Source organism: Mobula birostris, chromosome 6 (genome assembly GCF_030028105.1).
Source record: "Mobula birostris isolate sMobBir1 chromosome 6, sMobBir1.hap1, whole genome shotgun sequence".
Taxonomy (NCBI): Eukaryota; Metazoa; Chordata; class Chondrichthyes; order Myliobatiformes; family Myliobatidae; genus Mobula; species Mobula birostris.
In genome coordinates, this window is record NC_092375.1 from 78,867,447 (window position 1) to 79,374,735 (window position 507,289).

The following is a 507,289-nucleotide window of genomic DNA, read 5'->3' on the forward strand; positions in this document are numbered from 1 at the left end:
CCTTGTCAAAAGCCTTTTGAAAATCCAAATATACCACATCCATTGGTTCTCCCCTATCCACTCTACTGGTTACATCCTCAAAAAATTCTATGAGATTCGTCAGACATGATTTTCCTTTCACAAATCCATGCTGACTTTGTCCGATGATTTCACCGCTTTCCAAATGTGCTGTTATCACATCTTTGATAACTGACTCCAGCAGTTTCCCCACCACCGACGTTAGGCTAACCGGTCTATAATTCCCCAGTTTCTCTCTCCCTCCTTTTTTAAAAAGTGGGGTTACATTAGCCACCCTCCAATCCTCAGGAACTAGTCCAGAATCTAAAGGGTTTTGAAAAATTATCACTAATGCATCCACTATTTCTTGGGCTACTTCCTTAAGCACTCTAGGATGCAGACCATCTGGCCCTGGGGATTTATCTGCCTTCAATCCCTTCAATTTACCTAACACCACATACTAACATGTATTTCACTCAGTTCCTCCATCTCACTGGACCCTCTGTCCCCTGCTATTTCTGGAAGATTATTTATGTCCTCCTTAGTGAAGACAGAACCAAAGTAATTATTCAATTGGTCTGCCATGTCCTTGCTCCCCATAATCAATTCACCTGTTTCTGTCTGTAGGGGACCTACATTTGTCTTTACCAGTCTTTTCCTTTTTACATATCTATAAAAGCTTTTACAGTCAGTTTTTATGTTCCCTGCCAGTTTTCTCTCATAATCTTTTTTCCCCTTCCTAATTAAGCCCTTTGTCCTCCTCTGCTGAACTCTGAATTTCTCCCAGTCCTCAGGTGAGCCACTTTTTCTGGCTAATTTGTATGCTTCTTCTTTGGAATTGATACTATCCCTAATTTCTCTTGTCAACCACGGGTGCACTACCTTCCTTGATTTATTCTTTTGCCAAACTGGGATGAACAATTGTTGTAGTTCATCCATGCAATCTTTAAATGCTTGCCATTGCATATCCACTGTCAATCCTTTAAGTGTCATTTGCCAGTCTATCTTAGCAAATTCACGTCTCATACCTTCAAAGTTACCCCTCTTTAAGTTCAGAACCTTTGTTTCTGAATTAACTATGTCACTCTCCATCTTAATGAAGAATTCCACCATATTATGGTCACTCTTACCCAAGGAGCCTCTCACGACAAGATTGCTAATTGACCCTTCCTCATTGCTCAAAACCCAGTCTAGAATAGCCTGCTCTCTAGTTGGTTCCTCGACATGTTGGTTCAAAAAACCATCCGGCATACATTCCAAGAAATCCTCTTCCTCAGCACCTTTACCAATTTGGTTCACCCAATCTACATGTAGATTGAAGTCACCCATTATAACTGCTGTTTCTTTATTGCACACATTTCTAATTTCCTGTTTAATACCATCTCCGACCTCACTACTACTGTTAGGTGGCCCGTACACAACTCCCACCAGCGTTTTCTGCCCCTTAGTGTTATGCAGCTCTACCCATATCGATTCCATATCTTCCCGGTTTATGTCCTTCCTTTCTATTGCGTTAATCTCATCTTTAACCAGCAACACCACCCCACCTCCTTTTCTTTCATGTCTGTCCCTCCTGAATATTGAATATCCCTGAACATTGAGCTCCCATCCTTGGTCACCCTGGAGCCATGTCTCTGTGATCCCAACTATGTCATAATCATTAATAACAATCTGCACTTTCAATTCATCCACCTTGGTACAAATGCTCCTTGCATTGACACACAAAGCCTTCAGGCACTCTTTTACAACTCTCTTTGCCCTTATACAATAATGTTGAAAAGTGGCCCTTTTTGATGCTTGCTCTGGATTTGTCGGCCTGCCACTTTTACTTTTCTCCTTACTACTTTTTGCTTCTACCCTCACTTTACACCCCTCTGTCTCTCTGCACTGGTTCCCATCCCCCTGTTGTGAACTAACCTCCTCTCGCCTAGCCTCTTCAATCTGATTCCCACCCCCCAACCATTCTAGTTTAAAGTCACCTCAGTAGCCCTCGCTAATCTCCCTGCCAGGATATTGGTCCCCCTAGGATTCAAGTGTAACCCGTCCTTTTTGTACAGGTCACGCCTGCGCCAAAAGAGGTCCCAATGATCCAAAAACTTGAATCCCTGCCTCCTGCTCCAATCCCTCAGCCACGCATTTATCCTCCACCTCATCACATTCCTACTCTCACTGTGGCATGGTACAGGCAGTGATCCTGAGATTACTACCTTTGCAGTCCTTTTTCTCAACTCCCTTCCTAGCTCCCTGTACACGACAGGTGCTTAGAGCAAACAGTTTTTAAATAGCGTTGGTTACATGTGTTGGTGTTCAAAAAGCAGTGATTTTTGCGACTGATAGTCATAGAGAAGTACAGCACAGAAACAGGCCCTTTGGCCCATCTATTCCATGCCAAAACCATTTAATCTGCCTTCTATCGACCTACACCAGGACCATAGCTTTTCACACCCCTACCATCCATGTATCTATCCATACTTATCTTAAACATTTGATAGTTAGCGAGAAATAAGCAGTGAGACAATTCACAACTGTATTGTTCACTGCAGTTTCAAGCATTCAGGCTCAGAAGTGCCAGAAATGGTCAGGAGTAAATATGAAAATAATGTTCAAGATAGGAGCTATGAAGAATTTGAAGGTATTGATGATCATGAATGTTGTAATAAAAATGAAGATTTGGAAAATACAATCGTTGAAGTCATTATATGATGGCAGTCCAGTACCTGCACTAAATGTCTGCACTGATTTTGTTCATTTTGAGCAGGGGTTCTGAACCTTTATAACGCCATAGAGTCCTACCATCAACCGAGGGGTCTGTGGACCACAGGTTGGGAACCCCCAAATCAGTCAAAAAGCATAGCTGTGTACACTGGGTGAATTCTCCGTAGATAACCATCAGGAACTAATATAATTTTATAATACTGTAGTAATTTTGGTAGTGTTCCAATTTGTTCTGTATTTCATTTAAATACATAATATGCTACTTAGTTAAATGGTTTTGCTTTTTTAAAATATTTTTAAACTATTTCCTTGGAACTTCAGCTAATTGGGACAGCTGCTTAATTGTGCCAAAATGCATTGGTCCCGATTTTTCTCAATTAACCAGATCCATTATTTCCCAAAAATGGTTCATTTAAAGTAAATGTAAGCAATATTCTCACTATTCTATAGAATAATGTTATATAGATAGGTGAAGCCATGAGGGTGGGAAAGGTAAATGGCTGGAGAAGATGGAATCTGATAGGAGAGGAGAGTGGACCATAAGAGAAAGGGGAGGAGGAGGGGAGTCAGGGAGAAGTGATAGGCAGGTGAGAAGAGGTAAAAGGCCAGAGTGGGAAATAGAGGAAGAGGGTTTTTTTTTTGGAAGGATAAATTGATATTCTTACCATCTACTATACCTATACCTATCATAACACTATGAACTTCTCTGATATCTGTTGCTGTTATGTTGGACATCGATTTATTTGGTATGTCATTGCCAATTGGCAGGGTACATAGGCAATCAGCCAGGCTGTGACCAAGGTGTGAGAGTTGATTCTCCACAATGAGTGAATCTCCTATCATTTACATAAACTATCCACCAAACAACAGCATTATTCACTTCTGCAACCAATGCCAACCATATCATAATTATTTGAGGTTAATGTATAGTGTTGTTTCTTGGAAATGATTGATTTGTATTAACAGTACAAACTCTGCAGTGGAGGAATGATATGGTCAGTCTCAGCCACAGTAGTACTCAAACTGGTGGTGCAGAAGTGTGGTATCATTGAGTCTTAGAATTACAGAGCAAAGAATCAGTCCCTTTGGCTACTTGTCCATGCTGATCAAGGTGTCTACTTCTATTTGCCTGTATTTGGCTCAAGTCCCTCTAAACATTTCCTATCCATTAACATGTCTTAAGTGCTTTTTAAACATAGTAATTGTAATCTCTTTCCATTAAGACAATGGTATGCCTTTTGATTCTTACCCTAATGCAGGACTTCATACTTGCCCACAATGAACTCAGCCAATTACTCAAACCATCAAAGTCCTATTTCTGAGTCTTTGTATCCTCATTGCAAACTGACCTCCAATCTACTTTCATATCATCTGCTGACTTAGATACCTTATTCTCTGCTTCCTCCTCCAGTTGCCTCATATAATTGAGGGCCAAGAATTGATCCTAATTACATTCTTCCAGTCTGTAAATATCAGTTTATTTTGGCTCTGTCTCTTGCTGGATAAGTAGTCTTCAATCCATGATAACACACTTCCTACAGTACTTTGGGCTCTTAAGCATCAATCTAGCTCTAGCTAATCTAGCACTTTGTGAAATGCCCAATGGAAGTCCAAATATACCATATCTTTAACCTCCCCTTTATCAACCTTCCTTGTCACATCCTCAAAGACTCTAGAAAATTTGTTAACCAGAATTTTCCTTTCATGAAACATTATTTGCTTGGTTCACATATCAAGTTTCTGCAAAATGATGAGCAAAATATCACTATTATTAACCCTAATATTTTGCCAACATAGATGTTAAATGAACTGGCTGATGGAATTCCAAAAAGAGAAAATCTGCAGATGCTGGAAATCTGAGCAACACACACAAAATGCTGGAGGAACTCAGCAGGTCAGGCAGCACCTAGGAAAAAAGTACAGTCGACGTTTCAGACCCTTTGGTAGGACTTCCGGCCCAAATTGTTGACTGTCCTCTTTTCCTAGATCCATGCCGACCAAACTGAGCTATATCCCTCTGACTCTTTGCTGTTTATGTATCTGTTCAACTGTCCTTTAGAGGTTGTAATGGTATCCTTCTCTACCATAAACACAAAATAATCTGCAGATGCTGGGGCAAAGCAACACTCACAACACGCTGGAGGAACTCATCAGGTCGAGCAGCATTCATGGAAAAGATTGGTCGACATTTCGGGCTGGAACCCTTCATCAGGACTGAAGAGGAAAGGGGCAGAGGCCCTATAAAGAGGGTGGGAAGGAGAAGGCTGGTAGGTTCCAGGTGAAAAACCAGTAAGGGGAAAGATAAAGGGGTGGGGGAGGTGAGGCAGGGAGGTGATAGGCAGAAAAGGTGAAGAAAGAATAGGGGAAAACACAATGGGTAGTAGAAGGAGATGGAACCATGAGGGAGGTGATAGGCAGCTGGGGGAGGGGCAGAGTGACATAGGGATAGGGGAAGGGAGGGGGAGGGAATTACCAGAAGTTAGAGAATTCTATGTTCATACCAAGGGGCTGGAGACTACCTAGACGGTATATGAGGTGTTGCTCCTCCAACCTGAGTTTAGCCTCATCATGACAGTAGAGGAGGCCACGTACGGACATATCTGAATGGGAGTTGGAAGCAGAGTTGAAGTGGGTGGCTACGGGGAGATCCTGTCTGTTGTGGCGGACGGAGTGGAGGTGCTCAACGAAGCGGTCCCCCAATCTGCGTCGGGTTTCACCAATGTAGAGGAGGCCGCACCGGGAGCACCGGATGCAATAGATGACCCCAACAGACTCAGAAGTGAAGTGTTGCCTCACTTGGAAGGACTGTTTGGGGCCCTGAATGGTGGCAAGAGAGGAGGTGTAGCACTTGCACTTACAGGGGTAAGTACCAGGTGGGAGATCCGTGGGGAGGGACCGACCCCTGCGGAAAGCGGAGAGGGTGGAGGGGGAAAGATGTGCTTAGTGGTGGGGTCCTGTTGAAGGTGGCGGAAGCTGCGGAGGATAATAAATTTTCCAGGACATCTCAAATGTCCTCTTTCTTTAAGGATCGTGGTTTCCCTTCTGCTGTCATCAATGATGCCCTCACCCGCATCTCCTCTATTTCCCACACTTCAGCTCTCACCCCATCCTCCCGCCACCACAACAGGGACAGATTTCCCCTTGTCCTCACCTACCACCCCACCAGCCTCCGGATCCAGCACATTATCCTCCGCAACTTCCGCCACCTTCAACAGGACCCCACCACTAAGCACATCTTTCCCTCTCCACCCTTCTCCGTTTTCCACAGGTATCAGTCCCTCCACGACTCCCTGGTCCACACGTCCCTCCCCACGGATCTCCCACCTGGCACTTATCCCTGTAAGCGCAAGTGCTACACCTGTCCCTACACCTCCTCTCTTGCCACCATTCAGGGCCCCAAACAGTCCTTCCAAGTGAGGCAACACTTCACTTGTGAGTCTGTTGGGGTCACCTATTGCATCCAGTGTGGCCTCCTCTACATTGGTGAAACCCGACGCAGATTGGGGGGGGCCACTTAATCGAACACCTCCACTCCATCTGCCACAACAGACAAGATCTCCCCGTAGCCACCCACTTCAACTCTGCTTCCCACTCCCATTCACATATGTCCATACATGGCCTCCTCTACTGCCATGATGAGGCTCTCAGGTTGGAGGAGCAACACCTCATATACTGTCTACGTAGTCTCCAGCCAGCCCCTTGGTATGAACATAGAATTCTCCAACTTCCGGTAATTCCCTCCCCCTCCCTTCCCCTATCCCTATGTCACTCTGCCCCCTCCCCCAGCTGCCTATCACCTCCCTCATGGTTCCGCCTCCTTATCCTACCCATTGTGTTTTCTCCTATTCTTTCTTCACCTTTCCTGCCTATCACCTCCCTGCCTCCCGTCCCCCACCCCTTTATCTTTCCCCTTACTGGTTTTTCACCTGGAACCTACCAGCCTTCTCCTTCCCACCCTCCCCCCACCTTCTTTATAGGGCCTCTGCCCCGTCCCTCTACAGTCCTGATGAAGGGTTCTGGCCCGAAATGTCGACCGATCTTTTCCACGGATGCTGCCCGACCTGCTGAGTTCCTCCAGCGCGTTGTGAGTGTTCCTTCTCTACCATTTTCTCTGACAGCCTATTCCATATACCCACTTCCCTCATTGAGGAAAACCTTTAAATCTTTCTTCCTTCAACTTATGCCTTCCCCTACCCTGGAACTGTGTTCTCTGTGTAATGAAGTGTGGTCAAAAGAAAGTTTAAAGCCAGCTCACCCACACCAGTATTTAAAAACAAAGTGATGGTGCTTATTGGTCATTAATCAGGAAGAACTGAGAGAATTTAATCAAAGCAAGAAAACCATGCAGAATATAGCTGCAGGTAGTGACGATGCAATAGTGTGGCAACATTGCACAGCAAAAACTGTAAATAAGTCATTGCAAGATAAGACAGCTGGCATTACCTACTGTAAATGAAGTACTGTAAACCAGCTAGCAGAGAAGGCTGGTGAGCAAACTGATTCATGATTGTTGTCATGTCTCCAGTGCAGAAGAGGAGAAAATAAACACTGGATTGGAAGAATACTCAAAGATCATTATTATGTCATGAAAGTGAATTAATCTACCAACAATCCAAATCTTGGGCTCATTAGCTGTGGATTTAGTATAGATGGGGGAGGATTTCCTACTTTGCATGTCACTGGCAACCAGGACCTTAGTTGAGGCTATATTTGTAGTTCTGAATAATTTAATGTTATACAATGTTAACCGGTTAAATATGTCACTATTAGCACAAATGACTTTTGCTAGGGCAGGCCAACACAATGGAGTTGGGACATGTTAAATCAGCAGCACCTTCAACTGCCGCAACATCCACAAGGAGGTGCTAGCTATCCAAAAATGCCTGCTGACACGATCGTCTTTTGTGCAGAAATCCATGGAAACAGTCAACCTCATCAAAAATGGCTCAGGGTTAATTAGATCAGTATTAAATGCCTGTCTCAAAGATTAGTGTGAGAGAAGTGTGTTTGTGTTCATGGGACATTGGCACTAGTATTGAGGGAAAAGGGAGCTGTTATGATGGGACGGGCTCCACGTGAACTTTGTTGAGACCGAGGTCATGGCAAATCACGTAACGGGCTATAGATAAGGCTGTAAGCTAAATAGTAGGGGGTAGGTTCAACAGTTAGGAAAAGTGAGGATAAAGTAAAAGGGAGGAAGAGCGCAGGAGTGGTTACTGAACTCTTCAGAATGAAGAATATGACAAGGTTTAGAAAGATAATAATGTAACTTCAGGCAACATGGAGACAAAATTGAAAAAAGTGATGGTGAATACATGATTGAAGGTGTTACCTTTGAATGCATGCAGGATACATAATAAGGTAGATGATTTTGTTGTGCACTTAGAAATTGAGAGGCATAGCATCGTGGGCTTTACAGGGTCGTCGTTGAAAAAAGGACACAGCAGGGAGCCTAACGTCCAAGGATACACATCCCATCAATACGTCAGGCAGGTAGGTAAAGGGGGTAGGGTAGCTCTGTTGGTAAAAATTGAAATCATGTCCTTAAAGAGAAATAACACATGATCAGAAGGTGTAGAATCCTTGTGAGTAGACTTAAGAAACTGTAAGGGTTATATACTGGGTTCTGAATAGTAACCAGGATGTGGTGTACAGGTTACAGTGTGAGATAGATAAGGACAAAGTTACGATAATCATGGGCTGAAGTTAGCATGGTTTCCCCTAAGAAAAATCTTGCCTGTCAAATCTGTCGGAATTCTTTGAAGAAATAGAACATTACAGCAAAGTACGAGCCCCTTCAGCCCACGATGTTGTGGCAAGCTTTTAAAAAATCGATCTAACTCTTCTCTCTTACACAGCCCTCCATTTTTCTATTATCCATGTGCCCATCTACAAGTTTCTTAAATGTCCCTAATGTATCTGCCCCTTGGAATAACCCTGGCAGGGCACACCACCCTGTGTAAAGAACATACCTCTGACATCTACCCCTGTATTTTCCTCCAATCAACATAGGGTTAACAGTAAAAAATCTGCAGTGCTGGAGTTCCAAAGCAAGACACACAAAATGCTGGGGGAACTCAGCAGCCCAGGCAACATCTGGAAAGTCTCGGCCCGAAACATTGACTGTTTACTCTTTTCCATAGATGCCCATGCCTGGCCTGCTGAGTTCCTGCAGCATTTTGTGTTTGTGACTTAAATTTAAGGTATTATAGAACACCTAGGGGGTTTCCTTAATCCTACTTGCTACAGCCTTCTCGTGCCCACTTCCTTACTTCCTAAGTGCTTTCTTTAGCTCCTTCCCTGCTACCTTGTAACTTTTTAGACTAGCCCTGTCTGATCTTTGCTTCCTAAACCTTAAGTAAGGTTCTTTCTTCCTCTTGACTAGATGTTCCGCTTCTCCCGTGAACCATGGTCCTTCAACCTACCATCCTTTCCCCGTCACAATGGGACAAACCTATCCAGAACCCCCTGCAAGTGCTCCTTAAACAAACTCCACATTTCTGTTGTGCATTTCCCTGAGTACATCTGTTCCCAATTTATGCTCCCCAGTTCCTGCCTAATAGCATTACAATTCACCCTCCCCAATTAAGTACGTTCTCATACCGCCTGCTGTCATCCTTTTCCAAGGCTATAGTAAAGCTCAGAGAGTTGTGGTCATTGAATATGAAATGCTCTCCCACAAAAAGATCTGACACTTGACCTGGTTCATTAACTAGCACCAAAACCAATATGGTCTCTCCTTTAGTTGGTCAGTTTACATATTGAGACAGCAACCTTTCCTGGGCATACCTAAGAAATTTCGTCCCATTTAAATCTTTTGCACTAAGAAGGTGCCAATCAGTATTAGGGAAGTCGAATTCCCTCATGACCACAACCCTGTTTTCACCTTTTCAAAATCTGCCTCCCGATCTTTCCTCAGTGTATCATTTTATGTGTATTTTAATGCTAGTAGTATTATAGGTTATTGTGTTTGATATTGAGGGATAATGCAGAGCACACGGGAAGGCCAATAGCGTGCAGCATCTTCAACTGAACTTTATGGATGCTCTGCTTGTACAGTATGTGATCTCCCACGTGGGAGTGGCTAACTGAGTGGCATAGGATTAACCCATTAACTACACAACATCTCCCCTTCTTGGGAAAAAAAGAAAAACTAGGTATGTACTTCTTGTCTATACAAATTCATTTAATTTACGGTCACTGAAATTGGGCAATTCAGTTCAGTTCAGTTACACGTAACATGCTCCTTACATAAACATAAAAAAGAATTGCCAAAATTATAACTGTTTTTCTCTTTGTTTTTAATGGTCTCTTTTTTTTTCTTCCTTTTTCTCACCAATTCCTTTTTTAGTAAGAACAGTCTCATTTTGAGAAAAGTTTTCAACTTTAGAACTTCTTTTAAAAAACACTAAATCTAATGGAGGCCAACAAGGATTACCAGAACACTCCGGCAAAGTGAGAAGATTATTCTACCTCTTTGGTCACTTGCCCTTAACTGTTAGGCTATGGAGTATATCTCTGTGGTGGGACAGATAAATAACCATATCTGCTATAGGTTTCTAGAAATGTTGGAGCAGATGGAAATTCATGAACAGGTACATCCACCTCAGGTAAGTGGTGCTCGTCATAAGGATCAGACCACTCTATTTCTTCCTCTACTTTTGTGGACTTTGAAGGCACATGAGGCACCTGTTCTGCCTGATTTTACCTTGTGAGGTTCTGATCACAAATGATCACCTTGCATGTTGCCAGATTATTATTCCTTTGGTTAATTGTTCTGAAACCCAAACAGCTTCACCACTCCTGAACGGCGACAAAGATTTTGCTCTGTGTCTGAGATCATGATGATCTTCATTTTCTCACACTGTGTTGTCTCACAATTTCTCACTTTGTCTAAGACCAGTAAGTGAGGCTAGAGAAGGGGAAGGAAGAACAGGTAGGCTTGTTCTCAGTCTCTAGCCTATTGTCAGCTTTGGTGGACTGTAGCCATTCACAAGAGGTGCGGAGCAATGAGCTGGCAGTGTTTTCTAGGGGTCTTTTGCCTTCAGTAGGAGACTCTTAACAGCTTGCACTACCCTTTCAGCTTCTTCATTTGCCTGTGGTTACTGTGGACTGCTTTTCTGGTGTTTGAACTCATAGTCCCTAGCAAAGACTTTGAATTCTGAGCAGCTGAATCATAAACTGTTGTCTGACACAAGTGTCTCTGGTATTCTATGGTGAGTGAATACAGCTTTCAGGTGCTGCATAACTGCTGTTGAGGAAGTAGCGGATACTTGGACACCTGAACATACCATGAGTGGTAATCTCCACTATCGCATTTCAGGTTGAAAATGTCTGTGGCTACAATTTGCTATGGAAAGCCCAGGAATTCTGTGGGACAGAGAATTCAGCATGATTTTAGTGCAGCTTTCTGCATGCTTCACTTTGCTTTACATAATCTCTGAGCTGCAGGCCACCACAGTGATTGCCTTACTGTTAGGTGACATTTTTTTGATGCCCTGATGTCATTGGTGGACTTGACTGATGATTTTGGCATGCACAGAAGCAGGAATGACAAGTCTGGAGCCCTTTAGCAACAAACAGTCAAGAATGGTGAGAGTGTCTCTTTCCAGCCAGTAAGGTCCGAGTTCATGAGCTCCTTTTGGATCAACTGAACATCCATGTTCACTGTATTGCATGACCTTGCAGCAGATTTGGTCCTTTTTCAAGTCAGTGCAAATTTCGTCCAGTTTACTCTGTGATGCAGGAAAGCTTTCACATAGCTGAGCAAAGTGGATGTTGCTATCTTTGATGAGGGTGGAGTCAGTTTCCTTCACTTACTTTTGGATGGCATCATCGACAGAGTGTCTGATGTTGTGAAAGATTTGCTGGAGACATAGTCAATGTCATAACAGTATCACATAAACCTTATTCTGAATATTTGCAGACGTGGAAGTAAGTCATCCAAGTACTTTGAGCTGAGGAGGCTGACAAGTGGCTTGTGCTCTGTTTCAAGTAGGAATTTAGTGCCTATCAAACAGCAGATGAAGCATTCACAAGCCCACATGAGAGCCCATGTCTCCTTTTCAATCTAAGCATGACACTATTCAGTAAGAGTCAGTGCCCTAAACACAATGTCATTGGTTTCCACACACCCCTTTACATGAGCACCCCATTAGGCCAAAGGAAGAGGCATCTGCTGAGACCTTGGTTGTTTTGTTCGGATTAAAGAATGCCAATATTAGCAGAGAGATAAGCTTGATTTCTCCTGTATTCATCCCAGGTCCAAACATTTCTCTAAGAGAGAAGGTCTCATAGTGATTTTGTTTTTTTCTGTCAAATCAGCAATGAACTTCCCCAGCTGGTTTACCATGCCAAGGAAAAGGTGGATCTCTGATACATTCATAGGTTGTGCCACGTTCTAAACTTCTGCCAGTTTGCTGAAATCTGGTTGCACTGCCTCTTGGGACAGTTGGTGGTCTAAGAAATTCACGTCCAACTCTGTAAATTTGCATTTTTTTTTTGAGGGTGATTCCAGCCTGTTTCAGTTTCTCCAAGGTGCTTCCTCTCTTTTGTCATGTTTCTCACCTGAGCCTCTGAAGATGACTATATTGCCCATGTAGTAGCCTATTGCTCCAAAGTTTGGTTCACCCTATTCTGAATGAGTTCAGGGGCTGATGAGATGCCAGAAGGGAGTCTCTTGAAGGCATAGCTTCCATATGGTGTGATAAAGGTTGTGAGTTTCTGTGACTCAGGAGCTGAATGGATCTGCCAGAAACCTGAGTTTGCATCTAGTTTGGTGAAGAACTTTGCTCCATTCAGCATACCCAATGTATGCTCAACGGAGGGACAAATAAACTTCTACTGCCTCACTGCAGTATTCAATTTTGTTAGATCAACACCGATCATCAATGTGCCACCTGGCTTGGGAACAGGAACAATGCCCACACACAGTCAGAAGGTCCTTTCACTCTTGTTATGACATCAAAGCGTCTCCATTCTCTCAAGTTCAGCTTTGATTTTGATCATTAATGGAACTGGTACATGCCTCATTGTGGTCAGAAAGTTGTGTGTCATTCCTAGCCTCAGTTGGATAAGGTGATTTTCTTTCAGTATCCCCAGGCCTGTGAACAACTTTGAGTACTTCTGCCACTGACCATTGTTTAGTGAATCCAACCTTGCAATGTGGTTCAGCTTCGCGATGGCATGTTGTCCCAGTACTGGTGAGAGGAGATTCTGAACAACATAGATATCCTCTTTTAACTGCTTCTCATGTTTATGGATAGAAGTAGTAAATATTCCTTTCACACTGAGCTTATTTTTCCCTAGCCTCATGAGCACTTTCTTTCTTGGGTTTACCGATTTTGTGAAAAGACATTTGGGGATGGCTATGACATCTGCCCCAGTGTCCATTTTGAATGTCACTGCCTCATTTTGCAACTGAACCATAGTAAACCAGCCTTGACTGTTTGAATCAAGAGCTCCAAGGAAAACTCTCTCTTCATCTGAACTATGGTCTTCTTTGACCTTCTGAAGGTCTGGTTCTGAGTGACACTTGCTTTTATAACAGCCATCTCTATTGGATTGGTGGCATTTCACCTCTTTTGTTGGACAGACCTCTTTAATGTAGAATGGAGACTTGCCACATCTCCTGCATTTGAGCATTTTACCTGTTCTTCGTTTTACTTCTGTTTTGTTTGAGCGAAACTCTACTGTCACCTCTTTTGTAATCTTTCTGTATGCACCTTGTTTCCTCTCATATATCACATTTTGCTTTCCTGTGAAATATTCTTTGAATTTAGCCTGCACTGTTTTGTACTCCTTTGGCTGAGCATCTGTCAGTTCTAATCTACCCATGATGTCATCAGCTTTGTCAACCATGCAATATATCAGTGTGCTTACTTGATGCTCTTCCAAAGCCTGAGTGGGATTGCTTGCAACCCTAAATCTCTCAAAGTGTCTGAGCCATCTTTCAAAGTCCCTTGGCTTAGGGACATTGTGTCTTGGGGAGCTTTATTAGGTAAGTAGATGTAGGTACCACAGGCATTTTCACCATTTTCCTGTTTGTTTGTTTATTATTTTATTCATTTGGACTACAAAAGTCCTCATTTCTCTCTCTGACAGCTTGACTGACTTCTCTGGCTTCTCTGCTGAGTCTGTGTCTCTGTGCACTTCCCCAGGCTAGTGGCCCATGGGTTATTACTATGTATCCACTTTTGGGTGCAGCTCGAAGACATTGCCTAGCAACCCTTACCAGGCCTCAGCTCATCTTCAGTGCATACAGTTAGGAACTAGCAGTTTAGATTGATAAGGCTTTGGATATTTTCCATAGACATATTTATACAAGAACAATCTTACTGTAAGTTCTTTCTTGTTGGGGATCTCAAATTTGTTTTGTAGCCTGAATTCATCGACAATCAATAACTCTGACAACATATTGTGTTCGATATTGAGGAAGAGTGCAGACAGACACCCAGACACCTGTCTTGCGGATCTTCAACTGAACTTTTTTGATAACTCTGCTTGTACAGTATGCAAACTCCTCTCATGTAGGAGTGGCATAGCATTAACCCATTAACTACAACAACATAGTGATGAACTTAGAGCATGCATCAGTTCATGAAAATATGATGCTGCGGCCATTACAGAGACTTGTTTGAGAGAGGGAGAGGAATGGGTGCTTAATATCCCAGAGTTTTGATGTTTTTAGAAAAGATAGAGAGAGAAGTAAAAGAGTGGGGGAGATGCACTATTACTCAGGGACAATTCACAGCTGCACTTAGAGGGGACATAATGGAGGGCTCGTGCACTGAGTCTATATGGGTAGAACTCAAAAATAGGGGTAAAAAGTAGGAAGGCTACAATCCCTCTGATGGGATTGCACTACAGAACCCGCCCCCCCCCCCACCCCCATAGCCTCCAGGACACCGAGGGTCAGATAAGTAGGCAGATTAAGGTGTAAAAACCAGAGAGTTGTTGTAGGACCACTTGAGGATAAAGTGGGTGGGGATGGGGGGGGTCATTTGCTTGGATGCGGAGGATGTGGGTAAGATCCTTAATAAGAACGTTACACCAGTATTTCTCAAGGAGAAGGACGTAGAGGACAGGGATATCAGTGCTGAGTGTATTTGATATGCTTGGCATTTCAAAGTTCAAAGTTCAAAGAACATTTATTATTGAAGTATTTATGCATTATACAGCCTTGAGATTTATCTCCTTACAGGCAGCCACAAAACGAAGAAACCAAAAAGAACCCATTTTAAAAAAGACCCGATGTGCAGAGAGAGAAAAAAGCACAGATGGTGCAAACAATAAAAGCAAGCAAATAGCATTCAGAACTGAAGTCCACGAAAGAAACTGCGTCCACAGACACAAAGTCACAGACCTTCAGTTCAGTGCAGAGCTGAGTGAATGTCGCAGAGCAGCAAGATAAACCAGCCCGTCCGTAGCCTAAAGCCCCAACATCCTGACCTTTTCAATCTGGCCTGGCGTTTAAATTGTCATCCAAACATCGGGTTCTGCTGTTTCAATATGCTCTGGGTCTTGGATAACGCTGCCTCGATTTGGGCTGTACCCAATCTTTCCGATTCGGCCTGGCACTTGAATCAATCGAACCTTGGAACTTTCCAGCTGTCACACCTCGTCCAGAGCAAAGTTACAGACTATTGTTTGCAGTGATTGTTTTACAGAAAAAGCATGATTATCAGAGTATTTTGTTATTTTCTTTGTTTCACTGGCCACTGGAGAGTAGTTGCTGAGTTCACCAGTGTCATCTTAAACCAGAATCCCCATCTAAATCAGGAGGAGAAGATGGCAGCACAACGGCAGCGTGCACGGCCTCTCCGGTGAATGATATCTGTAATCTGTCAAGTAGGGGACCGTGCGCAATTCTGATTTGATGGAGACAGACGTGAGAGTATGGAGGAACATCTGGAAAACTTCTGAAATGCCCGCTTCGCTGCCGCTGCTACTGTGAGGTAACCGGAATCTCTGGAGCAGAAGGCCCCGAAATCCTCAGCTTTGCTTGTTTCAGCGGCCGGGGCTAGGTCGAAGGCACTTGGCAGAGGATGGCGCTCGGGAGGCTGTATCAGAGGGGCTGGTCGGAGGCTCGAAATTTTCGGACGGACAGACTCAGTGTCGGCTGTTTCCAAGGCATCAGCAAGTTGACAGTGCCTGGAGGTTTATGGTAGGGAGTTTCTTCCTTTTGCCGCCGCTATCGGGGACTTGGGAGTCAATCGACTCGGGGACTTTGAGACTTTTTTTTACCGTGCCCATCGTTTGTTCTTCATCAAATTATGGTATTGCTTTGCACTGCTGTAACTATACGTTATGATTATGTGGTTCTGTCAGTGTTAGTCTTTGGTTTGTCCTGTTTTCTGTGATATCACTCCGGAGAGACATCGTATCATTTCTTAATACATGTATGCATTTCTAAATGACAGTAAAAGAAGACTGAGAGTTCTCATAATCTAAAGCAGAAGGAAGTGTTGGGTCTTTTAAAGGGCATTAAGGTAAATAAGTCCCCTGGACCTGGTGGGATATACCCCAGTTCACTGAGAGCGGCAAGAGATGAGATTGCTGGGGCTTTGACTAATATCTTTGTGTCCTCTCTAGCCACAGGTGAGGTCCAGGAAGATTGGGGAATAGCTCATGTTGTTCCATTATTCAAGAAGGGATTCAGGGATCATCCTGGAAACTATAGCCCAATGAGTCTCAGGTCAGTGGTAGGGAAATTACCGGAGAAAATTCTTAGAGATAGGATTTAGGAGCATTTGGAAAACCATGGCCTAGTTAGGGAGAGTCAGCTTGGCTTTGTGCGGGACAGGTTGTGTCTTAATAACTTGAGTGTTTAGATGAGGCGATGAAGGTGTCAAGGATGACTGATGAAGGTAGAGCTGTGGATGTTGTCCAGATGGATTTTAGTAAGCTTTTATAAATGAAAATGTAGTTGGGTGATGTTACGTACAAAACATAAAATTAAGTGAAAGGAAAACAAAGAAGTCTGAAATGTGTTTGACTTTGGTTTTTATTTTAAGCAAGACTTCACGTATTTTTACATATAACTTTTCGCAAATTATTTAAATGAACAAGAAAGCTTAATCAAGCAATATATTTACAATATTACTCAAATATTACTTGAATATTGAACACACAACACTCCTCCCTGCATAGCAATAAACTACAACTCAATATAGAATGCATCTCAATTACTATATAATATAAATACCATACAGACACCTACAGCATGGTAAATTTTAAATTGGCCCATTCAGGGTGAAAGCAGGGTGAATTCAGGGAATAATGTCTTTCCTGACACAGGGGATCATTCTGTTTGGCAGGTGAGTCTTGTGGCTGTGAAACTACCTTAGGTTCCAGAGCCTCCTCTGTGGTGGTTGTAGGAGTTGACTCTGAGACTGAAGGAAGTGTTTCTGACAGCTCTGGATACCTTTCTCTTTCTTTTCTCGAGATCCACTTCAATCCTTGCTTCTCTACTGGTCACAATTCCTTTCTCTCACTTTTGCTTTCTGGTCTTTTTCTTCTTTCCAGTTTGTGCATCTTGATCTTGAGAAGATGCATTTAGTTCACTGGAGTATTCTCTTACTAACCCTTCTATTGCTCCCTTTATGATTTGATCCCTCCTCTTGGTTTCCTCATCCACATCATCATACGATCAACCCTCTGTTTCGTATCTCAGTTGACTCCTCTGAATTTGGCCTTCCATTCATCCAGCTGGTCTTTGCATTTATTTCTACAAGTAGCTTTTTTCACCCACAAAATTCATGCAATAACCTCAATACACTCAGAATAGATTCTGGCTCTTTATACTCACCAAAGACGAATGTTTGCAACTTTCTTAAAGCTCCTGGAATCTCTTCCAGCTTAATACCAAGCCACATTTTGCAAGTCACTGCCTGATTAACATATCGAACCTTTCTCAGATATGTTACCTACAAAAACTGTTATAGTTGAACCACTGTTTCTGTCACTTTCACAATTCCTCTGAATAGCATGTTGCTTCCTTGGTCCAATATGCTTTCCACCCAGAGGCACAGAGGTTGACATCAACATCTGTTTGCCCTCTGTTGGTCAATGCTAAATGGTGTACAGCTTGGAGATAGTTGTGGCATCATCCAATACCTTTCTTAATTCACTTTCAATTGACTATTGCAGGGATGTGGTATGCAAGTGGTGGATGGTTTTTCATTCAAGTTGTAGTTGTCTCAGCTACTCAGGTCCCCACAACAGTGGTCCTCCTGTTTTTACCACATACAAGCCCAATGTGGCTTGTTGCTTGTTGTATTTCACTGTTACATATGTCATTCCCACAGGAGTTATCTGTTCTCCAGTATAAGTTCTTAGTTGGATATCTGTTCAGTTTAGTATCTTTGAAATGCCGTTCAAACTCATTTTGTGAAATAACTGAAACAGCCGAGCCAGTGTCTAATTCCATTTTAATTAGTTTGGCATTCACTTCTGGTGTAAGCCATATTGCTTGTCTAATATTAAATTTCACATTGTTCATCTCAAGGTTACCTAGTTCTGTATCTCTCTCATCATTCTCAGATTTTTTATCATCAGCATGTAGATTAGTGCTCTTTTTGAAACTGCAACTTGACTTTTAATGTTTTTCCCTTCCCTGTGCAGTCCATTTATTTTTGTCTGCCCGGCATGCTCTTTGTACGTGCCCTACTTTGTTGCATTTTCTGCAAGGTTTGCCTTTAGATTTGCATTGATCTAGTGTATGTGAGCTCCTGCCACAATGGTAACACAATTTGGCCAGTTTCTGTTTAAATATCACAATTTTGTTCACACTTGCTTTCATTTCTAATTGCAATTCAATTCAATGGTTCAATGTTTCCATTTAATATTAGAGAATATATACAGCATACATCCTGAAATTCTTACTCTTCACAGACACCCATAAAACAGAAGAAAACACCCAAGAATGGATGACATAACCCCAAAGCCCCCCCAACCCCTCCCACACGTAAGTAGCAGCAAAGCATCAGCCCCTTTCCCACGTACAAGCAGGAAGCATCAACGCCCACCAAGCAAGCGATAGCAAGCCCCCAGAGAGCCCATGATCTGTAGTCCAGCTAAAAGCTACAGCCCATAATGCAGTATTTTAAAATGCCACAGGCTCTGTTTCTCACTAACAAGAAACAGAGGTGTCATCCTTTCCGCAGCAACAGGGACACCAACAGATTTCTGCTTCGACGTTACAATCCAAAGCAACAGTTATTCCAGCTCACCCGACGTGAGAACCAGCAGACTCTCCCTCCCCACTCCCATAGAGAGAGAGAGAGAGAGAGAGAGAGGGAAAGAGAGAGAGAATAATCTCTCAAGTGCGAAGGCATCCGACTGCCACATACACTGTCCCGATGTTGCAATCTCCACAATGTTTCAGTTGGCAACACCAGCAAGGAATCGAGTCGTCCACAGGGGCCCACCCGAGGCAGCACCCCAAAGGCCCCAAGGGCACTCTTCTTCCAGACCACTCCTGGGGATATCGAAAAATGGCCGGTTGGTAAGCCCTGAAGTACAGAACCACAGTTTGAGAGCAGCCGTAGATCATGGACTCCGACAACACCTTAGCCACCTAGAAAATGATAGAAGAGACATTAAAGAGAAGAATTTAAGTTGTTTTGTAGATGGGCTCAAAGAAGTTGCCCCCTGGTGCCATCCTAATTCCTCCTCTCTGTCTGCTACTTCCATTGATACAGCGACGTTGACTGCTCATTTAAATGTAAGTTGTGCTTCAGTTAGGAACCATTTTTTGAATGCTTTCTAGTAAGATTCTACAAACTATATGATCTCTCAGTGCATCATTTAGCCTATCACTGAACTGACAATACTCAGACAACTTCTTCAATTCAGCCACATATGCTGAAATGGACTTCTCTTACTTTTGATTTTGCTTACACATTTTGCTAAAAGCATTCCTTGGTCAATAATGGCTTTGGATCTAAACGTTTCTGCATTACTTTCATGACACTAGCAAAGCTAATTTCAGCTGGTTTAGTTGGGGCAGTTAAACTTCAGAGCAAACTGTATGCCTTTAAATCCAGTGCACTCAGCAAAATTAGCACTTGTTTCTCATTGGCAATTCCATTTGTTTTAAAATACTTCTCAATCCGTTCAGTATATAAAGTCTGCTTATCTGTTTTGTAATCAAGTGTGTCAATCTTTCCAATGTAGCCAGCCATTTCTGCTCTTTTTCTTTATTATTATCACCTGGTATACTCACTGTTTATGAACCTAAATTTTTGTTTTCTGTGGCTTTTTTTTTAACTCATTCGTTTCTCTTGTTCCCTTCTGTAGAATTGTACTACACTGCTGTTTTAAAAACTTGAACACATCGCTGTGTTTTATTTAAACTAGAATGTCATGCTCTGCCTCTGCAGGTTGGTAGGCATCTTGGGTTCACTTTTTGAAACCTCATGGCCACTGTTAAGTTTTGTAACTCCAAAAGATAAAATTAATTGAAAGGAAAACAAAGGAATCTGAATGTGAGTCTAACTTTGCTTTTTAAGAGACGCTCGTATCATGTGATAGTGTCATGACCTATGCAATTCACATATTTTTACATATTACCTGTAGTGAATTACTTAAATGAATAATGTTTAATCAAAGAATATATTTACAATATTACTCAAATATCACTTAAATATTAATACACGTGGGTTAGGAGGATGATCCGATGATTTGTGGTGTTGTGGATAGTGTAGAAGACTGGTAAAGAATACAACGGGATATACATCAGTTGCAGATGTGGGCGGAGAAATGGCAGATGGAGTTTAACCCAGCCAAGCGTGAAGTGTTGCATCTTCATAGGTCAAATGTAAAGAGACAGTACACTATTAAAATTAAGACCCTTAACAGTGCTGATGAGCAGAGAGATCTTGGTTTCCAAGTTCATAACTTCCTGAGAGTGGCTACGCAGATTAATAGAATGGTTAAGAAAGAATATGGCATGCTTGCCTTTATCAGTCAAAGTACTGAATTCAAAAGTCAGGAAGTTATGTTGCAGCTTTATAAAATTCTAGTTAGGCTGCATCTGAATTATTGAATCCATTTCTGGTCGTCCCCATTCTAGCACAGATATTGAGGCTTTGGAGAGGGTGCAGAAGCAAGAAAGGCGATCACTCTATTGGGAGTATTCTATAAACCCTCCCCCAGTATCAACAGAAACATAGAACATCGAACGCAGTGCAGTACAGTACAGTATAGGAACAGGCCCTTTGACCCAGTGTTGTACTGAACCAGTTAAATGGCTAACCACACTAATCTCTTTTGCATATACAATCTTCATATCCTACCATTTTCCTCCAATTCATGTGCCCATCTAAACGTCTCTTAAAGGTCCCTAATGTTTCTGCCTCTCCCGCCACCCCAGGCAGCGCATTCCAGACACCCACCATTCTCTGTGTAAAAAGACTTGCCCCTCACATCTCCTTCAAAATTACCCCCTCTCAATTTAAATGCATGCCCTCTGGTATCAGACATTTCAACCCTGGGAAAAAGATACTGTCTGTCCAATCCATCAATGCCTCTTGTAATCGTTAAAGCTCTATCAGACCTCTCCTCAGCCTCTGCCACTCCAGAGAAAACAACCCCAGTTTGTTCAACCGCTCATTTTAGCACATGCCCTCTAATCCACACACTGACTCAGTAAACAATCCCTCTGCAGCTGTGATATGATCCCTGATTAACAACTACCCCACCTTTCTTAGCTCCCTCCCTGTCCCTTTTTAGAACATCTAAACCCCAGAACATCCAGCAGCCATTCTCCTTAATGGCCAAAACACAGTAGTTCCATACACTGACACATGCTCTAAGTTCGTCACCCTGGTCCCTGATACATCTTGTATCAACCGATCCCACTGACCGCTCATCATTCCTCACAGACTCTCTGTACACTGCATCTACTTGTACACCAACTGTCCATCCTCTGGCCTGTCACTCTAGTTCCCATTCCCCTGTCAAAACAGTTTAAACCCTCCCCAACAGCTCTAGCAAATCTACCCAGAAGGATATTTCTCCCCCTCAAGCTTAGGTGTAATCAGTCCTTGTACAGGTCATACCTTCCCCAGAAGAGATCCCAATGATCCAGAAATTTGAAAACCTGCCCTCAGCCAGGCAGTAATCTGCCAAATCATCCTATTCTTTCCCTCAGGGGTAGCAATCTCTAGATTGCTATCTAAACATGGCACAGGTAGCAAACCAGAAATTGTTACCCCTAAGGTGCTGTTTTTCAGCTTTCCACTGAGTTCCTTATATTCTGTCTTCAGGACCTCATTTTTTTCCCTACCTATGTTGTTGCTCCCAATATATACCACAGCTTCCACTTGCTCATTCCCCCCACCCCCCATGTAGAATGTAGTGACTGATCTGAGACATCCCTCTCCCTGGCACCTGGGAGGTAACATACATTCCAGGTGTAGCCTCACATCCACAGAATCTCCTGTCTGCTTCTCTATCTACTGAATCCCTTATCACCACTGCACTCCACCTCTCCCCCTTCCCTTCTGAGCCACAGAGACAACTCAGTGCCAGAGACCTGTTCACTGCAGCTTTCCACTCATAGATGATCACCCCCCCCCACCAAAAGTTTCCAAAGTGGTATACTTACTATTAAGAGGAATGGACACAGGGTTACACTGCACTCTCTGCCTATTCCCCAGCCCTCTCCTGACAGTCCAGCTACCCGCCTCCTGCAACTTAGGGATGACCCCCTCTCTGTACCTCCTGTCTGTCACCTCCTCATTCTCCCATATGAGCTGAAGATCATCCAGCTGCAGCTCCAGTTCCCCAATACAGTTTGTAAGAAGCTGCAGCCGGATGCACTTCATGGGCATGAAGGAGATTGAAGGTCTCCCAAATTTCCCCACATCTGAAGCAAAGAACACAACACTGACCCTGGACCCAGTCTCACTAAACCAGCTATGCACTAATAGACAAAGAAAGAAAGAAACTTATGAGAAACTTACCCGAGCTTTTGCGCCTTCTCTCCTAAGCCTCTTGAGCCGAAGCCTCAAACCCTCCACTCTAACACTCGTCCACACCAACAATGGGCATTCCCACAATGGTTGCTCCATTCAAGCCCAACTTCCTTTTATTGGCATTTGGCAAGCGCCTAATAAATCGTGATAACTGAAGACCGCCCAGAATGTCCCGCAGGCTCACCAAAACAAGTGACGTCTTGCCACGACTGAAGACTGGTGAAAAGTCCTGAATAGCCTCAGTCTCTTTTAAATCTCGTGCTGGCTCACCAAAACAAGCAATTGCACGTTTTGATTAAAGTTCACCAAAAGGTCCCAAAAGACTTCACTTTCTTTTTAAACCTAACGCTGGCTCACTAAAAAAAGTGATTTCTCATGATGACTGCTGAAAAATAACAGGCAGGATAGAAAAAAGAGAGTCAGTGGACATTGTTTACTTATATTTTCAGAAGGCCTTTGACAAGGTGCCTCATATGAGGCTGCTAAATAAGATAAAAGCCCATGGTATTACAGGAAATATATTACCATGGATAGAACACAAGAGATTCTACAAATCCAGAGTAACATCCACACAAAATGCAGCAGGAAGTCAGCAAGTCAAGCAACATCTATGGACAGGAACAAACAGTCAATGTTTCATTCCAAGACACTTCATTAGGACTTTGGCTGAATGGCAGAAGCCAAAGAGTGGGAATAAAGGTTGTTGGTGATTAGTGATGTTCCATGGGGGTTGGTGTGGGGTCTGCTATGTTTTCCATTATACATTAATGACCAGAGCAACAGAATCAGCAGCTTTATGGCCAAGTTTGTGGATAATACAAAGACATACAGAGGGCCAGGTAGTGCTGAGAAACAGGGAGTCTGCAGAAGGATTTGGATGGATTAAGCGACTGGGCAAAGAAGATGGAATACAGTATAGGGAAGTATTTGGTCATACACTTTGGAGGAAGGAATAAAAGCGTCAACATTTTCTAATCAGGAAGCAAATTCAGAAATCAGAGGTTAAAAGGGACTTGGCAGTTGCAGTGCAGGATTCCCTAAAGGTTAACTTGCAGGTTGATTCAGAAGTAAGGAAGGCAAATGCAATGTTAGCATTCATTTTGAGAGGAAAAGAATAAAAAGGTAAGGATGTAATTCTGAGGTTTTATAAAGCATTGGACAGACCACATTTGGGTTATTGAGAGTAGTTTTGGCCCCCATATCTAAGAAAGGATGTGCTGGCATTGGAGAGGATCCAGAAAAGGTTTACAATAATGAATCCAGGAGTTAAAAGGTTAATGTACAGGGAGCATTTGATGGTTCTGGGGCTGTACTTGCTGGAGTTTAGAAGAATGGGAAGGAGGGATATCACTGAAACCTCCCCAATATTCAAAGGCTTAGATAGAGTAGACATGGAGAAGATGTTTCCTAGAGTGAGAGAGTCTAAGACCAAAGGGCACAGTGTCAGAATACAAGGACATAGCTTTAGAAAAGAGAGATGGAGGAATTTCTTCAGTTATTTTGTTAAGGTGGTGAACCTGTGGAATTTATTGCTACTGATAGCAGTGGAGACCACGTCATTGGGTATATTTAAAGCACTGGTTGATGGGTCCTTGATTAGTAAGGGCATCAAAGATCACAGGAAGAAGGCAGTAGATTGGGATTGACAGGCAAAATAAATCAGCCGTGATCAAATGATAGAGCATACTCAATTGGCTAAGTGACCTAATTCTGCTCCTTTGTCTTATGGTCTTCTGATACCCGTTAAGTTAAAAAAATATTTGCTTTTCTCTGAGAAGGTGGGTTGTGATCTCCCAGAACTATTCTTACACAACAAGGTCAATCTTTTCTCAATGATATGCACTGACCCACTTGCATAAATTAGGCAATGGTGTGACAGCTTTTCTGTTTATTAGGTTCTGATTGCCTCAGTGATGTCCCTTGATAACTTAAATTAGCAGACTTGGCAGATGGTTAGAGCTTCCTAAATAGTCACCTGAAGCCTGCGGGGAAAGTCTGTGACTTTCTTCCAAGTTCAGGGCAAAGTAGAAGCTACGATCAAGAAATTAGGGCAATGTTCTTGTCATCAATGATCAATTAGACTATGAATATATAAACAAGTTTATTTTGCCACACTGGAAGTATAGTTCCCAATTTATTAAAGGTGATATTGAGGAGCATCTACAGATCCTCGCTGTAAAGGAGGTTGATTATGTACCTATCTCTGAGTCTAAAAACAAGTTGATGGGAAATCCATCTGCAAGCATTCGTAGTACAGCAAGACAAACAATAAAAGAAGACAAGCTAATGCAATGTTTTAAAATTCATCTTCGCACAATCTTCACACTAACTCCATGTACTCGAGCTGTCTGTCAAGGCAGCAATGTACTTGTTATCTTTTCCTGTAACATACTTTGAATGAAAGTGGTTTGATTGCACTTGTTGAAATCTAAGTACAGTACCAAGGCAAACTGGATGTGGAAGCAGATTTAAAACCTTTGCCCCAAATCTCCTGGCTTTGAAGTCACTGAAAACAGTACTCCCATCTCATTGGTTAAGTTATTCAATATACCTAGTTTTGTCAGCACCTATCAGCATTTGCCATTCAGTAACTCTTGTCCAATACTGGGGTGTATATTACTGCTCCCTTATTGCTGCATTCAGCAGTTGTCTATTTTCTAAGAAACAATATATGAATCTGAAGCAGCAGCACAGAAGGGCCACTGGGAAGTGTGCTGTCCATGTTAAATTACACACAATATTAGCAAAACTTCCAAACTCATTAATACATACACACATCCGTCCGAGCTAGTGCGCTCTATCGGGGGCGGCGCAGCAAGACTGAAGACTTCAAATGGACTGAGGGGTCTGGACTATATACATACAGTATATATTTGTATGGTTGTATTTTTACTAATATGTGCTTGTATATGCGAGGACTGGGGGTCTCCTAGTGGGAGTCGGGCATTGTGGATAGGACTGGGCCTCAAAACCACGGTGTGGCCTAGCAGGCATCGGGTGCCAGTTGACATGATATTGGTGGGCTGGGGGGTGGGTCTGGACAATATAAAAGCATATTCTGTGTGATGACAAACCAAGTTATCAGAAGATTGATGCTGATGAGAGAGATAAGGGAGACAATGGAGAAACATTCAAAATGCTAATAAGAGAGAAGAGAGAGTTTAACGAGAAAGATACACATTTCAGATATTGACAAACCAATTGCTTTGAACCTGAACTGTTTGAAGTTTGATGGACAGGCGATATCCCAGCAGGGGGATAAAAAGAACAGGTTCGCTAAGGCACGACACACATGAGATCACGAGATAACGAGACCCTGGAAGAGCGGTGTGCCCCCACGAGTTGGTGAGAGTTGGAGGTCTGGTTCGAGGGAACCGACCATAGACTGACAGGGTGAAAAGGTACGATCAGCGGGAACCTGGTGTGTGTGTCCGCCCTTGCCTGGGTGCCGGGTTCACCGCGGAAGAACGGTCGTATCCGGAATGGAGGGGTCACAGTCGGTGACCACAGAAGACATTGAAAGAGTCCGCCCAAAAGCTAACTGTGAAGAACATCAAAGGTCTGTCTGAATCAGATTTGCATATTCTCTCTATCTCCAACGGCACAACAGCGATTACTGCAAACTGTACTAAGCTGAACTGAACTCTGCGTCACTTGAGACTGATCATTTTACCCCTAGACTGCGATAGAGCTTGATTGATTCCTATTACCCTAGTTCTGTGTACACGTGTGTATTATCATTGCTAACCTGTTGCATTTACATCCTTACGACTAGAGTACTATGTTACTTATTTCTTTAATAAAACTTTATTAGTTTCTGTTAAACCAGACTCCAACTAAGTGGTCCATTTCTGCTGGTTAGGCAGCCCAGTTATGGGGTACATAACATCTGCGACGTTGTATTTTTACTGATATTCCATATGGGTTTGTTCATTTGTATGTGTGAGGACTGGGCATCAAGCACTGGCATTGTGGGGGGGGTGAGTGGCGTCAAGACTCTTATTACATGATTATGATTTTCTGTGTGCTTACTGTGTCTTTGCACCTTGACCCTGCGGTATCACTGTCTTGTTTGGCTGTATTCAGGAGTGTATGGTTAAATGATAATTAAACTTGAAACGAATTGAATTGAACATCCAATAAGGTTCACTTACCATGGGCTGAACTTTGTACAGAAGTCTTCTGCTAGAGGGTGGGTTTATTAAATTGTCTGTGTGAATGAAAGACCTGCCCTAGACATCCCACAGATTTACGGCAATTTAGTATTTTTAACCTATATTCCAATGTTGGAGATGTGGCAAATAATTTGCACAGAGCAAGGACCCAGGGCGATGAGCTAAGTACCTGAAAATTTCATAGTGATAAGGGTTATGGGATGAACAATTAATGATGGACAATTAATGCAGGTAGCTATCAGCAGGGAGACAGGTACCTCAGACTCCGATGGAGTGCCCAGGTGAAATGGAGCCACACATTTAATGCTTCAGTAGGCCACAACCCTTCCTTTGGGATTTGCTTCAGGTTCCTGAGCTTTGTATGTGTTGAAGAAATTTTTACAAGCGACGTCAATTAAACATTGAATGGGGCTTTCTCCAGAAGCTTCGCACTGCAAAATGGTGATAACAACTTTGGCCTGAAATCATCCTCTCCCACCTGAAATTGAGCCATGATGTTCCATAACTTGGGGGTACACATTTGAACTCAGTACTACTTTTCCTACTGGATGACTTGTGTGCGGCAATCATGGAATGGTTTATTTAGACTGTATCCCCTGAGTATGCAGCTTGAGGACTACTAGGGAAGTTTAAGGTAATTAAATGTCTTGATCAGGGAGATGAAGAGAAACCGTTTCCTACTATGGGCAGTACCAAACTAAAGAGTATAACATTTGAGCAGATAGATCCATTTAGGGTGATTTCAGGAACTACCTCTTCACAAAAAAAGCCCAGTAAAGATATTCAAAAGCCTCCATCTGGGTCAACAGAACCTTTCATATCAAGGGGGACAGCTACTTGCAAAGAAAAGGATCAGGAGTTGCAGAACCAAGATAGATCAAACAAACTGAGCAACAGATCAGCACCACGTGCACTTAGAGTTATGTTCTCCTTCTTCTAGCCTCAGTTTTTATACGGGCACAAAGAACGATAGTGACATCATCTATCTTCATTGTTACCGGGGAGGTGATGGTCACGTGACCTCAGTGAAAACCATGGCAACCCAGAAGCAAATATCTGTTCCCCATGATAGGGTGCAGATAATGAAAAGCAGTCAAGGGGAAGGAACAGTTTTGTTTCAAGCTCAGCCAGGTCCTCGGACAGCATGGGCAACACATTCTTTGTTGATATACTGTAAGTCAGTTCCCAATATATCAGGAACTGTAGAACATATCACCAGCCAGCCTCCAAAATTTAATATGCAATCTAATGAAAATCTCCATGTTGCAACGAATGAGGCGAACTCAAGCACAGGACACAGGCACGGAGGTTTAGTTAGGATGCTGACACGGGCATGAGTGTTGAACGACAAACAGGAGGGAGAGCAGGAAGACAAGAAACAGGCAGAATTTATCTTGACACGGAGAGACAGGGTTTCATAGGTAAACCTCAGAACTGGAGTAGAACTTAGAAAACTGATCTTGACATGGAGAGACTGAGTTTCACAGATAAATCTCGGTACTGAAGCAAAACTTAGGACACATAATCCTAAATTAACCAATTTCCCCTGGGATCAATAAAGTATGACTATGACTCTGACTATGACTACGATTAAGCAGCCAGGAAGTGTTAATTACCACAATGGCAAATCCAACGATTTGGCAACTATTGGGTGCAAAGCCGGGGTTCTTATGCTGCAGTTCTTGATGAAAACCAGGTGTGCCATTATCAAAGGGAATTAGGAGAAAATGGGGAATTAACAGACGGAACTGTGGCACAATCAAAGGGAATTAGGAGAAAATGGGGAATTAACAGTCAGGACTGTGACAGTATCCACAATGGGAGCCTCCAGGTGAACCACCAGGCTTGTCCAGATTGTCTCGATGGAAATCACGGATGAGGGAAGGGTCCAGGATGAAGGAGCAGGGAATCCAGGTGCGCTCCTCCGGGCCGTATCCAGGTATGTGAAAAGGAAAAAAATAGGTAAGACCAAAATTAGGCCCTTGAAGACAGAAACAGGTGAATTTATTATGGGGAACAAGGAAATGGCAGACAAGTTGAATAGGTACTTTGGATCTGTCTTCACTAGGGAAGACACAAACAATCTACCAGATAAAATAGTGGCCAAAGGACCTAGGGTAATGGATGAACTGAAGGAAATTTATATTAGGCAGGAAATGGTGTTGGATAGACTGTTGGGTCTGAAGGCTGATAAGTCCCCGGGATCTGATGGTCTGCATCCCAGGGTACTTAAGGAGGTGGCTTTAGAAATCGTGGATGCATTGGTAATCACTTTCCAATGTTCTATAGATTCAGGATCAGTTCCTGTGGATTGGAGGGTGGCTAATGTTGTCCCTCTCTTCAAGAAGGGAGGAACAGAGAAAACAGGGAACTATAGACCAGTTAGCCTGATGTCAGTGGTGGGAAAGGTGTTGGAGTCAATTATAAAGGATGAAATTACCACACATCTGGATAGCAGTAACAGAGTCGGTCCGAGTCAGCATGGATTTACAAAGGGGAAATCGTGCTTGAATAATCTTCTGGAATTTTTTGAGGATGTAACTATGAAAATGGACAAGGGAGAGCCAGTGGATGTAGTGTACCTGGACTTTCAGAAAACCTTGGATAAAGTCCCACATAGGAGATTAGTGGGCAAAATTAGGGCACATGGTATTGGGGGCAGCGTACTGACATGGATTGAAAACTGGCTGGCTGACAGAAAACAAAGAGTAGTGATTAACAGGTCCCTTTCGGAATGGCAGGCAGTGAGCAGTGGGGTACCGCAGGGTTCAGTGCTGGGACCGCAGCTATTCACAATATATTTTAATGATTTAGATGAGGGAATTAAAAGTAACATTAGCAAATTTGCCGATGACATAAAGCTGGGTGGCAGTGTGAAATGTGAGGAGGATGTTATGAGAATGCAGGGTGACTTGGACAGGCTGGGTGAGTGGGCAGATGCAATTTAATGTGGATAAATGTGAGGTTATCCACTTTGGTGGTAAGAACAGGAAGGCAGATTATTATCTAAATGGAGTCAAGTTAGGAAAAGGGGAAATACAATGAGATCTAGGTGTTCTTGTACATCAGTCACTGAAAACAAGCATGCAAGTACAGCAGGCAGTGAAGAAAGCTAATGGCATGCTGGCCTTCATAACAAGGGGAATTGAGTATAACAGCAAAGAGGTCCTTCTGCAGCTGTACAGGGCCCTGGTAAGACCACACCTGTAGTACTGCGTGCAGTTTTGATCTCCAAATTTGAGGAAGGACATTCTTGCTATTGAGGGAGTGCAGCGTAGGTTCACAAGGTTAATTCCCAGGATGGCGGGACTGTCATATGTTGAAAGATTGCAGCGACTGAGCTTGTATACTCTGGAATTTAGAAGGCTGAGGGGGGATCTTATTGAAACATATAAGATTATTAAGGGATTGGACACACTGGAGACAGGAAGCATGTTCCCGCTGATGGGTGAGTCTAGAACCAGAGGCCACAGTTTAAGAGTAAGGGGTAGGCCATTTAGAACGGAGTTGAGGAAAAACTTTTTCACCCAGAGAGTGGTGGATATATGGAATGCTCTGCCCCAGAAGGCTGTGGAGGCCAAGTCTCTGGATGCTTTCAAGAAAGAAATGGATAGAGCTCTTAAAGATAGCGGAATCAAAGGTTATGGGGATAAGGCAGGAACTGGATATTGATTGTGGATGATCAGCCATGATCACAGTGAATGGTGGTGCTGGCTCAAAGGGCCGAATGGCCTACTCCTGCACCTATTGTCTATTGCCTATTGTCTATTGTATCCCTCCCAATCGACCAGGTACTTGGGACCCTTGCCTCGGCGGCACACATCCAGTATTCGCCGGACAGTGTACGCTGGGTAGTCATCAATGACCCGGGCGGGTGGAGGAGGTTCAGCAGATGGGCTCAAAGGGCTGACAGACTCAGGTTTCAATTGGGAGACATGGAACATGGGATGAATGTGTATGGATCTGGGCAGTTTGAGTCTGACCACCGAGGGGTTGATAATGCTCTCAATCTCAAATGGCCCGAGGTAGTGAGGGGCGAGTTTCTTGGATTCATTCCTGAGGGGGATGTCTTTAGAAGAGAGCCAAACCTCCTGACCAGGCCGATAATCAGGTGCAGGAATTCGATGGCGATCAGCAATCCTCCGGTTGCGGTCGGCTGGGCAGAGCAGGGCCGCGCGTGCATCCTTCCAGATCTTGCGGCACTGGCGGAGATGGGCCTGAACTGAAGGCACAGCGATGTTGTCTTCATGTGCAGGAAACAGAGGGGGTTGGTAACCAAGGGAGCATTTGAAGGGAGACATTCCGGTGGCAGTGCTGACCAGGGAGTTGTGAGCGTACTCTACCCAAGTGAGATGGGTGCTCCAGGATGACGGGTTGTTGGCGGTTATGCAACGCAATGCTTCTTCCAAATCCTGGTTTGCTCGTTCTGTTTGACCATTAGTCTGCGGATGGAAGCCGGAAGACAGACTTACTGAGGCTCCAAGGGCTTGACAGAAGGATCTCTAGACTTGAGAGCTGAATTGGGGACCCCAGTCAGAAATGATGTCAGAGGGAATTCCATGAAGGCGGAAGACATGATGTACAAGGAGGTCGGCTGTTTCACGGTCTGTAGGGGGTTTGGGAAGGGCTACGAAGTGCACAGCTTTGGAGAAGTGGTCCACCACAGTGAGTACAGCAGGTTTCCCATGTGAAGGGGGTAGTCCAGTCACGAAATCCAGAGCAATGTGAGACCAAGGGCGGCCAGGGACAGGTAGGGGACGAAGCAGCCCAGTAGGTGGTCGATGGAAGGCTTTTCCGCGAGCACAAGCAAAACAGGCAGAGACAAAGGAGGGAGTGTCAGCATCCATGGTGGGCCACCAGAAATGTCTCTTCAGAAGGGACAGAGTTGGATCGATTCCGGGATGGCAGGTGAAACGAAAAGTGTGCCCCCACTGGAGAACCTGAGACTGAACTGAGTCAGGCACGAAGAGGTGACTGGGGGGGTCCATTGACTGGGTCAGGTTGAGTCCGTTGGGCCTCATTGACTATGGATTCGATCTCCCAGGTGAGGGCAGCCACCACACAGGATGGTGGAAGGATGGTCTCGGGGTTGGGAAGGCCCTCCTCGGAGACGTATTGACGAGAGAGAGCAACTGGCTTCCCATTCTAGGAACCAGGACAATAGGTGAGGGTGAATTTGAAATGGCCAAAAAATAATGCCCAATGGGCTTGGCAGGAATTCAGGTGTTTGGCGGTTTGAATGTATGCGAGGTTCTTGTGGTCTGTCCAGACGATGAATGGATGTTCAGCTCCCTCCAGCCAGTGCCTCCACTCCTCCAAAGTGAGTTTGATGGCCAGTAACTCCCGGTTCCCAACGCTGTAGTTCCGTTCGGTGGGGGATAGATGGCGAGAGAAGAAGGTGCAGGATTGGTCTGGGATGGAGCGTTGGGAGAGGACCACTCCCATCCCAGAGTTCGAGGCGTTGACTTCCACAATGAATTGGTGAGTGGGGTCAGGTTGGGCCAGGATGGGAGCGGAAGTGAAACGCCTCTTCAGCTCCGAGAAGGCTGAGTCCACTTCGGGGGTCCAGTGAAAAGGGATCGCAGGAGAGGCGAGTTGAATAAGGGGTGCTGCCACCCGGCTGTAATCCCTGATGAAGCGACGGTAGAAGTTTGCGAACCTCAGAAATCGCTGGAATTGCTTGAGCATCGTGGGTTTTGGCCACTCTGCCACCGCCCGGATCTTTTCGGGATCCACCCTCACCTGCCCGCTCTCAATGATGTACCCCAGGAAACTGACAGAAGGGACATGGAACTCGCACTTCTCTGCCTTAATGAATAGCTTATTCTCCAAAAGCCTCTGAAGAACCTGACGGACATGTTGGGTGTGTTCCTGAAGACTACGGGAGATGATTAGAATGTTGTCCAAATAAACAAAAACAAAACAGTTAATAAAGTCCCTAAGGACATCATTTATCAGAGCTTGGAAGATGGCGGGGACATTGGTGAGACCGAATAGCATGACCAGATATTCAAAATGACCAAGGGGGTTGTTAAAAGCTGTTTTCCACTCATCTCCCTCCCTTATTCTGACCGGGTGATAGGCACTCCGCAGGTCCAATTTAGAGAAAATTGTTGCTCCGTGAAGGGGCTCGAAAGCGGAGTTGATAAGGGGCAGGGGATATTTATTCTTTATGGTGATGCTGTTCAGGCCACGGTAGTCAATGCAGGGGTGCAGTGAGTCATCTTTCTTCCCCACAAAGTAGAAACCTGCGCCTACAGGGAACAATGAGGGTCGGATAATGCCAGCTGCGACAGAGTCATTTAGGTAAGTCTCCATTGCTTCCCTTTCTGGCCGGGACAGGTTGTACAGCTGACTGGTGGGTAGAGAGGCTCAGGGCAGAAGGTCAATTGCGCAATCGTAAGGGCGGTGTGGAGGCAGGGAAAGAGCCCGTTGTTTGCTAAACACTTCTCCCAGATCATGATACTCTGCTGGAACCTTGGATAGGTTGGGGGGTTCAGAGGCAGACAAGGTCGCGGTGACTTCCACTGGGGAAAGGGCTCATTGTAGACAAGTGGAATGACAGAATGAACTCCAGCTGACTGTCCTCCCGGCGGACTAATCAATGTGAGGGTTATGACGGCTTATCCAGGGGTACCCAAGAACTATAGGAGCTTGAAGGGAGGAAATTAAATTGAATCGTACCTGTTCCTGATGGTTCCCAGAGAGAAGGAGAGACAGGGATGGTGTGCAGTGTGTAACTCGGGTCAGTAGTCTACCGTCCAGTGCCCGGGCTTCCAGCCAGGGGGGCACTCAATGGCTCACGAGAAATTCTGGCCCGGAAAGCTAAGTCTTCATCCAAGATGTTTCCCTCAGTGCCGGAGTCCACTGGAGCTGACAGAGGCAGGGACTGTTGATTGTAATGTAAGGTAGCTTGAAGCTGCATCCAGGTTCGGGGGACGGAAGGGAATGTTGTCTGGCTCACTAGGGTCCCCTTTCTACTGGTGAGCCCTCCCTTTTTGGCCGAAGGAGACAGGTAGCACAGAAGTGCCTGGACTGGCTGCAATATAGACACTCACCTGCTCTCAATCTCCATAGTCATTCTGTGGGAGAAAGGCGGTTCCATCCCAGCTGCATGGGTTCCTCTCCCATAGTGGTGGAAACGGCTGGGCTGGGAGCTACTCTGGGAGCAGGAGGAGGAGAGAGTCTTGTCCTTGCGGGAGGTGGAAATGAGTGCCGTGGAGTGGCCAAAGGTGGTGGACGACCAGTTCTTTCTCTATGGCGTTCTTGGAGACGTTTGTCCAGCCTGGTGGCTAGGGAGATCAGGGAATCCAGGCTGTCGGTGTCGTCTCTTGCCACCAACTCGTCTTTCACCATGTCGCTGAGACCATTCCGAAATACCCCTTGGAGTGCCTCATCGTTCCACCACGAGTCAGCTGCTAATGTCCAGAACTCCACGGAATATTTGGCAGCACTGCGTGAGCCCTGACTAAGAGTGATTAGACACATGGCAGTATTTTTACCACGGATGGGGTGGTCAAAGATCTTGCTCATTTCTGCGACAAAGGTGGCAAAAGAAAAGCAGATATCCGGTTGGTTATCCCAAACAGCTGTGGTCCACGCTAAGGCACTTCCCCGCAACAACCCGACGATGTAAGCAATTTTTGACTTATCCGTGGAGTACGTGGATGACTGCTATTCGAACACCAAGGAGAACCGAAGAAGGAAAGTCCGGCACTTCCCCAAATCCCCAGCCTAGCCTCCAGTTCAGGTACGTGAGGCTCTCTTGGTGGGGGGGGTGGTGCTGCTGACACGTTGGGGGTTGCCACTACACGCTGTCTGGGCAGGTTAGAGAGGGTTCCAGGAGTGGATGGGGTAAGATGAGTGGATACACGGTCCACCTGGTTATCGATCTTTGTTATGTCAGCAGACAGAGAACGGAGGTTCTCCATGGCCTCCCGGAGGAGTTGGTCGTGCAGACCCAGTAGGGAACCCTGCCTGCTGAGGGTTTGTTGAAAGGTATTCATGTCCACTGGGTCCATAGTGGCCAGATCATTCTATTATAATGAATGAGGTGAACCCAAGCGCAGGACACAGGATTGGAGATTTAGTTAGGATGCTGACACGGGCATGAGCATTGAACGGCAAACAAGAGGGAGAGCAGGAAGGCAGTAGACAGGCAGAATTTATCTTGACACAGAGAGACTGGGTTTCACAGGTAAACCTCGGAACTGAAGTAGAACTTAGAAAATTGATCTTGACACGGAGAGACTGAGTTTTACAGATAAGTCTTGGTACTGAAGCAAAACTTAGGACACACAATCCCAAGCGGCCGGGAAGTATTAATTACCACATTGGCAAAACCAACGATCTGGCAACTAGTGGGTGCAAAGCCGGGGTTCTCATGCTGCTGGTCTTGATGAAAACCAGGTGTGCCATCATCAAAGGGAATTAGGAGAAAATGGGGAATCAACGGCCAGAACTGTGGCACAATCAAAGGGAATTAGGAGAAAATGGGGAATTAACGGTTGGGACTGTGACACTCCAAGGATCAAACTCAATTTGTTTATTAAATTCTAATCTTAAATCAAAAAGGAGAACTGTTACATCAGGAAGATAATTTAGATAAGCTTAAGAATGAAAAAGAAGCCTGCTAATTTCGGTCAGAGGAGGCCTGAGAGAATGGTAGGGCATGATGAGAGAACTAAGCAGCAGGAAAGTAGGAGAGCAGGAAGAGAGTTGAACACAGTAGGAGAGAAGGCCAAGAGGTTCGTGACTGTCTGGTGAGTGAGGCTTTTATTTTTTTCTCTAAGAAGTGTGAAAAAAATTAATAAAAACATTAAATATCATAAAACTTTGCTTTTAGAATTCAGGTTGGTAATTCTTCATCAGAAGACTTAGTTCCATCTAAGGGTATTCAAACTGGATTGGTAACTCTCTTTCTATTTCCATACTTACTACCTGACCTCCTGAGCGTTTCCAGAATTTTCTGTTTTTAGTTTAGACTTCTGATATCTGCAGTTTCCTTGATTTTTCAAGTACCCAAAGACACTGCATGTAATTTTATGGTTTGCAGGTTTTTTTAACAAAAAGTGATTGAATTTACATTGAAATATCCATTCAATGCCTTCATGGTAAAAGCAGTGACTAAGTTGTCCATAGCCTATTCCCATCATAAGGCACCTCTCATAAGATCATGGCAAGGACAATGATTCCTATAAGGATGACAAAGAAATCACTCTGTAATCAAATAAACCCTGCCATAGCACTGGGTAATTCTAGCAAGTACATTCTGCTCAAATACATCCGAGAGGAACACCCACAGCTACGAGAAATACATAGAAGAATCTTTCACAAGAGAGTAAATGCTGACTACGATTCTTTCTTCAATGATTTGTTGGAGAACCAGACCAATGCATATGTGTCACAATAGTTAAAACTCTGGGCTTGGTCACTTCCATAATATTGTAACGTAACTACTGGGGTTAACTCTTAATTCCCTAGCTCTCCAGTACAACAGGCAATCAATCACCCATAGTCTGTGCATAGTTTGACAGGTAGGCTGCCAAAATCTGAGAAAGCAGATGTAGAGGGTAACCTGCTTTGAATTTACACCAACAGCCATATGAGAATTGCATCAGACTCTTGGCAGATTTTATATTCAGCATAAAAGTACAAGGTGTCCTCAGCACTATATCCCGTCAAAGCCTGGGGTGGTGGTGGGGTGGTTAGTCTAGCATTTGCCTGCTTTGAATCCAGTGTTTCCAAATAACAGTAGTGTAAAAGAAGTTCAATCTGGAAACAATAGGTGCCATAGCCCATGAAGAATACTTAGATTGTGAGGGAGGAACTAAAATCGTTCAATCATGCAGAATTATATTATCTTCACAGTCTTGGGGAACTCGATCACATGGGATAATCATGTAGGCCAACGTGACCCAAGTTCATCAAATGAGGCTATATTGGTTTCTACAACTTCTCTTGAGTATGGAGCATAATGCTGGCCATTCATTGAAACACAGAAAATTTACAGCACAACACACACCCTTCAGATCACAATGCTGTGGCAAACATGTACTTACTTTAGAAATTACCTAGGGTTACCCATAGCCCTCTATTTTTCTGAGCTCCATATACCTATCCAGGAATCTCTTAAAAGATCCTATCGTATCAACCTCCACCACTGTCGCCGGCAGCCCATTCCACACACTCACCACTCTCTGTGTAAAAAAACTTACCCCTGACATCTCCTCTGTACCTGCTTCCAAGCACCTTAAAACTATGCCCTCTCGTGTTGGCCATTTCAGCCCTGACTACCTACACAATCAATGCCTCTCATCACTTATACACCTCTATAAGGTCACCTCTCATCCTCCGTTACTCCAAGAAGAAAAGGCCAAGTTCACTCAACCTATTCTCATAAGGCAGGCTTGCCAATCCAGGCAACATCCTTGTAAATCTCCTCTGCACCTTTTCTATGGTTTCCACATCCTTCCTGTAGTGAGGTGACCAGAACTGAGCACAGTACTCCAAGTGGGGTCTGACCAGGGTCCCTTATAGCTGTAACATTACCTCATGGCTCAAACTCAATCCCACGGTTGATGAAGGCCAATGCACCGTATGCCTTCTTAACCACACGGTCAACCTGCGCAGCAGCCTTGAATCTCATAAGGACACGGACCCCAAGATCCCTCTGATCAAGAGTCTTACCATTAATACTATATTCTGCCATCATATTTGACCTACCAAAATGAACCATCTCACATTTATCTGGATTGAACTCCATCTGCCATCTTCCTACTGAGAGGGTCAGTAAGTTTAAATTCCTTGGCATCATCATTTCAGAGGATCTGTCCTGGGATCACCACACAAGTGCTATTACAAAAAAGATAAGGCAGTGCCTCTACTTTCTTAGAAGTTTGCACAGATCCAGCATGTCATCTAAAACTTTGAAAAACAGGTGCACAGTGGAGAGTATCCTGACAGGTTGCATCACGGCCTGATATGGAAACACCAATGCCCAGGAATGGAAAAGCCTACAAAAAGTAATGGATACAGCTTAGTCCATCACGTGAAAAGCCTTCCAAGGCATTGAGCACATCTACAAGGAGTGCTGCCACAGGAAAGCACCATCCATCAAGGACCCCCACCATCCACCCATGCTCTCTTCCCATCTGCTGCCATTGGGAAAGAGGTACAGAAGCCTTAGGTCCCAAATCACCAGGTTCAGGAACAGTTATTACCCTTCATCCATCAGGCTCCTGAACCAGAGAGGATAACATCACTCACCACAACTCTGAACTGATTCCACAAACTATGGACTCACTTTCAAGGATGCTACAACTCATGTTCTCAGTATTATTTATTAACTATTTATTTATTATTATTCTCTTTTGGTTTTTTGTTGTATTTGCACAGTTTGTCTTCCTTCGCGCATTGCTTGTTTGTCAGTCTTTGTGTGTAGCTTTTCGTTGATTCTAATGTACTTCTTCATTCCACTGTAAGAAAATGAACTGTAGAAAATGCAAGAAAATGAACTGTAGGATAGTATATGGTGACATGACATAAATATGTTTTGACAATAAATTTACTTTGAACTTTCTTACAATGACTCAGTATAGCAATGTCCCAAAATATTGTAATATTTGAAGCTGGTACCTAAGGAATTTCCTTCATGGGAGATAAGCCTCATGAAAAGTTTCTGATTATGGCATGGTTGTCCCAGTGAAGGGTAGTATGGATGTACCTCTGATACAAGGTCAAATGCCATGCCTGTCCTGTGACTGGCTATCCACCTAGCAGTAGAGGAGGTGCAGGATGAGGAGATCCTTGATGTTAATTAGCCTGTCATGGACATTTTGGAGCAGACTAGCAAGAATGGAAAAAGATGCTGATACTGGTGTTTCCCAAAACCAGAAGAGCAAGTGATGACAAGCAATGGGTATACCCGGTGAGTAACTAAATACTTGGCCAATCTACACTGTAAAATCCACAGAAGGGCTGGGTGTCTAATCACACGGAAACCATAAATATAGTAAAAGAGCTCAAGCAAATAGTAAATAATATTCAGAACAATAAGATTCAAACAAAGAAAGGGTGTTGTTAAAATTAGTCCCTGTTGTATTCACCTCAGAAGCCACCTTTAGCACCCGAGTAGATTGTGGCAAATTGGCCTTGAATAAACCCAGAAATTTTCTTTGTACTTAACAGATTGTATCAGACATAAACATGGTAAATAGTTGGAGCACTGGTTGCAGAAAATGGTGACAGCTCATTACACTGGAAGGGCAACAGGTTTCAAGCAGACCACAATGCATCTTTCACTGAGTTCATGAACTTCCAACAGCTAAACTAGTTTGACAGGGGGATGGGAACCAGAGCACCAGGTCAGAAAGTGGAGGAATGGAGAAGAAAGTAGATATTAGGGCTAGTCAAAAAAGGCAGGAGCAAAGTAATAGACACGATGGGATGGATAGTTAGAAGTGTGGGTAATTTAATGCTGGGAGTATTGTGAGTAAAGGTGATGAACTTAAAGCATGGATCAGTATATGATGTTGTGGCCATGACAGAGACTTGGTTGAGAGAGGGACAGGACTTCTATGTTTTAGAAAAGAGAGGGCGGGGGGGTAAAATGGAGAGGGGGGAGAGTTACACTGCTATTCAGGGACAGTATCACAGCTGCATTCAGAGGGGATATAATGCAGAGCTCATCCACAGAGTCTGTATGGTGGAACTCAAAAATAGGAAAGCTGCAAACACGCTGATGAAATTGCACTACAGACCCTCCCCCCACCTCCCAAATAACCACTAGGACATTAAGGAACAGATATGTAGACAGATTAAGGAAAGGTGTAAAAACAATAGGGTTGTTTTTCATGGGGGTCTTCAATTTGCCTAATATAAACTGGGACCTTCCTAGTGCAAGAGGTTTAGATGTTTTAGGTTCATCCAGGAGGGTTTCTTACATCAATATGTAGATAGTCCAACAAGAGTAGGGCTGTCTTGGACCTGGTGCTGGATAATCAACCTGGCCAGGTCACCGACCTGTCAGTGGGTGAACAGTTAGGAAACAATGACCACAAATCTTTAAATTTGAAGATAGATATAGATAAGGATAAGTATGCACCTTATGGGAGAATAGTAAATTGGAGACAGACAAATTATGAGAGCATTAGGGAGAGTTAACTGGGAACAGCTGTTTTTGGGCAATGTTATGTTTTGCAACTCCAAAACATATAACTAATTGAAAGCAAAAAGGCGGGAGCCCAGGAGAATGTGTTTTAGTTCGTTTTTACTTTAAGTTAGGCTCACGCATACAAAATGGTGACGTAATTGCTTCTGCCATTCATATACTTCCTACATATAACCAGTAATGAATTATATGAGCAAGCAAACGTAATGGCTTCTCTGTACTGTTAACTACTAAGGCTACTGTAATGGCTTCTCTGTAATGTTAACAGCTGATGTAATGGTTTCTCTATAGCTGCAATGTTTGGGTTATGTCTAGTGATAATGGGACTTTATCCAATGGGAGAGATGTTATTCTTTCTTATCTGTCTGAAAGCTGTTGGTTTCACGGGCTTTTGCCAGAAGGCACGAGGGGAATGAAGAGAGGAGACGCGACAGGAGGGAGTCCGGAGGTTGATGACAACCAAAGGACGATCAGCAAAGGGGAAATCGTGAACTCCAACAAATTGTACACGGACTGTTTAATAAAATTATTGGCACCTTTTATTTTATATTTTGGTTCTCTACTAACCCCATAGTCAAAGTAAGAGTTATAAAATCTTAATCGTTTAACTGCATATTGTGTACTGCTTGTTATTCCAGGATACTGATTTGACACAGGGGACACATTGCACAGCATCCACCTAAACGACAGTTCTAAAGTTTGGCTGGACAGGGGTTTATCACCCCCGAGATTGTGCCACTAAGCAAATCGAGTGTTACAATGTGGGGGCTCATCTGGGATTTGATTCCGTGGGATTTTGTGGGATCGTCCTGTTTAAATCACTGCTGGTGTGCCTCTGTGGGATTGCAGTTAGTAATGTGTGCATGTGTGCCTCTGTGGGATTGCGGTTAGTAATGCGTTGAGTGGGGTGGATATTCATACCCAGGATGAATTGTTAATTCGATTTTTGAGTATGGTTAAAGCTGGGGGAAAAGCTGAAAGTGTAGCGCAAATATTTGATGAAATGGCGGGCTCAGTCCTTGCTCTAGTTCAGACTAGCACTGATGTAATGGGTGTTGACGTAATGGCAGTGGGACTGCCAGTGTCTACTGGTGCCCCAGGTGAGGCAGGGCCATGGGCTGTCCATACTATCAGGAGTGAGGGGAAAGAGTGGTCGGATTTGGAATGTCTAACTAGTCCTTGCTCCCCGGTGAAGAGTGAGAATTCTGAGGTAGTATCTGCCCTTGTTTCTCTGGCAAATAAATGTTCCAGCTATGGCAGGCTCCACCTGTTCTCCGGAATAATGCCCACCCCTAAAGGGGAGGAGGAGTATGAGACGTGGGTGGAACGGACCACTCAGTTGAGGGAAAGCGACAGAGATTGGTTGGAAGTTTGAATAGGCGGGTTGCTGACGTTGTTATAACTGTCAGGTTCAATTAACCAGTAGTGACAGCTGCCAGTTATCTGCAAGCGCTGGACAATGCGTTTGGTTTGACTGGAAGCAAAATGCAGCTCAGGGTGGGGTTTCAAAACCTGCGTCAGGAGAATGGGGAAAAGCTTTCAGCGTATCTTTTTCGGCTAGAGAGACAGCTAAATTGTTTGTGGTACCAGGGGGTCAGTCAGGCGGCTGAGGTGGATAAGTTAGGGATGGATCAGATAGCCCTTCCCTCATTTGTTCAGCTCATTAGAGAGGTATCGGGAAACTTAGAGGAGACCCAGTGGGATAACGGTCTGGTGTCTCTGGGGGAACACATTCCCAGCAATGTACCAAGGAACTCCTAAAAGAAAAAGACCCTATTCCTGAAGGCTTAGTGGGACCACACTCCATTGCGTCGTTACGGATAGATGGATGCTATGCTAAAGCCATACACGACACCAGGTCACAGGTCAAGTTACTGTACTATTTGTTTTACAACTGGTATCTGAAGCATTTGCCTTTGACACCATTCAGGGCACTGGAGATTTGGGGTATCCAGACGTCCCACCCTGCAAAAACTCATTTCAGGGAGGTAGCACCCCTGCCCCCCAACCCCATATCCCCCCTCCCCCCGGTCGACCTCCAAGGGTGTATGTAATATTTTGTTTAGTGATTTTGTCTAATCTGTAAACCAAATTGGGTATATGCAGAAAATGTGACATTAAAATGTGTACTTATATTATATTATAATGTTTATTCTATTACAATTTTAAGCAAGTCTACAGGGAGTTTGGCCTCATCACGTAGGACATCAATAGAGTAGCTCCTTAGCAGCCAGCCAGCTAGTTTAAATAACGTTAGCTACGCTAATGAACAAATGACACCTGTTAAACTCACCTCAACATGTCTTTTACATTTTACCCCACCATGGACAATAGAAAAGTCACTGTTGCAAACAGTGCAGCGAGCAACACTGACATTATTTTTGAGGTCAACTGTAAATCCCACCCACAGAGAAAACTGATAGGTCTACTTGGCAGGGGTCCCCAACCTTATTTGCATTGCGGACCAGTTTAATATTGACAATATTCTTGCGGATGGGCCAACCGGGGGGTGTGGTGTTAATCACGACCGGAATATAGGTGATAAGTCAACTATAAGTCACTTATAAGTGGCTATTACACTCAATTTCATTTCTAAAAGGGCTTATCTAACGAATTTAATATTAAATACACAGTGCATATTTTCCTCGCATGAACATAGTGATAAGTCAATTATAAGTCAATAGCATCATAACATTTTAAGTAACATTTGGATATTAAACACACAGCCCATATTTTTCTCGTATGAACATATAAAATCATTGCAACACAACAATATCGCTGAATCAGTGGGAGCCCTGGGCTTGTTTTCCCAAGACAGTCCCATTGAGGGGTGATGGGAGACAGCGATACTCGAAGGGACCAGTCTTATATCCAATCTATTCCGCAATTTAGTTTTCGTTGCATTCATTGCAGAGATACGTTGGAAATGGAAGCAACGTTTTCAGTGCTTTCGTGGCTATCTCAGGATACTTAGCCTTGACTTTGATCCAGAATGCCAGCAGAGATGTTATGTCAAACATACTTTTCAGCCCACCTTCATTTGCAAGCTCGAGGAGTTGATCTTCCCGCGCTGACATGGATAGCACGTGGGTAATGACCTCACGTGCATTCAAGGAAAGCTGCAGCTGACTCATATCATTTCCTCGCAGCCCGGCGGTTGGGGACCACTCTTAGCACGAAGAGAGACCAATCAGCATGCTCACTCTCCCTCTCCCTCTCTTTCTCAAAAAAATCGATTTCCGGGATATTGTATATAATTTCCGGGCGTCAGGGAGCCACTATCAATATGCGGGAGACTCCCAGAACTTCCGGGAGAGGTGGGATGTCTGGTTATCATTGCGGGTGATTATCCAGACAACGGTTATTGGTCAGTAAAACTGGAGTTCTCGGAGGCCGATGTGTGGATGTTTGAGGTTCATGAATCGGTAGTGATGATGTGTCCAGACTCAGTGGAGACGGGCGGTGTTTCGATTCTGGAGGGGACTAAACCCCACTTGTGAGGAGGCTCATGGCGGCCTACAAGAAGAAGGTGGGTGAGAGCTGTCTGGGGATGTTGTCCGTGCACCCAGTGTTTCGAACTGCTTTTGGGGACATGTGTGGCAGCATGGGGGCTGGGTACCAAAGTTAAACAAGGGCCTGTGTGGTTCACCCAGTCGAAGTCAATGGTGGTACGGCCCAGGGGAGTAGCGAGAGTGATGGGGATTCTAAAATTTCCCAGAGTGTCTGAGAGAGAAGCCCTTTTAGTGGACATTCCGGAGTACCACAAGAGGGAAAAGTTGACCACTGAGGACACCCCGTTTGGGGAGAGGTCGTGGTGACTGGCCCCTGCAGATATGGAAGATGTGCGGCAGCCTTTGTGTGAGTTGAAGGAAACTGGGATCATCACTGAGTCTCGAAGCCTCTATATGTCTCCACTAGTCGTGGCCAGGAAGAAGAAAGGGAAGGTATGCATGTGTGTGGTTTATAGGACTTCGAACAGGCACACCGTCCCTGACCAGTATGCGGTCCCGAGGGTCGGAGACGCGCTGGTCTGTCTGAGTGGTGCGAAATGGTTTAATGTGCTGGATCTGAGGAGTGGATATTACCAGATCCAGATGAGTGAGGCTGACAAAGAGAGGACGGCAGTTTTATGTCCCCTGGGATTCTTCCAGTCTGAAAAGATGCCCCAGAGCATATCCGCAGCCCCTGCAACCTTCCAGCGGGGCATGGAGAAGATGGTGGGGGATATGGAATTGTTTGGAGTTTTGGTGTATTTAGATGATCTCCTAGTATTTGGATCTGCCTTGGAAGAATATGAAGTGAGGCTACTGCAAGTGCATGGGCGCCTGGGAGCTAAAGAGTTAAAACTTTCTCTGGACAAGGCCTCAGACTGTGAGCATTCTGCGCTTATTCCTGGGGTTCTGTGGTTATTATCGGAGATTTGTGAAGGGCTACGCCAAAGTAAGACACCCCTTGAATCCACTTCTGCCTGGTTACCCTCCCTTGGGGAAGAAAGTGGGGGGAGAAAAGGATTGGAGGGTGGAGAATATTTAAACCTGTCGGAGCCCATTGGACAGAGGTGGGATGTAAAATGTGAGGAGGTTTTCAATCGTTGAAGGAGTTGCTGACCCAGGTGCCAGTGCTGGCTTCTGCGGACCCCCGATTGCCGTGGGTACTGCACACAGATGGCAGCTGAGAATGTTTGGGGGGCGTCATGTATCAGGATCAGGGCACCAGGCTGAGACCTGTGGCATTTGTCAGCCGGAGTTTGTCGCCCTCCGAGAGAAATTATCCCATGCACAAGTTGGGACTTACTGAAGTTGAAATGGGTGGTAGTGGATGGGCTGAGTCACTCTCTCTACGGGGCCAAGTTTGAGGTGAGGACGGACAACAATCCCCTAACTCATATCACGACCTTGGTGAAATTGGATGCCATGGGCCGTCCAAGGTCTGCCTATGATTTCAGCCTGAAGTACCGGCTGGGGAGCCGGAACATTGATGTGGATGTTTTGACACAAAGACTGCCTGAGAGGCTGGACATGGACAAGGAGTGGGAAAGCGCTCCTGCCCCTGGGGTGAAGGCCATGTGTCAGCTTGCCCTCACCGCGGAGGCCGAGGAAAAGGAGAGGAATACTGATTCGGAGGATGATGAGCTGGATGTGTGCTACATGCTGCTTTTCGCTAACTTCCCCTTGATTGAGGAAGAGACTCCTGGCCCTTCTCCCACCGAGTCGGGTGAAGTGAGAGGGGCTAGCTGTGGGCAGCCTGGGTTACTGCAGGACCCTGAAGGAGAGGAAGCTGGGCCTGGACATGGGACGGGGGCTCAAGTTGCAGGGGGTTTTGAGTGATAGATGGCGGGAAGTTCCGCCAGACAGACCCAAAGAATCCCCAGTAGTGACTTAGCCGGAAGAGTTAGGTGAGGAGGTACGGAGGTTTCAGAGAATTAGGAACCACCCGGATAGGTTCGCCTATGTAGCGCCTGGGGAACAGGGCGTGATCTCTACTGTTCTGCGGAGCTACGTCACTGCTTTCTGTACTTGGATTGGGCCTTGTGTTTTGCAGGAAGGGTTGGCGAATTATCTCGACGTCATGAGGACATGATTAAATTTGGTGGGGGGAGAGTGTAATGGCCTCTCTGTACTATTAACTGCTAAGGCTACTGTAATGGTTTCTCTGTAAATGTTAACTGCTGATGTAATGGTTTCTCTGTTGCTGCAATGTTTGGGTTATGACTAGTGATAATGGGACTTTATCCAATGGGAGAGATGTTATTCTTTCTTGTCTGTCTGAAAGCTGTTGGTTTCACGGGCTTTTGCCAGAAGGCACGAGGGGAATGAAGAGAGAAGACACGACTTGAGCGAGTCGGTGAGAGGGAGGCATAAGAATTTTGGATCATTGGGCTCTCTTCCAGGGAAGGTGGGACCTGTACAGAAGGGATGGCTTGCACCTGAACTGGAGGGGATGTAATATCCTACGGGGAAGGTTTGTTAATGCTGCACGGTGTGGTTTAAACTAGAGTTGCAGGAGGATGGGAACCAGAGTGCCAGAACTGTTAGTGGAGAGGTTGTGGAGGCCATTGTTAAGAAGACCTCAAAGTCAGGAATCAGAAGGTGGAGCATGGTGCCACTAGTGTTCTGAACTACATATATTTCAATGTATGAAGTATCATAGGAGAGGCAGATGAACTCGGGGCACGGATCAACAACTGTAGCCATTAGTGAAACTTGGTTGCAGGAGGGGCAGGACTGGCAGCTCAATTTTCCAGAATTCTATTGTTTTAGAGGTGACAGAGTGGGAGGGATTAAAGGGGGAAGGGTGGCATTACTAGTCAGGGAAAGTGTTGCAGCAGTGCTCCATCAGAGCAGACTGGAGAACACCACTAGTGAGGAGTTATGGGTGGAACTGAGGATTAAGGAAGGTATGACTTCATAATGGGGCTATATTTCAGACCACCCCACTGCCTGTGGGATTTAAAGGAACAAATTTGTCAAGGGGTCACAGACTGTTGCAAGAAATATAGGGTTGTTATAGTTGGTGATTTTAACTTTCCACATATTGACTGGAAATTTAAGACAAGGTTGTATAGATGTTTGCCTGGTAGGAAAAAAGGCAGGTAAGTGGAGATGAATCCATGGCCAGATCTGCCAAAATCATATTGAATGGTGGAGCAGGCTTGATGGTCCAGATGGACTACTACTGTCCCTATTTCTTATGTTCTTATCCCATACTGTAAAAGGACTAGATAGGACAGAGTTTGTCAATTGTGTTCAGGAAAGTCTTTCATCAGTATGTAGAAGTCCAAACGAGAGAGCCTACAATGCTGTATCTGCTATTAGGGAATGAGACAGGGCAGGCAACAGAAGTTTGTGCAAGGGAACACTTTGCAGCCAGTGACCACAAAGCAATTAGTTTTGAAGTAAATATGCAGAGATAGGTCTGATCCATGGGTTGAGATTCTAAATTGGAGAATGGCAAATTTTGATGGTATCAGAAATAATCTGGCAAATGTTGATTGGGACAGGCTGTTCTCTGGCAAAGGTTTACTTGAAAAGTAGAAGGTCTTCAAAAATGAAATTTTGAGAGTACAAAGCTTGTATGTGCTTGTCAGAATAAAAGGTAAAGATAACAAGTATAGGGAACCTTGGTTTTCAAGTGATATTGAGTCCCTGCTTAAGAGAAAAAAGGAGGTGCATAGAAGGTATAGGCAAGTAGGAACAAATGAGATGCTTATCGAGTACAAGGAATGCAAGAGAACACAAGAGATCAGGAAGGCTAAAAGAAGGCATGAAGTTGCCCTAGCAGACAAGGTGAAGGAGAATCCTAAGGGATTCTATAGGTATGTTAAGAGCAAAAGGATTGCTAGGGACAAAATTGTTCCTCTGGAGCCAAAGCGGATGGAGGAGATCTTAAATGCATTCTTTGCATCTGTATTTACTCAAGAGATGGATACTAATCTATAGAAGTGAGGCAAAGCAGCATCAAGTTCCTGGAGCCTGTACAGATTGCAGAGGAGGAAGTGTCTGCTACCCTGTGTAAGGCGTGTCTTCTTTTATGTTACTGCTAAGGTTAATAAAAATGGCTTCTTTGTTATGTTAACTGCTGAGAAAGTGCTTCTCTCTAGCAGCTTGTTTGGGTTATAATTACTGATAACAAGAATTGTATACATTTGCTAACCAATTGGGATAGATGTTATTCTTTCTTGTGTGTCTGTAAGCTATTGTTTTCGCGGGCTTTGAGGAGAAGGCGCGATGGGGACAGAGAGGAGACGCAATGCTGTAACACTCACAACAAGCTGGAGGAACTCAGCAGCTCGGGCAGCATCCGTGGAAAAGATCGGTCGATGTTTCGGGCCGGAACCCTTCGTCAGGACTGTAGGGGGAAGGGGCAGAGGCCCTATAAAGAAGGTGGGGGAGGGTGGGAAGGATAAGGCTGGTAGGTTCCAGGAGAAAAACCAGTAAGGGGAAAGATAAAGGAGTGGGGGAAGGGAATTAGAGAGGTGATAGGCAGGAAAGGTGAAGAAAGAATAGGGGAAAACACAATGGGTAGTAGGAGGCGGAATCAAGAGGGAGGAGGTAGGCAGAGTGACATAGGGATAGGGGAAGGGAGAAGGAGGGAATTACCGGAAGTTGGAGAATTCTATGTTCATACCAAGGGGCTGGAGACTACCTAGACGGTATATGAGGTGTTGCTCCTCCAACCTGAGTTTAGCCTCATCGTGGCAGTAGAGGAGGCCATATATGGACATATTTGAATGGGAGTGGGAAGCAGAGTTGAAGTGGGTGGCTACTGGGAGATCCTGTCTGTTTTGGTGGACGGAGCGGAGGTGCTCGACGAAGCGATCCCCCAATCTGCGTCAGGTTTCACCGATGTAGAGGACGCTCTCCGGACCAGGACCGCTCTTACTGCTGCTGGGTCCCTCCGCCCGTCTGATTCCCCCACTACTCTCTTCCCTCCCTGCGATTCCCAACCTTCCCTCTGCTCCTCATCACCCCTCCATTCCTCTGATCCCTCATCCTCCCCTAACCCCGCTCCCTGAACATCTCAACCCCCCTCTCCCTCCTGAGACCTCCCACCCTTCACCCTCCTCCGACCCCAGCCCCAACCCTTGCCGTGTCTTCACCATCCCCTCTGACCTTCCCCTTTCTGAGGCAGAACGTTCTGTTCTTAGCAAGGGCCTCACTTTTGTCCCCCTCCGTCCACACCTCAGTGAGTTCCGTGCCTGTCATGTCGCTGAACTCTTCTTCCGTCGCCTATGCCTCCGAGCCTACTTCTTTGGCAAGGATTCCCCTCCCCCTACTGATGACCCCTTCTCCTGTCTTCAACCCTCCTCCTCCTCCTGGACACCCCGCCCGGGCCTTCTACCTGCACTCAATCTTTTTATCTCCAATTGTCACTGAGACATCAACCGTCTCAACTTCACCACTCCTTTCTCCTGTTCCAACCTCATTCCCTCTGAACGCACTGCCCTCCACTCTCTCCGCACTAATCTCAACCTCACCATCAAACCCGCTGACAAAGGTGGTGCTATAGTAGTCTGGCGGATGGACCTCTACCTCACTGAGGCCAAACGGCAGGCTCTGACACCTCCTTTTACTTACCCCTGGAACAGGACCCCACCAAAAAACATCAAACCATTGTCTCCCGTACCATCACCGCCCTTATCAACTCCGGAGACCTTCCATCCTCAGCCACTAAACTCATAATTCCCACACCCCGTACCGCTCGGTTTTACCTCCTCCCCAAGATCCACAAGCCTGACTGTCCTGGCAGACCCATAGTTTCTGCCTGCTCCTGTCCCACCGAACTTGCATCTGCCTACCTGGACTCCATTTTGTCACCCATAGTTCAGTCTCTCCCCACCTACATCCGGGATACATCCCATGCCCTCCACTTCTTCCATAACTTCCAGTTCCCTGGTCCCAACCGTTTCATTTTCACTATGGATGTCCAATCCCTATACACCTCCATTCCCCATGAAGAAGGCCTCAAAGCCCTCCGCTACTTTCTGGATAATAGACCTCACCAGTTCCCCACCACCACTACCCTCTTCTGGTTGGCGGAACTGGTTCTCACACGCAATAACTTCTCTTTTGGCTCTTCCCACTTTCTTTAGACCAAGGGTGTAGCTATGGGAACCCGCATGCCTGCCTCTTCATTGGTTATGTGGAACAGTCTGTGCTCCAAACCTATTCTGGTACTGCTCCCCAACTTTTCCTTCGGTACATTGACGACTACATTGGTGCTGCTTCCCGCACCCATGCTGAGCTCGTCAATTTCATCGACTTTACTTCTAACTTCCACCCAGCCCTCAAATTCACTTGGTCTATCTCGGACACTTCTCTCCCCTTTCTCGATCTCTCGATCTCCATCTCTGGAGACAGACTGTCCACTGACATCTTCTACAAGCCCACTGACTCTCATAACTACCTCAACTATACCTCTTCCCACCTTGCCACATGCAAAAATGCCATTCCCTATTCCCAGTTCCTCCGTCTCTGCCTCATCTGCTCCGAGGATGAGGTTTTCCATTCCAGGACATCTCAAATGTCCTCTTTCTTTAAGGATCATGGTTTCCCTTCTGCTGTCATTAATGATGCCCTCACCCGCATCTCCTCCATTTCCAGCACTTCGGCTCTCACCCCATCCTCCCGCCACCACAACAGGGACAGAGTTCCCCTTGTCCTCACCTACCACCCCACCAGCCTCTGGATCCAGCACATTATCCTCCGCAACTTCCGCCACCTTCAACAGGACCCCACTACTAAGCACATCTTTCCCTCACCACCCCTCTCCGCCTTCCGCAGGGATCAGTCCCTCCGCGACTCCCTGGTCCACACGTCCCTCTCCACAAATCTCCCACCTGGCACTTATCCCTGTAAGCACGAGTGCTACACCTGTCCCTACACCTCCTCTCTTGCCACCATTCAGGGCCCCAAACAGTACTTCCAAGTGAGGCAACACTTCACTTGTGAGTCTGTTGGGGTCATCTATTGCATCCGGTGCTCCCGGTGCGGCCTCCTCTACATCGGTGAAACCCGACGCAGATTGGGGGACCGCTTCGTCGAGCATCTCTGCTCCGTCCGCCAAAACAGACAGGATCTCCCAGTAGCCACCCACTTCAACTCTGCTTCCCACTCCCATTCACATATGTCCATACATGGCCTCCTCTACTGCCATGATGAGGGTAAACTCAGGTTGGAGGAGCAACACCTCATATACCGTCTAGGTAGTCTCCAGCCCCTTGGTATGAACATAGAATTCTCCAACTTCTGGTAATTCCCTCCCCCTCCCTTCCCCTATCCCTATGTCACTCTGCCCCCTCCCCCAGCTGCCTACCTCCTCCCTCTTGGTTCCGCCTCCTTCTACTACCCATTGCGTTTTCCGCTATTCTTTCTTCACCTTTCCTGCCTATCACATCGCTGCGTCCCTTCCCCCACCCCTTTATCTTTCCCCTTACTGGTTTTTCACCTGGAACCTACCAGCCTTCTCCTTCCCACCTTCCCCCCACCTTCTTTATAGGGCCTCTGCCCCTTCCCCCTACAGTCCTGATGAAGGGTTCCGGCCCGAAACGTCGACTAGTCTTTTCCACGGATGCTGCCCGACCTGCTGAGTTCCTCCAGCTTGTTGTGAGTGTTGTTTTGACCCCAGCATCTACAGATTATTTTGTGTGTACGCGATGCCGTAAGCTGGGTGACAGAACAGACTCCGAGCGGGATTCCGAGGCCCAGGGTCTTCGGCAAGGGGAGGAGACAAGGACAGGCTCGTGTGGAGTGTCTGGTCGACCACCATGGTTGGTCCCAGGCGGCGGGCCGAGGAAGTTGGAGGCGATCGAATGGTGGAAAGAAGACTCCGTTAATTGAGCTCCAATGGTTGTGCACGAAGTGGTTGAACTTTGATAAGTTTGGCGCCTTTTACTTTCCTTTTATATTGTGTCTCTATTAGTTACAAGGTTCCAGTAAGATCTATAAAGTGTAATCATTTAATCGCATATGGTGTACTGTCTGTTATTTGGCGTGGTGGGGTACATCACACAGCATCTACACAAACTTGATTACCCAGTTTGGCAGGGCCGAAGTCTGCTCCCCCTAGATGAAAGCGAGCTGAGCGAGCCTGAGGCTTACCAGGGGGCTAAGGGTGGATAAATCCCCAAGGCCTGACAAGGTGTTCCCTCGGACTCTACAGGATACAAGTGGAAAAATTGCCGGGGCCCTAGCAGTGATATTTAAAACATCCTTAATGACAGGAGAGGTACTAGAAGACTGGAGGATAGCCAATGTTGTTCTGGTTTTTGAAAAAGTCTCTAAACAGAAACCAGGAAATTATAGGCCGCTGAGTCTGACATCAGTTGTGGGGAAGTTATTGGAAGGTATTCTAAGGGACCGGATATATAAGTATTTGGAAAGAAATGGACTGATTAAGGATAGTCAGCATGGCTTTGTGTGTGGTGGCTCAAGTCTAATCAATCTTATAGACTTTTTTGAGGAAGTTACCAGGAAAGTGGATGAAGGCAGGGTTGTGGATGTTCTCGACGTGAACTTTAGCAAGGCCTTTGACAAGGTCCTGCGTGTGAAGCTGGTTAAGATGGTTCAGTCACTCATCATTCAGGATGAGGTAGTAAATTGGATTAGACATTGGCTGGGAGAAGTCAGAGAGTGATCATAGAAACATAGAAAATAGGTGCAGGAGTAGGCCATTCGGCCCTTCGAGCCTGCACCACCGTTTATTATGATCATGGCTGATCATCCAACTCAGAACCCTGCCCCAGTCTTCCTTCCATACCCCCTGATCCCCGTAGCCACAAGGGCCATATCTAACTCCCTCTTAAATATAGCCAATGAACTGGCCTCAACTGTTTCCTGTGGCAGAGAATTCCACAGATTCACCACTCTCTGTGTGAAGAAGTTTTTCCTAATCTCAGTCCTAAAAGGCTTCCCCTTTATCCTCAAACTGTGACCCCTTGTTCTGGACTTTCCCAACATCGGGAACAATCTTCCTGCATCTAGCCTGTCCAATCCCTTTAAGATTTTATACGTTTCAATCAGATCCCCCCTCAATCTTCTAAATTCCAACGAGTACAAGCCCAGTTCATCCAGTCTTTCTTCATATGAAAGTCCTGCCATCCCAGGAATCAATCTGGTGAACCTTCTTTGTACTCCCTCTATGGCAAGGATGTCTTTCCTCAGATTAGGGGACCAAAACTGCACACAATACTCCAGGTGTGGTCTCACCAAGGTCTTGTACAACTGCAGTAGTACCTCCCTGCTCCTGTACTCAAATCCTCTTGCTATAAATGCCAGCATACCATTCGCCTTTTTCACCGCCTGCTGTACCTGCATGCCCACTTTCAATGACTGGTGTATAATGACACCCAGGTCTCGTTGCACCTCCCCTTTTCCTAATTGGCCACCATTCAGATAATAATCTGTTTTCCTATTTTTGCCACCAAAGTGGATAACTTCATAGTTATCCACATTAAATTGCATCTGCCATGAATTTGCCCACTCACCCAACCTATCCAAGTCACTCTGCATCCTCTTAGCATCCTCCTCACAGCTAACACTGCCACCCAGCTTCGTGTCATCTGCAAACTTGGAGATGCTGCATTTAATTCCCTCATCTAAGTCATTAATATATATTGTAAACAACTGGGGTCCCAGCACTGAGCCTTGCAGTACCCCACTAGTCACTGCCTGCCATTCTGAAAAGGTCCCATTTATTCCCACTCTTTGCTTCCTGTCTGCTAACCAATTCTCTATCCACATCAATACCTTACCCCCAATACCGTGTGCTTTAAGTTTGCACACTAATCTTCTGTATGGGACCTTGTCAAAAGCCTTTTGAAAATCCAAATATACCACATCCACTGGTTCTCCCCTATCCACTCTACTAGTTACATCATCAAAAAATTCTATGAGATTCGTCAGACATGATTTTCCTTTCACAAATCCATGCTGACTTTGTCCGATGATTTCACCGCTTTCCAAATGTGCTGTTATCACATCTTTGATAACTGACTCCAGCAGTTTCCCCACCCCCGACGTCAGGCTAACTGGTCTATAATTCCCCGGTTTCTCTCTCCCTCCTTTTTTAAAAAGTGGGGTTACATTAGCCACCCTCCAATCCTCAGGAACTAGTCCATAAACTAACGAGTTTTGAAAAATTATCACTAATGCATCCACTATTTCTTGGGCTTCTTCCTTAAGCACTCTGGGATGCAGACCATCTGGCCCTGGGGATTTATCTGCCTTCAATCCCTTCAATTTGCCTAACACCACTTTGCTACTAACATGTATTTCGCTCAGTTCCTCCATCTCACTGGACCCTCTGTCCCCTACTATTTCTGGAAGATTATTTATGTCCTCCTTAGTGAAGACAGAACCGAAGTAATTATTCAGTTGGTCTGCCATGTCCTTGCTCCCCATAATCAATTCACCTGTTTCTGTCTGTAGGGGACCTACAGTTGTCTTTACCAGTCTTTTCCTTTTTACATATTTATAAAAGCTTTTACAGTCAGTTTTTATGTTCCCTGCCAGTTTTCTCTCATAAACTTTTTTCCCCTTCCTAATTAAGCCCTTTGTCCTCCTCTGCTGAACTCTGAATTTCTCCCAGTCCTCAGGTGAGCCACTTTTTCTGGCTAATTTGTATGCTTCTTCTTTGGTACTGATACTATCCCTAATTTCTCTTGTCAGCCACGGGTGCACTACCTTCCTTGATGTATTCTTTTGCCAAACTGGGATGAACAATTGTTGTAGTTCATCCATGCAACCTTTAAATGCTTGCCATTGCATATCCACCGTCAATCCTTTAAGTGTCATTTGCCAGTCTATCTTAGCTGATTCATGTCTTATACCTTCAAAGTTACCCCTCTTTAAGTTCAGAACCTTTGTTTCTGAATTAACTATGTCACTCTCCATCCTAATGAGGAATTCCACCATATTATGGTCACTCTTACCCAAGGGGCCTCTCACGACAAGATTGCTAATTAACCTTTCCTCATTGCTCAAAACCCATAGAGGGTTGCTTCTCTGACTGTAGGCTTATGACTACCACAGGGATTAGTGCTGGGTCTTTTGTTGTTTGTCACCTATATCAATGATCTGGATGATAATGTGATTAACTGGATCAGCAAATTTGCAGATGATACCAAGATTGGGGGTGTAGTGGACAGCGAGGGAGGCAATCATGGCTTGTAGAGTGATCTGCATCAGCTGGAAAAATAGGCTGAGAAATGGCAGATGGAAGTTAATGCAGACAAGTGCAAGGTTTAGCACTTCGGTAGGACCAACCAGAGCAGGTCTTACACACTGAATGGTAGGGCACTGAGGAGTGTGGTAGAACAAAGGGATCTGGAAATATAGGTACATAATTCATTGAAAGTGGCATCACAGGCAATAGGGTCATAAAGAAAGCTTTTGGCACATTGGCCTTCATCAATCACTGTATTGAGTAGAGACAATGGGATGTTATGTTCAAGTTATATAAGACGTTGCTAAGGCCTAATCTGAAGTATTATATACAGTTTTGGTCACCTACCTACAGGAAAGATGTAAACAAGGTTGAAAGAGTGCAGAGAAAATTTACAAGGATGCTGCCAGGACTTGAGGACCTGAGTTATAAGGCAAGGTTGAATAGGTTAGGACTTTATTCCTTGGAACGTAGAAGACTGAGAAGAGATTTGATGGAGGTATACAAAATTATGAGAGGTACATATAGGGTAAATGCAAGAGGCTTTTTCTACTGAGGTAAGATGGGACTACAACCAGAGGTCAGGGGTTAAGGTTGAAAGGTAAAAAGTTTAAGGGGAACATAAGGGGAAACTTTTTCACTCAGAGAGTGGTGAGAGTGTGGAATGAGCTGCCAGCACAAGTGGTCCACGCAAGCTTGTTTTCAATTTCTAAGGGAAGTTTGAATAGGTACATGGATAGTAGGGATATGGAGGGCTATGGTTCCAGTGCAGGTCATTGGGAGTAGGAAATTTTAATGGTTTTCAGCATTGACTAAATGGGCCAAAAGGCCTGTTTCTGTGCTGTACTTCTCTATGACTTTATGCTCTTGGCATCTTCTGGATGTGTTGACATCCTGAACTGTGCCTGTCGAGCTGCTCAATTTGCTGACCTATCCTTGGTCACCAGACAAAGCATCAAGGCAACGCTTTCATTTTGACCACACCTAGATGACCAGCATGTAGTTCCTTCAACACTTTAGCTATCTGCTTGGATGCTGCAACTACAATCAGTCTCCACATAAGGCAATATCCATCACAGGCAAGTTCATCCTGGTGCTGGTAAAAATAGGGGATCTCGAGTTTCTGCTGCATATTCCAGCCATTTTGGGTGGCCATGCAGACCTGAGACAGTGTGGGGTCTTTTCTAGTTTCCCTTTGCACCTCTGCTGTAATAGGAAGACTTTTGATTTGCATTAGGGAGAATATGTTAAGAGGAGCATCATCTTTTGTAAATTTTTCAGATATTTCCATTTCCAAGGGTAAACAGGTCAACTCTACCAGCAATTCCATGATTAGTTGTCCTCTTGAATTCGATCTTGTAATTGTGTCCTCCAAGAAATAGAGCCCATTCCTGCATTTGTGCTGCTGCTGGTAATGGAACATTCTTCTGTGGATTGAAAATGGACACTGGTGATTGATGATCAGTAACGAGGGTAAACTCTCTCCCATACAAGTACTAGTTGAAATGTTTTAGACCTTAACCAGACTCAAAGCTTTTCTGTCTCTATCAACCCTTTGTGAGTGTTGATAGAAACACTTTGGACTCTTGTTCCACTCCATCTGTAGATAAGCCTCAGCTAAGTCCACTTTGTCTCCAGAAAAGTGTTTTCCTCCTGAAACGTTTGCCAAGATTTCCTCTATCCTGGGCAGAGGGTATTGATCTACAGTACCTCCAGTACTGAATTGATGATGACCTTAAAATCACCACAGATCCTAATAGACTCATTCTTCTTGGCTTTTGGGACCACTGGTATTGTCTATGGGCTCCATTCAACCTTAGAAAATATTCCTTCAGCCTCCATGAGATCTAGCTCACTGGCTACTTTATCACAGATGGTATAAGGAACCAGATGGGCTTTATAACACCTGGGTATGGCATTTCTAACACTATTTTACCCTTGATATGTTTGAGTTTTCCAATAGCATTCTTGAACACTACCACAGCATCATTCAGTACTTTTCTTAATTTGCTTTCAGTTGACTCTATCACAGTGGATGTGGCATACAAATCATGGATGGATCTCCAATCAAGTTATAGTTCCCTCAGCCACTCACATCCCCAAAACACTAACCTTCCTGTTTTTACCACATACAAGCCCAATGTGACTTGTTGGTTGTTGTATTTCACTGTTACAGATGTCATTCCCACAGGAGTTATCTTTTCTTCAGTAAAAGTTCTTAATTGGATATTTGCAGGCTTCAGTTCACTATCTTTGAAATGCCACTCAAACTCATTTTGTGCAATTTGTGAAACAGCTGAAACAGTTGTCAATTCCATTTTAATTAATTTCCCACTCACTGCTGCTGTAAGCCATATTGCCTTGTTTGTTGTTAGTTTTCACATTGTAAATCTTAAGGCTATCAGTCCTGTGTCACTCTCATTATTATTGGATTTTTCCTCAACAGCAAGCAAATTAGTGCTCTTTTTGAAACTGTAACTTGACTTTTTAGCTTTTCACCTTCCCTATGCAGTCCATTTATTTCTGTCTGCCTGACACGCTCTTTGTACATGCCCTACTTTGTTATATTTTCTGCAAGTTTCACCTTTAAATCTGCATTGGTCTGATGTATGTGAGCCCCTGCCACAATGATATCAAAATTTGCCCAGCCAATCACGCTTTTGTTCAGATTTTGCAATTTTGTTCATGATCATTTTCATTCATGACTACAACTCAATTTCATCTCTGTCTCATGTTTCCATTATTACAACTCTTCCAACTGCTCTTTTAAATTTAAGTTGTGCTTCAGTTAGGAAGAGTTTTTGAATGTTTTCTGATAAGATTCCACAAAGTAAACAATCTCTCAGTGGATCATTAAGCCCATTACTGAACTGAAAATGCTCAGACAACTTCTTCAATTCAGCCACATACACTGAAAATTATTCCTCTTCCCTTTGATTCAAACCTAAAGCGTTCTACAATCAACACCAGCTTCCGTTCTCAATGTTCCTGCATTAGTTTCACAATATCAGCAAAGTTCATTTTGGCTGATTTGGGTGGAGCAGTTAAACCTCTAACTACACTCTATGCCTTTAAATCCAATGCATTTAGCAAAATTGACACTCACTTCTCGTTGGTTATTCCATTTGCTTTAAAAAACTGCTCAATCTACTCCAAATACAATATCTACTCCAAATACAGTTATCTGTTGTGTAATCAAACACGTTAATCTTTCCAATGTAGCCAGCCATTTCTACTCTTCTTTAATGATTATTATCCACCAGTACTCTCTGTTTATGAACCTGTGAACTCTTCCATTTTCTGCCTTTTTTTTTTAACTTGATCGTCCTTACCTTTTGCAAAGAAAACATGCTGCTCTGAAGAAATAAAAATGTGCTGCCCTTTTTTTTTATTCGACTGTTTCTCACTGTGCTTCATTTAAAACTCAAACATCTCACTGCACTTCAACAGGTAAATAGTTGTCTTGGGTTTGTTTAAAACTTCTTTGTGCCACTGTTATATTTTGTAACTCCCAAATATAAAATTAATTGAATGCAATAAGACGGGAGCCCAGGAGAACGTGTCTCAGACTATAAGACGAGAAGACATTGAAGCAGAATTAGGCCATTTGTCCCATCAAGTCTGGTCTGCCAGTTCATCATGGCTAATCCATTTCCCTTTCAGCCTCTTTCTCCTGCTTTCCCCTATAACCTTTGATGCCCTGACTAATCAAGAACCTATCATCTTCCACCTTAAATACATCTAATGACCTGGCCACCACAGCTGCCTGTGGCAACTAATTCCACAGATTCACCACCCTCTGTCTTGTCCTTTTCTAAATGGTCATCCCTCTATTCTGAAGCTCTGTCCTCTGGTTCCCCATCATGGGAACTCTATCTGGACCTTTCAACATTCATTTTTATTTTAAGCATATATGATGTGGTGGTGTAATGATGTATGCCTTTTATGTACTTTTGTTGTAAATATATTGTTTGATTAAGCATTCTTTGTACACAATGCATTACATATACAAAGAATGCTTAATCAAACAACATATTTACAATATTACTGAAATATTGAATACACAACATTCAAGTCCAAATTAGACATGTGGAGAATGTTTAAAGACTAAGTGTACAGAGTATGGGACAGATATGTTCCAGTCAGAAGGAAGGACAAGGATATCAGTGGAAGAGAGCCTTGGATATAGTGGGAGGTGATGTACTTGGTCAAGAAGAGAAAGAAAAATTATGTAAAGTGTAGGAAGCTAGGATCAAACAGAGCCCTTGAAGACTATAAAGAAACCACAAAAGAACTCAAGAAGGAAACTAAGAAAGCCATAAGAGGCGATGAAAAGTCCTCGGCAAGTAGGATTAAAAAATCAGAATCAGGATTAATATCATTAGCATAGTAAATAATGAAATTTCTTGTTTTGCGATAGCAGTAAAATGCAATACATAATAATATGCAATGCACAAGATAAATACATCAGAAAGATGAAGAAGTATTCTAAAGGGAGGATAGACAACAGGCTGACAAGGGAAGTCAAAGAAAGCATTAAAGCAAAAGAGAGGGTATAAAATATAGCAGAAATTGGTGGGAAGTTGGAAGACTGGGAAGCTTTTAAAAACCAGCAGAAGGCAATTCAAAAAACTTTAAGGAGAGAAAAGATGAAATATGAAGGTAAGCTAGCCAGAAATATAGAAGAGGATACCAAATGTTTTTCAAATATATAAAAAGAAAAAGAGAGGCAGGAGTGGATATCGGACCACTGGAAAATGATGCTGAAGAGGTAGTAATGGGGGACAAAAAATGGCATATGAACTTTTCAGGTATTTTGCATCAGCCTTCACTGTGGAAGACACTAGAAGAAGGCCAGAAATTTGAGAGTGTCATGGGGCATTAGTGAGTGCTGTTGTTGTTCATAAGGAGAAGGTGTTTGGGAAGCTGAAAGGTCCAATGGTAGATAAATCACCTGGACCAGATGGACTACATCTCAGGGTTCTGAAAGAGAGAGCTGAAGAGATTGCGGAGGCATTAGTAATGATCTTTCAAGAATACAGGAATGGCTCTGAAGGACTGGAAAATCGCAAGTGTCACTCCACTCTTTAAGAAAGGAGGGAGGCTGAAGAAAGGAAATTATAGGTCAGTTAGCCTGACTTCAGTGGTTGGGGAGATGTTAGAGTCCATTATTAAGGATGAGGTTTTGGGTACCTTGGAGTCACATTAGATAAAGTAGGCCAAATCAGCATGATTTCCTTCAGGAGAAATCTTGCCTGACAAATCTGTTGGAATTCTTTGAGGAAAGAACAAACAGGATAGACAAAGGAGAGTCAGTGGATGTTGTTTACGTGGATTTTCAGAAGGCTTTTGGCAAGATGCCACACATGAGATTGCTTAATAAGAGCCTGTGGCATTATAGGAAAGATACTAGCATGGAGAGAGGATTAGCTGACTGACAGGAGACAAAGAGTGGGAATAAAGATGGCCTATTCTGGTTGGCTGCCGGTGACTCATGGTGATCTGCAGGGGTCAGAATTGGGACTGCTTCTTTCCACATTCTTTATCAGTAACTTGGATGACAGAATTGATAACTTTGTGGTTCAGTTGCAGATGATACAATAATAGATAGAGGGGCAGGTTATGGTGAGGAAGCAGGGAGTCTGTAGAAGGACTTAGACAGATTGTGGGGGAAATAAGTGGCAGATGGAATATAAGATAGGGAATTTTATGGTCATGCACTTTTGTAGAAGGAATAAAGACATATACCATTTTCTAAATGGGGAAAAATACAAAACTCAGAGATGCAAAGGGACTTCAAAGTCCTTGTGCAGAATTCCCTTAGATTAGATTAGATTATAAGGACATTCTGTCCTCGTTTATTGTCATTTAGAAATGCATGCATTAAAAAATGATACAATGTTCCTCCAGAAATACTGTATATCACAGAAACACAGGGCAAACCAAGACTAACAGACAAATAAAACATATAGTTACAGCAGTGCAAAGCAATACGGTAATTTGATAAAGAGCAGACCATGAGCACAGTAAAAAAAAAGTCTCAAATCCCGATAGCCCCATCATCTCATGCAGACGGAAGTGCCGCAAATTTGCCGATGCATTGGAAGCACCTGACCGCAGCCAACTCTGAGCCTATCGGAAAAATTCAAGACTCCAACCAGCCCTCTGAAACCGAGAACCGAGCACCACCTCTGCCGAGCGCTTTGACCTCACCCTGGCCGCCGAGCAACAAGCAAAGCCGAGGACTCGGGGCCTTCCCCTCCAGAGATTCTAGATCACAGAGTAGCAGCTGCGGCGAAACAGGCATTTCAGAAGTTTCACCAGATGTTCCTCGGTGCTCTCACGTCCGTCTCCATCAAATCAGGATTGTGCACGGCATCCTACTTGACAGATAACAGACATCACCACCGGAGTGGCCACTGCAAGCTGCGTCACACCGCCGTCTTCACCTCCCTCTTAAGGTTAACTTGCAGGTTGAGTCAGTGGTAAAGAAGGCAAATGCAATGTTAACATTCATTTTTAGAGAACTGGAATATAAAAGCAAGGATGTATTGCTGAGGGCATTAGTCAGACCACACCTGGAGTACTGCAAGCAGTTTTGGGCCCCTTATCTGAAAAAGGATGTGCCACCATTGGAGGATGTCTAAAGGAGGTTCACGAGAATGATTCCAGGAATGAAAGTGCTCACGCATGAAAAGCATTTGATGGCTCTGGGTCTGCATTTGCTGGAGTTTAGAAAAATGAGGGGATCTATCATTGAAACCTATCACATGTTGAAAGGTCTCAATAGAGTGGATATGGAGAGGATGTTTTCTATAATGGGTGTGTCAAGGGCCAGAGAGCAGAGCCTCAGAATAGAAGGATGAACATTTAGAAAAGAGCTGAGGACGGTGAATGTGGATAGTGAATCTGTGGAATCCATTCCCACAGATAGTTGTGGAGGTCAAGTCATTGAGTATATTTAAAGTGGAGATTGATAGATTCTTGATTCGTCAGGGCATCAAAGGTTAAGGGGAGAAGGCAGAAGACAGGAGAATGGGGTTGAGAGGGAAAATAAATCAGCCATGATGGAGTGGCAGAGCAGACTCGATGGGCTGAATGGCCAAATTCTGCTCCTATGTCTTATAATTTGACCATTCAGAAATCTGATAGCTGTGGGTAAGAAGCTGTTCCTGAAACTTTGACTGTGCGTCTTCAGTCTTCTGTACCCCCTCCTTGATGATAGCAAAGAGAAGACAGCATGTCCTGGGTGACTGGGGTCCTTAATGATGAAAGCTCTCTTTTCATGGCATCGTGCCTTTTGAAGGTGTCCTCAATGCTGGGAAGGCTAGTGCCCATGATGGAGCTGGCTGAGTTTACAGCTATCTGCAGCTTTTCACAATCCTGTGCAGTGGCCCCTCCATACTAGATGGTGATGTAATCAGTTAGAATGCTCTCCAAGGTAGATCTGTAGAAATTCGTGAGTGTCTTTGGTGACATACCAAGTCTCCTCAAAATCCTAATGAAATATAGCCGCTGTTGTGCCTTCTTTGTGATTGCCTCAATATGTTGGGCCCAGGATAGATCTTCAGAGATGTTGACACCCGGGAACTTGAAACTACTCAATCTTTCCACTGCTGGTCCCTCAGTGATGACTGGTGTGTGTTCCCTCGACTTTGTCTTCCTGAAGTCCACAATCAATTCCTCGGTCTTACTGTCGTTGAGTGCAGGGTTGTTGTTGCAGCATCACTCAACCAGCTGATCTCACTCCTGGACATCTCCCCATCACCATCTGAAATTCTGCCAGCAGTAGATGTGTCATTGGTAAATTTATCGATGGCATTTGAGGTGTGACAAGCCACACAGTCATGGGTGTAGAGAGAGTAGAGCAGTGGGCTAAGCATGCATCCTTGAGGTGCACCAGTGTTGACTGTCAGTGAGGAGGAGATGTTATTTCCAATCCGCACTGACTGTGGTCTCCCAATGGGGAAGTCAAGGATCCAGTGCAGAGCGAGATACAGAGGTCCAGCTATTAGAGCCTGTTGATTAGAACTGAGGTATGATTGTTTTGAGCGCTCAGCTGTCTGTTATCAATAAACAGCAGCCTGGCATAGGTATTGCTATTGTCCAGGTGATCCAAGGCTGTGTGGAGAGCCAGTGAGGTTGCATCCACTGTAGATGTATTGCGGTGATAGGCAAATTGCAGTGGTCCAAGTCCTTCCTTAGGCAGGTGTTGATTCTGGCCATGACCAGCCTCTGAAAGCACTTCATCACAATAGATATGAGGTTAATTGGTCAATAGTCATTGAGGAAGCTCACCCAGCTCTTGGGAACCGGTATGATTGCCGCCCTTTTGAAACCCATGGGAACCTCCAACTCCAGTGGTGAGAGATTGAAGATGTCCTTGAACACTTTTGCCAGTTGGTTGGCATAGGTTTTCAATGCCCTATCAGGTATACCATCAGTGCCTGATGCCTTGAAACAGTTCACCCTCATGAAACTGACCTCCAGGACTGAGATCACAGGGTCACCAGATGCTTCAGGGATTCGTTCTGGTATAGTTTTATTCTCACTTTTGCAGCTTTCATAAAATGAGTTGAGATCATCTGGGAGTGAAGCATCACTGGCATTCGTGATGTTAGGTTTTGCCTTGTAGGAAGTTAAGGCCTGCAAACCTTGCCAGAGCTGACACGCATCTGATTTTGTCTCTATTTTGAATCAGAATTGATTTTTCACTCTTAAAATATCCTTCTGTAGGTCATACCTGGACTTCTTGTATAGTTCTCGACCTCCAGTCTTGAATGCTACAGATCTAGCTCTCAGCAGACTACAAATCTCCTGGTTCATTCACAGATTTTGGTTTGAGTATGTCTAGTATGTTCGCAAAGATCTTGATGAAGTTGGTGACAACTGTAGCATATTCATTCAGATTTGAAGATGAATCCCTGAATATTGTCCAGTCCACTGACTCAAAGCAGTCCTGTCGGTGTTCCTTTGTCTTCCTTGACCATATCTGAGGATATTGCTCTGAGCTCTTCAATTTGATTTTCCAGAGACTGTACATTTGTCAGCAGGTTGGTCAGGAGTGGAGGGTCTAAGGCCTTGGTATTTCAATTGTACCTGTAACCCAGCATGTCGTCCCCACTTCCATTTTCTTAAAGGGGAAGTGCACTTGAACTTCAGGATCTGTCAATTTTGAGTATTGATAGATTTTTAATTTTTTTTAAGAGAATCTCAAGGCATTCTGTACATATATCAAAAGCAAGGGGATAGCTAGGTTGAGCGTAAGACCACTCACAGATAAAGATGGGTGTGAGGTACATTTGCTTGGATATGAAGGGTATTGATGAGGTCCTAAATGAGCATATCAGTATTTACCAAGGAGAAGGATGTAGAGGATAGAGAGATCAGTGTTGAGTGTATTGATATGCTAAGGCATTTCAAGGTAGAGGAGGAGGTAGTGCTGGGTCAGTTAAAGAGCACTAAGATGGATAAGACCCCAGTGAATGATGGGATATACCCCATTACTGATAGAGGCAAAAGAGCAGTTTGTTGGGGCCTTGACCAATACCTTTTGTGTCCTCTCTAGCCACAGGTGAGGTCCAAGAAAACTGACAAGTAGCTAATGTGGTTCCATTATTCAAGAAGAAACCAGGGATAATCTTGGAAACTATAGACCAGTGAATCTCATGGTGGTGGTAGGGAAGTTACTGGAAAGAATTCCTAAGGAGAGAACTTACGAGCATTTGGAAAGCCATGGCCTAATGAGGGAGAGCCAGTATGGCTTTGTGTCATAGTAACTTTGACAGGGTGACAGGGATGATTGTTGAAGGTAGAGTAGTGGATGTGGTCAACATGGCTTTTAGTAAGGTGTTTACCCAGGCCTTTCATGTAAGGTTCACCCAGATGCAGCCTGACGAAGCTGTGATCAAAGGAACTTATTCTAGCTGGTGGTGTTCCACAGGGATCTGTACTGGGACCTCTGCTGCCTCTGCTGTTAGCAATTAAATTAACTGAATGACAATGTTGATGGACAGGTTAGTAAGTTTGCAGATGATGCGAAGATTGGTGGTGTTGTGGACAGCGTAAAAGACTGATAAAGAATACAATGGGATATAGATCTGGAGAAATGGCAGATGGAGTTTAACCCAGCCAAATATGTAGTATTGCACTTCGGTAGGTCAAAAGTAAAGAGATGGTATACTGCTAATGGCAAGATCCTTTGCTGCATTGATGAGCAGGGGGATCTTGGGGTCCAAGTTCATAGCTCCCTGAAAGCGACTACACAGGTGGACAGGGTGGTTAAGAAGGCACATGGCATGCTTGCCTTTATTAGTCGAGGTACTGAGTTCAAAAGTCAGGAAGTTATGTGGCAGCTTTATAAAACTCTAGTTAGGCCACATCTGGAGTATTGCATACAGTTCTGGTCACCCCACTATAGGAAGGATGTCGAGGCTTTGGAGAGGGTGCAGTAGAAGTTTACTGGGATGCTGTCTGGATTAGAGGACATGGACTACAATGAAAGGTTGGACAAACTTGGATTGTTTTCTCTGGCGCAGCGCAGACTGAGGGAAGATCTAATTGAGGTTTATAAGATTATGAGAGGCATAGATAGAGTAGACAGACGATATCTTTATCAAGGGTTGAAATGTCTATTACTAGAGGGTATGAATTGAAGGTAAGAATGAGTAAGTTTAATGGAGATGTGAGGGGCAAGTTTTTTTTACAGAGAGTGGTGGGTGCCTAGAATGTGCTGCCTGGGGTGGTGGTGGAGGCAAATACATTAGCAAAAACTTTTAAAAGACGTTTAGGTAGGCACATGAATATGAGGGAAATGGAAGGATATAGATCCTGTGTAGACAGAAGGGACTCGTTTAGTTGGCCATTTAATTTGGTTTGACACAACATTGTTGGCTGTAAGGCCTGCTCCTGTGCTGTCCTGTTCGATGTTCTATTTGCTGTTCATCTCAGTTGGCATACTTGGAAGCATGTAAAAGGCTGGAAACAGCCTGTTAGTTGAAAGCTGCCTCTACAGCATTTTCAATTGAATTCCTGAAGGCTCATGCTGAGCCCCAATATCTCAGAGAAAGGAAGAGACTTTCTACTGAGAGTGAGACTGCAAAGTCTTAAGGAAGAACTTATTTTGGAGAAACCTGTCATGAAGGGGGTTGCAGACCACATATGAACAAGAGGAGGGGGGATAGCATTACCAAGGAATTATGAGTATGAGCAGGTGGACAGCTGCTTTTGGCACCCATTGACCTGTATAAGTTAGCTGTTCCATTTCTTGATCAGAAGATCAGGGACTGTTTATCCATTTTCCTAAGGATTGTTTGCATCCAAATCAGTAAGCTGAGCAGGATGAGATTCTGATAGGAATCAGCCAAGAACTGTTAAGTACAGAAAGCCAATAGCTCCTTCAATCATGCCTCGATTTCATTCATTCTTCCCTGCAAAGGGCTGGACGACCACGAGTACCACTGGCGTTATCCTGAAAGCTGTGGTTTAGGAAAATTTCTCTGAGTTGAGGATCACCAGTCTGACATCCTTGAATTTTACACAATCAAATGGAGGGAACCAGGAAAGAAATTCTGCCACCAGTCATAAAAACCTTCATCTTCACTGTGTAGATCTGGTGTACATTGTCTCCTCAGATTCCCTGCACCATTGGTACAGTGTCACCTGAAGATCAGTAGGAAACAACATTGAATAAATTGTTTCTTGTAAAAGACTGTCTGGGAGCTAGAGTCTGCCCGTGCATTCTGACTAACTCATACCCTTCTGCTTCAACTGAGTACCCCCATCTCTCTCAGTCTGGTTTGTCACTGAATGCAGGAAGAATCCCAAATGTCAACCAGAATGAAGAAAGCAAAACTTCTGTATATTTTCAGTTCAAGTCCTGAAGGCTATGTTGAATTGAATGAATAATGAAAAGATTGTGAGTACAGACACTAAAATAGAGGCTGGGAGCAGATGTTGGACTCAGAGATCTACTATAATGGGAATGTTGTACTCACTGGCTTAATGAGTGAGAGGCAGCTGACTGGCACCGAGGTGGATCTGGCACCTGTCTTTTCAGTCAGAAAAATTACAGTGGTTACATTCTCAAAGCTTTTAAAAGAAAACTCAACCCCTTTGTGGTGCTTGCTGAGATACTAGTGAAAACGTTACTCACCTCCTATTCCATTCAACATTGATTGTTGATGAGCTCAATGCTAGAGGTCTGGTCATATAACCGAAACATCCCATATCCAGATCTTTTGGTTGCAGCATCTGAACAACTATACAGCGAAACAGATTTATGGCTGATCAGTCCTCTATTGGCTTTTTGGACCTGATGGTCCTTCAAAATTAACATAAGGCTGAATTTCTTTTACTGAGGCCAATTTACTCAGGATAATGCTGCTACTCAGGATCGTTTGTAAGATTTGACAAATTGGTTAAATGTGGCCATAGATATTCACAAGCTCTTTAGAGAATGCAGTAGAAACTTCTTTGCTCATTGCTGCACCTGGACAAATAAAGTGAGAAAATCCATATCGCCTGTCCTTTAGCTGCTCCTGTATAGTATCAATAAATGTTCCATAATTCAGAAGCATTCATGAAAAGGCTGACTGAACTGTGAGGAGTTTTTGCACACTGTATTCTTAAGACTCATCAAGTATTTTCCAAATAGTGTTGATTCATATACAACAAGGTACTTGTCCTCCCAACACCTCAACACCATCTTAATCTTCTTTTAAGTTCCTGCTCCAAAATGTATCTGGATATCTTGGATAGAAAATTCTGTTCTTTAAGTATCTGTTGGTTTAGTACAATGGTGAAAAAGTAATACTGTTGCCTCACAGTTCCAAAAACTCAGATTCAATTCTGATGTCCAGTGCTGTCTGGGTGAAGTTTGCACTTTCACTGTGTCTGCATGGGTTTCTTCCTGGTACTCTGGTTTCTTCTGACATCCTAAAAATACATTGGTAGGTAGGTTATTTGGTGGCTGTGAATATAAATGGGTACAAAAGAATTGGGGGAGGGAGTTGTTAATGAGCATGTGAGAGAGAATAGATTGTGAGGAAATAAGTGGGCTACCCAGATTGCTCTGACAGCTGGCATTGATTCTCACAAAGAACTGCGAGGTATTAAAATATATATATTGCTGTGCTCCACTTCAGCCTCACAGACTAGTCACTCCTGCCCAAGGTGCATATGGTTGCAGAGAGGACTTCTTTAGCATTGTAAACATTTTTGTTACTTTGATATCATTTATAATATCTATCAATTTCTCTGAATCATGTCCAATGTTTAGTAAATGTGTTTAACATAAACTGATTAACACTGTCATCACCTATGAATTTCTCAGATGACAGATTTAATGCTGCAAACTTGATTGGACAGGATGTCCTGAATTCATTTCCAATGTCTTCATTTCCTTACTGTGGTCTAACTTCTACCAGGAGTTCATAGTGAGAGCATTGGGAACATTCAGTCTGCAGTTCATAATGGAGAAGGTGTCCTTGTTTACAACTGAATACCCGATAAAAGAGAATGAGGCTTCTCACAAGGAATTAAAGTGCTATGAGCAAAACAGTAATATCCGAAATCTGTCAAACTGCTCAGACGTTTTTCCAGTCATTCCCAACATCTTGCATTGTAATTCTCCCCCTTAAAGGCTTAATCACTATCAGCTACCTGTGATGGCAACTATATAACTGGTTTACTTCCTTCTTGCACCTGAAAATAGTTCATACTGTAGTGCAGCAGAGAAAATTATCAGTTTATGAATGAAAGTGCATGAAAGAATAAAGTATGAATATTTCTTTTCACCAAGTAATACAGAGTTTGTCCAGCAACCAATCTGGACATTGGAGGTTTGCGAGGAGAGGGTTTCACAGAGGTCCCCTGCCTGAGTAGAAAAAGGCAGCAGTGCACCACGGCAGCGTAATAGAGCTTTGACCAACAACCAATCTGTGACTGGGATTGATCAGCAAGAGCAAATTAAAAGAAGGCAGTGCAAACAGTGATCTTGAGGCTTTAGCTCTTCAAGGCTTCAGTGAAAGAAAGCAAAGAAAAAAAAAAGGCTCCAGGTTAAGTTTTTTTCCCCTTCCCATCTTTAAATCTGCTCAGTTAGAACAGAGGAGATTCCAGGCAAGATAGTTGAATGCTCCTTTTGCAAGACGTGGCAAGGCAGGGAAACCTTCAGTGTCCCTGATGACTATAACTACGAGAAATGCATCCAGCTGCAGCTTCCAACAATCTATGTTAAGGAGTTGGAGCTGGAACTAGGTGAACTCTGGATCATTTGGGAGGCTGAGGGGGTGATAGATAGGATATATAGAGAGGTAGTTACACCCAAGGTGCAGGACTCAGGAAATTGGGTGCCAGTCAGGAAGAGAAAAGGGGTGAAGCACCCAGCATAGAGTACCCCTGGGGCCATTCCCCTCAACAACAAAAAGTATTTGCCTCCCTTAGACGTTACATGTTGTTTAGTTTCACAGCATTGAATCACAGTGGATTTAATTTGGCTTTTTTGCACTGATCAACAGAAAAAGACTCTTTTGTGTCAAAGTGAAAACAGATCTCCACAAAGTGATCTAAATTAATTACAAATATAAAACACAAATGACTGATTGCACAAGTTTTCGCTGCCCTTTAATATGACACACAAAATCATCAATGGTGCAGACAATTGGCGTTAAAGTCTAGTCAAGGTGTTTCAATTGATTGTAGTAAAAATACACCTGTATCTGAAAGGTCCAACCACTGGTCAATCAGTATCCTGGAAAAAACTACACCATGACAAAAGGACACTCTAAGCAACTCCGCAAAAAGGTTATTGAAAAGCACAAGTCAGGAGCTGGATACAAGAAAATTTACAAGTGACTGAATATCCCTTGGAGTACAGTTAAGTCAATCATCAAGAAATGGAAAGAATATGGCACAGCTGTAAATCTGCCTAGAGCAGGCCATCTTCAAAAACTGAGTGAGCGTGCAAGAAGGGGACTAGTGAAGCAGGTCACCAAAAGACCTATGACCACTCTGGAAGAGTCACAAGCTTCAGTGGCTGAGATGGGGGAGACTGCGCATACAACAACTGTTGCCTAGGTGCTTCACCAGTTGCTGCTTTATGGGAGAGTGGCAAAGAGAAAGCCACTGTTGAAAAAAAACCCACATGAAATCTTGGCTAGAGTTTGCCATTAAACATGTGGGAGACTCTGCAGTCAGCTGGAAGAAGGTTTATGGTCTGATGAAACCAAAATTGAGCTTTTTGGCCAACAGACTAAAAGTTGTTTGGCATAAGCCAAACACCACACATCATCAAAAACATGGTGGTGGCTGCTTCACTGCAGCAGGCTCTGGAAGGCTTGTGAAGGTAGAGGGTAAAGTGAATGCAGCAAAATACAGGGACATCCTGGAGGAAAACCTGATGCAGTCTGTAAGAGAATGGCAACTTGGGGCAAGATTTTTTTCCAGCATGACAATGACCCCCAGCATAAAGCCAAAGCTACAAAGTATGGCTTAAAAATAAGAAAGTTAATGTCCTGGAGTGGCCAAGTCACATTCCAGACCTCAATCCAATTGAGAATTTGAGGCTGGAGTTGAAAAGGACTGCTCACTCACGATCTGCATACAATCTGACAGAGTTAGAGTGGTTTTGTTAAGAAGAATGGAGGGAAATTGCAGTGTCCAGATCAGTGATTTTTTCTTGCTGGTGCTACAGTGGGGCTGAATTATTCAGTGATGGTGCTGAGGGATGTACCCTATGGTAATATGTATTCGCCAGGCTAGACCCGTGGTGTTCAAAAATCAGTTTCAAGCATTATGTGCCTACTATAAATGCCTCTGTTGATTCACAAGCAACAGCAATTGATAAATATAATATAGAAGTGAACTGTGACAGTGTCAACAGCATCGGGCTACACAGAACACAAACAAACCAACAAAGCATCCGACCCACAACACACAACGTGGATCATGCACCAATCCCACAATCAGCGTCAAATGCGTGCTTTTCAACTGAAAAACACAACACTAACCCACAATGTCCACTGCTATTCGCATTACATAGACAGACAATGCCAAAAGATACACCGTTATTAAAGTCAAATAAGGCAAACAACAGATGCAAGGCTTTACCAGGAGTTGGACAAATCGTACTCTGACCATGCAATACCTCAATTAATTCGGCTATTGAATTTAAAACAAAAATCAACAGAATCACCACTTGGAAGTCTAAGCAAAACCAGTAGGCTTAATAGCAGTAAATATAATAGTTTAGGATTTGCAGGAAACATGACTATGGGGAATCCACCACAAAATAATAATAATAATCAGCATTAGTCTTGGGCCAAATTTTTTTAAAAATCAACTGCACTCACCATTGATGTTTTCAGAGAAGCACAATCTGTCTGTTGTTGTGATTGGTGGCAAAAGCATCAATGATTTTCTGGATGTCAAGTGCTTTGGTCCTCTGGCTGTTTATGGCCAACAGGGCCAAGTTGCTGTTCCGAGCATCACCGCTGCTATTCCTTAGGTAGTTTTTGAGGCGTCTGAGGCAAGAGAAACTCGGTTTGCATGAGGCAGATGTCACAGGTAGAGACAGTGATATGCAGATTAGTTTGTATAAATCTGTAAATACATCGCAGTAGGGTCTCAATAGAGCTAGAAATTTCACTGTCATTCACTGTCTGTCCTTGCTAGAGACTCAACCACAGCTCTCATATACTCACAATTTTCTTGGACAATTTTTGCATGTCCTTTGTCAAGCATATTTCCCAATCTTGAACCGCCTTGTTTTCTCAATCTGAATTCCGCCCGTGCCTCCATAGCAAGCTTCTGAGCTTCACTTGCATGGTGGGTTTTGAAAGCTGTTGTAGCTTTCCGCCGGTTGTGGTAACCGGCGACAATGCAGGTAGACTCAGAATGGAACCCATGTCCTCCACACAGGAAATGCCTGCATGCGAAGCAGAACGTAGTATCTTTTGTGATCGAATATTCCAGTCAGTCAAACCAGCCACGAAAAAAAATCCTTTGTCGATTGCCAAACTGTTGCGAGCAGCAAAGGGTACTTTTTCAATGCTGGCCGACGGGGTCCTTCCTCAGGCTGCTGGCTAACATCGCTAACAGTATTCCCACTAGCACCAAGAGCAGCTTCATCCACGTTCTCTTCCGAATCCCGCTCCATTTCTTGTTCCTCTACTTCGCCCTCACACTCCTTCGATGAACTGCTGTCGTCCTCATCCCCACTTACTTTTTTCTGCATGTCACTTTCAATTAAGACAGGCTTGGGCTGAGACACCACGGATTCCTCTGGATGAGGTCATTTTCTCACTAAAAATCGATCCATTTTTCACGCCACCAAAATAATACACGTGGTAGGCCCACACTAGCTTGTAAAAGCACTGTGTGTGTGTGTGTGTGTGTGTGTGTGGCATCCATTAGTCTCGCGAGACCATGGATCTGCGCCTGGATGTATACTATCAATCAATCTCTCGCGTGAGTGAGAGTGAGTGACATCACCACCTTAAGTGATTTTAGATCAGCTTAACTGATCTGAGGACAGCAATGGCGAGACATTGACAACGAACAAAGTGTAGAGTGGATCTGACAGAGGTTATAACTTTATTGCTGCATGGGTGCTATGGTAATTGGGGGCACTGTTTCACTAAATCAACTGGAGAAACAAGCTGTATTCAAAACTATACAGAGAAAGCAAAGCAGCTGCAATCTGTATGTGAAATTTCAGTTAATTTCTCGGCGGTGCTACGCTGGTGCTATTGCAATTTCTGCTGGGGCTATAGCCCCAGCTAGCACCACCTTAGCGCCGCCCCTGATCCAGATGTACAAGGCTGATAGAGACCTAACCACACAGACTCAAGGCTGTAATTGCTGCCAAAGGTTCATATACTAAATACTGACTTAAAGGGGGTGAATACTTATGCAATCAATTATTTTGTGTCTTAGATTTGTAATTAATTTAGATCACTTGTGAGATCTGTTTTCACTTTAACATGAAAAACTCTTTTCTATTGATCAGTGTTAAAAAAGCCAAATTAAATCCACCATGATCCAATGTTGTAAAACAATAAAACCTAAAAATTTCCAAGGAGGAAAGTCACAGTGGTCAGGTCTCTGGCACTGAATCTGGCTCTGTGACTCAGAAGGGAAGGGGGGAGAAGAGGCATGCTGTGGTGATAGGGATTTGTTAGTTAGGGCAACGGACAGGAGATTCTTTGGGCGAGAACGAGATTCCTGGATGGTATGTTGCCTCCCCGGTGCCAGTGCCCGAGACATCTCAGATCGAGTCCTCAGCATTCTTAAGTGGGAGGGTGAACAGGCAGACGTCATGGTTTATGTACGTAGGTATCAATGACGTGGGTAGCACGAGTGATGAGGTTCTGCATAGGGAGTTCAGGGAGGAGTTAGATGCTAAGCTAAAGGGGAGGACCTCCTGAAATGTGATCTTAGGATTGCTACCCGTGCCATGTGCTAGTGAGACCAGAATTAAGATTATAATATGTGGCTAAGGAGTTGGTGTAGGAGGGAGGCCATAAGAGTTTTGGATCTTTGGCCTCTCTTCAAGGGAAGGTAGAACCTGTACAGAAGGAATGCCTTACACCTGAACTGGAGGGGCACTAATATCCTCATGGAAAGGTATATTAATGCTGCATGGTGGGTTTTAAATTAAGAGTTGCAAGGGGGTGGGAACCAGAGTGCCAGAACAGTTGGTGGAGAGGTTGTGGAGGCCAATGTTGATAAGATCTCAAAGTCAGGAATCAAAAGGTTGAGTATGGTGCAATGAGTGTCCTCAGCTGAGTATATTTCAATGCAAGGAAGGGTGGATGAGCTCAGGCCATGGATCAACACCCGGAATTATGATGTTGTCATTAGTGAGACTTGGTTGCAGGAGGGTCAGAACTGGTAGCTCAGTATTTCGGGGTTTGCTTGTTTCAGATGTGGTTGAGTGGGAGGGATTAAAGGAGGAGGGGTGGCGTTATTAGTCACGGAAAATGTCATGTCCCTGCTCTGTCAGGACAGACTGGAGATCTTGACTAGTGAGGCATAATGGGTGGAACTGAGCAATAAGAGAAATATGACCACGTCTCGGGCCAAAACATCGACTGTTCTTTTTTCTATAGATGCTGCCTGGCCTGCTGATTACCTCCAGCATGGTGTGGGAGTTGCTTGGATTTCCAGCATCTGCAGATTTTCACTTGTTAATGGGGCTATATTACAGATCACCCGACAGTCTTAGGTATTTAGTGTTGTCCAGAAGGAACTGCAGTCTGCAAATTAGAGGATTCAAGTGAATTAAGACAGTGGAAGTAGACAAAAAGAACTACAGTCTACAAATTAGAGGATTCGAGTGAATCAAGATCAAGGAAAACAGACAAACCAATTGTTTGTGTCCCCCCCGCCCCCGGCCATTTTGTGAACCCTGAACTGATTCATGCTGAGCAATGATCTAATAAGAGCTATTGAAATGTGGACATTAGGAGCTTCAAGTAATGACCTGCTAAACCTGGAGCCATTCTCAGATGAATCGCTACTTACTATGTAAAATGGCAGACCTACCTGAGAAGCAGTCTGTAATCTCATTAGACTCAGCGTCTGGGTCACCTGGTTTGATTGGATTGGACCAGTCAGAGTTGAAAGGAACAAATACACAAGGCTGGGGGGCAGAAACCATAGAACAACGTTGGTTGTGGCCCTGGACTAGAGCCAGTAGGAAGGTGACCCAGGTAGGTCAGCTGACCTTGAGCCAATGGGATGGAGATCCCATCAGTTCAACTGACGAGGAACACTATAAGAATCAGGAATACATAATGGTGATAACTCTCCAGAGACCATTGCAGATGTGAAGGACCCCATAAATACACAGAGATCAGGACCATGAGGAATGCCTAGCTGGCATAGACTAGTTTCCTAGGGTAATACTTTTTGTCTTCATTGACTGTTCTTGGAGGATCAAGGAATTCTAGTGGGTTTGCACACAGGTAGTTAGTTTGTGAACCTATGCGTTTTTTAGTTGAGACAATAAAGGTTACTTTCAGTAAATATAGATTCCCTCGGTGCCTCACTGATCATTATTCCAAGGGTAGATCCCTATAACAAGAAGAACAAGTTTGTAGAGATATGGCAGACTGTTGCAAGAAACATAAGGTTGTTATAGTAGGTGATTTTAACTTTCCACATATTAACCGGGAATCCCATACTGTCAAAGGACCAGATGGGACAGAATTTATCAAATGTGTCCAGGAAAGTTTCCTTCACCAGTACGTAGAAGTCCCAAAGAGAGAGTGTGCACTACTGGATCTACTATCAGGGAGCGAAGCAGGGCAGGTGACAGAAGATTGTGTAGGGAAAACACTTTGCCTCCAGTGACCACAATGCCATTAGTTTCAAAGGAAATATGCATAGATTATGGGTCTGGTCTGCAGGTTGAGATTCTAAATTAGAGAAACACCAATTCTTATGGTATCAGAAATGACCTGGCAAGTGTGGATTGGGACAGGCTGTTTTTTGGCAAAGGTGTACTTGGAAAGTGGGAAGCCTTCAAAAATGAAATTTTGAGAGTACGAAGCTTGTATGTGCCCGTCAGAATAAAAGGTAAAGATAATAAGTGTAAAGAACGTTGCTTAACAGAAAAAAAGGAGGTGCACAGCAGGTATAGGCAAGTAGGAGCAAATGAAGTGCTTACAGAGTCCAGGAAATGCAGGAGAACACTTAGGAAAGAAATCAGGAAGGCATAAAGTTGCTCCAGCAGACAAGGCAAAGGAGAATCCTAAGGGCTTCTACAGGTAGAGCAAAAGGATTGCAAGGAACAAAATTGGTCCTCTGGAAAACCAGAACGGTAATCCATGTGTAGAGCCAAAACAGATGGGGGAGATCTTAAATGCATTCTTTGCATCTGTATTTACTCAGGAGATGGATACAGAGTCTATAGGAGTGAGGCAAAGCGGCATCAACTTCATAGACACTGGACAGATTACTAAGGAAGTGTTTGCTAACCTGAGGCAAATCTGGGGAAATAAATCCCCAGGGCCTGACAAGGTGTTCCCTCATACGCTATGGGAGGCAAGTGCTGATATTTGCTGGGGCCCTAGAAGAGATATTTAAAATATCCTTAGCGACAGGAGAGGTACCAGAGGATTGGAGGATAGACAATGTTCTTCCGCTGTTTAAAAAAGGCTCTAAACAGGAACCAGAAAATTATAGGCCGGTGAGTCTCACAGCAGTTGTGGGAAAGTTATTGGAAAGTATTCTAAGGGACCAGATATATAAGTATTTGATCATACATGTACTGTTTAAGGATAGTCAGCATAGTTTCGCACGTGGTAGGTCATGTCTAACCAATCTCATAGCATTTTTTGAGAAAGTTACCAGGAAAGTGGATGAAGGCAAGGCAGTCAATATTATCTACATTAGTAAGGCATTTGACAAGGTCTTGCATGGGAAGTTGGGCAAAAAGGTTCAATCATTCGGCATTCAGGATGAGGTAGCAAATCGGATTAGATATTGGCTTTGTGGGAGAAGCCAGAGTGGTAGTAAAAGATTGCTTCTTTGATTGGAGGCCTGTGTCTAGTGGTGTGCCACAGGAATTGGTGCTGGATCCATTGTTGTTTGTCATCTATATCAATGATCTGGATGATAATGTGGTTAACTGCATCAGCAAATTTGCGGATGACACCAAGACTGGAGGTGTAGTGGACAGTGAGGAAGGCTATCATGACTTGCAGAGGGATCTGCATCAGCTGGAAAAATAGCTGATGGAACTTAATGCAGACATATGTGAGGGTTTGCACTTCAGTAGGACCAACCAGGGTAGGTCTTACACAGTGAATGGTAGGGCACTGAGGGGTGTGGTAGAACAAAGGGATTTGGGTCTACATGAGGAGAAACTTTTTCACTCAGATGAACCTCAGTGGATTCCGCAGAGTGTGGAATGAGCTGCCAGCACAAGTGGTCCATGCGAACTTGATTTCAATGTTTAACCAAAGTTTGTATAGGTACATGGATAGCAGGGCTATGGTCCTGATGCAGGTCAATGTAAGTAGGCAGCTTAAGTGGTTTTGGCATGGACTAGGTGCTCAAAGGGTCTGTTTCTGTGCTGTACTTCCCTATGACTCTAAGTAGAAGGGTTAAATGTAGGCCCTTCATAGGTCATGGCAAAGGACACTATGCCAGCCTGCATGGACCACCAGTGAACATTGTGGGGTAGGTAAGTCAAGTGATGTACTGCAGTAATGCAGAGCTGAATTCATGACGGCTGCAGAAGCTGAAAGCCAATGGCTTCAGGCCAAGAAGCAGTATGAAGCAATTCCTGGAAATATTTTGAGAAAGCAGACAAAACAACAATGCTGTGAAAATTATGCAACATTGTCTTATGCAATATAAGTAGCTTAGTGCTTCACCATTTGAATCTGATGCACTCTGAAGCCCTGGATGCTAGAGACAGTAGTCTCAATGTGTTGCCTTTCACTGTGAGTAAATAATATTATCACCCCATAATTTTGGAAGGTGGGAAGATTCTGACAAATCACAAAATTTGTTGAAACTGAATACATTGTACCTTGGCATTCAGTAGTAACCGCATGACCAGTAAGGCTTAAAGAAAAACGTTTGAAAATCCATCTGCACAAAATATGCTGTCATTACAACAGAGTTGTATGCAATTCGAATGGAGTTTTGAAGAGAAACATTCTACCCAAAATATAGAACATAGAATAGTACAGCACAGTACAGGCCCTTCGGCCCACAATGTTGAGCCGACCCTCAGACCCTGCCTCCCATATAACCCCCCACCTTAAATTCCTCCATATACCTGTCTAGTAATCTCTTAAACTTCACTAGTGTATCTGCCTCCACCACTGACTCAGGCAGTACATTCCACGCACCAACCACTCTCTGAGTAAAAAACCTTCCTCTAATATCCCCCCTTGAACTTCACACCCCTTACCTTAAAGCCATGTCCTCTTGTATTGAGCAGTGGTGCCCTGGGGAAGAGGCACTGGCTATCCACTCTATCTATTCCTCTTATTATCTTGTACATCTCTATCATGTCTTCTCTCATCCTCCTTCTCTCCAAAGAGTAAAGCCCAAGCTCCCTTAATCTCTGATCATAATGCATACTCTCTAAACCAGGCAGCATCCTGGTAAATCTCCTCTGTACCCTTTGCAATGCTTCCACATCCTTCCTATAGTGAGGTGACCAGAACTGGACACAGTACTCCAAGTGTGGCCTAACCAGAGTTTTATAGAGCTGCATCATTAAATTGCGACTCTTAAACTCTATCCCTTGACTTATGAAAGCTAACACCCCATAAGCTTTCTTAACTACCCCATCCACCTGTGAGGCAACTTTCAGGGATCCGTGGACATGTACCCCCAGATCCCTCTGCTCCTCCACACTGCCAAGTATCCTGTCATTTACTTTGTACTCTGCCTTGGAGTTTGTCCTTCCAAAGTTCACCACCTCACACTTCACCGGGTTGAACTCCATCTGTCACTTCACAGCCCACTTCTGCATCCTATCAATGTCTCTTTGCAATCTTCGACAATCCTCTACACTATCTACAACACCACCAACCTTTGTGTCGTCTGCAAACTTGCCAACCCACCCTTCTACCCCTACATCCAGATCGTTAATAAAAATCACGAAAAGTAGAGGTCCCAGAACAGATCCTTGTGGGACACCACTGGTCACAATCCTCCAATCTGAATGTACTCCCTCCACCACCACCCTCGGCCTTCTGCAGGCAAGCCAATTCTGAATCCACCTGGTCAAGCTTCCCTGGATCCCATGTCTTCTAACTTTCTGAATAAGCCTACCATGTGGTACCTTGTCAAATGCCTTACTAAAATCCATATAGATCACATCCACTGCACTACCCTCATCTATATGCCTGGTCACCTCCTTAAAGAACTCTATCAGGCTTGTTAAACACGATCTGCCCTTCACAAAGCCATGCTGACTGTCCCTGATCAGACCATGATTCTCTAAATGCCCATAGATCCTATCTCTAAGAATCTTTTCCAACAGCTTTCCCACCACAGATGTAAGGCTCACTGGTCTATAACTACCCGGACTATCCCTACTACCTTTTTGAACAAGGGGACAACATTCGCCTTCCTCCAATCCTCTGGTACCATTCCCGTGGACAACAAGGACATAAAGATCCTAGCCAGAGGCTCAGCAATCTCTTCCCACACCTCGTGGAGCAGCCTGGGGAATATTCCGTCAGGCCCCGGGGACTTATCCGTCCTAATATATTTTAACAACTCCAACCCCTCCTCTCCCTTAATATCAACATGCTCCAGAATATCAACCTCGCTCATATTGTCCTCACCATCATCAAGTTCCCTCTTATTGGTGAATACCGAAGAGAAGTATTCATTGAGGACCTTGCTCACTTCCACAGCCTCCAGGCACATCTTCCCACCTTTACCTGTAATCCGTCTTACCTTCACTCCTGTCATCCTTTTTTCTTCACATAACTGAAGAATGTCTTGGGGTTTTTCTTTACCCTACTCGCCAAGGCCTTCTCATGCCCCCTTCTTGCTCTTTCAGCCCCTTCTTAAGCTACTTTCTTGCTTCCCTATATTCCTCAATAGACCCATCTGATCCTTGCTTCCTAAACCTCATGTATGCTGCCTTCTTCCACCTGACTAGATTTTCCGCCTTGTTACCCATGGTTCCTTCACCCTACCATTCTTTATCTTCCTCACCAGGACAAATTTATCCCTAACATCCTGCAAGAGATCTCTAAACATCGACCACATATCCATAGTACATTTCCCTGCAAAAATATCATCCCAATTCACACCCGCAAGTTCTAGCCTTATAGCCTCATAATTTGCCCCTCCCCATTTAAAGATTTTCCTGTCCTCTCTGATTCTATCCTTTTCCATGATAATGCTAAAGGCCAGGGAGCGCTGGTCACTGTCCCCCAGATGCTCACCCACTGAGAGATCTGTGACCTGACCCGGTTCATTACCTAGTACTAGATCTAGTATGGCATTCCCCCTAGTCGGCCTGTCCACATACCGTCCTGGACACACTTAACAAACTCTGCCCCATCTAAACCCTTGGAACTAACCAGGTGCCAATCAATATTAGGGAAGTTAAAATCACCGATGATAACAACCCCGTTATTTTTGCACCTTTCCAAAATCTGCCTCCCAATCTGCTCCTCTGTATCTCTGCTGCCACCAGGGGGCCTATAGAATACCCCCAATAGAGTAACTGCTCCCTTCCTGTTCCTGACTTCCACCCATACTGACTCAAAAGAGGATCCTGCTACATTACCCACCCTTTCTGTAGCTGTAATAGTATCCCTGACCAGTAATGCTACCCCTCCTCCCCTTCCCCCCCTCTCTATCCCTTTTAAAGCACTGAAATCCAGGAATATTGAGAATCCATTCCTGCCCTGGTGCCAGCCAAGTCTCTGTAATGGCCACTACATCATAATTCCATGTATGTATCCAAGCTCTCAGTTCATCACCTTTGTTCCTGATGCTTCTTGCATTGAGGTACACACACTTCAGCCCTTCTACCTCACTACCTTTACACCGTTCATTCTGTTTCTTTCCTCAAAGCCTCTCTATATGTTAGATCCGGCTTTACTCCATGCACTTCTCTCACTGCTCTATCGCTCTGGGTCCCATCCCCCTTGCAAATTAGTTTAAACTAGCAAACCTACCTGTAAGGATATTGCTCCCCCTCGAGTTCAGGTGCAACCCATCCAATCTGTACAGGTCCCACCGTCCCCAGAAGAGATCCCAATGGTCCAAAAATCTAATACCCTGCTCCCTGCACCAACTCCTCAGCCACGCATTCAACTGTCATCTCCTCCAATTCTTACAATCACTGTCACGTAGCATTGGCAGCAATCCTGAGAACGCCACCCTTGAGGTCCTGTTCTTCAGCCTTCTGCCCAGTTCCCGAAACTCACACTTCAGGACCTCATCCCTCTTCCTGCCTATGTCATTGGTACTAACGTGTATCACGACTTCTGGTTGCTTTCCCTCTCGTACCAGGATGTTGTGCACCTGGTCAGAGACATCCCGGACCCTGGCACCCGGGAGGCAACAAACCATGTGGGTGTCCTTCTCACGTCCACAAAATCTCCTGTCTGCTCCCCTGACTATAGAGTCTCCAATGATGACAGGTCTCCTCTTCTCCGTCCCACCCTTCTGCACCACCGGGTCAGACTCAGTGCCGGAGGCCTTGCCAACGTGGCTCACAACTGGTCAGTCGTCCCCACCAACAGTATCCAGGACAGTAAACTTATTATTCAGCCAGTTGTCATGTGCAGCTGACAAATTATGAAGTTGAAAGGTTGAATTATGATACAGTTGCAGCACAGTCCTTGCTAACATAAGTTTGCTTTAGTAGGAGTTGGTCGCTTTCCTGATGGCTATTACTGATGGTTTTAAAGTTGCTAGTATGAATTGTGTGGTTGTTGCACACTGCAGAGTGTCACATTTGCACCACAGATACTTTGAAACATAATCATGTACAGAACATCAACTTATCCAATATTACCACACACATAGCAGATCCATGTCAGCAATGTTTGAGTGATTGTGAGAAGAGGTGGACTATAACAGCTGCATTATCTGACAAGAGTACTGCAAAACTGATTTGCCAAAACACAGGAATTATCAGTTGAAACCTGACAGTGGTTGAAGAATTATTGCTGGCAGTGGAGTAGCTGAACTATCCTACAGAGGCCTTGGATAGTCAATGAATATACATGGTGACATTGTTGTCATTGTTCTACTTTCTACACACCTTAACAAGACTGTAGATGTCCAATAACGATATCAATGTAGAGATTGGAGCAGGAATTTATAAGAAGATTTTGTTGCAGAGTAGACTGGCTCCTGACACCATAAAGACAGCAGGAAAAGTAGTGTTAACAGCTTCAGCCTTGGACCCCAGAGCCAAACATCAGAACATTCTTAATCTTCCATATATTTAGCTATGAGAAAGGGATTTAATGATTTGTATGTAAATCCACCCAATGACATTGCAGTTAATGTTCAGATGAATACAACACATTGAATAATCACAAGCACACTTTTGAAGAGGCTTTTTTGCACTAAAATGATCAACACTACTTTCTGAAGCTATGTTTTTCTTCTGATCTAGATCAAACTTGTTTGGTATGAAACATAAGCTATTACAGTACAAAGGTTGATAGTTCAAATCAATTAACTATTTATCTGAAATTGTTGGAACAAATTTTCAGTTGAATGTCCTCCCATGGAGAACTGAAAAATCAATTAGATCTCATTGACTGTTACCAGATCATGTGGGCATCCCTTAATTTGTAAAGGACACATGGAATTTCTTCAAGTTCATCACAAAAAAATTGAAAGAGAATTGAATATGACTTTTCTTCCTACCTTTTTAAAAGAACAGGCATAGTTGGTCAGTATCAGCAATTTCTTACTCAGTTTTGTCAAGGTTGGTTAAGCAAGAAGCCTTAGACACTGAGTACAAACGGAAATCATCAACAAAACATTTTTATCTTAGTTGAACTATAGCAAAGTGTCAGCCCATTATGCAATTAAATGTATTATATTCAATAAAATTTAATTTCTAGTTTCTCCAAATTCCTACATGATATAAGTCAGCTGAAATTATATTTGTGTTCAGCTCCCAGTGGTCTATCACAAATAAAAAAAATTCTGAGTAAGCGACACTTTTGAAAAAATGTGTTGTCCAGTGCTATCAGAAGAACAATGTATTGGAACCAAATGAATAACACTATCAACAACCTTCCTCAGCATTATCTGTGCCATTCCCATTATTACACATCATTTTTGAATATATCCTTTTCCTTTAACTCGGCTTTCTCTGAGTAGCCCGTCAGTGCATATTCATTATCATTGAAATAAAACAGACAAAAGCATAAAAATTTTGATACTTTGTACTTGCCTTGTGAGCTCCTCAAACAATGGAATTCACATATACAGTATCTCTAGCCTCTGGGATGTTGGTGGATATTTTAAATTTACATAGGCTGCCCCAAACTATGTACAGGCTGTTTGAGGTATACAAGTTCAAACCCTGTAGAATTCACAAAAGTTATATGAAGGAAAATAAACTATCCTGGACCTCCTGTCCCATGATCCTCTCGTATCCCTTTTGCCAATCACCTGTCCAGCTCTTGGCTCCATCCCTCCCCCTCCTGTCTTCTCCTATCATTTTGGATCTCCCCCTCCCCCTCCAACTTTCAAATCTCTTACTCACTCTTCCTTCAGTTAGTCCTGACGAAGGGTCTCGGCCTGAAACGGCGACTGTACCTCTTCCTATAGATGCTGCCTGGCCTGCTGCGTTCACCAGCAACTTTGATGTGTGTTGCTTGAATTTCCAGCATCTGCAGAATTCCTGTTTGCTTTTTTTTCAACTTGTGTTTCTTTAAGTAAGCACAAATGATGTGTCGTTGTGTTACAGGAAATCAGAATATGAGCAATTTTCTCAGATGGCAACGCCCTATAATGTGGGGGAGGGGTCGTTCACCTGAATACACTTTGAAAATAGCAATCCACCCCCCAATCACCATAAATTTCCAATGGTCTGAGATGGCATAGGTTCCAAAAAATATTTCAATCCTAACATTAATATAGAAACATAGAAAACCTACAGCACAATACAGACCCTTTGGCCCACAAAGCTGTGCCGAACACATCTTTACCTTAGAACTACCTCCGCTTACCCATAGCCCTCTATTTTTCTAAGCTCCATGTATCCATCCAGGAGCCTCTTAAAAGACCCTATCGTTTCCACCTCCACCACCGCTGCCAGCAGCCCATTCCACGCACTCACTACTCTCTGCGTAAAAAACTTACCCCTGACATCTCCTCTGTACCTGCCTCCAAGCACCTTAAAACTGTGCCCTCTCGTGATAGCCATTCAGCCTTGGGACAAAGCCTCTGACTATCCACACTATCAATGCCTCTCATTATCTTGTACACCTCTTGTATGATGCATTCTGATTTACATTTAATACTTTCATGTATTGAAATAATTTTTTTTAACTAAAGACAAAAATATGTTTGTGTTCATTGAAATTCTAGTTTTCACTAAATTTCTTTGCACTATTTATTTTGTAATTATTGTAATTTTATGTCTTGGCACTTTACTGTTGCTGCCAAAAAAACCACAAATTTCACATCATATAAGATGGTGATAATAATCCTGAGTCCAATTCATAATGCCTCTAAAAATGAGTCTGAAAATCATAAACAAAACATTATTATTTACTAACTCAAATAAGATGCATTGTTAACATCTTGTTTAGTTGGGGGAAGTCATTATAGACGAACCACATCAACATCACAGCAGGACTGAGGTTGGCTGCAAGTTATCAGTTTACCTTTTACCTCCTCAAGCACTCTGCAGAATCTATAAAGCTTTCTTTTTTTGGCAGTCATTTGAAGTCAAAGATGGTTTGTATCAACTCAATTTCATAGGTTTTGAGATTGCTGTGAGTCTTAAGCAGGATGCACAAAGTCTGCCACAGCCAAGGCAGATTTTGCTTAATGGATATTGCTTTCAGCTTCTACTTACACATGGCCTCCATTTGTTCCCTTTTTAGAAACTCAAGGGGCTTGGTGCCTTCCCAAATATTCCTTTGTGGACCAGGGTTTTCCATATGTCAATGAAGATGTCAACATTTTTAAGAACAATTTGAGAGACGTCCCAGAGGTATTTTCTTTGTTCTGAAAATTCCTTGCCATGATATGCTTGGAGTACATTTTTTCGGGACTTTGATGCCAGGCACATGGAAAATATGATCTAGTCACCACACCCAGTTGAGTATACAGCCTCAGTGCTGCGGGGGGGGGGAGGGGGTGTCAGGCTGGTAAAGAATATTGGCATTGTTTTGGCAACCTTTTCAATGGATTTGGAGGATGTCAGAGATGGCATTGGTAATATTGTTCCAGCACCTTGATGTGCCTACTAATCTAACTACCCTGCAGCTCTTTAGGACTTCTCCAGCCACATTTGCCAACATGTTTGCCATTCTTGTTCCTCTGACATGCTTAATTTATATTGGCAGCTTTAGCTCTGCTCCCTGTCCCTTCCTTCACTTCAAATTAAACACGTCATATTTGTTGATAGGATAGATGGTGAAAGCTTTCAGGTTAGTAGATTAAGGGAAATGGACAAAGCCATTAAAAAGTTGCAGACAGTCCACCTCTCCTGGAAGTTCCGGGAGTCTCCTACATATAGATAGCGGCTCCCTGACGCCCGCAAATTATACACAATATCTTGGAAACCAATTTTTTTGAGAGTGAGAGAGAGAGTGGGGGGTAGAGGAGGAGGAGGAAGAAGAGAGAGAGAGAGAGAGAGAGAAAGAGAGAAAGAGAATGAATCAATCCTGATTGGTCTCTCTTTGTGCTAAGTAGACCTATCAGTTTTCTCTGTGGGCGGGCTTTACAGTCGACCTCTCTCTCTCTTTCATTGTCCATCAGTTCAATCTAGTGTCTTGCAGCGCCATGGCAGAGTGTTCCAAAAAAAGAAAATACAAAACATACTTCACCTCAGACTACACTAAAGTGTATCCCTGCCTAATAGGGATCAAAAATAATGACAGTGTTGCTTGCTGCACTGTTTGCAACAGTGACTTTTCTATTGCCCATGGTGGGTTAAATGACTGTAAAAGACATTTTGAGGTGAGTCCTGGATTATGTCTCAACTAACCTTGAAGGACTGATGCCAAACTACAAAAGTTTGCCAGTTGATGAGTTCTGGGGGAAGCTGTCCTAAGTAAACTCCGTGAGCACAGGGCAGTTGAGATTCAAAGAGCTCTGCCAGTTGATGAAGCTGCTTTTGGTGCTGCCAAATTCTAATTGTGATGTAGAAAGGGCATTCAGCATGGTGCGTCACATTAAGACAGATTTCAGAAGTCAGCTGTCTCACAAAACACTTGTGAATCTGATGTCTTGCAAAATTAACAAATTCATTGACACAGACTGCTATGAGTTTGAGATTTCTGGTCGAGATCGCCCTGAAATGAGTTTTTGCAGGGTGGGATGTCTGATTAGTTGAGAGAAATTAGTCATAACCCAACATGTATTGGGAAAAGGGACTGAATGAATTTGGGGATTTGAGAAGTGTGCTTTTCACCCAGAGGGTGGTGAGTACCTAGATTTCACTGTCTGGGAGTGATGGAAGCAGAGTCAGTGACAACTTTTCCTAAGTGTCTAGATGAACACTTGAATAGGCTGAATCAAACTTTGGAAGATGGGATCAATACAGACGGGCACCCACCTGTCGAGGTGGGTCGAATGGCCTATTGCCTTGATATCTCACAAATTAGTAACTTGCTCTGACTATTAAACAAGCAGCAACAAGTCCCTTACCTGCTACAGTGCCTGGTACTCTAGATAACATAAAGGGAACTAATACCCGAATGAGCGGAATGTGGGCTGGGGTTTTAAAAGTAATTTTCGTGATTCTGCAACGTTTGCTCGACAGGAAAGATGCCGCGGAGCTGCGGACGGCTCGCAGGGCGGTCGGGCCGCTCTCTCGCAGAGCTCCCATCGCGCCCGGACGCCGCTCTTCCGGGCAGCCGGCCCACCCCCGCCGGGCTATTCTCGGCTTCCTCCCTCCCCTGCCCAAAATTCACTTCCGTCACATCATGGCGACGCGGATCGTACAGGAGACGGGCAGGCTGGATCTGAGAGCCAAGGACGGAGAGGTGAGGCGAGAGAGGAGGGCAACGTGCTAGGGTATTGACGGAGGGGTGAGGGTCGGGGTCGGGGTGCACATGGACCCTCCCTCGGAAGACCGGGAAACGGGCTGGCGGGGGTGTTTAAAGTCGCACGGGGGGCAATAACACCGGTGGGAGAAGCTTGGCGTGAACCTCTCTCTCCTCTCTCCCAGGGCAAAGGGAACTTTCTCTGCCGTGTGTGAGTTTGGGGTTGGGGTTGGGGTTGGGGGGTAATAGTAGTGACGGCTTTGCTTCGTTACGTTAGTTACATAAAGAGAGGGGGGAAAGGAGAGAACTCAGACGAGGCCTGACCTGTGAGGAAGGCGAGGATCTTTAAATGGAGAAGAGGGGGATTAGCATGAGTTGGGGGCCGGAGGGTGAAAGAGCAGGTGTTCCGGGGGGGGGAAGAAACATCGTGGATCGCCTGTCTGTTTACGGTGCAGTTCTCTCACTCACTCACCCCGCTTACGCTCCATTACCGCCCTCCCCCTGCTGTGCTGCGCAGAAGGATTGGCACCGATCTCAGTAACTGGGGCCTAAAGGACCTCCTTCGCTGCTCTGGTATAGCGCGGCCGGGGTCTGCTGCGCCGCCGAACTTGTAAGGGAAACACACAGCTTGTCGGCTTAGCGTCCCCCCCCCTCCCCCTCCCCCTCCCCCTCCCCCTCCCCCTCCCCCTCCCCCTCCCCCTCCCCCTCCCCCTCCCCCTCCCCCTCCCCCTCCCCCGTGCCGTAGGGGAAGAGGGGTTGGGATAGAAAATGAAATGTGTTTTCTTTAATCTTGGAGGGCGTTCAGATTAGTCGGCGCTTTCGCTGATCTCCGCGTGGAGCGCGGACCGGGCCCGGATCCGGATCCGGGACAGACTCTGTCTGGTGGGGCGCCTGTCGCTGCAGTGCTGGGACTAGCACTAGCGCACGAACACGTGCGGATAGCATGGGACGGGAGAGGAGGGGGGTCACCCTGAAGCAGACAGCGACATAGATTCTTTTGCGGGGGGGGGTGGAGGTGGGGAGTAATTCACACTTGTGCAGGAAATAGGCGTGCTAATTAAAATCTGATAATGGTATGAATCGTGGCTTCAGACTCTTAGAGGTGCGTGTTCAAGTCGGTGGTTGTGGGTCGCGAACCTACTGGTTCGTTTCCTTTTCGCTTTAATCCTTTGCTGAGAATGGAGTTTGGGTGTTAAGGTAGTTGATAACCCAATTAAACATGGCAATTGTAATTACAAATTAGTGACATTTGCAGCGGGTGCAGTGTACATGGAGAGGTGACTGCAATTCAAAAATTGATGGTGTGGGTCTTTTTTTAAGGTATAACGGCTGATATTGTCGCAATGATGCGATGCACGGGCTTTATAGAATCTGATGATTTCGGACCTGCTTTAAGTACACATTTGCTTTTTGTTTATATTTAAATCTCTGAAATATGATGCATTTGAGTTGCTGCGATTCCATAAAGTTGCACCCCTGAGTTGCTTGTGTAGAACTGGACCTGCCGCAACAGGCGCTGAAGTCGGGGAAAAATTAGGATGCCTATACTTCGTGGTACCAATTGACATCAAAATAACAAAACTAAAGGTTCTCACTTCTGTAACCCTAATATTATCTTTTTACCAGATAACGGTCATTAATGGAGTAAAGGTTATTTGTTTTGCTTCGTAAAAGTATACAGTATGTAAGAATGTAGTTGGTAGCAAAAATGTACTTTATGAAAGAGGGAACATTTCATTTATCTCTTTAGTCTTGCCATGAAAGAATCCACCTTCAGCACTCAGTCTAAAGCCACTTATTAGATTAAATGAATCAGAGTGCGGTTTATTATCATTTAATTTGATGTGAAGTTTGTTTTGATGCAAAGACAAAAGGTTACTATAAATTACAAATTAAATAGTTAAGTGTTCATGGACCACTCAGAATCTAATGATAGGGGAAGAAGCGATTCCTGAATCCTTAACAGTGAGTCTTCAGGCTCCTGTACCTCTTCCCTAACAGTGAGGGTGCTTACCTTCTTTTGGTTTAGATACAAAGTGGAGTAGGCTCTTCCGGAGCTTTTGAGCCACGCAACTCAGCAATCCCCGATTTAACCCTAGCCTAATCACAAGACAATTTACAATGACCAATTAGCGTACCAACTGGTGGGTCTTTAGCCAGTGGGAGGAAACTCGAGCACCCGGAGGAAACCCACATCACAGGGAGAACATACAAACTACTTACAGGCAGTTGCAGGAATTGAACCAGGGTCACTGTTCTAACCACTACACTACTGTGCCAGTGATGGACCTGCCTTATTTTTAGTTGATAGGTATTGGCATGTTATACGAAGCCAGAGGGGGAAGCACTTACAGGCCGATGCTTACAGGTTTATCATCCAAATTAGATGTAGAGCATGCTACAGACATCGCAGGGTGCTCAATATCTGTGGAGAGAGTGAGTAAAGTTGTGTGTTGTAGCTTTTTTTTGAGTTGTGTTTTGCAATTTGGCTGTGGTTACCTCTGACTCCAGCATGGGTCTGTGCCTGTAGGTTCATATATAAGTTTTCATTCTTCCAAAGTAAATTAGGCCACCAATATCAGTTCTGTTTTCAATGAACGGAAGAACTGATTTGGGGGAGCAGATGGTATAGTCCTGTTCCTAACCTGTTATTTTTGTTAGAGTTTACTGCTCAGTGAGTAGGATTCATATATTGGGGTAATAGGATGCATGAGGATGGAGGGAATACAGGGTTATGGTTAGAGGCCATAAGACAATGACATAGGAGCAGAATTAGCCTATTCTGCCCATCGTGTCTGCTGTGCCATTGCTCAATCATGGCTCATTTATTATCCCTCTCAACCCCATTCTGCCTTCTTCCTGTAAGCTTTGACACCCTTACTAATCAAGAACCTATCAACTTTCACTTTAAATATACCCAATGACTTGACCTTCGCAGCTGCTTGTGACAAAGAATTCCACGGATTCACCATCCTCTGGCTTTTAAAAAAAATTGTCTTCACTTCTGAGGCAGTGCCCCCAGTCCTAGACCCCCACACTGTCAGAAATCTCCTCTCCACATCCACTCTATTTGGGCCCTTCAATATTTGATAATTATCAGTGAGATTTCCCCCTCTTCATTCTAAATTCCAGTGAGTCTGGTACAAGCCCAGAGCAATCAAATGCTCCTCATACATTAACCCTTTCAGACCGGGAGTCATTCTTGTGAACAACCTCTGGACCCTCTCCAATGCCAGCACGGATAAGGGGCCCAAGACTGCTCACAGTATTCCCATGTGCATCTTACCAATGCCTAATAAAGCCTCAGGCATCAATGTGTTGGGATGTGTTCTTATTTCTAAGCTGTATAATCTTCATTTAGATCAACCACAATCAAGGCCCATGTACATAGGATAAAACCTACTGATGCATTTGGTTTAAGCATGGCAAAACTTACAAATTTGTTTTTGCTAAGTTAATGATTGATTGCTGTTTTAAATAGGATGGGTCAGCCTATATTGCTTAAGTTCACCATCTACTTGGTGTTGGCAAATTACATGACTGCTGAGTCACTACTACATGAAAGGAGGAAGAGGAACAGAAAATCAAGGCAGTCATATGCTAAAATCTCAGCCTCAAGTGTTAAAGTGTGTTGTGAGGTTATGGGGCCAGGAGAGGCGCAGCTCAAAGGTAGACAATGTCCTTTCAGTCGAGCCACGTTTGGGTTGGAAGTATTTCAGAATGCAGTGTTGTAGGTCTCGAACAGGTGTTTTCACCTCTTAGTTACTGTTTCTCTCTGGTGCTTTGCTAAATGGGGATTTGCCCATCAAGGTGGACAGTTTTTGCTTGAATATTTCTCGAACATAGATACTAATTTGTCAATGAGAGGTGCAATTCTTTTTGCCAATAATTGTTCTCTGTGCCCTGGTGCCATTGGCAGGGCAGTGTTTATGGCCTTCCATAATTGTTTTCAAGTTGTTGGAATGCATTCCTGACCGACTGGAATCTGTGGTTAGTTCCTGCTGCAGTGCATGAGGAGGATCAATTTATATGAATGGATTGCAAAGCTTTTTAAAAGACAACCATGTTGAACGGAAAAGCCCACAAAAAGTAGTGGATACAGCCCAGTCCATCACAAGTAAAACCCTCCCCAAGATTGAGCACGTTTGCATGTAGCGTTGTCGCAGGAAAGCTGCATCCATCATCACCCCACCAACCAGGCCATGCCCTCTTCTCACTGCTGCCATCAGGAAGGAGGTACAGGAGCCTCGGGGCCCCACACCATCAGGTTCAGGATCAGTTATTACCCCTCAACTGTCAGGCTTTTGAACCAGTGGGGATAGTTTTACTCGCCCCATCACTAAACTGTTCCCACAACCCGTGGACTCCATTTCAATGAGTCTTCTTCCCATATTCTCACTATTTATTACTTATTATTGTATTTGCACAGTTTGACTTTTGCACATTTGTTTGTCGTGTATGCTGGTTTCCTCATTGCTTCAATTATGTTTAGCGTGAATGCCCGCAAAAAATTGAATGTCAATAATATATGGTGACATATGTACTTGATGATAAATTTACTGTGAACTTTGAGAGTTTTAAAGGAAATGGACTTGCAGCACAGTAATTGAGATGTATTTGAAGAGGAGTTACTACTATAATGAAACAGGCACGACTGATTTGCACACTGCTGATTGCTTCAGAGTAATGAGATCTTTTCAGTATGTTGAGTAAGAGATCACCATTCGGAGGTGACTGCCTTGCTCCACTTCAATGTAGCGCCCTGGCATCCTTTATGTCTACCTGACAGAACAGCCAAGGTTTTCCTTTAAGCTTGCATCAGAAAGATGACAGGCTGTGAGTCTAACTGTACAGCGATCCCAGTTTTACTCTCCTAATACAGTCCTCATATCTGCTGTTTTAATTCCAGAAATGATGGGCAAGATCTTATCTGTGCAGCACACCTGGATTGCCCTGCAATGCAAGGAACACTTGATTCTTCACTGCAAATTTCATAATCTTCTCAATTACACGCTGGGAACTTGTTCACCAAGGTTAAGACTATCTGGTTACCACCTCTTTTCCCTTCACTCAGTATAATCTCCCCTCTGTAATTCTCTCACATTCTTGTGTACACAAGTCCCACAGCCTGCTCCCTCAGTCATATTTGCACTGTCCACCTTTGCTTCCGTAAGCTAACTAATACCACACACTTGCTGCCATATCCTTTGGAATGTCATGTTTATCTTTGTGTTTTTCGGGTTCTGATGAAAGTTCATACATCTAAAATGTTGTTTCTCTTCACAGTTTCTCCCTGATCAGCTGAATATTTTCTATTTTGTTTCCAGATTTCCAGTAACTGTTTTTGGACTTAGTTCATGGTTCTTGAACCTTTTCAGTCTGCTGTGGGATTCCCTCTATCCATCTTCAGCCTCCATCTTCCACCCCCCCCCCCAATCTTTGAATGTGTTGTAATCCCCCAAATTCATTTCATCTTTCACACAGGGAATTCTATTTGAATTCCTTGAATCAGGCTTTTGCACTGCTGGGGTACCAAACAGCATGTCCTTAGTCATCTGCATTGTTGGAAATATACTTCTCTTTGTCTCCCTCACCGTGTCTATTGCCTTTGACACATTTGATCAAAACATCTTTTTCCAATGCTTTACCACCTTCCACCCCAAGGCTTACAGGTACCTTTAATAGCTTCAAGTGCCAGGCTCATACGGTTAATTGTAGCATGCACAAAGGATCAATTCCTCGTCATCTTCTGTTTCACTGATCCATACCGTTTCTTGCTGTGAGAGCACAGCAGAGGTTCCCATGTGCAGTAACAACACTGGGTGGGTTCTACTCCCACTACTTCTGACTCCTCCGTAGTCTCTGAATTGTTTGTCACAACTGGATGAACAGAAATTTCCTCCAACCAAAAGTCAGAAGCTGAGTCATTAGTGTTTTAAGCAGAAACAAAAATATTCCCCTACTGCCAATTTCATTTCCGTGGCATTTACCTAAAGCTGACCAGATTCTTTGCAGCCGTGGTGTCATGTTTGATGTTGAGCTTTAGCCCATATGTTTGTGCTGTCAGTCAGGTCATTATTTCTTCACTCTAACATTGCTCTGCCTGCACATTTAACTCAGTATGACTTGCTGAAACTCTCAGCCACTCCTTTTGTAACCTTGCCTTTGCTACTCTGACTAGCTTCCTGCCCTAAACCAGAGTGGCTTTGTTGGAACCAATTGCCATTCACCCTTCACTCTTTTGCTTGTTGATATCATTGGCTTGTAATTAAACTGCACTTTTAAAATCCTCACCTTTACATTCAAATTTAACACTGCCTCGCTACTTTAACACTTTAGATCAGGGATTCCACCTTTCTACATTTTTTTCCTTTTAAGCTGCACTAAGCCAACTGAGCAAGTTTTTGGACATCTGCCCTAATATTTCATTGGTGTCAAACTTTGCTTGATAGGAGCTGTCAAATACATTGGAGCGTCTTGCTATATTTGTAGGCATCCATTAGTCTTGTGAGACCATGGATTTGCACCTTGGAAGGTTTCCAGGGCGCAGGCCTGGGCAAGGTTATATGGAAGACTGGCAGTTGCCCATGCTGCAAGTCTCCCTTCTCCACGCCACTGATGTTGTCCAAGGGAAGGGCGCTAGGGCCGATACAACTTGGCACCGGTGTCATTGCAGAGCAATGTGTGGTTAAGTGCCTTGCTCAAGGACACAACACGCTGCCTCAGCTGAGGCTCGAACTAGTGACCTTCAGGTCAGTAGACCAATGCCTTAACCACTTGGCCACATGCCAACACATGCTAAATTAAATGTGCTGTATTTAAGGCAGGTTGCTGTGTGCAAAGCAGATTTTTGTCTGATACAGTGCTAGCATTGATACAAATGAATCATTCTAATGTGAATCATACAATGGAAAAAATAAATGGACAAGTCATAGTGTTGGTTCTCTGTCATTTGAAGCTTCAGTCCTAGTAACTGAACATCATTTTTGAAAAATAATATACATGGCCTGAAACATTTTTTCTGCAATTTTGCGTTTCTCTGAGAGTTTCTGAAGTTTTTTGTCACATTTGTAGTTATGTATGCATACTATTAAAACAAATAACTAGAATGCCAGTTATTTTGCGCATTGCTTCCTAGAAGTATGATAGTACCTAGAGCTGCTACTTTAGTTATAGAATCTTTTGATTTTTCAGTTAATGCAAATGACAAGTTATTGTTTGAGCATGTTTTGTTTGAGTTACAAGTTCAGTAATATTTGTAAGCAATACTAATCTTACATGAGTAAAATATGGATAAATTTATAGGATTTCTGTGAGTTACTGTGTAAATATTTGATTATTTAAAATAACCTATGTTTTCAATGCATACAAAATGCTGGAAGAACTCAGCAAGTCGAGCAGCATCTATGGATGGTCTCAGGTTCTTGGGGGGGAAATATCAACTGTTTATTTCTCTCCATAGATTCTGCCTCATTTGTTGGGTTCCTCCAACATTTTGTGCATATTGCTTAAGGTTTCCAGCATCTGTAGAATCTCTTACGATGAACCCACCTCGTCAACTTGATTGAGTTGACAGTATAACCTTTAGAATTTTTGTTGGTTTAGGTCCAGCTCCAGGTCTTGAATTCTTGAGCTATTTGATGTACCAGCTTTGTACTGAAGGTCTACTGTGGATAGTTTATTTGAATCATGTTTGTAGCATTTATTTGGTTATTTAAAGATGTCAGTAAGTATACAGCAAGTGCCCTTGAAGTGGGAAGGCTTGGTTTTATCACACTGTTGCCCTTTGGAATCTTCCAAAGAATTCTCTGGCCCCATGCCAATTCCTGACAATACATGATGTCATGTCAAAACAATTTATGCCAGATTCCACATGTACGTTGATAACACACAGATTTACCTCATTACCATTTCTCTCTGTTGTTAACTTGGTCTGTATTCTCATCTTGTGGGAGCCACAATTTCTTACAACTAAATACTGAGTTTGACCATGGTCTTCAAACTGCTCACCAACAAGCCCATTTTTCGCTATTCATGTTATCTTTCCTTGAGTGCCATATCTGACTGTGAGCTATTCTGACCAATCTGTCTTATTGAACTTTGATTAAAGCACATTGGCTTTATTGCAGTGGGTGGAGTATAAGCGTAGGGAAACTTTCCACTCCCAGGCAGGACAGTTTTGGTCTTAGACGGAAATTTGCATGTATTCCATCGACACAGTTGGGTGAAGAAAGTTCACCAGATTGACTCCAAGAACATAAATTTTGAAGAGTGAAAAGCTGAGCAGTTTAGAACATATTTGTTTGTTTGGAAAGTGCCCTATAAATACATTATTGTTAAAATATTCATTGGAGCTTAAAATGATGAGAGCTGATCTCATTGAAACAGACATAATTTTTGAGGGGTTTGACAGTTATTTACCCTAATGGGGGGGATTTGAACTGAGGGCATTGTTTCAGAAGAATCTGTCACCCAGTTATAAATGCAGGAACTAAGCATGAATTTCTTCTGTGGTGACTGTTTCTTGCTCCTGCTTTTTCTTGTGTTCTTAATTTTGACTGAAGCCGTAACATCTCATTGCAAGAACTGGCAAATTCCTGTGCTGTAAAAAGTCACCACTATTTCCACAGTGCAACTGCTGTTTAAACTTTTATCCATGCTGTCGTTTATTCATGACTATGCCAAAGCTCTACTGACCTGTCTTTGCTCCTTGCTCACTGATGCTCAACTTCCTTTTTAAGCTGTTCCACTTCTGCGCATGTCACTAAGGCCCTGGTCCTTCTCACATCCAAACCAATAGCAAACACCAGCCTTTAATTCTTGAGATCACGGTGTTTCTTCAGCTCACTTTGGTTGCTGTGTTTGAGATGTCGGTGTCTAAAAGTTTGGAATTTGCAGCTCCTTTCTATGCTAACATCCTTTGAGTCCAGTCCAGGTTCTTACAGATATTAGTCCTAGAACATAGAAAAAAATATTGTCCTTTTTTTCCCCTGATTTGCATTTGAGTGCCTTTGGATGTTATCAATTATTAAATATGCTACGTAAGTGGAAATTAATGTAGATTCCTGATGTCTAGCGTAAACTTTATGCTCTCTTATTGCCTAATCATAAACAAAATTATGCTGTGAGCGCCATACACAGTTCTCAAGATGCACAGCTGGCCAACAGCTTTTCCAGCAACTTTGCAGATTCGATTTTATTTTCCCATCAAGTTATTTAATGTTGCTGCTTTTATTGACATCTTCTGTAAATTCTACCATGGGTAGCTTTTATATAAAATATGCCAGGGGTGCAGTTAAAAACGGAGCAGGCAAAGATAGTTGGAAGCAGGTTGGGTGTGGGTAACTAAGAGCAGGCACGAATAAATTCATCAGTAGATATTATCGCCTTACTTTGTTTGCTTGTGTTCTGCCTTTAACATGTAGATTTGGGCATTGTATCTGGTTCCGTATTACTTCCTGCTTCCTGATCAGCAGCTCATTGGGTTAGGCAATAATTTGCCTTCCTCTGTCACAGAACTCTTCCTATTGTGATCTGCCTCAACTAAACCCCGTCAACAAACAGCTGTTATGGTCAGAATGTATAATTTTTTGCTTAAATTCATTTTTAATGAACTGCCTCTAAATGGTGAATTTATAAATGTAAACTGGAAGAACAGTAATACAGCACTGTCTTAAGGAACACACTAAAGTTCCAGATCCCAAGGTTACAGAATAAGACACAAAATGCTGAAAATTAGAGCTGGATTGGGTCATTTGGTCCCTTGTGCCTACTTTGCCATCACAGATCACTTGTCTCAGCATCAGTTTCCTACATAAATTCCATATCCTTTGCTTCTTCATCTCTAAAAATCTACTGATTTCAGAAATCTACAAAAAGTTCTCGTACTTGAGCACTCAATCACTTCAGGTCAACATTAAAATGTGTGCTGAGCATGTTCCCAATCTGAATGAGAAGGTGTCACTTGTTCCCCTCTCATCTTGGGTATAATGCCATGGGTGAGGGGAGAAAAGTCTGTCAGTATCCTGTCCCAGGATACTAACGGACTTTTACCGCTGTACCATTGAGAACATACTCACCAACTGCATCTCAGTGTGGTATGACAATTGTCCCATATCAGACCGCAAAGCACTCCAGCGTGTGGTGAAAACTGCCCAGCAGATTATCGGCACCCAATTGCCCACCATTGAGAACATCTACCTTAAACGCTGCCTGGGCAGGGTGAAAAGCATTATCAGGGATGCATCTCATCCTAACCATGGACTTTTTAACTCTCCTCCTCCTTTACTCGCCTCCGCTCCCGCGCCAGCAGGCACAAGAAGAGCTTCTTTCCTGAGGCTGTGACACTGCTGAACCTCTCATCACAGTGCTAAGCAGTATTGCACCCATATTGTACTGTCTCAGTACTTTTATATTTGTGTGCTGTAGCACTTTTTATATTCGCTGTTATTTTGTAAATAACACTATTCTTTGCATTTCTGGTCAGATGCTAACTGCATTTCATTGGCTTTGTATCTGTACTCAGCACAATGACAATAAAGTTGAATCTAATCTAACCTAAAAGGCTGGTGAGGTGGAGGAGATTGAGGTATTTGGGATGTTCGGGACTGATCGGGTAGACATTTTCTAGTAGGTAAAGATGGCAAAAGATGCAGTGTGAAGCTGCAGATCAGCCATGACTTAATTTACTGGCAGTACAGGTTGAAGGATCCCTGTGACCAGTATACATTTCTCCAAGCCCTGTTAGAGATGGGTGTAACTGTGGTCAAGGGACTTTCTTTGCTCCTCAACATTGCTTCGTGGGCCACGATTTTAGACACTATACTATTCCTTTCATGTTTTTCTTTACGGCAAAACAGTTGTACAGTTTTATTGAGGTGAGTCTATCCCAAAGAGTGTTCTTTTTGAAGTTGGTAAGAAACTGTGGTTTCTTGGCACCAGCCCAATCAATAGGAATACTAACTAAAGAGCCTTGCACAGGTGTTAATTCAAGTTGCCTAAGGTCTAAGAAATCCTCAAATTGGAAACTTAAGGTACTGAAGAAGGCCATCATAGCCACACCAGATGTAATAATTATCGAGCCTAGCTCTCCCCAAAGATTCACAGAACTTTTAAGTGAATACCCGAATCATTTCTAGAACATGACGTAGGTTTCCCCTCTGCTGTCCTTTTAGTTGCAAACTCTCAATTTGATTCAGGTGAAAAATTTTCTCCGGAATGCCTCCCAAATTCTTCTACCAATTACTGTAAATTCTTTAAGCTCTTTTAAGTGAAGTAAGTCCTCTTCCACTTGGCTGTGCCCGCCATGATTTTATACAATTTAATTAAATCATTTCTCACACTTCTCTATTCCAAGGAAAACAGCCATGGCTTGGCCAATTTTTCATCTACAATTCGGAGAACTGCAAAATCATCCAATTATCTCAACTGGATTCCCTCCGAGCACTTCTGCATACTTGCTGGTAAAGTGGCAACCAGATCTATACACTGCTCTATGGCCTAAGAATATAATGTTTTTAAACTACTGTGTTGGCATTACATGATTTAAAATAAATACTTGGCCAAACATCACAACTGCTTGCTTTCATCTGGCATACAATATGAAGTTCTCACAGATTCCAATAACGTTTTTATTATTTATTGGCATACAACACAGAGTAGGCTCTTCTCACTCTTTAAGCTGCACCACCCATCAATGCCCCAAATTAATCCTAGCTTAATCATGGGGGAATTCACAATGACCAATTAACCTATCAGCTAGCACGTCTTTAGATTGTGGGAGGAAACCGGAGCACTCGTAGGAAACCCACATGGTCACGGGGAGAATGTACAAACTTCTTACAAGCAGTGGCGGGCTCTTGTGTCAAATATTCATCTCAATCTTGAGCCAAGGTTTTGATCCATCTTTTACCATTTCCAAATTCTTGCCAGGTAATCCCAGTCAAGTAAATTGTCAGGTACAGTGGATCTCTGCAGTTGAAAGTGCATTTCAGATGTCAACACACGTAATTAATACTAAGCATTCTGCCTTGGGTTAGGACTGCGAGTGTCTTCATTCTAGGTTTAAATTGCAGGGCGAGCTCTAAGGTGGAGATCATATGCCTGAAGTATGTGGGAAAAATCCAGGTAGACAGGGCAGAATGCAGCCACTGGATTGATTCTCTTATCTCAAGATTAGTCCAGAAGGTAACTTGCTGAAAAAGACTTCTCATTTTTGCCTATGAAATTCTGATTGGTTCATGCTAAATGCAAAAGTGCGCATCCTTCTGGTTATTGCAGTTTCTTTTCTTTTTGGCAATACTATTTTATTTGCAGGTGAAGTTTAAGTGTCAATCACCATTTCTTCATCATCACTGGCTCTTAAGTCCTGGAATTCCCTAACAGCAGTTGGGGAAAGGACTGCAGCAATCAAGGAGGTGACTCACCCCTAGCCTTTAAAGAACAATTGGGATTACCCTTTACTTAAGTATATTGAATATTCTAAATTCATGTATATTGTCCTGGCTGCATATACCCAGGGTGTGCAGCAATGGGACAGAACATTATAACCATGATAAACATAAATTACATAAACTTAACATTGTGCATAACTTACACAGCAAAATAAACAAAATTAGATATCGACATTAGTGCAAGTTGAGGGAAATATAGTCAGAGGTAGAATTAGGTTTTTTGTGTTGGCTCAAGAATCTAATGACAGTGAAAGAAAGCTGTTCTTAAACTTTGAGGTGTGGGTTTATGGGCTCCTTTTACATCAGGCCTGATGACAGCATTGAGAAGAGGGCATGATTCAGATGGTGGGATTCTAATGATGGATGTCTCCTTTGTAAGACATCACCTCTCGTAGATGTCCATAATGATGAGTAGGTGATGGGCAATAAATGTTTGCCTTGCCAATGATACCCAGATCACAAAAAAAATTAAAATAAAAGGCTTTAAAGGCTTTGTAGGTCTTCATCCTGTCATTAATTCTATTGGAATTTGTTTTATTAGTCATGAAATGTCATTTTACTTAGATCTAAAATTACAGCCATTTCTACAATATTCATTTCTTATGAGTGACATTCTCCAACTAAACAAAACTAGTTTTGCTTGTTCAACTATCTTACTGGTTGCAAAATTCACTATCTGCCTTTTTAAGTAGTGTAATGGCACTATCTTGTTTATTTCATCTAATACAGTCAGATATGCTGATGAAAACTTGTGATTCATGTTTTCTTTGTATGAGTGAGCAATGCTTTGTAGGTGACAGCTGGTTTGTCCTCTTCAATGGTGAACACTGGACACTATTCAGAGCAACTACAGCTTATCAATCACCCTAAGCATTCATTCCATCTGGCACAGAAATCATGTCTGTATTGCATACCATCTGAAGAACTTAGCAGAGTTACCCACCCCCAGCTATGCTGACAGCAGTTCCCCCAATCCAATAAGGGCAAGGACAGCAGATGCATAGAGCACCACCATCTTCAGGTTCCCTTCCAAGTTTCCCACTTTGGAAAATATATCACCGGTGCTTCATTGTTGCTGGGGCTAATTCCTGGCATTCCATGCCCAACAGCGTAGTTGGAGTACCTTCAAAAGAAGGGCTACAATGGTTCTTGAACATAGAGCACTGTCTTCTCAAGGAGGGCAGTTGGGATAGGTGTCATGGAAAAGGATGAGTTTGCTGGTGTGTAACCAAAAGGGGAAAAGATTGGACATTCAGGAACATAGAGCATACAGAGAGCAGTACAGGAACAGGCAGTTTGGCCCACAATGTTGTGCCGAACCAGCTAAAAAAAGAAATCAAAAACACCCAAACACTAATCCCTCTTACCTACACAATGTCCATATCTTTCCATGTGCCTATCCAAATGTCTCTTAAAAGCCTCTAATGTATTTCCTTCTACCACCATACCAGGCAGCAAATTCCAGGCATCAACGACTCTGAATGAAAAAGCGTACCCCTCAAATCCCCTTTGAACCTACGCCCTTTCACCTTCTGGTATTAGACCAGAAAGAAATCCCTGGGAAAGAGATAATCGCTGTCCACTCTATGCTTCTCATAATCTTGTAAACCTCTATTTGATCTCCACTCAAACTCCAGCGTTCCAGAGAGAACAACCCAAGTTTATCCAGCCTCTCGTGATAGCACGTGCCCTCTAAATCAGACAGCATCCAGGTAAACCTCTTCTGCACCCTCAATATCCTTCCTATAGTGGAGAGACCAGAACTGAATGCAGTACTCCAGATGTGGCCGAACCACAATCTTAAAGGAGAGGCGCTCGGGAGCAGGATTTTCTGCTTTTTTTTTGTGTTTATATTCATTGTTAGTATGCAAAAACTTGTTTCACTAAGCGTTCATTATACAAACATTTGTAAGATAAGACTGGAATAAAGTGCCTAGAATATTCTCATACTGAGGTATTTGAATAAATTTCATATGTATTATTCTTTATGCCAGATGTTGGTTTTAATACTTTATTTCCCAGGTTAAAGAGTTGGCTTTATGTTGTGCTGGGAGCAGCTGGCAGTAACTTCAACACAAACCCATCCATTCACCTAAATGATTGCTCATGGGAGATAAAAATCCTGAAGGCTGCCAAGCCTCAGCAAGGCTGGAAGATCTACTCCAGTGTTGTTATGTTGTACAAGCTGGCAGCATTAATGCAGTGCAGTTCTCCATTCACCTTGAGGTTTCTGATTAGTTTGTTGCAATTCATGCCGCAGGCTGTGAGCAGTTGACATTATTGCTGCTGATTCATCGCACGGCCCAAGAAGAAGCCCCAGCTAAATGCAAAGGCACGCTCCTGACCATAAGCCAGGGATGCTGCCTTCAAATCTGAAGACAGAACAGCTCCTGGAGCAGTCAGGAGAACCCTATCTTGGGCATCAAAGACTGCCTATGCACAAAGAATTCAGGAGCAGCTGTCTGATAATGATCCCCAGCATGTGTGGCTGGGCATCAAGGGCATTACTGACTAGGCAAAGAAAAACAGTATTGATTGTAGCAGTGACACCTCCCTTCCTGACACTCTAAATACTTCTATGCACACTTTGAGGCATGCAACACCCCCCTCCCCTGAGGTGAGTAGCCACTGCCTAACAACAGCAGATGTAAGAAAGGGAAAGCCAGCCCCCTTAAGGTGGCTGGGCCAAGTATTGTCCAGGGAGGCGAAGGGGTGCCAACAGGACTGCTGTAAATCGGTAGATTAGACAATATTCAGGGATTCATCTTTGAATCTGTATGAATATGCCACAGTTATCATTGACTTAATCAAAGCCTCTGTGGATAAGAGAAACATACTGGACATGCCCACATCAAAAGCTGTAGATCAACCAGGAGATTCATAGTCTGTTGAGGGTTAGATCAGTGGCATTCAAGACTGGTGATTTACAACTATGTAAGAAGCCCAGGTGTGACCTACAGAAGGTATCTAAGAGCAAAAAAGAATGCCGATTGTGGCTAGAGAGGGAATTGGATGCGTGTCACCTCTGGCAGGGTTTGCAGGCCATTACTTCCTACAAAGTGAAGTGTAACATCATGAATGGCAGTGATACTTCACACATTAGCTTACCATCTACAATGCACACTTTGAAAGGGACAACAAAACTATATCTCTGTAAATCCCTGCAATATCCGGTGACCCTGTGATCTCTGTCTTGGAGGTCGAAGCCAGAACATCTTTCAAGAGTGTGAACCCTTGCAAGCCGTCAGGCCCTGATGGTGGACCTGGTAGGGGTCTGAAAACCTGTGCCGATCAACTAACAGGACTGTTCAAGGACATCTTCAATCTCTCTCTGCTGTAGTGGGACGTTCCCACTTGCTTCAAAAGGGTGGCAAATGTGCACATCTCACACAACCTCTTGTGGTCCCAGAACACATCCTCCTTTCTGAGGAGGTTGAAGAGAACTGGACTGTGCACATCTATAGGATACTGAGATCCTTCTGCTCATGTAGAGTGGAGAGCATCCTAATGTGCTGTGTTACTATATGGTATGGAAACTGCACTCTGGTGGACAGGAAGGCCCTACAATGAGTACTTAAAAATGTCCAGTGCAACACTGGCACCAGCCTATCCGCCATTGAGGATATTATACAGAAAGGTGCTAGGAAAAGGCCAGCAACATGAAGGCTCTCACCCACCCTGCTCGTGGACTGTTTGTCCCACTCCCTTCAGGGAGGAGGCTTCATGGCATCCATGCGAAGACCACCAGGCTCAAAAACAAATACTTTTCCCAAGCAGTAAGGCTGATCAACACCTCCACCAGCTCACCCACCCTACCACCACTACTGTATCATTTCCTGTCAGTCACCTTAAACACTCCTGTCGCTAGCGTCACTTTATGGACATAACCATCAATCTATGTATATAACTATCTTAAGTATTTATATTTATTGGGTTTTTTGGTTGTGCTGCAGAGGATCTGGAGTATCTGTGTAATGGAAATGACATTGAACAATCTTGATTCTGGGCTAGTTGAGGGGGAGTTTGCATATAATGGGTATGTGAATCCTTTCTGCAGTTATATCTGGAAGACTGCAAGGCATTTTACCAGGTGTTTGCTCAGCTGGTGCTTGTGAAAGAAGTTCCAGCAACCCAGCCAGTCACACTTATGAAGTCAGCATGATTTGATGTAGTTTTATATGAGGCATTAAGCAGTGGTTCAACGGTTCCATTTAATATCAGAGAATGGATACAGCATACAACCTGGAATTCTTGCTCTTTGCAGACTTCCATGAAACAGAAGTACCCCAAAGAATAACAGAAAAACATTAGAGCCCCCTCCCCTTCCACGCATAAGCAGCAGCAAAACATCAACCCTCCCCCACCTGCCATACAAGCAACAGCAAAGCCCCTAAAGAGACATGATCTAGAGTCCATTCCAACACTCATTAACAAGGGAGAGAGAGGCATTCTTGCCACAGCAAGAGGGGAGCCCAACAACTCGCTGTTTTGAGGTTACGGTTTACAGCATCGCTTCTTTGATGGAATACACTGCAGTCTCATTCCGTTTTCCTGCGACACTTCAGTCAGCCACACTGGCGAGGAATTGGGCCTCCACAAGAGCTGCACTCCTGGAGATACTGAAAACGCGAGGCCATTCAGTGAGCTCTCAGAGCAAGAACCCACTGTCGTAAAGAACCATAATTTGAGTACAGCTGTAGATCGCGGACTCCAACAGGACCCCCGCCACCTTGAAAAGGAAAGAGGAGACGTTAAAGAGAAAAATTTAAATTGTTTTGCAGATGAACTGCAAAAAGTCGCTCTCTTTAGTATGATTCTCATCTGCATTACAAAATAAGATCTTAGTGTCACTGTTAATAATACCTGTGTTTCTGCTGAGTGGATAAATGTTTCGGTACATAAAGCCAGATGGTGGGACAGTTGGTTGAACTTTCATCTCTGGAACAGAAGGTTGTAGGTCCATTCTAAAGCCTTGACTACATAACCCATCATTACAGAGTGGGACTGTTGAGCCAAAATGTTTGTCAAAAAACTAACAGAATGTCCAACTTGTTATATCCTTTGAAAATGCCACTGGTAAATGCAAGTTCCATCTTTACAGCCTTTGCTGTGGAGATGCTTTGTATTCTTTTTTTCTTAACAGGGCTAATCTGGAAAAGTGGGCATTTGAGAGCTTGCTAACTCTTAAACAGCCGCAGTAAAAAGATTAGGAGAGGGCCAGGCATATGGTTGAAAAGAAGACTTGCAATCACCTCACACTCTCTGTGATTCCCTTGTCCGTTTGTCCCCCTCTACTAATCATCTTCCTGGCACTTATCCCTGCAAGTGGCCTAAGTGCTACACCTGACCATTCACCTCCTCCTCCTCCTCTATTCAAAGCCCCAAAAGCCCTTCCAGGTGAGGCAGTGTTTCACCTGTGAATCTGCTGGGGTCTTCTATTGTATCCCGTGCTTCCGATCAAGCCTCCACTACATTGGTGAGACCCATTATAAATCTGGGGACTGTTTCGTCAAGCACCTCCGATCCATATGGCAAAAGCGGAAGTTCCTGGTGGCCAAACATTTTCATTCCCGTTTGGACACATTGGTCCATGACTTCCTCTTGTGCCACGATGAGGCCACCCTTAAGGTGGAGGAACAACACATTATATTCTGTCTGGGTAGCCTCCAACCTGATGGCATGAATATTGATTTCTCCTTCTGATTTATAAAAATAAATAAGTACATTTCTCTCCCCCTCCCTTATTCTATTCCCCACTCTGGCCTCTGACCTCTTCTTACCTGCCTATCACCTCTCCTGGTGCCCCTCCTTTTGCCCTTTCTCCTATGGACTACTCTTCTCTCCTATCAGATTCTCCAGCCCTTCACCTTTCCCTCTTGCCCGGTTTCACCTATCACATTCTAGCTGTCCTCCTTTTCCACCCCCACCCCTCCTTTTCCTGGTGTCTTTACCCCTTCCTTTCCAGTCCTGAAGAAGGGTCTCGGCCTGTAACACTGACTGTTTGATCATTTCCACATGCTGCCCGACCTGCTGAGTTACTCCAGTATTTTCTCTTTGTTGCTTTGGGTGTGAGAACCTAGCGAATAATGAGGTGGTTGCACCAGGAGGTCAGAGATAGAGAGGGTAATGGTCATAGCATTACAGAACACTACAGCACAGAAACAAGCTCTTTGGCCCCTCTCGTCCATGCCGAATTATTAGGCTGCCTTGCCCCTTCAACCTGCACCCAGACCATAGCCCTCCATACCCCTCACATCCATGTACCTATCCAAATTTTTCTTAGACGTTGAAAGGCTTGTTTCTGTGCTGTATCATTATGAAGCTACAGTGTGTGCTGGAAATGCATGCCGTAGGTCAGGCTTAGTCTGAGGGGTCTCTTTTGTTTGTGGGTAGTAGTTATTCTACTGGTTGGATGCTGACAATCTAATTGTGGGAGCAGCAGCAAGGGAACATTTGGGTCTTCAACAGCTTGTCACACCTTGGACATAATTGTTCAGTTGAACTAATGGAAAACCACTAAAATGAACTACTTCATAAGCCAGAGCTATTATGAAAAAGCAAGGCGGGAAAAAAGCATTCAATAGCTTCATTAAGAACAGTATAAGTAGAATAGATAAACAACATCATTGGTTTACCATCATTTTATTCAAGTATATACGAATCAAAGCAGAAGTAGGACATTTGGCTCAAACATACAATGAGGTCGTTTACTCTAGGCCACTTTGCTGTAGTATTCCCATTTCTCTTAAGTTGCTAAATAATCTAGCAATGTGTAGTAGCTTGATATTTTGTATCTCAGTTTAAGTATTTAGTTTAAAAGTAGTATTTCCCATGTGGTGTTCCTGATATGTTTTGTCATCCATTTAATGTGGTTTCTCTGTATTGACTGCAAGTGGGGATTGCTTATAGCGATTACTGGAAAGAATTAATTCATTGTGGCATGCTGAGGTTTCTTTAGCTGAATTTTGTTTTACTAAGATGGATAAAGAAGCATGTAGTTGTAGAAATGGACTCTTTGGCCCACTTAAGTTTGCACTGAATATCAAGCGTTCACGTAATCATATGTAAATCCATGTTATCCGAACCACTTTCTCATCAACTCAACCCAGATTCTACCACTCAGCTACTGTGTGGCCATTTAATAACGTACTGGTATGTGCTTGTTTTGGGATGCGAGAGGAAACAGAGCACCAGGAGGAAACTCAGTGCCACAAAATTTGTGAAGTCCTCTGCCACTGATGGGGGGGGGGGGCGGGGGTGGAATTAAGGGCGATAGGCATCTGACGCAGAGGAGTTGAGACTTAGGGGAAATCAGCCATTGCCATATCTAGGAATTCTCCATGAATACTGGCCTCCTAACTCCTTGGAGCCTGTCTACCATGTACAAGGCCTGAGTCAGGAATGTGATGGGAAAACTCTGCACTTGCTTGGATGAGTGCAGCTTCAATGACATACAAGAAGCTTGACACTATACAGGACATAACAACACACTTGATAAGTGTTCCGTCATCCACCATTTGTTCATTGTACCACTGACACAATAGCAGCATTTTGTACCGTGCAACAACTCACCAAGACTCCTGACTTAGACATCCACTTCCAAACTCAAGATCTCTACCGGATAAAAGTACAAGGGCAGCAAAAATATGGGAGCACCTGTGAATTGCTGTCTAAGTCACACATCATCTTGACTTGGAGATATATTACTGTTCCTTCACCATTATTGGGTCAAAATACTGAAGCCAAACACGTGGGAATGCTTGCATCTCAAGGACCCCTGTGACCTTCTCATCCTATTTTCTTGTGTTCACCTAGCCTTTTTTTGACATTATGGTTCTTGCTAATGCTCTTGCACATGCACACAGAATATTGCTTTTTTATCGTAGTCTGAATGTTATGAAGTCTGATAAAATACTGAAGGCAAAGGAGTTAGATTTTTAATGAGATTATGAGGAACAGAAAGGATTTGAGGTTGCTGTCATATCACCTGTGGTAGGGCTGAGTTGCCTAATTCATAAGTATGTTTCTCATTCTCAGTTCATCACCAGGGTTTTGGGAGAATAGAGACAAGAAGTAATCTTCCCTTCTGGACCCACTTTGCAAACATCTGGTTCGTAATCATTTTGTAATTTCAGCTTGTGTATGCATCGCTGATCTCCTTAATTTGACACGTTAGCTGTTGCATTTTTCTCTTCTCTCCCCAAAATGTAATCCCATTTGAGAGACTAATAAGTCACCATTGCTCAGGCATTTACCTTGGATATTGCACATGCTGACAGATTGAACCAGTTGCCTGACTGGCTCTCACAAAAATGACTGGTTTTTGAAATTAAAATAATCATCTTGAGCTGTGAGTTTGATTCATTGTGTGGGTGTATTATGGGTGTGTGCCGATGCCTTCACACTCTCCTACAAGACAGAATTAGCACGTCAGTGTGTACATGTTAACTTCCCAACTGCTGTTAGTGTCAAATCAACAGTGGCTGCTCCCACCACTGCCACAAAGCTGTTCTTCATTGAACTAAAGCTGTGCATTTTAGAAGGAACAGAAGTGCAGGGTTTCTTTCTGTATATTGAGGTGAAACAAGTATGCCAAAAGCAGTAAGCATCATTCTTTTGTGAGTTCTTGCTAAGAAAGGAATTGCTACAAGACAGAGGGTGAGATCTCCACAGGGACTAGTAGCAGAGGATTCAGTGAATTCTGCTGAGGTAAGCAGACCTTTGGGTCAATTTAATGGAATAAAATTATTTTTGGAAGCCTTTGGCTGGTATCCTATGGGTAATATTAAAACATCTTTTGCTCAGATTTGCCAGGAATTCTTGTGTGTAAGTGATTACTTTGGAAAGTGCAGTCAAAAGGATACACATTTTGTCTTGAGGTTCTAACTCTGATGTTCCAGTCCTATTTACTTCAAAGTATTCCTGGCTGTCCTCCCATGTTTTACCCTCCACCAGCCTCAAGTTACTCAAAATTCTGCTGTCCAATTTGGTTGTCACTTTTGTGGTTGCTGACCTATATTGGCAGCGTCTTTATCTAATCCTCATCCAGAATTTCAAACTCTCCATACATACCTATTTCTCTAGTGCCCTGCAGGTTCACAACCCTGAGAAGTTTTAATCTCTCCACTATTGCCAGTCATGACTTGGGTTGCCAAGGCTTAAACTATTGAAATCCCTCCCTGAACTTCTTTCCCTGTAGTTTTCTGTCCTCCTTTAAGATGCTATTTAAAACCCAACTCCTCGATGAAGCTCTGCTCATCCAGGCTAATAGCTCTTCTGTCCTTTGAAAAATTTTGTTTGATAGTCTTCATCTGAAGCATTTTAGGGCATTTTACATTGCTTAACAAAAGTTCTGTATAAATTCAGGTTATTGTTGCTGACATTTCTGTGATCAAAGCCAGATTCCATTTTCCAGTTCTGGTGGTATAAAGTCTTTAAGTTCCTAGCAAGTCAACCAGCATCTGTGGAGAAAAGGATAGATAGATATACTTTATTGATCCCGAGGGAAATTGGGTTTTGTTACAGCCGCACCAACCAAGAATAGAGCATAAATATAGCAATTCGAAAACCACAAACAATCAAAAAACAAAATGCAAACTATGTCAGATGGAAAATAAGTCCAGGACCAGCCTATTGGCTCAGGGTGTCTGACCCTCCACAGGAGGAGCTGCAAAGTTCGATGGCCACAGGCAGGAACAACCTCCCGTGCCGCCCAGTGTTGTATCTCGGTGGAATATGGCCGGAGTCCAACAGCAAAAAGTTCAATATCCGGTCTACAAACACGTTCCTTGATCGTAATATGACCCGGATTGCACCATCTGTTGTCAACCAGAACAATAAGCACCCAACTCCTTTACGCTTACCGCTCTAAGTGCACTTCCGGTCAGCCCGAATGGTCTGGAAGCCGTCCATGGCGAAGTTCATACAGTTCATATTTCAGGTTAATGACTCAGGTCTGATGAAAGGTCACTGATCAGCAATATTAACTGTTCCTCTATTCATGGATGCTGCCTAACCTATTGAATATTACCAGCACCGAGTTATTTCTATTTTCCATCATCTGCTAATCCTTGCTATCTAGTCTCAGTAGTTCTGCTTGGAAATATTAATCTTGAGGAAAAGCATTGAATGTTTCTAGGTTCTGATTAAAGTTATGAGGTGGGCCATGTGGAATATAGCCTGATGTTGCTATTAAATGGAAAAGGTTGTTCTGTAGCTATTGATTTAGCAGAATCAGGCTATACATTTTTGCCATGTTTGGTTCCCTTTAATGCATCTGCCACCTGATTTTCATTCTAACGATGACCTATCTGCCAGGGACTTGCATCAGTAGCCTGAAATGTGTTAACAACACAGTCAAGTATGAATCCAGGTTTTTCTACGCATGTAGCTGTTTGACTTTTGAAAATCAACTGGGGTGGATTTCATCGAATTTGAGGGACTTGAGTACAGTTTTGACACAGTAGTTCCGAGAAAGTATTTTGATGTAACTTGAACTAAACCAAAATTTTTGTCTGTATTGCATGCTGGCACGTTCTCTTGCCAAATATGTTGAACAGTTTGGTGTCCTAGCTACCCCAGCCCTAACTGGACTGTTCATAAACTGTGAGCATTGATTTCCTCCAACCTCCGCCCCCCACAGATCCGTTCACTTTCATTCCATGGTGTATTACCTTTTACAATGCAGGATCAGGTTAACTATCACTGATATATGTCACTTTTTTTTGTTTTGTGGTCGCAGTACAGCGCAAGACACAAAAAAATACTACAAGTTACAAAATGTAAATAGTGCAGAAAAGAAATAGCGACCGTTCAGAAATCTGATGGCCGAGGGGAAGAAGCTGTTTCTAAAACATTGAGTGTGCGCCTTCGGGCTCCTGTACCATCTCCCTGATGGTGGTAATGCGAAGGGGGCATGTCCTAGATGGTGAGGATGAATAATAAATGATGCATTCTTGAGGCACTGTCTCTTGAAGGTGGCCTCGATGGTGAGGAGGGTTGTGCCTGTGATGGAGCTGGCTGAGTGTACAGCCCTCTGCAGCCTCCTGTGATCCTGTGCACTGGAGTCTCCATACCAGGCAGTGATTCCACCAGTCAGAATGCTCCACAATGCACCTCTATAGAAATTTACAAAGGTCTTTTGTGTCATACCAAATCACCTCAAACTCCTAATGAAGTAGAACCATTGGCATGCTGAGTTCATGACTGCATCAATATGTTGGCCCCAGGACAGATCCAATGACACAAAGAGCTTGAAGCTGCTCACTCCTTCAATGGCTGATCTCGCAATGACGACTGGTGTGTGTTTTTCCAATATTTTTTTCTTCTTTTTCTTCCTTTCCTGAAGTCAGTTACTTGCTGACATTGAGTGTAAGGTTGTTTTGCGATACAACTCAACCACCTGATTGATTTCGCTCCACCACATCTCCACGTTGCCTTCTGAGGTTCTGCTAGCAACGGTGGTGTCATTGGCAAACTTACAGGTGGCACTTGAGCTGTGCTCACCCACACTTTCATGCGTATATAGAGTAGATTATTGGGCTATGCACAGACCCTTGAGATGCTGCTGGCTTGATTGTCAGGAGGAGATGTTTTTACTGAACTGCAGTGACTAATGAGGAAGCCAACATTGTTGCATACGTAGGTACGGAGACCCAGGTTTTGAACTTTTTTTGACTGCTACTGAGTGGGTAATGCTGATGAATGCTAAGCTGTATTTGATTAAACAGCTGCCTGATGTACATATTCATGTTGTGAAGGTGCTCTGAAGCTGACTGGGATTGTTTCTGTTGTAGACCTGGTCTGGCGGTTGGCAAATTGCAATGGGGTCAGATACTTGTTCAGGCGGGAGTTACATCTAGCCATAACCAACCTTTCAAAGCACCTCATCACAGCAGATGTGAGTGCTACCAGGTGATAGTCAAGGAGGCAGCTCGCCTTGCTCTTCTTGGGCGTCTGTATGAGTGATGTCCTTTTGCCGCAGGTGGGAGATTGAAGACGTCTTTGAACACTCCAGCCATTTGGTCGGCAAGGGTTTTCAGTACTCTGCCAGGTACACTGTCAAGGCCTGACACCTTAAGGAGGTTCAGTCCTTTGTAGGATGTTCTGTTGGCTTCCAAGATGGAAATCACAGGGTTGTCAGATGCTGTGAGGATTCAGGCAGGTGTAGTTTTATTCTCCCTTTTAAGGCATGCATAAAAGGCATTGAGCTCAATGGGGAGTGAAGTGTCACTGCCATTTATGTGATTAGCTTTCGCTTTATAGGACATGGTGGCATGCCCGCCCTGCTACAGCTTTCACACATCAATTGTGGTTTTAACTTCCCACAGAATTGCCTTTTTCACTCTCACAAAGGCCTTTAATTGCTTGTACCTGGACTACTTGTAGGGTTCTTGATTGTTGGTCTTAACTGCCACAGATCTAGCCCTGGGCACTCTGCAGATCTCTTGGTTCCTCGAGGGCTTTTCGGTGGGCTTCAATCATCGCAAGCACTTGTTTGTTTGGCTGAGGCGGCGCAAGGTTTAAAAAGAGCTTGGGACCTTTCGGGACTTCTCAGTGGGCTTCGATCATAACAATCTATTTGGCACTTGGCAAAGACCGATTAAAAAGAAGTGAGTTGTAAGCGGAGTGACCATTGTGGGAGTGGGTGGTGTTAGAGTGGTCAGGCTTTGGCTCAGCAGGCTTCAGTAGGAAGGGGCAAAGGCCAAGGTAAGTTTCTGATAAGTTTTTTTAATCTTTGTTAGTACATAGCTAATGCAGTAAGAATGTGTCCAGGTATATCCAAGTAGTGGTATGTTCTTCGTATGAGATGCGGGAACTCTGGGAGACCTCCAGTCTCCCTGATAACTATATCTGCGTGAGGTGCATCAAGTTGCAGCTCCTTAGAGACAGTGTTAAGGAATTGGAGCATTAGCTCATATGGGAGAATGAGAAAGTGATAGAAGCTACAGGGAGATAGTCACCTCTGAGATGCAGGAGACAGGTAGTTGGATGACTGTCAAGAGTGGGTAAAGGAATAGGCAGCCAGTTCGGAGTACCCTAAGTAACAAGTATACTACTTTGAATACTACTGGGGGGTGGGGCTACCGAGGGAGTCTGCAGTACTGAGTCTGGCTCTCTGACTCAGGTGGGAAGAGGGAGAAAGAGGAGGTAGATACTTTATTAATCCCAGAAGAATTTGCAGTGTTACAGTAGCATTACAAGTGTAGTGATAGGAGATTCGGTAGTTAGAGAAGCAGACAAGAGATTCTGTGGATGTGAGAAAGGTGAAAGAGACATCCAGATGGTACGTTGCCTACCAGGTGCCATGGTCAGGGATATCTCAGATCGGATCGACACAGTCTAAAGGGAGAGGGTGAATTGCCAGAAGTCGTGGTACATATTGGCACCAATGACATGGAGAGGGAAAGGGATGAGTTCCCCTATAGAGAATATAGGAAATTGGGTAAAAAGCTGAAAAGCAGAACCTCAAGAATAGTAATCACTAGATTGCTGCCTATGTCACGTGCCATTGAGGATAAGAATAGCAGATGACAGATGAATATGTTACTGAAGAATTGATGCGGGTGCAGGGTTTCAGTTTCTGGATCATTGGGATCTCTCTGGAGGAAGGATGAGTTATGCAAGAAGGACGGGTCACACCTGAACTCAGCAGAGACAAATATCCATGGCGGGTAGGTTTGCTGGAGCTTTTGGGGAGGTTTTAAACTGGTTTGGCGGGAGGTGGGGAGGTTGGGAACTGTAGTGACAGGGCTGAGGATGGGGCAGTGGATAAACCAGTCAATGCAGTGCACCGCGCAGTTAGAGATCAGCAGGTATGAAATTGTGGGCGTCACTGAGTCGTGTCTGAAAGAACATCATGGCTGGGAACTAAACATCCAATTGACAGGTAGACAGTGGAGGTGGATGGCTGTGTTGGTTTTAAAAAAAATTTAATCCTTAGGAAGAGATGACACAACATCGGAAGATGTAAAATCTTTGTGCATGGTGTTAAGAAGTTACAAGAGTGAAAAGATCCTGGCCTCCAAACAGTAGCCAGGATGTGGGGTACAAATTACAATAGGGGATAAAAAAGATATGTAACAAGGGCAATGTTATGATGGTCATGAAGGAATTTCAATACGGCAGGTAGATTTGAGATAATCATGTTGGTGCTGGATCCCAAGAGAGGGAATTAGTAGAATGCCTATGAGATCCTCCTTTAGAGCTCCTTGTTGTTGGCCCACTATTGGGTGTTGTGCAATGAACCAGATCTGGATTTGATTAGGGAGCTTAAGGTAAAGGAACCTTAAAGCTAGTGATCATAATATGGTGGAATTCACCCTGCAGTTAGAGAGGGAGAAGCTAAAGTCAGATGTATCAGTATTACGTTGGAGTAAAGGGAATTACAGAGACATGAGAGAGGAGCTGGTCAAAGTTGATTGGAAGGGGGCATTCGCAGGGATGACAGTGGAGCAGCAATGGATGGAGTTTCTGGGAGCAATTTGGGGTGCAGGATAGATACATCCTAAAGAAGTAGTATTTTAATGGGAGGATGAGGCAACTGTGTCTGACTAGGGAAGTCAATATACCATAAAATCAAAAGAGAGGGCACATATATAGCAAAACTTTGAGAGAAGTTAGAGGATTGAAAAGCTCTTTAAAACCAACAAAAGGCAACTAAAAAAACAATGGGGAGAGAAAAGATGGAATATGAAGGTATGCAAGCCAGTAATATAAAAGAGGATAAGAAAAGGTTTTTCAGGTCTATAAAAGGTTAGAGAGGTAAGAGTGGATATCGGACTGCTGAAAAATGATGCTGGAGAGGTAGTAATGGGGGACAAAGAAATGGTAGGTGAACTTAATAAGTATTTTATGTCAGTCTTTATGGTGGAAGACACCAGCAGTATGCCAGCAATTCTAGAATGTCAGGGGGCAGAAGTGACTGTAGTTGCTATTACCAAGGAAAAGATGCATGGGAAGCTGAAAGAGGTAACTGAAGAGATTGTGGAGGTATTAGTAGCGATCTTTCAAGAATTAGATGATTCTGAAATGGTTCTGGAGGACTGGAAAATTGCAAAAGTCACTTCGCTCTTAAAGAAGTGAGAGAGGCAAAAGAAAGGAAATTATAGGCCATTAGCCTAACTTCATTGGATGGGAGATATTGGAGTCTATTACAGTTGCAAGAAAAAGTTTGTGAACCCTTTTGCAATTACCTGGTTTTCTGCATTAATTACTCATAAACATCCAAGTTGCAATAATAGACAAACACAATCTGCCTAAACTAACACGTAAATAATTGTACTTCTCGTCAATACTGAGTACACCAGTTAAACGATCAGTCCAGATTCAAAAAAGGTATGTGAACCTCTGGGGTAATGCCTTCTACAAAAGCTATTTGGAGTCAGGTGTTCCAATCAATGAGATGAGATTGGAGGTGTGGGTTGTAGAGGTGTCCTGCCCTATTTAAAAAAAGACACACAAAGGCGGGTTACTGACAGAGCCTGCTCTTCTCAAGAAAGAGCTGTCTATGTGCACCATGCCTCAATCAAAACAATTTTCAGAGGACCTTAGAAGAAGAATTGTAGGAATGCATACAGCTGGAAAAGGCTACAAAAGCATTTCTAAAGACCCGAGTGTTCGTCAGTCCTCAGTTAAAGAAATTGTCTACAAATGGAGGAAATTCATTACTGTTGCAACCCTAGGAGTGGGTGTCCTGCTCAATGTACAATGCTGAAGGAGGTGAAAAAGAACCCAACAGCATTAGACCTGCAGGAATCTCTAGAGCTGGCTAAAGTCTCTATTCATGTGTCCACCATAAGAACACTGAACAAGAATGGTGTTTACGGAAGGACATATGGAGGTAACCAGTCCTCTCCAAAAAAAACATTGCTGCAAGTCTCAAGTTTGCAAAATACCACCTGGATGTTCCTTAACACTTCTGAAACAATGTTCTGTGGACAGGTGAGACAAAAGTTGGACTTTTTAGGCAGAAATGCACACCGCTATGTTTGGAGGAAAAGAGGTACTGCTCACCAACACCAAAACTTTATTCCAACTGTGAAGCACGGTGGAAGGGGTATCATGGTTTGGAGCTGCTTTGCTGTCCCAGGGCTTGGACAGCTTGCAATTGTTGAGGGAACAATGAATTCAAAATTGTATCAGGACATTTTACAGGAGAATGTCAGGGTAGCAGTCTGTCACCTGAAGCTTAATAGAAGTTAGATGATGCAACAAAACAATGGTCCAAAACACAAGACTAATACAACAACAGAATAGTTTTTAAAAAGAAGAAAAATTGTTTTTTGGTATGGCCATCTCAGGATCCAGATTGTTACCCAATTGCGATACTGTGGTATGACCTGAGAGGGCTGTTCGTGCAAGGTATCCCAGAAATATTGATGAACTGAAACAGTTTTTTGTATGGAGGAATGGTCTAAAATTCCTTTTTGTCATTGTGCAAGTCTGATCAGCAGCTACAGGAAATATTTGGTGGAGGTTATTGCTGCTAAAGGAGGTTCTACCAGTCATTAAATACAAAGGTTCACATACTTTTTCCAGCCTGGACTGTGAATGATTCAACAATGTGTTCAATAAGAACATGAAAAGTACAATTGTTTGTTATTAGTTTAGGCAGGTTGTGTTGCCTATTATCGTGACTTAGACGAAGATCAGTCCACATTTTATGAGTAATCAGAAAATCAGGTAATTGCAAAAGGTTCACAAACTTTTTCTTACAACTGTATTAACAATGAGGTTTTGGGGTACCCGGAGATCGATGATGAAATAGGCCAAAGTCGGCATGGGGAAATCTTGCCTGAAAAATCTGTTGGAATTCTCTGAAGAAATAACAGGCAGGATAGACAAACGAGAGTCAGTAGATGTTGTTTACTTGGATTTGCACAAGGCCTTTGACAAGGTGCTGCACAGGAGGCTGCTAAACAAGATGAGAGCCCATGGTATTACAAGAGAAATACTTACACGGATTGAAGATTGACCATCAGGCAGGAGGCAAAGAGTGGGAATAAAGGGGGCCTTTTCTGGTTGGCGGTCACCGACTAGTGGTGTTCCACGGGAGTTGGTGCTGGGACCAATTCTTTACATGTTATACTGTATGTCAGTGATTTGGATGATGGAATTGATGGCTTTGTGGCCATGTTTGCTGACAATACAAAGATCGCTGGAGGGGCAGGTAGTGTTAAGGAAGCAGAGAGGTTGCAGAAGGACTTAGACGAATTAGGAGAATGAGCAAAGAATAGCAAAGGGGATGGAATGTTGGGAAATATCCAGTTATGCACTTTGGTAGAAGGAATAACTGTGTAGACTATTTTTAAATGGGGTGAGTCCTCAGAGTCTCATGCAGGATTCCCTAAAAGTTAACTTGCAAGTTGAGTTGGTGGTACAGAAATCAAATGAAATGTTAGCATTCATTTTAAGAGGACTAGAATATAAAAGCAGGGGTATAATGCTGTAGCTTTATAAGATGTTGGTCTGACTGCATTTGGAGTATTGTGAGTAGTTTTCAGCCCTTTATCTAAGAAAATAAGTGCTGGCATTTGAGAGGGTCCAGAGGATGTTAACGGCAATTACTTTGGGAATGAAAGGGTTAACTTGGGAGCGCCTGATGGCTCTGGGCCTATCCTTGCTGGAACCCTGAAGAATTAGGGGGTACTTCTTTGAAAACTATCAAATATTGGAAGGCCTAGATAGAGTGGATGTGGCAAGTGGGAAAGTCTAGGACCAGAGGGCATAGCTTTAGAATAGAGAGTGTCCCTTTAGGACAGAGATGAGAAGGAGTTTCTGTAGCCAGAAGGGTGTTGAAACTGTGGATTTCACTGCCACAGGCCGCTATGGCGGCCAAGTCATTGGATATGTTTAAAGCAGAGAGTGATAGGCTCTTCATTAGTAAGGGTGTTAAAGGTTGCAGGGAGAAAGCAGGAAAATGGGGTCAAGAGGGATAATAAATCAGCCAATGTGAAATGGTTGAGCAAACTCAGTGGGCTAATTCTGCTCCTGTGTCTTATGGCATCTGATTTGGGTATGTCTAGTTTGTTATCAAAGGCACACACTCATTGACACAGGTGTCGTGCATATCAGTTTCCATAATAAGCACAATCAAATGTTTCATTTCTCCCATCTAAAATAGCACTCTGTTTACTGATTGCCATTTTGAAAAGCAGATGTACCTTGCTTTTATTTTATCAATGCAAATTATAAATACGTCAGAGGCACAGAATGTGTGCAAATTCTTTATTCATGAAGATGAAGTACACCAACCAGTCCCTGCACCCAAAGCCCTTTTTTTTTTGCATTTTTAATATTAAATTCTGCTACTTTCTGATGTGATGCAGTGTGTGGGAGGAAGAAAAGGGGATAGAATCAGCTTTATGTATTCAAAGGGTGTGCAGGCGATATTTCAGCAAAAGGAACAGAGCGAAGTTTTCTGGTTCAAGACTTTGCAAAGTTTCTAACAGGTAGCAGGCACTAAGTAGCAAGAGGGTGATTTCATCCCAAGGACAGGAAGGAAAATGGCAGGAAAACTTGTCTTCAGCATTTTATCAGCAGTGAGAGACCTTTCTGAAACCAAAGCAAAATCCTCCCTTCCCACTAAGTATTTGCTTTAAAGATTAAAAAAGTATACTCTATTTGTCCGTGTGGTCTTTTTGCCAGTTTAAATTAGTCAATATATTTTTTTTATTCAGTTACTGCCTGACGTTAATAACATCAATATTTTTGCTTAGTTTCTGTAGAAATAAAGAGGGCTTAATTTTTGATTGTGGATTGTGAGGATGTGGAGTGTCACAACAGACCTGTGGGTGTTATAAAGTCAGTCGGGCTCCTTAGCTTTTATGATAGCATAGTGTCACTTACTAGTGTCATACCAAATACCATTCTTCTTTTTCATCAACTTGTGTAACATTGGCGTTGTTGAGGATCGATATTGGAACCATCCAATGTACCATTGCTTTGCTTGGTGTTAGTGATCGTTTTATTCTATAGTTTATTTTCCTTTTACATCTAATTCATTCAACATTTTTAATGTTCAATATTACTCTCTTAAGTGACCAGGACATTCCAGTCTCCACAGACACCTGGGGTAGAAAATATTAGACCATAAGATATGGGAGCAGAATTAGGTCATTTGGCCCATTGAGTCTGCTCCACTGTTTCATCGTGGCTGATCATATTGAGGGGTACTTGAAGAGCAAGTGGAAAAACGTTTAAAAGCTCAGGGAATGGAGGACTGTGAGGAATTGGCATAGAAAAGGAGATGGGGTCTAGGGCAAATCAGCCATGATTATTTTGAAAGGGGGCAAGTTACCTACTCCAGCTTTCTTATGGTCTTAAGGCTCACTTGATGCAGGGCATACGCAAACTAGAGTTCTTCAGAAATACCACCGTTTCCCAACCAGCTTCAGAAATTTTTTTTTTGCTTGCAGTTTGGGAGCGAAACCATGGAAGCGCATGAGATTTGCAGACTGGAGGTGGCTTCCAGAAGTTTGTTGGTGAGTGGGTCCTGCAAATCTGAACCTGTCTTGCAGCCACTGAACAGTACCACTGACCTAATTGGGAACGGGTGCACACTGCATCAGGCCCATTACACTGGGAAGAGTAGGCTGCTGTCGGCCGAGTCCACCTGTGTCACACTGGAAGCAAGAGGGGAGATTCCTGGCAGTGAGGATATGCGGATGGACCCTGCTGGGGGAGAGCAACATCTGGTTCTGGATAAAAATAAGGAAAAGGCTCTAGGTAAGTAATTTGTTTGTTACAACAATGTTCATGGTACTAAATGCAAAAGGAAAGGCTAGGAATTTAAATTATGATAGCTATTTGGTTATGAGGGTGAATGTACATTACAGTAGCACAGAAGGGCATGTGTAAGAAGCCCAACAAGAAATGGGGAAACAAACAGCAGTGTCAATAATAGCTTATCTTCCATGAAGAGGAATGGAATCCCCAAGATGTTTCCATCAATAGAAGGAAGTAAACTTGATGTCACATTGGAATCGAAAGTATTATTGGGGGAGGTGGGTGGAGAGGAGAAGCTTTGTCAGGCAAATTGATCTTGAAGTTTTAAATAGGAAAGGTAGCAAATGGATTAATGGTTTAATAGTTTGAGTTGTACAGGGACAAGAGGAAGCTCTACCATAAATGTGATGAATTGAGGTGTACGGAGTAGCAAGGAAAGGACATTTTGGGGAGTTTACATATGAAGAGTTTGGGATGGGACGGAATCGTAAAAGCAGCTTTGAATCCAAAGCAGGGTGACTCAGAGGATCAGTGGGTGATATTTGATACATGGCAGTTTAAATTGAAAATTGATGAAGGCTGGGGAATGAGCAAATGGATGTAAGAAGAGGAGGAGCTCAAAAGCCAAAAGCTAGGGCACCAAGCATGGACCCATGGGTCAGTAGATCAAATACAGATACTGATCCAGTGGTTGGTTGTGAAATATAAAGACATAGTGAGTGAGTGAGTTATTTACAGATCAAAGGGCAGGAGCAAATGTGTGTCAAAGAGCAGATGTCTGGAGCATGAAATTACCTTGTTGATGAAGAGATTACTTTGATAAGGGAATAATAATATGTAACCGATTAGTGGCCAGAGACTGTAGAGAGTGTTTGCAAACACGAGGAAATCTGCAGATGCTGGAATTTCAAGCAACACACATAAAAGTTGCTGTGAATGCAGCAGGCCAGGCAGCATCTATTGGAAGAAGTACAGTTGACGTTTCGGGCCGAGACCCTTCGTCAGGCAGCTAAGGGAATCCCAGGCATAGCTTTGGAATTGTCACTGGTGTTGCCAACCTCTAAGCTTCTTGCTGCATGTGTGAAAGACACAAAACTCTGCAGCCTAGAAAAGTGAGCTCACCATGGCATCAAGACCATCTAATAGTACAGCACAGGAACTGGTCCTTTGGCACACAATGTTGTGTTGAACCAATTAAATTAGTAATCAAATGGCTAACTAAACTAACCTCTTCTGCTCACACAATGTCCATACCCATCCATTTTCCTCACATTCATGTGCCTATCTAAACGTCTCTTAAAAGCCCTTATGTTTCTGCCTCCACACCAGCCCAAACAGCACATTCCAGACACCACCGCTCTTTCTGTGTGTAAAAAAACACTTGCCCCTCACAGCTCCATTGAAGTTACTCCCTCTCACCTTAAATGTGTGCCCTCTAATATTAGACATTTCAACCCTTGGAAAAAGATATTGTCTGTCTACTCTATCTTTGCTTCTCATAATCGTATAAACCTCTATCAAATCTCCCCTCAGCCTCTGGTGCTTCAGAGAAAACAACCCAGATTTGTCCAGCCCCTCATTGTAGTCCATGTCCTTTGATCCAGGCAACATCCTGGTAAACTTCTTCTGTCCTGCTTCCAAAGCCTCGACATCCTTCCTATAATGGGGCGACCAAAACTGTATGCAGTACTCCAAATGTAACCTAACTGGAGTTTCATAAACCTGCAACAAAACTTCCTGACTTTTGAACTCAGTACCTCGACTAACAAAGGGAAGCATGCCACGTGCCTTCTTAACCACCCTGTCAACCTGTGTAGTCACTATCAGGGAGTTATGAACTTGGACCCCAAGATCTCACTGCTCATCAACGCTGGTGAGGATCGTGCCTTTTAACAGTGTGCAGTCTCTTTGCATTTAACTTACGAAGGTGCAACACTTCACATTTGGCTGGGTTAAACTCCATCTGCCATTTCTCCACCCATAACTGCAACTAATCTATATCCCGCTGTATTCTTTGGCAGTCTTCTACAATATCCACAACACCACTATCTTCTTATCATCTGCAAACTTAATAACCCACCCATCTATATTTTCATCCAGGTCATTTATATACATCACAAACAGCAGAGGTCCCTGTGCAGCTCCCTGTAGAAAAACCACTAATGACAGACTTCCAGCCAAACTAGGTCCCTTCTTCTCTGTCTTCTATGGGCAGCCAGTTCTGAATCCAAACAGACAACTTGCCGTACACCCCATGCATCTTAATCTTCTGGATGAGCCTCCCATGAGGGACCTTGTTAAATGCCTTACAAAAATCCATCTAGACAACGCTCACAGCCCTACCTTCATCATTTGCCCTCATCAAGTCAAAAAATTCAATCCAGTTAGTAAGACATGACTTGCCAATCAGAAAGCTATGCTGGCTCTCCCTAATTAGGCCATAGGTTTCTAAATGTTCATAATGACATAGGTAGAAAAGGGAGGAGGTCCTGAAAATAGACTGCAGGGAGTTAGGAAAGAAGCTGAGAAGCAGGACCTCAAAGGTAGTAACCTCGGAATTACTGCCTGTGCCACACGATGGTGAGTATAGGAATAGAGTGAGGGGAGGATAAATACGTGGCTGAGGAATTGGAACAGGGGGCAGGGATTCAGGTTTCGGGATCAATGGGACCTCTTTTGGGGCAGGTGCGACCTGTACAAAAAAGACAGGTTGCTAAGGCTATTGGGGAGAGTTTAAACTAGAATTGCTGGAGGCGTGGGAACCGAACTGAAGAGATGGAGGAAGGGGGTGGTTAGTTCACAAATAGAGAAAGCTTGTAGGCAGTGTGAGAGGAAGGATAGGCAGGTGATAGAGAAGGGATGCGCTCAGACCGTTGGTTTGAGATATGTCTATTTTAATGCAAGAAGCATCATGAACAAAGTGGATGAGCTTAGAGCATGGATCAGTTCTTGGAGCTATGATGTTGTGGCCATTACAGAGACTTGGATGGCTCAGGGTCAGGAATGGTTACTGCGAGTGCCAGGATTTAGATGTTTCAGAAAGGACAGTGAGGGAGGCAAAGGAGGTGGGGGTGATGGCGTGGCACTGCTGATCAGAGATAGTGTCATGGCTGCAGAAAAGGAGGAAGTCATGGAGGGATTGTCTACCGAATCTCTGTGGTTGGAAGTTAGAAACAGGAAGGGGTCAATAACTCTACTGGGTGTTTTTTATAGACCACCCAATAGTAATGAACATCGTGGAGCAGATAGGGAACCAGATTCTGGAACAGTGCAGTAATAACAGGGTTGTTGTGGTGGGAGATTTTAATTTCCCCAATATTGATTGGCATCTCCCTAGAGCGAGGGGTTTAGATCGGGTGGAGTCTGTTAGGTGTGTTCAGGAAGAATGTTGATAAGCCTACAAGAGGAGAGGCTGTACTTGATCTGGTATTGGGAAATGAACCTGGTCGGGTGTCAGGTCTGTCATTGGGAGAGCATTTTGGAGATAGTGATCATAATTCTATCTCATTTACCATAGCATTGGAGAGGGATAGGAACAGATAAGTTAGGAAAGCGTTTAACTGGAGAAAGGGGAAACATGAGGCTATGAAGCAGGAACTTCGAAGCATAAATTGGGAACAGATGTTCTCAGGGACATGTACGGCAGAAATCTGGCAAATGTTCAGGGGATATTTGCAGGGCATTCTGTACAGGTGCATTCCAATAAGACATGGAAAGGATGGTAGGGTACAGGAACCATGGTGTACAAAGGCAGTTGAGAATCTAGTCAAGAAGAAAAGAAAAGCTTACAAAAGGTTCAAAAAACTGGGTAATGATAGAGATCTAAAAAATAAGTCTAGCAGGAAGGAGCTTAAGAATGAAAATAAGAGAGCCAGGAGGGGCCATGAGAAGGCCTTGGCAAGTAGGATTAAGGAAAACCCCAAGGCATTCTACAAGTATGTGAAGAGCAAGAGGATAAGACATGAGAGAATAGGACTAATCAAGTGTGACAGTAGAAAAGTGTATGGAAACGGAGGAGGTAGCAGAGGTACTTAATGAATACTTTCCTTCAGTATTCACTATGTAAAAGGACCTTGGTGATTGTAGGGATGACTTACAGTGAACTGAAAAGTTTGAGCATATAGACATTAAGAAAGAGGATGTGCTGGAGCTTTTGGAAAGCATCAAGTTGGATAAGTCACCGGGACTGGATGAGATGTACCCCAGGCTACTGTGGGAGGCAAGGTGCTGAACCTCTGGCAATGTTCTTTGCATCATCAACGGGGACGGTAGAGGTTCCGGAGGATTGGAGGATTGCTGATGTTCCCTTATTCAAGAGAGGGAGTAGAGATAGCTCAGGAGATTATAGACCAGTGAGTCTTACTTCAGTGGTTGGTAAGTTGATGGAGAAGATCTTGAAGGCAGTATTTATGAACATTTGGAAAGGCATAATATGATTAGGAATAGTCAGCATGGCTTTGTCAAAGGCAGGTCGTGCCCGATTAGCCTGATTGAATTTTTTGAGGATGTGACTAAACGCATTTAAGGTAGAGCAGTCATTGTAGAGTATATGGATTTCAACAAGGCCTTTGATAAAGTAAATTTTCCCTTTTTTATCTTTGACTGGTCCTTCGCTCTCCCGATTATCCTCTTACTCTTGATGTATGTACGGAATGCCTTTGAATTCTCTTTAATCCTTCTTGCCATGGACTTTTCATGGCCCCTCCTGGCTTTCCTAATTCCCCTCTTGAATTCTTTTCTGGCTTCTTTATAATCCTCAAGGGCTCTGCTTGATTCCGGCTTCCTAAGATTTACAGTACATAGTTTTTCTTTTTCTTCTTGACTAAATTCATCACTTCCTTCGACATACAAGGTTCTCTTTACCTTGCCATCCTTGTCCTTCCTTCTCACTGAAACATGCCTGTCCTGTACTCTGTGTCTTTAAAGTCCCTCCATGTGTCAAAAACAGCAGATTCCAATTAATTCTTCCTAGTTCCTTCCTATTCTCTTGTAATTTGCCCTGCTCCCATTTAATACTCTCCTGCATGGTCCATAGCTGCCTTATAACTTATGGAGTTTCAGGCACTGTCCCTAACTCTTCACCCACTGAAAGCTCAGGACCATCCAAGAAGCTGAAAACCTCACAAGTGAAACTTTACTCAGGTGGTCACACCCAGAGTGCAGGCTTCAGATAGCAAATGGGTTGCCACCAGGAGAAGTAAGGTGAGTAAGCAGTTAGTGCTGGGGTGAGTGAAGTTATCCCCAGTGGCTCAAGAACCTGATGGCTGATGGGTAATTACTGTTCCTGAACCTGGTGGTGTGAATCCTGAGGCTCCTGTATCATCATCCTGATGGCAGCCGTGAGAAAAGAGCATGGCCTGGGTGGTGGAGGTCCCTGATGATGGATGCTGATTGCCTGCGACATCACTCTGTGTAGGTGTGCTCAATGATGGTGAGGGTTTTACCTGTAATGGATAGGGCCGTATCCACTACTTTTCGTAGGATTTTCCATTCCCATACCAGGCTGTGGTGCAACCAGTCAATAGACTCCTCACCATACATCCAGAGAAGTTTGTCAAAGTTGGTGCCCCTAACTATTGAGATTCCTGTCACTGTCGCACTGTCTGACTTTACCCTTCTCTGATGAGCCTCAGAGCCACTGACCTGGCTGCTGCTGCTCTGCCTTGATACATAACTCCCTCAGCAGTATCCAAGGAAATGTGCTTTTGCTGAGGGGAATGGTCACAGGGGAACCCAGCACTAACTGCCTACTCGCCTTACTACTTCTGGTGGCGACCCATATACCTTCTGAAGCCTGCCCTTTGGGTGTGACCACCTCAGTAAAAGCTTCAACTGTGAGGGTTTTCAGCTTCTCAGATAGTCTTGAGTACATCTAGCTCCTCGACCGTGTCTGTCAGAAACTGGGTGCATTTCCTACAAATGAGTCATCAAGGAGACTGTTAAGGTGCCCTTCATTGTCACATAGGAGGAGCATTCCACTGCCTTAACTACCATCCTGCCTGCCCTTGCATTTTTGGCTCTAACTTCTTAAGCTTAAGTTCTACAGTCGACTAAATGATTTGGCTGTTGAACTGCTTGTCTCTTGGGAGAATGTAGTTTATTTTTGTCCAAATGATTTTGTCCATCATTTTGTTTTTATTTTAAAAAGATATTTGCCAGAAGGGACGGTGACACAGCTAGCAGAGCTGCTGCCTCAGCGCTCCCAATGACCACAATTTGATCCTGTGTGGAGTTCGCATGTTCCCCTTCTATGGGTTTCCTGTATGTACTCCTCCCACATCCTGAAAGTATACAGGTTACTAGGTTGATTATCTGCTGTAGACTGTATAATCTGTGAGAGAATCAAATTTTAAAAAAGGATTAGAGTGAAGTAGCAGTTGCTTGATGATCAACCCAGACTTGATAGGCCAAAAGACCTGTTACAGTGCACTAACTCTTGACTCTGAGTGCGTGGGAGGGAATTGCTATCAAATCTGGAGGGGCAATTGGTGGAAACTGTGTAAATTGTGTAAGTGTGGACTATTTAGACTCCCACAAAGATTTTTTTTTAACCATGTATCCAAAGCAAAGGTAGAATGAAAATTTGTCTTGACTGCGATTTTTGGGAAAGAGCAGGCGGAGTGGAATCAGTTGGATAGTTCATTTGAAGTGCCAATATCGTTGCAAGGGGCTGAATGACCAGCTTCTAGGCCAGGAGTGGTGAATCTTTTTGAGAGCATGTGCCCAAAATTCTCTCGCGTGCTGTCATTTTGAGCAGCAATTATCATTGGTGAATGAATCAGTAAGAATATTAAGGATTTTCAAGGAAAAAGGATGAGTCGTCTTCCTTATTTATGTGTATTCAATGTTTTACTATTAATAAAAGTATGAGAAATTGAAATAAATGAAACATGAGGCTGCTTAACAGGATAAAATCCTGTAACGTTACAGGAAAGGTACTGGCAAGGATCGAGGAATGGCTGACAGGCAGGAGGCAGTGAGTAGGAATAAAGGGGACTTTTTCTGGTTGGTTGCCAGTGACTAATGGTGTTCCTCAGGAGTCCGTATTGGGACCGCTGCTTTTCATATTGTTTGTCAATGACTTAGATCGTGGCTTTCAGACTTCTTTGTAGATCACACAAAGATAGGTGGAGGCAGTGCTAAGGAAGCAATGCGATTGCAGCAGGCTTTAGACAAATTGGAAGAATGAGCAAAAAAGTAGCCGGTGGAATATAGTTTTGGGAAATGTATGATAATGCATTTTGGTAATAGGAACAATAGGGCAGACTATTATATATACAGGGAGAAGGTTCAAACATCAGAGGTGCAAAGGGACTTAGGAGTCCTCATGCAAGACTCCCAGAAGGTTAATTTACAGGTTGAGTCTATGGTAAAGAAGGCAAATTCAATGGTGGCATTTATTTCAAGGGGAATAGAATAGAAAAACGAGGAAATAATGCTGAAGCTTTGAGACATTAGTCAGGCTACACTTGGAGTATTGTCAACAGTCTTGGGCCCCTTATTTCAGGATTTATTGTCATTGGAGAGAGTCCAGAGGAGGTTCATGAGAATGATTCCAGGAATGAAGGGGTTAACATATTAGGAGTGTTTGGCAGCTTTGGGCTTGTACTTATTGGAATGTAGAAGAATGCGTGGGATCAGGACTAGAGAAGGTGGATGTGGAGAGGATGTTTCCTCTGGTGGGGTTATCTAGAACTAGAGGGCAGGGCCTCAAAAATTAGAGGGGTGGCCCTTTAGAACAGAAGCAAGGAGGAATTTTTTTTTCTTAGCCAGTGAATCTGTGGAATGTTCTACTACAGACTGCAGTGGAGGCCAAGTCTATGGGTATATTTAAAACATAAGTTAATCATTTCCTGATTGGTTGGGGCATCAAGGGATATGGTGAAAACCAGGTGCATGAGGTTGAATGGAATCCAGGATTAGCCATGAGGAAATGGCAGAGCAGACTCAATGGGCTGAATGGCCTAATTCTGCTCCTATCTCTTGTGGTCCAAGACTAGAAATAAGGAACAGAGAGAATTAGATGAATGAGATTTTCATTGTTGTTGCTTTTCTATCCCACCATTCGCAGTGCTGTGGTGTTCCTGAGTACAATAAATGTGACAGACAGGCTGGGAAGTAATGAACAGCAAAAAATGTCATTGTGCTATGAATTGGCATTAGACAAGACAGAAGAGAAAACGCTCCTGCTCTTCAGACTTCTCCATCCATTTGAAAGAGCAAATGAAACCTTGTTAATCATCTGAAAGGGTAACACCCAGACTACTTGGTTCAGTGCCAATTGATATTGGGCAGTAGGTACTGGACTTGCATGTGTCCATGTCTCAGGCAATGTTCCCTCCAATTTTTTTTTAAAGCTGCACGGGCCAACCATTGCTCTGAGTAGGAAATTTTAACATGGCCTGAAAAATGTATGGTACTTTAAATTTTTTTTTGTAATATGTAAACTGTGAATGTTTGGAATGAAAATTGAAAAATTACATGCTGTTGATGTTATCAATTGAAGGGCATAATGAAACAGTACATCAAAGAAAATCTTTTCTCATCTGTCTTTATTACAAATCCATTGTCCACAAACACTGTCTATATTAATTTCACATTTAGATGTAAGATGCATCTTAATCCTCATTAGATCTTCCAAACATTCCACTTCTAGTCTGTTTCTGGATTTACACTTGATTGAATTCATGATTGATTCAACATTTGCAGTCAGCAGCAGAATCTTGAAATGTTCTAGTGATGTCAACAAGAATTGACAGTTTTTCAATTTCTTCGTTTCTAAGCACATAGTTCAAGATATCAGTGAATGTCTGAGCCAGTCGTGACTCTCTCTCAATGGGGAAATTTGAAATCACAGTATTGCCATGATATTTTTGAGCCAACGCTTTCACGTAGTTCTTAGTAGCTGAATACTTTTTTTTGTCAGTCCAACAACATTCTCTTTTCCAAATTCAAAATTGGTTGTGTTTGAAGTAGCAACAGGGTCATTCTCTTAATTTATTGTCAGGAAATCTATTATCCAAGTGATTACACACAAGTTGAATGACTAGAGTAATAGGCACAGTATCAACATCAAAATATATGGATGCAAACAGATTTTTCACTCTGTCACTCCAATAAATGGTATCGCCAAGATACTGTGACTGTAACTTATTAATTTTTACTTTTGCATACTACGGTGCTTCAGTTGTATTCAAATAGTTTTTCTGAAGAAATTTACGAAGATGTCAGATCTTCTAAAGCATCATTAACAGCAGTTAATGCTGCTCGATATTGTGGATTGATCAACATCGTCAGGCTACATTTGCTGATTGGATCGTTGTATTCATTAACTTGCTTTTTGCAATAACTGGATCAAAATTAAATGGTATTTCACAATTTTATTAACTCAAATTTCAAAATTACATTAACGTTTTTAAAAACCCAGCTGTGCGGCAACAAAGGCTTCATTCATGGAAGCAACTCAGTTACTGCATGAATTTGTGCCCCCGCAGCTTAGATACTGGACCTGAATTTATTTTAAAGAAGGGTACACAGTAGCATGGCAGTTAGTGTGACAGTATTGTAGCTTGGAGCATCAGATTTCAGAATTCAGTGCCGACAATTTCATAGAGTCAAAGAAAAGTACAGCACAGAAGCAGGCCCTCCTTGTCCTTGCCGAACCATTTAAAGTGCCTACTCCCATCAACCTGCACTGGGACCATAGGCCTCCATACCCCTACCATCCATGTACCAATCCAAACTTACCTAAAACGTTGAAATCGAGCTTGCATGCACCACTTGTACTGGCAGCTCATACCGTACTCATATGACCCTCTGAGTGAAGAAGTCTCCCTTCATGTTCCCCTAAAAGTTTTCACCTTTCACCCTTAACCCATAACTTCTAGTTGTAGTCCCCACCCAACCTCAGGGGGGGAAACAATATAAAATCTGCAGATGCTGGAAATCCAGGCAACACGCACAAATTGCTGGAGGAACTCAGTAGGCCAGGCAGCATCTTTGGAAAAGAGTTCAGTTGGCGTTTCGGGGCAAGACCCATCAGCAGGACTGATGAAGGGTCTTGTCCTGAAATGTCAACGGTACTCTTTTCCATAGATGCTGCTTGGTCTGCTGAGTTCCTCCAGCATTTTGTGTGTGTTGCTCAGTGGAAAAAGCCTGCTTGCGTTCACCCTATCTATACCCCTCAGAATTTTATATACCTCTATCAAATCTCCTTAGTCTTCTGCATTCCAAGGGAAAAATTCCTAACCTATTCAATTGTTCCTTTGTAACTCAGACCCCGCCCCAGTCCCGGCAACATTCTTGTAAATTTACCCTGTACTCTTTCAACCTTATTTACAGCTTTCCTGTAGGAAGGTGACCAAAACTGCACACAATACTCCAAACTGGGCCTCAACAATGTCTTGTAGAACTTCAACGTAACATCCCACCTCCTGTACTGTATGAAGGCCAATGTTCTAAAAGCTTTCTTTACAACCTTATCTGCCGCCACTTTCAATGAATTATGGACCTGTATTCCCAGATCCCTTTGTTTTACCATGTTCCTCAGTGCCCTACCAGTCACTGTGTAAGACCTACCCTGGTTGGTCCTACTGAACTGCAAAACCTCACACTTGTCTGCATTAAATTACATTTGCCACTTTTCAGCCCATTTTACCAGCTGATGCAGATCCCTCTGCAAGCTACGATAGCCTTCTTTGCTGTCCACTAATCTTGGTGGCAACTGCAAATTTGCTGATCCAATTAACCACATTATTTTCCAGATCATCGATATATATGACAAACAACAACAGACCCCTACGGCACTCCACTAGTCACAGGCCTCCAGTCAGAGAGGCAACTATCTACTACCACTCTCTGGCTTCTCCCACAGAGCCAATGTCTAATCCAATTTATTACCTCATTTTGAATATCAAGCAACTGAAGCTTCTTGACCAACCCCCTGTGCAGGACCTTGTCAGTTGCTTTGCTAAAGTCTATGTAAGCAACATCCACTGCCTTGCCTTCATCAACTTCCCTGATAACTTCCTCGAAAAACTCTAAGATTGATTAGACTCGACCTACAATGCACAAGCCATGCTGTCTATCCATAATCAGTCCACCCCTGTCCAAATACTCACATCCAGTCCCTTAGAGTACCTTTAAATAACTTTCCCACTACTGATTCAGGCTCACTGGCCTATAATCTCCTGGTTTATTTTTTTTAGAGCCTTTCTTAAACAGTGGAACAACATTGGCTATCCTTCACTCCTCCGGTACCTCACCTGTCACTAAGGATGATTTAAATATCTCTGCTAGGGCCCCGGCAATTTCTGCACTTACTTCCCACAGGGTCCGAGGGAACACCTGGGGATTTATCCACCCTAATTTGCCTTGACAGCAAACAACACCTCCTCTGTAATCTGTATGCGGTCAAATGAAGTTAATGCCGCTTTGCCTCACTTATGCAGATGCTGTGTCTATCTCCTCAGTAAAGGCAGATGCAAAAAATTAATGTAAGATCTCCCCCCATCTCTTTTGGCTCCACACATGGATTATTTTTATGCTCTTCCAGAGGACCAATTTTGTCCCTTGCAATCCTTTTACACTGTCTATAAAAAGTATTCAGCCCCCTTGGAAGTTTTCATGTTTTATTGTTTTACAACATTGATTAACAGTGATTGAATTTGGCTTTTTGACACTGACCAACAGAAAGACTCTTTTGTGCCAAAGTGAAAATAAATCCCTACATAGTGATCTAAATTAATTACAAATATAAAACACGAAATAATTGATTGCATAGGTATTCACCATCCTTTAATATGACACACCAAATCATCACTGGTCACATAATTAAATGGAGATCTGTTTTTGGAGACCTGGGTACAGTAAAAATACACCTGTATCTAGAAAGTCCAACTGCTGACGAGTCAGTATCCTGGCAAAAACTACACCATGAAGACAAAAGAATACTCCCAAGTAACTTCACAAAAGGTTATTGAAAAGCACAAGTCAGGAGATGAATACAAGAAATGGAAAGAATATGGCACAGCTGTAAATCTTCTAGAGCTGGCTGTTCTCAGAAATTGAGTGCAAGAAGAGGACGAGTGAGGGAGGCCACCAAGAGACCTATAACAACTCTGGAGGAGTTACAAGCTTCAGTGACTGAGATGGGAGAGAATGTCCATACAGCTGTTGCCTGGGTGCTTCACTAGTCACAGCTTTATGGGAGAGTGGCAGAGAGAAAGACACTGTTGAAAAAAGCTCACATGAAATCTCAGCTAGAGTTTGCCAGAAGGGATATGGGAGATTTCTGAAGTCAGCTGGAAGAAGATTCTATGGTCTGATGAAACAAAAGTTGAGCTTTATAGTCATCAGACTAAACACTATTTTAGTATAAGTAAAAAATCAAAAACATACCATTCCTACCATGAAGCATGGTGGTGGCTGCATCGTGTTGTGGGGATGCTTTGCTGCAGTAAACCCTGGAAGGCTTGTGAAGGAGGTAGAAGGTCAAATAAAAGCAGCAAAATACAGAGAAATCCTGGAGGAAAACCTGATGTAGTCTGTAAGAGAACTGTGGCTTGGGACAAGATTTGTTTTCCAGCAAGACAATGACCCCAAGAATAAAGCCAAAGCTACACAGGACTGGCTTTAAAACAACAGTTAATGTCCTTGAGTGGCCAAATCAGAGTACAGACCTTAATCCAATTGAGAATTTGTGGCTGGACTTGAAAAGGGCTGTTCATTCATGATCCCCATGCAGTCTGACAGAGGTTGAGCAGTTTTGTTCCTACCTGCCTCTACCTCCTACGCACCTCCTTTTGTTTTTATTATTAACCGGGGCCTCAATATCTCTTGAAAACCAAGGTTCCCTGAACCTGTTATCTCTAACTTTTATTCCGATAAGCGCATACAAGCTTTGTACTCCCAAGTTTCACTTTTGAAGGCATCCCACTTACAAAGTACACCTTTGCCAGAAACCAGCCTTTCCCAATCCACACTTGCCAGACCAGACTTATCTTTTTACATATTTACTTTGAAACTTATCGGCTGTCTTTAAGAAGATTGTACATCCTTCCCGTGAGCCCGTGGATTTCCTCTGGGTGCTCCAGTTTTCTCCCACAGTCCAAAGGCACACCAGTTGATGGGTTAATTGGTCATTGTGAATTGTCCTGTAATTAGTCTAGGGTTAAACAGCTGGGTTGCTGAGTGGTGCTGCTCAATGGGCTGAAAGGGTCAGTTCCATGCTATATCTCTAAATAAATACAATGAATTAATTGAGGCATCAGATTTAGTGTGTTTAACCCAATTAAGCAACTGCTCCAATTAGTTGAAGCTTTATGGAAATAGTTAAAAAGGTATTTTAAAAAAAAAACTACCGTTTAACTGAGTGAAATTGATGTATCTATATGATCTACAGAACAATTAAGACATTATCAATACTACTACAGTACTGTCAACCTGACTATTAGTTCCAAATATTATTGACGGTGCACCGCTATGTTCTTTGGATTGACTATAAATTAATAAAATCAGCGCAGATAATAAAACTTAGTGCAAATAGTGACTGCCTTCAAACAATGCTTTCAACAATTGCATCCTCCGAATCTTCCTTTTAATTGTAACATTCAAGATTGTCATTGATACCTTTAATTCTTCACACTTCCGAACTTGTTGAAGTAGTGAAATCATTTCATTTTCACTCCTGGCCATCTCCAAGCCTGAATGCTTGAAACCATAGTGAGCAAAACGGTTCTGAATTGGCTTACTGTTTATTGCTCAGTGACAAAAGTCACTGCTTTTTAAACACAAACACACAAGTGATGCCATTTAAAAACCGTTCGCTGTAAGTGCAGTGTAGTGTCTAACAGCCACATGACTCAACTGATGCTGGTTAGCAAATGTTTGGTAAACAAGTCTACTGTCACAATTAAAAGACATAGTGTTGCAAATAAATGAAGGGAATCAGGGCTATTTTTTCCAATTTATTTTTGTTCTTTAAGATTTCCCTATTAACTGGAATCCACTGTAAATAAATATGTTCCAGTCGCCTGTGTTTTCAAATTTGGTATTTCCTCACTATGCTGGAGGCAGCTTTGGCCCATGGAATATTGGCCAACTCTGAGAGATCCCGATTTTTCTCTGCGTCTCATTCTCCCACAGCTCCTGACAGATTCTACTGTTCACCATTGCTCTAGGGGCAATTTACAGTGGCTAATCAACATACGTCTTTGGGATATGGGAGAAAGCAGGAGCACCCAGAGAGGGGAAAATCCACAGTCCAAGGGAAGAAGGTGCAAGCTCCTCATCACACAGTGACTGGAGTTATGAGGACTTGGCCCTACTGGTTGCTTGACAGTGTCTCCACACGTAAAGGCTGTTTGGATGGGGATTTTTACTTGCATCAAAGACGCTGCAAAAAAATACTTCTTTTAAAGCAAAAGCATGCTCTGGCTGCCCATTTTTTAAATTTATTTTAAAATAATGTGCCTTAATTTTGTGAGTTGGTATTTAATATTTACTCTCCAGTTTGGGTTTTAAATTCAGCACCCCTTATCTGGCAGTAGAGGTGGTCTGTGTATTTTGTTGCAGTTAAATAAATAACTTTAATCACTCATTAAAGTGGCAGTGATTGTGAAACTTCCACAGGCTGGTTCATTTAACTGTTGCGTTAAATGGAAATGTAGAAATGTAGGCGTAAATATTATGCCTAATAAATATTGCCTTTGATTCTCTTCCTGTACTGCAGGGAAGGAGGTGACGCTGCTGATGCAGGCACTGAACACACTCAGCACTCCAGAGGAGAAGCTAGCAGCTTTGTGCAAGAAGTATGCAGACTTGGTATGTTGACAAAATAGACCAACTTGTATACTAATAGTGCACTTTACACTGTGGAGTGGGGTGGGGGGAATACGAAGAAAGACTCGGTTGGCTGCCTGTTTTTGCCTTTGATATTTAATCACAGACAATTCTCAAACCATTTGCCTGGATCTTACCAAATCATAGATTTAAAGATCAGGTCAAGTCTTCGCTGCAAGAAGTAAACACAGCTCCAGTGTTCCAAATCTATCCATCTGGCATCAGTGTGATGTCTTGATGTCATGGGGAAGGGATCAATGTAGAGCCCAGTGTTACCCTCAAGCAATTTCTCCCCAGTCCTAGAAACAATCACTTACAACAGAACATAGTAGTGACCATACCACAGACAAGGAATATCTCTCCACGACCCTTGTCTAAACTTTTGTGAAGAGTGGCTTCTTTGGGACAATCTTCCTTTTTTTTTGTAGTGAAAGCACACCTAAGAGGTGGCAACTACTTCAGGAAGTCTTTGACGTTCTGGGGGAGAAACACTTTTCCTGTTTTCATGATTGTCTCATCTTTTGTTCTCTCTGACTCTTAATTTAACTGATCCATGGCAATCACTATAGTATCTGCCCTTTGAACCTTTTTCCAAGGGATCTGTATTTCTCATAAAAGGTTCCAAGGGTCCTGCAAAAATACTTTTTTAATTCAGTTTTTTGAGCATGTGGCTCTCCTCAAAAAGAAATTAGTTGGAGAAGTGGGTAAAGTGACAAACACAGTTTGGAAACCCTTCTGTGATCTGTTTCCTCTTCCTAGGGAGCAAGAAAGACTTGTGCCGTGGTATCTTATCCATGAAGCACCATGAACTTGGGTTATTACTATAATCTGAGCATCACAGTACTCAAGTCTTGTTCTAGTCAGCCATTCGCATATTAACAATTTAAAGCAACCTGCTGGAGTCTCGGGCTCCTACTGTTTTTGAGGCCAGTTGTCAAACCTTGCCATCACCTCGATTTGGTACAGCTTAGGCAACCTGAATGTCCCAGATGCTTATGATGCAATATGGTATGAACTGGTGCCTCATCCAAGTGACCATTTTCCATCTGTGAATCAAGGCAACGAGTCTCGTAAGGCCATTTGACCCACAACATAGCAGCCAAACCCAATCTTGCTCCTGCTCCCTTGATTGGATGCTCTGCTGTGGGTTCAAAATTTAAAACTGACTTTCTACGCCCAAATGCTGAACAGCATGGCAACTTAATCCAGGGTGGTTTAATAGTTCACTTGATCATCCCTATGGATTGAACTATGATCTGGTGTCTGTCCAGCATTTAGGTAAATATTATTATAAGTGATGATTTTTCCAGAGAGCTGTTATTTTCCAGTTTACTAAACTGTGTCAGGAGAGACCATGTGAATCTTCTTGAGAACCAAGGCTCAATTATATATATATTCAGTCAGCGAACACCTTGGTAGCTGCTGCCAACTTGATTCAAAGAATAATCCCACACCTCTTGGACTATACAGGGCCCTGCTGAGACTACAGCTGGAAAATTGTTTCCCAGTCTGATTTCCCTCCCTATGGAAATGATGTATTTGTGTTAGAGGTGCAACGAAGGTTCATCTGATTGGTTCCTGGAAGGCGAGGAGAGATGACGTAAACCGAGCCTACATCTTTTGTTGGGGGGGGGGGGCGTGATTTCATTGAAATGTACAGACGTTCCAAGTGCTAATTGAGATATATTTGAGGCGATTATTTGCCTTGGCTGGGGTGTCTAGAACCACAGACTCAAGATAAGGGATAGGTCTTTCAGAATATATGAAAAGTCTCCCCTCCCCACCCCCCCACCCCCGAAGGTTAATGATTCTTTAGAGTTCTTTACCCAAGGGTGCTGTAGAGCAGGGGTCCCCAACCTTTTTTTGTACTGCGGATCGGTTTAATATTGACAGTATTCTTGCGGACCGGCTGACGGGGTGGGGGGTGGGGGTGTTCAAGTTCATCAGTGCGTGACAGGGAATGAGGAAATGTGCAGCTGACTCGTATCGTTTCATATCATCAAATCATATCGTTTCCTCATGGCCCGGTGGTTGGGGACCACTGTTGTAGAGGCTCCATTCAATGATTCATAGATATCAAGCAATGTAGTGTAGAAGTATGGTGCTGAGGTCAAAGGTTAACCAGAAAGTTACTGAATGACAGTTGAGCATGAGGTGCTGAATGGCCTACACCTGCCAGTCATTAAGTTCTTACTAATCCAGTTTTTAGCGTTACGTGGATCATTTTGTTTCTGAGTTGTAAATGGCAAATGCAGTACAAAATGTAGGTGTGCTTTCGGTTCAGAATAGGCACAGTAAGTTTAGGATAGGTTTTTTGCTCACAAGCATTTCAGATCGGTTATACTTCCTATTTCACTACTGTTTTGCTCATTCCAGGTCTTTCCTAACCTTCTTCTCCCCCACACTTCTGAGCCTTTCTTGTTGCTAATTTAGGTACTACCTCCAAGTGGTGTGTTGTCCTGTGTGTGATCTGGCCTGGCTCAAAACAAAACAACCAGGAGCATATAACACCACTTAGAAACATAGAAAATCTACAGCACAGTACAGGCCCTTCGGCCCACAAAGTTGTGCCGAACATGTCCCTAACTTAGAAATTACTAGGCTTACCTATAGCCCTCTATTTTTCTAAGCTCCATGTATCTATCCAAAAGTCTCTTTAAAAGACCCTATCGTATCCGCCTCCACCACCGTTGCCGGCAGCCCATTCCACCCACTCACCACTCTCTGCGTAAAAAAAAACACAACAACAACAACTAATTAACTTACCCCTGACATCTCCCCTGTACCTACTCCTCAGCACCTTAAACCTGTGCCCTCTTGTGGCAGCCATTTCAGCCCTGGGGAAAAAGCCTCTGACTATCCACACGATCAACGCCTGGCGTCATCTTATACACCTCTGTCAGGTCACCTCTCATCCTCCGTCGCTCCAAGGAGAAAAGGCCGAGTTCACTCAACCTATTCTCATAAGGCATGCTCTCCAATCCAGGCAACATCCCTGTAAATCTCCTCTACACCCTTTCTATGGCTTCCACATCCTTCCTGTAGTGAGGCAACCAGAACTGAGCACAGTACTTCAAGTGGGGTCTGACCAGGGTCCTATATAGGTGCAACATTACCTCTCGGCTCCTAAACTCAAATCCACGATTGATGAAGGCCAATACACCGTATGCCTTCTTAACCACAGAGTCAACCTGCACAGCTGCTTTGAGCGTCCTATGGACTCAGACCCCAAGATCCCTCTGATCCTCCACACTGCCAAGACTCTTACCATTAATACTATATTCTGCCATCATATTTGACCTACCACTGAACTGCCAGGTTCCCCTTGGCTGAGAAGTTTAGTCTCTGGCTGCCTACAGGATGAACTGCCAGGTTCTCCTGGCTGAGAAGTGTAAACCAGGGGTCACCATTTCAGAGTGACTAGCAGGCTGTTTAGGTGAGGGAAAAATTCTTCATGTAAGGGGTAGTGAGTCTTTGGAATTCTCTGTCCTGGAGGGCTCTGGAGTAGCAATCATTTGTGTTCATTCAAAAGGACTGATAGATTTCTGGAAATTAATGGAATCGAGGAATGTGGGAATACGACAGGGAACTGTTGCTGAGGTGTTCTTTTTACTGGGTTCTTCCAGTCAAATCATTCAATCTTACAAGTGGGGAAATTATTAGAGGATTCATATTTGTCATGAGACTGAGAAATCCTTATGGACATTGCTGTGTCTTATAATCGGTACAGCATCAAAACATGGTACGTTTCCTTGGTGTAAGAGTCAGTTCTGTCACTTGGCACATGGAAGATGGTAAGCGCAGATGCATAAGGGAAGTACCACTTAAATTCATACACTTCAGTGTTTATTCCATACATTTAGGCTACTCGACTCAAGTTGCTCTTCACACTACCTGATCAGCAGTTAAAACCAGTACTTCACTTCAGTGTTGTTAACCCTCTACCTAGATTTGGAATTGACAAGCTTTCTGTTATTTTGTACAAGTATGAAAGGCGTCTGATGTATTGCTTTTAGTAACATCAAAGCATATTAGTATAAAAGCAAAGCAAAGCATATTAATTTTGTAATTTGTTCAAATTGCTTCATTCTAGTTGGAAGAGAACAGAAGTGTCCAGAAGCAAATAAAACTTCTTCAAAAGAAGCAGGCACAGGTAGTGAAGGAGAAGGTTCATCTGCAGAGTGAACACAGTAAGGCCATTTTGGCTCGAAGTAAACTGGAGAGTCTTTGTCGTGAACTTCAGCGCCATAACAAAACGTTAAAGGTAAGGGAGTCTGGCACCTGATAGCGTGTGGATAAAGTCCAGTGGAACCAGACCATGCTTTGTCCTTCAAAATAACTCCAGAAATTCATTGTGTGACTGGTTTTCTGATACCTTACATTTTTCAAGTTTCAGAGGGTTGGCTTCTATTATGGATTTTTGATAGAATTCGCACTACTCATTCTTTCAGATCCAGTAAACGATCCAGTAAAACTTAAGACTGAAATTACATCATAACTCCCAATGTGGATAAAGCCACATTTTTTGAACTTCACTGACATAAAGGAGGCACCCTATGCAGCTTTCCAGTATCTTTCCTATAACAGAGTGACAAGAACTATGCTCAAGTGTGGCTTCACCAACAACTTGTGAAACTGCAACATAATGTCCCTGCTCCTAAATTCGATGCCCTGATAAAGGCCAGCTTGCTAAACTCCTCCTTCACCACCCTGTCTACTTGTCTGGCTGCTTTCAGTTGAGTTGTGCATTGGTACTCTCATGTCCCTCTGTCCACAGCATGTGATAATACCTGATCCAACCACTGTTTAAGTCCTACCCTGGTGTGACTGTCCAGAATGCAACACCTCACATTTATCTGTTGAAATCAACTTGCCATTCCTTAGCTCATCTCCCTAACTGATCAAAATCTCTTTTGAATTCATTGTAACCCGCTTCACAGTCATCAAGACTCTAATTTAGTATAAGCACAAGAGATACTGTAGATGCTGAAAATCTTGAGCAGCGCATGCAAAATACTGAAGGAGCTCAGATAAGGGGTCTTGGCCAGAAACGTTGACTGTTTATTTCCCTCCATAGATGCTGCTTGACTTGTTGAGTTCCTCCAGCATTTGTTTTTTGTGTGTTGCTCAAGATTTCCAGCATCTACAGAATCTCACGTAGGTGAAGTCTTGTTGTTTAATTTTTATCTACCCCTTGGAAAATACTCATCACTAGCAATGAAAATTGGTTTGTATAGCATCTTTCCTCCAAGTTTTAGTTATTGTAGATTTTAAAAATGTGATTTTTTTTTTTACTTCTGCTTTCAGTTCTAATTGCTTTAGTTCTCTATCTGTGCCTGCATTCATACTAAAGTTGAGAATCAGCTTCGTTCAAGATGTCCGCTCAAGAATAAAATTAAAGCACTATCACTAAGCACTAATCAGAAACTAACCAATTTAATTATAATCAATATAATTTTTCCTACATACCCAATCCAACCATGAATATAGCTAACGTAATGATAGTTCTGGTATGTCTGAAATGACACTTTCAGGTGCACCTTTTGGCAACCTTTGGAAAGTTAATTCCTGACTAATCCACTCACCCATACCTGGATAATTTACAGTTTTTTCAGTTGGATGGATTAGTTGTCTGCACTTTTCCTTCTGTGCGTCTTTGCTAACTTGCAGAAATCATTCAGTTCATTCTTACTACAAAATCTAGACCTTTGTATCTTTGGCTATCTGCATAATGGTATTCGGCAATTCACTTTAAAATTTAAGGCTATTCTCCCCATCTGATAAGTAGTTGCTCACTTTTCCTGCCTGAATTCCCTCAGGCTTACATCAAATGTGCTTGTGACCTGTGCAGGAGGAAAACCTGCAGCGAGCTCGGGAGGAGGAAGAACGACGCAAGGAAGTGACGGCACATTTCCAGATGACTCTCAATGAAATTCAGGCCCAGATGGACCAGCATAATCTGCACAATACAAAACTACGACAAGAGAACATTGAACTTGCTGAGCAACTGAAGAAGCTCATCGAACAGTACGAGCTGCGAGAAGAGGTGATTTGAGATTGTGATATGTTTGTGGTGAAGGTGCTAAAGTAATTCCTTGGCAATAAAATTCATTTTAACTTTTTGAATGGCATATACTCTTGTCGGATCAAGGTTATTACATTACGGCCAGATTTTCTGATGTTAGCAATTAGCTCAGATAGTGTTTTAGACCGGAGGCCTGTGTTCAGTGGAGTTCCTTAGGGTTGGTGCAGAGTCCACTGTTGTTAGTCATCTATATTAATGACTTGAATGACAATGTTGCTAAAATGGTTAGTAGGTTGGTTGTTGTTCCTTTCTGCATTTTGTGGTGCATTGGGCAGCAACTTTGCCGTTTCTTAGACATCTATTGTTTTTTTTTACGAGGCCGAGTTACTAGCTTGACGCACAACCCAGCACGGATGGAAAGTGTGCAAGGAGCCGGCCAGATTCAAACCCAGCACCACTTGCCTCAAAGTCCACTACACCAGTCGCCGGCTAGTAAGTTTGTGGATGACACCAAAGTTGGTGGAGTAGTAAACAGTGAAGGAGGATCAAAATGAACTGGGGAAGTGGGCCAAGAAATGGTGGATGGAATCTAATTTGAACAGTTTGGTAAATTGGTTTATCATTGTCACATCTACTGAGGTAGAGTGAAAAACTTGCATAAACATCCATACAGTAGATTCACTGAGTTGTACAAAGTAAAACAATAACAGCGCACAATAAATTGTTACAGTACAAAGTGCAGCACAGGTAAATAAGGTGTGCAATGTCACAACAAGGTAGATCATGAAGTTATGAGTCCATTCTTTCATAGTAGGGAACTATTCAATGACTTCATAACAGCAGGACAAAAGCTATCCTTGAGCTTGATGGTACATGCTTTCAGGCTTTTTTATCATCGGTCTGAGAGGAGAGAGTGGAGTGAGTGGGATCTTTGACTATGCTGGCTGCTTTATCACAGGCAGCAAGAAGTATAGACAGAATTGATGGAAGGGAGGCTGGTTTTCATGATGTGCTGAGTTGTGTCCACAAATCTCTGCAGTTTTTTTTTGTGGTCACATGCAGAGCAATTGCCCTACCAAGCCATGATGCATCTGGATAGGATGCTTTTTTATGGGCATTGGAAAAAAATTGGTGAGTGTCAAAGTCGACTTGCCAAACTTCTTTAGCCTTCTGAGGAAGTAGAGGCACCAGCTGCTGTGGTTGTTATTGGGTTATTCCTATGCTACTCAGTTAGCCACTCCCACATGGGAGGAGTTCACGTACTGTACAAGCAGTGTTATCAATAAAGTTCAGTTGAATAGCCTGCCTGCTGCTGTGCTGGTGTACTCCCTGCACTCTCCTTCGTATCGAACACAACATGGTGTCAGAAATGATGTCGATGAGTTTGGGCTACAGACCAAAGGAGATCCCCAACAAGAAAGAATTTACAGCAAGACTGTTCTTGTTCATATACACCTAAGAAAAAAAATCTGCTTATGCTACTACACTACATTGTATGCACCATAGAGCTTGAGGTGTGACCTGGCCAGGGTTGCTAGGCAACATCTGGCTGCATCTAAAAATGGATACATTGTAATAATCTGTAGGCCACTAGCCTGGGAAGTGCATAGAGACACAGATACAGCAGAGAAGTTAGTCAAACTCTCAGGGAGAGAGAGAAAAAAATTGTAGTCCAAATAAATAAAATACGAAACAAAATCGGAAAATGGAGCAAATATCTGCAGTCCCTACACCTATTTACCTAATAAAGCTCCCCGAGACATTTGATTTCTCTAAAGCAGGGGACTTTGAGAGATGGCTCAGTTGCTTTGAGAGATTTAGAGTTCCAAGCAATCTCACTCAGACTTCAGAAAAGCATCAAGTAAGCACACTGATATACTGCATGGGTGACAAAGCTGATAACATCATGGGTGAACTTGGACTGAGAAATGCCCAGAAAAAGGAGTACAAAACAGTGCAGGACAAATTCTAAGAATATTTCACAGGATAGCAAAATGTGATGTATAAGAGGGCACAGTTCAACTCCAGAAAGCAGGAGCCAGATGAAAGTGTAAATGACTTCATCATGGCATTGTATACCATGTCAGACAACTGTGCATATGGAAGTCTAAAGAGATAAGCTCATTAGAGACAAGATTGTTGTCTGGCTACTAGACACCAAATTGTTAGAGGGACTTCAGTTGCAGGCAAATCTCACATGAGAAAAAGCTATTACTATGGTCAGGCAGAATGAGAATGTTCATCAGCAACAGGCAGAGCTCAGGGACGAAGGTGGTGCTGAGGTAAAGCTAGAAGCTGTACAAAAGGAAGGTTGCAAACAAAGTGCAATCAGAAAGACTACAGAAAGAGGTGACAATAGAGCTCAGTGCAAACAAAACAAAGAGCAGATAAAATATTCAACTGTAGGAGATGCAGCAAGTCTCCATTCCATGTCAAAGAGTTCTGTCCAGCAAAGGAAGTGAAATGCCGCCACTGAAATAGAGTTGGCCGTTAAAAAAGACAGTGTCACTCAAAAACAGTTCTTCAGGAGGTCAATGAAGATCATGATTCAAACAAAGAGAGCTTTCCTTGGGGCTCTAGATTCAAATAGACAAGCAACACACACAAAAAGCTGGAGGAACTCAGCAGGCCAGGCAGCATCTATGAAAAAAAGTACAGTCGACGTTTCGGGCCAAAATCCTTCAACTGTACTTTTTTCCATAGATGTTGCCTGGCCTGCTGAGTTCCTCCAGCATTTTGTGTGTGTTACTTGGATTTCCAGCATCTGCAGGTTTTCTCTTGTTTCAAATAGACAAGGCTGGGTGTACTATAGTTCAGTTGAAAAATGAGGCAATAATGTTCAAAAATGGACACTGGGGCAGGTGTCATAGCTATCCCTGAATGTCTATTCACAAAACTGGCGAAGTAAACAGACATTACACTAAACCCAACAAAGAATGTACTCATGGGGCTAGGGAAATGCAAGCTCGGTGTGAAAAGAATGGTTACTACTTCTATCTGTAAAAATGAGAAGCAGTTAAAAGAGGATGTCTATGTTGTTCTACCACCACTGGGACGACATGACATCAAGAAGATGAACCTCATTGCAAAGTTGAATTATCTAAACAAATACCCAGAGTTGTTCACAGGCCTGGGGTATTGAAGGAAGTGTATCTTATCCAACTGAGGCCAGGAATGACACCCTACTCTCTGACCACAGTGAGGCGTATACAAGTCTGTATACAAGTATTGATGAACAAAGGCAAAGCTGAACTTGAGAGAATGGAGGCGCTTTGATGTCATAACTAGAATGAATGGACTAACTGGCTGGTGTGCGGGCATTGCTCCTGTTCCCAAGCAGATGGCACAGTGCGGATATGTGTTTATCTAACAAAATTGAATAATGTAGTGAGGTGGGAGAAGTTTCTTCTTCCCTCTGTTGAGCACAAATTGGGTATGCTGGGTGGAGCATAGTTCTTCACCAAAGTAGATGCAAACTCAAGATTCTGGCAGATCCATTTAGATCCTGAGTCACAGAAACTCACAACCTTTATCACACCATATGGACGATATCCCTTCAGGAGACTCCCTTTTGGCATCTCGTCAGTCCCTGAACCCTTTCAGATGAGGACGAACCAAATTTTAGAGGGACTGGAAGGAGTATTCTGCCATACAGACAATATATTCATTTTCAGAGGTTGGAATCACCTGAACAAGAAGAAATGTGAATTTGCAAAGTAAACTGTATGAAATTCACACCGAGTTGAAAAAGGACCAAATCTGTAGCAATGCTGTGAACGTGGATGGCCATCTGTTCCAAAAGGAATTCATGAACCTTACTGGCTTGGAAGTGATACACTCAACATTCTTGATGGTTTGCTGCTAAGTGGCTCCAGACCCATCATTCCTGCTACTATACATGCCAAAATCATCAGTAAAATCCACCAATAACATCAAAGCATTGAAAAATGCCTCTTAAGAGCAAGGCAGTCCATGTGGTGGCCTGGTCTGAGCACACAGCTCGGAGATTATGTGAAGCATGCAGAAAATTGTACAAAAATCATTCTGAACCTCTCTGTCCCACAGAATTCCCAGACTTTCCAAGGCAAATTGCAGGCACAGACATTTTCGAGTTGAAAAAAGACAAATACCTTCTCACTGTAGATTACTACTCATGGAATGGTGAGGTGTCTAGGTATCTTCTACTTCCTCAGCAGCAGATTTTAAACAACACCTGAAAGCTGTGATCGCACGCCATGGAATACTAGAGATACTTGTGTCAGACAACAGTCCACAATTCAGCTGCTGAAAATAGAGGTATTTAACATCATAAGGAGTATAGATTAGATGAATAGTTGGTCTTTTTCCAGTGTTTAAAATTAGAAAGCTTGGGTTTGAGATAAGCAGGGAAAGGTATAAAGGTGACCTGAGGGACTATTTTCTCACACAGAGAATAACGGCTATGTGGTATGAGCTTTAGAGGAAGCTTCAGAGTTGGATACATTTGCAACACTTAAAAGACATTCAGGCAGTTACATGGATAGAAAAAGTTTAGAAGGATTTGGCCAAATGCAGGGAAATGGGGTGAACTTGGGTAGACAAGTTGATCAGCATGGATTGGTTAGGCTGAGGAGCATGTTTTTGTTCTGTATGGCTCTCTAGCAAATCATTGTTCTGTAGTAAACGTGTGCAAAGTTGGTAAGATTCATAGTACATTTATTATCAAAGTATGTATGCAGTATGCAACCCTGAACTTCGCCTTCCACACAGACAGCCACGAAACAAAGAAAACCATGGAACCCGTTCAAAGAAAAACATTACCAACCCCCCACGTGCAAAAAAAAAAACACCCACCACCAAATCTACACCACTAAAATGGAGATCACAGCCTCTGACGGTAGCAGAACCACATTTGTAAGAAAGTAGTTTTGTGAGGTGTCACCCTTGGTCGTGTTCTCCACATTAATCCAGTATTACTATTCATCGCCTTTTTTAACAACATACAAAGTGAACCAGCCCAGGCTCTTGGGTTTCAGTGTGGGAGTTTTCCCAACTGTTTCTCACGTTTGTGAACCTGGTCGTTGACAAATTGGTTGCTTGAAATAATATGGCAAACATTAGAGCACAAGACTTGGGAGCACTTAACTGTTTAAATTTTGGATGTTGCTTAGTTGTTAATAAAGGCTTAACTGGTAAGCTGTCTGTGCATAGCTGTCTCTATAAAATAATAATGATGGAGAATTAAATCTGTATGCTGATGTATAATGTAAAAGCAATACTGACATCTCTTTGCATTAAAATTTTAGATGTAGCTCCAGACTGACTTAATCCTATAGCCTGGTTTTTAAATGAGTTTGATAGAAAATGGTGGAAAACTTCAGTAGATCAGGCAGCATACATGGAAATAGAAATGAGTTTAATGTTTCAGGTGAAAGACTCTTCTTCAGAACTGATGTTGATGTTGCCTGGCCCACTGTTCGCAGTATTTGCTGTTTTTATTCAGATTTCTAGCATCTGTTCATTTTATTTTATTTAGAATGTGGCTATTTGTTCTGCATGCATATATTGAATATGTTGAGTGCAGCAGCAAAGACAATTGTAACATTCTAATGTCAGGTACACTCTGTGTAACAGACAGAAGGTCTATTTTAATTGGGTATTTACTTTGTCTCAGCACTTGAGTCTAATTGGCATTGCTGTTGTTGGTAGGGGTGAAATCAAATTTTGCCATTGAGCAAAGGCGATGAACCATTGCCTGCAATTATTTTTTGTTATGAAAGTTGGTACTTCCTTCTTGGCGATTGGTGAAACTTTAGCTTATGTTCTCTTTCTTCCTCTCCCCCCCCCCCACCCCCATACAGCACATTGACAAGGTATTCAAGCACAAGGAACTACAGCAGCAGCTGGTTGATGCCAAACTTCAGCGAACTACAGAGATTATGAAAGAGGTGGATGAGGAACATCACAGGGAGAGGGAGTTTGTGAGTAAAGGCAGTTTGTCTCTGCTATTTTCCATATGCTTACTTAATGCTGTATATATCTGTAAATGCATCATGTTCCAATGTTATCAGGTAAGCCTGAAAAAGGCTAGCTTCTGCCCGTTAACATTTTTTAAAATATTTCTGGAGGCATGCAGGACATAATGTTTCTAACAATAACTCAAGACTGAGAATGCTGCATCATATCACAAGAGCAGCATGTCCCCAGTCGTTATTTCAAATGAATTTATGAATTACAAAGTTCTGATCATTTCATCCACTTTTTGCTAATGCCATTGACATTGTTTGAATGGATAAGAGAAGTGCCATTGAAGTGTGAGGGTGATGTGTCACAGTTTCAGTAATGACATCTTTTGTTTTGACTTGTTTTGATAGTTGCTAAAAGAAGCCACTGAATTAAGGCACAAATGTGAATTCATGAAGCGACAAGAGGCACAGCTGAAGCAGCAGGTAAGTTCATGTAATCAGCTGTCTTCGAATGTTCTCCAGCTCTATCAGCAGTTTTACCTAAAGTAAGCTACTGGAAGAACTCAGTGGATTAGGCAGCATCTGTGGAGGTATAAGGGTGGCCGACCTTTTAAGCTGAATCCTTGCATCAGGACTGGAGTGTAGAGGGAAGGTAGCCATTATGAGGAAAGAGGTGAGAGGAGGCTGGGGGAGTGAGGCAAGGGCTGACAGGTGATTGGTGGAACCAGACGACAGGGGAATGGTGGGTAGTTGGAGCCAAGTGGGGTGGGGATGGGAAATAGGAAGAGTAGATATGGAGGCTGGCAGGTGATAGGTGGAAAGCAGATAAGGAAAGGATGATGGGCGGAGGAGGGGGGTTGCTTAGGGAAATGGTCCAAAGGGGAGTAAATCCAGGTAGATGCGTATGTAGAAATTGGAACCAGCTGAGGGAGAGTGATGGATTGATGTCTTGTGAGCGGTGGGAGAAGGGTATAGGTTCAGGAAATGTGGGAGATGATAAAGGTGAACAAAACAAGAAAGAATCTGTGTGTGGTAACTCTATCTGCCCATCATCCCAACTTTCTGTCTGGTTCCGCATACCAGCCTCGGGTTTAATATCACTGACATTCAGTGATATTACTGTATGTCATGAAATTTGTTGCTTTGCAGTAACAGTACAATATAATACATTAAAAATACTATAAATTACAATAAGAAATATGTTTATAAAATTAAATAAATATTGCAAATAGAGAGCAAAAATAGTGAGGTCATGTTCATGGGTTAATTCAGCAATCTGGCAGAGGAGCAGAGTGTGTGTCTCCAGGTTCCTGTACTACCCCCTTGATGGGGGCATGCCCTAGGTGATGAGGTACTGAATGATGGATGCTGCCTTTTTGAGGCATTGCCTTTCGAAGCTGGAGAGACAAGTGCCCATGATGGAGCCGGCTGAGTTTGCAACACTCTAGCTTTTTCTGATCCTGTGCAGTGGCCCCTCCATACCAGACTGGGAGATGCAACCAGTTAGAATGCTCTCCACAGTACATCTGTGGAAATTTGTTGGAGTCTGGTGAGAAACCAAATCTCCTCAAACACCTAATGGAAATGTAGCGGCTTATGTGCCTCCTTCATAATTGCATCAATATGTTGGGCCTAGGATAGACCTGCAGAGATGTTGACACCCAGGAACTTGAAACTGCTCGTCGTTTCCACTGCTGACCCCTCAGTGAAAACTGGCATGTGTTCCCTTGACTTCCCCCTTCCTGAAGTCCACAATCAATTTCTTGGTCTTACTGATGTTAAGTGCAAGGTGGTTGTTGCAGCACCATGCAACCGGCTGATCTATCTCACTCCCGTATGCCTCCTCATCATGATTTGAAATTCTTCCAGCAATAGTTGTCATCAATAAACGTATAGATGGTGTTTGCGCTGTGCTTAACCACAGAGTCATGAATGTGGAGAGTGTAGAGCAGTGGGCTAAGCACACATCCTTGAGGTGTGCTGGTGTTGATTGTCAGTGAGGAAGAGATGTTATTTCTGATCTGATCTGCTTTGACTGTGTTCTCCTGATGAGGAAGTCAAGAATCCACTTACAGAGGGAGGTACAGAGGCCCAGCTTTTGAAGCTTGTTGATTAGAATTTGATGATTGTGTTGAACAGCAGCTGATGCAGGTATTGCTATTTTCCAGGTAGTCCGAGGCCTGTTGACCTATTGTAGCAGAGGGCAAATTGCAGCAGGTCCAGGTCCTTGCTTAGGCAGGAGTTAATTCTGGCCATGACCAACCTTTCAAAACACTTCATCACAGTAGATGCAAGTGCAATTGGGCGATAGTCATCGAGGTAGCTCAGCCTCCCACTTCTGTATACTGATTATCTTCCCACTGTCCTCTCTATCTTGATGTGGTGTCTCAAAGGAAAATATTAAACTTCCCTTTGGCTCCTAACCTGCTGAGTTTCTCTGTGTTTTTGCTTTGGATTCCAATATCTGCAGTCTCTTGTTTGATTTCCAGTTGTTAGGTTCTGAAATAGTTTCTGAACTTGGTGATCCCAGAGTCATTTACTTGTGAGACTGTTGTATTTGAATAATTCAATATGAAATAGAGAATGTTGGAAATACTCAGTGTGTCCGGCAGCATCTGTGGAGAGAGAAGCACACTGTGATTCAGGTCAGTGTCTTTCTCACTCCACAAGCACAAGGTCTTGCTGGGGATTTCAACATTTTAATGTTTTTATTGTAGACACACCCAAAATGGCATGACACATGTTTGAGAGTGATAACTGAGAAGGTTTTCAGGACTCAATCTTAGTTGTCAACAGCCTATTTATTAATTGTGTGTTTTTTATTGTTTTAAAGCTTTCACTCTACATGGATAAGTTTGAAGAATTTCAGACCACGCTGGCAAAGAGCAATGAGGTCTTTACAACATTCAGGCAGGAAATGGAAAAGGTAAGTTCATGATTTTCAGTGTAAACCTCTGTGCCATATTCAACTCCATAGTACTATCTTCAATGGATTATAGTTAAGATAATTTAGAATTAGTGGGGTTTCTTCTTTCCATTGCTGCCTCATTTGCTGTTTTGTCTTTGAAATGTATGGCTTTTTATGTTTGGAGTGCATTCTCTCATTGCAAAAGTCCTATACAGGATGAGTTGATTAGATACAAAATGTATCTAGTGAACAGCAACATGTACGTGAACTTGGTACACAATCTGTAGCAGGCCCAACTTACCATAAAATTGTGGCTGGCCCTTTCATTTTATCCAACCATTAGACTGAAACACTGGAAACCTGATACAAAGAAGCATCCTCTGCTGCTTGATATTCAAACCAAGTCAAAGGCATCCGTTAGTTTTGCGAGACCATGGATTTGCGCCTGGAAATCTTCACTCTCCAGGGCGCAGGCCTGGACAAGGTTGTACGGAAGACCAGCAGTTGCCCATGCTGCAAGTCTCCCCTCTCCACAACACCAATGTTGTCCAAGGGAAGGGCATTAGGACCCATACAGCTTGGCACCAGTGTCGTCACAGAGCAATGTGTGATTAAGTGCCTTGCTCAAGGACACAACACGTTGCCTTGGCTGGGGCTCGAACTCACGACCTTCAGATCGCTAGTCCAATGCCTTAACCACTTGGCCACGTGCCCAGTATTCAGTGCTTAGCAAAATCAGAATATACAGATACAAGCAAGTATTGCTTGCTCTTGTTAACAGTCCTGGCCCAAGCCCCTCCAAATGATAGTGACTGAATGGTGAGTGTCTGCTATCACTAAGGGAATGTGTTTTCTTTTTCTTGGTAACTGGAGCAAAGTTTGAATTCATTGTTATAATGGGGTTTGAATTTTAATTCTTTTGTTTGGCCACTTATACTACTATTGAACTACTCTGCCTCACCAAATATATTTCTCATTTACCATTTGATAATTGAAGGAGGTAGGTGGAATTCCTTTGCTATGAGACATTTTGGAATCTCGACATCAGACAAATTTACAAAGGTCCAGTTCATTGCAGATTATTAAGTTAAACGACAGCTGGTGATGTCTTGGATTCTAGATACAAGTTTTCCCCAGGTTACAGCAGGGTTCTGTTCTTGTCAACAGTACATAACCTAGACAGTTCACAAATTGGAAATGCAATTACCATCAGAGTTCCCAGTCAGCAGAAGATGGCTGCAACCCTGCAGCAGCTGGTGCCCCAAACACTTGCATGTATGTACAGGCTGTACATAAAATGGGTGTTCATAATCTGGGGAGGATGGTCCTGCGTAGCAAACCAATAATAAGATTACTGTATGTTGTAACAGTCTGATTCAGCCTAGCTTGTTAAACTTGTACGGCATCCCTATGCAAACCAGAATCATGGTGGACTGGATGAAGCACACATGGTGTTTGCATGTCAAACACAAATCTGCATCAATATGGGTTTCCAACTAGCTTTGTCATAGAGTCATAGAGAAGTACAGCATAGAAGCAGTCCATGCCAAAAACATTTAAACTTTTCACCTTTCATCTCTGACCCATGACCTCTGGTTGTACTTTCACCCAACCTCAGTGGAAAAGGCCTGCTTGCATTTACCCTATCTATACCCCTCATAATTTTGTATACCTTTATCGAATCTCCACTCAAACTTCTACGTTCTAAGGAATAAAGTCCTAACCTATTCAATTTTTCCTTATAACTCAGGCCCTTCAGACACAGCAGCATCTTTATAAATTTTCTTGGTACTCTTTCAATCTCATTTACGTCTTTCCTATAGGTAGGTGACCAAAACTGTACAAAATATTCCAAAATTTGGCCTCACCAATATCTTGGACAACATCAACTTAACATTCCATCTTCTGTACTCAGTATATTGATTTATGAAGGCCAGTATGTCAAAAGCTTTCTTTACAACCCTATCTACCTGTAGCATCATTTTCAATGAATTGTGGATCTGTATTTCCAGATCTTTGTTCTACCACATTCCTCTGCCCTACTGTTCATTGCGTAAGACCTACTCTGGTTGGTCCTACCACAGTACAACATCTTGCATTTGTCTGCACTAAATTCCATCTGTTGTTTTTCAGCCCATTTTTCCAGCTGATGAAGATCCCTCTGCAAGCCATGATACCCATCCTCACTGCCCAGTAAACCTCACCCTCCCACCAAGCTTGGGGTCAAGCTTTGAGAAAGCTCTGTTTGGAAGCTTTCCAAAGGTAGTCATGTGTTTTGACAAGGGGCTCAACCAACTGGCACAAATTGATGAATCTTGGAGTTTAAATTGGTTCCGCTTTATTTGATGATGATGCCTAATATTTCTTGCCCTTGTACAAGACATCATTTGTAGAGATTGTATACCACTGCACGAGGCTCTGGTTCAAGCACATCATTCTTCTTAACTTCTGCCATCTAGATTGGAATGCAGAGAAAATTTTTTTTTTACAGAATCAGAGTCAGGTTTATTATCAGCATGTTTTGTGAAGTTTGTTAACTTAGCAGCAGCAGTACAATGCAATACATGATAATATAGAAAGAAAAAATAAATCAGTAACTATATATATTTTTAAATAGATTAAAAATAGTACAGAAACAGAAGTAGTATATATTTTTTTAAAAAGTGAGGTGGTGTTCATGGGTTCAATGTCCATTTAGGAATCTAACGGTAGAGTGGAAGGAACTGTTTCTGAGTCATTGAGTGTGTGCCTTCAGGCTTCTGTACCTCCTTCCTGACAGTAACAATTTAAGGACAGCCCTGGGTGATGGGCTGTCCTTAATAATAGATGTTGGCTTTTTGAGGCACCGCTCCTTGAGCTGTCTTGGATATTACAGAGGCTAGTACCTAAAATTGACTAAGATTGCAACTATCTGTAGCTTCTTTCGGTCCTGTGCAGTAGCCCCCCCCGCCCCCCATCCCCCATCCCCCCATACCAGACAATGACACAGCCTGTCAGAATGCTGTCTACGGTACATCTAAAGTTTTTGAGTGTTTTAGGTGACAGACCAATTCTCTTCAAACTCCTAATGAAATATAACTGCTGTCTTGCCACCTTTATAGTTGCATCAATATGTTGGAACCAGGTTAGATCCTCAGAGATCTTGACATCCAGGAGTTTGAAATTGCTCACTCTCTCCACTTTTGATCCCTCTAATGATTGGTTCATGTTCCCTTGTCTTACCCCTCCTGAAGTCCACAATCAGCTCTTCCCTCTTGCTGACATTAGGTGCAAGGTTATTGCTGTGATACCACTCAACTAGCTGGTATATCTCGCTCCTGCATGCCCTATCATCTCCATCTGAGATTCTACCAACAATGGTTGTATCATCAACAGATTTTTTATCACTAATTTTTTATTGCAGCACCAACAAATTACATTCAATACAACCAGCTGCCAATTACATTCTGACTGTCTAACCCAGCCACCCCCCAACCTTCATCCCCACCCGCTCTCCACCCCTCCCCCCTCTCCCCCCCCCATTTCTCTCCCCTCCACCAACCAACTGAACAATTTGTACAATTGTAGATGGTATTTGAGCTATGCCTAGCCACACAGTCATGTGTATATAGAGAGCAGAGCAGTGGGCTAAGCACACACCCCTGAGGTGCGCCAGTGTTGATTGTCAGCAAAGAGGAGATATTATCACCAATCCGCACAGGTTGTGGCCTTCTGGTTAGGAGGTCAAGGATCCAGTTGCAGAGGGAGGTACAGAGGCCCAAATTCTGTAGCTTACTGATCAGGATTGTGGGAATGATGGTATAAAACACTGAGCTATAGTCAATGAACAGCATCCTGACATAGGTATTTGTAACTCTAAGGCCGTGTGAAGAGCAACTGAGATTGCCTATTGTGGCAATAGGCAAATTGCAGTGGGTCCAGGTCCATGCTGATGCAGGAGTTTATTCTAGCCATGATCAACCTCTCAAAGCATTTCATCACTATAGACGTGAGTGCTACTGGGTGATGGTCATTAAGGCAGTTCACACTACTCTTCTTAGGCACTGATATAATTGTTGCCTTTTTGAAGCATGTGGGGACTTCCGACTGTAGCAGTGAGAGATTGAAAATGTTCTTGAATACCGCCAGTTGATTGGTGCAAGTTTTCAGAGCCTTACCTGGTACTCCATCGGGGCCTTCTGCTTCGCAAAGGTTCACCCTCCTGAAAGACAGCCTAACATCGGTCTCCGTGACAGAGAGCACAGGGTCACTGGGTACAGCAGGGATTTTTACAGCTGTAGTTATGTTCTCCCTTTCAAAACAGGAATAGAAGGTGTTGAGCTCATCTGGTGATGAAGCATTTCTGATTCACTTTGTAGGGAAATAATGTCTTGCAAACCCTGCCAGAGTTGATGCGCATCCAATACTGCCTCCAACTTTGTTCAGGATTGTTTTTTCCCTCCACATCATACCTGGTTTTCTTGTACAGGCCTGGGTTATCAGACTTAAATGCCACAGGTGTAGCCTTCAGCAGACGATGAACCTCCTAGTTCATGCACGGCTTTTGGTTTTGGAATGTACAGCATAGTGGGGGAACTTGCTTCGGTGGAAGGTTTAATTTACATTTGCAATTTGTATACTCTATTGGGATATGTTTCTGTGCAAGGTCAGACTTTCTCATTCCTTACAGATGACCAAGAAAATAAAAAAGCTGGAAAAAGAAACTACAGTCTGGCGTACCAAATGGGAGAACAATAACAAAGCGCTCTTACAGATGGCCGAGGAGGTGTGTATAATCTCTTCATTTAGCAGTTGTTGAGTTTTTAATGGGTGGTATGGTTTTCTTTTACCAGCATTGTGCAAACACAGCTTTTTACTAAACATCCCAATTCCAGGGTTGTCACCAGTGAAGGTATTTCAAATGATTTATGAAGGATTTGGCAACATTTGTGTTTGTGTTCTCTGTTTGTAATTAAAGTGTTGAAATTCAATGTATTTCTGAAATACTAGAATGGAGCAAATGAGTGTGGAGGCAGGAAAAGAAATCCAATGTGTTTGTACTTTCCCCTGCAATCGCTTTTGATAGGATTTATTTTCAATTTCTAGTTCTTCAGCGAGGAAGCTTCGTTGATGATAGAAAACGGGAATCCAGAAAAACCACTTTACTGCCTTAGGTGAAGGGGCGGTTGCACGCTAACATTATGAATCAGAAATGAAAGTGCCTTCACCTGCAGCACATTGCATTGAAGGAACACTACGCATTGGGCACTGAGACTATTTTGGAAATGTAGCCTTTAGTCCTTATTATCCAAGGCATGGGATAATAATTTAAGTAATTTTTATATTTGATTGAATTGCAGAACTCTAACTTGGTATGTGCATTAAAGGTATCACTTGACCTCTCTCTTTTCTTTGGTTGGAAAGTTAGCCTTTTGTGTAATTTCTGGTTTTTATAATTTTGACAATTGTTATACCCATTGTCTAATTCTATGCAAATGAAGCATATTTATTATCCCTCTCAATATATTCTCCTGCAACCTTCGACACCCTTACTAATCAAGCAACTATCAACCTCCACCTTAAATATACCCATTGACGTAGCCTCCACAGCATTCTGTGGCAATAAATTCCACAGATTCGCTACCCTGTACCAAAAGAAATTTCTTCTCATCTCTGTTCTAAAGGGATGTCCTTCTATTCTGAGGCTGTACAGTCCTGTCCTAGGCTCCCCAGTATTGTCCTTGATGTCCTTTTCAAATCTCTTACCTCTGATCTTAAATCTCCGCTCTCTTGTTTTTGTCAAGCCCTCCTCAATTAAAGAATATGTGCTTTCACTTGGTCTGTGCCCCCGGGTACCTCTCAATCTCTAATGTTCTAGTGAATTAAAGTCCTAGTATAAGGAACCTCTCTTTATATCTCAAGCCCTCAAGTCCAGACACTGGTAAATCTTTTCTGAACATTTCCTAGTTTAATAACAAGGTGACTAAAGCTGTGCACAATACTCCCAAAATGTCAGCAAATGTAGAACTGCAACATAATTTCACAAATTCTCTGCTCAATACCTGACTAGTGAAGGCCAGCATGCCAGCTGCCGCCTTCATAATCTTACCTACCTGTGCTATTGCTTTCACCGAATTATGCATTTGCATTTGCATTCTGAGGTCCCTCTATTCCGTATTTCTTAGGGCCCTACCATTCATGGTACATGCCCTACCATGGTTTGATCTCCCAAAATATAATATTTCACACTTTTCTGGATTGAAAGCCGTTTAGCAATCCTCAGCCCACATGCCTTGTTGATTAAGATTACTCTGTAATTTTTCATAATCTTTTATACTATCTACACCACCATCTTATTTTAGTACCCATAATAACAAACTTATTACCCGTGCCTTACTCATTCACATCTAAATCTGAAATTTGAGAGGGAGAAGTGAACTGAATAAGTTTTTAGAATCAGTCTTCTTTATGGAAGACATTAGCAGTATGCCAGATGTTCAAGAATGTTGGGGAAAGAAGTGTGTGAAATTGCTATTACTAGGGAATTGGTGCTTGGGAAACTGAAAGGCCTGAAGATAGATACACCAGCTAGATCAGAAGGACTACACACCAAGGTTCTGAAGGGCATAGCTGAAGAGAGTGTGGAGACATTAGTCATGATCTTTCAAGAATCACTTGATTCTAGAATGATTCTGGAGGACTGGAAAATTGCAAATCTCACTCCACTCTTCAAGAAGGGAGTAAGGTAGAAGAAAGGAAATTATAAGCTAGTTACTCTAACCTCAGTTGTTGAGAAAATGTTGGAGTCGCTTGTTAAGGATGTGGTTGTGGGGTACTTGGAGAAGCGTATGCTAAATTAGCCTAAAGTCACCTTGGTTTCCTTAAGAGAAAATCTTGCTTGACAAATCTGTTGGAATTCTTTGAGGAAATAACAAGCAGGATAGACAAAGGAGAATCAGTAGATGTTGTATACTTAGATTTTCATAAGACCTTTGAGAAGGTGTTGCACGTGAGGCTGCTTAACAAGATTAGAACCGATGATATTTCAGGAAGGCTACTAGCATGTGAAGCTTTGGCTGATTGGCAAGAGGCAAAGAGTGGGAATAAAGGGAGCCTTTTATAATTGGCTGCTGGTGACCAGTGGTGTTCCACAGGGGTCGGTGTTGGAACCACTTTTTACATTGTATGTCATTGATTTGGATGACGGAATTGATGGCTTTTCAGCCAAGTTTGTGGATGATACGAAGATAGGTGGAGGAGCAGGTAGTGTTCAGCAAGCAGGGAGTCTGCTGAAGGACTTGGACATATTAGGAAAATGGGCAAAGAAGTGGCAGATGTTATACGGTGTCAAGTATGTGGTCGTGCACTTTGATAGAAGAAAAAAAGATTAGACTATTTTCTAAACGGTGAGAAAATCCAAAAATCTGAGATGCAAAGGGACTTCAGAGTCCTCATACAGAATTCCCTGAAGGTTAATTTGCAGGTTGAGACCGTGGTGAGGAAGGAAAATGCAATGCTAGTAATCCTTTCAAGAGGACTAGAATATAAAAGCAAGGATGTAATGCTGAGGCTCTAAGTCAGGCCTCACCAGAATATTGAGAGCTGTTTTGGGCCCTTTATCTAAGAAAGGATACGCTGACATTCCAGAAGGTTCACAAGAATTATTCTAGAAATAAAAGACTCATCATATGAACAATTGATGGCTCTGGGCCTGTACTCGCTGGGATTTGGAAGAATGAGGGGGGACCTAATTGAAATCTGTCGAATGTTGAGAGGCCTAGATAGAGTGGATGTGGACAAGAAATTTCCTTTGGTGGGGGAGTCTAGGTCCAGAGGCCACAGCCTCAGAATAGAGGGACATCTATTTAGAATGGAGATGAGGAGGAATTTCTTTAGCTAGAGAGTGGTGAATCTCTGGAATTTGTTGTCAGAGGTAGCTGAGGAGGCCAGGTCATTGTCTGTACTTAAGGTGGAAGTTAGTGGTTCTTGTTTAGTCAGGGCATGAAAGGTTACAGGAAGAAGGCAGGAGAATGAGGTTGAGAGGAAAATGGATCAGCCATGATGAAATGACGGAACAGACTCGATGGCTGAATGGCCTAATGTCTTGTGGTCTTAAATTGTTTTTGTAAATTACAAACAATAAAGGTCCCAGCACCAGCCCCTTTGGCACACCGCTAGACAAGGCCTTCAATCTGAGAAAAAACCCTCAACCATCATCCTCTCCTTCCTAACCCTGAGCCAATTAAAAATCCATTCTGCAATTTCACCCTGATCCTATGCAATATAACCTTCCAGAATAACCTGCCACGAGGGACCTTGTCAAAGATCTTTCTAAAGTCCTTATAGATGATATCCTCTGCCCTATCTTCTTGGTTATCTCCTCAAAGATTTGCAATGGACTTGTCAGACATGACTGTCCACCCACAACGCCATGCTGATTGTCCCAAATTGGGTAGTCCCTCCAAATGTTGGCGGATCCTGTCCCTCAGAATGCCCTCCAGCAGTTCACCCATCTTTTATATTAGACTCACTGGCTTGTTTTTGCCACCCTTTTTGAACAATGCTACCGCATTAGCCACTCTCCAGACCATTGGAAGTTCATCTGTGGCACGAGATGCAGCAAAAACTTCTTTGAAGTCCTCCGTAATTTTCTCTGTAAGAGGTATCATTCCTGTATTGTTCATGCTTGTTGTATTACCTCAGCCCACAATTGGCATGCTCCTGCTTTGGTCTTTTACCTCTACTTCAGCTTTTTGTGGAAGGGAAAGCATCTTTTGAAACAAACGTGGAAGTCTGTGCACAAGTGAATTCTTGCAAATGATTATGTGGAATTGACTGGACAATGATGATGGAGGAATAAATACAGGCCAAGGTAATGGGAGAACCTCACTTCCAAATCTTTGATTTATGAGAGAAGCCAGACAAGTCTTCAGTTTAACATCTCTTCCAATAGTTGATTCCTCCTATAATGCAGTATATTTTAAATTAAGTATGAATTTAAAATTGGGGAAAAAATGGGATGGATACCTTGATTGGTTTTTAATTTTTTTTTTACAGAAAACCCTTCGAGACAAGGAATATAAAGGTCTACAAGTGAAGCTGGAGAGGTTGGAAAAGCTGTGCCGAGCTTTGCAAACAGAGAGAAATGATCTGAATAAAAAAGTGCAGGTCCTTCAGTGTCAGCTCTCAAGAAGTGATGGGACCTTGAACCTGACAGAAGACGTATACCAGGATTGCAAAACACCTGATTCCTCAGAAATGGTTGAAGTGAACACAACGAGTCAAGAAGCAGAAGAAAACCCATCTCATGTTCCGGTGATTTTAGATCAAGAGTGTTCAACTGGAGCTCTAGAAAACACTGCAATCGCTTCAGGCATTGATTCTGTTGACTAAAGTTATCTGTTTTAACAAGAAATTATGTGGAGTTATATATTTTTGTGTAATTATTGTTTGACATGTTCTTGGTACTTATTGGCTTTGTGGTGAGAATTTCTTACACATTTTTCTACCATATCTGTATTTTCTTAGGGGATAAAAGGAATTTATGTGGTCCTGGTAGTTGTATGGTGGGTCAATTTAGTCTCCTTCATAAATTTTCATGATTGAGTGCATTTGCTTCATTTTTTAATACTGATCTTTTTTGCATTGAAATCCACCCCAATATTCTTAATACTTCTACTGAGATGTGAATATTTCCATATAATTTAAATAACAAGTTTTTTAAATGTATTTTCCTGCAGTGTTAAGTACAACCAGGTTTATCTGAGATGAGCTTCCACAGTTTGGATCGTTTCCTGATTTTTCTGATGCTGTATCTTTCAACTTCAGACCTCCCTCAATAGCAACACTGTTACATAGAAACATGGAAAATAGGTGCAGGAGTAGGCCATTCGGCCCTTCGAGCCTGCACCGCCATTTATTATGATCATGGCTGATCGTCCAACTCAGAACCCTGCACCAGCCTTCCCTCCATACCCCCTGATCCCCGTAGCCACAAGGGCCATATCTTACTCCCTCTTAAATATAGCCAATGAACTGGCCTCAACTGTTTCCTGTGGCAGAGAATTCCACAGATTCACCACTCTCTGTGTGAAGAAGTTTTTCCTAATCTCAGTTCTAAAAGGCTTCCCCCTTATCCTCAAACTGTGACCCCTCGTTCTGGACTTCCCCAGCATTGGGAACAATCCCCCTGCATCTAGCCTGTCCAATCCCTTTAAGATTTTATACGTTTCAATCAGATCCCCCCTCAATCTTCTAAATTCCAACGAGTACAAGCCTAGTTCATCCAGTCTTTCTTCATATGAAAGTCCTGCCATCCCAGGAATCAATCTGGTGAACCTGCTTTGTACGCCCTCTATGGCAAGGATGTCTTTCCTCAGATTAGGGGACCAAAACTGCACACAATACTCCAGGTGTGGTCTCACCAAGGCCTTGTACAACTGCAGTAGTACCTCCCTGCTCCTGTACTCGAATCCTCTCGCTATAAATGCCAGCATACCATTTGCCTTTTTCACCGCCTGCTGTACCTGCATGCCCACTTTCAATGACTGGTGTATAATGACACCCAGGTCTCGTTGCACCTCCCCTTTTCCTAATCTGCCACCATTCAGATAATAATCTGTTTTCCTATTTTTGCCACCAAAGTGGATAACTTCACATTTATCCACATTAAATTGCATCTGCCATGAATTTGCCCACTCACCCAACTCTATCCAAGTCACCCTGCATCCTCTTAGCATCCTCCTCACAGCTAACACTGCCGCCCAGCTTCGTGTCATCCGCAGACTTGGAGATGCTGCATTTAATTTCCTCATCCAAGTCATTAATATATATTGTAAACAACTGGGGACCCAGCACTGAGCCTTGCGGTACCCCACTAGTCACCGCCTGCCATTCTGAAAAGGTCCCGTTTATTCCCACTCTTTGCTTCCTGTCTGCTAACCAATTCTCTATCCACATCAATACCTTACCCCCAATACTGTGTGCTTTAAGTTTGCACACTAATCTTGTTGCTTGATTGAAACTTCTAGAAGACGTAGGGACATTTAATGCTTGAAAGAAAGGTGTCTAAATATAATAGATCACTTCAGATGGGCAAAATTTGACAGGGAATAGTTTGAGGATTTCGAATATTCTGCAGTGTTGCAGGTTCTTGGATCTTCAGTGAACCTTCTATAGATTTGTACTATATGTTGAATTAGGATTGCTGCCCCTTACCTCCACCTTGAAACTGTAAGAAACTGGAGTAACACTCGTTCTACTCTGTTCTCTGTACTTAAGAGTAAATTGAAGCTTCCAAGAATTTTGACACTCTATTAGTTTAGACATTTGAGGACAGGTTTTGTTGGTTTGAGAGAAAATACTGACCCTGATTTGCATTTTAATAATGCTTTATTTGGTCTCTTTAGTCACCTTTGTGACAAACCACCTATTTTATTTGTTTTCTTTTTAAGAATAAGGGATTTACGTTTCCTCTAGATTTTTTTTAATGTAGCCATGGCGACTGCACTATCCTTTCACCTCAGGATTTGAACTTAGACCAAAGCAAAGTGGACGAAATCTTGTCTCAGGCTGTGAGCATTATTTTTGGCATTGTTGTCTGAATGCATTGATGGTGGACTGTCCAATATACAGGAGTTAGTTGGAACAGAATGATGATTTTAGTCTCCCAAGGATACCAAAAGTAAATGGTTATCCCATTCCTAATGCTGAATTTGGTATGAAATGTGGATATCTACAACAGAGCTGTACAGTTAGAATTGAATGGAAACTTTTTAGATACAAACTCAGGATGGTGGGCAAGTTGATCAGGTGGATAAACTGAGCCTCAGTGTGAAAAGACATAATCTGTTAGATCTTTTTGATTTTAGTATACATAATTATTTACAAATGACTTCTGTAATCTAACATAAGTATTCGTAAACTACCTGACAATGCAATTTTCATTCAAGAAGTGAGCAGTTATTCATTAATTGAACTGTTCTGCAATCTTTTCACTTGTTTGCTGTTGAGTGATGAATCTCAGATGGTTCAGTAGCACATAGCATGGGACGTGGATTCCAGTTCTTGCACTGTGAATGATCAGATTCATTTTATGGATTTGTTAAAGATTAATCAAGGTTTCTGAACTGTATCCAGTATTTCTGCCTAAGTATCTAAAGGTGTCTGGATGAGGCAAAGATGGGTATATTTTTCAGAGTTGGAAACAATTTTGGATATGCTTAAAAACATTTTTTTATTGGCCCATGCTGTTCTTTGTTTACACATCTGAGCAGTTTGGCTTCTGTAAGGCTGTTTTGTTCCACACTTCATCTTTGCTCATGATTCTAGTGCAGCACTGTGAAATCTTAAAAACACTTGTCTCTGTACCTTCTTACATATCAAGACACTCCAGCAGCGGTAGGTCCTTCCTTCCATGAAATTCATATGGATCTGTTTGTTCAGCCCATTAATAGATCATGGAAATCATGGGATTGCTTTGGAAATGATGGTTGTGAAGAATCTTGGATTCATCATCATTACGTGCCGTGCTTTCAAAACTTTTGCCTGTCCATCCCTTAATGTAACTCACGAATGTGCAACTTTTTCTTCCATCAATTTTTCCTGATATTTGAGTTTCTCTTTCCTCATTACATGTCCCACAAATTCCAGCTGCCATTTCCTGATTGATGATCTCAACTCTCTTCTAATTCTGACTTTTTGCAACACTTTTTGTTACTTTGTCCTTCCAAGATATTTTCATCATTCTTCTCAAAAACCACATTTCTGCAGCTTCGAATCTTCCCTAATTTTGCTTTGATACTGACCAACATTCACTTCCTTGGGTTAGTGTGGAATGAACATAACACTGCAACAGAATTTAATTCCCATAGAAATTGTTAATCTTTACTATCTTGCTCAAATGCTCAAACTTGCATTTAGCAGTTCCAATCCTACTAATTTCAACATCAGCTCTACCATCAGATGTCATTGTGCATCCTAAGTAATTGAACTTCCATGTTTGTTTAATTGTTTTGTTGCCCACTTTCGGTTCGCATTTCTGTATTTCTTTCTTGTGACATTTAGATCTTCTTTCAGTGATGGTCAATCCTCTCTGCACTTCCTTTGACGAATTTATCTGGTATTTCTTGGAGCTTCTCCTTAGAACAGGTATCAGCACTGTGTTGTCTGCATTTCATAGGGGTAATTTAAGTTGTATCCACCAATTATTATGCCAGGAATACTGCTAATTTCTCTTAGAATCACCTTGTTATAAAGGTTGAATAGGTTGGGTGAGAGAATACAAACCTGTCTCCTCTTAACCTGGACAAAATTATTTGTCTCATTTTCAACTCTCATTCCTGTTCTTTGTTCCCAGTACAAATTTCTGATGATTCACTGATTACTTTAGGGGAAAAGGTTAAGAAGACTCGGTAAAGAACCAACACAAGTTTCAGTAGAAGTCACCCATAAGAAATTTGAGAAGTCCTGGTTAACCAGAGCTGTGTTGTATTCTGCATTTCAAGAGGGTAGATAATTGGTGTTCCTGTCATATGATGCTTTCTGGAAGTTTAGTATATCTCCCTCAGCTTTGATCAATGAAATCCTATTAAATGGTGTCCATGTTTTGAAAGACATGTTCTGTTTGGGAAGAAAATGTTCTATCTCATGTGCTTAAAAACCTAGAATCAAAATATGTCATTTTGGATATTTGTTTCCTCCATCTCCTTGAAGTATGTCATCCTTGTCTGATGTGTTCTACGAGATACTCCATCTGCTGTTCCATGTGATCCTCTTCAGTCCTTTAGACACTTACTTATTTTTCCTTCACTTCTACATCACATCCTGAATTTCCCATGATTTTCAGTTGCAAAAACTTTTTCAAATGGAGCTTTACTCTTATCTCCTTGCTACTTGAATTTAGCTGCATTCATAAGTTTCAGTAGTTCCAGAAAGAGAGCTCACAATTAATAGTAATCTTTATGAACAGCGTTTTAGATTAAGGTACGCTCAGTTGCCGAATCATACATGTTTCATAGTTGTGGGTGCTGGCTGCAATCAATCTTGTGTACAGAAAAATGTACTGTACAGCAAACTGAGCAGATCCTGCAGCCTGCATTCACAATCAAGTACCAAGCATTAAACTGAAGGTCTGTAACATTTTTACATTTGAGGGACTTTTGAGGAAACAGGAGATGGCTAAGGTTATGTTTGGGGTTAGGAGTGAAAAATGCTGATACCATTGTTAACCGTAATCCCGTGAATTCTTTACTGCACTTCATGCCATGCTGTTGTTTCCTATATTCCTGCAACACTGATTCTAAATAGGAAGATGCCAATGTTTGGCCAGCAAAATATGTCGATTTCAAAGTGTGAAAAGCAGTGGTACTTGGATTTTCATTTGTAGTTATGTAATCTCTATTGGGTAACTATTTGCAAGCCCCAATTAAGCTACAGTTTTATCTAGTTCAAGATCCCTTATATGAATAAAACTAGCACCCAAATTTAACCACATTTTACAATTCATACAATGAGCTTTTTACATCTGGGATAACTTTGATTGAGATTGATCAGTCTAATATATAAGAAAGTACAAATGTGTGCAATCCATTCTATCAGATGGGTAGCTCCAACCTCGTGTTCTTCTCTTTGCAATATATTTGCACTTGTCCAGCAAAATTACTGCCTACTCCATTCAATTAAAGAAAGTTGTATGAGTCAGTTACTCAGTCATTGATGCCAGTCCAATAGGTCGGTGACGCAGCACTCCAACCATTCAGACTGATCAGAAGAATATTGAGACCACATTGTGCTGCTGAGCATCGACTGGATACTTGTTGGTGACGTTTTATCATACAAAATTGCCATTCATCTCAAATTCAAGGTTTAAGAGAGCAATGTCACCTATTTAGTTTACATTTCATTAGGAACAAGTAAAATTCTGTTCCTGTGATTAAGATTTCCCTTTTTAGCAATCAAATTCAAGGTATGTACCTTGTACAATGTAATCCATGTAATCTCTAGTCAGTAGTAATTGACTGATGGAAATGAATTGAGAAAATGTGATAAATCAAAATACATATAATTTTCCTTGTATTACGTTGAGTACTTCTAAGCGTGCTTTTGTGCTTAAAAAAGCTAATATTCTTAAATGATTCCGTCTGTCCATTTTTGTCTATGTAGCTGAATACTTTGTTAGCACTTAGCTGCCACCTTAAGACTAGCTTGCTGCCATTTCTATGCCTATTTACACAATCAGTGTTAGTGTGATGATGTTTGGAAAGGTGCATTTAAAGTTAGGATTTGAACTTTAAAACCACCCAATCTATTTTGATATTGCATAAAATTGCAATGCACAGTTGATCTTAAAGCATGGATTTAATTTTTCACGTTAGATTTGCCATGTATGTCGTACTAGGTTCTCAGTAGTTTATATTTAACTGTGACTTTACTTGAGGGTGTAGGGAAAGGAGGCAAAATTTTGGTGTTTTAAAAATGCTTTAATAGGGAAAATCAGTTATCCTAAATTAATCTACACTTCCTTCATCTGGTGGTAGAATAAGTAGCTCACTTTATCTAATCACAGTGGGAATGATTCAGCAGATTAGTAAATATCAGTATATTGAAAATGGCATATATCTGTTCTCCTACACCCTCTAGTGGATTCATAGGCTGTGTTGCTTCAAGCTAAACAGCTACTGCCTTAGTTGATCTCAGCCGAAGCCTTGGGATAGGACAAGGTGCCACAATTGGTCTGATTTGCCTCTGGCTAAAGGAGCAGAAGGGATTGGGAACAGACCGGCAAAAGAACCAGGATTTTTTCACCTAAATCCAGTTTGGCAAACTATTAAAAAGTGGATATTAAGTTAGAGGAAAATGTTATCCTCTGGAAGATCTTGCATGTGAGCAAGTCATTTGGGCCAAAGTATTAAAGGTTATCTACATACAACTATCCTAAAATGAATCGAGCACAGATAGGAAAATGGCAGAGGTGTATTAATCCACATACACATCTACTTTGTAGTGGTTTTTGCACACGTTCAAATAATGAGATTGTTTTTTTTACTTACTGTTGCCTTGCACCTGATGGGCTAAAATAAGATGGTTATGAACTTGTGCAATTCATCTTATAAAAATGACAGGTTCTGTGTTGCATCTTATAATGAGAGGGAAGGGAATTAAGACACCAATTTCTATACAGAAAATTTTAAAGTAGATTTATTCTGAGCCTTGTACTTAGTGGCTAATTAATCAAAATGATATACCTTTTGAAACACCTATTTTGATATTAGTCTTCCTACCTAATCATGCTGAAGAAAAATATAATACAGCTCCTAACCCAGGCTACATCTGTTGCATATGTTGTAATTAAGAAATTCAGTCTAGCTGAATTTCTACTGGGAATGCTATTATATTTTGTTTGTTGGTACAAATTTAAAAGGGACACTTTAGTACATAGCATATCTTCCTAATACTGCCTGATGGGAAATGGGTTCACTGTCTGTGTTCATCAATGTTGTACTGAGGCAGGAAAGTAATGATGATGCATATGATGCAATGTCAATGGGATAAAAATCAGTTAAGTCAAAGACAAATCTGTTCTTCTTCCCACAGATGCAGCCTGACTTGCTGAGCATTTTCTGGTTTTACTATAGACTTGCAGCATCTACAGTTGTTTTTATTTTCATGCATTTACATTAAGTTGGCATTGCTGTGACTGAAACCTCAGGTGATGATGAGAACAAAAAAAAACTACCTCTGAAGATTGTAGCAGAGAATAACTGTGAAACAATGAGTCTGAAATAGTTGATGCTTAAATCAGTTTTATTCAGGATTTGGGGCAAGTATTTGAATGGGTGGACAGCATGCTCTTGCTTTCAGATTTTCACACATTTTGTAGAATTCCTTTAATGTGAATCTATAATGTTATTTACTTAAGGAGATGTAAAAGCAAATCAACAAATACAAATATGGAAAATATCGGCTGTTGCTTGGTCATTTCAACTTCAACTAAGTTTTATTTTTGTGACTTTCAAGCATTTTCTTCTATATCTACATTTCTTAGATTTCTGCCAAATGTCATTTTACTGTTACACTTTAAATTGTATTCACCCACATTCATGTCACCTTGAAAGCTGTGCTGTTCCTAGCCTCCAGTAAAATGAGCTTTTTACTATAGAACCCCTAACAGGTAACCACAAATATTGTTGCTTATCACAGCTGAGGATTATGTACAACTCTCTGCTTATATAAATCTACAAAAATAGATTCAGAAAATTGTTGGCAAACATTGTTCAACATTTATCCAACTTTAGGGACTATTTCTAAATGTCACCTTTTTAGTAAAACTTGTTTAGTACATAATTTAAAGTGGGTCACAGAGCCACGAAAATTTGAATAGATAATCAAAATCTTGGTCAAGGATATAGGAGAGTCTTAAGGAAAAAGGTGGCGAGCTGGAGAAGTTGAAGTTGGAAATTCCTTAAAAGCACTGGCAACTTATGATAGAGCCATCGATAATGGAGCAAGTTAATTTTGAAATGATCAAGACCAAATTTGAAGTACAGACAGCTAATATTTGAAGATTAGAAAAGATTGAGCACAGGTGGGGAATTCAAACATCATTTAACCGAGAGCCCATGAAAGTCAGCAAGCAAATGTTTGACAACTAAATGAAATGTGGTGTAAGACAAGCAGCCAAATGCTGAAATAAGATCTCACCATTTAATTAAGAAAACAGATAATTTGCTTAAGACTTTACATTTCCCTGTAAGTTAACAAAATGTGCAAGATCAGCATTTGAAACTTTAAATTTGTTTCCATCTTTACAAGGAACAAAATATATATTTTTCAAAACTGCGAAGCATGAGGGAAATGTCATATTTTTAAAAAATTTTTCTTATATGTTATTTATGCCAGCATTTCTATATTAGATGATAATTAGTAAATTCACTATGTCAAAGTTTTTGGTTATTCAGCATGAACTCAATAACAAATACATAGACTTTAGGACAAGCAAATATTTGTTACTAAACAAAAACGTTCGACAAATATTCAACATTCATCTAACTTGTAGGATTTGGGGACTATTCCTGAATGTCATCACTTTTATTTTAAATAGTTCAGTCCATTTATCTCAAATCAGGTGAGACATATAGTGAGATAACACGTGGGAAATTATGCTTTATGTAAGCTAGTTTTGAATAATGAAGGATTGCTGCTGTAAACTTGAATCCAGTAAATCTGATTTATGCGTGATAATTAATCTTTTATTACCTCAGTTAAAGTAGTAATGTATTGCTGAGCATCTCATTAAGACTGCCCATTTTCCTGCTTTAACTATTTTAATTGACAAAATCAAGCTGTGACTAGGAAAACAGCATCAGCTTTTAAACTATACAGTGGCTTGCAAAAGTTTGGGCACCCTGGTCAAAATTTCTGTTACTGTGAATAGCTAAGCGAGTAAAAGATGAACTGATTTCCAAGAGGCTTAAAGTTTAAAGATGACACATTTCTTCAATATTTTAAGCAAGATTACTTTTTTTATGTCCATCTTTTGCAGTTTCAAAATAACAAAAAAGGAAAAGGGCCCAAGGAAAAAGTTTGAACACCCTGCGTACTTACTAACACCCCCTTTGGCAAGTATCACAGCTTGTAAGTGCCTTCTGTAGCCAGCTAAGAGTCTTTCAATTCTTGTTTTGCGGGATTTTCACCCATTCTTCCTTGCCAAAAGGCTTCTAGTTCTGTGAGATTCTTGGACCGTCTTGCATGCACTGCTCTTCTGAGATGTATCCACAGATTTTTGATGACGTTTAGGTCGCGGGACCATGAAGACCATGGCAAAACCTTCAGCTTGCACCTCTTGAGGTAGTCCATTGTGGATTTTGAGGTGTGTTTTGGATCATTATCCTGTTGGAAAAGCCATCCTCTTTTCATCTTCAGCTTTTTTACAGATGGTGTGATGCTTGCTTCCAGAATTTGCTGGTATTTAATTGAATTCATTCTTCCCTCTACCAGTGAAATGTTCCCTGTGCCACTGGCTGCAACACAAGCCCAAAGCATGATCGATCCACCCCCATGCTTAACAGTTGGAGAGGTGTTCTTTTCATGAAATTCTGCACCCTTTTTTCTCCAAACATACTTTTACTCATTGCGGCCAAAAATTCTATTTTAACTTCATCAGTCTACAGAACTTGTTTCCAAAATGCATCAGGTGTGTTTAGATGTTCCTTTGCAAACTTCTGACGCTGAATTTTGTGGTGAGGACGCCGGGAAGGTTTTCGATGACTCTTCCATGAAGGTCATATTTGTGCAGGTGTCGCTGCACAGTAGGACAGTGCACCACCACTCCAGAGTCTGCTAAATCTTCCTAAAGATGTTTTGCAATCAAAGGGAGGTTTTGATTTGCCTTTCTAGCAATCCTACGAGCAGTTCTCTCGGAAAGTTTTCTTGGTCTTCCAGACCTCAACTTGACCTCCACTGTTCATGTTAACTGCCATTTCTTAATTACATTATGAACTGAGGAAACAGCTACCTGAAAACACTTTGCTATCTTCTTATAGCCTTCTCCTGCTTTCTGGGAATCATTTATTTTAATTTTCAGAGTGCTAGGCAGCTGCTTAGAGGAGCCCATGGCTGCTGATTGTTGGGACAAGGTTTGAGGAGTCAGGGTATTTATAAAGCTTTGAAATTTACATCACCTGGCCTTTCCTAACAATAACTGTGAACAAGCCATAGCTCTAACAAGGTAATTAAGATCTGAAACCTTGGTAAAAGTTATCTAAGAGCTCAAATCTCTTGGGGTGCCCAAACTTTTGCATGGTGCACCTTTACTTTTTTCACTCTAAAATTGTACAAAACAAAAATACTAATCTTGCTTAAAATATTGAAAAGAATGTTTCATCCTTAACTTTGACTTTTGGAAATCAGTTCATCATCTACTCACTTAACCATTCACAGTAACAGAAATTTTGACCGGGGTGCCCAAACTTTTGCATGCCACTGTGTATTAGGCCAATACATGCATAAAATTTCATTTTCAACTACGTAAACAAGAATTAACTAGTTTGCCAGCACTTCAGAAAATGTGAATAAAGTGACAAGATTGAGGTGAGGGAACCAACAATGAATTTATAGGTGGGGTTTGATAGAGAATGTGTATTTTAGTAAATATTGGATGCTTATGAAATGGTTCTCTAACGGGTGAGGGGGAAGGGTGAAGAATTTTTTTTTGTGTAGAAGTCAAATCAGATTTGCTGAATTGTATGGCCAAAGAAAAGTTACCTGAAAGCAAGCAAATGAAAACATGGACTCTGGACTTCAGCCACAGTAACTTATACTTGGATGGAAGGTGGGAGGTATTTTAAGCAGGATGTACACAGGAGTTGCAAATTGGTTGTGAAAGACTGAGTTTGATCATTTTTATTTCAGCTGTTTGGCAGGAACATGGAACCCAGGTTATTCAGAATCAAGATGGCAAATCTATCAACTTTAAATCTTAATCTGCCATTGAACAGAATAGCTTGACTGTGCAATATGAAAGGATAGTTGTTTTGCAAATTTCAACAAGACATTGCTAGTGCTGTAAGTGGGTCAGAACCTGAGGACTGAACAGGCGAGGGGTTGAGAAGTATTTCAAAACAACCTGGGGGACAAATGCATTGGATGAATACAGTTAGGAAAGATTATTTTGGTGGCAAGAGAACAAAATGTTCCTTCAAAAATTGTTTTCAAAAACAATGAATTTATGATTGTTTTAATATAAAACATTTTAACGTGCAGGAGCCCAGGAATTAGGATAGAACTTAAGTGCTATCACTAATTGTACCCTGATGTAGTTCCACTCTTCAGGTGGCCGCTGGGAAAAGTTTGGGATACCCATTTCAATGGCACAATAGGTAAATTTAGTACAGCATTGGGATTTGGCACAATTATCGCCAAACTGGTCCAACCAAAGTGAGTTAAGGTACATTTCCTTAATTTAGGGTGGAATAATGGCTGTGGAGAATGTTCCAGGGCAGGAGGGAGGAGGGAGACAACACTGAGATGTCCAACATGATCAACACTGAGAAAAACCATTTTAAAACTTAAGGGTTTGTATCTTCCCTTTCTGTTCTAGAAAATTGTTACTATTCAAGTTCCTGTTACTTCATTTTGACCATAGCACCACTACTATTTAATTAACTTCCATCTCATAGATTTTTTTTTCTTTCCTTCCAAGGTAAGTTTTGTGTTTAGATGTTACAGATGTTAGAGTATTTGGGGATTGCTGGAAGTGGCAACAAGCCCATTTGAAAGCAAGCCTGCTCTCTTGCTGCCGCATAAAGTTTGAAACTCCAATAGAGGTTAAAAAACCCAGCCTCACTGAACCTTTTCTCTTGCATGACCAAAACAAAATCTATGTTTTTAAATGTGAGAACCCCATTCTTTCTTTTTCAAAGAAGCGGGCAACATTTATGTGGTTCCTTATCTATTGCTTCAATGAACCTAGTAGTTTACCAGAAAACTGTAAGCCTTCACAGAATGCTGTCAGATCATGCATTTTAAGATTTAATCTGAATTAATTACAGACTCATGGACAGGCTCTGAAAGAAGTCACTGGATATAATGACCCCAGAAAGATTATAGGTTTAATACATTAAGTATGAGTATTGAAGATTACGCAAAACATTCACTTAATTGGCCAAACATTATCACTGAGAACTATTTAGGTTGGAATTTCAACTCCAGGAAGGACAATGAAGCATCCCCCATTTCAAACATGCTTGTAGTGATTTGGAATCGGATGCCTTCTTTTCAGAATTGCACTATTAGGGGAGAGCGTGCTATCTATGTATTTGCATCAGCACTGAATAACTTAATACTCCTTAAGATGAGCAGTCTGCTCATAGTTGAGTGGTTGGTGCATTTTGTCTGACAGTCTGTCATTGTATATGTAAAAATAAACATATAGCCACCTGTGGGTTCAAAACCAGCCAGACTGAGTAGAAATTTTAAACAATAATACTAAAGAGCTGCAGTGTTAGAAGTGCCTTCTTTCAAACTTATGCCACCTGACTTCTCAAACAGCTGAAGAACCATAGGGAAATTGTCCCAGATGACCTGGTTTATTTTTAAATACATGACTGGCTATCAGGCAAAATTCACTACCACTCATCTGTGAGCAGATTCAGAGACCTGGTGGGTCAAATGGTCAGTGCAAGAAAATATGGAAATAAACTTAAAGGCAAACATTATCATTTACCCTTTTAATTGCCTACTGCATTTATAGCTAGCCAGTGGCATCAGCACCAGACTTTGAATCCAGCTGGCTCCTTGCACACCTTTTATTTGTGCTGGCTTGAGTGTCACACAAGCAACGCAGCCTTGTGCACAAGTAAACCTCAGAATATCAGCATGACTTAATTCCTCACCACTTAAATGTTGCCCCTATTTTAACAAGAGTGGGTAAGCTCATTGTTCTCCCACATTTTCCATGTGCCATGTTTTCACCGACTCGTCCATATAACCCAAAGCTTCTTTAGAGTATGTAGAAGTATCAAAAGCCCACTTAGATTATTAGCACAGTCAAACTTGGAAATATTAGTGCCCTCCTCATTCAAATCCTTGCTATAGATAATGAATAACTGACCTCCAAATTTGGCTCATTTGGCTCTCTCGCACTTCCTTTTTCGAACCAATCCAACATTTCAGATCCATCAGCCTACCATTATCCAGTACTCCAAGAATATCCTACAATATGGAGATGATCCCTCAAGCGCAAAAATTCTTGGCTCATGTTTGTGACAAAATCTCTGCTGGCAATGTTTTTTTTAACTCGCTCGACCTCATTTATTCATCAGGCTTGTACTTGCTGAATGACAAATCATAAGAAATGGGAGCAAGAGTAGGCCATCTGGCCTGTCAAGCCTGCTCTGCCATTCAGTAAGATCATGGCTAATCTGGCCATGGACTCATGTCCACCTATGTGCCTTTTCCCCATAACACTCAATTCTCCTACTATGCAAACATCTATCCAACCTTGTCTTAAATATATTTACTGAGGTAATCTCCACTGCTTCATTGGGCAGAGAATTCCACAGATTCACCTCTCTCTGGGAAAAGCAATTCCTCCTCTGTCCTAAATCTACTGCTCCGAATCCTGAGGGCATTTCCCCTAGTTCTAGTCTCCGCTACCATTGGAAACAACTTTCCTCTCTCTTTCTTATCTATCCCTTTCATAGTTTTATATGTCTCTATAAGATCTCCTCTCATTCTTCTGAATTCCAGTGAGTACAGTTCCAGGCAACTCAATCTCTCCTCATAGTCTAACCCCCTCATCTCTGGAATCAACCTGGTGAACAGAATACAACAAAAGCGGGAAAAAATAAATTCCCTTATTCTCCCTTGAGCTTGCCGAACTCTTCCATCAAACCTCATTCTCTGTAGCTACTTTCATCCTACAAATCTCAATTTTTGTACTCCGTCTACTACTGATTTAAAAAAATCTCTTGCAGCTCTAACACAAAAGGACTGATTATTTGAGAATGTTCTACATCATCTGTACTAACCACCCTTTATTTTGCATAAGACTGTTTATAAAGAATAAAGGAGGAAAACATGCTTTGATGAAATTCTGCAAGAGCATAATTTTAGAAATTATTACAAAAAAGTTTATTTTGTTTGTATATCCCTGCTCTACAATGTGCATAAAATGCATTTTTTAAAAATTATGAAGAAAAATACAGAACAAGCAAATTTCTACATAGGTTCATAACTGCATACATTCATATACACAAGAGCCTCAAACACCAAGAAACCTACGCCACACATTACTTCTGAGGGCAGCAGTAGCAATTCTTCATTTGCTGAATTACTCAAAACATACAATATACACTGCAATTATTTAAATTATCAACATGAATGGTGTGCTCCAGCAACAAATGCTGTATAGTTAATGGCAGTTTGTACCACCACTGTATGCATGTGTAGTTGGCCTGGAGAGCACTGGACAAATGTAAGGCAAAGAATTCCAAGTACTACCACGTGCACTTTGGATAATCATTTTTTTCCTGTCCCCAGAGCATAATAATAGTATTTCCTTGTAGATATTTCTTCAGCTCTAACACACTTCCACTGGAATCGAGACATGCATACGCCATATCAATATCCTGCTGCCAATCACATTCCAGGGACAAGCTAAATGACAAAACATACTGTGAGACTATACAATGTGCTTTAGACTTCAAGTAGCTATTAAGCTTTTATACATGCGATGAAATACAATCACATACTATGCATAAATCAGGCTTTGCATTCTCAAAACACTTCCAAAATTTCTGTACGACACACTGATAATTGCAGGAATTGCACGCCAGAATTTCCACAAGTGCTTTTTATATACACAAGCCCCAGCACTTGACTTGAAAGGACCATTTGGAAAACTTGTATTAAGATGATCAGTCTATTTTTCTCCTCCCAGACCTCTTTAAAAATAGTTGGCCAATCTAGGCTTATGATCCTTGACTCTCTAATTCAGAGGCTGGTGTGTCAGGTTCCTCATCGTTGTAAATATTCTCAGCCTAAAAAGGCAGAGAAAAAATAAAGTCAATCAAATCTCGATACATAACATTTGAAACGTGTATAACCTAACCACAATAAAGTCATATAGCCATACTCCAAATGCACTGAATAAATTTTATATTCTATGCATAATGATGTTGATACTCGGGCTGCAATTAATTCAGTAAGACCAACACTCACCATCTGCCAAACTTGCATAATATTATCTTCTGAAACAGAACAGATTACCCATGGTTCATTTGGATTCCAGGAGAAATCGGAGATCTTTGCAGTGTGGCCTCCATGAATAAACTGAAAGAGAGTGTTGGTATGGTTGTTGAGGACCTTTTAGTCTATATTTAAATTAGCACTCCACATTAAGAAATTCTCCCCTCCGGAAAGTGATGTTTCTGATTTAAATGCACATCAAAAGAACATTTTGAGAATGTTTGATTAGAAATAAATTGTCCTATTACAGACTTCATTTCTCTTTCAAATATATCGTGGAATACAAATTGACCAATCACCTCATGTATCACTGTTGTTTTGCATTTCACTTAGTGCAAATTTGTTAAAGTATTACTACCAAATGAAGGGATCAAGAAATAGTAGGGCATCTAGCACCTCACCTATTCTAACAAAAAAAATCACAACTGTTCTTTGACTTTAGCACCATTTCAATTCCATGAAAATCCAAAACTGGAAATTCATCCAATTTATAATCCTTTATTCTTGGTACAAGTTACAAAAAGGTTCTTTAATCTACATGTTGAAAGAAGGCAGATTCAAATATACTATTTCAGACAATCAATAAAGAAAACTTCCTAATTTGTCATAACAAAGGCATTACATAAGATTCACAGCATAATCAGGACTATTTATTGTGAGAAGGATACAATAACACAAAATAATGTCATTATCATTGAGAAGGGATTTAAATAAGTATTTTAAACAGACGTGAACAGAGGGGAAGAGAAGATGGGGAGATAACTTCAGTTATGAATCCACCATAGTCATTAAAGAACTGTTAAAGGAAAATCAATAAGGTTTTATTAAAGGCAAATTTCACTTGAATAAACTGCAATGAGTTTGTGAAGTAGAGGGTGAATAAGACCAATGCAACTGACTGTGTATTAATCTCCCTTGTTTGATACCGATAGTAAAATTGGAAGCAAAATATAGTACAAGCCTAAATATAAAATTATCCATGTGTAGAAAACAGTTCAAGGGAATGTCTAGATAATTAGACTAGACTGATCACAGTAGCTTTTCCTAAAGTTTAATATCAGGACCACTGTTTCTGATATAGATTCATGAATAAGACTTGGATGTGCCAAAAACACCACGGCAATTAGCAAAGGACTCATGACAAAATTCAATGCAGCAAGTGGAGATGTTCCACTTTGGCATACAACAAATGAGAAACAATTGAAACTAAAATAGTACAAAATCAAAGGAGCATTCTTCACAGCAAATAAGTCAAGAGATTTGACAGCAGTGCTTAAAATTACAAATAGGCTTAGACTGAATGAAGTGTTTCCTAAAGCTGAACAGATAATACAAATTTAAATTGAATGACAGAAGGCTGGCATGATAGTGTAACACTATCACAGCACACCAACCCGGTTCAATTCTGCCTCTATCTGTAAGAAGTTTGGATGTTCTTCCCATGACCATGAGGATTTCTCTGAGTGCTCCGGTTCCCATCCACATTCCAATGACATACATACAGGTTAGTAGGTCAATTGTTCACTTGGATGTAACTGGGTGTTTCAGACTCACTGGACCAGAAAGGCCCTGCTGTATCTAAATAAAACTGAAGTGATAACAAAAAAAGTAATTTAAAAATAAAAGAACTCAATTGCAGTAAATTTTTCAGGGGCTCAGTCCAGCATAAAGGAAGCGTGAAAAACAGGGCCCAGTGAGTTTAAAGGGAATATGGAAAACGGGCCCTGGCAAGTTTAAGGGAACATGGGAAACAATCTGGTGAGCTACAGTGCAAGAAAAAGTTTGTGAATCCTTTGCAATTAACTAGTTTTCTGATTTACTCCTAAAATGTGGTCCCATCTTCATCTAAGTCACAATAATAGAAAAACACAATCTGCCTAAACTAACAACACAAAAATAATTGTACTTCTTGTCAATACTGAGTACACCAGTTAAACAATGTCTAGATTCAAAAAAGTATGTGAACCTCTGGGATAATGCCTTCTACAAAAGTGTGGGTTGCAGAGGTGCCCTGCCCTCTAAAAAGGACACAAAGTCAGGTTACTGACAGAGCTAGTTCTTCTCTAGATCAAAACAACTTTCAGAGGACCTTTGAAGAATTGTAGAGATGCATACAGCTGGAAAAGGCTACAAAAGCATTACTAAAGACCTGAGTGTTCATCAGTCCACAGTAAAAGAAATTATCTAGAAATGGAGGGAATACAGTACTGTTGCTACTCTCCCTACGAGTGGGCATCCTGCAAAGATCACACAAAGAGCGTAACATGCAGTGCTGAAGGAGGTGAAAAATAACCCAAGGGTAACAGCAAAAGATAACATAAATCTCTAGAATTTGCTAAAGAATCTATCCATGCTTCCACCATGAGAAAAACACTGAAGAATGGTGTTTATGGAAGGACACCATGGAGGAAACCACTGCTCTCCAAAAAAAGTAACAACATTGCTGCATATTTCAAGTTTGCAAAAGACCACCTGGGTGTTCCACAATGCTTCTGTGACAATAGTTGAACTTTTTGGCAGAAATGCACACCACTTTGTTTGAAGGAAGGCGCATCATGCTTTGGGGTCACTTTGCTGCCTCAGTGCCTGAACAGCTTGCATTTGTTGAGGGAACAATGAATTCAAAATTGTACCAAAGACACGTTACAGGAGAATGTCAGAATAGTGGTCACCTGAAGTTTCCAAGAGAAGTTGGATGATACAACAAGACAATGAATTGAAACACAAGAGTAAATCTGCAGAATGGTTTAAACAGAAAATTTGTTTCAGAACAACCAGGCCAGAGTCCAGACTTTAACCCAATATGACCTGAAGGCGGCTGTTCATGCAAGGTAACCCAGAAATATTGATGAATTCAAACAGTTTTGTATAAAGGAATAGTCTAAAATTCTTTGTCATTGTGCAAGTCTGATCAGCAGCTCCAAGAGGTTCTACCAGTTAGTAAATATTTTTTCCATCTTAGACTGTGAATGATTAAACAATGAATTCAATAAAGGCATCAAAAGTACAAACATTTGTGCGTCATAAGTTTAGGCAGATCATGTTTGTCTATTATTGTGACTTGGATGAAGATCAAACCACATTTTATGAATAATTAATACAGAAAACCAGGTAAGTATAAAGGGTTCACAAAGTTTTTGTTGCAACTGTTTATTTGCAAACCATTAAAGAATCAACGAGACTAACTTTTTTTAAATGGAGAATTTATAATTCTAAAAACTTTCGACTTGCAAGAGTGCAAGTATTGACACCTAAAACAATCATTAATATTCTAAGGAACACAAAAGAAACTTCTTATTCAGAAAAGCTAGGGTATGGAACTTGGTAATGAGTTAAGTGGCCAGGCCAAAATTTCACTGATTTCAATAATGAGATAGAGAATTGTCATTGTGTTACTATACACAAAATGAAATGAACCAACTAAATACAAACTACTTTTAAAGTAAGAAACCCAGGAGAAGCCCAAGATGGCTCATCCATTCAGGATGAGAATAATAACAGTTCAACAGTCTCTTTTGCATTGTGCCAATCTTCACAATCATTAAAAATGAAGGAACCAAAGGCAGCTCCTTTTGTTAGTCATTTATCACGACTACTAGGCAAAACAGTGAAGCTATATGTTACAAAGTGAAAAAGTAAATCTACAGAATGCAATGTTTACTTTTTTCTGTGCATGCCCGCAAGACTTGTGTTTTCACTTCACCGGGTTGATGACCTATTTTGTATCATGCTATAATGGTGCTGGAACAGTGCAGGCTAGTAGTTGCTATGATGTCTATTTGGGCAGGATGCTACAAATAATGAAAAGGATGATACCAAAGTTTAGAAAGAAAAGCAGATTGGCAAAATGGACAGCCACATTACAGATACATTTGGCCCACTCAAGTGAAAAGCATTTCACTTCAATATGCAAAATAAGGAAAGACAACATAAACTAAAGTAAACATTCCTAATTATTAATGTTATACCCAAACCTACCAGTAGTTCCGGAGGTCCATCTTCTGCATCTTCTGCTGATTGCTCCTCACCAATTTTGCTACATGAATAACATATAAATGAAAAAGATACACATGAATTAGCAAGGCTGAAATGCTACAAGGAGAAAAATGAGGCAGATAGCCAGAGTGGAGCACAGACATCTGTAAACATCAAAGAGGCTGAATAGCCCATTTCTGAACAACGCACTTCAATTCTGAGCACAAGAATAAAACCAGAGGAAACAATAGAATCTCAGAATGCAGTCATAAAAGTCACAAAACCTCTGTACAAAATTGATAATAAGTTCTTAAAGGACAAGGAAGAGGTCACATCTCATTTATGCAAACTTTTCATATTTAACGTGGAGTATCTGTCTGCATTCAGCTTCATTATTTAGAAAATATTCTCTATTCAAAAGTAGAAGGGTCACACATATCCATGCTCATCTCCTTTCACCATAATTTTCCATTTGCTACAATCTATCTACAACCACCTGCTTTTGACCACAAATAACTATGCTACATTATTTTAGCATCTACAGCACCCTTGGATGAATAAATAGGACCAAGTTGCTTATATAGCAAGAAGCTGGGGTCTGCAAATATGTCCCTCAGGTGAAAGGAACAATATAACTTCAAACATCCATACTCTGTAATACCTATCAAAACCAACAAGTTAGCTCTAATTCTACATATTCCTAATCTTAGCAACTTGGAAACTTGTTGAATAATTTTTGGAAGCTGAATTAAGTAACAGCCATGAACACTCGCACAATTGTCATGATTGGCCCTTTCACAAAATTCAATTTCAAAGGCTTTTCTTTACAAATTTTTAAACACATATTTGTTCAAATACTTGGTTGATACCCGATTAGAGATTCTAGTAACTGCTCATAGCCTACCCAGTGTTTCCAACGCCTGATCACCCTTACTCATCTCTCCCTTTCTAACCCTTATCAATAGTACAAATTGCCCCCTAATTTATTAATACTACCACAGTGCTAGATAAATTTGCTGCTGAAAAAAAACTGGAAGCTGGCAAAATGAAAAGGCAAGATGAAATGTGGTGACTTTGTGTGAAACTCCCATCAAGCATTCCTGTTTAGAACAGCTGAAATCTACAGCCACAGACACCGCAGTAAGCAATTTTCAAATAATTTAAATAAACTAGCTAAGCTCAGAATTGAGACTTGGGACTGCAGAGCACCCAGAGAGCAAGTGCAGCAGCTGGAAGCTCAGAAAGTCTCCATTATCCCAGGAAACTAGGCTGCCCTAAGGTCCCCTCTCCCAACTATCCTACTGGCTAATGCAGTCACTACAAATTAAAACTGAAGACAGAGCAAGATTCTAATACCAGAGGGACAATAAGGACTGTTGCTTATTTTGTTTCAGATACATTGTTCACCCCAGCACTCCAGCCTGAGGGCTTCACATTCTGGTGCACGGACAGGACATAATGTTATATAATGGTTGAGTTGGCAGTGTTTGCTTCATGATGAACTCATCATGGCGCATTTACTTGATGGTTCTGTCTCAGTCCTACTCACCTGACCTGGAACATCTGGTAGTCAAATATATTCAATTCTTTCTGCCAAGTTCTTTGCCATCACCCTGGTTGCAGTGAAAACTCTACCCATGGCAAAAGTCAAGCTGGCACTGGAGGAGCTGAACTCCATGATCAAGTCATGAGACAGCATACCATGATGCCTTTCCAATCATTGTGGAGGTACCTCAACCAGGCCAGCTTTGACCAAGTCTCTGACAAACTGCCAGCATGTTACCTGTGGATCCGGAGGAGCCAACACACATGAACTCTGTTACATCACCATCAAAAATGCTCACCATGCTATCCCACTCCCACACTTTGACAGGTCCAACCACCTGAATATACTTCAACTCCAGGCATTTAGGCAGAGACTGAGGACTGCAGAAAGCAGTGGTGAGGATCACAAAGGTATGGTCAAAGGAAGCAGAGTGTTTACAGAACTGTTTTGAATCAGTGGACTGCACCATATTCAATGATTCTCCTTCAAACCTGAATAAATACTCCAATTGTTAGCGATTTCATAAAGACCTATGTAGATGACTATGCATGTTCAAGGGCATACGGAACATGCTCAAACAAGAAGCCCTGGATAAATCATGAGATTCACTGTAAGCTGAGGGCCAAATCTGTGGCATTCAAGACCAGCAATCTAGATATTGCATTTGGAAGGCAGTTGTGAGAGGGAAAAGGAAGTTGCCTGGAGAGCTACAAGTGGATGCACATCAGCTGTGGCAGGGCTCACATACCATTACTTCCTAAGGAGCTCCATGCCTTTTATGCACACTTTAAAGAGAGAATAAAACTACACCTGTGCAAATCCCCACAGCGTCTAGCAAACCTGTGATCAGTCTCAGGCCTTACAAAAGTTCAAGAGGGTGAACCTTTGCAAAGCATTAGGCCCCAATGATTTAACTGACAGAATACTGAAAATATATGCCGACCAATTGAATATTTAAGAACATCTTCGACCCCTTACTGCTACAGTCAGAGACTCCAATCTGCTTCAAATGGGCACTAGTCATATCAATGCCCAAGAGGATCTTCATGAGCTGCTTCAATGACTATTACCCTGTAGCATGTCCAGGTCCGAGTCTGAAGGAACTAGACCCTCTGCAATTTGCCTACCACAACAGGTCTACACAGCACACAATCTTACTGGCTCTCCACTCTGCTTTAGACCACAATGCCAACATATACAAGATGACTGTTTATTGACTAGTATGGTATTCAGCACCATCCTCCCATCAGTACTAATCAATAAACTATAAAACCTGAGCCTCTGAACCCCTCTCCACACCTGCAAACCCGACTTCCTTAACTTGAGAACCAGTCAGTGCGCATCAGAAGTACCATCTTTTTCTCCCTGACCATCAATGCAAGTGCATCTCAAGGATGCATGCTTAGCCCACCCTCTCTGCACTCATGACTGTGCATCTAGGCACAGCTCATACAACATTTATTACTTTCACCTGACAACATTATTAATGGCAGATACTCAAATGTCACTGAAGGAGTCTACAGGAGTGAGAGAGATTAGCTGGTTAAATGGTGTCCCAACACCAACCTTGCACGTACCAGCAGCAAGGACAAGGAATTAGTTGTAGACTTAGGAAGGGGAGGTCAGGAGAACACACACCAGTACTCTGAGGTGGTCAACAGCTTCAAGTTCCAGGATGTCAACATCTCAAAAATATTTATCCTTGGCCTAGAACACTGATGCAATCACAAAGGCATGTCAGCAGCTATATTTCTATTGAAGTACAATGGAATACCAAAGCAGTTTGAGGAAATTTAGTACAGCAAAGAACTAGCAAATTTCCAGTTGTTCAGTGGAATGCATTCTGCCTGGCTGCATCACTGCCTGGTATGATGACTCCAATGCACATGATCAAGAGGGAGCAGAGCGCTGTAGATTCAGACAGTTCTATATGGGCTCAACTCACTGCACCATCAAGGGAATCTTTAGAAGGTGGTGCCTCAAGGCAGCATCCATCACTGAAGACCTCCACTATCCAAGACATGCCCTCTTTTCATTACTACAATAGAGGAGGTAGTACAGTAGTTTAAACACCCACATTCAATGTTTTAGGAACACCTTCTTCCCCTCAGCCATCAGATTTCTGAATGGTTCGTGAACACTACCTCACTATTCCTCTTTTGCGCTATTAAAAGTTTTGTAACTAAGTGATTTTTAAATCTTGCCATGTACCACTGCTATGAAACAAATTTCACAATATGTGTCAGTGATACTAAACCTGATTCTGATTCAAATTGGAAAAGTATGTCTCCTCACCTTAAATCCCAAACATTGAGACGACGATCTGTACCACTGGAAGCAAGAATAGTTTCATTATGTGGAGACCACTGGACCTACAAAATAAATCAACTTTAGCATCACCTGTAGTCTTTAGTGAGTAGGATAGGGAGGATTGTGGGAAAAGGACTTGCAAAGGAAACAGTTATTAGTGCTATGTATACTATACTACAAGAACTTTGAAAATCCATAGGCGTATACAAAAACGTGAAGGGTTTATTCCCCCCCCCCACAAATATCTGGCAAATTTACAACAATAAACAAGAACAAAGCTGGATTAACATTAAAAAAGAAATTAATAGTGTTAACATTCAATAATTGCTATACATCCCTTCAACTGTTTGGTTCTTGAAACAACTGCACAAACCTAATATTACCTCAGTATAGCAACATTATGACCACTGTCCTCTACAGCAAAGTCAGGATCTACTACAATTCCATTTGTGTGTGTTTTGTTTTTTTTTTAACAGGTCACTCGAGTCTAACAGCTTGAAAAGAAGAGTTAATGTTTCAGACCAAGAAAAGTGTAACTGACCTAAAACATTAACTATATCACTACATCAACATGAGTCCCAGCACTGAGTATTTTCAGCATCTGAGGTTCTTATTTATACATTTTGTAGATTCCAGATTGCATTCCTCTGCCTGGACAATACAAACTGCAATCTCACAGCCGGTGACAATGAGAAAAAGACTACAGAGATTGAACAGAGTACTTTCAAAATGTTGCAGTGTTACTATCCCACTGTATTGTAATGGGTTCACAAAAATTATATGGGAATGGCTGAAAGATGCGTTACAACTTGACAGAGACAGCATCACAGCTCTGCCACAGCATACAGTTAAGGCTTCTAAGCCAGCAGTCCACAACCACCGAACCATGGACCAGTACCGGGCTGCAAAGCATGCGCTACCGGGCCGGGAGGAAACATTATGATTTGGCGTTAGGAGTCAGCTGCACCTTTCCTCATTCCTTGTCAAGCCCACTATTGAGCCATTACGCATGCAAGGTCATTACCCGCGCGTCATCCATGTCAGCGCGGGAAGATGATCAACTCCGAGCTTGCAAATGACAGCGGGCTGAAAAGTATGTTTGACATAACATCTCTGCTGGCATTCTGGACCTCACAGTCAAGGCTAAATATCCTGAGACGTTGCTTCCATTTCCAGCATATCTCTGCAATGAATGCAACAAAAACCAAATTGAGTAATAGACTGGACATAAGGAACCCCGTTCGAGTATCGCTGTCTCCCATCACCCCGCGATGGGACCATCTTGTTGCAGGGAAACAAGCATTCAGCCCAGGGCTCCCACTGATTCAGCGATATTGGTGTGTTGCAATGATTTTGTATGTTCATACAGGGAAAATATATGCTGTGTGTTTAATATCCAAATATTACTTAAAATGTTATGATGCTATTGATTTACTTATATAACCATATAACAATTACAGCACGGAAACAGGCCACCTCTGCCCTTCTAGTCCGTGCCGAAAGCTACTTTCACCTAGTCCCACCAACCTGCACTCAGCCCATAACCCTCCATTCCTTTCCTGTCCATATACCTATCCAATTTTTCTTTAAATAGTATCGAACCTGCCTCTACCACTTCTACTGGAAGTTCGTTCAACACTTACTTCAAGCTCCCCTGATAATTGACTTATCGCTATATTCATGCGAGGAAAATATGCACTGTGTGTTTAATATTAAATTCGTTAGATAAACCCTTTTAAACAAAATTGAGTGTATTAGCCACTTATCACCTATATTCCAGTCATGATTAACACCCCCCCCAACAGAATCACCAAAAACGATTTGTAGAAAAAAAAACGGCACGTACACGCATGCGCAAAGCATGCGTGCGCACTGGTGCCCGCGCAAGGCTTCATGGTCATTGTAGTCTCTCGGTGTAAACAACGTAAGTGGCTCTACTCTTGTCCGTTGGCAACCCTACTCCCCACCCCCCCGACCCCCGGACGGTCCACAAGAATATTATCAATATGAAACCCGGTTCGCAGTGCAAAAAAGGTTGGGAACCCCTGTTCCAAGCAAAATTGCTAAAGGTCAAAATTACAGCAGCCTTATTTCTGCACTTCATACTCCTACCAGACTAATGTGTTAAGTAATGAGTTAATAAAGATACACAAGGTAGTTGATTAAGAAATCAATGTACCTACAGCATCAGTTATGTTGCTATTTGCCTACAAGACCACCGATTACTCGCATATAGCCATTACAAAATAAATGCAGAGATTGTAAGGAATGTCATAAAAAAAAGATAAAACACAGGTACAGAAGTCTGAGGTTCAAATTCTAGTGTTCACTTTCACAAATGTAAGCCTGCCAATATTGAAGTAATCTAGTAATTAGTAATCAATTACTAATTGAAGTAAGCTCGTGGCAGGAAATAGAAGTTAAACTTCAGGAATCCTTAAACAAGTGTCAATGTACATCAAATTTTTATGCAGAATAAGGTCAAAGTTCCGAGGTAACAAAGGTATGGATGAGGGTTTCAACACAGATGATTTTTAAGTAGAGGCAATAAAGGTAGAAATGGAACAATTTGTTGATAACAATGCTAGAAGTTTACAATGGAGTCGAACATCAGGTCATTGCTGTGAGCAATCTGGCTGTGCATCAGAATTAGCAGGTAAAAGAATGGGATCAGCTATGGTAAAGTTAGATATATCTAAATGCAATGTTTTTACTCTTTCAAATGTTGGAGGAAACTTCTGTTTAACAAGCAGGACAAACAAACAAGTTCAACCAATACAAGCAGAGATGTTCTGCATTTCAGATCATATGCACCATACATAAAGGTAACATTTTGTACCTTACTAGCTTTGAAAATCCATATGTACTTAAAGGAAATGAAAGGATGCAAATCTTTATGCCAAAGCAGAGGTAGCTAATTTGCTGATAAATTGTAGTACCTCATTTCTCAAGTCATTTCCTATGAAGATTATAAAAATATTTTTTTGCGTACATAGATAGCTTAACACAGGGGTCCCCAACCTTTTTCGCACTGTGGACCGGTTTCATATCGACAATATTCTTGTGGACCGGCCGAGCTTGGGGGCGGGGGGGGGTAGGGTTGCCAACAGACAAGAGCAGTCAAATACGCTGGGTTTACCCCGACAAAGACTACAATGACCATGAAGCCTTGCGCGGGCACCAGTGCACATGCATATGCGATTTTTTTCTACAAGTTGTTTTTGGCGATTCTGTTCGGGGGGGGGGGGGGGAGAGAGGTGTCAATCACGACCGGAACACCGGTGATAAGTGGCTAATGCACTCAATTTCCTTTCTAAAAGGGTTTATCTAATGAATTTAATATTAAACACACAGCGCATATTTTCCTCGCATGAATATAGTGATAAGTCAATTATCGGGGAGCTCGAAGTAAGTGTTGAACGAACTTCCAGTAGCCTTGACTTTGACCCGTATGGGTCCTAGCTGTGCCTGCCTTTTTGTTGGGTTTGTGGAATAATCTATGAATATAGTGATAAGTCAATTATCAGGGGAGCTTGAAGTAAGTGTTGAACGAACTTCCAGTAGCCTTGACTTTGACCCGTATGGGTCCTAGCTATGCCTGCCTTTTTGTTGGGTTTGTGGAACAATCTATGTTCCGTGCCTATTCTGGTATCTGTCCCCCACTTTTCCTTCGCTACATCGACGACTGCATTGGCGCTGCTTCCTGCACGCATGCAGAACTCGTTGACTTTATTAACTTTGCCTCCAACTTTCACCCTGCCCTCAAGTTTACCTGGTCCATTTCTGACACCTCCCTCCCCTTTCTAGATCCTTCTGTCTCTGTCTCTGGAGACAGCTTATCCACTGATGTCTACTATAAGCCTACTGACTCTCACAGCTATCTGGACTATTCCTCTTCTCACCCTGTCTCTTGCAAAAACGCCATCCCCTTCTCGCAATTCCTCCGTCTCTGCCGCATCTGCTCTCAGGATGATGCTTTTCATTCTAGGACGAGGGAGATGTCTTCCTTTTTTAAAGAAAGGGGCTTCCCTTCCTCCACTATCAACTCTGCTCTTAAACGCATCTCCCCCATTTCACGTACATCTGCTCTCACTTCATCCTCCCGCCACCCCACTAGGAATAGGGTTCCCCTGGTCCTCACCTACCACCCCACCAGCCTCCAGGTCCAACATATTATTCTCCGTAACTGCCGCCACCTCCAACGGGATCCCACCACTAAGCACATCTTTCCCTCCCCCCCCCCCCCGCATTCCGCAGGGATCGCTCCCTATGCAACTCCCTTGTCCATTCATCCCCCCCATCCCTCCCCACTGATCTCCCTCCTGGCACTTATCCTTGTAAGCGGAACAAGTGCTATACATGCCCTTACACTTCCTCCCTTACCACCATTCAGGGCCCCAAACGGTCCTTCCAGGTGAGGCAACACTTCACCTGTGAGTCGACCAGGGTGATATACTGCGTCCGGTGCTCCCGATGTGGCCTTTTACATATTGGGGAGACCCGACGCAGACTGGGAGACCGCTTTGCTGAACATCTACGCTCTGTCCACCAGAGAAAGCAGGATCTCCCAGTGGCCACACATTTTAATTCCACATCCTATTCCCATTCTAACATGTCTATCCACAGCCTCCTCTACTGTAAAGATGAAGCCACACTCAGGTTGGAGGAACAACACCTTATATTCCGTCTGGGTAGCCTCCAACCTGATGGCATGAACATCGACTTCTCTAACTTCCGCTAAGGCCCCACCTCCCCCTCGTACCCCACCTGTTACTTACTTTTATGCACACATTCTCTCACTCTCCTTTTTCTCCCTCTGTCCCTCTGAATATACCTCTTGCCCATCCTCTGGGTCCCCCCCCCCGTCTTTCTTCCCGGACCTCCTGTCCCATGATCCTCTCGTATCCCCTTTTGCCTATCACCTGTCCAGCTCTTGGCTCTATCCCTTCCCCTCCTGTCTTCTCCTATTATTTTGGATCTCCCCCTCCCCCTCCAACTTTCAAATCCCTTACTCACTCTTCCTTCAGTTAGTTCTGACGAAGGGTCTCGGCCTGAAACGTCGACTGCACCTCTTCCTACAGATGCTGCCTGGCCTGCTGCGTTCACCAGCAACTCTTATGTGTGTTGCTTCCAGTAGAAGTGGTAGAGGCAGGTTCGATATTATCATTTAAAGAAAAATTGGATAGGTATATGGACAGGAAAGAAATGGAGGGTTATGGGCTGAGTGCAGGTCGGTGGGACTGGGTGAGAGTAGCATTCGGCACGGACTAGAAGGGCACAGATGGCCTGTTTCTGTGCTGTAATTGTTATATGGTTATATAAGTCAATAGCATCATAACATTTTAAGTAATGTTTGGATATTAAACACGCAGCACATATTTTCCCCGTATGAACATATAAAATCATTGCAACACACCAATATCGCTGAATCAGTGGGAGCCCTGGGCTTGTTTTCCTGCAACAAGATGGTCCTATCGAGGGGTGACGGGAGACAGCGATAGTCGAACGGGGTTTCTTATGTCCAGTCTATTCTGCAATTTAGCTTTCGTTGCATTCATTGCAGAGATATGTTGGAAATGGAAACGTTTTCAGTGCTTTCGTGGCTATTTTAGGATTTTTAGCCTTGACTTTGATCCAGAATGCCGGCAGAGATGTTATGTCAAACATACTTTCCAGCCCGTCGTCATTTGCAAGCTCGAGGAGTTGATCTCCTTCCCGTGCTGAAATGGATGACGCGCGGGTAATGACCTCACATGCATAATGGCTCAACAGTGGCCGTGACAGGGAATGAGGAAAGGTGCAGCTGACTCATATCACCAAATCATATCGCCTCCTCACAGCCCGGTAGCACATGCTTTGCGCTACCCGGGTCCGCGGCCCGGTGGTTGGGGACCACTGGCTTAACACACAGCTGAGGCATCAACAAGTGCAACTAAATTGCAAACTGTTCATATTTATAAATTGAAAGGAAGAGGACTTAATCTTTAAGGTGATGGATAAATTCATTTGCTGTACAAAATTCCAAATGCTTAACAGTCTTAAAGATGACTGATGAATAAATCCCTTAATCTATAAGTACAGAATAATTCTCAAAAGTCACCTTCGCATTTTTATTCCAATAGGATCCTTATATTTCCTATCATCTTATGGACAAAAGAACATATATAATGGCATGCAAAAGTTTGGGCACCCCTGGTCAAAATTTCTGTTACTGTGAATAGCTGAGTAAAAGATGAACAGATTTCCAGAAGGCATAAAGTTAAAGATGACACATTTCTTTAATATTTTAAACAAGAAAACTTTATTTCCACCTTTTACAGTTTCAAAATAATAAAAAAAGGAAAAGGGCCCAAAGCAAAAGTTTGGGCACCCTGCACGGCAGTACTTAGTAACACCCCCTTTGGCAAGATTCACAGCTTGTAAACGCTTTTAGTAGCCAGCTGAGTGTCTTTCAATTCTTCTTTGCGGGATTTTCGCCCATTCTTCCTTGCAAAAGGCTTCTCGTTCTGTGAGATTGCGGCCAAGAAGCTCTACTTTAACTTCATCAGTCCACAGGACTTGTTTCCAAAATGCATCAGGCTTGTTTAGATGTTCCTTTGAATCTTTTGAATACAACTTTTTGGCTGCAATGAGCAAAGGTATGTTTGGAGAAAAAAGGGTGCAGAATTTCATGAAAAGAATCCCCCTCCATCTGTTAAGCATGGGGCTGGATCGATCAGGCTTTGGGCTTGTGTTGCAGCCAGTGGCACAGGGAACATTTACTGGTAGAGGGAGGAATGAATTCAATTAAATACCAACAAATTCTGGAAGCAAACATCACACCATCTGTAAAAAAACCAAAGATGTAAAGAGGATGGCTTCTACAACAGGATAATGAACCTAAACACACCTCAAAATCCACAATAGACTACCTCAAGAGGCGCAAGCTGAAGGTTTTGCCATGGCCCTCAGTCCCTTGACCTAAACATCATCGAGAATCTGTGGATAGTCCTCAGAATAGCAGTGCATGCAAGACGGCCCAAGAATCTCATAGAACTAGAAGCCTTTTGCAAGGAAGAATGGGCAAAAATCCCCCAAACAACTGATAAGACTCTTCGCTGGCTACAAAAAGCGTTTACAAGCTGTGATACTTGCCAAAAAAACTTACTAAGTACTGCCGTGCAGGGTGCCCAAACTTTTGCTTCGGGCCCTTTTCCTTTTTTGTTATTTTGAAACTGTAAAAGATGGAAATAGTTTTCTTGCTTAAAATATTAAAGAAATGTGTCATCTTTAACTTTATGCCTTTTGGAAATTAGCTCATCTTTTACTTGCTTAGCTATTCACAGTAACAGAAATTTTGACCAGGGGTGCCGAAACTTTTGTATGCCACTGTAGATTAAACTCTGCAAACCCTGCAAACAAAATCTGTGCTTTATGTAGCCCAATTTGATCAAGAAACAAGTACTGTAGTTTCTAACTTATAAAAATCTAAAGCTCCTCACCTGGAAGATCTCATCCTTGTGTGATTCAAAGGAATGAAGTTTTAATTTAAGATTTCGTAGATCCCATAATGCCACCGTCTAGGTACAAAATACAAGTCAAAATCATATCTTGGAAAAATTGATGCATGGTCATAATACTGATAATATTGCATTTGTTCAAGAGAATCTTAACTTACAGAAGCACTTGAGAAAAAGTACAGAAAAATGCAACATAAACTAGACAGAAACAAAAATTTTGACCTTGTCAGCGGAGCCAGTTGCCAGGATAAATTCACTATATGGGTTGAAAGACAAGCAGTTGACTTCAGCTGTATGCGCATCCACAGAGTGGCTTGGCTTTGAAGTATTATTTGACCTCGTATCCCAGCTGGAAAACAAAACTTAAGTTTAAGTGAGAAATAAAATGAAAATCAACATTTCTGTGCTGTTACAAAATAACACAAAGTAATTTTTCTTCACCAAACTGAGCTTCTTGCAATAGTATACACAGGGCAAGTTTATATCTTTGTAGGTAATGTGCTGACCAAGGGCATTTGAAGTTTAGCCCAATTGAGCATTTACCATCTTTAGTTTTATACACATTTTTGAGGCTAAGGATGAGTAGATGCAAGTCATTAGACTCAAATCCTATTTAAGTTAGCTGTTTGAACAAATTCATAAGATTCTTCTATGACTGGCTAAGAGAAAAAACATCAAAAATTCTTATTCCTATGTGACGACTTATATTGAAAAGCTAACACACTACAAAGGGGTTGAGACACCATGATTTAGTCACTTGCTAGCACTCACATATAAAAAGCAGTCAAGCAAAATGCTAGCCTACACTATACCCTCTAAAAGGGACAGAGCACTCAGAAAAACTTTGCATAGCTGTAAGTCTATCAACCTAACAAATTCCTGTGATAGAAGCCCACAAACTTCATGAAGCATTATTGAAAAAAAAATAATGAAGACTGGTTTCTATAAAATTCTCATTATCGCATTAGAACATGCATTGCATAGTACTGTAGAAAACCAGAAAGATCACCGGCAAATATTAATGTATTTGGGATAATACCATCCACAAGTCCATAATAAAACATAGAAGCAGAATTAAGCCATTCAGCCCATCAAGTCTTCTCTGCCATTCCATCATGGTTGATTTCCTACCCCTCTCAACCCCATTCTCCTGTCTCTCCCTGCAATCTTTGTCACCCATGTTAAACAACAACCTATCAAATTCTGATTTAAATATAAGAAACATCCTCTCCATATCCACTCTATATAGACCTTCCAATATTACGCGACTCCCTTGTCCATTCGTCCCTCCCATCCCTTCCCACCGATCTCCCTCCCGGCACTTATCTTTATAAGCGGAACAAGTGCTACACGTGCCTTTACACTTCCTCCCTCACCACCATTCAGGGCCCCAGACAGTCCTTCCGGGTGAGGCGACACTTCACCTGTGAGTCGGCTGGGGTGATATACTGCGTCCGGTGGTCCCGGTGCGGGCTTCTATATATTTGCAAGACCTGACGCAGACTGGGAGACCGTTTTGCTGAAAACCTACGCTCTGTCCAGCAGAGAAAGCAGGATCTCCCACGTCCCATTCCCACTCTGATATGTCTATCCACGGCCTCCTCTACTGTCAAGATGAAGCCACACTCAGGTTGGAGGAACAACACCTTATATTCCATCTGGGTAGCCTCCAACCTGATGGCATGAACATTGACTTTTCTAATTTCTGTTAATGCCCCTCCTCCCGTTCTTACCCCATCCTTTATTTATTATTTTTTTCCTCTCTGTCCCTCTCACAATAACTCCTTGCCTGCTCTCCATCTTCCTCTGGTGCTCCCCTCCCCCTTTCTTTCTCCCTAGGCCTTCCATCCCATGATCCTCTCCCCTCTCCAGCCTTGTATCCCTTTTGCCAATCAATTTATCAGCTCTCAGCTCTATCCCTCCCCCTCCTGTCTTCTCCTATCATTTTGGATCTCTCCCTCCCCCTTTCAAATCTCTTACTATCTCTTCTTTCAGTTAGTCCTGACGAAGGCTCTCGGCCCGAAACGTCGACTGTGTTTCTTCCTATGGATGCTGTTTGGCACGCTGTGTTCCACCAGCATTTTGTGTGTGTTGCTTGAATTTCCAGCATCTGAAGATTTCCTCATGTTTGCGCTTCCAATATTCAATAGGTTTCAGTGAGATCACCTTCGTTCTTCTAAACTCCAGTGTACAGGCCCAATGCCATCAAATGCTATGCACATGTTAACCCTTACATTCCCAGAATCATTCTTGTGTACGTCCTTTGGACCCTCTTCATTGTCAACAAATCTTTTCCTAGATAGGATCCCAAAACTGCTCACAATACTCCAGTGTGGTCTAACCAGTACCTCAAAGCCACAGCATTACACCCTTGCTTTTATATTCTAATCCTCTCGAAACGAAGGCTAACATTGCATTTGCCTTTTGTACCACCCCTCAACCTGCAAGTTAACCTTCAGGGAATCCTGCACAAGGACTCCCAAATCCTTTGCACTTCTGATTTCTCAATTCTCTCATTTAGAAAATAGTCTACACCTTTATTCCTTCTGCCTAAATGCATGACTAAATTCTTCCCTACACTACATACCATCTGCCAATTCTTTATCCATTCTCCTAATCTGTATACAAGTGCTCCTGCAGACTGTCTACTTTTTCAACACTACCTGCCCCTCCACCTAGCTTCCTATCATCTGCAAACAGCTGTGTGCACGTGAGTGTACACACACACACACACACACACACGATTCTGATTAATTGGGACAAATCAGGACCAATACATTTTGGCCCAATTAAGCTGCGGCCCCAATTAATCAAAGTTTCATGGAAATAGTTAAAAAGGTATTAAAAAAAGCCAAACTACTATTTAACTGAGCAACAAATGATATATTTAAATGGAATACAGAACAAATTAAAACACTGATACTATTACAATACTATAAAACTCTATTAGTTACTAATAGTTATCGACAGAGGAATTGATCCAGTGTACATGGCTGTATTCATTTGATTGACTAAATAAACAAAATCAGCGCAGACACCTGGTGCAGATAATGGACTGCCTTCATACAATGCTTTGGATGACTATTCTTCAAATGTCCATTTTCATTGAAACGTTCAAGACACTTTCAAATTCTCCATAGTTCATAACTTTATACAGTGAAATCAATTCATTTTCACTCTCGGCCACTTCTGCCACCTCCAAGCCTGAATACTTGAAACCACAAGGAACTAAACAGTTTTGAATTGTCTTACCAATTATTTCCTCGGCAACCATCAGTGACATAATCTTTGCTTTCTGAACACAAACAGACACAACTGACACTATATAAAAATATGATTGCTCTAAGCACAGTGTATTGTCAAACTGCTACACAAGTGCATGCAACCAATGTTAGTTAGAAACTGCTCGGCAACAATTTCATGCCCCAATTAAGTGCCGTTGTGTGCCAAATAAATAAAGGGAATCCAGATTATTTTCTTGATTTTCTTGTCTTCAATAGTTATCACATATTGGTGGTTACCCTGATTAACGGTTAGCCCAATCAACTGGCAGGATGGTGATGGTAGTTGCGAGTGTATGCATGCATTTATTTTAGAAAAAATATTGGGATTGTAGCCCTTAATATTAGCTAATACCTCCGATACAGGAAGTAACATTAATCTTTCCTATTGCTTCAATGGTTATACTATAACTTTAGTTAAAAATTAGCATTTATGCTGTACTCACATCATGAGTTTCTGGTCATCAGCCACTGATCCAAACAAGGATTCATGCAGTAAATGCCAGGATACATCTTCTACAACTGCAGTGTGACCTGTAAATATCGTTTTCGCATCAACTATCTTTCCTTCTTTTGGACCTGCGCTAATGTCCCAAAGACAGATTGTCTGTGGAAAGATAGACAAGTTAAATTATTACTAACACCATTTTGAAAAAACCGATTCTCAATCTGAAACCCTAATGTTATTATAATTTTTAGTTGTTTTAAAGATTAACGTATAGTATAATAACCATGTTAAAAACAGCGATAATCAAAGTTTTTAATTCTCTTTTTCGACTGCAGTTTACAACTAATCATGTTTAAATATTAAAAAACATAGAAAACCTACAGCACAATACAGGCCCTTCAGCCCACAAAGCTGTGCCAAATATGTTTTTACCTTAGAACCACCTAGGCTTACCTATGGCTATTTTTTTTAAGCTCCATGTATCTATCCAGGAGTCTCTTATAAGACCGTATCGCTTCCACCTCCACCCCCGCCGCCAGCAGCCCAGTCCACGCACTCACCACTCCCTGCGTAAAAAGCTTACCCGACATCTCCTCTGTATCTACTTCCAAGTACCTTAAAACTATGCCCTGGGAAAAAGTCTCTGACTATCCACACGATGAATGCCTCTCATTATCTTGTATACCTCTATCAGGTCACCCCTCATCCTCTGTCACTCCAAGGAGAAAAGGCCGAGTTCACTCAACCTATTCTCATAAGGCATGCTCCCCAATCCAGGCAACATCCTTGTAAATCTCCTCTGCACCCTTTCTATGGTTCCCACGTCCTTCCTGTAGTGAGGTGACCAGAATTGAGCACATTACTCCAAGTGGGGTCTGACCAGGGTCCTATATAGCTGCAATATTACCTCTCAGCTCTTAAACTCAATCCCACGGTTGATGAAGGCCAATGCACCATATGCCTTCTTAACCACTGAGTCAACCTGTGCAGCAGATTTGAGCGTCCTATAGACTCGGACCCCCAAGATCCCTCTGATTCTCCACACTGCCAAGAGTCTTACCATTAATGCTATATTCTGCCATCATATTTGACCTACTAATATGAACCACCTCACACTTATCTGGGTTGAACTCTTGTCTCAGCCCAGTTTTGCAACCTATCAATATCCCGCTGTAAACTCTGACAGCCCTCTGCACTATCCGTAACACCCTAAACCTTTGTATCATCAGCAAATTTACTAACCTATCCCTCCACTTCCTCATGCAGGTCATTTATAAAAACAACGAAGAGTAGGAGTCCCAGAACAGATACCAGAGGCACTCCACTGGTCACCAACCTCCATGCAGAATATGACCTGTCTACAACCACTCTTTGCCTTCTGTGGGCAAGCCAGTTCTGGATCCACAAAGTAATGCCCCCTTGGATCCCAGGCCTCCTTACTTTCTCAATAAGCCCCGCATGGGGTAACTTGTCAAATACCTTGCTGAAATCCATATACACTACATCTATGGCTCTACCTTCATTAATGTGCTTAGTCACATCCTCAAAAAAATTCAATCAGACTCGTAAGGCACAATCTGCCTTTGACAAAGCCATGCTGACTATTCCTAATCAGATTACACCTCTCCAAATGTTCATAAATCCTGCCTCTCAGTATCTTCATCAACTTACCAACCACTGAAGTAAGACTCACCGATCCATAATTTCCTGGGCTATCTCTATTCCCTTTCTTGAATAAGGGAACAACATCCACAATCCTCCAATCCTCTGGAACCTCTCCCATCCTCATTGATGATGCAAAGATCATCGTCAGAGGCTCAGCAATCTCCTCCCTCACCTTCCACAGTAGCCTGGGGTAGATCCCGTCCGGTCCTAGTGACTTCTCCAATTTGATACTTTCCAAAAGGTCCAGCACATCCTCTTTCTTAATATCCACATGCTTTTCAGTCCACTGCAAGTCATTCCTACAATCGCCAAGATCGTTTTCCATAGCGAATACTGAAGCGAAGTATTCATTAAGTACCTCTATCTCCTCCGGTTCCATACACTTTTCCACTGTCACACTTGATTGGTCCTATTTCCTCACATCTTATCCTCCTGTAGAATGTCTTGGGGTTTTCCTTAACCCTGTCTGCCAAGGCCTTCTCATGGCCCCTTATAGCTATAATTTCATCCTTCCTGCTAGCCTTATATTGTGCAAAATGTTTGCACTACAGTTGCTCCGTGCTACATTCCACCATGATACAACACTTGGCGGCACGGAAGGTCGTTCCTGCCTGTGGCCATCGATCGTGCAGCTCCTCCCATGGAGGATCAGACACCCTGAGCCAAATAGACTGGCCCTGGACTTATTTTCCATCTGGTATAGTTTGCATTTTGTTGTTTGATTGTTGGGGGGTTTTTGTATTGCTATATTTACACTCTGTTCTTGGTTGGTGCAGCTGTAACGAAACCAAATTTCCCTCGGGATTAATAAAGTATATTTATCTCTCTCAGTTGATCAAACAATGAAGCATCATGCTACCTACATGATCATCTGAAGCACTAAGAAGATGTCCACTTAAATTTGGGTTCCAGGAGAGGCCATATCCTTCTTTTTGGTGACCACGTAGCCGCAGGTCAGGATTACACTCACCACTTGGATCTAGCAAAACAAAACAAACCAAAGCAGAAGTCAGCTTTTTATAATAATCCATTATTAACTCATGCTTTGCTTTCCTTCTGAATATATTGTACACACCACCACAGAAACAAACAGATTTTGGATTATAGCAGCAGAAGTATGAGAGAATCTAACAAGGCTTATTTACAACACCTGTCTCCGTAGCAATCTGGGGATTTTGAAAGGCCTTTTCTTTGAGAAAAAGATTTCTAGAGTTCAAGCTGCCTTTGATAACTATTAATGAAAATACGCAGCTGTGTCTTTTGACACCAAAAACAGGTTGCTTCCTAGCATGCACATTTTTGAAAAGACAAAACAGTATCTGATAGAAGTTTTTTCAAATTTTAAAATCTAATTCAGGGAAAGCAAAGTAACACACACAAAATGCTAGAGGAATTCAGCAGGCCAGGTAGCATCTATGGAAAAATGTACAGTCGATGTTTCGGGCTGAAACCCTTTGGCAGGTACATCAACTGTACTTTTTTTCCTCCAGCATTTTGTGTGTTGTTCAAATTTCCAGCATCTGCAGACTTCCTCTTGCTTGTGATTAACTTGAACAAACAAGTTTTTGGGCAGTTAACTGTTGCTTATAAATTGCACCGTGGTCACTTGAGAGAAAAGCATTCAACCCAGATTTAGAGCAGATTCTTAAGCATTATTGATGCCGAGTAGAAATAACCATATGACAACAGTGCACTTTTAATGACTGCAATGTTGTAGTAACACATTCATTTTAAAAGTTTGGCAATGTAGAAACCTTTCTAGTTTGAAGTGCTGCTTGTATCTATTCCGGACAGTCAAAAAAAATAAAGATTTATCATGAAGTCCATTTCTACATGTTTCATTTGTTTTAGGAGAGAACAATGACCTCATTAACTCAAAGAATCATGGAATGGCTATAGCAGAGGAAGCCAATCAGCCTCGACCACAGTATCTCTCTACTGGAGCATCATACACAGCCCCCTTCTCCTCCAAAATGTTCCTTACGATATCTAGTCCCACTTGATGGTCACAATGGAATTTGCCTCCCACATTTTTAATCATAATCGATGTTACAGAGATTTTTTTTCATGTCACTCAAAATAATATTCTCTTTTATATCTGTGGCCTCTAGCACTGGACAGAGTTCAGAAAAGTACTAGACTCATTCCAGGTCTGCAGGGTATGCTTAGCCTAAGTAGACATAGAATAAAAGGTGACATGATTAAAGTGTTCAAAATCATTAAGGGTATAAGTAAGATGAAGACTAGTTAAAGGGAGATTTCAGACTAACACCAGAAAGCATTTCTTTACCCTGCGAGTTGTGGACACATGGAACAAACTAGCTGGTTGTTTAGAGAGTGTACCTTAGTGACTTTCAAATCTAACCTTGATAGTTATTTCAAACACACTATGTGAATAGGAAATATGTAAGCTTTGTTGGGCTGAATGGCCTGTTCTTTCAAAAACTTTCTGATGTTCCATTTACAGGAACAGCAGTCTCATGATCACACTGTCCAGACCACTTATTGTACACATTTCTTTGAAACCTTACCTCTAAAAGAAAGTCCCAGATTTTCTAATATGATGACACATCTATATTAAATTCAGCCAACTTGTTCAAAGATTAACCTATTGTGTTTCACAATTACAGTGGATTACATTTAAATGGGCTATTGGTTAATTAGGGCAGCAGCTTATTTGGGACAACCCTGAAAGAATGAAGAAAATAGCCAGGATTCTCTTCGTCTAGGACACCTCTGTAGAATTGAGACAGGAAACTTGCTAATGCTATATAGCGTCAGTGATGTCTACTCGTGTGACCGTTAAACACTACACAGTACTTACAGCAGACCATTTTTAAATAGTAGCAGTTGGGTGTGTATTCAAAAAGCAGTGATTCTTGACACTGATAGTTGGTGAGAAATAAGCTCAGACAATTCAGAACTACTTTGCTCACTATGGTTTCAAGCACTTAGGCCTGGAGATGCCAGAAAGTGCTGGGAATGAAAATGAAACAATTTCACTACTTCAACAAACTAGAAATTAAGAATTTCAAGGCTGCAACAGTTTGCTTGAATGTTACAATTAAAGTGTAGATTTGGAGAATGCAAATGTGCAAAGCATTGCAAGATGGCAGTCTTTTATCTGCACTGATCTGTTCATTTATAGTCAATCAAAAGAACATGGCAGCACTTATTTGGGCCAAAATGTACTAGATCCAGTGTATTCCAATTAACCAGAATCCACTGTATTTCCTCTTTCAATATAATGTTGGAAGCTTCTCTGCTGAAGGAAAATGCAGAAGGTTGTTATTTAGTCCCTTATACCTGCATTGAGTATTCATTTGCAAATTCTCATTTTTGTCCTTAAGATCCTCCATTTATAATCCTTTCAGTACACACCTAGAGACTGAACTAAGTGACTAATATTCCTTACCTGGTTTAGACGGATGTTTGGTGTAATCAAAGACAAGAACATCAGAGGTTGGAGTTTTGGTGGCAATAATGCATGGATTTTGTGGCATATAACGTGCTCTATTCACTTCACCTTCATGATTGATCTTAATTTCTATTTCTATTTTTCCACTTACAGACCCAAATCCACCAAATTCTGAAAAATTGAAAATGACATGTTATGAGAATTTATATTTACTGACAAAAGTACACCAGCAAATTATGACATAAGGGAGCTATCACCTGTTGGGAAAATTGTTCACAATTGTTTGTTGAAAATTCTTAATCAGATGTTTTTGGAGAAGGAAACAAGTTGGAAAGCATTCCCATCAAACATTTCTAATTTAACGACAGCTCTCCCTAATACAACATTGTAAATTTACAATACTGAGACAAAGGCAAGGTTTGGCACCACTTACAGTTCATACTTTTCCTAGCACCACAGTAAACTAGGTATTGGTCCTTTAGACAATGGATTAAATGCATACGAGAATAGCAGCAAAATTCATGCTTGAAATAAAACTGGCTAATTTTAAAACAATTCCACTGCTAACAGAAACTCAGTTTATAACATCATGCTTTGTACAATAAATTTACGAACTTGTATCTTTATAAAACTTGCAAAATGAAAAAGCAAACTGAACACCTTCTTCCCCCACCCCCCCCCAAACTTGTGGCAGAGTACGTAAAGATCTTTTGTATGCATCCCAGAAGTAGTTGACATGAAACATAATTAGTGAATATATGCTACACCCCAATAAAAACATTCAGATATGGCGAGAAAATTTGAATTATCAAATTACTTCAGTCCAAACTTCAACTTGATCTGGGTGGTTTGTAGAAATTTTCTAAATTTTTGTGCATTAAACTGCTTACCCAGAGTGACATTCGCAATTTCATGACATGATCAAGTGAGTTTAGCAGTAGCATGACTATGGTGTGAGAAATTCAGAGGAATAACTCTCAACAATATAGCCTACGAAAAGGGATGAACACAAAATGACTTTGAATAAAATTGTTTGAGAATTATGCTTCAGTCAAAACGTCTAGACTGCACACTGGATTGTTAGAGGACATTACTACAGATGCAAACGTATTGAGATGAAATCAATATCTAGTAGCTTTACCTTAAGACTCACGACATGGAATACAGAATGAAACAAATACCACAGAAACAATAACACAACAGAACATACCTCCCTTCTCACTATCATAGTGAGAAGCATCAAACTGAGCATCATCATTGGGGATCTGGACACTTGCAATAACTAAATGGTTCTGTTCATCAGATGTATGTGTCCCTAACACCAAACGGTGAATACTGTAATCTTTTCCTTCAGGCCTGCACAAGACAATGTTTTAAATAAAAATTGAAATGGCAATCAACATAAAATCTACAAATTACATGGAGAAATATATTAATTGCAATGCATTTTTAAAAGTGGATTGATTCACCTTATGTTAAGTTCTGCCATGACAACTCAAATCCCCATCACAAATCTCCAACTTTTAGAATGCAAGCTAATCAATGCAATTTGAATTACAATTTTGGAATAGTGATATTCTCTACAAATCAAAGTTTAGACTTGCAATACTATTAAGAATCAAAAAAGTAACATTTTACATAGTAAAAAAATATAAAAAATAAAATCTTTAACAAAAATTAATTTACCTGGTAACATCAGGTAGCCACTGTACAGTAAGACTTGGCCATTCTAATGCATGAGTCATAACTAGGTCATACAAAAATGGAGTATTCTTCTTCCATATTTTATATTCTTCATTGATCACACGCTCCTCCACTGCATCGTCATAAACTGAAAGAACCATTTATTATTTTCAGTCCACCAAGTTTTCCCCTCATAAAATAAAAATCACCACATAGATACAAGGGTAGAAAAGGTTTTAGATGGTTCATGTTACATTTAACGAAGACAATTTTATGGCTCAAATAGACATGTAACTATAAATAAAAGATTTAATAAGAAAGTTGATTTTTATGGGTTACATTTTGTAGTGTTCAAAGTCTTGATGAATTTCTTCTGAAACTTGCCTTCTTCCCCCTCCCCTTTTCAAAACAAATCTTACAGCATCATATGGACTTTGACAACAGCTAACTTCTCAATCATTCCCATCTCTAAAATGTAATGCTTGTCTGACATTATGTAGTGATGAGCAGAATTTTGTTCAACTGGCATTAATAGTGGATGAGAAAAATAAATTCCTCTTACAAAATACTGGGAATAAAGAGGCAATTCCCTCTGTACTGCAAGCTGTAATTCAGCCTTTTATGACAACTGCCTGGGAATAAATCTTTATGAAGCTGAGACAAATTACTGGTCACTTCCCTTTTTCTTTAGTGGTATGAACCATAAGTTTATTTCAGTAATGTTCCTGACAAACATCTTCAGTCAAGGTACTACATTAAAGACTATAAAACACATCACTGTTAAATAGTTTCCTAAACAGGTTCAGTGCCAGAAATTAAAATGCAGACAAAACATCCAGAATCTGTATATTCAAAATCACATAATTCTAATACCGTCAGATTCACCTAATAATCCCCAGCATAGTGAGACTCTTCCTCTTATTGTTAAATATTCAGTGGCCCAGATCCACAAACATACAAACCATGATGACAAGTCCTAAAGTGTGAAGAAACTTATTTTACATAATATTTGGCATGCTTCCCGCATTACAAATGACAATATCTCTAATTTCCTTCATCCAAATTCAAGAAGAGCTCTTTATACATGGGACCACCTCGGTCCTAGCCACTGCGGACCTGCAGGTTATGTTACACGAAAGGCTCCCACACACGGATTACAACTGGGTCTATCAACTACTTAATAAAGCATGCAAAACAGTTAAAGCGAGAAAATTGCATTTTTATTGCTCAGCGTTTGGTTGAAATTCACGAACACACACAACCAAGTGAAACTCACTGAATAAATTTAGTTCATGTTGATGTTCCACAGTGGTCTCTTGCCTACTTGACCCACGGCAGACCCTCAGCTTTATTCCCTTTACTCCCTATCCCTTGTCAGCTTTATGCCAAACGCAGCTGAGGCATGACCACTTAAACCACGGGCTCGACGAACTCCTCAGGCCACCGAATTGCACGGCCTTCCGCACCCGGGGACAACTGCGCCGCTGGTGCGTTAAGTAGGACCCCAGCCACCCCTTCCTAACCTGCTTTTCCCGCGCAACCCAAACCCGGACGTGTTGTGGCTGTGGGCGCCGGCTGCCGAGTTAGGCCTCCTCTTCCCCCGCCTTTTGCCCCGGAATTTAGCGCCGTTGGGCCCAACAGCCCTCATGCGACACTGCTCGGATGGAGCTGCTTGCGGGGGCACCCCCGAGGCAAAACTCACCCTCTTTATCCGCCATTCTCACCATGCGGAACGGAGGCTGCTGCCGCTCGCCCTTTCTTTCCAATTTGTTTTCAAAAATCCGAGGAAACAATCAAGCCCGCTCGCGCGCAACCGAACCACTGACCCCGTGCCACAGGCTCTGCCCTCTGCGCATGCGCGGCAGAGCGGGGGCCGGCTGACTTGGCGCTCGCCCCACCTCCCTCGCGCCCACGCGCGGGCCGCTGACAAATGCGCACCTTGCCTGGGCACGCGGGGCCGCGCATGCGCAAGCAACCTCTCCACTCTGAGCGGCTTTGGTCGCTTTCCTTTTTCCCCCTGTTCCCGCTTTCTGACCGACGTGGCCGCTCATTTCCGCCCGCGTAAGTTATTCAGATGTTCATTGACAGTCATAGGGACATCAACTGTCCCCTTTCTTTTCCACGATGGCGCTATAGGTCGAAGCCTGGCCCAAACGCTTCCACTTTCCGATCTGTTTATTATTCCAGCCATGCAACTCTTTGCAAATTACTCCCCAACGCTTCTAACTACTGTATTGAATTAGTATAATTTGTTTCATCTCGAACTAGACTATTTGGCTTTTAGAGCAGGATGTCACTGTAAATTCTTTTCCATTATTGAAATACAGGTTCGGTACCCCATATCTGAAATTCCATAATCCGAAAACCTCCAATATCTGATTTTTTTTTTAGCGTTGACATGACATCACAAATGGAAAATTCCACAAGGCGATGGGAAGTTTCCCAGGCGATGTGCACATCTCTGTGCATCACAGACTGTTCTGAGAAGTGGCCTCGTGTGTAATGAACCAAAGTTAATGAAAAGTAGAAAACACAAAATAATCTGCAGATACTGGGATCAAAGCAACACTCACAACACGCTGGAGGAACTCAGCAGGTCGGGCAGCAAATGTGGAACCGATGAGTTGACGTTTCGGGCCGGAACCCTTCGTCAGGACTGAAGAGGGAAGGAGTAGAGGCCCTATAAAGAAGGTGGGGGGAGGGTGAGAAGGAAAAAGCTGGTAGGTCCAGTTGAAAAACCCGTAATTTGAAATGCAAAGGGATGGGGGAGGGGAAGCAGGGAGGTGATAGGCAGGAAGGGTGAAGAAGGAATAGGGGAGAACACTATGGGTAGTAGAAGGAGGTGGAACCATGAGGGAGGTGATAGGCAGCTTGGGGAGGGGGCAGAGTGAAATAGGGATAGAGAAAGGGAGGGGGAGGTAAGTGCTGGAAGTTGAAGGATTCTATCTTCATACCAAGGGGCTGGAGACTACCTAGACAGTATATGAGGTGTTGCTCCTCCAACCTGAGTTTAGCCTCATCATGGCAGTAGAGGAGGCCATGTATGGACATATCTGAATGGGAATGGGAAGCAGAGTTGAAGTGGGTGGCTACTGGGAGATCCTGTATGTTGTGGCGGACGGAGCAGAGGTGCTCAACGAAGCGGCCCCCCAATCTGCGTTGGGTTTCACAGGTTTCAGAATTCTTTCAAATTACTGGTTTTTCAACTGGACCTACCAGCCTTCTCCTTCCCACCCTCCCCCACCTTCTTTATAGGGCCTCTGCCCCTTCCGTCTTCAGTCCTGACGAAGGGTTCCGACCGGAAACGTCGACTCATCGGTTCCATGGATGCTGCCCGACCTGCTGAGTTCCTCCAGCGTGTTATGAAAAGTAGAAAACCAATGCATAAAGTGAAAAATGAAGAACTTGGTTGTGTATTGAAAGAATTGATTCATCAGCATTGAAGTGAACATATGTCGCTTAACAGTATGCTGATCATGAAACAATCAGAGATCTATCACGACAAAATGACAATTCAAGGTAATTGTGAATATTCAGCAGGATGGTTGCAGAAATTTAAGTAAAGGAACGGCATTAAATTTTTAACGATTTAAAAATTTTTAAAGACAGTGCTGATCAGAAAACAGCAGAGAAATTTATTGATGAGCTTGTGAAAATTATCACTAAGGAAAATCTTATCACCAAAACAAGTCTACAATGCTGATTGTTTAAATCCCAAAGAAATAGAAACTTAGAAAATCTACAGCACAATACAGGCCCTTCGGCCCCCAAAGCTGTGCCAAACATGTCCTTGTTTTAGAAATTACCTAGGGTTACCCGTAGCCCTCTATTTTTTTTGAGCTCCATGTACCTGTCCAGGAGTCTCTTAAAAGACCCTATCGTATCCACCTCCACCACCGCCGCAGTCAGCCCATTCCATGCACTCACCACTCTCTGTGTAAAAACCATACCCCCAATATCTCCTCTGTACCTACTTCCAAACACCTTAAATCTGTGCCCTCTTATGCTAGTCATTTCAGCCCTAGGAAAAAGCCTCTGATTATCCACATGATCAATGCCTCTCATCATCTTATACACCTCTATCAGGTAACCTCTCATCCTCCGTCACTCCAAGGAAAAAAGGCCGAATTCTCTCAACATATTCTCATAAGGCATGCTCCCCAATCCTGGCAACATCCTTGTAAATCTCCTCTGTACCCTTTCTATGGTTTCCACATCCTTCCTATAGTGAGGCGACCAAAACTAAGCACAGTACTCTAAGTGGGGTCTGACCAGGGTGCTACATAGCTGCAACATTACCTCTTGGCTCCTGAACCCAATCCTACGATTGATGAAGGCCAATGCATGCTTTCTTAACCACAGAGTCAACCTGCGCAGCAGCTTTGAGTGTCGTATGGACTCGAACCCCAAGATCCCTCTGATCCTCCACACTGTCAGGAGTGTTACCATTAATACTATATTCTGCCATCATATTTGATCTACCAAAATGAACCACCTCACACTTATCTGGGTTAAAACCAATCTGCCACTTCTCAGCCCAGTTTTTCATCCTATCAATGTCCTGCTGTAACCTCTGACAACCATCCACAACACCTCCAACCTTTGTGTCATCAGCAAATTTACTAATCCATCCCTCCACTTGCTCATTCAGGTCATTTATAAAAATCACGAAGAGTAGGGATCCCTGAGGCATACCACTGGTGACTGACCTCTGTGCAGAATATGACCCGCATACAACCGCTCTTTGCCTTCTGTGGGCAAGCCAGTTCTGGATCCACAAAGTAATGTCCCCTTGGATCTCATGCCTCCTTACTTTCTCAATAAGCCGTGCATGGGTACCTTGTCAAATGCCTTGCTGAAATCCATATCTACTACATCTACTGCTCTACCTTGAAATGTAACATACAAATACAGTCTTATAACCTTTTGACCAAAACACAGCATCGTAAGTGGAGTCTGAAAGTCTGCCATTGTTTTTTGTTGTTCAACAGCTGATTCAGGTATTCTCCTGATGCTGCCGTGCTGCTTTTGTTACCCAGTAAACATATTTTCATTATGTTAATTGTATCTTCCAATCTTCCGTCCTTGGACTCACTTTACACCGAACGCTGTCAGAGCAGTGCTGCCAGGATAATCAAGGACACGACCCACCCAGCCAACACATTTTTTGTACCTATTCCCTCTGGGAAAAGGCTCAGGAGCTTGAAGACTCATACGGCCAGATTTGGGAACAACTTCTTTCCAACTGTGATAAGATTGCTGAACGGATCCTGACCCTGATCTGGGCTGTACCCTTCAAATATCCGGACCTGCCTCTCGGTTTTTTTGCACTACTTTACTTTCCCTTTTCTATTTTCTATTTACGATTTATAATTTAAATTTTTAATATTTACTATCGATTTGTACTCCAGGGAGCGTGAAGCGCAGAATCAAATATCGCTGTGATGATTGTACGCTCTAGTATCAATTGTTTGGCGACAGTAAAGTATGAAGTATGTAATCATTTTTACTGTTAGATACATACGTGTGATATGTACTTAAGTATAGGACAAAGACTGATTAACAGTAGCACATAAATTCAGAGTTGGAAATTATGGTGATCCCAAGCAATCTTATTATATATTCCAAAATCAGAAAAATCAAATTCTGAAACACTTCTAGGCCCAATGTTGTTTATCAAGGAAGTTGGGCCATTTGGTCACTGTTAACTCATGATCCATTTTTGCATCACTTTGAAAGCTTTCAGCAATGGCTACACATTCCTCCATTGCCTGTTTTCCCACTAACTGTCTATTATGGACATACCCATGACCACTAAACTCTGATCTCTTGTCTATCCCTCACTTAAATTCTTACACTGCTGCAGCAACATCATTATCCATCCAATTCAAATAACATTCTGTACAATAAAGCCAGTCCAAATCTTTTTGCCTCATTCTTTTTACAAGTATTGAACAAATGCCGTAGTTTGCCTTTCTTTGTTTCAGTGTCATATTTTGCTCTTTTGGGGGCACTTTGTAATTTTAATCCATTTGTAAATGTAGTTTGGTAAACTTAAATTTAATTTCAAAACAGTAGGGAGACCATCCAGCCCACCAAGTCTGTACAAGGACAATCGAGCAAGTCCCTTGTCCTATCCTCACGGTTTTGCAAATTCGTTCCTTTCAACTACTTATCCAGCTCCTTTACTAAAGTCACAACTGAATCCAAAGTTCAAAGTAAATCTATTATCAGAGTATGAACAGTATATGTCACCATATACTACCCTGATACGAATTTTCTTACCGGCCTTCACAGTAGATACAAAGGAACACAGTAGAATCAACGAAAAGATACATACAAAGATGTGCAAACAACCAATGTGCAAAAGAAGACAAACTGTGCAAATACAAAAATAAATTAATAAATAATATTGAGAACATCAGTGGTAGAGTCCTTGAAAGTGGGTTCATTGGTTGTGAAATCAGTTCAGTGTTGAGGTAAGTGAGTTATCCATGATGGAGCAGGAGCTTGATGATTGAGGATTCCTGAACCTAGTTGTGTGGGACTGAAGGCTCCTGTACCTCCTTCCCGATGGCAGCGATGAGAAGAGAACATGGCCTAGATGGTGGGGATCCTTGAATGAATTTGCCTCCATTACAACCTTTTGTACTACAATTCAAAACCCGAAACACTTACAGTGTTAAAAAAATAAGTATTTTTTTATGACTAGGTTCCACTCCGGTTTTGTGAGTTCTGAAGTGGCTGGTATGTTATTTATTATCATTTTGTATACTGTAGTTCTTTGAGGAAGGTTTGAGCACATAACATAAGTAAAAGGAATAGAGCATCTGGCCTTTTGAGCCTGGCCTGCCATCAATAAGATCATAGTTGATCTAGCCATGGATTTGGCTGCACATACAGTTCCTGCCTTTTCCCCCATATCCCTTATTCCCCTACTACTAAAAGATCTATTTAGCCGTGTCTTCAATATATTTAATGAGGTAGCCTCTACTGTTTCATTGGGCAGAGAATTTTACAGATTCACTTCTGAGAAAAGCAGTTCTTTCTCGTCTCCATCCTAAACCTACTCTCCTGAACCTTAAAGCTTTGCCCCCTAGTTCTAGTCTCACCTAAGGAGTGGAAAGAAACTATCTTATCTATTCCTTTCATAATTTTGTATGTTTCTATAAGAATCCCTCTCATTCTTCTGAATTCCAATGAGTATCATCCCAGATGACTTAATCTGTCCTCAAAGGCTATCCCTCTCTAGAATCAAACTGGTGAACCTCCTCTGCATCACTTTCAAAGCCAGTATATCTTTTCTCAAATAAGGTGACCAGAATTGTGTGCAGTACTCCAGCTGAGGCCTCACCAATGCCCTGTACATTTGCACCGTAAGTTCCCTGCTCTTAAATTCAATTCCTCTACTAATGAAGACCAACATTCAATTTGCCATCTAGGTAACCTGTTGCAGCTGCAAAACAACCTCTCACAATTTATGAACAAGCACTTCCAAGACCCTCTGCACAGCAGCATGTTGCAGTCTTTCACTATTTAAATAATAATACGATCTGTTTTTCCTTCTAAAGTGGATGACCTCGCATTTACTAATGTCGTACTCCAACATTATACATCATGTTTCCATAAAAATTGGCAGATTTCTAAACTTCCCCATTGATTAGCATATTGGTGTAATCAAAAAAAAGAAATATCAGGTGTCCAGTATCACTGGAAGACGCTGAAATGCCACTGGTCAAAATATTTCTTTGGAGCAAGTGAAGCAAAAGACACAGGATCCAACTTCCCTGATTTGAGTCAATGGATATTAATAATAAGCACTTCCAAAGCTGTGCCATGAGCTTATTGGTTTAACAGACACTATTATTGACTGGCTGTTACTTCAATATAATGGAAAGATAATTTAATAAATCATTGTCTTCATTCAATAATGCCTAAGTCTTATTAGCAGTCAATGAGTCACAAGAGTCTACAGATGCTGGAATCCGGAGCAACTCAGTCGGTCAAGAATTATATCCGTTGGATGAGTGGAACTGTTGACTGATGCAGGGTCTTTTTCCAAATCATCAACAATACCTCCCCAACCCCCACCAGGTAGTTGCTTCTTAATCTGTTGAGTTCTGCCAACAATTTGTTTGGATTAAATTTAGGTTTTGTGCTATTTGTTTTGATATTATTGCTTTTGGTATCATTGCCAAGCAGTCCAAGAGCATTGCATCATTTCCCCCTGCTGCTGATTAAATGCTGAGCAAGCATGATCACAGGAGTGCCATAACTTTGTGGATGGGCTTTTTTGCAATGGTTAATTGCTTTGTCCAAGATTCAGTTCTTTTGAAATGCAAGTGGGATATAATACAGGGACTGAGTGAAATCCACATTGATCCAAGATACAGACTGAACTTAGCTACACCCAATAAGGACAGGAAGAGTGAGAAATTCACCTGCATTGTTTCTGCCAAACACAGTCTGTAAGACAATGCAATAAGCCTGGTAATCTTCCAAAGAGGACTGAAGCCATATATTGTGGTACACGCACAACATTACATTGGGGTGCAGGACGGAGGGGGTAGGGTTAGAGGAGATTGTGTTCTTAGACAATGTTCATGTGTCAAGAAATTGGGGTTTTAAAAAAAGGTGATTATTTTTCATATACATTCCATGCGAGTGAATTTTATTGCACATCTCAAACACTTGGGTAGTAACTTGTGAATTTTGTAAGAGTAAGTTTCTGTAATCTGAACAGCCGTAACATGGGCTTTGTCTAGTTCTGGAACTACTCACTGTACATTTGAATTTTCTCCTTTTTTTTGCAGACCAAGCATGCACACATTGCCTGGAAAAGGGCAAATATTACTGGGCCTGGCTTAAGGATTGATAAAAACATTGGACCTGCTAAAAAGAAGAACCATTGTAGATGAGAGAATGCATAGAAAAGTAAGATGTAATATTCCTTTGGGAAATGCAGAGAAGTTACACTGGCTTGAGAAGTAGCTTGTGTTGTAGGATGAGGGACTGAGAAAATATCACTTCTGCCTTTCAACATACTCCTTCCTGTGCATAAAATAACACATATCCCCACCAGCAGGATATCCTTGAGTAAAGACCTGCACTAAAACCTTTATAGTGTACCTTACTTCAGTATCACTGTAATTTCCACATATCTGATTTCAGAAGCACTGGGACCATGCACACTTTGGAATACGAACAAAGGGAGACTGGCCAACAGGCAGATTGAGAGCTGAACATCACCAGAGCCCATTGTTTATCCACTGAAGTGAAGAGGCATCTTGTGAAGAACCGTAGAACCATAGAACATTACAGCACAGAAACAGGCCTTTTGGCCCTTCTTGGCTGTGCCAAACCATTTTTCTGTCACTGACCTGCACCTGCACCATATCCCTCCATACACCTGTCATCCATGTATCTGTCCATGTTTTTCTTAAATGTTAAAAGTGAGCCCGCATTTACCACTTCATCCGGCAGCTCATTCCACACTCCCACCACTCCCTGTGTGAAAAATCCCCCCCTAATGTTCCATTTAAACTTTTCACCCTTAATCCATGTCCTCTGGTTTTTTTCTCCCCTAGCCTCAGTGGAAAAAGCCTGCCTGCATTCACTCTATCTATACCCATCATAATTTTATATACCTTTATCAAATCTCCCCTCATTCTTTTACGCTCCAGGGAATAAAGTCCTAAGCTATTCAACTTTTCTCTGTAACTCAGTTTCTCAAATTCCGGCAACATCCTTGTAAACCTTCTCTGCACTCTTTTAACCTTATTAATATCCTTCATGTAAATTGGTGACAAAAACTGAACAGAGTACTCCAAATTCGGCCTCACCAATGCCTTATACAACCTCACAATAACATTCCAACTCTTATACTCAATACTTTGATTAATAAAGGCCAATGTACCAAAAGCTCTCTTTACGACCCTATCTACCTGTGACGCCACTTTTAGGGAATTTTGTATCTATATTCCCAGATCCCTCTGTTCCACTGCATTCCTCAGTGCCCTACCATTTACCTTGTATGTTCTACCTTGGTTTGTCCTTCCAAATGCAGGTTGACTTGGACAGGTTGGGTGAGTGGGCAGATGCAGTTTAATGTGGGTAAATGTGAGATTATCCACTTTGGTGGCAAGAACCAGAAGGCAGATTACTATCTGAATGGTGTCAAGTTAGGAAAAGGGGAAGTACAACGAGATCTAGGTGTCCTTGTTCATCAGTAACTGAAAGTAAGCATGCAGGTACAGCAGGCAGTGAAGAAAGCTGATGGCATGCTGGCCTTCATAACAAGGGGAATTGAGTATAGGAGCAAAGAGGTCCTTCTGCAGTTGTACAGGGCCCTGGTGAGACCACACCTGGAATATTGTGTACAGTTTTGGTCTCCAAATTTGAGGAAGGATATTCTAGCTATTGAGGGAGTGCAGCGTAAGTTCACGAGGTTAATTCCCGGGATGGCGGGACTGTCATATGTTGAAAGATTGGAGCGACTGGGGTTGTATACACTGGAATTTAGAAGGATGAGAGGGGATCTGATTGAAACATATAAGATTATTAAGGAATTGGACACGCTAGAGGCAGGGAACATGTTCCCGATGTTGGGGGAGTCCAGAACCAGAGGCCACAGTTTAAGAATAAGAGGTAGACAATTTAGAACGGAGTTGAGGAAAAAGTTTTTCACACAGAGGGTTGTGGTTCTGTGGAATGCTCTGCCTCAGAAGGCAGTGAAGGCCAATTCTCTGGATTCTTTCAAAAAAGAGTTAGATAGAGCTTTTAAAGATAGTGGAGTGAAGGGATATGGGGAGAAGGCAGGAAAAGGGTACTGATTGTGGATGATCACCCATGATCACAGTGAATGGTGGTACTGGCTCGAAGAGCTGAATGGCCTACTCCTTCACCTATTGTCTATTGTTAAGCGCAATACCTCACACTTGTCTGTATTAAACTCCATCTGCCATTTTTCAGCCCATCTTTCCAGCTGGTCCAAATCCCTCTGCAAGCTTTGAAAACCTTCCTCACTGTCCACTACACTTCCAATCTTTGTATCATCAGCAAATTTGCTGATCTAATTTACCACATTATCATCCAGATCATTGATATAGATGACAAATAACAATGGACCCAGCACTGATCCCTGTGGCACACCACTAGTCACAGGCCTCCACTCAGAGAAGCAATCCTCCACTGCCACTCTCTGGCTTCTTCCATTGAACCAATGTCTAATCCGATTTACTACCTCTCCATGTATCCCTAGAGACTGAATCTTCCTAACTAACCTCCCATGCGGGACCTTGTCAAAGGCCTTACTGAAGTCCATGTAGACAACATCCACTGCCTTCCCTTCATCCACTTTCCTGGTAACCTCCTTGAAAAACTCTGATAGATTGGTTAAACATGACCTACCATGCACAAAGCCATGTTGACTCTCCCTAATAAGTCCCTGTCTATCCAAATACTTGTAGATCCTATCTCTCAGTACTCCTTCCAATAATTTACCTACTACCAACGTCAAATTTACCAGCCTATAATTTCCCAGATTACTTTTAGAGCCTTTTTTAAGTAACAGAACAACATGAGCTATCCTCCAATCCTCCGGCATCTCACCCATAGATAGCAACAATATATCTGCCAGGGCCCCTGCAATTTCAACACTAGTCTACTTCAAGGTCTGAGGGAATACCCTGTCAGGTCCTGGGGACTTATCTACTCTGATTTGCCTCAAGATAGCAGGCACCTCCTCCTCCTCAATCTGTATAGGTTCCATGACCTCACTACTTGTTTGCCTTATTTCCATTGACTCCATGCCAGATTCCTTAGTAAATACAGACACAAAAAATCCATTTAAGATCTTCCCCCATTTCTTTTGGTTCCATACATGGCTGACCACTCTGATCTTCAAGAGGACCAATTTTATTCCTTACTATCCTTTTGCTCTTAATATACCCGTAGAAGCTCTTTGGATTATCCTTCACCTTGACTGCCAAAGCAACCTCATGTCTTCTTTTAGCCCTCCTGATTTCTTTCTTAAGTTTTTTTTTGCACTTTTATACTCCTCAAGCACCTTATTTGCTCCCTGTTTCCTATACATATCATATGTCTCTCTCTTCTTCTTTATCAGAGTTCCAATATCCCTTGAGAACCAAGGTTTCTCATTCTTATTCACTTAGCCCTTAATCCTGACAGGAACATACAAACTCTGCACTCTCGAAATTTCTCCTTTGAAGGCCTCCTACTTAACAATTACATCCTTGCCAGAGAAGAACCTGTCCCAATCCACGCTTTTTAGATCCTCTCTCATTTCTTCAAATATGGCCTTTTTCCAGTTTAGAACCCCAACCCAAGGACCAGATCTATCTTTATCCATGATCAAGTTGAAACTAATGGTGTTATGATCACTGGAACCAAAGTGTTCCCCTACACACACTTCTGTCACCTGTCCTAATGTGTTTCCTAATAGGAGATTTAATATTGCATCCTCTGTAGCTGGTACCTCTATATATTGATTTAGAAAACTTTCCTGAACACATTTTACAAACTCTAACCCGTCTTAATCTTTAACAGTATGGGAATCCCAATCAATATGTGGAAAATTAAAATCCCCTACTATCACAACTTTATGTTTCCTGCAGTTGCCTGCTATTTCTCTGCAGATTTGCTGCTCCAATTCTGGCTGACTATTGGGTGGTCTATAATACAACCCCATTAATGTGGTCATACGTTTCCTGTTTCTCAGCTCCATCCATATGGCCTCAGTAGACAAGCCCTCTAATCTGTCCTGCCTAAGCACTGCTGTAACATTTTCCCTCACTAGCAATGTCACCCCCACCCCGCCACCCTTCATTCCTCTGCCTCTATCACGTCTGAATCATCGGAACCCTGGAACATTAAGTTGCCAGTCCTGCCCCTCCTGCAGCCAAGTTTCACTAATGGCTATAATGTTGTAATTCCATGTGTCAATCTATGCCCTCAGCTCATCAGCCTTCCCCACAATACTCCTTGCATTGAAATAGACACACTTCAGAAGATTATTACCACCACACACAACCCTTCTATATGTGACTTTGCAAGAACCAGAGAAGGAGAATATCTCGAGGGGAAGTTTGCTCTATGATAAAACTGAAGTGAGTTCAGCACTACTCTGGAAGAATTTTAAAACTAATTTGCCTTTGCATATCAAGGATCCATTCCTACACTGCTCTTTGCCTGATCCAGCACAAGGAATTGTCAATTCCTGGATTTATCTATTGTCATAAAGTTATGTGAATTTTGTTTTAAGGCTGCCATTGAAGCATCAACTGTGCAGAACCAACTCCTTCAACAGTTTAGTCAGGGCTTGAAAAAAACTTTACATTCAATCTCATCTGTTATGCGATAAGTATGTGCTTCAAACCCCTCCTCTCCTCTGATGCCATTTTGAAGAGAAACAGTAATGAGAAAATGTACCACTTTGCCTGTGTCAGATCTGAAACTATTCCAAAATGTGATCAACCCAGACTTTCAACACTACAATTCTATAATCCAAATTATTGTTTCTTCTATATAAATGTATGTGTCGTAATTCAGCTAAACTTTATTTCAGATTAGCACTGAGTTGTAATGATTGAGGTAATACAACAATGGATGCCTGTATTTTGAATAAACAAAATTTGAAGACCTCCTCATTTGGGAACAGTTGGGGGAAAGTAACAATCCTTGTTATTTTGATGTGGATACATGTTCCCTTGTGAGTCAGATTATGCCTGGATATTTAAACAAATTGCAGAAAATCTTGTGCAATTTTCTACCATATAACTAGTGCTTTAAATTTACATAACCGTGCATTCCTTCAGCTGAATCTGCCTATAGTTCACAGTGGCAACTGATGGGAAATCAGTGTAATGACCCTTACTGTCAATTACTTATTTTTAAGAGTTTGTTAAAATGTGCTGCTAGTTTAATATCACTCAACCTTGACTGTTTCAAATTGTTCCAAGTTGAAATGAAATGAGTCAATATGGCCCTTAATGTTCATAAAAGGCTGGTATTTATGTAATGGTTTTCAGAACCTTGAAGTATCCTAAAAAGCACTAAAAAAACAATGAAGTTTATTTGAAGTGCAGTCACTATTACAGAAAATAATTTTTGAGCAGCAAAACATTGAGTGAAAGATAAAGATCAACCAAGAATTCTTCTGCTTTTCTTAAAAATAGTGCTATATGTCCACCGGTAAGAGCAGACAATGCCTCAAATTGACAGATCATTCAGAAGTGTGTGGCACTCCCTGTAATGACTTCTTTGAGCCTGTGCAGGGTGCTTGAAAGCATTAAGCTCAGGTTTTTAGAGCACCTGAATTGGTAAATTATTGTTTAACCTGAGTTGTTAATCATGTAGAGTTCTTTGTGTATTTCCCTAGCAACTCACTCTTTGTAATGCAATATCCTGGTGCTTTTTGTTTCAGCTTGTAAAGTTTATTTTGACAGGGTCAGGGATTCCGTGTTGCTTGTATTATTTAAGCGGATGCCCGACTAGTGCTAATCGTGGGGTCCTAGTTTTGAGAATGTTACATCTTGCAGTGTCGCTTGGCCGAGTCACTGATGTCCTATTGAAATTATTATTCGAATAAACATTGGTCATCGTCTCTACAACAGAGTTCGTTTTACCCCCGTATTTGGGTTCTGACATTGCTAGCGCACATTGTGACAATTCTTCAGAACACCCCAGAGTCATCAGTCTAGGTTATGTTCCTGTCTTGAGCATGTTAACAATATTGGTAAATATATTCTGTTGTCAGTTTTTATTTCCTCATCTGTACAACTGAGTGAAGCTAGAGAATCTGCTCTCTTCATAATACAACACAGAGCCTGAATAATATCAGTAGGGAAACTCTCTGTGCCAAGGTTCTTCTAATATTCAATATGGAATTCCTTTTGTCATTTATATAATTGGATATTCTTTCTAACTGACTCTAAACAAGATTTTGGTTAATCCTGATATTGTCTTTTTACTGCTGTGGTGTCACTTCTGCTTAATTTCACTCTGTTATATAGCTTGGGCCATTTTTCTGTAATATTAACATTTATGTAAATGCTCACTGTCTTCATCTTTGCATTTAAATACAGACTTAATGTGGAACTACCTCTTCTATTCTCCAAGACTAGAATGAAACAGTAGAAAGTTATAAGCAGTATAGAATATGTTTGAAATTTGAGTTGCTTAAAGCGATTCTCACTTACTTTGTTTCTTTCACCCTATTTCCCCTCAGCGATTCAGGAACAGCTTCTTCCCCTCTGCCATCCAATACTTAAATGGACATTGAAGCTTTGGACACTACCTCACTTTTTTTTAATATACACTATTCCTGTTTTTGCACATTTTAAAAAATCTATTCAATATACGTAATTGATTTACTTTATTATTATGTTATATTTTATTTTTTTTTCTCTCTTTGCTAGTTTATGTGTTGCATTGAACTGCTGCTGCTAAGTTAACAAATTTCATGTCACGTGCTGGTGATAATAAACCTGATTCTGATTCTGATTTTAATGGTAATTCTATTCCTTAATACAGTGCTATGCAGGTAACTTCCACTGTTAATGTTATTTTGGGCCCAAAGCAACTGTTCAAATGGCAAATGGCTGTGCAAAATACCCACATTTTGTCAAAATCTGTTAGATCAGTAAGCTCTGCAGATGTTACTAATGAAATGTGAAATAACGGGAAGTTGAACTTCACTGAATATTGGATAAATGTACTGAGCTAGACAAACCATGAGAGCATTTAATTCAATCCCTGTGCTGTGCTGATTCCCTCGCTAAATCTGGGTAATTTGCAGTCCAAATATTGACCTGAAGTAATTTTAACTAAGTAAGTCAGGGAAAAGAAACGTAACCTAGTAAGCCAGGTGGAAATTGGATGTTGGATTGTTTATTGGTCTAAGCACTGTCTCATACCTGATAGCAGACTAAAAGATACGCATGCAAGTGGACATCAGTAGGAATCATGACATTGAAAAATGAGGGAAACATGCACTGCAATTCCTGTTAAAGTGAAAGCTTCTGGATTACTGCAGGAACATGACTGTAGATCTGTGCAGGGAGCAAATTCACATATCCAATCTTGTGAACCAAAGTGGTGCAGTTCTCTGCTTAAGCTGTGGAGTCGAAAGCAGCCACTTTTGCAGTGGCTTGTGTCACTTTTATAAAAGCAAAGCAACATTTTTCAGAGACCAAAGATATTACATATTATGTATGTATTTTACGTTATGCTGTATATATAATAATTATATATAAATTGTATATTGAATCAAAACATGGTGTGCTTTGATTCACGGTAATCATGCAATGTCTTTTGGAAAGCAAGTCTGAGAATAGATCGATTGGACTTTTTGGAATATTTCATAACAGAGCCAGGGTACACACCCAGAGTACAGGCTTTGGAAAGTAGATGGGTGACCACCAGGAGAGATAAGGGGATTAAGAAGTCAGCGTAGGGTTCATTCCCCTCAGCAACAAGTATACCTCTTTGGATACTACTGGGGGATGACCCATTGGATCATAGCAGCAGCAGCCAGGCTGAGCGTATTAATACATTAGGGCGTTTAGAGATCAAGGAGGAGGAGGTGTTGGGCCTCCTAATGAGAATTAAGGTAGATAAGTCCCCAGGGCCTAATGGGATTTACCCCTGGTTATAGAAGGAGGCAGGAGATGAAATTGATGGGCCCTTGGTTGGTATCTTAGTGTCCTCTCTAGCCACAGGTGAGGTCCTGTAGGACTGGCAAGTGGCTAATGTTGTAACTCTATTTAAGAAGGGAACAAGGGAAAATCATGGGAACTATAGACCAGTGAATCTCATGTTAGTTGTAGGGAAATTGCTGGAGAAAATTCTTAGGGATAGGATGCATGAGCATTTGGAAATCCATGGCCTAATTAGGGAGAGCCAGCAGGTTATGTCTTACCAACTTGCCTGAATATTTTGACAAGGTGACGAGAGAGATTGATGAGGGTAGGGCAGTGGATGTTGTCTACCTGGATTTTAGTAAGGAGTTTGACTAAGTCCCTCATGGGAGATTAATCCGGAAGATTAAGATACAAGTGGTCCACAGTTGGATTCAGAACTGGCTTGTGCTTATATGCCCAGAGGGTAGTGGTTGAAGGGACTTATTTGAGCTGGAGGTCTGTAATTAGTGGAGTCCCATGGGGATCTGTGCTGGGACCTCTTCTGTTTGTGATGTATATACAGGTAAATGTCCTGGATGAAAATGTAGAGTGGGTTAGTAAGTTTGTAGATGATACCAAGATTGATGGAATTGTGGATAGTGTAGAAGGCTGGCAAAGAATACACTGCAATATGGATAGTTGCAGATGAGAGCTAAGAAATGGCAAATGGAGTTTAACTCAGATAAGTGTGAGGTGTTGCACTTTGGTAAGGCAAATACAAGGAGATAGAACCCTTAACAGTTTTGCTGAGCAGAGAGATCTTGGGATCCAAGTACATGGCTCCTTGAAAGAGGTGCACAGGTTTATAAGAAGGCTTATGGAATGCTATATTTTATTAGCCAAGACATTGAGTTCAAAAGTCAAGAGGTTATGTTGCAACTTTATAAAACTCTGCCTAGGCCACATCTGGATTATTGCATACAGTTCTGGTCACCCCACTGTAGGAAGGAAGTTGAGGCTTTGGAGAGAATGCAGAAGAGATTTACCAGGATGCTGTCTGGTTTAGAGGACATGTGCTATCAGAAGAGGCTTGATAAACTTGGGTTGTTTTCTCTGGAGCACTGGAGGCTGAGGGGAGATCTGATAGAGATTTACAACATTATGAGAGGCGTAGATAGAGTGGACAACAATTTGAAAGCAATAAGCTTAAGTCACATGCATCGGTATCGCAATGGAATAAAGGGAATTATAGAGGCATCAGAGAGGAGCTTGCTGAGGTAGATTGGAGGAGGATACTGTTGGGGATGACGGCAGAGCAGAGATGGCTGAAGATTCTGGAATAGTTCACAAGGCGCAGGATAGATATCTCCCACAGAAGAAGTTCTCAAATGGCAGGGGTAGGCAACCATGGCTGACAAGGGAAGTTAAGGACTGCATAAAAGTCAAGGAAAGGGCACATAAGGTAGCAAAAGTGAATGGGAAGTTGGATAATTGGGAAGCTTTTAAAATCTACCAAAAGGCAATTTAAAAGGCTGTAAGAAGGGAAAAGATGAAATATGAGGGCAAACTAGCCAATAATACAAAGCAGGACACCAAAAGTTTTTCAGTTATGTACAAAGTAAAAGAGAGGTGAGAGTTGATATTGGACCACTGGAAAATAATGCTGGTGAGGTAGTAATGGGGGACAAAGAAACGGCAGATGAACTTTATGGGTACTTTGCATCTGTCTTCACTGTGGAAGGCACCAGCAGTGTGCCAGAGGTCTGTGAGTGTCAGGGAACAAGATTGAGTGCCATTACTATAACAAAGGAAAAGGTGCTAGGCGAACTCAAGGTGGATAAGTCACCTGGGCTGGATGGATTACATCTCAGAGTGCTGAGAGAGGTTGCTGAAGAGATAATGGATGCATTGGTCATGATCCTTCAAAAGTCACTTGATTCAGGCACGGTCTCGGAGGACTGGAGATTACAAATTTAAGAAGGGAGTAAGGCAAAAGAAAATAAATTATGAGCCAGTTAGCCTAACCTCAGTGGTTGGTAAAGTGTTGGCCTTTTCTGATTGGCTGCTAGTGACTAATTGTGTTCCTCAGGGGCCGGTATTGGGACTACTACTTTTCACATTGTTTGTCAGTGATTTGGATAGTGGAATTGATGGCTTTGTGCCCAAGATTGCAGATGATACAAAGATAGGTGGAAGGGTAGGTAGCGCTGAGGAATCAATGCAATTGCAGTGGGACTTAGACAGATTGGGAGAATGGGCAAAAAAGTGGCAGATGGAATATAGTGTTGGGAAATGTATGATAATGTATTTTGGTAAAAGGGACAACTGTGCAGACTATTACCTAAATGGGGAGAAAGTTGAAACATCAGAGGTGCAGAGGGACATGAGAGTCCTCGTGGAAGACTCCCAGAAGGTTAATTTACAGGTTGAGTCTGTGGTAAGGAAGGCAAATGTAATGTTGGCATTTATTTCAAGGGGAATAGAATACAAAGCAAGGAGATAGGCCGCACTTGGAGTATTGTCAACAGTTTTGGGCCCAGTATCTCTGAAAGGATGTATTGTTATTGGACGGAGTCCAGAGGAGGTTCAGGAGGATGATTCCAGGGATGAAGGGGTTAACATATTAGGGGCGTTTGGTAGCTTTGGGCCTGTATTCACTGTAATTTAGAAGAATGCATGTTTGTGTGTTCTCCCTGTGAGCGCGTGGTGCTCCGGTTTCCTCCCACAATCCAAGGACATACCGATTGGTAGATTAATTGCCCCAAGATTAGGTTGGGATTAAATCAGTGGCGTGGCTCGAGCGGCCTATTCCGCGCGGTATCGAAAGAAAGAAAGAAAAAGAAAGAAAGAAAGAAAGAAATAACTAGCTAGCTAGATAGATAGATAACTAACTAACTAACGTGTCGTCCCAGACATGCACTTTGTAGAAATAGAAATGTCGAGGTGCTCAAAACGAAATAACCCAAACCGTGCAACGGTACATTGGAGCAGATGGTGACTAAATTTCACAAAAGGGCTGACAGAAGTGCTTAATAAGTGTGCGATCCTCAGTTTCAGCGTTTGCATCCTACGTGTATGCCCTGAAATGCTGATCTTGTCTCCGTCAGCGTGTGAAGCTCCTGTAGAAAAAAAACTTCGATGGTCAGTCACCAAGGCAACTTGTGCACCTCCTAGTGGCGAGATAACGCTATTGGAGGATCGCAAGCAGTTTTCCTTAAAATCTGACCATTTCACCGGGCCAGATGCATTTCAAGGAATACCGCATAATCTCTAATGAACACTGCAATAATATAATGTAATTACTCTTTTTTAGCATTGTTCCGAATAGTAATACAAAACGTATGGTATTACTGATCGGAAGAATGCTTCAGGTTACGTTAGTATTATTTTTACTGCTGTGTGCTTCACTGGCATTCATCAGCTGTTTGGCTGCTTCCAAGATTTCCTGAAGTTTGAGTGGCGTGGTTAGATACTTAACATGTTTCAGGTTCTAGATTTGTGAACGTTTAAATGTTTTGTGGTGTGAGTAATATACATCTGGACTACATTTCAGAATTACGACTTCCGCTGCTGAGATTTTGCTGACATCTCTGGAATTTATTCCTTTATGATGTTCCTTAATAGTTACCTCTTTATTCCAGGTCTGTTTGTAAATTACTGGCCAATCTGGGTCACATTCGGAGGTTCCGTGCACGATGTAAATCCGAATAGTTGTAAGTCTTCTTTCCAAGGCAATGAAATAATCACATATCCCAGCATAGCAATGCAAAATCACCAGCAAATTTACAAGGTAAAGAAAATTAGAGAGGGTGTGTTGTCGAACAAAATAAAACTTTCAAACACAAATGTATGTAGCAGTTGACAACGTAAATGGTTCAGACAAAATATTTTATTTTTAAAAATAAAAGTTAACTTGCCTCACCTTTTTAGAAACTGATACCAAAAGATAACTTAAAGAACACTTTAAAAAGATGCAGAAAATAGACATCGAAGCATGTAACATTTAGAAATTGATTTGAATACATTAAATATGGGACTAAATTCCCATTGTACAATCATAAACACTAAATAAACAGGTTAAACGTTTACAATAGGAACATCTGAAAATGACGAGAACAAACATAAAATACTGTCATCAGTAAAAATTATTTCCTTTACGCATCAATGTTAGATAGCTGTAAGTCATCATTCTCGATTAACTTCGAAGTAAATTCAAACATAGTATAAACGAAACGTCATGGTAGGTAGTCCTGACGAAGGGTCTCGGCCTGAAATGTCGACTGTACCTCTTCCTGGAGATGCTGCCTGGCCTGCTGCGTTCACCAGCAACTTTGATGTGTGTTGCTTGAATTTCCAGCATCTGCAGAATTCCTGTTGTTTGGTAGATTCACTGGCAAAAAGGCAATTAAATTTAATAAAAATGAATGTGATCGGAGGGTGCTGAAAAAGAAACACTGCTTCTCAACAGTTTATATTAAAAAGACACCTAAAGAGTATCTTGTGCAATTTATTGCAGGTTAGGAAACTTGTCTTCGGTTACTTCCTCCTTACCGTTATCGGCGATCAGCTCTGCAAAGCTTCTTTTTTCTGTATAGGAGTTGTCACTTAGATGTCGCGCAAACCTGGCCACTGCAAACTACAAACGCTTTTTTATGTTCCTGCTAACTCGTGAAAGCATGCGATATTCAGGAAAAGGAGAGCAAACCTGTTGGTTTTATTTATGTGGGCATACACCAGAGGACGCCAGTGTCAACTTTTAAAACTGAAAAGGGGAAATACTGTAGTTTGCTTTACCTTAACGTTTCGTGATTTGTTTAACAGAAAGTCCTTTTTAAGTTCCTAAGTAACATTTAAATGCTTTTTCTGAAATAAAAAGATAATTTCATTTTGCTTCCCGTGTTAAAAATGTTATTAAAATCTGTAGTCTATTAACCTTTACCCGATGCTATAGTCAGATGCCGTAATTCTAGAGTCCGACTTTTTAACACTAATTTTTCATCTTTTTATTTTATATGGTCTGACGAAGTAATTTTTGTTCATTAGATAGTATGGTTGAATTTAATCATTGTACCATTCAGATTAAAATAAGTACTGAAAACACTCGATAGATCGGAATATATTGCGTTTCATAAAACTTCACAGGTATTCGTTTCCCCTCTTTTTTAAATTAGATATGACTACCTTCGACTAGGCAATAAACATATTTCTTGAAGACCGCTTAGGTGTTTGCTGTATCATAGGAACCTGCCTACATTTCTGGACTTTTGATCAAATGTTCGTTAATTACTGTACATCTGAAGTTAATTTCCGGAATTACCGGTTAGTGAATATGAACGCCCAATAAAATATTCCAACATCCGTGCTGTCTGCATTGCATACCCTAAGCTCCTTTTTAAAATGTTGTTGGTGTGGTTGCTGTCAGTGCCGATAACAACCATTTAAAATGCTACATCAAATTTCATATTTGCATTTCTCTTGACATTCCACAAGCCTAGGTATACCACGTACTTCACCTGAATCACGCAAATAAGGAACTTCTGTGCAAATATATTGCCTATCGGGATTTTTTTTTTGTTGACGATGGAGGCCAATGAATGAAAATAATGCAAATAAATTCAAAGTGCCCCTTCTCTGTAGCGAAAAGAGCCGTTCCCCCAAGCCCTTCCCTGTTCCACGCGGCTGGTGCAGCAGCTGTTAGCCGAGCCGTAGCGGAGTTGCAGTGACGTCAGGTCGACTGGTTAAAAAAAATGGCGGTGGCTACCGACGCGTGTGGCTGCGGGAGGAAACAGTGACAAATATCGAAGTGGTGCGGAGCAGAAGAGTGGTGAATGAGAACAGCAGTTGGAGGGACAGGACAACACAAGTGCTGGGTTGGTCAGTCAGCTGCCTGCGCCTGCGGTCAGAGAAGGTGTCCTGGTGTCCGAGAGCGGAGACAGCTGTAGAATGTCCCGGGAGTGCGCGCGTGCCCCGGGCATGGTTCTGACTGACAGCGAGGAGAAGTGCTTCTCCGACCTATTTTCCTTCGCTTTCCCAGACGCCGACGCCACGGGCCAGGTTGCCGCCGGAACCAAAGTTGCCGAGTTGTTCCGTGCGTCCCAGCTCCCTCCAGACGCTCTGCACCAGGTAAGTGGACAAGCCGTGTTAATCATCTGAAACAAGTCTTATGACTGTGACAAGGGATGCTGTATGCAGAGCGGTTACGTATTCAACTTTCCTTTCGCGGACTGTCCCCGCATTTTCCAATGTACGTATCTTTATTACTTTTTGAAAATTTCAAGTTGCTAGAAAGTACCTCTTTAACAAGGAAGGGGTTATAGAGCGAATAATAAAATTTAAATACAATATCTCCGAATGTGTGTCTTGTAAGTGCTGCGTGGTGGACGGCACTCATTTCTCCTGAACTATATGTTACTGCAGCGTCTGACTTCACTGATACATCCATCGCTCCTTCGGCACAGTCAAAACATCTGCTGTTCGTACCCAAACTATGTTTTGGAGCCTCGGCGCATTTCGCGATTTCTGCTGTATTTCGCGACCAATGTGGATTGAGCGATAGTTTCTCTTAAAACAAAATGGAGTTTAATTTTATTTTGCTCGTTCGCCAGATGCCTTTTGATGGCCATCTGTTACTTGCGCAAATCCCCTTGAGATAGCAACGGTAAGTTGCAGTCTTAACTATGGCCGTCTTTGTGACCGTCAGTGAGTATTGATGAATAGTTTCATCCACTGACTCTGGGTATTCATCTCAGGACGGGATGGTAGGAATCTTGGAAGAGAGATTCTCAGTCCTGCACTTTACATTGGAGGGCTGAGTGCTTGCGCAATGTGTGGGATGTTCGTCAAGTAAGCCACTTCTTTCTGGGTAATGTATGCTTTTTGATTGTTGCAGTCAAGTCCATCCTAGCAGGGTGAGAATATTACAATGTGCTCCTGGATAGAAGACAGCCGGTGGAGTGTGAGGAGATCTGTTAGTAACCACAGTTTGTTTCAGCATTAGTGTGACAGGGCTAGTTGTATATGACCAGTGAATGATCTGTGTTGTTACATGTGGCACAGCTGTGCCTATATCTGTTCCTGTGCTATGGTTCACGTGACTGCCACCTTCCATTTCATCAGCAGAGATGGAATCATTGATCATGTCTGTTGGGTTGTGATGTACCATTGTGATATCCCTCTTCCAGATGACTTCGCTTATTCTGTCTGCATCAAGCTTTGCACTGAACCAAAGTAGGAAACAACCAGGTGTAATAAGCACTGAGGTTCTACCTGTCCCCAGTGTTGTGAAGAATGGTACTTGGCCACATTGCTGTGTAATATACCAATCAGTTGGACTTTGCCACACCACCATTACTTGATAAGAACTTCAACCTCAGAGAAAGATTTCTACATAATTACCTCTTCGCCCACAAGTCCGCGTGGGGTGAGGGTAGAGTGCCATTGGGGAGAATGACATGGTGAATAATATGAAATGCTTTCTCCAGCATTTCTCTAGATCTTAAACAAGCATCACAACCTTGCCTGAAATTGAGAGGAGCCTTACCAATCAGATTATTCCTGCACGGCCAGTCTCAGTCCTGGCACACACTGCCCTTAAGGTGGCTGTGGTGCAGATGAGACAATCACCCACCTCGGAATTCTGCACTTGACAAGAAGGTCTGGAAAGGGTGCCATGGACCTTGATTTATCCCAAGCAGTTACATAAGATTCTGTGATCCCGATGCTGTTACCAGGGACACTTATTGAGAAAAATATCAATTGCTGCTGGGCGGTCGTCAGCTTTGTGAAAGACACGTGTGAGTCTTCCAATGTAATGAAATGTCATCGAGTGATTGCTGCCACTGGCACCTTTCAGTGAGTAGGAGTATTTTCAGAAGGATGTACTGAAATACGTTGTAGGCACTGCAAAGGCTCTGTGAGGAAGGACCACTTTCTGGGGTCCTGTTGTCTTTATACAGTGTTACAACCTCTTAAATGCCTCATGGATGTATTGTTGAAAACATGAACAGGAGGGTCATTCACACATTGTATCATCAATTCAATACACTTTCTTACAATGAAAAGAGAGAAAGACATGGACCATATACAGTGGTATGCGAAAGTTTGGGCACCCCAGTCAAAATTTTTGTTACTGTGAATAGCTAAGCGAGTAAAAGATGAACTGATTTCCAAAAGGCATAAAGTTAAAGATGACACATTTCTTTAATATTTTAAGCAAGAAAACTTTTTTATTTCCATCTTCTACAGTTTCAAAATAACAAAAAAGGAAAAGGGCCCGAAGCAAAAGTTTGGGCACTCTGCATGGCAGTACTTAGTAACACCCCCTTTGGCAAGTATCACAGCTTGTAAACACTTTCTGTAGCCAGCTAAGTGTCTTTCAATTGTTTGGGGGATTTTCGCCCATTCTTCCTTGCAAAAGGCTTCTAGTTCTGTGAGATTCCTGGGCTATATCTATTTTAACTTCATCAGTCCACAGGACTTGTTTCCAAAATGCATCAGACTTGTTTAGATGTTCCTTTGAACCTTTTGAATAGAACTTTTTGGCCACAATGAGCAAAGATATGTTTGGAGAAAAAGGGGTGCAGAATTTCATGAAAAGAACACCTCTCCAACTGTTAAGCACGGGGGTGGATCGATTATGCTTTGGGCTTGTGTTGCAGCCAGTGGCAGGGGGAACATTTACTGGTAGAGGGAAGAATGAATTCAATTAAATACCAGCAAATTCTGGAAGCAAACATCACACCATCTGTGAAAAAGCTGAAGACAAAATGAGGATGGCTTCTACAACAGGATAATGATACTGAACACACCTCAAAATCCACAATGGACTACCTCAAGAGGCACAGAAGGTTTTGCCATGGCCCTCACAGTCCCTTGACCTAAACATCATCGAGAATCTGTGGATAGACCTCAAAGGAGCAGTGCATGCAAGACGGCCCAAGAACCTCACAGAACTAGAAGCCTTTTGCGAGGAAGAATGGGTGAAAATCCCCCAAACAAGAATTGAAAGACTCTTAGCTGGCTACAGAAAGTGTTTACAAGCTGTGATACTTGCCAAAGGGGGTGTTACCAAGTACTGACTGTGCAGGATGCCCAAACTTTTGCTTCGGGCTCTTTTCCTTTTTTGTTATTTTGAAACTGTAAAAGATGGAAATAAAAAAAGTTTTCTTAAAATATTAAAGAAATGTGTCCTCTTTAACTTTATGCCTTTTGGAAATCAGTTCATCTTTTACTCACTTAACTATTCACAGTAACAGAAATTTTGACCGGGGTGCCCAAACTTTTGCATGCCACTGTATATTTCCTGCATGTTATTATGAATAAAGTATTAGAGATTCTCTCATAGCCCCATTGACAAACAGTATGGATCCTGGGACAGTTGGGTTTGTAATGCTCTTAAATATCCATGAGTACCAATTAGACTATCAGCCTAAGCAAGCAGTTCTTGTGCATGACAGCTTTATTATCTAGGGAATTGCAAATTGACCTGAATACTGTGCAATCACTTGTGAACAACCCACTTAGAAGGAAGAGATAACTTGATAAAATAGTCAAGGATGCTCCTCTGGGGAATCACTGGAATTGATACTCCTGCAACTAAAATAAACATCTTCAGTTTGCTTCTTCAGCATTTCTCCCTTTGTCTCCATTTAAGTACAGTCTCACCAAGGCTTCTTGGCAAGTGTCTCAGTGAGATTCTGTCTTGGTGTTCAGGGCACTTTCACTTGCACCATTTCTGGAATCAGCTTCTGAATTTCTATTGGGGCACAAGCAAAATCCAGTCAGTTTTCTGATTGATGGTATGTTAATAGAACCATTAATGACCAGTTGAATTTGATTTCTCCATGACAATGCCAATGATATTGGTCTATTAACAGTAATTGTTATTTGGTTTATTATACTGACACATTGTGAAAAGTGTGTGTCTGCATGCCATCCAGACAGAGCACTTATGCATAGGTGTATCGAGCTGGTATAAAAGGGGGAAGAAAAGAATACAAAAGTATTGTTGCAGTTACAGAGATAGTACAGTAAAGGTAGACAAATGTACTCCACCCTGCTTCTTAAAGTCAATAACCAACTTCCTTGTTATACTGACATTGAGATAGAGGTTGTTACCTTGACATCATGTCACTGGACGCTCTCTCCTTTCCGTACTCTGTCTCATCTTTGTATGAGATCCAGCCCACCTTCATGGTGTCATCTGCAAACTTGTAGATGGAGTAAGAGCAGGATTTGGCCACACAGTTGTGCGAGAGTTTGAGAGGACACAGCCTTGTGGGGCACCAGTGTTTAAGATAATTGTGGCAGAAGTGCGATCTGTTAGGTAGTCAATAATCCATTGGCAAAGTGGTTGAGTCCTATAGAAGTCTGAAGATGTGTTTGTTTGGAGTTATGACTGGAAGTCCCTACAAAGGACTGTGAGAAAAGCTGAGAGAATCATAGAGGTCTCCCTATCATCCATCAGGGACATTTATCAGAAGCACTGTTATGCAGGACCCTTAGTATTGTCCCACCCATCCATCCAGCATCCTCTTTGACTTTCTGTCATAAGCAAGGAGACTGCATAAAAATAAGAGTGGTTTGGATGGGAAACAATTTTTTCCCTCAGGCCATTAGGATTCTGAACTCCCTGCTGCTTTGCCTTCAAAGTGTCACTGGCTAATGTGTTCCGTATCTTGCAATATTTAATTTATGTACTTCAGTTTGTTATTTATCCATGATTCTTCAGTAGATGTTATCCTTGCCTTCATAAGTTACCATGTGTACTACTGTGCTTTACACCCTGGTTTGGAAAAACGTCTCATTTCTATATACATTATATGGTTTTGTGTGTTATATACACGCATATAGTCAAGTGACAATAAACTTGATTTTTTAAAAATACTTTGTTTTCAAAATTTTCAGAAAACAGTAAAATAAACAAGAACATATAAGCTCAGACGTGTGCAAAAAAAAAGGGACGTAACATTAGAAGGATGCCTGATATACAGAGTGCTCAAAAATGCTAAACATTAAGTCTCAAGTGAGGGCCGTGAGAGATTAGCTGGGGTGGAAATTATTCATCTGCCCCCAGCCTCGTCTAGGTATGCAAGAAATGGATCCCAGATAACCGAAAATTTTGTAATTGAATTGGTTCTGAAGAACCTGAGTCTCTCCATCTGTATGACTGAGATCATGTCAGCCATCCATCTCTGAAAGGAAGGGGGAGAAGGTGATTTCCATTCCCTCAAGATAAGTCTTTTGGCGACAGTCATCTCCAGCATCAGAGACTGTTGTATGGCTGTAGGGAAGCATTAAGTGGATTGGAAACAGCCAAAGATGGCGAGACCAGCTTCCAAGGGGAAGGACCTTTTATAGGCATTTGAGTACCAGTCAAATATTTTGGACCAAAATCCAGTCAATGAAGGCCAAAACCAAAAGGTCTGAGACAATGTGCCCTCCATCCCTTGACATCTATCACACATTGGCGAGACAGAAGGGTAAATCCTGTGCACCCTGGGTTTAGAATAGTAAAGATGGTGGACAACTTTAAACTGGATCAGTTGGTGTCTGCTGTTAACAGAGCAAGCCTGTATCATAGACAAACTCTTGTCCCAGGCAGCTTCAGATAGTTTAATGCCCCCTTCCTCTCTCCAGGCCTCCTTGATCTTCACAGTAGAGGCTATAATGCAACCATCAAACAAACGTACAAACTTAGAAACGAGATACCTGGAGTCAGGAGGGTTCTTTAAAATATCAAAAAATATATGCTTCCCTAGAAGGATTTCAAAATTACAAATCTTGGATTGGACGTAGTGTCTAATTTGTAAGTAACAAAAAAATGCGAATGAGGCAGCTCAAATTTCTCTTTCAGCAGACTAAATGTTGCAAACTGTTCCTCTATGTACAGGTCTTCTATAGAAACTAGACCTTTCTCCCTCCAAGCATGGTAGGTTTTGTCTGACCATGAGGGTAGAAAGGAGTGATTGAAACAGATTGGTGTTTGTACAGAGGTCTCTGGTAGATTCAGAACACTCCCAATCTGATTTAGAATTCTGACGGAGTTTTTCAAAATGAAACTTGGACTTTTTGAAGTCCCAAAGATAATAAGCTTGATCTGACTTGACTCTGGACTTCTATGAATACACTTGCAGCTGAACTGTACTGGATTTAATGATATGGCTTGGGGACTCCATCCAGGCCAGTTAGTTTCACTTTCTGGAAGACTGGGTAGAGGTGTGTCAGAGATAATGATATCATTTCACTGTCCTGTTTAAAACATGCATAGAATATATTGACCTCATCAGGGAGAAATGTGTTGTTGTCAGCAATACTTGGCTGTCTTTTTGTTGCCTATTATAGCATGTGAGCTTTGCCATAGTTAACAGCTGGTTTGGGACTCTAGTTTGGTCTGGTATTGTCTCTTGGCAAAGCTTAAAGCTTTATTAAGGTTGTGCATAGATTTCCTGAATGGGTCATGGTCACCCAATTTGAACACTTTGATCTGGTTGGGGACTACCTAAGACTGACTTCTTTGGTAACAGTCCTCTATGCCAGGGGTTCCCAATCTTTTATTATGCCACGGACAAATACCATTAAGCATAGGGTCCATGGACACCAGGTTGGGAACTCTTGTTCTCTGCGCACTGGCTGATGTCTGGTGACAGGAGCAACTTAATTATATTGGTCACTGTACAGTAATATCCTTTATTTTTGAACCCAGTGAAGTCTCCTTTTTTCTGATAATGGATGGAGTGGATCAAATTAGCTTGGAACAAATTGCAGGAAAATATCCTGAAAAGTCTGAAAAATATCCTGATGGAATTATATATTTTGAAGTAAATGTGTAGTGCAACATTTTTTTAGAAAAAAAAGCTCTGGAATCAATTAGGCGGATTATCCATCTGTGGGCACAAGTTTTCTTCTGGGAGCTGTTGTCATATGTTAACTAAATAATTTAAATAGTCTATAGTGTTACCCATTGTAAAACCATTTATATTTTTGAATAAACATTGTCTGGTTAGGTTAATTAGTCTTTGTAAATTGTCCTGTGATTAGGCTAGGGCTAAGTAGGTGGTTACTGGGCACCGCGGCTCGTTGGGCTGGAAGGGGCTGAGGACCATTAGTTAACCAAGACTGATGAGCTAACCTGACAATATCTGGTAAGTTGCAACATTTATCCCTGGAGTTGGGGATTGTTTGCAACAGTGGAGATTTAACCGTAACCCTAAAGTTCAGTGTAAAATGGTGCTCAGTGTATGTCCTATAGGCAGCAAACCATTACTTTCAGTCAAAAATCATTCCCACGATCACAACTGGAGGATTTTATATGATGCAATCTAAATGGTATATATTTTGTCATGTATTCATGAGCATGAAAGCAGTTTAAGCTGAGGAATGCTGCTGAATTAGAATGACAACTTGGAACAAAAAGTGTTGTTGCAACACCCACCCGGGCTTGGCAACATCTGTGGGGCAAGAAAAGTAGGGTTAGTATTTCAGGTTCATAACCTACCCATGAGTTCCCAGAGATGTTTGCATACATATATACATGTTTATACAATAGCAAGATTCTGAAATCTGAAAGGAAAAACAAATGTAACAGTTTTTTTTAAAAAAGATCCAAACATGAAATGATTACAATACTGGTCACAATTCCAGCATTATTAACACAATGAAATACATTTAAATGTAACTGGAGAAAATGTGTATTTGAAATTTGGCAAATAAATTTCTACGTGACTAAGTGCTGCTACAAGTTCTGTATTCTATTTTTTATTGTAAAGTTGTGAGGACAATTCCAGAGCTGCTGCTGTTACCCATAAATATGCTATTTAAGGAATTCATGACCTGACCTATTATCATTGTGGATCCACAATAGTCAAAGGACCCTCCAGTTCAGAATATGCTGTTTAATTATCATTTTAATTGTGATTTATAGGATTCTTTAGATGTCTTATTTTATTAACACTGAACCAAGCTGTTGGTGACCTTTTATTCCTTTATTGTGATCCTTTGCTTTACAAGGAACAGAGCTTCAGCCACCATCATCTTCATCACAAAGGCCATCGCCACCCAGTCTCAGCCCAAATCTTAAGAGAGTCATTATCCCTGGATATTAATTGTGGGTATTTTTTTCCAGTCCTTTCTTTCCCAGCCTCCCATGAGCTATTAATGAGCTTGATTTAATTATACACCCTATTACCATGACTTGTACCTCCCTTTTCCTATAATCTCTCTGCTTGCTGACCTAATTTTGTTTTGGGCCCATCATTCCTTTTTAAACATGCTGCCCATTTGGTTTAATCATCCATAAAGCTGCAGATTTCCATTCTTAGTTGAGACTGTAGCTGTTTAACTGAGCACTGTAATTATCTCTCCACCTCTCAAATCCTAGTTCTTCCACCAATTTTCAGCAACAGTCCTAATATCTCTTGGATCCAATGTCAGTCAATTCTACTTAACACAAGCCTAATTTTAAAAAAAATGCTATTTTACATTTTGCTGTTGAATAGGTCAGCCGTGGCTCATCTTTATAGTCAAAATGTTATGGAATCTCCCTATGGAAAATCTAGGCCGTTGCTCCTATAAAATGTTGGCCTCCTTTTTGTGTGTGAAGATAACCATACTCGAATCTGCCCTGTCAAGTAGATATCTAATATCCTATGACATCATTTTGAAAGGGGGGGGCGGTGGCACTGCTGGTAAGAGCAGCTCCCTCAGAGCACCATTGGTATGGCTTCAATCCTGAAGTCTGGTTCTTTTTGTATAGAGTTTAGACCTTGTCCCTGTGAGCATGGGTTTTCTCCTGGTACTCTAGTTTCCAACTATGTTCCAAAGATGTGAGTTGTGAGGTTAATTGGCTGCTGGAAATGATCCCTGGTACATAGATGAGCGATACAAATGGGGCAGTTGAGGGAATTTTAATAAAAATGTGATGTGTGCTGAGGGTGGCTGTGGGTCAGCAAGGGCTCAGTGGGCCAAGAGGACCATTTTCGTGCGGCATAATTCTATACCCATCATATCAGGGAGGTCCACTCTTGTGCTTGACCAATATTTATTCTCAACTACCATTACTACAGCAGATTAACTGTTTCTGGGGGTGGGGGGGGGTGGGAGCCATGCTGTGTACTGCACTTTCCCCAACAATAACCATAATTTTAGAATTCCCTCTTAGTTCACAACAAAAGCACTTTTGAAATGCTACCCTGCTTTTTATGGCAAGAGTTGAACCCATTTATTTCTTAGTCATTTGATTCCAGTCATCATTCCTATTGTCAAGCCTGCCTTTTAACTTGTGCTTGATATTTGTATATTCCACTGTTAATAGGAAAATAACAGCTAATTGATATTAATATTGGGCATTTGTGCACTTAGAATTATTTGAATTTTAGTTTCTTTAACACTGTGTTGGTGCATCTTAAGGAAAGCCCTGCTTATCTCATTTTCAGGACTTGCTTCTAGCTGAAAATTGCTGGAACCTTCTATTTCAGCACTAAGTTATGACATAAGATCAGCAGGTTAGTTGCGTTATTTGAAGAGCTTTCAAATTCAAATTACCCTGTTCAGACCATACCTTTTATTCTATATTTACACTGTTTTCTGTTGGAGGAATGCTTACACATATGGGAATTAACTTGCCAGAAATTTCCCGTCTGCTCTCAAAGATATTCAAAACGAGTCCCATGTGACTCTGATCATGACGAATCACATTGCCTTACTTTGTTTTTTAAGGTTGCATTATCAGATTGAACTGAAATCTTGTCCACATCCATTGGGAGTACTTGCACCACTTCACTACCCAATTTCTTTTATACTGTAGGTTCAAAGTAGAATTATCGAAGTATGTGTATGTCACCAAATACTATCCCAAGATTCGTTTTCTTGTAGACATTCACAGTAGAGCAAAGTACAATGGAATCAATGAAAAACTACACACAAAGACTGACAAGCAACCAAGTTGCAAAAAACAAATTGTGCAAATAAAATAATACTAATAATTAAATAATACTGAGCTGCAGAGTCCCTGAAAACGAGTCCATCGGTGTATTCAGTGTATTGGGAGAGAAGTTGTCCATGCTGGTTCAGGAGCCTGATGGTTGAAGGGTAATAACTGTTCCTGAACCTGGTGTTGTGGGACCTAATGCTCCTGTACCTCCTTCCTGATGGCAGCAGCAAGAATAGAGCATGATTTGGATTGCAGGGGTCTTTGATAATGCATGCTGTTTTCTTGTGGCAGTGCTCTTTGCAGATAGACAGTGGCAGGGGTGGCTTTTCCTGGGATGAACTGGGCTATATCCACTTTTTTTTTTGGAGGCTTTTCAATCCTTGGGCATTAGTGTTTCCTTACCAGGCCATGATGCAACCAGTCAGGATACTGTCCACTATGCAGGTGCAGAAGTGTCAAAGTTTTAGATGACAAGCTGAAATGCAAACTTCTAAGAAAGCAGAAGTGCTGCCATGCTTTCTTTGAAATGGCAATTACATGCTGGTCACTGGACAGATCCTCTGATATAATATCGCCCAGGAATTTAAAGTTACTGCCCCGCTCCACCTCTAATGCACACTGGTTCATCGACTCCTAATTTCTTTCTCCTGTACTCAATAATGAGCTCTTGGTTTTGCTGATGTTAACTAAGAGGTTTTTGGTGTGGAGCACTCAGCCAGATTTCAATCTTCCTCCTTATGCAAATTCATTACCACCTTTGATCTGGCCAACAACAAGCAAGGTCATTGATCCTCTGTGAAAGGATAAATGTGACCTCTAATGTATTCAAGTCCTTGGTACACTCTGATGGATTTAGCTCATTCTTTCATTATTTTTAAAGTTAAATTCAATTTCCTTGTTACGAGTGTAAATACCTGTATCTCTGGGCCTTCTGTGACAATTGAGGGCATTTTTAAAATGGAGCTTTATTAAATGGCTTTCTCTTTTATCTTATCTAACAAGATGACAAAATAAAAAAAAAGAGTATTTGAAACAGTTTCGTTTTTTAAAAAACTTGCGATAACATTTTATGCTTATTGGTGAATCATCATAGTATTTTATTCAAATATCCTACAGTTATGCCAAATTCACACTTGCTCTGGAGCCGCACTACTGAAAAATGGTAGTTTGCATTATTCAAAATATTTGCAAAAGCAAATATACAAGCGGACGCACACATACCCTGCACAGTAAGCCATCCATCAAATCGTGAGCTGATCAGTTTTGGTTTCCTCGTGTTCTCAGAGTCTGAGACTGAAGGTGAGCCTTCAGCCTGTGGTATATATTGGCTCTTCTATCCTAGAGCTTCTGTGCAGTTCCAGGGCTTATTAGGGGCTTAACTCCTGTTGCCAAGACTTGTCTTCCCTCGCCTAAACCTTCTGTTTTTTTCCAATAGGTGATCATTCAGGTCAGGCACAGTTTCTTTGTTTCCTTTTGCCCCTGGACTATTGGTATCCCTTTATTTTCCACTACTTTCAAAATGTAGCATCCTAATTATTGGTGCTGAGCAATTTGCTAGTAGAGGAGTGTGGAATTGACTGATGTTGGCAGTTGATGAAAGACCTAATTCACCATTTTGGTCTGATGACTTAATCAATTGAGTGTTTGTAATAATAGTCTACATGATCTCTTACTATCAGAGTAAAAAGCAGCTCTTCTGCTCATCATTGAGGGCTTGAGTGCCATTGGAGATGCCACAGAGTGAATGCATCTTTTCTTATCTCATGACAAACAAATCACCATGGAACAGAAGTGTAGCAGTTAGCACAAATGCTTTATGGCGTCAGCGATTACTGATCAGGGTTTGATTCCTGTGCTGCCTGTAAGGAGTTTATACAATCTCCCCGTGACCATGTGGGTTTCCTCCAGGTGCTCTAGTTTTCTCCCACATTCCAAAGATGAATGGTTAGGATTAGTGAGTTGTGGGCATGCTATGTTGCTAGAAACATGGTGACACTTGTGGGCTTCCTGCAGCACAATCCTGTGCTTGTTGATGCAAACAACACATTTCATTGTATGTACATCAAAACATGTGAGAAATAAACCTAAGTTTTAATTTCTTTAGTTAGGTCTTTGAACCATCAGTCTTCATAAAGTGAGCTGATTTTCAAATTTATAGCTGCCACTTAAAGAAACTCACATCAAAGTAGCTGGTGAACGCAGCAGGCCAGGCAGCATCTCTAGGAAGAGGTACAGTCGACGTTTCAGGCCGAAATCCTTCGTCAGGACTAACTGAAGGAAGAGCTAGTAAGAGATTTGAAAGTGGGAGGGGGAGAGAACTGTTATTTTGGAGCTTTGACTCTTATTTCATGCTAGTCTAGTTCATCCTGTGATGAATCAGTCCTGGAGGCCTATTCCTTCAATTAAGTTATTATCAACATTTTGTTTATTCCTAGGATTCCTGGACAACTTCACAAACACAAAACACTTCGCATGTAGCAACCTCCAAATGTTGGTTAAACCTGAAAACACCGTTCATTGTCTTATTAAGGCTGTGTAAATCCTTTCACTGCAACCTTTTTCTAATTCAAAAATAAACATTATCCATAAAACTAGGAAATGCAATCTATACTGTTTTTTGTACTGTATTAGTTGTATTATCAGGTTTATACATTTGTAGTGATAGCACACTTCATGTATAAGGCACCATTGCCAGACATGTGGTCTCTTTAGCCAATACAAAAGTAAGGTGTTTAAGAGGCTTTTACAAAGAGTAGCCTTCCGATGCCTAGTGGCAGTAGGACATTAGACTGCAGTCCCCATAGGGCCTATGTGTTGGCTGCCCTAAGCTTTAGTACTTTAACAGTATTTTTGCAGCCTGGAATGCTCTAGGCAGCAACATTCCTTTACGGACATCTTACTGTTCTGGAAGACCAACAAACTTAGGGCAAACCAAAGTGCATCTTTCACTATCCTGATGATCTTCCAGAAATGCTTGATGACTTGTCTTAGAATGTGTTCCTGAGAATAGTCAGTAGGTCAGAGGGTCCACTTTTATGAATCTGCTCAGGATGAACCTTGATATGGACCTCTGCATCCTTTTCCAGACCTTCTTTGCAAATCTCCAGTCCACAAAGAGGGAGGCAATTATCTCATTGTCAACATAGCCATTTCAAGGCAAGGCAATACAAGTATCTTGACAACTGTGTAGGAGGGGCCCTCTTGGTGCCTGCCAAGGCAAAGTGCTTATTGGTAAGTTCTGGCAATGAGACATTTGCCAAATGATTTTGATGGTCTGCTCTGGAAGCCATCTCAGAGGATCCAACAAGTCCTTCTCCAAAGAGCTCGCTAGATGCTTTGCTGACCAGTGTCTGATGGTCCTTTGATTATTGCAATATGTTTGCTACAGCTGTATAGTGCAGGTCATGAAGATTTTAAACATTCAGGTAAAGTAACGCCTGGGTCTGTTTTATACTTGGCAGATTCTGGCTGGGAGTCTTGTATTGTGAATACACCAAAGTACACAAATACAATGGTATATTTATTCACATTAAATAAATATTTTCCAACTAAAGCTTATCCTGTGTCCCCTTCATTTTCGTGCTTGCCAGCAACACCAGTTTCAAGTGTCCAACTCTACCTCACCATTAATTTGATTCAATGTCTTTTAATTAACACGCTGGTCATCTGATAATCCAATCTTGCATTAACCAAGTTCCTCTGATTCAATGTTAACAAGACCAAATCTGTTATGTTCAATAACTACTCCCCACCCCATTAAAAAATTAATGCTCTTCCTCCTGTGATTACCACATATTATTGACAATTTTGGTATCTATTTATACATTAGACTGGGCTTATGATATTCCATCAATAGTTTCTGTCTTTTCTATCTGCTCATTGTCGACTTGGCTATGTGAGAACTGCAGACTCTTCTACTGATGATACACTAGGTCCCTCACAAGCAAGTTTGTGAGGTGGAGCCTCTGTTCTGCTGTTTATACTAAGTACGTTCCTGATGTATAGACTTGGGGCTCTTTATTCCTTCTCTATTTTGAGCAGTCATGACCCAAGGATTTCCAAGATTCATTAAGGATGTTGCATTTTCTCTTCCTAAGGAGACTGAGCACATCTTTAGAATTTCCCTCTGTCAACCTAATAATCACTTACTGTGATTTAACTGCCTGTAGATAACAGACACTAAGTACTCTTTCAATTTAGTGTTTTATATTCTGTGGGGTTTTTTTGCCCTTTTTTGTTGTTTGTGTGAGTTGTTTTTTATTTGCACGTTGCTGGGGTGGGGTTTAATGTTTTTCCTCACATGGGTTCCATGATTTCTCTTTGTTTTGTGGCTGTCTTTGGAGAAGACAAATCTCAGGGATATATACTGCATACATACTTTGATAATAAATATACTTTGAATCTTTGAATAGTGTATTTATTTTGAAAGTACGATGCCAAGCATTTCAACAATATGGTTTACCCCACAGAGCCAACTGAATGTAATTACGGCCACACTTTTGGGAATTTTGGCCTGAGAGAGGGCACTGATGTTGGTTCACTTATTCACTTTCAGATTTCAGGATTTATTTTTTGAAGACAGTATTAGTGGTACCTTTCCACTGCTTCAAGGTGCCTGGTGTAGTTAGTCTAGATCTCAGAAGCATAAGGTGGAGATTTCTGCTGCCTAGTAGTCCTTGAGTTTTCTGCCTGGTCTAAAGGTCTTCAAAGACTCCCAGCATTGTGCTGGTGCAGAAAAGGTGGCATTGAGCTTCAATGTATTTGTGGAGCAATATCTCCCAAAATACAAGACACTGTCCATATTTTCCAGAGTCTGAACTGTTACTGTACAATTGGGTAGACTTATTGAGGAAAGTTGTATTATGGATGCAAACAACAGGAATTCTGCAGATGCTGGAAATTTAAGCAACACACATCAAAGTTGCTGGTGAACGCAGCAGGCCAGGCAGCATCTCTAGGAAGAGGTGCAGTCAACGTTTCAGGCTGAGACCCTTTGTCAGACTAACTGAAGGAAGAGTGAGTAAGAGATTTGAAAGGGGGAGGGGGAGATCCAAAATGATAGGAGAAGACAGGAGGGGGAGGGATGGAGCCAAGAGCTGGACAGGTGATTGGCAAAAGGGATACGAGAGGATCATGGGACAGGAGGTCCGGGAAGAAAGGCGGGGGGGGGGGGAACCCAGAGGATGGACACTGCGTCAGGTCTTGCCAATGTATACAAGGCCACATCGGGTACCACTAAGCACATCTTTCCCTCCCCCCCCCCCCCCACCCCCCGCTTTCCGCAGGGATCGCTCCCTACGCGACTCCCTTGTCCATTCATCCCCCCCATCCCTCCCCACTAATCTCCCTCCTGGCACTGATCCGTGTAAGCGGAACAAGTGCTACACATGCCCTTACACTTCCTCCCTTACCACCATTCAGGGCCCCAAACAGTCCTTCCAGGTGAAGCAACACTTCACCTGTGAGTCGGCTGGGGTGATATACTGCGTCCAGTGCTCCCGATGTGGCCTTTTATATATTGGCGAGACCCGACGCAAACTGGGAGACCGCTTTGCTGAACACCTACGTTCTGAACGCCAGAGAAAGCAGGATCTCCCAGTGGCCACACATTTTAATTCCACATCCCATTCTGACATGTCTATCCACGGCCTCCTCTACTGTAAAGGTGAAGCCACACTCAGGTTGGAGGAACCACACCTTATATTCCGTCTGGGTAGCCTCCAACCTGATGACATGAACATCAACTTCTCTAACTTCCGCTAATGCCCCACCTCCCCCTCGTACCCCATCTGTTACTTATTTTTATACACACATTCTTTCTCTCACTCTCCTTTTTCTCCCTCTATCCCTCTGAATATACCCCTTGCCCATCCTCTGGGCCCCCCCCCCTCCTTGTCTTTCTTCCCGGACCTCCTGTCCCATGATCCTCTTGTATCCCTTTTGCCAATCACCTGTCCAGCTCTTGGCCCCATCCCTCCCCCTCCTGTCTTCTCCTATCATTTTGGATCTCCCCCTCCCCCTCCAACTTTCAAATCTCTTACTAACTCTTCCTTCAGTTAGTCCTGACGAAGGGTCTCGGCCTGAAACGTCGACTGTACCTCTTCCTAGAGATGCTGCCTGGCCTGCTGCGTTCACCAGCAACTTTGATGTGTGTTGCTTGTAATATGGATGTTTAGTTTGATGGCAGTGCTTTCGTATGGCTCAGGGAATAGATTGATGTTGGCTTGAAGTAAAAACAATATACATTTCCTATATTTGCATATTGTATATCCAGATCCCAACTCTCCATTGCCTATCAGCAATTGAATATTGTGGCTCAGATGTATATCTTGTACAGATTTCTTTGGGGGGAGGGAACACTCCTGAGTTCCATAGCTTGACAGGTAGTCTTTACATTGATTTGTAGATCCAGCAGGGAAATTCTTTCTTTTTTCTTTTTAAATCTTTCTATTGAATTAGTACACAAAAGGTAAACCATATAGGCACTGATACACTGTTGCAATATAACTTTACAAGAGATATTAATACACAAAAAGAAGTTAATACAAACAGTGCAGTTTAGATATAAAATAACAAGGTAATATAATAGTATACTAATTATCACACATGTCAATAAGGAAAGAAAAAAAAACCCAAAAAAAACTCCAAAAAAAACCCCACCGTGCAACTAATCTAAAAAACAAAGCAAAGCGAAGCAAAGCAATGGGCTAACTAGGTATCAAGTAGAGATAAACAACTTAAAACAATCACGTCCTCAAACCCGACCTCCATTAAAAACAGTTAAAAAGCAAGAAGGGAATGGGAAATTCTTTACTTTATAATTTATAGTTACTACTCAATTTAGTACTGATATACCCATTACCACTTTGGGGTATCTGAATTCAATTTGAGAAGATTATTTTTCCCACTGTAAAAGTACATTGCCAAGCTCAGTGCAGAGAAATATGTTTTAAGAAAAAATACAGTATATATTTTGCCCATCCTCTTCGTTTTACAAAATTTTGGTTAGCAAATTGTTCACACAAATATACCTGTTTTGGAAATTAAGAATTGTCTCTATTCAATTCCTTACACATGATGAAATGAAACAACACTAATAATAATGCTTGATTTGTTGTTATGGTATTAGTGAATTAGCAGAGTAATTGTAAGTACAAAATAAATTAGCATAACCCTATCATTCAATTGGTTCTTGTCATTTTCTGTTAAATGTTCAGTTATCTTCTCCCTGGCTAAGTTAGCGTTCATGTGTTCATTGTCTATTCAGAAATCTGATGATGGAGGGGAAGAAATGGCTCCTGAAATATTGAGTGTGTGTCTTCAGGCTCCTGTACCACCACCTTGATGGTAGCAATGAGAAGAGGGCATGTCCTGGGTGATGGGGGTCCTTAATGATTGATGCCACCTTTTTTTGAGACACAGCCTTTTGAAGGTGTCCTGGATGCTGGGGAGGCTAATGCCCATGATGGAGCTGGCTGAGTTTACAACCTTCTGTAGCATTTTCCCAATCCTTTGCAGTGGTCCCTCAATACCAGATGGCAATGCAACCACTTAGAATGCTGTGACAGAGCAGGTCTGCCACAAGTGCTTTCTACCTACCCTTCCACCCCCTCCCCCTCCCATAGCCCCATAATTTTCATTCTTCCTGTCTGGTAGTGCTGGCATTATGCAAATCGGGTGCACATGCTAGCCTAACGTGTAGCATGGACGTGGTTTTTGTTCGGACTTGCACACTCCATCCTGGACAATGGCATTCTTTGATGCGTCCTGATTGTTGTTGCTTCCAGTTTTAGGGAGGGGACCTGACTGACTGATGGGTGGGGATCTGACTAATGGATGGGTGGGGTGTCTTTAAAAAGGTGTCTGTGGTGGCACATGCTCTATCCAGCTCAGTGGAAGAGTTTATTTTGGGAGAGGAGGAAGACTGCTGGCTCCAGGAAAATGGTTGTTGGTTGATTTTGTTGCAGAATGTCATAGTGATCTTATTGTGATGAATGTATTTCTGGTAGTAAAGAAGAATGTGAATTCCTGTCTTGGTTTTTGTGCAATTGTTTAAGCTTATGGTAACAATCCTCTGCCCACCCTGCATTCCAAAGTGTGAAAGATTCTTTTTCTCCAAGAGTAAGGAGATCCCTATTTAAAGACTTGGTGCAAGTGAAGAGGGAGAAAGGATGTGATAAGGTGAGGTGTATTACTGCAGACTGATGTTTTAGAGCTGTAATCCTAAAGGTTTGATGGTATATATCTGCATTTTCTCTTTTTGACTTTTTTGTTACTTTGTCATCTGTTTAACACTGTAAATATTTTTGCACTTTTCCAAAAATAAATAAATAAATTTCCACCTCTGGCATCTCTTTGCATGGAGTGTGCTATTGCGACCTGCCGTTGGATTTTTAAGATCCACACCTTCATAAGAGCACATGACCCTCACCAAAATCTGTGGTGTGACAGATGGGATGGCAAGCATCAAGAAAATTAAGGTGCTCAAGAAAAGGACTGGTTTTTGCTCACAGAGGACAGCTCTTTTTTTCAGCCAAGCGTGATGGATCTGATGATGATCAATAGGACATTGGAGTCAGAAGAAGAAGAGTATGCAGCCCCAGGTGCCAAGCGATGCCATGGGAGACCCTTGCTGATCCAGTGAGAACATATCAGATGCCATGTCTCTCCCAGATAGGTTCCTGATCAGCCAGCAGGAACAGGAAATCCAACAGTTGATCCAAGGGTTCTGGGAGCTGACTATCCATCTAATGGCACCACTCCAGCCAGAGGATGTGAGGAGAACTGGTGCAGTTCCTGCTCTGGGGATACCCAGCTTTCATACAAGATCTGCAGAACATTCCAGCCCAAGGCTTCCCCTACCAGCTCCCGAGCACAGCCTTCAGGCACGTGAATGAGATGCAGCAGAGACGTGGACTAAATTAAATGCAGCAGAGTTTATACTGCACTAATTGCAAATTTGTAAAGAATTAAAAATCTGTGTTATCAACAATAACATTTATCAAGGTTATTTTTCTCAATCTGGAGGATGACTTGATCCTGGGCAGTACAGCTGAATGAACAGAGAGGAGATGCTGGTTTTCTTTCCATAACTGCTCGCTGTCAGCCTCATTCCCAGAGCTGGTGATCATGGTGATTAAAAAGTGGATTGGTGGTCCTAGTGCATATGCATTTCATAGGCGCACGTGCACACACCTCCCCCCCCCCCCCCACTCCCACCCCACATACAAATGTAATCTTTACTCTCAGATTATTTTTAATGGGATTTTGGAGTGGGATGAAAGGAGCAATTATTTCAGCCAGAACAAAAATATTCTAATCCCGGCAAATCAGCAGAGACTAATGACCTCAACACTGGTGGTAATGACCGAGAAGGTGTAGTCAAGGGAAGCAGAGGAGCGCATACAGGACTGCTTTGAGTTGGCGGACTAAACAATATTCAGGGATTCATCTTCAAATCTAAATGAATGTGCCACTGTTGTCACTGACTTCATCAAAACCAGTGTGGATGAGTGTGTACCTTCAAGAACATACCAGATGTACCCAAACCAAAAGCTATGGATTAACAAGGAGATGTGTAGTCTGCTGAGGGCTGGATCTGTGGTATTCTAGACCAGTGAACCAGAACTATACCGCACAAGTAGTCCAGTTATAACCTACAGAAGGCTATCTTAAGAGTGGAAAAAAAAATTCTATTTGAAGTTAGGGATAGGATCAGCTCTGCCAGCATTTGCAGTCCATTACTTTCTACAAAATGAAACCTAACATCATGAATGGCAGTGATGCTTCACTCCCAGAGAGCTCAACGTCTTTTATGCACGCTTCGAAAGGGAGAATAAAACTACAGCTGTGCAAATCCCTGCAGCATCTGGGAACCCTGTGATCTCTGTCTCGGAGGCTGATGTCAGACCATCCTTCAAGAAGGTGAACCCTCACAAGGCATCAGGCCCAGATGGTGTACCTGGTAGGGCACTGAAAAACTGTGCCAACCAACTAGTGGGAGTGTTAAAGGACATCTTCAGTCTCTCTCTGCTGCAGTTGTAGGTTCTTGCCTGCTCCAAAAGGGTTACAATCATAGCAGTGCCGAAGAAGAGCCGGGTGAGATACCTCAAAGACTAATGCCCAGTTGAAATCATATCTTTTGTGATGAAGTGCTTTGAGAGGTTGATCACGGCCAAAATCAACGCCTGACTAAGCAAGGACTTGAACCCTCTGCAGTTTGCCCTTCAACACAATAGGTTCTTGGCAGATGCAAACTTACTGGCTCCCCACTTGCCCTTGGATCATTTGGACAATAGCAATACCTACATCATGCTGCTGTTTACTGATTATAATTCAGCATTCAACACAATCATACCTTAGCTTTAATCAACAAGCTCCAAAATCTTGACCTCTGTACCTCCCTCTGCAACTGGATCCTTGATTTCCTTGCCGGGAGATCACAGCATGTGTGGATTGAAAATAACAGCTCTTCCTCGCTGAACGTCGACACTGGTACACCTCAAGTATGTATGCTAAGCCTACTGCTCTAATCTTTCTACACCCATGACTGTGTGGCTAGGCACAGGTCAAATGCCATCTATAAATTTGCTTATGACACAATGATTGTTGGTAGAATTTTAGGAGGTGATGAGTTGACGTACAGGAGCGAGATAGATCAGTTGTTTGAGTGGTGTAGCAGCAAACTTGAACTTCACATCAGTGAGACCAAGGAATTGATTGTGGACTTCAGGAAGGGGAAGTCAAATGAACTCGCACCAGTCCTCATCTTAGGATCAGCAGTGGAAAGGGTGAGCAGATTCAAGTCCAAAATCTGGTTGTCAACATTGCTGAGGATCTATCCTGAGCACAACATATTAGTGCAATTACAAAGGCTATGCCTCCACACCCCACCCCCTTCACTGTTTCCCATTCCCTTGATCCTCTCATGTTATCTCCTTGCCCGCCCATCACCTCCCTCTGTTACTCCTCCACCCCCCCCACCTTTTTTTCTTTCTTCCATGGCCTTCTGTCTCCTTGACCATTCAACTTCTGAGCTCTTTGCTTGACACCTCCCCTTCCAAGTTTCACCTATTGCCTGCTGTTTCTGTCTCCCCTCCTCCCACCTTTCAAATGTACTCCTCTGCTTATTTTCTCCAGTCCTGCCAAAGGGTTTCAACCGAAATGTCAACTGTACATTTCTCCATTGATGCAGCCTGGCCTGCTGAGTTCCTCCAGCATTTTGTGTGTGTTGCTCAGATTTCCAGCATCTGCAGATTTTCTCTTGTTTGTGATTTAAAAGCAGCTGTAGTTCATTTGGAGTTTGAGGAGTACTGGTACATCAAAAACTCTTGCAAATTTCTACAGATTTACCATGGAGAGCATTTGCCCCAACGTTGAGTTTTAGTGAGGGTTACGTGCCCTTATGAAGGTGTGAACTTTAAATTTAAAAAAATTCAGATTCAGGTTGCAATAGCACATTCAGTACAAAAATGTTTATTGCATGCCAGAAGTGGAAAATTTTTAGAAAAAGAGCAAATATATTTAACGTGTTTTTAAAAAAAAAAAGACTAAATAACAAAAATGACAAAGTTGGGGGGGGAAGCACGATGTAACAGACTTCTAACATCGTAAACCAGTGAATTTTTTTTTTATGTCTCCCCGCTCGATGGGAAAACGGTGACACCTCCTTCTCCCTTATTAGGGGGGGAGAGAGGAGCCTGTGGTATGTTGTCTACCAGGTGAAGCGCAAAGTCTTTGGGTAACTGCAAGTCCATGTCTTTGCTATTGCTTTGCTCACGCTTGAGTGCTCGGCAGGTGCTGATGCTTTTTTTTTGGCTATGGGGGGGGGGGGTGATTGTTCCTTGCTGCCTCTTACACTTGGGAGGGAGGGGAGCTGGGGGGTTCTTTGGGGTTCTAGCATTTAACTGCCGTTCATTTTTTTGGGGCACTCTGTTTTCATGGATGGTTGCGAAGAAAAAAAACATTTCAGGATGTATATTGTATACATTTCTCTGACACTAAATTGAACCTTTGAACATACCATCAGACCTTCAGGATTACAGCTCCAAAACATCAGAATCAGGTTTATTATCATCAGACCTTAAGGATTACAGCTCCAAAACATCAGAATCAGGTTTATTATCATAGGACCTTTAGGATTACAGCTCCAAAACATCAGAATCAGGTTTATTATCATCAGACCTTTAGGATCACAGCTCCAAAACATCAGAATCAAAATTAGACAATCAAGATTTGAATAACTCAGACTCAGCAGAAACCAGCTGATTGGGCAATCGAGGTCAGGTGACCAAGCATTTTGAAAAGCTCAAACAGATAAATAGAGGGATAGCTCAAGCAAAGTGGCCAGTGAAGGACTGGAGCTTTGAGGCTTTGACTTGAGAGGCTTCAACGAGAAGAGGCGGAGGACAAGCTTGCTCACAGTTAGTCTTTACAATGCTTCCTGAGATGGTGATGTGCCTCTCATGTGAGATGTGGCAGACTTGGGAGAATGCCCCTCTCCTGCAGAGTCACATCTGCCAGAGGTGCATACGACTGGGCGATCTGGAAGACCGTGTAAGGAATCTAGAGCAGCAGCTGGATGACCTTCGACTCATAAGGGAGAATGAGGCAGTCATAGATGAGAGCTACAGGGAGGTAGTCACACCTAGGCTGTCGGAAGCAGGTCGTTGGGTGACAGTCGGGGGGGGGGGGGAAGCGAAGGTGAGCAGACAGGTAGCGCAGAGCACTCCTGTAGCCATTCCCCTGGATACTGTTGGCGGGGATGACCGACCAGGTGTGAGTCATGGTGGCAGGGCCTCTGGCACTGAGTCTGACCCGGTGGTGCAGAAGGGTGGGACGGAGAAGAGGAGAGCTGTCATCATTGGAGACTCTATAGTCGGGAGCGGACAGGAGATTTTGTGGACGTGAGAAGGACACCCGCATGGTTTGTTGCCTCCCAGGTGCCAGGGTCCGGGATGTCTCTGACCGGGTGCACGACATCCTGGTACGAGAGGGAAAGCAACAAGAAGTCGTGATACATGTTGGGACCAATGACATAGGCAGGAAGAGGGATGAGGTCCTGAAGTGTGAGTTTTGGTAACTAGGCAGAAGGCTGAAGAACAAGACTTCAAGAGTGGTGTTCTCAGGATTGCTGCTAGTGCTACGTGACAGTGATGGTAAGAATTGGAGGAGGTGGCAGTTGAATGCGTGGCTGAGGAGTTGGTGCAGGGAGCAGAGTTTTAGATTTTTGGATCATTGGGATCTCTTCTGGGGACGGTGGGACCTGTACAGATTGGATAGGTTGCACCTGAACTTGAGGGGGAGCAATATCCTTGCAGGTAGGTTTGCTAGCATGGTTTGGGAGGGTTTAAACTAATTTGCAAGGGGGATGGGACCCAGAGCGATAGAGCAGTGAAAGAAGTGCATGGAGTAAAGCTAGATCTAAGATATAGAGAGCCTTTGAGGAACGAGCAGCAGAATAAACACTGTAAAGACAGTAAGGTAGAAGGGCTGAATTGTGTGTACCTCAATGCAAGAAGCATCAGGAACAAAGGTGATGAACTGAGAGCTTGGATACATACATGGAATTATGATGTAGTGGCCATTACAAAGACTTGGCTGGCACCAGGGCAGGAATGGATTCTCAATATTCCTGGATTTCAGTGCTTTAAAAGGGATAGAGAGGGCGGAAAAAGTGGAGGAGGGGGTGGCATTACTTGTCAAGGATACTATTGCAGCTACAGAAAGGTGGGTAATGTAGCAGGATCCTCTTTTGAGTCACTATGGGTGGAAGTCAGGAACAGGAAGGGAGCAGTTACTCTGTTGGGGGTAATCTATAGGCCCCCTGGTAGCAGCAGAGATACAGAGTAGATTGGGAGGCAGATTTTGGAAAGGTGCAAAAATAACACGGTTGTTATCAAGGGTGACTTTAAATTCCCTAATATTGATTGGCACCTAATTAGTTCCAAGGGTTTAGATGGGGCAGAGTTTGTTAAGTGTGCCCAGGACAGATTCCTGTCACAGTATGTGGACAGGCTGACAAGGGGGAATGCCATACTAGATCTAGTACTAGGTAATGAACTGGGTCAGGTCACAGATCTCTCAGTGGGTGAGCATCTGGGGGACAGTGACCACCACTCCCTGGCCTTTAGCATTATCATGGAAAAGGATAGAATCAGAGAGGTCAGGAAAATTTTTAATTGGGGAAGGGCAAATTATGAGGCTATAAGGCTAGAAACAGCGGGTGTGAATTGGGATGATGTTTTTGCAGGGAAATGTACTATGGACATGTGGTCGATGTTTAGAGATCTCTTGCAGGATGTTAGGGATAAATTTGTCCCAGTGAGGAAGATAAAGAATGGTAGGGTGAAGGAACCATGGGTGACAAGTGAGGTGGAAAATCTAGTCAGGTGGAAGAAGGCAGCATACATGAGGTTTAGGAAGCAAGGATCAGATGGGTCTATTGAGGAATATAGGGAAGCAAGAAAGGAGCTTAAGAAGAGGCTGAGAAGAGCAAGAAGGGGGCATGAGAAGGCCTTGGCGAGTAGGGTAAAGGAAAACCCCAAGGCATGCTTCATTTATGTGAAGAAAAAAAGAATGACAGGAGTGAAGGTAGGACCGATTAGAGATAAAGGTGGGAAGATGTGCCTGGAGGCTGTGGAAGTGACCAAGGTCCTCAATGAATACTTCTCTTCGGTATTCACCAATGAGAGGGAACTTGATGATGGTGAGGACAATATGAGTAAGGTTGATGTTCGGGAGCATGTTGATATTAAGGGAGAGGAGGTGTTGGAGTTGTTCAAATACATTAGGACGGATAAGTCCCCGGGGCCTGACGGAATATTCTCCAGGCTGCTCCACGAGGCGAGAGAAGGGATTGCTGAGCCTCTGGCTAGGATCTTTATGTCCTCGTTGTCCACGGGAATGGTACCGGAGGATTGGAGGAAGGCGAATGTTGTCCCCTTGTTCAAAAAAGGTAGTAGGGATAGTTTGGATAATTATGGACCAGTGAGCCTTAATGTCTGTGGTGGGTAAGCTGTTAGAAAAGATTCTTAGAGATAGAATCTCTGGGCATTTAGAGAATCATGGTCTGATCAGGGACAGTCAGCATGGCTTTGTGAAGAGCAGATCGTGTTTAACAAGCCTGATAGAGTTCTTTGAGGAGGTGACCAGGCATATAGATGAGGGTAGTGCAGTGGATGTGATCTATATGGATTTTAGTAAGGCATTTGACAAGGTTCCACACAGTAGGCTTATTCAGAAAGTCAGAAGGCATGGGATCCAGGGAAGTTTGATCAGGTGGATTCAGAATTGGCTTGCCTGCAGAAGGCAGAGGGTCATGGTGGAGGGAGTACATTCGGATTGGAGGGTTGTGACGAGTGATGTCCCACAAGGATCAGTTCTGGGACCTCTACTTTTTGTGATTTTTATTAACAACCTGGATGTGGGGGTAAAGGGTGGGATGGCAGGTTTGCAGATGACACAAAGGTTGGTGGTGTTGTAGATAGTGTAGAGGATTGTCAAAGATTGCAGAGAGACATTGATAGGATGCAGAAGTGGACTGAGAAGTGACAGATGGTGTTCAACCCTGAGAAGTGTGAGGTGGTACACTTTGGAAGGACAAACTCCAAGGCAGAGTACAAAGTAAATGGCAGGATACTTGGTAGTGTGGAGGAGTAGAGGGATCTGGGGGTACATGTCCACAGATTCCTGAAAGTTGCCTCACAGGTGGATAGAGTAGTTAAGAAAGCTTATGGGGTGTTAGCTTTCATAAGTTGAGGGATAGAGTTTAAGAGTCGCGATGTAATGATGCAGCTCTATAAAACTCTGGTTAGGCCACACTTGGAGTACTGTGTCTAGTTCTGGTCACCTCACTATAGGAAGAATGTGGAAGCATTGGAAATGGTACAGAGGAGATTTACCAGGATGCTGCCTGGTTTAGGGAGTATGGATTATGATCAGAGATTAAGGGAGCTAGGGCTTTACTCTTTGGAGAGAAGGAGAATGAGAGGAGACATGATAGAGGTGTACAAGATAATAAGAGGAATAGATAGAGTGGATAGCCAGTGCCTCTTCCCCAGGGCACCACTGCTTAATACAAGAAGATATGGCTTTAAGGTAAGGGGTGTGAAGTTCAAGGGGGATATTAGAGGAAGGTTTTTTACTCAGAGAGTGGTTGGTACATGGAATGCACTGCCTGAGTCAGTGGTGGAGGCAGAATCACTAGTGAAGTTTAAGAGACTACGAGACAGGTATATGGAGGAATCTAAGGTGGGGGGGTTATATGGGAGGCAGGGTTTGTGGGCCAAAGGGCCTGTACTGTGCTGTACTATATTTAAAAAAAAAAAAAAAAAAAATCAGGTTTATTATCATCGGTCCTTTAGGGTCACAGCTCCAAAACATCAGAATCAGGTTTGTTATCACCGGCATCTGTTGTGAAATTTGCTAACTTGGCAGCAGCAGTACAATCCAGTACATAATACAGATGAAACATACTAAATTACAGTATATTGAATAGAATAAAAATCGTGTGAAAACAAATAATAAACATTTTTTTAAAAAGTGAGGTATTGTTCATGGGTTCAATGTCCATTCAGGAATTGGATGGCAGAGGGGAAGAAGCTGTTGCTGAATCACTGAGTGTGTGCCTTCAGGCCTCTGTACCTCCTACCTGATGGTAACAGTGAGAAAAGGGCATGCCCTGGTTGCTGGGTGTCCTTAATAATGGACGCTGTCTTTCTGAGACACCGCTCCTTGAAGCTGTCCTGGGTACTTTGTAGGCTTGTACCCAAGATGGAGCTGACTAAATTTGTGATGCTCTGCAGCTTCTTTCGGTCCTGGGCAGTAGCCCCTCCCATACCAGATAGTAATGCAGCCTGTCAGAACGCTCTCCTCAGTACACCTATAGAAGTTTTTGAATGTTTTGGTTGACATACCAAATCTCTTCAAACTCTTAATGAAGTGTAGTCACTGTCTTGCCTTTTTTATAGCGGTATCAATATGTTGGGACTAGATTAGGTCCTCAGAGATCTTGACACCCAGGAACTTGAAGCTGATCCCTCTCTCCACTTCTGATCCGTCTATGAGGATTGGTATGTGTTCCTTCGCCTTGCCCTTTCTTAAGTCCACAATCAACTCTTTCATCATCTTACTGACATTGAGTTCAAGGTTGTTGCCTCGACGCCACTCCACCAGTTGGTATATCTCGCTCCTGTACGCCCTCTCATCTCCATCTGAGATTCTCCCAACAATGGTTATATCATCAGCAAATTTATAGATGGTATTTGAGCCATGCCTAGCCACACTGTCATGGGTAAAGAGAGAGTAGAGCAGTGGGCTAAGCGCATGCTCCTGAGGTGCGCTAGTGTTGATTGTCAGTGAGGAGGAGATATTATCAACAATCCACACAGGTTGTGGCTTTCCGGTTAGGAAGTCGAGGATCCAATTGCAGAGGGAGGTACAGAGGCCCAGATTCTGTAACTTATTAATCAGGATTGTGGGACTGATGGTGTTAAATGCTGAGCTATGGTTGATAAACAGCATCCTGACGTGGGTGTTTGTATTGTCCAGGTGGTCTAAGGCCGTGAGGAGAGCCATTGAGATTGTGTCTGCTGTTGACCTATTGTACTGATAGGCAAATTGCAGTGGGTCCAGGTCCTTGCTGATGCAGGAGTTCAGTCTAGTCATGAGCAACCTCTCAAAGTATTTCATCACTGTCGATGTGAGTGCTACTGGGCGATAGTCATTAAGGCAGCTCACATAATTCTTCTTGGGTACTGGTATAATTGTTGCCTTTTTGAAGCAAGTGGGAACTTCCACCCGTAGCAGTGAGAGGTTGAAAATGTCCTTGAATGCTCCCACCAGTTGTTTGGCACAAATTTTCAGAGCCTTACCAGGTACTCCGTCAGGGCCTTCCGCCTTGCGAGGGTTCACCCTCTTTTAAAGATAGCCTAAAATTGGCCTCCAAGATAGAGATCACAGGGTGCAACAGGGATCTTCACAGCTGTAGTTATATTCTCCCTTTCAAAGCGGATATAGAAGGCATTGAGTTCATCTGGTAGTGAAACATCACTGCCATTCACACTACAGGTTTCCCCCGCCATCCGAAGGTAGAGTGTTCCTATGAAACGGTTTGTAAGCTGAAATGTCGTAAAGCGAAGAAGCAATTACCATTTATTTATATGGGAAAATTTTGTGAGCGTTTGCAGACCCAAGAATAACCTACCAAATCATGCCAAATAACACACAAAACCTAAAATAAAAGTAACATATAGTAAAAGCTGGAATGATATGATAAATACACAGCCTATATAAAGTAGAAATAATGTATGTACAGTGTAGTATCACTTACCGGAATCGGGAAGACAGCGCCGAGCACACAGATGATGGTGTGTTAGACTGAGTCATCGCAGGTTGGGTGGTGCAGTGGCCCCCACCCTCCAGGCTGCCGAGTGATACATTACTGCGAAGCATGCAGGGGTGCAGCAGTAGCTGGGAGGCACACAGCACATCTTTAAGAAAAAAGCTGAAACAAACATGCTAATTAATTAGGTACCACCTGGCACGTAATTGTCGGCCCAGATCAGTGTCAATTTCTGATTGCATCGTCTCTGATCTGGGCCAACAATTACGTGTCGGTGGCACCTAATTAAATAGCATGTTTATTTCAGCTTTTTTCTTAAAGATGTGCTGTGTGCCTCCCGGCTACTGTTGCATTCTCCGCGAATCAGTATCTGTCCGTGGCCTGGGGGTTGGGGAGGTGGGACACTGGGGTGTCATCTCATCATCTGTTTCCATTAGAGCAGGCAGCTCATCTTCTCCTATGACTGCCCGCCTTGACGTCAAAGGTCGAGGTTCATCGTCTGCTGTGGCTGATGTGGAAGGCTTGCTTGACTGCTGAGCCTCGCGCATTTTTCTATCACACAGTTCTTTGTAAGGACTCAAACCATCCTGCAAATATCTCCTAAACCGACGTACCCTTTCAAAATTAAAGTCGTACTTTATCATTACTCATTTGGTTTTGAGTATTATCCTTTTTTCTTCCAATTGCATCAGCTCTTCATCTGTCAGTTCTTGGTCATGGGATGCCAAAACCTCTTCAACATCATGTTCGTCAGCTTCCACAAGCCAAACTTACTTTGTCCTTACTTGGTTCACCACGATCGAAACGCTTAATTATGTCTATTTTTACGCTAAGTGTAACACCCTTACGAGCTCTTCTAGGCTTTTCCGATACCATAGAACTCATCTTGCAAACAGCTGCTCACAGGCATGTGTTAAAGCAATGCCGTTCCGAATCCAGGGAGAGCGGCTGCTCGGGGCACGCGCTGATTTTTTCGCGTGCTGATTTTTTTATCACGCGCTGCTTTTTTTTTGTAACGGTGAAAACACCTTCTGAAATTGAAAACAGGGTACTAATGTAGGTCTTTCGTAACAGTGAGGTTTCATAAAGCAACGTTCGAAAAGCGGGGGACACCTGTATTGGGTTTCGCTTTGCAGGAAGTAATGTCTTGCAATCCTGCCAGAGTTGTCGTACATCCGATGCTGCCTCCAACCTCATTCGAAATTGGCTCTTTGCCCTTGAAATAGCCCTCCGCAAATCATACCTGGTTTTCTGGTACAGGCCTGGGTCACCACACTTGAATGCAACAGATCTAGCCTTCAGCAGATGATGTACCTCCTGGTTCATCCACGGCTTTTGGCTAGGGAATGAACAGCAAGTCTTTGTAGGCACACACTCATCCACACAGGTGTTAATGAAGTCAGTAACAACTACAGCGTACTCATCCAGATTCGAAAATGAATCTCTGAATACGGTCCAGACCACCGTTTCAAAGCAGTCCTGTAAGCACCCCCGTGCTTCCCTTGTCCACACCTTCCTGGTCCTCACTACTGGTGCTGCAGTCTTCAGTCTCTGCCTATACTCGGGGAGTAGAAGTACAACCAGGCAATCAGACTTCCCGAAGTGAGGGTGTGGAATAGCACGGTAGGCATTCTTGATGGGGGTGTAACTATGACCCCATCTGTCTGAGGTAATACCTCACCTTATCACACCCTCTCTTCCGCAAACAAGAGGTCATGAAAAGCAGGTTCAACTCAGCTTTGTTCTGAGCTCAGGTTACCACAGGGCATAAGAGCTTTACAGTGCTACCAGCTTCAGCTGTTTGCAACAGCTCAGACAACATGGGCAAATCTCACCCAAAGACCACATCTTTTGGCAAGTTGCTGACCACTCCCACCTGCAAAAGAAAGACCTGGTCGTTAATGCCATGGGGTAGGGTCGGTAGTAGGATATAACTTAACATCTACATGCACATACTGCACTTGCTCACTTTTAGAATAGTTAATGTCAGCAGGGGAAACTAATTGACTCTTGATCAGGGTCACCGCACTCCCAGTGTCCAATAATGCCTGAATAGTTTGTTCATTTAATTCCACAGAAAGTTCATTTTCCTTTATATATTCTCTCTTCCCCTTAGAATGTTCACAGGCCTCCAGCTTGTTGCTTCACCCCTCTCGGGGAACATAACAGTTGGTTGACAGTTTTGGGTGCTCAAGGGGACAACAAGAAGCTTTGTGGCTTAGCGGTTGACAGAAGAACCATATAACAATAAGAGCACAGAAACAGGCCATCTCGGCCCTTCTAGTCCGTGCCGAACTCTTACTCTCACCTAGTCCCAGCGGCCTGCACTCAGCCCATAGCCCTCCATTCCTTTCCTGTCCATATAGCTATCACCGTCTTTCTCCTGTGTAGAGACAGGTGTAACTTTAGTAGGTCCCGGAGTACCTTTACTTGGACCACCTGTCCTGTGCTCTCGTGGCTGGATTGAAACTGACTCTTACTACATTCAGGTACTGTTGAGCCAGCTGGGCTGCATCTAAGCACTTAGCATGTTCACGTTCCTGTACCCATGTACGGACATCTCCTGGCAGGACCTGCAGCAGCTACTCGAGCATGATGACCTCTCCAATGTCCTCCTTGGTCCAGAGCTCTGACTTCTCCCAGAGATGATATAATCCCTTCAGGCAGAGGTAGGTCTCCTTTGGTGACTACCTTGGTGGTGTGGACTGGGCTCAGAACTTCAACCAGTAGGTCTCTGGAGAGATGTCAGACTTGACCAGGAGAGCCTCCTTCAGTTGAGGATACTGGTTCAACACCTGATCCGTTGCAGAGTAGGCCCCGAGCACTTTCCCCTTCCGTGGTGGGATGAGCCAGCAGGCCCGCTCTTCCTCTGACCACGGCCAAGTCCCAGCCAAGCAAATGAGCTTGTATTTTGTATTAATAAACAGCAACAAGACAGGTGTAGTAAAAAAGAAAAGCCACCACTTAAAATGCAAATAAAATCCATAGGTTCCAAGTATAGAGACTTTTCACTGCTGGTGATCAATGAGGGGCAAAAGTTGCTGATTCACAATGGGTAAAATCAAATATTTATTTTCCAGGTATAGTCAATGTCTGACTGAGGGTCGCTGACCTGAATTGTTGAATGTTTCTTGCCTAACTGGTGGAGTGTTTCTAGAGTGGTTTCTGTTTTTCCCTACCAGAAATATTTAGTGTACTGGTTCTGGAACAAAATCCTGTAAAAGGTTTTTCCATTCCCATTTATTTCTGTGCCTTGCCTCTTTGCAACCAGTTTCAAGAATGGTTACTACCCCTCAACCATCGGGCTCTCAGACAGAGGGGGATAACTACATTCACACTATTTCTGGTGTTCCCACAGCCAATGATCTCACTTTAAAGACTCTTTGCCTTGTTATTTCATGCTCTCGTTATCTATTTATATTTGCATTTGCACAGTTTGTTATCTTCTCCGCTCTTGCTCTTTCATTGATCTTGTTTACAGTTACTGATCTATAGATTTGCTGAGTATGCTGTCAGGAAACAGAACTTCAGGGTTGTATGTGGTGACATGTATGTACTCTGATAATAAACTTTACTTTACTTACTTCTAATCTCTGATTTGCCCATCAGTTGTTTAAAATTTAGCACCATGGCATAGTGCAAGTTTGGCAGCCAAAAACAACAAAGATGTTAAAAGACCTACCCTACCCACTTCAATGATCCAGCTTAAACTGACCCAATCTGAACCCTAATTTCTCATTGGCCACTTATTCCAAAATGTCCAAGCAGAAGCTGAGCTCATAACTGGAAATGAAATTGATTCACTCCATTTCATTTTGTGCTCCCAAAGGATTTCACCAGCACCTGCTGTTCTGCACTTTAGACTTCCTTGCTCTCATTTCCACTCCAGTCTTGGCGTAATTTAGTATGCCATGTTCTCTGTGATGTAAGTCGTTCAGTCTGCAGCCTCTGTGGTTTGTTACTCGGGTTACCTGTTTTCTTTCCTCCCCAGAAAATGAATACACCAAATGAAAATGGATACATTATAACCTTCCTGTACCAGAGTCTCGGAGGACACGTACAGGGAATATGAAGTATGTTTTTTCCTATATCTGTGATCTCTTCCTGCTTTGTAGCTCCAATATCAATCATCCTTCACATCTGGCCACTGACCATTCCTGATTTTAATTATTCAAGTGCTGGAGGACATCCCATCAGTTGCTAGTGTTATGGAGTTGCTTCTCTGAAACTTTCCCATTTCTTTTATCTTTCTTCCTCTTGAAGTACTCTGGCCTAATTTGTTCTAATAATTTGTGTAGCTTGTTTGAAGTGTTACATAACCGGCAACAATGAATATTAATCGAGACAGGTTTTATAAAAACAACCGAACATTTATTAAACACATATAAGCGATAAGGGGAAAAAAAAAACAAAGGAAAACTTCAACCGGAGGTTAAACAGGTACGCAGCCGTTCATCAACTCCACTCGGCTCTGGCTCTTAAAGAGTTAAATACGGAAACAGTTCTTAAAGCGATACAGTCAGATACAGTTCTTAAAGCGATAACTTCAAAAGTCCAACAGTTTTACGCATTCAATTGGGAGAGACTCCTCTGGAGAACGATTTCTTCACTGACGCACCTTTACTGCTGGTTCTGTCCACAGGATTCCCGATGCCGAAAATAAACAGTTTAAATCAACTGACCTTAAATTCCTTTTAGAGAAAAGAGAGCCTTTGTGCATGAACTCATTGCTCTATTGCAAGAGTTATCTCAATGCAGCTTCTCTTCAACGAAGACTCAATAAGGTCGATCCTTTATTAAACTGCCAAACGATGCCAACTTCTCTCGATCCTTCACTTCGAATTCTTCACTCTCCCTTCAAAACTGTCGGAATTGAGTAAATTGGCACTTCCAGCCACAAATTTCCAATCCAAATGCAATATCTTGTAAGAGAACGCACCTTCCGTTTTAAAAATGAAACTGCGTCACAAAACCAAACGCGCAACAGAAACGGAGGCACAACACATTCTACCTGGAAATCTACAAACTCAAAATCCTACTGCGTCACCTGAGTCGACCCTTATATAGTCACGGGGCACGTCATCACGTGACCTCACATCGGCGGGAAAATCACATCAGGTGACCTCCAAAAGACCATTACAGCATTCTCAAAAAAAACCGATCTCCTTGAGCATGTGACAGAAGATATTTCCAGGAGTCAGGAGCAGTATTTGTCCATGATTAAAACTCTTTGCAAATGCAAGTTCTTTCTTTTCTTCGTACTTTTTGAATGATTTGGTTATCCATAATTTTTACATTTTTGCTCAGCAGTGGAACAACGCCTTCCTGGTGGCTTCAGCCAAAGGAAGACATAGAACATAGAAATCTACAACACATTACAGGCCCTTTGGCCCACAATGTTGTGCCAACAATGTAACCTACTCTAGAAACTACCTAGAATTTCCCTACCATATAGCCCTCTATTTTTCTACGCTCCATGTACCCATCTAAGAGTCTCTTAAAAGACTCTATTGTATCTGCCTCTACTACTGTTGCTGGTAATGCATTCCACACACCCACCACTCCCTGTGCATATAATAAAAAATAACAACAACAACTTGCATCTGATATCCCCCTTGTACCTATATCCAAGCACCTTAAAACTATGCCCCCTCATGTTAGCCATTCCAGCCCTGGGAAAAAGCCTCTGGCTATCTACACGATCAATGCCCCTCATCGTCTTGTACACCTCTATCAGGTCACCTCTCACCCTCCGTCGCTCCAAGGAGAAAAGGCTGAGTTCACTCAACCTATTCTCATAAGGCATGCTCTCCAATCCAGGCAACGTCCTTGTAAATGTTCTCTGCACTCTCTCTGTAAATCCACATCCTTCCTGTAGTGAGGTGACCAGAACTGAACACAGTACTCCAAGTGGGGTCTAACTAAGGTCTTATAAAATTAGCACATGTGTTGTCAGTATTGATTTGTTTAAAAGGATTTGTTGGTTTAAACTTGAGTTTCTTGAGGTTCTGCCATTCCTATTCCTTTGAACTGCTAATGCCATCTGAGAGAATTCTTTACTTAATTTTCACCATTTGAAAAAGTTATTGATAAATTAGTCATAATTTCACCACATTTTGTTGTGCAAACATTTGTATTTGTTCCAGTGGTTATTCTGCAATACAGTAGTTCTTAAAATAGTCTTTAACCACTGCACCATAAAATGTAGAATGCAAATTATCTTTGTGCATTGGGCAATACAGTAAAGAATGTGACAATTGACCAGGATAATTGTCAAGAGTTAGAGCTGGAAAACTTGTTCCATGCTGGTAATGCTTATTCAATTTAGATAGCTGATCAGCATTCAGGCTGCGTAGCTTGAAATACTACTTGGAGGATATTAAAACTGGCATTGCAAATAGATAATGTTGAGAAAAGATAAAAATGATTGTTATAAAAAAATAGATAACCACAGATATAATTTGAAGACTAAAATACTACTTCAAATTACATGTAAAATATTCTTACAGAAATGGCAGGAATAGTTGGTGAATGACAATGAATATTAACCACTGCTCTGCTTTTACACAACTCCAGGAACCTTGGTTCAATCCTGATCTCTTGTGCAAACTTTCTTCACCAGAGGGCTGCCACCCCCATTCCTGAGGTGTTATGGTTTGATCCCACATCCTAAAGACCTGCGATGATCAAGATGGCACTGGTGAACCACAGTGACATTCTGCAGGTTACATACAATACTTCTGAATATGTCTCTTTCGAATATGTTCACTGCAATCTGGAGGATGTAATTATGCTTTGAGCAACGTACTTTTAAATTGGCTTAAAGATCTACAGATTTCACAATCTTATGATGGACTCGCCGGACTTAACTCTCAAGGAAGAAGATATGGCATCTTTACGCGGACAAAGGTTCATCACCATGGCCGAAGTGAGGCAGGAAAGTGGAGGAGGACTCCAAGCCAGGCTGAAACACAGGGAATGAGACTCCCTCTGCCCAGCATCTTGTCAGCAAATGTGCAGTTGCTGGAGAATAAGATTGAAGATATGAGGGCAAGGTTGCTGTGTCAGAGAGAAATGAGAGATTACTGTGTTATATGTTTGACTGAGATGTGGCTTACTCCCAGCACACCAAATATAGCGATCAGACCTGAAGACTTCCCAATCCATAGGATGGACGAAGCTGCTGATTCCGAAAAGGCGGAGATGTGTTTTTCATGATAAACTTGTGGTGGTGCTCTGATGTGGCAGTTTTGTCAAACTTGTGTTCCCCTGACCTCGAACACCTAATGGTCAAATGCCATCTGTTCTATTTACCTAGGGAGTTCTCCATAATTTTGACTGCAGTTTACATACCACCAGTGGCAGACTATAATCAATCACTTAAGGTTCTTCATGATGCTGTCTCCAAACACAAATCTGTCCTTCCTGATGCATTTCAAGTCATAGTGACTGCAACCAAGCTTGTTTGAAGAAGCACTGCCCAGTTACCCTCAGCATATAACCTGTAGCACAGAGGTTCCAACACAGTTATACCACTGTTAAATTAAGATGAATGCCTACTGTTCCATGTCCAGGCCACATTTTGGTAAATCTAGTCACTGGCTGTCTGCCTCCTACCTGCACAGGCAGGGGCCAAAGAGCAAAGCTCTGGAGATTAGGACAGCAAGGAGGTCATGGGAGACAGAGGTGCAGCTACTAGATTGCTTCAAGTAGGTGGACTGGGCTGTGCTCGCTCAAGTACTCATCTGGATATCTGAATGAATACACCATGGTTGTGACAGACTTTATTAAAACAGCTGTAGAAGAGTGTGTCCCCACTAAATCATTCAGAGTCTTCCCGAACCAGAAGCCCTGGATGAACCATGAGATCTGCAATCTGCTGAGGGCCAGGTCAGAGGCATTCAAGTTTGGTGACCAGGAAAGTTACGAGAGATCCAGGTACGATCTCCAAAAAGCCATCTCACAGGTAAAGTGGCAATTCCGAGCTAGACTTGAATCAATGAAGGATGCTCAACAGTTGTGGCAGGGCTTGAATACTATCAAGAGACATGGACAGTAACAGGACTTCACTTCCAGATGAGCTCAATGCCTTCTATGCTTGCTTTGTCTGTCAGAACATGGAGGTATCATCCTGAACTCCCACTGCCCCCATTGATCCTATGATTTCAGTCTCTGAGACTGATGTGTGAGCGGCCTTCGGGAGGGTGAATCCATAAAACTCATCTGGTGCAGATGGGGTAACTGGCCAAGTACTAAAGATTTCTGCTAATCAAGTGGCTGTAGTGTTCACTGAGAACTTTAACCTCTTGCTTCAGCATTCTGAAGTACCTACCTGCTTCAAGCAGACTGCACTTGTACCAGTGTCTTAGAAGAATGTCATCCAATAACACTTACATCCACCCCAACCTTTTTATTCTGGACCTTCCCCTTTCTTTTCCAGTCCTGAAAAACTTCAGTCTCTTTCCTGTCTCGTCCCAAAATGCTGACAGTGTTCATGTCCATAGGTGCTCCCTGACATGCTGAGTTCTTCCAGCATTTTCTCTGTGTGTTGCTTTGGATTTCCAGCATCTGCAGAATTTCTCATGTTTATGAACACCTGCCTAGAAGAGACTTGGATCTGCTCTAATTTGCTTACTGGAGCAAAAAGTCCACAGCAGATGCCATCTCATTGCCACTTCATTCAACCCTGGAACATCTGGACAGCGAAGACACAAATATCAGGATGCTCTGTTGACTACAGATCAGCATTCAACGCCATCATCCCCAAAAAACTAATCAATATGCTTCAAGACCTTGCCCTTAATACCTCCTTGTGCAATTGAATCCTCAAGTTCCTCACTTGTAGAACCCAGTCAGTTTGGATGGGCGACAACATCTCCACAATCTCCTCTCCATTAGCACAGGTGCACCTCAAGGTTTTGACTTTTGACTGTGTGGCTAAGCACAGCTCCAATGCCATATCCGAGTTTGCTGACAATGACACTGTCATGGGCCGAATCAAAGGTGGTGACAAATCAGCACACAGGGGTGAGCTTGAAAATCTGGCTGAGTGGTGCCAGGCCAACGTCTGCTTACTCAATATCAGCAAGACCAAGGAGCTAATTATTGACTTCAGAAAGAGGAAACCGGAGGTCAATGCGCTAGTCTTCATCCAAGGAAGAAGGCATGGTACGGCCTCTACTTAGGAGTTTGCAAATGGATAGCATGGTTGTAGCAGGCTTTTTATTCCATGGGAAAATACTGAAATTCATACCTTTCTGTTTTTGTGATGAATATGATCATCTGATTTCCTTACTGCTCTATAAAGCAATAAACTCTGGCAGGGAATTCAGCCCGACTATAGCCAAAAGTTTCAATATTTCTAGTTTTCCCTGGAAAACAAGGGTTTTGCTTGGCACTTATTCCCAACAATCTATAGGACTACTGTATATATTTTAAGATTTCCCAGTATTTTCAATTTATTTGGAAAGGTTACTTGGAAATTTGTTCTCTGGTATTTGTCAACCATTTTTAGATATTTTAAGAATATTACATATTTATATTTGAAGGCATGTTTCCATGGCCCCTTTATTAGGTACACCTACTTGTTAATGCAAATATCTAATCGGCTAATCATGTGGCAACAAACTTGATGCATAATAGTTAAAAAGTTCAGTTGTTGTTCAGACCAAACATCAAAATAGGGAAGAAATGTGATCTAAGTGCCTTTGACTGTGGAATGATTGTTGGTATCTCAGAAAATGCTGATCTCCTGCAATTTTTCACACACAACAGTCTCTAGATTTTACAGAAAGCAGTATGAAAAACAAAACAACATCCTGTGAGCAACATTTCTGTGGGTGAAAATATATATATAATCTACTTTGCTTAAATCAACTTGTCAATCTTGACTACTGTGGTCGTGTTTTTCCTGTGTTCACTTATGGTGACTCTACTGCTCTCGCAATGCATTGCACACAAAGCTTGGCAGGGAGTTAAATATCTTCTCAAAAATCTTTCTTCAGGGTTTTCAATGAGAAAACTTTGCGAAACTTCAGGAAGTTAAGTAAAATGCATATTAGATTCAATACAGAATCATCACGTGCCTGACTATACTAACATTATTGAACATTCTCACGATCAACATTAAACCAGGTCCAATGCACATGCAACATTCTATATCTCTGCCATAGACTAGAGTAGGGGTCGCCAACCCATCAATCGCGATCGACCGGTTGATCTTTGAGACTTTCCCAGTGCATCCCAAAAAAATCAAAAATAAATACACAAATACTGTTGTAATGTGAGCATTATAAAAATAAATGATACAAATTAGGATAATGGTAATATAGCAATACTTTTGCTACAAAGCTGTTTGTAAAGAGAAATTGTTTCTGGGTTGCAGGGTTTTAGTTCCGTTCTTTCTGCCCAGTGCGCATGTGTGTAGTACGCCCGCCATGAACTGCGTTTTCAGCGTAGCTTGTGCTGCATCAAAGTGATCAATTAAATTAGATACGCAGTGGTCCCAGGTCGCAAAGAATACAGCGGTAGTCAGAATGCACCCAACACATTAAGAAAAAAGCAGAAATAAACAAGCTAATTAATTAGGTGCTGCCCAACATGTAAATGTCGGCCCAGATCAGAGGCATCGCCTCTGATCTGGGCTGACATTTACGTGCCGGGCAGCACCTAAATAATTAGCTTGTTTATTTCGGCTTTTTTTCCTGAAGGTGTGCTGGGTGCGTTCTGGCCACCGCTGTACCGCTGCATTCCTCGCGGCCCGGAGGTTGGGGGCCAGTAGATAAGAGTACAGACTGTCGCAAACGTCAATATACAGCACTCGCTCGTGATATCCTGATAGCATGGTGGAGGCTTCATGAAAGAAGGCGAAAATGTACAAATTCCATCCAGAATGGGAAGGGGAATTTCTATTTACCTTAGTGAAAGACAAGTGTGTATGTATGTTGTGCCACCAAACACAAGCACTGACTAAAAGAGGGAATCTGGAGCGGCACCACAACACCAACCACCAGAAATTTAAAGACACCTACCCCCCAAAGAGCGCAATTCGTGCCAGGAAAGTAGAGGTGCTGAAATCAGGGTTAAAGGCCCAGCAATTGTTTTTCACAAAACATGCTGCTCAAAATAAGGCTGCTATTGAAGCATCATTTCGTGTCAGTCACCTTTTGGCTAAACACAAGAAGCCTTTTACAGATGGCGATTTATTCAAGGAAGCAATGGCCATTACCGCAGAGACTTTTTAATGACTTTAAAAGCGAAAACGACATTACAACCGCAATACGTAATATTCCGCTTGGCCCTGCAACAGTGACAAGGAGGGTAGAGTCACCGTCAGAGGACGTGGATATTTTTCATTACAATTCGATGAATCCCTGAATGTATTGCAAACAGCTCAGCTTGTTATATTTGTCAGAATGGCTTTCCAGGATTTTATAACAAAGGAGGACTTCCTCACTCTTTTTGCAATTAAAAGAGAGAACGAAAGGTGAGGGGATTTACAATGAGTTTTAAAAAAAATGTCCGTGAAAATGACAACCCCATTCATAAACTGGTGGCAATTACTACTGATGGGGCCCCAGCAATGCGCAGTGTGTGCATTGGTTTTATAGCACTAAAAGTCAGTGCCTACTTCGGGTCAACTTATGTATGTGAAATTGCATTTTCACAGATGAAAAATTATTAAATCTAAGTACAGGGTCTGTCTTACTGACAGACACCTCACAGACTGTCTCAGACTGGCTGTCTGTAGTTATGACCCAAATTTCAGGGAACTAGCAGTGAGTATTCAGCCCCAGTCATCACACTGAGTGCAACAGTCAATTTTTATTCATTTATTTTTCGTGTTGAAATAAAATTAAATAATGAAACTTAGAATTAAAGGTGTGAAATATTGTAATATTCTTAAAGTTATGCTAGTTAGTGTTTTCTTCTTTGAATTAATTTGGAAGTTTGACAAAAGTATTTTATGTAATTCAAATACAACTAGCCCAAATAAAAGGCCTCAAATTGGCAGTACAATCTGAGCTGTTTTTTCTCTAAACGATTTAGTAGGTAGATTTTGCCCTTCACTAAGGTCGAGGTCAGGGATCTTGGGCTTAAAAAGGTTGGTGACCACTAGACTAGAGTGAACTTGTGGCGCAAAGATAGCTTAATAGCAAGGAGCAGTAAACATAATACTTCAAAGTACATCAGCCAAATGTTTACCAACATTAAGAAAGCTCAGGACTCACAGATATTGCTATTTCAAGGGCAAATAAGGAGTAGTTGGAGATGGATGTCTTTCTACAATGTTTTCTCCAAGCCAAAACCCAAATTAACACTCACATGAAATAATGTTTTACAAAAAACACATCTTAACAAAGAGAAAGTGTTATTTGTACAAAACAAACAGCACCTCTAAAGGTAGAACAGTGATGCTCCGTTTTGCAGGATTTCCTTGTGCTTTTGTTCTTAGAACATAATTTCCTCTATTGGCCTTTAATTGTAGGTAATGACATCAGTTTAAACACAGTTCTTTGGAACAAGGGCACTGAGTACATAGGTTAAGTTATCTGCTTAGTATTTTACAATGTATCTAAACTTTTTTTGCAATAAGGAACTGTTCTCTGCCACAGAGCATTAATGAACAAAACTCTGGTTAGTTTGTTTGACAGGAAAGGGTGCCCAAAAACAAATCAAACTTGTATAATTTGGACTACCTTTGTTATTGCACAAGATGATTCTTATCTTTTTTTTATTCCAGTAATAGTCAATAACAATTTGATAATACATATTTTAAAAAATATTTTACCATTTGAGAAGTACTTATCTGCTCAGCTTGGTTGATATTGTTTCATTAAAATAGATTGAAGGGTTGGATGTGTGTGTCAAACTAATTTTCATTCACTCTTTTGTCTAAGTGTTCATTTTTTTTCCAGTTACTATTCGCTTCAGGCCAGTTTGCTGGTTTTGACAGCTTGCATTTTAATCAGAGGCATCTTGTCATGTTTGATCTGTATATATGTCACTAGTTTAAAAAAATATATCAAAGCTATAGCATAATATGACTCATCAGTATTTTGATGTGACCTCAGTACATCCAAAAAGAAATGATAATAAAATGAAGTGCTTTAGTCTTTAGATCAAAACAACCATTTTACTTAACTTAATCAACGTAAAATTTATTGGTATTTAAAGGTACTGAATAATTGTTTTGTGCAACTTCAAAAATGTAGTGTATAATCATTTTAAACAACAGTGAATGTTTGGGGAAATGTTAAAGTAGTCAGGAAGTTTCTTTTATTGGTTATGTTACTTTCATTTTAACTAGACATGGCATCCTTGCACACAATGACCTAAAATAAGTTGATGCAACCTTCTTTTGAATAAATGAATCAGCCTGGATTTAGATGTCACCTTTTAATAAAGAAAAACATTCCAAGAGCCTCACTATCAAGTATGTCTTAATGGAGAGCCATAATGGGACCATAGTGTTTCTCATGTGAGCACTGAACTCCAGCTTCGCCTTTCAAAGGAATAAAGCAAAGCATCGAACTTTGATCACTGTTAAGTGCAGCAAAGAAAAACTATTGCTCGTCTTCAAAACTATTTCCTTAAACATGTTAAATGTTCCATGGCCTTGGTCCCTTCAATATCTATCTTGTATTGTTAAGCTTTCAGGCCATAGACATTGTTCATTTTGCCAGCTGTCACATCCTGTCAAGAGCAGAATGTTCAAGTAAAGGGTTCCTTATCAACGAATCTCAACATTATTTTGTATAAGACATTTTACCAATGAAATAACTCCATAGGGTAACTTATGCCAAAAAGATGAATTGCCCATAATCTGCTCAATAGCTTTCTGAATCTGTTTTTGCACATTGATCACCTTGGTGCTATCATTTTCTGGATATGTAGTAGCCTAATCATTTTTTTGTTCTCACATACAATTGTATAACAATCAAACCTTTAGCAAACTTTGGATGTAATTGAGGAAGTCCTTGATTTTGCTTTTGCAACCTCCAGTTATCACAGATGTATGAATGATACAGTGAGGAAACTGTGCTGGCTGTGCACTTACAATCGCTGTTGGTATCCATGTTTATAGGGTGAAATTTTTGTAACCTCAAAAGGAAAAGACCATTTTCAGCACAACTAGGCCTGTGCAGCAGGATAGTGTGCTCTATGTATGAATTTTAATGTGAAGTAGCTTGATAGTCAATGGCTCGAAGGGTAGCTATGGGCAGTCACGTGTGCCCGAGCTATATATGCCTGCGTTTTTGTTGTAGAACAATCCGTGTTCCAACACTTCCCAGTAATGCTCCCCAACTCTTCCTCCAACATTGACTGCTTTGGCGCTGCTCCATGCACCCATGCTGAGCTCATCAATCTCATCAACTTTGCCTCCAACTTCCACTCTGCCCTTAAATTCTTTTGGTCCATTTCTGACACCTTCCTCCCCTTTCTTGATCTCTCTGCCTCCATTTCTGGAGACAAACTGTCAACCAACAATTTCTCTAAACCTACTGATTCCCATGGTTACCTTGATAATACTTCTTCCCACCCTGTCTCCTGTAAAAATGCCATTGCCTTTCCTCAGTTTCTATATCTCCATCTGTCCCTGGAATGTGGCCTTTTCTTTCCAGGACATCAGGGATGTCCTCTTCTTTCGAAGAATGGGGTTTCTCTTCCTTCACCATTGATACTGCCTTCACTAGCATCTCCTCCATTTCCCAGACATCCATGCTCACCCCATCTTCCTGCTGTCTGAACAGGTATAGAGTTCCAAGCAACAGATACAAAATGCTGGAGGAACTCAGCAGACCAGGCAGCATCTATGGGAAAAAAAAAAAAGTACAGTCGATGTCTCGGGCTGAAACCCTTCATCAGGAGTGGCGGGGGGGGGGGCGGTGGAGTTGAGAAGTTAGAACAAGGGAGGGGAGGAGTAAGTCCATGATGGTGGGTGATAGGTGAAACTGGGGGGGGGGCACGGCAGAGGGGTGAAGTAAAGAGCTGGGAAGTTGATTGGTGAAAGAGCTAAAGGGTTGGAAAAGGGGGAATCTATAAGAGAAGATAGAAGGCTATGGAAAAATGCGAAGAGGGAGGAGCACCAGAGGGAGTTGATGGGCAGGTAAGGACATGAGGTGAGAGGGAAATGGGAATTGTGAAAGGGGGTGCAATTACAGGAAGTTCGAGAAATCAATGTTCATGCAATCAGGTTGGAGGCGGCCAGATGGAATATAAGGTATTCCACCTGGGTAGCCGAACAACACCTTGTATTCCATCTGGGTAGCCTCCAACCTAATGGCATGAACATCGATTTCTCGAATTTCTGGTAATTGCCCTACCCCCTTCACCATTCCCATTCCTGTTTTCCCATCTTACCTTATCTCCTGAGTTGCTTATCACCTCTGGTGCTCTTCCCCCTTCCCTTTCTTCCATGGTTTTCTGCCCTCTTCTATCAGATTCCTCCTCCCACAACCCTTTATCTCTTTCATGTGTCAGCTTCCCGGCTCTTTGCTTCACCCCTCCCCATCTCCTGGTTTCACCTATCACCTTCCACCTTGCACTTCTTTCTTCTCTTCCACTCCCCCACCCCCGACCTTACTCTAACTTTCCCAGTTATAATGAAGGGCCTCAGCCCAAAATGTTGACTGTTTACTCTTTTCCATAGATGTTGCCTGGCCTGCTGAGTTCCAACAGCATTTTGTGTCTGCTGCTTGGATTTCCAGCATCTGCAGGTTTTCTCATCTTAGTGATAGAATTCCTGTTGCCCTCACCTACCACCCCATGAGTCACCACATCCAACACATCATTCTCGCAACTTCCACCATCTTCAAAGGTATGCTACCACCAAATGTATCCCTACCACCCCCCTCTCCACTTTCTGCAGGGATTGCTTCCTCAGATTCCTTTGTCCATTCACCCTTCCCCACTAATCTCCCTCCTGCCATTTATCCCTGCAAGCAGCCAATTCACCATCTCCCTCACCTCCATTCAGGGCCCCAAACAGTGTCTCTGGGTGAGGTAACACTTCACTTCTCAATCTGCTGGAGTCATTTATTGCATCTGGTACTCCCAATGTGGCCTCCTCTACATTGGTGAGACCCGTCATAAATTGGGGGACCGCTTTGTCGAGCACCTCTGCTCCATCTACCAAAAGTAACTTCCTGGCGGCTAAGCATCTTGATTCCCATTCCCTTTCCCATTCCAACGTGTCGGTCCATGGCCGCCTCTTGTGCCATGATGAGGCCACCCTTGGGGGAGGAGCAACACCTTGTATTGTGTCTGGGTAGCCTCCAGCCTGATGGTATGAATACTGATTTCTCCTTCTGGTTTAATAAAAAAAAAACCTCCCTTCTATTCCCTACTCTGGCTTTTTACCACTTCTCATCTCCCTATCAGCTCTTCCTGGGTCCCCTGCTCCTTGCCTTTCTCCTGTGGTCCACTCTCCTCTCCAGTCTGCTTCCTTCCTCTCCTTCCCTTTATATGCTGTGTCATATGACGTAAGCGACCACGGTCTCATGGCCATGATTGTTTTTGGCAAGTTTGTCTACAGAAATGCTTTGCCATTGCCATCTTCTGGGCAGTGTCTTTACAAGATGGGTGTACCCAGCTATTATCAATACTCTTCAGTGATTGCCTGCCTGTCATTAGTGGTCACATAAGCAGAGCTTGTGATATGCACTGGCTGCTCCTACAACCATTCATCACCTGGTCCTATGGCTTCACGTGACCATGATCGGGGGGGGGGGGCTAAGCAGGTGCTGCACCTTGCCCAAGAGTGACCTGAAGGCTATCGGAGGGAAGGAGCGCCTTGCACCTCCTTTGATAGAGACTTATCTCCACCCCGCCATTCAAGTTGATTCGTTAACTGAATGAAAATGGATTAGGAGGGGAACACCATTTTCTTGTTAAGAATGCCAGACACATCAGTCCTGGAGCCCCAGCTATTCACAATGTATGACTTGCTCGAGGAGACAGAGAGCAGTATTTCCAAGTTTGTTGCTGAAACAAAGCTATGTGACAGTATCGGTGCGAGGATTCAAAGACTTTAGGAGGATATACTCTAGGTGTGCCAGATGAAATTATATATTTGATCTTTTAAAACAAAAACATGAGAACATCCATTGCAGAAAAAATAGACGAGCAGAGCATTTTTATTTTAAATGGTGAAATATTGAAAGGTGATGGTGGGAAGTAGAACCTGGGGGATCCTGTATAAGAATCACTGAGAATTAACATGTAGGTGTGTCCAAAAATTGGGAAGGCAAATAGTAGATTGGAGGCTAAAGATTTGAGTACAGGAGTAAAGAGAATAAATTCATACCTGGAATTGTGTACAGGTTAGTATTTCAATGTAAGAAAAAAAAATAATTATAAAAAAGAAGTGCTGCATTGGTTCACCAGATTGGTTTCTGGAATGGGGGTTTCTCTAATGAGCAGAGACTGAACTGACTGGCCCTATAAATTCTAGTGTTCTGGAAAAGGAGGTATTTTGTTGTAACAGACAAAATTCTTAGGAAGCTTGACAAGTCAGGTATGGGATGATGTTTCTCCATGCAAAGGTGTCTGGAATTCGTGGTTACATTCTCAAAATAATATTGGCCATGCAGGACAGATGGGATAAAATATCTTCTCCCAAAGGGTAGGGAATCTTTGGATTTCTTTGCTCTGGAGACCTGTGGAATTTTGTTCATGAATGCATTTAAAATAATGATTGATACATTTTTTTGATAATAAGGGAATCAGAGATATGGAGTTAGTGTAGTGAAGTGGCACTGAGGTAAAAGGTTAGCCAAACACAAGGGACCAAATGGCTTACTCTTTATACTGTGTGTGAGAGCATGACTCCTTTTATTAAGAAGGCCCACAAACACTAATTTGGGGGTAAAAGTGGCGACCAAGACAAAGCCTAGACTCCTCACATTTGCACAATCTTGAAGTTTGGCTCAGAGGTACTCGGAAGTCAGTGCCATTTGCTGTCCCAATGATATGTTGAGACCAGAAGGATCATGACAGATTACTACTTCTGTCTGATCAGTGTGCCTGGTTTCTCTGCTTTAAAACAAGAAATCCATTGAATACCCCAACCTCCCCTCAGTCGTGAGACTTGTGCTGCATGACAGTAGTCTTCCAATACCGAAGCCACCAGAAACATGGAGTCTAGAGGAGGCAGATGAAGATGCCATGATGCACAAGCCAGGAGTGGAAAATGCCACTGATACTGATACAGATTTTTGAATTCTTTGTCGAGTGAGCCTCGTCTGATAACTCAGGCTACGTCCACACTACGCCGGATAATTTTGAAAACGCTGGTTTCGAGTAAAAACGACAGGCGTCCACACTACACGTTTTTCAAAATATCTCTGTCCACACCAAAACGGATATTTGGGCGAATCTACTCCTACTGGGCATACGCAGACACATCTACAGAAAACAAGCGAAGAGGAAACAGTATAATATTTACATTTCCGCGGCGGCGTTGTGCTATTTCCATAGAATAAAACTAGAGTACCAACAACAACAGCGAAAGAAAGTTTTCAACAATGTCTTCGAGGAATACAAAGAAAACTTCCGCTGGAAAAATCAGACCGGACTTCTCCGTTTAGACAGACAATAAGGTTGAACTGTTTCTGCGAGTTACAAATGACTATAAACGGAGAAAAGCAGTAGGGATGTTTAATTCCAAACAAACTATTAATGTAGACAATAAAGTAAACAACACATGCATGAAGCCATCCTCTACCCAAGATCAACAAGTGAGTGGAATCTTCTGCCGCCAGACCTGCACTGTATTTCTGACATTAATATTTTTAAAGATAGATGCAGTCAAATCAATTTAGGGGATCTAATCAAAAAAGATAGATAGATATACTTTATCAATCCCGAGGGAAATTGGGTTTCATTACAGCCGCACCAACCAAGAACAGAGCGTAAATATAGCAATACAAAAATCACAAACAATCAAACAAAAAAATGCAAACTATGCCAGATGGAAAATAAGTCCAGGACCAGTCTGTTGGCTGGGGGTGTCTGACCCTCCACGGGAGGAGCTGCAAGTTCGATGACCACAGGCAGGAACGACCTCCTGTGCCGCCCAGTGTTGTATCTCGGTGGAATGTGGCCAAAGTCCAACAGTAAAAAGTTCAATATGCAGTCTACAAACATGTTCCTCGATCGTAATATGACCCGGATTGCACCATCTGTTGTTAACCAGATCAGTAAGCACCCAACTCCTTCACGCTTACCGCTGTCAGTGCACTTCCGGTCAGCCGGTACGGTCTGGAAGCCGTCCATGGAGAAGTTTTGATCGGGTATGTCCTCGTGCAGCCCCGTACCTCACTTTACAATTTAACTCTCACGCTGTTCACACTGCGCGTTAGAACAGCGGTGGTCAGTCAGCGACAGTGCCGGCTTGGAGACCCCGGGATACAGGAGATCGAGGGTACGACCACCGCAGACTGGGAGACTGGGGGTACGGGCAGAAGAACAGAGGATGTAAACAGAGAAACCGAGGGGACCGGCTTGAAAGCCACCTCCAGTTTAAATTCCATGCGGAATATTTTGGAGGATCAAGAACCAAGAACAGCCGTCCAGCAATGCTTGCGCAGCACCAAGCAGAAGCAGAAAAAGCATTGTTGTTGTGGTGTTGTCATGACAACGTTTTAAAATCTCTCTGTTTACCCCGTACACACTACAACGCGAAACAATCGTTTTCAAATTTACACACACTGGAGAGTGTTTTCGAAAATCTCCGTTTTTGGGGGATGAAAACGCCGGTTCAGTGTGGACGGAGGGTCAAAACGAAGAGAAAAAGCTTCGTTTTCAAAATTATCCGGCGTAGTGTGGACGTAGCCTCAGTCTGAGTTAAATGACCTGGTCAGAGACTTAGGTTTGTTGAATGCAAAAGCAGAAGTACTGTGTTCAAGACTGAAAGGATGGAATCTGCTGTCACTAGGCACAAAATTTTCTGTGAAGGCTTTCAATATTTGAGACAGATGTTTTCCAGAATAACTGCAAGATTAAAGAAGGCATTTTTGTTGGTCCACATATCAAGCCAGTCGTCAATGACAGGCAATTCAAAGAGTTTCTCGTGGGACCAGAGAAAATCGCATGGAAGGCCCTCAAGGATGTTGAAAATTTTCTTGGCAACTACAGAGCACCAAACTATGTGCAGCTGGTTGACAACATGCTTCAAGCAGCCATGATGTTCTACATGTCATTAAAGACTTATCTTCTGCATTCTCATTTAGACTTCTTCCTGTTAACGCCCAAACAACAAGGACATGTTTTCCTTTTGTTTAAACAACTTTACTTTCAACATCTCCCTTCAGTACCTGAGGGCCACCACTTTACATTCCACAATTCCTTTCCCTCCAGATGCGCACATGTGCATAGCAGGGATACTAAATATTTACATAGTCCAAATGAATAGAACTGAACACTTCCCTGCAAACCTTGGCGCGCTTAGTGACATGCTTGATGAAAGGTTTCAGCAGAACATTATGATCATGGAGAAACTGTATCACTGCAACTGGAATCCATCAAAGCTGGCTGATTATTGTTGGACACATAAGCGAGAAGCCTCAGACACTGAATACAAAGTGAAAACCATCAACAAAACATTTTTATCTTAGTTGAACTACTGCAAATCGTCAGCTGCATTATGGAATTAAACCCATTATATTCAATAAAAGTTAATTTCTTGTTTCTCCGAATTCCTTTGTGATACAAGTTATCTTAAATTGTATTTGTGTTCAGCTTCAGGCAGCCTATCAAACAAAAAAAAAATTCTGAGGAAGAAATACTTTCAAAAAAAATTTGCCATCCAGCATTATTGGGCTTTTAACAAAACTTTAAAAGAAATGTCTTGTAATTGAATGTCTGTCAAATATTTCCTTCGTTCAAAACAGGGAATGTATTCCAAAAGTTTAGAGTGATGGTACCGAAGGAAAGATGATAGTTTGCTGGTGAAGCTAGTCTTATTGGGTTTGTGGCATTTTAGAGGATCTAGGGTGTGGGATCAAAGATCTTGATCAAGATCTCTTCAGGATCAGATCTTCTGGACATGACACTTGAAAGTGAATTCTAGAATTTAACAGCTCATAAGGAAATTATTGACCCGATGAAGGTAAGTGCTTGAAACGTTGACTGTTTATTCATTTCCATAGATGCCACCTGACCTGAGTTCCTCCAGCATTTTCTCTGGATTTCCAGCATCCGCAGAATCTCGTGTTTACTATTGGGCTCTTTGTTCTTTTTCACCTCTTGGAAAAGGAGGGGGATACTACAGTGAACTGCTAAAATGACATCAAGGGTAGATTTCCTTATCAACCCACTGAAACTGAATACCATTGACCATATTTACATCAATGCTACAAGAGGTCTGGAGATGAGGGGACCTTGTGAATTGCTTATTGGTGAATAAGTAGTACTTGATAACACTGTCAAAGATTACAAACCATTGGAACATCAAAGTCACTATGTTTTCTACCTGACAGTAATGGCTACAATGTGCATCCTCAGCAAGATCTCATTGTTCCTACTAAACTGCTCATGGAATCGAGCAGCTTGTACCTCTCTCCGTCAAATCTGCCCTGCACTGGTCTAATTGGGGCGTGTAGTAGGTCATGTGTACAGTTTTCTCATGCTGATTGCAATATTTAACCTGTTTTTCAATGCAGTACCTCTGTCAGATATGTGGGTTAAGTCCAAAGGAAAAAAAGTAGCTGGAGTCACTTAATACTTTTTTATTGGGTAGTCAAAAATCAAACTTACAAAAATTAGATAAAAACAAAGAAAACTGCCAATATTTACAAAAGGATATCTGCCAGAAAACACAATGATAATTCCGTACTATTTTTCCAGTGTGAACTCCTGGCGTTCGAGATCTCTCTCTGCCGCTGAGAGTGATGAGCCCTGTTTATTCGGCACCAGGACATACCATCTTTAATTACCCACAGAGTTAACTTAAGACTACACATGAATTAGAATATAATGCATCCCACAATACAGTGACAGTCATATTGCAAAATAAAAGTAAGTATCTACCTTAAATACAGTATACAAACAACGTATTCACATTTACACATCCCCACTACTAAAGAAATAGAATATTCTGCCTTGTATGGCGGGAAAGGCACCATGAAACCAATTCTTTTGGACCCATTATTAGTATATACTGGGGTGACCTTGAAGTGCATGCACTTAGCATAACAACACCAAAATGACAAGGCAATGTTTGTGTATGTGTGTAAGGACTGCATTTTCCAAGTGCTCCGCGTCACAACCTGACACCTGAAGAATATGGGAATAGGGATCTCCTCACTCTGAAATCTGCTATTACATGTTTAATGGACGCAATAAAGTTTTATAACTTACTGATGAATCTTAATGTGGGAAATGCTATTCTGCAGAATTAAAGGCAATAAGTTTTTTTGATTGGACCCTGATGCTTCAAGTGTAATTTGATCTTTTTTTAGTGAGATTTGAATGCAGTTTAGTTTCAGGAAAGTTTTCAATGGCAGCTCTTGTTTTCATCTTTCTTAGGAGATGGTAACTTTTTTTCACATTGAACCTGCCAAATGCATGTTTCTATACATCTTCTCTAGATATTCCAAACTAAAATCCCTAAGAGATACTACTGAATACTTAATCGTATATACAAACATAACACCACCTTTATGATGATGCTGGACAAATATGCCAGAAGTCGGCAGCACTCAGACCACTGCCAGTGGAAGTCTCTCACCTTCACAGAGTCCAACAGAACCCTCACGCCCACCAGCTCGGTGAGAATGTAGCTGCCTTCCCTTCATTGGTCCTCCCACTTGTTCTGGGCTCCCTTCCTGGTTTGAAACAGACTATCTTTTAACCCTTGACTGGCATGGTGATTTGGTAAAACTGAGGCTGGGCGTGCTGCTATCCAGCAAGAGCAAGTGTGCTGGTAAGTCCCATGTAAAAGAAAATAATATATAAAGGTACAACAATGAATTTAGAAAATGAGCAGATCAATTTCATCTTCGCCAATTTGGTACTCCTTCATCAAAGATGCCCAGTTCTTCAAAGGTTTGTACCCAGACATACACTCTACTGGAGCAGGCCAAATGAGAAATCAAGTTGGGTTTAGGCAGTGAGATAACTGATGAGGGGGAAAAAACCTCTGGTTTGTGGAATCCAATATAAGATGCTGATTGAGTTGGTGAAAAGACAATATTATGTCACTTTCACTCATGGGGATTAAGGACAGGCATATTTATAATCAGGTCACATTCTTGGAAGTAGAAACCAATTTGTGCACAGCTATCTCAACAACAACATAATAATGACCAGGTAGTCTGTTCCAGAAATGATGGTTGAGAACAAAGGTTGGTTGGTAGGAATCAGGAATAACTTTGTGGTTCTGAAGTAGATTTTTTTGGTCTGCCAGATAGATCTGGAAGATTGCAGTTCCTCTGGAGTGGGAGTTCTCAGTAAATAAAATGTAGGTTTACAAAATAAATGTAATTAATCTACACAGTTGTGTGAAAGTCTGCAGGTTTGAAAGATGAGGATCTGCTTTTGAAAGTTTAATGTTTTGACCAAACATTGAGTGCTGGAAATGTGGTTGCAGATCGAAATGTGTTATAATGGCTGTGGGTGTAAGAGATACAGTGCCAGAGAATTACTGTTCTGTAAGAATAGATCCATAAAAAAACTAAAGTTTTTGTGAGGAATGAAACTCGTCTCTCCCCACTGATTTCCCTCCGGGCACTTACCACTGTAAGCAGGGCAAGTGCAACTCCTCTTCCCTTGCCACCATTCAGAGCCCCAAACAGTCTGTCCAGGTGAAGTGATGCCTGCAAGTCCATTCAAGGTTATCTACTGTATTTGGTGCTCTTGCATTGATGAGACCCAGTTTAGATTGGGGGATCATTTCGTCGAGCACTTTTCTCTGTCTGTAACATAAGAGGCCAGCCATTTTAATGACACTTCCCATTCCCATTCCGACATGTTGGTCCATGGCTGTCACAACTGCCACAATGAGGCCACTCTCAGGTTGGAGGAGCAACACCTTGTATTCTGTCTGGGTAGCCTCCAACCTGAAGGCATGAACATCAATTTCTATAATTTCTGGTCATTTCTCTCTCCCTTCCTCTATTTCCTTTCCTCATTTTGGCTGTCCTCTTTTTTTTTTTACCATTTCTCCTCATTTGCCCATCATCTCCCTCTGGTACCCCTCCTTCCCTTTTGCTATGGTCCACTCTCCACTCCTATCAGTTTCCTTTTTCAGCCCTATTCCTCTTCCACCTATTGTCTCCCAGCTTCACACTTCATCCTGTCTCTTCCACCCACCCAACTCCCCCCTCACCTGGTCTCACCTATCACCTACTGGCTTTTCATTGCCCCCGTCCCCCACCCGCCAACACCTTATTCTAGCTTCTGCCCCCTTCTTTTCCAGTCCTGACGAAGGGTGTTGGCTGGAAATATTGACTGTTCATCCTTCTCCATAGGTCAGGGTTTCCCAACCTTTTTTTTAATGCTATGAACCAATACCATTTAGAAAAGGGTCTGTGAACCCCAGGTTGGGAGCCCCTACCATAGATGATTCCTGACCTGCTGAGTTCCTCCGACATTTTGTGTTTGTCCCTCGGGTAGTATTATTCCTCGTGCATCAACTGTCATATTTGCTTGACTTAATAGGATACTTTTTATGCATTTGGGTGTACAAAAATGGTACTTAAAAAGTTCCAGATAGGAATAGAACTTTCCACAATGGCTATTTGGATGGGTTAGAAAGTGACTTAGCCTGGATTTCAGTTTACAATTATTTGTCATGGAAGTGTGGTCCAAAGCTCGACTTTTCTGTACTAGCACTCGAGAGAAGTTCAAATGTTGAATTTAATGTCAGAGAAATGTATACAATATACATCCTGAAATGCTTTTTCTTCGCAAACATCCACGAAAACAGAGAAGTGCCCCCAAAGAATGAACAGCAGTTAAATGTAAGAACTCCAAAGTACCCCCCAGCTCCCCTCCCCCCCCCCGCACATAAGCAGCAGCAAGCTACAATCCTCCCTCCCCCCCCCGGTAAAAAAAAGCAAGCATCGACACCGCCACCGAGCACTCAAGCATGAGCAAAGCAATAGCAAAACCACAGACTTGCAGTTACCCCAAAGACTTCACATTTCATCTGGCGTTTGACATACAGTGGGTTCTCTCTCTCTCCCTAATTAGGGAGAAAGAGATATCTCCATTTTCCCAGCGAGCAGGGAGACCTAACAAATAACTTGCTGGTTTGCAGTGTTAAAAGTCTGTTACATCGCTTTTTTCAAGCTCTGTGCCTGAAGATTGCGAAGATCCTGGGTCTTCAGGCCCACAGCAGTAGATTTTCTGACTCCCCCAGCAATACTCAGGTCTCCTGCCATGACACCGACCCTCGATCCGCCCGTCTCCAGAGCCCCGAGGTCTTAGGCTTCCAAATTCGAGCCAGACTCTCAGGCGGAACCCTCAGCATGCTGAACAACGGCCAGTCCTGAAACCCTGAGAACGGGTCCTATTCCCGCAAAGAACCAAAGTCAGCGTGTAACTCCGGGTCAGGGTCTTCAAAAGAACCCTGAAAGGGAAAAATAAAGATATTAAAGATGGAAATAGAGTTGTTTCATATGATTGCTCATATGATTCCTAAACTTGCATTGATATTGTCAGTCGTTTTTTTTTTAACATTCCTGCTGGCTCTGAATCTGAAAATAGTCCCCACAGCACTGGAGTAATGAGCACTGGAAAGACCAGTTTTGGCTAGAATACCTAGGTGTGATTAGTTTGCCCTTTACTATTTGTGATTGGTACTACAAAGTATTATTCCAGAACCAGTTTCAGGTGGTAATGAGCTGTAGCTTATAAATCACAAATTAGAAAATAGTGATGTACTGCAAAATTCATATCAATGGAAATTTAATTTTAAGAAGAGCTCTGAAATAGAGGGTCTCAATTGTACATGGAAGCAGAGTGAGAGATTGCAATTCAACTTCTTGCGCAATATAAAGTGAAATGCCCATAAATCAGATTGCCCTCTGGTTTTCAGTGTTTCATTTGTTAAATGGATGCTGGGCTGGTCAAATGTTGAAATTTTCCTACTTCAAACTGAAACAAAGATTACCTGAGAAATCCAGTCAATGGCATGAACGAGGGCAGATGTGCTCTCTTTATTCAAAAGAGGCACTAATCTCCTCAACAAAAAATCCATTTTGAATAGATTTTTGTTTAATCGGAAGATCTCCAGCCCAACTCTGCCCAGTTTTATATGGCTTATTATTCATGGAAACATTCAATGTAGTGTTTATACATACTCCATGGTACACGGTCAGTATGTCGCTTTTATTTTTGGGGTGGTTTAGTGGAGATAAGATTGAGATATGATCTGTTAGCATGAATTCTATAGGAGATGATTGCAAGAGCCTATTAAAATCAGAAAATGTGTTAAAAGTGAGCTGTTTTCAGAATAAACCAATCATCTGATTAAATACAATATGGATTGAAAAAATGAACTGAATAGCAAGGAAATGTTGAACTAAATTACTGCTCCTGCTTTCTAACGCATTTTTTAAAATCTTTATTCCTCAATTTCATTCCTGCAATGGGGTTGTTTAAGATCATTAGTGACGCAAATCAAAATGTTATTTGCGCAATTTTGTAACATTTCACTTGTATGCAGAGTTCTCCTCCATGGCATTAATTTTCATAATTTTCTTTGGCCCTCTTAGATCATGAACCTGTGTGGTGCAAAGAAATTGGGTTACTTTGGTCGTGGCCAGTTTTACGTTGCACTGAAGCTAATAGCCGCAGCCCAATCTGGCCTTCCAATACACCTAGAAAGTATTAACAGCGGTAAGTAAAAACACTGCTTTTAATATTAGGTTGTGCTGCTGTTGTAAACTTAGTATGCTAGAAACTATTATATTAAATGAAAAGAACTGAACCTCTTTGCTGTTGAAAATAACATTGTATATTAGAATGAGACTGAATTGGGGAATAAATGGGCCTCCAGGGCAATATTAATGTCCATATATTACTTGAAAATTAAACGTACTGTTGAAAGACATAAGTCACAAGTTATTTGGGAAAATGCCAGTGATTTTAAATGGAAGAAAATGTTCCTGTAAAAATAATTAATTGAGTTATCAATGTCCATACCATAATTCAAATTAATGTTCCTATTTCTAGGACTATTTAATTAAAATTTCCTTTAAGCTCCATATTAAATATGTCTGCAAAGATATATTTAGAAATATTTATTTCATCTCCTTTTCTAAGATTTTATTGCACAGTTCATGAACCTTGTTGAGATTTGAGGGCTATCTATTGCAAAAAAAATGTGGTAAAGGTGCAGTAAAAATGTAGTCAGTTCACACTATATCCATTTCACACGTAGGTACACTAATAAAATATTGCTTCACATCCTAGAGATTTGAAATAGAAACATAAAATGCTGGATATACAATGGGTCAGGCAGTGTCTGTAGGTGTCTGAACTTTCATCAGAACAGTTCTGGAAGAAAATGGTTATTGACTTGACAGTGGATTCCAGTTAATTGGGGCAGCCACTTATTTTGGACAACTGTTAAATAACAAAAAAGTAATCAAGAAAACAGCTGGGATTCCCTTTGTTTACTTTGGATACTATGCCGCTTAATTGGGCAGGAGAACAGTTTCTACCTAGCGTCAGTAGGATGCGACTGTGTAACCGTTAGACGCAATATTGTGCTTCAAGTGAACAGATTTTAAATAGCATCAGTTATATGTATTTGCATTCAAAAAGCAGCATTTTTTTTATCGCTGATAGTTGGCGGGAAATAAGCAGTCAGACAATTCGTTACTGTTGTGCTCATTGCGGTTTCAAGCGTTCAGGTTTGTTTTCAAGCTTCTAGGCAGTCCGTTTTCTGCACTGACTTTGTTCATTTACAGTCAAAAGAACGTGACATGGATGAATTCCTCCTTCAATAAGTATCAGTAACCAGTATGCAGTTGTATAATACTGGTAGTATTCTAATTTGTTCTGTGTTTCTTCTAAATACATAACTTGTTACTCAGTTTAAACAGTAGTTCGTATTTTTAATATCTTTTTAATTATTTCCATGAAACCGCTAATTGGGGAAGCCACTTCAGTGGTCCAAAATGTATTTGTCTCAGTGTGTCCCAATGAACTAGCATCCACTATTATATCTTTTGCCTCATTAAGTTGGGAAGCTTGTTTAAACCATCTGATTTTATATCTGTTCCATGGTACACTGCCAGTATATCTTTTGTCAGAGACTATGTTCAGGAGACGAGATCAGGGCGTGACCATTTTGCACTTATTTTCAGTTTCTTTTTGATTTTGTTTTTAACATTTATAGCAACTGTGTCCATTTTTTTGCTCTTTCAGTTAAGGGAAAAAAACTTTTTGCCTTTCTCATTAAAATCAAAGTACTGCAGGTGATGAACTATGGGATAAAAACGATAATGATGGAAAATGTGAGACGCGACACTGCACATGCTGGAATCTGGAGCAAAAACATAATGGATAACTCAACAGGATTAGGCAGCATCTTCACAGGGAAATGGATTGTCGATGTTGTGGGTTGGGAGCATTTAGAGGAAAGGTCATCTACCTGAAATGCACCAATCTCCAGATGCTGCCTGACCTGAGATTGTTTTGATTTTCAGGTCTTGATATTGATATGACTGGTGATTGGCAATGGTATCATAATTGATCCCTGTGCTGCCATACTCTCCCCTGCCTACCATTCCTGCAAAGTTAACTTTACATCCTTTTCTTCACTTTGTGTAGCACCCAGCTAGCTATCCATTCTGCTTCCTGTTCTCTGACTCCCTGTACTCAGAACTTGCACATTAATCTTTCAGGTAATACCTCACCGTTTTGGAAATCGAGATAAATTGCACACAGTTGCACAATGGATCTTTTCTATTCTCCCTATTATCTGTCCAACCAGTTTGGTCTGATGTGTCATGCAAGCTTCTCGATTTTGAAATTCATGATGACTATTATATTCTAGATGCCTTCGTATATTTTCTCTTGATAGGGAATCTTTTATTTTCCCACATTGTTGTTCAGCTGAATGGTGTGTCGTGTTTAATCTTCCTCCCTTCACATTAATGAGATCTTAGTTAACTGCCAATTTTCAGACACAAGTTTTTTTTTAACCAAATTACTAAGTATGTGATAGTTAATTCCACTGTCTTTTTCATCCTTTTAAAATACACAGATGCAGCCCTTTAAACTATGGAGTTTTTTTTGCTAATGGACTTGCTAGTTTAATTATTATTAGCAGCCTTGTTTTTAATTGTAATTATGGCAACACATCCAGTTGATTGGGTCCTTGGTCAATACTGATGTGAAGTAACTATTTAATATTTATGCCATTTTGCTTTTCCTCCTGGTAAACAGTTTTGGCCTCTCCAACAACAGATTTCTGAATTGTCCATGAACACTTTCTCATTAATCCTTTTTGCACTCTTATAATTTATAGTAATGTTGTTTTCGCAATGTACTGCTGTCACAAGACAAATTTCACAACATATAATACAATGGCTCTGATTCTAATTTTATTCCAGCCAACACCTAGTGGCTTTTAGTCATCTTGACATTTTATGTATGCAGAATATTTTATAATTTTGTTTCTTTGAAACTCTATTTTCTTCCTCTCTTGCCTTCCTAATTGTTTATTTGGACTTGCCAAATATCACTTTCCCCTGATATTAACGTACCTAAATGTACTTGGTTAATTTATCTGGTGAGATGGGTAAAATTAGTACTCATGAGGATGGTTGAAAGATAGAAAGTGGTAGGATCAGTGATCATTTTCGGGTAGGTAAGCTATCACGCAATGGAATTTGTGCTCCAGAAGTAAACTCTGTGAGCAGAAGTCCAAGTCATGTATTTCACAAGATTAGTTGAGCAGATGGTGAGTGTCTGCGTCATATATCTAGGGTGCAAGGATACCAGAATTGTGGCCTTCTAGCTAAACACTTGCATTCAACTGTTCCAGCTGCTGAAGATATCAGAATTTGGAATCTCCCCTACATGCAGGAGGAAGTGAATTAGACAGGGGGCCAGCAGAATGATTGGTGAGAAGCTTGCTTGGTAGAGAGATGATAGGAGATGAAGTGAAGAAATAAAGCAGGGTATTTGGAAGGTATGGCTGTTGAACTAGAAAGATGGGTGGTCTGTACCTGGAGGGGTGTCACAGTGGATAGGTGACTGGGGAAGCAGTCAAGTATTGCAGGTAATTGGGGAAGGTGAAAAAGGCTTGGAGGACATTTGCAGAGCCTGCTGGGCACTTATCATCAATAAGAAGAGCCCACTTAGGAAGACAGTGACCACCTAAGGCAATCGTGGTGGGGCATTGTCATAAAATACCAAATAAGCCGCAGATCTCCTATTAAGACCAGCTTCATCGTGCACTGTGCAATTTTGCAAGTGATTTAGTAGCCCAATTTCTCAAGTGGCACCAAGAAGCTAGTTTATGGTTGCAGTTTTGCTCAACTCTCAATAAAATCCACCACTATACAAACAGATTTATAGGACCCGATGTCCCACTTGCTCTTCTTGACCATGTGCTCTGTGTTGAAACTCGGTATTTCCCATTCTTTCCTCAACTTCCACGTTCTTCCTATTACATAATTAGGCTTTTTGTATGTCAGTCTCCATATTACAACATGTTTTTCTGACAATTCTCTCTATTTGTAATGGTGGTGACCAAGGAGATTTTGAATTATTAAGTAGAAAGAAAGCTGCCCATAAATAATAGCAGTATTTCTGATGAGTCATTATTTACAATATACATTTTGTACATTAAATAGCAGCTATGATAATACCATCCTTGAACTAACACAAAAGAAAGGAACTCTTTAGAATTAGATTCCCAACAAGAGCCTGACAAGAAAATCTGTTCGAAGAGCAGTGGACACTTGGATCACTGTCAGTGCGTTGCATCACCCTCACTTTACTTTCACTGTGCCAAAAGATTTGAAAACATACATTCATGCATGCGCACTCTGGAGTTGAAAATAGATAATAGGCATTCTGATCCTTAGTGGTGTTATTATCTTTCAGTGTTTCTGCAGGTGTTGAAGAAGCAAATGCTTTTGTTCCATAAGCACAGAGAATAGTGTCAAAGCTTTTGAGAAATTTTCTTCCAAATTGGGGATAAAGTTGCCACGGAAGCAATTAACAAAAAAAACTTTGCTTTTCAATTATTGTAATTTATCTCAATAATTATAGGTTTCTAACATGAGCTCGTAGGTTAAAAGTTTCTAGCTAACTTCACTTTGAAGAGATTTTGCTACTGCATTATTATTACCTCAAAATAACATTTAATTATCTTTTAAGGGAGTCTGCCTTGGTCTTCAATTTCCTCCTCTTTTGCAAGTGTCAATAATGTAGGAAGATAGATTAGAAAAAAATAGCAGGAATAGGTCATTTGGTCCATAGAATTTGTTTTTCATGAGCAACAAGCTCATGATTCATTTACTACCTCAGCACCATTTCACTGTTCCATTCCAGTACTCATTGGTTACACTAATATTCAGTGATGTATTAATCTTCAGCTCCCCAGGGTTTCAACAAAGGTGCTGTAGTGGCTTGAGACACTTTCTCACTTCCACCCGCTTGAAGGCCTTTAAAATCTAGCAATTAGTGAATAGGTGACCTTTTTAATTATAGTTCCATCTCATTAAACATAAAGGTATATCTATCTTGGCTGAAAAATATTTAGTTGAAACTATCTGTCACCGTGTTTTTTTTATATTTGTAGACACAATATTTGTGTGATGCTCTGTCTTTGAGAGACTTATTTTAAAAGAATTAGAACAAAAACAAAAAGCTTTGTCAGTCCACAGCCTCCTCTACTGCTGTGATGAGGCCACACTCAGGTTGGAGGAACAACCCCTTGTATTCTGTTTGGGTAGCCTCCAACCTGATAGGATGAACATCAATTTTGCAAACTTATGGTAATGAACCCCGTCTTCACACCCCGCCCCACTTCTCCATTCACCATTCCCTTTTCCCTCTTACCTTATCTCCTTACTTGCCCATCACCTCTCTCTGGTGTTCTTCCCCCATCCACCTTTCTTTCTTCCATGCCTTTCTTGTTCTCTCCTAACAGATTCCCCTTTCTCTAGCTCTTTCAACTTGCCAGCTCTTTACTTCACCCCACCTCTCCCGGTTTCACCTATCACCTTGTGTTTCTTTCTCCCCTTCCCCCCCCCCCCCCATCTTCTAACTCTACTCATCTTTTTTTTTCTCCAGTCCTGATGAAGGATCTCGGCCCAAAATGTCAACTGTACTCCTTTCCATAGATGCTGCCTGGCCTGCTGAGTTCTTCCAGCATGTTGTGTGTGTGTATGTGTTGCTTGGATTTCCAGCATCTGCAGATTTGTGATTGAGCATCTTGCTGTTCTCTATTTTTATGCAACTTTCAAAATAGATGCAATACCAGTTAGTGAACATGTTGAAGGTTGTAGGATGGTTAAGGATTGAGGATAAAGTGAAGAATGTTCTTGGGAATGTGAGTGTGATCCAGAGAACATAACGGAAAAATGAAAACAAATGTACAGGACTGAAAGTTTCACTGGTCAGTGTGCTTGTGATGCTATTAGAATAATAATCTACCGTGACTCATTCATGAAATGGCAAACTGTATGTTCGCCTCTGTTTCTCCCTGCATTGCTGAATAAATGCTGTAGTTTTGAAAAATTGTTCAGCGCAGTGTGCTCAGGTAGACAAAATTACACCAAGAATATAAATGCTAAGGTGCAGCAATGTTTTTCTTGGTGTAAATCTGTATATACGTAAACTTTTCCTGAAACTCTGCATTGGCAGAAGTGGGTATACATGCTAATCCAAGCTGACTTTATTAAATGCAATACATTTTGATGCTCCATTCCCAGTGCTATTTCATGAACTTAGCAAAAAAAAAATCAGATGAATAGTTGATATAATTCTTGCACATGTGCAGAGAAAGTCAGCATAATTGGAACATTTGAGGATGGTGAGGAGCTGTTAAACTATCCATGAATTACATGAACATTAATGATTCATGCAATACCTAAACATCGATAGCAAGGATTTGCAAAATGTAAAGATACACTTTTATTGGCTAGAGTTCCATTCAAAACGATCATTAACCAGTAAGAGTAATTTATAAATGTAACTCTACAGAGATACTAAGCCATTATAAAGAATATTAAAAAGTTCTTAAAAACTTCATGGACCCTAGCCTAAGATTATGGGAAACATTGCCTTGAACCGCCGCTGTTCAAATATGTTGTTTTTTTAATATTTCAGTATTATATGTGTAATCTTGTATATATGTATTGTTTGATTAAACATTCTTGTTTGTTTAAATAATTCATTATGGGTTATATGTATAAATGTGTGAATTGCATTAGTCATGACGAAAACATTTGATATGTGCATGCCTCACTTAAAGTAAACACAAAGCAGGGATCCCAAGCTTGGCTCCTTGATTTTTCTTTTAATTAGCTTAATGATTGAAGGCTTTTTTTTAAAACAAGCCCGAGACAGCTACCGACCTGTTGAAGCATGGTTTTATAAACAGTGAGTGCCGGGTGATAATTATCATAAAAGGAAAAAAAAATTCAGAAATGATTGGCTACATTGGAAAGATGGATGTGTTTGATTGCTGAACGAGTAAACTGATTGGAAGTATTTTGAAGCAAATGAAAAAGCCAATTCAAAACAAGTACCAATTTTGCAGAGTGGATTGTGTTTAAAGTTGTACAGTTTGCTTCAAAGTCTGACTGCTCCAACTAAACCAGCAGAAATGAGCTTTGCTGATATTTTCAGAATAATGCAGGAACACTTAGAACTGAGGCCATTGTTGATTGCAGAGTGTTTTAGGTTTCATAAGTGGAATCAAAAGGAAGGGGAATCCATTGCAGTGTATGTGGCTGTATTGAAGAGATTGAGCATTGTCAGTTCAATGATGGACAATGATGCACTGAGGTCGTTTAGTTTGTGGAATCTTACAAGAAAGCATTAAAAATGGCTCCTAACTGAAGCACAACTTAGATATAAAAGACTGTTTGTAATTGTTGTGTCAATGGAAGCAGTAGACAGACACTACTGAGTTGCAATCAGGAATGAAAGTGAGCGTGAACAAAATTGCAGCATCTAAATAAGTTGTGTTGCTGTTGTGGCATGTGGTCAGATACACCAAACCAGTACAGATTTAAGGGTGAAACTTATAGAAAATACAACAAAGTAGTCACATACAAACAGCATATTGAGTAGACAAAAATCAGTGGACTGCACAGAGAAGAGAAAACGCTAAAAAGTCAGGTTGCATTTTCAAAAAAAGCACTAATCTACATGCTGTTGATGAAAAATCTGATGATGAGAGTGATGCAGGAATGAGTGGCCTTGAGATTTACAATTTGAAAACCAGCATTAGACAAGTAAGCAACACACATCAGAGTTGCTGGTGAATGCAGCAGGCCAGGCAGCATCTCTAGGAAGAGGTACAGTCGACGTTTCAGGCCGAGACCCTTCGTCAGGACTAACTGAAGGAAGAGTTAGTAAGAGATTTGAAAGTGGGAGGGGGAGGGGGAGATCCAAAATGATAAAAGACAGGAGCAGGAGGGGTGGAGCCAAGAGCTGGACAGGTGATTGGCAAAGGGGATATGAGAGGATCATGGGACAGGAGGCCCAGGGAGAAAGACAAGGGGGGGTGACCCAGAGGATGGGCAAGGGGTATAGTCAGAGGGACAGAGGGAGAAAAAGGAGAGTGAGAGAAAGAATGTGTGTATAAAAATAAATAATGGATGGGGTACGAGGGGGAGGTGGGGCATCAGCGGAAGTTTGAGAAGTCTATGTTCATGCCATCAGGTTGGAGGCTACCCAGACGGAATATAAGGAGTTGTTCCTCCAACCTGAGTGTGGCTTTATCTTGACAGTAGAGGAGGCCGTGGATAGACATGTCAGAATGGGAATGGGATGTGGAATTAAAATGTGTGGCCACTGGGAGATCCTGCTTTCTCTGGCGGACAGAGCGTAGGTGTTCAGCAAAGCGGTCTCCCAGTCTGCGTCGGGTCTCGCCAATATATAGAAGGCCACATCGGGAGCACTGGACGCAGTATATCACCCCAGCCGACTCACAGGTGAAGTGTCGCCTCACCTGGAAGGACTGTCAAGCAATATGGCTTACACCAGAAATGAATGGCAAATTAACTGAAATGGAACTAGACACTAGTATGGCTGTTTCAGTCATTCCATAAAATGAATTTGAATGGTATTTCAAATATACTGCACTGAAGCCCACAGTATCCAACTAAGAACTTGTACTGCAGAAAAGATAACTCCTGTAGGAATGATATTCATAACATTGAAATAAAATAACAAACAAGCCACATTAGATTTGTATCTGTAAAAACAAGAGGATCAGCATTGTGGGGGCATGATTTACTGAGACAACTACAACTTACTTGGAGATCCATGCGCTGTTTGCATGTCACGTCCCTTGCAATGAAGCCAACTGAAAGTAAGTTATGAAAGGTCTCCCTCTCATTTCTCCGTTCCCATTCCCTTTCCTGCCACCCACCTAAACTGGAAGTAATTCACAGATGCCAACTAACAAACCTACCTGAACATTATTAAATATATGCTGCATCTCTGTCTGGTACGAGGGGTGGGGAGCCTACTACACAGGACCGAAAAAAGCTACAGAAAGTTGTAAAATTAGTCATTTCCATCTTGGGTACTAGCCTCTGTAGTATCCAAGACATCTTCAAGAAGCAGTGCCTCAGAAAGGCAACATCCATTATTAATGACCCCCATCACCCAGGACATACTCTGTTCTCATTGTTACTGTCAGGAAGGAGGTACAGAAGCCTGAAGGCACACGCACAGTGATTCAGAAAGAGCTTCTTCCCCTCTGCCATATGATTCCTAAATGGACATTGAACCCATGAACGCTACCTCACTATTTAAAATATATTTTGTTTTTGTTTTGCACTATTTTTTATCTAACTATTTAATATGTATATACTTTGATCTACTTACTAATTTTTTTTCTATTATGTATGACATTGTATGACTGCTGCAGATAAGTTAACAAATTTCATGACACATGCCAGTGATAAAAAACCTGATTCTGATTCTGAAACCAGAGCTCTCAGTGCAAACCCATGGAATCTTGGTGAGACCCTGCAAGCTCCCACAGATCGCATCCAAGATCAGGATTGAACTTAGGTTCGTGCTGCTGCCCCAGAGCTTCGGTGATCTTTGTGCCAGCATACACCTCCTACCCACAGCCCCTTCCACCTCATCCCTATCTGATTAAATAAATAAGTTTGTAGGGTCTGAATCCCATGATTATTTAGACTTTTTCCTATTTTACCTTAAGACGTTTTTAACCTTCCTTTCCACCTCTAAGTAATCATCTGCAAGCAATATCTAACCACTTAACCACGGGTGAGGTGCTGGAGGTTCGGAGGATAGCTAATTTTCCACTGTTTAAGAAGGGTTCTAGGAATAAACTGGGAAATTATAGGCCGGTGAGCCTCACATCAGCAGGGCGTTAGATGTTGGAAGGTACTCTAGGGGATAGGATGTATAGACAAGGACACGTGTGGTAAGTTGTGTCTAACCTATCTTAGAGTTTTTATTGGAGTTCACTGGGAAAATTGATGAAAAAGGTAGTGAATGTTGTCTATATGGACTTTGACAATGTCCAGCATCGGAGGCTAGTCAAAAAGGCTCAGTCCTTTGGCATCAGGATAACGTAGTAAATTGGATTTAACATTGGCTTTGTGCGAGAAGCCAGAGAGTGCTAGTAGATGGTTGCCTCTCTAATTGGAGGCCTGTGACTAGTGGTGGGCTTAGGGATGAGTGCTGTGTCCATTATTGTTTGTCATCTATATCAATGTGGTAAATTGCATCAGCAGAATTGTGTATGACACCAAAAATGGGGTATAGTTGACAGCTTGGAGTGGGGTCTGGACCAGCTGAAAAAATGGCAGATGGAATTTAATGCAGACAAGTGTGTGGTGTTGCACTTTGGGAGGACCAGCCAGATTTGGACTTGCACAGTGAATGGTAGGGCACTGAGGAGTTCAATAAAAGGGATCTGTGAATGCAGATTTATAATTTCTCGAAAGTTGCATCACTAGGGTCGTAAAGGAAGATTTTTTGCACATTGGTCTTCATAAATCAAAGTATTTTGTACAGGAGATGGGATGTGCAAGATGTTGGTGAGGTGTAATTTAGAGTATTGTGTGTGGTTCTAGAGGAAAAGTATTAATAAGATTGAGAGTGCAGAGAAAATTGACAAGGATGTTGTCAGGACTTGAGGACCTTAGTTATTTGGAAAGGTTGGGGACTTCATACATTGGAGTGTAGATGATTGAGGGGAGATTTGATAGAGGTGTACATAATTATGAGGGGTAAATGCAAGCACACTTTTTCCACAGATGTTGGGTGAAACTAGAACTAGAGGTCATGGGTTAAGGGTGAAAGGTGAACTGTTTGAAGTGTACATGAGAGGGAACAACTTCACTCCAAGGGTGATGAGAATGTGGAACCAGCTGTCAGCGGAAATGTTGGTGTGAGTTTGATTTGAGCATTTAAGAGAAGTTTGGATAAGTATTTGGATGGGAGGGTTATGATCCAGTTGCAGGTCAATGGGACTAAGTGGAATGATAGTTTGGCATGGATTAAATTAGCTAAAGGGATTGTTTCTGTGCTGCAGTTTTCTATGACTCTTTGACTTTATTCTGAGTGTTCCTTCAGTTTTGTATGTACAATACCTATTAAAAGTATTCATCCACCCCTCGGAAGTTTTCATATTTTATTGTTTTACAACATTGAATCACAGTGGACTTAAATTGTTTTTTTTTGACACTGAACAACAGAAAAAGACTTCCATGTCAAAATGAAAACAGATCTCTACAAAATAATCTAAATTATCCATCCCTCCATCCTCTCAACCAAAAACATTCAGTGATATTTGGTGACTGTGTTTCTGTTGAATTTCCTTACACTCCGGAATTCCCTATATCTTTCCGTATTTCTTTCTTCCTTTATAAAGAGGCAGTTTTAAAAGTATGTTTAAATGTGTTATTTTCCATTTTGGTAGGAAGGGTAGAAAGTCAGGATATTATTTAGATTGGAAGAGAATAGAGAATACTGCAGTAGAGCAAATAATTAGGAAGGCAAATAAAATGTTGGCCTTTATTGTGAGTACAAATGAAGGGAATTTTTGCTGTACCAGCTCAGATCTTTGAGTTCATATCTGGTGTTCTGTATCCGATTATGGTCTTCATTAGAGAAAAGATCGTTATAGTGCAGCAGTTCAGGAAAGGTTCACTGGGCTGATTCCCATGATGAAGGTTTTACTTTAGAGGGAAGGATGAGAAATTTTGGCTTGTACCCATTGGAGGTTAGAGGTATGTTTTTTAAAAAAAAAATCATATGAAGCACAAGAGGAGATTTGCTGTGGAAGATGTTGTGTGAAAAATCACTTTGTTTTTTTGGATCTCCCCCTCCCCCTCCCACTTTCAAATCTCTCACTAGCTCTTCCTTCAGTTAGTCCTGACGAAGGGTCTCGGCCCAAAACGTCGACTGTACCTCTTCCTAGAGATGCTGCCTGGCTTTCTGCGTTCACCAGCAACTTTGACGTGTGTTGCTTGAATTTCCAACATCTGCAGAATTCCTTGTGTTTGCGTAGAGATTTGTTTTCACTTTGACATGAAAGAGTCTTTTACTGTTGATCGTTGTCAAAAAATCCAAATTTAATCCACTGTGATTCAATTTGTAAAACAATAAAGTATGAAAACTTACAAGGAGGTGAATACTTTTTATGGGCACCATATGTATCTGTATTCCCAGATACCTTTGTTCCACCACACTCCTCTGTGCCCTACTGTTCACTACGTAAGACCTACCCTGGCTGGTCCTACTGTAGTATATAACCTTACACTTGTCTGCATTAAATTCTTTCTGCCATTTTGCAGCCCATTTTTCCAGCTGATGCAGATCCCTTTAAAAGCCACGACAGCCTTCCTCACTCTCCACTACACCCCCAATCTTGGTATCAACCACAAATCTGCTGATCCAGTTAACCAGATTATCATCCAGATCATTGATATAAAGATCAAAGGACTCAGCACCATTCCCTGCGGCACACCACAAGTCACAGATTTCCAGTCAGAGAGGCAAACCTCTACTACCGCTCTGTGGCTTCTCCCACAAGCCAATGTCTAATCCAATTTACTTCCTCATCCTGAATGCCGAATGGCTGAACCTTCTTGACCATAGACAACATCCACTTTTCACTTTCCTGGTAATTGCCTCAAAAAAACTCGAAAGATTGAGGATCTATTGCTTTCCCACCTTATATGACGAAGGAACTATTCTTGAGCTTTTATCTGGGTACAGGTATGGATTATAATCAACATTTCAATGACAAACTCTTCTACCTTCATCAGAGATGATGCCTGGGCATATCTTGTCTGGTGGTATTTATACCCCTGTATAGTCTGTCCCTCCTGATTGGTTAGTTTTCATTCAATCAGGTTTCTGCTCTCCCATCATTTTTACAATCAAATTTCAGTTCTTACTGAGACCAAGACCTTAAAATTCTTTCCCTCTTGTTTTATTTCAATGGCTTCCTCTACCAGGCAGTCCCAAAAGCCGTTGGCATGGCACAGTAGTTTTGGGCTGTCAAAGTCAATCCTGTGGCCATGGTGGATGCAATGTTCTACTACCGCCGATTTTCTCTGGGAAACACAAATGCATGAAGTTCCTGCAGAATAGCTACAAGCTGAAGGAAATCAATAATGCCCTTGAAGAGGCCGATGGAAAAATCAGGAAACCTAACAACGAAGAGGAACCTATCGCTACCGCCTGTCTTCCCTATATTTCCACAGTTTCTGGAAGGATTGCCAGGATCCTGAAAAAATACTGGATTACTACAATCCACAAACCCGCAGGAAACTCAGGTCACAGCTTATGTGAGTCAAAGATGACCTGGGACTCAGGTTGGCTGGCATTTACCGGATTCCCTGTGAATGCGGAGCAGGGTATATCGGCTAGTGGAAATCTGCATCAAGGACCACAGGAGGTGTTCTCTTGCGTTTATTGTACTCCAAAAGCACCTCATTTGTTCCTATTTGCCCATACTGCTATGCACCTCCTTTTTTTTTCCTTAACTGGGGCTTCAATATCTCTTGAAAACCAAGGTTCCCGACACTTGTTATCTTTACCTTTTTATTTCAACAGGCACGTACAAGCTTTGTACTCTCTCAAAATTTTGTTTTTGAGGACCTTCCACTCACCTTTGCCAGAAAATAGCCTGTCCTCATCCACACCTACTAGATCATTTCTGATACCATCAAAATTGGCATTTCTCCAATTTAGAATCTCAACCCGCAGACCGGACCTATTTCTTTGCGTATTTACTTTGAAACTAATGGCATTATTATCAATACTTACAAAGTGTTCCCCTGCACAAACTTCTGTCACTTTCCCTGTCTCATTCCCTAACAGCAGATCAAGTATCTCATGCTCTCTTGTTGGGAATTCTATGTACTGATGAAGGAAACTTTCCTGAACACATTTGATAACCTCTGTCCCATCAAGTCCTTTTACAGGATGGGATTCCAGTCAATATGTGGAAAGATAAAATCACCTACTATAACAGCCTTATGTTTTTTGCAACAGTCTGCGATCTCTTTACAAATTTGTTGCTTTGAATCCCTCTGACTGTTGGGTTGTCTGTAATATAGACCCATTAATGTGGTCATACCTGCCTCACTTCTCAGTTCCACCCACCACACCTCACTAGTCAAGTTCTCTGTCTGTCCTGACTGAGCATTGCCATGACAATTTTCCTGACTAGTAATGCCACCATTCCTCCTTTAATCCCCCAGCTCTGTCATGTCTAAAACAACGGAACCTCGAAATATTGAGCTGATGTCCTGCCCCTCCTGAAACCAAGTATTACTAATGGCTGCAACATCATAATTCCAAGTGTTGATCCATGCCCTGAGCTCATCAGCCTTTCCTACGATACTTCTTGCAATGAAATATACTCGGCTCAGGACACTAGTCTCACCATGCGCAACCTTTTGATTCCTGACTTTGTCTGAGGACAACATGTCTCTACAACCTCAGCACTAACTGTTCTGACACCTTGGTTCCCATCCCCCGCAACTCTAGTTTAAACCCCACCATATAGCATTAACAAACCTTACAGCTAAGATATTAGTCTCCCTCCATTTCAGGTGCAAACCGTCACTTCAGTACAGGTCTCACCTTCCCTGATAGAGAGACAATGATTTAAAAATCTTGCACCCTCCCTCCTACACCACCTCCTTAGCCACGTATTAAACTGTATAATCTTCCTAGTTATAGCCTCACTTATTCATGGCACGGGCGGCAATCCTGCAATCATGACCCTGAAGGTCATGCCCTTTAACTTGGCATCCAACTCCCCAAGCTCTCTATGCAGAACCTTGTCACTCATCCCACCTATGTCACTGGTACCTACATTGACCATGGCCTCTGGCGGTTCACCTTCCCACTTAAGAATGCTGAGGATTCAATCCAAAAGATTCCAGGCCCTGGCACCCGGGAGGCAACATACCATCCGGAAATCCTGTTCTTGCCCAAAGAACTTCCTGTCTATTTCCCTAACTAATGAATCACCCATCACCACAGGTGTGGACTTCTAACCCAAGAATCCTGTGTATCAGAACCATAATGAGGTTTAATATTACAGGCATATGTCGTGAAATTTATTGTCTTTGCAATAAATAGAGAAAAATAATGAACTACAGTTAGTGTGTGTGTGTGTATATATATATGTAAAAATAATATATTTTAAAAAAATAGTACAAAAATAGAAATAACCAGAGTAATGAGGTGGTGTTCATGGGTTCAACGTCCATTCAGAAATTGAATAGAAGAGGGGAGGAAGCTGTCCTGAATCATTAAGTGTGTCTTCAGGCTTCTGTACCTCCTTCCTGATGGTAGCAATGAGAAGGAGATATGACCTGGGTGATGGCAGTCTTTAATGATGGATGCTGCCTTTCTGCTCCTCGAAGATGTCTTGGATACCACAAAGGCTAGTGCCCATAATGGAGCTGACTGTTTACAGCTCTCTGCTGCTTATTTCGATCTGGCAGTAGCACCCCCCCCCGCATATCAGACGATGATGCCACTAATTAGAATGCTGTCCGTGGTATATTTGTAGTAATTTGCGAGTGTCTTTGGTGACATGTCAAATTTCATCAAGCTTCTTATAAAATATAGCTGCTGTTGTGCCCTTCTTGTAGCTGCATCAATATGTTGTTTCCAGGCTAGTTCCGCAGAGATATTGACACCCAGGAACTATTAATTGCTCACTTTTTCCACTTCTGGCTGTCTATGAAGATTGGTGTGTGTTCTTTCAACTTGCCCTTTCTGAAGTCCACAGTCAGTTCTTTGGTTTTACTGACATTGAGTTCAAGGTTGGTGCTGCAACACCACTCAACTAGTTGATATATCTTGCACCTACCTGTATGCCCTCTCACCACCATCTGAAATCTTCCTAACAGTAGTTGTATCATCAGCAAAATTTACAGATGGCATTTGAGCTGTGCCTAGTCGCACTGTTATCAGTGTAAAGAGAGCAAAGCAGTGGGCTAAGCACACATCCCAGAGATGTGCAACTACTGATTGTCACTGAGCTGGAAATGGATTGTGGCCTTCTGGTCAGGAAGCTGAGAATCCAATTGCAGAGGGAGGTACAGAGGCCCACGTTTTGGAGCTTTTCAATCAGAACTGTAAGAGTGATTGTGTTAGACACTGAGCTCTAGTGAACAAACAGAACCTTGATAGTGAATTGAATTGACTTTATTACTTACATCCTCCACATAACAGAGTAAATTTTTTTTACATTACATCCCCATCTAAATGTGTAATGTGCAATTTATAGTAATTTGTAATAGTATGTACAACAGGACAGACAATATAGCATAGAAATACTGTTGTATCAATGTGAATTAATCAGTCTGATGGCCTGGTGGAAGAAGCTGTCCCTGAGCCTGTTGGTCCTGGCTTTTATGCTGTGGTACCGTTTTCTGGATGGCAGCAGCTGGAACAGTTGGTGGTTGTGGTGACTTGGGTCCCCAATGATCTTTTGGGCCCTTTTTACACACCTGTCTCTGTAAATGTCTTGAATAGTGGGAAGTTCAAGTCTACTGGGCTGAGCCGTCTGGACCACTATCTGCCGAGTCCTGCGACTGAAGGACTTGCAATTCCCATAGCAGGCAGTGATGCAGCCAGTCAGGATGCTCCCTGTAGAAAGTCCTTAGGATTTGGGGACCCATATCAAACTTCTTCAACTGTCTGAGGTGAAGGAGGCGCTGCTGTGCTTTTTTCACCACAAGGCCGGTATGTACAGATCACGTGAGATCCTCGGTGATGTTTATCCTGTGGAACTGTATTGTCAAGGCGATTTAAGGCCGCATGAAGAGCCAATGAGATCACATCCGCCGTAGGCAAATTGTGGCACTAGGCAAATTGCAGTGGGTCCAGGTTCTTGCTGAGACAGGAGTTGATTCTAGCCATAACCAACACCTCAAAGCACTTCACCATAAATGTGAGTGCTTCACGATGATAGTTGTTAAGGCGGCTCACACTGCTGTTCTTGGGCACTGGTATAATTGTTGCCCATTTGAAACAAGTGGGAACTTCTGACTATAGCAGTGAGAGATTGAAAATGTCTTTGAACACCCTTGCCAGTTGGTTGGCGCAGGTTTTCAGAGCCCTAACAGGTACTCCATCGGGGTCTGATTCCTTGTGAGGGTTCACCCTCTTGAAAGGCAGCCTGACATCAGCCTCCAAGTCAGAGATCACTCACTGGCTGCTGCAGGGATCCTCAAAGCTGTAGTTTTATTCTCCCTTTCAAAGCGTGCATAAAAGGCGTTGATCTCGTCTGGGAGTGAAGCATCACTGCCATTCACGTTGTTAGATTTCACTTTATAGAAAGTACTGTGCTGTTAAGGGTCCTGCCATGAACTGCATACTTTCCTGTTTCATTTGACCTCAAAATGCCTTTCACTTGCCCAGATTAATTTCCATTTGCCATTTCTTCACCTATAACTGTGACATATCCTTTGTTCCGCACTGGTACTACCCTCTGTGTGAAGTAGTTCTCCCTCAGATTCCGCTTAAATATTTCACCTCTCACTCTAAACCTATGACCTGTAGTTCTGGTCCCACCCACCCTAAGGGGAATGCGCCTGCATGGATTCACCTAGTCTGTACCTCTCAGTTTTGTGTACTCCATAAGTTATTGCGCCATACTGTAAGATCTTCCCTCATTCTCTTGCTCTCCAGTGAATAAAATCCTAACCTATTCAAACTATCACTGTAACTCTGGTCCAGAAGTTCCGGAGACATCATGCAAATTTTTCTTGCACTCTTGCGAGCTATTAATGTCTTTCCTGTAGGTAGGTGATATTTGCATGGTGTTACGTACCCTGTAACTGGGTTGCCAAACCAGCAGAAATGGACCACTTAGTTGGAGTCTGGATTACTGGAACTAAAAAAGTTTTATTAAAGAAATAAGTAACACAGTACTCTAATTGTAAGGATATGAATGCAACAGATTAGCAATGATACAACACACATGTACACTGAACCAGGGTAATAGGAATCAACCAAGCTCTATCGCAGTCTAGGGGTAAAATGATCAGTTTCAAATGATGCAGAGTTCAGTTCAGCTTAGTACAGTTCGCAATAATCGCTGTTGTGCCGTTGGAGAGAGAGAGAGAAAAAGATATGCAAATCTGATTCAGCAGACCTTGATGTTCTTCGCAGTTAGCTTTTGGGCGAACCCTTTTATGTCTTCCGTGGTCACCGACTGTGACCCCTCCGTTCCGGATATGACCGTTCTTCCGTGGTGAACCCAGCACCCGGGCAAGGGCGGACACACACACCAGGTTCCCGCCGATCGTACCTTTTCACCCTGTGCGTCTATGGTCGGTTCCCGCGACTAGATCTCTAAACCCCCACCAACTTGTGGGGGCACACCGCTTTTCCAGGGTCTCGTTATCTCGTGATCTCGTGGTGTGTGTCATGCCTTAACGAACCTGTTCTTTTTATCCCCCTGCTGGGGTATCGCCTGTCCATCAAACTTCAAACAGTTCAGGTTCAAAACAACCGGTCTGTCAATATTCTGAAGTGTGTTTCTTTCTCGTTAATCTCTCTCCTCTCTCATTAACATTTTGAATGCTTCTCCATTGTCTCATTTATCTCTCTCATTAGCATCAATCTTCTGATAACTTGGTTTTTCATCACAATGGAAAGAAGTTTGACTGACTGGCAGGACGCAAAGCAGGAATAATGGGGGCCTTTTCTGGTTGGCTGTTGGTGACTAGTGGTGTTCTGCAGGGATCAGTGTTGGGACCACTTCTTTTCATGTTTTATGTCTATGATATGGATGAAGGAATTGATAGCTTTGTGGAAATTTGCCGATCGGGAGAATGGGCAAGAAGTGACTGTGGAACCTAGGGTAGGGAAGTGTATGGTCATGCACTTTTGTAGAAGGAATAAAGGCATATACTATTTTCTAACCAGAGAGAAAATTGAAAACTCCAAGGTGCGAAGGATCGTGGGAGTCCTTGTGCAGGATTCCCTAAAGGTTAACTTGCAGGTTGAGTCAGTGGTTAGAAAGGCAAATGAAATGTTAGCACTCTTTCAAGAGGACCAGAATATGAACAAAGGATGTAATGCTGAGCCTTTGTAAGGCAATGGTCAAACCATTGTAAGGACTTTTGGGCCCCTTATCTACGAAAAGATGTGTTGATGTTGGAGAAGGCCAAAAAGAGATTCATGAGAATACTTCTGGGAATAAAAAGGTTAAAGTATGAGGAGCATTTGATGGCACTGGGCCTGTACTCACTGGAGTTTAGAAGAATGAGGGGATGGGATCTCATTTATGTATCCCTGCAAAAAAAATAGTGGAAGTAGAAGTAAATGGACAGTGGGACTCCATGAAGATAGCACTGGGACCATTGATGTTCACAATTAAAATTTGATGATTTGCACTTTGCAATATGGAAATTTGCAGTTTCTGAATCTGCATATGTTAAATTTTGAGGGGCAGGTGAGGGAGAGCTTTCACCCTTCCACCTTTTGCATTGTCTTGAAGTCAGTTAATGTTCTGTTGTTTATCCCCCAATTCTGCATTGTCTGGACTTGTTCATTTATTCATAATTGGGTGCCTTTTCAAAAGTCTTTGAAAAGTATATTCATTACTTTTGCTGTGTTATGGTCTCTAATACTTCATTTAAAAAGAAGAAAGACCTTCCCTTTTGAAATATAAACATACTCTATTCACTCCTTTAGAAGAAATTTCATTATTATTTCCTACCACCAATATTAAACTTCTGGTCAGTGCTGAGGATGATGCAATAAATTACAAGAGAGCACTAATAAATCTGTGTCATGGGCGACTGAAGTTTAATGAGCAAGTATAAAATACAATGAAAGAGATTTTAGATAGAGATCTCTTAATATTTGGAAGATATGAGTAGATGAACAAAGGCAGAGCGAAGAAATTTGCAAAGGTGATTCTAGAAATCTGCAGATATTTGAATTGGTTTATTGTTGACAAATGTGCCGAGATACCGTGAAAAGCTTGTCTTGCAAACTTTTCCTACAGATCAAATCATTATGCAGTGTATTGAGGTAGAACAAGTAAAAACAATAACAGAATGCAGAATATAGTGTAACATCTACAGAGAAAGTGCAAGGTTATAACAAGGTAGATTGTGAAATCAAATTCATTTTGTTATACTAGGGAACTATTCTGTAGTCTTCTAAGAGCTGGCAGAAGCTGTCCTTGAACCTGATGGCATTGCTTTTAGACCTCTATATTCTGCCCAATGGAAGAGGTGAAAAGAGATATATAACAGAAAATGAACAAACTGGTCATATTTTCCTTTGAAGAAAGAAGACAGAGGTGTTCCAGCAGGAATCACTATAGTTTTTGATAGTGGATATAAACGGTGTTGCTCCAGCTGTGAGAAGGTGTATCTAGAGTGCTAATTAAGATGAACGTTAAGCGTGGTATAGTGGTTAACACAATGCTTTAAATACAGTTGATCCAGGTTCAATTCCTGCTGCTGCCTGTTAGGATTTTGTACATTCTCCCTATGATCTTGTGGGTTTCCTCTGGGTGCTCCTGTTTCCTCCCACAGTCCAAAGACTTGCTAGTTTGTTGGTTAGTTGGTCATTGTAAATAGTCCTGTGATTAGGGATTGCTGGATGATGTGGCTTAAAGAGCCGAAAGGGTGTATTCCCAACTGTATCATCATAAATAAATAACCAACAGGGCATTCGGAGCAAAACTACCCTAAGAACAGTGGGAAGGTGGAACTTATCCCCAAAAGGAGTTGAAGCACATTTAATTGAAAAGGATGCTAGATAAGCTCTTAAAAGGAAGGGAATGATGGGTTACACAAATAAATTTGGATGAAGAAAAGTTTGAGAAAGTTTGAGTGAAGTGTAAATGCTGACATAAAATGGTTGGCCCAAGTGGCCTGTTTCAGTTCAGTGCATTGTATGTAGTTCCACACAAAGTCTACTAAATACCACCCACTTGCATTAAACCACTAAAACCGTAATTGGCTTCTGTGGGATTGCCACTTTCCTTCTCTCATGTAAAGTAATACAGTACTCAAACATATCAAGTTGATACCCAATTCTTGTAAGTTTGACTAAATCTCTTGGGGGAGGGGGAGGGAGGGAGGGAACGTTGATTCAGACCATGAGAGGCCTGCATCGGGCATTTTCATGCCTTACAAGGCGCAGATTGGAAGTCTGTGTGGGGCGTCAGTCCTCTCACAGACACTACAGCAATGTGTGGTTAAGTGCCTTGCTCAGGGACACAGACACGCTGCCACAGCTGAGGCTCGAACTAGCGACCTTCAGATCACTAGATGAACGCCTTAACCACTTGGCCATGCTTTAACAAGCAGCATCTCTGGGGAGTAGATATATAGACAAGTAAACAATAGTACAGTGAATTCCGGTCAACTGGAACACATTGGGACCAGTACATTCTGGTTAACTGGGACACGTCGGGACCAGTACATTCCAGTTAACTGGGACATGTCGGGACCAGTACATTCCGGTTAACTGGGACACATCGGGACCAGTACATTCCGGTTATCTGGGACACATGGGGACCAGTACATTATCCGGTTAACTGGGACACATGGGGACCAGTACATTCCGGTTTACTGGGACACATGGGGACCAGTACATTTCGGTTAACTGGGACACATTGGGACCAGTACATTCCGGTTAACTGGGACACATGGGGACCAGTGCATTATTCGGTTAACTGGGACACATCGGGACCAGTACATTCTGGTTAACTGGGACACATGGGGACCAGTACATTCTGGTTAACTGGGACAAATAAGGATCAGTACACTTTTGTCCAATTAAGCAGGATCAGTACACTTTTGTCCAATTAAGTGGCTGCCCCAATCAGCCAATATTCCATTGAAATAGTTAAAAAGGTTTAAAACAAAAGACTAGCTGAGTAACAGACTTCATATTTAGATGAAATGCAGAACAAATTAGAGTACTACCAACAGTAGTACAGTACTATAAAACTGTATTAGTTCCTAATAGTTATTGCTGGCGGAATTTATCCAGTGTACAATGAATGAAATCAGTGCAGGATTCAAACAAGAGGACGAGTTGAGAGTTACAGGGCAGAAGTTTAGGGGTAACATGAGGGGGAACTTCTTTACTCAGAGAATGGTAGCTGTGTGGAACGAGCTTCCAGCAGAAGTGGTTGAGGCAGGTTCGATGTTGTCGTTTAAAGTTAAATTGGACAGCTATATGGGCAGGAAAGGAATGGAGGGTTATGGGCTGAGTGCAGGTCGGTGGGACTAGGTGAGAGTAAGAGTTCGGCATGAACTAGAAGGGCCGAGAGGGCCTGTTTCCATGCTGTAATTGTTATATGGTTATAATGGACTGCCTGCATACAATGCTATAGATGACAGTACCCTCCAACTCTTCATTTTCATTGTCACATTCAAGATTATTGTTGATACCTTAATATTTCATAGGTCCTAACTTATTGAAGCAGTAGCATTGTTTCATTTTCACTTTTGGCCATTTCTGGCACTTCAAGCCTGAATGCTTGAAACTGCAGTTAGTAAAACAGTTCTGAATTGTCTTATTGCTTTTTGAACAGAAACACACACACTGATGTTATTTAAAAACTTCTCTCAAAGTATGGTGTAGTGTATAATGGCCACAAGAATGCATGTGACTGATGCTAGTTAATATCTGTTTGGCAACAGTCCACTGCCCCAATTAAGCAGCATAGTGTCCCAAATAAATGAAGGGAATTTTGGCTATTTTCTCAATTAGTTGTTGTGCTTTAAGAGTTGTCCCAAACAAAAGGCAGTCCTGATTAAGCAATGGCCCAAATAACTGGAATCCACTCTGCTTAATTTTATTTTCCAGATAAAGTTGTAACCAATTGTAGTTCTTTTCAATCCTTCCTCTTTACAAATTATGAAAGAGATTCAAGGTATTTATAAGTCTCTGCAATGCAAGCTGTCCTAAGTTTTTCATTTGCACCCAATAACAAACAAAATTCAAATGATGACCCCCCCCCCCCAACAAGAAATGAGCGAGTTCCAAAAACTGTTAGGCTCCATGGCTAATGTCCTAGTCCCATGTCCCAATCCATATCACTAACTCGGGCAACTTGCTTCACAATGTACTTGAGAGGTTTAGTACATCTACAAATGCTGAAATAAAAAGAGAAAATGTGGGAAATACTTGGGTCAGGTTGCATCTGCAGGGAGAGAAACAGTTATTATTATAGGGTTCTGATCAAAAGCCGTCTACATAAAGCATAACTGTGTTCCTCTCCACACAGAAACAGATACTGCATGAAATGCTATGTATTTCCAGCTCTGTTCACATTTAAGAGTTTCAAAATTTTTTTTTTCTTTTATATCTAAATGTTGCATTTTTGGTGATCAACAAAATTGTACATTGTGGCATATTGACCATAAAATAATCCAGTGATCAATGATTTCATTGTTTTCTTCCTGCAATATAAATTCGCAAACTGTATATAATTTTAAAAACAGCAAAACCCTCAACTGGAGTCATTACATTTAATTCTGCATCTGCATTTTTGAGAACAGTAATCCAATTGACATATCAACTGCCCATGCTTGTTGAGATGGGATAAGCATGGTATTTCCCATGCTAACACGGGGTTGACTCTTACTGTGATCAACTCAGCCTCCAGCCATACTAAGATTATGAGCCTGTTATAGGCGAAAGTAACACAAAAGTCTTGGGTGGTATTTAGGGAAAGGAATAAAGAGTCAACGTTTTGGGCCGAGACCCTTCAGGACTGTGCAGAATCTCTTGTGTTATATAGGGAATGCTGGTTTTGAGCTTTAAAAAAATATTTTGTTTTTTTTTCAGATTTGGCACTTCTTTCATTTACAATTAGAAATTCCTTGATTTTCTTGTTAGTTGTTTTCAATAAAAAATAATTTGTTTCACTGAAGAAATAATTTGTTTCATATTCTTATAACAGCCTTAAGTTGGAATGTTTTTAAGATGAATTTTTACATTAGTACATTGAGTTTCTGACTTGTGGACAGGTAATTTTGGATTTAGTACTATATAATGAAAAAGGATAATTAATAATCTTGTTGTAAAGGAGTGGCTACAAAGCATGACTACAGTATGCCAGAATTTTTCATTAAGTTTCAGTTAAGTATTTTAATGAAGCTAAAGCTTTAAAATTAAACAGATTTTAAGGGCAGTATGGATGTGATAGATTGGGAAACTACATTAATGAATTTGACAATGAATAGGTCAAGGATAGCATTTAAAAAAACACATAATATGCAACAGATCTTTGAGGTAAGTCATATACATTTGATGAAAAGTGGTCCAACCATTAGATTATAGGAGAATTTAAAGACAGTATAAAGGAAAATGCTTTTAAAATTGCCAGAAAAGAAGCATGTCCCCAGGATTGACAACACTTGAAGGTAATGAAGAATGACTGAAAACATTTTTTTGAAAAAGCAAGAAACTTCTAAAAGATTATCTGTGGAAGTTTATGAAGAGCACAAATATATGTCCCTCACAGACAGAAAAAACATTGAGGAATTGAACAACGATAACAAAATAATCAGACCCTTTCTAGAAATGCTGGGAGACTAAGGATACATTAAAATCAGAAAATAAAAGGAATTTATTGTAGGCTTAAAAATAGTGAAGTTGACACCTGTAAAATCCCAAGGAGCAGATAATTATCATAGCAAAATTTTTAAGAGAGGTCTTACAAGTGATAATAGAGACTCTAATTATCACCTCCAAAGTTTGTAGATTCTGGAGCTGTCCCTGCATTTTGCAGAGTAGCTATTTTGACTTCCAGTATTTAAGAGGGGAGGGAAAGAGAACAGGGAAATACCAGATTGTTAGCTTAACTTTGTTAGAAGGGAAAATGCTAAATAGTAATAATGAATGTAATATCATAGTTAATAATATAGAGTTAACAATACATAATCAAAAGGAGATCATATTTAACTGACCTTCTGCAGTTCTTTAAGGATGTGCCCAGTAGAGCAGATGAAGGAGAACTAATAGCTGTGGTGTGTGCGTATGTTTAGAAAATCTCTGAGAAGATCCCACGCTGAAGGCTGGTGAATATGTTTAGAACTTATGAGATTTAGGGTAATATATTAATCTGATTAAAATTTGGTAACATAGAATTGCAGTAAATGGATCTTTCACTGGTTGTGTACCAAAGGCCTTTGAACCCAGCTGTTCACAATATAACCGTATATCTGATTATCTTGTTATCGTTGTTCAATTCCTCAATTTTTTTTTCTGTCTGTAAGGGACATATATTTCTGCTCACTAGTCTTTATAAACTTCTACAGATAATCTTTTAGAAGTTTCTTGCTTTTTCAGTGGATGAGAGGACCAATGTAACTTTCTGTTTTTCTTTCTGTATCTCCAAAGCAAAAACAAAGCCCAATTAACGTGCAGCTCTTTCAATGTCAGTAAGATGCTTTAACTTGTGTTCAGAGTTTTGCAAGACTCTTGCAAGCATGATGTTTTGCTTTCTCATTTTCCGCAAGTTTCTGGCCCCACATTTTATTTCATTTGTGGTGTGAGGGTGTGATATTCAGGGTGTAGTTGCACTTCAGAGATAATATTAGCCTGGTGCTAAATTGTTTTGCATTGCTGGTACTGAATTTAGATTGAATTTCCCCACAATCTGGCTGTTCAGCTCATTTGATCTGTGCCATTGTTTATACTTCATCAACCTTCCTTTTATCCCTCTTTCTTCCCATTGAGTGAATCTGTAAAGTTACCCCAAACAAATTCTGGGTAGAGAAGCTTCTCCTGGGTTCCCTATGGATTTGTCAGTGACTTTTAAGTTGCAAGTCCTAAACTTGGATACACTCTCACCTCTTCCTTCCCAATCTCACCATCCATCCACCCCCACTAAGAGCAGACCAAGAACTGTTATTTTCACATCACTGAGATTTGGTGTAGAGTAAAATTTTAATACTCATCATCAAAGAGGGAAAATACTGCAGATGCTGTAAAACTGAAATAAAGGTAAAAGGTAGTAGAAGTGCATAACGGGTCACATCCATGGAAAAAGCAGCAAAGTTAACTATTGTGAAAACTATTGGATATTTTGGATGCCCTTTCACTAGACTTGCCTTCATTTACATGCTGAGCAGATTTTAATTCTTGACTTCTCCAGATCTGTATTCTCAGTTGTCAGAAAACAGAGTGGATCTAACATGCACTGTTCTTTTCTGTACAGCACAGTGAGAGATCAAAATATTATGAAGCTCTGCAAAAGTTTCACATTGCATATTTTCCCCGAGTTAAGTATCACTAACTATTACTATCACTAAGTAGCTATTCACCAATTTTCAGCGTGAGAGCTTCCTGAAAATTCATATACATCACAGCCATTGGTTCTCCCAGGTGTACTCTACTGGATAAATCATGGATATTGTTTCCTGTAATGCAAGTATGTAATTACGTGCCCAGGATTTTATGAATTCTTGTTACGGGATTGTTTGCTACTTCTGATCACATCAAGGGAAAATTAATTGATTAGACTATGATGAGTCCTAAACTACAACAATTATTGAATCAGGAACTGAATTAAAACTAGAAAAGATGATCCATTCAGGATTTCTGTATCTTTCCTGGACATTGAAAATGTCAAACTTTCTTCTTCTGTATATTCATTTGAGTTTTGAGCAAGTGCCCTGTGTGGTGAAGACCTGAGCTTCACACAGTTATAGTAATGTTGTGAATCCATGTCCCTTCATTCCCTTAATATCCAGAAATCTGTTGACATCTGTTTGGAATCATCTTGATCACTGAACTTCCATGACCCTCTGGAGTACACAATTTAAAAGATTTACCGCTTTGTGTACAGGAATTCCTCCTCCTCAGTCCCAAATATTCCTTATTTGTCATGGCTCACTTATTTGTGAAGTTATGTTATGAAATGATCTGTATGGATAGCATGCAAAACATACTCTCTCTATCCATTGCATTAACTCTCTCAAGGATTTTACTACCTTTCAGACAGATCTCCTCACATTCTTTTAGACTGTAGCAAATACAGGCCTAGTTAACCCAATTAATCCTGAAATGGGAAGCCCACCATTTGAGGAACCAAAGATTCAAAGTAAATTTTTTATCAAGGTATGTATGCAGTATACAACCCCGAAATTTGTCTTCCCACAGCCAGACACGAAACGAAGAAATCATAGAACCCATTCACAGAATATCATCCAAACCACCACCGCCCCACCACGCACAGAAAAAAGAATCACGCAAAACGGCAAAAAAAAGCATGAAAGAGACTGAATGTAAAGCACAAAATTGAAAGAGTCCAGGCATATTTTATTAAGCTCAGTGTTCATTCTCTGCAGACCACCTCAAAGTCACCCAAATTAGCAACAAAAAAAGGAGTGACCAGAAACACATGAGCAACAGAGTCCACAAATCATGTTGAATCACTCCCTTCCTATTGCTTGCACATCCTTTTTTAGGTTATAGTAAATCTGCACATAGTATTTCGCACAGAGATGGGTCTGGCCATAAACTAAGCCAGGAATTGTACTTTCTTGCTGCTGCTACTGCTCTAAACTTTTCTGGAGTGCTTCTTTCAAATACTACATCTTAAAGTGTTGAGTAGAAAGTTCACTGGCACAGTCGCCATAAGACATAGGAGCAGAATTAGGTTATTTGGCTCATCGAGTCTGCTCTCCCATTTCATTGTGACTGATTCAATTTTCCCCTCAGCCACATCCTCCTGCCTTCTCCCCGTATCCATTCCTGCCCTGAGCAATCAAGAATCTATCAACCTCCATCTTAAATATACATAAGGACTTGGCCTGTAGCAAAGAATTCCACAGATTCACCACTCTCTGGCTGAAGAAATGCCTCCTCATCTCTGTTCTAAAAGAATGCTCCTCCGTTCTGTGGCTGTGTTCTCTGGTCTTAGACTCTCCCACCATAGCAAACATCCTGTCCACATTCACTCTAACAAGGCCTTTCTCCATTTGATAGGTTTCAATGAGGTCACCCCTCATTCTTCTGAGTTCTAGTGAAAACAGGCCCAGAACCATTCAATCCTGGAATCATTTTCGTGAACCTCCCTTGAACCCTTTCCAGTTTCAGCACATCCTTTCTGAGATAATGAACACAAAACCGCTCTCAATACTCCAAGTGAGGCCTCACCAGTGCTTTATAAGGCTTCAACATTACACCCTTGTTTTTATATTCGGGTCATCTTGAAATGAATGCTAACATCGCATTTGCCCTCCTCAGCACAGACTCAACCTGCAAATGGACCTTTACGTATCTGGTCAGAAGCTAAGTTTGTTGAAGCCCATATTGTCATGTCAATATGGCTCTGAAAGGGGAAAATAACAGCAGTCCATGGCAGTCCTGTCTTTTAGTTATGGGCATAGAGCAGTCAATCATTATCAACACAAGAACCCTTTGTGAAAATTATCCCTGTAGAGGCACAGACAAGATCATTTATACAAGATTAAATTTGAATTATTTGAGAATGTTTGACACTTGCAGTCACAGCTTTGTTATGTGTAGACAATTCGTGTGTTTTTTTTGCAGCTCTTTATTTTTGGATCGTAACTAAAAAAGCAGGAAATAGCTGTGCAGATGGTATGTTGCAAGACCTTGTGTTTAATGGACTAGATCATGCTGACTATAAGTTTGTTCCATTTGGCCTTTATTAATAGATTATCCAGAATAACTGCTTTGTCAGTAGGATGCTCAGAATATAGTAGAGCACCCCTGTGGTATAACAATCCTTCATAAAACGTACAGCAGACAACTATCCCTTTTCTCTCAGTATGAAGGCAAAGAGAGTCCTGTACAGATATAACTTGGAAAATTTAACCCATAACCTAACTAACTTTTTAATGATTGTTTACAGTTGTTGGGTGTTGTTCTCCACCTGATCAGATATGATACACCCAACAGAGGATGGTGATTTATAGTTCCAAAGATGAAGGTGATTACAAAGTTCTTGAGAGATGAAGCTGAGTCAGTTGTGCATTTCCTCTTGACTCGAGAGATTTATTACTTTTTCCACTGATGTGCCACTCTATTTATCATGTTCATTCAAAATCTATATGCAATTTAAAATTTTTTTTAAAATCTCATGTAGAGATATAATCTATATCCTGTCTGCAAAGGATGTTTTAGTGCATGTGTATAGAAAAAGTTTCTTTTCTCATTCACTTTCAACAGAACTAAAGACTTAAAACCATCAGTTTACATGAAGTGATGTTTTTAAGCTATTGACACTAGATATAAATTAGCTCAATTTCTGGACTCTCTGTATAGAAAGGATGTGGTTTCCATCATATCCATCATTTCCTGGTTAAGTTCAAACAAGACTTTGTTAGGATAGAAGGTGTGAAATAAACTAAAATTAAATTTCAAGTGCATTTGAAGTTTTAAGTTGTTTTGAAATCTCTATGAATGTGAATGTTGTGTCAAGACTCATTTTCAGTTACATCACCTATCGCAGTCCAATTCAGATATATTTATCACAGGTACATCGGACCATACAGTGAATTACATAAACAACCAATACACCTAAGGATGAGTTGAGGCAGGCTGCAAGTGTTGTCACATATTCCAGCACCAACATACTTGTCCACAGTGCTTGGCAGAACAACAGAGAACACAACAAAATGGAATATAACAAGCAACAAAACAACAACAACAAAACCTTTCCTCTCTCCCACACATACAGTCTTCCAACTCCAGGACAGATCCCTGGGCCTCCAGTCTATGGGCTTCAGCCATCGGGTTACAACTTACGGACTTCCGATCAACCCCTAGCCAAGCTGATAACAGGACCTTGAACTCTGAACATGCGGACCGACCAGCCCTTGTGCCTCCTGTTCACACGGTCATCCTCAATCTCAAGATGTTGTAAAGCGTTTTATGACCAATACTACAATGAAAGCATAGTCATTACTGTGATGTAGAAAATGCGGTTAGTATGGAGCAAGGTCCCATAAGCAATGCGATAAATAACAGCTTATGACCTTGGTCTTGGTCAATGAAGAGTTAAATATTGCTGCTTGAAAGAAATTGCCTTGGAAAGTGGATGAAGACAAGACAGAAGATTTTGTATCAGTTTGTGTAATGGGAGTACCCCCCTTGTTACTGCGTGAAAGTGGCACCTACATTTGACATTCAGGTCTCTGGAGTGAGACTTGAAATCACAACCTCCCCATTCGAAACCACATCTTCCTGACTTTGGCAAGAAGGGTATTACCTGATTCACCTGATGCTATTGCCTCTGAAGGTGAATTGAATACTATTTTCCTTTCCTGATTTAAAAAAAAAATGAACAATAAACTTTATATGCCAAAATTGGGCTAAGTTGAATGGTAATAATACGAAAGTTCCTTGTGTGTTTGCCCTGCGCCTGAAAAATGCACCTATCCTCTAAAATTCTGCAAACTAGTTGCGCCCATTGTCCAGCCCATCTCCTATAACCCTACAATGTGGCTTGTCCTATTCTCTAGCCCTGTAATCTTGCAATGTTTTTATTGATAAAACCTTCTGATACATTTCTGTACGAAGGTCAGGTACAAATCTGCAAGAAGCATTAATTTTCCAAGTCATGAAAGCTCACTAGTTCATGTATAATCCAGGAACTTAATTTAGTTTTGTTTCAGCTTTGATTTGGTGATGACATTTTTACCTCTTAGAAGATCATGGAATCATGCAATAGATGACAATCGTGGTGAACTGATCACATAATTTAAAATGGTAAACCAGTGAAGCTATGAGAGAGACCTTCATCATTGTACAATTTGTCTTAAGCATGAATTAATCTTTTAAAAAGAAAATCCCATGATATTATTTTGGAGAAATGCAAAGGAACTCTCTCAAGAGCCTTGGCTAATATTTAGTCACTTACCTAACAAATGATGTATGTGGTTGTTAAGTTCAATGTTGTTTATCGTTACATTCTCTCCTGCAAAAGCATCAAGAATCATCCTTGAAGGATAAAGAGTGCTATCAGAGGAATATACTGAAGAGCTCCTCTAAGCTTTTGAATCATAGTGGTTTCATTTAAGAAGGGTCTTTCATATCTTTGGGATGCAAACGTGCCTCCACTGGGGATATAACACATTGACTTAGGATTTGATACTAGTCTGTGGAGCTACAAGTAACCAGGCCTCTTGTGCCTTACAATTAAGTACCTGTTTTGCATATTTCTGTTTAAAATAAAAGGTTTTATCATCACTTATTAGTTGATCATTCAATCTTAAGGGGGGAAAAAGCAATTGTTATTTTGTTTGTCTTCGGGGTTGGGGGGGGCGGGAGGAAGTGGGGAAGAATCACAAAACCGGTTAGTTTTATTTGTAAATGGGGATCTATTGAGAAGTCAAACCTGAGGTTTCGTCAACACAAAATAATCTGCAGATGCTGTTGTCAAAGGAACACTCTCATTGCGCCGGAGGAACTCAGCAGGTCAGGCAGCATCAGTTGAAAAGATTAGTTGATGTTTCAGGCCGAAACCCTTCGTCAGGACTGAAGGAAGAACTTTGGAAAGGGTTTGAAGAATGCTGGTCGTTGAAAAAAACAGTAATTTGAAAGACAAAGGGGTGGGGGAGGGGAAGCAGGGAGGTGATTGGCAGGAGAACAATGCGCAGTAGTAGAAGGAGGCAGAAATATGAGGGAGGTGATGTGAAATAGAGATAGAGGAAGGGAGGGGGAGGGAATTACCGGAAGTTGGAGAATTCGATGTTCATACCAAGGGGCTGGAGACTACCTAGACGGTATATGAGGTGTTGCTCCTCCAACCTGAGTTTAGCCTCATCATAGCAGTAGAGGAGGCAATGTATGGACATATCTGAATGGGAATGGGAAGCAGAGTTGAAGTGGGTGGCTACCGGGAGATCCTGTCTGTTGTGGCCAATGGAGCGGAGGTGCTCGATGAAGCGGTCCCCCAATCTGCGTCGGGTTTCACCAATGTAGAGGAGGCCGCACCGGGAGCACCAGATGCAATAGATGATGCCAACAGATTCACAAGTGAAGTGTTGCCTCACCTGGAAGGACTGTTTGGGGCCCTGAGTGGTGGCAAGAGAGGAGGTGTAGGGACAGGTGTAGCACTTACACGCAAGTGGTGTTGCCTCACCTGTGCTACAGGTCATGCCCTTCCTCCACTCTGTTATTGGTCCATCACTGCTTGTGACGCCCTGCTAGATTTGTCTTCATCTACCTCTATAAATCTCATCCAATCATTACTTATTTCTGTTACTTTTTTCCCATATTACTTAACCTAAGTCACAGGTACCCAACCACCTTTATGCCATGGGTTACCATTAACCAAGGGGTCTGTGGGCCCCAGATTGGGAACTCCTAATCTATGTATATCTTGGCTTCATCAGTGCTCTTTATCTTTACTCAACCATTCCAACTTGTGAGGAGTTCCACATCCTAGTTGTTCTCTGGTGAAACAAGTCTGTCTTAAATCCTCCAAATTAATTTTTTGGTGACTGACTTGTGCTTGTGGCCTCTGGTTTTCTTTTCCTCACAATCTGGGTGACTTAGTGATGACTATTTGATGTGCCATTGTTTCTGGCAGCTGTTGGCATTGGTTGGTTCCAAAAGGCAGGGTTTCCGTAATTGATTTGATTTGTATCAGCTTGAGCTTGAACCATGTCGAATTCGGGTTTATTTCTCTAAAATTTAAAGATGTTTTTCTATGGGTTTTTCCTCTGCATTATTCTAATTTATTATCTATTGTGTATTAGATTTCTGTAGAGGAATTTAATATTTATTCTTTTCAGCTCTTACATTGCAGCAAACTGTGTTTGTCAACCATGAGAGAATAATCAACCTTTCTCAGTTCTTCAGTGCAGCTAATGAATAAATGGCACTGGTCCAGCTGCAGTTTCATTCAAGCCAATGCTCACTAAGCTGAATCTCTTTCAAACTGCATACCCTCCCTTTCCTGTATTGCACCCAAATTCTCTTTGTACACTTTAACCAAAGTGTACAAATTGTGATAATTTATTCCACAGGGAGAGAGGCTAAGTCTACTCCTTAATTTTATTTTTAAATGACTTGTGTGCGCACAGATGTACTGTAATTGTAATGTAGTTCCTAAAGACAGGATTACTAAATGTGTTTGTGACACTACTCTTACCACAGCCACCATCTCCTTCCCTATTCTCTCTCCATTCAGAATTTGTTGGCTTGCATATTGAACTGTGGTGTCATGTTATTGATACCTAATTAATCTCTTCAGAGGTTAAATTGTAACGCAAGTGCCTTTTTTGTTGGAATTGTGTCAGATTGCAGCCAGATGTTATGTAGTTTGAAGTAAAAGGTTCTCAGCCAGATCAAAGTTGGCTTTCTGATGGTTATGGTAGTATGACAATTGCTGAAGAGCAGAAGTGTTTTCTAATTGCAAAGCTAGCCAGAATATGATGATGTCTCTATCAGCAATTTCACTATCAACTAATGCTGCAGTCTTTGAGCCTTTTTAATGTTGAGTCCTTATGAAATCAAGAAAAAGTTTTAACATGCTATCATCAAGTAGTTTCAACTGGCACTGCTAGATTCAACTGATCAATTACTAAGACCTTTTGCTGTACAGTAACCTTATAGTGATTTCCACCATTACACAATGCAATACTATGACCAGACCCTAGCAATCACAGGGATAGTATATAGCTCTAGTTACCTCCTTATCGAAAGGATGTTGAGGCTTTGGAGAGGATGCAGAAGAGGTTTACCAAGATGCTGCTTGGTTGAGGATGTGCTATCATGAGAGGCTGGACAAACTTGGGTTGTTCTCCCTGGAGTGGCAGAGGCTGAGGGGAGATCTTAAAGCCTGTCTGTCCCAAGCCTTGTAGACTCATCAGGCTGGTGCTTATGCTGGTTTCCATGGCATGAAGTGACTGAGAGTACGAGACTACCACCCCCTCCGGAAGGGACGCCAGTCTGTCGCGAAGTTAACCCCCGGCATTTTGACGGTACTCATTTTCAGCTGGGTGGACTGAAGCAGTGTGTGGTTAAGTGCCTTGCTCAAGGACACAACATGCTGCCTCGGCTGGGGTTCAAACTCACATCCTTCAAATCGCTAGTCCAACGCCTTAACCACTTGGCCACATGCCACAGAGGGGAGATCTGACAGAGGTTTACAAGATTTTAAGAGGCATAGATGGAGTAGATAGGGAGTACCTGTTTCGCAAGGTTGGAATGTCTAATACCAGAGGGCATGCATTGAAGGTGATGGGAATAGGTTCAAAGGGGATGTGAAAGGTAAGTTTTTTTACTCCGAGTGATGAATGCCTGGAATGTGCTGCTTGGGGTGGTGGTAGAAAGGCTTTTAAGAGACACTTAGGTAGGCACATGAATTTGAGGAAGATGGAGGGACATGAGCATTGAGTAGGAAGGAGGGATTCATTTTTAGGAGCTTTTTTGATTTACCTTTTAGTTGGTTTGGCACAACATTGTGGGCGGAAGGGCCTGTTCCTGTGCTGTATTGTTTTATGTTTTGATAGAAGGAAGTTTTCACTGTCCAGCTTTTGACAGAGTATGAATGAATGCAATGAGATTGTATTTATGGTTCAGAAGATGCTGAGAATCAATGAAACGCCTTACCCCATGATCATTTTGCAGCTAGCTGAAGAAAGGTGAGATATTATGCAGGTACTCTCAACAAGGATGAGACTGTATGGATTCCTGAAATGCTTAACAGTCTAAACTTTTTTGTCATCTTGGTGGATCTCAATGGTACCGGTGGCCTGGTGCAGAAGCTGCAAGTTTTCCATCCAATCCCTGTTCATCTAATGTGAATTTCTGGAAGGGGATCTCCAATCAATCACTTTTACAATCATATTCTTGAGATGGCCCAAGTTTCGGTGAAAATCTAAATTTCTATCTTTTTTTTGCTCTCTGGCCAACAGTTACGTCTGCTCAGGAATGATGGAAATTGTACCCCTGGGTTTTGTTCCCTGCCTTAAACTCTGTTGCTAGTTTATTTTCTGTACCCATTACAGGCCTTCAAATGCAAGGGGCCTTGGAATCAGCAGTTTTATTTTTTAGCCACAGCTGCTCCTTAACTTCACAGTCAAATTAATTATTTTCTTGAATTTAACTCGCATGTTTTGTGTTATTGACTAGGGTACTTAGTTAAGGAGAGGTCATGAATTGCAGTCGCTCTGCCATTAAATTTCTAATGTCTAGATCAATGCTCTAAAATTTGCATATGCTGTTACTACTCCAATATTAAGTTTCTAAAACCAAGGCCAGTTACAGAAACACATGCTTGTGATTTCAAGCTTTTGACCCACAAGGTTCTGTGTCAAAGATTGGCAGAAACCCAGCAACTTTATCATACTCTTTTTTTCTGAGCTGAGAGTTCCACTGTAAAAACTTTATAAATTACTGAGATGTACTTCAGAGTAACAGGGGAAACTTAATGCCAGAACTGAAACAGTTAAGTAGGATAACTTTAAGTACAGGAGCTAGAAATTATTTCATGACTTAAACTGAAGATGCTTGATGTGTTTGTGTGTCTGTTTGGAGGGGGTGGTTTGGCAGTAGTTGTTGCTAGCAGTGAGGGCAATAAATATTTTGAGCATGAACCCTTCACAGTAATATTATATTGCACAGGCACCCCAAAGCATTTTGCCTTTCCTCTGCTAGCTGAACATTAAATTAAACTTCTTGCCCCATTGTATTGGAACTTGCAGTTAGCTGTGTTTGTTTAGCTGATGGAATTTAATTAGAATTGGGTAAAATGTTTAGGAAGGGTATGGTGGTTCTGCTGCAGTTGACAAATGCACAGTTGTTCGGATAGTTTGTGTACCTTGAAGAATTTAGCTTCGGCAAGTTTTGAATTTGAACAACCTTTTCGATATTAAGTGTGTTTTATATTTTATGACTATCATTTTTGTACCAGTATATTAACCAAAACATTTGCGTACAGTGAGAGTAATTGAGCAGGTCCTGGGTTCAGTGAAGGGAATTTCAGACCAAGTGGGGTTGGGTGTGGTTGATCAGACAGAAAGGAGGGTCAGAACCACAAGCGGAGAGGGAGGTTGGGGTCAGGAGCTAAAGGGTCAGACAAGTGTTCTTCAGCTGCTGGGGAATGGTAGTATTGTTGTTGTGGTAGTGAAGCATTATTAACTTGAAATATCAGGATAAGGTCCAATATCAGAGGACCAAGAAGATCAATATATTTGGGAGCAGAGCATAAGGAATTGTTGTAAGGAGACTAAACTGTAGGAGGACCCTTACTCTACTGACAAGCACCTGGTTAGAGTTATCTCTTTTCAGTTGCCAGCCACTTCATGATGGCCTGCTTTTGCATGAGTGGGCTGCAGTGTTTGATTCATGCAAATGAATTGGAAGTGAGTGACCCCTAGATGTGCATTGGAAGTGATTAAATATAATGGAACATGCCTAGATGTGCCTGTGTGTGAGCAGCCCATGTGCACTAGGGTTCCGCAACCCATCACTGTTCTGTTGGAACTCAGCAGTAAATTTTCTCATCTTCTAATTTTCAAATTGTAGAAGGAAGGCAAAAATACTATTAACAACGTGAAATGGCAGCAGAGACACCCATGATCAAGAGGCATGGCCTCTTTTTGTAAATGTTTAATTCCTGTAGCTTTGAAAATTAAGTATAAGCTAACATTTCATTGTTTTGAAGTTCTGCTCAGCATACATTTACTTAGATGGTGACAAACTATATAAGGGTGACTCTGTGATGTCCATAGGGCAGATTGCCTTATCACCTCCAGCTTCCTCTCATCTATCTGTTAACACATGCATAACTAAATACCCCGGTAAGAACTACCTTGCAAAGCCATGCCCAGAGCTTGGCCCCTATCGTGGTCAAGCCACACAAGCCAAAAAAAGATCTGTCCTGGCTTTGCCAAGCAGTTTAGCTGGTAATGAAAGACTTAAAATGATCAAAATGGATTTTTAAATTCATATATTCTCCATCGAAATGAGTGGTATTGCTGCTTTTGTCCAAGATCTAGCTGATGTACTTAGATTCAGCAGCTGAAGATATTCAGGAAGTTTGAGCTCAGACCTCTGGCAAAACTCTTTTCGGCTTTTCTGACGTGAATATTCCTGCAGTAATACTGAATTTCTTGTTTCATGGAGGTGCTTTAATTTAAACAATAACCAATAAAACGATTATTGGAAATGGGACGGGGCAGAAATAATAGCAAGGCTTGGACCAGCATTACTATTTTACAGCAAATAAAACCTAATTTAAGCGCATCCCTGAACTTCAACAAACTGAAGACATGACCAAAATAGAGCTTTTGATAGAAGCAGAGCTATTTCTCCAATGAAATGCAGTGAAAGAGAATAATTATGGGTTTAAAATCAATTCTAGTTGCTTTCAGCAGAGCAGACACTGGATGTGATTGATGAGGTAAGTCCAGTCACCTCCATTGTAATTAGGAATAGTCATGCAGATTTAATGAAACCTACTTTAATAGTACATTTTATTGTGTCAAGTGAAATTATCAAGAGTTCAGGCTGTGGCATGAGAGATGGCCACAAAAAATACACTTATTGAGAAGTCATAGGTAAGGTTTAATTGGCACCGGTCAATTTAAAATCTTATTCAAAGCATATTAAGTGAGTGCAGAATCATTGATACCATGTCAATATATTAATAGCTGTGTCCAGAGAGCTCCATTCCTTGTGTTCTGCACAATTCTGGACCAGTGGCTCTAATACTCCATTTTAACATTTGTACAATTTGCAGTTTGGTTCCTGTCCATATTCAGAAATAAACTTACAAGAATTGGGAAAGCTGCTCATTGTTTATGCTCACTATATTACATTTGCTCAGCATTTTATATTTAATACCAAAATGTACCCCCCCCCCCACTAGCTTTTCTCTCCAAAGAAACTGGTGACATTATGTGTGTTCATTTTATATTCTCCCTAATAACAGTATTACCTACATTAATTTTTCACCCCAATTCTCTTATGCTATTGAGTTTTTTTAACTCTCTTTCTTCGTTACTTGAATTTTGAATCTACTCTGCTTCCTAGTCTGAAATTCTGACCAAATTAGAGTTGACTTTCTGATTCCCTGTCTGCCCAGATTAGAATTAGCAATGTTAACTGGTACTAAATTATGGAATGCATCTTGGTCCATCTTCCCCCAAAATACCGAATTCCAACAGTATGCACCTACTCACATTTTTACCTTTTCAAATTTTATTTTCATACTCTTATATCCAAAGTGTATTTTGATTTCCCTGATTGTAATCTTTGTTGTGAAACTTTGGTCACTTGAAACGCTGAGTTCATTACCTTGCAAGACCTTGGAAAATTGTATCAGAGGAGGAGATCAACAGAATTTACTGCTTCTAAACCTGTCTGCTGCATTACTATTTAGAATGATAGTACTTTACAGTTAAAATTGATGGTTGCACTTGTTAATCCATTCCATTGTCTAATGCAGGACTCACCTGGACATGTCTTGGTTGTGACTGTTTCCACAAAATTACTTGAATTATTTGTGAATTGCCTGTTTATTTAAATCTAACTTTAGGCATCGTAGCACTGAACAATGTATTTATATTTGTAGCAAATATCTTCCTATTTGAAGAAACCTATTTTTTTGTGTAAGCTCATTCTATCTCATGTCAGTTTCATATTTCGGGGACCTTGGACGCAAAGCCTTCTTGCAATGAGGTGATAAACGCTTGGATTCCCTGCACCCTTTAGTTGCAAAACATATTTTTTTTGATACTGAAGATAAAACTGTTTAACAGTGATAAAATGTGTGCTTGAAACTTCTTGAACACACAGTATAGCTTGATTAATGTAATTTGAATTTTGTCACAGCTTCAGTAACATAACATTGACTGTTTACTCTTTTTTCATAGAAGCTGCCTGACCTGCTGAGTTCCTCCAGCATTTTGTGTGTTGCTTTATTCAAATATAGTTTGATATATTCATACGAAAGCCACAATCTGAAAGCAACTGAAAAGTTAATAATACAACACGTGATCAGTTCCCTCCAATGCGTGTAACATATTCCATGACGTTATATTCAAGAATTCATCCCTGGTGGAATAGCCAATATTTAAGCCTGTACCAACATCACTGCATACAATCCACCAGACTCCAGGTTCAACAATAAATTTCATGCACTGTAATTTACACCATCTTCAAAGAGTTTCCACCACCAAACATGTCTTCCCCAGCCTTCTCCGGCCAGCATTCTGAAGGCAGCATTGCCTTGGCTGCTCCCCAGATCATTCTTCCAACTGAACCTACCACTCCTCTTCAGACAGTATAGGAGTAGCAGCTCATGGCTTTTCACCCCTTCCCTTCCCAACATGCAGTGACCTAAACAATCTTTTGATGTGAAACAATGACTCACTTGCACTTCCTCCAGTCTAGAGCATTGCATTCAGTGCTCACTATTTGGTCTCGTCTACATTGGAGAAACTAAACACAGATTGGATGACTGCTTGATAGAACATCTCTCCTCATTGAGCAAGAATGACCCTGAGGCTTTGGTTGCTCTTCACTTTAATTTCTCATCCCACTCCCACTGTGACCTCGGTCTTTATCCTCCTCCTTTCTTGCACAACGTAAGTTCAATCTTTGCATTGAATTCTACATTTTTGGAAAATCAGCCTTCACAATTTCTATCAGAACTAACTAGTTAGGGGGTATTGTTATCCACATGTAACTTAATCGCCACAGATGCTGCCTGATCAGTTTCAGATTTCCAGCAATTGCTGTGTTCTGTATCTTAGAATTCCTACAGCTTTTTTTTTTGGTGGTTGCCTTAATTTGTCTCTTATCTGGACTATGCAGAAAGCATTGTGTCACCTGGACAGACATGGATTCCATCTTATCATAGATGTTTTCTTTCCAAACCCCCACCCTCACCCTCACCCAACTCCCAGCCATCCTCTACAACTTAAAACATATCTGTTTTCTCATTTATCTAGTCCTGAAGAAGGGTCTTTGACCTGAAATGTTATTTCTGGTTCCCTATCCATGGATAGTGCCTGATCTCCAGAGTATTTCCAAATACACAAAAATGTTTTATTTGCAGTTTAATGCTTTTCAATCTTTATACATTTCAGTGTTTTGCATGAGTCTCAATAGTTTTAAAGTTCTTTTATTTCTCTTATGTGATGAGAAGAAGGGGTCTGTTTAAAGTGATAACAAACATCAGATGATTCTTGGAACTGCCATATCAGAAGTCAGTACTTTGTTTACGGAATTAACAGATTAATTATCTGTAAAGCAGTGTTGCCACAAACTCTTGTATGAAATGGAGTATTGTGCAGAAGTCTTGAGTACATGTATATAGCCAGGGCGTGAAAGACCTTTGCAAAGTAGTTTAGTTTTATGTATTGTGCTGTACTGCTGAATTGTGCTGTACTGCTGAATTGTACGTATGTCAATGATGATGAACCTGATTCTGATATGGGTCTCTATTATGGACTGAGAGTGGGAAGGAGGCAGGGAGAGGGGAGTCGTGGTTAGGAAAATGGGAAGGGAGAGGCGAAAGAGTGGGAAGCACCAGAGAGACCTTCTGTAATGATCAATAAACCTATTGTTTGGAAGCAAATGACCTTGGTGCACCCACACCAACTCCTGCCCCTGGCACTCCTTCTCTGCCACCTTTCCCACTTCTTTCCCACGGCGTTCCATCCTCGCCACTCCCAATGTCCTTTGCTCCCGCCAGATTTACAAACTCACTCTCCGCTCTACATTGACAAATACAAAACAGTGCAAAAGTCTTAGGCGCCTTAGCTATATATTCTGTATGTGCCTAAGACTTTTGCACAGTACAGTAGACCAGCCATAATCAAATAAAATATTAAATTGTAGAAACAATGGAAAAAGTGTATGAGAGAGCAAATTTGATCATTATTATTTTGTACATTGTAATTTTATTTTACTTATCATAATCCAACTTTCCCCTTCCTCCTTGCTGACCACCATTATTAGAAAACAGCTTGTACTGATGCTTACAGCTATTGAGTTTACTAAATGCAGAATTAGATGTCCTATGATAAAAACAAATGCATGACTTGGTGTCATCTGACTCCGAGTGTTTTCCTCCCAAAGCCATCTATGAAGGGGCATGAGGATTCGTCTCCAGTTATTTCCTCCAATGTGAATTGAGGTTTTCAATTTATTTGGAACAATGGACTATCACTCAGTGTGATCATACTGGAACTCACTAGTTACACAATTGTCTTATCTTCCTTGCACTAAAACAACTGAATGTATCAAACAGTAGACATTGAAATACTGTGATCTGCTAAGTCAAATTTTGAGTCTTTTGAATAGCTGTAAGATTCCACACAGCTACTATAACACCCTCCTCCCCCCACTCCACTCCCCCAAACATCTCCGTAGTTAGAGCCGATGAGTGATACCTATGGAATATGTGGGTAAGAGTATTTGCTTTTAGATCCTTATTATATATAGACAACCTTTCTATTGTAAATGAGTTGCTGGGGAGGGAAGCATGACAGTGAAAATAATAAAACAGCTGAAAATAGCCTTGATAGTAGAAGTTTAAAGCAACTGTCAACTTGAAATCTTGGTCATTGAACTTTAAATTAATCAGAAAACTGGAAATGTTAAATAATGTACATACATATATTGGAAATGATGCTTCTTGCCAACTGAATTTTTGATTTTGTTTTAAACCCATTCAGAGTTGCCGCTTCCTCAGTTCTTTGCATTGAAGAGTGACAGTGAGACACAGCACAGCCTTTCCCAAAGTGCAGAAGCTGGGCATCTGACTCGCCCAGTCTCATTAATGAACTCCACAAGAGGCACAGACAGTACAACAGCAAAAACAGTAAGTGTGGATGATCTCAGTTCGATGACGGGCAGCGTGGTGAGGGACAGTCTTTTTCTACAGAAAGTGAAAAATGATTGACGGAGGCAGAAACAGAAAGCAATATTTCTGATTCAGATTTCTCTGTTTGGTAGAAGTGAGATTTTCTTTTCTGTGGCTTATATCATGGTGGGTAATGTAACAGGCAGTGAAAATGCTATAAGTATATTCTAAGGTCTGCAATTTATAAAATGGTTTGCTGCATGATTCCAGATTGAATGGACCAAGAAATCAGCAAGGATATCTGATTAGCTGAAGACACAGCAAAACCTGATGGAAAAACAAAATTTGGCCTTGCTTTGTGTAGAATTTATTGCTATGTTGTTCCTGAGGAGCAGTTTTCAAGCTATTGCCCATATATAATTCTCGGAAATGTAAGTTTCTTGGCATCTATGGAGTTGTACTCTCTGAGGACCTGGAGGAAGAGAAATTTTAAAAATTGTAGATAAAATAAAGGTCAAGTGATCATTATTCCACACTAATCCATAGATATATTCACAAAGTTCTGTCCACAGCTGTCTTGGAAGAGAAGTAACATTTTACCACAAAGAGATTAGAGTCTCACGTGTTTCAACATTACTCCAATTAAAGTCTTAAGGAACTTAACCATTTAAATGTAGAATGGATCATAGAATCTGAACAGTTCTTGGAATAGAGATACTGAGATCTGATTCAGCTGCAATGCAAGCAGTGAAAATAGAGAGAAAGATATCCCCATTTTCAGAGTACACAGATATGAAGTATCTATACACTGACAATATCGTAGGCAAATGTACAGTCACCAGTCAATAAAATCAACCAACACACATCAAAGTTGCTGGTGAACGCAGCAGGCCAGGCAGCATCTGTAGGAAGAGGTGCAGTCGACGTTTCAGGCCGAGACCCTTCGTCAGGACTAACTGAAGGAAGAGTGAGTAAGGGATTTGAAAGTTGGAGGGAGAGGGGGAGATCCAAAATGATAGGAGAAGACAGGAGGGGGCGGGATAGAGCCAAGAGCTGGACAGGTGATAGGCAAAAGGGGATACAAGAGGATCATGGGACAGGAGGTCCAGGAAGAAAGACGGGGGGGGGGGTGCGGGGGACCCAGAGGATGGGCAAGAGGTATATTCAGAGGGACAGAGGGAGAAAAAGGAGAGTGAGAGAAAGAATGTGTGTATAAAAATAAGTAACAGATGGGGTACGAGGGGGAGGTGGGGCCTTAGCGGAAGTTAGAGAAGTCGATGCTCATGCCATCAGGTTGGAGGCTACCCAGACGGAATATAAGGTGTTGTTCCTCCAACCTGAGTGTGGCTTCATCTTTACAGTAGAGGAGGCCGTGGATAGACATGTCAGAATGGGAATGGGATGTGGAATTAAAATGTGTGGCCACTGGGAGATCCTGCTTTCTCTGGCGGACAGAGCGTAGATGTTCAGCAAAGCGGTCTCCCAGTCTGCGTCGGGTCTCGCCAATATATAAAAGGCCACATCGGGAGCACCGGACGCAGTATATCACCCCAGTCGACTCACAGGTGAAGTGTTGCCTCACCTGGAAGGACTGTTTGGGGCCCTGAATGGTGGTAAGGGAGGAAGTGTAAGGGCATGTGTAGCACTTGTTCCACTTACACGGATAAGTGCCAGGAGGGAGATCAGTTGGGAGGGATGGGGGGGGAACGAATGGACAAGGGAGTTGCATAGGGAGCGATCCCTGCGGAATGCAGAGAGAGGGGGGGAGGGAAAGATGAGCTTAGTGGTGGGATAAAATCAACCATCTCAGAGCTAGGGTGCTGTACCAGAGAGGCATTAAGACAACTTACGTCTCTGCTTCATGGAATCCTGCTCAACCCCTTCTGTACTGGACACAGCGATTCAGATTGATGGGTTCACTTTACACCATCAGGATAGGACTGTCAAGTCTCTCAAAAGCAGAGCTGGAGGTGTATGCCTCATGATCAATTCCTCCTGGTGTACTAATGTGTCAGTGATGTCCCAATTCTGCTCATCAGAGCTGGAATATCTCTCAATTAAGTGCCAGTCATTTTACCTGCTGCGGGAGATTGCTGCAATCATTTTGGTAGTAGTGTACAGTTCACCTCAGGTCAACGTCAAACAGGCTCTTGATGATCTGAGCAATGGGATCAACATGCATGAAACAGCACACACTGATACCTTCACCATCATCTTGGGGAATTTTAACCAGGCCAGCTTGAAAAAGTCACTAAACAATTAGCATTAACAAATCACTTGTAACACAAGAGGAAACAACACATTGGACCACTGTTACACTAAGATCAAGAGTGCTTACTGTGCTGTTCCACGGCCTCACTTCGGAAAGTCTGATCACCTGGCTGTGCTTCTACTCCCTGAGTATAGGCAGAGACTGAAGTCTGCAGCACCAGTACTGAGGACCAAGGAAGTATGGACAAGAGAAACACAGGAGCGCTTACAGGACTGCTTTGAATTGGTGTAGTGAACTGTATTCAGGAATTCATCTTCAAATCTGGATGAGTTTGCCACAGTTGTTACCAACTTCATTAAAACCTGCATGAATGAGTGTGTGCCTACGAAAACTTGCTGTACATTTCCAAACCGAAAGGCGTGGATGAACCAGGAAGTCTGTTGTCTGCTGAGGGCTGGATCTGTGGCATTTAAGTCTGATGACCCAGGTCTGTACAAGAAAACTAGGTATGACTTGTGGGGAGCTATTTCAAGGACAAAGAGTGTGATTGGAGGTGACGTTGGATGTACATCAACTCTGGCAGGATTTGCAGGGCATTACATCCTACAAAGTTTCAAAGGTACATTTAATGTCAGAGAAATGTATACTATATACATCCTGAAATGCTTTTTCTTTGCAACCATCTACGAAAACAGAGGAGTACCCCCAAGAATGAATGGCAGTTAAATGTTAGAATCCCAAAGTATCCCCCCCCCCCCGCCAGATCCCCTCTCTCCCGCACATAAGTGGCAGCAAACAACAATCCCCCCCTCCCCCACCAGCAAAAAAAAAAGCATCGGTACCCACCTCTGAGCACTCAAGCTTGAGCAAGGCAACAGCAAAAACACAAACTTGCAGTACTCCAAAGACTACATTGTTCACCCGGCATTCGAAGTACTACAGTCCCCGTCCCCGTCCCCCTCCCCCTCCCCCTCCCCCTCCCCCTCCCCCTCCCCCCTCCCCCTCCCCCTCCCCCTCCCCCCCTCCCCCTCCCCCTCCCCCCCTCCCCCTCCCCCCCTCCCCCCCTCCCCCCCTCCCCCCTCCCCCTCCCCCCCCTCCCCCCCTTCTCCCCTCCCTCTCCCCTCCCTCTCCCCTCCCTCTCCCCTCCCTCTCCCCTCCCTCTCCCCTCCCTCTCCCCTCCCTCTCCCCTCTCCCCACCTCTCCCCCAATAAGGGAGAAATATAGGTCTCCATTTCACAGTGAGGTGGGAGATGTAACAAACAACTTGCTGGTTAACGATGTTAAAATTCCATTGCATCACATTTTCCGAGCTCTGTGCCCAAAAATCTCGGATCTCTGGGCACACAGCCTTAGATCTTCCATCTCTGACACACCGAGCTCTTGGGTCAGGCCCTGGGCGTGCCGAACAGTGGCTAGTTGTGAAACCCTGAGAGTGGGTCCCATTCCCGCAAAGAACCATAGTCAGCATATAACTCCAGGTCAGCGTCTTCAAAAGAACTCTGATAGAGAAAAATAGATATATTAAAGATGGAAATAGAGCTGTTTCCAAAGATGCAAGCGAAGGAGTCCCCGTTAGGTGCCATTAACCATCCTAAGCTCCGCTTAAGTGAAACCCAATAGCATGAATGGCAGTGATGTTTCACTACCAAACGAGCTCAACACCCTTTATGCCCACTTTGAAAGGGGCATCTACAGCCATGAAGATCCCTGCTGCACTCGGTGATCCTGTGATCTCTGTCTCGGAGGCTGATGTCAGGCTGTCCTTCAAAAGGGAAGGTGGCAGGACCTGATGGAGTACCTGGTAAAGCTCTGAAAACTTGTGCCAACCAATTGGCGGGAATATTCAAGGACATTTTCAACTTCTCACTGCTATGGTTGGAAGTTTCCACCTGCTTCAAAGGCCAGTAATTATACTAGTGCCAAAGAAGAGTAGTGTGAACTGCCTTAATGACTATCATCCAGTATCACTTACATTTACGGTACTAAGATGCTTTGAATCAACTCCTACTTCAGTGAGGACCTGGACCCATGGCAATTTGCCTATTGCCACAATAGATCTATGGCAGATGTTATCTCAATGGCTTTTCACGTGGACTTGGACACCATTCCTGATCGAGAAGCTATGGAACCTGGGCCTCTGTACCTCCCTCTGCAATTGGATCCTTGACTTCCTAACTGGTAGACCACAATCTGTGCAGATTGGTGATAATATCTCCTCCTCACTGACGATCAACACTGGCACACCTCGGAGGTGTATACTTATGCCACTGCTCTACTCTTTGTATACCCATGACTGTGTGGCTACGTATAGCTCAAATGCCATCTATAAATTTGCTGATGATACAACCATTGTTGGCAGAATCTCAGATGGAGATGAGAGAGCAAGATATACCAGCTAGTTGAGTGGTGTTGCAGCAACAACCTAGCACTCAACATCAGTGAGACCAAAGAACTGATTGTGGACTTCAGGAAGGGTATGACGAGGGAACGCAAACCAATCCTCATAGAGGGATCAGAAGTGGAGAGAAAGAACAGTTTCAAGTTCCTGGGTGTCAAGATCTCCAAGGGTCTAACCTGGTCCCAATATATCGACGCAGCCATAAAGAAAGCAAGACAGTAGCCATTTCTCATTAGGAGTTTGAGGAGATTTGGTTTGTCACATAAAACACTCTAACATCTACAGATATACCCTGGGTAGCATTCTGACAGGCTGCATGACTGTCTGGTATGGTGGGGGGGGGGGAAGGGGGTGGCGTTTGGTGGATACTGCACAGGATCGAAAGAAGCTAGAAAAAGTCGTAAAATTAATCAGCTCCATCTTGGGTACCAGCCTCCATAGTATCCAAGACATCTTCGAGGAGCAATGCCTCAGAAAGCTGATATCCATTATTAAGAATCCCCATCTCCCAGGACGTGTCCTCTTCTCATTGCTACCATCAGGGAGGGAGGTACTGAAGCCCAAGGGCGCACACTCAGTGATTCAGTAACAGCTTCCTCCCCTCTGCCATCCTATTCCTAAATAGACATTGTACCCATGGACACTACTTGACTTTTTTTTAATTTTTATATTATTTCTCTTGTGCACTATTTTTAATTTAACTATTTATATACATATATACTTACTATAATTTGTTTACTTACTTTTTCTCCATATTGTCATTGTACTGCAAAGTTAACAAATTTTACGACATATGCCGGTGATACTAAACCTGATTCTGAAGTGATTGGCAGAAGTTCAGGGCACCAATTATCTGGTGCACTTTCCAGAAATACAACGGGTGCAGATTCAGATGAGACTTTCTAAAGCATTCATTTTATAGAATAATGTATGAGATTCAGCCCAGAGACGGCCCATCAGGAACACCGTACTACTACTATCTGCGCAAACTGAGGCAAAACTTTATCTTTCCACCTGCTGATGTTGTATCTTCATCAAGACAATTATCCTTGCTGACTTCATGGGCCATTCTATCTAAAAGTATGCAAGCAGACCAATTTTACAAACTACATAATTTAGATAAACATACACCCTTTACCACTAGTTTCACTAGTTGAGTTAAGCTACCTAGTGCAAGAAAAGCCATGGAAGGGACAAGATTACCTTGTCATGTTCAAGTTTCACCCTTATTAGCTTACCTGCCAAGTCAAGAAGTCTCATTTGATTCTAGCTCCTCTGTTTTTATCTTCATTAGTGTGTCTTGTGTATCTCATCAGGGAGTTAGACAAATATTTGGAGTGCATTGGGAAAAAAGGAGGGGAATGGCTCCTACCGGATTGATCTATAAAGAACCAACTTAGGCTGAATGTGTGGACAGATTGTCTCCAGTGATGCAACTATTGAATAATCTTATTATAGCAATGTCAATACTTCAGCCTTCTAAACTGTAGAAGCTAAAATGAATCAGATGATTATGGCTTGTAGCTTCCCAGTTTCCACTTTTGACTGCCCTCAGTGATCTTGGATGCATCTCAACCTGACCTATGTCTTAATAGGAAGTGTGACAGTACTTAAAGGAATCGTGTTCCTTTTATCCATTTTAAGCCAGTCTAGTGTCCTATCTACCTTTATATTCGCAACATTGTGATCAGATGACTGCAAAATACCTGCTGAGTGCATCTTATTTTCCTTTCCGAAAGGCAAATAATCTAAAACTAAAATTGCAGTAGGAGGAAACTTTGGATAATTAAAATCATAACCCTTAATGTATATCATTTTATATTTTTATAAAACCATGTATTTAATAGTTTGTGCTTCATTACTAATGGATGTAATATAAAAGGAGGCTTTAATATTAAAAGTTCCCAAAAGCTAGATGGCTTGCTGTATAATTAGTTCCATTGAAAGTGAAATGCTCTGGATAGAGAAACAGCTTATTTCATCACAAATGCTATAGTCATGCTGTTTCTGTTGCTGGAAGACTATACATTCTTCTCCACTGGAAAGGTTCCTTTGTAAATAAAACAAAATGCATGAAACGAACTCAGCAGAGAGAGCTTGTCAGAACCAGGAGATCCTGGGAAGCCACTGTTCCACCGACAGACCCAAGGTCAAGCAGCTGCCAAATGGATCTGAACTAATTACTTCACTCTTGAGCTATTTGGAAACATTTTAGGTTTTTTTACGCAGTGAGATATTGATGTACATTTTGAAGGGGACTGGTGTATCAAAAGAAGTAACAGTGAATTAGTTAATTAAAAGCTAGGAGTGTTTTGAATTAAAAGAATTCTGCCTTCCCCCTCAGTTAAATGGCTCATTTATTGTCATTGGCAGACCTTATTTAATTTTTTTATATGTAACGCTTTCAGCCATGCCACCCAGCAATCCCCCAATTTAACCCAAGCCTAATCTCAGGATAATTTACAATAACAAACTAACTGACCAACCGGTACGTCTTTGGATGGTGGGAGGAAACTCACATGGTCACGGGGAGAACATGCAAACTTCTTAAAGGCAGTGGTGGGAATTAAACCCAGGTTGTCTGTACTGTAATGCATTGTGCTACCCACTAAGCTATACTTGTATTCAGTCTTAAATTGGATGCTGTTTGGTGATAGAATGAAATGGAAGAGCTCTGTATAACTCATCTGATGAGTGCACTGTGTGATATGCTATTGAGGTACTTGCTACAGAAAGTTCCTGGATTTAGTTCTGGTCTTGTAGTAAGTTGACAGCAGAATTGAAGTTCTAACGCAATTGTCAGTTTAAACTTTTTTATGGGTTAGAGTTGCACAGCACAAGGGCAGATGCTTTGGCTCACTGTGCCTATGTCACCCAACATGTTCTTCTATAGTAACCGCACTTGCCTTCGCTAATTCCATATCCCTTCATATCTTTCTCGTTCAAGTACCTGTCTTGATGCCTCGTAAATCTATTCATTGTTCCTACCTCATCCACCTCCGCTGACAGCTCATCAAAAATGGCAGCATCTGTCTGAAAAATTCACCCCTCGTATCCCCTTTCAACCTCCTCCCTCTTATTTTAAACCAGTGCCCTCTGTTCTTAGACTCTCAAAATCAGAAGCATATTTATCAACAGCAATACAGTGTAAAGTTATAAAATACAAAATCAGTGCAAAAAAAAAAAGAATAATGAGGAAGTGTTCATAAATCTGATGGTGGAGGGGAAAAGGTTGTTTCTGAATTGCTGAGTGTGGGTCTTTACCCTCTCTAATGGAAGTGATGAGAAGAGGGGCTTTTCCCAGGTGGCGAGGGTCCTTGGTGAAGGATACTGGCACTTTGAGCCTCTTGAAGATGTCCTTGATGGTGGGGAAGCTTGTGCCTGTGATGGAGCTGGCTGGTCTACAGCCCTCTACAACCTCTTTCAGTCCGGCACCTTGGACCCTCTATACCAGGCAGTGATGCAACCAGCCAGAATGCTGTCAGCATACATCGATAGCAGTTGAAAGGAGCCTTTGACATATCACTTCTCCTCAAGCTCCTAATGAAGTAGATTCATTGGCCTGCCTTCTTTGTGATTTCATCAATGTGTTTGACCAAGTGTAGACCCAGCAAAATGTTGATGTCTAGGAACTGGAAGCTGCTCACCCTTTTCACAGCTGACCTCTCAATGAGGACTGGTGTTTCTTCTCCAGAATTTGCTTTCCTGAAGTCTACAGACAATTCCTAGGTCTTGGTGATGTTGACTGCAAGGTTGTTGCAATACCATTCAAGCAGCTGATCTTTGTCTCTCATGTGCACCACCTCATCGTCATTGGAGGATCTCCCAAGAACACCTGTGAATTTATTGATGGCATTTGAGCTAATGCTTAGCCACGCAGTAATGAGTGTAGAGAGAGTAAAACAGAGGGCTCAATACGCATCCTTCAGGTGAGCCTGAGTTGACTGTCAGCAAGGAGAAGTTATTACTAAACTCCACTGACTGTGGTCTCCTAATGAGGAAGCTGAGGATCCAGTTGCAGAGGCGGGTATAGAGGTCTAGGTCTAGAAGCTTGGTGATTAATACTGATGGGATGATGGAATTAAATGCCAAGCTGTAATTGATAAATAGCAGCCTGATGTATATTTTGTTGTTGTCCAGGTACTCCAAAGTAGAGTGAGAGCCACTGACATTGAGTGGTCATAAACAAATTAGAGTTACTTACTCAGGCAGGAGTTAATTTAAAGTTCAAAAATTCAAAGTGAATTTTATTATCAAAGTACATATATGTCACCATATAAAACCCTGAGATTCATTTTCCTGTGGGAATAGTTAGCAAATCAATAGAATAGTAACTGTAACAGGATTAATGAAAGATCAACCAGAATGCAGAAGACAACAAGCTCTGCAAATGCAAATATAAATAAATAGTAATAAATAATCAGAACATGAAATAGTGAGATAGTCTTTAAAGTGAGATCACTGGTATGGGAACATTTCAATGATTGGGCAAGTGAGTGTAGTTATCTCCTTTTCTTCAAGAGCTTGATGATTGAGGGGTGGTAACTGTTCTTGAACCTGGTGTGAGTGCTGAGGCTCTTGTACCTTCTACCTGATGGAAGCAGCAAAAAGAGCATGGCCTGGGTGGTGCGGAATCTCTGACGATGTCTGCTGCCTTCCTGTGACAGCATTTCATGTAGATGTGCTCACTGGTCGGGAGGGCTTTACCTGTGATGTACTGGGCGGAATCCACTACATTTTGCAGGATTTTCCATTCAAGGGTATTGATGTTTCCATACCAGGCTGTGATGCAGCCAGCTGGCACACTCTCCACGACACACATCTAGAAGCCTGCCAAAGTCTTAGATATCATGCCGAATGTCCGCAGACTTCTAAGGAAGTAGAGGCACTACCCTGCTTTCTTTACAATTATACTTGTGTGCTGGGTCCAGGACAGGTCCTCTGAAATAGCAACACTCAAGAATTTAAAATTGTTAATCCTCTCTACCTCTGATCCTCCGATGATTACTGGATCGTGGACCTCTGGTTTCCCTGTCCTGAAGTCAATAATCAGTTCCTTCGTCTTGCTGACATTGAGTGAGAGGTTGTTGGTATTACACCACTTAGCCAAACTTTCAGTCTCCCTCCTGTATGCTGATTCATCACCACCTTTGATACAGCCCACAATCAGCAAAGTTGAAGATGGCATTGGAACTGTGCTTAGCTACACAGTCATGGGTTTAAAGTGAGCTGAGCAGGGAGCTAAATGCACAACCCTGTGGTGCACCTGTACTGATGGAGGTTGTGGAGGAGATGTTGCTACCAATCCAAACTGACTGGGTCTACAAGTGAGGAAATCCTGGATCCAATTGCATAGGACGGTATTGAGGCCAGTGTCTTGGAGCTTATTGATTAGTTTTGAGGGGATGATGGTGTTGAATGCTGAGTTGTAGTCAATAAAGAGCATCCTGATGGTATGCATCTTTGCTGTCCAGATGTTCCAGGAATGAGTGATGAGTCAATGAGATGGCATCAGCTGTGGACCTGTTGCTCTGGTAGACAAATTGAAATGGATCTAAGTCACCCCTCAGGCAGGAGATGATTTGTTTCATCACCAGCCTCTCAAAACAGTTCATCACTGTGGATACAAGTGCAACTGGGCGATAGTCATTCAGGCAGGTCACAGTGCTCTTCTTGGGCACTGGTATAAATGAAACCTACTTAAAGCAGGTACCAAAGCGAGAGGTGAAAGAGCTCTGTGAACATCTCAGCCAGCTGGTCAGCACGGGTCTTTAGTATGTGGCCAGGTACCCAGTCCTGTTGGATGCTTTCCATGGACTCACCCTCCCGAAGACAGCCTACACATCAGCCTTGGAGACCGAGACCACAGGATCATCGGGTGATGCGGGGTTCGCAATGTTCCTCCATATTCTGACAGTCAAAGCAAACATGGAAGGTCCAGAATTTCCACTTTGCCTGTGAGATAGATTCCCAGAGATCATACCTGCACCTCTTGTTGCTTTCCTGGTCTCCAGACTTGACTGCCTCTGATATGGCCTTCAGCAGATTTTGGATCTCACGGTTCATCCTGGGCTTCTGATTGGGGAAGGCTCTGGTTTAGTGGGGACACAGACATCTACAGCTGTTTTGATAAACCTGTAGATGAGTGTATTCATTCAGCTCTCTAAATGAGTGCTTGAACACAGCCCAGTCCACTGACTCAAAGCAATCTTGTAATCATTCCTCTGCCTCCCATGACCACCTCTTAGTTGTCATAATCTCTGGAGCCTTGCTTTTTAGGCTCTGCCTGAGTAGGAGGGGGAAGGACAGCCAGTTAGTCCAATTTACCAAAATGCAGTCTGGGCAAGGAACGGTAGGCATTCCTTGTCTTAGTATTACAGTGATCAAGTAAGTGGGGACTGCTGGTGCTACAGGTTATGTGCTGGTGATAACTGGGCAGGGTTTTCTTCAAGCAAGCCTGGTTGAAGTCTCTGACTATAATTCGAAATGTGTCGGCTGGGCTGTTTCTTGTTTGCTGACGATATCATGCAGTGTCGCGAGTGCTTGACTATAGTCAGCTGCTGGTGGTATACAAGCTGCAGCCAGGATCAGGGCTGAGAACTCCCGAGGTAAATAGAATGGACAGCATTTGACCGTTGGGTGTTCCAACCTGGGGGGGTGGTGGTGCATGAGTTCGACAGAGCCATCATGTTGGAGCACCAACGAGTGTTAACCAGAAAACACACATCTCCTCCCTTTGCCTTACCAGAGTCCACAGTTCAGTCCATTTTGTGAATCTTGACTATTTCTGGTCTGACTGCAGCCTCTGGCATATTTGGAGTTAACCACATTTTGACTCAGCATACAATTGACCAGATTTTCATCTGCTTCTGATACAGCAGTCTTGCCCTGAGATCCTCTTTTATTCGTCAGCAACTACACATTTGTAAACAAGATGCTGGGTGGAGGAGGCCACATCCCTCTGTTTCAGCCATGGCTAATCTTTCGAAACACTTCCATTTGATAGATGTGAGTACAACTGGGCAATAGTAGTTGAGGCAGCTCATCCTGCTCTTCTTGGACTGATTGCTGCCTTTTGAAGCAAGTAGGAACGTCAGTCACAGATCACGGGATTGCCAGCTACTGTGAGGATTCACACAGATGTAGTGTTATTCTTCCTTTCAAAGCACACTTAAAAATCATTGAACTCCTACCGTAGGGAAACAGGTGCTATTTCTATTGTATATAACTCTGTCATGTCACCTCTCAGCCTCCTTTGCTCCAGATCAGGTATATTCAATCTTTGCTGATAACTGAAGTTCTTCCATTGAGGCAACATCCTTGTGAATCATTTAGTCATTGAGTTATAGAGGCATAGAGAACAGAAACACATCCTTTGGCCCATCTAGTCCATGCTAAAACCACTTAAACTGCCTACTCCCATCGACCTGTACCTGGACCATAGCCCCCCATATCCCTACCATCCAAATTCCTATCTAAACTTCTCTTAAATGTTGAAATCAAGCTCACGTGCACCACTTGTGCTGTTAGCTCATTCCATGACCTCTAGTTGTAATCCCAACCAGCCTCAGTGGAAAAAGCCAGCTTGTATTTACCATATCTATACCCCTCATAATTTTGTATACTTCCATCTCCTACGTTCCAAGGAATAAAATCCTAACCTATTCAATATTTTATTTTAACGCAGGTCTTTCACTCCCAACAACATTCTTGTAAAAATTTTTTCTGTGCTCTTTCAACCTTGTTTTATATCCTTCTTGTAGAAACATAGAAGCATAGAAAATAGGTGCAGGAGTAGGCCATTCGGCCCTTCGAACCTGTACCGCCATTCAGTATGATCATGGCCGATCATCCAACTCAGAACCCTGTACCTGCCTTCTCTCCATACCCCCTGATCCCTTTAGCCACAAGGGCCATATCTAACTCCCTCTTAAATATAGCCAATGAACTGGCCTCAACTGTTTCCTGTGGCAGAGAATTCCACAGATTCACCACTCTCTGTGTGAAGAAGTTTTTCCTCATCTCGGTCCTGAAAGGCTTCCCCTTTATCCTTAAACTGTGACCCCTCGTTCTGAACTTCCCCAACATAGGGAACAATCTTCGTGCATCTAGCCTGTCCAATCCCTTCAGAATTTTATACGTTTCAATAAGATCCTCCCTCAATCTTCTAAATTCCAGCAAATATAAGCCTAGTCGATCCAGTCTTTCATCATATGAAAGTCCTGCCATCCCAAGAATCAATCTGGTGAACCTTCTTCGTACTCCCTCGATGGCAAGAATGTCTTTCCTCAGATTAGGGGACCAAAACTGCACACAATACTCTAGGTGTGGTCTCACCAAGGCCTTGTACAACTGCAGTAGAACCTCCCTGCTCCTGTACTCGAATCCTCTTGCTATGAATGCCAACATACCATTTGCCTTTTTCACTGCCTGCTCCACCTGCATGCCCACTTTCAATGACTGGTGTATAATGACACCCAGGTCTCGTTGCACCTCCCCTTTTCCTAATCGGCCACCATTCAGATAATAATCTGTTTTCCTGTTTTTGCCACCAAAGTGGATAACCTCACACTTATCCACATTAAATTGCATCTGCCATGAATTTGCCCACTCACCTAACCTATCTAAGTCACCCTGCATCCTCTTAGCATCCTCCTCACAGCTAACACTGCCGCCCAGCTTCATGTCATCCGCAAGCTTGGAGATGCTGCATTTAATTCCTTTGGCTAAGTCATTAATATATATTATAAAGAACTGGGATCCCAGCACTGCGCCTTGCGGTACCCCACTAGTCACTGCCTGCCATTCTGAAACGGTCCCGTTTATTCCCACTCTTTGCTTCCTGTGTGCCAACCAATTCTCTATCCACATAAATACCATACCCCCAATACCGTGTGCTTGAAGTTTGCACACTAATCTCCTGTGTGGGACCTTGTCAAAAGCCTTCTGAAAATCCAAATATACCACATCCACTGGTTCTCCCCTATCCACTATACTAGTTACATTCTCAAAAAATTCTGAGATTCGTCAGACATGATTTTCCTTTCACAAATCCATGCTGACTTTGTCCGATGATTTCACCGCTTTCCAAATGTGCTGTTATCACATCTTTGATAACTGACTCTAGCATTTTCTCCACCACCGATGTTAGGCTAACCAGTCTATAATTCCCCGGTTTCTCTCTCCTTCCTTTTTTAAAAAGCAGGGTTACATTAGCCACCCTCCAATCTTCAGGAACTAGTCCAGAATCTAAAGAGTTTTGAAAAATTATCACTAATGCATCCACTATTTCTTGGGCTACTTCCTTAAGCACTCTGGGATACAGACCATCTGGCCCTGGGGATTTATCTGCCTTTAATCCCTTCAATTTACCTAACACCACTTCCCTACTAACATGTATTTCCCTCAGTTCCTCCATCTTACTAGACCCTCTGTCCCCTACTAGTTGGTAGGTAGGTGATCAAAGCTACACACAGTACTCCTAATTAGGCCTCACCAGTGTCTTTTACAACTTCAACATAAAATCCTATCTCTTGCACTCAATAAACACACACAAAATGCTGGAGGAACTCAGCAGGTCAGGCAGCATCTATGGAAAAGAGTACAGTCAACATTTTGGGCTGAGACCTTTCTGCAGGACTCAATACTTTAATTAATGAAGGCCAGCATGCAAAAAGCTTTCTTTACAACCCTTTCTATGATACCACTTTCAATGAATTATGGACCTGTACTCACAGATCCCTTTGTTTACAGCACTCCTCAATGCCCTACCATTCACTGTGTAAGACCTCCCCAGTTGGTCTTCCCAAAGTGCAATGCCTCGCACTTATCTGCATTAAATTCCATCTGTCATTTTTCAGCCAATTTTTCCAGCTGATCCAAATCTTTCTGCAAGCCATGATAGCCTTCCTCTCTGTCAACCACTCCCCCAATCTGGGAGTTATCTGCAAATTTGCTGATCCAGTTAGCCACATTATTATCCAGGTCAGTGATACAGATGACAAACAATGATGCACCCAGACCAGTCCCTGTGGCACTCCACCAGTCACAGGCCTCCAGTCACAGAGGCAATATGTGGAAAGTTAAAATCACCTACTAAAACAACCTTCTGTTTCTTGCAACACACATAAAAGTTGCTGGTGAACGCAGCAGGCCAGGCAGCATCTCTAGGAAGAGGTACAGTCAACGTTTCGAACCGAGACCCTTCGTCAGGACTAACTGAAAAAAGTGCTAGTAAGAGATTTGAGAGGGGGAGGGGGAGATCCGAAATGATAGGAGAAGACAGGAGGGGGAGGGATGAAGCCAAGAGCTGGACTGTTGATTGGCAAAAGGGATGTGAGAGGATCATGGGATGAGAGGCCTAGGGAGAAAGAAAGGGGGAGGGGGGAAGCCCAGAGGATGGGCAAGGGGTATAGTGAGGGGGACAGAGGGAGAAAAATGAGAGAGAGAAAAGATGTATATATAATAAAATTATATATATAACTATATTATACAGTTATATATAACTGATGGGGTACGAGGGTGAGGTGGGGCATTAATGGAAGTTAGAGAAGTCAGTGTTCATGCCATCAGGTTGGAGGCTACCCAGACAGAATATAAGGTGTTGTTCCTCCAACCTGAGTGTGGCTTCATCTTGACAGTAGAGGAGGCCGTGGATAGACATATCAGAATGGGAATGCGACGTGGAATTAAAATGTGTGGCCACTGGGAGATCCTGCTTTCTCTGGCGGACAGAGCGTAGGTGTTCAGCGAAACGGTCTCCCAGTCTGCGTTGGGTCTCGACAATATATAGAAGGCCACATCGGGAGCACCAGACGCTGTATATCACCCCAGCCAACACTCAACCGATCCCATCTGTTATTTATGTTATATGTGTGTGTGCGTGCGTGTGCGTGCGTGTTCTTTTTCTCTCTCTCCTTTTTCTCCCTCTGTCCCTGTCACTATACTCCTTGCCCATCCTCTGGGCTTCCCCCCTCCCCTTTTCTTTCTCCCTCGGCCTCCTGTTCTATGATCCTCTCATATCCCTTTTGCCAATCACCTGTCCAGCCCTTGGCTCCAACACTCCCCCTCCTGTCTTCTCCTATCATTTTGGATCTCCCCCTCCCTCTCCCACTTTCAAATCTCTTACTCGCTCTTCTTTCAGTTAGTCCTGACGAAGGGTCTTGGCCCGAAACGTCGACTGTATCTCTTCCTAGAGATGCTGCCTGGCCTGCTGCATTCACCAGCAACTTTTATGTGTGTTGCTTGAAGTTCCAGCATCTGCAGATTTCCTCGTGTTTCTGTTTCTTGCAGCAGTTGTGATCTCTCTGCAAGGTTGTTCCTCTAGATCCTGCAGACTGTTGAGTGGTCTGTAATACTGACCCATATTTGGTCATACCTTTCTTATTCTTCATTTTCACCCATAAAGCCTCATTAAACGAGTTCTCCAGTCTGTCCTGACTGAGCACTGAGTGTCATTTTCCCTGACTAGTAACGCCACCCCTCCTCCTTTAATCCCTCTCACTCTGTCACGTCTAGAACAGCAGAACCCTGGAATATTGAGCTGCCAGCCCTGCCCCTCCTGTAACCAAGACTCTCTAATGGCTGCACTATCATAATTCAATATGTTGATTTTATCTGCCTTTCCTACGACACTTCTTGCATTGAAATATATGTAGCTCAGGACATTGGTCACACCATGCTCTTTCTGCACTTTTGTAGTTTAGTCACATTCTTACTTTGGTGCAGTGACCAGAACTCCATGTAACATTCTACAGCAGCCAAATCAATATTTTCTACAACTGTATCATGACGTTCCAACTCTTAAAGTCATCGCTTGGCCATTAAAGTCAAACTTGCTATTCACCTTCCGCAGCAAAAACACAAGCTAATGGAGCAACTCAGAGGGTCATGCACCATCTCTTGAAACAGAAGGATCATAGACATTTTGGTTGAGACCCTGTATCAGGACACATGTAGGCCTTCCTTACCATCTTGGGCACCTGGGTTCTCATTTGTTAAGGTCCTGACATTCACAGTGTCTTGCCCTGTTTTAACTTGCCAAACTACATTGCCATATTTGTCCAAGTAAAATTCAATATGCCTTTCCCTTGTCCACTATACCAACAATTCTGGTGTTATTTGCAAACGTACTAATCATTACATCTATATTCTTATCTGCATTATTAATATCATCATCATCATCATCAGGTGCCGTGCCCAGTTTGAGCTTTGTCTGCCATGGCCCACACAATCCTGTTTCGAGTCAAGTGGATCAATTCATTGGTATTCATTTCCAATTCTCTGGCTGCTGTCTCCATCATCATTTGTCTTTGTCTTCCTCTTGCTTTCTTCCCTTCAATCTTTCCCATAATTACCGTGTATTCTAACTCCTCTTTCCTAATCACATGTCCAATGAAGTTACGTTGCCTTTTCATGATCTCATACATTACTTCTATTTTTGTGTTTGTTCTGTTCATGACATCCTCATTAGATATTCGTTTCGTCCATGATATTCTTTGCATCCTCCTCAAAAACCGCATTTCTGCTGCTACAATTCGTTTCCTCATGTTACTAGATATTGTCCAACATTCTGAGCCATATAACATAATTAGATAAACATAACATTTCAGTACTCTGAGGCGGGTTGTCATGCCTAGTTTAGTATTGATCAGTGTACTCTTCATTCTCCTAAAGGTGTTTTTTGCCATCCCTATTCTTCTTTTGATGTCCAAGTCGCACCTGTCATCTGATGTCACCCAGCTTCCTAAGTAGCAAAAGCTCTTTACTTGTTTTATGTCTTCCCCATTTAATCTCAGCCTGCAGATAGGATTCTCCTTCTTTTTGGATATCACCATACATTCTGTCTTTTTGCAACTGATAGACTCATTTTTGCACTTTGTTCAATTATATCAATTAAGTTTTGTAGTTCTTCCTCCGTACTTGCAATTAACACAGTGTCATCTGCATATCTGAAATTATTGATGTTTTCACCACCAACTTTGATTCCCAAGATGTCTCTTATTTTTTGTAATATTATTTCACCATACACATTAAACAAATCAGGGGAGAAAACACACCCTTGTCTAATGCCCCTCTTGATTCTCGTAAACTGACTCACTTCTCCATCTATTCTTAGAGCGGCAGTTTGTTCCCAGTACAGATTTCTGATTAGACGGAGGTCTTTCGAATCTAGATCTAGATCTAGAATTTTCTGTAATATTTTGAATAACTTATTGTGCTTCACTTTATCAAATGCTTTTGTGTATTAGATAAAACAAACAAATCTTTTTGCGCTTGAATAGCTCATTCTGATAGTATCCTTAACATCAATATTGCGTTTCTTGTACCTTTGTCTTTCACAAAACCACACTGTTCTTTGCCTGTTTCAGCTTGTATCTTACTTTTAGATCTTGTAATCAAAATTCTTAGAAGTATCTTGGTGATATGACTCAGTAAACTTATGGTCCTATGTAATTCACATTCTATTGCTCCAGCTTTCTTAGGAAGAGTGATAAATACTGATTTTTTTTTCATCTCTTCTGGTATTATTCCAGTCTCATAAATGTCATTGATTAAATCAGTAAGTTTTTCAATTCCATAATCTTAAAGGGCGATAATTTGTTGTATTACTAATTCATCAGGACCTGCTGCCTTTCCTTTCTTCATCTTATTTATTGCATTACGAACTTCAGATTTTAAAATATTTGGACCTTCAATGTTTTTAACTTCTGGTTTTTCGCCTCGATCGTCTTCAAACAATTCCTGAATATCCTCAGTCCATCTGTTCATAATCTCATCTTTTTTCATGATAATGGTACTGTCCTTTGCTTTCACACATCCACCTGAAGAACAGAGGAGCTTTTTACCAGTGATATTCTTGATTTGTTGATGTAACCTATTTGGATTGGTAATAGGGATTCTTTCTATTTGCTCACATTCCTGGTTTAACCATTCTTCTTTGGCTTTTTGACATAAGCTTTTAATTTTTTTTATCTAAGGACTTATATTCTATAGGATTTGCTTTCTTCTGCCTCCTTTCTTCCATTAGATTTTTGATTTCATCTGTCATCCATTTATTCTTCGTGTTTTTTTATTTTTAATATATATGATAAATATATTATTAATATGTATGATAAGTAATAAAGGACCCCGTACCGCTCCCTGTGGCATACCACTGATTACAGATCCACATTCTGAGCAACAACCCTCACCCATCTTTGTTTCCTGCCATCAACCCAATTTTCTAATTCACCCTGGATCCCATTTGTTCAACATTCCTGACCAGACTCCTATGCGGGACTTTGTCAAAGGATTTGCTAAAAGCCATGCAAGTGATGCTTGCAACCGTGCCCTCGTCAGTCCCCCTCAAATGAATTACTAAACCAGATTAGTGAAATATGTTCCAATGCACAAAGCCATCCTGACGATTCCTATTCATGTCTTTCAGAATCCCTTCCAGTAAACTTTCACACCATTGTTGCAAGGCTCAGTGGCTTTTTCCGTGGCTTATTCCTCCTGCTCGTCTTAAAAAGGGCACAATGCCAGCTCTCTTCCGGTTTCCCAGTACCTCACACCTGGCTAATGAAGATGCAGAAGTCTCTGCCAATGTCCCACCAATCTCCTCTCCTGCTTCCCATAATATTTTAAGATACAGCTGGTCAGACCCCAGGGGCTAACCACCTTTATGCAATTCATGTTACATTGGAGAAGATTCGCACTTGATATCCTATCAGTTCGTGAGCAATTTTCTGTAATTCGGGACATATTTGCATTCATTGTATGAGGTCTATCCCTACATTTGTCAGCAGGATTTGCATTATATCTGCAAGACATCAGCCTTTTTTTGTGTGTAGATTCCATGAGCAACAAGCCCAAACAATTTATGCACAATTTCAAACATCGTGGTGTCCAAAAGTGCAATGACTATAAACTGATCACTTCCCACAATGACTTTGCAGAAGGATCAAGCCTCACCCTGCTTAGCCTATTGGCTTGGATTTTAAAATATGACAGGCTGCAGCATTTAGTTGTGCAACTTGCAATGGAAGATTAGCAGGTTTTGGAAAGAGCAGATGGCAGATGATTGAGAGAACACACCCTTTCCAAAATTGCAGTTGCTACTTTATGGCTAAGTGTCCCACCCAGTTACCAAGCAGTTAGCACAACACTTTGAGTGGGCTGGACAGTAACACCATATGCCATCAAGTGCTAGCATGTAATTCCATCTGCCACATTTAATTGACTTGAGGAAGGCATTTCAAGGATTGGTGGACAGGGAAAGATAGGGTTAAGATGTGGACATAGATAACTTCAAAATCTTTGTATGTTACTTATGATGATAGACTCTTTGCCTGCTCTTGATGGTGTTCACACCCAGCAAATATCTTCCTCTAGTAATCACAAGCTAATAACTTTAACCTTATATGATGATGCAACTCTTCACCATGTAATTAAGTCCACTCCTGTATCCAGCTATGTTTTGTATATAAATACACACTTTTCAGCACCTTCTGAAAAACCTCATTCCAAATGGAATGGGACACCAGTGCAGATTTCTAAGTCAGCATGGTGTGATATTTGCCTCTCACTAAGTTTCTACCTCAAATCTGTTTCCCTTTTGTCTTCAAGTATACTTGCAGTGGATGGGAAATGAAATAAACTATAGGTTTTTTTTGAATGATCATTGAGGCAATTAGTCATAGTTTTGTACACCTGTTGGCTGAAATATGAACATTTGCTTCTGCGGAGCTGAACTGAAATCTCATTGTGTTCTGTTGAAACAGGAGACTGTGATGGCAGCTGCTTTGCTCTTGAATTCTCCTTCTCCTTCACCTTCATACCAGAAGAATCAAGCAGTGAGCCGAGATGGGAGACAAAGAGTTGCCTTTGATCAGAATAATGCCGGTATGATAAAACCACAGATTTGTTTTTACATTTGAGTTGATGAAAAATTTCAGATTGATCAATAGCAAAATGAGTACACTTTTTTGATCTAAAGCCCATCCATAAAATGGGTCTACCGAGAATAGTGGTCCAGAATCTTGAAGTAAGTTATTCACTTGTTCCTGTATTGTTCATTTATACAGCTGGTGGTGAAAGTTAATTAAATTCACCTCAGTCCCAGATCAATATCGGTGATTCTACGTAATGAGAATTAACATGAAATTTTAACTGAATTTGATTCCATTAGTCATTCATTTTAATTCTCTCCCTGATTGATTGTCTTGAAGAATCAATCGTAAATCACTGATGCACAGCTCTGTAACTAAATTGATCAAAGGCAGAGGACACGAGCAAATTGCCCAGGCCCTGTAGACTCACGTTAGGTAACTTGGAACATGTAGAAAGGATAACATTTAAGAAACATCTCCCAGTACGAGTTTTAATGTCAATTCCTCTGTGTGGAAACGGCTCATGGCTTGTTAAATAATGACAATCAATCGAAGTAAGAAGCTGTTACTTAGAAGTCAATAAAATGGAATGTAGAGCTTAATTATTCTTCTCTAAGACCAGATGGTAGTGTAGTGGCATCAGTACTGGACTCCAAGGCAGATGGTCCTGAGTTCAAATCCAGCCGGGTCCCATTCTGAGCAGCAAAAGAAAAGCCTAACAATCTACTTCTGTATCTTGCCACAAAACCCCTATGGACTACTACACTATCCATGAGTCGATGGTGACTTGACGGCACTCAACAACAGCAACAAGGAAACAAATGCAAATGAGCACCGTGGATAAAGTTACTTAAGATGTACCAAATGTGGTTCTCCATTACTGCTCAGCATGTTGGCTTTGCTGACAAATTGCATTCACAGAGTTCATGTTCTTTAATTTTAAAATATGTCTTAGTAAAAAATCCGCCTATATTATTAATTTCCATAACGGGACAGATTTAAAATCTATTTCATTCAGTATGGTTTATGTATCAGGGTGATCAAATATTTAGCACAATACAGTTATCGGGGCAAGAGTATCATTATATAAATGCCTTGCAAAGTCTGGTTTTATTTCTAATTTTCATTATTACTGCATAATTAATTTGACAAATGGTTTATATCAAACAAACCTTTTGAATTCATGACAGGAATCCTTTTGAAACAGAGCTTATCATTGGACCTGTTATTCAGATCAGTGTGCTCAAAAGTGACCAAATATATAATGATTCTGACAAATGTCATATGAAATAAGTTTCATATAGACATAATATAAGATAAAATAGGTGCACATCAAGGTCAAGGATATTTTATGCGAGTAATGAAATAAAATTAAATGAGGTAGGGCCATTTAAAGTAGTATTATCACCATAAGTGTTACAATCTACTTTCACTGAAAATTCTTTGAAGCTTTAAGTGGGACAACAGTGTAAACATAAAGACTCCAATAATGTTTGATAACATTGTCAGTTAAAATGGAATATATGAGAGAGAGAGAGAGAGAGAGAGAAAGAGAAAATATATATATATCTCCTCCCCCCTCCCCCATTACAGGATGAACAAGCAGTCTTTGGAGTACTGCAAGTCTGTGTCTTTATTGATGCTTTGTTGCATGCTTGAGTGGAGGGTGCTGATGCTTTTTTGCTGTTGGGGAGGGGGTTTGTTGCTTTGCTGCTGCTTATGCGTGTGGGGGGGAGCTGGGGGGGTTTGGAGTTCTAATGTTTAACTGTCATTCATTCTTTGGTGCAATTCTCTGTTTTCGTGGTTGTTTGCGAAGAAAAAGAATTTGAGGATGTATATTGTGTACATTTCTCTCAAATGTACTGATTGACCTATTGAACCTATTGATTCATTAGCCAGTTCCTCTATTTCATTTTAACTGCATCTTCTTAACTCTGCTGACTGTATGTTTCCATGTTTTTCTACTTTATTTTATGCTCTTCTCGTCAATATTGTTTCTAGAATGACATAAAGATTATGATGTTCAGAGAACACACATCGAAGTTGCTGGTGAACGCAGCAGGCCAGGCAGCATCTCTAGGAAGAAGTACAGTCGACGTTTCAGGCTGAGACGAAGGGTTTCGGCCTGAAACGTCGACTGTACCTCTTCCTAGAGATGCTGCCTGGCCTGCTGCGTTCACCAGCAACTTTGATGCATGTTGCTTGAATTTCCAGCATCTGCAGAATTCCTGTTGTTTGCATGATGTTCAGAGAATTCATTTTGCTTCATAGAGACAGAGACACTCCAGATGCTGTAATCTGGAGTGCAAAAACTCGGGTCAGCTAGTATCTGTGGAGGAAAAGGGACATATTGAGCCACAACTCTTCAACAGGACCTGTTGCTTCTTGATGGCTTCAGAAATGTTAGCTTTATATGCATGCTATGTTCTCATGTCAGGAAATTGTTAGCAATGAGAAATTAAAGAACTACTCAGAGTCTGAAATACTAATTACTTTTTTGCTCCCCCGATACATTATTAGAAAAAGTTTTAATATTATTGCTGATGTACAAAAAGGCCCTTTGATTAGCAATGATAGAATTGAACATGAAGTACACCAATCTAAAGCAAAACAAAACTGCAGATGCTGGAAAGCTAACATAAAAAGAGACAATTCTGGAGATATTGGACAATTCTGGACAGCATAAATGTTGTACTTGAGGAACATTGATGCTGTTGAAATTACCGTGAAGCAGCCAGCACTGCAAAGACTAGAATCTGCTGAGCTTATCACTAGCTGGTTAACATTTATGTTCCTCTGATTGGTATAAAACTGAATTTCAGTATTGTGATATTTACTCAGCTGGAAATAATATCAGAAGTTACTTTCTGACCCTCAGTATACACCGGACTACAAAAGCTTTCTACTTTTGTTTCAAGGATTAAAATAAAGTACTACAGTTTGCTGAATAAAGTGGAACTCTGCAGAACTGCCACAACACAAGGAACATATTCCAATTGATCAAATAGAGAAAAGAGCAAGTATAATGTGGCATTCAGCTTAAGTTTAAATTTGGAACCTTTGAAAATTTTGAGGCCAGTATAATACAAAAATATATTATGGCCTTCAGGGTGAGAACTTGATCCCAGTACAATTTCCCACACTGTATGGCTTCTGATTTACATCCCTTGATCCCAGTACAATTTCCCACACTGTATGGATTCTGATTTACATCCCTTGATCCCAGTACAATTTCCCACACTGTGTGGATTCTGATTTACACCCCTTTGCCACTATCTCCACTCTTTAGTAATTTATGGGCAGAGCTGGAAAATTGGATTCTAGTTATGAGGAATACTCCAGATGACGTGGATACCCCTGTGCACTTTAAAATGAGCTGGTTTAGTGGTAAGCTGCCTGTATACCTCAACCAGAGGCATCAGTTCCACAGAATATTGACAGAAGCAATAAAGTAATTAACTCTAGTCATACTGTAAAATCTGAACATTGTGACATGCTGTGCTAGTAATACATTATTTGTTGGTTTAGTCCTTAAGGCTGATTTATACTTCTGCGTAGGCTGTACACGTTAGCCTACGCAAGTGGCCTACGCCGTTGTGAGCATTTATACTTGTACGTTGGTGTGTCTGTATCACTGCAATTCACTGCTAAAACGCTAGCTGGTGGTGGGGTTTCTATGCCACTGTGTTGAGTTTCAAACAATGGCGACTGAAACTGAGCACATCATGTTGGAGTTGGAGCTAATAAATGTTGAACAAGAGTTACTTTTATTGAAATTACTGCAATGCAGAAAAGAGAGAAGACGTTGGAGGAGATGGTGTGCACGACCATTGAACGGACTGAGGCAGAAGGAGGGTGAATTTTCTGTGCTTGTCCGGCCACTGAGAGACATGGACAAGGAAATGTATTTCAAATATCTTTGGATGTCGGCAGATAGATTTGACAATTTGACGAGAAAAAGCAACCAGAAGTGCGTAGGAGGAAATGCGATGCTACCAAGCGGACCAATCACAGTTGCTGCAGTCTGGGTCGCCATGACGCGTAGTTACATTTTTGGGGAGGTGCGCGTCAGGCTACAGCGTAGGATATGCAGCTACGCCATACCTACAGCGTAGATTCAACGCAGAAGTATAAATTGGCCTTTAATCTGTGCCTACAGGTAGAAGTTGGATTCAAGTATTTTTGAACATCAAAAGTATATATTTGTGTACCCCTTCATGATGATTGACTGCTTTGCTGCAGAGGATATGATTATACTGAAACATCATGCTAAGTTCAATTGTGCATTGATTACTAAACTGAAAATCCCTTCTGTATTGTCACTAAGGTTTGCATTGCATTGTTTTGTTTTTAACTGATTAAACTCAGTGTCAGCAGTAAATGTCAATCACGCATCCTGTTCATTTTAAGACTGCCGCACATAGTTTCCAAATGTCATCTAGATCATGGGTTCCAAACCTTTTTTATGCCATGGACCACCACCTTCAACTGAGAGGTCTGTGGTCCCCAGCCTGGGAATCCCTAATCCAGATGAAGAAACAACCCTGCTTGTGGGTGCAGTGGTCAATACCGTTCTGGTGGTTTAAAGGGCAGGAAGATGGCAACTGTGGGCAGAAATAGGGTGATATTTCAGATTACTTAAAGGAAGATAATGTTTTTTTAAGAAGTACTTAAGTAGAGTCAGACATAGTCTGTAGATAATACCAATTTAGTTGTGCTTAATAGAGACCAAAAATTGATGCAGCTTTTGAATGAAGTACTTTTTAACAGCCAAAAGTATCCAAACTGAACTGAAAGCTGAACATTTCAAGTTCTATGGGTCAGACAGGAACGTCAAGCTGGTCTGTAAAATATGTTTTCACATTGAAATGCAGCACTTAAGCAGTATAAAGCTCTCTGTGTTTTTAATATGCTAATTTTTCTCTGTTCCCAGTCAATTACCAGAGTTATGGACTGTGGAAAGCTGTCAAAAGTTTCATTCATACAACAACAGTTTTTATTAATTTATTACCTTTAGTGTGGTAAAATGTCCCAAGATAACAGAGAGTGGTGGAACAAAACTTGAGACTGTCAAGAAAATGAAATTGGTTTAGGGGCTAGGTTTGATCTTGTGTTGTAAAGGAGGAACGATGGTAGAGGCAGAGGTTAAGAAAGAAATTCTAGCACAGAGCCTTGACAACCACTGACCCTAATAAAGCTGCAAGGCCAGGTCTGGAGAAACACAAATATCTCAAAGTACTGCCAGGTTGAATGGGATTGCAGAGGTGAGGAAGCATGAGCACAAAGGGATTCGAAAATTGGGATGAATATTTTAAAACGTGACCAGAGCCAGTGTAGGTCAAGTGACTGCAATGTCACTGGGTAGCACAAATTTGTATTATCATTTTCTTCCATTTTGAGGCACAATCCATTTGTGTCATTGTGTTGTCAAATACCTGTAAACTATATTAAACATAACGTAGGTAAATCAGAAGGTGAGATTAAAAAAAACTCACCACTGAGTTGCATGATCTTGTACTTTGTCATACAGACCTTTGTGCGTTGGTGGAATATGAATTACACATGTGAAATTAGCCTACTTGATAACCTTTATTTGCTGTATAGCCTGGCAAATCCAAGTGGATTTGGCAAATGTAGGATCAATTTTATTCCTGTACATGACCCTGCTGATATTTAGCAACTCCATAACTGCATTAGGAATTGAGTGGGCAGTTAATGAGGCAAGTGTGCTGAATTCCATAACAGTGTGACATTGGAGCAATTTTAATTCCTTGAATTCTCTTCTTTAACATGGGCCAGTTGTGCAACTGAACCTGGCAGGAAAAAGCAGATGATCAGTGGATCAGCTGGGAAAAAAGAGTTGGGTCACTGGTCAAGACTGATGGGGAAAAATATCAGCTGGGCTCAACTTTCGGGGGGTAGGGTGTCTTAGATTTTGGCAATTTCATTCAATCAGAAAAACTGCTTGGAACCCAAAAAAAATTCCTTGTGAACTCCGAAAAGAGGCATCTGTTGCTGGCTGAACAAGCAATATCAAGTAGAAGAACAAAAAAAGGCTTGTTCTGGGACTGTTCTGGTCCCAGCCCACTTCTTCCCACTGATATTCCTTTGGAAGGGAATGGATCGCCTGACTTCTTTCCCAAATGGTAAAATTGTAGTTAATGCTTAACGTAGCTATCTGCCCCTCCCCTGCATATTATTTATGGATGACCCAATAGCCACTGCTCTTCACACCGTCCTTACACATCTGGAGAAGAAGGATGCTAATGTGAGAATGCGGTTCTTGGACTACAGTTCAGCATTCATAAGACCATAAGACAAAGGAGCAGAAGTCGGCCATTAGGCCCATCGAGTCTGCTCCGCCATTTTATCATGAGCTGATCCATTCTCCCATTTAGTCCCACTCCCCCGCCTTCTCACCATAACCTTTGATGCCCTGGCTACTCAGATACCTATCAATCTCTGCCTTAAATACACCCAGTGACTTGGCCTCCACTGCCACCCGTGGCAACAAATTCCATAGATTCACCACCCTCTGGCTAAAAAAAATTCTTCGCATCTCTGTTCTGAATGGGCGCCCTTCAATCCTTAAGTCATGCCCTCTCGTACTAGACTCCCCCATCATGGGAAACAACTTTGCCACATTCACTCTGTAACAACACCGTAGTTCCATCCAGGCTCGACAAGAAGCTCAGAGTACTCAGCCTTGACCTTGCCTTGTGCAGCTGGATCCTGGACTTCTTGTCAGATCACCATCAGGTTGTAAGAGTGGGCTCCCTCACCTCCACCCCTCTGACTCTCATTACAGGAGCCCCTCAGAGCTGTGTACTGAGTCCTCTCCTTTACTCCCTGTATACCTATGACTGTATCGCCACCCACAGCTCCAATCTGCTAATCAAATTTGCTGATGACACTGCATTAATTGGCCTTATCCCAAACAATAACGAGGTGGCCTACAGGGAAGAAGTCATCTCTCTGACACAGTGGTGTCAAGAAAACAACCCCTCCCTCAATGTTGCAAAAACAAAGGAGCTGGTTGTGGATTACAGGATGAATGGAGATGGGCTAACCCCTATTGTCATCAATGGATCTGGTCTTGAGAGGGTAAACGGCTTCAGGTTCCTCAGCATCCACATCACCAAGGACCTCACATGGTCTGTACACACCAGCTGTGTGGTGAAAGAGGCAGAACAGCATCTCTTTCACCTCAGACAGTTGAGTAAGTTTGGTATGGGCCCCCAAATCCTAAGAACTTTCTACAGGGGCACAATTGAGAGCATCCTGACTGGCTGCATCACTGCCTGGTATGGGAACTGTACCTCTCTCAATCGGACTCTGCAGAGAGTGGTGTGGACAGCTCAGCGCATCTGTAATTGTGAACTTCCCACGATTCAGGACATTTACAAGGACAGGTATGTAAAAAGGGCCTGTAGGATCATTGGGGACCCAAGCCATCCCAACCACAGTTTATTCCAGCTGCTACCATCTGGGAAACGGTACCACAGCATAAAAGTCAGGACCAACAGGCTCCATGACAGCTTCTTCCACCAGGCCATCAAACTGATGAACTCATGCTGATTTGCGTGTACTCTATATTACACTGACTGTTCTATTTATTGTAAATTGCTATGATTGCAAATTTCACATTTAGACGGAGACGTAACGTGAAGATTTTTACTCATGTATGTGAAGGATGTAAGAAATAAAGTCAATTCAATTCAATAATTCAGCTGGATTTCTTGTCTCAATAAACGTATCAGAATACGCTGGTTGGCCACCCAAACCTGTACTTAATCGCCTGTCTGGTTTCTGTTGACATAGGTCTTTAAATTATTACCTCTTTGTGAATGAGAGAGGATTGTACCCAGGATATGCCCTCTTCTCATTGTTACCATCAGGAAGGAGGTACAGGGGCCTGAAGGCGCACACTCAGCGATTCAGGAACAGCTTCTTCCCCTCAACCATCCTATTTCTGAATGGATATTGAACCCATGAACTAACTCCATCCATCCATCAATTTTTTTCCTCCTCTATTGTTGTGCATTACATTGTACTGCTGCCCTAAGGCCAACAAATTTCACGACATATGGCGGTGATATTAATTCTGATTCTGAATCATACAGGGCCTCAGTGGAAGACTAAAATCTGGAACACTCACTTGATACAAATTCCCTGTTCCTTTAACAATGTTTTTAAAGAAAATAATCCAATCCATATTTTAGCTCCTAAGAAACACTTGGTGAGCATCCCACTTAATAGGGTAATTAAATCTGTAAGAATTCAGATGGAAAGTTTTTAGGAAGGAAACCACAACAGAATGAGGGTTAGCATTAAGTATTGCACTTCAGGGAACAGGATTTGTGTTTCTGTTTTCTTGTAGTTATCCATTTATAGACAGCAACTGATATAAAAAGTCCATTAGAATAAAGGATGGTGAAAGAAGATGGTCTGTGAAGATTTGGAACTGTGCTATTGAGCAGATATCTGACAGAAAAGACATTGGTCTAAAATGAATGCAAAGATGCACAGTATCTAAGTACAGGAAATGTATTCAAGTGTGGTGCACTTCAATGAAAAATTAGACCTTTCTCATTCAGTCCTGCAGTTCTCCTAAATAGAACCTTTCTAATTTTTTCTTGGAAGTCAAGTCAAATCACTTTTTATTGTCATTTCAACCATAACTGCTGTTACAGAACATAGTAAAAATGAGACAACGTTTTCCAGGACCATGGTGCTACATGAAACAATACAAAAACTACATTGAACTCAGTAAGAAAAAAACACAAAAACTACACTAGACTACAGACCTATCCAGGACTGCATAATGTGGACAAAACAGTGCAGGCGCTACAATAAATAATAAACAAGGCAGTAGGCACAGTAAAGGGTATAGTAGGTTGGTGTCAGTCCAGGCTCTGGGTATTGAGGAGTCTGATGGCTTGGGGGAAGAAACTGTTACATAGTCTGGTCGTGAGAGCCTGAATGGTTCGGTGCCTTTTTCCAGATGGCAGGAGGGAGAAGAGTTTATATGAGGGGTGCGTGGGGTCCTTCATAATGCTGTTTACTTTGCGGATGCCTCGTGTAGTGTAAATGTCTGTGATGGTGGGAAGAGAGACCCTGATGATCTTCTCAGCTGACCTCACTATCCGCTGCAAGGTCTTCCGATCTGAGATGGTACAATTTCAGAACCAGGCCGTGATGCAGCTGCTCAGGATGCTCTCAATACAACCTCTGTAGAATGTGGTGAGGATGGAGTGGTGGGAGATGAACTTTTCTCAGCCTTCACAGAAAGTAGAGACGCTGTTGGGCTTTCTTTGCTATGGAGCTGGTGTTGAGCGACCAGGTGAGATTCTCTGCCAGGTGAACACCAAGAAATTTGGTGCCCTTAACGATCTCTATGGAGGAGTCGTCGATGTTCAGCAGAGAGTGATCACTCCGTGTCCTCCTGAAGTCAACAACCATCTCTTTTGTTTACATTCAGAGACAGGTTGTTGGCTCTGCACCAGTCCGTTGGCCGCTGCACCTCCTCTCTGTATGCTGACTCATCCATTCTTGCTGATGACACCCACCACGGTCGTGTCATCGGTGAACTTGAAGTAAAATATCCTTGACTTTGGACATTCAAAACTGTTGTATGTTATTGATAATAATTCCCCAATCTACTTTCAATTAGTTTTTGATGACTTGGCGGGAGAAGGCGATAGCAGCATGCTGCGCGTTCGCAGCCCTCCGGTGAAAAATGATATAGTTTCCATTAAATAGGGGCAGTGGACAATTCTGATTTGATGGAGATGGACCTGAAAGTACAGAGGAACATCTGGAAAAATTTCTGAAACGCTCGTTCGCTGCTGTTGTTACTGCGTGGTTGGGAATCTTTCGGAGGGAAGGCCTCAAAATCCCTGGCTTTGCCTGCCGTTGGTGACCGAGAAGGAGGTTGAATCGTTCAGATAGAGATGGCGCTCAGTACTCAGTGTCGGACAGCTGATCAGAGCTCGAAGTTTTCGGATGACTCAGAGTCGGACTGTGGTCGGCATGGCAGGGAGAGTTTTTCTTCCTTCTCCCGTCTGCGTGAGATGTGGGACATTTGAGAGACTTTGAACTTTTACTGTGCTCATGGACTTCTTCATCAAGTTATGGTATTGTTGCACTGTTGTAACTATATGTTATAATTATGTGGTTTTGTTAGTCTTTTCAGTCTTGGTCTGTCCTGTGTTTTGTGATATCACACCGGAGGAAATACTGTATCATTTCTTAATGCATGCATTACTAAACAACAATAAAAGAGGACTGCGTGTTTTCATAATCTATCAGTAATTATAATAACAAATTTTCCATTTAACTTCACGAGATTCAGGGGAGCACCAGAACCCCAGACCCAATGATTCTCAGCAGTTGATAATTGGAGACTCAGTGACTCTCAGCATAATGTGGGCCTTGGTGGGACTGTGGGGGTAGGAAGCACGAGAAGCATGACCAGGTAAGCCAGATGGCAAAGCATCTGCTTTTCAGTGTGGATGATTGGCAGATAATCAGAATTACTATACATATTTTTGGCAGTTATGTTTTGTTTTAACCGAGGAGTTTTAACCTTAGAGTTTGAATGTGTTTGTCAGATAAACGCCATTATACACCAGTCATCTGGAAAAAGATGAGTGTGCTTGTAGAGATCACTTCTGATGAATTAAATATATGTCAAGATACACATTAATGATTGAAAAGGGTGTTAAAGTGATTTTAAAACTTTATTTGATTGTCAGTAGATGTATCCACTTAGTCACAAGGAATATGGTCCTATAATATGAAAAATTACTTCTCCTTAGGAAATCATGCCCATGGGAAGACAGCAAAAATAGTTGAGGATTTTTCAAAAATGCTGTTTCAGCTGCTGGGTGGCATACATTACCTTATCATTATATATCCTTCCAAAATGAGTTGTTGCTTCAATTCTATGAAGTTCAGAGTTCTTGCAAGGCACAATAACAAACTGGCAGATAGTTCTGTATTAGTCATCTGAGTCAGGCTGAGACTTCTCAATAATTTATGTGGATAATGGACAATTTAATGATTTAGTCCATTGCTCTTCTGTTAGGAAGGGGAAATTATCCAGGAACGTAGACACAAGCTGGATCAGCTTGGCATGTGAACTGGGTCTGGTTGCCTTTGGAATTATCTTTAATCAGATAACTCCCATTCCAAAATAGAATCAATATCATGGATCGAAAATGGGGAAAAATGCCCAACAGCTTGGCCTTTGCTTCACGTATAATGTATTATTAAAATAATATTGTTAAAAAATCAGAATTTTTCTCTGCTGTTAATTGCCTGTAACTTCAGTGATTTGTATACACACAGTCCCCACTTTATAAGGTTATCTCCTGTACCTAATAAACTGGCCACTGAGTATATGTTCATGGTCTTCTGCTACTATAGCCCATCCACTCCAAGGATTGAAGCGTGTGCATTCAATGGGTTCTTCTGCACACCACTATTGTAACATGTTTTTTTGACTTACTGTCACTTTCCTGTCAAATTGAACCAGTATGGCTGTTCTCCTCTGACCTCTCTCATTGACAAAGCATTTTTGCCACAGAACTGCCACTCAGTGGATGGTTTTTGTTGTTTTTTTTCACCATTCTCTGTAAACTCTGGAGAGTTGAAAACCCAGGAGATTAGCAGTTTCTGAGATACTCAAACCATCCTGTCTAGCACCAACGTTTATTCCACAGTCAAAGTCACTTAGATTACATTTCTTCCCATTCTGATGTTTGGTCTGAACAACAACTAAACTGTTGACCATGTCTGCATACTTTTATGCATTGAGTTGCTGCCACATGATTGGCTGATTAAAGATTTGCATTAAGGAGCAGTATCCTAATAAAGAGGACACTGGGGATTTATTTTATGTATATGATCTTTCAAGAATCAATAGATTCTGGAGCGGTTACAGAGGACTGGAAAATAGCAAATGTCACTCCACTCTTTAAGAAGAGAGGGAGGCAGAAGAAAGGAAATTATCAGCCAGTTAGAATGATCTCAGTAATTGGGGAGATGTTGGAGTCCATTATTAAGCATGAGGTTTTGGATACTTGGAGGCACATGATAAAATAGGCCAAAGTTTTGCTTGACACTACTACTATGTTGACTCAGGCCTAGGGGGCCGGCGTCGGGCACGACAGACTCTCCACTTTTCCCTCTCCCTCATCAGTGTGTTCAGTTCATCTACATTACCCGCGCTGCTGTCTTCTAGGAGCCTGTTGACCATAGTCTTGGGAGGGCACCCAGGGCTCATCCTCCCATGCTTGGGCTCCCATATGATGACTAGGCTGGCAGGTAGCTCGGGGTGGTGTAGACAGTGACCTGCTAGTTGCAGTCTTCTCGCCTCGATTTTAGTGGTGAGCATCTGTAGGTTGTTATAGAGCTCGACGTTCGTCATGTGCTGTTGCCAACTCATGTCAAGAGCCATCAGGAGCATTCGTGTATATATACCTGACAAATCTATTGGAATTATTTGAGAAAATAACAAGCAGGTTAGACAGCGTTAGTGGATGCTGTTTACTTGGATTTTCAGAAGGCTTTTGACAAGGTGCAGTACATGAGGCTGCTTAACAAGATAAGAGCCCAAGGCATTATCTAAAAGATACGAGCATGGACAGAAGATTGGCTGACTGGCAGGAGGCAAAGAGTGAGGAAAAAGGGGGCCATTTCTGGTTGGCTACCGGAGACCGGTGGTGTATCACAGGGGTCAGAGTTGGGACCACATTTTCCTCGTTAAATGTCAATGATTTGGGAGATGGAATTGATGGTTTTCTGGCCAAGTTTGCAGGTGATACTAAGATAGGTAGAGATGCAGATAGTATTGAGGAAACAGGGATTCTGCAGAAAGACTTGAGACAGATTGGGAGGAAGGGCAAAGAAGTGGCAGATGGAATATAGTGTAGGGACGTTTATGGTCATGTACTTTGGTGGAAGGAATAAAGACCTTGAAGTCTTTAAATGGGGAGAAAATTCAAAAATCAGAGATGCAAAGGAACTTGGGAGTCCTCGTGCAGGATCCCTTAAAGACTAACTTGCAGGTTGAGTCAGTGGTAAGGAAGCCAAATGTAATGTTAGCGTTCATTTCAGAATCAGGTTTAAGATCACCAGCATATTTCATGAAATTTGTTATCTTTGTGACAGCAGTACAATGCAACACTTAATAATAGAGAAAAAATGTGAATTACAGTAAATATATTCAAATTAAATTTAAATAAGTAGTGCAAAAATATAACAAGTGAGCGAGTGTTCATGGGTTCAATGTCCATTCACAAATCAGATGACAGAGGGGAAGAAGCTGTTGCTGAATCATCGAATATGTGCCTTCAGGCTCCTGTACCTCCTCCCTGATGGTAGCAATGGGAATGAGGCATGACCTGGGCGATGGATGTCCTTACTGATGGATGCCACCTTTATGAAACATTGCCCCTTGAAGATGTACTGGACACGTGTGCCCTTGATGGAGCCGATTAATTTTTTTTAACTCTCTGCAGCTTATTTCGATCCTGTTCAGTATCCCCCCTGTAACAGCTGGTGATGCAGCCAATTAGAATGCTCTGCACGGTACATCTGTAGAAATTTACAAGTGCCTTTGCTGACCTACAAAATCTCCTCAAACTCCTAATGAAGTATAGCTGTGGTTGTGCCTTCTTTGTAGCGGCATCGATATGTTGGGCCCAGGGTAGATCCTCAGAGATATTGACACCCTTGAACTTGAAACTGCTCACTTTCTCCACTTCTAATACCGCTATGAGAACTGGAGTGTGTTCACACATCCTACCCTTTCTGAATTCTACAATCAGTTATTTGGTCTTACTGATGTTGAGTACAAGGTTGTTGCTGCGACACCACTCAGCTAGCTGAAATATCTCACTCCTATATGCCTTCTAGTTACCATCTGAAATTCTACCAACAATGGCTGATTCGTCAGCAAATTTAAAGATGGCACTTGAGCTGGGCCTAGCCACACAGTCATGGGTGTAGAGAGAGTAGTACAGTGGGCTAAGCACACATCCCTGAGGTGCGCTAGTGTTGATTGTCAGCAAGGTGGAGATGTGATTTCCAATCCACATGGATTGTGGTCTTCCAGTTAGGAAGTCGAGGATCCAGTTGCAGAGGGAGATACAGAGGCCCAGGTTCTGGAGATTTTCAATCAGAACTGTAGGAATGATTGTGTTAAGCGCTGAGCTGTTGCCAATAACGAGCATCCAGGTTATCCAAGACCACGTGAAGAGGCCAATCAGATCATATCCACCATAGACCTATTGTGGTGATAGGCAAATTGCAGTGGGTCCTGGTCCTTGCTGAGACAGGAGTTAATTCTATCCATAACTAAACTGTCAAAGCACTTCATCACTGTAGATATGAGTGCTACTGGATGATAGTCATTGAGGCAGCTCACCCTGCTCTTCTTTGGTATAATTATTGCACTTTTGAAGCAGGTGAGAATACTAGAATATAAAAGCAAGGATGTAATGCTGAGGATTTATAAGGCATTGGTCTGAAGGCACTTGGTGTTATGTGAGCAGTTTTGGGCCCCTTATCTAAGAAAAAATGTGTTGGTACTGCTGTGTACTCTGCTTTGCGGAAACCTGGCTATCGCCTGCCATTTCAGACTCAGCGCTGCAGCTCAAAGCCTTCACACTTCTCTGCAAAGTCATGTTAGCTGAGTCAGTTAAAGGCAGAGGAGGTGGGGTATGCTTTGTGATTAACTCGGCGTGGTACACAAATGTGGCTTTGTCCTACAACATCTAGCGGTCAAATGTCGTCCATTTTATCTACCAAGAAAGTTTTCCGACATCATCCTGTTAGCGGTGGAGACTTTACCTCAGGCCAACATCAGGCTGGCACTGGAGGAACTGAGTAACAAAGGCAGCAGGTATGAAACTGCACACCCCGATGCCTTTCCTGTCATTACATTTCAACCAGGTCAGCTTGAAGAAGTCTCTGAACAACTATCACCAACATTATCACCAGTGGAATGGGATGAGCCACCACACTGTTATACCACCATCTAGAAAGCTTACTGTGTCATCCATGCCTACACTTTGGAAAGTCCGATCATCTGGCTGTACTTCTACTCCCAGTGTGTTGACAGAAACTGAGGACTGCAGCACCAGGGTGAAGACAAAATGAGACAGAGGAACACTTACAGGACTGCGTTGAGTCAGTGGACTGGACAATATTCAGGGATTCCTTTTCAAGTCCGAATGAATATGCCACAGTTGTCACTGACTTCATCAGAGCCTGTGCGGATGAGTCAGTGCCTTTGAGAACATACCAGACGTGCTTGTAGATGAACTAGGAGATTTGTCATCTGTTGAGGGCTAGATCTATGGCACTGCAGGCCGATGATCCAGAACTATACAAGAAGTCCAAGTATGACTTACGAAAGACTATTTTAAGGGTGATAAAACAATTCCAATTGAGGTTAGTGATGGGATTGAATACACGTAAGCTCTAGCGGGCTTTGCAGTCTATTACTTCCCTCAAGGCTAAACCTAACATCGTGAATGGCTGTGATGCTTCAGTACCACATGAGGCCAATGCCCTTTATGCATGCTTTCAAAGGGTGAATAAAATCACACCTGTGGAAATCCCTGCAACACCCAGTGACGCTGGGATCTGTCTCAGAAGCCGTCATTAGAAAATCTTTCAAGAGGGTGAACCCTCGCAAGGTGTCAAGCCCTGATGGTGTACCTGGTGGGGCACTGGAAATCTCTGCCACCAGCTCACAGGAGCATCCAGTACATCATTCTCCACAATTTCCACCTTCTTCAACAGGATCCTACCACCAGACACATCTCTACTTTCTGCACCCCCCCCACCACCCCCGCACTCCCTTCGTGATTCCCTTGTCTGCCTGTCCCTCCCCACTAATCTCAATTTTGGCACTTACCCCTGCAAGCTACACCTGCCTATTCAGCTCCTCCCTTACCTCCATTCAGGTCCCCAAACAGTTCCACCACGTAAGGCAGACACTTCACCTGCAAACCTGTTGGAGTCATCTATTGTATCCAGTGCTCGCAAAGTGGCCTCCTGTATATCGGTGATACCTGACGTGAACTGAGGGGCAGCTTTGCCAAGCACCTATGCTCCATCAGCCAAAAATGGAATTTCCCATTGGCAAACATTTTAATTCCTATCCGCATTCCTGTACTGACATGTTGGTCCACGGTCTTCTCTTGTGCCATGATGAGACCCCCTTCAGGGTAGAGGAGCAACACCTCACATCCATCGAGGTGGTCTCCAGCCTGATGGCGCGAGCTTCAATTTCTCCTTCTGGTAACTTTTTCCTCTCCCCATCCCCTCTTCTGTTCCTCACTCTGACATCTTAACTCTTCTCCTGTTTATCATTTCCCCTCCCACCCGTCGTGCCCCTCCTTCTTCCCTTTCTCCATGGTCCGCTCTCCACTATCAGATTACTTTTTCTTCAGCCCTTCACTGTCCCTCCACTCGGCCTGAGACCACCAAGACAATCGTAATACCTACGTCAGGCTGCCGTTTATTGATTACAGACAGCTCAATGTTCAACACGATCATATCCTCAGTTCTAATCAACAAACTCCAAAACCTGAGCCTCTGTACCTCCCTCTAGATCTGGATCTTTGACCTCCTCACCTGGAGACCACAGGCAGTGCAAATCAGTGATAACATCTCCTCCTCCTTGCTGACGGTCAACACTGGTGCATCTCAAGGATGCGTGCTTAGCCCACTGCTCTACTCTCTCCATCCACGACTGTGTGGCTAGGCACACCTCAACACCATCTATAAATTTGCCGACGACACGACTATTGTTGGCAGAATGTCGGATGGTGATGAGGAAGAGCACAGGGGTGACAGAGATCAGCTGGTTGAGTGGTGTCACAGCAACAACAACCTTGCACTCAACATCAGTAAGATCAAGGAATTGATTGTGGGCTTCAGGAGGGGGAAGTTGAGGGATCAGAAGTAGAAAGGGTGAGCAGTTTCAATTTCCTGGGGGCCAACGTGACTGAGGATCTATTATCAATGCAATTACAAGGAAAGCATGACAGTGGCTGTATTTCATTAGGAGTTTAAGGATAATTGGTATGTCACCAAAGACCCTCATAAATTTCTACAGATACCATGAAGAGCATTCTAGCTGGATGCATCACCATCTGGTACAGAGGGGCCACTCCACAGGATTGGAAAAAGATACAGAAAGTTGTAAATTCAGCCAGCTCCATTATGGGCATTCGCCTCCCCAGCTTCAAGTACACCTTCAAACGGCAGTACCTCAAAAAGGCGGCATCCATCATGAAGGACCCCCATCACCCATGACATGCCCTCTAATCATTACTACCAGCAAGGAGAGCAGGATCCTACAGACACGCACTCAATAGTTCAGGAACAGCTTCTTCCCCATCGCTGTCAGATTTCTGAATAGACAGGAACCCATGAACATTACCTCACTTTTTAAAAAAAAATTTTAATGCACTACTTACTTAATTTAATTATTGTAATTTATAGTTTAATTATTATATATTACATTGTTCTGCTGCCACAAAAAAATAAATTCATGTCATATGCCCATGATATTAAATCTGATTCTGAGAGGGTCCACAGGATGTTCACAAGATGATTCCGGGAATGCAAGGATTAACAGTTGATGGTTCTGGGACTGTACTCACTGGAGCTTAGAAGAATTGAGGGGACATATCCTTGAATTCTATCAAATATTGAAAGCGTGTGAAGAGGATGTTTCCTATAGAGAGGGAGTCTAGGACTAGAGGCACAGCCTCAGAATGAAGAGACGTCCATTGAGAACAGATGAGGAGGAATTTCATTAGCTAGATGGTAGTAAATCTGTGGAATTCTTTGCCACAGTTGGCTGTGGATGCCAAGTCACTGGGTATATTTAAGTGGAGTTTGATATGTTTTTGATTATTCAGGATTATTCTGGGGAGGCTTCTTTAGGTATGTGAAAAGGAAAAAAATAGTTAATACCAAAATTGGACCCTTGAAGACAGAAGCGGGTGAATTTATTATGGGGAACAAGGAAATGGCAGACGAGTTGAACAGGTACTTTGGATCTGCCTTCACTAGGGAAGACACAAACAATCTCCCAGATGTAATAGTGGCCAAAGGACCTAGTGTAATGGATGACCTGAAGGAAATTTATATTAGGCAGGAAATGGTGTTGGATAGGCTGTTGGGTCTGAAGGCCTGATAAGTCCTCGGGGCCTGATGGTCTGCATCCCACGGTACTTAAGGAGGTGGCTTTAGCAATCGTGGATACATTGGTAATCATTTTCCAATGTTCTATAGATTCAGGATCAGTTCCTGTGGATTGGAGGGTGGCTAATGTTGTCCCTCTCTTCAAGAAGGGAGGAAGAGAGAAAACAAGGAATTATAGACCGGCTAGCCTGACGTTGGTGGTGGGAAAGATGCTGGAGTCAATTATAAAAGCTGAAATTACGACACATCTGGATAGCAGTAACAGGATCGGTCCAAGTCAGCATGGATTTACGAACGGGAAATCGTGCTTGACTAATCTTCTGGAATTTTTTGAGGATGTAACTATGAAAATGGACAAGGGAGAGCCAGTGGATATAGTATACCTGGACTTTCAGAAAGCCTTTGATGAAGTCCCACATAGGAGGTTAGTGGGCAAAATTAGGGCACATGGTATTGGGGGCAGAGTACTGACATGGATTGAAAATTGGCTGGCTGACAGAAAACAAAGAGTAGCAATTAACGAGTCCCTTTCAGAATGGCAGGTGGTGACCAGTGGGGTACTGCAGAGTTCAGTGCTGGGACTGCAGCTGTTTACAATATATATTAATGATTTAAATGAGGGAATTAAATGTAAGATTAGCAAATTTGCCGATGACACAAAGCTGGGTGGCAGTGTGAAATGTGAGGAGGATGTTATGAGAATGCAGGGTGACTTGGACAGGCTGGGTGAGTGGGCAGATGCATGGCAGATGCAGATTAATGTGGATACATGTGAGGTTATCCACTTTGGTGGTAAAAACGGGAAGGCAGATTATTATCTAAATGGAGTCAAGTTAGGAAATGGGGAAGCACAATGAGATCCAGGTGTTCTTGTACATCAGTCACTGAAAGCAAGCATGCAAGTACAGCAGGCAGTGAAGAAAGCTAATGGCATGCTGGCCTTCATAACAAGGGGAATTGAGTATAAGAGCAAAGAGGTCCTTCTGCAGCTGTACAGGGCCCTGGTGAGACCACACCTGGAGTACTGTGTGCAGTTTTGATCTCCAAATTTGAGGAAGGACATTCTTGCTATTGAGGGAGTGCAGTGTAGGTTCACAAGGTTAATTCCCGGGATGGCGGGATTGTCATATGTCGAAAGATTGGAGCGACTGGGCTTGTATACTCTGGAATTTAGAAGGCTGAGAGGTGATCTTATTGAAACATATAAGATTATTAAGGGATTGGACACACTGGAGGCAGGAAACATGTTCCCGCTGATGGGTGAGTCCAGAACCAGAGGCCACAGTTTAACAATAAGGGGTAGGCCATTTAAAACAAAGTTGAGGAAAAACTTTTTCACCCAGAGAGTGGTGGATATATGGAATGCTTTGCCCCAGAAGGCTGTGGAGGCGAAGTCTCTGGATGCTTTCAAGAAAAAGATGGATAGAGCTCTTAAAGATAGCGGAATCAAAGGTTATGGGGCTAAGGCAGGAACTGGATACTGGTTGTGGATGATCAGCCATGATCACAGTGAATGGCGGTGCTGGCTCGAAGGACCGAATGGCCTACTCCTGCACCTATTGTCCATTGTCCATTGTCTATGTCAAAGGTTATGGGGAGAATACAGGAGAGTGGGGTTGAGGGGGATAATAAATCAGCCATTATGGAATGGCAGAGAAGACTTTTTGGGCCAAGTGGCTTAAATTCTGCTCCTTTATTTTATGATCTCATGGATCTGTATCCAAATTATTCACAAAGAAATGTTATTGAACTTCCTGCTGCTTCATCAGCTAAGACTACCACTGTCCGTTAGAGCTTTGCCCTATATGGAAGAACCATGGTGCTTTATGAAAGGTCCGGTCTGACCGGATAATCACTTACAACGATCAGTTACCAGATTACTGAACCTACCATGGAGGGTCAACAGTTCCAGACCATATATCTTGCCTGAACACTTCTTACCAATTCTTCTACCAAAAATGGGTTGGTTTTGAGTCTTCATTGGGAGGAGAGTTTGAGCAGTACAACATGATGCAAATATGACTGCGTTCTCTCCTTTCATCAAAGACATACCTTGTTCCACTCAGCAGTGATTCCAACACATTAGCCACAGTAATCAAGATTTCTGAACAACTGTCTTTGTATCTGGCCTTCAGCAATTGGTTTCACATACTGATTCATTGTTTTTTGAGAGAAAACTGAAAACCTGCTGATTTCAGGTTCTAGAATTTGATAACATAAATTAGACAAAATTTTGTGCATTAAGGAGGCCTGTTTATTGGGTTTAAATCATGTAAGAGTGGTTGAGTTGATCCCGGGCAATATCTGAAGATCAAGTAAATTCTCCAAATCCCATAGTTAATGTTTAGCACTAGACCATGCAGACTAAATTCTGCCACTAACTGTATGCAGAATCATATTGTGGTCACATTGGCTTTTCATCTTCTATAATCTGAAGATTATTCGGTCAATGTTTTTGAGTGAAAGTATTCCATTTTTCCAGTCCAACTTTGGGTTGTGTTGAGATTACAAAAGATGCTAAAGTATGGTTTCTTTCTTCCTAGGCTTCCAAATGCAGTACCTGTACTGGGCTTATTTCAGCCTCTTAGTTTCTTTCTTTTCCAATCTTTTTATTGATATCAAAATGTTAAACATAACATAATATTAATACAAAGCTATTGAGATTACATTATTAATAATTAGCATATAAAAATATAAACTCAGTTCACACACGGATATTAAACCTCCCAAGGTCTTGCAAAATAAGAATACAAATATAAGAGAAAAAAATGTAAAAGTAGCATAGAAAAAGAAAAGAAAAGAAAACCCAAAAATACTAAACTAAACAATACCAAGCAACTAAACTAATAAAAGAAAAAGACATGGGCTGTTATGTTATGTCAAATAGGATCATTAGTGTCATTAACTCTGCTCCTCTCTCCATATATTTGAAATTAATAGAATAGGTTTGGAAAAGGTCAAATTACATCGTATGGAAGTGTTGAATAAATGGCCTCCAAGTCTTTTCGAATTTAACAGAAGGATCATAAATGACACTTCTAATTTTTCCTAAATTTAAACCCAACATAGTTTGAGAGAACCAATGAAATGTAGTGGGAGGATTAATCTCTTTCCAATTCAGCAAAATGGATCTTCTAGCCATTAATGTAACATATGCAATCATCCGAGGAGCTGAATAGGTTAGATAAGTTGGTTCTATTATTGGTAAACCAAAAATTTCCGTAATAGGGTGAGGTTGTAAATCAATACTCAAAACTGTTGAAATAATATCAAAATATCTTTCCAATATTTTTTCAAAAAAGGACATGACCAAAACACATGAGTTCAGGAAGCTATCTCAGAGTGACATCTATCACATACAAGATTTATATGAGAGTAATAATGAGCTAATTTATCCTTAGACATATGGGCCCTATGTACTACTTTAAACTGTATCAGCGCATGTTTAGCACATACAGAGGATGAATTAACTAACTGAAGAATTTGGTCCCATTTTTCAATAGGTGAAGTAAGCTTAAGTTCTCTTTCCCAATCATTCTTAATTTTATTAGATAAGTCTGGACGTATTTTCATAATTATATTATAAATGGTTGCTATTACACCTTTCTGAAAATGATTTAAATCTCAAATTTTTTCCAAAATAATCTGTTAGATAGCCTCTTAGTATCAATCCAGGAATAAAGTGGGATGCCAAGGCTAAGCTTTCCAGCAACAATGCAGTGTTGTCCAGACCCTTTGTTGTAAAGCCAGGAACCACTGTTCTGGAGAGCAAATCTCTCTTGCATTTTCCAAAGTACCAAACCACAAAGGGAATGTCCTTGAGCAGGACTTCCAATCAGATGCTGCACTACTCAGTAATAAGCAGTAGAAAGACTGAAGATTGTCCAAATAAATGTGCCAGCTGGGGAAAAAAACAAGAGGAAAGAGCAAGTATCCCTTTTATCTGTTAGAATTTTCAATATAAAATGCCCTGATCAGCCATGCTACTTTGTAAATCAAATTAGTGCAACTGGAGGGACTATCACTCTATATCACTGTTTAATATTATTAATGGTGTTCACCAGATTTCTCCTGGTGAACCTTCACCTTAATATTACAAATGAGAAATACTGGGATTTAGAAGGTGCCTGGAATGAAAACTTTAAATAAATAGCCATTCTGATCTTTTAACATTTTCACAAATTTTCCTCATTCTTTTTTGGAGACAAATGGTGTCCACCATCTGCTGGTAAAGAAGCCACAGAGCTGGCATATACATTCTGGATAGAATCCAACATTTGTTAGTACCTCCCAAAATCTTGGCGTTTTGCACAAAGCGCTACATTAAAAGCCTTTCAAAATCTATTAGGCAATATAAGGTTTCTCTGAAGACATTGGGTGAAATTGATTTCACCCCTTTTAGGTGCCTTGGACCATGTCAACTATATAAAAGAGCAGAATCAGCTTAAAAAAAACGGGTTAATATAGCAATTGTATGATTTGCACCCAGAATGAAGTACTAAAATGGGGGCTGAATACAAAACTGTCAACTACAACACCTTTGAACACTAATCATTGAGGGAAGTTTGAAGGCAGCCAGTTGGATGAAAATCTCCTATGGACAAAGGGAAAAAGGGTTAGCGAGCATGCCAGCTCACTGTGTGTAGAAAATTTCCACCCTCGGGATTGTCAGCCTGGAATAAGCCCTGGGGAATGGTTGTCTCCATGCCATTGCAAGGTCTGGGATTGTCAATGATGCAGTACTCACAGTGGGCAGCACTGATATGCAGACTATGATGGAACAACTAGCAATAAGGTTTCAGATATCCTTAGCATTGAAAATTGAGGCTGGTAGATGGATTCTGCAAGATATCAGTGTTGAAGTGGAGACAATTTATTTCACATCTCAACATGATATGCCCTTTGCCTATTTTGTGATGCAACCAATGGCACCATATTTTGATGGAATGGGAGGAAATGTGCCTTCATTCGGTGCACAAGTGATGCCCTAACACATAAGACGGGCTACGCTGAACAGCACACAAATGCCTCGCACAATGAATTTAAGTTAACATAGAAATGTGTTAAGTAACTTTTAATGAATCCATCTTCCCGGCTACAATTCCATAACCATGTCCAAGTAACTGTCACAAGCATGAAACTCAGCTATTTCATTTTGCATTGTGTGTGTATGCAGAGTATTAGCAATGCAAAAGATAATCTTTAGATGCACCAATTTTGGAAGACTGTGCAGATACTCACCTCAAAGCCTGCCTGAGAAAGATGATGCCGAAGTGAGTCACAGTTGTTGGCATAACAGACTGTAACCTCATTATAAGTGGCCGATTATAAGCAAGCACTCGCGAAACTGCATGATGTTGTTTGCACGCAAGAAACAGCCCATCCCAACGCATTTCAAATTATAGATGGTGACTCTGACCAGACCTGTTTGAAGAAAACCCTGCCTAATTATCACCAGCACATAACCTGTTGCACCAGAGATCCCAACACACTAGACCACTGCTACACTATGGTAAGGAATGGCTATCGTTCTTTTCCGAGACTGCATTTTGGCAAATTGGACCATTTGGACTACTACCTGCATACAAAGAGAGCTTGAAAAGCAAGGCTCCAGAGATCAAGACAACTAAGAGGTAGGAGGCAGAAGAACAGTTACAAGATTGCCTGAGGATCTGAATGACTACAGCAGATTCATAACAAATTTTATTAAAACAGTTGTAAATGAATGTGTCCCCACAAAATCATTCAGGGTTTACCACAATCAGAAGGCCTGGATGAACCATGAAATCTGGAACTTACTGAGAGCCAGATCAGTGGTATTCAAGTCTGGAGATCAAGAGTGCTACAAGAGGTCTCCGGAAAGCCATCTCACGGGTGAAATAGAGATTCCGACCTTGACTGGCATCAATGAGGGATGCTCGCCAGCTGTGGCAGGGTTTGAATGCCATAACCTCCTGCCTTAACCAAAGTTAAATCTAGTGACATATTAAAGGGGACAGCAGAGCTTCACTTCCAGATGAGCTCAATGCCTTCCATGCTTGCTTTGAGCACCAGAATAGGGAGGAACAGTCACGCACCCCATGTCTCCCAATGATCCTCTGGTCTCAGTGTCTGAAGGTGACATGCGGACTGTCTTCAAAAGAGTGAATCCAAGGAAAGCATCTGGTCCAGACGGAGTACTGAAGACCTGTGCTGACCAACTGGCTGGTGTTTTCATGGATATCTTAATCTGTCACTCCAGCAATGTATGGTACCCACCTGCTTCAGGTGCCCAAGTGGAGTGTGGTAGCAATTGCTCACTGCCACAGTGAAGAAGTGTTTTGAGAGGTTGGTATTGAAGTATATCAGCTCCTGTCTGAGTGGCAGCTTGGATCTGATCCAATTTGCTTACCAAAGCAGCAGGTACACAGCAGATGCCATCTCATTGGCTCTTCACACAACCCTGGAACATCTGGACGGCAAAGATACATATATCAGAATGCTCTTTATCGATTGCAGCTCAACATGCAATACTATCATTCCTTCAAAACTAATCAGTAAACTCCAAGACCTGGGTCTCAATACCTCCTTGTACAACTGGGTACTGGATTTTCCTCATTTGCAGACCTCAGTCGGTTTGGATTGGCAAAAGCATCTCCTCCACAATCTTCATCAGCACAGGAGCACCATAGGGGTGTGTACTTAGCCCCCTGCTCTACTTGCTTTACTCCTATAATTGGGTGGCTAAGTACAGCTCCAACATCATATACAAGTTTGCTGATGACACCACTGTTGTGGGCCGTATCAAAGATGGTGATGAATCCGCATACAGGAGGGAGATTGAAAATTTAGCTGAGTGATGTAGCAACAACAACCTCTCACTCAGTGTCAATAAGATCGAGGAACTGATTGTAGACTTTAGGAGAGGGAAGCCAGAGGTCCCATGAGCCAGTTTTCATCGGAGGATCAGAGGTGGTGAGGGTCAGTAACTTTAAATTCCTGGGTGTCACTATCTCAGAGGACCTGTCCTGGACACATCATATCAAGGTAATTGTAAAGAAAGCACGACAGCACCTCTACTTCCTCAGGAGTGTGTAGAGATTTGGCATGTCATTGAAAACATTGACAAGCTTCTATAGATGTGCGGTGGAAAGTGTGCATTATGACCTAGTATGGGATCACCAATGGCTTTAAGCAGAAAATCCTGCAAAAAGTAGTGGATTTAGCCTAGAGCATCACAGGCAAAGCCTTCCCAACCATTGGGCACATCTACATGAAACACTTTCGTAGGAAAACAGCATCCACCATCCAAGATCCTCACCACCTAGGCCATTCTGTCTTCTCGTTGCTGTCATCAGGTAGAAGGTACAAGAGCCTCAGGACTCGCACCACCAGGTTCAAGAACAGTTACCACCCCTCAACCATCAGGCTTTTGAACAAAAGGGGAATAACTATACTCATCTATTGAGATATTCCCACAACTGATGGCCTCACTTTAAGGAGCCTTTACCTTGTTACTTTATGCTCTGGTTATTTATTGCTATTTATATATATTTGTATTTGCAGAGTTTGGTGTTCATTCATCCTGTTTACAGTTACTGTTCTATAGATTTGCTGAGTATGCCCACAGAAAAAAGAGTCTCAAGGTTGTATGTGGTGACATGTATAATAATAAATTTTACTTTGAATGCTAGAGCAGGAGTTCCCAACCTTTTTTATGCCACGGACCCCTTCCATTAACTGAGGGGTCTGTGACTCCCACATTGGGAATGCCTATGCGAGAGTGATAACTGAAATATCTGCCTCTTTTGCTAGGCTTCACAACATTTTAGTTTTTGCATGTCAAGTTTCTCAAGCAATTGTTGCCTATGATTCATAAAGAATGAATCATATTTCACATATTCTCTTACCAAGAAGTATTGTGTATGTTGTAGCATTCTATTGACAGGTGCACATGACTACAAATTAACCGAATTCATGGTTCATTTATGGTAAATTGTTGCTTGTATGACATTATGTTATAATTTAAATAACTTACCACTTTGTCTTGTGTTGCAGTCACTCTTGAAAGAAGCCCAACTGCAGGTTCAGTTGTATATCCAGAAGGACAATCCCATGGGAACTATGAATCTAAGCCTTCGCTTCCATATTCTTTTTATGCTCAGGTAAAAGAAAAACTTCCAACATTCTGAATTCTTAAGAATATTCATCAGCTAAGTCTAAGATCTGAGTCAAAAATGTAGGGAGAGATTAACAAAAGAGGAAAAGTGCATTCGTGTAAATGGTGAAGTGAGGAAAAGGCTATTTTGTGAACTCAATATTGCCCTGGTCTTCACTGGCCACTTTGGCTGCATCAAGATGTGCACTGAACTGAGATATCCAGACACCTTTGTTCTGAGGTTTCATCCTGAGGTTTCATCAATCCCTACTGTTGTAAAGATGGATCCCTATTGCCCCGCAATGTTCCATTCAGTTACTCTTTGCCATCCAACCTATCCTTTGTAGTAAAGTTTCAGCAGAAAATCATTTCTGATCGCAATTCCATCAGGTAGTGGTCAGGACTCCAGACCTGCAGACCCTGTGCAAGAAGATAATGGTGGATCCCATGGCATGGTTTCCTGAGCAAACTCTCAAAAACATTTGGCAGAATACCTAATTCTAGAGCCCATCCACATGTACCAAGACTTTGCTTGGCTGGCGATGAGCAGGGTCCTCCCTGTCAAAATCCTTCCTGCGCAACCAGAGGCTCACTGTCAACGCATGATGCAATGCAAAGGAGAAGATTGCCCACCTGTGTGTGGACTGTGCATTTGCAATAAGTTCCTGGAATGGGATGCAGAAATCTTTGTTGAGGTTCCTCCAGGGCTGCTGGATAACAGAGAATTCTCTGTTTTAGGGGCACCTACCAAGGCAAGTATCAAGTGCTGCTGGAAGATCATCAGCTCGATGAATGATGCACTTTAGTCTTCTCAAAACCCCTTTGGTCTTCCAGTAGAATGCGATATCCGAAAGAGAGTGCTGCTGCCGGGCGTATTCCAGGTTGCAGGTGTACAGTATGTGCCAAGGGATGGACTAAAATGTGAAGCAGATAATGCAAAGGCTTTATGGGAAAGAAGTGCAGTCCAAAATCAAGCCACCACTGGGCACTGAGGGCCCTGTGTTACAACCCTAAACTAGTTATGGGTACGGTGGGATGCAAAGGTTTGGGCACCCTGGTCAAAATTTCTGATACTGTGAATAGCTAAGCGAGTAAAAGATGAACTGATTTCCAAAAGGCATGAAGTTAAAGATGACACATTTTAATATTTTAAACAAGAAAACTTTTTTATTTCCATCTTTTACAGTTTCAAAATAACAAAAGAGGAAAAGAGCCCGAAGCAAAAGTTTGGGCACTCTGCATGGCAGTACTTAGTAACACCCCCTTTGGCAAGTATCACAGCTTGCCAAAGGGGGTGTTACTAAGAGTCTTTCAATTTTTGTTTGGGAGATTTTTGCCCATTCTTTCTTGCAAAAGGCTTCTAGTTCTGTGAGATTCTTGGGCCGTCTTGCATGCACTGCTCTTTTGAGGTCTATCCACAGATTTTCAATGATGTTTAGGTCGGGGGACTGTGAAGGCCATGGCAAAACCTTCAGCTTGTGCCTCTTGAGGTAGTCCATTGTGGATTTTGAGGTGTGTTTAGGTTCATTACCCTGTTGTAGAAACCATCCTCTTTTCATCTTCAGCTTTTTTACAGATGGTGTGATGCTTGCTTCCAGAATTTGGTGGTATTTAATTGTTCATCCATGTACATTCTTCCCTGTACCAGTGAAATGTTCCCCGTGCCACTGGCTGCAACACAAGCCCAAAGCATGATCGATCCACCCCCGTGCTTAACAGTTGGAGAGGTGCTCTTTTCATGAAACTCTGCACCCTTTTTTCTCCAAACATACCTTTGTTCATTGCAGCCAAAAAGTTCTATTTTAACTTCATCAGTCCACAGGACTTGTTTCCAAAATGAATCAGGCTTGTTTAGGTGTTCCTTTGCAAACTTCTGACGCTGAATTCTGTGGTGAGGATGCAGGAAAGGTTTTCTTCTGATGACTCCTCCATGAAGGTCACATTTGTGCGGGTGTCGCTGCACTGTAGAACAGTGCACCACCACTCCAGAGTCTGCTAAATCTTCCTGAAGGTCTTTTGCAGTCAAACGGGGGTTTTGATTTGCCCTTCTAGCAGTCCAACGAGCAGTTCTCTCGGAAAGTTTTCTTGGTCTTCCAGACCTTAACTTGACCTTCACTGTTCATGTTAACTGCCATTTCTTAATTACATTACGAACTGAGGAAACAGCTACCTGAAAACACTTTGCTATCTTCTTATAGCCTTCTCCTGCTTTGTGGGCATCATTTATTTTAATTTTTAGAGTGCTAGGCAACTGCTTAGAGGAGCCCATGGCTGCTGATTGTTGGGACAAGGTTTGAGGAGTCAGAGTATTTATAAAGCTTTGAAATTTGCATCACCTGGCCTTTGCTAACAATGACTGTGAACAAGCCATAGCCCTAACAAGCTAATTAAGGTCTGAGATCTTGGTAAAAGTTATCTGAGAGCTCAAATCTCTTGGGCTACCCAAACTTTTGCATGGTGCTCCTTTCCTATTTTTCACTCTACAGTTGTACAAAACAAAAATAATACGCTAAACTTGCTTAAAATGTTGAAAAGAATGTTTCACCTTTAACTTTATGACTTTTGGTGATCAGTTCATCTTCTACTCACTTAAACATTCACAGTAACAGAAACTCTGACTGGGGTGCCCAAACTTTTTGCTTGCCACTGTGTATCATTCAAAGGGACACAGGAGTGGCAATGGTACTTTCTATGTGGAATATATTGAGATGACACTGTGAATGTATTAACATGATGACACTATAAATGAAAAGTAAACCATGTACTGCTTTGTATTTCTTGTGTATTTTGTGAATAGTTTATTTCTGATATAATGAAAAGAAGGTTTTTGTTAAATGAGCCTGGAGGAGGTGCTCCAGGTGAGTCATACATACGGATGAGAATAGTACTGTGGGCTGAAGACAACAAACAACTGAGAACATTTCTTAAATAAGAAACCCTCCAGATTTCCCGAGATGATGAGTTTTATTTATTTATTCGTTTATTTATTTCGTGATACAGTGCGGAGTAGAACCTTCCAGACTTTTCGAGCCACGACGCTCCAGCTCTGTCCAGTAATCTAACCACAGGACAATTTACAATGGCCAGTTAACCTACGTGGTACATCTTTGAACTGTGGGAGGAAACCGGAGTACCCGGAAAAAACCCACGCACTGCACGGGGATGACGTACAGAGATTCGTTACAGGACAGTGTCGGAATTGAACTCCAAACTCCAGATTGCTCCTGAGCTGTAATAGCATCGTGCTAACTACTATGCTACCTTGGCTTTGCTCAACTTGACCACTAGTTTTGCAACTTGACAGCCTGATGTAATTTTCATCTTCAAAACTTTTACATCATTTCCTCTGTCAATCATGTTTTACACTGTGAAAATTAGTTTAGTTTTTGCAGTACGTTCTGAAGCTTTACTTTCTGTATTTGGTCACAGACATTTTCTTTGTGAAACCGTGCTTGACTGAATCCCCAAGACATCGGCTAATGTGTAGTGTGGGAATACAGGAGGTAATGAGTTCTTGAGGTGAAGTATTGCCCAAAGTGCACTTGAAATCACTTTCTGTTTTATGAAATAGAAGAATCCTCTGTATCTCGTTGCCATGTTTATTTCACTGTAGCCAGTTTTATAACAAGGTCTCAGGTTCCCAACAATTCTTCCATACTAACGGTAATTTTTTTTTTACCGTAGCCAGTGTGGGAGAAAAGCAGAGTATCCAGAGGAACCCCACACAGAGAAAATCAGAAAGTTTAAACCTGGGTTGCTGGAATTGAGGGACAGCTGCCTGTGCTAGTGAACTTATCCAGATGTGATACTCATGGCTTTGGAAAAGGTGGCATTGCCAAAACAAAAAAAATCTATTTGTGGTGGAGAGCTCATAATTGTATAGCACCCGCGAATTCTGATGACACATTTAAACTGCTGAGATCCCATCACAGTTCATTTCAATGCCCACTTTAATGGAGCAAAACATATCTAATTCCCTGTCCTGGACTTGGCTGTGCCTGCAAAATGCCAGCTGCCTTCCTCTTTGACCGTGGACTATTGTCAATGTGGGTTTCACAATAAGAATTAATCTGGAACACATTAAGCAAAACACTAAGTTACCAAATAGAATTGCAGCAAATACTTCAAAGTACATGCAGAACCATAGAGCTTTTTTATATATATGCTGTCACAACTACCCAAAGGAGAAATAAAGCTGTGTAATATTGCCCAGAGAGAGAGACATTTAACTGCTTCAGAGCAGAACAAAATCATGCATAAAGATGCATTTTGACTTCAGCCTCCTCCCCCTGCCTTCTCTCCGCATGTATAGCAAATAGAAATGAATATAACTTCCCGTCATCTTGACGAGGAGAGACGATGATGTGAATGTGAAACGCTGGCCCAAACAGATACTGTGTAGATATGTTCCCTACTCTGGCAGCGAGCATGCCTGAAGGCAGCCTGTAATGAGGGTAATGAGATACTCAGAAATGAGACATTGAAGAGAACGCATTTATTCAACGACGTGCCAGTTGTCTTCTCCAGCAGGTGAAATATTAAACAAATGACGTTTGTTGCAGCTTCCAGTCTGCCACCCTGCATCCACAAGCGAAGCATTGTGAAGAGTTGCCCCTTGTACTGGTCTTTACTTTTTGAGTACGCTTTTCCTTGTAGAGTAAATTTTTCTGTTAACAACTTTGCAGGAAATAAGTCAACAACAATACAACGGTCTTTCAAGCTCTTAGAATTGTGCCTGCCTTATGATGTTCCCCACCGCACTATTAAATATATGCAGACTTGGTAGCTTCTTGGGGGTGGAATCTTAATCTGGGTCCACATTCGCCCCATAGCATTCATCATTATCACGCCAACATTTGCCTCATCAATCCTTTAGTGCTCCCACCATAAAAATTACTCTGTTTAGAATAGAGGCACTAACTAAACATACTAGTTAAAGTTACAGTTCTTATGCAATACACACAAAATGTTGGAGGAACTCAGCAGGCCAGGCAGCATCTAGGAAAAGAGTACAGTTGACATTTCGGGCCGAAACCCTTCGACAGGGCTGAAGATAAGAAGCTGCAATTCTTATGTTTAGTTTCTGGAATCTTGGCTCAATTATTACCAAGAGGAAGTAAAAGATTTTATCATGCCATGAATTTTAAATTGACAACAGCTTCCACAGATTTTTACATGTGCAAGGTCATCCCTAATTAAGGGTGGATGCCTTTAAATTCTGATCTGCAGCTAACTACAGCCCTTGTCTTTCTGCTCTTTACAGAAACAAAATTCTGTCCAACCACCAGATCAGGAACTGCAGGAAGATGCTTCGGATTACACAGATGACCCCTGGAGGATAACTGAAGAACAACGAGAGTATTACCTCAATCAGTTTAAATCTCTACAGCCTGATACGAAATCCCTTATTTCTGGTAACATGCTTTATTCATTTAAAGTAAGAGAGAAATGAAAGTGTATTTACACAAAAGCTTTCATTTTCAATTAATATCCCAAGATCATATTACAAACAATAGTACTAATTTTAAGCAACAGATACAAAATGCTGGAGGAACTCAGCAATGAAGGTTCTCGACCCAAAATGTCGACTGTTTATTCTCCTCCGTAGATGCTGCCTGACTTGCTGAGTTCTTCCAGCATTCTGTATGTGTTGCTCAAGATTACCAGCATCTACAGAATTTCTCTGGTGTAATATTTTTAAAATGTACACACTTATAAAATAGGAATTAGTGCAAGAAAAGTCCCACGAACAGCATTGTAATGATGGCAAGATTACCTGGTTTAGTGATCTGATTTGAGGGTTAGATGTTAGCCTGGACCCTAGAAACAAAGAGAAAAAAAATCACTGCTCATGTGGAACACAGTTGCATGGGATCTTTTTTAATCCACTGTACGAAAAAGAGAGATAAGGCCTTGGTTTTTAGATGTCCTCCACGTGAAGATCCTCTAACAATACATCACTTCCTTAGCACTGTCAAATTTGATTTCTGTTTACAGATCTGTGGCCCATGAGCCTGCAACTTTCTGAGAATGTGAACCACAACTGATACTAAGTGGTTGATATGTCCTAAAATCCCAATTGTTACTGTTCTAAGAATGTCCTTTAAAGGCAGTGTAAAAGGGAAGGTGGTAAGGAGTATTACAGGCGCTTTGGTGCCCCTGCAGTGGTTAATCAATTAAAGTCTTTCTCCTGAATAAAAGTAACAGTTTCCGAAAGTATGTGGTTTCTGGAAAGCACTCTTCTCACAAACTGATGATTTCAATTAAAGCCTGACACCTGTCCTGAATCTAGGTCCACAAGGAATTAGTCAAGAGATCTGCCAGTGTCATACACTGGAACCTAATACCACAAGCTGAATTATGATTTTGGCTAGTTTTTTTTGTTTTGCAGCTTGCTGAAGAATGTGACAAGTTAACATTTATCAGTAAGTTCCCTGTCCATGTTTTATTTTGTCCATTTCCTATTTAATGATAAGCCTGTTGAATGCCCGTGGAATGGAGGTTAAAGTCTAAGGGTAATTATGTAATTAACCTCTTCATTTAATTTATTTGAATTTGTTCAGTACATACTGCCCTGGTATTCTCACTGAGCAAGCAGTGTTTCAGCTGTTGTCGTCCACCTTCTCACACCATTTCTGCTTCCCAATAAAACAAAATTTCAGAACCAGAGTTCAACTGGTGTTCAGGAAATGAATTTCTGCAGCAATAGATCCCTTTCTTACTGGTCCCGAGTGTCACTGCTATCAAAAGCTATTGTATATTATTGCTCCAAAACCTTGGTGGCCTTAGCCCCCAATAAAACCTGAATCCAAGATTCCAACAGAGATCTCAAGCCTGAACCCTTGTCTGTCACACCTCGTCACCTCTCATGACCTCTCAATGGCTTGCATGCTTTTTGTTTGTCTTGTTCCAGATCCTCTGAGCCTGATGTGACCAATATTGGCTCTTATTCTTCCATTAACCAGAGGGTATTCAAACTGATAGATACAGGGAATTTAGAAAATGTTGAGTGAACAAAAAATATAGACTGGGTGCAAGAGCCACACAACAGGAGTCAGAAGGCTTTACAGAAATGGATGAGTGATTGGGCGTGCATTGCATATACTGTATAAAAGAATAAAAGATTAACAAAATGTGAACAATTTCCATTTAATCCATAAGATGCTTTTTAAGCAACACACACAAAATGCTGGGAAAACACAGCAGGTCAAGCAGCGTCTATGGAAGTGAATCAACAGTTGACATTTTGGGCTGAGACCCTTCTTCAGGACTGCAAAGGAAAGGGGAAGGCAACAGAATAAAAAGCTGGGGAGAGGGAAAGGAAGAAGGCCAGAAGATGATAGGTGAAGCCAGGTGAGTAGGAAAGATGAAAGGGCTAGAGAGGAAAGAATCTGATAGGAGAGTAGAGTGGACCATAGGAAAAAGGGAAGGATGAGGGGACCCAGGGGGAGATGGTAATCAGGTAAGAAGCGGTAAGAGGCCAGAGTGGGGAATAGAAGAGGGGAGGGGGAGAGATTTTTTTGTACCGGAAGGAGAAATCAATATTCATGCTATCAGGTTAGAGGCTACCCAGAACAAATATAAGATCTTTCTCCTCCATCCTGAGGATGGCTTCATCATGGCACAAGAGGAAACCATGGACCAACATATCAGAACAAATGTTTGGCCACTAGGAATTTCCACTTTTGGCAGATAGAATGGAGGTGCTCAACGAAGTGGGTCCCCCAGTTTACAGTGGGGCTCATCAATGCAGAGGAGGCTGCATTGGGAGCACGGCACACAATAGACAACCCCAGCAGAATCACAGGTGAAGAGTTGCCTCACCTGGAAGGACTGAATGGGGTTCTGAATGTAGATGAGCGAGGAGGTGAATAGGCAGGTGCAGCATTTTAGCCACCTGCAGGGAGGGAGATTAGTGGGGAGGGGCAAATCAATAAGGGAATCATGGAGGGAATGATCCCTGCAGAAAATGGAGGGGATGAGGTAATGATATCTTTGGTGGTAGGATCCCGTTGGAGATGGCGTAAGTTGCGGAGAATGATGTGTTGGATGCAAAGACTGATGGGGTGGTAGTTAAGGACAAGAGGAATTCTATCATTGTTAAGGCCGTGGGAAGATGGGGTGGAGGAGATGTGGGTGAGGGCATCATCAATAGTGCAGGAAGGGAAGCCCAGTTCTTTGAAGAAGGAGGGCACCTCTGATGTCCTGGAAAGGAAAGTCTCATCCTGGGATCAGATGCAGCGGAAACGAAGGAACTAAGAAAAGGGAATAGCATTTTTACAGGAGACAGGGTGGGAAGAAGTACACTCAAGATAACTGCGAGTATCAATAGGTTTATAAAAGATGACAGTTGACAGCTATCTTCAGAGATGGAGACAGAGATCAAGAAAGGGGAGATGGGTGTCAAAAATGGACTGAGTGAATTTAAGCGTAGGGTAGAAGTTGGAGGCAAAGTTGATGAAATTGACAAGCTCAGTATGAAGCAGCACCAATGTAATTGTCAATATAGCAGAGGAGGAGTTGGGGAGCTTTACTGGTGAAGGCTTGGAACATGGACTTTACATAGCCAACAAAAAAGCAAGCATAGCTGGGGCCCATATGGTAGCCCATGGCTACCCCTCAGGTCTGGTGAAAGTAGGAGAAGCCGTAGGAGAAATTGTTGAAGGTGAGAACCAATTCTGCCAGATGAAGGTGGGCAGTGGTGGAAGAGAACTGATTGGTTCTCTTATTGAGAAAGAAGCAGAGAGATTTCAGGCCTTGATTTTGGGGGGGGGGGTGGAAATAGAAGTGTAAAGAGACTGGCCATCCATGGTGATAATGAGGAGGTCAGGGCCAAGGTATTGAAAGTTATTGAAGAGATCAAGAGCATGAGAAGTGTCATGGATGTAGGCGGGAAGAGACTGAACCAAGGGGAATAGAATGGAGTCGAGGTAGTATGAGATGAGTTCAGTGGGACAGAAGCAGGCAGAGACAATGGGCCTACCCGCACAATTAGGTTTGTGGACCTTGACTAAGAGGTACAAGCGAGCAATGCTGGGTAAGGGAACTGTTGAGTTTGGTGGCAGTGGTTGGGAGATCTTCAGAGTTGATATGGTAAGATGCATTTAAGTTGTTTTAGTTTCTTCTTAATCTACAAGGCCAGTGCTAATAGTCTGTGATACTTTGAGTTCAAAGAGAGTGTATTATCCCTTGGGTTTAAATTAAGCAGCGTGCAATCTTCAAAGATTTACGGATTTAAAGTTATTTCTGTGCTCATTTTCACACAGTTTTTGTCACCAATTAACCCAAGTTTTCTTACAGGGTGTGTTGCTAAGGATCTCTTCACCAAGTCGAAGCTTCCTATCCCTGAACTTTCTCACATATGGTAAGTCAACTTCTATTTACCTTTTTCACCCTTGTCACCTACAGTTTCCAGCTGCATCCATCAGCACGTCAATCACAGTTACTGCATCTTGTTTTCCAGATCAATATGGATTTTATAATTGTGGACTGAATCTGGCAAATTTTAATCTTAGTTGAAGCGGCAGTTAATATTTTAGTCAACACACATAAAAATTGCTGGTAAATGCAGCTGGCTAAGCAGCATCTATAGGAAGTGCATGAGATCTCCCCCTCCCCTTCCCACTTTCATATCTCTTACTATCTCTTCTTTCAGTTAGTCCTGACGAAGGATCTCGGCCCGAAATGTCGACTGTACCTCTTCCTATAGATGCTGCCTGGCCTGTTGCATTCACCAGCAATTTTAATGTGTGTTGCTTGAATTTCCAGCGTCTGAAGATTTCCTCGTGTTTGTGTTAATATTTTAGTAGTTTTTTTGCACATGGGAACTAGGGACTCAGATTAAATTGGGAAAATAGTGATGAGATCGCAACCATGCCAGAAGATGTTTTTCTTGCTGGCAATTTTGGTTGAACAACGATTACCCATGAGTTGTGAATTGCACAAAAGTTTGCAAAACTCTACCACTTTTCTGGCAGATGGTCATTATCCTGAAACGTTAACCCCGTTTGACTGCAACAGATACAGTATATTTTTTTGGCTATTTATTTCTCTCACAACATTCTCTTGTCAATCTCCAACAACTGTCTTGAAGCTGTCTGAATAACTGACTATATTGTCCCAATTCCTCATCACTCTCGGTACATAGAATTATCATTGACATCACTTGTGTTCCTGCCAGTACCCATTCTGGCAGAAGTTGATGTTTATTTAGATATTTAGACCATCCCAATCACAATATCTACACAAAGCCCAAATAAGTCTTACTCATTCATTTTCTATATTTCCACAGTATGTAGAATGTTTGGTGCTACCCCTATCTATTAAAAACTCAACAAGCTTCTAGTAAAACATTATGATCCTACTTCAACATCAGTTGTTTAGACAGCCGCAGAATTAGCTTTGTCAGCTGCTTAAGAGGTGCTTAAGCATCAATGCAGAAAATAAAAAATCAATAATGCCCAATATTTTATAATTTTATATTTTATAAATAGTTTATATTAACTAATTGCCTTTGTAAATACAGACATTTTTAAGCAATAAAAAGCAGTTTGTTAATGAAGGTTGCACTCTTTGTGCACCAGAATTCCTTTGATTTTCAAATATCATGAGCCATGAAAAACTCATTACATGTACCAATAAGAAATAAACTTGCCTTTGCACAAGTCTGTAGGATTTACAGAGATATGAGAATACAGTAACTTACCTTCACACTTATGAGGAAGCTGTTCCCTCTGCTGATCAGTGATATTGAAATCTAGATGTAGAAACTGAAGGGTTAAGCCTGCATTTTAAAAGTTGCCTAGTAATTCGATTGAAGAAAAGAAAATTAGATAAATGGTTAAATTTGTGTGACACACATTCAAAGTGTCAGAGAAAAATATTCACATGATTAAAACAGTTGCTTCCTTGCATTCCTTCCTGTTATTTAAACCTGGAGTGTGTCATAGAAAAATTATGTTTTAATTTCAGGTTCTGAACAGATAGGTTTTATTGTCTGTGAAGTAATTTCATACCAGATTTAATAGATCACGAGATAAAGGAAATAATATACAGCAACAATCTGTTAGAGGAACTCGACAGGCCGCATGTCATCTGTGGGAATGGAATTGTCAAGGTCAAAACCCTGCATCAGAAATGAGAGAGGAGAGGCGAGATGGCCAGTATAAAGAGGGAAAGCAAAGCTGTGAGACAGGAGTCTGAGGTGATTGGTGGTCTGAGGAGTGGTGTAAGATGACAGGCAAGTCTACTGTGATTGAGGGAGCCTGCTCTCACCTCTCCTCTCCTCTTTCTCGTACTTCTACTCTCACCTTGCCTCCCCTCCAGGCAGAATTGATTAGAGTTCCCCTCATCCTCACCTTTCACCCCTATGAGCTTCTATGTCTAGAATATTTGTCCTTCTTCATTTCTGTCAGCTGCAACCAAACCCCACCACCAGCCATATCTTCTCCTCCCTACCCTTTTCTGCTTTCCAGAGTTCTGTTATGTTTTGTAATTTCAAAACATTAGACTAATTCAAATGAAGAAATGGGAGTCTGAAATGAGGGTCTAACTTCGATTAACTTCAAGCGAGGTGCTCACATATCACATGGTAGCTGATTTTGTGTTCCATTCCTCTCATTGCATTATTTTTTAGTCCAAACGTCTCACGACGCTCGAACGGGTCGGTAGCCATCCCGAGTTCGTTCAATCAAAATACCTTGTCACAAGTATTATGTTTTGTAACTTCAAAACGTTAAACTAATTCAAAGGAAGACACGAGAGTATGGGATGCAGGTCTAACTTTGTGTCTACTTTAAGAAAGACCTACACGTATCACGTGGTAGTGTGATGACGTATGTAATTCACATAACTTATACGTATAACTGGTATTGAATTGTTAACAAACAAGAATGTTTAATCAACCTATATCTATATATATATATACAAGATTACTCAAATATTATTGAAATATTAAATACACAACACTCCTCCCTGCTTAGCCATAAAGTCTTTCAAATACACAATATACTATATAATACAACTACTATATACAGACATCCACAGCATGATTAATTTTAAATTGTCCCATTCAGGGCTAAAGATTTAACTGCTATGGAGGTTTTCTTACTCTTGAGGGATAACGTCTTTCATGACAACGGGGATCACTCTGCTTGGCAGTTGAGACTTGTGGCTGTGTAAGCAATTTCAGTTTCTGGGGCCTCCTCTGTGGTGGTTCTAGGAATTGTTTCTGAGTCTGCAGGAAGTGGTTCTGATAGCTCTGAAAACCTTTATTCTTCCTTTTCCTTCTTCTAGTTTGTGTGTCTTGATCTTGGAAAGGTGCATTTAGTTCACCGGAGTATTTTCTTATTAATCCTTCTATATTGCTCCCTTTATAGTCTGAACTCTCCTCTTGGTTTCCTCATCCACAACATCATTTAAAGAATTCTCTGTTTTCTTATCTTCATTAACTTTTCTTTTTGGCCCTCCATTCATCCAGCTGGGCTTTGATCTTTGCATCTTCTTTTACAAGCAGTTTTTTGTCTCCCACTTGAAGTTCATGCAATAACCTCAATGCGTGCAGAGTAGGTTCTGTTTTTTTTATACGCACAAAAGCCAAGTGCTTGCAACTTTCCTGAAACTCCTTGAACTTTCTTCCGGCTTAAAAACCAAGCAACATAACTGGCTGATTAACATATCAGAAACTTATGTTGCGAAGTAAAACTGTTGCTGTCAAACCTGTGCTTTTGTCACTTTCACACTGCCTCTGAGCAGCATGGTCTTTCCTTGGTCCAATATGCTTTCCAACCAGAGGCACAGAGGTTAGCACCAACACCTGTTTGTCCTCTGGGCAACGGTTCATGGTATTTAGCAATTGTGGCATCATCTAGTACCTTTCTTAATCGCCAAACTGACAATGCTCAGCCAATACCTTCAATTCAGCCACATATGCTGAAATAGACTCCTCTTCTTTTTCATTCCGTTGATGAAACCTAAAGCATTCTGCAATCAACAACGACTTTTGTTCTAAGTGTTCCTGCATTACTCTGACAATATCAGCAAAGCTCATTTCTGCTGGTTTGGTTGGAACAGTCAAACTTCAAATCCAATGAACTCAGCAAAATTAGTACTTGTTTCTCATTGGCTATTTCAGTTGCTTCAAAACACGGTTCCAATAGCTCAGTATGCATGAGCCATTGCCCGTTGTGTAATCAAACTTATCAATCTTTAAGATGTAGCCAGCCATTTCTGATTTTTTTAAATGATTATTATTACCTGGTACTCCCTTTTTAAGAACCCTGAATTCTTCTGTTTAAGGCCATCTTTTTCAACTCGAATGTGTCTTCCCTTTTGAAGAATGGGCTGCACTGCTTTTTGTTTAAAACTCAACCATCTCTGGATGTGATGGGCTGCGCTGTTTTTAATTACCCTTCCTCTCGCTGCACTTTTTTTTAGTTCGACCGTCTCTCTGCACTTGAATGGGTCGGTGGCCATCTCGGGTCAATTTCTGAAAAAAACTTGTTGCCAATGTTATGTTTTGTAATTTCAACACATTAAACTAGTTAAAGGGAAGACACAGGAGTCCGGGAATGTGAGATTAACTTTCAGTCTATTTTAAGCAAGACCCGCACATGTAACATGGTATCATGATGACATACGCAATTCATGTATTTATACATAAATCTGTAATATTAAGAAACAAGAACACGGAGGTGGCTCTGCATTCCCAGTCTGGAAGCGCAGAGTCTAGCACAATGGGGGCACTGGAAATCTGTTGTTGTAATAATTGTGGCTACTGTTCTGTGATGCCGCTCACAGTTTTCCATCAGTTTTTGGCAGCACCAGTCTTCAAAACTGGTGTAGGCTTCGTAGCACAGGGCTCGCTGGCGGGTTCTGTCAGCAGCCGCAGCTTCTAGTTCCCTTGGCTGGATGTCACAGTAGCGTAGGGTTTCCTTCACAGTGTCTTTGTAGCGCTTGCGTGGTCAACCTTAAGGTCTCTTTCCGGTCTCCAGTTCACCATAGAGCAGCTGGCGAGGCATAGGGTGGTCGTCCATTCTGATGACGTGTCCCGCGCACCGCATCTGGGCTCTGATGATCAGGGACTCAACACTGGTAGACTCCGCGCGATCCAAGACTTCCAGGTTGGAGACACGGTCTTGCCAAGGATGGAGCGGAGGGTGTGCATGTGAAATTTCTCCAGTTTGATGTTTTGTCGGTACAGAGTCCAGGTCTCACATCCATATAGGAGAGAAGGGATGACCACAGCTCTGTAGTGTTACGTACACGCAACCCTGGGAAAAGTACTGGTTACATGCACGCAACACTAAAAGTATCAGCAGCAATAGAACACACCTGGAGTCTGTTTTTGATGTTAAAATCCACTATCTTTATTAGTAACTACTAAATATAGTAACCAGGTGATCAAAAGTTAGCAGTGTAATGCATATATAGGTGTATAGATAAGTTCCCAAACTCATTCGAGCTCAGGTGGGCGGAGTTACAGTCTTACAAAGGTATGTAAGAAAGTTCAGTTCAATTCTCAGGTTAACTAATGTGAGATATTTGTAATCCAAAGGCGAATGTTGTGAGGAGGCAATTGCATCAATATTCCACAGATTCCACAACAGCAATACAAAATAACAATAGCAGTAGGTTTTATCTCTGAAGTTGTTCCTCTCCACAAATGAAGTATCAAGTTACCTCAAACACACAACGTGATAGCCACTTATCCGGTTCCACGACATATGAAATAACTCCAACAGTGATTTGCCACAGGTGTGCTTTTCTTCAGTGAACTACTACACCCAGACAAGGGTAAGCGCACACGTGGTATTCACAAAGGTTTTCCCCTCACCAGAGAAGCCACTTCTGTGGATTAACTGTGTGACAGTCACACTTTTGTATTCGAATGGAATCAAACTCACCCTTACGGGCTACTTGGAGAGAGTCCAAATAGTGACCTCTTTGTCACTCGGTTTCTGCTGTTTCAAGCCTTTCTCTCCCCTCCTCTTTCTCTGCAAACTTCTTCTACAAACGTAGTTGCAGTACTTTGTGAGAGTCATTTATCAATACTCTGGATCGATCTTAACTCATCCCTTTTGGGCAACTGAAAGTTTAAACCAGCGACCCCACTCACTGGTGTCTTTCATTGATTGAAACCATCTTGACTCTGAGCTGTGTGTGTGTGTACCCTTGCCTGGGTGGTGGTTTCCTTGAGGATGGTCCCTTTTGTGATAAGCTACTGTTGGTGATACTTTGTGTGTGGAATGGAACATCTTCGGAGATAAAACCTACTGCTATTCTTATTTTGTATTGCTGTCGTTGAAGCTGTGGAATATCGACTTAATTGCCTTCTCACAACATTCGCCTTTGGATTACAAATATCTCACATTAGTTAATCTGAGGATTGAACTGCACTTTCTTACTTACCATCGTAAGACTGTAACTCTGACCACCTGAGCCCGAATGAGTTTGGAAACTTTATCTATACACCTATATATGCATAACACTGCTAACTTTTGATCACCTGGTTAAGTTACTATATTTAGAAGTTACTAATAAAGATAGTGGATTTTAACATCAAAAACAGACTCCAGGTATGTTCTGTTGCTGCTGATAGCTTTACAGTGCTGCATGCAATTTTGCAGTCAGCAGAAATCCAAGTGTCCAAATGTCAGTCTCATTCCCCTGGTGTTTTAAGTGACAGTCCACAGAAAAAATGAACCCTAGGGGTATATAACAGTAGACTTTCAGCCTTGGGGAGATGCGGACGTTGTGCCGATTGAGCACTCTGGTACGCAGCCTCCCCAGAGCCTGGCTGGCCTTGCTGATCCTGGAGTCAATTTCTCTGTCCAAAGACCCATCACTCAAGATCATGCTTCCCAAGTATTTGAAGCTGTTTACATTGTCAGCTGGATGTCATCAACAGTGATTTTTGGTTCTATGGAGTTGGTGTTTGGTACGGGCTGGTGAAGTACTTCAGTCTTGTTCAGGCTGACAGTCAGGCCAAAGGACGTAGCAGCATCTGAGAATTTGTTCAGCATCAACTGTAGATCACTGTCCTTGTGTGCCAGGAGTGCCATCAGCAAAGAGGGTTTCTTGAATGACTGTATGGAGGCACTTCGTCCATGCGTTTAAGTGGCGAAGGTCAAAGAGAGAGCCGTCCAATCAGTACCTGATGTACACTCCCTCCTTCAGACCTTGGACAGCACATGACAACATGCAAGTGAAGAACAGATTGAACAGGACTGGGGCTAGTACACAGCCCTGCTTTACCCCATTGGAAATGACAAATGCAGCTGATGTATCACCACTGCAAAGGATCTGTCCAGCCATTCCGTCGGGGAGCAGCTGAACCATCTTCACAAATTTCCTCGGGCATCCGTAACGTCTCAGGATGATCTAGAGGGCCTCCCTGTTTACACTGTCAAATGCCTTTGTCAGGTCAGTGAAGACAGTAAAGAGGCTTATTCTGCTCGATGCACTTCTCACAGCAAATATCATGTCTGTTGTACTCCGTTCTGGCCAAAAGCCACACTGCGCCTCCGGGGGGTTCCTTTCCGAGACAGTGACAAGTCTGTTCAGGAGAATGCGGGCAAAAGTCTTGCCTGCAATGGACAGCAGTGAGATACCCTTGTAGTTTCCGCAGTCTGATTTGCTTCCCTTGTTTTTGTAGAGAGCCACGATGAGGGCATCACGGAAGTTGTCAGGCATCTCCTCTGTGATCCAGATGTCTTCCAGGATGTCTTGGAATGCCCGTAAGGCATTTGGGCCTAATGCTTTGTAGATCTCGGCAAGAATGCCATCCTGCCCTGTTGCTTTATTGGAGTTCATCTGCGAGATCGCTTTCTCGATCTCGTCAGTAGAGGGCAGCAGGTCTAGGTCATCCAGGACCGGCTGCTGAGGGATCTGCTGTAAGACATCAGGATCAGCTGTGGACGGCCTATTGAGTAGGTTGGAAAAGTGTTCAGCCCAGCGGTTTTGCAGTCCTTCCTGGTCTTTGATCAGGCTCAACCCGTCAGATGACAGCAAGGGGGAGCATCCTGATTTAGAAGGACCATAAACTGACCTTATGGTGCTGAAGAACTCTCTGGTGGCATGCATGTCTGCATAGCGTTCCACCTGCTCAGCCTTTATCTGCCACCACTTGTCCTGCATTTCTCGCAGTTCTGCCTGTACTTTGGACTGCAGGTGTTTAAACTTGTCTTTCTTTGAGACAGATGACAGGTCACTCTGCCAGTCTGCATAGGCCTTGTTCTTGGCCTGAAGGGCTGCTGAGATAGTCTTGTGGTTTTCATCAAACCAGTCTTGATCCACTCGGGTTTTCAGTCCGAGTACAGTTGTTGCAGTCTGCATGATGACATCTTTGAACTGTGTCCACTTTTCAGAACAGGTTCCACAAGTGGTGAATTGCCGGAGAGTTTTTAATTAAATACATCTCGAAAACGTTGGACTTGACCTGGGTCTTGCAGTCTGCCAATGTTGAATGACACTCTGACAGTCTCTGGTTGCTTAAAAAGCAAAGGGGCTATGTGCAGGTTGAGGACCAACCGAACCAGCCTGTCATCTGTCTAACACTCAGCACCTCGCATGTCCCGGGTGATGGTGTCATCTTGAAGGTTATGCTGGCGTACTATGACATAGTCGAGTAGGTGCCAGTGTTTGGACCTGGGATGCATCCAGGTTGTTTTGTACTTGTTTGCAAGTCTGAACATCATGTTAGTGATGCACAGGTTGTGCTCGGCACACTTGCTCAGAAGCAGCAGGCCGTTACTGTTTAGTTTTCCCACCCCATGTCTCCCAAGGACTCCATCCCAGTTGTTGCTGTCTGTCTCCACCCTAGCGCTGAAGTCACCCAAGATGACGAGTTTGTCGCTGGTGGTTGTCCGAATAGTCTGGTGCAGGTCCTCGTAGAAGCTTTCCATGTCTTCATCTGGACTCACGAGAGTTGTTGCATAGACACTGACAATGGTGATATGCCGGGACTTGCTGAGAGGAAAGCGGAACTTCATGATAGGTTCATTTATTCCAGTGGGTAGAGTAGAGATGTTCTTCAGCAGAGCAGTTTTGATTGCAAAAACCTACTCTGTGGATCCTGTCATCAGTCTGTGGTTTCCCTTTCCAAAAGAACGTATATCCACTCACTGCTTCCTGTAATGAACCCTCGTCTGCAAGCCTGGTCTCGTTGAGTGCAGCGATGTCAATGCGATAACAGTGAAGTTCGGCCGCTGTGAGTGCTGTTCGTCTTTCAGGCCTTGCCACCTTGTCTCTGTCCAGCAAGATGCGGACGTTCCAGGCTCCAAAAATGAGTTTTCTTTGATTGGTTTTTCTTGATGGATGTCGACCGCTAAGGAGATGATCCACCAGCCGCCGTTAGCTAGCCAGATGTTGTAGGGCAGGCAATGTTTAGGGTACCTTTTCTAACCCCCTCCCTCATGTGAGGGTGGGCAGTGCTGTCCTAAAAAGGGCTGCCCGGTCACCCAGGATGCTGCCAGACATCTCTGCTGCCCTAGGTACAGAGACGAACGACCAGTGGTCCAAAGGCCGCCTACGTGCAGTGGTCACCTCCACCTGTTGCTTCGCCACTCCCCCATCGCCGCAGGGCTTGACGAGTTGAGTTTGGACGAGATGAATTGCACAGCAGAAACCCGTGCGTGGTGGAGTTTGAAGTGGAACAGCCGTTGCACAGGGGCAATCCCAGTCTCTCGGCAGAAGAGACTTTGATCCAGTGGCACGGACAACCATTACGGCTGGAGAGCTCTCCTGCTGCAGTGGATGACCAGGACGCCTAAGTGTCTTGTTGTGCTCTTAGTGCTCCACAACGCCTGCTGGGCCTGCCTTCTTGACCGTTGGACCATTAATCGGTCTCCTCCACTCAACCTTCCAGGGCCAGACTTCACACTCTGGGATAGACAGATCCCCTACCTCACCGAGGGTCGAAGACCCATCGGCTACCCTCACCTGGTTTGGACCGTCTGCCGAGACGGTTTACCGGGGTGTGACCGCTGCGTGTGTTATAGCTACTTGGAGACACAGGTGAGAGCTGAGTGCCAGGTGGGGACCAAAGGTGGACGAGCTGCCCTGAAAAGGGGACCTCCTCTCTCACTACCATTCAACCCTTCCAGATGAAGCAAAGGTTCACGTGCACCTCTGCCAACCTTGTCTACTGTATTTGGTGCTCCTGATGTAACCTCCTCTACATTGGTGAGAGAATGCACAGACTAGATGACCGTTTCACAGAGTACCAACACTCAGTGTGTATTTGCTATCCCACACTTCCAATTGCATGCCATTTCAGTTGATCTTCTCATTCCCTCAATGACCTGTCCATCCTCAGCCTTCTGTACTGCCAGGGTGAGACCCATTGCAAACTGGAAGACCACTGCCTGGGGAGTCTATGACTCAATAGCATGAAGATTGTTTTCCAATTTTAGATAACACTTCCTCTTATGGGTTATTTACATGCCCCACACCTCTGTACTTTCAATTCTACACTAGTCCTCTCATTTGTTCCCTTTCCACCAAACACTCCAATCGGCCATCACCCATCTTTATTCCCTTCCCCCTCCTGGTTCCAATCTGGTGACTGTTCCAGTTGTTACATGCACAACACACTGGAGGAACTCAGCAGGTCGGGCAGCATCAGTGGAAACGATCAGTCAACGTTTTGGGCCAAGACCCTTCATCAGGACTGAAGAGGGAGGGGGCAGGGGCCCTATTAAGAAGCTGGGGGGAGGGCGGGAAGGAGAAGGCTGGTAGGTTCCAGGTGAAAAACCATTAAGGGGAAAGATCAAGGGGTGGGGGAGGGGAAGCAGGGAGGGGATAGGCAAGAAAGGTGAAGAAGGAATAAGGGAAAGCACAATGGGTAGTAGAAGGAGGCGGAACCATGAGGGAGGTGATAGGCAGCTGGGGGAGGTGGCAGAGTGAAACTGGGATGGGGGAAGGGAGGGGGAGGGAATTACCGGAAGTTGGAGAATTCAGTGTTTGTCCCAAGGGGCTAGAGACTACCAGGACGGTATATGAGGTGTTGCTCCTCCAACCTGAGTTTGGCCTCAGCATCTGCAGAGTATTTTGTGCCCCAGCGTCTGCAGAGTATTTTGTGTTTACGATTCACTACTCCGTTGTGAAGTCTGTTCAAGGTATGCCTACCCTGAAGAAGTTTAAATAGACAATAGATAATAGGTGCAGGAGTAGGCCATTCGTCCCTTCGAGCCAGCACCGCCATTCACTGTGATCATGGCTGATCATCCACAATCAGGATCCAGTTCCTGCCTTATCTCCATAACCTTTGATTCCGCTATCTTTAAGAGCTCTATCCATCTCTTTCTTGAAAGCATCCAGAGACTTGGCCTCCACAGCCTTCTGGGGCAGAGCATTCCATATATCCACCACTCTCTGGGTGAAAAAGTTTTTCCTCAAGTCCGTTCTAAATGGCCTACCCCTTACTCTTAAACTGTGGCCCCTGGTTCTGGACTCACCCATCAGCGGGAACATGCTTCCTGCCTCCAGCGTGTCCAATCCCTTAATAATCTTATATGTTTCAATAAGATCCCCTCTCAGCCTTCTAAATTCATAGAAACATAGAAAATAGGTGCAGGAGTAGGCCATTCGGCCCTTCGAGCCTGCACCGCCATTCAGTATGATCATGGCTGATCATCCAGCTCAGAGCCCTGTACGAGCCTTCCCTCCATACGCCCCGATCCCTTTAGCCACAAGGGCCATATCTAACTCCCTCTTAAATATAGCCAATGAACTGGCCTCAACTGTTTCCTGTGGCAAAGAATTCCACAGATTCACCACTCCCTGTGCGAAGAAGTTTTTCCTCATCTCGGTCCTAAAAGGCTTCCCCTTTATCCACAAACTGTGACCCCTCATTCTGGACTTCCCCAACATCGGGAACAATCTTCCTGCATCTAGCCTGTCCAATCCCTTTAGGATTTTATACATTTCAATAAGATCCCCCCTCAATCTTCTTTTTCAATCTTTTTATTAATTTCAAAATATAGAAACAAAACATAGCAATAATACAGATAATATGAGATGTATTGTTACATTTAAAAAAAAGAGTAATTGCAAAACCAAATAGTGGAAATTACCAAAACTCCCATACATGTAGAACTGATCACGGATAATATAAAGCAAAAAAAAGGGAAAAAGACAAAAAAAAAGAAAAAAAAACCCATCCCAAAAAAACAACTAAACTAAACTAAAAGACTTGGGCAAAACTAACAACTTAAAAATGGAAAAGAAGAAAACCTCAGCATCGACGCCTCCATTCCCCTCCAACAACAGTACAGAGAAATAAAACCAGTTTGGAAATGATCAAATTACATCAAATGAAAATGCTGAATAAATGGCCTCCAAATTTTTTCAAACTTAATAGAAGGGTCATAAACTGCACTTATAATTTTCTCCAAATTCAGACACACCATAGTTTGTGAAAACCAATGAAATACTGTAGGAGGGTTGATCTCTTTCCAATTCAACAAGATGGACCTTCTAGCTATTAAAGTAAGAAATGCAATCATCCTTCGTGATGAAGAGGTTAAATTATTTGAGTCTATCATTGGTAGTCCAAAGATAGCAGTAATTGGATGAGGTTGTAAGTCTATATTTAGGACCAGAATGAATTGATTAAACCCAAAAAATCTTCGGAATTGAAACCATATACGTAAAGTATGTTTAACTATTGGGTTATTCATTTGTTTATATGATTTAAAAGAAGTAAAAGGAAGTAAAGTTCCTAAAACCGAACCCAAGGAAAACCCTTGTAATGAATTAGATTCAAGATTTACCCAATGAGGGTTTAAAGATGCATCCAAATCTTGTAGCCAAAATTTTAAATATCGAATATTAATTGCCCAATAATAGAATCTAAAATTTGGGAGGGCAAGTCCCCCCTCCTTCTTGGATTTCTGTAAATATCTTTTACCTAACCTAGGATTTTTATTCTGCCAAATATATGAGGAAATTTTTGAATCTACGTTATCAAAAAAAGATTTGGGGATAAAAATTGGAACCGATTGAAATATAAACAAAAATTTAGGCAAAATGATCATCTTAATAGCATTAATCCGACCAATCAAAGACAAAGAGATTGGGGACCATTTGGTAAATAAAAGTTTAATCTGATCAATTAAAGGTAAAAAATTAGCTTTAAATAAATCTTTATATTTTTTGGTAATTGTTATTCCTAAGTATATAAATGAATCAGTAACCAATTTAAATGCTAAACGTCCATAAATAGGTACATGCTTATTTAAAGGGAATAATTCACTCTTACTAAGATTCAATTTGTAACCAGAAAAGTTACTAAATTGAGCTAACAGATCTAAGATAGCAGAAATTGACTTCTCCGGGTTAGAGATATATAACAACAAATCATCTGCATATAATGATAGTTTATGTATTTCATTTCCACGGGTAATACCAACAATATTTGGCGAGTCACGGATAGCAATTGCTAAAGGTTCAAGAGCAATATTAAATAGTAAAGGACTAAGAGGGCAATTTTGCCTAGTACCGCGAAAAAGACGAAAAAAAGGAGATCTATAATTATTTGTACAGACCGAGGCTACCGGGGAGTAATATAACAATTTAATCCAAGATATAAATGTCAAATTAAAATTAAATTTCTCAAGAACATTAAATAAATAAGGCCATTCAACTCTGTCAAAGGCTTTCTTAGCATCTAATGAGATAATACATTCCGGGGTAGTAAGTGAGGGGGTATAAACAATATTCATTAACCTCCTAATATTAAAAGATGAATAGCGATTTTTAATGAATCCGGTTTGATCCATGGAAATAATTTGAGGTAACACCTTCTCCAGTCTAGTAGCTAGAATTTTTGAAAAAATTTTTGAATCTACATTCAGAAGAGATATCGGTCTGTAGGATGCACAATCCGTAGGATCTTTATTCTTTTTAAGAATTAAGGAAATAGAGGCTTCATAAAACAATTGTGGTAATTTACCTAAACTAATTGCTTCCTTAAATATTCTAGACAACTTAGAAGAAAGAATGGAGGAAAAAAATTTTTTAAATTCCACTGTAAACCCATCGGGACCGGGTGCTTTACCGGAATTTAATGATGAGATTGCAGTTATTATTTCTTCCTCTGAAATGGAAGTTTCTAATGATAGGCAATCTTCGGGAGATAGTTTCGGAAAACTCAATTTACTTAAAAAATCATGCATGAAATTAGAATCATGAGGAAAATCAGAATGATGTAAAGAGGTATAAAATTCTTGAAAGGTTTGGTTTATCCCAACATGATCAACTGTGAAAGTATCATCCTGTTTGCGGATCTTAGTAATTTGACGTTTAACCGAATCAAATTTCAATTGGTTAGCCAGTAATTTACCCGATTTATCACTATGAATATAAAAATCACTTCTAGTTCTCATTAATTGATTTTCGATCAAGGATGTTAGTAATAAGCTATGTTCCAATTGGAGTTCAACTCTGTGTTTGTACAGCTCCTTGCTAGGAGAAATAGCATATTTTTTATCAACTTCTTTAATTTTATCAACCAGTAGAAGTATTTCCTTGTTAATACGTCTTTTCAAACCGGCCGAATAGGAAATAATTTGACCACGGATATAAGCTTTAAAGGCGTCCCAAACAGTTCCGTTGGAAACTTCATCCGTAGTATTAGTTGAAAAGAAGAAATCAATCTGCTCCTTTATAAATTTGACAAAGTCCTGATCTTGAAGCAAAATAGGGTTAAATCACCATTGTCTGGTAGTACAAAAGGTATCCATTAACTTGATGGAAAGTTTCAATGGAGCATGATCTGAAATAGCAATAATGTCATAATTACAATCAACTACATATGGAATCAAACGAGAGTCAATCAGGAAATAATCAATTCGGGAAAAAGAACAGTGAACATGTGAAAAAAAGGAGAATTCTTTATCATTTGGATGTAGAAATCTCCAAATTTCTGAAATCCCAGCATCCAACATAAAAGAGTTGATAATAGTAGCCGACTTATTCGGTAAAGCCGGACTACTTGTGGATCTATCCAACATGGGATTCAAACATAAATTAAAATCACAGCCCATTATCAACATATACTCATTTAAATTAGGAAGGGAAGTAAGTAAATGTTTAAAGAATTCAGGATAATCCACATTCGGAGCGTAAACATTAACCATAGCGACCTTTTTATTAAAAAGTACCCCCGTAATTAACAGAAATCTGCCATTAGGATCTGAAATGATGTCTTGATGAATGAATGTAATTGAGGGATCAATAAAAATTGAAACGCCTTTAATTTTGGCCTGAGCATTTGAGTGGTATTGTTGTCCTTTACAAAACTTAAAGAAGCGTTGACTGTCCTCTTTCCTTACATGAGTCTCTTGAGCAAAGATAATATGAGCATTCAGTCTTTGGAATATTTTGAAAATCTTTTTCCGTTTTATTGGATGGTTTAAACCATTTGTATTTTAAGAGACAAAATTAATAGAATGAGCCATAACTAAAAATTAACCCTTTGGTGAGTAAGGGGTTAACCATAATGTGAGCTAATGAAATCGGAAGAGGAATACATGATTAGAGAGGAACCGGAAATCTCGACACTGGGGACATCTTTGTAGTTCTGAATCAGCCCAATAGAAAAAATTAAAAAAGAAAAAGACCACCCCCTCCCCCAACCCCAAATAGAAACCCGAACTGAGCCAGAGAAGGCTGAAAAAAGCGCTAACTAATACTAACTTTAACCCCATTTCTGCAGGGGGCAACTCCAAAAATATATGTTAAATAAGTGACCTCCCAAAGACTAATATGTGAAAAATAAACAGTATTGTAAATTAGTCTCCATAGTAAAAATTACTAAAATATATAAAATAAAAGAAACCAGTATCAGTGCATATAATTAGTTAATTATAAACGAGTAAATAAAAAAAACGCTTCCAAAATAAGAAAAATGGATTATGAGAAGAAGAAGCATAAGAACATGGCGTCCCGAAAAAAAAATAAGAATTATAGAAAAAGAAAGACAAGTCGCCATTTTAATTATGCGAAAATCAAAAATAGGAAGCATATAACTACAAATGACCGTCGGATCGGATCATTAGTAATAACAAAAAAGGATAAATTAAAACAAAAGGTTAACTAAGGGAAAATGATGTTATTCACAGAAGATAAATATTCTATATAAGTTATAGAATAATCACTATAGTAAAAAACAAAGAACAAAAATCTTAAACTTATAAAAAACCTTCATCGCATAGTAGTAGAAGGTTTATTTTGAAGAAAAACACCAGAGAGAAAAAAAATTGGTGCTGGAAGCACCCGACACAGATTAAGAGAGGGTATCTGTATCAGATGGGAAATTATCATCCAAAAAGCTCCAAGCGGCAGTTGTAGAGTGGAAAACACGACGATTTCCATCGGGAAGAGAGATTCTGAGTCGTGCAGGATACAGTAGTGCCGGTTTGAGATTTTTTTGATAGCATTCCGACATTAAAGGTTTAAAAGTCAGTCGTTCCTTCATCACTTCAGGACTGTAGTCTTGAACTATTCTGAAGGAATGCTGGTGATACTTGATCATCCCTTGTCGACGAGCGATCTGGAGAAGTTGTTCTTTAACATTAGCATAATGGAAACGAAGAATAACTGGTCTGGGTTGGGAAACAGCCGCTGCCGACTTTACCCACGGTATACGATGGGCGCGATCGAGTAATGGAGGATCATTGGGAAAAACTGAACCGAACGAATCCTTTAAAAGTTTAGCAAAGAATATTACAGGGTCTCCAACCTCAACATCCTCGGGTAGGCCAATTAAACGTAAATTTTGTCTTCTCGATCAATTCTCAAGATAAATAACTTTGGATTTAAGTTGTTGGAGCTGTTTAGTAGTCAAAGCTAGATTCTTCTCTAAGATCTCAACTTTTGTATCCGTCTTCTGAGATTTAGTATCCAGCTCAGAAATTTTTGCATCGTGTTTTTGAACATCAGCATTCAGGAATTTCAAAGATTCCGTGATTGATTTTAAATCTTCATTAAGGCTTTGACGATGTTGTTCAAATTGAGCAGTTAAACTTTCAGATAATTTTATCCGATGCTGCTCAAACATTTCCTCCAAACACTTCACCATAACTTCGTAAGTTAATTCCGTTGGTTTAGAGTCACCTTTCTTCTTTCCTCCGTTCCCATCAGCGTCTTTCCCATCTTTGGTTTTAGATCTCGTACTCATTTCTTTAAGCTCAAAAGTTGTGATTGACAAAAGGAAGTCAATTAATCGATAATTCAGAGAGATAAAGTAAGTCTTCTGGTGTACTTAAAGTTGATTAGATCAAGGAGATCATAGGTTAAAAAGGATAACGGGAATGGAGCGAAGCCAGAGAGACGACCTCACTCCATGAGCGCGCCCTGCAGAATCTCTCGATCCCCCCTCAATCTTCTAAATTCCAGAGAGTATAAGCCTAGCCGATCCAGTCTTTCATCATATGAAAGTCCTGCCACCCCAGGAATCAATCTGGTGAACCTTCTTTGTACTCCGTCTATGGCAAGGATGTCTTTCCTCAGATTAGGGGACCAAAACTGCACACAATACTCCAGGTGTGGTCTCACCAAGGCCTTGTACAACTGCAGTAGTACCTCCCTGCTTCTGTACTCGAATCCTCTTGCTATGAATGCCAGCATGCCATTCGCCTTTTTCACTGCCTGCTGTACCTGCATGCCCACTTTCAATGACTGGTGTATAATGACACCCAGGTCTTGTTGCACCTCCCCTTTTCCTAATTGGCCACCATTCAGATAATAATCTGTTTTCCTATTTTTGCCACCAAAGTGGATAACTTCACATTTATCCACATTAAATTGCATCTGCCATGAATTTGCCCACTCACCCAACCTATCCAAGTCACCCTGCATCCTCTTAGCATCCTCCTCACAGCTAACACTGCCGCCCAGCTTCGTGTCATCCGCAAACTTGGAGATGCTGCACTTAATTCCCTCATCTAAGTCATTAATATATATTGTAAACAACTGGGGTCCCAGCACTGAGCCTTGCGGTACCCCACTAGTCACTGCCTGCCATTCTGAAAAGGTCCCGTTTATTCCCACTCTTTGCTTCCTGTCTGCCAACCAATTCTCTATCCACATCTATACCTTACCCCCAATACCGTGTGCTTTAAGTTTGCACAGTAATCTCCTGTGTGGGACCTTGTCAAAAGCCTTTTGAAAATCCAAATATACCACATCCACTGGTTCTCCCCTATCCACCCTACTAGTTACATCCTCAAAAAATTCTATGAGATTCGTCAGACATGATTTTCCTTTCACAAATCCATGCTGACTTTGTCCGATGATTTCACCGCTTTCCAAATGTGCTGTTATCACATCTTTGATAACTGACTCTAGCATTTTCCCCACCACCGATGTTAGGCTAACTGGTCTATAATTCCCCAGTTTCTCTCTCCCTCCTTTTTTAAAAAGTGGGGTTACATTCGCCACCCTCCAATCCTCAGGAACTAGTCCAGAATCTAAAGAGTATACAAGCCCAGTCGCTCCAATCTTTCGACATATGACAGTCCCAGTCTTGATCTTCCCCTTACTGGTTTTTCACCTGGTACCTACCAGCCTTCTCCTTCCCACCCTCCCCCCACCTTCTTTATAGGGCCCCTGCTCCTCCCTCTTCAGTCCTGATGAAGGGTCTCGGCCCGAAACATTGAGTGTTTGTTTCCACGGATGCTGACCGACTTGCTGAGTTCCTCCAGCATGTTGTGCGTGTTGCTTTGACCCCAGTATCTACAGAGTATTTTGTGTTCCAGTTGCTGTTCACCTCTCCCCTAATGGTTCCCATTCTCACCTCCTTGGCTTATCAGATAGCAGCATTGTCATAGAGTTGTTAGAGGATGGGAAATGGCCATTCAGCCCATACCTATCCGTGCCAACCAAGAAGTGTAATCAAGCTAATCCCATTTCCCAGCACTTGGCCTCTGTCCCTCCAATCTCATGTCATTCATGTACCCCTTTACGTAATTCTTAACTATATCTGATGTAGTTGCCTCAACCACCTCTTCTGACAGCTGATTCCATCTGTCTACAACCTACTGTATTTTTTTTACTGCCCCGTTACTCCAGTCCAAACTACAGCCATGTGGTTTTCTGCACAAAGGTTTTCTTTAAACTTTCCCCCTGATGGAGTGAAGCCTTTCTCCATCCCTTCTTGATATGGCTACGTGAAAGTGCAGTCAAGCTGACTAATTTAAGCCTCTAATTTATTTGTATCCTATTTTTGTCCTGTGGAGCTTCTTAACACATGACTGTGATTAAACTACTGGGAGTAAAACATTTTGTACTTTCTTTCTAAAAATGGCATCTACAAAAGAATAGTATTGAATATTCTACAAGGATAATATTTAAACTTAGAGGACACAATTCTTGCCTTTCTGAAGAAAAAAAAGATTAATGTTTCTCTGGATATCATGTTGATATTATACTAAAGTCCTTAAAGGACATGTATGCTCTTGATCCAGATGAGGTCTTTAGCCCTTAATGTTAATTGTTTTTATGTTCACAGGGAGCTCTCTGATGTGGATTGCGATGGAGCTTTAACACTGTATGAGTTCTGCGCTGCCTTTCACCTCATTGTAGCCAGGAAGAATGGCTATTCACTGCCGGCCACACTTCCTGAAACCCTGTTGCCTGAATATCTACAAAGGAATGAAGGTGAGAAGAATATGAAAGGTGATTCCAGTGGGGAGCCATATTTTAAGAAGTGCAGAGAGAGAAATCATGCACAAAAACTATTTGGAGGAGTTAGTGTTGCAGTGTTGGTCTCCCCTGATGACTACAGTAAAGCATGATGCAATTATTCCATCAAACTTGGTGGAGGGCAAATTAAACTCATGTATGCAGCACACCAATAGAATGAAATTTGCCACATTTATCTGCAGGCTGATTGTCTAATCCTCTATAATTAAGGTATGAGCAGAAGCATAGCAGTTTTTATTTTGTCACATTTATGTTACTGAACCTAACACTGGCAAATGGGATTGCTGTAGATGGGCAAAAAACTCATGATGGATGTGTTTGTTGTACAACTCCAACTTCATGAAGGAGACTTCAAAGATCTATAGTAGCTTTTGATAATAGAGAAAGGATTGGCAGTAATCCGGACTGTTGAAATACTCAATTGTTCCTCATTCAACAGGGTTAATAATTGTATTTTTTCATTTTGATTTGAGAAGGTGGAAGTTTATCCCAATTTTTCTTCCTTAGTGAGAAATGCTGTATTTCTCACTGACAAGCTGTTATTTTAATTTAATTCCATTCTTTTGAATTTTTTCCACTCCTACTCATACAGGAGTTCCCAACCTTGGGATCCACAGACCCCTTGCTTACTTTGAAACATAGAAATATAGAAAACCTACAGCACATTACAGGCCCTTCGGCCCACAATGTTGTGCCGCACATGTACTTACTTAGAAATTACTGAAGGTTACCCATAGCCCTCTATTTTTCTAAGCTCCATGTACCTATCCAAGAATTTCTTAAAAGACCCAGTTGTATCCGTCTCCACCACCATCACTGGCAGCCCATTCCATGCACTCACCACCCTCTGCGTTTTAAAAAAAATTTACCCCAATATCTCTTTTGTACCTACTTCCAAGCAGCTTAAAACTGTGCCCTCTCATGTTAGCCATTTCAGCCCTGGGAAAAAGCCTCTGACTATCCATATGACCAATGCCTCTCATCATCTTATACACCTCTATCAGGTCACCTCTCATCCTCTGTTGCTCCAAGGAGAAAAGGCCAAGTTCACTCGACCAAGGCCAAGATCACTCAACCCTTAATGGGATTGGTCCATAGCATAAAATAGGTTGGAAACACCTGCTCTAAATGAAGGTGATTTTCGAACATAGAACAATAGAGCACGTGGTCCATGATTTTGTGCTAACCTTTTAACCAACTCTAGGATTAAGGCACCATAGTAGCGTAGTGATTAGTACAGTGCTATTACAGCTCAGGATGTCGGAGTTCAATTCCAGTGGCATCCTCTGTAAGGAGTTTGTACGTTCCTCCCCATGAGTACGTGGGCTTTAATTGGGAGCTCAGGTCTCCTCCCACATTCCAAAGATGTACTGGTTAATAGGCTAATTGGTCATTGTAAACTGTCCTGTGATTAGGGTAGGGTTAAATGGGTGGGTTGCTGGGCAGTGGGGCTTGTTAGGTCAGAAGGGCTCTTCTGTGCTCTTTCCCTAAATAAATAAAGATGAATCTAACCCTTCCCTGCCCCATAACCCTCCATTTCGACGACCCCACCTCGCTCCTCCTGGGCTTTACTACAGCTACCAGAAAAAAACTGGACGCCACATATAGACTTGGAAGTTGACAGGCCAAAACAGCACAAACACTACACCGATGGAGCGCCCGATAAACCCCAGCTTGCCCCTGTGGTTCCCAGACCAGGACGTCCTCCATGTGGTCCAAGCATGACCTCTCACCAAGATCTGAGTCAGCTTTGCCATGGTCCATCAATGTGGCCATGAGCTGGAGGAATGGCTTGACAAAAACCAATTAGGTGTGAAGAGAAAACACCTGCCAAACGAAACAACAACCCATTTTCCTTTCAAAAAAAAATCTGCTACTGACACCCCCCTATACTTTCCTCCAATCACCTTCAAATTATGTCCCCTTATATTAGCCATTTCTTCCTCTAGAAAAAGTCTTGGGCTGTCCATTCTGATTATCTGGTACATCTCCACCAAGTCAATCTTATGCTCCTTCATTCCAAAGTTCCAGCTAGCTCAACCTATCCTCACAAACCACACTCTCTAATCCAGGCAGTGTTCTGGTAAATCTTCGCTGCACCCTCTCTAAAGCTTCCATATCCTTCCTATAATGAGGCAACCAGAACTGAACACAATACTCCAAGTGCAGTCTAACCAGAGTGTTATAGAGGTGAAACATTACCTCATAGATCTTGAACTCAGTCCCCCAACAAATGAAAGCCAACACAATATATGTCTTAATCACCATGTCAACTTGTACAGCAACTTTGAGGGATCTATGGTCATCAACCCCATAGATTAATGATCTATTTTATCATTCCTGTAACTCCCCCCACCCTTCACATCCAGCTGCCCCAATCTCCTCATCCATCCAATGTTTCTTCACAAATGCAATCTGAAGATCTGATATTACCAACATAAAGTTAGTGTCTTAATTGATTAGCAAAGCCACTCTGTACTGGTGGTGAACATTGGAGAAAGTGGTTAAGTTCTTGGACTAGTAGTCTAGAGGTCTGGACAAACAATGCAAGAATTGAACTAAATAGGAATTTTAAAAATATATGCCCTAATTTTCATAACCTAGATACTATTGGATTGTCCTTTTAAAAAGAGAGTATGTGTTTGGGGATGGAAGAATACTGTCCTTACCTGGTCCAGCTTGTATGTGACTTCAGATTCCTGTCTATGTGGCAGACTCTTAACTACCCTCTGAAATGGCCCAATAGGTTACACATTTAAAGGCAATTACGGACGGGTAATAAATGCCAGTTTAGACGGTCACCTTCCAAGAGCAAGTAAATAAAGCAGCAATGCTTCATACTTTCACTGCAAGCTTACCACGTATCCAAGAGATTAGTTGGTCAGTGTGTTGAAAACAAGCTGCACAATGAAAGCAATTCCAGTCTCAAAGTACAAATGGCATTATTCCTGCTTCTTTGACAAAATCAGAGATTTCAGCCTTTTAGTGTTAGGAATAAGTAGGTGACGTTTCGAATCTGTTTATAAACAACCCAGAAAATCCAACTTCTGTCTCAAATGTTCCAGACCTGTTGTACTTTATCTAGAATGAGATGGACATGAATGAACTTGACTTCAAGTTGGAATTTGACTTCAGGGCTATCATGCTATTTTAGCATCAATGAGACTAGAAAGAAAAAGGTTCACAACAATAGAAAACAACAATACAACTGCAGATTTCACTGAGTTCTTTCTAATATGGTTTTATAAATGTGCCAAACTGAATAACCTTCTCCATCTTGATTGCATTGATATTCTTGTCTGTTGGTGGTGTGTTTTCATTAACTTACAATGGTGGTGTTTCTATTTTAGTACTTCCAGCTTTGATGCACAAAGATATATGTTTGTGTTCCCATGGCAACTTGGCAATTGAAGTTCAACCAGTACAACAGCAATGGGCAAACTGGAGCCACAGTGAGGTGAGACTGCAGAAGTGATTGACATTTCATTGCTACTCTTGGAAAATTAATGACTGTTGCTTCATTTGTTAGAACCACTATAAATGTTTCAAATAGATGTTTCAAAATATCATAGAAAGCAGAAGAAAGGGTTTGGATCTGTTTTATCATATCCATGTGCCAAAACTTAATTGTAGTGAGTAACACCCAGCTAATAAATGCTATTCCCTTATAACACTTGCAAAGCAGAGATGATTGATTACTCTGAGGACAGCTGTTGGTTTCAAGAAATATTCCTTTAAAAATTAGTTTTTGGATGCTTTGGGTTTAGATGTATCTACACCCCCGATCTTTAAAGATGAATAAATTAACACAGAAATTTGTCATTTTACTCTAAACAGTTATGCAAATATGTAATAAAATATTAAATCTTGGAAGGTACAAGGGCTTTAAAATTGATTAATTCTTTCTAATATGTAACCATCTTCACAGCATTGTAAATACATTGCCTTATCTGTGCATTTTATATCCCATAAACAACAATAACCAAAAATACTTTTAGATTGAGGTTATGAGAGACATTTTGAAAAGGGGATATGTCTTTCAGATTTTGATCAGTATTAATACTCAAGATATAGTATTTTCAGTATATATTACCAGGGAAACCTCATCTGGTCTTCAGATGATGGATCTGATTTTGGTGTGTTCCCTTTAAGACACCAGATGTGATATCAGTTTCATCTGAAAGTCAACCATACCTAGTAGTGCAGTGTCTTCCAGTACCAGACTGTAATATCTTCCTAGCTCAGGGGTTCCCAACCTTTTTGTTATGCCATGGACCCGTACCATTAACCGAGGGCCTGGTGGACCCCAGGTTGGAAACCCCTGACCTAGATGATCTTTTCAAGCTTTTGGAATGTGATTTAGACATACAGCCTCTCGTCAGAGAATTGTACAGAATAGAAACAGAATCTTTGGCCCACTGTGTCTAAGTCAACCTTATTGTCCATCTATACCAATCCTATTTGACCAAGTTATTAATGTATCCTGCTAATGTTCCTATTTAGTGTCTGTCTAAATGCCTCTTAAATGTAGTGGCTGTATCTGATTCCACCATCTCTTCTGACAGCGAGATATCTATCACTCTCTGTGTAAAAGAAACTTCCTTCTGATACTCCAAGGCCCCTTGTCCTCACTTTAAAACTAAGCCCTCTTATTTTGATACCACTACCATGGGAAAAAGATTCTTGATTATCTACCCTGTCTATGCCTCTCCTTTGCTACATGGATAACAAGTTCAACCTGTCTAATCTGTCTTCATGATTAAAGTCCTCCAATCCAGACAACATCCTGGTTAATCTCCTTTGCACTTCCTCAAGTATGATCCCATTATTCCTACAGTGTGGCGACCGGAATAATGCTCTAATTGCAGTGTTGTGTAAAATTGCAGCATAACCTGCCAACTTTTATATTCTAAGCCATGAATTATAAAGGCAAGTGTCCCTTGTGTCGTCTTTATCCTCTATATCTAGCTGCGTTGCCATTTTTAGGGAACTATGGACTTGAACCCCAAGGTCCCTCTGTTCATCAACATTCCTTAATGTCTTCCTGTTTATTTTATGTAAAAACCTTATTTGACCTCCCAAATTTATCATCCCACACTTGTTGGGACTAAATTCCATCCACCAATGCTCCACCCAAATTTCCAACTGATCTATATCCTGTTGTAGCTTTAGACAGTCTTCCTTGTTATCTGCAACACCATCTAGTCATCAGAATCAGGTTTACTATCACCGGCATATGTCGTGAAATTTGTTGTTATGTGGCAGTTGTACATTGCAATACATAATAAAATAACTATAAATTATAGTAAGTACATATTTAATTTATATTTTAATAAGTAGTGCAAAAAGAGAGGGGAGAAAACAAGTACTGTTCATAGATTCGATGTCTATTCAGAAATCAGATGGCAGAGGGGAAGAAGCTGTTGCTGGATTGCTGAGTGTGTACACTCAGGCTTCTGTGCCTCCTCCCTGATAGTAGCAATCAGATGAAGGCATGTCCTGGGTGATGGGGCTCCTTAATGATGGATGCCATTTTTTTTTAGGCATTGCTCTTTGAAGGTATCCTGAATGCTGGGGAGGCTAGTTAGTTCCCATGTGGGAGATGACTGAATTTACAACTTTCTGCAGCTTATATTGGTCCTGTGCAGTGGCCCCTCCATACCAGATAGTGATGCAGGCGGTCAGAATGTTCTCCAAGGTACATCTGTAGAAACTTGTGAGTTTCTTTGGTGATGTACCAAATCTCCTCAAACTTCTAATGAAATATAACCATAGTCATGTCTTCTTTGTAACTTACTGCAGACCTTCCAATTGCTTCCCTTATGATCCAAGTCATTAATATATTTTATAAACAGTAAAGATTCCAGTATCCCTGTAGTGTACCATTGGTCAAACTCTCGATCAGAAAAACAGCCTTTCACCACTACTCTGTCTCCTATCAACAAGCTAATTTTGGATCTAAATTAGTAGTTTAAAATGCCTTCAACCCAAAGCATGGACTGTCGATTTCTCTCAATGATGTTGCCTAACCCACTGAGTTCCTCTAGAGTTTTGTTCCTGTCTCCAGATTCCAGCATCTGCAGTCCCTCATGTCTCGCCATCTTCACCTTTGATTTTGTGTACCAGCTTCCCGTGCAGGCCTCTGTCACATACTTTACTAAAGTCCATAATAATGATGTCGATCTCCCTGCCTTCATCAACTTTCTTAGTTACCGCCTCAAAAGACGTAGTCAAATTTGTTTATCCTGCACAGAACCATGCTGTCTATCCCTGATCAGCCCCTGCCTTTCCAAATATACATAAATGCTATTCCTTAGAATTTTCTCCAATAATTCCCTACCCTGACAGAGGCTCACAGAGCTGAAGTTTCCTGGCTTATCCCTGTTGCCTTCTAAAAATGAACATTAGCTCTCCTCCAGTCTTCTGCTACCAAAGTAGCACCAGGGAGGGGTGACTTATTGTATGCAGCTCCCAAGGGAATTGTTAAGTATTCCTGTTTACAACTGCTATAGCTGAAATCTGCCACCACAGACACTGCAGGAATCAACATTGCTCAAATCACTTAAATAAACTACAAACTTTCAGAACTGACATACTCAGGACTGCAGAGCACCCAGGGACTGAGTGCAACAGATGGAAGCTCAGGGAGCGTCTCTACTGTCTCACGAGTTCCAGGGAGAGCTCCAGGTAAAACAGAAGCATAGAGTACCAAGCCACACGCTACCCCCCCCCACCCCCACCGCCCCCTGCAATTTGCCTGGCTAATGTGCAGTCTCTGGAGGATAAAACTGAAAACCTCAGGGTGAGATTGCAGTATCAGAGGGATATCATGGGCTGTATTGTACTCTGCTTCACAGAGACATTGCTCACCTCCAGCACAGTGGGCCATGAGGTCACCATCCACTGCATGGGCTGAACGGCAGCATCAGGTAAAGGCAGAGGTGATGATGTTTGCTTCATGGGCAATTTATTGTGGTGCACAAACGTGTTGGTTCTACTCTCCTAACCTGGAACATCTGGTAGTCAAGAAACATCCATTCTATCTGCCACAGGAGTTCTCCTTCATCATCTTGGTACCAGTGTATGTTCCACCCCTAGCAAATGTCAAGCTGGCACTGGAGGAGCTGAACATTATAATCAACAGTCACAAGACAAGGCACTCTGACACCAGTCTGATCATTGTGGGTGATTTCAACCAGGTCAGCTTGAAGAAATCTCTGCAAACTACCACAAACATTTCACCTACAGAACCAGAGGAGTCAATACACTTGAGTACCACCATCAAGAATGCTTACACAAATAAGAGAAAATCTGCAGATGCTGGAAATCCAAGCAACACACATAAAATGCTGGAGGAACTCAGCAGTCCTGATGAAGGGTCTTGGCCCAAAACGTTGACTGTACTCTTTTCCATAGATGCTGCCTGGCCTGCTGAGTTCCTCCAGCATTTTGTGTGTGTTGTCAAGAATGCTTACCATGCTATCCCATGCCCGCGTTTTGGCAAGTACAATCACCTGGCTATACCACCACTTCCGGCATTTAGGAAGATTGTGGAGGAAATTCTGTTGCCAAACTGAACTGACTAGGATCTACAAGTGAGGAAATTGAGGATCCAGTTGCACAGGAGGTATTGAGGCGGACGTCTCAGAGATTATTGAGTAGCTTTGAGAAGATGATAGTCTTGAATGCCGGGCTGTCGTCAATGAAGAGCATCCTGATGTATGCATCGTCACTGTCCAGATGTTCAAGTGCTGAGTAGAGAGTCAATGAAATGGCATCAGATTTTGATCTGTTGTGATGGTAGGCAAATGGGAGCAGATCTAAGTCACTCCTCAGACAGGAGTTGATATGCTTCATCACAGAGGCAAATTACCACATTCTTCTTGGGCACTGGTATAATTGAAGCCCACTTGAAGAAGGTGAGTACCTCAGCCTGCCTAAGTGAGAGATTAAAGATATCAGTGAACACTCCAGCTAGTTGAATAGAACAGGTCTTCAGTACTTGGGCAGGTACCCCACCTGGGTGATGCTTTCCATGGGTTCACCCCCCAAAGGGTGCTCTCGCATCAGTCTCAGAGACTGAACTCACAGGGTTCTTGGGGGCTGTGGGAGGTTGTAAAGATTTCTCCGTGTTTTGACAGTCAAAGTGAGCATAAAAGGTATTGAGCTAATCTGGGAGTAAAACTTTGTTGTCATCTTTGTCACTTGGCTTCATTTTGTAAGAGGTGATACCATTCTAGCCCTGCCACAGCTGTCGAGCATCCTTCAGTGCTTCAAGTTTAGTTCACGTGTGAGATGGCTTTCAGAAGGTTGTACCTGGTGCTTTTGCATTTTACTAGATTGCCACAGCACTGAAGTTGAGGACTGCAACAGTGTGATCCAAGGAGGTGGAGGAGAATATACATGACCGCTTCAAATTGTTGAACTGGAGCATGTTCAAAGATTAATCTGTGGATCTGAATGAAAGAGGGGATTCGCAGTCTGCTGAGTGCTAGATCTGTGCTGATCAAGACTGGAAATTCAGAATTCTACATGAAGTCTAAGTATGACTTACAAAAGGCTATGGCGAGTGTGAAAAGGCAATTCTGTGTGAAATTAGAGTTAAATGATGCACGACAACCATGGCAGTGTTTGTATCCCATTAGTTCCGACAACAACCTAATTACATAAGTAGCTCTGATGCTCAATTCCCCAGTGAGCTCAATGCCTTTATGCATTCTTTGAAACAGCGGAACACACCGCCTGTGCAAATCCCTGGAGTCTCTGGCGACCCTGTGATCTCTGTCTTGGAGGTGGACATCAGAACATCGTTCAGGAGGGTGAACCCTTGCAAGGCATCAGGCCCAGATGGAGTACCTGGCCAGGTGCTGATCAACTGGCTGGAATGTTAAAAGGCATCTTCAATCTCTCACTGCTGCAGTTTAATGCTTCCACCTGCTTCAAAAGACCAGTAGTCGTAGCAGTGTCAAAGAAGAGCAGGGTGAGCTGCCTTAATGATTGTGAACTAGGAGAACATCTTCCATAATGAAGTGCTTTGAGAGCTCCATCATTCAAGACCTTCACCATCTGGGGCATGCCCTCTTTTCCAACATGAGGGAGGAGATACAGGAGCCTGAAGACCCACACTCAATATTTCAGGAACAGCTTATTCTCCTCCGTCATCAGATTTCCGAACACTCCATAAACTTGTGAACATTACCTTATTCCTTTTTGCACCATGTCTCTAACTGCTGCCGTTAGAGGTTCCCATCTGCTTCAAAAGATGATCAATCATACCAGAAGAGCAGGGAGAGTATCACCTGATAGCACTCACATCTATTATGATGAAGTGCTTTGAGAGGTTGATCATGGCTAGAATTAACCCCTGCTCCAACAAAGACCTGGAGACACTGCAAATTGCCTACTGCCACAACAGGTTGACACCAGACACAACCTTACTGACTCTATTCAGCTTTGGAGCAATACATCAGACTGCTATTTATTGATTACAGCAGCGTGTTCAACACCATCGTCCCCTCACTACTATTGAACGAGTTTCAGAGCCTGGCCTCTGTACCTCCTGCTACAACTGGATCTTTGACTTCCTTACTAGGAGACCAAAGTCAGTGTGAATCAGTAATAACATCTCCTCCTCTCTGACAACCAACACAGGTGTACCTCAAGGATGCAAACTTGGCCTACTACCTCACACTCTCTACACTCATGACCGTGTGTCTAGGCAGAACCCAAGCACCATCTATAAATTTACTAATGATACCACTGTTGTTGGCAGAATCTCAGAAGGCAATGAGGAGACATACAGGTGTGAGATAGATCGGTTGGTTGAGTGGGGTCACAACAACATCCTGACACTCAACATCAGTAAGACCAAGGAACTGAGTGTGGACTTCAGGAAGGAGAAATGAGAGAACACACACCAGTTCTGTCTGTAGGGTCAGTGGTGGAAAGGATGAACAGCTTCAAGTTCCTGGGCGACAAGCTTATTCTACCTTATTCTAGCTCAATACAGTGTGTAATGATTTGATCTGTATGAACAGTAGGCATGACAAGCTTTTCACTGTACATTGGTAAATGAGACAATAATACACCAATACCAATCTCAGAAGATCTATCCAGGGCCTAACACACTGATACAGTCACGAAGAAAGCACACCAGTGGCTCTTCTTCTTTAGGAGTTTGAGGAGATTTTGGTGAGATACTAAAGAAGACTTTCAAATTGTTACTGATGTAGAGTGGAAAGCATTCTGAGATACTAAAGAAGACTTTCCAATTGCTACTGATGTACAGTGGAAAGCATTTTGACTGGTTGAGTCTCTGCCTAGTTTGGAGCCTCCGATACATAGGCTCCATAATGGGTATAACTCTCCGTGATTCCTTTGTCAAGTGGTCCCTCTCTGCTAATCGCTCACCTGGCACGCAGCCCTCCAAGTGACAGAAATGCTACACCTGCCCAAACAGCCCTTCCAGCTGAGGCAAGACTTCACCTGCGAATCTGCAGGAGCTGTCTACTGCATCTGGTGCTCTTGATGCAGCCTCCTCTACTTTGAGGAGACAAGTTGTAAATTGGGGGACTGGTTAGTTGAGCACCTCTGCTCTATCTACCAAAAGCAGAATTTCCCCATGTCCAACCATTTTAATTCCTATCCCCATTTACCTTCCAACATGTTCGTCCATGGCCTCCGCTTTTGCCACAGTGTGGAAGCTGTCTGTGTGGGGAGCAACACCTCATATTCTGTGTAGGTGGCCTCCAACCTGATGGCATGAACACAGATTTCTCCTTCCAGTAATTTTCTTTTTCCTTTTCCCTTTCCCTCTTCTTCTGTTACCCACTCTGGCCTTTTAACTTTTCTCCTCACCTGCCTCTCACCTCCCCCAGTTCACTTCCCTCTGCTATCAGATTCCTTCCTCTCCAGCCCTTTACCTGTACTACCCACCTGGCTTCACCTATCACCTTCTAGCTAATCCACCTTCCCATCCCCCACTCTTTTATTCTGGCATCTTGCCCTTTCCATTCCAGTCCTGAAGAAGGGTCTCAATCCAAAACATCGACTGTTTATTCACTTGCATAGATGCTGCCTGATTGCCGAGTTCCTCTACCATTTTGTGTGCATTGCTCTGGATTTCCAGCATCTGCAGAATCTCTTGTGTGTATCACCTCCCTTGCTCCCCATAGCACTGTCTCAAGCCTACCACTGAGCAACAGCTTTACAGCGCTGCTCTTGGCTGGAGAAAAAATAAATTCAAAACTACTCATGGAAGCCAGGAATATATGTGTTCCTACGATTGCGTCAGTTGTATATTTTACCTTAGGGAAATTAACGACTAAGCAAAGGACTCAGAGTATCTGATTAATGTGGCTGCTGAATCTGCTCAGAAATAGCTTTCAGGTATTTACTGGAAGAACAAACGAGAGAAAATCTGCATATGCTGGAAATCCAAGCAACGCACACAAAATGCTGGAGGAACTCAGCAGGCCAGGCAGCATCTAAGGAAAAGAGTTCAGTTGATGTTTCTGACCGAGACCCTTCATTCACGCATGCTATGAAACTTCAAAGCTCAAAGAGCCATTGTAGGATGAGCAGTAGCTGGCTTGCTCCAGGTAGAGAGCAGACAGGAGAGTGATGGAAGCAAAGAATTTTCACAGGCTTTGGTTTCGAATCTGACTTAACATTGTAGGGAAATTAAGTGCCCAGATGACTGTGAATGCATATTTTGGTTCTGTTAAAGATCATCAGCATACCTAATTTTCTGTAATTTTTCCTAATACATTAATATTATGGGGTTTGTTTTAGTAGTAAAAGTTTTATTTCCAGTCAAGAAGGCACTGATCTGTGGTCTCTGTCAAGGTCGTTGTAAAGACTTTGTTGGTTTTTAGATTTTGGGGACAGAGAAGAGTGTTGGGTGTCAGGTTAGGGTTTAGAGACAATGATATGGTAGAGTTAGAGGTCAGGCCAAAGTCTAGGCCTCTGCTCCACTTTCGAAGGCCAACGAAGGAACATGCGATGAAGAACAACCATAGCCAGATGTTAGGCCAGTAAGGATGAGGCTAGTGTTGCCCTCACCCCAGGTCGACAAGTCACCCCCAGATCGGTAGGCACGAGGGCCAGTGAACCCCAGATCAGCGAGTCCAGAATTCGAGGTCAGGGCCATGTCATCTGTGAGTCCTGGGGCCGATACTAAAGATCGAAGACAAAAAATGGCGAGTCTAGGAGTCTCTGGCAGATGTCCTAGGTCCGTGAGTCCACTGGGGAATTCAGCGGTGTGATATCTGCCAGTCCTCAATTTTACTGGAGCTGTCTATCTTGGGGTTGGAGGACTGTCTGTGTACGAGTGGGTGGGAGGGAGGAAGAGGTCATGTTTTGCTACTGTTATTTTGCTGCTGTTGTACTGTTGTTGTCGCTTGTGTTGTTCTGCTGAACATTGTAGGACTGCTATGTTGGCGCCACTTGCGGGCTGCCCCCAGCATATTCTTAGGTTGTGTTGGTTGTTAACGCATCTCACTGTATGTTTCAATGTACACGTGATAGATGAATCTGAATGGAATTTATTGCCAATGTTGTACAGATGAGAGATTCTCTTGCATTGTACAATGTTTTTGTAATGTGCATTTTGATGTCATTTGCAGCTAGATAGGTTTTAACTCAACAGCTGAGACCCGCACTGGTGTTTCTTAACGAAGGTTTGGCCTTAGTTATTTTGCTGTTGTAGGGAATGAGTCTTCCATCATCGTGTAGCCTTGTCTTTGTTCAAGTATCTTCTTCATCTTCCCCCAAATCTTACTCCAGGCTCATGAGTGAATCAGATGTTAGAATGTTGGGATTTCTGAACTATCAGATGCTGGATTTTCCAAGTTTTAAATGTCTCAGGAGGAGTCAGAAGAGAGAGAGAAGTGGTGATGCTGGAGGAATGGGTGCAGTCTTACAGGACAGTCAATGTGGGACCCTGGGTGTAATAGATAAGAGACATGGTGTAAAAGATCCAAAAGGTAAGGTAAAGGTAAATTCAGCCCGAGTTGGAGTGTGTTGTGTCCAATTTTCAGTATCCTGCTTCAGGAAGGATTCACTGGGGATAGGGAAGATATTTAATGGAATGGTTAAAATGATGAAGGTTTGCAATTATATGAACAGACTAGATCAATTAGGATTGATTTTCCTAAAGCAGAGGAGGTAACAGGCAGAGTTCTGTGAAAATGGTGCTGGCAAGACACTTTGACGCTTTGCAGGCAGCAAACAAAACTGCTGACAATTCTACTAAATATACTTTATCGGGGCTATCATCACTGCAATCCACAGCCTGTAATTTACCGCTGGGAGGCATGCTTTTGAAATGTCTGTCCCTGGCATTTTTGTGTGCAGCCCTCTGTCTGGGCTTGTCTGTACACTTGGCTCATTGACTAACTCCGTTAACAGCCCCGTGGCTCAGCAGTGAGGAGCAATATACATCAAGGGTCGGTATGATTTGGAGTTCAACCAAACAGGAAAGTTGGGATGTAGTGATTGTAGTGAATGCTGTGTAAATACTGCCCCGTGTAAAGTTACTGTTCGCCAGAAAATTAACAGAGCGTACAGCAGCGTAAAATTACAGAAGAAATACATTTGCCAGATTTTCAACTTTAACATTTACAGACAAAAAGAAGAAAATTAGAAGAGCCTATTAGAGTTAAACCAGTCTAAATGTGCACATAAATGTTGGAGCTTATTTCTGCAGTAGTCGGTTCTACCACTTTATTCATGCACTGGACCCATGGTCTGCGTGAAGGCACCCGCCACAGTCCAAATTTCCCTTGAAGACCGTCACAAATGAAACCGTCTCTGTCAGGAGTATTGGCCCTTCCTCCTTGCAGCTATGCATCTGCACAAGTTACTTCTTACAACTGGGACTCTCCTTCGAGCAGCATTCTGCTTCCCTTGTGCTCCACTCTGCAGCTCCTGCCCAAAAAGGACACCAAAGCACACCACTGTCCGTCAGGAATCTTTCCCACCCAGCATTCTTCGATATTCTACTGGGCAGAAAGCTATGACAAGTCCCAAGACAACCCCAATTGGCTGACACCACATTCCTAAGTTGGACAACATTGCTCCATATCTTTAGCCGAAACCAAAACACACTTTCTAGCAGGGCACGCTGCTTTTACAGAAAGCTACTAAAATAAAAATTCCTACAACGTAGCCTTAGATATCTTTCCCAGGGTATTACATTCTCCCCCCACCAAAATAGCCATGTCCTCATGACTTTGGAACTTATTAAACAATTATTAATAACACAGTATTCAAATGAAAGTCCTGATTTCAGGACCCTCAATCCATTTCTAAATGGAAGTAACATATTTTACACGTGGTATCCTGAAATGTTCGCTGAACTAGACTTGGGGCCAAACTGAAGCGGCGGGGCAGATAACAAACTAAAGTTGCCTAAATTTGAGAATTTGTAGCGATGTTCTATATCTTGTAGAGAGGGTGAGCTTGTCTGAATAACACTCCAACAGCTCATAGAAAACCAGCTGAGGCCAAATGGCTTCCTCCTGTGCTGTAATGTTCTTGATTCAAACACCTTTCTCTCTTAGCAATTACAGTTCAAAGTCCATCATTACTCAAATTGCTTTTCTATTTGCTGCAGCTATTGTTTTAATATTCTTACTGGGAGCCGAGTTTGCAGATGGGTGCATGTTTTCTTCATGTTGAGTTGTAAACTTTGAAATATTACCATGGCTTTTCCTAGTTAAAAGTCTGCAAACAAAAGTTGCTTTGTTTCTGTGCTTTCTTCTTAGTCGAAACAAAGATCTGAAACCTATTAACTTCTAAGAGAGCGTGTCAATCCATCTCACTTGTGGTAATGTTACAAACACAATAGTGCCTTCCTGTCACTGCAAGTATTTTCATTTCTCCCCTATTAAATGTCTCCAGCAGTTACAGTCAGCAATGTACTTGTACAAGATAAACATGAAAGTAAGAGCCAGAAAGCTGAGCCACCCTTTTGTTTGCACCCTGACCCTTCCTCTTGGAATATCCTTTCTCAAGCAATGGGAACTCACAAATGCCGCCTTTGCATCATTTTGACACTAGCTTTGCCCTGGCTGTTTCAGGAAATCAACTGCAAAGCCTTCAAGGAACAATTTAAACATTCCCCAACAGCTCAGAGTAACCTGTTGACTGTGAGGGACCAAGTTAGATGCCTGCTCTGTGCTGATGTGGCTGACCTTTGATGGGGTCTGGGCAAATGCACTATAATTATCCTTCGTTCCTCCATCTAAAAGGTGAGAAATTGGGCCGGGCTTTTCTTTCCCCTGCCATAGGAGTAGGTGTAATAGTACATTGGGTGACACTTGGACCTGAGTTTAATGTTTTTATGGTTGGATGCCTGCATGTTATTCCAGAACAGGGGTTCCCTACCTGGGGCCCATGGACCCCTTGCTTAATGGTATTGGACCATGGCGTAAAAAAGGTTAGGAACTCCTTTTCTAGAAGGAGGTCAGTGGAGCATTACCACCCAGTGGCTTACCAAATTCTAGAGCAGAAAGTTGTTTTCTTTTCACTGAATCAGTTCTTTCATTTGTTTTGCAAAAATATGTGAGTTATTTTTAAAAAGATTTGTAGATGTGGCAGAAGTAATAAATATTGGCTGATGCTATGCTGAAAGTACTGCAATTGGGGTTTGAAGTGGTGAATAATTGATACATAGGCTTCCAATGGATTTTGTGATCCTCTCAATCACAGCCTTGAAAGTAGTGCACTTTACTGCTGTATATTCTTTTTATGAAGAGTTGTCAACTTGGCAACAAAAGAATCAGACAGGTAATATAATCCCATACGGTTCATCGATTTCACTCCAATGTTTTTGGAGCCTTTACCACATTACCTATAGCATAACTGCAACACAAGAAGTAATGTTTCTTTGAAAAATTCTGGTTTTATTTCACTCATACATAGTGAAGTGCCAATAAGAATCAAAAATTCAATCATAGATGAGACAGGTCATTTTCCTCAAGCCACCATACTCCGCAGTATTTTCAAGAATTTTACTTGCCCCACCATTTACATGCTGATAGTATTCTATTTTTATGTAAATCACCAGTAGGTTGTCCGTTCAAGTATGAATACTCTTCTGTCTTAACTCACTGCCCTGATGAGGCAGAGGCTTGTGGATATTTCCTTGATCACATCAAAGAATCAAATTACTCCTAGTTTCAAAACAGTTTTACCCTCTACTTCTGTTTCCACAGTAAATCCTATTGAGAAATTAATAGTAAAAAAAAATTGCCTCTCAGTCAAGGTGAGTTTGTGACCTAGTCAATTTGATGGCTGATAACTCATATTTTTAAGCCATTTGGTGCTTTGGTTTAATTTGGTAATTAGTCATTTCATCTAATTCTGTTATAATTATTTGGTTATTTAATAAAATATGTTTTTTTTTTCAAGTTTCCTGTAATTAACCTAGTAAGAATCAGATGAGCAGTTTCCTTTTTAAAATTGCGGAGTCATTGCTTGTCATTCCCCTTGTTTGCAGGAAGAGGATTCAAAAGCTGGTTGTTGGCTTTTACCATCTGCCTGTCTCCTGCTACCTAATTAGCAGATGTGAAGGGATAGACTGAAAAGCAGAATCTTTTTACCAGTCTCATCCATCTAAAAAAAAACACAAATTTGTGTATAGGCTTGCAGTTTCTTTTAGCATAACTATGTGTGAGATGCTTTGGACATTCTTACTGAAACTGGATAAATGCTTAATTCTGTAATGAACACTTTTGACTCTTTTACCCCAGATTAAATGAGCATGGCATGTTCTGTCCTCTGTTGTATGATCTGAACTAAAACAAACATCAAAATAAACAAATTAATTTCTGTGGTTCTTTCTTTCACTTTTGTTTTGGATATACTTCCAGACAATATATTTCTAGTCAGATGTGGCTTTCTTATTGGAAACTGCATGATTATTTTTGGAATTGTAGCAAGGAAGTAATGAATGCAATATTGTTTCAAATAAAACAGGAGAATGTTGCAGCTGAAACAGTACCTGATACGTTACCTGCCAGTACACTTCAGCAGCCAGAACTGCACTTCAAGGACAATTCAGGTATGAGCATTTGAAATTGTTTCAGTGCTTTGGTACAATGAAGCTTATTTGGATGTTGCTTAATTTTATTGATGCCCCACCCACTATGAATCAATAACCTTAGCTTTCTTCCAAGGGGTCACTGGAGGAAACAATGCATATAGTGAAAGAGTTTAGAAGAATCTGAAAGATACAAGATTCCAAGGGGAAATGACAGGATAGAATATTGAGGTGTTTCCTCTGATAGGAATGTCTTGAGTAAGGGAACATAGTCGCAAGATAAGGGGGCTGTTCAGTTAGAGCTGAGTTGCCGAGCAATTTCTTCTAGCAGAGGATGGTGAATCTTTGGAATTCTCTAACCTAGAAGCTGTGAAAGCATTTTGATGTTGGAGATATAGAGGTCTGTTGGGAACTCTTCATAGAATAGGAATTGAGGCCTGGGGCAGGTCTTGCCTGCTGGGGATCAGAATCTGAATCAGGTTTAATATCACCAGCACGTCATGAAGTTTGTGTTTTTTGTGACAGCAGTACAATCCAATACATAATGGTAGAAAAAGAAGTCTATTACAGTAAGTATGTACAGTATATATGAAATAGTGCAAATATAGAAATAAAAAAGTAGTGAGGTAGTGTTCACGAGTTCAATGTTCACTGAGAAACTGGACGGCAGAAGGGAAGACGCTATTCCTGAATCACTGAGTATATGCCTTCAGACTTCTGTACCTCCTTTTTGATGGCAGCAATGAGAAGAGAGCATGTCCTGGGTGATGGGTGTCCTTTATGATGGATGCTGCCTTTTTGAGGCATTTCTCCTTGAGGATATCCTGGATACTACAGAGACTATTATCCATGATGAAGCTAAGTTTACAACTCTCTGCAGCTTATTTCCCCCCTGTGCAGTAGCCCTCCCATACCAGACGGTGATGCAGCAGGTTAGAATGCTCTTCACGGTACATCTGTAGAAAGTTGTGAGTGTTTTTGGTGAAATAGCTAATCTCCTCAAGATCCTCATGAAAATACAGGGTTGAATGACCAAGTGGCCTATTCCTATCTATTTTTGTTCTCGCATAAAAGAGTGGTGGTGTGAGATGGTTGGAAGGCTAAGTCTAAGTTATTTTGTCCATGCAAAGCAATGACAAGTTCCAAAATTTCAATTTTAATGAACAGGAGAATGAACACAAAGGAGTTATGATCATGCATGGAAGTGGTTTTATGTGTGTTTGTACCATATTTTTTGGAATAACAAATGTTGCAATGGACATTAGTTTGAACATTTTGTAGTGCAAGCATTTTGGCACATGACTCTGTCTGAACCATGTTTCTAACTGGAAAAACTCCATTTTCAGATATTCACAAAATTCAAATTTTAATACTCAATGAGAGAGAGGAAGTTTCAAAAATTAGTTGTGTTTCTTTCCCCCCCACCAAAAAAGCACAGATGCAATTAAAAATTTCATCATCTCCACTTACCCACATTTTTTATTAAATACAATAGATTTGGGTATTTAGCATTGGAACAACTGGTTTTGTGGCTTTTGTTTTTCACAATGAGACTTTGGAATGAAATAGCCTGCCACAAATTTTGCAGATCGGAGAGAACTGAGCAAATGGTTATGATTTTCAGATGCTAAATTATAAGACCTATTTTGAGTTATACAGTTATTTCTCAACCTAGAACTGATAAACATATAATTTTATGAACTAGTTCTGAGCAAACGTGTATAAAAAATAAAGTCTGTCTTAAGAGAGTCAACAAACTTAATGAAGAATCTCACAGCAATGTTTAGCTCAATATTTTGTCCTACCAGTTCTAATCAATATTATTGATCCACATCGACAGAATAAAAATCCATGAATAATCTGATTTAATTTCAGTTAATTCAGTTGAATCTAAGCAGTTTTATTTTTTTTTAAATGGAGAGAGAAGATTGATTTTATGTCTGTAACTTTGAAAGTGGTAGTTCAAATTGGGATTCCTTTCACCTTTATAAATGCCATTAACTATAATATATAAGCATCCGTTAGTCTCATGAGACCATGGATTTGTGCCTTGGAAGGTTTCCAGGGCGCAGGCCTGGGCAAGGTTGTATGGAAGACCGGCAGTTGCCCAGGCTGCAAGTCTCCCCTCTCCAAGCCACCGATGTTGTCCAAGGGAAGGACACTAGGGCCAATACAGCTTGGCATCAGTGTCATCGCAGAGCAATGTGTGGTTATGTGCCTTGCTCAAGGACACAACATGCTGCCTCAGCTGAGGCTTGAACTAGCAACCTTCAGATCACTAGACCAATGCCTTAACCACTTGGCCATGCACCAACACACACATTACTAATGAGGACAAGCTATTCGATATACTTACACATTATATAGGTGGGGGTGGGGGAACAGTACTTAGAGAAAGCCCACTAATGCTAACTCTACATATAGAACATCCAAGATCAGGACTGGACCTGTGAAGTCACAATTTGATCTGTCTTGTTGGAAATTTATTGGATTTGAACTTCGTTATAGATAACCCCAGACTTTATCCAAAACCAACCCCCAATAATCACAAATATGCCCTGCATTCATGACTATGCTGAGGAGACACTTGCATTCCTCCCCATCTCCACAGCACCCAATCCTTGTCTTTTTTCCCTCCCTCATTCTTTTTCCAATTATAAGACATCAAAGTCATTTGATTAAGATCAACCATGAATGCTAGGCTTAGAGTCCTGGAATGTTGTTAAACTTGCTGAGTTTAGAATTGGGATGATCTCATACATTGGTATTTCCCTACATATTTCAGCCCATTTTCTCCTCTGTCCTTGCCAGGATAATTGTCCACAGATAGTGTGTGCTTTTGAGAGCCTTCTCACAGGGAGCCTGGCTGAAGCATTTCATCTGCTGTCTGTTCAAAGTGGATCCTATAAGCATTAGGACTCTCACACAAGTGCTTGCATGTGAGCATCACAAGTGGTTTATTACCCTGATTTATTTCCTTATAGCAGTATTATAACCTTAACCACACAACTCGAGTGTTAACCCATCATCTGCCAGATTGGATGATTGTTGAGATGGGAAAGGAAGATTTTGCTTGATTTCTAAAATAAGGAAGGCCATGTTAATCTTGTGTTAAGTAAGACAGTAAAGTTGAAAATCTGTATGTGTTTTTTTTCTTATAAATTATCTTTCCAAAATATGGAAAATCATTTGACTTGTAGCTGATTAATTTATGACAGTGATTTGCATGGGTCTGTGAAATTTTAAACATTGTGATAATTGTTAAGACCTGTTAGTTCGATTTGTGTACCAACAGCGTTATGATTTGTTATGGACGAGAAAAGGTCTGACAACCATTTAAAGGAATTACACTTGGGCAACTTTGTTTTACACTAATTATTATTACTGTGTAAAATCATTTACCACAGTTTCATTCATCTTTCTATACAACACTAGGAGGCATCCTATCATAAGCAATTGGACTGATGTAAGGTTTGCGAGAAGCTAAATGAATCCCCATGAATCGTAATTTTTATCAATGGCAGATCTTGTCGTGCTGCATGAAAGCCACAATACAAAGATAGGAATTGCCTGTGGTCTACTAAATTATGGTAGATCAAGTAGATTGGGACAAACTATTATAACATTTACATTTATTTTGCAGATTTAAGTCAAAACAAAAATGTAGATTCCAAACAAATACCAGAAGAATGCCAAACTACTGAAGATGTGTTCAGCTTATCTAAAGCAGGCAAGTACTGAGAGAAGGATGAGACAGTTAATGACTCATAAGAAAAAATATGAAAAGTAATCTTTACCTGTTCCCCACATCCTCAATCTTACCATCACGGAGACGCCATGGAATTTCCGCAAGCTAGTATACATGGTGATTTAACACTTCATGTCCCATTGGCTAGGTGTTCCACTCTGTTACCTTCACATTTGGTGGAGGAAAGTTGAGTGAGGGTGTCTTCAGAAGTTCTGTGGAAGGCAGGAAGAGAAAACTTAGTTTTTGACAAAAATGACCCCAAGCAAGTTACAAATAATTCTATTTTTGAGACATCCCTGATCATATTTCTTTGTGCTGCATTTGTACTCCTATCAGGAATCTGGCATGATCCTTACTCCAGTGTAAAGGAACAATTGATATAATCTGTGCTCGTATGAGCAGCGGAAAACAACATAGGAGATAACCAGCAAAGATTTAAAAGCACTTGCTGAATTTGATATTCTTACTCGGGTAAATTCATTTAATTACCTAACAGATCATTTAAATTTTGAGCAAAAATTTGTAAAATCTTCCAATGTAAGCATAACGCTTGATACTTCTATAGCACAACAAAAAAAAAAAAATATCTCGTGCCTTTAGGACAGTGACACCAACTTGTAGATAATTACATGTTCTACGCTCTGTCCACCAGAGAAAGCAGGATCTCCCAGTGACCACAATTTTACGTCCACGTCCCATTCCCATTCTGATATGTCTATCCACGGCCTCCTCTACTGTAAAGAAGAAACCACACTCGCGTTGGAGGAACAACACCTTATATTCCGTCTGGGTAGCCTCCAACCTGATGGCATGAACATTGACTTCTCAAACTTTTGCTGATGCCCCACCTTCCCCTTGTACCCCATCCATTATTTATTTATATATACACATTCTTTTTCTCTCTCTCCTTTTTCTCCCTCTGTCCCTCTCACTATACCCCTTGCCCATCCTCTGGGCTTTTTCCCCCCTCCCCCTTTTCTTTCTCCCTAGGCCTCCTGTCCCATGATCTTCTTATATCCCTTTTGCTGATCTACTGTCCAGCTCTTGGCTCCATCCCTCCCTCTCCTGTCTTCTCCTATCATTTTGGATCTCCCCCTCCCCCTCCAACTTTCAAATCCCTTACTCACTTTTCCTTCAGTTTGTCCTGACGAAGGGTCTCGGCCCGAAACGTCGACTGTACCTCTTCCTAGAGATACTGCCTGGCCTGCTGCGTTCATCAGCAACTTTTATGTGTGTTGCATTCTATTTAACTGCCTGGCCTAGTTCCTCTCCTGGATAAGCCTTCAGATCAAATTGATGTGCTTGCAACACTGTGTGTCCGACAGAGTGATCAGCAGCACTGGGGCTGCACAGGGGACTGAGGAGACTGAGGTCCTTTAACATCTGCCGGACAATGCTGAGGATGTTCTACGAGTCTGTGGTGGCCAGTGCGATCATGTTTGCTGTTGTGTGCAGGGGCAGCAGGCTGAGGGTAGCAGACACCAACAGAATCAACAAACTCATTCGTAAGGCCAGTGATGTTGTGGGGATGGAACTGGACTCTCTGACAGTGGTGTGTGAAAAGAGGATACTGTCCAAGTTGCATGCCATCTTGGACAATGTCTCCCATCCACTACATAATGTACTGGTCGGGCACAGGAGTACATTCAGCCAGGGACTCATTCCACTGAGATGCAACACAGAGCGTCATGGGAAGTCATTCCTGCCTGTGGCCATCAAACTTTACAACTCCTCCCTCGGAGGGTCAGACACCCTAAGCCAATAGGCTGGTCCTGGACTTATCTCCTGGCATAATTTACATATTACTATTTAATTATTTATGGTGCAACTGTAACGAAAACCAATTTCCCCCAGGATCAATAAAGTATGACTATGACTACTGAAAACAAGAGGAGGTTAAAAGTAAGAAAGTGAAGAACATTTGGTCTCCTCCTACACCTGATTCCTTAAGTGTTCTCTACTACTCAATAAGAGCATGAAAGATCAGATTCTTGCCTATCATATCCCACATTTTTTGGTTCCTTTGCTCTTCGTAAGTCAACCACCTCATCTACTTTCACATAGTTGATCTCCTTACCTTGTGAACACAGATGTCCCCCAACCATTCCCCCCACCCCACCCCCAGTTCCAGGTTTTCCATCCTGAAGAGCTACGTTTTGAATCTTCCCTGTTAGAACAACTCAGAATCGATTAGGTCTTGATAAAATCACAGCTCATTCTTCGAAACTCCACTGAATCCTGCTCAACCTCTCTTTAGTAGACAGCCCTGTTATCCCAGAAATAAATCGAATAAATTTTCCTCCTCTGCATTTATACTGCTTAGGAGTAGAGATCTTAAAAGCATGGCACTCCAGTTCTGGTCTCAACAATTATAGCTACACATCCAATACAATTATACACATCCACATACAATTATAGCTACACATCCTGTCTAGAATTTTCATCAAGTGGCACATTGTTTTACTGAATCAATGATGGAAGTGCATATGCTCTCCAGAACATTTCCTCCATCACCACTTTTCATTGCAGTGGCAAAATGTCCTTTGTGGAAATGAGATCCAGCCTTGTGCCTTGTAAAATAGCCCAGTTTCTGCCCTATTCTATTTACTCATTTGAAAATCCATATTTCCACTTTCACTGGTTCCCTCACATCTTTCCAGTTCTTCCCATCCTGGAATAGTTCCATTGGATTTGTTGAAGTTTCCAATTTATATTTTTTCAAATACCCTGTTATTACATCCAAAGTTCAAAGTACATTTATTATCAAAGTATGTATAATTGATACAATCTTGAGATTTGTTATCTTACAGGCAACTACAAAGCAAAGAAACCCATTTTTTAAAAGAATAAACAATAAAAGTGAGCAAATAGCATTCAGAATTGAAGTTCTCAAAATTGAGTCTGCACTTTGATGGTTGCAGGCCGCAGCCTCAGTTCGGTGCAGAGATAAGTAAACCTCACAGAGAGTGAGCTGAAGTTCAGTGCACAGTCGAGTAAAACTCACAGAGCAGTGACTGAATTGATCCAACCCTCGCCTCTAGCCTGGATACCCTGACCTTTTTCAATATAGCCCAGCGCTTAAATTGATCAAACCTCAGGTCTTTCCTTGCTCTCAGGCCCAGGTCTGGGCACCGACGTCTAGGTTCTGCATCGTCTCAGCTCTTCTGAATCAAATTGCCTCCAAGTCCACATCAGCTCTCTAGCCCAGACCCCACTGCCTCAATTCAGTCCGAGCACACCATGGCACAACTGTTCTGCACCTTCCAGACTTCAGTTTCCACCGCAAAAATGGCAGGTTCAAAAGCTCATCCCCGACAGGGAACCTTGCAGTGAGAGTTCAGCAGAAAAAGTGTGACTGATAAATTATTTAGTTGTTTTCTTTCTTTTATTTGCCACCAGCAAGTAGTCGCTAACCTTCACCAGCACCAACTTAAACTGGAATTTTGGTATACCAGAGTTTTGTCTTCAGCTGATATAAGGCCGACTGGATAATTGTTTCCTATATTGTCCATTTATGATTAATAATGTTTCAAACTTCAGGGATTGTTTCAAAATCTGGAAGATTGTCACTGATATGTTGACTATAGTAACAGCCGCTTTTTTTTTTAAGAACAATGAGAATACAGGCTATTGTGGCTCCACTGCCTAGTTGGAAGATGGGATGTTATTCCTCAAATTTAAATTGAACTTCATTTGAAACCAGCATATTTGGCCAAACATTTGTCTTTGGCTGTCTCTATATAGCTGATGACTGACAGTTCCCAGTGGAGTGCCCAGCTTTCGAACAACTCAATGCAGCTCATCAATTAGTTCACATTCCAAATATGGAGATAGTTCCAGGGACCTGGATATTAAGAAGCACAACTTGGGCATGGAAAATGCATAAAAAAGATTAACTAAATGATATTGGGAACAAAATTTTATAACTGGGATAAACTCAAAAAGCTGAATTATTACCTTTGGTGCTGCACTATTCTATGATTTGAAGAAAGGCACAGGAATGAGAATCAAAAAGCTTTAGTTTGCAGCAGAATATTGTTTTAAATAATAGGAGGGCATTAAAAGATTAAGTCCTCCATTGCTAGCAGATTTGCAGTGGAGACTTGGCCTGTGGACTGCTTATTGCTGATTCTACAAATGCTTTCAGTTTCTATTATTTTCATCCACTGCCTTTGCTGATTCAATACATTGAATATACGGATAGTAACTATGCTGTTTCCAGGGAAATGATTAAGAGAAATACAGCCTAGATTTTTAAAATCATACATGTTTTGAGATGTTGAATTGGGAACATTTGTTCCTATTTGGTTACTTGAAAGTTAAAATAGGTATAAGCAAAAGGACATTGAAGTAATGTTTTCACACATGGTTATGAAAATATACAATCTGGAAATGCACGTTCTTTATACTTTGATCAACATATCCACCAGATGTAAGAAGTAACTTGTATGGGTTCTGAGAAATTAGGCATCTGGTCCCAGACTTAGCCATATGACTTTCAAAAGAGCCATAATAGAAAATGACAATGCAGTTAGCCCAATCAAACTTTTGCATTTCTGTTCTCTTAAAATTCTAATTATGTTTTAAAAAATATAATTGCAAAATGGATGGCTGCTAAACTTCGAATCGGAGTCTAGTGTTAATTAATTTATTGAGATGATGCTTCAATGTTTTTAGTTACCAGCATTGAGAAGTATTATAAACCAAGAATATACCATGTAACTGTTTTTAAATTGAAACTCCAAATTGTAGGAAATAATCCCTAAAGTTGTTGGTAGAGTTTATCATACATCACATTTTTTTTTCAGATATCCAAAACATTTAGACAATAAATAGTCTGTATTCTAAGAAATCTACAAATTCTTCAACCCTTCCATACCTGATGAAATAAAAGCTAGTAATGAATGACTATGTTTGAAAAAAGAAGCACATTTACACCAAGTATTTGCTGGACTTGAATCATTTGCATGGATTGAGATAATTTCATGTAATTTAAATACACCGTGAGCAAAATTAATGCCAAGTGTAAGCTGCAAAATAAAATACTGGAAAATAATAAAGTAGTGACAGGAGGAGGAAAAGTAAATTTCCCCTCTGGAATGCTTTGCAAGTGGGCTGCTGGATTTTTAGATTAGTCCAGCTTGTTTATTATAGAAATAACTTACTACACAAATTATAGGTTTAGTAATAATAATCACCTTTTATTTTCAGTGAAAACCTTAAAAATTGAGCCACACTGACAGCTTCAACATTCACTTTTCTATCCAGAGTCTCTGTCAACAGGCCCTGTGTTAAAGCTTTGCCTACAGAGAGAAAGCAGCTGACAACAGGGCAATCAGTAGTTAAAAGCATCACCATGCCCACAGGGAAGTCTAGATCTTCTTTACCGAGTTCGCACGTATTTATAAAAGTGCTTGATTCTGAACCTTGATCTTAATCTCTCAAAAGCATGTTTTCTTTTTTGTTCATTACTTCCGTCCAAGACTGCTGTGTTTTAATGCGCAATCTTTTTTTTTCCTGAAGGTTGCCGAGAACTGAAATCGAGCCAGAAAAGGAAAACAAGACCCAGGTAATTTATGTGTCCTAAATAGTATTTTATATATCCTTTGTTTATTAAAATAATAGCATTTTATACGCACTTCATAGTGTACTGCAGTACCTGGCTATTAAGATTATCTGTCTGATTTACTATTATCTTGAGTGCATTTACCAGCCTTGGCTGGGTTCCAGTGGAAGTTGAATAAATGTAATAGTTTAGTTAAGTGAGTTATGTAAATTGGTTGAAATGCTTGCTGTGTAATGTCGTACCTGGAATGAGATTTGTTTATCGCACAAATGCCATACACAATTCTGTCTGCCCTACTATTAATTCTGGGGTTTTTTTGCTTTTCATTCAATCCTGTTCTGAGGCTGGCTTATAGTTTTGACACTTATGCTTGACTGATTTCACTTTGCAAATCTTGGTAGCTGGTGCAGAAATCTGATTTGGGTTATGGTGAGAAATGGAGGGTATCTCTTTGGCTGCTTGGTGAATGTCCCACTTGTTATTCAGTTCTATTGAATTCAAAGAAACAAAGGAAAATCACACACAATATAAAAAGTGGAAGATACAAAATCATTCTTTAGGTGCAGTGGTAAACGATGAATTCCTACCCCATATTGTCTTATCATAACTTTAACAAATAGATTCTCATTCAAGAAACTGACAAGCATTCTTGTTCATATTGCTCTGACTAGCTTCACTTTGTGAAGTGTATGGGAACATACGAGTTGTTTCAACACTGATCATATCTTTTGTGATCAGAGCCCTTGATAGAAAAGGAAGACTTGCAATCCTGTAGTAACTTTCACAACTTCAGGCCATTTCTTGCAGCAACTGATATACCTTTGTGAACAAGTCACTGACGTAATATGGGGAAAATGGAATTCCATTTATATAGCATGATCCCACAAATGGCAGGAATACAAAAAGTTCCATTTTAGCTGCTGAGTGATAACTGTTGCAAGATACATCTGTGTCCGTGCTCAACCCTGCAACTGAAGGCCCTTATTAAAATCCACCGTCTCCCGTTGCAGATCATACTCAAGTACCTCTGCTGAAAATGCTATTAAGAAAGGAGAAGTGCCCCCAACGCCACCACCAAGACTTCCAAAGACTCATTCCAGAGCATCTTCTCTGGACCTTAATAAACTTTTTCAGCAAGGTAATCAAGGTGAGTGAACTCAGTGTGCAAAATGTGGGTTTGCAATGAAAGTTACGATATTTCTTTCCTTCACACAGTCATCTTAAGTAAGTAGAAATTTCCCATGTGCTATTATGAGAATTATTCTGCAGTTTATGTAAAGCAGCAATAGCTTTGCATGGCTATGCATTTAACATACCACACTGAATTTTTTGGAAAGCCAGTAATGAAATGTTGTTTTACCACATGAATTTTTCATGATAAAATCCTATCAATTCTACGTCCACAAAAGCTACCAAGACAAGGTTTTATGATACATCAATCCTCTGTTACTCACCTTCCTCCTGTAGTTATTTTCAATACAACTTAGATGTACTTTTAGCTCAGTCAAAAACTCAGTTGGTAAAATGGTCTGCTGTACATGGACATTCGAGTTCCTTTTGGCCTTAATGATCAGATCTTGGCTTGGAAACCTATGCTGGGTTGTATGGTGTATCCAAAGGAATCAAACCAGTGCAAAAAAAAACCAAGGAATTTCAAGTGAGATATTTGCCTGCAATGAATTGAATTTCCATAGTGGTCTGGTTTAGAAGCAGACTGATTGACAAAATTGAAGACCATCTTGACCAAGTTAACATTGACAGCAAATTTCCAGTAATTTGTAAACATTTAAACTTTTCTTTGAAAGCTTTGGGGCACCAATAGATTTTTTAAAAGCATCTGGATATATACTTTCTCACTTTGTGCTCACAAATGTTGAACTCAACATTCTAATTAAGTATTTTAGTTTTGTGAAATCCTGTTTCAGCTGTATAGTCATGATTGAATGGCAAAGCAGACTTGCTGGGTCAAATGGCCTAATTCTGCTCCTATGTCTTATGGTCTTAAGAATAGATTGTACAACATCACCACTCTTAAAACCCTAATAGATTGTAATTTAATACAACATATTCTTGTTATACTCAAAGACCCTAACCAATGTAACTTGTTTACAGCAGATAATACATTTGGAGAAGTGAAATGAGTGTAAATATAAACTCGGGTGAAATCATGAGCACACCTTGGTTGCAACCAAGTGGAAACTTTCAGCCTGGTCATCATTCGTGGAGTTAGAGGCATACAGCATGGAACCAGGTCCTTTGGCTTACTAACCTCCATGCTGACCATCAAGGACCCATTTAAACTAAACTTATATGAATCCCATTCTGTTTAATTCTCCCCCTTTTTTTCCATCAATTCCTCCCAGATTCAACCATACACCCATACATAACTGCTGATTCCCTTCATGTCCAAGACTCCATGGATCTCTGTTTTAAATAGATTGAGCATCTGTGCCTCCACAGCCACCTTAAGTAGACAATTCCGACATTCACAAACCCATGGGTGAATAAATTTCTATACATCTCTGTCCTGAATGGTGGAACCCTTTTTTTTTGAGACTGGACCTACCTTCCTCTCCCCACCCCCCTCCCACCCCCAACATCTGCCCATGGAAGTCTTGTTGTTCTTCTGAACTCCAGAAAATATGGGTCGAGTCTGCTTAGTCTCTTCTCGTACAATAAAGTCACCATCCAAAGCTTCAATATTGTTCTGTAACTTAAGACTATCCTCCTCACTGTCAACTATACCATCAATTTTCACTTCATCTGCAAACTTATTAATTGTATTTCCTACATTCATATCCAAAATATTTGGCCAGCTATAAGGTTCCCAGTACTGATTCGCTGTGGTCGGCCACTGGTTGCAGGATTCCAATCTGAGATCTTATCGTCTTCTGAGATCCTGCCAATAACAGTGGTGTCATCAGGGAATTTATAAATGGTGGTTGAGCTGTGCTTAGCTACACAGTCATGAATGCAGAGAGTAGAGCAGGGGGCTAAGCACACAGCCTTGAGGTGCACCTGTATTGATTGTTGGTGAGTGGATGTTATTTCCAATCCGTACTGACTGTGGTCTCCTGATAAGGAAGTCAAGGATCCAGTTTCAAAGGAAACTTCAGGGTCCCATGTTCTGAAGCTTGTTGATTACTACTGAGAGGATGATGGTGTTGAATGCTGAGCTGTCATTGATAAACAGCAGCCTGACATATGTCCAGCTGCTTCAAAGCAGAGTAAGGAGCCAGTGAGATTAGATATCTGTAGATGTTAGCCATTTTTTCATCACACCCTTTTAATATAAATGCAATCTACTGCAACCGACTTGTTTCTCATATTGTTGTAGTTTTTGTTTAGATTTAAGATCCTGGTTTCAAATTGAACAAAATCAATTTCATATTTTTATACAAAATTCTGTTATATAGTTATCATACTTCTCTAAAGGCTCCTCAGCTATCGGGTTACTATAAAATCTTATTCAGATTGAACAATACTAGATTTAAAATGGACTTCTCCTTTATTGGTTCATCAATTGCTCTCCACAAAACCAACTCTTCCACAGATTGTGAATTTGCCCTCTGTACGGTTACTGCTAATGATATTAGTCTAGTCTGTATATCGACTGCAGTCTACCCTGTTCATTGAATTACTCTTGTCACATGAATCCATAATTTCCAGATTTCAGAATTTTCCCTACATTACTACTACTGTTTGCTGGCTTACAGACAATCACATCAAGGTTTCTTGCAACTCATTGTTGATTAACTTTATCCAAACTGATGCTACTTAATTTCCAAGCTACTCCCTGTTACCTTTACCTCAAGCTTATGATCAGGCTAATAGTGAACAATGTTTTGTGGAGAGCTTTACCCACATACCTAAATCAACAAACTGTGCAAATACAAAAAGAAAGAAATAATAAATAAGCATTAACTGGCAAGAACATGAGATGAAGAGTCTTTGAAAGTGAGTCTATTCATTGTGGGAATGTTTCAATGATGGGGCAAGTGTATTTGAGTGTAGTTATCCCCTTTGGTTCAAGAGACTGATAGTTAAGGGATGGTAACTGTTTCCAAACCTGGTGGTGTAAGTCCTGAGGCTCCTGTACTGTCTTCCTGATGGCAGCAGCAAGAAGAGTGCATTTCCTGGATATAACAATTATACCAGTGCTCAAGAAGTGTAGTGTGAGCTGCCTTAATGACTATAATCCAGTAGCACTCATATCCAAGGTCATGAAATGCTTCAAGAGGTTGGTCATGGCCAGAATCAACTCCTGCCTCAGTATGGACCTGGACCCACTGCAACTTGCCTATCACCACAATAGGTCTATAGCAGATGCAATCTCAATGACTCTTCACATAGCCTTAGATCACCTAGGCAATACAAATACCTATGTCAGGATGCTGATCGTTGACTATAGCTCTGCATTTTAACACCATCATTCCCACAGTCCTGACTGATAAGCTATGGCAACTGAGCCTCTGTACCTTCCTCTGCAATTGGATCTTTGACTTCCTAACCGGAAGACCACAATCTGTGCGGATTGGTAATAGTATCTCCTCCTCCCTGGCGATCAACGCTGGTGCACCGCAGGGATGTGTGCTTTGTCCACTGCTCTACTCTCTCTGTACCCATGACTGTCTGGCTAGGCATAGCTCAAATAGCATCTATAACTCTGCTGGTGATAAAACCATTGTTGACAGAATCTTAGATGGAGACAAGAGGGCATACGGGAGAGAGATATACCAGCTAGCTGAGTGGTGTTGGAGCAACAACCTTACATTCAACGTCAGTAAGACCAAAGAGGCGATTGTGGACTTCAGGAGTGGTAGAACGAGGGAACACGAACCAATCCTCATTGAAGGATCAGAAGTGGAGAGAGTGAGCAAATTCAAATTCCTGGGTGTCAAGATCTCTGAGGATCTAACCTGGTCCCAACATATCGATGCAGCTGTAAGGAAGGCAAGACGGTGACTATATTTCATAAGGAGTTTGAGGAGATTTAGTTTCTCACCTAAAACACTCAAAACTTATGTAGATATACAATGGAGAGAATTCTGGCAGGCTGCATCACTGTCTGGTATTGGGCGGGGGGCAGGGGGGGCTACTGCAAAGGATTGAAAGAAGCTGCAGAAAGTTGTAAATTAAGTCAGTTCCATCTTGGGTACTAGCCTCTGCAGTATCCAAGACATCTTCAAGGAGCAGTGCCTCGGAAAAGTGGTGTCTGTTATTAAGGCAGACACGAGGAAATCTGCAGATGCTGGAAATTCAAGCAACACACACAAAAAATGCTGGTGAATGCAGCAGGTCAGGCAGCATCTATAGGAAGAGGTACAGTAGACGTTTCGGGTCAGGGCCCTTCGTCAGGACTGTCAGCATTTTTTCTGTTATTAAGGACCCACTTCATCCAGGGCATGCCCTCTTCTCATTGTTACCATCGGAAAGGAGGTACAGAATCCTGAAGGCACACACTCAGTGATTCAGCAACAGCTTCTTCCCCTCTGCTGTCCGATTCCTAAATGAACCCATGAACACTCCCTCGCTTTTATTATTTCTGTTTTTGCACTATTTTAAATTTAACTATTTAATAAATATGTATATTTACTGTAATTGGTTTACCTTTTTCTATATTTATCATGTGTTTCATTGTACTGCTGCTGCAAAGTTAACAAATTTCACGACGTATGCCAGTGACCTGATTCTGATGATATTTACAATATTATTCAAATATTACTTGAATATTAAGTACCCAGCACCACAATGCTGACAGGGGAGAGTTCCAGGGTTTTGACCCAGCAACAGTGAAGAGAAGGCAAACAGTAAATCCCACTCAAAGGTCATCTCCAAGAAGTTTACGTGAGGAATTGCAGTGATGACGAAGCTGAATATCAAGAGTACATGGTGAGACTTCCACATGCAGATGGTCCTTGTCAGTGAATGGAATGGTGCAGTGTTTTGACTGAAACCATCACTGTTCCTCCCCCACTTCAGCCGATGCTGCTCAGCCAACCCAGTGAGTTTCTACAGCCAACTGTTTGCTGATCCAGGACTTGCAGCCTTTGTCTCCTTTATGACTTTGTTGCATTGTTAGTGGCTGGGCCTTTAGGTGGTATCAGCATTACTTTTATAGAGTATTAAATAACCCAGTGGTTTTTGCATGTTTTAAAATTACTTGTTTATGTATTGATTAGTGTTATTATTTGCATTTTATGATTTCTTTTAATTTTAGTGGTAACATCGGATTGGTTACAGCCACCCCCTGCTATCCCACCACGACCTCCGACTGCCAAGGTAAGACCCAGTCTATAGTGCAGCTTTGAGTATTGTGTAATTGCCCGGAATCTTTTCCGCAATACCAGGACTTCCTGCATTTCTCCATGGAGGTCCCTGTTTCCAGCGCTACGACGGGTCGAAGCTGATGGCAGCATCATCCACCCGGTCATCTGGTCTGCCAGCTGCCTTGTGTACACTGATGGACGCCTCCTTCAGTACATCAGGACAAAACAAGATCTATTGACTTCTCAGCTCTCAACTTGGTAGACTTGGTTGTTGGGACTGCACCTCATCGTACCTGCCAAGCCACATTAAAATGAATGGGAAATACTGGGGAAAAATAAGTGGATGGATTCTTTTATGAGTTTATGGTAGCCTCATTCAGTAAATCAAGAGGCATGGGATCCAGGAAACTTGGCTGTGTAGATTCGGAATTGGCTTGACCACAGAAACAGAGGGTGATAGTAGATGGAGAGTATTCCGCCTGGAGGTTGGTGACCAGTGGTGTTCCACAGGGACCCCTTCTCTTTGTCATTTTTATAAATGACTTGGATGAGGAAGTAGAAGGGTGTTAGTAAGTTTGCCCGACCCTCGCCTCCAGGCCGGAAACTCTGCCTTTTCAGTCTAGCATTTAAATTGTCCAAACACCGGGTCGTTTTCCCGCACTAGGTTTCGGGCCCCACGGCAGTGATGTGCTCAGAGCCTGGACTCTGCTGGCATGTTCCAGCCTGTCCACTTGACACTTAGTTCAATCTAACCTTGCTCCCAGTTGAGGGAGATCAGCTCTGAAACTCCTCTGCTCCGACTCCTCTCTGGTTCACTTGCTCCATCTCCGACTCCGATTCCATCTCCGACTCCGACTCTGACTCCGATTCCGTCTCCGATGCCAACTCCATCTCCGACTCTGACTCCATCTAGAGCATGCCTCGACCAACTCTCCTCGAACATGCCACACTCCAGCTTTGCATCGCGCCTGCATGCCTTGACCCTCGAATCAGCCTTGCCTTCACTCGCCTCTTCATTGATAATTCACCACATAAAAAGTGCCATATCCACCAGTAAGATGTGACCCTACTTCAGTAGCGTCATCTTAAACTGGAAGGTCAAATTTAGCAGTCAGAATACAGGGTTAATGGCAGGATTCTTAGCAGTGTGGACATACAGCGGGATATTGGGGACTACATTTATCGATTTCCCCCAAACTTGCCACACAATTTGATAGGCAAGTTAAGAAGATGCATGGTGTTTTGGCCTTCATTAGTCAGGGGATTGAGTTCAAGAACCACGAGGTAACGTAGCTTGCTGAAACTCTGGTTAGACCACACTTGGAGAATTGTGTTCGGTTCCTGACACCTCATTATAGGAAGGATGTGGAAACTTTAGAGAAGGTGCAGAGAAGGTTTACAAGAACACTGCCTGGATTAGAAAGCATGTCTTACGAGGAGAAGCTGAGCAAGCTAGGGATTTTCTCTTTGGAGAATAAGAGATGACTTGATAGAGGTGTAGAAGATGTTAAGAGACATAGATAGAATGGACAGACATTGCCTTTTTCCCAGGGTTGAAATGGCTAATATGAGAGGGCATAATTTTAAGGTGATTGGAAGAAAGTATAAGGGGCATGTCAGAGATAGTTTTTTTTTTACGCAGTGCTTGGATAGCACTGCCAGGTGAGATGGTGGAGGTAGATACAGTACATTAAGGAATCTGAGAGATTCTTAGATTGGCAAAGGATGAAAGAAAACTGGAGGGCTATTTAGCAGGGAAGAGTTTGATTGATCTTGAGGCAGGTTAAAAGGTCAGCACAATATTGTGGGCCGAAGGGCCTGAGCTATTCTGTATGATTACATGATCTATTACAAGATGTTTCAAAAATCACATCCCTAACTGTGATAGAAACATTTGATTTTCTTTAAATCTCCTCCCCCTACTTTTTTTTAGCAGCTGCAAAAAGTGTTTTAGCAGCTCAGGAGCTTTGAAATGATATAAGATTGTTTGGAGCAGGTGTGTATTCTTTTTTAGAGCTTTCTCTCATTTGTCATTTTTCTATGGTATTCATTTCATTGGGTGAGCAGGTGCAAGGCTGGTTGTGAGATATTTACCAATTCCATATTAAATGTCAGTGGCAAACTGCATCTCTCAACTATTTTTCACTTCCCTATCGTGTCCCACCACTTCCTGCTACCATACCTGATTTGTTAGGGTTTGTTAGTTTTCTGTTTGACTCTTCAATTGACAGCTTGTTTTAGATTATCTCTGCACCTGTGAACCCTCCTCCTTCCTCTGTATCACACTTAGAATGCACAGCACAGTTCAAGCTCTGAAAAGCTCATGAGGAGATTCCAGTGGTGTCACTCATAGAAAGCCTTTTGAAGCAAAACAAGAAAGTTGAAATGGGCAGTGCCACTGTCTCTCAGTAGCCAGCAAAAACAAACTCTAACCAGACAGCAACTGCAGAAAGAGACGCATGTCTTAGGCCAAAAACACTTTATCAGATGGGCAATAGGAAGCCTGTTGACCTGAAAGTTTGGATATCTTTCTATTTCCACACATATTATCTGGCCTGTTGAATGTTTCCTGAGTTTTCTGTTTAATTTTAGTTTCAGTTTTCCAGAATCTCCCTTTCTTTGATTTTCAGTTACTGTTCCAACAAAGTAGCAATACTTTGTAATTAGGCTTGATCACGCTAAGGAATGCAAGTTGGAATCAGGCAAATTTCCTACACTAGCTGGTGTCCAGCCACCCCTGTTGGATTTGTGTCTCTGTAGTCGTTAAGTATAGGTGTGCAGCACAGTCAGATAGCCAGGCAAAATGGTTTGTTCCTTCGCATCATGATAAATGACCAGATAGTTCAAAGTAAATTTATTATCTAAGTATGTATCAGCATACAGAAGTGAGATTGAAATTTTGGCTGAGGACTGCCAGAAGAACAACCTCTCACTCATTGTCAGCAACACCAAGGATCTGATGGTTGATTTCAGGAGAGGGAAACCAGAGGTCCATGAGCCAGTCCTCATCGGAGGATCAGAGGTGGAGAGGGTCAGTAACTTTAAATTCCTGGGTGTCAGTATCTCAGAGGACCTGGCCTGGACCTATCATATAAATGTAATTGCAAAGAAAGCACGACAGAAAAACCTTGACAAATTTCTATAAATGTTTGGTGGAGAGTGTATTTTCTGGCTGCATTACGGCCTGGTATGGGAACACCAATGCCTTTGAATGGAAGATCCTACAAAGGTGGTGGAATCAGCCCAGTACATCATGGGTAAAGCTCTCCCAACCATTCAGCACATCTACATGAAATGCTATCGCAGCATCTATCATCAAAGGTCCTCGTCACTTTTCTTGTTGCTGCCATCAGACAGAAGGTGCAAGAGCCTTAGGACTCGCATCACTGGGTTCAATAACAGTTACTACCCCTCAACCATCAGGCTCTTGAACAAAGGAGGATAACTGCACTCATCTATTGAGATGTTCCCACAACCGATAGTCGCGCTTTAAGGACTTTTTATCTTGTTATTTCATGCTCTTGTTATTTATTGCTATTTATTTATATTTGCAGTCACACAGCTGTTGTCTTCTATGCTCTCTACTTGATCTTTCATTGATCCTGTTATAGTTACTATTCTATAGATTTACTGAGTATACCCGCAGAAAGAAGAACCTCAGGGTTGTATGTGTTGGCATAAATGTACCCCGATATTAAAATTTACTTTGAACTTTGAATACGTGACCAGATTCATTTCCTTGTGGGCATACTCTAAATCCAAGAAACATAATAGAAACAATAAAAGACCACATCCAACTGGATGGAAAACAGCAGATGTGCAAACAACAACAAATTGTGTGACACCACTCATCTAACTGATATATCTCACTCCTGTACACCCTTTCGTCACCATCTGAAATTCTGTCAACAATGTATCATCAGCAAATTTATGGATGACATTTGAGCTATGCCTAGTCACACAGGCATGGGTGCAGAGAGAGTAGAGCAGTAGGCTAAGCACACATCCCTGTGGTGTGCCAGTGTTGATTGCCAGCGAAGTGGAGATATTATTTCCAATCCCTGCAGATTATGGATTTGTGGTTAGGAAGTCGAGGATCCAGTTGCAGAGGGAGATACAGAGGCCCAGGTTCTGTAGCTTTTCGATCAGGACTGTAGGAGTGATGGTGTTAAGTGCTGAGCTGTAGTCAGTAAGCAGTATCCTGACATGGGTTATTTGCATTGTCCAGGTGATCCAAGGCTGCGTGGAGAGCCACTGTGATCGTGTCTGCTGTAGACCAGTTGTGGTAATAGGCAAATTGCAGTGGATCCAGGTCCTTCCTGAGACAGGTGCTGATTCTGGCCATGACCAACCTCTCAAAGCATTTCATCACTGTAGATGTGAGTGCTACTACTGGGATGATAGTCATTGCGGCAGCTCACGCTGCTCTTCTTGGGCACTGGTATAATCGTTGCCCCATTTGAAGCAGCTGGGAACTTGCAGCTGTGGCAGTGAGAGATTGAAAATGCCTTTGAACACCACTACCAGCTGGTTGGCACAGGCCTTCAGAGCCTTACCAGGTGCTCCGTTGGGCCCTGCCCTGCCACCTTGCCAGGGTTCACCCTCTTGAAAGACACCCTATCACTGGCCTCAGCGACAGAGATCACATCATCGGATGCTGCAAGGATCCCCATAGCTGTAATTTTATTCTCCCTTTCAGGGCGGGCATAAAAGGCATTGAGCTCGTCGGGTAGTGAAGCATCACTGCCATTCATAATGTTGGATTTTGTTTTGTAAGGAGTAATGGCCTGCAAACCCTGCCAGAGTTGACGTGCATCCACTGTCACCTCTAATCTCTCCTAGAATTGTTTCTTGGCTCTTGAAATAGCCCAGCGCAAGTCATACCTGGTTTTCTTACACAGACCTGGATCGCCATACTTAAAAGCCATAGATCTAGCCCTCAGCAGACTACAAACTTTCTGGTTCATCCACGGCTTTTGGTTTGGGAATGTACAGTAGGTTTTCATCGGCACACACTTACCCACACAGGTTTTAATGAAGTCGGTGACAGCTGTGTCATACTCATCTGGGCTTGAAGATGAGTCCCTGAATGAAGCAAGTGCTGTCGCAGGAACACAGTGCCCATCATCAAGGACCCCAACCTCCCAGGTCATGCTCTCTCCTCACTGCTGCCATCAGGAAGGTCGTACAGGAGCCTCCGGACCCACATAACCAGATTCAGGAACAGTTATTATCCCTCAACCATGAGGCTTTTGAACCAAAGGGGATAACTTCACTCTGAATCAGGTTTAATATCACGAGCATATATCATGAAATTTGTTAACTTTGTGACGGCAGTACAATGCAATACATAATAAATGTAGAAAAATAAATGAATAAATTGCGGTAAGTCCATCAGGAAGGAGGAACAGAAACCTAAAGGCGCACTCTCAGCAATCAGGAACAGCTTCTTCCCCTCTGCCATCCAATTCCTAAATGGATATTAAACCCACGAACACTATCTCACCACCCTTTATAAATTTCTGTTTTTGCACTCCTTAATTTAACTATTTAATATACACACATATATTCACTCTGATTCAGTTTTTCCCCATATTTATCATGTATTGCACTGTACTGTTGCCGTAGAGTTACCAAACTTCACAACATATGCCAGTGATATTAATTCTGATTCGGAGTGAAGTTATCCCCTTTAGTTCAAGATCCTGATGATTGAGCGATAATAACTGTTCCTGAATCTGGTTATGTGGGTCCTGAGGCTCCCGTACCACCTTCCTGATGGCAGCAGTGAGGAGAGACCGCGACCTGGGAAGATGGGGTCCTTGATGATGGATGCTGTGTTCCTGTGACAGCATTTGCAGTAGATGTACTCAATACGGGGAGGGTTTTATTACCCATAATGGACTGGGCTGTAACCATTACTTTTTGCAGGAGTTTCCATTCAAGGGCATTGATGTTTCCATACCAGGCTGTGATGCAGCCAATCAATATACTTTCCACCACACATCTATAGAAGTTTGTCAAAGTTTTAGATACCATGTTGAATCTTCACAAAGTTCTAAGGAAGTAGAGGCACTGCCATGCTTTCTTCTTAACTGCACTTACATACTGGACCCAAACAGATCCTCTGAAATGATAACACCAAGGAATTTAAAGTTGTTGACCATCTCCACCTCTGGCTCATGGACCTCCGGTTTCCTCCTCCTGAAGTCAATAATGAGCTCATATGAGGAATTCTGCAGATGCTGGAATTTCAAGCAACACGCATAAAAGCTGCTGGTGAACACAGCAGGACAGGCAGCATCTCTAGGAAGAGGTACAGTTGACGTTTCGGGCCGAGACCCTTCCTCAGGACTAACTGAAAGAAGAGATAATAAGAGATTTGAAAGGGGGAGGGGGAGACAATGCAGCCTTCTATATATTGGCAAGACCTGACGCAGGCTGGGAGACTGTTTTGCTGAACACCTACGCTCTGTCCGCCCCAGAGAAAGCAGGATCTCCCAGTGGCCACATACTTTAATTCCACATTCCATTCCCATTCTGATATGTCTATCCACGGCCTCCTCAACTGTCAAGGTGAAGCCACACTCAGGTTGGAGGAACAACACCTTATATTCTGTCTGGGTTGCCTCCAACCTGATGGCATGAACATTGACTTCTCTAACTTCCATTAATGCCCCACCTCCCCTTCGTACCCCATCCCTTATTTATTTATTACTTTTTTAAAAATTTCTCTCTCCTTTTTCTCCCTCTGTCCTTCTTGCTATACTCCTTGCCCATCCTCTGGGCTTTCCCCCTCCCCCTCCCCCTCCCCCTCCCCCTCCCCCTCCCTTTCTCCCTAGGCCTCCTGTCCCATGATCCTCTCATATCCCTTTTACCAATCAATTTTCCAGCTCTTAGCTCCATCCCTCCCCCTCCTGTCTTCTCCTATCATTTTGGATCTCCCCCTCCCTCTCCCACTTTCAAATCTCTTACTATCTCTTCTTTCAGTTAGTCCTGACGAAGGGTCTCAGCCCGAAATGTTGACTGTACCTCTTCCTATAGATGCTGCCTGGCCTGCTGCGTTCACCAGCAACTTTTATGTGTGTTGCTCAATAATCAGCTCCTTGTTTTTGCTGGCATTGAGTGAGAAGTTGTTGTGGCACCACTTAGTAAATTTTAAGTCTGTCTCTTGTATGCTGATTCATCATCAGCTTTGATTTAGCCAGCTGCAGTAGTGTCATCAGCAAACTTAAATATGGCACAGGAGCTGTGCTTAGCCTCACAGTCAAGCATATGAAGCAAGTAAAACGGGGTGAAGCACGCAGTCTTGAGATGCACCCATGCTGATGGAGATTGTGGAAGAAATGTTGCCAATTCAAACAGACTGGGGTCTGCAGGTGAGGAAATTGAATATCCAATTACACATGGAGGTATTGAGGCCAATTCTTGAAGCTAACTGATTAGTTTTGAAGGGATGATAGTATTGATTGCCAAGCTGTAGTCAATAAAGAGCATTTTGGTATATGTATCTTTGCCTCCAGATGTTCCAGTGTTGAGTGAAGAGCCAATGAAATGGCATCTGCTGAGACCTGTTGTGCTGGTAGGAGCAGATCCAAATCACAAGTTGAAGTAGTTGATTGAAGGCAATATTTCTGCCCATAGCAAAAGTGTTAGCATTTCCAAGGGAGGGAAGGGTGAAAAAAATTTTGACTTTGTTAATGAGGTAGATTGTTAATTGCAATTTGAAAATTTGCCTTTTCCCTCTTTTGTAGATTGCTCCTTTTCCTGCTAAGACAGACATCAATAACCTGTCTACCAAACCACAAGAGAAGATCCAGCAGCCGAATTTTGCAGATTTCAGCAAGTTCAGTGAGCAGGTAAACCAATTAAATCTGCTAAATTACAATTACTTCTGGAGGTGTATAATCCATCTCAGGACAATGAAAAGGGAGGGGGAGAGCTAATGACAGAAGAGTGGAGTATTAATGTAATGTTAGCCTGATGCTGCCAAGTAAAAACTGAAATAATATTCTTCTGCTCAATGACTTCAGAAGTTTAAGATAGGTGCAGAAGATTTGAGTAGTTCAATACTTTTTGGTGGCGCTCAGGGCGATTAGAGTAAAATATTAAATTAAGGTTCCATCTGCTGTCATTGGTGGACATTAGAGAATCCTTTGCATCATTTATAGCAAAACAGGCTTTCCTTTTGTTGCTCTACCCAACAGCTATTCTGCAACCAACATCATCAGATCAGTTTATCTGATACCACAGTGACATCACTATAAATTTTCTTATTGCCATGATGTATTTTAGCTGAGGATAGGAAAGACAGCACAAAAAGACAGAAAAATTATACCTTTCTTCCTTTCCAGCTGGACGGGAAGAAGTTCAGATTTTCTTGTAGCTCTTTGGAGGGAATTCAGTCGCATAGTAAATCAGTCTCAAATTTCAATGACTTCAGACTAAATAATTTGCTCATGTTACGGAAAATCCTTTAGAGTTAATAATGCAGTAATGATTGAATGGGGTTTTCGGAAGTACCAGCATTTTCTCAATGCCGCAAGATCAATTGAAGTTAATTCAGTCAAACTTAATTAGTAAATACACTTCACAGCATATTTGCAAGAGATGCCAATGAAACAGGAAATGTTCCAAATACTAGCTATTCAGAGACACAAGAAAAATAAAGTCTTTCAATCAAAGCACTGGAGACAGCAAAATATAAAGTGAAAGAATAGGCCAGGATAGGGTTGAGGCAGAAGTTGTTGCTGCTGCTCAGGGGAGAGGCCAAGAGCATGAATGTACTGACATGTTGCATTAAATATGGATCCCAGATCCCAACAAGAACGGTTTTGAGGAAAAAAAATGAATATCATTAAATTATCTGCATGAATCTGAAATATGTAGGATGACATTTCAGTTGGAGTTCTGATGAAATTAGGAGCTGGAGATATTTGTGAATGAATTTGACGTATCTATGCCTATTTGAGCAAGTTATGGTAAATATCCAATCAAAGCAGTGCTGTGTACTTCCAGCAACAACTTCCTTTATTGTACCTTTCCAACATCTATCATTTTGTTTCAAAGAATCGGTAAGTACCTTGGTAACATTTTTCCATCCTCTTCTGCCTTTCCCATTGCACTTCCACATGACAGTCTTCACTGAGGGTCTTCTACCGATGTCACTCTTAAACCAGTCATATGGAGGTGCATGTGTTATTTTAGGATTGCTGCCCTAATCTACATCATGTAGGTAGGTTGAATGACTACTTGGCCCATCCATGCATGAACCAGCCTGTATCCCAGGACACCAAAATTGCAGTGCATTATTTGGCAGAGTAATTAATTTTTTTGCACTCTTAAGTAAATTATCATATAGCGTGTGCTGATTTCCAGCTTTCTTCTGCTTGTTCTGCCTCCAACAGTGTCTGATTTTTAAATTTCTCACCTTGTTTTCAGATCCCTCCATGGCTTCGTCCTGACCTATCCCTCTGACAGCTCAATATTCCTCATCAATTTCTGCACCAATTTCTGCGACTTGACTGTTCATCTATTGTTTTAATAGCTCCACTATTGACATCAGTTTCATATGCCTTGTTTCAGTCTTTGTATTCCTTCCCTGAACATCTCTCTCTCTTCCTTTAAGGCTCTCTTTAAACCTACTCCTTTGACCTAGCTTTTTATCATTGTTTTAAAATATTTTAGAACATGGAATGTAGAACCTTCAGCAAAGTACAGGCCCTTCAGCCTGCGATATTGTGCTGACCTTGTGACATATGTTTGATAACCACACCAGTGAAGGTGTCAGAACTGAACTGAACTAATGTGACCCCGAATACTTGCTCTGAACAGAATCAGAATCAGGTTTAATATCACCGGCATATGTCATGAGATTTAGTAACTTCTAATGGTTTCAACGTCCATTCAGAAATCGGATGGCACAGGATAAGAAGCCGTTCCTGAATCGTTGAGTGTGTGCCTTCATACACTATGCAGTCTATACACTGTGCACTATACACTATATACACTACACCAGTGGTCCCCAACCTCAGGGCCACGGACCGATACCGGGCCGTGAAGCATGCAGAGGTGCAGCGGTAGCCGGAATGCACCCAGCACATTTTTAAGAAAAAAGCCGAAATAAACAAGCTAATTAATTAGGTGCCGCCCGGCACGTAAATGTCAGCCCAGATCAGAGGCGATTAAAGATCAGCCATATTCTTGGTGAATAGAGCAGCAGGCATGAGGGATAGAATGCTCTGTGGCCTCTGTACCTTCGGTTGTTCCATAGGTGCTCTGAGCCACTTCTGAATACTGCTCACTACCTTTTGCATTCATTTCTTTGGGAGCTGAGAGCTATAGACAAAGCTGGCAGTTCCTAGCCATGGTTAGCTGCAGAATGGCATTACCTTTCCAATTATTAAAGTGTGCAACTTGTAGGAGAATGTGCAGATGGTGCTGGTGTCAGAGTTTGAGAAAGCCAAACAAACAATTTGTCAAATTTCTCATGATAGGCAGCACCAGATTTAATGCAACATTAAAATGAAAGCAGGACAGCAGCAGAAGAATGACAACTTCCAGCTCTCTCTATTCATTATTCAATTTGAATAATAAATGGTTCTTCCTGCACAAATCCAAGCAGGATGCTCTGGCTGGCTCTTCAACTACAAGGGCATCATAAGCCCTGATTCTTGCTCTCATGTTGCATTGGGTGATTTTTTTTAAAGAAAACTGGATCACCTGAGTAGCTTTCCATTTCTCTTCCAGTAACGATAATTGCTGCCTTAACTCAAATCAAACAGAGGCTGAGTGTTTCTGCTCTGCTTTAACAGTTCATTGTTTTCCACTTGATAATCCTCCTTTGTTTTAAGGGGATGAAATCTGAGGCTTAGATCTGGAACCAGTCTACTTAATTTGGCATTATAATGGACAATACCAATCCCTGCTAGTGCTGAGAGGCGCTCAACATTCAGTAAACATTATGAAGCAAGGCAGCATTTCTTCGATAGAGTCTTAGCAGTATACATCCGAGCACCCAATTCTGGCCCACCGTGTCCGTGCTGATCTTTTTGCCCATCTACACTAATCCCATTTTCCCACATTAGGACCATGTCAATCTATGTTGTACTTGCATAAATAATTGTGTCTGATTTCACCACCTCCTGCGACAACCCCACTCTGTATAAAATAAATTACCATAAATTTCAAAGTAAATTTATTATCAAAGTACAGAGAGATCTTGGGGACCAAGTTCGTAACTCCATGAAAGTGGCTACACAGGTCGATAAGGTGATTAAGAAGGCTTATGAAATGCTTTCTTTCATTAGTCAAGGCGTAGAGTTCAAAAGTCAGGAGGTTGTGTTGCAACTCTAGTTAGGCCGTATCTGGAGTGTTGTGTGCAGTTCTGATTGTTCCTCTATAGGAAGGACGTTGAGGCTTTAGGGAGGGTGCAGAACAGGTTTACCAGGATTCTGCCTGGTTTAGAGGGCATGTGCTGTCATGGACATTGGGGCAAACTTGGGTTGGTGTGTTTGGAGTGTTAAAAGCTGGGGAGAGATCTGATAGAGGTTTATAACATTATGACAGGCATAGATAGAGTAGACAGGGAGTTTCTTCTTCCCAGGGTTGAAATGTCTAATACCCGAGGGCTTGCATTGAAGGTGAGGGGGCATGGATTCAAGGCAGATGTGAGGGGTAAGTTTTTACTCAGAAAGTAGTGGATGCCTGGAATGTGCTGCCTGTTATGGTGGTAGAGGCAAATACATTAGAGGCTTTTAAGAAATAGGCACATGAATATGAGGAAGATGGAGGGATATGGACATTCTGTAGGCAGGAGGGATTAGTTTTCTGGGGGGGTTTGATTTACTTTTTAAACTGAATGCTACAAACTTGGTATATAAAACCAATTTCACATTTACTACTGATTTACTTTGATCAGCAGAAGCATATTCTTCATATTTGCACATCCCAGGTTAACATCATGGACACACATTCTTTCAGCAGCATATACACACTCCTAACTGTTTGTTTTAGGATGTAGGAACAATGTTAAAGTAGAAAGGTGACACACAAATCTCAGTCTTCTGCAATTAATAGTAAACATGGTTGGGTTGGGTTATTCTCCGGTCTTGGCAATTTACTTGCAAATGTTCCATCACCATACAAGGAGACATCATCAGTGCACTGTTAATTGTGGTGTGTCCACTGAATGCTTGCTGTTTATATACTTACCAACCAGCTGGTTGGTCATCATTACGGAAACCCAATTGTGATGTGGGGAGGAAATCTCGCTGCTGATTGGCTGCGTGGTGAACTTCGTGTTTTAGATTTGGAAAAAGATTGTAACTATCTGCCTTAATTAGTCCTCCCATAACCTTGCAAACGTCTATCAGATCATCCTTCAGTATCTTTTGTTCCAGTAAAAATAAACCCAACATATTCAATCTCCCTCCATTGCTAAACTCCACTTATCTAGGCAATAATATGAATGTTTCGTTAGTTAATGTGGTGGTGACAAATGGGAACATTAGCTTTGATTTTGCTCACAACCTGATCTTTGAACGAAGATGAAGGGACTCAAAACAGACATAAAGAGACTTCAAGTGAAAACTCAATGTGTGAAGTAGTGTCACTTTTGCTTTAAGATTTGTTTTATTAAGGAAGATCTGGTCTAAAAAAACTTAATCCCTCTTTCACCAGGGCAAACAATGTACTATAGAGTTTTTTTTTGCATTTAGAACTTGTTTAGTTTTAATTGCAGAAGAATGAGATTTATATGTCACCTTCCTACTTTAACCCTCCAGGAGGACCACAACCTTGTCATTGGGTTTGGAGGCTTGTGTGCCTCAATGACCCGGAGAGCCATGGTGGCTGGAGTCAGGGTTTATGTTTTGGCTCTTGGTAGGGTCACCCATGCCAACCAGGTCAAAGGATAGAGGCCAGATGAAGAGTGGTCCATCAGTCCTCCAGGTTTGGGGAGGTTCAGCTTGGGGCTACAACCCTAACTGGTTAAACAAAACTATTATGGAAACAGTAATGAAGAATCCTTCTGCAACTGAGTGTGACGGTATCCCTGAGTCTCCACCCAGAATTGCATGGCTGACAGTAGTGAAAACCGAGAGGAAGCTACTAGCACTGTGAAGGAAGCCCTGAACACCTCCAGAGATGGAGGAACCTCTTTGCTGCCCTAAATTCCAGTGGTGTAATGGGCAGTAGGTTTGTTCCTACTTCAACATTGATCCTAAAAAGCAAAGGTCATGAGTGATTTATGTGTGATGTTACTGAAGGAATGAGAGTTTGTGCTGTTAAACTGGGAAGTGACAACATGAAGAATGTGATTCTGCAGATTAAATTAAAGCAGTAAATTAAATGTGAAAAGGAACATATCAAGTTTGTATCATCGGTTTCTGGTGTTTTTTTAAGTTGCCATGAATATGAATATTGTCCAAAAAACTATTTCTGTACCAATTTAATTTAATCAGTCTGAGCTACAAGAATGGATACATGAAGGTGCTGTAGCTGTGTTACCTGGACAGAAATCCAGAGGCCTGTATTTTAAACCAAAGATTAAAGTTCATATCTGACCATACAACTGTGGAATTTTCTTCATTGATAATCTAGAATTTGGATAAATAGCAACAATTAGTTATTATAATGATTTGCCATATAAACCTCCAGATGGCTGTAAAAATGCATCTGGTTCAGTAATATCCTTCAGGGGATGAGATCTGCTGCCCTTCCCCACTGTGGCCCATAGAAGTGCAGACACTTCCTGTATGGTTGACTCTTGAAATGCCGAGGAAGCTATGAGTTGCCTCCATCACATAGAGATTAGAATGCATGCTGCCCTTGCCTGTAATACATAGATCCCAACAAATTAACACTTGGAATGAATAAAAATAATTAATAAAAATAACCACATCATGTCACCTGCAGAAACAACATCAGAAAGAAAAGGATCTGGTCCAGCCTTAAGTGTAATGACATTAAGGACAGTTAAATAAGGCCATCAGTGTTATAAACCATGTTCCATCATTATCCTAAGTTTTCATTCAGATACAGGAATGTGTGGAAATACCTGATTTGGAGTGATATATTGATCAATTAGATCCAAAACAACAATGTGAATAAACCAGCTCTTTAGTCAATTGAGCAGCCACATCAGCTGACCTGAGAGAAGACAGGTGTCTTGCTTTGAAGAATGGAAATGAGTTTTATGATAGTTCAGGGTACTTAACAGGGCAGAATTAATGATAGTGTATTTGTAGAAGTGATTTGCCATGTCAAGTTTTACCACCAGGTGGTGTACTTAGAATCAAGAAAATTCAAAGACAAATGTGATTTTAAGTAGAATTCATAGAATTAAACATGCATAAAACAAGATAATTCAACCCATTGAGTCCATGCCTACTACTAATAAAGCTATCTGATTCCCCAAACATTTTCACATATCACTGCAATTTATTGTCTCTCAAGTGCCAATATCATCACCAAGACTTAAAGAAGATTTGAAGAGTAATCTGAGGTTGCAAAATTGTCTTACTTTTTCCAAGATGGTGCTCTGTCTAAAGATAATTCAGTCCCTTTCCTGTACATCCATGAAACCGACTGAGCAAACGGTGTAAGGGAATGTTTGCATTTGGATTGTGTTGGTTTAGATTACTGTTTATTTGCTCTGTATGTTAATGGTCTGGAGGAGGGAATAGGATGTAAGGTATCCAGGTTTGTTGATGACATGAAAGCAGGTGGGAGGAGATGATGTCAGGAGCATATTTGGACTCTGCAATAGATTGAGAGAGTGGGTGAAAACTTGGCAAATGGAGTTTAATGTAGGAGAGTGCGAGATCATGCACTATGGTAGAAAGACTCAAAAGATATTGTTGGATTAGAAAAGCACAGAAACCAGGGATAGATCTACTTATAATACAACTACTATATAGATATCCACAGCATAAAAATTTTTTAATTGTCCCATTCAGACTTAAAGAATTGCTGTGGAGGATTTCTTACGCTTGTTGGATAACATCCTTCCTGACCCGGGGGCGGGGTGGGGGGGGGGGGTCACTCTGCTTAGCAGGTGAGACTTGTGGTTGTGAAACACTCTCAGGTTCTGGGGCCTCCCCCGTGGTGGTTGTAGGAGTTGGTCCTCGGACTGCAGGAAGTGGTTGACAGGTCTGGACACCGATCTTCTCGACGTGTTGACATCCCGAACAGTACAAGGCAAGCTGCTCGATCTGCTGATATATCCCAGGCCACCAGACAAACCTTTGAGCCAATGCTTCCATTTTGACCATGCCTAGATGACCAGCTTGTAGTTCCTCCAACACTTTAGCTCTCAGCTTGGATGGTACGACTCTCAATCCCGCATAAGAATTCATCCCAATGCTGGTAAAATTTGGGGAACTGGGAATTCTGCTGCTCATTCCGGTCATTTTGGTCGACCATGTAAAACTGAGACAGTATGGGGTCTTTTCTGGTTTCCCTTTGGATAATCTCTGCCGTTAAAGGGAGACTTTTAATTTGCATTAGGGAGAATACGTCATGAAGAAATTTTTGTAAATTTTTCAGGTAGTTCCTTTTTCAAGGGTAAACAGAACAATCCATCAGCATTTCCATGATTAATCGTCCTCCTGAATTTGATCTTGTAATTGTGTCCTCCAAGAAACAGAGCCCATCTCTCCATTTGTGCTGCTGCAGGGAAAATATATTTTCAAGTTCCTTTGTTACTTCTCCATTTGCCTTGCTTGCTGGTACAGGCTGACCCTGTCTGACCTGTATGTACTACGATGAACACCTTATAAAATGGCTGTAACCATAAGATTTCTACCTCATTCTTGATTTCTGGATAACATGATCTTCAGATCTAACAACATACTAACATCTAAATTGTAACAATATTTTCCCATTTCTACTAAATCGCTAATGAATGAAGTACGGGTGTCTGGTGCATGTATCATGAGAAAAGCTATCAGGCACATACACCAAGTATCTAAGAAGGCATACTGGCCTTTATTGTAAAGAAGTTGGGATGCAGGAATGGGAAAGTATTGTTACAATTACACTGGATGTTGATGAGGCGCAGTTTTGATCCCCTTATTTAAGAAAATATACACTGGTGTAGGAGGCGATCTGAAGGATTTTAGCTGTAGACTTAGAGACTTATAGCATAGTAACAGACACTTCCAGCCTACATGTCCACGCCACCCATGTGGCCAATTAACTTACTTGCCCGTACATTTTTGGAATGTGGAAGGAAAGCGGAGCACCCAGAGAAAACACATGAGGTCACAGGGAGAACGTGCAAACTCCTTACAGACAGCAGCAGAATTGAACCTCGATTGCTGGCACCGTAATAACATTACGTTAATTGCTACACTATACTGCCACTCCCAGAGATCCACTAGTCTAATTCCTAGGGCGCGAGGATTGCCCTGTCAGAGCCGGTTAATGAAGCCAAATTGGAACCGTATTCGATAGTTTAGAAATATATAAGATCCAAAGGGGCCATGACAGCATGGATGTTGAGGTGCAGCCACCCACCGAGCCTCAGACATAATCACAGGATGAGGAGGAGGTCATTTAAAACTAAGCTGCAGAGGATACTGAATCTCTGAAATTCTGCACCCAGGAGGTTAGAGGAGGCTAGATCATTGAAAATATTTAAGGAGCAGGTAGATAAATGTTTGAAAGATCAGGGATTGAGGAGTATGTCAATCTGCCACAAAGTAGAGGTTGAGCCCTGGCACTGATCAGTAATGATCATATGGAATGACCCTTCTCCTGTTTTCTTGTGTTTATTTATTTATTTATTCATTCATTCATTTATTGAGATACAGCGCAGAATACAAACTCCCAGCGCTTCGAGCAACACCACTCACCAATTCCCCCAATTTAATCCTAGCCTAATCAGGGGCCAATTTGCAATGACCAATTAATCTCCCAACTGATACATCTTTGGGCTGTGGGAGGAAACTAGAGTACCTGGAGAGAACCCACGCAATTGAACCCGGGTTATCTGTACTGCAAAACATTGTGCTAACTGTGCCACTGTGGTGCTAACCACTACACTACCGTGTTCTTGTGCAGGAGAGGACAACTTGTGCATTACTTTCCTGCATTAGCATTGTCCCTACATCCTAAAACAAATCCAGGAATCTGTGTGTACAATGCTACCAAAGGAATGAGAATTCTTTGGTTTATTCTTGAAAACCTTGATTAATTAAATTTTCATTTAACTAGAGGGAAAAAAACGTTTTCTTTCACACGTATGTTCTTTAAGATTTTTTTTATTCAATGGACCTCCTATGAACCATCCACCAATGGGAATGGTTCTCCCTTACCTGCCTTGTCGAAACCCATCACAATGTCCTACACCTTTATCAAATTTCCTCTCAAACTTTTTGCTGCAAGGGAAGCCACCCTGAAATCTCTACACTAATCTTGTAGTTTAAATCCCTGGGGACAAGCTATTAATATTATTAATAGCTTGTTATGTTATTTATTGAAACATGACTGTTGTATTAACTACAGAGAGGAAGTTGAAGGAAAAGGAAACGTGATTCACCACTTCAAAACAAGAAGACTATTACTTAGAAGTGAATAAGTCAGTTTTATTTTCTCATGAAGTACCAGCTGTCCGAGAAGAAGACTCTGAAAGATGTGGATTTTAGCAGTTATGTGGTTTTTATTAGTCATTTGTTACAGAAATGAGTATGGTACTCTGAGTAAAAGCACATAAGTTTTGCATCACTGAGAAGGGCGATCACTAAAGGACCTGTTACTACAAGCAGGACCTGTCAAAACATTCTGCAGAGCTTGAGATTGCAAGGACAGTTGCTTGTAGAGTTTAGCATCGGATTTAAAGAGTGAGTGGGGCCTGTCAGGACTTTCTGGGGATCTTGAGATCATGACTACAGTTACTTGTGGATCTTAGTGCCAGATTTAAAAAGCTAGTTGGGCCTGTCGGGACTTTCTGCAGAGCTTGGAATCGCTGAGACCATTGCTTGTGGAGTTCAGAACCAGATTTTAAAAACATTCAGGAGTGTCAATGGAGCTTGAAATTGAGGGGACAGTTTATGGAGTTTAGTGCCAGATTTAGATCCTAACTTTCTCCCTGGTCTTTTGGTATTTATATAAAACCACTCGAGTGTTGTGTTCAGTTCTGGTTGCCTCATGATAGGAAGGATGTGAACGCTTCAGAGAGAGTGCAGACAGGATTTACCATGATACTGCCTGAAATAGAGAATATATCTTATGGGGAAAGATTGTGCTCGCTAGGGTTTTTTCTCTTTAGAGCGTAGGAGGATGAGAGGTGACTTGACAGAGATGTATAAGATAAGAGGTATTAATAGAGTGGACAGCCAGCACCTTTTTTTTCCTCAGAGCAGATCAATACAAGAGGGCATACTTTTAAGATGATTGGAGAAAAGTAAAGGTGAGATTAAAGATTAAAGTCTGTCACGAGCTTTGTGGCCCATCAAGCCGGTGCTTATGCCGGTTTCTGTGGCGTGAAGCGACTGAGAGTACGAGACTCCCTGCCCCCCCCCCCCCGGATAGGACGCCAGTCTATCGCGAGGTTAACCCCCAGCATTTTTGCCGGTACCTATTCTCAACTGGGTAGACTGGAGCATTGTGTGCTGAAGTGCCTTGCTCAAGGACATACACGCTGCCCATTCCAAGGCTCGAACCCACGACCTTCAGATCGCTAGTCCAATGTCCTAACCACTTGGCCATGCGCCACACAAAGGGGAGATGCCAGAAGAATTTTTTTTTTACACAGAGTGGAATACAGTGCCAGGGGTGATGGTACAGGTAGATGCATTAGGGACATTGAAGAAATAATAATGGTGGCCAAGCAGTGTGTCACCTGCCCATCCTCTCTGTCCAAGATGTAGGAGAACTAGGAAAGCAAATTAGCTCATCAAAGTCGAGGGCTGAAAAGGAGGAATGCTTTGCTATGAGCCTTGAGGCCACCTGGTGTGGATGCCATATATAGGAGTTGTAGGGCTAATATTTCCTTTGGTTACTGGTCTCATCACTAGTCACAGTCCAAAATCTAGGTTGATACTGAATTGTAACTTTGACAGAGCGCTGGTCAAGAAATGTCTCGTCATTCAGGTGAGGTGTTAAGCCCACATAGAGGAAATTGGAGAGCAGCAAGAAAGGCAGAGGAATGTTCCTGACAGCTGGGCACAAATTCTTCCTGCTAACCCAATCCGTTCAGCACCACCAAAACAGGAACCCGGTCTCTTCATGCTCCTGTATTTTTGCTTAGTAACTTCATTTTAGTCAGTGAAGTTTTTTTTTATTACCTGTATTCCTGAATAATTTATACTAAAATCTATCTCTTGGGTCATGTGCTTCTTTTGAGTGAGCATATGTGAGGCATGGTTTTTCATTGTCACATGTGCACTACCATGTGCAAACAGACTGCATACTTGCCTTAGTAACAACAGTTCCATCCGGTTGTATGGGACCGTTGTGGCTGGGAATGGTGCTATTTAAATTCAATTTATTTTCTTCCTTCTCCTGCAAACTTGAAATGTGGTTGCCTTTTTCATGCGGGTCTACTGAAACAGTTTATTGACTGATGCTTTTCTTCTGCTCTGTTTGCTGACTGATCCAGATTACAGCGTCTTGTAAAAGTATTCAGCCCACAACCTATGGTCACATAAATGAGCATTACAACCAGGACTTTTGATCAATTTAACTGAGAATTTTTATTTGTGGATCACATGCTCCTTTTTTTCCCACAGTACGGCCCCAAAAACAGGGAAAATTGTGAAGTATGAAAACTAAAAATTCAATAACTGAAATGTCAGCAGTTCAAAAGTATTCATTCCCTTTTGCTCAGTATTTAGTTGAACAACCTCTGACAGCTATTACAACCAGTAGTCTGTTAAGATAAGTTCCTATTAGCTTTGCACAGTGTGAAGAAGCAAGATTTGCCCATTCTTCCTCACAGAATTGCTCAAATTATGCCAGGTTAGTCAGGGAGTAGCGATGGGCAACAATCTTGAGGTCTTGTCAGAGATGTTCAGTCCGATTAAGGTCACAACTCTGACTGGGCCACTAAAGGACATCAATTTTCTTCATTTGAAGCCACTCCATGGTTGCTCTGGCAGTGTGCTTTGGGTCGTTGTCCTACTAAAGGATGAACTTCCTCCCCAGTTTAAGCTTCCTGGCAGAGGCTAGCAGGTTTTTGTTCAGGATCCCTTTGTATTTAGCAGCATTCACCTTCCCTTCAAACCTGACCAGATGCACAGCCCCTATAGCTTAATGCTACCTCCACTATACTTTACATGTACCACTTTGTGTTGAGGCTAATAAGTTCCACTTTAGTTTCATCAAAGCACAGAACCTTCATCCATATCTTTACAGTATCTTCTAAGTGACACTTTGCAAAGTCTTGATGGGCAAGGGTATGTTTTTTCTTCAGCCAGGGCTTCTTCCTTGTCACTCTTTCATAAATACCCTTTTAGTGCAAGGCCATGGAGATTGTGCATTCATGAACTTCACCCGCAGTTGCAACCACTGACTTCTGGAGCTCACTCAGAACAACTGTTGGCCTGTCTTACAAGTACCAATCTTCTCCAGTGACTGAGTGTAGAGAGGCAGCCTGACTTAGGTAGGATGGCTGTAATTTCATATTTTTTCCACTTTTTCATGATGGACTGCCCTGAGCTCCAAGGTACATTCATTGCCTTGGAGATTGTCTTGTACCCTTGTACCCTTGTGCTTTTCTAGTATCATTTCCCTGACTTGTCTTGAATGCTGTTTTGTCTTTCATTTTGGTTTGGTCTGTTGAAGATCTACCGTACTGTTGGACCTCTCAGAGTGAAGGGGTATTTATTCTTATGAATTTGTTCAAAGCATGAGTTGGTAAGGTAATATACAGTATTGCACCTGAGGAAAGCTAGCGTAGTAATTACAAAGGGGATGAATACTTTTTCACCCTCACAATTTTGGTTTTCAATTTTTAGTAAACTGTTGATACATTTTGGAATTTTTCTTTTGATTTGACAAAGTCCACAATGTTTTGTAGATCAGCTTAAAAATCCTACTTCAATATATTTTAGATTTAGAAAATGAGACAGTAAAATGTGAAAGTAGTTGAGGGGGATGAATACTTTTGCACGGCACTGTATTGTGATGTGGATTGGTATATTGGTATGCCAACAAATCCTGAACTTAGACCTCAAGAAATGAAATGAATTTCTGCATGAATGTTGTTGTGCTTAAAGGGCTGAACATCCATCACCTGCTCCTATTTCCTCTCCTTGCAGACAAGAAAAGGACCATTGATAGAGTTGGTAAACAAACCGAGCAGTCTTGGAGAAGAAAAAAGTTCTTCTGTTAAGGTTAGTTAGAATTGCTCCAGTTTGATTTTACCTTTTATTTGCCAGCTTTATTTGATGTCGGCGAGGAAGTCTGTAATTTCCTTTGTTTCTGGTTAAGCTTCAGTGGAAGATATTTTATGGGTCATTTGCCTAGTTCATTCTGTATTTTGAGGCCATGATAAAGAGGTTCTGTTAACTGACAGAATGAGCCAACATGAAATTGATCTTCAGTGACCCCCATCTTGAGGCTAGATATACTTGAATGTATTGGCATAGGTCTGTGCCTGGTTAATTATTTTCAAATTTGAGAAAGACTGAATGTTCTACAGCAAATTGTATTCTGCTGTATTTTTGTTGCTGCTTTTTTTTTGATTAATAATTTGTAAGCCTATGGTACAGTGATTGAGCGAATACTTTTCTACCCCTGCCAACCAATAAAGCATATCCTGTGAATCAATAGCTAATCTGCAGTTCAGCATGGAGCAGACAGCTGCAGCCTCATAGAACAAAAGAGAGGGAATAGAGTGTTGCAGGCAGGTGCATAAGAAGGTAGTGACTGGTCAGGTGAATCTGTATGTATGAGCAGGGGGGTTGATTGGTGACAGGAGTGATGTGTGTGGATGAGAGAACTGCAAACTATGTGCTTGCACATATGGTAATGTTTATGCCACAGGTCTCCAGTCATCTTGGACCTCCTTGCCATTGGAGCAAGAGCTCACTCAGTGTATGCCCCCCCCCCTTATTAAGAGAAGTCAAAACTTCTTCACAAGTTGAAGTTCAGGATCAGGAATATCATGACCCACATGGACGTCCCTCACAATGCTCAATGCACCGGTCTTCGCAATCACTTCGGTAGCAGTCTGATTAAAATAATGGAACGGCTATTAGCAAGTCATTTCCTTGACTTTTTCCATTGTATTCACATGACTGAAGTGTTTAATGTCTGGTATTATTCTAATATAACCCTCTACCCCTAGAGTAGAGCCTTGACATTCATCCCAAAGTAAGGCACCAGCTGATGAACAAACTATATTTTATAAAGGCTTAATATAATGTCCTGATACTTGACCTTTAGTTAAATATCCTCCGTAATTTATTGCACCATCTCAAAAAAATTGTTTTCATTCATCCTCAAGTGTCACCATTCTTGAACACCCTTTGAAACTGGACCATTTATGTGTGGCCTCAACTTCACTAGCATTTTTCCTACCAAACTGCATTGTATCAAACGTGTTGAAAATTCACCTGCACTCTGTCTGCCTATTTTGCCATTCTGCAGACTCTCACTATGTTTATGAAATTTGCAACTTCTGAAAACTGGTATTTTGCATCTGTGTACATAACATCAACTCTGCAACTCTCAAGAACCCTCTCTATTCTTGCACCAAAGACTTTCATAAAGAGAGTCAGATGTTATTTGGCTCTAACAGATCAATCCTACTTTCTTATTTTTTAGCCCACACAGTAACTAGTGTTAATTAACCTTTTTCCAGAGTGATTTTCTGAGTTTCTGCACCAGTAATACTTGGGCACTGACCCCTTGTATTGGGTGCAGATAATCTAGTTACTGACTTGTCAAACAATTGTGATATGAATAGACTTCATCAGATTTCCCTCATCTTCAGCTTAATGAAAAGATGATGACAGTTCTGAAGTGTAGACACCACAGGACCTAGGGGAAAGAGACTGGGCAAGGAAAGATAATTTAGCTATAGAGGTATAAGGCACAGAAACAGCCACCAGCTACCGAGTCCATACAATCGCCAAGCTCCCATTTACACCAATCCTACACAAATATTTTTTGTTCTTCATACCTTCCCAGTGTCCTCCCTCCCCCAATTTTACCACTCTCCCACACACTTGGGGCAGTTTACAGTGGCCATGCAACCTACCAACCCACACATCTTTGGGATGTAAGAGAATGCAAACGCAGACAACATCGGAGGTCAGGAATAAACTTGGATCAGTGGAGCTATGAGGAAACACAGAGCTCCAAGTTTGCCTATTCTCACAGTACAAGGGCTGAAGGAACTGACATCTTTTATAGACCTACAGATGCTATTCGCTTTCTTCAGTTTCTTCGTCTCCACTGCATCTGTTTCCAGATCATGGCCTTTCGCTCCAGGACATCAGAGATGTCCTCCTCCTTTAAGGAATGGGTTTTCCCTCCCTCCATTATTGATCCTGCCCTCACCCACATCTTCTCCATTTCCCAGTGGCCAAACATTTTATTTCCAGTTCTCAATCCCGTGCCAAGATGAGGCCACCCTCGGGGAGGAAGAACAACGTATTATATTCCAAATGGGTAGCCTCCAACCTTCAGATAAACAAATTCTCCCCCTCCTTTCTCTGTCCCCTACTCTGACCTTTTACCTTTTCTCACCTGCCTATTACTTCCCCCCTGGATAACCCTCCTCCTTCCACTCTCCTCTCCTATCAGATTCCTCCTTCTCCAGCCCCTGACCTTTCCCACTTACCTGGCTTCACATGTCACCTTCTAGCTAGCCTCCTTCCCCTGCCCCCACTTTTTTATTCTGGCATCTCCCCTCTTCCTTCTCAGTCCTGAAGAAGGGCCTTGGCCTGAAACGTCAACTATCTATTCACTTCCATAGATGCTGCCTGACCTGCTGAGTTCCTCCAGCATTTTGAGAATGTTGCTTTGGATTTCCCGCATCTGCAGACTTTCTTGTGTTTCTGAAGAAAATTGTTTCATTCACACCCTTATTTGGATATTTAACATTTCATCTGGTCTTGGGTTATTAAAGGTTACAAGGTTAGGGCCTTGCTGGAAAAGAATGGGAACTAAGAACTCCTCCCAAGGCTTGAGACAAATCACTATGTACGAGTGTATCATCTTTATCCTCTGAATACATCATTTGCACAAACATCACCCATCAAGTCCTGCTTTCAGCAGCTATTTCTCAACCACCCACCCCTTCAATCCCATTCCTCCAGCACAAGCAAACGGAGCAGCAGATCTTTATCCCAGGGCCACAGGTGTCCCTTTAGGGTCAAGAGGTTCCAACTCAGACCATCTGGACTAGTTGTGGTTAGTTGGTTACCTCAGGAAGATAAATGATTGGATGTGTACATGCTGTTCTAGGGTACATAGTATGTGGGAAATCCTCTGAAAGACTGCATACCCACAGTGCATTTCATCAATCAGGAGCACCGGAAAGCAGTGGATAATTACGGAAGTACTTCTCCAGTGGCAGAAACACAGTTGCTCCTTGAGCATTGCAAGATTCCACAAACAATCAGGTCACGTTGACAGGGAAGTTATTACGTGATGCTGGTTGAGAGTTAAATATTGCTTGTGGCATTATGGAGAACTCCTGGGGTTTTAAACATTGACCCGAAAGGTAGACTGCAGCTTCAGTTTAATATCTCCGAAGCTTATATTAGCACTCCCTCACCGGCCTGTGACGGCTGCATAGTGTGTGGAGAAGGACTTAAACCACAACCTGTTGTCCCCGAGGCCTGAGTGGATCTGCTGTCACAGCTGAGAGATAGTAGGCTGAATGGGCCTCTTCCTGCTCCATATTTTATTCTGTTCTCCCACGCGTGTCTTTTAATGTGGGGTGGGGTGGGCTTCAAAGAGAATAAAATAACGGACAAAGATTGTGATATGAGTATAAGCAACAAACAGCTTTATTCTTTTTCTTTCCAACAAAGGACACAACACATCGCCAACCTCCATTGAAACCTCTTCGCAGAAAGCTGCGACCGCAAGACCAGGGAGAGTGTCAGGAGCAGTTAACCCAAAGGATCACAGCTTCTGGACCAAATGCCAAACCGCACCAGCAGTCACAAAAGTACTTTCTGTGTTTCCTTTAAGCTGTGTTATTTCACAATTGTCCAGCAATGTTAGTGCCTGAAACTTCTTATGAGTTTTAAACATCTACAAACCATTCCTTAAATATAGTCGTACTTCCAGTAACCAGAAAGTAACAGAGCTCCTATATATGATTGTATATCCCAGATTAGTGGACAGGGTGTTGCCAAATCTCATGTAATATAAGGTCAAAGGTCACCGAAACTAGTTTTAGGCGGCCCCAACCCAGCTGTGTCTGCATGCTGTGCATTGATAAGAAATCTCCTTTCAAGCTCAGTTTTATTAGCATTGAAAGAGGAACGCAAAAAATAGACTCATTATTGACGAATGGTACAGGATAAATCTGCCATTCATTGGCTGATGCTGATTCTGACCTTTGCTTGACCTCAGATTAATATCAGCAGAGTGCACTAGCTGCTCTGTGAGTTAGATATTAATCCTTAGCTGCACAGTCATGGAAAAACAAAACCCTGGATCAGCAAGAAATGAACAGTTCCAACTAAACAGTCATTTAATGCACAGAGGGAGGGGTGAAATGAGTCAATCCCATCATCTCTGAGGCTGGATTTGAGCTTTTAAAATCCCTGTCTTTAGAGTATGCTAGTGTTTGGATATGGCTCTGTCTTTTGGTGAAGATTATTAAATGCTCAACATTCATTCTGATATTTTAATATTTCTTACAGAATTTCATCCAAGCAGAAAAAATCAATTCAGACAGCGATTCGTAAAAACAAGGAGGCTAACATGATCCTGGTCAGGTTAAATGGGGAATTGCAGCAACAATTCAAGGTAAGACACCCAGACCGAGCCATGAAGAAAAACCAGAATTTGATTTTCCAAATGCACTGAAAATTTAATTTTCATAACACGCTTTGTCCCATCATTTTTATGTCAATAATTGTATTTTGTGGCACAGATTAGTGTCACAGGGCTCACAGTAGCACAGGCGGTACAAGTGAATGTGGCTAGGCTAGGGTTTTCATTCTGGGAATACATGTTTAGTATCATTCTGGTCACAACATAACAAGAGATCCATGCAGTCTCGTGTTCCTTTTCCCCCATTCTGTAAGATCATGGCTGATCTTTAAACGTCATGTGTAAAATTGCAGTTGAAACCTCTCGTGGTAAAATCTCAGATGGCAACGAGGAGGCTTACAAGAGTGAGATACACTCAGTGGCCACTTTGTTTGTTACAGTACTGTACAAAAGTCTTGAGAACAGATATATAGCTAGGGTGCCTAAGATTTTTGTAACAAATTTTATATGTTGCACTGTACTGCTGCAAAACAAAACAAATTTCATGACACATGTGAATGATGATAAACCTGATTCTGATATGGGTCTCTATTGTGGACTGAAAGTGAGAGGGAAGTGGACAGGGAGAGGGGAATCGTGGTTAGGAAAAGGAGGAGGGGAGCGGGAAGAACCAGAGTGACATTCTGTAATGATCAATAAACCAATTGTTTGAAATCAGATGATCTTTCCTGGTGTCTCAGGGCTGGGTGTGTCTGCACCCTTGCCACCCCCTGCCCTGGCACTCCTCCTCTGCCGCCTGTCCAACACCCCTCCTGCAGCGATCCACCCTCACCATTCCCAACATGCTTTGCTCCCGCTATATTTACAAACCCGCTGTCTGCTCCACATTGACAAATACAGTACTGTGTAAAAGTCTTAGGTGTCCTAGCTTTATATATGTGCTCAAGACTTTTGCACTGAGTATATGTTCTGCTGCGGTAACCCATCCAAGGTAACCCAAGGTTCAGTGTGTCGTGGAATAATCACTGTTGTAACACATGGTTACTTACAGTAAGTTACTGTCACCTTCCTGTCAGCTTGAACCAGTCTGGCCATTCCCATTGACCTGTCTCATCAAGGCATTTTCACCCACATAACTGATGCTCACTCAATGTTTTTTTGTTTTTTTGCACCATTCTCCATAAATTCTACAGACTGTTTTATGTGAAAGTCCCAGGAGAGCAGCAGATTTTGAGACACTCGAACCTCCCCGTCTGGCACCAACAATCATTCCATTGTCAAAGTTACATAGATCACATTTCTTCGCCATTCTGATGTTAGTCTGAGCAACAACTGATCATTTTGAATAAGTCTGAATGCATTTATGCATTGAGTTATTGCCACGTAATTGGCTGATTAGAAATTTGCATTAACAAGCAGGTGTACAAAATAAAGTAGCCACTGAGTGTAGATTGGCTGGTTGAGTGGTATTAGCAAGACCAAGGAATTAGTTGTGGACTTCAGGAAGAAGAAGTCGGAGAACACACACCAGTCCTCACTGAGGGGTCAGCAGTGGAAAGGATGAACAGATTCAAGTTCCTGGGTGTCATCCCATCTACTTGTATATAGTCCTCTATTCTCTTTTGCATGTATCCATTTAAGTGTCTCTTAACTATTGTTATTGTACCTGTTTCTACCACCTTCTCCAGCAGAGAGTTCCAGGTATCTACCTCTCTCTATGTACAAAAAAACTTGTTGGAACAATTTGATCTATACTGGGAAAAATGGTTTAACTACATAACACCTCATAGGCCTGATTTTGTTCTCACAAATCAATGAATATGTTGTTAAAAAAAAATCACTCCCTACTTGTACACAGTTTTCTCCTTTTGTTTGTCCTTTCTTTCCTCCCTTTTTTATAAGTGTATACCTCAGATAAATATTATGTGAAGATTTGTGGCATATATGACTATATGATATATATGTACAATATCTGAAATACATCTTATGGAAATATTTGTTTGATAATGAACTTCAATAGAAAATAAATTACAAAAAAACTTGCCACAAAAATCTCCTTTAAACTTTCCCCCTCTCACTTTAAACCTCTGCCCTCTGCTATTTGACATTTCCACAATGGGCAGGGGGTGGAGGGAGAATTTGACTAGATAAATGACACTTTTAATTCTGTATACTGAGACTATGAGCCCAATTATGAGACTCCTAGGCCAAAGGAAACAGCCTACAAGATCTCGCCCTTCAGGTTCCCTGAGAGTCTTACTTATTTCTGTGAGATCACCTTCCTATTTCTTTTGTCTTATTCTGTTTATTCTGTGCTTTCAACATTTTTTTTCTTATCCCAGGAAATAATCTAGTAAATCTACACCACACATCTTCAGGGCAGTAACGTTTATTTCCTTGGAATAAGAGGCCAGTGCAGTAGATAATATTCCATGTGTGATTTCACTAAGGTCTTTTATAATTGCAACGAGACTAACTTACCTTTGTACATCAATCTTCTTTTAATCTAGCTGAACATAACATTTTTCTTCCTAATTGTTTGCTGTAATTCATTAACTTTTTCTCATTGAAGCCACTGACATTTTGTTAGCTTCTCCTCATGTTTGAATATGAAAACAGGCATCTTGCCATTTTCTTTATTTATTGTCAGAGAGTTGGATATCCCCTTGATTCCTGCAGACAATTGAGACTTGATTTACTTTGACATCTTGAGCGCTTGAATTTTCTGCTGCTTTTTCTGAAACAGTAGCGAGCTGGCCACTCTAGAAGATCACAAGACACCACTGCCTGAGGAAGGCAGCCGGCCAGGCAGCATCTATGGAAAAGAGTAAACAGTCAACATTTTGGGCTGAGGCCCTTCTTCAGGACTGGAAGGGGGAAGGAGTCAGCTCAAGAAGGTGGGGGGAGTGGAAGATGAAATACAAGGTGGCAGGTGATAGGTGAAACTGGGAGCGGGAAAGAGGTGGAGTAAAGAGCTGAGAAGTTGGTTGATGAAAGAGATAAAGGGCTGGAGAAGGAGGAATCTGATAGGAAAGGACAGGGTTTACTGTTTACTCGTTTTCATAGATGCTGCCTCCAGCATTTTGAGTGTGTTGCTTTGGATTTCCAGCAACTGCAGATTTTTTTGTGTTTGAGAACACAAGATACCAACTGACTGATTTCAACAAGGACACTTGCCGAGGTAACGCATCAGCTTTGCTTCAGGAAGAAGAAAATAAATCTATATAACAACGCCTAAGCAGACCATTCATGCTGAAACAAATCAATACAGGTTTCCACTCTTGATCACTGTGAAACCCACGCATTGTGAATTCCACATGAGGGCAGGATTGGACTCTCCTCCTGTGCTTTCTGTGACTGAATCACACATTGGATGAAAAATAGCTGCTTAATAAGGTAATGCAGAGGCCTGATTCCTGTGGGAAGCCATCCAGCAAAATATAAACCCACACGCAGGAAAAAGAGAATTAAAGAAAACACTAAAATCCACATTGATCATAAAATAAATGGGATGAGTATATTACTTTTAAAAAAGAAAATAACTAGGAAGAGTTATATTACAGTAATCTGACTGAACTTTAAGAAGTGAAGTCTGAACCAGTGGTTACAGCTCCCTCTGCCACAATATTAACTCTCAGTCAGTTTAGGGGCTCTCTTGAGTACCCTATTACACAAAGTCTAGCTTTATGAAGAAAGTTAGACTTCTTATTTGCTCATTGGTCTCTGCTATCTAACATGGACTGGTAACAAGGGTACCCCAAGATTCCCCTATACTCTTGGTGTGAAGGGAAAATGGTTTGCCCTTTGCTTTCTCTGTTGCTTTTCAATATTCTCTGTTATAACCCAAACACTAAGGCTTGCAATGACGACATAATTAGCTTCATCAAAACCTGGTTTCCTAGTCGGCATGCTAAAAGGGGAATTACTTGTACTGCGCAGCCCCATTAATCAATATTTCCATTAACAAGGAAAAAGTACTTAAATGGACAATAAATATAAAATGAATTAGCATTTTGGAGTTAACAATGTTCACTTCTAACAAAGTGACCCAAATGGATGGAAACTGCTGTGATGCGTTTGTACTGATTGTGACCTCTGATTTATCAGATTCAAATTTATTTATCACATCACAATTGTGTTGTTTTCGTTAGCAGCCAACACACTCAAGGATGTGCAGGGGGCAACCAGCAAGTGTCATCACACATTCCAGTGGCAACATAGCATGCCCACAGCGTTCAGCGGAACAACACAAGCAGCAGCAACAGTAAGACAAGTCCTTTTCCACCAGGCCCGCACGCATAGAGATACACACACACACACACACACACACACACACACACACACACACACACACGCACGCACGCATGGAGAGACACACACATGTACAGAGACACACACATGCACAGAGACATACACACACATACGCATGCGCACAGAGACAGACAGACACACACACACACACACACACACACTCCTGCCTCCAACTCTAGAACAGGCCACTTCTGGGCCTCCAGTCTTTAGCCCTGGTCTGTCAGACTTCAGGCTTCCAGTCCCTGGCCCAACCTCACAGACTTGTAGATGTTGGGGTTCTGACCTCTGCTCAAAATGACCTAGGGCTACAACCTTTAGGCCACTACCTCCAGACTCACCGACTTCGATCTTTGGCCTTCTACCTTTGGACTCACTGAGTACCGGACTTTGACCTCTAGCTTTGCTCTTTGGTCTCTGCAGATGTTGGAATCTGGAGAAACACAAGGTCTACTGGAGTAACTCAGAAGGTCAGGCAGCATCTTTCCACCTTCCTGACCATTGGCGGTGCTGAGGGGAATCTTCCATATCAACCTCAGTCTGTCAACTGGGAGACTTTTAGCTGCTAAAATTTCTGTCCATTTTGCTGTCTTAACCTCAGAGATACACTCCTCTCCAAGGTCTACATAAAAATATGTGGACTGGATGATGTACCTTTTGCTCTCTAACCTCGCTAGGTCCTGAGTCCTCATATGACTCTTGGCCAGATTTATCTAGGAGTAGATCATTTGCTCTTTAAACTTGTTTCACAATTCACCCAGACACTGGAATATTATGGACATCATCATCACTACACACCTATATATGGATGCAAAATCTAGGTGATATACTGTCAACACTTCAAGAAGTAGAATGAACAATGAATCTAGAAAATCCCTGAACTAATAACAACATCCTTGCTGAAGACACAGTAACCAGCAGTGAAGCAATGTCCCTCTTGCACCAACTCCTCTAGTATGGACATCTTGAGTGATGACAGCTTCTTACCTCCCAGACAAACTAGTTATTCTCATCTCACCCATGCTCCGAGATCACAGTAAAAGGATATGCTTCATGTGTATTTCAAGAATTCTATTCTAGGCATCACAAACTGGAAAGAGCAAGCCATCAATGGGTCTTGAAGGTGTCTCATCCTCTCAGACAATAGCTCTCTTTGAGAAATAGCATGTGACATCAAAGTTGAAGAGGAGGGGAGCAAACTAACCCAGGTGGATGTCCAGTATTCAAGTTCTACAAATTCAATAACAAATATTGCAGTCATTCAGCAGTGGCGAATCAAATTTGCAGAATAGTGATAATGCCGCAGATTGATATGATTTTATTTACTAGATTGTCCTTGGGTCTGTGGCTTTAAACATCCTCAATCACGTAATTTATTATAAAGGCCACTCTTTAGTGAAATCACTGCTCCACTCCTCTGTTACTTTACCAAGATGACATCTACACAACTATTATCTCTGTGTAATCTGCACCCACGTTTCAGAAGAGATGAAAGTAACATTTGCCGTAAAAACTTCCAGCTGAAGAATTAGAAGCTCTGCCACTGCTTACAGAGTCTGTCAACCTACTGCTAATGAGGTAGTTTAGTAAGTGACCGTTTATTAATGGACCATTAAAGCAATGGTTGAGCAACAATTTTAAGTGCACACTGTGAAAATGATTTTTATTTTCAAGCTGATCCAGTGGCAACTTGCCACTGGAAAGTATATTTCTAAACCATAATTTCCTTACATTTTGGAATAAAGCTTTTAGTCAATCAATGTCAAAAGTATTTGTGCTACAGAAGTATCACTATGACCACCTCTGACTAAAAAGAGGGGCGTTACCATCCTTGAATCTCTACCATGGATCTTTGAGTTCACCATTGCCTCACTTTCTGACTCTCTAAAACATTTCCACAAAAAAAAAACAAGACACAAGTCAGTAAAATAGCCTGCACTTTCACGATTGTGTGCAGCTTCAACAATGCTTAAGAATCTTGGCACCATCCAGGATGAAGCCGCCTATCTGATTGGCACCATGTTCAATGCCCTGAAAATTCACTGTGTCCTCAAATTTACATCCTGGTTGCATTGTGTATGACCTATAAATTTGTACATCAATATCTTACTATTTCTACAACTGCCTCTCCCATACTTGTGACCTTTAAAATCTAAACAAACAGAAACACCCATGACCAGGAAATCCTGCAACTTGAAAGATCCCTTCCAAGCTACAATTTCTAACTCTGAAGTTAGTCCATCATTACTGGGTTAAAATCCTGGAACTTAATAATACTTCAACATATATGAGTTCAAAGCAATGGCATTGCACCAGGGGTTATTAAAGATGAACTATATATACTGGTCTTGCCAGTGATACCTGCATCCCATAAGGAAATTATAAGAATTCATTCAGAAACTCCATTGCCTCCATTGGTGGGAGGTTATAATTGCAGCATGGCAAAACTGCCATTTTAAGTGAGGATATAAGAATTTGCATTGCCAAATATCAACAGCATTGTAGAAGCAAATGATGTTTAATTCTTAGATATATATGTACATACTCATTAGCAAGAGAAAGAACTCCATTAAGCTGGACAATGAATTAGAGTCTAGCTTATTATTAGCCATTGAGTAAAAACGGGTGTTGGAAATCCAAAATATAATCAGCTAATGCTGGCGATGTTGAGCAAAATTATATGCTTTCCTTAACTCTGCTCTTGCTTTACTTGACCCATCTCTCCTCTTGCATTGACTCAATATTGGAAGTGAGAAAAGAATAAAATGAGTTTGAGTAGGATTACTTTAAAAATGGATTTGGTACTTGATAGGAACTCAGTGGGCCAACAGAGAACTTCCATGGTATATATCTCTGTGACTCATACAGAATGGAATACTTACTGACCTAGTCAATATTCATTTCTAGATCATAAAAATAGATAATTACATATTACAATTCTGAATACTGCTGTGTACAACTTGACCCTTGTTATCCTCACATTATGACAATGATCCCACTCCAAACACACTCTAGAGGTCTCTGGAATATCCTGAGATCAGGAAAGATAATTTATCATAAAGAAAGAACTCTAATAATATCAACATTTGCCAATTATAGTTCCATAGTAGCCTACTGCATTTTAGCATTTGAGTTTTTATTGCTGGACAGTGAAAGGAGTGGTGATTTAGCAATATTATATGGCTTTCCACCCCTTTCTTCTCAGTGCAAGGATCATAACCTGAAAAATTGTTAAATTAATGTTCTGTGCACCCAATTACATTAGTTGGTAAACAAATTTCTTTGAGCATGGCTCTTCAATCTATGCAGTTTCTGAAAATACAAAATAAAGGGAAGGTTTCCTTGTCCATTGCTTCATTGTTGCATAAAAGAAACAATTATGTAATACAAATATTCATTTCTTGCAGGATGTTCACAAAGAGAGAATTGTGCTGGAGTCACAGTTGGAGCACCTTCGACCAGTCCCTCACACGTGACTTCAGCTTCCAGCTCGTAACAGGAGCTCAAATGTGAGGACAGTGTATATATTGAAATTTTGATAGGAACATGGCAAATGAAAGCACAGTAGGGGCCAATATGACACAAAGACTTTCAATCCTGTCATTTTTACAAAAATATACTTGAACACAAAACTAGAAACATTGATACAATGCAAACATTAATATTGGAATTTAAATATTCGCTTGTTTAAAGCACAATCTGATCTGGCCATTTTGTGTGACAAGTAGTAATATAATAAATCTTTTCCAAGGTTAATATTGGCCCCATTTTAAAGCATAATACATGCTTGATTCCATTGCATGTATTGTAAACCCAAAGGCAACGTAAATGAGAAGGAAGGCCAATATAATTTTCTGAGATTTTGTTAATGTGGATTTTTCTTATTTCCCATGCTATTGGGAATGTTATTGATCACCCAAGACCTAGAAAATGATCCACATCTTCCTCGCTCCCAACTCAACATCTGTTGCATTTTTTGGTAATATTGCTATTTTTTTCAAATTAAGCTATACATTAACTGTATGGGAGATAATGTTGAAGATACTACTTTTTACTGCAATGAAGGTAATATGAACATTAAAATGGGTATTCTCTCTTTTTTTCCCTAAATGTTCCATACATTTCATATTTTCCTAAATTTGGTTTTACCTTTTTTGAGATGGAATATTTAATGTTTGAGCAGCTGTATGCTATAGCAATAATGACCTACTTGTAGCTGTAGTTTAAAGATATGTCCCCATGCTTATGTCGACAAAATAACAGAAGAATTTTATACATTAAGAAAGAGACTTTCTAGAAATGCATTGCTCAATTCAATCCCTGACATGCTGTGGTTCAACGGTTCTTCTGATGGTCACTTTGTATAAATATTTTCAGATGTTTGCCTTGTGTTAATGTGCAATATTTGTATTCTGGTTATACTTAATGTGGAGTTTTAATTTAAATAGAGATGCCAGAGTTTGTAGAATACATTTTATTCTGAACCAGCACCTAGTGGTACTGCTTGATAAACGATTTTTGGATCGCTGGTAACCTGTTGAAATAAAACTGCAAACATTTCTGAATCTGCCATTGGCTTGCATGTATTCAGTAGGTGATATTTCCAACTGGCAGTGCGCATAGTTTTCTGTCTGTTTTGAATGGCATCTAACTTGGGTTTGCCAGGAATCCAACCTGAGCCAAGCTTACTGGAAGCTCAAGACTTCACATTTCCTGGTTGACCTCCTTCCTCCTCCACTTGTAACTAAAACTCTGTTGCCTCTATTCTAACTTCCAGCAAGTCACATCCACCCATCATACTAGCGTACATTGAATGCTGTATGGGTAATTCCTCACTAAACTTCTCACCCATGCTTTTAAATTGCACCCGTGCCCTTGGCTCCTCACTGTGTCTAATCCCTAACCTTATAACTGTCAATAAAATATCTGCAGTACTCAATACAGATTGTCCACCCCGGATTTTATTTGATCCACAATCTGCAATAACGTTTCCAGTTGTCAAGGTCTTGCACTCTAAAATTCCTTACCAAACCCCTGCCTCAATTTCATCCTGTAAGACTCTACAAAGACCTTACCTCATTAACCAAGCTTTTGGTCATCCCAATACTTCTTTATTTGGCTCTTTTTTGATATAGCTCCTTTGAAGTACCCTTGTCACTTTGCTATGGTAAAGGGGCAATATCAAAGCAAATTGTGAAATGCAGAATTACACTAAATTAGATACCTGGATTTGACCAAAAATCTGAGAAATAGACTGCCTTTTGCATCAAGTGCACTAAACACCAACTAACCCGAAGTACCATCTATGCAAATTCCTTCCTCAAACTGCCTATATCCGGTGTGTTCTTTTAAATGTTGTACTTGTGTACTGCAGAATATCATAAGTAGATGAGGTTCAGTGCCTCATCTTTTGACCTGTTGGTGTTGTTTAAAACCATTAGGTGTTGCACCCAGACTAAGGACACGGTTCGACAGAATTCTACCCCATTAGAAATATGTTATGGCATTATTTCTCAATAAGCAAATAACCATGCTCATGCCTCATTCTGTTTGACTGTGATCACAAAGGATATGAACACTGACATCCAGCAAGCAACACGAAGGGATTATTAATGGATAATTCATGACATCATATGAACTATGAGAAGATTGGGTGTACTGTAGTTACTGCCAGACATCCACTGTTTTATTTGAACAGCCTTTTAAATCTGTAATGTAGGTATTATACATATGTGAGTCTGGAACAACAAGCATTTGAAAAAAAGGCACAAAGATCAGTGTGTACACAGCCGTTGTACTGACCACCCTCCTGTACGGCTCCGAGCCGTGGGTCACCTACCATCATCACCTACGACTCCTTAAGCGTTTTCACCAGCGCTGCCTCCGCACCATCCTCAACGTCCACTGGAGTGACTTCATCACCAACATCGAAGTCCTCGAACAGGCGGAGGTCATCAGCATCGAGGCCATGCTGTTGAAGATGCAGCTGCGCTGGGCAGGGCACGTCTCCAGGATGGAGGATCATCACCTGCCCAAGATTGTGCTGTATGTCGAACTTTCCACTCGTGACAGAGGGGCACCGAAGAGGAAGTACAAGGACTCTCTGAAGAAATCCCTTGGTGCCTGTCACATTGCCAGTGGTCTAATCTAGCCTCCGATCGCGAGGCCCAGTGACATACCTTTCACTAGTCTGTCTCCTCCTTTGAGAACGCACGCAGGGCTGGCATTGAGGACAAAAGGAGAAGGAGGAAGAACCGTGACACAGCAGTACAAAACCCAGAGCAGAATTTCCCTTGCAGCTGCTGTGGCCAGGCTTGCCTGTCCCGTATTGGCCTCGTCAGCCACCAGCAAGCCTGCAGAAGACGTGGGCAGCCCCCTTCCTAAATCTTCATTCGCGAAGCCAAGCCATGATGGTTTCATACACCCCATTCTGACAATCTGCGTCTTTCTTACAACCTTATACAAGAATGGACACCTGCTTTGTGCTACTGTAATATTGTTTTACACTAAATGTACTGTAACTTGTTTACAAGTGTTTGGTGCATGAATTTCTAGTATATTTGCTAAATGGTCACACATGTCTCCATCCACCAGAGATCATTTAAACAAAAAAAAATCCCTTGGATTTTCACTTGTACATTTTCAATTTACTGTACTCCTGGCAATATGAGCAGTACCTTGTTTCAACAAAGTAGGATTCACCCTAGTGTGAAACATGGTGATTCGTTCTGACTGCTGTTTTGTCTGTCTCCCACTCAACACTTCCCCAATACACTGTTGTAGGGAAGTGACTAGAATGGAAATTTTAACACTTGCCATTTACAAACAATTCGAATAATCATTTCAGTTTAAGAACTGGAAGTGTTGCCAAGCACTTGACCCACACACAATCCTGAGGGAATGTGGGTAAACACTATTACCACTTTTAAAACAAAGGCAGAATTCTCACCTAGCCCGGCACTGCAGCTGAGTTCAGTGAAAGTTTATTGTACTTGGCCTGGGCGCACAAGCTTGTATTTAGATACCCTCTGGCACCAGTCGCTTTTGTTAAGATGTTTTAATTTCCTTGGTTTCCTGCTTTGAGTGTATTAGTGCTGTGTTTACCTATTGAGCCTTTGAGGGAAGTGACATCACCACATTTATTGATAATTGGATATCTTCATTTGCACCGTTTCTTTCCAAGTGTGACCAGTAAAATCCTCCCCAACAAATTTACAGCACATCCAATGTCATACAGCGCACAAATTACTTCAGCCCGTCTTTAACCTCCACACAAGCTTCCCCTCATTCTGCTTCACCTAATCCTGACGCATTCACGTTTTTCATGCTTGCTAGGGCATCCCCTCAACTGTATCTGTGCAGCTTGATTCCTCTGTTTTAAACGAGTTTGGCAGGGGGGTGGGAACCAGAGCAGCAGCTCAGGAAGTGGAGGAACAGAGAGGCCAGTAAAAGAACAGGCAGGAGCAAAGTAATAGATACAATAGGATGGGTAGTTCAAAGTGTGTACACTTTAACGCTGAGTGTATTATAGGTAAAGGTGATGAACTTAGAGCATGGATCAGCACATGGGACTGTGATGTTGTGGCCATTACAGAGACTTGGTTGAGAGAGGGGCAGCAATGGGTGAGGGGGAGGGAGATGCACTACCAATTGGAAAATATCACAGCCACACTCAGAGGGCACATAATGGAGGTCTCATCCACTGAGTCTATATGGGTTGAACTCAAAAATAGGAAAGGTGCAATCTCTCTGGGACAGACCCGCACAATTGCCACCCAGACAGTGAGGAACAGAAATGCAGGGAGATTATGGAAAGGTGAAAAAACCAATAGGGCTGTTGTCATGGGGAACTTCAATTTATCTAAATAAACTGGAACCTTCTGAGTGCAAGAGGTTTAAACAGGGCAGAATTTTTTAGGGACATCCAAGAGAGTTTATTAAATCAATATGAAAATAGTCCAACAAGAGGAGGGGCTGTATTGGATCTGGTGTTGACCAGGTGAGCAACCTTTCAGTGGGTGAACAGTAACTACAACTCAAGTTTTAAAATAGCTATTGATTTTGTGAGGGACTGTTAAATTAGAGCAGGACAAATTAGGAAAGAGTTAGGCAAGAGCTAGGGAGAGTTCATTGGGAACAGCTGCTCTTAGACAAGTCCACTTAACTGCACAGAGTCAAACGGGTATGTTCTAGTAAAAGAGAAGGACAAGGATAGCACAGTAAGAAAACATTGGATGTTGAGGGAGGGATGAATTTAGTCAAGAAGAAAAAGGAAAAGTATGTACTGAAAATCTTAGGGAGCTAGAACCAAACAGAGCCTTTGAGGATTAAAAAGAAGCCAAAAAAGAATTCAAGAAGGGAATTAGGAAAGCCAGGAGGGGCCATGAAAAGTGCATGGCAAGAAGGATTAAAGAGAATCTCAAGGCATTCTGTACATGTATCAAGAGCAAGAGGATATCTAGGGAGATGGAAGGACCACTCAAAGATAAAGGGGGGAAAATTTGCTTGGATGCAGAGGATGTGGGGGAGGTCCTTAATGAGAGAACTTTACATCAGTATTTACTAAGGAGAAGGGTGTGGAGGACAGTGCTGAGAGTATTGATATGCTGGGGCATTTCAAGGTAAAGAAAGAGGCAATGTTGGATCTCTTAAAAAGCATTAGTTGGATGTCCCCAGGTTATTTGAAGTAGCTAGAGCAGAGATTGCTGGGGCCTTGACCAATATCTTCATGTCCTCTAGCCACAGGCAAGGTCCTTGAAATGCTCCAGCATATCAATATGCTCAACACCGTCCTCCACGTCCTTCTAGGTAAATAATGATGTACTCATTAAGGATCTCACCCAAATGTTCCTCTCTGTATCCTTGAGTCATCCTTCCCTCTCCCTAGTTATCCTCTCACTCCTGATGTATGTATAGAATGCCTTTGGCTAATGTTGTCCTGTTACTCAAGAAGGGAACGAGGAATAATCATGGAAACCATAGACTGGTGAGTATCATGTCAGTGGTAGCAAAGTTACTGGAGCAAATTCTTAGGGATAGGATTTATGAGCATTTAGAAAACCATGGCATAATTAGGGAGAGCCAGCATGGCTTTGTGCGGGGCAAGTCATGTCTCATTAACTTGATTGAGTTTTTTGACGAGGGTGATTGATGAAGGAGGAGCTGTGGATGGTGTTTACAGTGATTGTAGTAAGGCGTTTGACATGGTCCCTCATGGGAGGCATATCCAGAAGATTTAGATGCATGGGATCCAAGGTGAATTGGCCATTTCGATTCAGAACTGGCTTGCCCATAGAAGACAGTGTGATGGTCGAAGGGACTTATTCTAGTTGGAGGTCTGTCATCAGTGGTGTTCTGCTGCGATCTGTACTGAGATCTCTGCTGTTTGTGATGTGTATAAGTGACCTGGATGAAGATGTAGATGGGTGGGTTAGTAAGTTTGCAGATGATACAAAGATTGGTGGCTTTGTGGATAGTGTAAAGGACTGTTAAAGAAGCTGACGGGATATAGATCATTTGCAGATATGGATGGAGAAATGGCACTTTAGTAGGTCAAATGCAAAGAGACAGTACACTGTTAAAGGCAAGATCCTCATCAGCACTGATGAGCAGAGGAATCTTGGGGTCCAAGTTCATAGCTCCCTGAAAGTGACAACACAGGTGGACAGGGTAGTTAAGAAGGCACATGGCATGCTTGCCTTTATTAGTCGAGGCACTGAGTTCAAAAGTCAGGAAGTTAGATTGCAGCTTCATAAAATTTCGGCTAGGCTGCATCTGGAGTACTGCATGCAGGTCTGGTCGCTCCATTATAGGAAGGATGTTGAGGCTTTAGAGAGGGTGCAGAATAGGATGTTGACTGGATTAGAGGGCATGAGAGGTTGGACAAACTTGGGTTGTTTTCTCTGGAGCACTAAGGGCTGAGGATGGATCTGGTAGAGGTTTGTAAGATTATCTTTTTCCAGAAGTTGAAATGTCTAGTACCAGTGGGCATGCATCTAAGGTGAGAAGGGGTATTTCAAAGGAGATGTGAAGGCATTTTTTTTACACTGTGGTGGGTGCCTGGATAGAGGCAGAAATATTAGTGGGGTGGGGTTAAGAGACATTTAGATAAGCATACGAATGTGGGGAAAATGGAAAGATGTGAACATTGTGTGGGCATCAGAGATTAGTTAGCCATTTGATTTAATTGGTTCAGCACACCATTGTGGGCTGAGGAGCCTGTTTCTGTGTTGTACTGTTCTAAATACTATGTTCTACTCCTTGTAGTAATGAATTTAGCTACTCTCTGGCAAAAGGCATTTTTCCTGAATTCCTTCTGAAATTTTCTGGTCATTATTTCATACTTATGACCTCCCATTTTGGATTGTACCCTGTAATACCCCACATAGTTCTAAAGTTAACTCCCAGGTCACTCAGAGAAATTCACATTGTTAATGGAATTTGGTTCAACACAGATTGCACTCGTATTGGTTGCTCAACTCAGCTGACTTTTGTCCTCATAAACTGTGTGAAATATGAATGAATTTTCACCAATTTGTGAAAAAGGAACATCCCATCATAGCAATTGTATGTCACAGCATTGACAATCATTTATTTATTATCATTGTGGAGCCAATTAAATCTAGTCCCACTGGTGTGTTTTCTTCCAATTATACTGAATCATCAGCTGAAAATATGCACTCAGTTTTCATTTCGAAAATGCAGTAATCTGTGCTATAACCACTTCCACTGCAAAATATTCTAGGCTCCATATATCTTTATATGAGGCAGTCTCTTTGGAATATGGCTTGAACCAATCTCTTCTGTAAACAAAGCATATTTTTACACTTCACAAAAGTTCATCAAGGACTTCTATGTAATGCTGTGTCTGGACAAAACCACTAGCCATCTCATGCACAGTGTTGTCCAGTTGAAAGAGAATGAACAGATGCAGAGCACTTCCACATTAGAACATTTTTGTGCATATCACAAGTGATTTCTGCCGAAAATCAGATTGCTGAATACTGTGAGATCTTCGAGTGCACATAGTGGATACACAGATTTTGTGTACCCATTCACCTAACCCTTCCCGTCTCTGTCAATGCCCATAAAAGCCCTAATTTCATCTGACCATCCAAGTTTCCCCAGCAACAATCCCCACTCCTCCTATTAGTTCACTCTTCCACTCAGTCCTGACCTCCCAAGTAGTGCTGACTGCAGGCAGCCCTCTCAGTATATCCTCCTCCATAACCAATCAATAATTTATGAGGGTAAATTGGTTTAATATTGTTACATGTACCATGGTACAGAGAAAAAGTCGTCTTGTATGCTGTCCATATAGATTATTTCATTACAACAGTACCCTGAGGTAGTTCAAAGTAAAAACAATAACAAAATAACATATTACAGTTAGGGAGATAGTGTAATGCTGGTAGACAATAAGCAGCAAGGTCATAATGATACAGACTAAGTTCAAGAATCCATCTTATCATACGAGGGGACTGTAGAGTAGTCTTGTAACAGCTGGTTAGAAGCTATCCTTGAGCTTGGTGGTATGTGCTTTCCAGCTTTTGTATCTTCTGTCCGATGGGAGTGAGAGAGCAAGTCTGGGATGGATGGGATAATTGATTATGCTGGCTGCTTTACTGAGGCAGCAAGAGGTGTAGACAGAGTCCATGGAGGGGAGACTGATTTCTGAGATGTGCTCTGCAGTTTCTTGCGTCATGGGTAGAGCCATACCATCTGGATAGATGCTTTCTAAAAAAGCTGCCAAGGGTCAAAGAGGCCATGCCAAATTTCTGGTTTTCTCCACTAATGTAAAGCCTGGCTTCTCATCGAGTTAGTTCAACCTATTTTGTCTCAAATGACATCGGGCGCCCCCATCCAATGAACCTTTGTTATTAGGGAGTCCACAACAGCGCATCAGTTGAGCTATTACTGAATTCCTAGCCCACTACATTTTCTTTCTCCTGATGTGTAAATGCCAACAACATCCAACTAACATCTAATCTGAAGAGTGTACATTGTATTTCTCTCTAACTACTGATCCGATCTGGAGTAGTTGTTTTAGTTCAGTACCTTGGGGCCTTTATTGATTCTGATTCTCAAGCATCACTCAACCAAACCAAAATATCTATGAAATGTTTATTGTCCAAACTAAGCAGCGGGAACAAATGTATTCTGTCAATTGGAATTTGCAGATTTTCCAAAGTGCTTCTGGCATTTTCTGCTTTTTATTTTTGACTTCCAGCATCTGCAGATATTTTGTTTTCTGATGTTTTATGTAAACTTGAGCCTGGATTCTATAAGTGTTCACAAAACTAAAGCATAGTTTGGTGGCAAGGGAGTAGCCAGAGAACGATCATTGACACCAAGTTGGCAGCCCTTTACAGTTTTCTGCTAGTGTAGCTGACAGAAAGGTAAAACTGCGATACTTTCAAAATTCAAAGTTAATTTATTATCCAAGCACGCATGTCACCATATACAACCATAAGATTTATTTTCTTGCAGGCATTCACAGTGGATCAAAGAAATACAATAGGCAACCCTCTCACTGGAGTTCATACACCAACTTGGCTGGTTTGCTAACTCTGCTAACAGCAACACGACTCAGTGGTGAGAAGGCCACCTTTCACAAGCAATACGCATCCAGGCTCAGTACAATTTGGGGTTCAACCAAACAGGAACATCATGATGTTCTCATTAAAGGAACCTTAATTTGAGTGAATGCTGTGTAAATACTGCCCATACACAGTTATTGATAGCCCAGAAATTACAGATCATACACCAGCTTAATATGATAAAGTATATTTACCAATTTTCAGCTTTATCAAATAGTTAACAGAGAAAGAAAAAAAAAGGAAGATATTAGGGCCCATTACAATCAGGCCAGTCTAAATGTGCACATAAACACTGGTGCTCATTCCTGTATGAGCTGGGTGTATTGCTTTACTCACAGCGCTGAATTCTCATCGCCAACCACAGGTAGAATGCCCCTTCTTGGAATCCCCCACTTTGTGAAGCGCTCCTTGCAATAGGGTCTCACTTTCAGATGGGGTCCTCCAGGCGTCTTCCCTGGTGCTCTTATCTCCACACCTCCCGCCAAAAAGACCCCAAACCAGGCTATTGTCCTTCAGAAAACTCTCCCCCTCCTCAGCTCACTAGAACCTTCTCTCACGTCCTGCGACCCTATTTGGCTGACACAACATTCCTAAGTTGGACAACATGTCCCCCTATCTTTACCCGAAGCCAAAACACTCTTTCCAGCAGGACACATGCGTTTACAGAAAGTTGCTAAAATAAAATACCTCACAGCTTAGAAGTAGAAATCTTAACCAGGGCATTAGAAATATAATCAGTGAAAAACTACACACAAAGACTGACAAACAACCACTGTGCAAAAGAAGACAAATTGCACATACAAAAAAAAACCAAGCAATAAATAAATAAATACACACATGCATACATATGTAAATAATACTGAGAACATGAGTGTAGGGTACTTGAAAGTTAGTCCATTGGTTTGCTCAGTGATCATTTCATTTGAGTGAAGTTGTCCATGCTGGTTGAAGAGTAATAACTGTTCCTCAGCCTGGTGGTATGAGGCCTGAAGCTCCTGTACCTCCTTCTCAATGGTAGCAGTGAGGAGAGAGCATAGCCTGGGTGTTGGGGGTCCTTCATGATGGATGCTACTTTCTTGTGGCAGCACACTTTGTAGGTATGTTCAAGTAGAGGGGAGGGCTTTTCCTGTGATAAACTGGGCTGTATCCAACATTTTTTTTGTAGGCTTTTACATTCTTGGGCACTGCTGTTTCCATACCAGGCCAAGATGAACCAGTTAGGATACTGTGCATCTATAGAAGTTTGTCAAAGTTTTAGATGATTAGATGACATGCCAAAGTTCTACAAAAGTAGAGGTGTTGCATTGCTTTCTTTGAAATGGCACTTGTGTGCTGGCCCCAGGACAGATACTCTGATATGATAACACTCAGGAATTTAAGGTTACTGACCCTGTTCACCTCCAATTAAGCACTGGGTCATGAGACCCCCTCATTTCTTCTTCCTGTAATCAATAATTAGCAAACACGAGGAAATCTGCAGATGCTGGAATTTCAAGCAACACACATAAAAGTTGCTGGTGAACACAGCAGGCCAGGCGGCATCTCTAGAAAGAGGTACAGTCGCCGTTTCGGGCCGAGACCCTTCGTCAGGACTAACAACTCAACTTTTATATCAATAATTGGCTCTTGGTTTTGCTGATGTTGAGTGAGCTTGTTATCGTGGTGCCACTCAACCAGATTTTCACTCTACCTCATCACCACCTTTGATTCAGCTAACAGCGTTGGTGTCATCAGCAAACTTAAATATAGTGTTGGAGTAGTTCTTAGCTTTACAGTCATAATTGTGAAATTGCATCATCCTTGTGCAAACAATGAAAATTTTGACATATGGTGTATGTGCCTGACTGAAGAGCCAATGGTACAAAGCTGTTATCCCTAGAGTTATGACTGAAAGTCAGAATCCTGCCTAAATGTATTTAACAAAGGCATCAATGTCTTCAGTGGTTGTCACTGGAGATTCTGAGGCATTAATCTTCTTTGAGGTAGGTTTCTCACTTCTTGTCAGTCATTGTCCACTCCCATTTGATCTAAAGGCCTCCCCACATATCTCCTTTCAGCTATCCCCCCTATCCATCAGCTGATTATTTTCCTGACCTCCAACAGTCATCCTCCTTCCAATCATCTATTCCTCCAATTCTTTCCCACCCGACCCCATTGACATCTCACCTACATCCCAATGCTTTTCCTCTCTGAACTCCTCTCTGCAGAGCCAGAAGATTGCAGAGAAAGTGCCTTTCATTGTACTTGCACTTGTAAGGAACTGTATATTCTACCAAAATGACAAATGAGATTGGTTTCTATGAGATACAACAGTAGATCAACCACATTCCTTCATCCAGCATTACTCCATTGCTGGAATGTCTCTGGTTCATTTTTATCGGTCGCTCTGTATATTTGCTCTATATTGAGGAAGGAATCAGCAGTCAGCAGAGCTTCAGAACCTGAACCTGATCAATGCTGCCTCATCTGTACCTGGAAGGTTAAAACAACCCCACTTCCCCCCTCTTCATACTCAGACTATCCCAGGTTTCTCCTCAGTGGAAATTTGCAGTCACATAATTCACCAGAAAATCAGGCCTGGCCATTTGTCCTTAATTAATTTTACTGCCACACCATGGGAGAAGGACCTGCCTTTATAGTTTTATATGCATAGATTATAAATCAGATAGTTTTCCAAGCAGGATTTTATTACAGGCCTATGGAAATACAAGTACCTAGACAAGAAGGTGGCCTTGCAATAAACATTTTAGACTTCATACCCATCAACTGATTAAAACCTAATGTGTGGACATGCTAGGACAAATGCATTGAATCAAGTAGGATCCAGATTATTGACACCAATTGTAAGCTAGTATGGAATTAGTCACCTAAAGCATGGAGCATGTTGTGAGCAGAAAATGATTACAAATATAGGCATCTTGACCATTTTTATTTCTTAGTGGTGTGCTTTTTAGGATTTTTCTATATGCCATAATTCATTGTAGAAGCTAGTAAGATAACCATCCCCCACCTTCAACCGAACATTGTGGACTTGCGCAGGGTGCTGTTTCTCTGAGATTTAGTATGGTATATCCTCTCCCTAGACCTTACCACACACCACCTTCCGAAAGGTGGCCTAATCAGCATGGTGAGAGGGCAGCACACTTGATTTGTTCCAGGTGGAATTTAGCAGAGTGATTTACAAAGCTTCACATGGTGGATTGATCAAGAAACTGAAGACTTGTAGGAAAATGAGAAAACAGGGTTTAAAAAAATGGCTCAATCAGAGAAGGAGTAAAAGTCAATGAGAGTTTAAGAAATGAGACAACAGTGAGCACAGGATTTCATGGGCTCAACATAACGTTCCTTACTTCTTAATGTGAACATTAGGGCGATGTTTCAGAATTTTGCTGATGATACCAAAACTGGTGTTGATAATGAGGAACAAAGTTGTTGGCTACAGGAAGATACGAGGAAAGCGGGTAGATATATATACAGGAATAGCAAACAAAATTCAACGTGGAGAAGTGTGAACTGATCCATTTGTGAGAGCAATTGGGAAAATTGCTGTAATCAATTTTGTTATTTGTTCATACAACCATTAATTGCAACAAGTTGAAAAAGGAGGTTGTAGGGATCAAGAACAAGATACTAAATTTGGATGATAAAGTACTGAATGACCTTCTCCTGCTCGTCCAGTATTTCTATTGGACAACAGATTTGATTTCCCAGCCAGATAGATCATATACACTATAATAGGACACTCAGTGTGGAGAAATAGAACATTCCTGGAATCTCAATGTCTACCGATATTCAAAGATAAGGCAGCAGGACAAGTAGATAATGCAGCAAAAAGGAAGCTTCTCTGTGAGTAAAGGCAAGGAATCACAACAACCACAAATAGAGTGCTAGTTCTGGTTATCAATCTAGTTGAAAGATAAAAGAAGTTTTGGAGGACTAAAAGGATGTTGTCAGGACTGGAGAATCATTGTGGACTGACAGCAGTGCTGAGGAATTTTTTAATATGAAAAGAATGGTAGGGGTCTGGAACACTGCTAATGGGTGGTGGATACAGAATTCCTCATCACATCTGAGCACTTGAAGAGCTGTGACCTACCAGGCTTTGTACAAAGAGCTGGAAAGAGGGATTAACCCTCTTCACCAACTTCAACAGTGTGGATATAATGGCCAAATGGTCTTGTTCTATCTCCAGATTTCCATGGTTCTTTTTTTGAGTATTTAGCATGAATTTATTTTTCCATATGCACACAGCAAAAGCTCGGTTATTTGGTATCTAATTAACTAGCATTTCAGAGGAAGTGGTTGGGATGATGTTACTCAGTACCTACGGAGTGCTGAGACTGATATCGGAATAGCCAGGGCAACAGGCTCTCTTCATCAGCTTGTCCTGGGCTTGGCCCAAATGGACAGTCACAGGTCCAGGCAGTGGGTCATCAGGAATCCGTTGACGCCAACTCCTGGGCACCATTTCAAGATTACATTTATGTGAGTGAAGAGGAGAGGCAGTGTATTGGTCAGTTCACTGGAGGCTTGCTAGCAGAGCCTAAGTGGATCCTAGACAACATTTTATGTGTTGTTAATTTTGTACATAAAGATATTTTAAAACTAGAAATAGTAAAAAAACACACAACATGGGTAAAATGTGAGAAAGACCAAAAAATGGACTTGATGTAGAGTAAACCTCATTCTACATTGCACTATTACACACTCCCAGAGCAGTGACAGCACAGGTTTAAAATAATGGCTTATTTGTATAACCAGTGGCTGTTAAATATGGAACTTTAGGGGTAATCAAGCCTTTACCATACATTAAATCAAATTACCTACAACGTATACTGAACCATGCTCAGAGTTGTTTTTAGGACAAGCTCGCAATGTGAGGATTATTCTTTGAAGAGCTGAGTGCTGTACTCAATTTTGTTGTTTATTCAAATAACCATTAACTATATGATACTTATATTGAGAATGTAATGTGAATGGTTAAAGATTTCAAGGGATCAAAAACAGGGAATGGTTTTGAATAACCAATCATAATCATATTGAATGGCAGAGCAGCCACAAAAGATGACATGACCTAATCCTGTGCTGACTTTCTATGTTTCTATTGGTCAACCTCATTCTAATAACAAACAGATCTTATCGAATTAGAAAAGGATATTTAGGCTTTGCAGAAGAAAATGCATCAGATTAGCCTTCATTTCTGACACGAGGTTGAGGAAGTGGTAAAAATTAAATTAATCTTTTTTAATGGTTCTTGTCAAAGTCGATTGTTGTGTGGATTTTTCCCCCAGATGTTTTCCCTTTGATGCTGCACGTCTGCTATAACTAAAGGGCCAGTCATCAAAAGCCAAAATCACGTCCTTCAGCTTAGTTTATCCAAGATTTGTGTTTTGTTTACGTGTTAACGTGCCCTGCCCTTTGAGAGTTTATGCATAATTCATTGTTAATTTTATGGGCCATAGGGAATGCAGTGAACTGCCTTAGGACTTTCCAGGCAAGTCAGTCCCATTCTCTGGGATGCAATCTGTCAAAATGATGTACAGGTTCCCTTTTATACTTAACCACAAGACCTGAATAATTGTAGTGCATAGGAGCTTATGTTTTTGAGTTGCAATTAAGTAAACATCCCAGTACATAATGGATGCATAAAGTGGATTACAACAGGCACAAACATGAAGCAAACCTCTTGTGAAATAAAAATGTAAGTATCATTGGAAGCAGTTCTACCTCACTCTATCTGGCGAGAAGGGGGTCACAATTCCCACCAAAACACAGCTTGATTTACATCTACCATCTTAACTGACAGTTGTAAGTGCTGACTAATTATTTGACAAGGAGTTTAATTGGTTCTGGCAATTTTATTAAGTTTCTTTTAGTGTTTTCACCAGCGTCACCCCTCTCAGTGCAACTTGGTCTCATAGGAGAAGAGGCGGCCTCTCCTGCCCTGAAGGATTCTCTGCTGCCAGCTTTTCCCCTGCCTGGAAACAACGCCTCAGCAAATCTCACTTCCTGGGTGCCGGCGTGCACTTATGCTCCTCTCCACCCACCCCACCCCACCCCGCCCCAACTGCACCATGCTGACAGCCAGCAGCTGCCTCTCTCTGCCTGTTCCAGGGAGCCAGGGTCAAAATGTTTAATGCTGGAGGTATTAAGATGAGGGGAGTAAGTTCAAGAGAAGTGTGCGAGGCAAGTTATTTTCACACGGAGAGTGGTGGATGCCTGCAATGCGCTGCCAGGTGTGGTGGTGACAGATACAGTAGAGATATTTAAGAGACTCTTGGATAAACACATGAATGAAGCAAGAAACGGGCCGTTTCAGATGGCAGCTCCCCAACTCAGCTCTGCACTGGACTTTCTTTGCGATCTTTAGTTCAGAACACTATTTCCTTGCAGCTATAGTTTCCACTGTGTGGTTTGTTCCTCTGCATGTTAGGCGTTCAACTGTCTTTTTTTATGGGTTGTTATTTTTTTATGGGCTTGATGTGTTTTCATTCTCTGAACGTTGGGTTTCGATGGTCTTCTTTTCTTTAATATATGGCTTTTATTGGGGTTTTTTTGCTGTGTGGCTGCCTGTTAGGAGATGAGTCTCAAGGTTGTATAATGTGTGCATACTTTAATACTAAATGTACTTTCAGCTTTGATGAATATGCAGAGAATGGAAGGATAGGGACATTGTGTAGGCAAAAGGGGTTAGTTTAATTAAGCATTATTAGCTTAAGTAGTGCGACACAACATCATGGGCCAAAGATCATGCTCCTGTGCCATACTGTTCTTTGCTCGATGTAAATGAGATCTGGAAATTAAAGGAATCTGTGCCTCAATCTGATCCTTGTTCTATCCTCCTGCTTCTGAAAACCATCTCCTATTGAAAAGCAAATAAACTGTGATGCTGGAAATTCGAAATATAAGCAGAAAATGTTGTCTCCCCTGTTCTGATGAAGAGTCACCAACCTGACATGTTAATTCTGTTTCTCTGTACGGAGGAGCCATCTGACCTTCTGAGCATCGCTTAGAAAGTCACATGTTCTTAACTCAACACCGTGTCCCACCCAGCACCATGTCTGGCAACAAAACTGCTCATTGTAGGATATGAATCCCTCTGTCTTTTAACTTGTTTCAAAAGTAAAAGGCCAAAGTTTCAAGGTCTCTCCCCATGAGATACACAGAGATTGTGACCCCCTCTTCCAGGTGAATGTGAAAGAGTCCATGGCATTGTTTGAAGTCTGAGTCCAATCCTAAATCTTGGCCAATGTTTATCTTCAACCAACTGAAAGAATTAACACTTTGCTGTCATGGTTGCTTGATGTTTGTAAAAATGGTGTCAATATTTTCTCTGTTACAGAATTGGTTACAAAGTATTCACTGATTATAAATAGCCATGGGTTGTCCTGAGATTGTCATAGTTGCAAAGTGAATATGTATTCTTTTTTTCCCCCTTCTCAGTTTAATTCCTAACTCTGACTGTGTGGTTGTTGTAGAGCAAATCAGCTGGTATGATTTGTGGAGGACCACTTCTCAATGTTGACTCATTGACCTCAAGTGAACAGTTAAATAGAAGAGAGCATCTGCTGAAAAAAATGCTCCCTGTGCTGTACATTTACATCCACATGGAACGCATCACTGGACAGAACCTAGTGAAAAAAGCAAACGGGTATCCCTCAACTAAGTTTCTGAAAATGCCAATGAGACCCTGGACTCTACTCTGCTGCCATGTTCTTCAGAGTGAAGGAATAAAAGTTCCCCACCCTGTGAGGCTTCTTTATGTGGTTTCTGTTCCATCCTTGTTGAACAAAAAGTGAGAGAGCAGCCCATCAGTTTACATTGAATGCGCAATTGCTTAGAAGGACACAGGCATGGCTGAAGTGGAATTTTAAAAGTTTCTGCCTCGATTAGATGTGCTATGCTGAGCTGGTGGCAAATTGTATGATTGCAGCATTTAACTTTAGTGTCCTGTGTTAAAAGTATAAGGAATTAAAGAAGGAGTAAGCCAGTCAGCCCCTCATGTCCAACCCACAGTTTAGTCAGAACAGTGGTGCTTCTTTACTGCACTATTCTCAAGTTCTTTGAATCCCTTAATGTCTAAGAATCTGTTGATCTAATTTCTGAATAAGTTCAGTGACTGAACTGCTGCATCTCTGCTGGATGGAGAATTTCAAAAATTACCTACTCTCTGGAAGAAGATATCTCTTTTCCTCTGCCCAGAGTGGCCAGTCCTTTATTTTGAAATATTTTGCAATAATGAAGCATGTTCTGGACGCCGCAGCCAGGAATCATACAAAATCCACAAACATCCTGTCAACCACTTAGAATTTTACACATTTCATTGAAACTAATCTGTAAGAGAACTTGTAATACTTAATCTAGGAGAGTCAGATGCTTAAGTCCTCAGCTTCGCACACCTGATAAGCAGAAAGAAAACCGATAACAATGAAGAATGGGAGGCTGAGAGAATATTTCATCTAATTCCTCCCCTGAAATTTATAACAAAAGCTGGAAGTTTTTTGAGGAATTTCCTGAAAAAGGTGTTAGGTTTAGACAGGGACTGTGAACAGGGGGACCAGATGTGGAAGCCATCATATCTCGAGCCCATCCAGCATTAACATAACGTTCCCAGATAAACTTTCCAGCCTGAATCATTGAGAGGACATGGGGTTGATTTTATCTCTGTCAGAATCAGCATCAAGTTTATTATCACTGTCCTATATGACATGGAATTTGTAGTTTTGCAGCAGCAGTACAAAGACATAAAATTAGTATAAATTACAAAGTAAATGAAAAATTCAAAAAAAGGAATAATGAGGTAGTGTTCAAGTATTCATGGGTCCGTGGGCTGTTGAGAAACCTGATGGCAGAGGAAGCTGTTTCTGAACCATTCAGTGAGGGCCTTCAGGCTCCTGTACCTTTCTTGATGGTAGTAACAAGAGGAGGGAGTGCTAGATTGGTGTGCCTGCAGATGAGGTAAAGTAGTTTTGTACAAACACAGATACTCAACTTGACCTATTGACTTTTGCTGGAAAGAACATCTAGCAACTGTATAAAGACTTGCATTTGCTTTAATTGAAACTGGATCTATATGTGATCACATATAAAGGCATGTCAAGTTGTTAATTGGGCTTAAGCCCCCTTGAACAATCTATGGCCAGCACCTGCAGTTTAAGAACTGACGAGAGTAAAATGGTTTTTCGCACAGGAGGGCATCAGCTGATCTATTAAGGTGCAAAGTCACTCTTCCAGTAAGCCCATAAGACATAGGAGCAGAACTTGGCCATTCAGCCAGTTGACTCTGCTCTGCCATCCGATCATCACTGGTTTATTTTTGCTCTCAATCGGATTCTCCTGCTTTCTCCCTGTAATGTCACAGCTGCTTCACTTCAACACCCTGACAAATGAACCAAATGTAAATGGAGGGTCAAGGTGTTGTATTGCCGCAGGTATGAATCATCCTCTTTTGAACGGTCTTCGGTCGTGGTTACAATTATTTCATTCCATCTTTTTCTTCTAAATAGCTGCCTGCTGTTTCTCCTCCCCCATACAACTTCTTTACACTTGCATAGTCTCCGTCATCCCTGGGCTGCAATGTCAGATCAGATTTGACACAGTTACTGCACAGTAAACGCACACACCTTATTCTGTGACTTGCAATTCTATCAGACTGAATTAACCAGTTCAGTGCTGAATCAAGACAACTGCAGATTAAAATCAAGTGGCTTGCTGTCATGTTAAACTGCATTAAAGGACGAATACCGCATTTGACAAACACAGATTCTGAGAAATGTTCTCCTTTGAACCGCTTGCTGTGCTGGGTATTTGTTCTTGTGCCCCGTCTCTCCTGCTGAGATTCAGTTCCATAGGTTCCAAATCACCCGCCTAGTCATTCTTTCAGTGTGAGGGTTGGCAAGGGATGCAGTCAAATCAACAGAAGGGCAACTCTGCCTTCATTCAGGGCACTTGTGCCTCCATTCACTTGAGAATGAGCAATACAAGGAACCTTGGCTAACATCCATATTCCTACAGCAAAGGCACCATGGCAAGCAGAGAACTTCCCCATTTGTTCAAGAGCTATGGATATCCCCGGTATGACCAACATTTATTGTCCACCACTGATTGACTTGCATGATTATTGCAATGGGAATTTCTTGGCCAGCACTCACCCAAGGACCACTATAGGTAAAGGTTTCTGTTATGTTTTGTAACTTCAAAACATTAAACTAATTCAAACAAAGACATGGGAATCTGAAATGTGAGTCTATCTTTGTATTTACTTTAAGCGAGGCACGCGTGTATCACGTGGTAGCGTTATGACGTATACTTTTTACATATTTATACATACAACCCGTAATTAATCATTGAAACGGACAAGAATGCTTAATCAAACAATATATTTACAGTTACTGAAATATTAAATACACAACATTCCTCCCTGCTTAGATCATAAACTCCAACTCAATGTAGAATGCACCTCAACTATATACACAGTATACTATATAATGCAGCTGCAATATACAGACATCTGCAGCAATGTAAATTTTAAATTGTCCTGTTCAGTTTCAGGCCAAAGATTTAATTGCTGTGGAGGCTTTCTTACTCCTGTGCGATAACACCTTTCCCTGACAAGGGGGATCAGTCTGCTTGGCAGGTGAGTCTTGTGGCTGTGAAACAATCCCAGGTACTGGGGCTTCCTTGGTGGTGGTTGTAGGAATTGACTCTGAAACTCCGGGAAGTGGTTCCGACCTGGGTAGCCACCTTTCTTCTCTAACAAATGACTCAGCTTCCTCAACTGATCGATGCGTCACCTCCAAGTGATATCAGACACAATATCCACTGTGTGGGAGAGTGGTAATGTTCTGTCCTTAATCTTTCCAAGTACCCACTTTTAGTCACCTCTGTAGACCCTTGCCAGGACTACTTCTCCAGGAGTAAAACATCGAACCCCCTCGTTTGAGGAGCCTTCAATTTGCCTCAGCTGTTTGCCCTGCATCCTCGTCCTGAGATTGGGTTTAAGGAGATCCAAGTGTGAACATAGGAGATGACCCAGGAACAGCACGGCTGGTGAGCTGTTGATAGTGGAGAGTGTTGGATTACGATAAGCAAGGAAGAATTTGGCGAGCTTCTGGTTCACTGTTACTGCTTCATTGCTCACAGTGTGTACTTTTCACTCGGGACAGACCTTTCCACCAAGCCGTTTGTAGCTGGGTGGTATGGTGCAGATGTAATATGTCTTATTACATTCATTTTTAGGAATGACTGAAACTGATTCACCAGAAAATGTAGTCTGTTGTCACTGACTACATGTTCTGGAACACCAATCCTTGCAAAGTGGCTTCTCAATGCATCAATGAGGCTATTGGAAACACTTCTGGCCACTTTGTAGCTGCCTCCACTACTACCAAGAAATTGGTGCCCATGAACAGTCTGGGAAAATCCACATGAATCCTCTGCCAGGGCAATGCGGGCCATTCTGAGGGATGAAGCGGTGCCACTCTTGGCAGCTTCTGGACGCGTTGGCATTCCAAACAATGCATGGCGAGCTGCTCAATCTGCTGATCTATCTCAGGCCAACAGACAAAGCTTCAAGCCACCACTTTCATTTTAACCACACCTCGATAACAGGCACGTAGCTCCTCCAACTCTTTAGCTTTCAATCCCCACATAAGGCAATCTCCGTCAAGGGCATGTTCATCGTGGCGCTGGTAAAAATGGAAGAACTGGAGTTTCTGCTGCACATTCCAGCTACTTTGGGTGGCCATGTAGACCTGAGACAGTGTGCGGTCTATTCTGGTTTCCCTTTGGATCATCTCTGCTGTAATAGGGAGACGTTCGAGTTAAGTTTGGGAAAATACGTCAAGAGGAGTGTCTGTTATTGTAAATTTTTCCGGCATTTCCTTTTCAAGGGCAAATGGAACAATCCATCAGCATTTCCACGATTAGTCATTGTCTTGATTTCAATCCTGTGGGAAATAGTGTCCTCCAAGAAACAGAGCCCATCTCCGCATTTGTGCTGCTGCTGTTGGTGGGACACCCTTCTGTGGATGGAAAATGGACACTGGTGGCTGATGATCAGTAATGAAGGTAGACTCTCTCCCATACAAGTACTGGTTAAAAAGTTTTACGCCCCAAATGAACAAGAATGTTTAATCGCCAATATATATATATACAAGATTACCCAAATATTACCGAAATATTAAATACACAACATTTTCCTTCCGTGAATAACATTCTAACATTTATTTATTATTTATTGACATACAGAGTGGAATAGGCCCTTCTGGCCCTTTGAGCCGGGCTGCCGAGCAATCCCCCGATTTAACCCTCGCCTAATCATGGGACAATTTACAGTGACCAATTAATCCATCAACTGGTATGTCTTTGGACTGTCGGGGGAAATCGGAGCACCCGGAGGAAACCTACGCGGTCACAGGGAGAACCATACAAACTCCTTGCAGGCAACAGTGGGAACACGTCGTTGAGATCACAATCAGTAGCACCTTTCATTCCAAATCACTTCACGGCTGAAATTTTGAAATCTAGTCATAGATGTGAAGGTCCAACCGTCTGCCTGATTTTTTTTAGATCTTAATTGAGACCCCTGGGAATTTTGGAAAGACAACACCTCTGACTATGTAACTGTCCCTCAGTACTATATGAAGTGCTAGAATTTGTGGTTCAAGCCCTTGGTGTGAAGCTTGAGTCCACGTTCTCTAGATCTGTGCCACGGTGCTCTGGTTGACATCCTAAAGTGCAGCTGATGCTTACCTCACTGACTGGCATGCCATAACCCTGCCTGCTGGAACGATCACCATGGAAATATAAACGGACTTCCACAAATTCCATGTGTCTGACCCTAAACCACTGATTTTATTGTTATAAGCAGTAGCATCTTCTTTTTATTCTTTTGTCAATGAATTCCATTATTAAGGTAGCAAATAGTTGCAGAAATCCATGGAAGATTTGGCAGTAGATGTTAATAAAGTTTCAGAACAACACATTTCATGCCAATGGGGATGGTAATTTTACAGTTGGTTCTATTCTTTAGTATGACCTCATCATTTATAGTTTGTTTAAAGGTCAAGTAATTAAATCACTCAAGTGTTTAGTACACGGTGTTTCAGGTGTTGTCAGTCTCTGAGAGATTTCATATTGTTGGAACTGCAAATCTGCTGAAACTCTCATAAAACCAGAAGAATGCTACCTAAAATAGCGTGTCTGGAATTTTTCCCCGTTCATCGTGGATGAGAGAAAAAAGTCCCAAATTCTTCTTTTAATGAACACAAAACAAGTCTTAATTTGAAAGCTGAAGGAGGCTTCTATTGGATAATGAATGTTGTGCAGACTTTTTTGAACGTTGCCAAGGTCACAATGACTCATAATGAAGGTTGCCAAGGTCACAAAGTCTGCATGGTTTCTGTGAAGGGAAATCTTGCCTGACAAATCTATTAGAGTTCTTTGAGCAAGTAATAAGCAGGGTAGACAAATGAGAGGCAGTAGATGTCATTTACTTGGACTTTCAGAAGGCATTTGATAAGGTGCTACACATGAGGCTACTCAGCAAGATAAAATCCTATGGTGTTACAGGAAAGATACTGGCATGGATAGAGGAATGGCTGACAGACAGGAAATAGCGAGTGGGAATAAAAGGGGCCTTTTCTGGTTGGCTGCCAGTAACTAATGGTGTTCCTCAGGGGTCAGTATTGGGACCACTACTTTCCACATTGTTTGTCAATGATTTAGATAATGGAATTGATGGCTTTGTGGTAAAGATTGTGGATGATACGAAGATAGGTGGAAGGGTAGTTAGTGCTGAGGAAGCAATGCAATTGCAGCAGGACTTAGACAAATTGCAAGAAAGTGGCAGATGGAATACAATGTTAGGAAATGTACGATAATGCATTTTGGTAAAAGGAACAATAGTGCGGAGTATTATCTAACTGGGGAGAAGGTTCAAACATCAGAGGTGCAGAGGGACTTAGGAGTCCTCGTGCAAGACTGTCAGGAGGTTAATTTATAGGTTGAGTTGGTAGTAAAAAAGGCAAATGCAATGATGGCATTTACTTCAAGAGGAATAGAATATAAAAACAATTAGATAATGCTGAGGCTTTATAAGACCCTAGTCAGACTGCACTTGGAGTATTGTCAACAGTTTTAGGTCCCATATCTCAGAAAGGATGTGTTGTTATTGGATAGAGTCCAGAGGAGGTTCACAAGGATGATTCTGGGAATGAAGACTTTAACATATGAGGAGCGTTTGGCAGCTTTGGGCCTATACTCACTGGAATTTAGAAGAACACAGGAGTATCTCTTTGAAACCTAACGAATGTTGGAAGGACGAGATAACATGGATGTGGAGAGGATGTTTCCTATGGTTGGGGGTGTCCAGAACTAGATAGCACAGCCTCAGAATTGAGGGACAACCTTGTAAAATAGAAGCAAGGAGGAACTTTTTTAGCCAGAGAGTGGTGAATCTGTGTAATGCTCTACCACAGGCTGCAGTGGAGTCCAAGTCCGTGGGCATATTTAAAGCAGGAGTTGGTAGTTTCCTGATCAGTCAGTGATATGGCGAGGATATGGCGAGATAGCAAGTGTATGGGGTTGAGTAGGATCCGGGATCAGCATAATGGAATGGCAGAGCAGACTCGATGGGCTGAATGGCCTAACTCTGCTCCTTTGTCTTATGGACTCAATCAATAGCACCCTTGCTTCAGAAGTTTGTAAATTCAAGCTCAGCTGAAGGGACTGATGTGCAAATTTAGTAAAAGAGAAGAGAACTTCCTGAGAGTGTGCTGTTCTTGTAGGTACTGTATGTCAGATGAAGCATTAAACTGAAGGTCTGCAGCTCGACTATTCTGTGGGACAGTTCCCCATCAGATACTAGTGAAGAATACTTTATAGGTCCCATGGCATTGCACCAGAAAAAAAAAACAGCAGGCTCTCTTGTCCTGGCCAATGTTCAGCTGGCAGCCAACATTTTCAAAATACCTCATCTGGTCCCTTTATATTGCTCTTTATGGGAATTTGTTAAGGCCACATTTCCAAAGGCATCTACTCTCTAAGGCATTGCATTGACTGTAAAGTGCTTTGGAATATTTGGGCAATTGAAGCAGCAGGAGGTTCTGAACTGTCCTTTCAACTCTGATATTTAACTATGTGATTTAACACGGCTGAATAAAAGTATCCCACATTAAAATGAGAGAGAAAAAACTTGGATGTAACATTTCAGAATGTAACATATAAACAACATATTCACTCCCTTCACTTTGCCCTGCTGTTCAATAAATCATGCTGATCTGCATCTTAAAGCTTTGCTGTTCCCAATGCCCTCACCTAATTCTGTATCTGTCTTCATGATGGATGACACAGAAAACGCTCCAGAAATAGTGGAGATCTATGGACATACTTAGAATAAAGGATTTAAAGCAGTTATTAAAAGCAAATAATTGCATGGGAGGAATTAACAGGATTAAAAGCCAACAAGACCTTGGATCTGATAACCAGTAGGTGTCTGTAGGGATAGTGGAAGCATGGCTGTTGATTTTTCAGAATTCTTCAGATGCCCATGCTGTGTATTTAATATTTCAGTAATATTTGAGTAATATTGTAAATATATTGTTTGATTTAGCATTTGGTGCCTTTATTGTATTTGTTTCTACTAACCCATCACCAAGAAATAATTTATGTAATCAATTAATTGTATATTGTGTACTGTCTGATACTTTATTTTGGGGATTTGTACCAGGGCGCATCACACAGTATCCACACCAATGCGATTACAGTGCTGGCGGGGGCAACAGGAGTTTACCCTAGACGAACAGGAGCATATTGGGGCAAAGAGTTACATGTTCCAGTATGGCTGCATCACTGGAATCTTTCCACAATTGCAGAGAATTGATAATGTCAATCCCATCTACATAAAACATATCCAGAACAGCCAATTTATGTCTCATAATGTATTCTGTATCAGGAGCAGAGTAATGAATAGTAATTTGGAGATAATAACAAAAGACAGCAGGAGCAGGAGTAGTCACCTAGCTCCTTAAAGCCTGTCTTGCTTTCAATATGCTCATGGCCGATGTGTCACAGGAATCAACTCCTCCTCTGGGTCAGATCAAATTGTCTGATCATCAAACATTTATCTTCCTTTAGTTTAAATATTTCTAATAATCCAGATTCCAAACTCTCTAGGGCAGAGAACTCCAGAAATTCACTACACTCTGTGAGAAGATATTTCTATATACCTTTCATTTTAAGTGACTGGTTCCTTACTTGGAACTATGTATTTTCATTCAAGGTTCCTACCAGTGAAAACATTTTGATATCCACCATGTCACACCCTCTTAGGTTCCTAAATGTTTTAATAGGAGAAGAAACCCTCCTCAATTCAAAAGTGGACAGACCTATCAAAGGACGCATGCATTCTGCTCACCAATTCACAGTTTGAGTTCCATCATGGCCACTTGTTTTCAGACTTCATACTAACATTGATATAAATTTACTGACCAGGGGATAGATTCCATTAGGAAGGTGGAAGTGACCGTAGAGAAATGGGGCTGCATTGAAGCGAAAGTGATATTGGCCACTATGAAGCTGCTGTACAAGATTGGCAATAATCCTACAGAGTTCTGAAGTAGGTTTGAAGAAACAAGAAATGTGATCCTTCTCCTTTCTGCCTCATGGCTTAAAGGTAGCAAATTTCTGAATGTTTTGCAACATTATGTACTAGAACCAATAAGGGAGCAGGTCGTTTTAGATCTAGTGTTGAGGTAGGAGCTAGGTTTAGTACACAGTCCAACCGCGCATGTAGATTGATCTAAAGTCGATCTTGATATACAGTGCCCATAGAAGATATTCAGCCCCCCTTGAAAGTTTTCATGTCTTACTGTTTTATAACATTGAATCACAGTGGATTTAATTTGGCTTTTTTGACACTGATCAATAGAAAAGACTTTTTCATGTCAAAGTGAAAACAGATCTCTACAAAATGATTTAAATTAATTATAAATATGAAGCATAAAATAATTGATTGCATAAGTATTCATCCACTTCAAGTCAGTATTTAGTAGATGCACATTTGGCAGCAATTCAGTGACTTGGAAATTTTCTTGTATCCAGCTCCTGACTTGTGCTTTTCAATAACCTTTTTGTGGAGTTGCGTGGAGTGTTCATTTGTCTTCATGGTGTAGTTTTTGGCAGGATACTGACTCACCAGCAGTTGGACCTTCTAGATCCAGGTGTATTTTTACTACAATCAATTGAAACACGTTGACTGCACACTTCTTCTTCTTCTTCTTCTTCTCCATCTCCATCTTGTTTTATGGCGGTTGGCACCCAGCTTAATGGTGCATTACCACCACCTTCTGCTCCAGAGTGTGCAATAGACTTACATTCCAAATTCCTTCACCCAATCACACACACACACTTACCCTAACCTATACGTTATCCTCCCATCTTTGGCCGTCCTAGTACCCTATTCCTGCTTATCCATCATATCCTATAAACACCCCCTGTGTCCCTTAAGAAAGCTAAAAATACCCTGACCTGTGCTCTCTCACCCATGCCCAGCAACCCTTTTAATGTGAATTCCTGCACCCCCAATTCCCTTAGATTAATTCTCATCATCTCTCTCTGTATCTCATACTTCCTGCAGCTGAGAACTACATGTTCTATTGACTCCTCTTCCTGACATTCCCCACACAATCCTGTCTGGTGTTTCCCTATCATTTTCAATTTTTTGTTTAATGCACAGTGCCCCAGCCTTAACCTAGTCTCACACATCAAAGTTGCTGGTGAACGCAGCAGGCCAGGCAGCATCTGTAGGAAGAGGTGCTGTCGACGTTTCAGGCCGAGACCCTTCGTCAGGACTAACTGAAGGAAGAGTGAGTAAGGGATTTGAAAGTTGGAAGGGGAGGGGGAGATCCAAAATGATAGGAGAAGACAGGACGGGGAGGGATAGAGCCAAGAGCTGGACAGGTGATTGGCAAAAGGGGATACGAGAGGATCATGGGACAGGAGGTCCGGGAAGAAAGACAAGGAGCGGGGGGGGGGACCCAGAGGATGGGCAAGAGGTATATTCAGAGGGACAGAGGGAGAAAAGGGAGAGTGAGAGACAGAATGTGTGCATAAAAATAAGTAACAGATGGGGTACGAGGGGGAGGTGGGGCCTAGCGGAAGTTAGAGAAGTCGATGTTCATGCCATCAGGTTGGAGGCTACCCAGACGGAATATAAGGTGTTGTTCCTCCAACCTGAGTGTGGCTTCATCTTTACAGTAGAGGAGGCGTGGATAGACATGTCAGAATGGGAATGGGATGTGGAATTAAAATGTGTGGCCACTGGGAGATCCTGCTTTCTCTGGCGGACAGAGCGTAGATGTTCAGCAAAGCGGTCCCCCGGTCTGCGTCGGGTCTCACCAATATATAAAAGGCCACATCGGGAGCACCGGACGCAGTATATCACCCCAGTCGACTCACAGGTGAAGTGTTGCCTCACCTGGAAGGACTGTTTGGGGCCCTGAATGGTGGTAAGGGAGGAAGTGTAAGGGCATGTGTAGCACTTGTTCCGCTTACACGGATAAGTGCCAGGAGGGAGATCAGTGGGGAGGGATGGGGGGGACGAATGGACAAGGGAGTTGCATAGGGAGCGATCCCTGCGGAATGCAAAGAGAGGGAGGGAGGGAAAGATGTGCTTAGTGGTGGGATCCCGTTGGAGGTGGCGGAAGTTACGGAGAATAATATGTTGGACCTGGAGGCTGGTGGGGTGGTAGGTGAGGACCAGGGGAACCCTATTCCTAGTGGGGTGGCGGGAGGATGGAGTGAGAGCAGATGTACGTGAAATGGGGGAGATGCGTTTAAGAGCAGAGTTGATAGTGGAGGAAGGGAAGCCCCTTTCTTTAAAAAAGGAAGACATCTCCCTCGTCCTAGAATGAAAAGCCTCATCCTGAGAGCAGATGCAGTGGAGACGGAGGAATTGCGAGAAGGGGATGGCGTTTTTGCAAGAGACAGGGTGAGAAGAGGAATAGTCCAGATAGCTGTGAGAGTCAGTAGGCTTATAGTAGACATCAGTGGATAAGCTGTCTCCAGAGACAGAGACAGAAAGATCTAGAAAGGGGAGGGAGGTGTCGGAAATGGACCAGGTAAACTTGAGGGCAGGGTGAAAGTTGGAGGCAAAGTTAATAAAGTCAACGAGTTCTGCATGCGTGCAGGAAGCAGCGCCAATGCAGTCGTCGATGTAGCGAAGGAAAAGTGGGGGACAGATACCAGAAAAGGCACGGAACATAGATTGTTCCACAAACCCAACAAAAAGGCAGGCATATCTAGGACCCATACGGGTGCCCATAGCTACACCTTTAGTTTGGAGGAAGTGGGAGGAGCCAAAGGAGAAATTATTAAGAGTAAGGACTAATTCCGCTAGACAGAGCAGAGTGGTGGTAGAGGGGAACTGATTAGGTCTGGAATCCAAAAAGAAGCGTAGAGCTTTGAGACCATCCTGATGGGGGATGGAAGTATATAAGGACTGGACATCCATGGTGAAAATAAAGCGGTGGGGGCCAGGGAACTTAAAATCATCGAAAAGTTTAAGAGCGTGAGAAGTGTCACGAACATAGGTTGGAAGGGATTGAACAAGGGGTGATAAAACCGTGTCGAGGTATGCAGAAACGAGTTCGGTGGGGCAGGAGCAAGCTTAACCTCACTGCTTAACCTAGTCCACACAGTTTTCCCAAAAACAGATCGTGCATTTAACTAATTATGAGACTTAAAAAACCAATTGGCTGCACCAGTGATGATTTGGTGTGTCATCATTAAAGGGCGGTGAATACCTATGCAATCAATTATTTTGTGTTTATACTTGTAATTAACTTAGATCACTTTGTAGAGATCTCTTTTCACTTTGACAGAAAAGAGTTTATTTTTCTGCTGATCAGTGTGAAAAAAGCCAAATTAAAGCCACTGTGGTTCAATGTTGTAAAACAATAAAACACGGAAACTTCCAAGGGGGAGGGGGGGGGTTGAATACTTTTTATAGATACTATACTCGAGCTCAACATTCAATGCAGTGTTCAAAAGAAGAAAGAAACACAATAAACTCCCAGCACTCTAAAGTTAGGTAAGGCTGCAACTTGCCAGCTGCAAGTTCAAGTTTCCTACAATATAAGAAGAAGGGAAATTATGAAATTATAGACCAGTGATCTTAACATCTGCTGTTGGAATTCTACTAGTCTTTAATTTACAATAAAGGGACTGAACACCAAAAATGTTTTGTTGGGTCAGAGAGATCCACTGTGAATTTGCATTGAGTGGGTCTGATGAGCTTGATTGATGATTTGAAAAAGTAATTATAGTAGTGGCGGGGACATCTCCATGAATATTATCAGTATGGATTTGCTGAAAGCATTTGATAAAGGCCCTCACAAACAAGAGAAAATCTGCAGGTGCTGGAAATCCGAGCAACACGCAAAAAATACTGGAGGAACTCAGCAGGCCAGGCAGCATATATGGAAGAGAGTGCAGTCGATGTTTCGGGCCGAGATCCTAAATGAAACTCTGAATGCAATTTTTCTCTGATGAAGGGTTTCAGCCCGAAACACTGACTGTACTCTTTTCCATAGATACTGCCTGCATTTTGTGTGATAAAGTCCCTCACTAGAGATCATTAGCTGACCTTAAGGCTCATGCAAATGAAGGCAGTTCATAGATCTGGTAAGGAAACAGGCTCTTGTCAGGAAATAGAGAGAAAGCATAACAGGCAAATGGACACATTGGCAGGGTGTATGGTCCCATAAGAATGCACATTGAGATTGCAACCATTCATTGTGTTAATAAACAATTAGATGAAAGGATAGGAAACCATGTATCCAAATTTGCCAATAATACAAAGATGGGTTACCTTGTAAGCGGTATAGTATCAGATTGCAGAAATATTGTGGCAAGTGTAAAGTCATCAGTTCAAACCTAAAATACATGGTAGTGCAGTAGCTAGCATAACACTTTACAGTGGTAGTGATCAGCATTCAATATTCGCACTGTCTGTGTGCAGTCTGTACGTTCTCTCTGTGACCGCACAGGTTTCCTTGCGGTGCTCCATTTTCCACCCTCATTCCAAAGGTGTGCAGGTTCGTATGTTGATTGGTCACATGGGTGTTATTGGATGGTGCAGGCACATTGGGCCGGCAATGCCGGTTACCTTGCTGTATCTCTAAGTAAGTAGAACAACTCCTAAATCAATATTTAGGGTTGAGTCCCTTCATCATTATTCTGAATTGTATAAAGCAAGAGAGTGGAGATGTAATGTGGGGAGGACATGGTAGAGATTAGGGCAGGGAACTGCTATTCCATTTACAATACATAGATCACTAAACTATCCATTAACAGGTACAGAAAATAATCAGAAAATGATTAAAGGATTGCAGACATTTATACCCGGTGCTATATGTGCTCCAGAGTACTATGAGCAGTTCTGGTCATGTACCTAAGCTAGGATATATTAGTCTCACAGCAAAAGCAGCACAGTTTTGCCAGAATGACCCTGAGATCCAATATTGACTTAATTTCACTGGCTGGAGAGAATAGAACTAAGATACAAAAAGCAGAGCACAACCTTTCAGGTGTTGGGAAAAGCCTCTGTAAACACCTATTGATTTATGTCAATGATTAATTCTGAATCTGAGATTGATGGAATTTTGATAACCAAAAGTACTGAGGAATATGTGGGAAAAAAATTGAAAGATACAAGGTTTGATTCAACATCTGTGACATGTTCACTGGTGTATCATTTGAAATAACTTCACTTACTATTTTGAACTGTATATCACCAGAAGCCAGGTGAAAATAACAAGTCAGAATAGGACCAGTAGTATCCAGATCACATCTCTGAGAAAGATGATTCTATTGCCAACAGGGATCCAAAGATTTTGAAACAGAAGATGGCACTTTGGCATTGATTCCCTACAGAAAAAGTAAATTGAAATATTTCCAAGAGGAAAACAGATCGAAGGTGGAGAGTGGTGGAAACTGGTGAAGAATGAGCAAGAGAAACAAAGGTGAAGAAGGACAAAGAGAGAGAACTTTTATTACTGTGGTTCTCATGACTTTAGCAGCACTGACATGGCTATATTTATTAACCGCATCACCTCCTGCCCACACCCACAAAAGGTGATGTTATGCTTCTTGGACAATTGTTATTTTTTCACAGCTGTGTCTTATGGGACTGAAGTAACCAGCCAACCAAACTGATCAGATTCCCGCTGTAAAAAGTATCACTGACAGTGTGGGAGTTTAGATCATCATTTTCTCTTCTGGAATCTGCTCACAAATGACCTGGGATGGGGGTCGTTTGGACTAAATTCATCAATGAGGCATGTGAATTACAAATGCTGATTGCCTGCTCACCCCAATACAGATAGCTTGTCATGAGCATGCTGCCTGCCGTCTTATATGGTTGCTGGGTAGAGCCAGCCCTGCTGTTGCATGTATCAGCCACGGACCTGATATCATGAATGGCTAGCATTACTTACAGGCAGTCTTCTCTTCTTAAAACAGAGATGCATCATGGCTGCAAGAAAGATTTTGTGGGCTGATTTTGCATTGTATTATATTGCCAGCTGGCTGAAAATACAAGAGGACCAAGTACTGAAAATCTTTAAAACAGTAAAACTCCATGGGGACGCAGAAGCACTATTCCAGCAAATAAGACACAAATCCATGTTTACGTGTGTCTGAATGTTACATTCATCCATATGAGGCTTAGACAGTAGCTGGCATTTAGTAAAAGCCAATGAAACCCAAGTCCTGATCTGAATCTTCACCTCACAGCTCTGTAAGTCACTGGGGCTTGGGATCATCCACACATTAGCAGTGCTGTTTACCCTGGAAGACACCCTGCATGCTTCTGACTTGAAATGGGCAGCCTCATCTTGGACTCGATATTAGTTTTCCACATCCCAACCGAAGAGGGGGCATTATGTTACTTGATTTAACACAGCAGGTTTATTCAATCCAGTTCTACAATGGGATTTTAACACTTTGGTTTAGGAGAAAGGGTTGCTAAAGAAATTATTTTTTTTAATCTCATAGTATTTTTCGCTAAGAGGTCTGACATACTGAGACAATTCTTTTAGGTCCATTTCAAGGAAATTCAACAACTGAACCCAATATTTTATTATTAAAAACTATATCAGCCTGAAGTGTGGATTGAGCAAAGTGAGAAGTTCTGCTGAAAGAGTGGTTAGTGAAGCACATGGGATTCTGGAATTCAGTACTAGAGGGATGGAGATTAAAAGCCAGGAAGTTACTTTGAACTAGTATGAAACAGTTCTCTAATTTTATTCACCTAATTTAGGAAAGGCTTGGCAGTGCTAGAGAAGTTGCAGAAAAGATTTATTAAAATGATTGCAGTGATGAGGGATTTCAGTCACTCAGCTAGAAGCTGGGGTCAGTTCCACTTAGAAAGACGATTAAAAAGAGATTTGACTGAAGTGCACAAAGTAATGGATAGGTTGGATGTAGTTGGATATAGAGGGAAGCTGAGCACATTAATAGATTATTCAAGCATCTGAGATGACAAGTTTACAATCTGAGTCAAAGGAATAAGAGATAATGAGAGAAACTTTTTTTCCAAGGCTAGAGGGTAGTTATGATCTCATATCACTGCCAGTAAGGGTGGTTGGTGGTCACAGAAATGGTCAGGACTTTCATATTATAATTAGATGGATATTTTATAGAGTAATGTACAGAACTATGGGGAAAGTGCAGCGATATGGAAGAAATAGAATTGCTATGCTAAGGGCTAACAGGATCGATGGGCTGAATACCCTCCTTCGTTGATACCACAAATCTATAAAAACAATCCATGGTAGTCTGAGTGGCTTGTGAGTCACTCATTATTTTGTTGGTGACTGTTGGCAAAACGTTTAAAGTAGTTCATAAATATGAAAGGAATCTATGTCAGACACTTTACAGGGAACAAAGACCATGACTTTCGCAACAGCATTTGCCAAAATCACCGGCTGAAATAAAACTAAGTTTTTTTTTCCCTCTGAAATTGCACGGACATCAACCATGAGCATCATAACAGTGTCACTGATCACCGCACAGCAAGGTCCTGGCACAAGCTTTAATTACGACATGCTTTACAGATTACAAGCCACCATGTAATGAGGCACTCTTGCTCTATGTTGCACCAATGTATTTTCTTCAAATAAATAGCTATGCGCATAATGTAATATTAAAGCTGAAACTGAAACTTAAAATATGATGTAGGCAACTGAAGTTAAAGAAAGTTCTACTTCTGAATTCTCCGCACTGAAGACTGACAGAGATGGATTAAGTAACACCTATAAGTTAGATTTTCTAATGATAAGATTTCTGCTTTACATTCATTGAGGTAGAGTATTTGATACCCATTGTGATATCCAGGATCATCTTAAATGGAATTACTACATAAAATGCAGGTACCTGTATTGGAGATCCCAACACTTCAGCACTCCCTTTCTGGTGAATGGGTGGGAAACAAAGGAATTGGGGAATTAAGCCTGCACTATAATTCAAAGGCTTGCACCGTCTGTGGATGAACAGCACAATTGTCCTCTTCCACCAATGCCATCCCACATCTGCCACTGACTAGCATCCAGTTCTGTGATCCATTGTATCTCCAAAATACACTCCTGCCCATCGAGCCAGTGCTGAGCCTCGTCTCTGGGGCGTCTCCTGGATGTAGGAATGCAAGAAGTAGAAGCAGAATTAGGCCATTTGGTCCAGTATTTAGTAAAATTATGGTCGATATTAATCTCAGCAAATCTCCTATTCCTTGATTCCCATAATGTCCAATAACATTAGACAACAACAAATTTTTTCAGAAGTGTTGCATTCTCAGAATTGTTTTGTTTATTATAAACCACTAGAAGCTGAACACAAATAGAATTTCAGACTACTTGTATCACATAGTAATTTGATGAAACAAGAAATTAACTCTCTGGGGGAGCGCTGCCTGCAAGTCTGTAAATGACGTTAGTGGGTGTGGGGTGCAGTACGCCCATGATTATTTGGCAGGCTTCATTAAGCAATGGCACTATTTTCTTCGCATGACCTGGTGAAACATTTCACTGTGCTCGCCCTGGCAGTGCTAAGATGTGCATGGAGGAAGTCTAATTGGGAATGCAGAAATGAATCTTTAGTGACATGTCACACTTTGTGGTTTTGTATGGTTGAAACATGTTGGCAACCAGCTGCATGTAGTGTTGTGCTCTGTAGTTGCCAAATGAACTTTCAGCAACATCTTTGAATGCCTTCCATGTGATTTTCTCCGGTCCCACCAGAAGTTCTTCAAATTGCCTGTCATTGATGACCTGTTTGATTTGTGGACCAACAAAAATGCCTTCCTTAATCTTGGTATCTGATATTCTGACTTGAATTATGAATTGAAATAACAAATATAGGTCATTTCAAAAACAATGGTGCATGAGAGAGAAATTTCATGGTGATTTTCATGATCAGCAGCCCAAACTCCATAAGATACACCCAAAAGTATTCTGGAAGCAAAACCTTTGTTGTCTAGTGTAATCTATCATCCTGTATCTTGAACATACAGAGTGTCAGCCTTCACAGTCCATTCCTCCTGGGTAGAGAATTCTAAATATTCACTATGCTTTGGGTGAACAAATTTCTTCTCATCTCATTGCTACATCTTGGTGAGGGTGAGGGAGAGGGGAGGAGAAGCTGGCAGCGTGACGCAGCACGTGCGGCTGCTCCAAAATGATATCGTATTTGTTAAATAGAGGCTGTGCACAATCCTGATTTGATGGAGACAGACGTGAGAAGCACAGAGGAACATCTGGAGAAACTTCTGAAATGCCCGCTTCGCTGCCACTGCTACTGTGCAATAGAGAATCTCCGGAGGGGAAGGCCCCAGATCCTCGGCTTTTCCTATTGCCTGTTGCCAGGGACGGGGTCAAAGCGCTCGGCAGAGATGGCACTCGGTGCTCGGTGTTGGAGGGCTGATCGGAGGCTCGAAGTTTTCAGACGGACTCAAGATTCAGCTGTGGTCGGGTGCTTCCAGGATACTGCATCGGCAAGTTTGCGGCACTGGAAGCTCATGGCAGGGAGAGCTTCTCCCTTCTACCGTCTGCGTGAGGTGATGGGACTTTCAAGAGACTTTGAGATTTTTTTTACCGCGCCTATGGTCTGTTCTTCGTCAAATTACTGTATTGCTTTGCACTGTTGTAACTGTATGTTATAATTATGTGGTTTTTGTCAGTTTTTCAGTCTTGGTTTCCCTTGTGTTTCTGTGATATCATTCTGGAGGAACATTATATCATTTCTTAATGCATGCATTACTAAATGACAATAAAAGGGTACTGCGTGTCCTCATAATCTAATCTAATCTAAATGTCAATTACTTACTATGAGCCTCTGCCATCTAGTTCTAGACACCACAGTCAAGGATACATTAGCCCTGCATCTACCCTGAAAGACCCATAAGAATTTTGATGTTTCAGTGAAATCACCTCTCATTCTTCCAAATGCAAGAGCATTGAGGAGTACTCAGCTCCACCTTCCCTCAATTCCCTTCATTTGAGGGATCAGTTTTGTGGTGCAAATGTTCACAGAAGTACATAGAATAATGCTTATGTATAGCATCAAAGGATAGCTACAAGGTATCACTTGGAGCCAGTATTTTGTGGTTAGAGGAGTTCTTGGGGGAGGGGAAGGGATGCGGATTGGCTTTTTGGCTAGTGACAGGAATTTGTGTGTTTATTATCACAGTGTGTTGCTGTTGATCTCAAATGAGGAGCATGTTGAATTATGCGGTTATGTTGATGTAGATGGTAATCCGAACAAAGGGGAAAGTTCAGCCATTTGTGTGAACCTCAGAAATTATGTAATTCACTAAAATTTCCACTAGCCGTCTGTTAGTGCTTTGCTGATTGCCTCTGCTTTTTTTTATTAGGCACTACCTTGGGATTAAGGATGATTTACTTCCGCTCTAGTAATGAGGAGGCTATTGAGACTGGTGTAGGAACTGTAGAATTTCCTGCAGACATTAGAGAAGCAGTAGTTTGTGATGTTTCTGCCACTGCTTCTGCCATTTACTCGGGGCTTCTTTGTGTTCCTGATGCATGGCTTAGACGTTCACAATACCACCTCCACTTTAAGCAGTCAGAGGCCATTGGTTCCCAGGGGTCAGCGGGGACGTTGCACTTATTTAAAAAGACCTTTAGCAAGATGGCGCTGGTGACCAACGTTGATGTTTTGCAGACAGCCCACAAAACTACGCAATACCCTAGTATCTGGGTTTGTTCAAGTCTTGGTATACATCTACTTCTGAACCACGATCGCTGCAGGCAGCAGCCTGTAATATCCCTTTAAGGGATGGACTTTTGTACTGACTAAACAAACTGGCGCTTTGCGATTTCCTGGGGGAATTGGCAAACTAGACCCTCAGGAGTGCTGGTACAGCCATCGTTAGGGGTGGGCTCTGGGTCAGGGCCTGATAGCACAAGATGAATCCGTGCTCAGCTCCTTCACTCTGTGCCAATTAAAGCATTGAGAAAGATTAAAATCATCAAGGCCAGGAGCAGAAAACAAACAAGTGTTCAGTGCCATCTGCCAGCGTTTGACCGGTCTCCTCTTCTCGCTACTACCGTCCAGCGGGAGGTGCAGAACTCCTAGGACCCACGGCACCAGGTGGGGAGCAGTCATTGGCCTCACTCGCCTCAGCGCTGTGCAGCTGTGGACTCTGCAGTTCATGTCCCTTTTTCCCTTTTTTACTATTTGCACAATTTGTCCTCTTTTGCATGTTGAACATGTGGCGATCTTTGTTATGTGTGGTTTTTTTTCATGAATTCTATTGTGGTTCTTTGTTTTGTGAGCAAGGAGATAAACCTCAAGGTTATATATGGTGTACATACTTGATAATAAATTTGAACTTTTTGTACTTGTGAGTATATCCTTGATTTCTTTTTTCTTTGTTCATCTGGTAATCTCTTCCTAAAACAGGGTTTGGAATAACATGTCCACTTTGGGAGCCTGGTGTCATGAGTGTAACTGAGGCTTTAATAAGTTTTAATTGTTGCCCTCTATATGTATGGTAGATGTGCACTTCATTGCCACTATCAGTGTAGGGAAATGGTCAAGATGTGCGTTGCCACTGATATCTTGGTAGCACTGAACTTCTGCAAGCCTTGGTCCTGCAAGGACTGGAGGGTGCAGGCACAAGGCCTGGTTTAGAGCTGTTGACGTACACCTCATAGTTCCAGATTAATCACCTGTTTTCTCCTTCATCCCAAAACATAGACACTGGGGAACTCCCAACGGAATATCCATTGGTCTTTACCCAAGAAGTGGCATGTCTATGCGGGGTGGTGAAGGGATGAGGTTGCAGGGCAAGGAGGGGCATCCGGCACTCCTCTCAAATAGAGCAGAGGCCTTTAGCTGCCTTGAGCTGTTTGGTGAATTCTCCACACAATCTTGCCCTGAAACTGCAAGACACTGCTTACATTGCAGGTTCTGGCCTATGTAGTCTTGCCTTCCCAATTAAAGGTGTGGAATGCTGTGAATGATTAAAGATCGCTTCCTTGATCACATTGAACAAGCCACAGTGTCAGAAGCAAGGCACGGCCATTTACTCTCCCTCAAATCCCAATCCTCAACTCTAAACATTATTGACCTCATTAAGGAGGATGGAAAATGAGATTAACCACAAAATATGCACGTTAGTGAATTCTGTTTAGAACATAAAACTATACAGCACAGGAGCAGGCCCTTCAGCCCTTTATGTCTATTCCAACCATGACGTCAGATTAAACTAAACCTATGACCTACATCTTTCCATTTCCTGCATCTCCAAGCACATGCCTTAGTGCCTCTTAAACACCACGATGGTGTTTGCCCACTCTCTCTGAAAAATATCTATCCCACACATCTCCTTTAATATATTCGTTTCTCACTATAAATATATATAGTTTCTTATTTTTATTCCTACGTGAAGAAGGGATACAGCATTCAATGTTCTTCCCCTCCCGCATGTAGTCTTCTCATTGTACAACAACAACTGAAAGGTAAGTTTATTGTCACATTCATAAGTACACAAAATGGAAAAATGAGACCATTTTAACACAAAGTGATCACATATTAGGAGTGCTGTTTTGTTCAAGAACCTGTACAGCGGATTCCGGTTAAATGGGACACATTTTGGCCCTGTTAAGTGGCTGCCCCAATTAGCTGAAGTTTCATGGAATAGTTAAAAAGATATTTAAAAAAAAAGACAAATTGAGTAACAAATTATGCATCTAAACAAAATACAGAGTAAATTAGAACACTATCAAAACTACTAAGGCATTGTAAAACTATGTATCAGTTCTTAATAGTTATCCACGGAGGGATTCATTCGGTGTATACTGCCGATTGACTGTAAATGAATAAAACCAGCGCAGAACCTCATGACTGCCTTCACACAGTGTTTTCATCCATTGCATCCGCCAAATGTTCATCTTAATTGTAACACCCAAATTTTTCATGATCCCTGACGTTGAAGTAGTGAAATCGTTCTCATTTTCACTCCCGGCGTTTTCTGGCCTCTGGAAGCCACGAATGCTTCAAACTACAGTGAGCAAAGCAGTTCGGAATTGCCTTACTATTTATTACTCGCCAACTGCTTTTTGAACACACGCACGCAAGTGACGCTCCAGTAATTAAAAGCTGACGGTTCTGAGCGCAGTGTGTTGTCTGGCAGCCGCACAAGGGCACGCGACTGACGCAAATTAGAGACGTTCGGCAACAGGCGCCTGTCCCAATCAAGCGGTATAGGGTCCCAAATAAACGTAGGAAGTCCGGCTACTTTCTCGATTACTTTCTACTTTTGAGAGTTGCCCTAAGTAAACGGCTGCCTGATTAACCGATTGCCCGATTGACCGGAATCCACTACAGCTGAAGGAGAGTAAATGTGACTCATACACTGCAGGACTGTCTGTTTTGCCTTTATTTGTTAAATTGGCCCGCATTTGTTATCATTTCTAATACCTCTTGGTCACTGGTGCGCTTTGATCATATAGCAGCCATGATGCAACGGAGTCTCTTGCATAGCTCTTGATGAGTGAACTACTTGGCGCTGGTATCGAGTCATACAGAGAAGAGCAGCAAAATGGGATTTTATGATAATCCATATACTTAACTAAATTTAAATTCCACTGTGGGGATTTGAACTTACATACTTGGATTATTATTCCAGCCTTCTGGGTGACTAGTCTGTTATTTATGCTTCTGCTCCCTAATGGAATTGAACTAACCAATTCATGAATAAAGGGCTGACGAAGGGTCTCGGCCCGAAACGTCGACTGTACCTCTTCCTAGAGATGCCGCCTGGCCTGCTGCGTTCACCAGCAACTTTGATGTGTATTGCTTGAATTTCCAGCATCTGCAGAATTCCTCGTGTTTGCGTTTTATGAATAAAGGGTCCAGCGGAAAACTGTGGGGAGTTATTCCAAGAAATCATGGAAATAACAACAAAGTTTACGTATATAATCCAGCTTCATCTGAAATTTCGGGTCACATGTCACTCTGTACACGCTGTAAACAGAAAATCTGTGCACCGCTTTTTTCCCTCTTATGTCCATTTTGTTATGGGGGTTCATTTTACAACAGTTTAGTCCGGTCGCTTTGTTCGTGAAAGCTCCTTGCTGACATGAGCGTGTCGTGACATTCCGGAAAACGTATCCCAAATTCGGGAAATTGGCCGAGTGTGTGAAAGAACTAGGCAGATCTGAATTCTCAAGGCAAACCAACTGTGGGAAATGACAGCTCTGGCTTTATTGCCACGGCCTTTTCTGCTATTAGTTTGGTGCTGCTTTAATGTGTCAATTAAACTACTTCTGAGCGAGAACCCTTGGATCACAGCCGAGCTCAGACAATATGCCAGTCGCTCATTCTCTTCAAAGTAATAACTGATAGGACCGCAGTTGCGGTAGATCGTCAGCCCTCCCTCCCTAAAGTTGCCGGCTTGTATTTAATTTCCAGCCGCTTTCTGCGGTAATATCCTGCTTGCTTATATTGTTCTTAAAAGATCTTACATATTCCCGCTCTCTGGGCTGTAGTAGACGCACGTTAATGTAGTTTTCAGATTTGCTCTTTAGGGGAAGAAAGCGGAATTGATGCGTTTTGGACAACAGTCACCAAAATTGGACCAATTTTCGGTTAATTGCAGATATTGATATCATTTCGATACTTTAAGCATAGTTCAAGCAGGTAAACGCCCAATAAGCAGCGAAGTTGTAATTCATCACAACTCATCAATGATTACTTACGAGCGCATGCGAAAAATAATGGCGTCCAATTGAAAATCAGAAAAGAAGGAAACAGAGGAACAGAAATTCCTTCTTCCTCATCACTCCCTACCAGCGAGACTGAGTGGCTTCCACACCAGTTCTATGCATACGCGGTGGGTGTTGAGGTCAATGTAGGTCTCACAGGCACCACCCCCCAACGGAGTGGGTCGGACTAAGAGACAGGTGCGTTCCTTTCATGCTCTAAACCTGACTTCCATACGCTTCTGACCCAGACAATGGAAATTCTCAGTACCGGCCAAATCCTCCTCCGTTTTGAGTCGTCATTAACCAGGAATTTCCCCCTAGATGATGCTGTTTTTTTTTCAAATAACACACTGAATAACCTTGAATTTTTTCTTCTTGTTTTCCTGGTATGGGCGCGTTCAAATCCAGAGCACCCATTTTGGGACTCCGTCCTCATGCTGGTGAATGAACTGCGTATATGTGCATTAAAGCGGGTCCAAATAGATTCATACAGAACGGGAAAGCCGTTCGGCCCAACTCATCCATGTCGACTAGCTGAGCCAGTCCACTTGCCTGCGTTTGGACTATATCCTCATAAACGTTTTCTATCAACATACAGTACCTATCCAAAAGCCTTTCAAGTGTTGTAACTATACCGCCTCTACCACTGCTCTGGTAGCTCGCTCATATACCCACCTCCTTATGAAAAAAAACTTTCCTTCGGGGAACACCATTAGATATTTCCCGCCTCACCTCAAATTTGTGCCCTCCAATTTTAGACTCCCCCACCCTGGAAAAAAAAGACATGTATCTTCCTTAATATTTTATAATTTCGCTGCAGGGGGAAAATATTCTGGCCGGGGAAAGGATAATAACATCAGTCCCCCAAAAGCTTGTGATTTGGGAGGTTAATTGGCCATTATAAACTGTCTTTATTGTGTAGTTGAGTGGTTGAATCCCGGAGGTGGAGTGGAGAGTTGAACATAGAACATAGAATAGTACAGCACAGTACAGGCCCTTCGGCCCACAATGTTGTACCGACCCTCAAACCCTGCCTCCCATATAACCCTCACCTTAAATTCCTCCATATAGTTGGTGTAAATGAGGTAGATGGTTGATGGACGGGTCGATGGGCCAGTGTCCGTGCTCGGAGATATTGGGAAAGGAGAGGCGTAGATGGAGGGGATTGGGGTTAACATTGGACAGAGAGGGAGAGAAAAGGAAATCGAGAGGAAGCATGGATGGGAAGGACAAACGAGACGAAGAAGAGTTGGGAGTAGGGGAGTAAGTGGCGCAGGGGGACGGGAATAGTCCGGTTCACCTACTTTAAAGCCTGTTCATGTATGTGTGGGAAAGAATACTTAGTGCGCAAGGGAACGAGGACTAGAAAGCCAGGAGCCCAGTTCTGTGGAGGTATGTAAGGTCTAGTCAGAACAAGAACTGTGGGAACAATCCCCTTCAACGTCCGGTAAAGAGGTATGAAATATCGGATAATAAAGCATTAAATCCAAGGCTCTCATAAATCATCCATTGTTATGGGCTGGGTTTGACTCTATGTCAATGGGAACGGGTCTATTTAAAATAAGTTGTAAATCTGGTGAAAGTTTTTAGACCACTGGCCATGCACACAAAGTGCTGGAGGAACTCGATAAGTTAGGTAGCATCTATGGAGAGAAATACACAGCCGACATTTCGGGCTGAGACCCTTCATCGGGACTGGAAAGGAAGGTGGCAGAAGTCAGAATAAGAGGGTGGGGGAGAGAAAGGAGTACAAGCTGGCGGGAGATAGGTGAGGAAGGAGGTGGATGAAGTAAGAAACTGAGAGGGGATAGGTGAATGAGCTGAAGGACTGAAGAAAGTGTACACATTTCCTACCCCACCTTCTTATTCTGGCTTCTGTCTCCTAACGACGCGTCCCGGCTAAAAGCATCGACTGTTTATTTCCCTCTATAGATGCTGCCTGACTTATTGAGTTCCTCCAGCATTTTGCGTGCGTTGCTTGAGATTTGCAGCATCCGCAAAAAACCCTCCAGAGTTTATGACCGGCAACGCTATTCCGTTCACTCACGCCTTACGGGCTGGTCCCGCAGCACCTTAACTAAAAACAAGTATCACAGCCTCGCCAGTAACATGGAGTATGGTCCTATTTCGATGGTTTGGAATTTGTTTACCAAATCACTTTGAACATGTTGTCCCGTTACTGGATGTGCAGTGCCCCTAACACAGCGCGTCTCACTCAAATAAAGCTGCTTATGCCAAATGCACCTGCTGTAGTAGTACAGGTGCCGACATTTGTAAGGCTAACGCCCACCAAAACATGTCTCCCCCCCCCCCCTCTTCCTTGCGCCGCATATCCTTATCGCAGAACCCGCTCTGAATTAGTTGGCGGAGATCCACAGTCGAGGGATAAGACTCCTCGGCCCGATATACTTGTTCAGCGCCACCAGAGCCCGTTCGAATATTTTTGTTGGTTGCACTTGATGAAGAAATCTAGAAAAGAAGGAACCTTTACCAGACCTTCAACAAGCTGCGGTGTTGGCTGATTCAGTCAGTGAATACTTAATAAAAAATCTCCTGAAGTTATGTATTTCTGTCGTACATTCAATTATTCTAATTCTACAATAGGCGTATTCGTTTTTGAAGTCTAGTTTTGTTTTGTAAACCGGGTATTTGCTGATTCTCCCATAAAAGGCGCAAATTTCTCCAGCAAACCTGAGCATCCTCTACCTACAGGTCTGATTTTAAAGAAAGTTTATAAGCATTAGTCATATGTTTCTTCAGTTTAGTATCCTATTGCTGGAGGGGGAAAAATCAAGTAAAAACGCGCAAAACGGTCAAAACTTCCTAAATGCTTTTCGCTCTGTAACTATTCCCATTACTTACATTTATGGCCGTGTTTGATTTTTCATTACAATGTGATAGAGCTCTGTCTTTAAGAAGGATGCTAGCAATTTACAGCAACGCACTGCACATAAATCACCAGATAATGCAGAAAAGAGTGAAGAATAATCGAAAAATATTGTGAGGCGTATACTCGATCTTCTGACGGGGAGTGCTTTCTGCAATAACAATCGAGGCGCTTAAACGAGAAGTAATTTTTTACTCATTTTTCAAGGGTGCTGGCAAAACCAGAATTTATGGCCCATTCGGAATTGCCCCTGCGCACTTTGACTTGTTAGGTTACACAAGAGTCAACAACCTTGATGTGGAGTTTGAAGGTATTTAGAAGCCAGAGGAAGGATTTGTTTTTTCTCTCTCTTTAGCTGCCACGGTGGGATTTGAACTGAAGCCTACGATTATTGGCCGTTGGATTACTAACGACTGCACCACCAGCCCGAGCAAGAATAATAAAGAACAACATTGGAGACTTTGGATTTCAGGAGTAAGTATATTGAATCCTATTGGAAATACATTGCCTTGTTGTTGAAAAAAATCATTAGCTAATAGAATTAATTTTATAACCTTTTTCCACTGATACAGCTTGAATGTTTCCAAGATTTTATTGCAGATTTCCAGCATTGCAGTAGCTTGCTTTTCAAGAACCTCAAGGTGGGTGGTAAAGATGTTTTCAGGGAGCCACAAAAGAGCACTTACAACTAGCGAGTGGGGAGGTTTGTTGCTGAGTGTTACAGAATTTAAGGCTCTGAATCTGTATTTAATCTATAGTGGGACAATGTCATTTCCATATAATTGTAAGGTCAAAATCCAAGAAGTGCAGATATAAATCCAGAAGATGTAGGAGCAGAAGTCATTTGGCCATGGCTGATCCCATCTTCCTCTCAGCCCCAATCTCCTGCCTTCTCCCCATAAACCTCCATGCCTTGAACAATCAGGAATCTATCAACCTCTGCCTTAAATATACATGAAGACTTGGCCTCCACAGCTGCCTATGGCAAGGAATTCCACAAATTCACCACTTTCTGGCTAAAGAAATTCCTCTTCACCTCCGTTCTAAAAGGATGCCCCTCTATTCTGAGGCTGTGCCCTCATGTCTTAGACTCTCTCACCATAGGAAACATCCTTTCCACATCCAATCTATCAAGGTCTTTCACCATTCAACAGACATTTCAGGGGACGGTACAGCTGGGAAAATTAAAGCAATAAGAAGACGCCAACCAGTGGAATGATTCAAACATGATGACACCTGAAAACAGTTTCTGAATCTGAGAATATCCCAAAATTTAGGACCAATGTTACAATGGGAGGTAATGTGGGCTGTGAAGCATAAAGATGAGGGAAAAAATGAGAGTCAGTGCTGATTAGACTACTTGCAGCAGAGTTTAGGATGAGTTGCCCATTTACAAAGGAAACAAGGTAGCAGCAGAGATAAATGTGTATGAGGGAAGGCCATTCTAGGTGTAACAGAAGCATGGTTCAGGATTTCAGGAGCAAATGGGGTGGAAACAGAAGAAGACCTGGGTTACCATATTGGCCTATATTGTACTTACATAAAGATAATTATCTTATTTAAATTGTTTTGGACCATTCTGTTAGGTACCCAATTGAAATGGACAAAATGGTAGTCATGTTCTTTTAGGCTGCAATTTATTTCCTTTGCCCCACCCCCCACAAAAAAAAAAGAGTTGGCTATTTGTCATTTTACTACCCGGCCATTTATTTATCCTCCATGGTGGCCCTTCCATAATATTAAGTATGAAAGGCATTTTGTATGCAGTAAGGTTATATTTTCTTAATCAATTGATCAAATACTCTTCCTACATCTTTCATAAGAACATTATGGATTCAGGTAGTGCCATCATAAAGGAAATTGTGCCCCATGTGGTGGTCTGAAGCTACGATTTTGAACAGACCATCAGTTGTAAATTGCAACCGATCTCTGTGCCTCGGGGCGAGGGACTAAAATACTTCCATCCCCTTCTTAGAGTAAACAATTAGCAAGGTAGCACAGATGGTGCCTTTCAGCTTCGGAGACCTGAGTCCAACCCTGTCCTTGAAAGCTGGCTATGAGCAGTTTGTTTGTAACTGAATTAGTTTTCCTCTGAACGCCCTGGTTTCCTCCCAAATTCCTGAGCAAGATGGCAGGTTAATTGACTGCTGTAAATCACCTCTTCCTTGTTGGTTAATGATACAAAATAATCTAAGGAAAGTTGATGGGCAAGTGTGTGAAAGAAAACAAGTTGCAGGGATACAAGGAAATAAGGGGTGTGGGGAAAGACTGCATTTCTGGAAGCCTGGATTTGAAAGGCTGTTGTGATAAGTTGTAATGTGATGGTGAGGAAGGTGGTATTAATGCTCTAAGTAAACATTTCTGAATCAGAAGTGGCATTTGAAACTTATTTCAGTTTCAGACACAACAAAGAATGTTTCATCATGTTGTATTCGAATGGGGATTAGGAGTAGATCCCTTAAATCAAGAGTTTTTGATGCAAGTCAAACAGCTTGATTAACAATGGGGTTCATTGACAATAATGGATAATAGGGCTAGGTGTCAATGGTAGCCACATGAAAGACTGCACACTTGTGGGTGAGTCAGATAAAGAAAAAATAAGTGAATGGTGAAGGAAACAAGGATAGAATGTCAATAAAGTCAGTAAAGGAGGGTCTATGATTATTATCCATATAGACTTCAAGAGGTTGATCAATAATGCTACTGGATGTTGGGATTACCTTTTGGAACTACAAATTGATTGGCAGAAGGAAGTCAGAAAGTGGGAATAAAATGCTGATAATATGATGAGTAGGGCATGATGTGATGTTTCCTGAAGCACTGCTGGACCTCAACATTATGGGATAAAACAGAAAAAAAACAGCAGATGACAAAGGAACATTTAACTGGGGCTTTGGAGCATGGGTTGATGACAGGTTCATCAGATATTGGCATTAAACGGGTACATATTAGATAATAAGTTAGACATGCATTTCCATGATTATGAGTGGCAAAGTGATGAAGCTTTTTAAGATGATTAAAGATTCAGTTAAGTACATGGGGAAAATATGGTAATCTGGTAATTGGTTTATTATTGTCACATACTGTGGTACAGAGGAAAACTAGTTCAGTATAAGATGAATAAGTATTTTGCATCAGTCTTCTCTGTGGAAGACTTCAGCAGCAATTCAAAATTCATGAGTGTCAGGGGTCAGAAGTGAGTGTAGTTGTTATCATTGAGGAAACATTTTTAGAAAGCTGAAAGGGTTGAAGGTAGATAAGTCAAGTGGACCATATGTACTACACTCCAGAGTTCTGAAAGAGGTAGCTGAAGAGATTGTAGAGGCATGAGAAGTTACTTCCAAGAAATTCTAGAGGGTTGGAAAACCACAAACGTTACTACACTTTTTAAGAAGGAAAGGAGGCAAAAGATAGGAAATTACAGGTCGGTTAGTCTGACTTCAGTGGTTGGCAAAATTTTGGAGTTCATTATTAAGTCCATTATGAGGCTTTGGAGTACATAGAGGCACATGATAAAATAGGCTGAATTCAGCACAGTTTTCTTAAGGGGAAACTTGCTTGACAAATCTGTTGGAATTTTTTGAGGAAATTACAGGCAGGGTAGGCAATTTACTTGGATTTTCAGAAGGCCTTGACAAAATGTTGCACATGAGGCTGAAGACCCCATGGTATTACAGGAAAGATATTAGATTGGACAGATTAGCTGACTGACGGAAGGAAAAGAACGAAATAAAGAGGGTCTGTTCTGGTTGACTGCTGGTGACTAGTGGTGGTTGAGCCCATTACTTATCACATATATGTTAATGATCTGGATGACAGTTGACAGAATTGATGATTTTGTGGCCAATTTATGGATGATTCAAAGACAAGTGGAGGGGCAGCTAGCGT

At 41.9% G+C, this 507,289-nt stretch overlaps 3 protein-coding genes and 1 long non-coding RNA gene across 9 annotated transcripts; 2 read left to right on the plus strand and 2 right to left on the minus strand.

The window, feature by feature from the left end:
* Window positions 1-38,210: 38,210 nt before the first annotated feature.
* On the minus strand, window positions 38,211-87,010 carry LOC140199130 (uncharacterized). Of its 3 annotated transcripts, XR_011886352.1 has the most exons (4): window positions 73,837-73,888; window positions 71,054-71,224; window positions 56,023-56,131; window positions 38,211-38,361 (listed from the first exon to the last, which is right to left on the minus strand). It is a non-coding gene; the product is annotated as an uncharacterized lncRNA (long non-coding RNA). The 3 variants fall into 3 exon arrangements; XR_011886351.1 differs by lacking the exons at window positions 71,054-71,224; window positions 73,837-73,888 and adding an exon at window positions 86,868-87,010; XR_011886353.1 differs by lacking the exons at window positions 71,054-71,224; window positions 73,837-73,888 and adding an exon at window positions 86,058-86,230.
* LOC140199128 (gamma-taxilin-like) lies at window positions 86,319-165,247 on the plus strand. 2 transcript variants are annotated; one of them, XM_072260701.1, is made up of 11 exons: window positions 86,380-86,395; window positions 106,885-106,957; window positions 118,266-118,575; window positions 133,307-133,398; window positions 137,510-137,680; window positions 139,268-139,462; window positions 145,282-145,401; window positions 145,795-145,869; window positions 148,220-148,312; window positions 152,964-153,059; window positions 157,331-165,247. In XM_072260701.1, exons 3-11 carry the CDS (start codon window positions 118,281-118,283, stop codon window positions 157,664-157,666), a joined length of 1,473 nt encoding a protein of 490 aa, XP_072116802.1. In that variant the 5' UTR covers window positions 86,380-86,395; window positions 106,885-106,957; window positions 118,266-118,280; the 3' UTR covers window positions 157,667-165,247. The 2 variants fall into 2 exon arrangements, with proteins under 2 accessions (XP_072116801.1, XP_072116802.1); XM_072260700.1 differs by lacking the exon at window positions 106,885-106,957 and having other exon boundaries at window positions 86,319-86,395.
* A 6,633-nt stretch (window positions 165,248-171,880) lies between these two features.
* Window positions 171,881-200,694, minus strand: LOC140199129 (histone-binding protein RBBP7). Its single transcript, XM_072260702.1, has 12 exons — window positions 200,548-200,694; window positions 198,849-198,993; window positions 198,373-198,518; window positions 197,160-197,333; window positions 194,608-194,723; window positions 192,078-192,238; window positions 188,573-188,699; window positions 188,333-188,410; window positions 180,837-180,913; window positions 176,999-177,056; window positions 172,994-173,104; window positions 171,881-172,812 (listed from the first exon to the last, which is right to left on the minus strand). The coding sequence occupies exons 1-12, from the start codon at window positions 200,570-200,572 to the stop codon at window positions 172,744-172,746; spliced, it is 1,287 nt and encodes a 428-aa protein (XP_072116803.1). The 5' UTR covers window positions 200,573-200,694; the 3' UTR covers window positions 171,881-172,743.
* A 20,616-nt stretch (window positions 200,695-221,310) lies between these two features.
* Window positions 221,311-463,148, plus strand: reps2 (RALBP1 associated Eps domain containing 2). 3 transcript variants are annotated; one of them, XM_072260703.1, is made up of 19 exons: window positions 221,311-221,608; window positions 276,480-276,603; window positions 318,093-318,238; window positions 338,595-338,715; window positions 364,974-365,080; window positions 370,337-370,487; window positions 374,374-374,437; window positions 393,587-393,735; window positions 397,131-397,237; window positions 410,764-410,848; window positions 414,471-414,557; window positions 420,099-420,144; window positions 421,152-421,288; window positions 426,362-426,423; window positions 434,165-434,269; window positions 447,677-447,751; window positions 451,406-451,545; window positions 452,249-452,354; window positions 460,037-463,148. In XM_072260703.1, the coding sequence occupies exons 1-19, from the start codon at window positions 221,429-221,431 to the stop codon at window positions 460,103-460,105; spliced, it is 2,061 nt and encodes a 686-aa protein (XP_072116804.1). In that variant the 5' UTR covers window positions 221,311-221,428; the 3' UTR covers window positions 460,106-463,148. The 3 variants fall into 3 exon arrangements, with proteins under 3 accessions (XP_072116804.1, XP_072116805.1, XP_072116806.1); XM_072260704.1 differs by lacking the exons at window positions 447,677-447,751; window positions 451,406-451,545; window positions 452,249-452,354; window positions 460,037-463,148 and adding an exon at window positions 439,196-439,970; XM_072260705.1 differs by lacking the exons at window positions 447,677-447,751; window positions 451,406-451,545; window positions 452,249-452,354; window positions 460,037-463,148 and adding an exon at window positions 435,852-436,266.
* Window positions 463,149-507,289: the final 44,141 nt, after the last annotated feature.

Bases quoted from the DNA above. Each gene is read 5' to 3' on its own strand.
- LOC140199129 (XM_072260702.1), bottom strand. From the start codon at position 200,572: ATGGTGAGAATGGCGGATAAAGAGG. The intron at 188,411-188,572 runs GTCAAAATTTTT...TTTTGTACCTAG, and splicing joins CAACTGGCTCCGCTGACAAG to ACGGTGGCATTATGGGATCT. The intron at 173,105-176,998 runs GTAGGTTTGGGT...ACTCTCTTTCAG, and splicing joins ATGGACCTCCGGAACTACTG to TTTATTCATGGAGGCCACAC.
- LOC140199128 (XM_072260700.1), top strand. From the start codon at position 86,336: ATGGCGACGCGGATCGTACAGGAGACGGGCAGGCTGGATCTGAGAGCC. The intron at 86,396-118,265 runs GTGAGGCGAGAG...TTTTGCTTGCAG, and splicing joins TGAGAGCCAAGGACGGAGAG to TTTGGGAGCGAAACCATGGA. The intron at 133,399-137,509 runs GTATGTTGACAA...GCTTCATTCTAG, and splicing joins GCAAGAAGTATGCAGACTTG to TTGGAAGAGAACAGAAGTGT.
- reps2 (XM_072260703.1), top strand. From the start codon at position 221,429: ATGTCCCGGGAGTGCGCGCGTGCCCCGGGCATGGTTCTGACTGACAGC. The intron at 365,081-370,336 runs GTAAAAGAAAAA...TGCTCTTTACAG, and splicing joins CATATTCTTTTTATGCTCAG to AAACAAAATTCTGTCCAACC. The intron at 414,558-420,098 runs GCAAGTACTGAG...TTTTTCCTGAAG, and splicing joins GTTCAGCTTATCTAAAGCAG to GTTGCCGAGAACTGAAATCG.